The 483,319-nt window shown below is 33.4% G+C and overlaps 37 protein-coding genes, 3 long non-coding RNA genes and 2 other non-coding genes across 70 annotated transcripts; 21 read left to right on the top strand and 21 right to left on the bottom strand.

Annotated features, from left to right (window-relative positions):
* The first annotated feature begins 1,934 nt into the window (after positions 1-1,934).
* Positions 1,935-16,009, top strand: LOC111000040 (neurotrimin). Its single transcript, XM_022269365.2, has 12 exons — positions 1,935-2,283; positions 6,993-7,150; positions 10,159-10,216; positions 11,033-11,154; positions 11,917-12,058; positions 12,937-13,081; positions 13,476-13,606; positions 14,370-14,474; positions 14,778-14,900; positions 15,060-15,141; positions 15,322-15,374; positions 15,570-16,009. Exons 1-12 carry the CDS (start codon positions 2,148-2,150, stop codon positions 15,758-15,760), a joined length of 1,446 nt encoding a protein of 481 aa, XP_022125057.2. The 5' UTR covers positions 1,935-2,147; the 3' UTR covers positions 15,761-16,009.
* A 132-nt stretch (positions 16,010-16,141) lies between these two features.
* Positions 16,142-30,121, bottom strand: LOC111000042 (sprouty-related, EVH1 domain-containing protein 1). Its single transcript, XM_022269368.2, has 12 exons — positions 29,929-30,121; positions 27,662-27,789; positions 26,783-26,880; positions 23,959-24,127; positions 22,628-22,716; positions 22,318-22,444; positions 20,796-20,881; positions 20,563-20,662; positions 20,123-20,210; positions 19,587-19,698; positions 19,073-19,164; positions 16,142-18,698 (listed from the first exon to the last, which is right to left on the bottom strand). The coding sequence occupies exons 1-12, from the start codon at positions 29,946-29,948 to the stop codon at positions 18,569-18,571; spliced, it is 1,239 nt and encodes a 412-aa protein (XP_022125060.1). The 5' UTR covers positions 29,949-30,121; the 3' UTR covers positions 16,142-18,568.
* An 872-nt stretch (positions 30,122-30,993) lies between these two features.
* LOC111000043 (delta(3,5)-Delta(2,4)-dienoyl-CoA isomerase, mitochondrial) lies at positions 30,994-43,534 on the bottom strand. Its single transcript, XM_022269369.2, has 9 exons — positions 43,309-43,534; positions 42,919-43,054; positions 42,379-42,467; positions 42,120-42,223; positions 41,689-41,792; positions 39,928-40,015; positions 38,605-38,717; positions 32,353-32,479; positions 30,994-31,284 (listed from the first exon to the last, which is right to left on the bottom strand). Exons 1-9 carry the CDS (start codon positions 43,364-43,366, stop codon positions 31,189-31,191), a joined length of 915 nt encoding a protein of 304 aa, XP_022125061.2. The 5' UTR covers positions 43,367-43,534; the 3' UTR covers positions 30,994-31,188.
* Positions 43,535-53,626: 10,092 nt separating this feature from the next.
* On the top strand, positions 53,627-148,504 carry LOC111003716 (protein amalgam). 2 transcript variants are annotated; one of them, XM_045629500.1, is made up of 14 exons: positions 53,627-53,713; positions 66,733-66,895; positions 140,086-140,190; positions 140,541-140,651; positions 141,179-141,287; positions 142,088-142,224; positions 142,748-142,863; positions 145,214-145,367; positions 145,726-145,816; positions 146,298-146,436; positions 146,757-146,912; positions 147,554-147,728; positions 147,889-147,921; positions 148,209-148,502. In XM_045629500.1, exons 2-14 carry the CDS (start codon positions 66,829-66,831, stop codon positions 148,286-148,288), a joined length of 1,473 nt encoding a protein of 490 aa, XP_045485456.1. In that variant the 5' UTR covers positions 53,627-53,713; positions 66,733-66,828; the 3' UTR covers positions 148,289-148,502. The 2 variants fall into 2 exon arrangements, with proteins under 2 accessions (XP_045485456.1, XP_045485457.1); XM_045629501.1 differs by lacking the exon at positions 147,889-147,921 and having other exon boundaries at positions 148,209-148,504.
* Positions 148,505-153,829: 5,325 nt separating this feature from the next.
* LOC123689109 (probable beta-hexosaminidase fdl) lies at positions 153,830-159,452 on the bottom strand. The gene is made up of 4 exons (XM_045629593.1): positions 158,124-159,452; positions 157,302-157,402; positions 154,624-154,741; positions 153,830-153,923 (listed from the first exon to the last, which is right to left on the bottom strand). Exons 1-4 carry the CDS (start codon positions 159,443-159,445, stop codon positions 153,830-153,832), a joined length of 1,635 nt encoding a protein of 544 aa, XP_045485549.1. The 5' UTR covers positions 159,446-159,452.
* Positions 159,453-160,281: 829 nt separating this feature from the next.
* LOC111003664 lies at positions 160,282-162,901 on the bottom strand. The gene is made up of 5 exons (XR_006750419.1): positions 162,710-162,901; positions 162,397-162,556; positions 161,242-161,372; positions 160,722-160,833; positions 160,282-160,355 (listed from the first exon to the last, which is right to left on the bottom strand). It is a non-coding gene; the product is annotated as an uncharacterized LOC111003664 (long non-coding RNA).
* An 8,716-nt stretch (positions 162,902-171,617) lies between these two features.
* On the top strand, positions 171,618-194,529 carry LOC111003706 (GTP cyclohydrolase 1). 3 transcript variants are annotated; one of them, XM_022274362.2, is made up of 7 exons: positions 179,123-179,217; positions 185,026-185,279; positions 191,293-191,400; positions 191,629-191,730; positions 192,228-192,393; positions 192,937-193,053; positions 193,767-194,529. In XM_022274362.2, the coding sequence occupies exons 2-7, from the start codon at positions 185,042-185,044 to the stop codon at positions 193,894-193,896; spliced, it is 861 nt and encodes a 286-aa protein (XP_022130054.1). In that variant the 5' UTR covers positions 179,123-179,217; positions 185,026-185,041; the 3' UTR covers positions 193,897-194,529. The 3 variants fall into 3 exon arrangements, with proteins under 3 accessions (XP_022130056.1, XP_022130054.1, XP_045485534.1); XM_022274364.2 differs by lacking the exons at positions 179,123-179,217; positions 185,026-185,279 and adding an exon at positions 171,618-171,893; XM_045629578.1 differs by lacking the exon at positions 179,123-179,217 and having other exon boundaries at positions 184,936-185,279.
* Positions 194,530-198,797: 4,268 nt separating this feature from the next.
* Positions 198,798-201,146, top strand: LOC111003707. Its single transcript, XM_022274365.2, has 2 exons — positions 198,798-198,907; positions 200,038-201,146. Exon 2 carries the CDS (start codon positions 200,046-200,048, stop codon positions 201,060-201,062), a length of 1,017 nt encoding a protein of 338 aa, XP_022130057.1. The 5' UTR covers positions 198,798-198,907; positions 200,038-200,045; the 3' UTR covers positions 201,063-201,146.
* Positions 201,139-202,219, bottom strand: LOC111003708. The gene has a single exon (XM_022274366.2). It carries the CDS (start codon positions 202,217-202,219, stop codon positions 201,257-201,259), a length of 963 nt encoding a protein of 320 aa, XP_022130058.2. The 3' UTR covers positions 201,139-201,256.
* Positions 202,220-203,597: 1,378 nt separating this feature from the next.
* On the top strand, positions 203,598-205,391 carry LOC111003688. Of its 2 annotated transcripts, none has more exons than XM_022274339.2 (2): positions 203,598-203,773; positions 204,537-205,391. In XM_022274339.2, the coding sequence occupies exon 2, from the start codon at positions 204,542-204,544 to the stop codon at positions 205,361-205,363; it is 822 nt and encodes a 273-aa protein (XP_022130031.2). In that variant the 5' UTR covers positions 203,598-203,773; positions 204,537-204,541; the 3' UTR covers positions 205,364-205,391. The 2 variants fall into 2 exon arrangements, with proteins under 2 accessions (XP_022130031.2, XP_022130030.2); XM_022274338.2 differs by having other exon boundaries at positions 203,600-203,769.
* A 643-nt stretch (positions 205,392-206,034) lies between these two features.
* LOC111003705 lies at positions 206,035-207,291 on the top strand. The gene is made up of 2 exons (XM_022274361.2): positions 206,035-206,250; positions 206,365-207,291. Exon 2 carries the CDS (start codon positions 206,383-206,385, stop codon positions 207,268-207,270), a length of 888 nt encoding a protein of 295 aa, XP_022130053.1. The 5' UTR covers positions 206,035-206,250; positions 206,365-206,382; the 3' UTR covers positions 207,271-207,291.
* Positions 207,292-207,467: 176 nt separating this feature from the next.
* On the bottom strand, positions 207,468-207,539 carry Trnap-agg. The gene has a single exon. It is a non-coding gene; the product is annotated as a tRNA-Pro (tRNA).
* Positions 207,540-209,595: 2,056 nt separating this feature from the next.
* On the top strand, positions 209,596-219,150 carry LOC111003710. Of its 3 annotated transcripts, XM_022274368.2 has the most exons (3): positions 209,596-209,735; positions 214,204-215,486; positions 217,584-219,150. In XM_022274368.2, the coding sequence occupies exons 2-3, from the start codon at positions 214,209-214,211 to the stop codon at positions 217,791-217,793; spliced, it is 1,488 nt and encodes a 495-aa protein (XP_022130060.2). In that variant the 5' UTR covers positions 209,596-209,735; positions 214,204-214,208; the 3' UTR covers positions 217,794-219,150. The 3 variants fall into 3 exon arrangements, with proteins under 3 accessions (XP_022130060.2, XP_045485580.1, XP_045485581.1); XM_045629624.1 differs by lacking the exon at positions 217,584-219,150 and having other exon boundaries at positions 214,204-216,355; XM_045629625.1 differs by lacking the exons at positions 209,596-209,735; positions 217,584-219,150 and adding an exon at positions 212,537-212,730 and having other exon boundaries at positions 214,204-216,355.
* Positions 219,151-219,691: 541 nt separating this feature from the next.
* Positions 219,692-227,733, bottom strand: LOC111003713 (protein borderless). The gene is made up of 7 exons (XM_022274373.2): positions 227,490-227,733; positions 224,090-224,348; positions 223,144-223,425; positions 222,577-222,767; positions 221,842-222,490; positions 221,309-221,578; positions 219,692-220,563 (listed from the first exon to the last, which is right to left on the bottom strand). Exons 1-7 carry the CDS (start codon positions 227,658-227,660, stop codon positions 220,346-220,348), a joined length of 2,040 nt encoding a protein of 679 aa, XP_022130065.2. The 5' UTR covers positions 227,661-227,733; the 3' UTR covers positions 219,692-220,345.
* Positions 227,734-228,541: 808 nt separating this feature from the next.
* On the bottom strand, positions 228,542-230,483 carry LOC111003698 (myosin-2 essential light chain). Of its 2 annotated transcripts, XM_022274355.2 has the most exons (4): positions 230,332-230,483; positions 230,236-230,263; positions 229,529-229,710; positions 228,542-229,088 (listed from the first exon to the last, which is right to left on the bottom strand). In XM_022274355.2, exons 1-4 carry the CDS (start codon positions 230,332-230,334, stop codon positions 228,858-228,860), a joined length of 444 nt encoding a protein of 147 aa, XP_022130047.1. In that variant the 5' UTR covers positions 230,335-230,483; the 3' UTR covers positions 228,542-228,857. The 2 variants fall into 2 exon arrangements, with proteins under 2 accessions (XP_022130047.1, XP_022130046.2); XM_022274354.2 differs by lacking the exons at positions 230,236-230,263; positions 230,332-230,483 and adding an exon at positions 229,791-230,174.
* A 1,309-nt stretch (positions 230,484-231,792) lies between these two features.
* On the top strand, positions 231,793-237,261 carry LOC111003679 (serine/threonine-protein kinase grp). 5 transcript variants are annotated; one of them, XM_022274325.2, is made up of 6 exons: positions 231,821-231,913; positions 232,012-232,136; positions 232,212-232,383; positions 233,067-233,611; positions 234,208-234,411; positions 236,240-237,261. In XM_022274325.2, exons 3-6 carry the CDS (start codon positions 232,313-232,315, stop codon positions 236,776-236,778), a joined length of 1,359 nt encoding a protein of 452 aa, XP_022130017.2. In that variant the 5' UTR covers positions 231,821-231,913; positions 232,012-232,136; positions 232,212-232,312; the 3' UTR covers positions 236,779-237,261. The 5 variants fall into 5 exon arrangements, with proteins under 5 accessions (XP_022130018.2, XP_022130016.2, XP_022130017.2 ...); XM_022274326.2 differs by lacking the exon at positions 232,012-232,136 and having other exon boundaries at positions 231,793-231,913; positions 232,224-232,383; XM_022274324.2 differs by lacking the exon at positions 232,012-232,136 and having other exon boundaries at positions 231,801-231,913.
* Positions 237,262-237,409: 148 nt separating this feature from the next.
* On the bottom strand, positions 237,410-247,889 carry LOC111003675 (protein phosphatase 1 regulatory subunit 14B). Of its 3 annotated transcripts, none has more exons than XM_045629636.1 (6): positions 247,848-247,889; positions 242,208-242,387; positions 241,677-241,808; positions 241,038-241,130; positions 239,886-239,927; positions 237,410-239,081 (listed from the first exon to the last, which is right to left on the bottom strand). In XM_045629636.1, exons 1-6 carry the CDS (start codon positions 247,872-247,874, stop codon positions 239,040-239,042), a joined length of 516 nt encoding a protein of 171 aa, XP_045485592.1. In that variant the 5' UTR covers positions 247,875-247,889; the 3' UTR covers positions 237,410-239,039. The 3 variants fall into 3 exon arrangements, with proteins under 3 accessions (XP_045485592.1, XP_045485593.1, XP_022130000.1); XM_045629637.1 differs by lacking the exon at positions 247,848-247,889 and adding an exon at positions 245,223-245,387; XM_022274308.2 differs by lacking the exon at positions 247,848-247,889 and adding an exon at positions 245,150-245,386.
* Positions 247,890-248,491: 602 nt separating this feature from the next.
* Positions 248,492-252,191, top strand: LOC111003715. 2 transcript variants are annotated; one of them, XM_045629642.1, is made up of 8 exons: positions 248,492-248,868; positions 249,370-249,539; positions 249,717-250,005; positions 250,079-250,208; positions 250,289-250,536; positions 250,707-251,000; positions 251,110-251,323; positions 251,392-252,191. In XM_045629642.1, exons 1-8 carry the CDS (start codon positions 248,620-248,622, stop codon positions 251,517-251,519), a joined length of 1,722 nt encoding a protein of 573 aa, XP_045485598.1. In that variant the 5' UTR covers positions 248,492-248,619; the 3' UTR covers positions 251,520-252,191. The 2 variants fall into 2 exon arrangements, with proteins under 2 accessions (XP_045485598.1, XP_022130066.2); XM_022274374.2 differs by having other exon boundaries at positions 250,286-250,536.
* An 857-nt stretch (positions 252,192-253,048) lies between these two features.
* On the bottom strand, positions 253,049-259,483 carry LOC111003687 (blastoderm-specific protein 25D). Of its 2 annotated transcripts, XM_022274337.2 has the most exons (6): positions 258,008-259,481; positions 257,382-257,660; positions 256,524-256,750; positions 255,759-256,047; positions 255,268-255,396; positions 253,049-254,417 (listed from the first exon to the last, which is right to left on the bottom strand). In XM_022274337.2, exons 1-6 carry the CDS (start codon positions 259,307-259,309, stop codon positions 254,223-254,225), a joined length of 2,421 nt encoding a protein of 806 aa, XP_022130029.2. In that variant the 5' UTR covers positions 259,310-259,481; the 3' UTR covers positions 253,049-254,222. The 2 variants fall into 2 exon arrangements, with proteins under 2 accessions (XP_022130029.2, XP_045485467.1); XM_045629511.1 differs by lacking the exon at positions 253,049-254,417 and having other exon boundaries at positions 255,305-255,396; positions 255,727-256,047; positions 258,008-259,483.
* A 1,747-nt stretch (positions 259,484-261,230) lies between these two features.
* LOC111003674 (chitinase-3-like protein 1) lies at positions 261,231-263,624 on the top strand. Its single transcript, XM_022274307.2, has one exon. It carries the CDS (start codon positions 261,598-261,600, stop codon positions 262,951-262,953), a length of 1,356 nt encoding a protein of 451 aa, XP_022129999.2. The 5' UTR covers positions 261,231-261,597; the 3' UTR covers positions 262,954-263,624.
* Positions 263,625-263,976: 352 nt separating this feature from the next.
* Positions 263,977-266,258, bottom strand: LOC123689430. Its single transcript, XM_045629419.1, has one exon. It carries the CDS (start codon positions 266,099-266,101, stop codon positions 265,589-265,591), a length of 513 nt encoding a protein of 170 aa, XP_045485375.1. The 5' UTR covers positions 266,102-266,258; the 3' UTR covers positions 263,977-265,588.
* Positions 266,259-267,733: 1,475 nt separating this feature from the next.
* Positions 267,734-278,382, bottom strand: LOC111003663 (SID1 transmembrane family member 1). The gene is made up of 17 exons (XM_022274292.2): positions 278,176-278,382; positions 277,245-277,314; positions 277,061-277,160; positions 276,561-276,659; positions 276,347-276,477; positions 275,837-275,947; positions 275,267-275,353; positions 274,287-274,484; positions 273,465-273,630; positions 272,436-272,510; positions 272,226-272,350; positions 271,086-271,545; positions 270,385-270,507; positions 269,793-269,909; positions 269,222-269,342; positions 268,391-268,637; positions 267,734-267,894 (listed from the first exon to the last, which is right to left on the bottom strand). The coding sequence occupies exons 1-17, from the start codon at positions 278,244-278,246 to the stop codon at positions 267,760-267,762; spliced, it is 2,436 nt and encodes an 811-aa protein (XP_022129984.2). The 5' UTR covers positions 278,247-278,382; the 3' UTR covers positions 267,734-267,759.
* A 521-nt stretch (positions 278,383-278,903) lies between these two features.
* LOC111003685 (serine palmitoyltransferase 2) lies at positions 278,904-289,228 on the bottom strand. Its single transcript, XM_022274333.2, has 7 exons — positions 289,045-289,228; positions 286,443-286,637; positions 282,282-282,436; positions 281,726-281,930; positions 281,386-281,613; positions 280,372-280,949; positions 278,904-279,351 (listed from the first exon to the last, which is right to left on the bottom strand). Exons 1-7 carry the CDS (start codon positions 289,207-289,209, stop codon positions 279,246-279,248), a joined length of 1,632 nt encoding a protein of 543 aa, XP_022130025.2. The 5' UTR covers positions 289,210-289,228; the 3' UTR covers positions 278,904-279,245.
* A 700-nt stretch (positions 289,229-289,928) lies between these two features.
* Positions 289,929-306,703, top strand: LOC111003678 (reticulon-3-B). Of its 7 annotated transcripts, none has more exons than XM_022274315.2 (7): positions 289,929-290,863; positions 295,801-295,836; positions 303,128-303,335; positions 303,876-303,977; positions 304,627-304,733; positions 305,768-305,873; positions 306,463-306,703. In XM_022274315.2, exons 1-7 carry the CDS (start codon positions 290,158-290,160, stop codon positions 306,515-306,517), a joined length of 1,320 nt encoding a protein of 439 aa, XP_022130007.1. In that variant the 5' UTR covers positions 289,929-290,157; the 3' UTR covers positions 306,518-306,703. The 7 variants fall into 7 exon arrangements, with proteins under 7 accessions (XP_022130007.1, XP_022130009.1, XP_022130012.1 ...); XM_022274320.2 differs by lacking the exon at positions 289,929-290,863 and adding an exon at positions 292,000-292,160; XM_022274318.2 differs by lacking the exon at positions 289,929-290,863 and adding an exon at positions 295,589-295,727.
* Positions 306,704-308,412: 1,709 nt separating this feature from the next.
* LOC111003677 (solute carrier family 52, riboflavin transporter, member 3-A) lies at positions 308,413-314,695 on the top strand. Of its 2 annotated transcripts, XM_022274312.2 has the most exons (3): positions 308,413-308,740; positions 310,190-310,349; positions 311,587-314,695. In XM_022274312.2, the coding sequence occupies exons 2-3, from the start codon at positions 310,249-310,251 to the stop codon at positions 312,890-312,892; spliced, it is 1,407 nt and encodes a 468-aa protein (XP_022130004.2). In that variant the 5' UTR covers positions 308,413-308,740; positions 310,190-310,248; the 3' UTR covers positions 312,893-314,695. The 2 variants fall into 2 exon arrangements, with proteins under 2 accessions (XP_022130004.2, XP_022130005.2); XM_022274313.2 differs by lacking the exon at positions 310,190-310,349.
* On the bottom strand, positions 312,866-315,849 carry LOC123689432. The gene is made up of 2 exons (XR_006750408.1): positions 315,735-315,849; positions 312,866-312,923 (listed from the first exon to the last, which is right to left on the bottom strand). It is a non-coding gene; the product is annotated as an uncharacterized LOC123689432 (long non-coding RNA).
* Positions 315,850-316,076: 227 nt separating this feature from the next.
* Positions 316,077-319,132, top strand: LOC111003691 (riboflavin transporter 2-like). Its single transcript, XM_022274341.2, has 2 exons — positions 316,077-317,418; positions 317,795-319,132. The coding sequence occupies exons 1-2, from the start codon at positions 316,354-316,356 to the stop codon at positions 317,999-318,001; spliced, it is 1,272 nt and encodes a 423-aa protein (XP_022130033.2). The 5' UTR covers positions 316,077-316,353; the 3' UTR covers positions 318,002-319,132.
* A 938-nt stretch (positions 319,133-320,070) lies between these two features.
* LOC111003666 (glutamate receptor ionotropic, kainate 2) lies at positions 320,071-326,668 on the top strand. 2 transcript variants are annotated; one of them, XM_045629457.1, is made up of 9 exons: positions 320,071-320,218; positions 320,823-321,131; positions 321,234-321,349; positions 321,771-321,938; positions 322,703-322,932; positions 323,323-323,531; positions 323,736-323,858; positions 324,452-324,600; positions 326,450-326,668. In XM_045629457.1, exons 1-9 carry the CDS (start codon positions 320,141-320,143, stop codon positions 326,463-326,465), a joined length of 1,398 nt encoding a protein of 465 aa, XP_045485413.1. In that variant the 5' UTR covers positions 320,071-320,140; the 3' UTR covers positions 326,466-326,668. The 2 variants fall into 2 exon arrangements, with proteins under 2 accessions (XP_045485413.1, XP_045485414.1); XM_045629458.1 differs by lacking the exons at positions 324,452-324,600; positions 326,450-326,668 and adding an exon at positions 325,346-325,506.
* On the bottom strand, positions 326,314-329,976 carry LOC111003712 (neuronal acetylcholine receptor subunit beta-3). Its single transcript, XM_022274372.2, has 6 exons — positions 329,897-329,976; positions 329,470-329,660; positions 328,704-329,018; positions 327,978-328,231; positions 327,074-327,281; positions 326,314-326,572 (listed from the first exon to the last, which is right to left on the bottom strand). Exons 1-6 carry the CDS (start codon positions 329,943-329,945, stop codon positions 326,462-326,464), a joined length of 1,128 nt encoding a protein of 375 aa, XP_022130064.2. The 5' UTR covers positions 329,946-329,976; the 3' UTR covers positions 326,314-326,461.
* A 447-nt stretch (positions 329,977-330,423) lies between these two features.
* On the top strand, positions 330,424-339,911 carry LOC123689471. The gene is made up of 3 exons (XR_006750448.1): positions 330,424-330,574; positions 331,364-331,510; positions 339,786-339,911. It is a non-coding gene; the product is annotated as an uncharacterized LOC123689471 (long non-coding RNA).
* Positions 331,063-343,061, bottom strand: LOC111003693 (DNA-binding protein D-ETS-6-like). The gene is made up of 6 exons (XM_022274346.2): positions 342,661-343,061; positions 340,499-340,641; positions 339,771-339,906; positions 332,336-332,439; positions 332,092-332,238; positions 331,063-331,482 (listed from the first exon to the last, which is right to left on the bottom strand). Exons 1-6 carry the CDS (start codon positions 342,731-342,733, stop codon positions 331,360-331,362), a joined length of 726 nt encoding a protein of 241 aa, XP_022130038.1. The 5' UTR covers positions 342,734-343,061; the 3' UTR covers positions 331,063-331,359.
* A 379-nt stretch (positions 343,062-343,440) lies between these two features.
* Trnas-uga lies at positions 343,441-343,522 on the top strand. The gene has a single exon. It is a non-coding gene; the product is annotated as a tRNA-Ser (tRNA).
* Positions 343,523-344,551: 1,029 nt separating this feature from the next.
* LOC111003683 (trafficking protein particle complex subunit 4) lies at positions 344,552-346,220 on the top strand. Its single transcript, XM_022274331.2, has 4 exons — positions 344,552-344,874; positions 345,253-345,344; positions 345,416-345,602; positions 345,849-346,220. The coding sequence occupies exons 1-4, from the start codon at positions 344,700-344,702 to the stop codon at positions 346,046-346,048; spliced, it is 654 nt and encodes a 217-aa protein (XP_022130023.2). The 5' UTR covers positions 344,552-344,699; the 3' UTR covers positions 346,049-346,220.
* A 1,910-nt stretch (positions 346,221-348,130) lies between these two features.
* On the bottom strand, positions 348,131-354,917 carry LOC111003681 (WD repeat-containing protein 26). The gene is made up of 10 exons (XM_045629626.1): positions 354,344-354,917; positions 352,776-352,947; positions 352,110-352,538; positions 351,794-351,927; positions 351,369-351,486; positions 350,915-351,043; positions 350,136-350,269; positions 349,708-349,808; positions 348,664-348,779; positions 348,131-348,354 (listed from the first exon to the last, which is right to left on the bottom strand). The coding sequence occupies exons 1-10, from the start codon at positions 354,484-354,486 to the stop codon at positions 348,196-348,198; spliced, it is 1,635 nt and encodes a 544-aa protein (XP_045485582.1). The 5' UTR covers positions 354,487-354,917; the 3' UTR covers positions 348,131-348,195.
* A 271-nt stretch (positions 354,918-355,188) lies between these two features.
* Positions 355,189-357,153, top strand: LOC111003682 (out at first protein). The gene is made up of 6 exons (XM_022274329.2): positions 355,189-355,427; positions 355,514-355,627; positions 355,706-355,840; positions 356,258-356,438; positions 356,530-356,672; positions 356,833-357,153. Exons 1-6 carry the CDS (start codon positions 355,344-355,346, stop codon positions 356,983-356,985), a joined length of 810 nt encoding a protein of 269 aa, XP_022130021.1. The 5' UTR covers positions 355,189-355,343; the 3' UTR covers positions 356,986-357,153.
* Positions 357,154-357,299: 146 nt separating this feature from the next.
* Positions 357,300-357,884, bottom strand: LOC111003684 (28S ribosomal protein S21, mitochondrial). The gene is made up of 2 exons (XM_022274332.2): positions 357,585-357,884; positions 357,300-357,517 (listed from the first exon to the last, which is right to left on the bottom strand). Exons 1-2 carry the CDS (start codon positions 357,756-357,758, stop codon positions 357,401-357,403), a joined length of 291 nt encoding a protein of 96 aa, XP_022130024.1. The 5' UTR covers positions 357,759-357,884; the 3' UTR covers positions 357,300-357,400.
* Positions 357,885-358,371: 487 nt separating this feature from the next.
* LOC111003690 (WD repeat-containing protein on Y chromosome) lies at positions 358,372-367,954 on the top strand. The gene is made up of 17 exons (XM_022274340.2): positions 358,372-358,688; positions 358,764-359,067; positions 359,190-359,347; positions 359,420-359,596; positions 359,981-360,160; positions 360,392-360,625; positions 360,708-360,960; positions 361,612-361,748; positions 361,851-361,939; positions 363,227-363,421; positions 363,850-363,972; positions 364,663-364,829; positions 365,119-365,330; positions 365,730-365,911; positions 366,408-366,549; positions 367,414-367,611; positions 367,733-367,954. The coding sequence occupies exons 1-17, from the start codon at positions 358,431-358,433 to the stop codon at positions 367,871-367,873; spliced, it is 3,150 nt and encodes a 1,049-aa protein (XP_022130032.1). The 5' UTR covers positions 358,372-358,430; the 3' UTR covers positions 367,874-367,954.
* Positions 367,955-372,598: 4,644 nt separating this feature from the next.
* Positions 372,599-381,305, bottom strand: LOC111003676 (U4/U6.U5 tri-snRNP-associated protein 1). Its single transcript, XM_045629471.1, has 15 exons — positions 381,067-381,305; positions 380,163-380,268; positions 379,162-379,301; positions 378,758-378,893; positions 378,478-378,583; positions 378,096-378,230; positions 377,568-377,681; positions 376,851-377,051; positions 376,547-376,675; positions 376,124-376,211; positions 375,712-375,842; positions 375,156-375,320; positions 374,120-374,400; positions 373,267-373,498; positions 372,599-372,929 (listed from the first exon to the last, which is right to left on the bottom strand). The coding sequence occupies exons 1-15, from the start codon at positions 381,203-381,205 to the stop codon at positions 372,807-372,809; spliced, it is 2,226 nt and encodes a 741-aa protein (XP_045485427.1). The 5' UTR covers positions 381,206-381,305; the 3' UTR covers positions 372,599-372,806.
* A 1,662-nt stretch (positions 381,306-382,967) lies between these two features.
* Positions 382,968-432,726, bottom strand: LOC111003661 (lysosomal-trafficking regulator). 6 transcript variants are annotated; one of them, XM_022274289.2, is made up of 54 exons: positions 432,603-432,726; positions 430,839-430,933; positions 430,666-430,751; positions 430,402-430,571; positions 429,874-430,010; positions 426,884-427,023; positions 426,297-426,368; positions 423,838-426,218; positions 422,678-422,874; positions 411,374-411,523; positions 410,310-410,397; positions 410,113-410,230; positions 409,371-409,591; positions 408,767-408,967; positions 407,857-407,949; positions 407,059-407,178; positions 406,825-406,953; positions 406,106-406,257; positions 405,813-405,867; positions 405,364-405,530; positions 404,938-405,012; positions 404,695-404,812; positions 404,053-404,222; positions 403,267-403,440; positions 402,669-402,815; positions 402,292-402,507; positions 401,934-402,077; positions 401,288-401,589; positions 400,717-400,763; positions 400,483-400,637; positions 400,228-400,332; positions 399,882-400,049; positions 399,368-399,457; positions 398,731-398,868; positions 398,167-398,334; positions 397,652-397,856; positions 397,144-397,311; positions 396,584-396,792; positions 395,962-396,200; positions 395,315-395,505; positions 394,710-394,853; positions 394,118-394,398; positions 393,641-393,741; positions 392,811-393,072; positions 391,831-391,978; positions 391,438-391,578; positions 390,562-390,776; positions 389,918-390,067; positions 386,165-386,354; positions 385,466-385,644; positions 384,610-384,839; positions 384,039-384,265; positions 383,520-383,730; positions 382,968-383,283 (listed from the first exon to the last, which is right to left on the bottom strand). In XM_022274289.2, the coding sequence occupies exons 2-54, from the start codon at positions 430,914-430,916 to the stop codon at positions 383,151-383,153; spliced, it is 10,596 nt and encodes a 3,531-aa protein (XP_022129981.2). In that variant the 5' UTR covers positions 430,917-430,933; positions 432,603-432,726; the 3' UTR covers positions 382,968-383,150. The 6 variants fall into 6 exon arrangements, with proteins under 6 accessions (XP_022129981.2, XP_045485424.1, XP_022129980.2 ...); XM_045629468.1 differs by lacking the exon at positions 432,603-432,726 and adding an exon at positions 431,444-431,665 and having other exon boundaries at positions 386,165-386,351; XM_022274288.2 differs by lacking the exon at positions 432,603-432,726 and adding an exon at positions 431,444-431,664.
* A 1,291-nt stretch (positions 432,727-434,017) lies between these two features.
* On the top strand, positions 434,018-437,806 carry LOC111003686 (sphingosine-1-phosphate phosphatase 2). Its single transcript, XM_022274335.2, has 4 exons — positions 434,018-434,707; positions 435,213-435,463; positions 435,961-436,133; positions 436,379-437,806. The coding sequence occupies exons 1-4, from the start codon at positions 434,278-434,280 to the stop codon at positions 436,800-436,802; spliced, it is 1,278 nt and encodes a 425-aa protein (XP_022130027.2). The 5' UTR covers positions 434,018-434,277; the 3' UTR covers positions 436,803-437,806.
* Positions 437,807-439,473: 1,667 nt separating this feature from the next.
* LOC111003662 (NF-kappa-B inhibitor cactus) lies at positions 439,474-449,515 on the bottom strand. The gene is made up of 5 exons (XM_022274291.2): positions 448,890-449,515; positions 448,327-448,649; positions 443,701-443,789; positions 441,574-441,783; positions 439,474-441,417 (listed from the first exon to the last, which is right to left on the bottom strand). The coding sequence occupies exons 1-5, from the start codon at positions 449,321-449,323 to the stop codon at positions 441,346-441,348; spliced, it is 1,128 nt and encodes a 375-aa protein (XP_022129983.2). The 5' UTR covers positions 449,324-449,515; the 3' UTR covers positions 439,474-441,345.
* Positions 449,516-452,743: 3,228 nt separating this feature from the next.
* LOC111003709 (DNA replication complex GINS protein PSF1) lies at positions 452,744-453,806 on the top strand. The gene is made up of 3 exons (XM_022274367.2): positions 452,744-453,018; positions 453,094-453,158; positions 453,310-453,806. Exons 1-3 carry the CDS (start codon positions 452,947-452,949, stop codon positions 453,758-453,760), a joined length of 588 nt encoding a protein of 195 aa, XP_022130059.2. The 5' UTR covers positions 452,744-452,946; the 3' UTR covers positions 453,761-453,806.
* Positions 453,807-483,319: the final 29,513 nt, after the last annotated feature.

Genomic DNA, 483,319 nt, shown 5'->3' with positions numbered 1-483,319 from the left:
AGAATGAAATTAACTATATACTTGATTATTTCCATATCTTTAAATTTAGTTTTTCATACGTTTATATTAGCTAGGTGGTGATAAATATCCAGATTAGACGGTCAATCAACTTTGAATGTCTGTCAATCTACTATTATGATGAATTGGTCAATTTTGTCCGTGCCGTTGTACAATGGTATTTATGGACGAGTCGTTACATATTTGAATCACAAAGGATTTCAGAGATGATATGAGTAAAGATTAGGTAAAATAACTATTCCAAAAAGACTAGTGAATAATATTTGTAATAAATAATTTAGTTTAGTTTATTAACAAGGTACCTACTTTATTATCCTTTAAACAATACGTAAAAATTCTAGTGAGTCGTAGACATTCCTGTCTTTCGTTGCCACATCATAAATCTATAAACTTTATTTAAAAAACATATTCATCTAAAAATTATGAATGTATACAAACAATAGAGTGTCTGCAAGTACTTCTAAATATTAAATTACATAATAAAAAATTATAAGTAATATACCAAAGTGCATTATCAAAATCACTTTAAATTTTATGTTGTCCCCCATGGGATAGCCGAAGATGATAAAAAAGTTTAATTATCGTGTGTGTAGTTTTTATGTCACTAAGCAATTCACTATCTTATAAATTAAAGTTATCGAACGTTAGAGAAAACAATATCGATACAGGAAATAATAAATATTTCTCCATAACACACCGATGTTGGCCGCCCGCAGATTCCTACCTATCAGTTTCGAAATCTAATCAACACATTTAAGATATGTAAATTTTATGAATAACTCTCGTTGAAGTTAATGAAGTGAAAAATAGATATCCGGATTTCAATGGATAGGTACATCATATTTTTAAAAATTATAAAAAAAAACTAAATAATGTTCAATAAAATAATAAACCATAAATTAGTTATCTAAGATAACTTTTTATTCTAGTTTAGGTTATTGCAATTATTATTAACTGAAGTAGGAGAAAAAAACCTACCTAAACTAAGATATATTTTATCCCATAAATTCAATTTTCAAAGTTAAAATAAACATGACGTAATTTGTTATAAAATTTATTAATATTATTAAAGGATATACAAACTTTAACAACGTCTCCAGTCTGTGACTAATCTAACACCGGCTTCTGAAAGGTGAAGCAATTAATTGACGGGATTAATAAGTTGCGGGTGTAACGAGTACATTGTGTCGATGTCTTACGACTAAAATCCATAGAGATTTTCATCAAATGTAATAGATTTATAAAAACGTTCCCTTATTTAAATCTTTCAACATTACTTTTCTTCCTAGTTTATTGGAGTTAAATTAAATTTTAAATTTACTGGTATATATCACATTTAAGATTGTTGACTGGGAAATTTTACGTCATATACATGATTTTCATAATTACTATTTATTTCATTTAATTAATTTGTATATAATTTATATATATATATATATATATTATATAAATATATAAATGAATCAATATTTCGCTCGGTGACGGCATCACGCGTGAACGGCTGGACCGATTTCGCTATTTTTTTATTTTTTTCTTGTGTTTGTTATTGACAGGAGAAGGTTCTTATGAAAGAAACAAATAAGAAAATAGGGCAGAAAATTAGAACATTTAATTAGGTACGTAATCCAGACTTTTGTTACAGTGAAATTGTTGCATTAGTGGCATTAGTCTTGTAAACAGAAAAACCAACAAATAATGTTGTAAGTTCATAAAGCATTACAAAAATAATAATCTTTATTTAACAATACATTGAGCATTACACTTTGTTTCTGATATATTTTTTAGTTACTTATACCAATTCGAAATCAATATTCTTATTTAAGACAGGAAAACGTTAGTCGGATCCGCCAGTAATAATATAATAATATCGATGTGTATCAAAAGCTTTATGTCAACACCAATAAATGCTTGGGAGCATACGTATTTTGTTCCCTCAACTGCGCGCGCGCATCATTGATATATCAATTTAAAAAATAATTTATGACATCTAGCGAAAATAACAAACTTAAATGACTGGTATCTGGGCTGTAAAAAATCGCGGGAAACAGCAGTCTGAAATAAACTGTAAATAAGAAATATTAAAATAAGATAGAAATAGTAAAGTGAATTTGTTGTTTTAATTTACGAAAATGTATATGACTAGGAAACTTATTATTTTATTTATAACATTTGTGGGATGTGAGAAAGTTTTCAAGAGCGTTCCGGTTGTTGTGAAAACATACGAAAATGATACGGTGTTACTGCCGTGTTACATTGACGACTCGGGTAAGTGACTATTGAAGTAAACCTTCTTTATCGACGTTGAAAAAAAAATTACCGTCACATTTTTATGTTACGCGTCACATGTTTCGGTTACGAGTCACATTTTTTCGTTACGCGTCTTTTTTTCACTACCACGGTTGATTCCAAGAGATTCGAAGCCATTAATAACAAAAATATATAATAACGATAATGATAATAATTCTATTACAATTAGTGAAATTCTCAGTTAATATAATATTATATTATTTCAGAATTTATAGTTAGTTTTTTTATTTAATTTAGAAATACTCTATTAACTTTATTTCACCAATTTCTTAAAAAGTTGTATATAGTAGATAATTTTTCGAAAAATATGGTAAAGAAGTTTATACGTGTGTACACTAGACAGACACACATTTTTTTTTATTAAAAGTGTGTAGACATCTTATTATGCTGCTTCTCCATTGCTGGAGATGGGACGCCAGTCTCGTGAAGCGTGTCTTGTCCTGTGCCAGATGCAGCAACTCTTCAACAGTCGCAATACCCCTCCACTCCCAAACGTTACAAAGCCATGATTTTTTCCGTCTACCAACACGCCGTTTACCCTGGATTTTACCTAGACACCTATAAAACTAACTTATAATGTGTAAGATATATTTAAGATTCACAATTTAATTCAAATTTTTCTTTGCGATTTTATACACGAATATCAATTTCTTCAGCCGTAGTCAGGGGTGGTTTGTTGATTAATATTTTTTGTTTTACCTTAATGTGTAATTAATCTAACTCAAAAATGTATTGCCCAGGATATGCCTGAATGTAGTATGTTTACGAATAAGTCTGCGCCTTAAACGTGACTCTCCTTTTGAAGGCTATTTAGAAAGTCCCCCTATGGACAGCACAATCCCACGGGCTTTTACTTGCTTGGAGTTGGTCAAGTCCTAGATATATTCCTATTTTAAATACTACTTTCTGATTGGAGGAGACATTCTGACAATAACAATTATAGCAACTGCTTGGACTAGCATTATCTGGACGGTCCTTCTTTAATACTGGTTTAAGACATGTCTACGGTATAAAGACCTGTAGAAGTACCCAACGTACTACCATAATGCTCATTGGTTGATAATGTGCGTGGTAAGTGACTTGTACTTTACTAAGTAATACATAAAAACGCCTAGATTCGATCCCAGCTGTTAATTAAGCCACGAACGCTTTCCAAAGAACAGCATAAAATATAAGTTATGTTTATTATAATTATGAGATGCGTAGGTGTATGTAATCAATGTTTACATTAAATTATATTGTCTATATCATAGCAGCGATCTACCATAGACTATAAAAACAAATTGAAATTATGTTAATTTGTATATAGTAATCTACATTAAGTATACAGTATACTATTAATATGATTTGATTATCAAATCTTCCGTGTTTGGAAATATAGTTTGGAAACATTTTGAAAATTATGAGTCAATACACAATCATTGACTAATAATTTTGATTTTTTTTGGTTTTTGACATACAAGGAGAGACACTTTATTTATTTACAGCTTATTTATGGACAAATTTAACTAAAGTATAATAATTCCTCCAACTTCGATTTAGTTCCCTTTGGAGTAGGTACAGACTCTTGGGACATGGGGATTAAGTGCACACGCGCTAATTAAATATTAAAGTTGGCGCCTGGTAGATACTATCGATGACTACAGAGCTGGCTTTCCTCGATTAACGAAAAAGTATCCGATTCCGAGGAAAACAGCAGTACACTGTCACAGGGACTAAACTTTTTAAATTTCTTATTATTATTTTTATCAGGTTTATAAAACATAATATAAATAAGTTATTTTATAACATTAACATAAAACCTTTGCAGAAAACTTAGAGGAAAGTTTCTTTTTTGAATATCACCCTAAAACGTTGATTTTCATCATTATTCATTGAGGTTCTGCGTATTATTATAAAGATCAGTACTTTCTTTAAATACGTATATTTATATAATACAATAGCATTATTTATTTCATTTCGTTCGCAAGGTGACTATAGTGAATGTGAGTTTATAGGGTAAAACATCACCCTAACCCAAGGACCATATATTTTAGACCATAGACAATACGCTCGATTTTTATAATAATTTACCTAAGCCAAATCTGTCGTCGTGTGGACCATAGAAATATAATAAAGGAAACTGTTTTTTTAATATTTATCTAGCATCATTAATTAATAATGTACTTGGGACAATATAATTCGATCTAAATGAGTTAAATGAGAAATTAAGAAATCAAAGGAAACCCGAACAATTTACAATAAATATTTTGTCAAACATCAATTAATACCGTCAAATTTATGCTAAAATCTAAAATCTGCCCTATAAATCAAACAATAAAGTCAAATAAAATGCATAATCCGTCAACAATCAGTTACGCTAACCAAACAAAAGGCAGCTACACAAAAGCGGTACATTTTTGTGTCCAACACGTACCGGTAATAATTCATTAAAGTATCCGATCAAAATGTTTCCGCTAAATAAGAAGTACGGAGAAGGTATCTTTATACAATTATTAGTTTGGTGCTGAGTTTACAATCAGAAGCTAGGCCACTAGGCTAGGCCAGCAGACGGAGCATTAAATTAAGATCAATAGTACAAGCAGGATAATTACTAATACTACTACTAATACATATTGTATTAGTATTACGTATACGTACCTACATGGTACGTATCGCATGGTATCATATATTTTATTCATATTTATTAAACGTGTTCCTTAATCCCATTTCGACAGACTTAGACTTATATCATTCTTACTATTTCTAAAAGTTTCAAAGTGCTCTAATAAAGTTTTAAATGTGCTATCACTTTTATCTCTCCAAACTTATTACCTATACAGAAAATTTCGATTGATTACCGATTAGCGTTTGTATAAAATTTTAAATATTATTGTAAAATTTGTATTTATTCGATATTTAACCTTCAAAATTGTTATGAATTGTAAATCATTGCAATATCTACTACCGAATTTATATACTACCGAGCAGGTCAAAGATAGATGGTAATATACTTTATCATTATACTTACAGAGTTGAAAACTATCGTAATGTAAGAAAGGTTAATTGTTAAATAAACACATCCATTTTCAGCTACGCACAGTGTTTCATACATCCACAAATTGTACAAAGTTACTGCACAGGAAGCTTGTAGATTTGATCTTTGTATACCAATTGTGAAGGGACCCGTTCAATCTAATATATCAACTTCTTCCTATATTAACACATTCAATTTAATAATAGAAGTTTCTTTATATACGCTGTCTAGACAATGCTTGACAATGATGTAACCATATAAAAATCGCTTTAGAATAAACTCTCTAGTATTAATTTGGATGTTTATCATTTAGAACTTAGTAGTTAAACGTTCTTTTCAAAATACTGCTAATTTTGGTGTAAATATTTTTTTATATTTATGATATACATATTGATTTAACATAATAAAAGTTTAATTTTAAATATGCGATGTATGTATCATACTTAAATATAATTAAACTCATAACCACGAAGTCCTATAATGAATTAAAATAAGAAAACAAGCTAGATATTATAATTTCGACAAATATTATCGATCGGCCACAGACTAGGTAGTTGGCAACTTGGCATCACAACAATTCTCTATGAAAATGACAAAAGATAGCGCATGCGCGGTGTTAGCTGTTTTTGGCGCCATTTATAAGTAGTTATCGGAATTTAACTCTGAATAAGTAATGAGAATAAGATTATTGCTACCAATAATCAGAATTATATGCTGATGTTCCGCGTTGTCTAGGTAGCATTATTAATCGATTCTATTTGAAGCTTTTGTCAGTTTGTGTTAAGCCCCATCTCTTTTTCCTTCTTTTCTCACGTGATTTTAGTCACCATAGGAAAACTTTCTTTCTTGTATTAAATCGTGATTACCATGATTATACAGTCAAAATTACCGTTGTTGGAAAGTATAAAGATAATTTCTATGTCGTCATTAAAAATGATGACGCAATTTAGACCTAACGATGCTTAATTTAAACAAGACAAAAACCAACATGAAAGCCGTAGGTACTTTATTATAAATATGTATACTCTAACATATCATTAACAAAAAGAATATGAGTTTGAATTATGATAAATAATTTACGTTGAAATTGCTATATAGAACGGTATCATTTGAATTTATCAATCCATATATAATGTAAATTAAATGGTATTTACAAGGAAGTAAAGTATTTCAGAAACGTTTACCTACTGGTATTTTAATTATTTGGAGATAAAAAAGCAAAATTACAGTTAATTGCATTAAAAATTAACTGCATCTAGATTCCAACAACATAACATTAAAAATTACTATATATTGAAGTTAGATAGGTAAATTAAAGTAAATAATCTAAGCTTTAAGATTTCCAAGTTTCAAAACTTTGATAAAAAGTAAAACGGATCTTTGATTCCTTGGAATCATAATTAAAAACAAAATACGTTGTATGAAATACACACAGTTACTGAAAAAGAACAGAAAGCCTTTTTCATAGAGCAGACCAAGTAAATCCGATGACCAAGGACATCTTTGATAAAGACGTTCTCAAGTCAAAACCTTTTGGACTGTTTTAAATTCAGTCTAAATAAATATTTTCTGTGTTCTAGATTATTGTATAGTATTTTTGTGAGTGTTCTTACGGGACTGCACTAATCGCATATTTTCGAATTGTTTCCAGAAGCGAAACTACGCGTTCGCTGGTATAAAAACAAGGAAATACTGGGCGATAGTGAGGTGCCTCATCACCTGATGCCGCCCAGGACGAGGATGTACTCCAACTTCAGTCTTCAGATTGAGCAACTCAATGAGAAGGATACCGCTGATTACACTTGTGAGGTAATCTTTTTTTAATTTGTTGTCTACTCATAATAATCTATGCATGTCATTGAGTTTGTAATGGTAATTAAACGACATTAAGTTTTAAAAGATTGAACCAACTCGGCAACTGAGCCATCATGAGGATAATTGATTCATATTTTGTAAATATTATTATTGTTAAACGTCTTAAAAAATTCCTATGGCTCTCACTCCAAGTCTTTTCGTCTTTGTTTGTTTCATCTGAAACTGTATGACACCAAGTTTGCTTGGGACGGTCTCGCTTCCGCTTTCCTTGCGGGTTCTCTTGCGCCTGCTAAAGGATAGCGAGGAGCTGCGAAAGGATTTCAATTATAGCCCAACTATAATTGAAATCCTTTCGGAGTCTATGGCCTATCTATTTCAGATTGCGTCGCTGGCAGTGACTGGCGTCTTGCTTGGTTTGTGTTAAATTAGAACCATGTCTATTCTTTAATGTCTATATAAATATTTATTGACTTATATACTTCTCCGTTACAATAAATATTTGGCCTTAATTGTTTCTAAAAATACGATTCTAAGAGTCTAAAGCTTTTGTAAACAAACGTTACAATTTGAGTTGCGAAACGCGGCACTATCTTAGGAACAATTAATTTGTACGGGCACCGCCCTTCGATCTTAACTAAGTAATTTATGAATAGAGCCGTAAATAAGGTATCGATAAAATCAGTCTATTTAGTATTTTATTATAAGTTACCAAACGATCTAGTAGTAAACACAGAAAGTATGGAATACATTTAGGCATAGGCTAACTAATATAGGAAAGATATTGAACAGTTTTCAATTAAAACACATACACTATGTTGACTGCTGAGGTTTACTCCGTATTGCAATGAAATAGTAACGGAACATTTTTCACTATCATCCTAATGCAAAATTAATTTATTATTATTATGAAAATTATTAGTGAAGTAATCTAACGCTATTTAAGTTACATATATATTAATGATTTAAATGCGCATACCGATAAATTGTAAAGTGTTAAAAAGAGTCAGTTATATACATTCATGAATTATAATATAACACTCACGTTAACAACTATCATAAATAAGTCAAGATTGAGTTTTTGTTAGTTCAGCGTCGCAACCCCATAATCATAAGCTCTTGTTTAAAACAATTAATGACAGTTGACGGCTTCGAACAAAATGTTTCATTTATTTGAACATTTCTCCAACAACCGCCACCGAACTCAACTGTAATGTAATGTATACTTTCCTGTCTAAGACATAAATAAGTAGAGTGGTCAATCCTTACCCTGGGGACATATAAAACATATCAGCGGGGCTAATTCTTTTCCTTCACCTTTCGAGCGAACATTAAATGCACACATAGAAAGTCAATTGATGCTCAGCCAGGAATCGAAACTACCAGGGATGAGAGTGACACACTGAAGCCACTAGAACAATACTGCTCACAGACATTTAATGCCGATTATATAAAACACATATAAAATACACGTTAAAACGTAACATTTTATCGAAAGTTTATCAGTTAGTGCCCATCACTATAATTGGTTGCTTGGGATCCGGTAGCCAATTATACAATTAAACAATTTGTTAACTCTTTTGTGGATGTTCATTTCGTATTATTGTGTGATATGTATAGCTGTTATTTGTAGGATGTAAGCCATATTATTAAAGTAAAATATATTACGTTAATACAGTACTAGAGCTTTAGTTTTGTGATAAAATCGGTAACTTATTAAAACACTTTGAATGTAGTTTAGAGTCTGAACTTCAGACTATTGCTTCAAAACTATAAAATTTGGATTGTTAATGTAATTCCATATTTTTATTTTTTTGAAAGCGATATACAAGAACGTGACTAATACAATATTATAATATATTGAGTACAGATTAGAGAACAGATCATCAAAACTTCATGGCCCTTTTAGCAGAGATAGAAAATTCAAATTAAGAATACAATAATTATTAATAAATCAAGATGCAGAAATAACTTTGGTATCATGAAATATGGGATTAGAATTTAAAAAGTATATCGTATAGTCGAGTGTAGACTAATATAAGCTGTATTAGCTAGGATTGTATTATATTATACCAAGGTAGCTTATCATAACTGCGTCTGGCAAGATCTCATTTAAATACGTTCGTAAATACTTCAGTAGCTTCGGAAGCAATTAAGTTTCTAAAGAGGAAGTTCAATAAAGCTTTGTATAATTAGTCCTTAAGAGTACTCTCGTAAATTTCGTACATAAAAATAGTCTCATTCACTATTGATAATAATTCTGAATGGGTGTAACCACCGTTGGCTTATCTAACATTTGGCGACATCAGTCTATGCGAAAGTCGGTTAAAGTATGGGGAATCTATCTGGTACAGAGCTTCCCCGTATCTAGGCTTGCCCGTATCTGCTGATAGGTCACTCTCTTATCTTCCTCTAAAAATGTTTATAATGTAATAAATGGTTAATTTAAGCGTGAAATTCTATTTTTTTATCATATAAACAATAAATAAGTTATTTATTTATTCACAAAAAATGCACTAATAGTACTAAACCGATAAGTTGAGAATGTACATATATTAAATACATAAGTTACACCATATTGGCTGTGGCGTAGCAAAGGGGGGCGGTCCACCCCAAAAAAGGTGACACCCACCCGGTTCCTCAACTTTAAGAACAATGTACAAACAATCAAAATAAATAACGCTTAAAAATTTCTTTATCAGGGATTACTCCAATAGCACCAGCTCATCTCTATGTGTAATTAGGGGATTCCCGCAAAAGAGCCTGACGCTATGGTGGGGGATTCTTCTATCTTTTATTAAATGATCCATGTCCTTTATCATGTAAAATTTATTGCTTTTTACTTTCGATGGGGTGACACCACCAACATCCGCACCGGGTGCCACCCAAGGTAGCTCCGCCACTAAATATTGGCATTTTAATTTACTTTGAAGGTACTTTGAATACCTTCTCCAATTCAGCTCTTGGAGAACACTTGGGTAGCTCATCACCCCATGTATTTACAGGTAATAAGACAAGAACCTTGGGGCCCTATTAGACAGACTCACACAATTGAAGTGCAATGTAAGTATAATTATGTGTTTACCGAATTTTTATGGAGATAAATAATTTATTTTCAGTGTGGTTTGAATTAATTTAATGTTATTAACATTTTGTCGATTTATTTTTAAATTAGTTTTTAATTAAGCCTCTAGGGCTATCACAATGAAGTTGCTTGTTATCGTTACATAAAGTTTACATTCTAATGTTGTCTTGGTAGTCCTAACTTTTGTTTTTATATAATCTAATACTGCTAGAGCTGTGTTTTTCTCTCTCAAAGAATGAGCATCGCAATACAGCGAGAAAATGCTAAAAGAATTAACACACAGGACCAACCTTTTTAAATTAGTTTTATAAAACTATTTTTATTGATAAAAGCAAATTCGACAGACGTTGTCCTGCATGTTATTTCAAGCGATTAGGATATTAAACAAGCATGAAAGTGCCGACTGCAGCGCCATCTACCGGGCTAATTTGTGAATCTTAACGAGGACTCTACCCAAACGCATACAAAAAATCGTTCTAAAGAATCGGTCCTCCCGTTTAAGAGAGTTTAGTGACATACATACAGTAGAATTATATATACGTTTAAGCTATCCTATCTTGTTAGAACAAACTGCACACGGTGCGCAAATTTGATTAAAATCGGTTAAGTAGTTTAGGAGTCCATAGTGGGCAATCAACGTGACTTAATTTATAAGATGTTATCTTTAAAGCAGTAATACTGAAATGAAGAGAAAACAAATAAGGAGAAAATACTGCGTTATAGACCTGTGGTCTATATTTTCTACCGCCCGACTTAAAATCTAGTCAAGTTTAATTTAAATTTATTTTTGTTAGACTCACCAACAATCAAGACTATCCCAGAGGAAGGTTTCGTAGAGGTCCGTAAGGGTGAATATGTCGACATCGGATGCGAAACCACTGGTACTCCCCAACCTATTGTTGACTGGAGTAAAAATGTAAGTACCAGGCATTACGTAGGAGTACTCGTAGAAGTTCTTTTCTATTAATGACGCATCATTATCATGCTTAGTCCGATATGTTATTAATTATTATAAAATGTTTAGGTAGATTTCTGTATCTGTTTCATGATTATTTGTATCTAATAAGCAAGCACGTGATCAGCTTCCTATTTTGTCTACTTTTTGGGTCTAAGGCAAATTTTCCTCACAATGCTTTCCTTCACCGAAACGGAGGTGCACGGAGATCGATTGTACGACCTTGGATGACAGTCGCACTGCTCTAAATATCTTAAATATTTGAAGTTAAACTTCTTTAGGTAAAGTTTTTACGGAACGTCACGAATATGTGCAGCGTTTTTTTGAAGAAAAGGGAGAGAGAAGGGAGATCGAAAAAAATACGCGCTATTGTTGATGTATTCGTTTAGTAGTTACATAGAACTTTAGATGGCAATTCTGCCGCATTGTGCAGTAAACGCAGATTTTTATTTCTTTATATTATCATTACCATCTATACAGTGTGAATATAGATAGACAAATAAATGGAGTGATCATATACTGGTATCTATTGGGGCTTTTAACTTAGTAAAAATTAATTAACATAGAAGTATTACTACTGACATGTGTACTTTGTATGCACGCACTTTTTGATTACTAGTCAGTAAAAAAAAATAGCGGGAATTATTAAACAGACATAGAAGCGTGTTTACCGCGGATATCGGGACTTAAAAACTGTTGTTGATTTGGCATAAAATATTGTAGGGTGAACCAATGGCCCTGCTGGAACACAGGTCTCGGATTCGATTCCGTGCCGAACACCGTTTACTTGCTGGCGTATATGAGTGTACGGCGAATAACGGGGTCGGTGATCCAATCAAAGCAGCAATACGAGTTGTTATTCATGGTAAGACTATTATGATGTTGTGAGACGAATTTGAGAACGTTAATCTTAAGGTCTATACAGTAGTAATTTAAAAGAATTGTACACAAGAACACAGTCGTACCTTTTATAGAGACTGTAATTACTTTCTTATGTTTTCTTTTTAGTTAAAGTAGGTTAGTTTTTAGTTATATGAAGTATTTGTGCTGTGACGATTTATTAAAAAAAACGGGAGCTCTCAAAAGAAATAATACTTCCTCTTTCACATTTTTTCATTCTTGCTCCATTCTTAAGTTGTAGAATCTTTTATTTAAATGCAATATCTTGTTATGGGTTATTATTATTCATTAAAACAAAACTAGCACATATTAGGATTTATAAAGGGTATATAGATAAACTATAATGAAGTTGCTAGCACAATATAATAATAGTTATAAACTTAACTAAATCAATAATTGTGAGCGCCAGGAGGATTATGATTCCAAACCTTAATAAATATGATAATGTTTACCACATAAAACAAATTGTTAATTTAGTATACTATAATTGGTCACCTAATTTGAGGGCATTTTTCAAACCTAAGAAATAGAATAAAACGTGTGGCACTCGGAGCCTGTCGCAGTAAAGCTATTGCATAGCATATTTTATCAACTTATGCAAATATAATTATTTATTTATGCAGTATTTTTTGTCTTTGTTATTAAATCAATCTACCACTCAGACTAACACGGCTATGTAGTCTGTTTGACGCGTACAGGTCGCACCTATATTACGCCATCGTGTGTTAGGTTTAATTTTCGTTATGGAATTTCTAAATTCGGTTATAACAAGAAGACGCAAGTCACACTTTATGACTCAAAAGCATCTAATTAAATCGGATTTAAATATAAATTATGCCACAGACGCACCAGTAGTAACAACGGATCGCAGCTTCGTACACACAGCCGTTGGTCTCCGAGCGGTTTTGACAGCGAAACTGGAATTCGCAGTTCCGCCAGCTAAAACCGCCTGGTTCAGAGATGGTAGAACTGTTAAATTAGATGACAGGTATTATAAGTTGTATCGATGATTTGTGGTCTTGTCACGTATGTAATGTATATACGTATATGTATAAATAAAAACTCAATTTTATTACAGTATATCGGTAAATGTTTGATATATTTACTATGTGCTTTATTTAATATTTAAAAATAGTTCTAATTAATTTATGACAATAGTTTATGACATACCAGATTTCACCTTAACGCTTAGATTCGACTCGAAATCTTTGCATTTAAAGCGTTCAGTTTAGATGCCTTAACACTAGACTATGTAGAAAGTCGAAAACTAAATGTCTATGAAAATTTGTTGACACGAACGGTCAACGGTCATTTTCATACAAATACATCATCTTGACTAAGCTCCCAGTTTCTTTATTCAAATTATACATTTTTTTTTTCAGAGTGGTAATGATGGTACAAGACAATTTACATCAGCTGATATTCCGAACTGTGCGAAAGTCGGATCTCGGAAACTACACGTTCCGCGCGGAAAACAAACTAGGCATGGCCGATGTATCTTTCAAGCTCACAGGTATAGTTGAAGAAGAATTTAGCGTATATTATTATTACGATTATTGTATAAATAATCTAAAAAATCATCACTAAATTTTAAATGTACAAAGGCAAGGCAAATATCAAAAGTCTGCAAACAGACTGCGGAATTAAGCATGCTTTACAACGAATTGACCATAACGAAGACTGTTTTATGGCTTTTATTTATTAAACAACAAGGCGAGCTTGAGCTAGAAATGTATACTTTAGATGTGATATATAATCCGAAACACCAAAATCAGATCAGCCGTCTTCACCGGGGAAGGCGGAAGACCTTTACTTCGCTTGCTCCAGTGAGCTAGCGTCATGCCCTTGAGGTGATTGACCACCCCGCGATGGAAGCCCTTGCGCTAATCACGGGAAAACCGCCCATTCGGGCCCTACGCCAAAACAGCCCGAGCTGAGCTGTAGGCCCTTAAGGCCAAAAGCGAGATTCCATTAAAAAACCTTCACTGGGGAAGTTTACTTTGTAATTAGGTCACCCCAGTAAGTTTCCCTCATGCCGTTCAGGCTGAATCCACCCCATCACAGCTATATCCGAGGTTCGAGTCTCGCTCGATACGCCATTGCGCCAGTCGCAGGAAAACAGTAGAAACACCAATTCCAGGTAAGCTACGCTCGCCTTAACAGGCCATACAAAAGACGGGAAAAGAAGGTGAAGGAAAAACTAACGAACAATTCTAATTTTAGAAAAATCTGACTTATTAAGACTAATTTATTGAAGTGTAAAAATATTTCTTTAGGTGTCCCGAACGTGGCATCGTTCAAAGTGGATTCTTCGCTAAACAAACCAACCCCCGTTACATATACTCTCTTCTGGGAGGTCGATTCATACTCTTCCATTATTGGTAAGTTTGTGTGAATTTACTTTATTTGTTACTTAGTTCAATTGTATGTAAGTTTCCATAAACATGGTGATGGAAAGTGGACAAGCAAGTGGAGGTCGTGGACTATTCCATCGGGAACAGGGCATATTTAAATATATATGGTTAAAGAATTCTCAATATTTATAATATATTATTTATGAAATAGTGTATGTGTGTGTAATATATGTAAATCCTAACGTTATAGTTCAGCTTTAACTCTTATAGGACTATACCGCTACAATTAAAAAAATGATCGAGCGACATTTAATGTGACGGTACTTTCAGAATATAACTTATGGCTGCGGCCATACTACGGACGACTATCAACAACAGAGCCCGATGCATTCACAACTAACGCTCCTGCAAATCTGTGGAGCAAAATCGTTGTTCCGGGCGATTCAAGTGATGGTAAAATAGATTTTTTTTTAAATAGTTTTTATTAAAAATATTTATTTAATTATATTTATAAAATAGGTTTTGTACTAGTAGTATGTTATAATAGATCCTTTAAAAAAATATAGTTTAATAAGTTTTTATTTTTTTTTACTTTAGTTTATTAATTTTTAGGTCCGATTCATAGTGCTTCGTATATGGTGCGTGGTTTAACTCCGTCCACAGTCTACGAAGCGATAGTTACTTCAAGAAACAGGTATTCTACAATATTAAATACTATTTGAAAAGTTGATTTAGATGAGGGTTTAGATGTTAGGGGGCTGCCCTTTACAAATTTAATCGTGCATTTATTAATTCGACTGGCAACCCGCAGTGTTTCAATTTAAACATCTTAAAACTATTCAACCGCAACACTAAGTCATCTTTTATTTTTTAGATTTGGTTGGAGTAAGCCCTCAGCAGTTCTACATTTTGCGACTGAGCCAGGATGTACGTATTAAAATATTTATTGTATATTATTATTTCAACAAATAAAATTTCAGCAGCGACACAACTCTGTGGTAATATTTTGACATGAAATAATCTGTTATCCTCATAGCTTTCTGAGGTGTGATGGTCTTTATTGATAGTTTGACAAAATAAAACATTAATTGATGAGGTTTTTAACATTACACATTTTTGCAGTTGGTAGAACATTACCGTCTTATGAAGAAACAGATATAACACCGACTTTAGAGGAACCACAAAAAGAAGAGGCATTTAATATTACAAAAGCGCACATTTTTGAAAGACTCGACGATACGTCAAACGCAGCGCGCCAAGGTGCTACCGCCATTTTGTTAGGTTCTATTCTCTTTTACTTTTTAATGAGATGAATAATACAGTAACTCCCATACAATGATTATAAATATTATTAAATCCTAGAAGTAAATGTTTCGCCCGAAAATCTAAATTTAATTGTTAATAATTTATTTTAAATTGTTCCTAGTTAATATTGATTTAGAAAACGAACTGACTGAAACTGAAAATTTGAAATTATATCTAGCTGTTAATGAAATCAGTAATAAAAATATTGTTAAACTTTTGCGTTGATTTGAAAATTAAGGATATTTGATTACTTGTAACACATGAAATTATTTATGAAATAAAGTTTTATTTTAATTTATCTGCCTTTCAATCTTTATCTGTGACAAAATAGTATATTCTTTTATCTTGTTTATATCATACTGCAGAGATTTTTATAATAAAAGTCGTTATTTGAATGATTATTTATTCAATATTTTGTATGATGGCATACATTTTTAACCCTGTAAGGGTCCACACATCAGACAAACTTTGGTTTACATTATTAATCTGACATTTATTCATATAGACACTAAACACACATAATTTATACTTATACTACAAATTAAAGTCTCTTTATATATCTAATTTTTTTAAGATTCGAAACTGATGTAGGATATAATATGTATTGTTAATTAAAAAACATTTAAATACATTTTCCTTACATAAGTTAGATTATTTACGAATTTATATTACTTACGAATAATTAAATGAAAATGGACGAAAAAAGTTAAGGTTGTAACGGTTGGAAATATAAGCTGGCGACCATAGACAATATTCACTTCCATATGGCAACAAGGTTCGGTCCTGTCATCGCTGTCATAATAAAATCATGGCGGCGAATCGAAATACGAAATCCGCGGTAATTCACGAGTGAGCCCACTCTCGCAAAATACATTGGTTTTCATATTTTTATTATTACACTTTAAATACATTTTTTAACGTTTTAATGTAGACAAGCATAGAAATCCAACCTAACCTGAACTTATTTTGTACCATTAGAAAAATCATTTGGTCGATTTTTAACTGAATTTTAAAGAAATTTAAAAAATACTGATTATACTTCAAATTGAAGACTAGATCAGATTAAAGATTATATAATAATAATAATGATTAATAATCCTTAACATTTAATTGTTATAACATTAAAATATTATATCTAAATTTATTTCCAGTGACATTACATTTTAATATTCAAAAATATTTTAAGCAAAAAGATAAAATGCTAGGTAACGATCCTACCCGTATTTCTATAAATAAAAAGTTTTGTACGTTTTTCTCCGAATCAAGACAAAAATATAGCAGATTTTATTTACTAGTAAAAAAATACTAACAATAAAATGTGATGTTTGTAACACAAGACAGGTTGCGAAGATATGTTGAATTATGTTAACATTTCAACATTAATTACATTGCTAAGGAAAATCATGCTATCTCATTTTACTGTTATCAATAAAAAGAAGATAGCATGGCTTTATATATCATACAAATATAACCCTTGCCGACACATTTGATCGAAATTGTACCAAATCAAGTATTGGTCAATATTAGCCAACATTACATCAAAAGCACAGCAATTTTGGTCAAATGGCCAGTATTATAAATAGAACAAGCAGAAGATAACATCCATATAACCAACATATAGTTCAAACAATTTAAAAAAATATGCTGAACATACAACAACCAGGTTAAATTTAAAGCCATTTAAAATGCATTAACAAAGCAACACATGTAACAGAAATAATTGTGCATGTCTAAAAAAAGTAACTGCATTGTGGAAGACGCTTAATTAAAATTCTTTCTTGGAAAGTTCACTTCTATATGCAAACAGAAATATTATTAATATTATCTTATGAAAGCTTTACTGGCAACATTATTTTGTGTCACCATTATATCAAGTATTACTTAAAATTCAACATTTAATTAGAAAATAATTCGAGTATGAAGTTGTTTGAGTAAAAAGTACTCAAAAATATCAATTTTTGTCATGTTCATAGTTGTCATGGAAACGGCTATAATATAAATTATAACATTTAAGTATTCGTCTAAAACTAAAATACTATTGAATAAAGTATATGAATACTTCTTATGAATAGACATTTTCTTTTACGATAACTGCAGGTACTTGTAAATACTTTATGTGGGTAGGTAAAAATACGAAAAATATCATTTACCGTATAAGTAACGGAAGTATTACATCCCTATTTAATTCAATTCTGAAAATTAGGAACAATTTCAAAACATGATTTTAAATACGTTTTTATACATATCTTTGTTCAAAACGTTGTAAATATTGATTGTATGTAAATAAACAATATAGTCGTTGCAAGTGATTGTTATCACTCAATATTTCATTGTTTTAAAACTAATTTGATTTCAGAAATCCGTACATATATTTCACATTTTCTTGGTAAGTTCTAATTTATATTAACCTCTGGCATAAACTTTACTTTACGACGACAAAAACAGAGACGCAATACAAATTGTCTCACACATCAATTGAGTGGTAAAAAATTTTCCTTGCCTTTGAGTCTAACCGAAGCTTTAGTCCTTTGCACTGAAGTCCCATCTTCCTCGGTCATTGCCCACCAAATATTATATATAACTTGAACCGCTATTTTTGGCTCAGCGTTGCCAAATGTCGACTAGGCCAAAACCCGCCAACTGAGATCTCGGTTTAAACACTGTAACACTATTGCTTTAAAACAAACACTAGTTTCACTAGCAACATAGATGATTGTAGTTGATCATTTCACTCGACCAATGATTGAACACAACTGTTCTTGATTTTACACTGCACTTTTTTACTTCACATTTCACTTGTTAGGATATATCATATGCTATTTCCTCATTGGGGCATGGGCCCCTCCAGATATTCGTGCAGACCTGGCTGCTTTGTGTACGCAACGCAGCGGCAAATAACACCATAGACAAGGTACCACAAGACTTAGAAGAGCAATGCCGATCCATCTGAAAAAATACTCAGTTGTTTTTATTCTAACATTCTAAGGTAGAAATTTCTTGGACATTTTAATTCTACTGTATTACATCATAAACCAAAATAAAAAAAAGGAATTTAACAATACTGTTAGGAAAGATCTAAAAATAAATTTTATTTTTCAATTAATCAAGTCAGGATTTTGTTTGTCTTATTCAGGCATTAACTGTCGAGAAGTTAATTTAATATCAAATAAGCATATTTAAAATGTAAATATTATTCATTAATATTTGACTTCTTTCTATTTCAAAGAAAATTATCTTACGAAATATGGTTTTACCATGCTGTTGCTGAAAAGCTGACAATATAAATAAATGCCTTTTATATACTAATATAAAATGTTAACCTTTTAGCGCAGTTTTCGTCCGGTCCAGTGCAGGCACAGGGATGCATTGCAAAGTCACCTTCTGAATCCGACATACAGTGGTAGAGCATGCACTGAAAAGTTTAAGAGTAGATTTGTATATCTACAATACTGTCACTATATTATGAATTATTATTGTTAATGTTTCAGGGAGAAAAATAAATAAATTATTATTATTATTATTATCTGTGCTGTCATCGATCAGGAAGGATATACTTTTTCAATTGTCATGTTTAACCATATTAAAAAAAAATGGGATTTAGATAATAATTAATTAGGATTCTCCAGTTTCCGAGTATGTGTACTAAATGTAGTATTTTTGTGTATAATGTAGTTTGTAGTAATTTTTTTTAGTTACAATTTTTTCGTTCCGTATGCGTTTTCTGGTATTGATTTGAGGATTGTCCTGTGTATGTGAACGTTAAGATAAGCTTATTATATTATATATTAGATATTTTGTGTGGAAAAAATATTTTAAAAATAAAATTGGTTTTACCTGAGCACATTGAATACAGCTGACGCGATTAACGCATGTTTTGAAACAATCGGGGGCATATTCACAGGCTCCGTTTCTATTCGCGCTCTCAAAATACCACTCGTGACAGTGTCTGAAATTAATGAGTATATATTAATTAAAAGGTTAATATAAGTATTTATTTTAAGATTAATATATAATAAAACGGTTTTAAGAATAAATTGTATTAATAATTATAATATTAACATGATCGTTTTGAAGGTAAAAGTTATTATTTTTCAAATATGTACTTGAATTATAATTATATTTGTATAAATACAATATTTAAAAGGTTAAGCAGAAATTTAAAAGAAGCTTATGTATGTATGTAAAATATAAAATGGTTGGAAAATAAATACATAAAAATAACTAAAGTTAATAAATTAAACAGTTAAGTAAGTCTTCTCAATCCACCCAATAAAGAGGATTAATAAAAGCACAAAATATTCCCCGTATAGTAAGGAGAGTTATTACCATAAATATTATTTATAAAGTCCAGACTATATCTATAAATATACCTGCACTTAATTCTAGCTTGAAAGGTCTCGGCAGGTTTCTTATCAGGCAAAGGTGGAGGTCCGCTGTAAGTGCATTTCTTTATAGAACCTGAAAAAGGATACATTTCTAAATTCAATCAGTATTGGCAGGCAAAAAATGTTTAAGCCTCTATTTAATTAATTTATTCAATTATGTATTTAATTCTTTGTAATTAATCTAATTTTGTATGTTGTTAAAATTAAAAATATCATTTCATACCAACAATACAATTTTTTTTCTCAATGTACTTTTTGACATTAAATATGTACAAATGGCATTCAAAGTAAAATTAGGTCATGCAATTGTTATTAAATTTGAATAACATAGAGTAATTTCAGTTAATTTTGTTCTTAAAAATACCTTTTAGATTTTTTTTATTTTGTAATATATTAGGAATAATTTTAGTACATATATTAATTACCAGAATCTCTCTTCATCAATGCTGGCTTGGTGTTTGGCGAAGACTTCTCTGAACTAATAATACCACCAGATCCCACTTGCGGGTATGTATACTCGTGAACCTAATGGGGGAAAAGGTTTAACATTTAAAACCAACTTCCCATTACTATAAATGAAATTTACTATTAACTCTAGTTATTAATTTTAACAATAAACATTCTATGTATCTTCTTGTATTTTGTAAATAATACTCACAGCAGAAAGTTGTACGTAGGGACATCTATCCGGGTGGTCATCATTAACTTTGTCAGCGAATTGAGACTCGTATTGTTTCAGAGATTCTGAAAATAAAAAAATGGAAAATTTAATAAATATTGATTTAATTCATCAACAAGCCAATGGAAACTTGAAAGGCATGTCATATATTTTATGCAATTTTAATTCAATATTCATAATTCACATTACTCTGATTTTTCATTCCAAAGAATTCTTTTTAAAGTGTTGCTACTGTAGTTTTCTACCGAAAAAGGGACAAATTTGACCCAATTGTGGGAGTTTGGCAAGGACCCAATTTACTTAGTCAAGTGACCTTATACTAAAATAACAAAGATTTTAATATTACTATCAATAGAACGAATTCATTTTTTTTATTTTGTTCTTTAGCTGGTATCACTGCCTTACTTTAGTAAACCTTTAAAAAATGTTATCTTTACTCGCCCGTTTTTAACTGTAAAAAAATACTATGTACTACTTAAATTAAATTAAACGAGACGCAATTTTCACTAGCTGATAAACCATTTATAATATGGAACACCGCACTTTATAATATGGAACACCGCACTTCATAAATGGCTACACTAACAAATAAAATGTATATATAGACTTAGATGTAAAAAAATTGCCATCTCTGATATGTCAAAATATGATATAGTACGGACGCGGAGCACGAAGAATTTCGTAGAATGACCCCTCATCTTATGTCTTTGTCGCTCGCGCATAAACATATTGCCGTTGCGCTCACACAGATGCAGTGACCGCCGTATTCAGAGATTGTAAACCTTTTAGTCATAACCATAAAGACATGTGGTGGTGCACATGTACTTTGGTTTGTTTTGTTATAAGTAGTATATATGTTATAGTATATAAGTAGTAACGTATCTGGCGAAACATCTGATAGTTCATCAGAAATAGATGCCTCTGACTAAAATTAAATGTTTTTTTAAGAGTATTTCTGGTTTTTTTACCAAATCTTACACAACAACTTTTCCTTTTTATAAATCCATCAAGCCGTTTAGTCTAAATAAAAATCAAAGCTACCGTTTTTAATATTCGTACTTATAAAAAAAATGTTTTTAACCACTGGCAGTAGGCCCAAAGGTCATTGTACGAAATTCTTCGTGCTCCGCGTCCGTACTATAGCTGTCAGAATTCTACGGAAATTAAAATCTGAGTATAAGTGTGGCACAGATTTCTTTTTGATGTGACTTAGGTATAAAAGCTACAATGAAAATAAAACTATTAATATAGTTAAATCTTAATCCTTTATAAAATAATGTACAGTAATTTAAAATGATACTAGCTATGAAATAAAAGAAAGAATTGATAAATGTTCATACACTTTCGATTATATTAAAAAATATCGAAAGTAGCCTGTTTAGTTCAAATCAAAGACAAAACTAATTTATTCAATGTACACTTATGGACGTCAAAAAAGATATATTTAGTGTGTATAACATTTGAATACTGGCCACCAAAAAGACCATGTTAACCTTCTTACCTGATAAAGGGTGTCTTGGAAGAGTAATAGCTGATAGAATAGGTGTTTGTAGATCGTCATTTCGTCGAACACGACTGGCTGTAGAGTTTTCGGAGCTGGAACGCGAGTCCGTTGGAAGATTCAGACACTGGAAACATATGATCGAAAATTAAAACACTTTTCTCAATTTTTTTCTACTAATAAGTTAGTGTAAATAACTAACTAATAAAGTGTGATAAAGTATGAAAATTCTAGAGAATGTTAGAATTTTCATATATAAAAAAATATTATAGGCTTGGTGTTTTGTTTTTTTTTAAATATACCTACTTACCTCAAATATATTATTTTCTTCGTCATCATCTTTTCGTTCTAGATTTCGTTGTTTGTAAGAATAGTGTGATGGCCATGAGCCGCCCAGACCTGAAAAAGAGACACAAATTATTTATATAAGATAAAATTTTATTGAAATTTAAAACCTAGTCAATGGGAACTAAAAAAAATGAACTCTTGCAAATACACTGAAACATATCTGGTGATTTTTTGTGCTTGTCAAAATCATATATCAGGATAGTTTTCCCATATACCATATTAATTTTGAAATTTATGAATGTATGTATAACTCACCGTGTAGGAATCCAGTATACGGTAGAAGGGAAGCAAAAGAAAGCACATTAGATAAATTAGTTCACGTCTAAGCTTAAACATTTATAATCTAAACAAGCTAACTACGATACTCGGGTAGAGTACGTATATGGAGTATTTTCAAATAATCAAAATAAACTTAAAATTTAGTTTTTATTTTATTAATTAATAAGTTAAAAGATACATACTACTTGTATATAATAATTTAACGATGTGAAAGGAAATAATTGTAACTATATGTTATGAAAAGCATTAGGTATAATTTATATATAACATTGATTTGTATTTTAAATTCACATATATTTATTTTCACTTTGTTGTAGACATTATAAAGAGAAAAAATTTGTACCAAATAAATATTTATTTTTATCTATGAAAAACTAATGATGTAAAACCTAAATAATTAAAGTCCTCACACACATACACATAATTAAAGTCTAAAGGTAGGCCTCACCAACAATCCGTTGTTAGTGAATATTGCAAAACACTGGTATGGAATATTACATCGACTGAGAAATGAAAAAAATATTATGTACTACAAATTAAAACAATTATAAAACATACAATTTTCTAGGTTGGCTTATGCTATATATTAGAGTCCAGTAATAAATAAAAAAGGTTTGAGTTTGGACTGAAATGAAAGTACATGGAAGTGAAGTGAGTTTCTCGTATATTTATTGCGTAGATACTAAAAGAATTCAGAGAAAGACTGATTTTGTATAAGTAGTAACTTTTAATTTTAAGTATCATTTGTTGTTTCAAATGTTAAATTTCAGTTTAGTCTATTAATGTAATTACTTGTTTTGTGTTTCATATACATATATTGTTTATGCATGTAATCTGTTTTATAACATGTATAAGTTTACATATAATATGTATAAGTTTAAGCTGCAAGATATATATCTATAATTTAAAAAAAAGACTATTGATTTTTAATGTCACATCTTTCATGGAGTTCTTCTTTTTGTTGTTATTCACGATAGTTAAATTGCCTCTGAAATGATCCAATTAGCATCTTACCGTCTAACAATTCTTCTAGTGCGGTTCGTACGCCTTTGTCGAAGGCCCTCGCATCGGCCGCGGTTTGGAAGGTGAGGCCGAAACGTTTCTCCTCAGTGAGCCAATGGTGGAATGTTGGCATCACTTTGTGGTACTGGAAGTCTTTTTGTATCGTGCATTCGAGGACCACCTGGAAATTTTAAAAATATTTTCAATACTAATTCGTGGTTTTTGTTGAGTTGATGGCATTGAATGTACCAGGCGTTTATAAGATTATAAGGAGCATAATAGACTATATATTACAGTTTTATTTATTTTTTAACACTTTGTTGAATTACATATTTGTACAATCAATCAATCAAAAATCATTTATTCATATAGATAACATAATGTACACTTATAAACGTCAAAAAAAAGAAATATACATCGAATTTAATGACGTGGAATAAGTGATACCATGATGATCTTTGTTCCAAATTAAACATAATTTTTTTTTTACATTAAATTTTACATTTACTGCCAGTTCTCAAATCAAGGGCGTAGAACGGAAGAGAAGAACTGGCAAGAAACTCTATACATACACATAACATGATTAATCGCAACGGGAGGCCATATCGCTAACAAGCGATTTTTACCACGCAAAATACTTAGGGGTAATGATGCATAACTAAATGTAAAAAATAACATTACAGATGTAAATTTACACAATTACAGAACAAAAAATAAGAAATAGAGTCATGAATGACGATGTTTTAAAAAATATAATAATATATGTATGTATTTACAATTACAAAAAAATACAGTTAGCTCAGTGGCTATGTGGCTTCACAAATCGAATTCGATTCCTCGGAGCGCAGACAATACATAAATCTGTGTATGTATATTGCGCGTTGGGTCAAAGACGTCAGAGATCAAAAAAGGTGCTTCCGTGTAGCAATGTACTGGTCAAACACTTTAAGTGACCCTTAGATAGGGTAACAATAGTTTGGCTATAAAGCATGCTAAACAACGAGACATCTAGGTACATTTTGAGTTAGTCATGTCTTATGTAACGTTAATTTGGTGTACGGCCCACGCGGTACAAACCGACGGTGAGGTCAGCCATTATTAATCAATTGGAACGGTTTTAAAGAGGACTTGTTTATAGATACGCAGGATATTCTGTAGACTTACGCCCAAACCCAATAACCTATCTCAATCCATTTTTGACCATCTGAGAGAGAATTTATAATCCAAATACTGATATAAGTGTGCCAATCAACTGTAGTAGCCATCTGTCGATACAAGCTCTCCATGGTAGGTCGGATCGATGTATGTAAGTACCTTTGTATGAAAATGACAGTTCAACTGTGACAATATTCTATCTTAAGATTTTAACTTACACCAGTTTTTAAAATAATTAACAAGCTACTTGATATGTTTTAAACATAGACAATATTTTAATATTATTTGTACGATTTTATTTACTTTATTTGGAATGACAAAGAGGGAAGAGATATCTCATATCATACTCTCAGTCGCCAAAAATGGAATGTTTTCGTAGGGTTTGGTTATTACGATGCATAGGAAATCGATCGACTGTCACGGTCTGATTTCAGATTGTTTTCAATCTAAGATTGTGGATAAATTATTGGGTTCAGGCGTGAAAGACTACGTCTTGTGGAATTTAAAATGGGCCCATTCTGGCTGGAGATGCGTTTATGAAGAGCCTATAGGTCTTGAACTGGCATTATTACTATAGTTATTTACTAACAATTTTACTGACATATATATAAGACTGAAAGGTAGATAGTTTGGTAACTTTTTCTTTTGTTGGATTGTCGTCTAGTCGTGAGTCATGTAAGCACAATATGAAGTTGAGCAATTACTCCTATCAATTTTTTTATGGTATTAAATTACTTTTGTACTATTTTTCAGTTCAGCCGAGATAGAGTTTTTTTTATTAGATTCTACCAGTTTTCGTTTTTGATTGAGTAGGTACACGAGAGATGGAGGCAATGGCAGAAGGCTTACTCGTTAAATATATTTAATTTCTATAAAAATGTGTATATTTCGTATGAATGTTTCAATGAATAAAATAGGCTTAATTATTTTTACATACTAGCCTTGTAGCTAGCTACATAATACTAGTATTTAGGAACCTATTTGTTAATATAATGAAGTATCAGCCGCTTTTTCCTTAACCTTCCTTTAAAGGCATTATCCTCACAATCATAATTGGTTGAAAAAAATAAATCAAATTTCTGAAATAACTCTACTACTGAACAACTCTCAAATTTATTTTACACATACAACTAGGAATAAATATCGGAACTACGCTTTGTTGATATAAATAAAATAATAAATAAAAATAATATATAAAATTCTCGTGTCGCGGTGTTTTTAGTTAAACTCCTCCGAAACGGCTCGACCGAATCTTATGAAATTTTGTGTGCATATTGGGCATGTCTGCGAATCGGATCTTTTTCATCACCCTAAATGTTAAGGGTAGTCCCTACATTTTATTTTTAGTTAAATTTTCTTGACGATACAGCCTTAAAAAATACATACAACCCTAAATTTTCAACCCTCTACAATCAACCCCTATTTTTATTTCTTAATTTAATATATATATATATATATAAATAATTTCTATTAAAAAAATTTGATGTGAACTCCCGAAGTTTATACAGAGAAAAATTCACAGAACAACCTAAAAAGATTTCATTCCGGAAAACCGAAAAATCACTGGGGTAGCAAAGCAAAATGTTCCACGTTGGTATGTACTAAACAGGTAGGCTGAGTTAAATCTCATTTAGGAGAAACGAAGTTCGCGGGGGCAGCTAGTGTTACATAGAAATCTCACCGTATTGTCGCTGATTCGTTTCCCGTGAATGTAATACTCGTAGGGCAACATTGGCGTCGGAGCGTCGCTACTGCTCTCGAAGGCCGCATCGTCTATACCTGTCAGTCAACATATATTAGTATATTTAAGAAAAATTCTGATCATTTATTATAAAAATTCAACGATCCGCATATATATTTAATATTAAAAACCGTTGCGTTATTCTTTTTCTTATATTATGTATTATCCCATTATTGTTTTGTATTTTATTTATTTATAAGTAATCTAACAGCTTATACATATTATAATACAAAATACTAAGACAATACAGAAAGCCAAAACAGAGTACATAGATAAACAATTTATGTATATAAAACAGAAAACAAGCAAGTGCATTAATAGATAAAGATACATTAAAAAAAAAACTAAAGTAAACTGAAATTTTACATTTAAAAACAACAAATAATACTTAGAATTTAAAACTACTATATTTTGACAAAGGTTTTCTTTTTCTCTATACAAACTAAGCTTTAAAAAGGGTTTGATATTATAATTTTTTTTATGAACACTACGATTCAGTAATACAGAAATACAGCTAAAATATCTGAATAAAAAGGACAAACTGGCGGCCTTCTCGCTGTTGCAAGATCTCTTCTAGGCAACTAATATGAGAAAAAAAAATAAGGCAATGCGTGTCATCTTGACCTTGGTGTTAACCAGCAAAATAAGGAAATAATAATAATACTCCCGTCAGGAAGTGGACGGGTATTGCAAATGGGGAAGAGTTGCTGCATCTGGCGCAGGACAAGACGCGTTTCAGAAAACTGACGGCCAACCTCCAGTAATGGAGAGGCACTTGAAGAAGAAAATAAGGAACTTCTGTCATATTAAAATGTTTACCAGTAACGAAGTGTCCCGAACGGCGGCCCACCATGACATCGGCGAGGCCGCCGCCACTGAGCGCCACCCATCCGCCCGTGCCCTCGTCGCGACACATTACTTGCGCACGAACACGCACCACACACACACTGAAATGTATAGAACCATCATCGACACTTTTATCATCATAAATATTCTGAAATTAACAAATGTTTTATGTCAGTAAGCAGGGCTCAATGTGATTCATTCAATTAGGATTTATTTTGAAATTATACAACTGATATTTTATATTACTAAGGCGATGTTACATGTGTAAAGTAAAATGTTGTTATTAAACGCTTGTATGAGGTAAATAATGTTAAAATTACTCCCGAATAGCGCAAAATTAAACGTAATTAAACTCTCAGCACACATAATGATTGAAAAAAATGCACTTGACGTATAAGCGATATCAATACCGTGCCCATCCCATAACAAGAGTTAGTATTACATTAACTTGTCTTTTTTAAGACTTTGAAGCTCACTGAGGGAGCACTCAATGAAAAAAAAATCTTTAAATTGGAACTATATTGAATTCGTGATGTAAGCTGAACATGTGACCGAAGATTGAAAATTATCAGTAAATTAATAGACATTTGTCTAAACTTTGTAGTTATTTATTAACTGAAAGAATTTCGTACTTATAATTTTGTTTCATATATGACATTTATTGACAGTAGAGTTTTTTAACCCCTGCTTATACTCTATTATTTGCATATAATTTATGTCAATTATAAGACATTTAGTGGCATAGTTGGTAACTCTGACGGTGTTAAAAAAAGCACAGCATTTGGTTCGAACTATATTATATCAATATAGTGGGTATCGAAGACTGGCTTTGTGTAAAGGAATAATTGAAACTTACAAAAGTAATCCCCATAAGTGGAATATAAAAGAATATGAATATGTAATGCAGGCAACAACACTTAGGACATATGCTTAGACATGGTAAAAAATGTTAGTCAATATAGTAAAAAATAATGCAACTTACGTGTTTAACATGACAAAAGTATTATAACAAATTTTAACCACTGTATATTCTTTGGTTATCTAAAGATTTATGTTTTTATTAAAAAAAATTACACTTATCACTATTTAGTAATATATAAGTAAGGTTCTGTTTGTTTCATTCAAAAAAGCTAGTTTACATAAGAAGGTCTAAATGTTGTTTTTTATATCTGTATTACAAAGCTTTCTAGTATTTCAATTTTCATTACATAAGATACACACAACTTGAACATGAAAGCTCCATTATTGGAACAAGGTACACTGATTTTAGTGTTTACTAAATTATTTATCAGGCTCACTTTAGTTCTATATCTAGTACCCTAAAACAATTTTTGTTTCAATAGAAATATAAACCGGACGGATATCCAGGGCATATGTAGTGCCATTAAATGAATGTGTATACTACTACATCAATATTCAGTAACCATATAATAATGGATAACATTTGAGCCTTTTAAACAATACCAATCTGCTTTGTTAGCTGCTGGTTTATAGTTCACATACGGTCAAGTGCTCAAGCAAATTGACACTTCCTGTCTACTGTATAAAATAATTCTCTTGTTGTAGTCAAGAATAATAATTTATCATTGTAGAAGTTTATTTATATATGTATAGTGATAACCAGAAAATTAATGATGACAAGAATTGAAATAAACACGAAAAAAATGTTTATGCCATATTGCTTGTTCATGATTATATTTTTATAGTGTGTTATTAAAATAAAAACTATTATCATAATTAAGTAAAGTGTTTATGTACGATAGATGTAAATTTAATAAGATTCTATTTAAAAAATATGAAAACGTCACAATTTGTAAGCTCCTACACTTATTTTGACACTGTGTGCTATAATTTCGCGGAAAAAATAAATTTATATGTATTTTATCACTTAAATTGCAATTCGCATAAAGAACAGTTCATTCAGAAACAGCTTCATTCGAGCTGGCTTAGGATGACCCCGAAAGCTTCATGTACTTTACAATGAATGAAATAACACTCATTGATTATAGCTGTACAGGGTCATATAAGGGCGGCGGTCTGATATGTTTCAAATTATTTTAATATTGTTGTAAGTCTTTTCTCGGGTTAGATAGCTATGTTATAGTAATATAGAGGTTCTATTGGGGAAATAATTATCAATGGACAGGTTTAAGGGGCAAAAATGGCCGGGCAAGGGCCCTGCCTACTCCGCAGGGCGCGACATAGAACAAGATAAATTGGATATTACAAGCAAAACTCACTTCTCAGATGCCTCGGTCATGATTCGACACGTCGAATATCCTAATTTCTACTCGCCACTTCACAGATTTCACCATTTTTATGACATAAATACATCAGATTTACTTGTGAACGAGTATTATTTCGGCCCTTTGTTGGGCCTCAATACGCGTGCGCCGATGACAGTCCGGGCGGGTTTTCAATGAATTCAGCGTGCTTGTGCGACAGGTGGCGCGGGAATCGTGCAATATCTCAAGGGACGCGAAGCTATTGGTTGTTTCAAACACGCCTGCAATATCTACCAATCACAGCGCAGAATTCTAGGGTTTAGCCAATGACGTAGATACTTGGCCTAAGTTCACTGAACCGCGGTTTTTTAAAATTATTTGAATAATTCGACACTTCACGAAGATTATTAGAGTTATGTTAAAACCAATTATCTTTACACTGTAAGAGTTTCTCTACAATAGATTTCGTAATAAAATATTGCAAAAATTTATCTCAAAGATCCCGGAAACGTATTTTACACCGGTATAGAACGCGGACCTAAAGTAGGTCAGATCGCATCCGAGGCTTCGAGGGTTACTGAATGAAACGGTTTGCAACGGGCCCCTCCGTTCATACAGCGCACCATTGAAAAATAAATAGGTCAAATCATTGCAGTGTGGCCCAATTTGGGGTCAGTTGCATGAGGCAGGGGCCCTAGCACTTCATTCTATAAATAGACGCTCTATATTCGGGCAGGTCATGAAATGCAAGCCTCTTTAATGTAGGTTACCTGATTTTCTTTGTTAAAATAGTGACGTAGGTTGTGTATGACGTCAGAGGACTCGATTGAATAATTTTTGAGTTAGTAGCGTTGATTATGAAATTTTTTTCCGACATATTTAAATACGATACAACAGTTCTTACTAAATTCTATGTTCTAGATAACAATTATTGCAATACGCATATAAAAACTCCATTGTGTTAGTTTAATACTTTGTTTTAAGAAAACACAAAATAAAGTTATATATTTATTGGATTGTTCCTGTTAAACCTGATTTATAAAATATATAAGTATAAAACATTTGTACTTATCAGCTATATACTAAGATATATATCTTTATAATCTAATGGCAGGATTTATTTAATATATTCACGTTAAATACAATTCTTAATTATGTATACCTAAAAATATAAAACATTGATTTTTTAAATTTACATATGTATGTACGAATATTTCCTCATCAAGGGAAACAATGATTTAAATTTTCACCCCAGCAATGTGATAAATGTAAACATTACAAATTTTCATATTCCGGAACAGATTTGGTAACAGCAGCCATGGCGCCTCTTTTCGGGTCTTCACTTTGTAAACTCGCTTGGTTAATTAGATTCTGGAAATACAATGATGTTTTTATGTATATTATAGTAACTTGAAAAGATTCGATTTAGTTTGGACTTAAAAGCTAGGTCATACAATGTTTTAAATAAGCGCCATCTAGTGGCAGAATTAAAAAACGCGCGTCTTATAAAATGTCTTTGTCACTCATAAATATAACGCCATATCTTTGAATTCATAGTATATTTGTAGCAAATCTTTATCTAGAAAAAACCGCTCGTAGTATATATAGCTCGTAACTATATACAAAGATGTTGTTTTACTATTTCATATATTTGTCATGTCAATAAATGAACAGTTTATTAATACATAATTTAAAAAAAAATTAGGTAATTAATAAATAAATAAAAATTAATTATTTCATTTATATACTTTTTTTATAGGTAAATAAAGTACATAAATATGTTGCAACTTCATTACTTTATTTACATAAATTAAACTGTATGTTCAGAGTCATATCTAAAAATTTTAAATTACTTTTTACTACTTAAATTTCTTGATAATATCATAATTATATAGATAATTTCGGATAATTATGTTTGGTATAGTGGTTAAAACAAATTTTATAGGTCCCAAGGAATATTTGATCTCGGCGCAACAATAATCGGTATGAAATCACCTCTTAAATAAAGAAGCCTTTAAGTGGCACTGGACCTATACTGAATTTAAACCCTAATAATTACTTAATATACATTTGTAGTATTAATGTTTTAACTGTCTTTTAGTAAGGTATATATATTATTTGTAGTTATATGTTATTTATATATATTTAATATTGTGGAACATTTTTTTTCATCAATAAGGGATCCTTATTATTAGTGTTACTGTAGCATTGAAATGGTGCAAGGTTTTTTAAAATTGGTGCAGTAATTTTTGAGCCAATTCGTTACAAATATACTTACACAGAAATCTTTCCTTTTTATAATATTAGGATAGATAGCACAATTACGACTTTTTAATTGACTTTTGTGACTTCCTTGTACTATAACTGTAATTTAAAAATAAATTGAGTTTGTCCTTAAGACTTTGTCCCGGTGCAAGCAAAATAAAACTAAATACTTACAATATGATATAATCCATCCTTATTCGGTCTGCTCTGTGAGTAGACCAGGTTGATCTTTGAGTTCTGTACAGCAATAGGACTCTTCTTGGCGATGGAATCAGCAATTTCTAATACTTCTTTGATCGCTCTGAAATTTAAATAAATAAATATCAAAGAATGCCCCATAAGCACATTAAAGTCATAGAAATAGTATGCAAGACATAAAAAATCAGAAAATAAGTATTTAAATGCTTATTTTCTGATTTTTTGTATGCAAGCATGTAATGTAATGTAACGGAATGTAATGTAATGGTGAATGTGGTAAATCACAGAACAGATTGTTTTTTATTTTTACTTATGTAACTTAAATGACGGTGTGGTTTATGACATTTTCTTTTGAATTATTGTATGTAAAGGGAGGATAAAACTTGCTGAGTTTCTTGCCCGTTCTTCTCAGAACAAGACCTCCTGGTAGTCTTTCGAACGGATGGCGTAGTTTTGCTCTTTCGCGAATTTTGTAAACGTTTTTGACATTCATAAGCATGCCTTAAGTCGCATCTAAACTGAATAAATAAATTTTGATTTTGATTTAAAAAAAAATGATACATAAAAAGATAACTTATTTCTTATTATTAACTGCCGGCCGGCATCACACGACTGGATGTTTTTTTTCATTTTAATATAATAATTTAGCCTCAGGGCAGCATTCAAATGATGAAAGAATTATAAACGAAAATACAAAGATAAAAATAAACTTTAAATTAAATGTATAATTTCCACAAATTTAAGATATGTATAAGGTATAAAAAAGTTTTTGTTCGTCAGTTTGCTATGATGTTTTCGTTACGTTTTTCGTATTGATTTCATTTATCTTTTTTTTTAACAGTTTTAAGGAATTTAAAGACATTTGCTCGGTAGCGTAAACTTTCAGGTTCCCCCTTAGAGGTTGTTCACGCCATCCAATCACCTTAGTCCTCTCTGTCCTCATTTTCTGTCCCAACCGCACCCGTTCCTTAAACACCACTCTCTCTCTCTCTCTCTCAATATTAAAGTGTGGAAGGAGGGGACATGAGACTTGCGCCCGCGCCTCAGAGAGAAGCCACTACCGCCGTCGCGAGGTCACGCTTGCTCACTTCTATTACTGTGTTTCCGCTACCGCAGAGTACTGAGTACTAATCACCGCTTAATATTCTATACGTGGTCTTCTCCCACGGAGACAAGTGAAGTGCCTGAGGACTAAAGGTGAGTGGTGTTTCCCATATTTCTTCTTCTTTTTACGCCGCATTCCACTTGCCCCTCGGCCCACCTTTTCTTGGTCTCCGCCATTACATTGTTTGGTCCTTTTCGAGCCGCGATATACTATTTTAGTTTGTTACAAATCGCGATTTTATTTGATTTAATTTAATTTAATATATATATATATCTTTGTCATTATGGAGACTCGTAAAGCGGCTTCTGAGAAACAAGGCGCTAACAGTTCGCTTGAAATTGATCGAGCCGTTTTAATTGCAAAACGAGACAATTTATTTTCACGTGTGCAAGACTTGTACGATAGGTCAAAGAAAACCTCGCAGGAGGCTGACATAAATTCTTTTTTATCGGGTATGATATCAATTGATAATATTCGGGATTCGTTTTGTGAAACAGTGAGTAAAATAAATGTTATCGAATTAACTATTAATCCCTTATACACTGTCAATTTTAATTGCATGAATTCATTTGAAGACATGTATTGTCACTGTAAATTCATTTTTGAGAAATTTAATAAATTTGTTGTAGGTAGGAATGATTTATCTGATGCAAACCAACACCAACGCAAATCGTTTCACTTACCAAAGTTGGAATTAATGATTTTCAACGGTGATGTCATTAAGTGGCCGTTATTTTACGAATCCTTTAAACGTACCATTCATGAAAATCCTGATCTTTCAGATCACGAACGAATTCAATATTTAATAAGTAAATTATCTGATTCGGCCCTCTCTGTTTGTGCAGGTATAATTCCAAATGCTGAAAATTATGCTTTAATTTGGCAAACGCTTATAAACAAATACCATGACAAACGAAGTTTGGGTTCAGCTTATATGCAAAAGATTCTAGACTTCAAACCGCTTACCACCGCTTCACATAAAAATTTACAATTGTTTCTTGACAACTACTGCACCGCAATATCAAGTTTAGAATCATTACAATTAGAAAATTTAGCTGATTTTATCTTACTATATTTATCATTGAAGAAATTAGATTCTAGTACAGTTCGTTCCTTCGAATTACATAATATTAACAACCCTACAATACCTAGTTATAAAGATTTAATTGCATTCGTACGCGAGCATAATAGAATAGCTCAGCATTTGGATACTACTCGCACATTCGATAACAAACCGGTTTCTTCGCGTGCGTTTGTGTCGCTTACAGAGAAGCGGTCTAATTGTTCATTTTGTAAACGCATCGATCATTTTAATTTATATAAATGTAATTCATTTAACGAATTGTCTATAGATGATAAATACACTTTTATCAAAAACAATAAAGGGTGTTTTAACTGTTTAAGTTTATCGCATATGTTAAATAAGTGTAAGTCTGCATGGAATTGTCGTAATTGCCGCATGAGACATCATTCTACGCTGTGTCGTAATGCGACTGTTTCTCAAGAAAACATGCACGCTAATAACTTGAATCGCATGAGCAATGCAACTGCGCCGCTTGCTGGGCCTCCCGCTAATAATACACCTAATTTACCTCCACGCAGCGACAATCAGCCGATTAATAACTCAAATATTTCACTTTGTAATATTCGGCCTGCTATTTCCGAAAGTTGTTTATTAGGTACGGCGCAAGTATATATATATGATTTAAATGGTAAACCACATACAGTTCGTGTTTTAATTGATTGTGCGTCTCAAAGCACTTTTATAACCATGAAATGTTGCAAAAGATTAAATTTAAAGGTTACTAAATTTTCGAATAAGTTTGTAAAAGGTATAGGTTCCGCTTCAAATCCGATAATAGGAGAAGTTTCTACCGTTCTTTCTTCTCGGATTAATAATAATTCTATACCTTTAAATGCCTTTACTATAGACAAAATAACAGACTGTTTACCGGTGGCACAAGTTAAAAAGTCTTCGCTGAAACATTTAAACAATATTACTTTGGCGGATGAAATTTATTTTCATCCGTCAGAGATAGAGATACTTATTGGTGCACCGCATTACGCCGATATAATGTTGTCGGGTCGTGTTACTGGCGCACCTGGCACTCCTACCGCTTTCGAAACAATATTCGGGTATATTATCATCGGTAACGTCCCCTTATTGGGTTCTGATTGCACCAATAACTGTAACAGTTATACCGCTATTTCGCTATGTTCTATAGTAGAACAACCGCAGTTAGAAAATTTAATTAAAAATGAAAAATTTCACCATGTTGCGGGTGATCAAAATCCTAGTGATTGTCTATCTCGCGGCTTATCACCCACTGCATTTGTAAATCATTCTACTTGGTTCACTGGCCCAAAATGGTTAGAACTGGAGTCATCTGAGTGGCCAATTACATCTCTAAACTCTGAAACAGCTGTTGATATAGAAGAAGAAAGAAAAATAGTCTCTGTTCCTGCTACAGTGTGGAGTGATCCAGACCCAATTTTAGAACTGTCTCATCGAGTTTCTTCTTGGTTATTGTTTCTCCGTACAGTGGTATGGATATACCGTTTTCTAAAAAGACTTCCTAGATCTACTAATATCTCTGCTGACGATATTAGTTCTGCTGAAATACAGATATTTAAGGTTTTACAAAAGGTATATTTCTATGATGTCATCCATAGCCTTAAAACTAGTGGCCGCTGCTCGCGTTCTATTCAACGATTATGTCCCTTTCTAGATGCTGATGGGTGGATAAGGGTTGGTGGTAGATTAAGAAATGCCAATCTTCAGTATGATCAGCAGCATCCTATTTTGTTACCGCGAAAGGACAGGATAATTGAGTTAATTATTTCCTATTATCATCGTCATAACTGTCACGCTGGTCCAGTCACTTTAATGGCGATTCTCCGACAACGTTATTGGATACTATCGTGCCGCAGCATAGTGCGATCAGTTATACATAAATGTAACTTTTGTTTTAAAGCAAATCCTCATCCTATTATACCGCTCATGGGTGACTTACCAGACTATCGTGTAAACGAATCTAAAGCTTTCGTCCATACCGCTGTAGACTATGCTGGTCCTATTTCAATAATTCCTTATCGAAAACGTGGAGTCCGCTCTATGAAGGCTTATCTTTGCATTTTTGTTTGTATGGTGGTTCGAGCTGTACACGTTGAGCTTACTACAGACCTTAGTACCAGTTCATTTCTTTCTGCATTCAAGCGATTTATTGCGCGTCGTGGCGCTATTTCTGTTCTTTATTCAGATAATGCAAAGAATTTTGTTGGAGCAAAAAATGCATTATCAGATATATTTACACTTACAAACTCGATTGAATTTCATGATACATTTGCCACTGAGCTTGCAAATAATCGTATACAGTGGAAGTTCAATCCTCCTCGAAGTCCTCATTTTGGTGGCTGTTTCGAAATATTTGTTAAGGCTTTTAAGAACCATTTGCGTCGTGTGGTAGGTGAACAGTTACTAACGTATGAAGAAATGTTAACTGTTCTTACACAAATTGAATCAGTTATCAATTCTCGACCGCTTACACTTTTAAGTGAGGATCCATCTGAGCTCATCGCTTTAACTCCAGCTCACTTCTTGATGTCATCACCAGTAAAATTTATACCCGCTAGAATGAAAGTAGATGATGAACCAGTTTCACTTTTAAAACGATATGCGTTGTTGGATGGTATGATACAATCATTCAGTAATCGATGGAAATTGGAATATCTCCATTTGCTACAGTCGAGAACAAAATGGAATACACAAGCCAATCCTGTCACAATAGGTACAGTTGTAGTTATAGTGACAGATAACGTTTCTCCACTTTCTTGGCCTTTGGGAAAGGTAATGGAAATTTATCCCGGAAAAGATGGAATTTGTAGATTAGTTTTAGTCAAAACTGCAACGGGAATTTATAAAAGGCCTGTTGTGCGTTTATGCCCATTACCGAACCAATAAAACTGCCTACAAAACCGCTTACAAAACAACTTACAAAACCGCTTTAAAACCGCTGATAAAACCGCTTACAAAACAACTTACAAAACCGCTATAAAGCCGCTAATAAAACCGCTAATAAAACCGCTTTAAAACCGCTCGATCAACCGCTTAATACACCGCTCTCCAAACTGCTTTACGAATCTTTTACAACCCGCTTTACAAAATCGCTTTACAAACCGCTAAACAAACTCATATAGTTCTATGATCTTTTTTACCAATCGCGAATATCAATTTTCTTTTTTCATTGTTATAACTATTATTTTTTTGTCTTTTTATTATCATTTCTCTTTATAAAAAACCTAAAGGTTTTTTAGGCCGGGGGCAATGTTCACGCCATCCAATCACCTTAGTCCTCTCTGTCCTCATTTTCTGTCCCAACCGCACCCGTTCCTTAAACACCACTCTCTCTCTCTCTCTCTCAATATTAAAGTGTGGAAGGAGGGGACATGAGACTTGCGCCCGCGCCTCAGAGAGAAGCCACTACCGCCGTCGCGAGGTCACGCTTGCTCACTTCTATTACTGTGTTTCCGCTACCGCAGAGTACTGAGTACTAATCACCGCTTAATATTCTATACGTGGTCTTCTCCCACGGAGACAAGTGAAGTGCCTGAGGACTAAAGGTGAGTGGTGTTTCCCATATTTCTTCTTTTTACGCCGCATTCCACTTGCCCCTCGGCCCACCTTTTCTTGGTCTCCGCCATTACATTGTTTTTTTATATGTTTTCTGTACTTAATAGGCCATAATAGAAAATAAATATATATCTGAAGGCGTTTATACCCCACCCCATACGTAAAACTTCAAAACTCCATCAGCTTATTATTTATTTTCTGGATTCTATTAAAGTACAAGCGAGCTAGTAGAGTATAAAATAAAATATTTTTTTAATAATAATACGATTATTTCTATAATCGAAAAACCGAAGAATATTTTGGGCAATTAACACGTATTTGCTCACAGCGAAGGCAAATATCGTGAAGTAACCAAAAAAATGTACGTCATTTGTCCTGATGACCTGTATGGTTTGATAATTATCAAAGAAACCCTTTATTTAGAACTCATTGTATCGCCAGTATATTATTAAATAATTTAGATAATGTTGTGAAAAAGTATTATAAAACTCACGTCTCTTGATTGGGGTATATTCTACTGACAAGTCCCAATTCAAGCGCCTCTTTGGACAAAACTTTTCTTGCTGTGTATATAAGTTCACGTACTGTGGAAGTGTTGCCAACTACCTGAAATGTTTATAATAAAATAATTAGATGTTAACGTTCAAAACGTGATAAAATTTTCTCTATTTACAGTAGTATGCTCAAGAAAAAGTGAGATAACAGATATGTTATAGAACCAAACAAAATGTATCAGGCAGAATATTTACCTATAAAAATATGAATGAAATTGAAGCGACACCATACCCTATACAAATAATAATGATTTTATAAATAGACATAATTAAAAACATAATTAGATTTTTTTTACAGTTTTGTGAGTAATTAACGTATGTGTTCGGATAGAATATATAGAATCATTTTTATTTTATAAAATTTAATGAGGGTCATGAGGGTGATCCCAAAAATATTTTAACTCAGCTGATCCGCGCATTGTTAATGAGTCGTTGTTGAGCATTCGTTGGGTTAAGTTAGATGCAGATTTTATACTGTTTTTGTTCATTTCTTGCCAATAGTTACGTCCTCCATTAAAACTTATAGTGAGTATTTTTGTGCGTGAACTATTATTGTAAGGCAAGTTCAACATCAGTCTAACCTCTCTTGTTCCCAAACTAACAATTTCTGTATCCTTACGGCTGACGTCATTTTGTGCCTTTCGTCCTAATAAGGAGCACTACATTGAGGTATGTACTCAGGACTTAGTATAAGATTATGCATCGACGGCCACCGAACCGTTCTTTGTGATACAGTATGTATGATTTAGGTAAATAATCTTTTATGATCATCGCTATTTACATATAATAAATTCATAAATCCGTATTTTTATTTTAAAGTCGTAGTTTTTGTGCAAATATTTTATATCAGAAGAGATATACAAACTGGCAAACGAACCCTGGTGAAAACGTAGAGAACAATAAAAAATTTCGGGGCTTTTTGATTCTGATTGGTCAAATGGGCGGATGCGTTAAAGAGAATCAAAACGGCGATGCATCTCGGCGATCTACATGTGTATTTAAATAATTATTAACAGATTCGATGTTTTTTTTTATAAAATACACTTCCTTTTAATTAAATAAGTTAAAAATGTAATAATGTATTTTAATTATTAAATTTTAAGGTTAGTTATTAGGTATATTAGTATTAACTACAGTTATACCTTTGCATACTAGTTTAGTTTTCTTTTGTTGTTGGGGTCCTAATCCCTACACATTGCAGTGAGTTAGGTTTAACAATTAGGAGGCTTAATAAGGTTGTGAAAAATAAATATAAAGCATACCTTAGGCAATCGCTGCAAAGTGCCCACATCGGCCGCTAGACCAATATCCACTTCTTTCACTTGAAACCACGAGTCTTCAGTACAATATCTGTCAATGTTAGTTAAATTTATTTGGTTTTCAGGCAATCCTAATGGTAGGGGAGCCCACGATGCTAAATGGGGATTTACTCGAGCGTCGTGGAGACCTATTGGGTTGCAAAGCTTAGATGATAAGAAGAAAAAAATGTTATATGATATATACCTTTTCATTGGTGGGGGAAGCGGCTATAGATTTTAAAAATATGTAAAAAAAAACTGTTGCATGGACATCCTCGAGCGCGTCAGATATTGAAAGCATCAATGGCCTACGTATTTTTAATAATGTACGTAAGTTAATCTGATCGTTTGCATGATGCGGGTGGTTGTATGTAAGTGTCGAAAATGAAAAAAAAAAATTTTATCGAGCGCGTCAGATTTATATATAATGACACGTCAGTGTTAAGTGTAAAATAGTGTTTAGTGGATCAAACAGAAACCAAAGGTTCATTCATAGATAATTATTAAAAAATAAATCAGTGGCACTAAAAACCTCTTTAGGTTTCGGCCTCAGATTTCTAAATCTGTTTCATGATCAATTTTTAAATCTAATAGGCAAGTAGGTGATCAGCCTTCAGTGTCTCACACTCGTCGGCGACTTTTTGGGTCTAAGACATGTCGGTTTCATCACGATGTTTTCCTTCACCGTTAGAGCAAATGTTAAATGCGCACATAGAAAGAAAGTCCATTGGTGCACAGCCTGGGTTCGAACCTACGACCTCAGGTATGAGAGTCGCACGCTGAAGCCACTAGGCTAAGACATGCTTTCATAGTATTGGGAATTGAAAATAATAGCAGTCGATGATAAGTCCCGCCACCACCTGTCTGAAGTTCTTACAGTGAATTATATAACGTATAATTAATTTTTTTTTATAGAACAGGGGGCAAACGGGCAGGAGGCTCACCTGATGTTAAGTGATATCGCCGTCCATGGACACTCAATGCCAGAGGGCTCGCGAGTGCGTTGCCGGCCTTTTAAGAATGTCGGGATGATCTCAATAGTAAACATAATTGAAAATAAAGAAAAGATTATAGGTCTCGTTACCAGACCATAAAATTAGCAAAAAATAAATAAACAACAGTACAGATTTGTAAGTGTCCTATAACACCAGTTACAATAATTATTTCTTTAATTGAAACTAATATTACAGCTTATACTTATACATATTTTAAGACAAAACACTAAGACAATACAGAAAGCCAAAACAGATTCCATAGATAAACAATATATGTATATGAAACAGAAAATAAGCAAGTACATTACTAGACAAAGATACATTAAAAAAACTAAAGTACACTGAAAATTAACATTTGAAACAACAAATGATACTTAAAATTTAAAATTACTACTTAAACAAAATCAGAGTCTTCTCGCTTCTTCAAGTATTTCTTGTCACTTTTTTGTAGTGGAAAAGATACTTAAATATTCTATGTTCTTCATCTTTATTAATAAATTAGGCTTATTTATAATATTCAATTATGCCTTTAAGAAATCCATAAAAAACTTAATTCTCTTAACTCATGTCTTAGCCTTAGTGGTTAGTAATGAGGCGTTTGGTATACAGCCGTGAAGTTATAGAGCCGAGAAAAACAAATAAGATATATGTAGTTGGTAGGCGTAGCAATAAAAAATTATATACATAATATAAAAATTTATTCGGTTGCAAGTAATTTGGTATCTGTTACCTCATGTCAGCTGCTGTGATCAGGTCAACTCCTGCGCCGACGCATGCACTGTGTACCACTGATAAAACTGGCTTCACACAGTTTTCGAGGGCTGATATACCATCCTACAAAACATTTTAATTGTTATTATAAAGCAAGTGCGGAGTTACAAATAAAAAGATGATTACTGTTGAATTATAGTGATATAATATATAATCATACTATAATGTTTGGCACAGAAGTTTTTTAAGATAGTGTTATACTTTGTCAAACTCACAGTAGAGATAGGGTGAACATTAGATAGATTTAGTGAGTTTTCAACATTGCTGTAAACAGATGTTTGTATATCTGTATAAACAATTTTGTTAAATATTTCCAATATTTAACTTCTTATAACAGGTTTCTTTGTGACTTATTTTTCTTTATATGTTAATTTTATGTATAATAGTTACCTGACATTTCAGAATAAATTTTTCAAATGCACGCGCTCGTCTGCCAACATCTTCTATATCATCTAATTTAGTTCCTTCTTCAAGAAAACTCTTAAAATCAATACCTAAAAAGGATGCCAATTTATTGTAGATTAAAGAAATCTGGAATCTTCAAAAAAATCATACACTCTAAACACTTATAACGTAGGCTGCTTTTGAATATTAAACCTAAATTAGCCTTAGGAGATTTCACATTGCTTAACAGGAAAATTTGGCTCACCACCAGTAAAGTGTTTTCCTCTTCCAGATAGAACAATTACTCTGCATTCAGAATTATCACTCAAAGATGTAAAGCAATCATTTAGTTCCCTGTAAAAATTAATTAATTAAAATTGATAACTGAAGACAGTCACATCATAAGGTACAAAGTGTAAGTATAGCAGATTACTATTAAACACTAGATACAACCAAGTCTGTTGTAAATACGCTCAGGGGCATATATAGGTATGGTTAGAGCTCATTCTTAAGATGTTCTTTATTAGTTTTGCCAGTAATAATTTATATAATAAAAATGCAGTAAATAGGATGAATTTGTAACTATTATAGGTATATAATATAGCTCTATTAATAAGTAATTTTCTCTCAATGAGAAACAATGTATTAATAATGCAGAAAGTATGGCAAAGAATTTGTGAGCCCTGTATAGTTTTGATGTATAACTATAGAGTATATCTTACTAGCATGACTCTTATTTATATACTTCATAGTCCTGAGGTGTAAAAATTTCATTGTAAATCATGGTTAATAATATTATACATACTTCCACATAGTCATAGAAAATGTATTAAGTTGCTTAGGCCTGTTCATTTCAACATGGAAAACATTCTTCATAGGCACTGACACAGCTAATGTCTCAAACTGTGGAACTTCCGTTGAATATAATCTTGATAAAGCACCTGAAAATGAGAAAATATTGGTGTTGTAATAAAAAGGTACTAAAACTGACCAATTATACTAGTTATTGTTACGAAAATGGTTTTGTTGCTTATTCTATTTTTTATTTGTTATTACCGGTGAATAACAAGCGTCTTACTATAAGCTATACATTTGTTTATACATTCTCTATAGAATGTTTTGATTCATATATGTATGGTACATAATATTTACACCTTAAGATACCCATAGTGATTAATAAAGCAATAATTTTTACCTGGCGCTATTTTTGCCGGTCTGCATAAGACGAAAGATCTTGCTAATTGGAACACCATTTTCTTGTTTTGGGCTATGTGGACATGAAATCAATACAATGGAAGTATCTAATTATTATAAATTGTGTTGATAAGATAAAAACTTTTTGAATTAAAAAAAAAGATCAAAGTCCAAACTCCGATCACCGACCGCGACGTAAACACAACAATTTTAAATTTGAAACATTGATGTTCGAAAATTCCGTCAACAGAAGTGGATGTCTATTGACACTGATGTATGACAGATTTGACACTAATATTTCAGAATTTTGTTTCACGCAAACAAAATATGTCTGATAGTGGTAGGAAGGAAACAAATTTAACATACATGTTTATTAAAATATCAATATAACATATTGACAAGAGTGAAAGTTTATTTTTACTAATTATATTCAACGTATCATACGTTATTATCATACAAAATATCGAGGATTAATTTTAATGTTCATGATTATTAAAACGTCATTAAATTCTCCAAAATGTAAAAAATAAAATTCCACATATATTTCGAGAAAATCATCAGAATCTAGTGTTTAATGAATTGTTTCGCAAGTTTTTAAAGTAGGGTCACCCTATCCGACAAATTATATGGTATTGCGATGACATCACAGGAAACCGAGTTTCCGACACTGATCAAAGCGGCATATTATTTTTGGTTTTCATTAAAATAATAATTTGGCAATGTGAAATCTAGGCTCAAGGTCTAGCCAACTAGGATGCCTGCAATATCACTTAAAAATTAACTTTTATAAGTTTGTTTATAAAGTGAGTGAATTAAACGAAATATACATATTATTTTACTTATTATTAGTGCACTTAATCATATAATCAGAGGGTTATTAGGTCCCACTATACCAAATCGTGCTTTAAGAAAATAGATACAAGAAAAACACTATTTCGCTAGAAGGAATGATTTGAAAAGTAATACTACAGGTACCCTTACCCTTCAAACGAAAAACAACTTGCTATATTTGGGGGTGTATGGTACACAGAAGATTTTTTATGTTCTATGCTAGTGCCTTGACTCCTTATATCTTAAAAGGCCGTAACGATACCGATACAACATCCTAAAAGGCCATAACAAAGTGATTGGGATATTATAAACAACTTTTCGGCCGAAGACAGGTGGTCGGGATCTTCTGTTTAGGTCAGAGGAACAGCAACAACAGCAACTCTTCCTCCGCAAGAGCAGCAATCATAGCAGAAACACGTAAACGGTATCAAATAGTACTTAATTAATTTTGAATATCATTTTGATATCTATTAATGCAAGCGAAGCCGCTGTCAAGAGTTAGTTTTATATAAATGAATAAACAAATAAATTTCAATAGAAAAAGTCGGCCTAGGTCACTTTCACCAAATTCTTAGAATTAATAATCAAAGTTTTCTAGGCTGAACCACATAAACAGACTGTAATGGCGATACCATAAATCATAGACCATTATGGTTAGTTGACTCATAGATAATTTTTTTACTACCTCTGTCTTTTAGTCTCTATTTTTGACTACAAATTAATATTGTGTTGTCAGTATTGGAATTAAAATAGCTGAAAATGTACGTGTTATTGTATCATATTTGTATGTATATGGAATGATAATTATAATTCTTGTCAGGTTTAAAAAGTGAATCACTTTCGAAGGCTTCCATACCGGATTAAGTGTCAACCTTGAAACATTAATACGTATGAATAAAAATTATTTAGAATTGCAGAATATTGCACTACCTAGTGAGTCAATAGTATAGCGCTGAAGACGCCCCATTATTGGTATTAAGTGTTCGGCCAACTTTTCAACTATACAAGTAGCATAACTGTAACAATCATATTTTTTAAAATTTAGAACTGGACAAACGTTTGGCCCCAAACCTAGCTTTGATTAAGTGAGGTGTTACCTATTGGAGGCCACTGTGCAGGACATGTCTTTTTAGCCGCCGCTTGAAATGGACCCATGTTAAACTGTAGACAGTTTCCCTAGAAGATTAAAGGGGATTTAAATCGTGCAGTGCGGCACATGGGGATGTCAACAACGAAGAGGTGAAACTTCAGCATGCTTCTAGACGAGCGTTGTTTGAAAGGGGATGATGGAATCAGTTTGTGTAGTTCCATGGAGCATTGAACTGAAAGGCAGGTAACTGAACGGCGGTGGTTAAGAGTGGAGATTCAAGGAGTGATTCGACATCTATGTTTTATAGCCTTCTTTCATCCCAGGCACCCATATGACATATGGCAACATCGGACCAGAGATGACTGCAGTACTCCACACTCAAACGGACTTGAGCTTAATAAAGATATCTTTTTTTTCTAAGCGCCTACTATATGCTAGGTGGAGTGATTAAATAGAACCCTGAAAAGACTGGATTCTTGGCCAAGAAAGATTTAGTTGTCGTTTTCCCTCGATTTGCACTCCATAGTACATCAAAGAACCTCAGTATACTTGGAGCTTGCATATCAAAAGAGGCGCAACTTATAAAAAGCCAAATAATAATTTCAGGTTTCATCTGCGCTACCTGGATGGCTGGAAACGGCTACCAGTGGAGGTCATCCCTGGGAGTTACGACATCCAAATAAAATAACGATAACTATATCTTAAAATCAAAAATAAAAAGGAAGGAAACACCCACTGAGGTGATTGTTTTAAGGTTTCGGGTTTGAAGCAATATCCAGCTTTAATCCAATCCAATCCAGCTTTCATCACCTGTGACGATGTCAAATACAGCAATAGAATCGCCGCCGTTGAACTAATCTAACAGATGGCGACACGAGTCCATGCGAACGAGTTCCTGGTTGTCGCTTAAAGTATGGGAAATGCAACAGGTACAAAGCTACCTGAAGCCTAAATGTCCGTGTAATATTTTTTGAATTTGACTCGTACATATCTCTAGGCTTGCCCGTATCTGTTGATAGGTGAATGGTAGCCTATGTTGTTGAGTAAGCCAACAACCAAAGTCAATTAATTATGGACCGAAAATTTTCTGGCGTTATGTGTAGATATTTTCACGAGATTTAGATTTGCCGCCAATTCACAAAAACAAATGAATGCAATCAACCACATAAGGTTATCAAAGATTTCAAAAATTGAAATTCCAAAAACTTTTCTATTAGCAATGTTTCTAACTGGCCAGTTCTAAACATTTCATCATTCAGTCACAAGCTGAATGATGAAATGTTTTTAGTTCTTTCTTTATTTATGTTCCTCATCGTTAAACCTTCCCTGAACTGAACCAATTCTGAACATTTCATGAGCATAATTAGCCAAATCGGTCCCTTTATTTTCGAGTTCCAGACAATCGAACAGCAATTCTTTTTATATATACATATATAGATAATACTTAGTCACTTAAACACGGGACTTTTTGCTAAAATCTTATGGTGACTAAAGCATTTTCGTTTATAAAACCGCAAAAACAGACTGTTTTCCTGGTTATATTGGTTTTCCTTACATTGATTTTATTTATTTTTTATTTAAATGAACAAGACAAACCACAGGTTATTTAAATACTTCACAGTATAATTCTTTATGTTCGTTATTGTATCGAGTTATCCATTTAATTATTTATGTTCGATAAATAATTACAATAACTTCGAAAGAACTGCTTTAATATTAGTAAAACCTTACCTAAAACTATTTATCTATTCATGATTTTTAACTTTAATGTGATCTGGAAAAATAAAACCCACAATGTCGTAGGGGTGAAAGAAAAGAAAGAAGTTGTCTTTGATTACTCATATCTACTCTATGGTTAAATAATAATTATTTACAAAACGATAGGCCTCCTCCTCTGGACCTGTCCTGGAATTTAATAATTAACGTACCTACATCATAATTTTGTAATTAACTTGATTGTGAAGATTGTAAAATGTAATGATTATTCTTCTTCTGTTTTTCTTCCGGTTAAATAACAAACATAATATGTGTGTTAAAGATATATAAGTCTCGTTCGTATGCCATTTACTGCTCATTGAAGTAATGAGTTAATACATACATTTGTTTAGCAGGTTCAAATGTCAATGTTAATTGGATCATCAGTAACACTTATTGCACAATGTGGTGGAGCCATGAAATCGAAATGGAATAATATTGACTTACTTGATTCATTTTCCTATATCCCCTATTTTCCTATATAGGTGTGGTAGAGGATGTTCACAGTGCTCCGCCATGACGCTCTTTCTTGAGCCGCTAACTTAATGGCTGGTGCCTCGACCACAACTAAGCGTTGCCAACATAGTTTTCTTGGAGTATCTAATCTTCTACTTGTTTGGCGGTGTACCTAGTTGAGTTCCCTTCGAAGAGTGTGTGCTATAGATAGCTTACGTCGTAAGTGGGGATAGATCTCCACTTACGTAAGATCTAGGGGCCGATCGGCGTTTATCAGAAAGCTTCTATAAGATTTGAGAACTTATTGAGGCAGTAAATGTAAAATTAGAATCGTTTTATATTAATTTTCTTTGACGTTCATAAGTGTACATTATGTTACCTATATGAATTAATTATTTTTGACTTGACTTCACTTAACTTCCCGTTGTTCATTACTCACGACGACGTAAGTTATTGTGGCGCAGGCGGGCAGGCAGGCTCGTCTACTCTCACCCCTACCCGTTTTAGATGGTGTAATACATAATGTTTAATGATAAGCGACGTGGTATTGTGTGGGGGTTAGCCGACCAACTTGAACCCAAGCAACCTGCGACCTGGAAGGCGACAAAAGGGAACTGCAGGAAATGGGTACTTAAGGGAGAAAACTTAGAATAGTTGGTGGACAGAAGGACTGTGACCAGTTTATGTTTCAATAAATAAAAAAATAAATACAATAATACATAATATCTTTCTCTTTTGTGACGTTAAACTGAACCACTAAACATACATAGTCTGTGATTGTTTATACAGATTGTCATTGATATAACTTGTATCGAGATTTCCGCATCATTTTGGCTAAACTTTAACTTAACGCTATTTTTTTTTTAATAGAACAGGGGGCAAACGGGCAGGAGACTCACCTGATGTTTTCATCCCTCACCTCACCTCACCTCACCTGATGTTAACTGATACCACCGCCCATTAATTTTTTATTTGCAACTTATAAATAGTTTGTAACAAAAATCAAAAAAGTAAAGTTCTTTGAATGGTGTGACTCGTTTTTTATTATTTTGTAAAAATGGCTCCTTTTTTATGGCTCTTCGTTAATAGTTAAGGTCACCCCGATAACATTACAGCAATAAAAATGTAGGAAATTAGGTTTCGCTTTTCATACAACTAGTCTAGTTACATTTTTCCTTCCTTTTCGTATTACCTTTTCATCTTCCTATGGGAATATATTCACGTATATTATCCAATCTTATTCTAGGACAAAGTTTATACAAATTAAAAGTGCATCATTCCGTACTATCGATTTTGCAAGTCACAATACTACTTAAGTCACAATTTTGTCTGGAGCGCTGTCAAACTCCATATAGAAGTAATAGTTTGATAGCTGTTTAAGTATTGAATATAGGTTTAAATTTGATTGATATTCTAGAAAAAGGTCCTTAACGAAATTCTTAAACTTTGTTTCATGTGTCCCGAATTCGATTACCAAGAAAACAATGTTTACTTCGAGTACACTTACACAGAAAAGTGTCTGTATCGGTTTAAAAAATGTCGGCCATATCATATGTTTTCATAATGTGTGCTTGAGACATTCTGCGCAAATAATTTAAAAGGCGTAGAGGAATTGTATCGATATAATGTCAAAGTAAGTGTGCCCATATCACAAACTTTCGTTTAAAATACGGGTATGAGTAACATTAGTAGTATCCTTGACGCTAACAACGTCCATTTCATGAAATGCAACAGGCTTAAGTGGCTGGGACATGTGCACTGAATGGCAGACGGCAGAATTCAAGGTTTTTACTGAACTCACAACCTGGTGGGAAGAGAAAACCCGGTTGACAGAATCTGCGTTGGGGAGATGAAGTTATTAAGGACCTAGAAACTAGGAGTTCGAAGTTGGACGCAAATAGATTCAGATGGTGAAATAAAGTTGAGGGGGCTAAGGCTTATAAGGTTGTATCTCCATGGGGATGATGATAACTTAAGTAGATGATAACCACCAGATCGTTTTCATCCTTTTTTTACTATACCAATACTATTCGAATTTGAACGCTGGACTGTTTTCGTTTGTGTCCAAAAACCATACGCTTAAGTTACCGTTACAATAAGTTCACAATTTGGTTCTTACCAAAAAAAATATACGTTTAATTTATAACCTCCTATTTAGGTTTCTTGAAGTCGTTTAAAAATTTAAGTACATCGTTATAGGTATATTTTACAGAAACTATATAAAGTATATAGAAACTATATATAGTGACGCTAAAAAACTATTAATACATATGAGTACATATCTCTATGTTATTTCTTATTAGTGCGTGTCACATTGCATTTACTTAGAAACTGCACCATCATTTCTATATTTATTATTGAGGTCTTATGTCATATTCTATTCGCATTTGCAAATAACATTTCTGAACACAGATTTTTGTAAAAATTTCGACATCTAGTAATTTTACTAACTTAAATGTACTTTAAAGATAGAGTTAAACAAATCAATCAGTTTTTCAGAATATTTTGTATCGCATTATTAATTATAGTAGTATTATTATTGATATAATACAGGTAGGATACCTTCTGTCTAGAAATATTTAAGTAAAATAATAATAGCGCCTTTTTATGTAGCTCTAAAAATGTAAAGCGCACATTTACTTTTAGTTCGTGTGTAGAAATTATTCATTGTTTTTTTTATTACTCTTTAATGTATAATGTATACTAACAATACAACAATATGCCTGTATAGTAAGTTTATTCTATATTATACTAGACTACTACTAGACTATATTGTCTTCACATATAATTATTATAATATTTATATAAGTTGAGTTACTTGCCCATTCTTTTCCACACGAAACCTTTTGGAAGGGGTAACTAGAATCATCTTTATATTTTATTCTACGGCCAAAAGTGCCATTTAGGTGGTCTAATTTAAATAATTGATTTGACTTTTTCTATACTAATATTATAAAGAGGAAAGGTTTGATTTTTTGTTTGTTTGTTTGTTTGTATGAATTGAATAGGCTCCGAAACTACTTGGCAGATTTGAAAAATTCTTTCACTGTTGGAAAGCAACATCATTCCTGAGTGACATAGGCTATATTTCATTTTCAAAAAAAATAGGCATCCTTACTAAAATTACGATAACATTAACATTTGTTTATTATTTGATACAATTGTAACAGATGGCGCCGAGTTAAAGGTAGTTTAGTTTAGGTCCGTGTCGTGGTACCAACGTTTCACATAAGTTCTCCTACGGTTTCCCTTGATTAATTTACTACTATGTAATATAACAAAAACCTTAGCCATAGCAACGCTTGGCCGAGTCTGCTAGTTTGTCATAAATACATATATTATTTGTCTACACAGGTCATCTAACGTGCTGTGTTTAGAGTGTAAGGCTTTCAATGTATAGAGTGTAACAATTAGAACGTCATTAACAAAATCATCCTACAAACATTGAAAATTCCAGTATGAATCATGTGAGAAATATATTAAATGATTTTGTTAATAACTTATTAGAAATTAACTTATTAGATTATTTACTTAGAAATATATTAATAACTTTGATGTATACAGGACAGATTAAAATTACACGGTCTTATTATGTCACGTACCAATAAACCATAGATTTCATTTGAAATTGCAAATTGCTTTTATTTATATGACTCATAAATAGCACTTAGGAATAAGTGTGTTAAGAAAAAAGTGTCATTCACCACAACCGCAGTTAGGTCACCTACTTGCAACGATGTTATATGTTTAACCTATGTACAGGTATATGATTCATGTGAACCATATATTAATGTTGCTAGTATTCCGAATTAAATAAACAATATATTGATCGATTTATTGAAACATAAAACCTAGGTTTGTAATAAAAATATATGACAGTCGTTAGAACACTAGATGCGGTGTCATAGAGCGAAAACTATACATTATTCAAATTTCGAACGAGGAAACATGATCGTGACTGAGTCATAGCAGTCCAATAGAGAGCCGTGTCGGCCATATTTGTTTTTCTCTAAGCTTTTAAAAATGCAATGCCCGCACTGTTGTAATAATAGTCTCGAAATTAAATTTTACGTATAATACAAAATATTAGTTAATTACAGAAAAAACAAAAATCTTATTCCTTCAAATATCGAATCTCGTTATAAATTTATTTTCTCTCTTTTGATTATATGAATAAATTTCTGGCGTTCGCCTGAAGGATCGATGAGAAGGAAGATACTTTTATTCCTTAAACGCTCAAACCCAATAGGTCTTAGTGCCGTAGGATGACAATTATAATTTTTCTTTACTTAAAAGATCCCCGCAGTGCGAGATCTTCACACAACTGACAGCTTTATCGATCACGATCTACGAATTAACAAGTATCGATATTTTATTATTATTATATCTACATGAATAACTTGCTTTGTTTTTAATAGAGCATTGTTCTTGGTATTATTGAAAATATATTTTATTAGTACGATTTATGTGTACTAATATTGTGATGAATGAAGAGGCTGGCTCGAGCTCACGCATTTTGCCTATGACAGAGATACCTGGAAATCAAGATATCAGGTGAGTCTCCTGGCCATTTGCCCCCTGTTCTATAAAAAAAAAAAAATATCCTTGGAGGCCTCAACCTGCAAAGGGATTCTTACAAACTAATTAAAAGATATTTATATGTATGCTTTTGTGTTTGTGTACCTTCCGAGTTCAGATATGTTATGCGTACGTACGTATATTAAAGACCTTTTTTTGGAAGTAGTACTTGTCACGTAATTATATGGTAAAAATAATTCTTTGATTTTCAAATGTCTCCTAAAATGGAAAAAATAAAAAAAAATTCTCACTTCACATAAGTATTTTTGGCTTATACTTTTCCTGCATTTGAGTTACTGTTTATTGTTTAAGATTTTATTTTGTTATTAAGAAAATTACATCATACACTTACATGAGAAAATATAGTAATATAATAATACATTATTAATTAATTGTACCTCATTAGGTCTAGGCCTCAGATTCAGTTTGTTCAGAACTGTTTCATGATCAGCCTTCAGTGCCTGACAGACGTCGTCGACTTTTTGGATCTAAGACATGTCGGTTTCCTCACGATGTTTTCGTTCACCGTCAGAGCAAATGTTAAATACGCACTTAGAAAGAAAGTCCATTTGTGCAGAGCCGGGGATCGAACCTAAGACCTCAGGTATGAGAGTCGCACGCTGAAGCCACTAGGCCAACACTGCTCTTAATGTAAATTAACCACTCTTAAAAGCTCTTATGTACAGGAAAATTTTCGACATCTGGACATTTAAATAGAAATCAAAAAACATTTTTTTATATTTACTATTGCAATATTTATCACAAGTATGACCCAGTCATGATAAGCAAAAAGTATATTAAGATTATAGTTCTAAAGTCTATGGTGAAGTCATAGCCACCTAGTTTTATATTACAATAATCTAATTAGTACCTTATTTTATGTGTGGTAGGATGTATTTTGGAATGATTGTCGTTGTAGCTTTTAAGCTCTAGTTACATTGTGTATGTGTGAGAGCGAATTTATACGTACGCGTTATGGGATTCATCTCAAGTGATGTCCAAAAGTCGAGCATTATTTTACAATTTAATACGATTTTGCTGTATATTTTGTTTCAAATTCTTTTTAACTTGCAAAATTTATGTGCTCATTTCTAGCAATTCTATTCAGTACGAATAAAATATGTAGCAATAAAATGTATTGAAAAATTAAGCTCAAAGTTCCTGTATTTTTTATTACTTAAACCAACTTATTAATTGTAAGTCTCTTACATATTTTAAATAAATATTTTTGTAATCAACGGATGCTGAGTTTTATTTGGACATGTGGTATAAAAACTTATAATCCAGCGATTACGCAATAATATATAGAAAAACTAAACGCTACTATTAGTATTTGATATCTTTTTAAATACAAGTAGAATAGTGTTAAATTCAGTTGCCTTGACAATATTAAGTAATCATGATTTATATACAGTACTTATATGAAATCTGTTCATAATTTTCCTATCTAAGTTTGTTAAAACAGATATACAGATAAACATATATTATATGTATTACGAAGTGTTTTTATTTAGTTTTCATCCGTTTTCACTAACCTTATCGATATCGTGCGTCCTTCACTACACTCACACACGCAAACCTCGTGTCCGACGGCAAAGCTAGAGATGTAAGCATTGCGACTTGCGTTGGAAAATAAACGCAGGCGTTCACCAGTCGAGTTTTCGGATCCGTCGAAGTGGTACTGTCGTCCCGACCGGTACGTCAATTTCGAAAGAAGTTATTTATAATACGCCCCATATTCAAGTCGCGTCCCATTTTTTACATAAGTGTTAGTGTTTTATTTTCTGTGCATTTTGTGTTCTGGATTAATTTTATTTTATTTGAATTTTGCGTATAGCATTTGGTAAGAAATTATTTTAGGCTCTGCAGTCGAGTCGGTTTTACGACGCTTTTAAGATACATATATAGTATATATTTATGAATTCTCAATTTTATCACTGTTTTCTTTTTATTTGGAGATCATTTGAGATAATTTGCGAAAGGAATTAAGTTTATTTAAATGTAGTTTAAATCTGTATGTATACATACCATATATAGGTACGCTTTTTAATATTAAATACAATTTAAATTTACGTTCAGTGATCAAATAGCCCTATATTTGTAGGGAAATAGTACAATATACACTATATTTTTACATTAAAAATACACTTTATATGGTAATTTATGAATAAATTTCAATAAAGTTGTAAGTTTTACATATTTACCGACAAAATTAAATAATACTGTACTATAGGTAGGTATATATTTTATACTGATCATCAAGAAAACCAACTAGCTTATCTAAGAAAAAGACAGCACTAGTTACGACTTTGTATGTCTAAAGAAAACCAAAAGAATTAAAGGCTACATAAATATTTAAGACTTACATAGAAGTCATTGAACTTTCAGTAAATTAGGTACTTTTAGAGCCATGATTTTTACTATTATTTTTGAAACTGATAAACCTTACGATTATATAATAAACATAGCGTATAATTGTAGCGTAGTCTAGTTTTATATTTCATTTTTTATTATTTTAAACTCAGGCATTCTCCAAATGTCGGCATTTCGCTCTTTCTCTCGCTATCTAAATTATACTTACACATAATATTATGTACCTACTGTACGATAAATAGGTTAAAGTAATTTCTATGTTTCTATTACACATGGTTATAGATACAAAGCTCTACCTATAAAGCTCAATCCCAACCTTGAAATGATCTTTCTACATTCATACATTCAATTTGAATATGTGGGACGAGATTATTCTAATAAAACGTGTATTGCTACCAATATTGATAGGTATTAGAGTAATTTATAGATACTATATGTCGTTGCCTCATATGAATTACATTTCGAATGAATTAGTGTTTTTCGGTTCAAAATTCAAATGTACGTCTCTTAGGTCACTTTTAAAAATATCGTAATAAACAAAATTGTTTCATTATTATGTGGTTTACATGCTGGATTAGTCTGCTATCGGGTCGAAATTTTGTGGTGTATGAGAATTCTTTTATTTTATAGGCAAACTAGTAGTCGTCCTTTCTAATACGAGTTAACTAAAGTATTTAATATCACACCTATCTGTTACAATCGGTCACTGCCTACTACTTTATTTTTTAGCATTACATTTTTTTTAAATAATCAAAACATAATAAAAACAAATTGAAAAATAAGTGTCGCAATACAGTGAGGAATTGCTGCGTAAAAGGTACACTGCCAGGGGGACGAACCTTTTAAAACTTGTTTTAAATTTATTTCTGTGAATATTTAAAACAACAGGGTATTTCTGTTTACGAGAAGGCAAGAATGTATTAGACTAGAGAATATATGTACTGCTTTGTCATTGAGCTTTTCAACTGTATCGGTTTGAGAATTATTTCCATCCTTATAACTGTGCTTCACATGTTTATTAGAAATAACACATATTCCTATAAATAATTGCTGCCATTGGCATCGCGCTCAGAATAATTCAAGTGCTTGAAACGTTATACACATTTCAATTATCTTATATCTTGTGTATTTATGTATTGTTGATATAATGCGTAGGCTTAGGTGCTCATAACTTAAATATATTTATAATTATATTCTTTGAGAATTACTCCATATCACCTTGACATCCGTCGTTCCACAACTGAGCATATTTTTAAGTTGTAGCCACGAACCACAACTATGTGGAACCAGTTGCCCCCTGTAGTATTTCAGAACCAATTCGGCTTATGGTCCTTCAAGATCGTTCTAATTCTTAAAAAGAAGGCAACGTCAAGTGCGTGTTTTTTGGCAATGTGCTTTGCCTCCTTCGCCTCCTGACAGTATTCCCCCTGCTATAAATAAAAAAAAATATCGAAATAAACACTGAAATCCCACACTATAGGTACATCTAGATACAACGAAATTTTCACTTTTTAATATATTTCTCAAACTATTCATCGTGGCGTCATATTACATAAGAAATGCAAATAAAATGCAAATCTAATGCGCTTGCAAATTGTTATTGTACAATTTGCATAACCTTGACATTCGTTACTATCTGTGTGTATTGGCGCGTAAATAATATATTTTTTATTTGTTTATTTCCTTAATATTACGAATATAACACGAATTTTTCGGCTCTAAAAGGTTTTATGTAGGCCACTGGAATAGATTCATTATTTATTTATTTTATGTATTTATTTATTTATTTTTACTACATTCATGCCTCACTCATATAAATATTAATATTTTGACTTTGATGTTAGAGTTAGGTGTCTAATAAAAAATTACACTGACCTGTCGAGAATATATTTTGGAGTTTTGCTACTGTCAAAAAATACGCGGGAATTTATCCCAATTAAGCAGACAACTGTGTGTATCTACTTCGTAGGGTTAGAATTTGTTGACAATTAACATACAGCCTGGGAATATGTCTACGTGCGTGAATAACAAATATATGTCAAAAATTCCGTATCTTATCGACTTTTGATAAAGGGATTATCTAAACAGGTAACTGTGTCTGATACTGACAATAATAATTCACCTTCGCTACTTTAACATATGATTATAGACGATCTCTAATAGTAAAATATTATCTATTCAAAATATATGCTTAAAGAACTGTTTTGTAGAATTTACCTTTTCTGTTAAACTACTAAATAGGACACAACATTTTCTTAAGAACATTTTTACCTTTCAAACAAGATTTTAATGTATCTAAATGGAATGAAAGTAAACGAACTAGATGAATTAATTGAGCATCCAATTCAAAATTAGAATGAACGGGATTAGGCGCGCTAGCCGACAACACTTGTCAAAAAAAACTAAGCAGCTGACAACCGTGGGAGATCAGCGGTTTCAGCTTTCTAACCTTGAAATCTAATACAAAAAGACATTTAGCAAACATGAGGGGCACAAAACAATTACTCTTCGAAAAAATAAAAGGTGTCAAAATCGAAGGGGCCGGGACCTTGAGTTTTGGAAAAGGGTTCGCGGTACGTGATCATAATTTGAATGATTGAATGATTTGAATGATAATGCGAATGGTATCTTTCCGATGAAAGAATTAGGAACGAATTTGAATATTATGACAATTTGTTTTTTATTCACGTTCTAAATGGGCAAAGGAAACGAATTCCGTCGCATCACAAAGTATTACTTTTTGCGTTTGGCGGCGCGGTGTCAATTGAATTTGGTTCCACTAAATGATATCGGCAATCGACGTTTTTACCTTTCTTGTTCTAGTTACTGTTTTTGTCAACTTCTATTTAGCGTTTTAAACGGACATTTTGTATTAAGTTATTGAAAAAAACATTTTTAACATTATTCGCTTTTGTCGGTATTATAGCGATAATGATAATATACACGAGTTTATAAAATTATGTAAACAATACTTTTGTAACAGATAAAAATATTTAATCAATATACTGACAACAAACAGATGCATGCGTGTTGTAATATTTATACGATATAATATCTATTTTATCCATTTTTTTATATAATCTGTGGTTTTTCGATCAAATATGCAAGAAACTTTAAAGAAGAAATCGTACATAAAGCATTTTGTTCAATTTCATTCAGTCAACGTTTCATAAAAGATGTGCAGGTGGTATTATTGTCCCTCTGACATACAACTCCAAAGAAAGCTAACCTCATTCACTTCCGAATCTAATTATCATAACCAGCTCATCTCGTTCATGAACGAATGTGGCAAAAAACTGAAGGATGTCAATGACAGCGCGCCAAAAACGAAAAGCCACAGACAATGAATTTGTTGACATGTTTTATTAATGGTCGGAGTTTTTTACCAAGCATAATCGATGATAATGTATTCCAATAATAGGCAATTTAATTTTATTGAACTTTAAAATTCAAAATAAGTACAGTTTGTGAATTATTAAGTCTCCTACGTGACGGAAGTAATTCGCGAACTCTGAAAGTAAAATGTTGCTCACTTTAAGCATGACGCAATATATAGGTAGTTGAGTCATCGGGTACTTCCTGAAAAAAGTGTTAATATTTAGAATCGATAACCCATCTAAGTGAATACTCTCTTAATTAGGTTCGTAGAGACAAAAGTAAAATAATGTGAAGCCTATGTAGCTTTGCCTATGCGTTGATATTTTTCAAAATGACAATTTCTGTACAACACTTACACTTTTATTCGTTAGAAATTTTCAACAACTGTTTTTAGTACACGGTTAAGGCTGTGTCTAGCTAGATAAAAAAGAAAAATAACTAAAAAAATATAATTTTTCTTATTAGGCTTAAATCTTCGGGATAGAAAAAAAACGTAACTATTAATCTACTAGACGTAGATTAATATTTACGTAGTTAAAGTTCAGAGCGTTAAAAGGAACACAAAAAAATCATATTAGTATTTAGTGGCCTTCAATTAATATTAATACAACACTTACCTGTTCCCTTATGTTTTAAAAAAGTAAAAATGATAATTGCGCTTGAATTTATGTACCATAAGGTCACTTGAAACAATTAAATGCAATAAAACTCTTTGTGTTAAACCTTTTTTCATAGTAATTGATACGGCCTACTTTGAGTCTGCGTTTTCTTTTTATGGAAAGGAAAAGTGATTTAGTATTTTCAGCTTACTTGGTTTATTTATTTTGCTGCTTTTGAAAGCGTATCGAATCCATGAAATTAGCTTAAAAATGTTGTGACGTTCTCTTTTCAAATTATGACGGATTATTTACCATCTGAGAAAAGAAAACAAAATAACATACATAAAACTTGAAATTTAACAAAAACTGGCCACATCTTACACATTTGATAATCTGTTTCAATACATACACAATTTTAATTAAATATAATTGAAATATACAGCGGAATATTACAATTAATGTGTATTTAAAATTTCACGTTCTTCACTGTTGGCATGATGGGTTGTCCCTATCGCGTTACAATCCTGTGATTTTCTTTAAATGACTTATGTCAAGGGAACCTTATCAGATAGTTAACATTGACGCAATCGATATCTCGCTGATAATTTTGCAACGATACAACGTGTAGCGACTTATTTACACTGCCGAGTATTCACAACGATTTTCCTTTATAGAAATATCTTTCTATGAACAATTCATTATATCTAATGAATTGTATTCCATAAAAACGCAAAAAATGTAAGTACTAAAATTACCTTACCCACAGGTGAAAGATATTTCACAATTTTCAATTGTTTGCTATCTTTCCTCGGTCATCGGAATTTCGGCTATTTATTATTTATATTAATCTATTTGGCAGAAGAAATGGATAGTAGGTACATATATATATATAACTCTCACTAATAAGAAAAAAAAATCAAATCAGTGGCGCTACAACCTCTTTAGGTCTTGGCCTCAGATTTCTGAATCTGTTTCGTGATCTCTATAGGCAGGCAAATCTAATAGGCAGGATCAGCCTCCTTTGCCTGACACACGCCGTCGATTTTGGGTCTAACCTACGACCTCAGGTATAAGAGTCGCACGCTGAAGCCACTAGGCTAACACTGTTCACTAATTAGAACCTGTGGTAATAACGCTTTTGTACAGGACTTGGAAAGCCACACTTGAAGTTGCATAACTCTACTTGCAAATACTTGTTCCTCTTGAGTGTTCATATTGTGTCGCCCTCTTGGTTTATAAGTATCCAATGTGCTATGTCATCGCGACATTGGTAAATATTGTGTCTCACTGTAAGTACAAGCATAATGTTTTAAAACAAATATTTTTTCGATATAAGTGAATGCATTAAGATTTTCTAACTCGTGGAAGTAAAATACACCTGTGTTAGGGTTTCCTGCTCTACAGTATCAGATCTTACGATATAATTGTAATCCCAGTATAAGTCCTTATTAATGAGAACAATAATGTATATTCGTTTGAACTTGTTATAACATAGTATTGTCTTTTATTTACATAACTTTTACACATTTAAAGAAAAACACTTTTTTAACGGATTATAGATATGTATTTATATTTAAACTTATAATTATTTGTACATAATTTTAAATTTAAACCGACGTTTCGCGTGCTTTACAGCGTGCGTGGTCACGGTGACTGAAGACAAAGGTGTTAAATGTCAAAAAGTATTACAGCTGCAGAAAAATGTTGTGTTATCTGTATTTATTTCCCCGGAGTTGGTATCGACTAAAAGATGTAGGGTTTTTGCAGAAATTGCTCACGGTGTCCTCCATTTTCGCGGGTTGTTTATTTTGAGATTTTAATTTGGATATTATTGGATCCCAGGTGTTTGATAATTTTAGGCCGTCCTCTCTATTGAAATTGGCGTGTTTTTTGATTTCAATGGCTTCGCGTACCAATCTTGGGAAGAATCTTTTTTCTTTCGCAAGTACTTTCGGTTGGTCAAAGCGTATGTAATAATATCCAAATTAAAATCTCAAAATAAACAACCCGCGAAAATGGAGGACACCGTGAGCAATTTCTGCAAAAACCCTACATCTTTTAGTCGATACCAACTCCGGGGAAATAAATACAGATAACACAACATTTTTCTGCAGCTGTAATACTTTTTGACATTTAACACCTTTGTCTTCAGTCACCGTGACCACGCACGCTGTAAAGCACGCGAAACGTCGGTTTAAATTTAAAATTATGTACAAATAATTATAAGTTTAAATATAAATACATATCTATAATCCGTTAAAAAAGTGTTTTTGTTATAACATGTTTTAAGTTATGTGCTTTTACTAGCACTTTTTACTAATACTATTTGTTAAAACAATAGAGTTAATTTACTGCGTCTTTTATTTATTTATGTTCTAAATTTAAAAATAAATGACTATTGTTTTTAAAGTAATTATAAAGTAATTTTTTGCGTATTGTTAAGCAAAAAATAAATAATAAAGTTACCAGCAAAACAGATTAGGCCAAAAATAGGCACTAAACACGGCTTTTTTTAAATTAACCAGCCCACTACCAAATATACATATAGAGATAGGCACATAACATATTCATTATTTCAATTTTATGTTAATCAATTAAAGGTTAATTATTTTGTACATATAACTTGCTTAACAGAGCTTGAGAAATTTTAAATAAATAAAACTACGTGCAAGCCGTTCGCATTTCTAATATTAGAACCTTTTAGTATTTACTGATCATAATTAAATCACTGCTAGTCAACAAGCAATTAAAGATAACGACTAATTTATCATATCAAAGAGTTAGTATCGTGAAAGTCGCCCCAGTGACCTCTGAGCAATATTTCATAACATACTTTATTAATTAATATTACTGCGAGAAGGACGTCTTTATTTAAAGATAGCAATAAATAATAAACCTCTGTCTATTACCGGAAAATCCCGTGTAGAAGTTGTCGCTTATAAGTAAGTAATATGAATTACGTCATGTTAATTATTAGGTAGATAAACTAAAAATATTCTTTCTACCGGCTGTTTGCGCGCTCCGTAGAATAAATATATAAATGACGTCAATTCTTGTTTAACATATCAAATTCGCTTGATATACGAATACATATAGCAAAGCACTACAGTAAAAAGAAATTGAACTATGTTAGTCGGACAGAATCTAAGTACTGTGAATATCTTACACAAATATGTTTGTAGTAGGTACAATGACCAAGGTTATATTGTGTCGCTAGGGGCCGCATCAAATTTAAAGTTTAGTACAATCGGAGTTTACGTAATACGATATCTAATGTTCTTTATACAGAAAGGTTACCATTTCTGTGAAGTTCACTCATTAAATTTTAATAATAATAATTCAATTTCACCCATATCTGGGTCTCAGATTCTGTTCCTTTAATCATGACAATGTCCATATTTAATGAACTGAAATGAACATTTCAGACTTCGGTCTGTTGTGGTTCGATGTTACCTTCACGATATTTGCAATATCTGAGATTGCTCATACAGAATAAGTTTTGCGTAGAAAGGATTTTGTGCACTTTCTCCAAAATAAGAGAGAGAGGCCGGCCTGAAGGCATTAGTGGCTGAGGTCGAGAAGTTGCAGCCGAAATAACAATGTGTGTGTGTGTGTTTCAGGGTATGACGTCATCGTAGTGATTCATAGGATTATAGGTGTCAATATAGTATGTTTGAACGATCTCAGGCTTGAGATAAAGGCGAATTATGCTCTAATCAGATTTAAATACAAGTTAAAGTAAGTAAATTTAAACAATATATTATGATATTTGTAAATTAAGCACCTAATAGCTAAAAAGGTTCGTTAGTGTAACAAAGATGGTCACAATACAAAAACAAATACATACTTAAATAAACAATTTCACATTCACTTTCTATTAGACTGAAGTATCGACAGAAAGGTTTATTAACCTATGTGTTAAACAAAACTATAGTACCGTTTCATGAAAGCTCTTGCTCTTCAGACCCTTATTTTGTACAATACCATCTAATTTCGTCTTCCCTATAATCTTAACAAAGGGGCCAGATGCGTTTGAATTAAATCATGATTTATGTTCATAACAGTGACATTACTTTTTACAACCTTTCCCTACGGCGTTGCGTGAATCATAAATATTTAGAATACAGTTTAATTTAATAAATTTTAATGTGATGAACTGTGAACATTAACTCAATTTGAGTTTATTTTATTTCTAATAATTAGCGCCTAAACGTGTCGAATCGATATAGTACCAACTAAAGTTTATACTACAGACAGGCGCTTGTATGCGTATGCTGTAGTAATCTTCAGTCTGCTTGACCAAGAAGTGGTATTTCTGGAGCTAACGTTATTCGCCACATCGGGGCACAATTTGCTGACTAGTTACGTGTGGGCATGATATGGAGTGATAAAAATAAAATCTTCGATATTTACTTTTCTAGGAGAGCAATACTTTTTATTATAGTTAAATTTTATAGTTGAAATTATATACATATATATATATCGATTAATAATTGTTTGAATTTTTACAGATATGTAATCTATACAAAAATGTAGATTATTTATCTTGTTTGACAAATATTTATCTGCTACGAGCATAGATTTTATGTAATAAATCGCGTTGTGTAATAAATAAGTTTCTCTTGTTTGCCAATGGCATTGGAAAGCCAAGCCCATGTCTAATTAGTGACCCTTAACGATATAATATGACATTGAATACAGAATCTAACACGATGTGTGTGTAATAGTTTGCTTAGTTTAGACCAAAACATCTTAAAAACTTCTCCTAAAATTAAAGAAAATGTAAAATTGCTGGCCTCTAAGTAGCGATGTTATAATTCATACTCTAAGGGGAAACACTTGAAGTAGAATGCTACAAAATGGCATTTTGTAGCATTAGCAGTAACATCGCAATGTGGTTTTATTAGATTTTCATTATTTTACCATACATCTGACATTCGACGCGATTTTTATGATGCACTTATAACCTATGTGTAAGATAATTTCGATTGATAGGGTTGTATCACATGACCCTTAGCTAACGAAATAGCGGGTTTCTTGAAAGATATATGTATGTAGAATATACGAAATCACAATAATGAAGTCGAGATAGCTGTCATAGAAGTACAGAACAGAGATCTTTTTTCTCATCTCATTTTATCTGTCTGTAAGCATTTTTAATAACAGTAATATTACTCGTAAAAAGAAATATAAGGGACGGAGTCCTAAGATTATCAGCATCCATAACGCAAATTATTCTCAAGAACCTAATTATCAGTAAAGTAACCGTTATTGAAACCGTTATTATTAACGATCGGAACGGTCTCGAAATATTTTAGTTTTGCTCGATTTTCTTGATTATTTACACGTTACAGAGTAAAGGACTGTTAATGCACAGAGCATAAACGTTTTTAGGTTATTTACATATGAAAACTTTTCACACTTTGAACTAGCTTCAGCCCGCAGTTTTCCTAGCATTTTCGTGTATGGCAAGCTTTTTGCGATATCATTAAAAATAATTAAAACTTATAATTTAAAAAAAGACTTTTTTACAAGTTCTTCTCTTCCGTTCTACGCCGTTGATTTGAGAACTGGCAGCAAATGTAAAATTAGATTCATTTAATGTATATTTCTTTTTTTTTGACGTTCATAAGTGTACATTATGTTACCTATATGAATAAATGATTTTTGATTTGACTTTGAATTCTTAGATTTCAAATATACATTATGATTTTTGTTAATTATACTTAACAGACCATATTACCTGGTTTAGCAGTTTATGTTCGTGACGTAATATATAATATGTTCGGTAGTTGTTGACATGAAATATATAAGGATTTACTAAAACGATTTGACATTAGAAATCCTGCTAAGAAATCCAACTTCAAAACACAAATGGAAAACAATGATTGTATCCAATTCTAGGACGTAACTGTTTGTCGGCGAATCAATAAAGACCTTTTAAAACTTTATCATAATTTCGGCTCATACATTTCAGATAAATAACACGTGCTTATTATTACAATTTTATGACCTCACAAGCTTCAACGATATATTATACCTTGTTAAAATTAATTGTTGAGATGCGTTTTAATATACCTGTTAAGTTAAGCGGAAGATGATCAATCATTTAACTTTAAATTACATTTCTTAACACCTAATTGCTAAAGCGTGTTAAGGTTTTGTTTCGTATTGATTTATTTTGGTAATGTCTTTTATTAATATAACTTTAAGACATTTAAAGAAAACAGTTTTTTAACGCATACAAACAATTCGCGAATCAACTCCGGGGAAATAAATACAGATAATAAAACTTTTTCTACAGCTGTGATACTTTTTGACATTCATCATCGTTTTGTCTTCAGTCACCGTGACCACGCACGCTGTAAAGCCCGCAAAACGGCGGGAAAAGAGTGTTTTTTTAATTTATTTTGACCGCCTTTAATGTATCGAGATCATTCATTTCTTTTTGAGTCTTATCCATGTTCTCACTCTCTCAGTGTTATATGTCCATATAGAAAGTCATAGCCAGAGATCGGATCTACGAATGGGATGAGAGTTGCATGAAGAAGCAACAACGCTTGCACAATATAATTTATATATTGTAAAGTCTCCCTGCCGTAACTGTCAACGCAAGTTTTAATGAATTGACAGAGTAGTTTAGGAATGTTCTAGTGTGTTATGTTATGGATTTAATTAAATTTAAATAAAACATATTTGTAATATTGAAACGGATGCTAAAACAATATTACTAAGAGCGGTGGCGGTGGTTGGAAGAAGCGCAAGAAGTAATACATTATACAATACAGAATTTTCAATAGTTCCATTAAATAATTTAAGCCTTTTGTTAATCTCTTATCTGGTATGATATCTTTTCTATGACTTACTTTACTTTAATACTTAACCTTTTTAATATTTAAATTAAAATTGTCGTTTAAATAATAATTTTGTATTACGAAGAACCCATGCTTACATTCTTATATAAACTCTCTACGCCTTAACAGTTAAGTTTATTTAAACATCAAAGACAAGCAGAGGAAGGACTGTATCAATAAATTCGTCTATTTTTACACTGACAACCCTAAGCACTTCCTGATTGGATGTATTTTTAATCTATGCTTGAGATGACCAGATTGTCGATGGTATGCTGGGAGAAGCTATTAATCTTCTTGACCGGTGATTAAATTCATAACAAACTTAAAGTAATTTTGTAATATAAACCTGAATATTTATGAAGATGTGTAGATGTTACAAAATAAGTTTAACACTATTTACAATTAAATATTTTTGTCGATATTCGTAATTAAATTGGCAAGTAGCCAAGCCAGATTTTGCGTAGTGGGAGAGAAAAAACACATACATAAAAAAAGTTTTTTTTGTAGGAAAATAGCAAAAACCATTACGCTTCTAATAATACTGGCCAATCTTTTTGCTGCTGACTAGCGTGAGACTACGAGCGTGGTGATGCTACGACCTCAAAATATGATCTTAGTCTACGTCTCAGATTGGATCTCTTCCTCTGATCATTTTATTATATTATCAAGTAAGCCGTGTGAGACATTAAATTCGTAAACCATCAAGCAAGTGTTAATTGGGCTACAGAAATAATAATTAATCAATTGTTTCTGGTATTTACACGCACGCTCTACGCACACTTTATATTTCAATTTTTTTTTCCTATAACATAAGCTTTTTAACATAGATTTAAGACGTGTACGACATATTTATCTAGCGCTCCTATTTTAGACCAATAAAATAGATATGCCGGGGTCAACAACGCTACCGTGGCAGTACAAGATAAGGCACGCGGTGCAGCGTTGCAAAATATCTTCTATTAGTTTATTTTGAAGTCTGATAAGATGTAACGCTTCCGGCTTTGTACAGACATTTGTAATATTGCGTCTGAGATTTATTTTGAGTTAAGTAGTAGTTATTTTGAATTTTGAGGTGTATTTTTTCCATAGAAGGTTTTTGTTGCCAAAAAGACTAAACATATGCTAAACTTTTCCATGTAAAGTATTATTGCAGCTTTTTTCTTCTTTTCTAACTTTGTTGTTTATATTTATAAGTAAGCTAAAGTTAACTAAAGTTTTAAAAATAAGGATAAGGTTAAGAATCGAGATTTACACTAAGTGTAAGGTCCCGTATTTGACATATGGAATACGGATTAATACGGACCGGAACTGCGGATTTGACAAGTGAAAGTCGATATTGAAAACACTAAGTAGGTGTTTTCAATATGACTTTAAAAATGAACGTAAAATGCACAGAATGTTTAATATTTTAATTACAGTTATGTCCAAAATGGGTGCGTCTTACTTGAAACTCCATATTCGAATGTTCAAATCATAGACAAATCTTGTAATATAATTCCTATCTTTTTCAGATTCCTAAGTGCCTGAAGTTAAGGAATGTGCCTTTAGTGACCAGTGTTGCTAGTGTTAAAGTTTATTTTTAATCTGTAAAGTGTTCAGTAGAAGTCATGGAGCTAAGAAGATTATCTATATGCATAGCATTCTTCGTGTTTGCTTGCGTGTCACAATGCTCAGGTAAGTTTTTCGTGTTATATTACTTATTCACCTGATACGTTGTCTTAACAGGTAAATTTTCCATAAAGTAGGATAAGATAGGGCTTCATAGAGAAAATCTAGTCTTATCTAATTACCTATATTTTTCTTTATTATCTACCGATAATTTTTAACCAGAAAGGTAAACCACAGAACATTTTTATCGTCATCACTGCTTCGTTTTTGTCTATGTTTAAGTTTTATAATCTGGGTTAATCTACTAATGAATTGTTACATTTATCATAGCTATTATTCCTTCCTTCCCTCACTATTCCTTGAAGTAAAAACATTTACCATGGTCACTATTAGCTATGTTTTTTGACATAACCTTTAGACACAGTGCAATAAACTTTTCCCAAATTAATAAATATGCTGAGTATTTGTCGTTTCATACAATGTATTATTTAATTATATAAGGACTGGAATAATATAAATGAACAACTAGATAAGGTGTTTAATCAGTACAAAAAACTAAATTAATTATAAAAATCCCAACAAATATGCTATATTATTTGTTATAGTAGTTTAGTCATAAAAAGTTAAATATTTTTATTTCGTAATAATACAGCTAACATTAATTACATATAACAATAAACCATTGTAATATATATACATAATATATACAAAAATGTTCAAATATTTAAAGAAAAACACTTTTTTAACGGATTATAGATATGTATTATTATATTTAAACTTATAATTATTTTTACATAATTTTAAATTTAAACCGACGTTTCGCGTGCTTTACAGCGTGCGTGGTCACGGTGACTGAAGACAAAGGTGTTAAATGTCAAAAAGTATTACAGCTGCAGAAAATGTTGTGTTATCTGTATTTATTTCCCCGGAGTTGGTATCGACTAAAAGATGTAGGGTTTTTGCAGAAATTGCTCACGGTGTCCTCCATTTTCGCGGGTTGTTTATTTTGAGATTTTAATTTGGATATTATTGGATCCCAGGTGTTTGATAATTTTAGGCCGTCCTCTCTATTGAAATTGGCGTGTTTTTTGATTTCAATGGCTTCGCGTACCAATCTTGGGAAGAATCTTTTTTCTTTCGCAAGTACTTTCGGTTGGTCAAAGCGTATTTTATAGCGTTGTAATACTTTTTGACATTTAACACCTTTGTCTTCAGTCACCGTGACCACGCACGCTGTAAAGCACGCGAAACGTCGGTTTAAATTTAAAATTATGTAAAAATAATTATAAGTTTAAATATAATAATACATATCTATAATCCGTTAAAAAAGTGTTTTTCTTCAAATGTGTAAAAGTTATGTAAATAAAAGACAATACTATGTTCAAATATTTACGAAAGATAAAAATATTAAACACAAAACTAAGTAATACCTAATTCAGCTGTGTTGTGTGGTGTGAGGGTAGTCTAAAATATGTTGTTACCACTACATTTACAAATTTCGTCTCAATTACTATATGATTTCATTGTTATTTTAAAATCATTACACAGAAAAGAACGGGCGCAACAATCCGTAAATATATAATTCTGACTAATACTAACAATTTTAGAATCTGGGCTAGACTTGCAGTCTCGATTATTTAAAAAAATAGGTCGACCTAAAAATATCAACCAGGCATCGTAATTCTTAATATATTATATATGTAGCATACCAATTCTTAAAGGGCCGGCAATGCCTACCTTTCTGGTAATGTAGGCGACTACATCACTTATCAAACGCGCTGATTATGCTGTTAATTAACGCGAACAATAACAAAATTTTTTTCATTCTTCTTTTTAATTGAGTAATAATAATAATATTCAAATCTGCGTTTACAGCACAAGACTTTATGCGCAGAATTTGCATCTCAAGTTCTCATATGTTACTTCTAAACGAATATATCAACCAATAGCGTGTATTTTTTCTCGATCTCCCTAACTCTCCCTCTCAATCTTTCTCACTATAGCTCTCTCCCAGCTTTCGCTCCATGGCACTGTGCGTGATGTGACGTACGCACTTTCTTACTCTCCATCTTTGTCACTCGCTCGCTCCTTACTCTCGCTCTATGGCTATTTGCTTCATGCTACGTTCGCCCTTTCTCACTCTCTATCAGTGGGTCTCAATCCCTCTCTCCCTTTTCTTCTGCAAAAACGCTGCACATCATCGTGACGCTAATATTATTATTATTGCTCTTCAAAAAATTACCCTCAAGCCTAAAGAAGTTTCACTTCAATAAATAATCAAACAAATATCTCATACTTATGAAACTATCAAATTTAATGCCAAATGATTGACTGTTTGAGGGTATCATAGAACACCTTTGTTAGATTACGATGGAACATAATATAATAAATTTATTAAAACCATAACATAATTAGGACGAAGTACTTAGAGCCTGCATAGAGAATTATTTTTCTCATAAAATGTCAAAATTTATAAAAGTTTTATAATGTGATATGAGCGCACTCAAGATAGTTTGACTAAAACTTATCTCAAATTTATGTTAGAAATCACAGAGAAACTTGTAAGACCTTGGTTAAACAATCGTGAAGAACAAATTACATGGATTTTATCTGAATCGGGTCATTCACTTGATCAGATTGCTGTTTGTGTGATGTAATCTTTGTTTTAGTAGATACAAATTCAATTTGTAAAAAAGACTAAGAATATAATTATTTACAGAGATTTCTGTGTGTATAGCGGCTTCAGTTTATGACCCCTGTATGGGGCAGAGGACTTCTACTGTGAGCCTCCATCACGTTGGGTTTACAGTTTTCCTCAACCCAAGTCTTTCTGGCCCTCTTTGTTTGTTACGCTTCCACTTTGCTTGGGGATTCTATCTTCAGAGTGACATATCTAAAACAGTTGCTTATAGCATAAAACGTTGTATTATAATGATTAGACATATAAAAATTGCTACATATCATCAAATACATTATTATATTTTATATACATAAAAGCTAAACGTGTTATTAGCGACATCAAATCGAGAGTTTAATAGAGCAATTATTCCATTTTAATAGACCCAATTAAACGGCCTTAATAAGAACTAACTCATCAATGAACGGAATGTAATTAGCCATCTCATTGACAGCCACATCAAAATCGGGCGACGTCAGTGACAACTGACAGCTGTCAACGCACTCTTTTATTTTTGAAAGTGTCATAGCAAGGTCCTTACATATTTAGTTAGCAACTGTATTAGTTATTATGATTAACGGAACAAAATGTGTAACGCTATCGTAAATACGAATATTAAACTATAAATTTAAAATTCAAATTAGATAATTTGGCCTAATCCAAACACATGCTACAGTTCATAAACCTTCGTATCGTGTCAATTCGAAATAAGTAAAAATTATTATTGTTTTGCAAAAATCCAGACATATAAATCAACTCGGCACACCTCAATGGCGGTTCAAAGACTAATTAATTAGATATCCATTAATTTTGTTTAACAAGGTAGGGAATGCGATAAGAGAAATAGGCCATGCTTCTCACCTAGCTTACGAAACACGAAAGTATATAAAGAGCAGTCATGTAAATATAAACAAAATGTATTTGATTACAAGTTTAAGGCAGTTTTTGTAATCAACTTACGTAAGGGGGCTCAGTCATTATGCCTAAACACTAGTATATGTAGAAAGTATGTCGACAAATTAATGAGTTGATTGAATGAAAAACTAGTCTTGGTAACTTTTACGATTTGTTTTTATACGATTGCAGTGTAAATATTTAATCCGTTTTGTTTAAAGTGTAATAAACTACGCTTTAACGTAATCGGAGTAGTGATTGCAATCCGGCGTCATTTTCAGTCCGGCCGGATCCGACCGGATTGATTAAATCAAGATGATTTTCGCTTTTTAGTACAAAATAAGTGAGTTAATCAAGTGTCACTGCACTTATATGTAGGTAATTAATAAAAATTAAATCACAAATTTATAAAATCGACTTTATTTCTTAACCAATGTTAAGACAAATAGACAACAAGAAAACAATTAAAATTTAGTAGTGTAGGTAACTAGTAATAATTTTACGACGTAACGAGTAGCTTAGTCTTTCTAGATTTCACTTTCACAGATAGATCAATTTATAAGTAACAATATTAATTATCAAGTAACTATAATATCTAATAGATACAATTAACCTTACGTAATTAACTGAAATGAGATCAAAATCATTATTAAAGTATTTGAGAATGCTAAGTAACAAACAAGTCTTATAGGTATTTATGATTATGACAGATACCATCATGATTTGATGAATCTGTCGAACGAATGAATGGCAAAAATTATCACAATAATGAGTTTAGAACTCTTTAGTTTAATCAACTTACGATAAATAATTATTAGCTATATTATTTTCCCAAAAACTGCTAGCACCGGATCCGGTCTTCGGATCCGGTATATTGGTAACGGATCCGGTAACCATTAAATGATGCCGGATCCGCCGGATTACCGGATCCGTTTTTCCGGATTGCAATCCCTAAATCGGAGTAAATCTTTTTCTCATTTCCAATGTTTAAATTTTTTTATATTTGAATTAAAATGGCTGTGCTATATGTAAAAAATATATGGCTAAAGCTTTCCTTACAAGATGTGTAAGGTGACTAATAAATATATCTGTTCTTTCCGGAGTGCAGTGGCTGGAGCGTGCTCCACTCCTGTGGATGTGAGAATCACCAAATTCTTTCTCTGAAATAAAATTATCACGAGGTTTCTCCACCTGACGCCAAGACCTTGATGTAGTGCTCGCTGGTTTGTTTTGTTTCTCCGGAACTATTTCCGGAACTACCTTCAAAAGGTGCTCTATACTGTAATCAATTTCTGGCTCTGATTTGAATTCCATCTGCACGACGATCGATATTGTTAAATGCTTTACAAATACAGCGTAAATTAACCAAAAGGTAGTCAAATTCTATTAGAGTTAACTGTTAGAATTTAACTAGTGTTTCGTAAGCAAATAAGTTGCTACATGCCGGAATGTCATAGAACTGGTTATGTTAAGCTATTTATCATTGTTTTATTCAATTTAATACAAGTAGCTTACTATAATCGTCTTATCGTAACTACATCGCTGTATTAGCGGCTCTTAACTTTCCGTATACGTTTTTATCGTAGAATTCTTAATAAATCGTCGGGAATTTAATACTCTAAGTCCATTGATGCACAGATGAGGATCAATCCTACGACCTCAGGGATGAGGGTCACACGCTGAAGCCATTAGGCCAACACTGCTCTAAGTAAATAGTACACATAATATTATTTTATTAACCGATTAAATAATAAATATTAATTGCTAGAAATATGGTTGTGAAAAAATTTATCTAACGCTGGTCCCCACACTAGGGAGCCCCTGTATTGTGGGTATGATGGTATGATCTTCCATGGTGAACTGTAAGAAAATCTAATTTTATAAAGAAAACTATCAATAGGAAAATTAACGATTACACACTGTAATTCCTCGCTAAGTTAGCATTAACTTTATATATGATTAATACACTTATAAATGTGTCCATATTTTCAACTCGCATTTACTACGAAACGAGAGATCTATTCTTACTTTTTAATAGTACCAAGAGGTAGATTCTAACGCCTGCGCTATTTGAAAAATGGAACTTGTGAATGAAGAACGAGATAGTTATGAAACAAAGATTACAATGTTGTGATACTCTTACGTAAATGATAAGGCGTGACTGATAACAAATGGGTAACTGCATTGCGCAAACAAGATGCGTAAAAAGTGAACTATAAAGCATTCAAGCCGTAATTTACTTTTGAAATTGGGTCGTATAATTATTCAGAATTTTCTTTTAAATACTCGCTCAATAGATTAATGTTTTGATTTGTTATATAAAAATATTAATGTACGAATAAATGGAAGAGCGGGCGTAGAGATTACATTCGCGGGTTTTAAAACCGTGAGCGTTAACTAAAGCATTTTTATTTATATATAAAATAAAATGCAGTGATTCATTGATATATATTATTATTAAAACTATTCAACTTTGTTTTTTTCTAATAGACAAGTAGTATCAGCTTACATACGCGTTTTTTTGGGTGTAAGGCATGCGAATTTCCTCACGAATTTCTCCTTGTTCGAATCTTAAATGCACGTGGACAGAAAGTCAATTGAGGTAAAGCCGGTGATCGAATTTACCACCTCACATATGATAATCATCTCCGACACGAAGAGTCGCCATTATTTCTACATACGATTTGTGATGGAACAATTTATCAATCAAATTGTAGAAATATTAATCTTGGCGATACAGATTAATATATAAAACGAATATATAAATTGATCGGATCGCAATTTCTATAGACACACACAGAAATTAGGTATGTTTTAAAATATAAAGTAGCATAACATATATTGTTTAACACAACTAATTCTAAGTTCAAGCAAACTTACGTGAACAAATCTTCAACAAATATTGGTATATTTGGCGAACCTTGGCCATGTTTGACCAACATTCATTAGCCTATTTCAATATTATTTATTGAGATTGCGAAGGATGTGCTGTGAATTTTAACGTCTAACGTAGGCTGCCAAACAATATTTACAAGATACATATAATAATATTTAGCCTTTATTCTTCTACTACCTATTTACATAAATAAAATAAAACATAATTACAATTGCAACTAAGATGCGGCCCCTATCCGGGAGAAGGCCTCCTCCAACTTTTTCCAACCTAAATAATTTGTGCCATGGTGATCCAATTTCTTCCAGCTACCCCCTCGATTCCGTCAGCCCATAGCTCTATTGGTCTTCCTTTGTTTCTTGTTCCTTTTGGACCAGTCCATTCGGTTACTGCTTTAGACATCACATAGTCATCGCTACGTCGCCTGCCCATCTCGCTTGCAGGTTGTAAAAAAGTAAGTGGGAGCTTACAAAATATACTTAGATATTAATATAACCTTAAAAATGTATTAACAAAAATATATTATTAAAAGGAGTCCCTTTAGGCAAGGTTCCGATGACACTGGCAGTGAATAGCTAGAATAATTCTTTCATCTTTGTCCGAGGTAGCTGCCAGCTCTTCAGTCTTTACTCTTTGATATTTCCAGACGCCACGGACCAAGGGTTTCTACACCTAAATTTAATGAGACAACGTCACATTCGGACTTGGTACATGAGACTTGAGAGAGACACAAAAGTTGACATATGCGGTGCTCATAATCATATTGTTATTTGGTAATATTTATCAAGTGATAGTACAATGACGTACTACTTCACTAACAAAAATTAATTAGTTCGAACCCGGCGAAACAATAATTGAATCACGATGGCAATTGAACATTACTTATGTAAAATGTCTAGTACTGTGATATCGCGTTTTAAGGGACTACTAGCGCCATCTAGTTACAAACACATAAGTGATTTAAATGTACTCCCCACAAACGTGGTTCAACGAAAATCTGATTATAGCAGCTCATACTATAATAAAATTTTTCTTACGAAAAGTTGTATCAAAAATAATTTAAATTATAATTTCAGTTTCTGTAAAAGGCTGGTGTAAAAGATTACTCCTGTCATTACATTTTCTGTCAAGCCATTTCTTCCAGGTTTGTTGCCTGAGCAAAGAAAGGGTGGCTATTTTTAGGTGTGCGTCATAAACTAATATGGGCCATTGTGTCAACTGGGGACGTCATAGTAAATATTGTGTTTGGGTTTTTGCATGACCTCCTACACTGCGCTGGGCCGAGCATTGCGTTATATATTATAATGGTTTTATATGTAGATATAATAAAACTATTTATGTATTTAAAAATACATGAAAATTAGGATAGAATCATGATGCAAGAGGTTTATACATTTTTTATTAGAAATTAATTTGTCAGGAGTTGAACACAGGGCGTTCGAAGTAAAAATTACCTTTAAACGTCTAAATCAACTATATTAATGATATTAATGTTTGTTTTATAAAAATATATAAAATTAAAAATATTAATGTTAAATATGTTATAGTACTTAAATAGAAAAAGGAGTTCAAACGTGTAATGAAGCGTTAAATATAAACGGTATAAATCATTAGAATCGATTTAGTTTGGCATGAGAATTGACCCCATGCCTCACAGCTGCAGACTAAACAAGTCACCAACGAACTAAACGGTGAAAAAATATGTGCGTTTAATATAAACAATGTACTCACTAGGGAACAATGAACTTTCCTTTGGATTGAAGGCAATATTTCTGTTCAAGACGATTAAGAAAATAAAGAATTAAGATTAAGATAGAAATAGAAGATAATCGAACGATTGCAAACGAAATGATTTTTTTATGGTTTATGTTATTATGACTAGTTGTTAAAAAAATAATCCCAGAAGTAGTGCTGTGCTGTTCATTATGAACATTTAAAAATCAATTTAATATCAACCAACGTATTAATAGAAAAAGTAGGAAGCAGCAAACGTTGTTTTGCAAAATACTATTTCTAGGAAACATATTTTTATTTTAATAAAAATAGGGGTTTCTATCAATAATATAATAATACTATCTATAAAAAATAGGGGTTGATCGTAGAGAAGTGAAAATAATGGGTTGAACGTATTTTTGCATACTGTATCCTAGAAGTAGTAGGTAAGTAGTGTAGATGAAATCGATGATGTGCGCACTAATATGCACACAAAACTTCTATAAAATCGGTCGAACCAATTCGAAGGAGTTTAATTACAAACACCGCGACACGAGATTTTTTTATATTCTAATGTAAATTACAGTAGAAATTTGAAATAACAAAAATCTTAACACGAAAGTAACGTACTACTTTCGTATTAAGATTTTTGTTATTTCGTCGTCGTCGTACGTCGACTTTAGTAAAGAACTATAATTGTTACAATTTGTTCTCTAATATAACAATGCATCACAGCTTATAGTAGCATATTAGTATGTCAACTGGTAACACAGCTAATTAGTAAAAAAGGTGACAGTTCACACTATGATGGTCACACGTGGTGCCTGCATGTGGGGTAGCCGACGAAGCGTGAAATTGTAAATATTTCACCTTTTTAAAGCTATTTTGAGCTTTTTATACACAAACAAGCTTTTTCTTACTTTGACTAAATACCGATTTTTACAGATTTACGGGTGCATACTTATTTAACTCGTAATAAAAATTTGTTGAACTTTGTTCCACTCATTGTTAACAAATAATTATCATTATTTGTTAATTATTTGTTTATAATTATAATTATTTGTTTACAATTAAGTACAGAATGTCTACGCTTCAGTGGACGTAGAAATTGTAACACGTAATTTTTTTTCTGGAAACAAATAAAATAAGCATCTTTAGCAGTTATATATTAATTTAATCATAACAAATAATAAATTAATTAAATCTTTAAAACATTAAACAAAAGAAATCGGACGACTCGGAAGTTCTAATAAATTGTACTAAAGAAAGAAAGAAAGAAAGAAATAACTTTATTAGACACAAAATACATTAATGTTTCTATAAAGTAGAGTGCACTGGCCCCCACACTAGGATTCCCTGTGTTGTGGGCAGCCAGTCTCTTCCTTTTACATCTAAACGTTACTTAATTAATTAATTTTACTTAACAAATTTATACCTATACTATTTTTGTACGATAAGAATGTTTTCTGTATCAGTATAGGACAGCTTAACAAGAAATTTTTTGAGATTTTTAGTGAAAGTATGTAATGTGATTTTTGAAATGTTAGTGATAATTTTATTTTGAATGAAGTGGTTAAAGATGAATGGGCCTCGGAAGGAGAAAAAGCGTTGAGCGAAAAAAGTGTGATTTTTAGGTGGCTTATATAAAGGTTTGCGTTTGGTTAGATTTGGTGTAGGGGGTGTTTGTTTCCAAAAAAGCCTGCATATTACTGATATTTAAGATTGTCAAATTAATAGAAAACCAATTAATCGTCAATGATTTATCATCAGAATCAATCAACTGGCAATGATTATATCTGTATTAGTCATTCAATCAAGCTAAGAGATTCATTTCTATTCCGTCTGCAAAATAGGGTTGGCACTTTGAATGTAAATTGAAAACTTAGCATTGCTTATAAATTGATATACAGTTTATAGGTTTTTAATGAGTCATTGTAAAATTTCATAATTTAAGCTTCGTTGCACACCTTTGATTGTATGATGAAAAACATTTCAGTTTATTATATCATTGTCATATGAATACATATAAAGTATTTATTTATATAAATATATATTTTCGTCATATACAATATTTTTTCTATTATTACATCACATATACAATTAATCTAAGAACGTAATTTCACATACCATCATCAAGAAAGCAAAAACCTTTTTACAACAAATTATGAATAATCCTTGTAAATTCACGGCGTGTAACGAAATTGTTTATTTCCAAATGAAATTCATGGCGCGATAACCATAAGGACAGGACGAACGCGTATAGTACGTTTATGAATAAGAAGGGAATTTGTGCTGGAAAATAGGTAACCAAAACTATATAATATAATGCTAGCAGCATTACGCGCTGTTGAGCAAAGAAAGCACTTGGTTCACCGGTACTATCTTCAACAACCTAAATCTTTACTGAGTGCCTGTGCACTGGAAGGCCACGGACCAAGGGTTTCTACTCCAAAGTGTCTATCAAACTTGTAGAAAATACTATTTTACGCAAGATTTGCGGCCTCGCCAGTGAGTGAGGTCTAACGGGTCCACAGTAGCACCCCATACCAAAACCTGTCCCATGCTGCATCGTATCAAAGACATCTGATATGAACATATAGTAGATTATTTCCCCTCCAAAAGACAGCCCTGTCAGTAAAAATGCAGTAAATTAAAAGTCCACTGTAAGGTCACTGTCGACGCTATTCGCAATACACATTAATTTAGCTAATAACCATTAATTGGTCTCACTGGTTCCGCATTACAATTCCTTTACAAGGTTTCCATGATTCACTAGTATATTTAAAAATCTAGTGGCGTTACATCTAGATCTCGGCTGTATATATGTATTTTGTGTTAATATTTCATTAATAAGTCCAGTTTGAACCCGTTTGTGCCGCGATTTGAATGTACTACCTCTGGTTTGAAAGACGTTTAAGTCACACAAAAACACCCTAACAGGTGACAGGTTAAAAGAGAGAAAGTAAATTTTTAATTATCCCTATTGTTTTGACTAGTGTTTTTGAACATCTCATATCGAATATTTATATTATACATAACGAATATTATTTTAAGACACGTATAAACAAAAACCTCATTTCATAGTAAATCAATCCCTAACTATTTATAAAGTCGGGGCAGAAAACCGTATGGGAAAAGTATTTTAAAAGCAACTAATTGGTTTATATTAACCCTCAATGTCACACAGACGATTGGCTTTCTAAATCATTGTCAAAATATCATATGCAGGATTACTCTATAATCCCTTGGACGAAATTAACCGTAAAATAACTGGTATATACCCCATTATTGTCACTTAATACTCGGCTGCGTTGAAAGGGTTACTTACAAGTCGTGTGGTGTAAGTCACGAAAAAAATTGAATCTATTATTTTACATGCTTAGCATAAGATGACAAAGGCAAGTTTTCTAAATACTTATAAAGGTACAAGATAACTACAGATAAACGTAGATTACAGCGTATACATACATCAACATATAACTGAACAGATGCTTGGATATTTGAGTTTTTTTAAATGGCTGTTTAGTTTTGACTTATCTTGACTTAATGACCTATTATCCCATAGTGAGTCTCCGTTCTGTTTATTTTTATAATTACTTTAATAGTTACTTCATTATGTCGGTATCTCACATTAGAAAAGTTAAAATAACAGTTGAAATTTAACAATTCAGTATCAACCTATAAACTTCAAAGCTTATAATAGGTATCACGAAGTATCATATTTCAAAAAATTGTGGGTTTTACTCTAATGTCCACGACATATCAATTTTTGTTAGTAAATGAGACCATTAGATTACTAAAGACGGACTCTGTCCAGTTAGTAAATTTGAATGTTAGTAAGCAGCCATAACGTATACTAATTAAACGCGTCATACACGTTCTAATTTTAAAACCGCGTTTCCTTATACCCTGTACCACACATTTCAAAATAGCTTCACAGCTAATACAACTAATCAGTTTTTTAACTGTCACTTTTTATTTTTAATGTGTCATCAATGTCAAAAGGTAAGGGATGTGCGGAAGTGGTATTCAACTGTTGTTTGAATAAAACTTCGTTATAAAGGGGTAATGAAGACTGACTTGTTTGACTTGTAAGATTAATGGTTTCGCGTATAATTGTACAATTAAATAATGATTGATTGATGAAATTGTATTTTTTCATTATTTTCATTGGGTTTATATAAAATTTTATTTTACAATAAATACACATTTAAAAAATGTTCTAGATTATCTCTGCTGTTTACGAATGCAATCATTAAAATTTCTACCTTTTAAAATAATATAGTTTAGTTTCGTTAACTCTTCAATCATTATTTCAATTCCTATACCTCAAGCTCTATGTTTTTTACTTCTTACTCAATAAACACTTTGTTGTATTACTAGTATATTTACCTACAACCAGGTAAAATAAAGCATTAGGCAAGCAACGGACGCTAATAGCGTTAACTTATAACAATCTATATCTTGCAGGCAACCTTAGTAAGGGTTATTTATATATGTTTAAAATCTAACTAAAAATATATTCAATGGTGTAAAATAAATATCATTATTTCGCGTTACTTTAGTACACAGGTACATGATTGTGCAATCCCTTGCGAATCACATTATAAGCCCCATTTCCGGGTATGTCGTTTTTCGGGGTGAGTATGAAGAGGGTACTGATTAGACTCCGACGTTTCTGACGTTAGTCAAATTGTGTTTGGATAACAAGTTATACATTACTAAAGCGGCTGCCATAGCGGGTGGCGCAAAAGGGGCCTCGCGCAACAAAACAAGCAAATTTAAAAAATATCGATTTTCTAATTTTTTTTTTATTTAAAACTTTTAAATTTGATCCTCATATACTTATTAAGGTTATAACAGAAGGGTAAATTAAAATAAACTTAGTTAACTAATTCATTCACTCAAAACATAATTGAATAATTCGTTATTTAGTAACTTGACAAATACCTAAAGCGCGCTTCGCAATGGGTAAGGCCCCCTTTACTGTTAACAAGACTGTTTAAGGTTAGGAGGCTGACATTTTCTGTAATAAAAGACCCATTACATATTAATTTATTGTAAAACTTCCTTATCTGGTGGAAAAGTTTAAGCTCAGTCCAAAACATTCAAAAGATGAATGAACATCTTACCAGATTAGCTAGACGCACTAGCTTCGGTTAGGTTGCAGACTGGTAATTTATTTTCATATTAGATTTTGTAAGCTAGTATTAATTAAGAAGTAAAACTTCCTTCAAATACCATTTAAGTAGCTTAAAGTATATTGTAAGTAGATTAAAAGCATATTTGTTATAAAAACAAATTGTAATTGTGAAAGTCTCTGAAAAGCCCTAAATTAAAGTGAATGGTGACCGGTGATGCAATCATTCCCGAAAATACAATGAACTGCAAATCACCCTCGTTCCGGTCACGCGAATGAATTTGACTCGCATTCCAGAACCGTGACTCACTGAAGCTTTCAATATTTATTTTAGAATATTTCCTTATCATTCCCACGATTCTTAATATCTTTATGTCAAGCAAAACAAATTCCTTTTAAGTTTCGATTTATGTTCGATCTTTACTCAATCAACCAATTTGAGCAATTACTAGTTACTTAAAAGGCAAATTTCAATAATAAACTATATCGACACTAATCTATGCTAATAAGAGAAAGAGGAATGATTTGCTCCAAAACTACTGGACCGAAAATTCTTTCCCCATTGTAACCCTCTTTTATTCTTGATACATATAGGCTATAGAATAATTGCTAAAAAAATACGAATCCGTATGAAACGATAATGTACATTAAGGTGTGATGTAGTACAGTTTGATAGAACACACTTACAAAATTTATTTATTTATTTATTTCAGTAGAGTTGTAGTCGAGAAACATTTAATAAAATATATAAAAATGAAACACATAATATACACAATATCGCTTCTGTGAATTCACTCTGCGAACACACAAATATGTCGATAGTGTCGTACACAGCATTCAGTAAAATTGTATTACTTTATTAATATTATAAATAAATTTGCATAACATTTATATAATTATCATTTATAAGATAAAGCATATATATTCTATTTAGCATGAACGATTTAAAAAACTAGTTTCAACATCAACAACAAATATTAAAAAGTAATGTAAATATTCAAGTTATAATAAAAAATAATTCAGTGTTTTCATAGCTAATATAATAAATAAATAAAGGGACTCCTTTTAAAAATATTTTTTAATAATTAAATTTTAAGGTTAGTTGTTAGATATATTTTTATGTATTATGTTATTTGTTTTGAATTCTATGTTAATTAATAAATTTAATCAATAATGTATGTTTGTATCAGTATTGTCCTAGTAGCGTCAGAGTGACTCTCGTCTCTATCCTATTTCTGTCCCTGGCTGTACATGGACTTTCTATATTACGCACTCGAACGGTAAAGGAAAACATCGTGAGAAAACCGGCTTGCCTCCCCTCAAAAGTTTGACGGCGTCTGTCAGGTATTGGAGGCTGATCACCAACTTGTCTATTAGATTGACAAATGATCAGGGAACAGATACAGAAATCTGAGGTGCAGACCTAAAAACATGATATGTTTTATCCGTGATTGTTACCAAATTGTTGATATGGAATCCGCCCCACAGTAAATAATACTTAATCTCTGGCTAATCCATTTCTTGAGTTACGCATTCTTATGAGTAAGCACTGCTTACACAAGATAAATGCAAATTTCTACGAAGTGTTTGTTTATACAATGTGTCTGATTATAAGTATTGCGGATGTCAGGGTGATTTATTTATTTCATTCGTAGCCTTTGATAAATTCATCTTCCGCTGTTTTTATTATTATTTGTCGTGTCTACTCATTTTGTACTCTTACTAATAGTTTAAAGTTTATTCGTTATCTCAGTCAGTAATTTTCAGTAAGGCACTTTCTGGAGATTTTTTTGCAAATTTGTGATGGAATGTTCTCTCCTAGTAGTAAGTTTTTTGATAGTTAAGTGATACGGTTGAAAAGTGTCAATACACTCTCAATGGCAGAGGGCTCGCGAGAGCGTTGCTGGCCTTTTAAGAATTGTTACGCTATTTTCTTGTAAGCCCTAAGTCGAATTGGTTTGCAAGTACTTCAGTGGACAGATGGTTCTACATAGCAATAGCCGATAGTGAGCGGCAAGAACTGCTATAAAAAACGGTTTCTATGGATACCAAATTATAATTCAATGATATCATGTCTGCACTATCTTTAAGGCAATACACCCTCACGTAAATTTATTCAAAATCACGGGGTTTTTTTCTTTTCACTTACGTATAATATATCTGTCAACATTGAACTACAATCGGAAACAAAATCTTCAGCCTAACACCTAATTAAAAACAATATGGCGTCAAACATAAACAATACTAAATGACAAATTCTTTCCCACGATTGTACACATCTATCTCGCTCACTCCGTTCAGTTATATCGAAATGGCTGGTACTATTATTTTAATACACATATTTACGGAATTTCAATCTGTATGACGTGTTTATAAGAACAGTTATCGCTTGTATTTGAATGTTAAGGTTATGCTTCATCTTTGTCACGTGCTTAATGAGTGAAAGGGAACGCAAATTGGTCATAATTTATGTTTTATCGGACAATGCGGGTAGTTGTAGGTGAAGATTAGAAAAGTCGTAATTGGTTTTAATTTATTTTTCTTGTATTAATTGAACACTTTCTGGATGTTACAACTATCCGAATCTCATACATACAGTATTTGTTAGAATATTTTAAGGCACATTAACTCAAATTAATTAACACAACTTGTCGAGTAGTCGTTTTGAGTAGCTTTACTGTATGTAAAGGTGAGCGACGATAATAATCTACTAAAACTGGTTTTAAATCCCTTGTTCTTTTGGTGCATCTCAACTACTGGAGTTTGGCAGTCAGTCTCGTGAAGCATGTCTCCAGCCAGATGCATCAGTCTCTTGCACTAGCAATTTCCGTCCACTCCTTAAGCTATGAGATTTCCTTCTAATAATACTCCGTTAACCCTGCATTTTACCCATCATAAAGAATTGATAGCGGTAGTGCTACGCGGGTAAGGCGGCTTCAAACTTTTTAAAATTTCCGTCGAAAAAAGCTTGTATTACGTTTCAATGAAAATGATCAGTTTTGAAAATATTATCGCCCAATCAATACTCTGAAGTTGCCGCAAAATAAAAGGGAAAACTTACAATTGACATATTGACTTTGTCAAGTCTCCCCTAACTGCCGTCACTACTGGATATCTTTATTTTTATTGCAATCGATTGAGACTTTATTGATTGTCCGCGCGATACTTCAGTTGTTACATCGGGGTTTCGGAGATAAGAATGTTTGCAATGTAGTCAATATAACGCGTTCTCACAAGACATAATACTGTATTTAAGAATATTCAAGATTTCTATATGAATTTTGACATATTTGACAGCACTCAAAGCAAGATTATGACTTGAGATACAAATAAGGATTATAGATTAATATATAAAATCTTAATCACTTAGACTTTTAGGTTAATCATCTTCGGTTTGGAATACTTTATCTGTGATAATAAAAGAGTTATCACCTTAGAATTATATCTTTAGAAACGTAAGTCAGCGACGTCTATACGTCGTATGTTTTGTATCGCTTATTTATTAAATTGACACGAATGGAAGTACCAATTCTTAAAAGGCCGGCGAGCTTTCTGGCATTGGGAGGATTCATGGGCGGCTAATCACCTAACATCAAATGAGCCTCCCCGTTTTCCCTAGTTCTATTAAAATAAAGAATGTATTTTTTTATTCCTGAGGATACGCGTTACGCATAACCTCCCGCGGCACAGTTGCCTCATGGTGAAGTTAAGTGGGACTCGCTGCTGTGCATACACACTATAACCCCACGGTGCCACCAGCAATTGCCCGAGGTAGGACACGGTAACAGCGTAACATTGTCCGCATCCAGCCACGCGATCAGCCATTAACTTACGGTCCTCTACGGCCACTAATGATGTGGAATGGACCTTGGGAAAAAAGAGAGCTGACTGTATACACTGTCTAGCTGCAACCATGGCAACATTTCTGGCAGGATCCTAGCCTAAATGTAAAAGATTACCAAATCTATATTTCTACACATTACTGCATTTTTACATACTACTATTTTTCAATTTTATTTAGGCAAATATTTAATGTACAATTTAATTTATCAATGCTTCTAAATTTACATTTGCTTAAAATTAAGTATAAAACATAATAACTTAAAACTCTCTATTTAACGGATTTAGGATAAATAACCATTAAACGTGCACGCAATATTTAATATAAACAGATGTAGGGGTTCGCCCCCATACAACGGCATAGCTAGTCAATTTGTTTATATTGGTGTTTTGCAATGTGGGTTGCGGGTTAATGTTAATGGGTTTTATTAATTGAACTGTTGGAAGTATTGTATAAAAAAAAAGAAAATATTTCTAAACGTATATTATATACTGTGATCATTTGATCTATTATTTTTATTCACCAATTCGCTGTTCACCAATGCACTTTCTTTCTATGTGCGCATTCAATTCAACGGAACAAGGAAGGAAAATATCGTTAGAAACCGGGTAGGCCTGAAAAGTCGAAGGCGTGTATCAGGCACAGAAGGCTAATCCCCTACTTTATCATGAAACAGATTCAGAAATCTGAGGCCAGAACCAAAAAGACTCTTAAATAAGAGTACCGCTAATAAATTTTCGAGTACTCCTTCCGACAAAAATGTCCTACATAACTTTTTGAATCAATGACAATCGTTATATGTTAACAAATAAGATTATTCAAAAGCGAAATTATATTGATAATTTCTCAAGTGATAGTCACACTTGGTCAATAGGTCAGTTGTGTTTGTACGAGCTTATTACACTCACATGCCTAAATAACATGTTACGTCAGATGTCTGGTTTACAAAAGAGAGCAAACATAGAATAAATATATGGTCATCAACTAGATGTTATGTTAATGTTTTAACAGATAAATTATCATTTATAATATGATAGCAACAAGAACGTGTTTACATCTATTTTTGACTGAACAATTTGAATGAATGAAATATAGAGCATTTATAGACTAAAGATTGCGGCGGGCGTTAACGATCAAACGTATCAAATTATAGTTAATTGCCATCGCGTAATTGTAACGCTAACTCAATTATTGAATGACTACGAATTCTCGTTAGACACTGTTAGTTTGGGAAAGTTTATTTGTCCACTCAACGTGACCTATTTCTATAATAAATCAGCAAAAATTTTAGTTAAACAACGCAAAATATTACCCTACCCAATAGAGATAATACAACACTGTAAAACTTTATAACTTCTTTCGAATTTGTGCAGTTTGAGTTTGTGGTGGGACAAAGTTGTAGTAGCGAGTCCCACACCTAGCGAGTCCCACACTCTGTGCAAAAATGCATTCCCCTCAATAAAAAAATAAATAAAAAAAAAGGGACAAAATTGCCTGCCTGTTTTCTGATATTTTTTCAAACTTTCAAACTACAGGAATATTAGTTCTATACAACACACTATGAGAGGTTTTAACCACTTCTATAATACATATAAATAAGCGAACTAACAACGAGTTAAAAAAATTTGGAATGGTTTCAATAATTTTAAATTGGTTCAATTATATGTATTGAAACATATATTTTTCTAATTTTATTTTGTTTTGTTACAGGTAAACAACTATCCGTTGCATACTGTTAAAGTAAGCTAAGAATAACAAACTCCCCTCCTTGTAATCATCAAAACTATGCAGAAGGTAAACATTATATAAAAGTACATTTCATCACTAAATCACTATACGTGACAATCAAACCTAAACAGAGTCAAAGAGCTTTATTTCAAGACTATAGGGTATTGATATTTTTATAACACCCGATTTAGAATACGAACTGTCAAATGCCATAAAAAAACAAATGTCAGAACTCCCGCGTTTTGTTAACGTCAAGAAATATAGCCGGCTTCCGACATTTTGACACGCATTTAATTTTGTTACTTGTTCGAAACAATGAATCTTTACAGGTAAAATTTATAGGTTGTTAACAATGAACGACACTTGTGCTTTCTTTAGCACCGGATATTGTAATTATTTAAATAGAGAGCATGATTTAACCATAAAAATAATTACAATTGTAATCAATACTTCGATATAGATAAAACTTGGATCGACGCAAGGCAATATTGTATGTAGGAAGCGTGCATATAGTATATATAGAAGTCTCGAAATTCAAGACGCAATCATAAGTTAATACCATGTTGAATAGAATTGAACTGTGTCCTATTTCTGTAATCTCGGTTTCAGCTCATTCATTCAGGTCTTTGACCGCAAAAACATTCAATCAATCAAATCGCTTCGCTCCAACACACAGTATTCATATGTAAAACTAAACTATTGACAATTTACTATTCCATTCGACTTAAATTACTCTATTTACCTAATCGTTTACATAATATGAGAACTTGTTAGATGTAAATAAGTCTTTGTATGTATATTCCGTGATTTGTTCGGAATGTATTGAATAGCGGTCAGTTTTCCATTTTAGTCAAAATGTTTCTTCTTAGGTTGTAGTAAGTATATATTTACCTGTGTACCTGTGATTGTTTTTACAACAATATATTTGTGATAGAGTAAAAATGTTGTATACAAAGAACTATGTAGTCTGTGCCTTCCATGACTTAAAGCAAAGTCGAACTGTTTAGAAAATATACATACGCATAATAAAACAAATAGAATCTTTTATTTTTTTAAATTCATACAGGAATATTTTTAGGTACTAGACCTAATAGAAAATATTCGATAGATCTGTCGCTAGGGAATAAAAGGTGTCTATACCTTAAAACGTTTTAAGATTTATAAAGCTAGTACAAATAATCAATTAAACAGACGTAAAAATATGCGTGACACATTCAGAGTCGAGTTTGCGTAAACGATGTCTCGAAGTACCGCATTTTCCACAGAGAGTGTTCAGAGTTGTCTGAACCTGCAGCTTAGTTTCATCATCAGACGTCGAGGCAGAATACGAAACTCCGCCCGTATCACATACACGTCCACAGTTCCACAACTGAGCGTCATTTAAGGCAGTGTTTGCCGCGTACCACCAGTATGTACCCAATTACCAAGTACCCAATTCGACTTAGGGACCTTCGGCAATGCACTTGAAGCCTTCTGGCAGTTTAAGTGTCTATGGGCGGGCTATTAGCTAATATCAGACGAGTATCCTATCCGTTTGCCCAAAGTTCTATAAAAATATATTACTTGTATGTTTGGGTGTTAATTAATACCTTAGAACACTCAGTTAAATGTACGCTAACCGTAACTCGTAGGTAACATTAACATGCGTTGTATCTTACGCCATACATCAACACGATCCGTTGATAGAATCACAAGTATTACCTACGTGAAAGTATTCACATTTTTTCTTCATTCATTTTAACACCATTCAAAAAGCTAAGAGCCATCAAAACGGCATCTCTATGAATCATGGTGCGTGTTTTTAAAAGATAACTGTATTATAATTAAAATTATTAAAAGATCTTCTTTTATCAATATAATAATATATATAATTAAAATATTAAAAGAGCTTTATGATCTGGTGAACTTTTTGCTAAAAGTAAATTAATCTTGTTACGTAAAAGATTACAAACACTTCATATAAAAAAATTAAACTACATTTTAAAAACTATAATGAACGCACGCATAAGTAGTTGGCAACCAAAATATATATCAATCCTTTTTCATTACGGCACATTTTAATAACAAAAATACGCTACTATCCGAGTTTCAGAATTTTTTATTAAAAACGTTAGAAAACACATTGTAATTGGAATATCATTTTAATTTTTTTAATAATTTTTACAAAGTTTTTAAAATCGTTAATATACTTATTAAAACCAGGTACAGACAAGTACAGCAAATCAAAAACCATATGCCAATGATGTTTGGCTGCTTTCCTCATTGGAAGGCCTATGCCTAACGACAGTCAATAGTAATAACATAATACTTAGTTTGAATAAATAACAAAGCATTTTAATATCCAAACTACGTTTGGAAGCCAGTTTGTGTTGCCCTCGAATAATATAGCTACTCGCCTAGATTCCTCATCAATAATTTTTATTTCAATTCAGAAAACGTTCTTTAAAACCAATAGAATAATAAGCAGTTTCTTGGAATTTTGTATTCCTTATTCTTTAAAATGTATTCAGCGAACTGTTTTATTGTGTCAAAAATAGCAAATTCAATCTTCTGTCTTTAGATTATTAAACAAGTTCTTATGGATTAGATTGTTGTCGCAAAAATATCGTTAAGTCCGCGGGAACTAAGCATCCTTCTATCCCATATCGATCAAAAATATTTCCGAACCAATACGGCATAGTCCTTCAAGATTAGAGCATACCGATTCTTAAAACGCACTTGCGGTGCTATACCAGGTGATACCTTAAATATAAATAAATAACCCTGCCTATATAGTCTGGTGTTGCATGTTACAGTGATTCAAAGGTTTTCATAAAATCCTTGTTTAGTAAACAATTATAAGCTTTCGCTGTCATTGCAAAAGCCCATTATGAAAGGCAAATGCTCGTTAGCGTCCTTCCGAAATTACTCGACAAACACGCCCTACTTTCACAGTGAATAGTGGCCATGGTTCACATAGATCATGGATATATATAGAAGATTGGAGGATGCGTCAGCAGATTTCACAGACTATTGTTTAAATATAAAATAAAGGTCACAAAAGAGGGTGCGACGTTTTAGAAATTACAATCTATATACTCTATCTATAGACTATACGATGATTATAGCTAATAAGTAATCTTGTCTGTTGATTTCATCCAATGCTAGTAAATTATTTAAACTGAGTTAGTTAACAGTTTTAGTATTCGATAATATCGATTTGCAAAATTTCGTAGTGTAATCCAGATCGAGGCATTCCAAGACTACTACTACTACTAAAACGACGTTATTCATACAAATTATCCAAACATTAAACATAGAGTAAAACTATAAAAAAGAAAACCTAAAAAATTGCAGAATCATGACAATCATTAGAAAGAGGAGTACGATAGACTAGACACACCACTTTGCTTTCTTATCTAAGTAGCTGAAACAATTTAGATAAAAATTTACACAATAAACGGTAATATCAAACACAACATTTGCGTTGATTAACACATCCTAAAACGAGCCGAAATTATCTGAAACTAAGAGAGAATACGATAACTAAACTATCTTTGATATGTTGGGATAGTTATGGATTTTGTACTATAACTACGATTGTTACAAACTTTAAAATAATCTTCTCAATTTGTCAGCACCCTAATTTTTACTTATATATATGTACAAAGTAAATTTTGACATAACAGACAACAGACGTATAAGTTACCTATTTTGTACCAAATATGAATCAAAATGCTGTATAGAATCTGTATTAAGTATTGCCGCCCTTCCAAATATTGAAGCATAGGCGGTTGCTATGACAACCGTCGCTTGCACCGTCTCCTTGGCGCCTCTTCTCAGCACGAATAAGAAATAAGTTTTCTTCATAGTGTAATTGAAAGTTCGGTGTAAATATTGTTATGTAACTAAATAATAATTAAACAACAGTTCTATATCTTAATTAAGTAATTAAGACGAGCATCATTTACAAATGACCTTTTGATATAAAAATAACAAAAATATATGCTTTTATTGAGCAGTTGTGTCAGATTTAATCTTACCATAATGGCGCGAAACATCTAACTGATGTCACATGCTAATTAAAACCACAGACAACACAATGACACTTATTACGCGCTACAATTTACATAGATAAAACAAAATGTATAAATGACGTCAGACCATCTGTTACTGCTGTAATTAAAAGGGAACAATGCTTCAGCGAGTTAAGCTCTTAATAAGCTTAGGCGTTTAATCGCTTACTCCAATTAATTTAGAACAATTTTGTATAAAATTTTGCCTATTCTGTTACTATTTTCCATTCTTCGATTGTGGCTATTTCATTACTCTTAAAATAATACTAACTACATGCGGTAGGACAACCAAGTACATTGACTAAATGTAATGTCGCTTGAGCTAACAAAAGACCGCACTAATTCTTAAAAGGCCGGCAGCGCGCTTGCGAGCCTACTAGCAGTACGAGTGTAACATAAAAAAAAACTATAAGATAATCTTTCACAAGCTTGACAGCTGTTTCCAATTATTAAATAATTTCAAAGAGATGTACAAAAGTATCTGTAAAAAATCCATTACAATAATTAAAAGGGAATATGATATTTTTAAAATTCGCATTGGGGTGAATCGATTTCATAGGCCATCGCATTAGAGTGTTATAGACCCACAAAGGTATTGAATGTCAACGTAACGTGATATAAATCTGTGACCTATAGTATCTGTGGTTCCATAGAACTTTCACAGACAGACCTGAGTACTCGTACTATGCTCTTTGAATGTCTACTGACGAACGCAAAATAGAAAATTCAAATAAGTCAGAACCATTTCAAAAAAACATCGAAGTATATAGTAGGTAGCAAATGATTAAAATCTCAAATGAAGCAAAAAATTTATTGTTTTACAATTATAATAATAGGTGTCGTTTTTATAATGCCACCTGCAGTGCGCATTCTTAGTTTTATTTTAAAACGTCCAGTTTTTTACGCATTCTTTTGTTTTTATGAAATTGTCGATGTCTGTCCTGATGATGATATAATGCTTACATTAAAATGAAATGTGAGAGAAGGGGTCTAAAATATATTTTGTAATATTTCTAATATAAAACTATCAGACGAAGTTAAATAATATTATGTGTTTGTACCTGTGCAATAGCGTTGACACTTGACAGATATTTTAAAGGCCTTTAGCGCTATAACTGATAAGTGAACTTAAATCAATCGGACCTTATCAATTTAAAACCAATATTTCAAGTCAATATCGAAGCGTTAACATAAGAAAGCCATCAATTTTCTAAAGACGTTTAGCTTAGCAATTTGCACTGATAAAGACTAAATACAACTACTTAAAAGCTAACACAACTACCATTTTATGAAAAGCAAAAATATACCCTATTTCCCTGAATTAAAGTGTCATTTTATATTATGTGACTCTTAAATAAATGTTAAGACGTAACCCATTGTTACTTTAAGATGATAAAATCAGAACCAAACAAAAAAGTTTTTTCCCATTGTGTGTAATTTTTAACCTTTTGAACACAAAAGAAACCGCATCTTTTTTTTGAATTCCTCATCTTGTACCTGGAAGGTGTAATATGCATTCGATTTTCAAACTTTTTGACAGAAAAGTAGTAAAGTTTATAATCGCGTGCTATCGTGTTTTGTTTTTTTTATTGTTTATGGTGCTATTGTGGTATTTTAATTGAATTTGTTATTCTATTATAGAATTTTGATTCCTTAAAGGACGCCAAACACCACAACTTTACGTTAAAACTATTTTTTTAACTTTAATTTTACTATGCTTAAAGTCTAATTAATCACTTTAAAGAAATTATAAGCCTAGTACTAATATTCACAATGATCACCTTATTTGTACTAAACTTATCATTATTCTACTAGTTCAAGGTTGTGACTAATACATTTTTTTATTTTTAAATCAAAAATACTATATAGTCTATTCACGAATTTGTTATTTCCAAAACCAAAATGAACGATAACATAAATGTGATTTTATAACATTAACAGTCCAATCAGTGCTGATCACCACTTATTAACAAAAAAAGGTTTTTTAGTTATCAAAATTGAGAACCTTCAAAATTCAAGGTTAAAAGCAATACAGTTTAGTTAGAGTATTTTGTAAATGACTTCTAAACTAAGCTTAAAATTAAAAAAATATATGAATATTTTAAATATATAAATATTTAAAAAGGAGTTTCTTAAACTATATTTGGACTAACATTAAATTTTACAACAAAATAAATGTATGCATTGTACGAAGAACTTTTTGTTACAATTACAATACTGCAAGATTTCCAGCTAAGATCTGCAACAATTGAAGTATTAGTAGAAAATTTAAAGGTGTTCCTGTAGTAATAACAATAAACTTTCGTCATGTAGAGTGGCCAGCCATTCATAATAAGTAGGACAATTCTCGTTACCTATGGTTTAGCGAAACAGGACGCGTCTAAAATGTACCTATTCTATACATCATTGTTTACATATAGACAAATCATTAAATATGATCGTGCTAGAAGTATCTTAATAAAGAATTACAAAATTTAAAGAAATTAACTAAATTTCACGTGCGTATTTTGTGGACAGACATATTTTATATGATCACTTGATAAATAAGTTTTAAAGGTCTTATACGCTTACCGACTAGGAAATATTATTCTTTTGTCGGGAATAAATAAAATAAACACGCGGTGCTTGGTCAATCTTATAGGTGATCAGTCTCCAGTACCTGACACACTTTTTGTGTCTAACGTAATCCTGGCTCACGATGTCTTCCTTTACAATTCGAGCGAATGTTAAATGTGCGCATAATAAAATCTATTGGTACACTGTCGGGGATCGAAACCAAGAACTTAGAGATGAGAGTAGTTAGAGACGGTATAATCCATCACTGCTCTTGTCGGGAATATCTCTGAGTTATATTTTGAATTTGGTTACCACTAAACCACGGAAGCGGAGATATATGGAGTACTTTTTGATAGAACCATATTGATAGTTGCATAATATGTCTGGCAACAAATAGATTGGTCAGGTCATTGAACCCGCCCTTTGTTGGCGCTGAGCCGAGATAATATGTTTTTGAATTTATAATATTTTGTTTTGCTATTTTCTTAACAAATTAAAATTCTTGAGATATTTGACGTGTTCATAAATATGCATATTTATGTTAATTGAAATGTGGAAATTTCTTTTTAAAAATATACTTTTCTTTGATATTATTATTATACATAAATATTGTTACTGAAATAATTAGAATTTATGGTAACCCTAAACATTTTTCGGCGCACACCCAAAGGGCCGGCGGGTGCCCATTTTTCAAAAGGCACACCCGTCGCAGGTGATCTACGGACTGACACGCGCCTCGACCATTATTATTAGCTCTTTCTGTACATACATTTATAAATGTACTGGCTTTTAAGTGGAAGATGTTTCTGACTTTAGGTCCTAAATGAACTGAGGATCACGAATGAAGCTACACAGTCATAAGATAGATATTTTTATGATAATACTGTTATAAAACTAAAGATTTCTGAAAGAATATATCTTCTATTTAAGTACATCATTAAAGTATTGTAATATAATTTTGTTGCTGTGTTGTAATATGTTAGAATGTTTAATGATTTCCCTTGCTAGCTTGATTCTAATATAATTGATGTGTATGTGTGTAAAATTTGATGTCATATTTTATTGTATAATTTTATGCAAACGCGTTGTTATACAACTCATAAATAAATAAATTTGAACTATAAATTATAAGTATCCGTATTACTGAAGATAAAAATGTAAATGGATCTATTAATAAATTAGTGTCAATTTTAATTACCAACTACATATTTACCAAATTCTGTCAAATTTAAAATACATAGGCTTCAGTGACTCTTATCCCTGTCATCGTAGGTTCGATCTCCAGCTGCACCAATGGACTTCTTTCTATGTTCGCATTTAACATTTACTTGGACGGTGAAGGAAAACATAGCGAGGAAATCGGCTAGCCTTAGGCTCAAAAAGTTAACGGCCTGCGTCAGGCACAGGAAAATGTAATTGCCTATTAGATTAACAAATGAAACAGATATAGAAATCTGAAGCCCAGTCTCAGCCTCAAACCACAATTCACCTACTACTAGGTTGTGGCGCCACTGATTTTAATTGTTTAATAGTATGAAATAAACTAGTATGTACTTCAACTCAAGTATTAAGTAATAACCTAACACTTGAGTAAAGTATAAAAATCATAAAGTATCAAGTATTTGTAGTCATATCTATGATAATAACTGCATTTGAATCGCCAATGTGCCACTGTAGACCAAAACCAGTAATAACTAGGTAATATTGACCCAATACAACTAAGGGCCCTTCAAAACTGCGAATCAATTCTTAGAAGGCCGGCAACGAACGGCTGTCAATTCAGCTTCCTGTCCATTTGCTCCCTCTTCTATAAGACCTCCGTATCGACTACCTAATATTCGGACATCCTTTCATTATTTAGCATATAAATTGATTGAACCACTATAATGCTTATATAGTCGATTACATTTTGACAGGACCAGTGAACCGGCTACAATTACCGCGATCGTTACAAATTATGTATTATTTTGAAGGGACCACCGGGGCTATTGTACAGTCGTGGTGAAAAGTTATTACAAGGATTATTACTTTTTTATGATATTAAATCTGATTAAACTCAAAATTTGGTCAATCTTCATTAGGAGAATATCGGTAGACTTACTTAATAGTTCCCTTTTATTTGTTTACCAACAGTTTTTAAATTATTTCAATAGTGAAACTTATATTATAGTTTTATTTAATCAACATAATAAAGAATTTTATTAAAAATCCTATTTAAATCCTTCAAAATAATATAATTTCTCTTCGTTTTATCAACCACTTGAGCGGGTTTTTAGTAGTTGGAGCGCGCTCTTCCACATAACTTATATTTTCTTGTTGACTGTACTTCACACACATCCGATGTATACGCGTTTTGATATTTAATGACACAGCCGTGAGGTATGTTAAAATTTAAACTCCTTTGTTCTGATAATGGACCTCACGCTTTTTAAATCAGTTATTAATATCTCTTGCCCTTGGCGCCTCTTGCAACACTACACTCAATGCAATTGAATTATAAATTATAATTAAAAAATCATAGAAAATAAATCAAAGATAATCACGAAGTCTAAATGTAGATAGGATATAGTTGTGAATACTTGTCGTTATTATTAAAAAAAATATAGCATATATTTACCGAAATATAAAGTCCTAAATAATAACCAATTGGACTTAAAGTCCTTCAAGAAAAGAGCGTACCAATCCTTAAAAGGCCGGCAACGCAGTCGCGAACCCTTTGGCATCGGGAGTGTCCAAGGGCGGCGGTATCACTTAACATCAGGTGAGCCTACTGCGCGTTTGCCCCCTGTTCTTTAAAAAATTAAGCTAAGTATATATCGTATTAAAATAGTAACAGATTTATGATACATATAATAATTACTACCTTTATAAGGTTAATTGCTGCTTTCTTTAATTGGTGTTGTAATTATAAAGTCCGTTATTGTAACGATCCATTAAAAGCCCACGCATAGTTAAGATCAATGTTTTTTAAAGAAAAACACTTTTTTAACGGATTATAGTTATGTATTATTATATTTAAACTTATAATTATATAATATTATATAATATAAACTTATAATTATATAAGTTTAAATATAATAATACATAACTATAATCCGTTAAAAAAGTGTTTTTCTTTATATGCGTAAAAGTTATGTAAATAAAAGACAATACTTCAATGTTTTTTTTCATCATTACATCACAAATTTTATAAAATTTTAAAGTTAGTATAGATATATTAAAAGATAAGCAGAAATTGTCGAATTTATCAGTGCCGCCACATACAAAACCATTAAACACAACACACAACAAAATTATCTATGGATCAACTAGAGATACACAGTTAAGCATATTATGTTGTATTTAACAGTTAAATAAAAAACAAAAAAAAATATGTAATTATTTTAAGGAATTTAGTATTCAGTTTGTTCTAGAAGAGCTGGGAAGCACATAGGAAGTACTTAAAATGAATAAACACTTTATCATTATTATTTATTTTATATTATATGTAGAAATTTTACGGTAACCTTCAAGTTGTTCGCACTTAGTGTTATACCCAAAATAACGTTTCCGTTACAAGACTTTTCACGTTTTGTGCAAAAAGTTAAACCGGTCCTGACAAAGATTGATCTGACTGTTACAAGTTTAATCAAAGAAGATTGCAACGGTCGCCATTTCTTAGAAATGGACAGGTACGCTGCCTTTAAGTGTATTTTGCATTCACGGCTTTTCAAAAGCTATACAAGGAAACAAATTTATTAGAATTCCTTTGGTATAAGCAGACGACTCTGCTAACGATTTGAATAATGAAACCACTAATATAGGTAAAATCTAATACATACCTATTTACAATTTTGTACGAAAATAATTGGGCAAAACTCGCCTATATTTTTGAACAGTTGCTATGAGACAAAAAACATTATGCCACAGATGTACGAATAGGTATGTCAAATAGGATGATCGCAAAAAAAATACGAATCCTATTTTTTTTAATAAGTTACGATTTTGAATTATACTAAAAAAAATATTCAAATACTTCAACGGCTTTCTGTTCAAGCAATGAATTTCGCCCATGCCTCATTGATAAGCCTCCCAAATAGCATTCATTCTTCAAGTGTCGTAAGGTTATTGTCGCAAACAATACATCCGTTACAATACAAGACATCTCTATTCTTAAAGGCTAATTGTCTTACGGTGTCTTAAGAATCATTAATTGAGTTCTTAAACCAATTGTATTAGCACTTCAAAGAATTGTCTTTGATGTTTCATCTCATCAATTAAGCTTTTATAAAGGCGTTGAAAATAAAATAGTCTTTTAATGTTTTAATTTTAAACTCGTCTACAAGAAGTTTATGAAGTTATTGAATCTTAGGAAAGAAGAAAGATTTCAGGGTATGAGGGAGAGAGATTTCTACGGACCGTAAAACCCTATCATATCAAAAACTTTTTAGGAAAGAAAAGAATTTGTACTTTCTATATATGGTTTTGAAGAACTAAAACACTGAATCATTTCCGTCATTTGTTTTTAAAAATTTATACCTATACTGATTGGTTATACCAATGACAATGCTGATGCTACTATTTTTGTAAAAGTATTAAAAATCGAAAATAATTACTCTTTTTACAAATCTCCTTCTAGTCTGTAAAACACTTTCCAAAGCGTCATATCAATAACTTAGATTATTTATCAAATTGTAATCAACTTTCTTACCGTAATCTACGTTCTATCATTTGTTATGTCAATCAAAATTGTATCTTTATGATATTAAATTATATTCAGCGAGAAATAATTACAAGGTATTTAAAGCTGATGAAAGAGTTTTATTTAATCAAGAGAAAACAGGCAGAAGGCTTATGTGATGTTAACTGATATGCCCATGGACTTTCAATGCCAGCTCGCGTTTGCATAGCCGGCCTTTTAAGAATTGGACTTTAAATTAACTAATAATCATGAAACATACAAAAATCTGAGTGCCAAACCTAAAAATCTTACGGCTCTACTGATTTTTAATTATTTACTTAGTAAGTAAAGTAGGTAGTTAATTTTTATATACGTTCTTCTTTGACATTTATCACAGACTTTCTGATTTGCTGTAAATAACTAGACACAATACAAAAGCACAGACATAGCTGACTCATGGTTTATGGTGGTACACATGGGTGGCACAGTACCACATAAATCAGTACGAATGATTTATAAACGCGTAAACCGAATAATACATATAATTTTAAAAATATTTCATTTACAACACCGTTGTTATTTCTTCAGTGGGTCGTATAAGGCCCTTTCCTGCTTTAGAGTTAACTTCTTTGAGATAAATATTTGATACATATATTAAAATTAATTTAATTATTAAAATTGATGACTGTATGCAATTTTCTACACACAACGGACCTAATGAGAGTCTAAGTGCGGAAACTGTCTCCACCAACAATTATGTCAAAAGCAAGCTGCAAGCTGCATTGTACAATAAAGAATTTATCTATTTATCTTATCTCCGATTCTAATTCATAGCCTTTTAAGTAATACTCAACTGTCGCGATTACACTGTGGCATGGTCAAGGACCGGTTAGGCGTAGGCGTACCAGTTCTTACATAATATTAGATCTGATATATAAACTTAAAGATTTCATTCAAAGAGTAGCAAAGACCTCTGTATCCGACCTCCTATCGTAAGAATATTTTTATTATCCACTACGTCTAAACTTACATGAGTGGTAAAAGAGTATTAAATTAATTAAAAACATTATTAACTGCAATTACCTACGAACAATTGTCATAAAATGTTAATAAATAACTATAATGTCTTTAAACACACTGCCATAGGAACCAAACTTTTTTAATTTGTTTTAATTGCTTTAATTAATTAATATTTAAATTGTATATACTGTTATATTATGATTGCTATGTTTAGGCATCAAAAAAATTTAGAAAGACGTATGTTTTGTATGAAAAATTTAATAGAGACAAACTCATGCAATGTGTCGCCCGTATAAAAAAAGTCAACGATAGTTTGCTATATTTATGGAAACCGCTTCTAATATTGTTTTCTATAGAGAAGGCGTAATGCTCGTAATAATGTTTCATAATTTTATTTATATCCTTTATTCAATACCGAATTACAATTACAAACAAATTTTTGAGACAAAAGACTATTATAATCTACTAGTAATTTATTTTTTATTTTTTTGTAACAACATCGTACTAAAGATAGAGAATAATGGTCATCCCAACCTTGAAATGCAGACAAATAATTACAGTGGTCTCAAATTCCTTGCCAAAGCAAATGCACATAATAATTTCAAGATCATACATCACGATGCACTCGTAATATTTGGCGTTGGTCCATATACATTACGTAATTTGTTCTATTATCATGTTTTCCCAGTAACAGTGATGCAGTCATTGACGAATTTAAAACGTTCTCGCCCGCGGCAGCGCTCGCTGACTTCAACGCAAAGCTAATCGATCAGTGTTAGTCTAGTGGTTTTAGGGAGTGACTTTGCAGCAATGGACTTTCATTAGCATTTTAAACTCGAACTTCCAATAGGAAAACATCGTGAGGAAACTAGCTTACCTACTTGTCTATTAAGAAAACAAATTATCATGAAACACATAGAAATTTTATGGCCTGAACTTAATCGTAGCGGTTGTTTTTAGCGAATTGGTGCTTGAAACATTGACTTATATTACGTGAATATTTACTCTATTTTGTAATTATACAGCTGCAGAGCAGTGTTGGCCTAGTGGCTTCAGCGTGCGACTCTCATACCTGAGGTCGTAGGTTCGATCCCCGGCGATTATCGATCGATTTTTATTGATAGGAGTTATAAAAATCCCCACAATGCTTGGCATTCATTTTAGTAATCATAGAAAAAATTTGCTGGTTGTAACAGCATTAATATAATAAAAACATGAAATTAGCACAAACTACAGGGAAAATTTCCCGATTAAAGCAGTTTTTTATGAAGATTGTAATTCGTTGTAGTAATTAGGTCGGCACTGCCACAAAGGTGAATGTTTCCGGCCGTAGACTGCGGTACAAGTTATAAGAATAAAATGATTTTGTTTTATATTTCTTTAAGCGGAAAAGTAGCATAGCTTCCATATTAAACAATTGTTTGGTAAATAGTAAACTAATTAAACGTTTTAAATGAAACAAAATGATTTTTGTAAATACAAATTTTTTAATCATGTTTATTAGGAACTTTGTTCTATTCTTAAGAATTGGACGTCACCATCGGACAGTTTATTAATACTTCAGTAGGCTTATAATGTGTGTGTATGATTGATGCCTTATATTTAACAAATATCTTTTGAATACACCCACATAGTTTCTTGAAATTATTTGTGCGCGGCCAGAAACTGGCTCGACTACTTCTGCGAGATGTTTCCTTCAATTAATACACAAATAATACTCGCAATAACTCAACACTTATACCACACATAAAACCGATATCTTTCGAGCGATGAAAAACATTACATCATAACGTACTTATAATAAATAAAGTTTACGATAAAATACTGCCGGTTATCTAGGAGCACATTAATTATATTATGCGAACAGTAGGTCAAATGTTATTCGGCAGATCTAAGAATTACTTTAATAAAACGTATTCTTCAATTATTTCATTCAACATTAAATGAAACTAAAATAACGGAAAACATAAAATATTAAAATGTTTAATTGTAATCAATCAAATCGGTTACGGACACGTGACACTTACGACGTTTAGTCTCAGTCTGACTACAATAAACAATTGCCGAAAAGTATACGATTTTTTTTTTAGTTTATGGTCTGACAACGGGTCTTTTAGGCCAAAAAACGTAATGTCATTATAGATAATATCGCTCCAAATAAGTTTACTTACGAAAATCAAAAACAATTTTATTAACTGTTCAATATAGTTGATATTGTTTATAAATGAATAAACTACTAAACATATAATTTATGCGGGAAAATAGGCATTTGATTCAATGATGTTATCTGATTTATGTAAACGCATACAAAATGACGGAAATGCAACCAATTTGTATGTAACGGTATTTTGTATGAATTGTATGATCATATCAACGAAACAATGCATGTAGATTTGGTAGCCGCAATGATGGTGACCATGATTTTTGATACAATTTATTCAAAATAAATTTAAAAATTAACGTAAAATCAATCACAATGAGCAATAGATGAAAAATGAGAGAATCGCATGCTTGTTTTTATATTTGTGCTATAATGTACCTATTCTATATCTGTTTCTTTGATAGTTTAAATTCCAGCAGCCGTAATTTTTAAAAACCAATAGATAACCGAATTTAACGCACCTAGAACTTGTCGCACGTCACATTTAAGAGTTACAGAATAATAGTTACAAAGCTTATTTATGGAGTATTTAGTACAAACTTTTATAGTATTTTTAATATATGTAAAAAAAATATTTATATATGTATAAAAATGACTAGATACTTTCTCATATACATATAATATTGTTTTCTCACCATTGAATGAATTCTAAAAATGTTAAATAGCCCTATGTTGATAGCATTTCCTATTTTACGAACGCGCAAGGGAAATTAGTAATTTTTGTACTAAGATGTTGTTCAACATAGTCACCCTAATAGTCACTAATGTGACCATGTTTACTGGACTATTAAACATTGACAATTGCTGATGAAAAGTGTAATAGAGTGGAAAAAAAATCACACGCTGTCTCATTGTTATTAAAACCAAAAAGCCTTTATATAGAAATTCATTATTCAACCTCCTTTAACAATGAAAATATTTATTTTATCATACATAAACGAAAATTACTCCATTAAAGCTGAGTGCAAGCAATATTATCGTTTTTGGCGTCACATTTATTTTTCTATCTTTCAGAGTTTGCGAAGAAGGAGAATCGGCGCAGCAGTTAGCGATCGAATAAAATTATTATTTGTTACGCATCGTGTATTCTTAAAAGTTTAATTTTTATTCTTTCATAACAAATATAGTTCTTATTTTAAATAGTCGGCTTTTGTCAAATACGCCAAAACCTTTAATGTTAATTTATTTTAGTGTTCTATTTTAAAGATTTTTGAGTTTTTATTTTTTTTATTTTTTTATTATTACTACTATATATGTTAAAAATATTGTTAATACTCTATATTTGTGTGATATAAATAAAAATAAATTATAGTTGTAAGATATATCGCAATATTTTAAATTTTATCGAACTGTATATCTCCACGTAATGGAGAATTCTAGCACGTTCCTACGTAAGCAAGGAAAATACCTTTATAATTGTGTTTACCCTAGATTGAATTTATTAACCGACCTAATTTCCTAAGTGGATCAGGTGTAGGTTTAGGTCTAGTAAACATTTAAGTTCTAGATTCTATCTAGATCAGGTTAATTGATGTGTTTATACTCTCTCTCTCAAATTGTAATCAATAGGTAACGTACATTTAGGAGTTCGTAATTTGACTTTTTTTTTAATTTTGTCTTTTTCAGTAATGAATATAGCGGTTTTGGGTTATACTGGAAAAAATAATGATCGTTTTAGCGCAGTCGACTGGTAGATGCTGTCAGGAATAGGTTAACAAATTCACATCCTCAACAAATTTTAATGTTAACTATAGTTCATTCGTTGTATTGCATTATCTATTTATCTATAATCGTATAATATATATAGATAGTATATAGTATAATTACAAAATTTTACAGCAAGAAGCAAAACAAGCCAACTCTTTTTAATCTTTCGTTAATCAATATTAATAAAAATAAATATAATAAAATTACAAAATTTGTTGCTATGCAACAATTGAATTCGAGTATTTTTTTTAATTTGTTCTTTGGACTATAAAAAGGTTTTTATGGAAGGAACATTTTAAAAAATTGCACGGTGAATCAGTGAAAAGAAACATTAAGGCGAAACAAAGTTTCCTGTGTAACTGGTATGTTCTAGAAACAAAGTTAATGAAGCAAACCATATATCCCATAGGAATATTAGGTAATTAAAACATAAAGGAGTAATTGTATCCAATTTGGCGATTAGTTTGAAGAGTTCAAAGCCCGGAGCACCAGTGCGGAACAACCATATGTGATAATGTTTGAATTAAAGATATTCTTGACTATTCTGTTACTACGCTAATTAATAGTTCGGTCAATGATCTAAAATATGTAACATTTTTGAATTTGTTCAATATCTCCTCTCAGATCGCTTAATCGCGTAACTTGCTAATTTTTTTTCATAAAAATTATTATTATTTGCAATAGTTTCAAATGGTAATTGAGATAAAGCGCATAGTCATATTAAATTATATGTTTCTGAAACAGTTATGTTATAAATTATAATTAAAATATCTATGGTGTTCATAGTATGGTACGTAACATTGTTCTAAGAATTTTATCGCAACAAATTCAAGCACTCAGCCGCACTTACAACACTCGAGCCTAGTACCACTTGATATAAAACGCCGTAATTTATAGTTCAAGACTTTAATTAAATTTAATATCAATTTAAAACATACTAAAATTAGTTGTTCTTGTAAGACTCGCAAGTGCCTATCCAATGTATATATTATAATGTACAAAAAACTATTTTTCGGTCCTCGTACACTAAAAAAATATTTTACAACTATAGAGGATCTGTGCTCGGGAATGCTCACCTATGTAGTCTTTGATGAACGCTAAGAACTACTAATGAACCCTGAGCAACGCTATATCGTTGAGGCCAATATGTAGCGACACCTACAATTAGTAGCCTGTACGATGACGTCATATCCTCCAACGCTAACAAATAATTATTTCTACCACTATGGGTATACATCTCGTCCATTACTGGGGCTTTAGAGTCAGGAAGTGGTTAGACTGGTCAGAATCCTCCCATTTGTAGGAACCTTGGAAACGAGCTTGTGTTGGTGTCATACATCATGCATTTCAATATGGGGAAAGCCCAAATTCATTTTTTTTAAACTGGTTCTGCATTATACGTATCAGATTTCTGCGTTTTCTGGTCATTTGTCATTTCCTTCTCTGAGTACTAGGCGTAATCTAATAGATTGTGTCACAGTGAGAAAAATATGCGTAAATGAAATAAGTTGTTCAGATCTTCTTGAACTCATACCATTTAATGTTCCTGCCAGGTCTCTACGCTTACATAGAACTTTTAATTTTCAGACTCCCAGAACCAACATTGGGTTCCGCGAGCCTCTTCACAGGATGTGTTCTTCCTTAGATTCAATCAAAAACATTGACCCTTTTTCGCACTCCACTACTGCTTTGTTTAAGAATAAAATAAAGCAACTCTTAATGTCTTAACTTAATATTACTTTTATGTGTGTTGTTGTCATGTATTATTTTTTGTATCATATATAAGTGTAACCTGTTGTAGATGCATCCAGTGTGTTTGTATTTGTTTTATTTTTGACTGTGTTTTATTAAGGATGTCTCTGTTTGGTTTCCCAATAAATAAATAAATAAATTTGTTTTTTGCGCTGCCTGATACGCATTTTTAGGTTATGCATCGGCATAACTAAAATACATCGGTATTTCTTGTCTGTAAGTCCATTGGTGCACAACCAGAGTTCGAACATCTGATGTTGCATACTGAAACTAGGCAATCATTTTCACCATTGTCAAAATGTTTTAGCTGTATCTGTATAAGTTCCAAGGTATTTCTTAGGCATACCGCATATTGGCCTCAATCCAAGCAAACTGTTTAGAAATGAAAGTGATTTATACGTAGTATTTACAAGTGTCGAACAAAAATATTTTGCTTACAAATATTAATTTTCTGTGTATAGATTAATATACTGATTAAATATTCGTTTGTTTCAGGTAAATTTCATTATACTAAGCGACGAAAGCTGGGTGTGGTAAATCACTAAGATTGTGGCTCGCCAATAAAGCCAGTAAGAGAAGATAATATTAGTATGGTGAGATTTTTTTAAATACATATGAATATAATGGCCTTTTTCAAACTGAAACAGCGTATTATAATTTCAAATGCTATACAAATGAAGACGTATTGTGTAGAGTATGTCTTAATTTGACACTATTCGTCACGGTCGACGTCGGGCGGCCGACTAGGTGTGGTCGCTACCAATTATTCTTTGGCGTTATTGTTTTTCAAGGGCTTCAAAGGGCGATGCGACATTTACGTCTACAAACAGAGACTGAAAGCTTTATTTGTCTCATATTTATTTATATAGAAAATGCTGCCAGCATTAAACTGCCCCGGGCCAACTTAGAATTACTGTAAATACTGTATTTGTGTGTTGGAAATAAATAGAAATAAATTTATAAGAAGACAAATTCATGCAGCGGTCCTTTCGCAACTAAATATTTAGAAATAAATAACGTCTATCTCAGGCATAATCATTCTAATGGTAAAAGGAATTTTACCTACCAAAAATACATACCTTTCTCTTTTTTTTCCAAGATTATTAATCAAGCAAGTAGTTTGTAAAGTGTAATTTTTTAAGCTAATAAATAATAATTTAAAGTTGCAATCGGAATTTTGCTCATGAAATGTTCTGTTCAAAGATGCCGTTCACAGTATGACGTGTCATAGCTTTATAAAAATCATCGCTGGACCGGCTGACCTATTTTCAGTTTATCTCGTTTGCATGTTTCCATACTTTAATCCGGCTGTTATTATCATTGTAACTAATTAATGTTCCATCGTCACAATTATTCCTTTTGTAATTTAAATAAAGTCAAAAAGTATTTTTGATTTAATAGACAAAACAAACAAACAAACAAACAAAAAAATCATTTATTCATATAGGTAACATAATATACACTTTTGAACGTCAAAAAAATTTAAATATACATTAAATTATTCTAATTTTACATTCACTGCCAGTTCTTAAATCAAGGGCGTAGAACGGAAGAGAAGAACTGGCAATAAACTCTCGGCCACTCTTTTTAATCGCAATTTTTTTTACACAATGTTTGTAAGGAGCCGCAACCATTACACCATGTTCCATATGACATCTTGAGTATATATACTCGCTACAAAGACTAGGAATTCAATATTCGACCTTCGACAGATCTAATATAAAAAATGGACTATAGACTAAACGTGGATTATTTCTTGTTACCATGGTTACGACGATACGTTATGACTCGTCTGATATGTTGTTTGCATCAGCATATTCGATCACATCTATTCATATTGATGAAGGCACCAGTTCAGCGATTAATGGCTGTTATATGGAAACGCGCTCATTACACAACGGGTATTATATTTCAGAACATGTGTACGGATGTGTAATTTTCAGCAGCCATTCATAACTGCAGTACAATAATATGTTTCAATTATTCTTGGAAAAAATATTTGACGTGAAATTGACCTTTTTATAATTGGGGCCATTTTTTTATATCCACCAATGCTTCCCAAAGCTCTGCACACTGATACATTGGTGCAATTTAATTATAAATGATTTCGAAGTCTGAGTTTGCGATCAAGGAGAATCGGCGTAGCAGTTATGCGATCTAATATAATTCTTATTTGTTACGCATCGTGTATTAATAAAAGTTTAATGTTTATTTTATTTAATGACTGTGCTTTTGCAACAGTATTGTTAACATAATAAAACTGCGACATCAGATCGCGCGACGTTTCTCTTTCTACACAGTCTCGTAGGGTGACTTAGAATCGAGACATAAAAATTTTATTCCTAGCACAACAATATATATTTTTAAAATAAATTACACTATTTGTTTCCTATTTTATATCTATTTCCTAATTATTTTGCAAGAACCCTTCAGCAGGTGAAGGCCTCATTCAAGGATCAGTAGGTATCTCGGTCTTGGGTGAGTTTCACCCAGGTGGAGCCAGCTGTTTTTCTATGGTCTATATATTGTTATGGTCCATAGATCGTCAGACAGTCTTGCTGCAAGCCCTGCCCACCTGCATTTAAGTTTTAAAGCTTAGAACATCAGTCGCTATAGTACGGCTTCTTATCTTTGTGTTTTATTAAATTACGAGACTTAGGGCGAACGACATTAATCGTAGATATTTTTGACATTACGTTACTCTCATGACTTATGTGTAAGAATCACGTGACTGGCAACCCATAGATTAAGAATTTAGATATAGCGCTAAGTATCCCATAAGTGAAATGCTATCATAAAGGTAACTTGTCAAAAAATACAATGCTACGTAGTTCATCCGCAAAAAGTTGTGAGATCCGTGTAATATAAATACTGTTAATTTATTCAGTCACTACTTCAGGGATTAAGATATTACGTTATTAGCTAATCTAACAACACATTAAAATTAACATAGCAATGTTAAAAATCATTTGTTTTAAATACATATATACATTGACTTGATCATTACATATTAAATTAGATTGTAATTTTAAATTGCAATTGATAACCTTAAAACGTCGTATATCGGGACTCCGTATATTGAAATAGTTACGACTATTTTAATATAAAGCGTATTTTAGTATCGGTAATTGTTTTCTGTAGCAACAGTTGGACAAGAAATACGTTTCGCATTTATACAATGTCTCACTATTTGAAATTTCCCACAGATTATGCGATGAATGATGACGTTACTGTTTACATTGTGGTATATTTACATATATGTGTCATTAGCGAATGTTGCCTCACCACGTCTAATTTTAACGGAAACAATTTGACGTCATTTCATACTTTTGTTTTGTGACGAGTTAATCACGAATTTTGTTATTGAAAACCTTCGGTGATATTCAACAAAGTCGTTAAATGACCAACGATTAGTTTGGAAATTAATTTTCATTGCTTTGTGTCCTTTGCCAAACAAATTTAATTAATATTTACGCGTGACAGTCATATAATACTAAGGCAATATTTCACAGCACAGATGAACTGTTTTTTTTAATTTAGCGTCTACGAGAAGTAGTCACCCGTGCCGCAATTTTTTGTAATTTTTTAGAAACAAAATAAAATATTTATAAAACATCTTTCTCCCTTCTTCGTGCAGTCATACACTTTTCTATACTAATAAGTAAAGCATCGCTTTGTATTTCCGTAATTAAATCTTCGAAAACTTATTCCAATGTCATATAATCTTTCACCATTAGAATTATTTACAACCCATTTAAATATAGGTTATACATATTTATTTTTTAAATACTCTATATATAACTCTCTACCCAGAAATCTAAGATACCAAGAATTGTGTTTACTCTGTTACCCTTTTACCCCCTAATAACGATTAGAATTCATGAAGAGATTTTTTTTCTCTTATATCAAGTGAAAGGAAACCGATGAAAATTGTAATATCCATGTACATATATTAATAATAGCATTAGTTAACCGGATGATTATAATAGTCTAACCTTGCAGTTAAGTTCATGTCTGTTTACACAAGCCTCACGAACACTTGGAGTTAAATTTAACCCTGCCGATGAGAGTAGGTACAGTTATTATATAAGATTTCCGTTCGGTTCATGTACTTTTACCGTCGTATGAGATTGTCTTATATTCTCATACAAATAAATTATCAAAAATCATGAGAAGGATAGAATAGGATTGACTCAGTTTCATTCAGTTCAATTCAATTTATTGCGAAAAAAATCTTCATTTATATATTCATGTTTTTTTCCGCTAAGGCCCTTACATAACTCTCTCGCTTCATCCACTGTGACTTTCTGCATGCCTGCTCGTTGGTTATGAATTTTAACTTGTTTCTTCTTTATTACCTCCTGGATTTTGTCCAGGTATATATGACGAATTAAACACCCTTTTACTGTTTTGCAACGCTATAGTTGATTTATTCACTAGACAGTGTTGGCATTGTGGTGTCGAAAGACCTGGCTGTGCACCAATGGTTATTCTGTGTGTGCATTTGTCCTGCCTTAGAATGAACAAATCGCATGTGTACTGAAGGCTGATCACCTATTTGTTTTTTCAGAAAATAAAATATCACGATACTGATACAAAATAAAAGTCCAAACCTAAAAAAATGTAGCATGTTTATATAGTATTTATACATATAATGGTGCATCTTATATACAAAATGTATAATTTAGTTAAAATAAAATTTTGTCATGTGTAATATTGATATTTTCTGAGGCAAAGCAAAGGAAAAATGTTGCGAAAATCAACCGAATTTTTAATTAACAATTAAAAAACAGGGAATTATCTTTTCTCTATTAATATTTAACTCATGCCAGTGATATACATTCATTGTCATAACACAATGTGAGTCAGTTACGAACAGAAGCAAGCACGTAAATTACGTGAAATAATAAAACGTTAAATAAACAAACGCGCGCCATTTGATGTTCACAGAGTAGTTTACTATAGATAAACATAGAGTTGTAGTGGTATAATGTTTAACATAACATATTGTGATTCATAAGTAATGTAGGCAAATTAGTAAGATCAGTAATTTACGAAGTAATCTCGTCGCCTCCAACTCCAATCAATCGTCAGATGTCGTGTACATTGGCCTAGTACTCGAAACGAGATTCCGGCATAGTTATTTGTATACACAAAGATATATTGTTGCAAAGCGCTCGAACTGTGTGAGTTCTAATAGCTATACCGATCACGATGATTTTGGGTTTAGGGCTGATGACGCAATATCGCGTACACATTTATTCATTCCTAAAATTGGAAGTTACATGATAAGCCATGAATCAGCAATATCTTAGAGATTCAGACAACCCTCTCCATATACCAGTAATGGTTCATAATAATTTAGGTAAAATTTAGGCTTATGTACATTGTAATAAGTAAATACATTACAATAAGAAATCAACTAACATTAGATGTTGGTTAATGTTTATTGTAAAATAGATTATCAAAATGTTAGTATAACTATATAATATAAAGTTACAACAAGTTTTTCTTTTTACAAAAGAATTTTAAGAATGCTTGACATAATATACTTGTGACACAACACATCGGAACAAAATATATACACGTGACGTTAAAAGGTCTCTATAAACCCCTCATCTATAATTGTCAATGGTTTCACATCGGAATGTTGTGTGCACTTGTGTAAATACAAAATTATTAAATACTACGTTCAACATTATGTTAATAATACTAGCGACGAATTATTGGTTTAGAAATCAGTACAGGATAGAATATCTAGCAATATTTCAACCCTAAAAATGTATATTTTTTTATTTGACATATAACCCATGTACATTCAATCGGATTTACTGTAAAACTTATTACTAGTACGGTGGATAGAGGTGGCAAGCGAAACGAACTATTTATTTTTGAAATACACATAACCTTTCATTTTTAATCTTCTCCGCCAACAACCATGTTTTATTTGCGATATCCGTACTGTAATAATCTTACTACTAAATAAATAAAAAACAAAAAATATATTTACAATTAATACTAGCTACTTTTCCATAGATAAAAATAAAAACATTTTAGTCTAAGAGATTACCTTACTTAATATTATCTACGTGATATTTAATGTCAAGTAAAGTTGCATAGCTATCCATAAACCTTTTTTGGTCATCCCAGTAAAGAAAAGAAAGTAAATTTATCATTCGATCAGCGCCTAATACGACCCAGTGACTCAGACATATCTAGGCCAACGGGGAAAGTCGATCAAAAAGGGAACATATAAAAACTTGGCCAAATATGTCCTAGTATGCCTAATATGGTAGTCATACTGTGAATGCTTGTTGTAGTGCTGCTAATCGCATATCGATACAAGGTATTTCTTATCGCTCAGATATAATAAAACTGTTAGTAAATACGTCTTTAATTCTTTCTAAGGTATTTAATATGCCAGACCGTTTTTTTATAGTACATACTACTTAGCAACTATTAAATTACTAAACTATATACTACATTTAGTCCTTACCATTTATTTTATTATTTATATAGTATAATTTATATAACATTCATTAAATTGCAATAATAACAATTGCAATAAAAACAAAGAAGTAAATTATTATAAAAATAATCTCATAAAACAATCATTTCTATTTTAAATGTAAAATAAATACATATTATGTATGATAATTATATTACGGTTTTGACCTAGTTAAAAATTTTGGGTATTTTATCGACAGCTGTCAATTGATTAAAGATATTGGTCACATCACTAGTCGCCTTTGAGAGGAACCATCGACAATTATCTCACTACCATATTCGCAATGGCTCGCGTGCTATTCTTAATTATTAATTGTTAATGAAAGTGACTCCTGTATTACCATTTGTAAAAATACCTGATCGATTTCACCGTTACAATAATAAAACAATATTGGTTCTGACTTGATTTTTTTTATAGAACAGGAGGCAAACTGGCTGGAGTCGCCTATAATGCCCATGGACACTTACATTATCAGACACCACAAAGCTCGCGAGTGCGTCGCCGACCATTTAAAAATTGGTACGATCATTTCTTAAAGAACCCGTTCGGAAATACTTTAATTACACAAACAAAATGTTTTTTTGTTTTATAATTGTGTTCCTTAATTAATTACTAAAGTCTTAAATGATCACCTGACTTTAAAAGGAGGAGGTTTCTCAATTCGACCGTATATATATTATTTCTATGTATGTTCGCAGATTACTACGTCCGAACCGATTTTGATGATTAGCATGATAATGATGGCAATCTTGAGGAATCGAAAATTTTTAGTATTTAATTCCACAGTCTGTACTTAAAAAAATGTTTTTTTTTTTCTTTTTAAGAATGTAGCGTGAAAATATAAATTATTTGAAAACAGAAGCGCCTGTAAAAATGAATATCGTCACTACTTTGATACTTCAAGCAAAAGCTACTTAAAGACAAAGAAGTACTGATTCCCACTCGAGATCTGAAAGGGTTCTGTTAAGGCACGTGCCCCACGCGTGATCCACTCACGCGCATAATTACTGATTAGCTCTAAAGGGCTTTAAATAACTAGCTAGTAGAACGTTTTACTTGCATCGTAGTACATTCTTTCACATTTTTGCTAACAGTATTCTTGCTAACCAATCCTCAATTGCAGAACGAATCAAAGCGATGGATTGGTAGCCACTTTGGTGACATTACAACCTTTTTAGATCTGAGCCTCAGATTTCTGTAACTGTTTGTTTCATGGTCTGTGGTCAATCTAATAGGCGAGTAGGTGATCAGCCTTCTGTGCCTGGCACACGTCGACTTTTTGGGTCTAAGGCATGCCCGGTATCCTCACGATGTTTTCCTTCACCGATCGAGCAAATGTTAAATGCGCAGACAGAGTCACCGTGACCACGCACGCTGTAAAGGCGAAATGTGGGTTAAATTTAAATTATGTTTAAATAATTATAAGTTTAAATACAATAATACAAAACTATAATCCGTAAAAAAGTGTTTTTCTTTAAATTCTGACTTTAATCAATTTCTTTAAGCTTTTAACAAGCTAACAGTTAGGTAATGTCTAATTGTAAATTCGTAAATGAAACATTGTTTGGTATATCCCAAAATATCACCGATTCAACGCTGAAAATGTTTTTAACTGGGTTACACGATGTTGCGCAAATTGCTTCAATGCGTTTCGCAAAGCTAAAATAATGTACAATAGATTACCTATATATAACAAGCTATATGGTGTAGGAGGCTATCACGAAAGTCACTTTAAAAATACGTAACAATATTTAATATTTAATGTTTAATGACAATATTTAGTTAAAATTTACGTTACAAGTATGTGAATAGCACATGAAAAGAAGGTGCAGATTGTTCAGAGGACTTCTTCATTAATACCTACAGCTGAGTTTCATCATCGGACGTCGAGACAGAACACGAAATGCCACCGATTTTAAGGCATTTTTTTCTCTCCACACTACCACTATGTGGAAGCTGCCCTCGGAAGAATTTCGGAACAAATTCAACATATCATCTTTCAAGAAAAGAGAGTACTCTATCTTAAAGGACCGGCAATGCACTATGGTATTGAGTGTCCATGGGCGGCTGTATCACGTAACATCAGATAAGTTTGGTGGGGCCCGTTTCGCCCCAATGCAAAATACATTAAATGAAATAAACATTGAAATCTGTGGGAGTACGATTAGTATTGCAAATATATTTTTCCTTTCATAGAAAATATTTAATTAAAAGACAGCTGGTATTTATCAAGTATTTATCTAGTATTTATAGAGAGCAGACTTTGGATGATTGCCAAGGCGGACATCGCCATTCGAAATAGACTCTGTTTCGATTCATTGTCTATGCATCCGTTTGAAATTCTATATTTTATGTTTTCTCTAGCCGCGCATTTTACAAATTTGACACTTGACAGATGATAGTGATCCCCAATATGCCGCTTGTTAATTCTACAGCTACTTAAAATAAGAGATCTTCCAGAGCATCTATTATAATATAATATGCTCTATAAACATAAATTCAACACTACCCACTTGCGAGTTTTCTATCCTTCAGCCATGGGCGGCAGTATCATTTAACAGTAGAGCCTCCTCTCCGTTTTCCCCATGTTACATTAAAATATAGAGTATTCTTGGATTTAATACACTGTTAAGAAATCGCCCAAAGGTACTTACAGGTATCTATTCATATTTGATATTCAATATTTAAAATAGGACCACCCAAATCTTGCCTCAAGTTAATAAGCCCACGCGTGTGTCACGATGACACTTACATCATCTGTCAAGATACGTCACGTTACGTCATTGTTTGATTTGACACCTCTCACTTTACAAGGATTAAAAGGCTTTTAACACTATTGTAATTGTATTTGTATCTTAGACGGCATTTGGCGTGCAAATATAGGATTAATCAAGTATTTAAAATCTTTCATAAAACTGGAGAAAATAACCATAAAATCTATGTTTTGTACGTTCTGTATGTTACGTGTGTGTATGTATATACGTATAATCCACCTAAAAATTTAAAAGATCAAGGTTTATTATATATATAAACCTATATATTTATAGGTTTATATATATAATAAGTCAAAAATTATTATTTTTTTATAAAGGTTTTTGTGTTATTCTTTACAAATTGAAATTATACTTTAGCTAAGTTTTTTAAAGTTCTTCTCGTCCGTTCTACGCCCTTGATTTGAGTACTGGCAAATTTGTAAATATCAACTATTGTGTAAGAGGTTTATATACAACTTAAAAAAAGAAAATTGTGTTTCTTTTAATGTTGGTCATGCAACAAATCTTCGCTAACATTCGATAAATCTGAAACGGTGTTATCAAAATAAACAGAAAACAGACTACCATTTTAAATAGAACCACCAAAAGAAATTAGTTCAACCGTAGTACGGATCCTTATTTATTGGTCTCTTTAAAGTTTCAAGAAAGAAAATTGGGTTTTTAGGTTGAAATATTGACATTAATGGAAACCACTTGATGCATGAGAGGAAAATAAAAGCACCTGGTCTTCAGATTTTATAAAGATTGCACCATTATTACTAAATAAATATGTAAAGTTATTGGATCAGATGATTGATCTAAGTAGTTGCACAGATTATAGTACAAGTCCTTTGTTTTTATATCTGCATTAAAACCTCTTTTACTTACGCATCTATCAGCGCTAAAGCAAAGTAGTTATAAAATTTAAATGTTAGGGTTTTCTGATGCACTAAGAAAAGATTTTAAAAATGTCTTTAAAATAACGTATTAAAGGGCAGATAATTTTAAATTTAAAATCATAATAAGTTTGTAAATATACAAGATCGCTTATATATTATTAGAAATTGAAATTATTTTCTATACATATATTGGAAACTCATTTAACCTATTTATGTATATTGGAATTTATTCATGTTAACGTGCCGGTTTAGATGACTGCATCAGAACTTAAATAGTAGACTGTGATATGTCCGAGTCGAAAAAAGTTTTCCTTTAGCATACAAATAAAAATAACGCTACTTGGCTATTATCTGTTTTTTTTTTATTTTTAGGTCTTGCAAACACACATATAAATCACTCACTTTATTAACGTAATATTTATATAATATATAATTGAACTTCAGATTAACACTGCTGAATTATATGTTAATATTTCGCTTAAGTACATTGTATACTATTTTATATGCTGAGAGGTTAATACATATAAGTGTATATTCGTAGAAACAGTAAAAGTGCACATGTGGCTGTGACGTCACACATGTTACATTTTAACTGCCATGATCGTGAGATCACTGAAAGAGTATGCTAATATTAGATTATTTCGTCTCAGTTACAGTGTAATCTATAATATAGAAATACAAATAAATCTAATATGCAAAGCGCAAAGCTCGAAGCCGACTTGACCAATTTAAGTTAGTTTTTTATTCTTTGAATTCTGATGACGGTTTTTTATGAAAATCTTGAAAAATTAAGTTTATTTTGTTCTATTTTATTCAGTAAAGTGAAACATCCAAAATAGCCTTTTGTTGTTATGTAGGTTATCTTTTGTAAACCATTGCAACAGCAGTAAGAACAATACGAAAACACCTATTTTAACAAGTTTTTTTTAAATGTAATAGTAGGCAAACGGGCAGGAGGCTCGCCTGATGTAAAGTGATACCGCCGCCCATGATCACATTGCCAGAAGGCTCGCAGGTGCGTTGCGGGTCTTTCAAGAATTGGTACGCTCTTTTTTTGAAGGACCCTAAGTCAAATAGCATCGGAAATACTTATGTCTGAACCACTGTTCCACTTAGAGGTGGTGCAGAAACTGCCTTAGAAATCGCTCAGTTGTGGAATGACGAAAGTGGGAGTCGATGTCGACGAATGGTTTTTTGATAATGAAACTCATGTATTTAAGAGACTTAGAGCGCGGCCATACGATGCGGTAACGGTGCGGTGCGGCGTCGCACCGCAATCATATAATAGGGTGCCACACAGGCGTTGCGGTGTGGCAATATATGTTACCCTTTCCCGCCTAGTCTCGCAGGTCACAAGTCCAGCGCACTTGCGGAATTAAAAATTAAATAAATTAAATACCGATTACGGTTTTTTTAATAGTCTTCTTCATTAGACCGCGGCACGCGGCGGAGCAATGCGTCGTGTGACATGTTATAGTTATTTGTATGTAGGATGACGTTGCAGCACCGCTCCGCCGCTGGCCGCGGTCTAACGAAGAAGACTATTTAAAAAAAAACGTAATCAGTCTTTAATTTATTTAATTAAAAATACGTAATACTGTCGGTTCTATATATGTGTACAAAATGAGGTACTACCGAAAAGCATAAAAATACAGCAATATAATCCGAAGCAAATGTCTGACCCAAATATATTTATGAATGGTCTTTATGTTGGAGCGATTACTTTTACGCGTTTTAATGTTTTGTTGCGTCAATTTCTTATAGTTAAATAGGTCGGTACTGTTTTTGTATGTTCCCAATATTTATTTAAAAATCCGTGAATTAATTTATGTTTTAATCAGGTCGTGTGGTTGCAACAGTTGTTCATCGAGTATTCGTTGGTAGGGTTACCACAAGGGAAAAAATTAATTCTAAAAATAGCATAGGGGCTTCAAGAAAAGAGCGTAAAATTCGCTGATATGCTGAGAGCATATCCGTAAGGCTAATGGTTTCGCAGGGCTAGTTTCTCACATAATCCAGAATTATACGTTGATAGGTTACTTGTGTATTTTAAATCGGTTAAAAATGGAAGAACACTCACTTTATAATTTGTAAATTAAATAAATTTAATTAATGTCATAAAAGAATAACAAAAAAACCAACCAATCATGATATACATAAATAAATCAATCAAATTACACCTCATGCGTACAAAAATACACTTTAAATATGTTGAAGGTGTGTTCTAAATATTATGTACATTGTTACATTTTATTTATAGTTATTCAATACACAGGAATCAAAGATTAAACATCCCGGCGGAACAGTAATTTCAAATTGTAATTAATATGAGTCAAGGTTGCGTTTTTCGCTCAACTCAGCCTGGCCGTGATCCCAATATTTGCACATGTTGGTTTTAAAAATAAACCTATATGCAACGGGCATTTATACCGAAATATAATTTTCAGTATGACATTCTACTTAATATGAAACCAATCAAATACAAAAATCTCCTATTAGTAGCATAGAGGTTCTAGAACCTTTTTATAACAACTCATCATTGTTCATTTTCCGCCTTTCCTCAAACTTGTTTTGAAATCGGAATCTGTCGTAAATTATTGCGTGAAAAGTAAAAAGTGGTATCCATAGGGTCACATTTAAATGGAATAATTTTAAAACCACAGATTGCAGTCAATAAAATCAAGCTAATAACTTTGTGAAGGACGCCAACGGTTGCAAAATTGCCTATTTGCGTAACTGACATTTTATGTTAGAGTTTAAACTATAATGCCGTCATTATTAAGTTATTTTGTTGATTTGGGTATAATATTTTTAATTCTTCATCATTTTATACAGACTTCTTAGAAATGTTATTAATATTTATCTATATCTTTTCAGGTAAGATCCGCGAACCGGCCAAGAGTAAATATGGCAGGAAATGTACATTCAAATGACAATTGTGATTTCACAGATCAGAATAAAAAGTTTGTATGTAAAATGTTACATTGCAAGGTGATATTCTGTTTGAGTTTTAAAACGCCTACCTACGGTATAAACATATTAATTAATTACATTACTATTCACTCGTAGAACACTTCGTTCTTTGAAGTACTTATTCTGTGTAACGATTATCTATGGAATGTACATATTAGGTACATACTACTTATGACTTACAAATCATTATTAATATTAATAAATAAATAAATTATTTGATGATAGGAAATAGGTTGTGTTTTTTGTCCGGCAATTTACTTTTATCAATCATTGATTACATTAGAAGTTATTTTGCGCAATTGTAAATTTAATAAACAATAGTAATGATTTACATCTCACAACAGCAGCTTACAACTGGCATAAATAAATTTAGTTTCACTTATGAATAATTAATAGGTATAAATTTTATTGTCTCGTCTTTAACGTTATGCTTATTTCCATAACAGTATGGGCAGGATAGGTTGGTAGTTGGTACGATTAAAGATATTTAAGTACTACTACTACTACTACGGCTTCGAAATTATTTGTTCCCTATTCAAAATTCGAACAATGAAGTGGTTGAGAATTTTCTTAGAAATTAGAATTCAAATCTGTTGGATCAATTATTTTAATTGAGTCGACAATAATAAATGGCTTCCGCGCACTGACAGTGTGATTTTAGTTTCCGTTTTTATTTGAAAGTTCTAAATTTAAATAAAATTGGTTCTTATTTTACCTATAAAGAGACGTTTTTCGGTTGTTCCATTGCCCTTTGGATGATAAAGGTTGCCTAAAAGTTCATTAACGCATGACACCCCTTTGTTATTTCAGTTCTAGTGTTGTTACAGAATTGTGAAATGTGGGAATATTATTGTTTTCTTAAAAATAATATTGCTTTGTGTTCATCAGCATTGTGTACAAAATATATTCTATAGAGACACGATATAATTGTAGAATTAACACTAAATATCAGTATCAAAATATGTATGTTTAGAAATTCTCACACACGTCAAATTGAATTGTTAGGTGAATAATTTTTTTGTAATATAAATATAATAGTTGTATCGATAAATGTATCGATACTAGAACCACTCTATATCGATTTATTAGGCTAATAGCCCTGGGTAAAACAATATGGGTGCGTGGAGTTCAGTAATGGTTTCCTCGTGTAAGGTCTGGAACACACCGGGTGAGAAATAAAAAAATATTATTGGTTTTTAAGCAGTAATCCTAATATTGCTCTTTACTCCGTTTAAAACAGAAATAATAAAGGATTGACGGACATAAACGATTGGTGAACATAATTTCTGTTTCATTAAGGCAAGCTATTCTATGAAACGCCAATTTGTCTAGTCCACATATTTATAATACTTAAGTAATAATAAAAACGGCTGGCTAGAAAAATAGATATTCGTGACTTTATAGAATAAATAAAGAGTACCTCTGGAGTACTTCCGAACTTTGGATCCTCCAAAAAGGGTGCCCTCTGGTAACGTGAGTTTCCATGAGCGGTGATACTTAACATCAGGTAAGAATGCTGCCCGTTAAATATTGTTATCGAATAATTTTATTAATATACGAAAAGTCAAAGTGTGTAATTTCAGCGTTGGCTTATTACTTTATAAAACAGTGTTCTAAACTGCCGTTAAAATTGGTGTCGGTGTACCCCAAGCTTAATCGCATCTAATTCAAACCAACAGTAGTCCTATTAATGAAATCACCTCAGCGGTGGCCTGTTTAGTTTCTTTATAAATTAATGTTGTCTTATTCATACTGTACATGTTCTGTGACATAGTCTGTTGACATTACACGTTCTCTCCTTTATTTCTTTCAAATATAGACGTACCATAATGCTGAAATAGTAGAAATATTTTTTTAATTAAAAATAAATTATGAAAGACAATGAATTGCAATTCAAGTTATAAAATTATACAAGAAAATATGGCGTGATATGATGATTTTAATACACATCACATATATTAAAAAATTACTTATATTAAACGCATTAAAAACAAAATTATAATACGCTACTGCTGGAACGACAGTTGACATATTATGTCCTGCACAATTCACATTCAATAGACAATATTTACCTATATGTGATGGCCAACGACGAAATCAGTTTTTTTAAAGAATTTTTGGCAAACATTAATTATAGATATATAGCCGTTGACATTTTCCATTTGTCGACCACAACATTTATATAAAACAAATTATTATGGGCATCGATAACAAAGATGACATTCAATATCATACATTAATATACATGGACGATATTTTATCCCGAATTCCTCCGAAGCTGCGAACGGAAGTGCTATAAAGCCTTTTTAGTTACGTAATCTCTTTATAAAGTATACAACGGGCAACAGTGTTAATTGTCTGAATAATTCATTTTACAGCACACTAAAAGTTACTCGTGTGAAAACAAAGCGACAATTAACCTAATTCCCTATACAAATAAAGAAAAAATGTATCAAATACCTTTCAAAGAACAAGGAAGCACTGCACACTTAAATCAAACGAATTTTGTTTAAGTCAAATTTCTATAGGAATTTACAAGGGAATATATGACATTTACCTAATTCCTTTCATATATATTATAGCAACCGTGATCTGTGAGTTGAGTTAAATAATATAACGAGTATAACTCGCGAATAAATCTGCGAAAGTTTTTCAAGTAATACTTCTTTTGGCGCGTTAGGGAAAAATTATGAGAGTAAATTGTATTGTTACTGTTGTTTTTTCTACAAATGGAGGAAAAAAAGAAGACACACACATGTTTTTTTGTTTTAACCATAGACAATTATATGCTTTCTTTATCTGAGTCTCTTATACTCAACATCAGTTTACGTATAACTCTTTTATTGAGAACAACAATTCACAAAAATAAGAGATAGAATACCCGCATTATTGATACAATCTAAATAAATGGTGCCACGAAGTACGATTGGTATTCTGTGTAGTGTTTGAACGAGTTAAACATTATAGGACCCGAATGGATAAGAACGATAAAGCATTGAGTTACACTATAAGCGCAAAGCTATTTTCACTTGTAAAATAAATTAATTTATTACCTATGCGCTGCTCTACTGAAAACCATACGAAGGATATACTTCTCTTAAAATAAAGATAAATCAATAATAAAAAAAACTGGATGTACATCATTGGACCCTTGACTTACGTCATAAAGTCATAATTATAACATTTTAGTTAACATAATTAAACAGCCATAAACACGTTACAGGGCATCATAAACATATGTTTAGGTTAGGCTATATTACGGCTGTTAACTAATTTTAATTAATTTGAAAGGAAATGTTTTATTTTACGAATTATACTTATAGACGATATTTCCTCACGTATAACACTCAGGTATTAATAAAATACTTTTATTCTATGTGGCCATATTGGAAGTTGTCAACTGTCAGTTGTCACGTGTTCCATAAATCCCGTTGGCATAAACATTTGGCGCACTTACTTAACCTCCAAGTCAAATTCCTTTTATGGATTTACAATCCATCAAGATTGACTTGAATTTATGCACTGGAATGAAAATAATTTAATATGAATATCGAAGATAAATTAAAGAACTTCTTACTCATGTAAGTGTTTTAAAAATAAAAACGAAGTATGTAGTATTTTGCACCTAAATACCGAATTATCAATTTAATATCGAATTGTTTTTAGTTGTCTTGTTAATTTATTACATTAAAAGGCTTTTGTATAATAATTAAATAAATGCTGATGTATTGAATCATCCAATGAACTCCGCTACTTGAATCTTGGATATTATTTATTTTCCGAGAAGTGTTTACCACAACATAGGTATTTCAATTGTCAATGTTTTGTTGAAAGGTCAGCAAATTGGCCGTAATTTTGTAAATTTTATAGCCATATAAAGCTTTTGACACAGAATCAGAATAATTTGAACACAACGAAACCCGCATCAGTGACATTCTTAAATTCATTCATTACTCTCACCAATTGAAAGTTTTTTGACCTAAAGGGATGATTTTAATGTCAATCGAACGATTTATCGGATCACGTTCGTTCAATTTAGTTCATTAATTTATACATGAAGAAATGTCAGTGACATTTTCACATCCAAAACTTTGTATTCATAATATATTTTTTTAAACAATCAAGAAGTACATACCAACAAACGTAATTATTTTACATTTTTAAGTTAATTATAAATACAAGGGAGGTGAATTGAAATTGTTCTTTGAATAATAAAACAACATAAGAGTTTTAAGGTTTACACATTTTTATCTTCGTTCATTCTAAGTAATCAATAAAAAAGCCTTGTATAAGGAAAATTCATCAGTCACAAGAATTCATTACAAGGCAGCAGAGCTTTTGATTTTCACACTACACTCATACCCATAATAATGATAAGTACGAACTTAATGTTTACATTACATCTTGTGAAACAATTTCGAGGTTAAAATTGAAATGGCGGGAATTCTTTCATTCTATTTTAACGCCATATTGAGTTCGTTGACCGTGCGCGAACGCTTATAACCTCCGATACGAGTTCGTAACATTTCGCTAAATAATATTTACTAGTGTTTATCTCTGAGTTGACTTAACTAATAACACTATAAATTTGTTTAAAAAAATCCTTATAATAATCAGTCGACGAAACATTTGTTTAGTTAATATTAACTGAAGGTCAATAAACGAATAAAGCTGAATAATATTAGAAAACTCTAGTTTTGATAACTGTTAAATAGTAGAGCTTTATGGTATTAAACTGTAAAGCAATGGTGGCTTCAGCGTGTGATCTCTGAGGTTCGATCAACGGCTGTGGACCAACGGAGTACGGAGTTTCTTTGTATGTGCGTATTTAATATTCCCTTCGAACAGTGAAGGAAAATATCCCGAGGAAACCGGCTTTTAAATCCAAAAAGTCGACGTCGTGTCTCAGGCATTCTGATCACGTACTTGCCTATTAGATTGACAATCATGAAACAGATACAGAAATCTGTGGCTCGGACGTAAAATGGTTCTAGTGCTACTGTTATTTTTATTCTCGTGATAATTAAAAGTGTTTTGAATCAAATAAAGGTTTTAATAATAAATACCTTATAAAGATACAACAATATCTTACGCAAGATCAAATTTACAAGTCATAAATAATACAGATTATAGCATATCTCAATTTACATTCCGATCTTTCATTCGATTTATAAAATATTTCCAAGAACTAGTCATGTTTGTTTGTAATAATTTTCTATTTGATGGGATTTAAAAACCTGCGTCGTTTCAGACATGTTTGTCTAATAAAACGCGGCATGTTTACGCGATGATCGCAAAAAATATTTATAGGTTAGCATTACAGTTTCAATGTAATGATTACGTAAGCTTTGACCCATATTTCTTAGAAACACGCGTGCAATGAATAAAAGAAAATTTAAAATTTTTCGCTATTTTAAACAGCCACCGTTTATATCAACGATATTTCATTGATATCACCGTATTTTTAGAAAGTATCTATCTCTACGATTTATTAAAAAAAGTTTACTATAACTCTGACTTTAAGAGTCTATGGGCGGCGTCATCACTTCATAGCAAATGAGCATCCGACCCGTATGTTTTATAAAAAAAAGTTCGTTATTATATAAGTCATATGGAACATGGTGTAGTGGTTGCAGCTCCTTACAATCATTGTGTAAAAAAAACTTGGCGATTAAAAAGAGTGGCGGAGAGTTTATTGCCAGTTCTTCTCTTCCGTTCTAGGCCTTGATTTGAGAACTGGCAGTAAATGTAAAATTAAATTCATTTAATATTTCTTTTTTTTTGACGTTCATAAGTGTACATTATGTTACCTATATGAATAAATAAATTTTGATTTGATGAGATGTCGCTGCGGGTCGCAAACACAACCATTCGGCTTGGTTCAGCCACAGACTAGAGTTGTCAAAAAGGCCAAAGGCATCCTTTCGAAATCATTTCTGAATTAACATCTCTCTCCTAGAACTTTATGTTAGTATTGGTAATATGTCGTAGTAATATGTAAAAGAGTATGCCTATTATAATTTTTTATAGCAGACTAAATTATTCAAATGCTCTTTAGCTAGTTGAGTCTACACTATAAATAACAGACTATGCCCATATTCAGTTAAAAAATCGGTATTGCCAGCACATTTATTCTTTACCATTACTAATATGGCGGCGTATGCTGTGCACATGTTATTCAATTAATTTTTACACTCCGGTCAAGGATAAACCACATAAAGACACATTTATCATTGTAAAATCATTACCATGTCTGCAGAATTTATTAAACTTATAAAAAGGTTTTGTTTACAATAGCCGATGTATAACTTTCTCGCACTCACTGTACTGACAGAGTACAGAAAGAGACAAACCATCTCTTCTCTTTTTGTCGTACTAGACAGATTTAGCATTTACAATAGCGAAAGCTTTATTATAAAGGAATAGATGAGCCTACGACACAGCCATTAAATGCAGATACCGCAGCCTTTGGAGACCCATTTTAATCTGAGGAAGGTGAAAGAGAAGATGGAATGAAGGAAGGAAGCACTCTGTTTAAATTATTGAAGGTCGTATCACACTTCCAATGAAAAGCTGATTCAAAAAAAATTGTGTATTGAAGCCAATTACATTTAACTTCATGTTAAACAATTTAGTACTTAAAACTTTATACGTAATTTTATTATTATGTAGTATTTCTGTGAGCTTATAAAGAGACATAAACCCAAATGGTAGCAAATTAAGCCCACGCACGAAACGTATCTTAAAAACACGACTAAAAGATAAACTTAAAATGAAAACCAAAAAAGGATTGTTTTTAATCTCGGTTTACAGCTTTATAATCTGTTGTTGTGTTTTGTCTCTATTTTTGTTAGAATAAAGGTAGAGGCCAGAAAGGGATGGGTGATACGTCTGTAGATTTCATTCAAAGGGACTTACTGCACCGCATTCTAGCATAGTGATGTTTTTTTATCGAGACTTTCTTCGAAATTGTTTTAAGTAATTGTAACAACGCTAATGTACTTTAAAATGTACATTATACATTTATACTTCATTGCAAAAATACAGTACAGTAAAATAATTAAATCATAAGGAAGTGAGGTAGCGGCCTAATATTGATCCAGGAAAACCACTTCCACAGTAATGAAAAATTAAGTGAGTTCAGCGCAAGAAGTGCAGAACTATATAAAATATACAGACAAAAACAATGGAATAAAACCAAGTAAATAAAACGTATGTAGACAAAAAGGGACATTAATCACGGAAATTTTAGTTAGTATGTGGACGGGTAAATTTGGTACAGTGAAAATTTAAAGGAAGAAGAGAAGGAGCTAAGCGCATAGAGAGTGAATTCCATAGCCTCACTGCAGATATCATAAAGGATTCGCCAAGAAAGGAAGAGTTATGTAAAGCGATTTAAAGGTTATTGTTTCTTGTCTATAATAAACTGAGACAATATTCATTTGTTGATTTAAGTTTCTTTAAAAATATGTAAAACAATTATTGGTTAGTTGAAATTGTAACAACAGCCAAACGCATTTTTATAGAACAGGTACAGCGCAGAAGAAATAATCGAAATTGCGAGACTTTTGAACTCATGTAATTGGCCTTTGACATTATCGATATCGATAGTCCAGCGGCCAGTCAAAGAGCATCACCATAGGGATACAACCGGTTTTCTTGAATTGGCACAGGGTTTTTGTCCATTGAACCGAAGTCGGTAATGATGCCTTATATATCCCATTCATAGGTCTAGAAAAAAATTCATTCATGAAATAATTTTCCAATGCCTACGCGATAGAGTGACGGGCCGCAGAGCTAAGAATGACGCCCATATGTCTAAAACGTATTGGATTATGTAATACGGGGGTCATAGTGTTCGCTAAATATTTTTAGACAGGAAAAAGCCGCGGCTTCTTTATAAATCATTTATTAATAAGAAATAGTAATAATGAAGTTCTCAAGACTAATGCACGGACTATCAAAGTGAGGACTGACAAGTTTCTACAAGAGAGCTATAACCAATTAACATAGATAAACTAAAATATCTTATGGCTACATTCACAATTTCTTACTTTATGCCTATGTACTGCCTTGACAGCGGCAATGCAATCGATCAATTGTTTTAGGAATACTAAAATAGGAATGTTTTATTTTTCCCGCTGCATTGTTATGATTCCAATATTAAAGTTACTTACAGCAAAACTACTGACAATTAATTGGACTACAGATATCGTATAGCTGAACGCACAATTAATTTAAACAAATGTATAAATTTTGAGGGGGTGCAATTCAAAACCTATTACCAACTATCAAAAATTCGCAGATAAATCGAGCCATTAAAGTTCTGAGGTTAGAAGACTGAAGATAAAAAATACTACAATTAATTAGATTTTCATATATAAAATTAATTTTTGTTCATAAGAATAACTTTGAACAATAGCTCACACGACGTTCCGATATTGTAGCAGCCTAGACTTATACTTAATATTAAAAAATTATCGAAACAAACTTAAAATGAATATGTGATTTTTGTGAAAGATAGATGAGTCTTAAAAAAAAATACAAAAATCTTTAATTCCAAAATTGAATATACTATGCCAAACAACAATCTTAAATTAACGCTATGGGCATCTTTCTCAGAACATTACACAACGAATCTTATCTCGATAAAGACCATAAAAATATTTTATATCCTCAACAAACAAACGAGATACCATATCAGAGGCTTTTAACCAATTAGGAAGTGTGTCATTGCGTTTAAAATAAAAGTGTTTCGAGAGTCTTCATATCTCTTTTAAATTGTTCTTTCGAATCGTTTTTTTATTGATAATTGCTTGCCAATGCTCAGCATACTGATACATTGGTAAAATAACCACTAAATAAAATTTTTAATCAATCAAAATATCTTTATTCATATAGGTAAACAAGTACACTTATGAACGTCAAATTTTTTTTATTAATTGTAAATTTACATTTACTACCAGTTTGCAAGTCAAGGGCATAGAGCAGGCAAGATGATGTAACAAACACTTAAAGGCAAACATGACACACTCAAACATAATACAAACATTAAACAAAACAATTAAAATTTCAAAAACTAATCGACCATAATACTCAATCCAGACATCCGTGAGCTTTGATCCAAACGTGTTTTTCGGAAAGAAGGGTCAAGTGGAATGATGAGATGTCTGGGGTATTGGAAGAACATCCATCCTAAATATACTATTTTGTTTGTATGTTTCACCTGTTTAAAGATTACAGATAAAACAGTATTTGAAGATAGTTCTTCAGGGCCTATACAGATTGCATGTGTTTTATGATATGCCCTACCATATCTGGTACATTGTAACGTTTATGCGTTAAACAAAAAATTGAATAAAGCCGGATTTGACGCCGTTTAGAATTCTCCTTACAATCGTACGAAGTGTTTTAAACATTTAAATCAATGTATATCGATCCATTGTGAGCTTAGTACAAACCATTGTTCATTATCGCGCTAAACGATCTGCAATATTAAATAACGTTGGATTATGACGTGTTTACTAATACTCTTTATTTTAGTTATTGCAGTAGCTGTTCATTTTGACAAGAATTAAACGCTGTGTACAATATTTGTATGAACAATGTTCCCGCGCATAACGGCGTAAATATTTTAAGCAGTTGACAATTGACTATAAAGATTGTCATAGTACATAGGTTATATGAAGGTTTTGTTTTGTCTCTTAAGCATGTCAGTATCACATAAAAAATAATGAAGTTATATAAAATGCATTAAATTATTATTAGTCACGGGTAGTATTTTTATTTCTTCTTTCTATGACTTTTAAAGGCAGTCGAAATGTTTCTGGAGCCTTCTAATGAAATCTATGGTTTTGCCTATACCTGGAAAATAAGGTCCATATTCTAATACGTATCTCAAGTTACAATCTCGTCAGAAGCGCTGTCAAATATGTCAAACTTCATACGAAAAAAATTGGTTTGATAGATCTTGTAACTAGATGTAAGTTCAATTGGCGTGCTATGCCTAAGGATTTTTGGTGTGCATTATATACATACTTATAATAGTGATTTTAATACTTATATATATAATATAATGCAATCTTAATAATTACATAATTCAACGTTCGAAGAAAGCTTCGTAACTGTAAATATAAGAGAGAAAGGTATATGGGAGATAACATGCAATTTGCAATTCAACATTTGGGCACAGTATAAAGAAACAGTAATCTTCAATGTTATATACAAGAGTATGATTACTCCTTGTGGAGTAACATTATGATATAGATATGCAAATACAAATTTGCTAATGCTAATAAACATAAATAAAAATATAAATTACTCGATCTCCCTTTCTCACTCTCTCTCAATCGGTCTCAATCGCTCTCCGACAAGAACGCTGCACATCATCGTGACCTTTCCTCCTTTCTCTCGCTTAATCCATTTTCATTAAATTCACCATGCATGCTTGTCGGTTATGAGTATTTCTAACCTTTCCCTTCTCTGTCCTGGATTTGGAACAGGACCTACTCAAGTCGACTTTACCACTTTAACAAAAATGTATTCAATTAAATTTGTAAAAGTTTACTTTTGAATATACCAAACAAAATATTATTTGAAAGTTATTTTTCATTGCTAGTTCCAACTGCAATTAGATTTTAATTATTTTTTTGTCAATGCATTAACTGTGCTTAAAGTTCGTATAGAAGATGCGAAATATTTTATCAAATTAATACGAGTACCGATAATTTCAGAATCTTATGGAAGAAAGTGCTTGCATTTGTTATTTATTGACGTATAAAGTTCAGTAATTGACTCGTAAGTTAATAATTATAATATTTAATGAAAATGAGAACAGTGTAATCGTCGCCAGGCACGAAAGCTGTATTTTTTTTGCATTGGGCCTTATTATATACAATATCGTAGCGGCATATTTTTGAAGTTTTACTTCTTTTGGGGCGTTAGGGAAAAAATGAACACCACGTTACAAAAAACCAACACCATGAGATTAGCTATGGTCAACATTTTAGTTTTGGTTAGTGTAGTTTTTTCTACAAACGTAGAATAAGGCGAAAGATAAAAAAAAATATTTTGTTACGCTAAAGAAGTATATTGCGCGTACACACAAGTTTTTTTAATGCAACATGGCACATTTCGTTGGGATACTTTTTGTGACTTAAATATACTAATTTGGCAAATACTGACTTTTTTAACTTTATCAAGCTCACAATTTTTTCTAGAATTCATTCATATATCTCTCGTCGTTAAGGTTCCTACATTCAGTATTTTCCTCATTTGAAAATCTGACTACCTCTAAACTTATTTAATTTTGCCAATCCATAGCCACAAATATGTGGAATTTTAAGTTTAGCGTAGCCATACAGGCACCAAGCTTAAAACCCTCAAGTGTTTTCCGTACTTTTTTCTTACCTAAGCAAATAATATGTATAAAAAAATCGATAATAAAAAAAACATATTATTTTCTTTCTGTTAATAACAGAATTTTTCTCGTAACCTCTGACTCTTTATAATATAAGTATAGATTTTACAAATCCGGAATTTAAGATCGCTAATGCCGGATTAACTTTACAGAAGCTGTGTAAATCTAAGAGATTTTGCTATATACCCTGACTCGTGATTTGTCTGTCTCATAATGGAGGGCGATAAGAAATCTCTATTCATGAAGTTCCTTTATCCTTAACAAGTATATGACGCTGTGAGTCACGCGTGATGATGAGAGGCAATTGAAAAGCTGAGTAAATGCACTTCAATGACTGTATAGTCCTACACTGTAATTTATAGGCGAAAGCGATCATTTAATAAACAATTTGAAAATCGCTGAGTGTCTCAGACTAGCGGTAATGCCATTACTATTTACTACTATATATTAAATAAGAATTAAGTTTGTGATTTTGTTACGATTTGTTGCCAATTATCAAGTATTACGTAAGCAGATTTACTACAATTTATCCCCCCCCCCTTCTTATCAGCAAAAGTAAGCAAAGCTCTCAAAAATAGTAGTACGTTTATAACGTATTAATTTTTAGTAGGAATCCTCGAAAATGCATTTCGTTTTCTAGCATAGACAATGTGTGTAAAAAAGTTAAGTAATTAATGTTGACGTAATCACCAAATAAGAACATCAAAGTCTCCTTCCTATATTACTTACGTTATAGCCGCCCCATAGATATAGTTCAATGTCAATGTATAATTTTAAAATAACATTTTAAATACGTTTGAAAATGATTTTGTAACAAATCCCTTCAATTATTTTCTTTATGAATGCTATTTAAAAATCGCTGTCTCCTATAACTTAAGATTAAGGAATGCGTCCAGTCACGCGAGGTATTAAACTTAACTGTTTGAATAAAAGTGCATCAAGTACCAATGCTGTATTTACTCTTTGGGGTGATATAAATAAATATTAACTTGACAATTGACAAGCACCATAGATTTATTACTGCCGCCAAAACGTTATAATATTTAAATATCGATATACTTACGTAATACTACAATACGTTTAGATTTAAAAGCCGGCAACGCACTTGCGAGCCGTCTGGCATTGAGAATGTCCTTGGACAACGTTCGATTGTACGGTAATTAATCGCAATATATATGCAATAAATACCTTTTTTTAATTTTAAAAAATGACAAATTTATAATAAAAAAGGTGCAATGCTTGTACTGTTATATCAAAATATTTAGAAATATTAACAATATATTTGTATTTAATAAATGTTTATAAACTCTATTAACTGTCTATAAAAGTACATACCACATGAAAGGCGTAATTCTAATCAATGTGTTAATAAGACATTAATATGCGAATCCCATCGTTATTCAATCACAATTGCAAATGATTAGATATTTAGCAAATAAAATGGCTTCTTGATTGAGGTTGACATCCTGTCTCCATATTGTTATGTAGACCACCAGCATTTACACATAAATATAAGTATTCGTTATTTAGACTTTTTCTTTTGGTGCCTCTCCATTATTGAAGGATGTGACAGATGCAGCAAATCATCCGCATTTGCAATACCACTTCCTAACGTTGCGTAGCCATGATGTGCTCCTTCTACCAACACGCAGTATACCTTGGATTTTTACCTTTCATCATTAATTTAAGAAGGTGGTAGTGATCATGGCACAACACGTAGTCCTGGTTTGCAACTTTCCGTTGGTGATAGTCTGTAGATTATTGATTAAAATTAATACGTAATAAACTGTGTTAGCTTAATTCTCTTTTTATCATAGTAAGAAATGCTATGTTTAATATACATTTTTTAATAACGCCAAGAGACTTAAGATATAAACAAAAGTTGATACCAGCACAAGGCTGTTTCTAAAATAGTTAGCTCTTAGTTTAAAAAAAATCTTTTTAAATATACTCTGTGTTAAACTGGTCTCTAGGTTACCTGTTAAAAAAAGTGTCAATTAACTTGACTTCTGTAGCTTAGAAATGTTGAATGTTCATAAGTCTTAACATTATAAATGCGTTTATAATGTTAAGACTTATATGGTCTAGGCTCTGAATATGATTTTGTCCCATTCGGTGTCGAGACCCTTGGTCCGTGGGGTCCTAGCGCATTAAAGCTTTTTAGGGAGTTATCAAAAAGGTTAGTCGACATCACATGAGAACGAAGAGCTGGCAGCTACCTTGCACAAATAATTAGTCTAGCTATTCAAAGGGGGAACGCTGCTAGTATCTTCGGAACCTTGCCTAAAGGAACTCCTTTTAATAATATTTTTTAATAATTAAATTTTAAGGTTAGTTATTAGATATATTTTTAGTTTGTAATTGTATATTAATATAATTAAAATATGTGAAAAAAAATCTAAAATGATGTATAATATTAACATATTAGGTATGTATAAATGCGTTTCACATGACTGTAGGTCGGCTCAATCGTGACTAGCGAAGTCATGTGTTATCTGTATGGATGCTTGAATTAATCTTAATTAGAAATATTTTTTGTCCTTATATCGAGGTGAATACAGCCTTGCAAAACTTACAGTAAAACACGTACAAAACGTACCTACTACAAGGTTATACAAGTTCTTACTATATATACTATTATTAATTACAAATTATCATAACTCATCTTTTGACTAAAGTACTTTTTCATCTCGTTCTATTTTCATTGTGACAATGATGTTATAAATGAAGCAGTACGTACTTTAATCAAAGCTAAGGTACCAAACTACATATTTTATAATTATTCGTTACTACTTGAGACTATTAAATGTATAGATTAATTTTATACAAATAATATTATAAAAAGATTTGATTTTTTTATCGAATTAACACGAAAGCTACTTGACCGACTATCACGTTTTATATTATTATTCGCCATTTAATTCCTACATTATCCCTGAATAAATAGGCTTATCTTAAAGTTTGTTCGAAATTTACTAGGACTTTTCGATAGCGAAAAATGAACTCATACATAAATAAATAGCAAACAGAAAATACTTTTCTATAAAATAAAACTCGTAAGGGGGCTTAAATGAATTTAATGCACTTAAATATTTAAGTAGACCGTGATTAATTTAGAAGGCTTTTCCGACAAAAACCTTATTTTGCAAAAAAAATGGCACTTAACCTACTTTTATTACCGAGGTGAAGAGGTTTTTAATGTCGGCTGATAAAACTAAACGGTACAACTTATACGTTTTAATTTTTATAGGCAGTGTTGGCTTCAGCTATATCGTGAGATTCTCCTGGGGTTGTGGATTCTAACCTGGCTGTGACCAGACTTTACTTCTATGTACGCATTTACCTCGGTCGCATGACATCAGAAGCCCAAGACATCAGTGTGTGATCATCTAATAGTTTGGATCAACGGTTATAGGGCCACCAGTTTTATATTTTTATAATGATTATATTAAACAATAAAATCATAGTGTAACTACATATTCTTTTAACTGTTGGAATAAATAATGTGATCTCATATATTGTATACCAGATAATTGTCCATATTATTTATAATTTTAATATAAGAGTACATTGAACAATTATGGTACTAGTAGATTTGTGAGATTTTATTTTAGGATAATTTATGGAATTATTTAATAATATTTACACAAGTAGAGGTGACACACTGATCTAATTTAGGCCAGGGAAAGTCTAGACGATTACGTAACAGGGTAGGAGCAACACTATGTGGTTGACGTCATGGCACAGTGGGGTGACCTTGTATAGTCTATGAAACAATAATGGTAATGGATTATTCATCCTTTCCTTTACAGCTTTTTTATTACGGGGTTTAGTTTTACGATGGTAACACTTGTTGAATTCTATTAACAACTGTTACGCTAATACTTGTGCCTGCCACGCCAATGCGCGCACCCAAAGTATTAGGTATCTTTCAAGATAAAGTGCAAAAGTTGTCTTTTGGAATGTCAGTCACATGGGTCGGGAATTTAATTGGTTGGTCATGGGTTTTATGTATTGTCACATACTGTACTTGTACATGTGTCTGATTTTTTTTAAATTGTTAATACATATTTTTGTTTGGTTAATGTGCAAAATTTTATGGGGCCCACTAAATAAGGCCGGCAACGCGAGCCCTCTGGCATTGAAAGTGTCCATGGGCGGCGGTAGCACTTAACATTTTGCCCGTTTGCCCCCTGTTCTATAAAAAAAAATCAGTGTTGCAGATGACAGGAACTTTAAGCTGAGATTTTTTTTATTTAAAGTGATTGCGTCTCTATGATTTTTTATACATGTGTGCTTCTTGCTTTCTGATACACTCGTCGTTGCATTCAATTTCAAAGATTGTCATGTCCAGTGTACATTAATTTCCTGGAATGCAACAAACTTATATCTATACACGTTTTTAAATCCGTAGTTTCATTAAAGGAAAAATAAGCTCAATCTGGTCTTAAAATCTGTCAGAAGTTTCTCATTTTTTAGTATTTTTTTAACTAGATTTATAGATAGATATATGCACCTCATATACAACAAAGAAACCTCGTTCGTGATTACTTTTCGTTCGTAATTAACCTATATATAATGACTATAAAACCGGACAAAAATGTATTTATAGTTCCCGCAATTATTTGATTGACAATAAAAAGCACATAAATTTGTTAAAGGAATGAAGGTGAGTAATAAAAGTCTATAATTATCATCACCTAACAAGGAGGGCTATAAAATAGCCATCTGTTACTTAAAAGAGATTTAAGACAAATATTTTATTACTAGTTCGATGGCTATCACTATCATGTTTAGATCGAAAACGCTGAAGTTAATAATTACTTACTTAACATACATAGCCTCGTAGTAACTAGTAGGCATTTGTTTGTAGTTAATATTTACTTCTATTTTATACAATAGTTGTAGTACTGAGAAGAAGAAGAGAAGTATCGCGGTATTTATTTTATTATGTACTTTTAACATAATAAATAAATATGACAATTGCGCCAAAACCAATGGGTCTTCTCAGTTTACATCGTCGATATTTCGTTGACAAATAGATAATAATCAGCCTCCCCGACAAATATTTTTTGGTTTGAGATGTTCCGGTTTTCTCACGATGTTTGTCTTCACCGTAGGCGCAATTTGAGGGATGAGTGTTGCACGTAGCCTTAGTGGCCAAAATTTCCAACATAATATAATCTTAATTAAAAAAACTGATAATTTGTATATCGTTTGAAAGCCGAAAGTTATGCATGTATGCTTTAGGAATTTTATACGCACATCCTCCATAGGACTTCTTTCTTTATTGAGCTTCCTTTTACTTGCAACAATGACGTCACCTGTAAAGGGCAAAATGTACCAGGAGAGCAGACGTTTCGAAGAGATCCTGTTTTAGAAGGATATTTTAAATTTTGAATTTGTAGCCTATGTCTTAGTGTATAAAGCTTAAAGTGGACTGGTGTCATATTATACTCTTCTGAAAGGAATTAGCGTGTATAGGGGTTTTACTTTTTCGTTTTGTGTTCATTTGATGCGTTGCTTGAAAATCAACTGTTTGTAATAGAAATAAGGTTCATATTTGCAATTCTTTTAACTTAAAATAACGACAAACAGAGATGGGGATACTATTTTAAGAATGATTCCAGTGGAACAGATTTAGTAGGTTGGTCCTTTTATGTACAAAAACATTTACAACATCTCCATTTTCTTAGATAGCTAGCTTTGATTACAAACTTTATATGCATCTAGAATCCGCTTTTAAAAATGTTATTGCAGCGATTTAAATAAAGTAGTCTCATTCTATGTTAGCGGAACCTGTCATTTTTCATAATAGCGGAAACAACTTTGACAGAAAGAGAGGAAAGAGAATGTGTACTTTGATTAAAAGTTATTTTTTTCTCTTTTAAATGAGGGGTTTAATAATTGCCTCATGTAATAACCAAAAAGACAGACTTTGTATTATTTATAATTTATGACAACTACTTTAAGTGCAATTTATTTTAATGCTTGCAACTTTTATGTTACCGGTAATAAAAAAAAGTAATACTCGCTATACTAAACACGATTATTAAACCATTTTAGGTAAATGGAAATGTGACCTATTTCTAGCTCAAACGAGGTCAGGGGTGTTATAAAATTATGCCGACCTATTCATTATAATGAACATTTATGGGCAGAGTGGAATTTATGAGATGGCAGCACTTTATCACGTAATTTGATGTCATAGATACCGATGCTTAATTATCGTTTGTTATAATAACATTCGTTCTTCATTCCGTTTTTAAAAATTCAATTCTGGATTTAGTTTATATTAGCACCAAATATATAGAAAAATATATATAAATATATAAAAAATGTATATTTAAAATAAATAAAATAATTGTTTGTGTTTACCAACGTTTTGGGGTAACAACGTTTTCCTTTATCAACCCACTACGAATATATCAAAATCTGGATAAGTAGTAATTATTCTGTTTTGCGAAGAATTCGCAGGTGACTGAACTCCTAGGTTGACATTCGATTTAAAAGGTGACATTTTAGAGAATTTTCACATACGTCAACTCTAAAGTAAAGGTTTAAGCTTAACGAAAATGTTTGAAGTAAAGGTATAATTTTCGGCACCGAACTTGGCAAGAGTCGTTAGATGCGCAGAAGTCGTTTTTTAGGTCTCTTTGGTAGTCAAGCGGGACGCGGGGTATGACGTAGCGCCGATCACAGCGCGCTATTGGTGCGTTAGTCGACCCTTGCCTCCCGCACCGCGTTTACATTTCGATTACACTTGCCGGCACGAAAGTTGTACCATTTGTTTTGTTGACTTTTTGGTACGAGTTCAGTTTTAAATTAAGTTTTAATTTTGTTTTGGTTTTGTTAATTGTTGTTGTTTTAAATTTAGTTTTTGTAACGTTTATTACAATGCCAGGACCAAATACCGTTTTACGCAGACATGCCAGAAAAATTTAATTAAAATACTAATTATATATTATTAAAATAATTTTTAATAATAATATTTTTTTTACTTAATTAAAAAATGCATATTATGTTTTATTTATAACACTTAATAAATGTCACGAATTCCTCTGCTTTGTTTATATACAAGATTTAAAATAAATGATGGCAATAACCATAATGACAATCAATAAAAGTGAACAGTTTTTGTTCCACTAAGTGTACGATGCGCGAACTTGCCCCCACTACGCCAAAACCTTGCCAACTACCGCGCCGGGGACTATATTTCATAGTAAAGGCGTGGGTTAAACAAACATACAGATTTAAGTAATACTCATTCGGGTCAAGAACGCATGTTCTTGTTAGAAACTACATTAATGTTAGGAAATAAGACACCTGTTACAATGCTTTTTGTACGTATATCGTGAAGGTCAGAAATAAATCAGTCAAAAGCTCAGAAATTCAATCAGCTTATATAATAAATCATTGTTTGACCACGCCATATTCTTTCCAGAAAAATAACCCTTTCCCGCATTCCAACACGCCCAGCATTTTTGACCCCTATTGTAACCAACCTTTTGACATTTCCTATGCTTGTGTGTGTAACGTGTGTAAAGAATCAATGATTATTTATGATTTTGAATTTGGAAAAAAAATGTTCCCCTCTCTCTGGAATGTATAGAAAAATAGTAAGCAACAGATTGTCTTGCCTAAACTTGTGAATTCATTACCCGCATTACGGTTGCGCACAAAAATTTCTGTAATACAAATAAAATTTGATCGTGTGCTGAAGGTAAACATCGTGATTTATCTATGGACGAAAAAAAACGACGCTTCCACAGTATATAGAGAATTATTAACGAAACGAATGTGTGTACTTCAAACCCCATTTGAAGAAATCATATAACCCATATGATTTCTAGTATTAGCAGAGACAACAAAATGGTTTCGTATAGTTTCAGTTGTCTGCAATATTTTTATTAAACTAAAAGTTGAGGGTTAATCCTAAGTGACCTAGTACCAATATAAGGATAGAGACGTTTGTTTAATTATAGTTAATAGATTTGCCCTGTATTCGGTCGCCACTTCCTACTACGTAATGACCATTCGTAATTGCTTGTTATGTTTTGACGCATTTGCGCTGCAAATAATTTAATTTTACTCACACATGCTTCTATCAATAAATATTACAAATGACAGTAAATTCGTCAAGAGTATTTATACTATTATTAACCTAATAGTCTCTCTCTTTAATCGGCAGCTCATGTCTGAGCGTCGTGGTCTGCAACGAAGCATGTAGAACGGACTATCTGTCTATCTGCTATCCCTGTGGCAGTGAACCTTTTATGCCGGCAGGGTTTCCTCGTATTGCGATATTTATTCCTTGAGCGAGGAAACCACCAGACACTTACGTAATCTTTAATTAGCGCCTTAAGACATATATTTGCTTGAAGTTAGGTTAGATATATTCAGGTTATATATAAAAAAAACTTATAATGTAGTAAACATTACAATTCCTATTCATGAATATAAAATTTGCGTGACCATAACACACTAAAATTATTATTTTTTTAATAAATGTATAGAAAAATAAAATAAAACTGTCATACAAAAAACGCTTCGCTAAAAGTATGAAATAACACATTCATGATCTATGTATGATAGGAATGTATTCCTTATTAATAAACACGGTTAGTGCTAAGCCGACACCGAAATCCTTTGAAGAGACATCAGTTAAGACTTACACTTGTTTCCAGTAAAAGCGATCAAAAAATATATCAAAACTATAGAAAACATCTCCTTTTAATAGTAATTTAAAATAAACTGGACAAAATACTGGTTCTTATACCAACAAGATATTTCAAAGATGGCTACACACTCTCCATCTGGTAATGTGAATATGGACGGCAGTACTGACATTAGGAACTTTTGGCCCTCTGTTATAAAAAAAACAATATATAACAAATATAGCAGATAACATCTAACTGCCTTTAAATAATGATCATTACAAAATAATTGTGTTGTAAATTGAACCTTTAGCAGTAATAAATGTTCTTTAAAACACCTCAGAAAACTGAGTCATAATAGAGATATTTTTCTAATAAATATTATTTATGTGTGATCAATTATAATGACTAACAAGTCATTATAATTGTTTTATCTGTTATTTATGTATATTTGCTTAGTATTTATCGGTGAATAGATTAATTCAGTAAATTGAACCGTTTGTAACGATATTTTTTTTTATTTACTTATACTTAAGTTGTATACATAATATGACATCACATACTTATCAATTATATTTAACCATAAGCGAACTAGAAATGAAAAAAATAAACAAGCAACCACAAAATAAATAATAACTAAAATAAAAAAAAACATAAATTTTAATATCATCAGTTATAATAATTTTATATAGGTTTAGGTTTTTTATTAAGGTGATAGTTAAATTGCGTAATGCTATGATTTGTTCGTATAGCATCAGTACGGCTCAGCCATTACATACCAATTCCAAACACGTTCAACAAACCGACACGCAGTCTTTCCTCGTTCCCCATAATATCATCTAATTAGTATTCACACTAGAGAGTAGAGCATTCACTCATAAATATACATACAGACAAAATGACGACAGACGTCGCTTATAAAATCACTAATACACTTTAATTGTTGTTCGACAAAAAGCTTTCAAAACTTTACACAGCTTTCTGTATTAACTAGTGTATAAAGCCTAAAAAACTTTAAAGTAATATTAAGGCCGGAAACGCAATCGCGAGCCCTCTGGCATTGAGAGTGTCCATTGGCGGTATCACTTAACATCGGGTGAGCCTCCTACTCGATTACCCCCTGTTCTATAAAAAAAATTAACCCTTTTTCGGTCAGCTACTTAAGATTTAAAAGTGGTAATAATGTAAGCAAACATCTCTGTTTCCCACATCTATTACTACCTTGTTAGTTAGAGCTGAGCTTTCGTTACAAAGATAGACTAATAAACTGTGGGTGATACCACGGATGGGCGTGTATTGTAGATTTTTATGCTTTGAAAAAATTTACTAATAATCGTGTATAAGACGTTAATTGAATCCTTTAGTTCATTGTTTGTTCCTTACATATAATAATAGTTATTCGGTTAGGTTAGAATAAATTTATCTTAATATATATATTTCTTGTGTGCGTGTGTATGTGACTGAACTCCTCCTAAACGACTGGACCGATTTAGACGAAATTTTTTGTGTGTGTTCAAGGGGATCTGGGAATGGTTTAGATTCACAATTTTGTCTGCTGGACAATGTTTTTTTAATTAATTTTCAATTTATTAGTTGTTGTTGATTTTGGAATGTTTTACATTGGATCCGACATGTAATTAAATTTACCATCGCAGTGTCAAATTTTAAATAATATTCGAATTTTAATTTTAGTCTGTCCCGAAATTAAAAAAAAGTTTTGTTATCATTGTGTTATATCGTGTGTGACCATGTGCTGGATCGTTAGATATTGTCATAACATTTGAATAATAATTTTCATCAAAATGGCTTATTAAAAATTGAAATTTTGAAATTAAAGACGTGTAGACAGGACAACGTCGGTCGGATCCGCTAGTATATATATATAATTGAATAAACTGCCAGTCAACTTGTTAACTAACATTTATTCACATGAAATTATTTCTTGTAGTGGTACTAAATAAAAATAAATTTCTGTTTATTTTACTTGTGTTTTTTAGTCTTTTGTATATCTTTTGCGAAGTAATTCAAGTACATACGTATGAACATGAAAACGAAGTTGAACTTGAATTTATATTTAATATTACCTCAGTCCTCGTAGTATTAAATAAATAACAAAGACACAACTGTTTGAATTTTAATTAATAAATAAAGTGTTGGTTGTTCAAAGTTTCTCTACGGGTAAGTCAAAGGTTGTATGTCTGTCTAGTTAACGTCCGTAAAAGGAAAGCTTACATTCAATAGAGTAGCGACTTAAAGTCTATCACTATATAGCTTTCCGTGCGGTTTAATTCACAAGTCATAGCGATTATGTCAGATTCACTGATATTTTGATTTTTCTATATGTAATCACAACGTCCGTTAAAAATTTAAGTCCCCAGTCATACGACACGGTTTCAGCGTTAAGCGTGTCCTTTTTTTACATCAACAATTATTATTACAATTAGGTAATTGTGATAGTAATTGTTGATGATTGTATACGGTTCCGTGTACATACCCCTTATGTAAAAGATTTGGATTATATGAACTTGAACGGATGGATTAAATTTAAATAATATAATAAATTATTAACGTCGCAAAGTATTTTTTTATTTTGTCAGTTTTGGAATCAAGTGTTTAGATCGGACGAGACTGGACGTGGAGTATAGTGGAATTAACTTTAATTAATTAATTTTAATTACTAAGTATAACACTTAGAAGATAAACAATATAGACATTTATATATGCCTTATTTATAATACGCAATATTTGCTTAAGCTTAAACGTAAAAAGTTTTTATATTTATTTATCTCACTTGCACCAAACATCGGTATTTGTCCAAAGCAAGCTATCCATTATACGACTACTATTTACGGAGATAATGTTTTATGTAAATTATCATTGAGTCAAACGGTTGCTTAGTAAACATGTGAACAATGACAGTTAATAATGATGAATTTTAATTGTATAAAGAGAAATTTAGTAGGTTTAATAAGTATGCAATTTCTTTATCATTGTAATTCCCAAAAGCCCTTGTGTAAATCTGTAGTAGTGACAATTAATCACGGTTAAAAATTGTATTTCCATAAAAAGGAATGGTAACCATGGCAACTAGTATCTTAATATTTACTTATTAAGATACTACTTGAATCTGGGAGATATGTGTTTGTCTGCGGTTATTTTGGACTATGGGGTGTTGTCTAGGACCTGGTCAATGGACCTACGACGAAGACATAAATTAATAATAAAAAAAATGTTTTCTTTTTTGTTACAGAAGCGCGCCACTCCATGTACAGCCGTGAGGTGGAAGACATCAACTATGATGATGTACTGGCTGATGAAGCGAGCGATGATGAAGCGCAAAATGACGCTGATGGAGGTACTAATTTCAACCTTAATATGTGTTTATCGACTTGACCTATGTGTTCTTTTGCGTTACAAACTAAAGAAGTAATTATAAGTTCCATATAAAATAATATGTATATATGGACAAATATGTATAGTATTCGCGGGTATTGCACTTTTCTTAAATAACATATCTTTTCATCACAGCGTAAGCACAATCTGACAGAAATACCCGAAATAATACCTTAAGTAAAATAGTGCGATTAAACTGCTTTTGTTTTTTTATAAAAAGCCTTTATCTTCAAAACTATTTTTGTAAAAGGCAATTTTAGTAGTATTAGATCCATAATTTATCTATTAATGTGTATTTGTGTTCGCTTACAGGAAACGACGCCGATGAAGACGTGGAAGATGCAGTGATTGTCACTCAAGCGACTAACTACAGTGTTATCATTGGAAAAACTGTCAGATTGGAATGCAAAGTTGAACCAGCCAGTAAGTCTAACACATAAAAGTTCAACAAAATTTATTTCTATTCCAATCTCTTGTGATAAATATATTTTTCTGTATTATAATTTAATAATTCAATCGTAATGATAACGCAATAATCGATATCTCACTGTTGACGTTTCCGGTGGCGCCAAAAAAGAAGTTCCGGCGAGCGGATAGAATTCATAATTTGAATTGTTAGAATTTATAGTGTCGAGTTATACATAGGAAAGGTTGTCAGTTTTTGTACCTACAAAACATTAATAATTATTGAAATATAAACTTTAATTGACCACGATTCAGCCTTTCTACTTATCACTAGCGGCCTATCTTGGACATTTATGTTTTTAAATATTAAGGAAATATAATATGTACTCAATCAAATTTTGAAATCGGTCTGCGTTGACTTTATTGGTTACAAGCATTCAAAAATGCATCTTAATAATATTCGTATATATTTTAAATTTACAACTAACTTTTTTTATATTTATATATTATTTTCGTTTCTAAAATGGATAATTTTATCATTTCAGATGGTGTTGTTGTTCAATGGACAAGGAATAATGCAAAATTCTTCATCGGGACTATGAAACCCACAGAACAGGATTTAGAGACTATCTCAGGACAAAAGAGATTCTTTATGTGAGTATAAACAAAATTTAAGCTAATTAATAATAATTATTAAGAATATATAAAATAATAAAAATAATAATAATTAATAGTAAATAATTAGTTTTGTAACCCACAAAACAAGTTGCAGACAGAATACATAAGAAATTAATATTTATTTGTAATCACTTGAGGATAAAAACGTTGTTTTATTATTTGTGAAGCTTACGAGGTACACTATAGATGAAGCTTCTGACGGTGTTGTGTCTGATCGTAAAGGTAGTGCTTTCAACTTGAAACAATTATATACTATATCGTTTCGCTCGGAAAATGCTCAGGGCCTTCGAGTTAAACTTATAAGCGAAATGAAACTATAAAAGAACTGCTTTTTGTATGTATTTTAAAGAAAAGGAAATAAGGTATGGTGACAGAAAATTTACGAATTCCATTTTCATCTTATTTCTTATTTAAACTATTTATATAATCTTGAAAAGCACCGAAAGAGGAGGCTGTCAATTTTACGTATAATTTTTTATATTGCGATGTTTCTCTTTGATTTATAACACAGATAACCTGTTTCATTCATTTTATTTAAAAAAAGTGATTTCTTTTGAAAGGCCATTTCACTCACGATATTTTCCTTCGCAGTACGAGCCAGTGTTACATTACATTGAAATACTTGTTTAGGTTGTGTACGTGAACTAATACGAAGGCTGGCTATACACAATAAGAAAACACTAAATAAAGCACAATTTAAAATATTGTAATGGATCTTATCAGTAATAAACGATCTTTTCTAAGCATATTATGTTTAAATAATTTTTTTTTTACAGTGCGGCGAACTCCACTGACCTCCTCATAAAAGACATACAATTTGAGGACAGCGGTTTCTACAAGTGTGAGATACTTCAGGCGAATCCACCCTCTATTCAACACCACATTGCTATTCTGGAGTCAGCCAAAATTATTCGTAAGCCGAACACAAATATTCAGTATTAATCATCGAACGTCGAGGCAGAAAACGAAATTCCACCATATCACCTGGACATCCGTCGTTCCATGTTGAGCGTTGTTTAAGGCACTTTTTGCACACTACCACCATGTGGACCCATTTCCACCACCATATTTGAACCAAATCAACTCAGACAAGATAAAAGAAAATGTCACTTTTAAGAGAGAGAGTTATCTATCTATCACTTAACATCATGCTTCCTGCCCGTTTGCCCTCTCTTCTAAAAAAAAGCCAGTTTAAAAACCATTTTCTTAAAATCCAAAATGATTTTTTTACCGTTTTCCAAACATTGTACAAAGCAAATGTATATAAAGGTATATTTTAGAAATTTATTTATATATCAAATTGAACTATACCCATTGATTCATTCATCATCAGGCCATTCAGTCAGAGTCCTCGAAACCCATCAAAGACGATTTTTTTTTAATAATTCGTGCTTTGACATCTGACCGTTTTCTTATTTCAAATTGTCCAACTCCAGGCTTTTACGCATCAGACAACGGCGTCGTAAGAGAAGGGAAGGACCTCCTCCTCACTTGTGAGGTCTCCGGGTCTCCTCCTCCACAGATCCTCTGGTCTTGGGGTGGTATTGATGGGGTAAGTCTATTTCTATTATTTGATTAGGTCTATAGCATAATATGATAGTTATATGCCTCACCTAACTAACTAAAATAATATAATAAACTTTTTTAGGAAAACTTTTCGTTCCATAATGCAGGAGTTATTTTCTTATTTTTTTACAAACAAAACAACTTTTTTTTATAAACAAATTATATTTATTCTTTCTGTATAAAAAAAAGAAATTGTAACCGAAATAATCTCTTGTATATATGTAGTTTTCTTAAATGGTACAAACATCGTATATTGGAACCGGCTATACTTGTGTACAATACAAGCAAACAGACATTGACACTAACATCTTTGATATGACATGTTGAATGCGGAAGCTGAGACGAAAATACATTACTAGATTTTATCGTACCTACTGTTGACGCAAATATGAATGATTTAACTTTCATTCAACGGTTCCTTCGTATTGAGAAATTATTTAAATTAATAATAATAAATAACTATCTAAACTAATATGTATCTTTAAAAATCGATATATTTTATTAGTTCAGCAACGCTCATTTTCAGTTAGTGTTAGAGCAGTCTTTGTTTTTATGTTAGTCCAAAAGCAAAACAAAACATTGATAGAAACATTAATAGTAAGATCATGGTACAATAAATTAGATTATGACATTAAGTTATTTAAAATGTATAATGACAAAGCACTTTTAACTTTGTCTCCGCTAATTTCTTCAATTCGTTTGCTCGCGAATTTCCTGCAATACCTACTTGTAAGTAGAATAAAGATGACATATATTATTATGACTTCGTTTACTTGGCAAAAATTATTTTCTTTAAAAGGCTTTGAAAGCCACAGATAATCTTCGATACTTATATAGTATATGTAATGTTAATGTAAATTGCGGATTCAATAATGAATGAGTAACGTCTTGAACGCAAGATAACCGCCCACGCTCATTGTGATGCAATGTTAAGCCACAAATACATTTGGTACGCGAATCGATGCGAATAATAACTCATATGTAGGTTGCTTTCATAAATTGATGTTAATAGTAAAAAATACAGTGTCAAGACATGCGGAGAAGTCGTTTTTTTTTCTCATTGAAAATGCTTGATGTTTGCGGTTGGGAAACGCAAAATCTGTCATTAGACATATTAATATCCAAGTTTCATAGTAAAACTACAAAAAAATTACATTATTATAAAGCCATTTAGAATATATGGATTCATTAAATTATTATGGGTGACTAGTTATTACTACCTGAAGCAATTTATACCGAAATAACATTTAAATATGAATAGAGATAGAATATAAGTTTTTAGAATATTTAATTGTTAACAGTTGGTTTCAGATTCTGAAACACGTTTGTAAGAAAGATTTATTCCTGTTGACTAGCGATTATCTCATAACTAATAACTTCGACGCAACCCAACTTATAGGATAAGAATAAAATAATCAGAGAAAAAATTATTTACATGGAATGCTAAATAGTAACACAGTCAATCAACAATTCTATGTAAACATTATTTATAACCAATTTATCGATATTTATGATTAATAACCTGAAATCCATTTCATATTAAATTGTATTAAGCACTTGTTTATAAATACAAAGTATACGCGATTCAATTGAATCGTAGTACGTAACAAATTGACAAGGATAGATAACGCCTGTCTGATTGATTTATATGAACATTACGTATCAATGAAACTTTTAATCAATACTATTCATAAGAAATAGTCAATGTATTTTTTATTTATCTATATTCTATTATCTATTTAGAGCAGTGTTGGACGTTTCAGCGTGCGACTCTCGTACTTGAGGTCGTAGGTTCAATCCCCAGCTGTGCACCAATGCAGTTTCTTTCATTTAACATTTTCTCGAACGATGAAGGAAAACATCGTGAGGAAACCGACATGTCTTAGACCCAAAAAGTCGACGTGTGTCAGGCACTGGAGGCTGATCACCTACTTGCCTAATAGATATAAAAATCATTATGAAACAGGTTCAGAAATCTGAGGCCAAGACCTAAGGAGTTTGAGCGCGACTGATTTATTTTTTATCTATTTAGTGTTTATTATTTTATTGTCAATCATCTTTCTATAAAATGTTTATGATGTAATAAAAAGATAAGCTGTTTTTACCTTAGAAATAGCTTTTTATAATCAGATTTCTAGTTGTACGGAGATATTTTAATATTTAAAATTTGACTTATGGTCCATCCAAAAGAGCGTATTAATTTTTAAAGCTGCCAAGGCACTTTCGAGCTTGCTTCTGGATGTATCCAGATGAGCCTCCTGCCCGTTTATATAAATACGTCATACACACATAATATTTCTATCGTTTCAATGATAAAATTTATTTTTATATTTCAGAACCAAAACCAACGTTTATCGGAAAAAGACGGAGAGTTCACGGCAAACAGTGTACTCCTACGAGATGTGAAACATGAAAGCTCAGGGAAATATTACTGCTATGTGTTTAACAATCTTGCTCACGCGCAGGCCGAGCTCACCGTCAATGTTTTACGTGAGTATAACAATTATTAAGATATCTACTGAGTTTTATATAAAATCTCTCGACAGTTCGTCGTTCGTCCCGTATGCAATGACGATGATGTCTCAAAAAACACACTGCATGATCATAACAACTTTTAGCTACACTCTCAAATACATTTATTTCCACTACATATTATTATTCTACCTTAACAGTTACTACTTATTCGATTGAACGCCAAAATAATACCCACACCAATTATCCTACATAAAAAAACATTAAAAAAATATACATGCGCATACACACAATGAGTACACAAAACTCACTTGTTGTATGTATATTATATGAATGTCTCTGAGTATATGTTTTTATACCAATTAATTTGTTTCAGGCAAACCTAGAGTCCATGTACACAGAACTGTCATTAACTCTGACATCAATGTTGAAGCTGTGTTGCAGTGCTCCATCCATGATGAACTGGCGTAAGTAGTATTTTACTATAAATTATATTAAATATTAATTCCATTGTTATCATCTCGACGCCTGCTAAGGCACTTTCTGCAGCGAACCACCTCTTTGTGGAGCTGCCATTAGAGACATTTCCTTTTTTTTTGAATTTAAAAGAGTCTGTTACAGCACAGTATAACTTAAAGGCCGGCAACATATCCGTAATTATTTAAATACCGGCGTTAGAACCTTTTATTTTAGTTAGTTAGGATCTCTTATATAAACTTTATTAATTTTATTATAAACAAGTGGAACAGAGGATTTAATTTAGGTTCTAATTATAAACTTAATGTATATAGATTATATATTAAATTTAAAACCTTCATCTAACAATTTGTTTTTTCATACTGTAATAACAGTCATAATTTTCATTAACATTTAATTTAAATTATTATTTGTATAAAACAAAAGCGCCTTTTTCCATAACTATAGCAACGATGTTCTTACACATTACAGTTCTCACATCCGCTGGTACAAAGACGGCAGACCAGTCAGTGACTCCTCAAGCCAGTACATCATCAGCACTGAAGCCCAGCACTCCAACTTGACCGTCGTTCCGACATCTGATCAAGACTTCGGTACTTTTACTTGTGAAGTAAGTGGATCCTAAGAGATTTTCCGTAGTTTTGAATTTTAAAGTATATCGTTATATATTGGTGCTACCGTAACCGTTTTAGAAATAATTACTGGTACTCAAAGCAGTTTTGCATTAATAACTAAAAATCTGATATTATATGACTGTCATTTTAATCATAAAATACTCATATAACATTCCTTCAGCAATTACTTAATCCTTAGTTAAAGTAAGTAACTAGTAAGTAGTAACTCACTCTATCCGACTAAAGCGAGGAAAAAGTATAAAAAAAGCAAAGAAAAAGTATAGAAAAATTTCGAACTAAGTACCAACTCTTTCAGGCGGAAAATGAGAACGGCAAGCACAACAGGTCCATCGACCTCGTACAGAGTCCGGTAGTCGAAAGCTTCAGCAATGACGGACCAAGACTTTCTTGGACTATCCACTCTCACCAGCCGTTGGAGGAAATTGAACTACAACTGAGGGATTTGAACGGGGTAAGAACTCACTAATATTTTTGTCTCGAAGTAAATTTACTTCACAAGTAGCTATGCAAAGTTTCAAATCTTGTCACAGACAGACGACCGCGCATTAGTAACTTATTGAACATATTATTATTTATTATTGAGAATATTATTATCTACCAATTTCGGTTGCGCCTGCGCTTGTTTTATAACGGTGTATAATTTTGAGGACGAATAGACTTTGACTTGAGCAGTCCATCTCGTTGGTCTCGCTCTCTTCTCTACACTTCCCTAAACATTGTGTGGGTATATAATAATGTAATATTATAATTTATTCTTAAATACCAAAAGCGCCGATTTATTTATTACTTTACACCTGGAAATAAGTAAGAGATTCGAAATTCAATTAATTAATGGAGACATCAATCAATACTTAGTGGTTTGGATACAAGTAAACAAAATGTTGGATCAAAACACGCCTCAGAATCTTAGAGAAAGGTTCATAAAAGAGCGCTAAAAATTCTGACATACGGGAGTCATAGTTTTGTACTATGTGTTTCTGAATCATTGAAAAGTACAGAGACGTGTACATTTAATATGTATAGCGCAAGTGTTTAGCGCACTTTCATTGTCTATATTCTGTGTTATAACCGTTAAATAAAAACATTTTGCAGGAAGGAGAATGGAGGACTGTCAGTGTACCACTTCCCGATCGGAGACATCACGAGTACGAGATGATCTACTCTCTGGAGAACGCTGAAATCGACGCCGGCAAATACGAGGCCACACTCAAAGTGAAGAATAACAAGAGTTGGAGCGAACACAGCAACCCCGCCATTGTTGATATCGGTGAGTTGGTAATTTGTGCTCTATCCTCTAAGCACTAATGCACAAAATTCCGCTTTTTTATTTTGATTTATAATCACGATATTTGTTTTGCGTTCTTTAAGTAACCCACACTTTTTATTGTTTTTTTTTTTAGTTTTTGATTTTTTGTTTTGTTTTTTAGAAGCGCAAGCGCAGTACATCAGACCGGCTTCAGGTAAGGGATGCTTTTTTTATCAATCTGACTTCAAGTGGAATAAAATGTATATTATATATTATATAGATATTACTTTCAAACCAAATTTTGTTTTTTTTTTCATATAGTTTTTTGTTACGTTTGTCTCTCTGCTCAAAACGAAATTAAATCTTTTTTTTTTAGAATAATTATTTAAACAATGAATTAAAATATTACGATGCTTATCTAGTTTTTCAAAGCATTGTTTTTGCAAGTAATTTAGAGTTAAATTATTTTAACTTGTTATGATAAGTATTAATTTGTTACAGTATACCTACCTGGAAGCGGCCATTCCATCAGACCCTCGTTAATTCTCTTCCCCCTCATCTACTTGTTGGTGCGACTCTAAATCCATTAATAGTTTTAATTATTTATTATTAGAATTATTAACTCGCTTTCTTACTTCATTAGTCAAGGTGAATAAAAACGGCCGTTAAAAGGCCTATAATTAAGCAATTAGTTTAACCTGTGATTAAACAGATTTTCAATTTTTCGTTGATCGTGACGGGAAGGAATAATAACAGTTTTGATTGACGTAACGTACACATACATAAACATATATGAATTTACTGTTATTTTTTCTAATATGTATTTGTTTAATTAAAAAAAGCTGTGAAAATTCTTTAGCTTACGTACTAGAGTATTTGAATTATTGAAGAATTGAAGTTTTACGCGATAAATTTGGCACAATTCCAAAAACAATTTATACTTAATGTACATTAAAAGAAATTTCCGTAGGAACAGAAAAGCGCACAAATCTTAAAGGATACAAAATCATAAGATTTATATCTTAAAATTTCTGCAAGAGTCTGCGTCTATTTAGACGTAAAAAACGTATAAACGTACAAAAACATTACAATGAGGCTATAGAGATAATTCTATGCTAATGAGAATATTCCTTGGCTAATAAAGTGAGAATTCAGTTCGCTTTTGAATGTAACACATAATTTATCCATCACATAAATTCCATAAATGTATAAAAAATTGTACAAGTACAAATGAAATTTTAATCTAAGCCAAGATACTTAATCGTATTAAAATTATAAAAGTGATTAGTTATGTAAATTCCAGGTGCAGTTCTACTCATACTTTCTGTAAATATTTAATTTTATCGATCGCTCTAATAAACCATTGTTTTAATAACCGATCGTTAAAGTATCTGACGGACGGTTAAATTTTAGAATCGGTTGTTCCTACAATGAACAGTCTCACTTTAATTATAGTTATTAAAATCATAGGTAATTATTACCAAAGTGTAATTAAGTTAATCGCGACTAGTTTAAATAGTTTATTTTGATTAACGCTTATAAATATTTATTCGGTTCAAGAACCGATTGCTTATGTAACTAATGTTTAAAGCGTACTCAGAGACAGATTAGTTGACTCTGCGTGTGGCTAATGTTAATAGCTCTTAGTGACAGTTTTATTATGTCAACTCTATGGGCAAAATGCGTGCCAATATAAAACGCACAAGTACCCAAAATTCACTATAGTTTAAAGTAATGGTGGAGTAATGAAACCATAGAGGTTATAGAAATAGAAAATGCCCATAGAGTAATAAGGCCATAATACAATGAGAATTTACCAGTTCTAGCCTTAAAGTGTGCCTAAACTATAGTTCCCAAAGGTGCTAAACCTTTCCATACGCTGTTAATAATGAGAAGTCGTTGTATTTTTAAGGAAACTTCTAATTTAATAAAAAGAGTGTGTGTACTTATATACACACATTAGAAGTTATACTTCTTTGGCGTATGGAAAAAAATAACTAAAATGCAGTAGTGATTAACGATAAATATTAAAATTAATCAAAAAAATGTTATTTAAATAAATATGAGTAAATACTATCACCGTCGTATATAAAATTGATTTAAAAACACCAAAATAATATTTATTTAATCACACTGTTTAATTGTACTGTTACGAAACACGTGTTCAAAATATAAAAATACTAGAATATACAACTTGAACATATTTATCGACTTCCATGCTACCTAGACCTAACTTCACGATGTTGAATTTAGGTGTAGGTGTGCGCGCGCATCGTAACAATTCACTCTCATCATTTTTCTCCATCGCGCCAAAAGAAGTATAACTTCAAAAACATCGGATATATATGGCGATTTTATTATATTACGTTTAGCCTAAAGTTTACAAACCAGTAATTTTAATTAATATACTTTTATTTAACGTATTATTTTTTAAGTAATGGCACGTTGGCTAAATTTTAATAAACTACCTAATTCTTTATAATTCAACGACTAGATATAATGTAAATCACTAGTCTATGCTTTTAATGTAATGCATTTTATTCAAATTCATAATATACACAGTACAATAGAAAGGCCATATTTTTGTATTATTTCCCGAGTTTTTGGGAAGTGACGTAGTGTATCTACAATATAGGTATTATTTAAAATCGTCACTAATTTCTGAACTTTAATAATTTTGTTGTGCAAACATATATTAAAGAGCCGATTATTCAAACAAATATAGGTTATATATGCGATTTATCGAATAAATTATTAAACTTTGTTTAAATATAACGACAAAATGGTTAACGTGTAAACATGGCCTCTTTAATAATATACATCTTGTTCGCAAAAGGCCCAATTTTTAAAATATTTTATTGTCATTATTAATTTGGTTTCTAAATAAATTCACCAGATAAATTATGTATAATTTTTAGTATTGCTTGTAAAACATAGTTAATAAAGTCTAATCCAGTTTCAAAACAGGAACTATTACCGTATAATTTAATATCTATAATGTACACAAATTATGTTTCTGAACACAGACCGACAAAAAATGTCCATAGTCATTATGTGAATATTAACACATGTAGGTACTGCAATGGAGATAAAACTGCAGCACTATTTTAAAAGTTTCGAACAAATCTTCGCAGCAAAATAGTAAAAATTTCGGGAATTAAAACGATTGTTTTAAAAAAAATCTTTTTCAGGATCGATTGTGATAATAATCCAATTGAATTAATTCGATACATCTCGCTATACAAAATCAAAATGCTGGGGTTGTCAGGCCCCTATCTGATTTTTTATTGGTCTGCGAACGTATGTAAACAACATCATGTGCTTTGTAATATTAGAGATCTATTAAAACGGCCCTGATTAAATAATTGATGTACAAGTTATATTGTGCCTTCGCTATATTAAAATAGAAGGTGATATTTTGTCTTAATAAATGATTAATGTTTGTAAATAATTACACATAATTTCTTGTTTTATTTTATCCCAAAAATCTCTATATCGTCTAGATTTACTTTTAATTATTTACAATATTTATATGGAAAGTCGGTTTACTGACGATAGTTGAACGTAACGTCATAAGAAAATACTGATAGAATGGTTGCATTTTACAGTAGTAATCAATATAGAGAAGGAGGCAAATGTAAATCTCAATTGAATTGATCAAGTTACATTTATTTGTACGCACAAATACGCTTGCACTTCAAGCTTCAAATGGAACGCATAAGAGGTAACGCCGCGCCGCGAGGTAACGCTGCATGAGTCGTATTTTTTCGTGCGTGCTCCATCGAATTATAAGACGTTGTCACGTCAAAACAATATTTCTACTAATTAAATGTTAATATTTCATTTTAACATTAGGATCTCTTAGTCGGACCCCACACTAAAACAAAAGAATTATTACTTTCGGAAAAATATTCGTTCAAAAATAAATAATTTTTATGTAATAGGATGCAAACGAGCAGGACTCTCACATAATGTTAAGTGATACATCGCCCATGGACACCCACATCGCCAGAAGGTTCACGTTGTGTTGCCGGCCTGTCAAGAATTGGTACGCTCTATTCTTGAAGGACACAAGCCGAATTGGTTTGTGTATGGCAGCTGAAACTGCCTTAGAAAACATTAAAAAAATCTACTAAATAATTCAGTAAAATATTGTAAAATTACATTAGCTTACCTTACCATAGGATTAATTTATTCTCGGGAAAACTTGTTTTTGGCAATAAATAATATCTATGAGAATAAAGATAACCTGTTTAAAATATTTGTATGAAAAATTTGCGTGTTTAGGCCCTGTAATGGAAACGATTACATCAACATCAATCAAGCGGTATTGCAAGAAACAAATCGGTTATATACAATACATTTGGTTTCACTAAACTCGTATAATTAATATTAATGAGACCGTTTAGGTGGTATTTTACAACTGATTAATTAATTTACTTAGCGCATCGAACATTTTTCAGTCCTGTTTTGTTTTTTATCACCTTGGCACATTTGAAACTGATTTACCTTTAATTAAAGTCGTAATCGATTCTTATCTTTTTTGTCGGATTATTAATTATGTACAAATTGCTTGCGTATTTTCTAATGTACATATTAGACTTACAATGTTATGTGGTATGGGTTTTAACCGACTAAAAGAAGCCAAAGGCGAATGTAGGTTGTAAATGGCCGCCGTCTTTTGTTTTTGGTATAACTCTCTGTTTACTGTGATTGCTACTTTTGAGTAAGACTAGTTATTAGTATTATTATTATAAAATATATTATACTTATTCTTATTATGCCACATATAAGAGAATTTGTTACAGGAGGCAAAGGCAATGACAATCAATTTACGAAATAAGGACCTATTTGACTTTATAAATGTCACACGTTTACTGTCACAAAATTCTAGCGCTATATATAGCAAATTTAATATGTGTTTATTATTTTATTTTATGTACAAATGCTTGTTAAAACATAAATTAATTGGATTTAAGCGAAATTAAAAAGATGACCATCTTCGCATTCATTATGATGTACATAATATACCTGGTAATTGTGATTTTTATAGTTCCAGTAATTGTGAACAATATTGCAGGGAATTAAATGGTTTTTACTCCAAAGGTCTTTCTCATTACTTACTGAGCCCCGCGTTAACGCCGCAGTGCTGTTCTATACTTTATAGTCTTCTTTAGACTGGACTATATACAAAAACACAACACATATTTTAATTCAAAATATTTAATATTTTTAAATTAGTGCGTTCAACAATAAACACTCTCAGCTACCACTTAATAGAAGAATAGATAAACACACATTTTATTTATTCTGAGGGCTGAACCTGGTTTTTTAGTAATTTTTTTCGTATCACTACATATATAGTACCACTACTAAAATAATTGTAACACTTTAATTCCGGTAATTGCTAATTGTAAGATAAATGGATGAGAATGGTATCCAAGATAAGGTAAAAGAGACCGAGAAAGATCATTGATCCGTTGGAAACACGATCTTAAAAAAGTAGCAGACCCACTATAGAAAAGAATAGGGGCAAAACGAGCAGGTGGCTCACCTGATGTTAAGTGATACGCCGCCCATGGGCGGATATCCATGGATCTTTATGCTTATCCATGGATAGTCACATTGCCAGAGGGTTCGCAAGTACGTTGCCGGCATATAAAGATATGGTACACTCTTTTCTTGAGTCAGTCGGCAGCTGGTTCTACATACTAGTGCCTAAAATCGCTCAGTTATGTGGGTGCATGTCGGCGTCCGATGAAGAAACTCAGCTGCAAGTCCGAAAAGCTCCTCTGAAAACTTGCCTGTTATGAAACCGTCATCCAAAAGGATTTGTGAGTATCAGTTAATTCTCGTTTTTATATTTGTTGTGCACTACAAACAAAACAATTCTAGAGCTCATATATAGGATATAATTAAGATCAATAAACGTTTAAATTTTTTGTATCGGTATCAAGGTTAGACCCATATTTTAACGTTTCTTTTTAGTTTTAGTATACCGCTCACATTAAATTGCTTCACCTACATTGTTTTTTATAGTAGATTGTATGATTTTTGCGAGGATATCCATGTTTTATAACATATTAAATGGTAAATAAGTGAATAAGTAATAAAAATCTTTATTAAGGTATTCTTTCTAAACATATGCCAGGGTTGAAACTACACCAGGCCGGCCAAATTGGTTTGACTTTCACACCGCGAAGTAGCATACGCCACCTGCAACATTTTGGTAAGGCATATTATGAATCAAGGTCCTATGACCTACCTTCCCTATTATCACGAGGCCTAGACTGCAGCTATTATGAGACACTGATACCATGACTTAACAAAAAGCCTTGATGAAAAATATTATTGTCACTGTCATACAAATATGTATTTTTTAATAATCAACCAATATCTATGTAAGTCATATAAAGCAAAGCGTTGGCAATTTATAATTAAATAGTTAATAATTGCAGAATCTTAGGTTTTCTTTTTGTATTGCATTTGCACAAAAAAAATCAGTGTCGCTACCTCTTTATATCGAATCCCCAGATTTCTGAATCTGTTTTATGATCATTTTTCAATCTGATAGGCAAGTGATCAGCCTCCAGTGCCTGACACATGGCGATGATTTTATAGGTCAAACGGATGAATAGATTTCCTCACGATGTTATCCTTCACCATTTGTACGCAGCCGGGGATCGAACCTACGACTTCAGTAATGAGTGGCACGCCGAAGCCGTAAGCGCCAACACTGCTCTGTGTGTGCTCTGTTTTTATTATTTTGATTCACAATTTAATGAAGATAATATTTGACCGAAACTGTATAATATTCATTCTAGATAACAATGTCTACGATAATATGTTAAGCATACAGCATGGCAGGAGACAACACGTATACTATTTTTTAAATTTATAAATAAAAAGACCTCACCGATGTGTATCAAGCCTTAAGTAGACAAATTTGGTTGCGCTAGAGTTTGCAACCATATCTGACCACAGCCTCTCGGCAACCGCTGCCGCCCGCGGCCACAAATGTTCGTCTATGTTACCTGTAAATTTGACACCTAAAATCATGAGGTTTCAAAACCCAACAATGTTACACTGTTAGATCACCTTCCCAGAAGTAACATAAACGCAATGTTTAAAGTTTAAGTTCTTCCAACAGATTTGTGCTTATTATAATATTAAATTTACACTAAGGGCCTGTTTCACAATGTCCGGATAAGTTCCAAATAAGCTATTTATTACTTATTCGTAGGATAAATAGTATTTTTGCGTTTCACGACTGTCAGATAGCGCTATACGTCATGAAATTCGAAGTATCTTATTTGGAACTTTTATCTTTCGAATAATTTATGTGTTGCATAGCTATTTGACACTTTATTCATACATTGTGAAACAGGCCCTAACTCAGTTAATTTAATACTAGAGTGCAATGTAGCTCCTAACATCTAATAATCAAAAAGATTCACAAGATACGAGACGTAAAGATCACCGACGCACTAACCCACGCCTTACAGCTGAAATGGAAATTAGATGGCTATAGGAGGTGTAATTATATAAGATGAACCGTCGAAGCAGTGCGTAACTATACCATCTGAGACCCTTGTTATATTCTTTTAATGGAGCCCTCATCAGTGAAAATCGTCATGTTATACTTAGTTAAATTTTATGAAACTTTGAGATTTTCACAGTACTCAATTATACGTTGCATATGTGACACTAACACCCATTTCATTTTAAACTCTCAATTATATGTAATTAAAGTGGCAGTACAACTTTTGTCTAGTGCATGCCTCAGATTGTTGTATCCATTTTCATTTTTTTTTTTTGTACCTGGTCGTGCAAGACGAAGAACGCTTGCGTATGATTTTTTTGTCGTTGTAATGCAAAAATAAAAACACGACCCTTAAAAAAAATATATATGTATTCCTAATTAAGAAATGATCACAATTTGTTAGAAGACGATTTATGTTTAAATTATTATTATTATACATTATATTTTTTCAAATAATTAAATTTTATATAAAAAAAATTGTTTTTAAATGTGAAATTAATAATTCAAAAACATGAAACCTTTCTATCACCCAATAACTGTTTACGGTCGTAAAGTTAGTGAAAATTGTTCACCCTAATCGTGAAAAAGTAAATCTAAGATATTTAATTAGTTACACTGTCTTAAATTCGCATTTATACTGCTTCATAAATTCCAGGCTAATATGTCACAGGTCAAGGTGTATATTACAATGCAAGACGTATATAGTGCGTCGATTAAGTACATTTAGCAAGGCGTTGCAGATACCTAGGTTTCGCTTATATCTCAGACAAATAATAAATTGAAAATATTATCAGTTTTCGTGTTATCATTCTTATGTAAATAAATAAGTTGGATGCTCTAGCATCCAACTTATTTATTTACAAAAGCTTTCTAACGTCGGCACACTGATATATTGGTACAAGAAAAATAAAAAGCAACATTTGATGTTACATAGCGAACAGAAAGATAAAAACAAATATATAAACTAAAGGAAAATTAATTTCAAGTGTGAGGGGACCAAAAATGGACATCCAGACCCAGCTCGTTTATCAGAATCCTCAATCTAGATATCGATTAGTTTTGGCAAAACGCGTACTTCTGAAAGGAGTCAAACGGATTGACGGGATGCCTGGGGTGTCTCAGGGGGGAGGGGGGATTTCACGAAATTGCGAACGTTGGGGCTATGTTGAATATTAGTTTATATTCAAGATAGCCTTAAGAAGATTAGATTAGAAAATTGTAGGTTGATTCTTATTGGATTAGAGATGCTACTGAACATTCACGATCGAACTTTTCTTTCGTTCTACATTAATATCTTGAATTTGTAAGATTTTTCATACAAACTATAAATTACGGAATGGACTTGACTAAAAAATTTTCTATTTTATTTGGAATATATTAGGGACCAGGCCAGGCCTCCAATCCTTTGTTGGCGGCCTTCAGACTTCTAATTCTAGCACTGTACGTTGCCAAACTATTAAATCCAAGCGGTAATAAAATCATTCAATAATAATAATAATAATCTTTATTTATTTTCTCACAAAACTTCATATATAAGTTACAACTATTTATTAATGTATGTAAATAATTGTCATTCTTCTTTTGAGGGATAGTTATTTTTTATGTGAGACTGATGCCTGCTAAAGATTAAGCACCTGTGTTACAGGTAAATAATGATGCAAACAACGTTTTTACTTAAACGGCAAGTTTAGCGTTACTTGACAACCGATTAACGAATAATTAACTCACGATATGTGCCAATGAGATACGCACTAATAAACCGGTACATAATGTAATAAGTTTAATATGCAGTAATTGCGCTATATAATCATACCGTTTACATGTTAAGAAATGAATCGGACTTTTTTGTGTTTATGTTCGAACCGAAATGTAAACAGTAAATCTTCTTTTATATGAAATAAAAAAGTTATAATCAAATTGGTAAATAAGTTCTCGGCTTCATGCTGGTAATATAGAATAACTATAGTGGAGTTAAAATTGGTAATATTTACAGAATATTATATAAATTGGTATACAGAATCTGTGATTATTAAAGTCAATTAAAACATTACCGGTGTCAACCACATCAGTCCACAAGACGGTCTCCCCACCTTCTATCGTAAAAACTTCGATATTTCTCCACGATTTCCATGAGTACATTTCTTGCCAAGTTCTAAAAGACATGTTTAAATGTACTTGAGTAAAAACACTTTTTTAGGCTTAAGAAAACACGATCTCGAAGCTAAAATTATGACGACATTGGTCGTCATAATTTTATAATAATAAAATTAGACTATGACCGACAAAGGTTGAGATTCAGAGACGAGACTTAAGCTCCAAGCTATGCTTCTTGTAATAATATATCTTTATATCTATATATTTTTAGTGTACGTGTATGTCACTGAACTTCCTTTAAAGGGCTGGAACTATTTGAATGATTTTATTGTATGCGTTTGATTGGTTTAAATTCACAAATAAACCTAGAAGATGTCGCTGCAGTCTTTCATACTATGCTTAATATTCTAGTGGATTGAAATATCTCGCAGGACGTCCGTCGGGTCCGCTAGTATAATATAAATAGATTTTGATATACAGTTCGCGTTTTAGGTGTTATTAATATCATCTATGCCTAGATGAAAAAAAAGAATACTAATACTAGTTATTATCATGAAAAGAACAAAACTATTTCAATTAGAAAATTAGTGTTAGTGCACGTTAGTCTAGTAGTAAGTACTAAACAGTAGTTAATGAGTTTCTTAATCTAATATCCTTATTGGTAAATTAGGTTATAGTTGAATTACTTAGGTATTAGTCTTAAATTAGTCTAGATCGTAATGATGTCTTAGTTAAGAGACTATGTATAAAAATAAACTAGTTATCATGCATAATCCTACCTATATCTAGTACATCGTTGCTTTTTCATCTCACAGGATAAATCCCATTTCGTTGAATGTATTACTTTAAATTGGCTCAAATAAAATTCAGAAGGATTTTGGGTCCAATCCAAGAGTTGGACACCAAATTTCTCCCAAACTTTAGCTTCAAAATCTCGTGACAAATGTGGTGAATACCAAATTATTGGTAGCTTCGGCATGAATCCTTTATTTGCCATCCTTAAACGAAATAATGCTTTATCTAAATATCCATCTCTATCTTCAATTAAATGATTACAACGCATCAGAGAAAATATTCCATCGCTTAAATGAAAAATGTCATCAACATTCGTTAACTCAATAATTTCAGCATAAATATTTTGTATAACATCAAAAATCGATTCTGTCATCAGCAGTCTTAGACACAAAGGATTGTTGCACGTAAAATTTTCGGTTTTAGTTGGACAACTTGTATCTGTCATCCAAGACCAGGGTCGCCCAACTGGACCAGGTAAAGCCACTTCTATCAAAACTCTTATACCACGAATACCAGCTCTTTTTACCACCGCTTTGACATCTTCTCTTGTGTAAACCATACTTCTCTCATAGCCTCCATGCTCAAAGAGTTCCGGTGTTTTTGACAACTTCAGAGGAAAGCTTGTAACGTCCGATATCCTCCAATGAAACGTATTGAGTTTGCACATTGCCATTCCATCCAATGTTCTCATTAAATCAATAACTGGTATATAATTTCTGCCAGTATCTATCATCACACCTCTGTATTTATAACTTGGAGCATCCTTTATCACTGCATGAGATAGTGTAATTAGTGTACCAGTACTTTGATCAAGTAAGATCAGTTGACTTAATGTTTCCAGGCCATGTCGAACTCCACAGAAGGAAACCGCACTGATTTTAATAAAAACCTGGTGTTTTTCTGTATCTATTTTTACCACGTATGCTTCGTCTGTATTGGTCCTAAGTCTCGGATCTGAATCACTTTCAATGTCCAATTGTATAATCATCTTATTGACTGGTTCTTTCAGAGGTTCTCGTGATTTAGTATCTATTTTTTCGAGTCTTGCTAAATCCTTTAAGAAAAGTTTAAATGCTTCTGCTAGGTACTGGTTAACTGAATCGGAAGGTATGGATTGAAATTTATATTCCAGCTTACTAATTGATAAAGACACTATTGTTTTGCTAAAGTAGGTATACCCAATTGGTTGCGGCCATAATTGGGGTCCAGAACATAGCAATTTGCAACGGCTCATTGAAGTATACATGCTTATATTGGTAGTAGGACGAAAAACTTTATTACAAAAACCATTATCACAATGCCACATCCAGTCTGGAACGACAGTTCTGAAAGAAGAAGAAAAATACATTTATATACTTATATTTATATATTATATTATTATAATACGGATGTCAAGGCAGAATACAAAGTTCCACCCGTATAGCTTTGACGTCCGTTGTTCCACAACTGAGCGCACCTTCAAGCCTTCTGACAATGTAAGTGTCTAGTGTCTATGGGAGATGGTATCACTTAACGTGAGCTACCCCTGTTATATAATAAAATGTTTAAAATTAAAAACTACATACAATTTGAAAACTTTACTTTTTATTTAGTTACAGTTTTAAATGTCAATTTTAGCCAGGACAAAGATATCAATGCATTTGAAATTGTTTCCATCATATGTGAATTATAGAACTTCAAGCCACCTGTTATACGTTGTTAAAAAAACTTATTTATTTTATTTTATTTATTTATTCACACTTCGTTGCTAGAAAGAAACACAAATAACACAATACATATAAATTGGGGATGCAACGGGCAGCCTTATCGCTAACAAGCGATTTCTTCCAGGCAACCCCAGTAAGAAAAGAAAACAATAAATAAAAGAAAATGATGAGTGCAAGAAGTGCATAACCAGAAGTTATATAAAAAACAAAATATATTTATATTAATCTATAGAACCTTAATCTAGAGAAAATAAAAAAAAACAATATTAATAACTAACTTAAACTAAAAATCTAATCTTACAGATTCAAGAATAGCTAATAGTGAATTACATTTACAAAAAGAACAGAAGATACAAGAATAAAGAGACTTACCCTGTTAGTTCTGTTAATTTTACAACTTTCGATTTTTTACTCATCTTCCATAGTGGTATAGTACTTAGAATAATTATGAGAGTCAACAATAAAAAAGCGCTTGAAACTATAATACATATTTTCCAGTTCCATTGAGAACTGTAAAACAAATTAATTTAAAAATTATATATACAAAACTATAAATAGGAGTATTTCATCTGCAAGTAAAAAAAATCTTGATCACGTGATACGTTTATACATTACTGTTTGTCATCGGCGATATTTAAGAACATATTGAATATCTTATCACTATAAGTAATCCAATAATAGTACACAAGAACTGAGTGTCTTCCTATTGATAGACAGCAAGTTATGTTATTGGACACTTTCTAATGTACATATACATTTTTAGTTTTATTAGATCGTAATGTTAAATTATCACTTTGTGCATAGACTAAAAAATTATAAAAATATTACATATAAGAAAAAACGTTAACTACAGTTTGTTGTAAAATTAATACTGACATGATCTTTTTCATGGGCTGATCACATTCAACCATAGACCGACCTGCATCACCACAACAAGTTGTTGATGTTAGGCATTTCGTACATGAGCAGTCTTCTTGACATTTTGACTCTAAAACAATTTTATCAATAATTTAATTCATAATACAGTACTTGTTCTAAGCACCTTATAAACATAAAAATAAAACTTATTTTCAATAATATAAACGCGAATTTATTATATTCTTTATTTATCTATATATTATTATATCGCCGATTACGATTTAAGAAGTATATAATAAATTATTTACAGTAGTCGGCGAGAAGTTTTCAGTGGTAGAGCGATATAAAAAATCGTCATTTGTGGAAACTATTGTATTTTTTTAAATCTTAGCAACTTTGATATCGAGAACTATTAAAATATATTTAATGGAGTCGAATATGTAGATACATAATCTATTTCGTATTGCTATAAACATAGTTAATTAAGCGATCTCAAATGCTTCGAAACTTTAAAATTAAAGTTATAAATTTCACTTACTCTCTGTGCCTAAATCATAATTCGATACATCCGTATCTTTAGAATCGGAAGACATGACTATTTGGTTAGTATTAAACTTTCCGTATGTTACCGGATAACAGGAAATATCAGAAAATCCTTCTAACGAGGATCTGAAATTAATGGACCGTTAAAGTATTTTTAACACGGACGAGAGATGTTTTAGGGTATGTTTCATAATATCCGGATCAGTTCCAAATAAGCTATTTATTACGGATTGGTAGGATAAACACTATTGTTGCGTTTCACGACTGGCGCTATTCGACATGAAAAGTGAAGTTTCTTATTCGCAACTTCTATCTTCCGAATAATTTATGTGTTGCATTTGGTACTTTATCCATACCATGTGAAACAGACCCTTAGTTTTGCTAAATAAAATATTGAATAGGATCACGTTTATTTATTTTTTAATTATTGGTTTATAAATTGGATTACACTTGAACAGGTTACATAAGTTGTAAGGTAACGCGCGGTCTTATCGCTAATATGCGTTTTCTTTCAGGCAAATATGGCAAAATTAAAAAGATACACCAGCTATACTGTACAAATATACTAAATAAATTAAACTAAAGTCTAAAAAATAATAATAATAATGAAAAAGTTAATCATTTTGAATTGAATTTAGTTTTATAGGCAAAGGTTTTGATTAAAGATTTGGATTGTCAAGGGAACGCAAATCTACCGCCAGAAAGGAACCTAACATATTTTGCTACTAGCAACATATTTATTCGCTGCGATATCATTAGATAATTAAATAGCTTTGCCTAATTCTCCGATATACAAAGCAATACTTCATGCCAGATTTGGGCTTTGAACAGAAGGCAAACAAAGACTAGCAGAGTGCCAATGGAATATGGAAAGGAGCATCTGAGAATTTATTTAATCTGATTCGGTTAGTAACAGATAATGAAAATATGTGTCATGAAACAAGAATTCAATAGTCAAGAGATGTTAAACAGCTCAAACCCCACAGAGATGTAGTTCAGCCTGTATAAGGTTAGCAAGAAATAGGATAAAGTGGAATTATTTTTTCAATAGAAATCAGTAGTCGAAACTACGTTGAACTTAAGAAATTTTATTTATCTAAGAAACACACTTGGAAATTAATCATCTACATTAGTTAAATATTTTCTTCACCTCGACATCGATGTCTCTGTAACAACGGAAGGCAAAACAGTGATAGATGACTTGAAAGTGAGCTTTGGCTTCTTTTGTGTTGATATCATCACTTGCATTGATGAGTTCGGTGTCTCAATTCTCGATTCTGTCGCATTTCTATTTCTCATTTCAAAGGCTTCTGTAAATACACTAAGTGATATACGTACGCGTGATAAATAGGCCAAAGATCTATAAACACAGGGAACAAAATTGGTAATAAATTATTTGTCATAAAGTTATGATAAATATGATTTTTTATATGAGTTATTTAAACCATGACAAAAAAAAATACCTTTTATAGCTGTATTGATATTATTAACAGTAACTTCCATATCACTCAACTCCTCGCAGAATTTTAATATTATCTCCTGCTCATCATCTCTCATCTCCTTACAAATATCACTCTCTACTTGGCCCTGGGAGTTAGTGCAGCAGTGGAAGAGTAGTATTGACGTCATTATGTAGATCTTCTTTGGCAACTCGGCCTCTTCGTATAGATCCCTGTTACATATTATAATCCTGTATTTAAGCTTTTTAGTTTATTTATTATTTAACAAAACTTTACTTTTTTTATAGAGATAAAGGTGAGGTTCAGAAAGGAGACCAACTCCCATAATATGTCCAAATCCTACTTACGTTCATATATGTTATTACATATTATATGAACATAAGAGGGAATGAACGTTCCTTATTAGGAACGCCCGAATTCAAGTTTTGGCTTAGTTTACGCCGAGTTCGAAAACAGCGTCACTCTGGCGCCAACATATTTTTAATCCAGTAATTAAAAGTTCAAAAATGCGTTTTTATTTTATTGGTCTAAAAAGCTACTCTTGAAGTTGAATCATTTTTTCATTACAGTTCCTAACTTTCTAATAGATTTTTGAATTAGACACAGCTCACTGCTACGTTAAGCTTCAGTGTTGCCAACAGCAGATAAAAGGCAATTTATCACAGTTGCGACCTCAACTATTTTTTTGTAAATGAATTGTTGTTGTTGCTCTGAAGAGCCTTGACAGCCCATCTCGGGCTGTTTTGGCGGTAGTAGCTCGGCCCGAATGGGCTTTTCCCGCGCCTAGCGCAAGGGCGTTGCCATTGATGCTATTACGCATCATCGGGTTTGCGTGATGTTTTGTCTTGTCAATGTGGCCTGTAGACGCCAACTTCATCCGTTGGGCTATGGTAACGAGCTCACGGTCGTGGTGGAGATCGACATTCCTTACTTAGAAAGGCATACCGTTGCGGTTATGATGAAGGGGGACTCACAAAGTCTACGCTAGCGTACGTCATGCATGGTCGGATACAAGCCTTGAACATTTTCACCTTGTGTCAATGGGACGGTATCTGACTCTTTATTCAGGAGCAAGTATAGGCGCGAAAGGACAAACGAGGCCTTGGTAAACACCGCTACGTGACGCCTAGATCTTTCATGAATTTATGCCATGGGATGGCTTGTCCGTACAAGGTCACATCTTTTTTGAAGTTGATGCGACCTACAACGCCACGATGGTTCTAAGAGTTGATTTATTTTTTCCAAATTACTTTAATGTTAATTGTCAATTCAATGGCAATTTTAAGACACGAAACGCCACTAGATAGCTCCAAAAAATATTGAACTGTTTGTATTGTACCTTAGTCGCAATATAGGATATTTATATGCTATATATGGTTCCAAATCATCTGTACATAATAATGCTTTATTAAAGTCGTCGGCACATATGTCATTTTTGTATTTGTTTATGATGTCCACCAGACTCCGAAAACTAAGTTGGGTGACTGCATTCGACTGATACACACATCTATTTAGCTGAAACCAATAATGATTGAGGTTTAAGTCTCTATGAATAATCTTTAATTCAGTCTGCATATGTTTTATTCTACTTAATTGATTTTTTTTTTATTAGTGATTAATTAAGCAATAATACCCAATCTAGTAATAACTGAGTCCAATATCGTTCGATGATTTCTAATTTACAGTCGGAACACGAAGGGTCATCAGAATACATTTTGTAAATAAAAATTTTTTGGCGCATCAAAGTGTCATGAACCATAGACACATTTAGTATAAAGTTTTCTATAAGATTGTAGACAAAACAACAAACTTACGCGCACTCCATAGCAACTAACTTAAAATATATTTTAATATCAAAGACAATTTATTACGAGGGTGATATACGAGTCATGTTTTTATGAATGTCGGTTGCCTAGCGACAGATAAATTGTATTGTAACAATTGACACAGTTATGTAAGAATGATTTAATAAATAATATTTTTATTTTAATGATTACATTATATTCTTCAATATATATTCCCTATTTTCAATAAACTTATTTATGTGAAGATGTTCACATTTCTTTATATAGACATTTATATTTTGGAGCTTTAGTTATAAACGAATAAACTTTATTAAAATATTAGATATTATTATACAAAGATAATCTATAGATACTCGATACGATTGTCGGAAATAAAAAACTCGAGATGAGAACACATATGTGACGGACGAGTACTTTTACGAGCCAGACTTTTTAGTCTCTCATACGTGTTCTGGTAATATAAAGTTATATGTGGTCAATATTTTCCCGGCGGAATTTGCACTCTAGTATTGTCAAACTACTGTTGATCTATATATGACTGTCTCTAATAGACGAGCAGTGTTGGCCTAATAGCTTCGGCGTGCGACTATCACGCTTGAGGTCGTAGGTTCGATCCCTGGCTATACACTAATAAGCTTTCTTTCTATTTACGTATTTAACATTCGCTGAAGGAAAACATCGTGAGGAAACCGGCTTGCCCAAAATGTCGAGGGAGTGCGTCAGGCACAGAAGGCTGATAACTTACTTGCTTGTTAGATTAATTAAATCTGAGGCCCAGAACTCAAAAGTTTGTAGCACCATTGATTTCTTTATTCTTATATATAAGATGGTTTAACAATGTCTCGTTGTCTGTGTTTGAAATATTAATATACTCAATACATGATAAACAACAGACCTGTATGTAATGTTTTGAATTAAATGTTATATATTTTTATTATATTTTTTTTTTTTATTATTAGTATATAATTATATATACGTTACATTTGTATCCCTGTGTCGCAAAATTAAAAAAAATCTGTAAGCAACTGAGCCTTGTATCTCAGTTGAGTCCCATCCATAAATGTAACCGACCCTCAGACATTTATTTGAAAAAAAAAACATAGATTATATTCATATCTTTGTTTTTAAATTATTAAAGCGGAAATAGTAAATAGAATCACAAGCAATAGTTTTATTAATGAGAAAAAATATTACGCAACAATGTATTGCTCAATATTTTGTAATGTTTTCATAGATACTTGGAACATTTTAGTACCAACCTCATTAGCATTATGTCAATTAGAATTTATGAGCATTCAAATCCCTTTCTTGTTTTATCCGACTAAAACTTCTTAATTAAGTAAAATGTTGAACTAAACGGGAAATGTACTGCGATATATAACACGTGGATGGCCTTGTTTTTCCCTTTGCTATATCCCTTTTTTAATGCTTTCATTACTTACGAGTCAGTATCAGAAAAAGGTACACAGTTAAGACTGATATGAATCTGCGAGCCCTCTGGAAATATGTGTCTATGGGCGATCAATGACTTAAGTCAAGTCAAGTGAGAAGAAGCATAGATACATTTCTTTTCTCAGCTTTGATCGTTCTTATTACCATAATGGTAAGCTTATTTTTATAATTTTTAAATATCTATGCAATTCCATCAATTTAATTTGCTTGATGAGATAAAGAAATCTGAATATTTTAATTTTAAAATTATATACTGATGTCAAACAACAATATACATTTATATAACATGATAATATGCCACGTGTATCGTAAATATAAAGATATTATTCGGAAATCTTTTTTAAATTTCCACATAATATATGTTTTAACTAGTTTTTTTCATATATACAATTAATTCCGGACTAGAACATTTTGCAAAGTTATCGTTATTATGTATTTACTATAATAACCATTATCATCTTAATCTTTAGACATATTTTTATTTAAAAATCGAAGTGACATCATTATTAGTATTATATAATCCTTTGTAAAATTATAATGTCTGCGGCTGTCCTACATTTTAGTCGAATATACATCGATACCAAATTCCACCTCATTATATGAAGTTAGCGATTTATAAAATATTGTCAATATTTTAGATATATTATCTATCTACAATACCTCTAGAAAAAGAGTTCTCTAGTTAGTCATTGCAGATACATTATTATACGCTTTTGAAAATACATAATAAGTAAATTTAATAATAAAATTAATTTCTAGCTTGATAATATATTTTATCGCTTCTGGTTTCGAAGGTAATACTCAGACGTCGATGCGAGTAAGTTAAGGGATGGTAACATGGTTTGTGGATTCCGCACAGGACGCCCTAACCCAATAAATAATCCATAATCTCAGATTGTTTTCAATCGAGATTGTGACAGTCAATCGATCTATCTGCATCCCAATAACCAAACCCTACGAATACAAACCATTTTGGCCACAGATAGAAAGCAATTTCTTCGCTCTTTACACTCATATTTGATAATCAATATAAACCAAATGAAGTAAATAAAACCGTACAAATAATATTAAAATATACATGTTTAAAACATATCAAATAGGTCTATCCACATACACCGATCCGACCTACCATGGATAGCTTGTATCGACAAATGTCTATTACAATCCGGTGATTGGTTAATGGCACACCTTTATCAGTATTTTATACAGATGGTCGAAAATGGATTGAGATAGGTTATTGGCTTTTAGCGTTAGACTCTCAATAGGTCAGTTGTGGATAAAGTCCTGGCTAACTAAGCCAGCCTAACTTCGCAGGCTTCGCGGAGCGATCTTACTGTTCAGAGGATTCAATATTCTGTACATTGTTTAGCCACAGCCTCGCATTACAGGTCCAAGGTCTCTTCGGTTTGTAAATAGAACCAGTTTTGTTTTTAATGGGTTGACAGAAATCACGTGCTGACTGCACTATCTCTCAATTATTTTAAAAGGCATTTTCATGAGATCAAATAAGGTGCTTTCAAAGTTTCCTGATACTGGGGTTGCTATGTCCGCATACCCTAAGCAGTGTAGAGATTGATATCGTTGAGTTATGTAATAAGCTCATTTACCACTAGATTCCACAAAACCAACGACTGTTTAAAAACGGCAAACATTATTTAAAAATTTTATATACATCCAGATAAAAACTAACGAAAACCAAAATATTTGTCACAAGTATTATCATAATTATCATTTATTAACTTCAAGCCTAGCCATAACAACCCAGGTCATATCAAAGCCATGTAGCAATATACATTTTAAGATTTGGGAGTACACCGTTAACAAGAACCAATATTCAGTGATTTCCGTCCCACTAAAACCACCCCTGCTATTTGCTCAAATAAGCGTGGAAACTATCAAGGAGGGCAGACTCAAAAAACTCTTTTTCAATATTAAGAAAATGTTTACAATTTGTAGCTCAAATTTAATTTAATTTTGTAGCCTGCACGTCTACAATTATTAGCATCACGAAATTATTCAAAAAAAAACTAAAAAAATTTTTCATGACCTCTAGTAAAAAAACCGCCATTCTACCCTGTAAACAGCTAAACCGATTATGATGTAAACTAGAGCGTGTTATCAGTCAATAATAATGACCTCTCTCGGCCCAAAGCATAACGTTATGTAACCAGTAATCAAAAGATCTCGGTCAAGATTTTATTTCAATGTCACTATATACCTTTCGCGAACACGCCTTTCAATTCAATTGTACGTCTTTTAATAGGATGGGATCCTAGATATAAGTTCCCGAAAAAATATTTTTGGTTTCTTTAATAATCTTCCCCAGGAGTGAAATTTGTCTAACATAGCCAATTTGTTGAAATTTAAATAGGTTATATAACCTTTTTCAAATACATTCGATTTTGACAATTGTCGTATTTTATCGATGTTACGAATATATTTAATCTCTGGCGGCATTGTAGATTTGGCAGATGATGTTTCATCAGTTCATTAAATGTGTAACATTATTAGAATGTTTTTTTTTCTAGTTCGTAAACCGTTATTGTATTTCTATTTACAGAATAAAAAATGTATTTAAGGTATTGCTTAGGGTATTGATATAAAAGATATGCAATTGGAAAAAGATAAAAAAGTATATAACCAATAAACAAAACGCAATCATGAGTCATGACCTTTAAGTAAGAATTAAATTTAAATAGGGTTTCTACCAGGATATGGCAATTTCTTAGAACAGGACAATTCCTCAAACTGAATGTAATTATTTGTCAATCTACCACCAAGGACTTCTAGGCATATTGATTCAAAAGAAATTAATAAGCATAAACCTTGATTATAAATCACTATTATAATGGACAAGAAGTTTGAAAAATATCTTACTTACGTTTCCTAGTATAGAATGCCTTATATTAGATAAAACATTTAAAAAGGAACTAAATAAAGATATAAAATGATGAAAATATTTTGTTAAGTTTTTGCTACAAATTCTCTGCAGACTTAATTAGAAATAAAGTACATTTATTATTAATATCACATGTCATACGATGTCATTAATTAAATGCCTATAATGATTCATATTCTTTTTATTCTTATCGAGATATTTTGTGCAATTTTGTAAGTAAGAAATAACGTACTTATAACTCTAAATTTACAAAGGGAATAAGGAACTTATGTTAAGTAGTCGATTGGTGCGTTGTCGGCTTCTCTAAAACTCAAAGAAAAACGTAAATAGTTTTTCCTTATTTAATTATTTACCCATCGTTACAAGATTAAATAGTAAAGATGGCAACGGGCAGCCATACCTTTCGAGCTACCAGGTAACCATTGTAAGATAAACTACGTAAGATATACAATTACTAAGACATAAAGATTGGACAAAACCATTATATCATATGTAAACAATAAAAAAATGCACATGTACCTATACGACAGTTTCAGTTAGCTATAATGTCCTGCCGGAACTGGCTCTGTCCTATATTCGAACCGTGATTCATTTTTATAATTTAATCATTAAAAATTAATTAACTGCCGACGTAAACGAATTACTAAACAACGATTTTTACATTACTAAAATAATTTTACAGGCTTATGATTTTACAGATAATTATATTCTGTACAAGGTAATCTGGAATAAACTATTTTCAAGAAACTGCCATTGTAACATAGATGAAGTAAATATTGATTATATGTATGAAGAATTACAAATAATCAGAACGAGCCTGAATATTGTTAATACAACTTCTGAGTGAAAGAGTATGGTAGCAATTGGAACTTGAAAGAAAGCCGTCAAAGGTTTATACCGAAATTTCTAAGATCTTCTGTATTTTATTGTCTCGGGGAGGACCGGGCGCAGTGGGGAGCTGAATAATTAATTATGTAAAACATTAAATTAATGCATTTTAATCAACATTTTTTTCATGAAATTGTTTGCGATAAAATATATTTTGTAAGTTTCAAAATCATGTTCTAATTTTCGTCATAAAATGAAATCAAAGTGTAAAAACTGACTGTTTGGATTTTTTTTCTATCAAGCAGTCTTTAGAATTTAAATTGTGTATCGAAAATGGATCCATAAACTGCTCTACTCCAAGATATATTTTTCCATTCTCCCTACTTCAAGAAATGATGACGAAAAATGGAAAGAAACAATGTACTTTTTTTGAGTTTGGCGACCAGATTGGTCCTTAAGTAAGGACTGACGAACTGATGTAAGAAATAAATGTAACCCTAAAGAAATAAAAAATCGAGTTGATAACCGTTTTTAATAACGATTATAATTATATTGATTTTTATAAATATGCAAGGGCTGACTTGCTCCTCGAAAAAACAATGAAGAATGTCACTATATAATTTTTTCCGAAATTCGATTTTGCCTATTTAAGCATTTACCCCTTTCCACTGAAAAAAAAACTGTCAACCCTAGTAGTAAATCAAAGACACGGAAGAATAACTTCGTATATGAATCGATAAAACTGATATTGTAGATAATTAATGAAAAATTTGTTTAGATGTTATATGTATTTTAAGAGCTTTAAAAATTAGTGTTCCCACTTTACACAATATAAATAAAAAAACGATATATTTCAATAGTATTGTCTTTTATTTACATAACTTTTACACATTTAAAGAAAAACACTTTTTTAACGGATTATAGATATGTATTATTATATTTAAACTAAAGCACGCGAAACGTCGGTTTAAATTTAAAATTATGTACAAATAATTATAAGTTTAAATATAATAATACATATCTATAATCCGTTAAAAAAGTGTTTTTCTTTAGATATATTTCAATGTTTTTTTTACTTGAAGCTAATCGATATTATTGTTGATTTTTAACTTTATAACTCCAAAAAAAAAATGATTTTGATAGTACTTTAATTTTGACAGAAGCGTCAACTTCGATTCACACAAATAGCATCTAGTAAACGTAAAGGTCAGGCAACAAAATAAGGTAATAATGACATTTATCTAAAGCGTGAAAAATCTCACCTAATAACTGAACCCAATAGATTAATTATCAGCGTTTGGACGGCTGTACCAGTGAAAAAAACACCGAATTGATAACACGGGTCCTGCGTTAAACTTATTGTTTACTGCCTGGAATATTGAATTACTAGATAATTTTATCGATCGAATACTAATTAAGTTTTTACAGTTGCGTATATATCACATGGAATACCTGGTTTATGTCTGTCACTCTACACATATATATCATATATTATACACATTTTAAGTTACACTAAGCTGTGTAAAAGTAGGACCTCTTTCGTGTTTCTTTTCGAAAAATACTGATTACTAAAAATTAAAGATAAGAAACGGGCGGTTCTTTCTCCCTTCTAGTTTCGAAAATAAAAATGACAACCGGTACACTCGTACTTGGAAAATAACTTAGATTTATTTATCTCAAATTAAGAATATTAAAAAAAATAGATCCAAAACATTATTAATCTACTGACCCCAGACCCTCAAAATCGATGTACGATAAACTTTACAAGAAATTGTAACAATTGTTGTGCAATATTAAACAATTTTGATTTAAACATTTTTTTAGCCTTTAATTACAGTTTTATTAACTCTAATCTTCAAATAATTAGAGAATTGGTATAGAACAGCATTGTGTCTATATAAATGCTGTGTAACTCAATTACACGCACTTCTCGGCAGTCGGTGGTCAGATACACATCTTTTTTTCTACTATCAACTATTTTTAATATCGCTAACCTTGACCGTAACTTGCCTGCTCCAATAAGGCTCCAACAATAAACCATTGCTATTAGAAGTGCATGCAGAAGTGACGTTAAAAAGCGCGCGAACTTTATATTGTCAATTTTTTTTTTAAATTTTGATAATGAAGGAGCTAGTGGTATCAACCAGCCAGTGCGTAGAAGGGAACGGAACTATTATTGCCAAGAATGGGAAAAACAAAGACAGTAAGTACATATTTGACAAAAGCATTACATTATTTTATTTACATTTGAATGTCATAGCGCTGTGTACGTATTTTTGATGATACATGTTCATTTTGAATTGGTTTTAAGGAGTTTCCTTAACTTATAAATAAAATAGGTATTGTATAATGATGATGATTTTGTTTGTAATATTTTTTTAAAGTTTTTATTAATTCTATCATTCTGATGGTCTTCTTTGGAATAAATTACATTTTTATCACGTAGTATCAAACCATAAAACACAGAGACAAGTGCAATTTGATGACTAACAGCATCGATAGATTTAATGAATGGAGGATATTTTATTCGTTTTCCTATAACCTTGTAATAATGCATAATTGGATTTCTAGTAACGTAGTATTGAAGTATTGAACGTGGGAATAACGCAGTTAAGAATTGAATTTAGGAAAATAGCGTGACGCGTTGAATGTGTTTCAATTTCACGTTATACCTTGCTAAGTTATTTAGCTAGTCTATACCTATTTCTATGAATTAATAATCCAATAGCAAATGTTTTATTTAAGTCAGTATACAGTATACTGTACATACTAAGCCCATACTATTCTTGTGTCGTCAGCGCGCCACAAAGGAAATCTTTTAAAGGATAAGAGATAATTTGATGAAGAAAAAATATCTTAAATTTATAAATACTAAAGATGCCTTTAATTGAGTTAATTCCCGTTTGCAGCGTACATAGCAGTTATTTAATTTTAGTCAGGTAATTTTAAAAGTTATTTTGTTGTTGAGACATTTATTTTTAAGAATAAATGTTTCGTCCCACTTCTTTGCGTATACATTGGAGCATAAAACTGAATTACTATCTTGATTAGTCGCCCTGTTTTCTTCCTCCGAGTCCTGGACCAGATTTGCCACTTGCAAGATGCACTCATATTTTTATATAAATTCTACAGTAAAAATATAATAATCTAAAAAAGTTAAAGTTTAATAATTACAGACTGTCCGCTTTTTTAGAGATAATATCTACTTCGTATACTACTAAGTACTAAATATTTTTTCTTCCCATAAAAACCTTCCTCACAGTTCAAGGAATAAAAAATACTCGAATTTCTGCCAGCCGCCATCGACGTTGGCACTTAGCAACATATTTTGCGATTAATTTTTAATAAAAATAAGAATCTTATGATTTTGAATGACGTTCAAATTGTATCAGGTATCTTGTATCGGGAAAAGGTAACAAACATCAATAAATTAAAAGTTTGGGTAGAATAAAAACAACAAATACAAACATAAAGTTAAAATAATAAATTTATTTCGGATATTATTCAGTAGTTTTAGTTAGTAAATATGTCTGTCTAAGTTGCTATGTTAGTTTGCTTAGTAAAAATTGTATATAGGATTATCATAATTTCAACTGAGAACAAACATAACGTATGTTACTCACGTTTGTACTGATTTGATTTTTTTTTCAATTCGCTGAGTCCATGAGATTCATAGTTAAAATATTTGTATGAATTACGTCAGTGTAGAGTCAAATGATGTGGAATAAATTCGAAAGGTTTAAATTAAAAATCACGAATTATCATATGTCAGTCTTTTATAGCTTATAGTATAATTTTCTACAACATCTTTTCCTTACTTGGCCAGAGTTTCCACAAAAAATACCTCCCTTCGAAGACTATATGTCTATAAAATAAGGTCCTAACAATATTTTAATAATAAAATATAAGATTCACTACAAGACTTACTAGAAGTTTTGTACCATCCGTTTTGTTCGTGGTTTAGATATCGCAGCCTAGCTTTCTTAGCCGTGCAATTAACAGCCTAGCCTCAACTAATCGGCGCGGTTTAAGTAACGGCCTGGAAGATATATGGTATATATATATATACTACATTCGATTTGACCCTAAAAAGGCCCTGGACCATCTTAAGTTTCTACCGTTGAGGCGTGAAGGGTTGTAAAACTGGATGCATGTGGATCAATTGCATATATGATTTGAGATCTGTCGGATGTACAAAGAAGGGTACACATCGATACTTATACCAACTACTTGAATTTCTATCGTTTTTAACAAGACTTTTTTTGTGTTTTTATAGTGGTTTTATCCAAGACTGGTAACGTGCACATTTCTAAACCTCATGCATAAATGTTATCATTTTTTTATAAATAAAATATAAACTGAACTCTTTAAAAATATAATTTATTTACCCTTCAGAAATAGGCACGAATAAATTTTGTTTAAATTTCTAATGTTCATAATTTCATTTAAATTAATATACCGATATTACTTAGTTTTAAAGCCTAAATTTATTATGTTAGTGAAATACGAATAATTACAAATTGATATATTTCGTTCTGTGAAATCAGCTAAAAATAATTCTAGAAACGTATCGAAAAATAAAAAAACCTAATTCATCATGTTTCACGATGATTTGTATAATATTTTGTGGAAGGAAATTTATCAAATTTCGCAAGTTTGACCGAAAATATTAAATTACTAAGCAGAATTCAATACGTTTGTTATTGCATAGAATGGCGTGGTTTACGCAATTTCACATTATACTCGACTATGCATGTTTCGCAAGCAGCGTTTGCCTAGTGGTTTTAACTTTTAATGTGCGACTGGAGAATGATGATCCCGGTCGCATACATATTTTTATGTGGACAATTAATACTCGTACATGCATGACATAGAGCATGCCTTAGACCCTAAAGTCGATGGTATGTCAGGCACAGAAGTACCCATCACGGGGCTATGATCGGCACAGAAGGTCAATCAGCCACTTACAATGATCACGGAGCAGATACAGAAATCTGAGGCACAGGCCTAAAAGATTGTACCGCGATTGGTATATTTATATAAGCGTGTGGGATATTTATTTTTTCTTACCTATAAAAACACAAAAATTAGATTTTGTCTTCGATGATTTTATACATCACTATTAAACTAATAAGTTCCTTAATCCGGAATTGTTCTATAAGCAATGTCTAATTTATTTATCAAAGTGTAATCAGCTAGGATCTTGTTAAAGAATTTATCCATAGACTTGTAAATGACTTATGTCCGGCATGACAAGTAATTTGCAAGTAATATTACCAAGACATTATATTATAGTAATTACGGCTTTATATACGAAAGTGGAATTAAAGTCATAACTGTATTAAAACACGTGCTATTAATTTAAATCATTGTCTTCAGTGGAATATGCGGTTGCTATAAATTTTGATAATAATTAAATTGATTTTAGGGTTCTTGCAATAGAACCACACTAAGTTTTCTACCTTAATATTGAGTCAATTGACATGATTATTGAAGTAATGATGGTAAACTAGTCTTAATTTAGAAAGTCTGTCTAGTTAGAGCAGTGTCGGTCTAGTGGCTTCAGCGTGCGACTCTCAAACCTGAGGTCGTAGGTTCGATCCCCGGCTGTGCACCAATGGAGTTTCTTTCTATGTACACATTAAACATTCGCTCGAACGGTGAAGGAAGACATCGTGAGGAACCCGACATGTCTTAGACCCAAAAGTCTACGGCGTGTGTCAGGCACTGGAGGCTGATCACCTACTTGCATATTAGATTTTAAAAATGATCATGAAACAGATTCAGAAATCTGAGGCCTTGATCTAAAAAGGTTGGAGCGCCAGTGATTTATTTTTTCCTTCGCTTAGTTTGATTAAAAAATCGTTTTTCTATTTATATTATTTCTCATAAAGATGTAAACATTATATATTATGTAGTATTATAACATAGTCTTGTAATATTTAGCCTATTTAAGAACAGCCTGCTCTTGGTGTAATTGGCCGGGACGTTATTAATAGACTATAGAAATTAAACAATAGACAATGATTCCAACTTCTTGGTCGCTTAGATGTGTACACGGTCTGGTTAGCTATCACCAAATGGCTAATTACAGTATAAGGACAAAATCAGTCTTAACCCTGCGGGCATGTGTGCGAATCCCTGCGTTGTTCACTTGATTTAACATATACGCAACACTTGTTCGCACGGTTATGATATCGTGAGAAAATTTAACAAAATTTAGACCAACTGACGAGGTGTGCAGGGCACAACGCTATTCTACTTTTCTATAAAGGTTAATTTAACTCAGTAAGGAAGTAGTTTTATAGGAATTGTAGTATAAAAAGTTTTAATTATCCTTATTGACTTGCTAATTTTAAATAAAGCACATTGAATCGACACCTTATAATTATAAGATTCAGTGTAGAGATATTATTAGTAGAGCAGTATTACTAAGGTTTGTTAAAATTTTTGATGGGTGTAATAAATCTGTGACTTTAAACTGCGTACAAAATTTGAAAATTGTATAACAATCTTTGTTCATTTGTCTTAACGTGTTTAATCCCCAACAACTGATAGTATTTTGTATTTGTCTTCCTTGGATGATCTAACCTGAGAAACTTATATAATCTTTCATATATTATTTAAACGTACATTTCGTATTTTATATTATCCGCCTCGTAATGTCAGTGTAGAGGGAACAAAGCCAACTGGGTACAATTTATTTTGGCAACTGAGCGTTTTTTAAGGTAGTTTTTGCCGCGCTTTATGTGGAAGTATTTCAGAAACAATTCGGCTTAGAGTCGTCTAAGAAAAGAGCGAACACAAATTTTTAAAAGCCGGCAACGTACTGACATTGAGGTATCACTTAACATCAGATGAGCCTTTGTCCGTGTGCCCCCTGTTATATAAAAACAGTTATGTTAAGACCTCCTTTTGTTGACAATCAACAAAAGGAGGTAGAGTAAGATTTCTTTTTAGATTTTTAATACATATTCTATAGTTACATTTTTTAATAAAATTATCAGTTGTGTACTATATAAAATCTAAGAGTAAAGACTGAAGTTACTGTAGACATTCTTTGTAGAATAATTTCAATTGTGACAGTATATGGTCATAAATAGGAGTAATATATAACATATAATCTTCTTTCTTTAGACACAATAGAAATACGAATCGTGTTAGTTTTATGTGACTCATTCGTACTCAAGTGGTTAGAAGCTTAAGGCTTCGTAGGAGTTAAAAGGAAACTTCAGATGTAATTTCATACGCATCTTAGGATTTAATTCAAGACACTTCTACCCAACATTAAATCTTACTAGTACTTCGTAACAAACAGAGATTTTTTTGCGAAGTTTCAGTCAACGAGTACATATATTTGCTATATTTCCCCAACTTTGAACCTGAGACAAACGCATCTGTTTATGATAGATAAGACAACGATAAATATGAAAATGTCCACATTCAGAATTCCTAAGTTCGATTGTATTGGGAGAGGAAAATGGTTAAATAATAACAAGCACAGATTGCAGGCCATTAGGAAATATAATGAGGCTTTATAGAGATTTAAATAAAAATCTTGAAAACCAAGGCAAAGAGCGGTCTCTCGCTTTCTTAACCTTTTCTTATTAGCTAGTTCTATATAATAATTTTATTAATACCCTACAAACTGAATCCCACTTAACTTAGTTTCCATAAAACATATGACTATCACAAATTTTTTTTTTATCATAAATCTGTCCCAACAACATGATTGATTCTTATATTTTAAGTAATAAAAGGGTTATGATTGGTTTTCGTTATAACCAAAGTTCATTCAACTGTTTATTAGCTATGTATTTAATGTAAATATACAAAACTGGTATGCGCCTGGGCCGACCTCATAATTATCCCGGGTTTTCCCCAGCAACATATGTAGTGGGACATAAGTGAAGACGGGGATTTATAATCACCATATTTCTCACATGGTTATATAGATCAACACATTAATTGAATTTGTAAACAGGTAATCATTTCTTGGTCACGATTTTATGTCCATCGCTCCTATATCGAATATAAAAACAGTTAAAATTTTAGTTTAGTTTAGTAATTTTTTTTTAAATTCAACTAATTAGTTTAAATTACTAAACATTTTTAATCCGGATAGTAATATTATTAATAATTCATTAAGATTATATAATTACGTTCATTAACAAACAGTAAACGAAAAACTGTGCTGTTTAATAGACCGTGTCTTTAAATGTGTAGCGATTAATTTTTTGCCATTGCCTTTTTTGCGATGATACATGAACAATTAAGTAAAAATTAACATGGTTACCTATTTGTTAACGCAATATCTGTTATTTATTACAATACCCAGACTTTTTTTATATATAATGGCAATAGTTAAAACTTTATGGCAGTTTCAAGTAAAAGCTAGGGAAACTAAACCCGAGAAAAAATAAATAAACACATCAAAAAAGGGATAAGCTATTTAAAAACATAATATTTACATAAATATTAAATCTTAATATTACTATTGATTATGAAAGAAGATAATACATTATCTATATCATTAGATAAGCAGTGCCGAAGCTCTTATAACTAAACTTTATATAATCAGAGAATATAATCTATTTAAAACCTGACTTATATCCGCCATGCAATATTTAAGATAAAAATCATTATTTAAAACAGTATAATATTATTGCTGATTTAGTTATAATAAAACTGTAAACCACTATATTAGGAACATATTTGTCATAAAAACTATTTACTATTTCCTTTGCAATGGGTTATTACCACTTTTACGAATAATTTTCTAAACAGAATTTACGAACATGATTCACGCATTTCACAGTTGGTACAGGTAAATCCCGCGCAAACAGTTGTCATCTTGTTACGTCAAACAAGTAATTAATGACCAGAGATACTTTACGTTACCAGAATAAATATTAACATATTTTTTTTATAGAACATGAGGCTCACCTGATGTTAAGTGATATAATATTTTTTTAAATAATACTATTAAGGTTCATCATTATCGGAAAGCTTAGAAATTAAACTCACGCGGTTATAGAAATTATCTCTTTTGAGAGAGAAAGTAAGAGAGAGTGGCAATTTTATCACAAAATTAATTTGGATCAGGCAAGTAAAAGACATATCGTTTAAAATAAGCAGGGTTATTGATTAAATTATCGTTTTCCTTTTACGCTTTTTATGAAGGAAGAATATTATAGTTCGCATACAACAAACTGCGAGACTTAAAGGAAAGCAATATTTATTTAAAAGAAACGTTTGTAAAAAATATCTTGTTGATTAGTTTTACTTCCAAATAAGTATCATATTATAGAGGTCAAACGAAATCAACATATCTCAAAAAACGCGCGAAACTCAACAGGTCACCTACGTCACGATATCGATTTCCCAGGCATTTGGCGCAGTCGTACAAACTACAAAAATGATCTGTGCCCAACTTTATCCACAGTCAGCCATAAGCAAGGAACGCGAACACGCGTTTCCAAACAAAACTTTTTTATTTAATTGATTTTTATAACGGCTCGTAGCTCGTAAGTAGTTTATATAATCTGTGTGGATTGCGCGCCAATTTCTTATGTGTCAGTGACTTGTGCCAAAGCGTGAGTTACAAACTTTATGAAAATACAAAACTTCTTAAACATTTTAAAATTCTATATGTCAATTGAAATGCAAATCAATTTTTTTAACTAAACATCTGTATCAACGTAGTTTTCATTTAAAAAAATGTTTTATCTATGCTACTGGAAGCGAGATACAATTTATTCCTACCACGCAAAACCAGACGCAATAAATTTTTTTATTTTTTAACTGTTGAAATTAAATATTTTTAAAACGAAACAAAAATCTTTCACATTTTCTCCTGTAATATAGTGGTTGATCGATTTTGCTTCCGCTTTTGTTATTACATATTGTTATGAAATAAGTTATCGTACATATTATCTTAGTTCTTTATTTTATTACTAAACATTCATTATTTATACGCTTATATGAAAACAAAGCATTGCGCCACATTATAACATCGTGGTTCGCCAATCTCATTTTTCCACTCAAATCTTACTCCAAAATTTAAATGCTTAGTTTATCAACGGCGGTTAAAAAGAAGCAAAGGCTTATCTTAGCTGTGAGATATTTATAGGAAAAGCTCAATTTCAAAAAGATTAATGTTAATGCATTTTTATAGAAAAAAAATGTAATCTTAATACTTACTTAACTAGCTAGTTTAACTTCATTCTATCACAGGGTATTTCTACCGCCTCCAAATCAAGTTATCCGATTTTATTTAACGTTGAAAAACGCATGTTATTAACAATTTAATATAATTTAATTAGAAATTATTAAAAATTATTACTACACAGAATTTCTATACAGTTTTCTATATCATAATTTGTCTTATAGTTTTGTATTTTAAATATTTTTGACGACTAATACTAACTTATTTTAAAATGTGCAATTCCCAGTTCTAAGGTCATCATTAACGGGTTATACATTATATTATTTCTGTACATAATAATTACTTATTCATAGGGTAGACCAGAAATAAGACATCTGCACCACTAGTCACCACATCTCGCCATGGTAGTCGATATTGTCAGCGTTTATCGTTTTCCATCGTCACTAAAGCGTTCTTTGTTTCGTAACCATAACAAGCAACCCAGTCCCATACGGTGTAGGAAACATCTCGAGGATACCGGCATGACTTGGGTAGAATTGAGACTTTTAGATTGACCCAATATGTGTCGGATAAACGGCCGTTTAACTATGAATCTTAGCCTTGTATAGATTGATCAGACACAGTACACGGGCTGATTAAGTAAGGTCGAACAAATAATGAACAACTAAGTGCAAAATAATCAAATAAGACATGAACAAATTGATATGAGATTTTTTTCGTACGTTTTTGAGTTTTTATTTTTATTTCATATATATTAGATAAAAAACGTTATATATACATAAATATGAGTTATATGAGTGTTATTTAATTAGTTCGTGGTCTGCGGCCATTTCGGTTTCAAAGTTAAAGTTACTAAGGACAAAACATTCACTTTTAAACAAGGACATAGTATGAACTAAAACAGTTATGTACTTAAACACTGCTAATAATTAGTATATAGAGTATTTAATTTTTTATTCTTTTTGTAAGGTTCTTAGTAACCTACACTATTTTTTGTACTGAGATTATTAATTATATAACGTAGATCTAGTGGCATATATTTTAATAATCGTTATTTAATAAACAATTACTTGATCATTCTTCAGTGTCTGATACGAATCAATTTTTATCATAGACATGTCGGTTCCCTATAATGTTCGCCTACGTACAATGTTAGACAGTGTTATATAGAAAGTAAAAAACATTGGTAAAAAATTATTTAAACCCACGACCTCAAGGTTCAGAGTCGCAATCTTAAGCTACATTTACCATAACACTTGTTGTTATATTAATACTTAAAAATAAAATAAATATATTTTGATAAATAATTTGCTATTAGCTACGATGTATTGCATGCATTTGAAAACCCCTGAGTAACATTTTTATTTAACGCGAAATACGAGAACATTACAGGTCCCGTTACATTTATTTCAATTAATTATATATCACTTTTGTCAATTTATCTAATGATGTGCGCACATAGTATTCTACTAGTATAGCATTCTTCAATGTTCGTGAGAAGAACAGGTTTTTGTTCAATTAGCAACAAGTTATTAACGTTTTTCCTATAATTTAGCCATTTATTTCTTTTAGTACTTCATATATTAGCAAATAAATAATGTTGGCATAACATTTTTATTACGTATTAGATAAATATATAACTATATTGTTGATTGGTTTCTACGTTTAATATTGAATATATATATTAATAGATATTTTTGAGTCTAATTGAATTCACTTCAATGGGATCATGTTAAAAAAACCTGATTGATATTATATTTATACTAATGGACTGAATCTCTATGTGATATTTTTTACGCAAGTATCAATAATTTAAAACCAGATCCAGACGAGTTTTGTAGCTAAATTTCAGTTCAAGTTAAACATATAAATTTATTTTCCGTGGTTTTAGTTATTTAAAGGCATTTATGTATTTTAATTCCGTCGGCGCAACACGATGTAAGGTCAACAACCGATCATTATTTTCTGATTTCCAAATGTGTTTCAAAAGGGTCATCAAGGGTCAAGCCTCTTTTATCCTTATTAAACACATGAAAGTTCATTAAAAGAACTAGCTTTTCTTAATAGAAACTTCAACAAATACTAAGCAGAATATAAAGAAATCGAAAGTGATTTTAGCTGTTTTGAACGAATTCTGAATACAAATCTATGATTTTAAATTCCGAATGTCAAGTCGGGTTTCAGTGGAATTTATGCAATATTCTTTCGAAGTTATAAAGAAATTGAGAGTATAAATTGTTTATAGGGAAAACGTATAAACGATTAATTAGCCGTCTGCTTAAACTTTGGGAATATTTCTCGAGAGATCCCGAAAGTCACTACGTAACGTTCGTTGAAAGAAGCTTTAAGTATGTTGAAATCCAATTCCATTTATATTCTTATCAAATAATGTAAAATAATATTATTAAATGGTTGACGTGCGTACTTGTGGAACCAGCTGCCCACTAAAGTATTTCCGAACCAATTCGACTTAGGGTCCTTCAAGAAAAGAGCGTACAAATTCTTAAAAGGCCGGCAACGCACTCGCGCGCCCTCGCGAGTGTCCAGGCTGCGGTATCACTTAACATCACGTGATAGGCCCACTTTCCCCCTGTTCTATAAAAATAATAATAATATGTATTTAAAATTTCATAATGTTCTGTACTTCGCTGACTAGGACTTTTGTAAATACAAAATAAAAGGAAATCGTTAAAGAATTGTTGATTTACGTCTAAATTGATTGATTAAAACATTCAAAACTATCAAGGACCTTGCAGTATCAGGATTCCAATTAAAGTTCTTGAATTAATTGTTGTGTAGTTGCAATATTTCTTAACCTCGTTTTTATAACACCACCTTGTAATTTTCTTCAGTTCGTGTATGTTTTGCAACTTTATAGATTATAAACAGATTCACAGATACAGATATAAAAAAATAAAAATAAAGCAACGACAACACGGTGTAGAATTAGGGGAAATTATTTTAAAAATAAGCTATTTAAAGTAAGTTAGAATAATCATTAAAAACTAAAGAGATATCAAGATAATAATATTTAATTAAACTAGGCAATAACAAGTGTTATTACAAAAATATATTTTATTTTTAATTTAAGATTATTGTAGCTTGTAGTTGAGATTGTAGTTGTGAGCTCCTTGGAACACTAGGAACAAAAAACGACAAAAATAATGTACGTTGTAGTTTATTAAAACTTGGGCGAAAGTGACCGATTCAAAAAACTAATACGATAATTTTATTTTTTTATCTCAGTGGAATAAACCCACAAACATTGTCACATTTGTAAACACTTAATAAAGATTACAGATACAACACCGAAATTAGAATAGTGGAATATTTATACATGCATTATTAAAATATTCGATTTTTAAATTATCTTACTTCCACTAAGCCACATTGCCAGATGAAAATTACATGCCGGCGTAGTCTGCATCAGCATTATTTGGAAGTACTAAAATTCCTTGTTGCAGTCGACTCACGATCTTTAAATTTTAATACTACATTTACTTTGTATTACATTGTCAATAAGTTTTAGTTTTAATACCTAAGTTAACTTGACCCAGATACCCTTGAGGTCGAAAACTTCACGCTTAACATTCCTCTCTTGATACTTGTTTAATATACTAGCTTATTCCTGCGTCGTTGGTATATTAATTACTAATATGGAATCTTCAATTTAAGCCAAAAGCGTGTGTTATAATAAATTAACGGATTTTAACGCGTTTAGTTTTTAAAATAAAAAATATTTGTCTTAAATGAAATGTTTTATATTAACAATAATTTTTTACGTTAATTTAATGTAAAGTATACTAAAAATATTTATTAAATCAACTATATCAATAATGTATATTTTTTTATGTAGCTTTTATGAATCAAACGCGCGACCCTCAAATCGTTAGAAGAATTCTTAAATAATTGGTCAGTAAGTCTTTATATAAAAACTAAAACTGTTTTAATCAACTTTGGTAAAATGTGTTTACATTGAATTAAATATTTCCTCTCGTAAAAGAACCGGCTTTGGAACAAATCGGTAATTAATGCAGTAATTTTAAGATAACATAAAATTATTATCATCGGACTTTTTGTTTAATGTAAAACTACAATTAGAACATAGATTAGCATAAAATATGCAATAAAAAATCCATCAGCATCTTATTAATTTAAATACATACATATTTATAAAGAAAAATAATGTTGTGAAATGTGATATAATACGTCATTTCTGTGTAGGGTTTCCGAAACACTTTGATCAAAGATTACTTTTTGACGTTCTTTATTGTTCTTTATTGAACTTAAGGTGTAAATCCCTAATCAATTGTTTCCGTACAGAATTATAAAATGCGCGGATAAAAAAGATTTAGATGGTATTTTCATACATACAAAATTCAAGTGCGCTAGTAGGGAAAAGCACACCATATCTGCCCGTGTCGAAAGCTCTGCTGTCTTTATCTTCCTATCAACCATAATGTCATACAGTGGATTATACATATTGTATAATCCATTCTCGAGGAAAACGCAATAATATAAATGCGGAATCAAATGATGATGTCAACATAAAATAGATAAGAGTACAAAGACTGGACCCCTCACTGACATGTGTATGATTCCATAATTATATCGGCTAATTAACTGTTAAGTTGCATTTACATAATAATTTCTACAGTGTACAATCGTGATTTAATTTATGACTTGTAAGACTCTTTATTAACAGATAAAAACAAATAAAAAAATGATCATAACAAAACAAAACCGATATCGAAGTAATCTGTGTAATATTTCATTAGAAATATAGCTAAATAAAATAATATCCTAACATACAAATATATGGAAAATTAACATGCAAGGAAACTGATTTTAAAAACATTACAACACTGTCGCAATTAAAAACATGGTATTTGTATTATGTCGAAATTTAGATAAAAATCAGATTATTTATATTAATGTATGTCCGATCTATTTATTCCGTTCCATTACACTTTATCTACATAATAAATAACAAAGTAATTGAAACTCGGAAGCAAATTTAAGGCTATCAACATGTTGGCGAAACATGTCCCAAGATAACCTTAGTGGATAGGCCATTGGACATAATCACTCTAAAAGAAACGCGGCGCAATCCACACGTATACAACAGTCAACGGTAAAAAAAATTAACAAATTATTCATTTCGTAGACTTTGATGTACTAAAATGACGACTGTTAACGGAAAAGACACCAACGACGTACCACCATCGTCTCTAATTCGAAGAATTAGTTCGCGAACATTAAAAAACGAGGATAAAGAAAATGGTGATGTTTGTAAGGGATCGTTTGTTAGTAAATACAAGAAGGCGCCAGAGGCACTTAAAAATTTTCACTTAAATGATCCTGAAGAAAATTTGGAGGTTCCTGGAACACCGGCGACGCCACGGACTTCGACTACACCTGGTTCGTTATTCTTTTTACATACAAACTATATTTAAGGCTTGAACAGTGCTCAAATCGGTCAACTAGCCCTAGTTTAAATTAAATTGTTGGAAGAACTGTCGCTCATATGCATTTGAAAAAAATATATATTGTGGGTTGAAGCCTACTGTATCGATTGATAAAATCAAAAAAGATAAAAGCAATACCAATTTCCCAAAAAAAAAATTACCATCGAACCGTAGATTAGACATAAATTACAAATTCGCTCCAAAACGGTTTATGCGATTTATTTTAATCTTACACGTATTATTAGATATAGCATATATTATTATTTTGATAAAAAAAAATTTGTATTAATTCGTTTCCTGGGCATGGAAAGTAATAAAAGGTAAATAAACTCAAGCGCAATGGGCTTCCCTCCGCAATTTCACACCCGCGAGCCCTGCATGCGGCTTGTCTTCAGTCCACCTCAACGCTTTGCGACGGGAGGACTACGCTTTTGTGTCGAAGCCAATAATAATTAAATATTTGCGTATTTTAGTTTTTACCCGCGGATTTTTTTAGAAATGCCAAAATATAAAAAGAAATATCAAGTGAGGCGAGGACATGAACTTCGGAAATTATTGTATGTTATAAGTATATGTATATAAGTACCTACCCAAACAAAACTCAAATTTAGAGTTGTCAAGTTTCAAGTGCAACTTGTACAACCAAGTAAAATAAGTTGCTGAACCTGATACCTGATGGAATCTGAAAGTGGGTACTGGATCTCGAGGATGGTAAGCAGTAGACATACCGTCATTGAGCTCGTTGTAATCAGCTCAGCGAGACGATACTAGAAATGTGACTAAATGAACCTGATGATGGACTCCGAAGGTGGGTACTGGGTCTCGAGGATGGCAAGCAGTAAACATACCGTCATTGAGCTCGTTGTAATCAGCTCAGCGAGACGATACTAGAAATGTGACTATATGAACCTGATGATGGACTCCCAAGGTGGGTACAGAGTCTCGAGGATGATAAGCATTAGACATACCATCATTGAGCTCGTTGTAATCAGCTTAGCGAAACGATACTAGAAATGTGACTATATGAACCTGATGATGGACTCCGAAGGTGGATACTGAGTCTCGAGGATGGTAAACAGTAGACATACCGTCATTGAGCTCGTTGTAATCAGCTCAGCGAGACGATACAAGAAATTTGACTATATGAACCTGATAATGGTCTCCGAAGGTGGGGACCGGATCTCGAGGATGGTAAGCAGTAGACATGCCGTCATTGAGCTCGTTGTAATCAGCTCAGCAAGACGATACTAGAAATGTGACTATATGAACCTGATGATGAACTCCGAAGGTGGGTACTGGATCTCGAGGATGGTAAGCAGTAGACATACCGTCATTGAGCTCGTTGTAATCAGCTTAGCGAAACGATACTAGAAATGTGACTATATGAACCTGATGATGGACTCCGAAGGTGGATACTGAGTCTCGAGGATGGTAAACAGTAGACATACCGTCATTGAGCTCGTTGTAATCAGCTCAGCGAGACGATACAAGAAATTTGACTATATGAACCTGATAATGGTCTCCGAAGGTGGGGACCGGATCTCGAGGATGGTAAGCAGTAGACATGCCGTCATTGAGCTCGTTGTAATCAGCTCAGCAAGACGATACTAGAAATGTGACTATATGAACCTGATGATGAACTCCGAAGGTGGGTACTGGATCTCGAGGATGGTAAGCAGTAGACATACCGTCATTGAGCTCGTTGTAATCAGCTTAACGAAACGATACTAGAAATGTGACTATATGAACCTGATGATGGACTCCGAAGGTGGATACTGAGTCTCGAGGATGGTAAACAGTAGACATACCGTCATTGAGCTCGTTGTAATCAGCTCAGCGAGACGATACAAGAAATTTGACGATATGAACCTGATAATGGTCTCCGAAGGTGGGGACCGGATCTCGAGGATGGTAAGCAGTAGACATGCCGTCATTGAGCTCGTTGTAATCAGCTCAGCGAGACGATACTAGAAATGTGTTATATGAACCTGATGGTAGACTCCGAAGGTGGGTACTGGGTCTGATTGACTCTGATTTCATTTTCGGGCTTAGATATAACATGCTGCACTCGTAGGTTTCAGAACCAAGAAAAATATTTAAAATTTCAACTAGAAGACGAATCGTTGAAATTGATTATTTTTTCAATAAACTCAAAGAAATATAGTGGTATTATAGTAAATATTACCTAATATTTATTTAATATTAAATATTAATAAGTTCATATAGTCACATTTCTAGTATCGTCTCGCTGAGCTGATTACAACGAGCTCAATGACGGTATGTCTACTGCTAACCATCCTCGAGATCCAGTACCCACCTTCGGAGTCCATTATCAGGTTCATATAGTCACATTTCTAGTATCGTCTCGCTGAGCTGATTACAACGAGCTCAATGACGGTATGTCTACTGCTTACCATCCTCGAGACCCAGTACCCACCTTCGGAGTCCATCATCAGGTTCATATAGTCACATTTCTCGTATCGCCTCGCTGAGCTGATTACAACGAGCTCAATGACGGTATGTCTACTGCTAACCATCCTCGAGATCCAGTACCCACCTTCGGAGTCCATTATCAGGTTCATATAGTCACATTTCTAGTATCGTCTCGCTGAGCTGATTACAACGAGCTCAATGACGGTATGTCTACTGCTTACCATCCTCGAGACCCAGTACCCACCTTCGGAGTCCATCATCAGGTTCATATAGTCACATTTCTCGTATCGCCTCGCTGAGCTGATTACAACGAGCTCAATGACGGTATGTCTACTGCTAACCATCCTCGAGATCCAGTACCCACCTTCGGAGTCCATTATCAGGTTCATATAGTCACATTTCTAGTATCGTCTCGCTGAGCTGATTACAAGGAGCTCAATGACGGTATGTCTACTGCTTACCATCCTCGAGACCCAGTACCCACCTTCGGAGTCCATCATCAGGTTCATATAGTCACATTTCTTGTATCGTCTCGCTGAGCTGATTACAACGAGCTCAATGACGGTATGTCTACTGCTTACCATCCTCGAGACCGAGTACCCACCTTCGGAGTCCATCATCAGGTTCATATAGTCACATTTCTAGTATCGTATCGCTGAGCTGATTACAACGAGCTCAATGACGGTATGTCTACTGCTTACCATCCTCGAGACCTAGTACCCACCTTCGGAGTCCATCATCAGGTTCATATAGTCACATTTCTTGTATCGTCTCGCTGAGCTGATTACAACGAGCTCAATGACGGTATGTCTGCTGCTTACCATCCTCGAGACCTAGTACCCACCTTCGGAGTCCATCATCAGGTTCATATAGTCACATTTCTTGTATCGTTTCGCTGAGCTGATTACAACGAGCTCAATGACGGTATGTCTACTGCTTACCATCCTCGAGATCCAGTACCAACCATCAGAGTCCATCGTCAGCTGATGATGATGACTCGGTTTCGGTATTTTAGCAATACTGACATTAAAAAGTTTTAACCTCAGAACGAATTAAACATGTAAAAAAATCATGTATGTACTAGTTAAATAATTGGCAGCCACCATTTTTTCTAGACCAATATTTATTTATAAATTTTTATATTTAGCTAATAATTGGTTTCGTATTCACGTAGTTTTGTTAGACTATTCACTATTTTGTTAGACTAGATGGCGTTAGTAAATTATTGTTTGTAGTAGAGGTCAAATCCTCAAAGTCATCGGCGTATGTTAGAGTCTTAACTAAATTTTATTTTAATACAAGTTTAAAGCATTGTTAAGAAATTGCTATATTCAGTAATTTAAGGCGGATACGTACATATCGATACGAAGTTGAATTTGATTTGATCTTGAAGATAATATCTTCAAAAATATAGATGGAAGAATTTACATCAACTTGTATTGTTTATAGTTTTAGGCTTTGTTTATAAGCAAACGTGCTCCTCTCCTAAAAAATACGTTATATATATTTTTATAAAAACAGAAATTGCAAGAGTCCAAGCTACTGATAATCGTGTCTCAATGCATAACTAAGAGTATTTTACTTATAACTCCTATAAGTCAATAAGTAGTACTGAATTATATTATATTTAAAAAATTGAAAATTCATTTTTACTTTGTTAAAAAAGACAATTTATTTGATATTAGCTAAATTTTCTTTGACCGTGTTTCGCTAAGGTCGATGTCTTAAAATACATCTCATTAGTAAGAATAGAGAAGAAAAATATAGATAGACTACATTTTAGTCTGAGTTGATTTAATATACGGTTTTCGACATGTAAGGAGTGTATCATTGAAAGCGTCTACGAGTAAATTCTACGTGTAATTTATTTTTATTACTTCATTCAAAGACAATTGTTATGTATAAGTGGAAATTACTCAATTGTAGTTCAATAAACATTTCGAATATGCTACAGTCATCCTTTAATATTATATATTACTTATAAAAATATATTATATTACGCCATATTGCACGTCGAATTTATTAAGCTCATATTACAAAGCTGAAGTTTATGTTACGATGATAGTCACGGAAATTGAATTAGAAACATATTTTAAGTGTTTTATAGTCAAACTAGTTAATATTTTGCGGTCATCAAATTTGTTTTCGATAATTTTTATTATTCGAGTGGGTGTTTTAACCGATAGATATTTACACAAATACGTTTTCATTGCAAGTATTTCAGTTTTGAGCATTGAAATTGACATCAATAAATATCTCAGTATTGTAGTTTTAAAATGAATCTCCTATAAAAGTACTACGCGATTATCAAGAGCAAGAAAGGCGAAAGCGGCACAACTGGCGCATTATATGTCCTAATCATACTACACCTTAGGTAGGAATTTAATGTTTTGCGGACGTGTTTTTTTTTATATCCGAGATGGAATTGTTGCCTTGTATTGCAGCCCTGCCATCCAAAACTAGCAATAAAAATAATTAAAAACTTTTTAATCTATTAATCATTATCTAATTTATTAATTTATAAACCAGGCCTTCCATTGAATAAGGTAAGGATTGCTTTGCATCAACAATGCTGAAGTTGCGACAGTTCCCACTCAAAAGTGTTTTGTAAGCCTGGTTTATTAATCAAAGCCAGTGGCGCTACAAGATTCTGGGCCTCAGTTGTGTGTATCTGTTTCGTCATCTTCTATATTTCTTTATTGAAGTTAACTTTGACACTAGTTTTTTCTAAGAGGCAAGTAGGTGTTGAACTTTCTGTGCGTGACTTGTTGTCGTGTTTTCTGTCACGTTAAGAGAGAGTGCTAAATTCACTGATGCACAGGTTTCGAACCTCATTATCTCAGTCACTGAAGCCACTAGGCCAACTCAACTGGTTGGTAGCTCGTTTTTGATGGACATTAAATAATAAATTTCATAAAAATGAAATAAAAATATGCGGGTTTGTATTGCGTACAATTTAAATGTGCCTCTTCGGTGGTTGCCTGGAAGAAATCGCTCGAAAGCGATATGGCCGCCAGTTGCTCTCTTTTTCATTTAATTATGTTCAATTTTTGATAAGGATTTCTTTATACAGTTTTCTGCTGCGTATACATCATTTTTAATCAAGTAACAATTTTCTCGCCTGGTAATAATTTAGAGCAAATCCACATGAAGAAGTAATGTGTGTTCGCTTTTTTAAAATTTGCTATCGAATGTTCGATCACGAAGAGAAATTCGATAGATTTTATTTATCGAATTTATTTGAACCATAATTTCACCTAGTTCTGCCATTAGCACACTTTCGCACATTTAGAGTCATAATTCTTTGACTTCAGTGCCAAAATCAACGCACAATTATTTTCTGTGTGTTATTGTCTCGTTACAATGCGTCCTTGGTTAATACGATGTTCTATGGTTTGGTGTGCATTGTCTATGTTGGTGTGCATTGTGTACAGCAAACAACGAATTGTCGTCTTTTGTTTAATGGTCGGTGAAATAGAATATTAGAGGACACTTCATAGGCGGAGACTTCAAATTATATTGAATTGTTCCAGGTCACGAAAAATGCACATTCCACCATGATTTGGAGCTGGACCACCGGCCGCCCACCCGGGAGGCTCTCCTCCCGGACATGGCTAACTCCTACAGGCTCTTGCTCACGGGTAATTTGACATATCTATCATAATATTGTATTTTAAAAGGTAGACATTATAATAAATCACAGTAAATCTTCTTTTGCTGATATTAATGCAAATTATTACATTATTTATTTGAAGTTACGAGTGATTTACAGCTGCGACATTACGAGAACATGTGGAATGTCGAGTTTAATAAATAATATATTTTGAGGTATTTTAGTGCCTTTTTAAGTCTATATAATATTTTTACAGGGTTGGGAGAAGACCCAGAAAGAGAAGGTCTTCTCAAGACTCCAGAAAGAGCTGCCAAAGCCATGTTATTCTTCACTAAAGGTTACGACCAAAGTTTAGAAGGTACGTGTAACTGTGTTGTACAAATATTTTTCTCAATACTTAATTGTGACGGTATTTTTTTTTATTTTAATTCAATATTTATTATCCGTTATTTCTTATGAATTGGATATTATTCAAAAATTTTCTCAAAATTAAACAAAATAACTTTTTGATTTTCGTGGTTTTTGTATGTGACTTAAATATGTCAACAATTATCATATCTGTATTCGAATAATCACATAAAACTCAGTTATTAGTCTGAAATTATATGAATCAGCTCAGCTCCCACTCTCTCTTTCTTCAAATCTGTACTCTTTGTATCATTACTGTTTCTTCTTAGAAAATATCGTGACTACTTTTTAATTAAACGACATTACCCTGTCTATATTTATTTTACATTTGGAAAAAAATATAACATTACTCATAGTTTCCAGAGCATATTTTTGAATACAAACAGTACAAAACTTTCCTCTATACAAAAATAAAACTGTTACCATGGATTCATTGCACGATTTCAGAGGTGTTAAACAATGCCATCTTCGACGAAGACACAGACGAGATGGTTGTAGTTAAGGACATTGAGATGTTCTCTATGTGTGAACATCATTTGGTGCCCTTCTACGGAAAAGTCTCTATCGGATACCTGCCGCAGGGCAAGATTCTTGGACTTAGCAAGCTTGCCAGGTGAGTCTTATTATTAAGATTCTTAAAAAAACTCTAAAATACATGGCTTCGTTGCTTTTTCTAAATCTTTTCTTGATGTAACGTAAAATAAACAAAAAAATTAAAATGTTGTGTTCGGTTTTTTAAGGTTTATACTCGTACATATAAACATACTTTTATTAACACTTTTTAGTCGCGTCGTTTAAGGAAAAAAGAAATAAAAACAATCAATGGCGCTACAACCTTTTTAGGTCTTGGCCTCAGATTTCTATATCTGTTTCATCGATTGTTAATCTAATAGGCAAGTAGGTTTTTAGCGAGGCACAGAACAGGCTTCTGAACATAGAACACACATTTTCTTCTTTCACGGTCTAAGGCAAGCCGGTTTTCTCACGATGATCGCCGTTCGAGCTAATATTCACTGAGCACATGGAAAGAAAGTCCATTGGTGCACAGCCGGGGATCGAACCATTGCAGGATTCACTCGCTGAAGCCACTGTCGTTTTAGAGATCCCACAATTATAAAAATGACTTCTCCAATCACATAAAACGTGTTATTCACAGAATTGTCGAGATCTACTCCAGAAGGCTTCAAGTACAGGAGCGTCTGACTAAACAGATAGCGAAGGCCGTCACTCAAGCGGTGAGACCTGCTGGTGTAGCAGTCGTCATCGAAGGAGTGTAAGTAGTCTATTCTAGCTCCATATCGGATCCTAGGAATACCATATACCATATAGGATTGGGTCCTAGCATATTTCAAATTATTGTTTTATTCAGTCATTTTTCTAAATATGTTGATTTTTGTAACGTAGATTCAGGCCAAAAAAGGCCCGGCTGCTTTTAAAATAATAATTCAAAGAGTTTTGTTTCGAGTTTGACAGATAATTAATAATAAATAATTAATTTAAATGAACAGTCAGCAAGCCATGAAACGTCATCGATCCAAGTTATTTCGACTTGCTGAATATCTTTCAGGCCTTTAGTTAAACGATGCCGTTTAGTTAAAAGGCCAGGCTATTAATTAAATGGCTAATTAAAATAGTTGGCTGAGATATATACAAGTTGTATCGTCTATTATCAACCCTATAATGTATATTGCACTTATACTGAAATCAAGCCCTAGTTTTAAAAATAAACAACACATTAAATGACCAATTGCTTGATGACACTGGAAGAAACTAGCGTTTAAGGTACAGGCTAGGCCTAGTTTAAACGCTAGTGCTCATAGATGTATATTATATATAAGGTTGACCACAATGAATGTTGTAATATATGTAATGTAGTATTTGTTTTTGGGTCAAATAAAGAAACTTTTTGTTTTTATTTACTTTATTTATTATAAAAAAATCAGCTACCACAACTGCTTTTGTTAATTATATTATATTGTCTTTCAGGCACATGTGTATGGTGATGCGTGGTGTCCAGAAGATAAACAGTAAGACAGTGACCTCAACGATGTTGGGCGTGTTCCGTGACGACCCCAAGACTCGTGAGGAGTTCCTCAACCTTGTTCACTCCAAGTGAGCTGGACGTTGCCCTTTTCTATTTCTTTATTACTAGTTCTTCTCTATTCTTAGTTCTTTAGTCTTGGAACGACAAAATTGAAACGTAACATAATTCCATCTTGAAGATGCCTAAATTATCTTTATTTGAACTTAATTTTGTTGCTTATTTGATTAGGTTTCGTTTGTATTGTCGTTTTTACATTCCTAAAGTCTTTAGACTGCCGAATTAGTGCGTTTTAATTTAATCTTAATGATTAGTATTGATATTGTCGTTGAACTTTCATTTCTTTTTTTAGAAGTTATTATATATCTCAGATCGATTCCTAGACAATTTTAATATTTAATGAAGACTTCTAAATTCGTGAAAAAATTCATTTTAAGTTTTTCTGTTTCATTTGCTCAAATGTTGCTGTGAAATGATTATTCTAAATTGTTGTTATACGCAACAGGCCTTTGATTTTCTTATGTTTTTGGATCAATTTTCATTGTGTTGCTCTTTTTATGATTACTTTAATAGTAAAGTTTGTAAAAAAAATTACTCAGGTTTGGTTAGCTGATTAAGGGCGCATACGACAATAATTCCTAAATAATCGATGCCAAATTATATTAACGACGCAGTATTGTGGCTAAATATGATTATACGATTAGGAAATTAAAAACTGCCTTCAGTAATATAAGTTAGTTAATTTTTTTTATTGTTTAAGAGACACCGCTTGGCTATGGCACATTATATGTAAATGCTCCATATATTTTGAAAAATACGATTTAAAATTGCCCAAAATCGTGTTTTTCAAATCTGTATAAAATATAACTTTGCTTTCTTCGTAAAAATCTCAAGCAGTTAATGGCTGACGCTTGACATTTTTACATAATATTATTTTAAAAATAAAATCTATTATTAATCCATGACGTTGCCTTAAAATGAATATACGAATTTTTATATGTTGAATTATATGAAAATGTATAATTGAGATATTTTTTATTTTATAAATAAAGTTTTTTTTAGTTATTATTTGTATTTATTTCTATATTAAGATAATCCTGTAACAAAGTTTGATATCATCAAAAACATGTTAGTTTCTCAGTAAAAGGTCAAAAATAGATAATATCTAATATTTTCATTATATCACATTAGCAAGGCCAAATGTTCAGTGTAAACTCTATATAGTTTGACGTTACAATGAGTAAATAGAAAGAAGAAGATCTTTTTATACATTATACGTCATTACATGAAACACTATTCTTATTCAAACGCTATTGCGTATAGTCTGCTAATTACGCCAGACGGCTTTTGCTGCACCAGAAATTATTTCGTATTTTTTTATTTATTTTATTCATATCTGATGAAGTGATAAAGCACGTTTATTCAATCCCAATTTGTAAACAAAGAAAAGGATTTCTTAAAAAGATCGGTACGTATGATACCGACAGACGAGTCTATTACGGGCTAAGACCATAAAGCGAAAAAGTAACGTACACAACGCCGCAGTTTTAACTAACTATCGGCAACTTAAATAGTACTTTATTATTTAATTGTCGCTATTGAGGGGAGGGTGTAATGCTATGTAGAATATATATGTATGGAAGACAAGCTAAACCAACCAAAGCCGATTTTGACCCTATGAGCTATGTACATACCTGAGGGTGGGCGTTTTAAGATTCATTTCATTCCCAAATTCAGTAACAATCCAGAGCACTGTTTCCTTCGATACGCGGTATCGGTGACAAAAATCTACATAATCCCAGGTTTCTAAATATTTTTGGTCTTCTCATTAACACATATTCTAATATAATACTATCGTCTTCTTCTGAAGAAGAACTTTCGATATCAAAGTATCTAACAACGATAAATTCATCACTAGATAGTAATAAACGTATTTATCACAACTTGATATCTGTGACAAACAGCTGTTACTATTTGAATAACCAGCGGCCATCTTGTTTAACCCTCCTATACTGAGTAGTTAACTTTTTTGACTAATGGTTAGATATTTGACCATTAGTAACTCTAATCACGGATCAAAAAACGCATTTTGCTGAATTTTAAGTATTAGTAACGATATTTAACCAATAGTTGAGTTAACTACGGATCAAAAAACTGGCCCTTAGTGTGTTTGTCGTTTTTAAATAAAGAATGACATTTTTTAAATAATGAACAGTCAATTTTGACAGAGACTTCGAACGTCAAATTTAAACACGATAACGTTTATAGTCTATTAATGATAAATAAATATTAAACTTCCAATAGCTTGTTATGTACACTCTATGCTTAAAAGGCATATACATTTAATTAACAAATAAAGTAAATATTAATTGTTTTAATTTTCAGAAATGAAATGAAAAGTCTTCATGGTATTATTGCTGGTGGACCAAGTAATTGCCGCTCCCACCTTTAAAGAGAGGTTCGTATACTAACAACGACGGAGTTTATACTCAAAACGAGACGTAAGATATAAGGGACCATAATTGTGAAGATATTTTTTCTTTTACGACTGGACGGCTTCCGCAATGATGACTCAAGTGAATCTAAGTGCTCTTGTCGCAGCCGATGTTTTGGAAATGGAACACATCAATGTTCTATTATATTAGCAGGACAAAATCCATAAACTTTTCAAAAACGGAAAAGATCTTCCACTAATCATGTCACATTGGCGTATTTTGCAGCTACTGACAGTAAACAAAATATGAAGATTCAAATAAAATCATAATATATATGTTAATGCCCTTATAAGTATCCCCTTAATAAGAATGTGACTGCACAAGTCACAAAGAATGTGAATCCACTTAAATGTTTGTAATAAAACTGCTATAACCTGCTTTAACTAATTATCAGTGTACGGTTATTACCATTACAAGAGATCAAGACTTGCTTCATCTGGCACATGACAAGAGACACTTTAAAAGACTGACGGCCAACTTCCAGTAATAAAGAGGCACCAAAAGAAAAAGTAATAGAAAAAACGCAATTTTTACAATAGAACTGTGTTCACTTAACGAAATTATGCTTCCAGTGTGTAATATAGAAACTGATGGTATCCTGAAAGCTTTTGGGATGCAACCTGCGGTATCAAAATGTTTAGAACTGGCCAGTTAGAAACATTGCTAATGAAAACTGTTTTTAATTTCAATTTTAGTACTCTTTGGTAACCGAATGTATTGCATAATATTGCAATTCATTTGCCATTTGTTTTTGTGAAGCTTTGTACCAGATGGATACCTCACTTTGACCAACGACTGGAATCACCTCCACATGGACTGGTGTCGCCAAATGTTAGATATGTTCAACGGCGGTGACTCAAATGCTGTATTTCACATCGTCACAGGTGATGAAAGCTGGTTATATTGCTACGAATCCGAAATCAAAAGATAATCAGATCAGTGGCTGTTTCCTTTCGAGGATCGGCCAACTAAGGTACAGAAAAGAAGAAGGACGGTTACTTCAGAGTGATTGAGAATGAATCGCTGTTTGTTTTAGAAAAAACTCGACAGCAGCGCCCTCGAAGCAGGATCCTCCTTCACCACGACAATACTTCAGAGCACACCGCAAAACGGACTGTTGAATATTTGACTATAGCAGATGTCGAGATAATGAATCATCCGCCATACAGTCCTGAGCAGGCGCCCTGTGACTTTCATTTATTCCCAAGAACTAAAAATTCGAGGTATTCGCTTTACGAGTCCTGAAGATGCGGCGAAAGCGTACAAAAATGCCATAGAAGACCCCTAAGGAAGAATGAGCCCAGGGCTTTTCTCAATGGTTCCATCGAATGCGACGATGGGTAGACAGGAACGGAGATTACTTGGAAAAACAATAATAGTATTGGCAACTTTCTACATTAAGCTGTTTTTCATTTTCTAAACATTGTCAGTGTTTAGGTTAGACTGTATACACTAACGGGAATTAATTAATATGATATTTTAACATTGGATGAGATTTTGGATAAAATACCTAAAAGTGTACATAACTATGAAATTCACTCTCGAATAAGATTATTCAAGGGTCATGAGTCATATCAAACGTGATAAATTCACACAACAACACAAAATATGGTTATAATGCATATATTTTACAGTTAATAAATGTATTTAGTTAATTTAAAGTTTGTTATTTAAAAAAAATTCTGCATGCTGACAGTCTGCTTCGATGGAGATTTTTTAAATTTGAGAAAGGGGGATAAATTCTTAAATTTAATTTAATAATGAGCCATTAAACTAAGATTGTGAGATACTGACTGCTGTACTTGTAATAGTAAATAAGTGACCGACTAGATACAAGTGCCAAGACTTTTCCAAAATGCTTAAGTGAATGGCATATAATAAAAGCAAAAGTTTTTTTTTGCGTTGCGGTCATATTTGATAATCAATATAAACCAAATAATGTAAATTAAAAAAATAAAGTAATGAAATCGTAGAAATAATATTAATATATATATGTCTATGTTGAAACCATATCAAATAGCTTTTTAATTGTTATAAAAACTGGTGTACGGTTAAATCTTAAGATAGGATATTGGCACAATTGAACTGTCATTTTCATACAAAGGTCTATCCACATACACCGATCCGACCTACCATGGATAGCTCGTATCGACAGATGGCTATTACAATCCGTCGATTAGTTATTTGCACACTTTTATCAATATTTTGATTAAGATGTCGATCTTAGATGGTCAAAAATGGAATGAGATAGGTTATTGGGTTTGGGCACATAATTATTAGTAATCAAATCGCAATACTCATGGTATACACAGTTTGTGGCGTTAGTAGCCTTGTTTTGATAACGATGGCGCAGGTTAGGTAGGAGAAATTGATGACAAAAAGGTAGAAGACAAATAAAATTAGTAAAGTTTATTTGCCAAGGTGCAATAAAATGGTCCCAGACATTATAAGGAAATAATAAGGAATCCTCAATATTATCAGTTATAGTTGACCTTATTAACACCGTATTATAAACAAATGATTAGACATAAGCAACTACAATTTCTTTAGTTATGTTCGCTTTATAATTGCCATTTCATCAGTGATCTTGGGTAAGTTAATACATATTTCTTTATTTCAAAAAATAGGGTTCTAATGGCTTAGATTTGATATTAAATACTCAAGTGGATTTTTACTTGATAGTTGCGACGGCAATTAGCTAGATCACTATCATTATGTATTTGTATACGAGTTGGAAAAAGCATGTATGGTGGATTAGAATTTGTTTTAGAGTTATAGGTGAAGTTCCAAGGCCCTTTTTATAGACCTGATATACCTATCTACCCTACCCTACCATGATATACCTGATAGACCTGACTTTTGGTCTGCTATTCCAAGAATTCCAAATCTAGGACGGTTCGAAAGTGTGATATAAAATTTGGTGTTTGTAGGAAAAAACATGAGCTGTGTTGTTACAGTGGCTTTAGAGTGCGAGTTTTACCACTGAGGTCGTGAGTTCGAGTCACGGCTCTGCACCAATAGAATCTTGTTTATATGTGCGCGTTGTTGTAATAGCTCCTAGGGTAAAGGGTAACTTTGTATCATCAAGTAACTGACACAGAATGCTGATTCATTTTTTTTCTAAAAAACAATTAAATGACAAACGGATGCAATCTGAGGCTATCCATTTTGTGCCACCGGATTAAGAGATAATATATATTGTTGAAATAACATAATTTATTACTATGTAATTACATAGTTACATAGTTTTATAGAAATTTTAGGACATTTAGGTTTTAATATGTTGACATCGGATATGATTTTGTATGCATTGAATTAAAATGTCATTATTCATAACATTATCTAGTAATTCATAAGTAGTGCACAGTATTGATACAAAAAATACAAACACACAAAATAAAGAAAACCATCGTTTTTATGTTATGTTTACTTAATATTATTGTTAACTAACTACTTACGTTATTTATTTACTTCTCATAATTATATATATTTACATAAATCATTATAATAACTACTGTTGAAAATGGCCTTTTTCTTAAGTATCATTGTATTAATATCAAATATCTACATTTAACTGTTATCAGTCTGACATTCACCTTTGTATAAAATTGATCATTCAAAACAAAAATCTTCTCAGATCTTTAAAAAAATTCTTATGAAAAATATTTTTATTTATTAAAACCTGTATCAGCTGGTTTTTATTTTTTATTTTTTTTTACAGAATCTACGATGACAATAAAAATCTTCACGGCTTTATTGTTCGTAGGCCTCATTTCAGGCGCTCCTACCTCTGTAGATGATGATGAGAAAATAACAATAGATAAAGACTATTATCCACGGGACTTCATTAAATACGAGGGAACCCATGACATTATAAGCATACTAGTACCCCTAAATTCACTTAATTTTGACGAAAACGAATCTAGCGAAAGCAATTCTAATGAAGATGAAAGTAACATTACAGTATTTTTCGTTGAAGCAGATATTGATGAATTTGGAAAACTTACGTATCAGGGTTTGTATAACTTAAAAGATGGAAAAGTCAAGAAGATTTTAGAAAATGGAAGAGATGCAGCTTCTTCTGGGGACAGTAGCAGAACAGTATACTTAGCAGCAAGTGATGGTCTCTACACTTACAAAGAGGATGAGCAAATAGCTGTAAAATATGGTTCTTTAACCGACAGCATCATTGGCATTGCTCACATAGCAGAGGGCAATATTTTATATATTTTAACGGATGATCATACAGTGTATGAAGTCCAAAATAATGGTAATGATAAAAGTAAACTTGAAGATATATTTGATGCGCAACAGATAGTATTAGATTACTCAAATAATCTTTACTTCTATACTTCGGATAAGAAGGTTCATGTAAAGACTACAGAAGGCATAAAAGACATCGTAGGTTTGCCAGAAAATTCTACAAAAATCACTCTAATAAAACCACCATTTATTATAGAAGATGGCATTCCTGTTCTGGTCGATAATGTTGCTTACATTGTTTACTCAAATGGTACCAGTGAAAATTCTGACTTTGATTTTAAACTTGATGCTATTCCGTCAGCATTTGGCATGGAAGCTGCTTTAATTCAATATTATGCTTATGATAAGAAAATATACGAATACAATATTTTACTTTTGGTCCTGGGCGAGATTTTAGATGAATTGAAAAACTTTTTAAGCAATAAAACTAGCGACATACAGAGTTTAGCTGCAAACAGAAGAGCAAGTCTACGAAGTAAGTAAATATATAATATATTTAGATCAAGTGCTGCTTCTGTAAACCTTAAAGAAAAACCGACATTAAATTTAATCACCCTTTTATTAAAACAGTGAAACCTTTTATTTTTAACCCAAAATATACATAATACACAATTATGAGTGCCATTACTTTTTATTAACATAGAAAAGAGAACTATTAAGCCTAATTCTTATTTATTTTAATGAGAACCCTCTTTAGTTGTATCTATAACCGACATGATAATTTTGGTTAGGTCTGATGGCCATTGAAGCGAAACCCCAAACATATTTCTTAAAAGAACTTCCATTACATTAAACTCATAAATTTTTCCGTCAAGAGCAGCTACAAAATATAAAGCGGCATCAATACTAAAAGCCGTAGGTGTTTCTTTTATATAAAAATCTTTTTTTACAGTTGTTCCATTAGAATACAACATATACAAAGTTCCATCGCCAAAAAATGGTACACCATTTTCCATTATAAAAGCAGGTCGTATAAATTTCACACTTTGTAAGTCTTCGGTTACACTAGAAAGATAGGATTGTAGATTTCCATCGCTTTGTACAATTCGTGGCATACGATCATCGCAAGATAAATAATAGATATTGTTAGAAGTATCTAACACAAATTCTAAAGCACAAACTATAGAATTTACTTTTGTTTTTTTTGTACCATTATTTTCTAGTTTATATAATTTGTATTGCGATGTAAGAAAGTAGATTAAATCTGTTCCATTTGCCTTTTGAATCTGAATAATGTCATCATGGAATTCACCAAACTTCTTAGCTGATAACGTTTCTGGATCGTACTTATAAACTCCGTCTTTCGCACCAAAATATACTGTTTTATCAAGTCCATAATCCGATGTTGAATCTCTTCCTCCTTCGAGGATCTCATATGCAGCAAAATCTTCAAGCACGTATATACAATGTTCTCCGTCTATATTTCTATCGTACACAGTAAAGAAAATCGTTGGTATATCAGTATGATCGATATATGATCCGCCATCAGCAGGTACTAACAGTTTTGTAATGGTGTAATTTGATTTAAAGATAATACTTTCAGCTCTAAATATTGAGTTAGATCTTTTCTCTCCTGAAAATACGTGTATAGAATCTGCTTTTGTTACTAAATAGGTTACAGCCGTAATAAAAGCCCACATATCTCTGGAACAAAGAAATTATAACACAGTAAATGTCTGATAACAAAAAAACTATAGGTATATAATAAAAAATATAATACATACATTATATAATATATAATAACACCAGCAATGACCTCATATGAACTGTAAAGCCCAGGCATTTCATACAGAAATATAATACAATTGACATAATTAAATGAAAAGGCGCTTAGAAGCATTTGAGATGTGGTGCTATCGTCGCATGCTTCGTAAAAGCGGGCTCCAGAGGGCCTCTAATGAGAAGATTGTGAAACGAGTTGAAATGCATGACGAAAAAACTTATGCAGAACACTGACCACTAACACCCCCTTAATTAATTATAATGGATAAAAATGTTAAATAGTGTAAAAATAGATCCTTAGTTCTGTTCTCTTACTTATCTCAACATATTTACCACATAGGAATACAAATTAAAATCATATACAATATTTACAAAATTATTTACTTTTATTCTTATAATTTAAATAGTACTACGGTACACGTTTATACACCTATGTTATAAGAAAGTATGATAGTCTCTTTATATGTCATTTGTATAATAAATATTGAATATCTTATTTGAAATTGAAATGATGTTATATAATCGTAAAATAAACCTAGGAATACGACACGCACATCCATTTATGCGTGAAGAGAATTAGTTCCTACATGGTTTTCATTGTAAAGCGACCATTTCACCGGATTGTATAAAGCATTAGGCATATAGTATCTATTATGTATTATGTCTTGGAGACTATTTTCAATTGGCAAAGCTATATTTGGCTAGATCAGCTTTATGAAATTTAACATCTATTAAGATCCTAAAATTTAGAATTCAAAGGAGTAGAAGTTTTTTAAAGAACCCACTTTTGGCGATTAAAAGTCATCTTATATTGTACAAGTTAAGTTTGTTGTGCAGCGGTTTGTAAAGAAATCGGCTTAAGTGGATCAGCATGTACTTAGAAATACATAGCAAGGTTCAATAAAACTTGATTATTTAAATGGAAATATCCGCTTAACACAACATTCAGCTGACAAATAGAGCACAATGGTGACTTACCCTAAAGGGGACAATAATGTGCTAAGATGGGATGATGATATAGGGTATCAGAGGTGTGAATACCAATTTTAAATGCTACACGTATGTACATAATGTAGCTTAGTATAATTACTAAGCTACATTAAGTAGCTTAAAATTCTGCAGAAACAAAAATCGAGATAATTAGTTGAACATTTAGATCTCTTTTATTCTTCCTCTAACTTTATCCATGTTTTAAAAGGAAATTATATTTTTCTCGTAGTATAGTGGAAATAGTCTTTCGCATTTCCTTCCTTCCTATAAAACTAGATATATTGAACTTGCAATATTAATCTTATTTCAAAAGTGTAAATGTATTGACTAACGATAAATTGTTCGTATTTTGCGCGAATTTTTTTAGATCGACCTCATTTTGTAGTGCATTGAACTACGTTAGCCTGTGACAGCAAAATCGTTACGATATCAGTGTAAATTGTGGTCCTGTGATTGGTGTTTGTGTCCTACTAAACAAGTAAGTACTTTAAAATTAAATAAATATGCAACTAGATAAATTCTAATATCCCTGTCATTATTGTGTATGCAATATCATTAGAATTTTCGTAATTTCTCTATCAGACTACTTAAAAATGTATTAAAAATTAATTTCCAACTAAAAATGCGGTTTAAGCATATTATTTTAACACACTGTATTCACTAAAAAGCTAATTGTATTAGCTGTACCTTTGCAGGACTATTTTATATATATATGGGCATAATAATTGTAATAATCTATAAATTTTTATAAAATTTTTACTGTCAAATAATTATTATTTGATAAATTAATTATGGTCTTGTCATTGTCTAATAAATACATGTATTATTTATAAAAAATCCTCTAAAACTCACTCATGTTTATTTTATATCAATAATAATATAGTTATTTTTTATTAAAAACTCATATTTTATAAAATAACACTAAACCACTATATTTAATATAAAAATAGTTAAAAAAATTTGGTCCCCGTTCCATATCTGAGTTCTCAGGACCACAATTTTGAGGTCAAACTGCTGGCAGCATTTCTTTTCGAAAGAATGACAATTCTTCCCATTACTAGTTAAACATTATAAAACTATGTTGTTTATCTCCATTAACATACTTTCCAGCATAACATTTGACCTGAGATAAAAGTATACCTACTTAATCTAATGAAAAACATCAACAATAACAAATAGAATTATCCATAAAAGTATAATTGATACAATGTTGTCATAACACACACAACTCTTTTTTTTTTTCAGAAAAAATGCTGCCTCTACTTATGTTCCTGTTCGTCACTACAACACTAGCCAACGACTGCTCATATAAATTTCATCGAATGAACTATTCTAGATCGGCAATACTAACCATAAAAGGTTTACCGACAAACCTTGAATTTAATTCTTTAACAAAAGATCTATATTTCACGTTAATTGACGTAGATACTCTACAAAACGATGATGTACAGACTAAAATGGATCAATACATTCTGAGAAATGGTGAACCAATAAAAATTGAAAATGTCAACGGTCAAGCCGCAGCCGTGGATTACGATAATGACAAAGTATACATTGCAAGTGATGATGGACTGCATGTATTAAACAAAACGGGTAGAGCCAACTTTGTAGCGATGAAAGATGAAGACATTGTCCAGCTGTTTAAACCACGACATTCAGATAATGTCTACGCGGTGTTCTACCCTCACAACGAAGTCTTTAAATTTAACTTAACAAGTCAGGAAAAAGAAAGGGTTGCAAATGTCCCGTGTGCGTACATATTAGCAGTAGATGGTGACGATAATATTTACTATGAATGCGATTCTAAGTACGTGAGAGTTTTGTTGAAAGGTTTTCAAGAATCGATAGAATTCATGGGCATGCCAAAGAACTCTGCTCGGGCGATTACGACTAACGATGACAGCGATGTCGTGTTAGCAGCAAACGATGGATTGTATTGGTTAAGGCCGGATAATATAATTCCTAAGAAAATGATGGATTTAGACTTTATTCCGTCTGGCATAGCTTTTAACGGTGACAGCTTTTACATATCAACGACTGACGTGATTTACAAATATGAAATGTGCCAATAATTAAATACAACCACATTGTGATTCAAAATCGTAGTTTTATTTCATATGATATTTTCATTTCATTGTGATATAAAAATATATATTCACTTAAAAAAAACAAGTGACGACATTAGGCAACATTATTTTGCCTAAAAATTGATACAGGCGCTTAAAAGTTGACAAAATCCAAATCATAAAGTCTTTTACAAAATGTAAACGTTAACGAGGTTATAATTTAGGTATGCTATCTAGCATAGATAGCATAAACCTAACATAGATAGTGAAATTTAAATATTCAATTTAAAAAAAAGTACAATTATGAAAGACTGAAGCTTTACCTTTATTAATTCTTCTTCTCCCCTAATTACTGCAGCAACGTAGGGTCCCGGCAGACTGAGATGTTATTATAGCATTTTCTGTTTCTAAGAATAGATTGATTGTTTTAAAACTATTACATCACTATTTTTCTAGTGGTCCTATTATACATGATGTTCACATTAACATACTAAACTGCTATATTTTAAAAATCAGTTCCCTCGAAATGTACCTTAGGAAATCTTATATAACAATAGTTGTTAAAATATGTCAAGATTTGGTATTACTGCCCCTGGCTTATACTTTATATACTTAAAGTATAAAAACCAATAAAATAGAAGGCTATAGTTTAATTTTGTCGTTTCATCTATTTAATAATTTATTACTAGTCTTAATGTTTAACAAGAATGTACTTCTACCCATTATCTACTTATAACATTACATTTTAAAACAAAATTATATAATTCACCCGCTATATTATATCCCCAAGACGATATTTACAAACTGGTGTTCGGTGACATAACAATGGTTGTTTTAAAAGAGTCGGATGTCGTCCACATAATTGCAAACTCAGATCACTGCTTAAGCGATCAGTAAGGATTAATATTTTAATTCAAATTTATTTAAAGATAATATTAATTAACTAAATAAATACCGTTAATGAACTTTAGACGAATAATATGTTTTTGTTTTCAAATTCTTTTCAGGGATTGACATGTTGCATCATGAAATTGTTAAAATATGGACTATCAATCGTATTGCTCGCTTTGTTGGCTTCAATTTATGCTGAAAAATGTGAAAGGATCAAGATTGGTAATGAATATTATAAACGTCACCTTATTGCAGCCATTGACGGCTACCCCACAGGAATGGTCATAGATCCAAGAACAGATAATATATTCTTCCTACTTCATAAACGGAACTACACAAAAGGAATTCACATTTTGAAACACGGATCTTTAGGAATCAAAGAGCTTCCAGTGGCCGATGATTATATTGGACAATGTATTGGCATCGATGAGGCTAACAATATAATTTATATAGGAACGAATCAAGGTTTAGTTACTTATGACTATTCAAGACCGGATATAAGTGTGGAACGACCAATCGGTGATGACGACATCAGAAGTATATTTATAGACAAAACAGATAATCAGATGTATATTACAACCGGTCATAATCATGAAATATTCAAATTTGTTAATGGTTCGGCCGCTGTAAAAAGATACGATAAGATCCCGAAAGCTTACAACTTTATATTAGACAGTAAAGGGAATGATTTTTATGAATACGTCGATGGCAGATTGTATTTCTTCCCAATAGACTTGTATGAACCCATACAGTACAAAGGTTTCTCTAGAGAGCTGAAATATATATTGAAACTGAATAACCACGACGAAGCCATTGTAGCAGTAAAGGGATCTTTATTTAGATTGTTTACTAGAAGTATTTTACCAGTTAAGATAGGACAGTTGGGCTTCAAAATTACAGGTTTAGCTTTTGATAACAAAAATAATATCATTATAGGCACAAGAGGAAAGATCTACAGATACAAACCTATAGATACTAATGATCCATGTCCTCCTGATGACTACTTTATGACCAGTATATAACTACTTATTTAAAATAAATCAATGTTTCGAAGCTAATAAATAATCTTTGGCATAAAGAGCGTTTTATTTTAATCCATACATTTTTAAACCCGAAAATTTTCAAGGTCAAACTTTAATGTCAGACATACTTCAATAAATCTATCAACAAAATGTACTTTATCAATAAATAAAATTTTAAAAAAGTAAAATAATTTTCCGGGCTCGTCCGGGATTTGAACCCGGGACCTCTCGCACCCTAAGCGAAAATCATACCCCTAGACCAACGAGCCGGTTAGCAATTCAACGAAATTTTAGTAGTAAAATTAAATACAAATATAGCACATAAATATTTTTTATTAATGTAAATATTATTCAATTTTTATAAGCACGTTGTTGCCTCAATCCTAAGAAGTATGCGACACCCTCTGGTATAAGTATTACATAACCTCATCGTTCTAGATAACTAAATTCCAAATACTATTTTATCGACGACGTTGCGTTAACGGTAATTAGCTAATTAAGGGCAAGCGGTTCACATGACATAATCTATTGTTAGACTAATTTGTTTACAAAACATGTTCTCTATTCATTTGTGAATACAAATTTTTAATCGAATCTACTTCAACTTGAAAGATAGTTCAAACAGTATAAAATCATTACTGTGGCGTAAGAATAAACGTTATCCATCCTAAATGCACAAACATATACATTTTTAATATTCACTTACTTCGTGCTTTCCATTGTCATTTAAGTACTGCAAAACATTAAATAACCAAAAACCAAAATTGTTAAGGCGTATTTAATTTTAGGTATGAAATTCAAGGCTCTTAAATTTACTTACTATATATTATGTACTTCATAAAAATTTGCTACACACAAAGATGCATTTCTGGATTAAACATTATTTACAATTTTCTTAACCTACATACACAGTAATCATAAAAATAATTAAAAATTAATAAATAGAATACCAAAACAAATTTAAAAAGTTGGGTTCCTGTGGCAGTGTACACAAAGCAAACCACCTTTTATGCTTTATACTCGTTTATTATTTTTCGCTGTTCTGAGGCCCCATCTTTTTTGCTTGTCTGAGGGAGGTGACATGGAGCTAACGTGTCCACACTAGTAGTATCCCATACCAAAGCCCGTCCCATCCTACAAGGGATCAACAACATCCCATCCGGCTGCTTGCAACCTCCCACTCCCTCTCCCACCTCTCTAGCGATGCTTGTTGGTTCCAAAATTATTATTGATTGAAGATACCAGACAAAAAGCGATTGACATACCAGTCTGTAGTATTTCTTTCTGTAGTCCTTCCATCTTGAAGCACCGTCGCAAATTGCCTTACCGAACGAAGAATGAGGCAATCATCTTTTTTCCTTGACTTTCTTTACCTTAGTTGGCCGATCCTCGAAAGGAATCACCTACTGAGCTAATTATCATTTGGTTTCGGGTTCGTAGCAATATATCCAGCTTTCATCACGATGTTACGATGTCAAATACAGGATTAAAGTCACCGCTGTCGACTTTATCTAACATTTGGCGACACCAGTCCATGCGAAGATGTTTCTGGTCGTTGGTATGTGTATGGGGAATCCATCTGGTACAAAGCTTCGTGACACCTAAATGTTCGTGTATTATTTTTTGAACTTTACTCATACGAATGCCTAGGCTTGCCCGTATCTGCTGATGGGTCACTCTCTTGTCTTCCTCTATCATGCGTCGCACAGCACTGATGTTATCTTTAGTAGTCACGGTTAAAGGACGTCCCTGACGCGGATCATCAATGAGATTGCTACGTCCACGCTTAAACTCGTAAAACCAATTGTAAATAGTGGCACGCGATAGGGCTTCATTAAGAAATGCTAATAGCCTATCATAGCTTTGTTGTTGTGTAAGCCCACAACGATAGTCATAATAAATCATTGATCGAATCTTTTTCGTGATTAGGTTCATCATAACGTGTAACAAGAGTTTTAGATTTGCCGCCAATTCACAAAAACAAATGACAATTGAATCCAATATATTTACTACATTAGGTTAAAAGAGTTTTCATTAGCAATGTTTCTAAATGGCCAGTTTTAAACATTTTCAGTGTTACCCATGTATGTAATATAACAAATTAAGTTTTATTTTACTTAAGGAAAATATATTTTTAAATCTTACGATTTGGATATGTGTCTGTAATATAGTAATAATACGCCTAATCTTATTACTTTATAAACCTTGTTAAGTCTTAAAATATATTTATAGGCCCTAATTATGTAGAACGCCCCCACTTATGGTGGGAGTCAGAATTTAAAGAAACTCAGATTCTCCAATCAATCAGTTACAAGAGAACGTTTTGGCGCGCGGACGCCATTTTGAATTATTGTTTTTAATCCACAGACCAATATTATAATTTTGTAATCTGTGAAATGTGTGTCAATGAAGTAATTAATTAATTTTTTTATTCTATCTCTGCATGAATTTGGATTGAGAAAAAAGTAAGTTATGGTTAATTGTTTAAATAAAAAAAATAAAAATGCTAATAATAATGTATATATAGATATAACTGTAAGGATAAATTAGAAATTAAACTTAGAATTAAAATATTATTATTATGTGTTTATGAAACAAAACTAATTTAGTAAGTGCCATGATTACAGTATCTAGTATATTAGATGATATCATAGAAAATATATATTTATTTGTTCTTACTAAGAAACAATATCAATAAATATTTTAAAAAAACATATTTAAAAAAAAGTAAATAGTTGTTTGTAAATATTTTCTTAAATTTTAGCAAAACCATAATCGATATAAAACTTGAATCGTATGGTTAACTTATAATAATGAACTCCTTTGTCACAAGCTCTCAAGGAGTTCAACTTTCGTTCGTAAACTTTAACCGGTGAACTTTACTGGTCGATGGTTACCTCATGTCATTCTAAATAGTATATTAAATGAATGTATAAAAATTATTAAGTCTCAATACTAAGTTGAAATTTATTTGTAAAATCATTGTTATGATAGTTGATATTTTGTTGCCTTCGTGACTCTTTCTCTGTGGCCTAACAAAATGTCACGGTCCTTGGTCCTATTTCCCGGCGAAGCAATAGTTATTTCGGGTCAGTTAGAAGACTTAAAAGACTGATGTTGCCCCTTGAGGGTTATGGGAATTTCTCCTCTTTCTTCGGAATGCCTACACCCTCTGTCTTTGCCGATGTGTAGGGATGCCTACAAGTTCGAATTGATTGACGTGGAATAAGTGATACCTAGAAGATCTTATGTTCCAAAATAAACGTATTTTATTTTATTTTATTTTTATTTTAATGTAATACCTACGTAGTATATATGCCGTTATCAAATATCACACGCAGAATTTAGTTAATGATATTTTTAATGAATTAAAATATTATAACTAAAGCTACACATATAGAAAATTTGCGAAACTAAACTTATGCAATTAAGTTATGTAACGAAAAATGGTTATTCTCTATAAAATAAATAAATTTTAATAAATAAATTGTGTAATGTGCGTATTTACAGTTATTTTTCGAAATAACGCACGCAAATTCTTTTCCTTCGTGATTCGTGACCTGGTTCCTAATATATTAATATGCAACATTTTATGTAAATTAAACAACAAATCAGAGTCAGCCTCAACCATAAACCAACTTAAAAAAACAGCTGTTGGGGGAGATTTACAATTCGACGCGTTTTTTATACATAATTTTTCAATTTAAATAAAGGTAGTAAATCGAGTTGCAAATAGTTGTACTTAAATTAAGGCTAAATACCTATGTGTAGAACTTATATGAATGGTAAATTACCGAACTTCTGACCTCCATACATAATTACCTAATACATTACATAATATCGGAACCAACTTACGAGGAAGTACGCCGAGAGCCGAGATTTCGTGCGTGACATGTTTTATAATTATGCATTCCAATATTTAACTAACGGGTAGTATGAATAGTAAGTGTTTGTTGGTCAATTCGGTATAAACAAGCCAGCTTATTATATACTCGTATTATAAGCTACAGTTTATAACGACCAAGCTACGTTAATTGAAGAACTTTGTCTTGTTTATTTATTATTTTTAATTATTTTTTAATATATTTATTTAGTAGAGTTACTAAGCACAAAACACATAAAAATGTTTATAAATGGTTTTGCTCAATGCAATACCTTGTCCACGAGCTTAAGGGTCTGTTTCACAATGTCTGGATAAGTAAGCTATTTATTACTTATTGGTAGGATGAACAGTATTTTTGCGTTTCACGACTGTCAGATAGCGCTATTCGTCATGAAACGCGAATTATCTTATTTGGAACTTTTATCTTTCGAATAAATTAAGGGCCTGTTTCACAATGTATGGATTGTGTGAGTGTTGCATAGCTATTTGGCACTTTATCCATACATTGTGAAATAGGCCCTAAGAGTTCTGAAGGCCTCAGGCCGTCATTTATTTTCTAAGGTAAATAAAAAAATAAGTCGAGTTTTTAAATCAATAATTTATATTGAAACTAAAATTGAATTGAACAATTGAAAAAATTTCAAGTAGATTGTTTTAGTATTTTACAAATGTAATTTTTTTTATCAAAATAAGTTGTTTATTAGTGATTACTAAGCGGAATTTCAAACAGTTTTTTCTCTGAAGTCTCTATACACACTGTGGGCCCCGGCTTTAGGTAATCGATATATGGATATAAAATATTTATTTTATCGCAATTTAGTTGGGAAAGCGATTGCAAAGATCAACTTGCTTTAAAAGCATTTTAAATATCCATGTGATGTATGGTACTTGATATTTCACAGAATTCCTTACTATGAAACGTTGATAGCGGAATTGCCAGTATAAATATAAATGCGATGAAATGTTAAAACTTAAATTCTCATTTTCTTTACGTTAGCATTCATTCAATATAATATATTTAATTACCATGTCATTATTACAAATTTAGTTGTGTATCACAACTTTAAAGTGGATTTCCATACAATTTTATTTTTTTAACTTAAATGATTGTGTAATGGATACTTTTTTTGGCTTACTTGACTGTTTTAAAAATATCAAACAGATTAGCGCCCACTTCGTCGGTACCAGCACTATTATCGGGACTTACTCAAATGATACGTTGAAACGATGACACGATGATACAACTTTTTATCACTGACATCGCCATTTATGGCTTTGTGCATACACTAGGTGTCAACCGCTCTATTAGTTATTTTTTCTATAGTTATTTTAAGTTATATTCTCTTTCATATTCTAAAGTTTTTAATGAATCTATGTTACTAATTGTATACAAGTGTTTGAATACGTTTTCATGATTTGAATAACTATCTTATTAATACTTTGAATTCGTTAACAATTTCTCATCCGATAAGGCACTATCAGTGATCGGTTAAAACAGAAAGTTGGTGAGAACCTTTTATTACCGACAACATTGTGTGTATTATCACACGTTTATGGCTTTTTTCGTTACAAATCAGGTAAGATTTGAAAAATAATTAACGCAAGAATGAAAGGCATCTAATGACTAAATAGGACATCATATTCTTATTAGCGATCTATATTTGTTTTTCGTATCACCTTCATTATAATAATTGATGTAAATAAAATACTTATATGAATTACTAAAATGTTAAAGTATGTATAACCGTGTTTTATCCTTCCATTGACAATTCCGTATATTTTCTCAAGTGGTTTCATAACCGTTTGTCAATCACATGAAAGACTTTTACAGATTAGAGCTTAAAGTGTGTACGTAAATTTGAAAAACCTCTATGAATCCTACTTACAAGTCCCGGTTTTAATTTTTTTTTATAGGCTCATACTAAACATTTTGAAGCAATACATATATAACAGAAAGGGGGTTGGGTTTACAATTCAATACCTTGAATTTGATCATACTGAGTATGTACGAATCTAAGCATCCAAAAAACGAATTATTATCTAGTTTGGTTAGGTTAGGTTATGTTAGGTATTGAATTGTAAACTTTAACCCAGAAAGGTGATGAATGAATCCATTGACATATTACGGAATTAGCAAACATCCGTTCTTTATATACTTTGGTACAACCATAAAACAGAACTAGGATATCCTTAATGTCTAAATCACGGTCCTAAAACTTGTTTAATATGGACGGTGAAAGTACCGAGTGTGGGATGGCAAAAACCTACCCATGAGTTTCTTATTAGTTTCATGTTAAACTTGATTTTAATTGAATATTAATTATCAAGTTTTTCTCTGACGTTTTCCGGGATAAAGTGAAAATTACCGAATCTCTTGTTCATTACAGTTGAAGTATCTTCGTAAAATCTCGAGTTCATTTTAAAAATTTTATTAAAAATATTACGCATTATATTGAAACTACCGGTTTCTAAGAAAGTAATTCAGAGTAACGTAAGCATTACTTTGCGTTTATGAGTTTAGAAGATAATAAAAAATCATGACATAATCTTTAACCTGACCCACAACTTCGGCACATGCATAGAGAAAGTTTGAACAATATATTATTTGCAATACCTTACAAAATACATACATAATATCTATACAATTATAATGGTTTATTTCCTTTATAACTGAATAAGTAATAATGAAACCATAAAAACTTTCTTTTTTGTTTATATTTATTATTTAGTATAACCTAAATTAATATATGCATAATATAATTGAATAATTGTCTTAACTGTAGGCTTTTCTAACAAAATTTATGTATTTTTGTTATTTATTATATATATATATATATATATTTTAGTTATATTTTGTTTCCTTCTATTTCCACCTGTTTAAAACTCAATAAATTTACCACTAAAAGTCACGATATTATTACATAGTAAAATCCTTTAACAATTAATTCACATTATAATTCTTGTAATGTGTAATTCTACACAATTAGAATCAAGACTTTATGACTTAAACTTCCACTTCAAATCTTTACTTAATTATTCTTTATTTACAGATACAATGGCGCATTCACGAGGCAATTTGGTCACAGCCTTGATTTTATTCACATTACAAATTGCTACGCCGGCTAAAAATAATGCCAGACCTGTCTACGAAGTAATACATGAACAAGCCCGAATGGATGACATACGATTGTCTAGCGCCCCTGATACTCTTCCTTATGGCAATCCATTAGCTGGTAATTCTGCGCAAAACGCAAGACTACATGCTAGCAACCAGCAAGCCATGTTCAACGCAGAAAGAATACGGCAACATAAAGCACAACTTCAAAGACTAACTCAAGGTCCACCACTAATAGATAGCTATATGAAAGCTTATCATGAATCACAAGAAAGTCATCAACAAGCCTTAGAAGAACAACAAGCTACAGTACAAGACGTAGAAACAACAACCCCAGCAATAAGCCATCAAATTAGAAATAGGCCTATACAAAATAGGCAAAGAACGAGGAATCGTGATAGAAGTGGAATTCAGAAACAAGAATTTAAAAGCAGGACAATAAGCGTAGAGCCAGAAAAACGAACTAGGGGTGTTAATGAGAGAAGTAGAAACCATAGATCATATGGCTCTGTAGAATATGAACAATACTTACAATCAAAACTTCCACTAGCTTATTTAACAGCAACCGGTTCGGATCAAGGTGTAACTATAAAATCAAATGGGAATGCTGGCATAACAAAAGAACAAAATAAAGAATCGAGTAACCTTTATACAACAGCTATTTCTAGCTCAAGTAAATATCTTCCAAAAGCCTATCATCCTGTAAAAGAAATAAATGCACTAGAGTCGATACTTAGAAAAGAACCTAGCGATCAATTAACTGAATTTCAAACTTTGCTTAATGCAGACCAAACTCTAGATAACTTTCAATATCCATTAAAAGATCCTTCTGAGCACCAAAATCCAAAAAGTTACAATGGTGCATTTGAACAGATTCCAAGCACATATGCAAGTGCTTATAGTGTAAGAGATCATACTCCTATTACAGAAGAAATTGATGACATTGAAAACCCTAAGCCATACCAAAATACCTTTGTGATACCTCAAGTAACTACTGTAGCACCTCTATCAATGGTCACTAACAGTTATTACAAAATAGAAGTAGCTAGTCAAACTATTGGTAGCGCTATAAACCCCAACAAGATCAATGAAGGATTAACTCTTAATCAAGAAGATAGTATTCATGAAAATATTGGTGAAAGTTATATTAATTACCCTGACGGTATTCAACATTTAGCGGAAGATGGTACCGGTGTATCAGCATATGGCGATGAAAATGTAAGTAATAAATTAAGGTTTAAACGATCTGAACTGGACACTGAACCTTTCCTTCTACCTGTAACTAATGAAACAATAACTGAAACACAAACTCCTTCAAATACCACTGACAACCCTGTTGCTGAATCTTTGCGACGTCCATTTCACAAAAAACGTAATGATTTTGATATTTTTCTAACACCTGACTTCCAAATCGGTGAAGCGTCAGACTACGATTACGACGAGACGCCGAAACGCCGTCCTACTCCAAAATATGAATCCTTTTATGGTGATGATGATTATTATGAAGATTTTGATAACGAGCATGATGAACCAAGGCCTATCAGCCTAGCAGAACAGCCACTGCAAAATACTCATGTCTCTTACCCAAGTGGCATAAAGGGAAGCTTTTCCCATAGATATGGAGAATTTAGACGCCCAAGCCCCGGTCCTGTGTATGGCCTTCCTCCAACTACATCTTACGGAGTCCCCTCTCTGTATGAACCACAGACATTCAATCCGTCTCCCTACATATCACCAGTCAATTCGCTAGTACCAAATGTGTTGGAGCCGGTTTATATGTTGACACAGTCGCAATTAAGACAATTAATTGGCCAGCCAAACCTTAATATTGAACATTTAGATGTATATCAAGTTTCTAAAGATAAAAAGAAAATGCACTATCGCCGGAAATTTAGAAAACGGTATCCTTACAAACAAAGAAACGTTAGAAATAAATTACACAAACTACACAAGTTGAAATTAGTATAAGAATTGAAAATTAATCATGAAAGCCTGTTAATATTCTAAAAAATGTTGCTTACAACAGACAAAAATGGTGATATTAATTATTCCTGAGCATAAAGTATTGTATGACTATATTAAGATATATTGAATGACTATATAGTTGAAGCGTTTTAATTAGATTTTGTATAAATATTAAATTATTATTTGCACTACAAATCTTTTTTATTAATATGATATGAATAAACATAAAAATATTTAGTAATAATGTCATTAAAGACCATAAAGGTTTATGTGTAGAAGACATTGGTACGCATGACACTTATAATTATAATTACGGTAATAGTATTTATGAAAGTAACTTTAAACGCGAGAGGATTTTTTAATAGTTAGGTTACGAACTAAAATTCAAATATTATTTATGAAATTAATTTATGTCAAAAAGATAGATAATTAATTATGTAACATTAATAAGTGATATATTTTCTTGAAACAGTTTTAAACGATACAATTGTATTACATTTTTTATGTACAAGTTTTATCATAAGTATTAGAAATCGAAGAAGCCAAATGAAATTAAAAATTTGCACAAGCACTAGCAATGTAGTTCTAATACTACTTTGCTAGGCACTAATGCAAACTATGCAAACTAAAATAATTTATGACAGCCAAATATTATCTTTGCTAGTTGTCTTTTGTATGATCTTTATTTATTATTGAGATATTTTAATGATACTGTAATATAAATATCATAAAGATCTGAAACGTCGGAACAGTCTTATAATTTACTAATTACGTAGGATAATTATTATAACATTGTATAACTAAGATAATTAAACACGTTAACACTGTATTTTCTTTTAATGTGTGATACTAGCAGAAACAAAGACATTATAAACTGTGTGAAAAAATATGATTAAGTTGCGAAAAATAAACAAAGACATGATGCCAATCTAATATGCTAAGGTCAGGTGGATTTTAATTATTCAGTAGGATTTTTGTATTGATGTATACTTGTTGAGCAGCGCACATTAATTTCCCTAAAAATAGAAAATATTCTTTAAAGTTGTATCAAAATAACAGACTAAAGATAATTAAGAATAATTCTACTCGGTTTCACTTTTAATTGTCTTTGGTTGTATCTATTTTTTTTTAATTCATATTCGAGATTTTTTATTAAACTATTATATATTTATTAATATTGAATTTAGGTCAATTACTACACATATAATAAAACACCAATTGAAATATAAGCTTACAATAATTTTTAATTAGCAAATCAACGGAACATCGTAATCATTGCAGCTTCCTCCTATTCGCCTATTATCAATTTTCTTTATACATTTACCTATGATTTAATCATTTTAATTGCAGTTACAATACGCAGCGAACTACGAGTTTGGTTATAGGGTAAGAGACCCAGCAAGTGGCAATTATTTCGGCCAATACGAAGCAAAGGCAGGCGAGAAAACCAGTGGGCATTATCATGTATTGCTTCCCGATGGAAGAATGCAAAATGTGCAGTACTCCGCGGGACCCAGCGGATACCACGCAGACATAAGTTACGATCACTTGGCAAGCTAAGTCACGGGATTTTTTTCTACTTAATATTAATTTGACTCAAACAACAAGTCATTGTCTAGTCGTGAGAAATCGCATAGATATTCGTCAGAGGTGCAGATAAACGTCATTGATAAAGGAAAGGACGTAAGGGAGATAAAAATCAAACGCAATACAACACTTTATTTATTTAGGCTTATATCTAGAACAATATTTATTTTTAAATAAAATGCAATATATACATATTATAATAGTGACAAAATTACACCAAAATAAGGACGTTAAGTTTCTTTTTCATAGTTAATCTTCTTTATTATTTAAAACTAATTCTAAACGAACTACACCACAAAAATGGCAACAAACCTTAGACGCCAAAATATATATGCGCCAAAGTTTCCCGCCAAATGAGAAAACTGTAGAAAGCTGTCATTTTAAGGCTGTATGTATATTGACAAATTCGTGCATACATGAAATTATTGTTAGTATTGCCAATATTAGTATGTTTCTTCATTGGCAATGTCATATTATGATCATATAATGTATTATATTTCTTGTCGTCTCAAATTTATTTGAACTCTAAAATTCTTCATATCTGTATTTTGCCCTTTTGGAAGTGGTGGATCAACGCTTTGTGGGATTGTTTTAACTGGGCTTTGACTAACAAAACTTTTTCATTAATATACTAGTATTCCTTTTTGAAATCTAAAAATTATCTTACGGATATGGATGATAACAGTCAAACTGTCAATGTGGTAAAGGCCTTATAAAATCTAATTTTCGAAGACTGACATTATCTTGCTTCCCGTATTACATAAACACGAAGTAATAATAACTATACTCTGCTTAAAAGTTACTTGTCAAAAGCGAAAGTTTTTGGCTGTCATAATGATGCAATGGTGAATAGGTCATAAGCATCTTTGATTATAATACAATGTAGAAGTACCATTACAATAAACTTTTTTAGGTTAAGTATATATACCTATTTAAGTCATATAACACAGCATTGAGTGTGGCGGTTATTTGTCTATATTTATTTAACACACTAATTTTTATAGTAGCGTTAAATTGACACACACAAAGTAACACCTTATACATGAGAAGGACCATACATAAATATCATTTCACTCGGTTTGTATTGTTTATTACAACTCGTCTTTCACAGGCCGTAGGTAATAATAAAATGTTTGATTGATTGACAAATAAAATGTTATTATATGTAATCTATTAGTTCTAATGTAAGTTATTAAATTAAGATTATGATTTTAAGGTATCACTTAACTATATAAAGTTATGAGTACTTTAATTATTGGGTGTGTGCAATATTTGTATGTGATGAAATTACTTGTGCAGTAAATTATAATATAGTATGAAATTTATGTAATAAAAGTGTCAATTACTGTATTTTATTTTATTTTTTAAATTCGGCGTAGTTTTGTTCTTTCGCGAATTTTGTAAACGTTTTTGACATTCATAAGCATGCCTTAAGTCGCATCTAAACTGATTAAATAAATTTTGATTTTGATTTGATTGATTGAATTCATTCAATTCAGTTTCGTCGTTTATAAGCATATTGTGCTGTTTTGACATATGAAATGTCTTTTTTATCATAATAATATCAGTTAAGATATTTATAATTGGTGTCAAAATTTAGGGTGTAAATACTGTACCACGTTATAAAGGCTCTTAAAATGTTCTCACCTTCGCCTTGATAGAACTCACAATCACAATCATGCGACGCGTTTTATAGTTGTATAATAAAAAAGCGCAATTCGAAGCCGCAACTCATCCAATACTTTTCGATATCGCACTCATCCGTGATTCTGAAATTGAGATTGGTAATTTCTGGCTTGGGTTAAATTTAAAAAATCTTACCTTTTCTTTATATATTTATTTACATTTTTATAATAAATTAATTGAGTTGTAACGCGAAAGTAACTTGCTTTCTTAATACAAAGCTTATCACTACATTCGTGATAATGCTAAACAATTTCATATCAAGAAGACAATTAAATTAATCACATTTCATTTAGATATCCCAGTTTAATTATGACAAAAATTGAAGGCTATATTTATGAATTAAAGAAACTAAACAGATTCATCTCTATACAGAAGAAAAAATAAAAGTAAAATATGAAATACATGGGTATATCCACAAAAAGTTTCACTGATAAAAAATATAATACAAAACAAAACTAAACATGACAACATAAAATTTATAAATTAAGAGAACGACAAACAAACTAGTAGCTAAATATAAGGAAGAAATTATTTATAATTGACTTTTGACTTTTGACTTATTCTTTAATGAAGCAGTAGATAAGTGCGATAAAGCCTCGATATTAGTGGCAGAATCCAAGGTAGAACACGTCCTGTGAAGAGCCTCACGGGACCCAATGTTGTTTCTGGGAGTCGGACGGTGAAAAGTTCTGTGCGAGCGTAAAGAGAGATCTGTTTTATTATAATTTAAGAAATTCGGAAAAGAATTATTGTTTTCTAGCTTCGACGGATCTAAAACTGATTAATAATGCACAATCACTTCACAATCTTTCGCAAGTCTGTTCACAAGGTGTATAAGTTCAACGCGAGCGCTTATCGCGAACTGGGCGACGTATGAAGCGTCGTCGTAGAAGCCAGGCGGTTGTAGCGGCCGCGCCGAGCAGTAATGCAGCCACGCCGACGCCAAGAGCAGCGGCGCGCAGTCGGCCATAGTGCGGGACATGGGCAGATGCACCACCCCATGCCCCACCGCATTGTACTTGGGCCCAGTATGCGCCGCCCTCCTCTACAGCTCCCACTGTAATACATATGCTATATTTATCCCCATATGTTCTGGTGCAATTTTGTGGACCAGGTGGCCATGCATTTTAGATTTTATTTGTTTTGGTTTCAAAATAATATATCTATTGATTTAACCTTGTCATAAATAGCTTCATGGTATGGTTTATACCAAACAGAACGGAGTGAGGCCAGACATCCTAATCCAGGCATAATATGTCAAGTTATGTAATGGTATGTCCGATAGATTACCAGTACTTTGACATATGAATTATAATTAAGATTTTTTCCATTAACGACAGCAAAATTTTGAAATATTTTTTAAAATGAGGGCATTATATTTTGAATATGAACTTTTGAGTTTATATGATATTGTAGGTATGATAATTTATACTGAAAGTTCCTATTTATATAGTTTTCAGAACCGAATTCAGTATGTGGGTCCGTTCGAGGGTTTACAACCGATAAGATATACCTATAACCACTCTTTTGTACGTGGGTACTACAGTAAGTACAACTTTAAGATATTGTAGTCACGGGCATCTAATTATTATTAAATGTATTTTAATCTATATCCTTTAAGCTATTTTCTAGTATTTTTTTCATAGTTGTAGTTATTATATTCCAACAGATATAATGGTTTTTGTTGCGATGTATCGGGGGCGGTGCGCGAGGGTCTAGGCCGCGTGAGTAGATGTACAGATGAGATACAAACAGTCGTGCGGCCCGTACAGTAGAGAGGATAAAAAAGTTATAAAACCCACCGAGCAGATGATCGTGCGTGGTGTGCGCAAGCGCGAGTAGTCGGCGCGGATGTTCGTCGCGGAACCAGCGCACGGTACAGCGTTCGCCGGTGACGTGTGGCTCCCAACGCACTAAGGCGCCCTCTTCTACGATCAACACGCGAACTTCTAACTCTGCCACACCTTCCACCTCCAAAGCCTCTTCCATCTCTTCAGTCACTTCGCTCACTGGCAGCGCCGTTGCTACTTCCACTTCCTCACTCGCTTCCGACATTCCGCTCGCTTCCAAATCTATTCAAGATGAAATTTGAAGAAAATATAGCAAATATTAAGAAATAAAGATTTCCTTCAAGTATAATAACATTTTATTGAAATGGTCCCAACTTAATTTATGTAACGGCGGCTGGTATTATACAGTTTGTTTGCAGTATAAAATTATTGACTACTATTCTATTTCTATTCACTTTTTCTTGGTTAAAAGGGACAAAGAGATCCAATACTATCATTGCCGTCCGATCCCATACAAATCGTAAAATCTATTTAATTTTACATACCTGGAGTAGTGACGAAGAGTGGCTGGCTGAATAAGCCATCACCGAGCTGATCCTGCGCGAGGACACGCAGCTCATAGGGTGTGGCCGGACGTAAACCACGAAGCGTTGCGTGCGTATCGCCACGTGTCAGTATCTTCATGGTGCGCCATTCGCCACGTGAACGTTCACGCCACCACACCTGGTATTCCAGGTCAGCACGGTCTGCCGCCCATTGGACGTGCACGGCGCTCGATTCAGCCCGCGCACGCAGATCATGAGGCGCACGTGGAGCCACATTTTCAACGACCAGCTCCGTTTCAGCGCTGACAGCGGCCGCTTCGTTTGTTAGCGTGCACACGTATGAGCCGCGGTCTTCCTCACGAACGGCAGTTATGGTAAGATTGCCGCCGTCGAGCGTATGGCGACCTGGTGGTAAAGGGTGTCCGTCTTTTCGTGCCCAAGAAAGAGAAGGCGGAACAGCAGCTAGCTGTGGTTCGGAAACGCAGGGCAACGTGATATGACCAGCAAGGCGAGCCAGATAAAGCGGGCGTGGTCGTATTGCTAGGGCGGGCGGACGCTGAACACGTACGCGCACTCCGGCACTTGGGCCAGCCGACCCTAAGGTATTGTACGGCGTACAAGAGTACACGCCCTCGTGAGACTCGTCTACCTGTAACAGAAAGTAGATTGTTGTATTTTCCTCGTGCATTAGTTCAGTATTCCGATATAAGACAAACTTCTTAAATCTTCCTTTACCTTATTGAAGAGTAGACTGCCATTCCTACTGTAGAAGACACCAGGAACGTTGTAAGGGTCGAACAGGAAGCCATCTTTTTCCCAGCGTAGGTTGGTGAGCGGTGGATTGGCACTAAAGTGGCAGTCGAGACTCGCCGGCTTACCGTAGCCGAGATGACGCTCGGCGGGCGAGTACACTACTTTTGCTTTGTCTGAAAATCACAATGCAAGTATGTTATATTGTATGTTAAAGACGCCAACTAAAATGTTTCTACTTGGGTGCAAGTAGAAACATTTTAGTTGGTTAGTGGTTGGTAGTGTTAAAAACAATTATGTTTGGCTCATGAGTATATATATGATAACATTGGTAGAAATCACCAATGTTATCTTCATAATTATTATTATTTCTTGTTTCGTTTGAAGTTAAATGTTTTAGTAATTATTACAAAAATTAGGTAGCGAGCATTAATCTACTTTATATCTATATAATGAATTTATATATTTATGTATTAATAGCAATATAAATATAAGTAACTTGAGTGCTAAATATTTGTGCACTTTGGTACCAAAATACTAGTATTTACGAACAATGCACGTCAAGGTGAGCTGCGGCAGTTTGGCGGCGTCCGTCTGGTGCACTGACGCGACATTCATAGCGGCCAAGGTCTGAGCTGATAGCGCGTCGCAGCAGCAGCGAACCGTTAGGAGCCAGCGACGTCCGCGCTGCCAACTCCGGCAGCGCGCTCACACTAACGTCCTCGCGGTACCACTGAACACTCCACTCTGGACTTTTCACTAAGCACTCCAGCTCAGCGCTGTCACCTTCAATCACAGTCACGTTGACAGGTGGCGTCACTATTAAGTTACCACCTGGAACCACATAAGTTAACAAATCAATCCTATGAAAAGAGATTGGAGCAGAATGCTATATCCTTAATTGACTGATAGCCCTTTATCTGCGCTACACCTACACCAACTGCCTACTGAACTATTTCCGAATCAATTCGAATGTCAACCAAAGAATTATTATATTTGGTATTAGTACACTACCAATTCTTAAGGGCAAGGGCCTTTAAGGCCAAGGGCCTGTAAGGCTCCTGTTCATTAGCCGAATGTTTTATAAAAAAACACAATAAAAGTCTATTTATTTAAAGTAACTATCACTGCCTAATTTAAGCAAAATTTTATTAGCTATTACTGAAAAACCGCTAAAGCAATTTTTACTCAGTTTTTACTTATAAATACAATATAGTATATAGTTATTAGCTAAAAACTAATTAGCAAAACGAAAACATATTTTTGATAACAATTCCTCCAGAAAAAAAAGCAATTTCATATAATAATTAACAACTAGGTAATTTTCGACCTGCCAAATTACACAAAAACCATACAAACGCTGTACATGTTCTAGAATTTTCACACCTTAGAAGCTGCCACCATATAAAATAGCTTTTATTAGAAACTGAAACATCATCAGCAAAACTAAACTATTTTATCATTAATATAAGTCACAACAGCTGGTAGAAAGTATTACCTTCAACATCTAAATAATAATAGGTGCCATTGTTGCGAGAGGGTGGTGTGCGGTTAGGGAAGGTGACCAGACAACGATAGAGACCGGCGTCGGTCTCGCGCACGGAACTGACGTTAACGGAACCTCCGCCTAAGGCGCTGGGCGCCGCTTCACCTTCTTCTGAAGGCGCGCCGGGTCCCACTCGACGCACCCGCCCGCCCCAGCGATCCGCCACACGCGGCGACGCGTCTCCACTGTACCACGAGAATATAGTTTCACCCTGAAAACAATACCATATTTTGACTTGCTCGACAGTGACACAAATCAAGAGAACTACTAACTATATATTAATGTATAAATAATATGCAGCAGGATGTCGCCACTAGAGTATAATAGCGGTGACGAATACTACTTAGAGATGTCTTAAAGCAAGATATGATTAGCTCAAACATACGTGTCCGTACTGACTGCGGAGTAGGTCACTTCCTGTTGCTTCATGGTTTCATAAGGCCAATAAACACCAGCAGAGTGAGGATTCCCTTTCATTAGCCCTTTTGAGCCATAACATTTGCGATTATAATAAAGTATCAACTCTACTTTTGAAAATTGCTATGGTTTATAGGTAATTCGATTCGTAAGAAATCTTTGTTTCCAACTTTTTAATTGTTGAAATAAACATACAAATTTAAGTACTGTACGTTTTTGTGAAGGTGTAATCAGAATTTTTCCGACCAGAAGCTTGATAGTTTGACCTGAGGTTGAGCTTGGGAAATTCAAGAAGAATTTCAAGGACGCCAACCAATTGTGTGTGTTTTGATTTTATGAATTGCGTCTCGGCACCGGTAATAAATGTGGAAGTACGCAGGGAGCGGCGCGTGGCGGCAGCGAGGGCTGGGTTCTGCCAACAGGATAATTGTTTGTGACATCACAGCGCGCTGCCCGCTGTATGCTAACTGCACAATTATCACGGCCGCAGCGTCTCCCACGCGCCTTACCTTTCTTGCATCATCATACTACACTACACCAACTAGATAAGCTAGGGAGCTCGTAAATAGACTGGGATCTATACCGCTGATAACGGCCCCTTCTGTAACTGTTTAACAGTCACGGCAACAAAAGATTCGATTTATACATATTCTCCTAAAGAGCCGGAATATCCTTAGGTATGTATTATCAGTGTCCAGGACATAGTTGAATTTCAATTAATTAAATTTAATACTAGAAGTTTAATTATGTTATAGTGAAATAGAATTTAGTTTAACCACATTAAAGATCGCATTACAATAGGGCTTTGTGTACAGAATTCGTTTTGTCCCGAAAGCGGTCACGGTAAAATGTATCACGGTAAAAAGCATTGTGGGTGTTAACGGTTCAACGGCACTCCCTGAGGCCCTAGCCGCCGAGGGGCCATCTGCCATATAACTACGAATGCCATGGTATACTTTGATAACTACAAACCTACTAATAACATTTACATTAATCTATTGGGGAGTAAAAGACCACAAGAGCACCTCTAAGATATCCAAGGTATTAGTATATATACATATAGGAGTTTTATATATATATATATATATATATATATATATATGAAACAGAAAACAAGCAAGTATATTAATAGACGATGACACATTTAAAAAAAGCTAAAGAAAACTTAAATTTTACATTTGAAACAACAAATAATACTTAGAATTTTAAATTACCACTTTAAACAAAATCAGATTCTTCCCGCATCTTCAAGTACTTTTTTACCTTTTTTGAGGTGGAAAAGATCCTGATAATGGATGTCATAGTTCGATAAAACCCGAAACTTTGGCGAATTATGCAGGTAATTCGAGTTCGTATGAGGCACACGGTACAATTTTGTGTCTTGTCGCATAAGGAGGGATTTTAAATTGTTTCCTTTTCCGTTTCTTAAAAAATGATTCTAATTATAATGTAAAATTCATGCCCATTATTTTTATTAATGTATGTTCTTGCTCTTGTCGTTCAGATGCCATTTGTGAGGGCGGGCGAATTGTTAAACCTTTTTAAATATCACTAGATCTAATCTAATCTTCAGTCTAGACTATTACCTTATTAATTTAACTTACAGACTTATTCTGTTAACGAATATTTGAAATTACGTATTAGATAAGACCTGATTGGCCTTAGATAGAGCTGCAAAGCAATATTGTATACCCGTATATCCATTCTATGATGAACTTTAAAAATATTAATTTCAGTGACACGCCAAGACTTTTTTTGCCACAAGAGTTTCATTTAAATAAGCATAATAATCCGTGACCACAGTGGCACTGCATTAACATCTTCATGAACGCTCTAGCCCATTGAAAACAAGCACATGAGCAGGTGTAGCACTCATTAATAAGCACTTATTACAGCGCATTACGCACAGGATTCACGACAATCATGGCCTCGAGTCATTGCACTGTGTTAGCAAATTATAAGTTTCACATAAGCTGCGTTACTTTCCTCAATATTTTAGTTTGAAAGGTCATCAGATTAGCATACTAAGGTGCAGTAGTGACCGCACGCCGCAAAGGTGGCTGTGGTCGCGTTTTGCCTTCGACTAGACAGGTACTCATTAATCAATATAAGATATATATATGTATATGTTTAATTAAAAATAAATCATATTGTACAAAAAAGTAACACTACTTCACTTTCTAACATTTCTTTATTGAAATTATGCAAGAATATTATTTGGAAATGCCACTGTTTGTAATATAGGTATATACTGCAGAGGTAGTTTGTTTATTTAAGAATTAATAAATAAATTAATATACGGTTCAGGAACCGACTATCCAAGACATTCTTAGAATAATATGGTTACGATTTATGATTTCCCACTAACTAACGATCAAACTCACGCAATCGAGAGCCATCATTAAATAAATGAGAAGAGAAATGTCAACCCTCGTGCAAGTACTTACATACTAATTTTCAGTTACTTTCAATCCAGTAATATTAGTATAGTATAGTAATAATCCAGGATAAACACAAAAAAAATACGACCAGTGCGTATAATACACTTTTTAGACATCAAACAGAATAAAATCTAGTTTTGATATTATATCAAATATATGTATTAACAATTGTACAATACTTAAATAATTTTGAGTTTAATGTAAAATACGAGCAGGGTGTTCCTATGCGAAACAATTAGGTATCTTTTAATCATATTAACATGAAATTAAATTTAGGATATTTTGTCATATCAAAAATATGCGATTAAAATTGAATCTAGGTGCTACGCAATCGTACAAACGAGGACATGTCAAAATACTCCCACATCTTTGTCATTGTTAAATTGTAATTGAACACAGACAGGATAGACGATTTTCTCACCGTCACTCTTTCTCGTAATGTATTTTTCCGATTATTCAGAAGAGTATCACAGAAATCTAAAGAAGAGACTTACATCTTTATCCCACTGCAAGTGGTACGGTATTTCATTCCCAAAGGGGAAGTCAAGGTGGCAGTTCATAACAGCGTAACCGCCGACTGAGGCGCGCAGCCGCTCAGCCTCCAGAGGCAACAGCGCGCCGCGCGCGCACATAAACGCCGTACATAGCGCCAACAAACGCCACATCGCACGCCGTTTGCCCGCCGACTGACCACGACTGACGACAGGGCTGACCGCCCGTTGACCGTTGACAAGTGACGACAACCCTGCCCCCCCTTCACCCCCACTCCTCGGCGCACGAGCAGGAAGCAGCGCTAATGGTTGCATCGTTTATCTCTCCTTTAGGCTCCTTGTTCCCGGTGATCTGTGCCAACGATTACTGCACCTCGCCCTCGACCCTCACGTCATTCAGCCTTGATGAGTAGCAGGTGATACGCTAATACCACGGAATTAGTATATAATTTGTAGCCAGAAATTCCTTTATGCTTGCTACAAATTCTCAGTACTAATATAACTCTAAAATCCTAAGACTGAATGCTAGTCACCAAAAAATTATACCCAATTTAAATTATTTATAGATAAATGAACAGAAGTAACTCCTCGTCCTGAATTAAAACTACTAATTATAAAAGAATATATTTAAGCAAGTGTTGTTTATAAACCTCGTAAAAAGCGCCATTCAACATAGCAATGCAAAATGTGACAGGCGTTAATTTATACGCAGCGGTTTTCTATTAATAAAAACCTAATCATCAGAAAAACTTTTATGCATAGTTAGATTTTGACGTAACAAAACTGGACTAAAACTTATTATTATGCCTTACAATCTTTAAACAAAAATCTTGTTACCCTCAAAACTTTACAAAATGAACTAAAGGAATTAAAAAGCTTTCAATGTTCTACTTTGGCTTTAACAAAAAGCCTAGATTCATTATTTGTAAATAAATATTAAATCTGCCATCAAAGTAATTCACTAATGACTTTCCCTAACATTCCTTCATTATTCAATTCCACTCAATATAATTTTGGTTGCGACACTATAATAACAGATAAAAGAAACAAGGATAAATAAAAATATTATTATAATATTACTTATTATATTATGTTTACAACATTTTTACATACAATCGCAATACACAATATACACTTAGAATTAAAGCAGTACATTTTGGAATACCATTAACTGAAAAAAAATATTTTGTTCTATAGCTGAGGCTAAACAACGAAAATGTCAAACATCATATTATAATAAATGGAAATGGTTAAAGTTTAATAAAAACACTAAAACTAATTTGGTCCATAATTAAATATCTGTAAGGAGTAAGGTTGACCAGTTAAAAATACTAGTTACTCCATATTAATACTATAGAATTTGTTAAGAGCTCAGCCTTGCATGATAAGGTGTACAAAGTTCTCATAGTTGATGTTGCCATGCGAATCCTCCTGGCCCTGCAGCAACTGTTCTACTTCATCATCACTCAGTTTTTCACCCAATGTGGATAGTAGGTGGCGAAGCTCAGCAGATGAAATGAATCCATTGCCATCCTTATCAAAGTGCCGCAGACCCTCAATGAAATCATTTGCGGTATCACCACTGCGTGCTTTTGAAATTGCCTGCAAAGCATCAAAAATGGTATAAAAAAACATATTATAATATGTATGACATTCTATTACAATATCATTTAACATTCTGTGGCTTAAATGAGTACTACAAATCAATTAATATAATTAATAATTGATTTTGTCTTCAATAAAATTGCTTTTACAGGTGAATAAAAAATATGATGAATATTGCAAAGTTCAAAATTTGAAGTGCTTCAGCTGACAACATTGTTATAAATTTAACAAAGTTTGAATGTGATTCAAATATATTGTGCTTTATTTAATACATACAGCTGTCTCATTATTTTAAGAAGACTACTTGAATAGCTTATAACTGAGTACATGAAATAATTAAATTGGTAATGTGACCTCAGCCCAAAACAGTCAACACTGTGTTTCAAGGTGAGGACAACAACTACATACATTTGATTATGTTGAAGGAAAGCATTTACCTGATATATTGGTAGGAATACTTCAAAAGATATCCTTTCATCTGGCTTCAAGTGTAATGTGCACTTTTTCACATCAGATTCAGTGGGGTTTTGGCCCAGAGCCCTTAGAGCATCTCCAATTTGTGCAACATGTATCTTGCCATCTCCACGTGAGTCAAACAGCTGAAATGCTTCCTGGAATTCTGCAATGTGATCATCAATATAATACTTCTGTTTACAGTGAACTTACTGTTTCCCTCCTCACCAGAAAGTTACCATTTACCTTCAACTGAATTAAGTTTAAGCTTAGTGGGTGGATTGAACATAAACATGTTGCACTGAGAGAAGCTGTCAACGCACTGAGTCGCTGCAGGCTGAGCAGTTATTGCACACGCCACACGGCGGTCGGCCTCCGACGTCCATATTGTATAAAATACCAACCTTATATGGAATGTAGGGCGCTTGCTTGACGCTCTCGTTGAGATTGTTGATTGACGCATGATTGAGTCATGAGCCAACCCACAACAGTGCGACACGCATTACGCCCAAGTCTTACGTTTTTACGTATAAACATTTTTTTTACATTTTACGTATAAACAACTTACTGGTTTGCAACCAACAGTTAAGGTATCAACATGTATGTAACCCTGTCTTGTCATTTTATTCTAAATTGCTTTCGGTAATTACTCAAATATCGAAATTTTCCTATATTACGATGACTCACTCACCTGCCAATTGATCTTCTGAATATCCAGCCTAAAATTTAATAAACGCATAATTATCAATACACAAATTGTATAAAAATATATTTAAAAGAAACTTACCATGATTTGTTGTTCAGATATACTCAATTTATGATTATAATTTGAATATTCACAAATCACAATTGATCCTGACGGGTTTTATGGATATTTTTTTACTGCAACGAAGATAACACCTAACAAAATGTCTATTCAAATTCTACAAAAGGTAACCATAGATATAGATACAAAATTCTAAAATCACCCATGGATTATGGAAGGCTTTTAGAAGGCAAAAATATTAAAGATCTCGGGTGTTCAGCTATTTGAAAGTAGACAATATTTATAATGAATTTCAATAAATTATGAGGTTTTTGAGATGAGAGACATTTAGAAGGCCATCTGTTGTAAAAATGCATAAAACTAGATTCAATACCTATATTGATATGATTGAATATAGACTATAGAGTATAGACTGACATATTCAATAAAATAAACTTTTTATTTTACAATTTAAAAAAATGAATCTACCGGATACCTTAGTTTACGATAGTCTTAATACTATAAATTTTATTTGTGCGAATAATTTTATAATTTATAGTATGTTTGCAAAATTGTATCATTTCCGAACGCTTCCAGCCATTGATCGTGAATTGAAGCATACTGTGATTTGCTCGAGATTCCGAATGAAAGCCGATCCTAAACGAAGTCGATCTCGGCAATGACGGCCGCGGCGGCGCAGCACTGATGGGATCCGTAACATTGTGACCATTTTCTGTGGATTCTTTTATTTTGGTAATTTGTTTCCAGCAGCGTCAACAGCACTAGAAAAAAAATTACTTACATTCCTTACCTTTCCACCAACATCGAAAAAGTCATTATATTCCACTCAGAAAATATTTTAAAATAAAAATTATCTATTTCGAACAGTTTAATAGTTACTATTATCAGTCATACTCCTTCTTTTAAGGTTTTCGTTAAAAATGTATTTCCTCACCATAGTACATTTATAGATGAGATATTATATGATCTATGAGATGCCTAATATGGTCCGATGTACCTTGACCTTTGGTCAAGCTGTCTAAACTTAATAGGTTTGTGCAGGTAAAGGTTTGTATTCGTTTTCACCCATAAAACGTTCTGTAAACTTTAAAAACACTAAGTATAGTACTCTTAATAATACAATAATTAATTAGACTAAATCATTCATTCATTATGAATGAGGACTCCTGTCACATTCGATAAGTTTACGATCATGTCAATATAATATATATAATAGGTATGGTTTTAGCCTCCGAAGAGAGTATCTAAATAAAAATTGTAGTATAGCCCTTTTAGTACTGCCAATATTTCTAAAATTTCTCAACTTTTTTTTCTAAATACTATGAATCTCTTTTACTAGACAGACTACCTAAATTTTCTACAACTATTAAAAATAAATAAATAAATCTTATGAAGTAAAATCCTTAACCTATTTATTTTTGTATGGAAGAGTTAAGGCAATTATTAGTTTTTAAGTGAGCCAATCTGGTACTCTTAAGGAACTAATTTGGCAGATTCTGTATTTTTCAGATGGTCACACTTGTTTGCAGTTCACCGCCTGAATGCTGATTTGTTGAAACTTGAAAGCAGGAAAAATGGCAAAATGGTGTAGATACTTCAAAAGGTTAGTATTTAAATAAAAGTTGTACAGTTTTGCTGATGATCCCTCTTGTATACGAATTTTGAGCGGTTTATTATTGTATATTGTGTAATAATTCGTAGTTAACGGTATCACGCAAGATAGCCGACAGGACGAGGGCGATGTCGATGTTCGTCAAAGGCTTTGTTCGCTAAACTCCACGTGCCTTCCGCCATTTAGTTTTAAACATTTGCTTGCTTTACTTGAGGTACAGTAAAAGCCTCTCAAGGATAACTATTTATTCATAATCTTTCCTATTTTAAGAAGGTATTTAATGTAATAGATACTCTAATAGAGAAAGTCGTCGGCGTGGTCGACGGTATAATCCGCCGGGGCCCTGTATTGTGGCTGTGTGGCGGCGGCCGCTCAGCTGAGAGCGGTGTCATGAGCTCCGGCGGAGAGTTTGTGGAAGGTTGGCTTGTGGCACAGGTGCTGGGCGAGGGCGCCTATGGCGAGTATGTATAATTTGTTCATTTTCATTACAGTTTTGTCTTACAGATTATTACCCCAGAAAGGTATTAATGGGTTATAGTGGTACATTTTATTTATTTATAATAATAATAGGATGTTTGTGTTTTACTTGTAACTTTGTATATCATCAAAATTTTAAAAGAAAGAAATGACAGTTTGTTTTTAGTATTACATATATTATACAGATTGTGTTGTTTTTATCAATATTTTGTGTTCAGAGTATAACTATTATGCATGTTTCACAGAACACAATGTTTATTATGGAAAATATATTATGAACTGCATACCTGTTACCAAATTAGTTTTAGGTCAGTCATGCAAAACAATATTTAAGTTATAATAAATAGCTGCTAATGACAATGAAATTCTTTATTTATGTGTTAATCTTTCTGTTTTGTGTAAGTAGTCTTCAGTGAAATAAAATGCCTGCACCTGTGAAGAACATATCTTTAATAATTTCTTGACAATTTGTAGGTATACGTTTGCATAAAACTCCATTAGAACTACATAGAATGTTAGAGAGTGAATAATACCAATTTGTATGTTTAAGTATAAAAAACAATATCTGATGTAATAGTTCAATTGCCTCATGAAAATGTGTGGATTTTTTTAATATCTTATTTCAAATTAATTAACTAGGATGGATCTTTACTATATTTGCTTTTAGGGTACGCCTCTTGGTGCACGCTCGTACGAACGCGAGCGTGGCTTTGAAGGCGGTCCGCGGTGGCGCAGAACAAGGAGCTGGAGCTCGTGAAGCCGGTCTACATCGCGCCTTACGTCATCCGCACGTGTTACGCTGTCTGGGCGCGCGGCAGCACGGTGACGTCCACTATCTCTTCCTGGAGTATGCGCAGGGCGGCGAGCTATTCGACCGTATTGAACCCGACGCTGGTACTGGTGAAGCGGCAGCACGTCGGTACTGGCGCCAATTGCTGGACGGCCTGCGCTACTTACATTCGCGCGGCGTGGCTCATCGCGACATTAAACCAGAGAACTTATTGCTGGACCACCACAACACCCTGAAGATATCGGATTTTGGCATGGCCACGTTGTTTCGTCAGGGCGGCCGTGAGCGCCTACTGTCTCGTGTGTGTGGTACCCCGCCATATGCTGCGCCAGAAGTCTTAACAGCACCGACCCGGCCTTATCGGGCACAGCCTGCTGATCTATGGGCTGCTGCACTGGTGCTGTTAGCCATGCTTGCCGGAGGTAATTGTCGCCCTATGCTTACCTATTTTCTTCTGTATTCTAGGCCTCACCAGCTGCCTCTCGTTTCTTTGGTATCCTAGCTGTAGGCGTTTTTATTCCCTAAAGTTACGGTACCGAAGTTACGAGTCGCTGTCACTCGACGTGGTGTCAGAGGATGTCTTGTTCACAAGGATGAAGTCGTTGTTCTGTTTGTTTTATATTTCTTCTGTTTCTGTTCTGTTGTAAATATATAATTTATTTTTATGCATGGACTTAATTAATAATTAAATTTAATATTTTGACAAACTACAATTAAAACATTAAACTATATGCAGTTTCAGTTCAGTTAGTTTCATGTATCATACTATGGCTGTTTGTCTTTTATATATCTATAGCTATATTATCTATCTAATTTATAGGCCAAAGTCTTGTTTCTTATTTTTTATTTGCCGCTGTTTAAAGACTAGTAAAAATTTACAGGTTATCAGATCTTGTTAAAAATAAAATCTGCTGACAGGGTAACATTTTTTTAATTTAAATTAATGTATGTATTTCTGTATTAAATAAATATATTGATGCTTAACGTTATATGCTATATACTGCATTATATATTACAGAATTAGCTTGGGAGAGGGCTGACGAATCGGACGCTCGCTACACAGCTTGGTGTGCATGGTGCACTGGCGGCACTGCACCTAGCGGTCCCTGGTGCAAGGTTTCACTACCTGCTTTGGACTTACTCCGTCGCGCGCTGCGACCCGATCCTACTCGTCGACCATCTCTAGATGCGCTTTCTGCACACCGATGGCTTCGAGATTCTGGTGAGCTTTAACAATTAATACTTCTTTTTGACCATTGTCCAAGCTACCAGTTGATACTTATATTTGCAAACAATCATAATACCTAAAAAGTATATACAGATGATATAATTTTTTAAACATTACTTCTATGTCTTACCATACTACTTACCTATTATACAAAAACATTCTTGTTACGTTTATTTGTAACGTGTTATTTTTTTGTTTTTTTATTGTACTCTATCTGTTGGTGTTTCTTTTTCTTTGTTTCACATTAGGGTTGCCTGGAAGAAAATTTAAGTGATAAGGCTTATATATAGGAATATAACTTTTCTAACCTGTCCATTTTTATTTTTGTTATGTGTATGTAGAATAAGGTAATAAAGTATTAATAAATAAACAAACAAAAAATTCGGAAATATTAAAGTGTCCCATGTTATACCAGAGCTTATGGTATGTTGTGGAAAGAAAGCCTGTGTAGTTTTCGATCACTGCAGTGTTTAAATTACCTTATTTTGTTACATTGGTAACACTATTATGTCATTACAGTTGACGGTATTTAGTGAGAAAAAAAAGGAATAGTATATTATTAAGGGTTATGTTATTTTGTTTCTCTTTCTGCACAGACTAAAGCATTTAGCCGCGCTACCCCCGGTCAGGTACTAGGTGACTCTGAGTGAATCCGACCTCAGAGATGCCTCGTGCCTCAGCCAGGTGCTGATCGCCATCACCAGAACTGCAGCAAGCAACAAGTGACCAGCCGAAAGCCACCAGCTCGGTTCGGCGCTTTGGTTATTTAGCTCATGACGTGCTGTGTTCATAAAGCTAGATTACCAAAGCACCGCGCCAGCACTTACAACTCGATGCCACTTGAAGAAGAAAAAAATGTACCAATTACATGTATTTTTCTAGGATTTCGCTGCTTACCATCATATGCAGTACCAATACGAAATCTTAAAATTATATTTAGTAAAACTTCTTTAGAATCGTTGTCATTTCAAACCGGATGCAAAACGCCAACGGAAAAAGCGACGGTAAAACGAGACGGAAAAAGACAGAAACATAAATTTATAAGATTTAATGTGAGAGAAAATGAGATAGATAGAGAAACTTCTTCAGAATCGTTGTGATTTCACACCGTATGCAACGTAAAAAGAGACAGAAACATAAATTCATAAGATTTAATGTGGGAGAAAATGAGATACGAGGCATTATACAGCCTCTTTTTACTGCCGCTTTTTCATTTTATCGAATTTCAATCTTTCGTCGTTTTAGTTTTTAAAGATTTATATTAAACTTATAAATTAAAATATACTGTTTTTAAAGAAAAGTTTAATATATTTAGATAGTGACAATTTATATATGATTAATTATAAAAGCTTTGTTTTTGAAGGTTTCACTTCTACCAGATGTGAATTTTACATATGTTTTTTTTTATTATAATATATACGTTTCAGCTATATTTAATGTATATTTAGATTTGTATATAAACCTTTTTTATGTCAAGTATAATAAGTATACAAGTATAATTGAATCTGCATTCAACTACATATACACATTACATAGAATTGTATGTGTGTACATACAATTCTATGTAAAATTCCAGATGTTAATTGCTAATGTTGTTTTGTTCAATGTTAGCTAGATCCACTTCCGTTGGCAAATTATTAAATTATACTACATAATTTAATTCTTGTAAATTCTCGTTTAAACATTTAAACAACGTTTAAATATTATTTATTAATTTGCAGTTCAATTTATGAATTTTCAATGTATATTGCAATTATGTATCATTTGTTTTAGAAGTATTCTGATGGACTTCTTTTAACACGTTTTATCTCTTACTGAACAGACGAGGTAGACGCGGGCTCAGCTGGCGGCCGTCCCTGGAGCTCGCAGCCGTGCGGCGTGGCTGGTGGCAGCGAATCTGAGCTGAGCGCACGCGACATGGACGAGCTTCTTTGCCACTCGCAACCGGCGCATAGCGATGATTTGCTAGCCGAGGCAGGCGCTCCGCTACAGCGCCTGGCGCCACGTCTCACACGCTTATTCCTGCGCTGCGCAGAACGCGAGGCTCTACCTGCGCTGGCTGAACAGCTGACCACCCGCGGTCACACATACCGCTACTTACATCCACGCGTCATGGCCGTTGAATGCGGTGAAGTACGCATGAGAGCATGGGCAGTACGTGTGCGGGAAACGCCTGCCGCCGGTGGTTGCGTTATGATTGAGTTTCGCCGTGCCCGCGGGTGTGGTCTTGCTTTTAAGCGCAGGTTTCGCGAGTTGAGCGAGGCATTACGACCGCTAGCTGCGCCTGCACCGCCGCAACGGGACTTACTAGCACCACTTACCCCAGTCACTACAGAAACATGCCGCATGGACACCGCCTAAGAACGCATATCATAAGATGAGCATGTGGCGTTATAGTGTTAGTTGTTGATAATTTAATTTAAAATAAACAGCCTTATTTGAATTGAGTGTTTTTAAGAAGGTGATATTGTTGTGCACATTCGATGTTCATTGTTCTGTTAAACCTTGGTGCAAATGTCAACATTGTCATGTAATATAAGTATTGTAATATTTCACATATAAAGCCATTACTGCCTTATATGTGATAAATAGTATGCATGTGTTAAAATGGCTTTATATTTAATCTGTCTATTGTAAAAGAATGATATGTAAGATTTTACCTTTGAAAACCAATCTTTGGAATAACAAAATGCACGGACCAAGTAATATTTTTTTATGTACCTATTTGTGTGAGATTATAGTGCAAATCTGATAAAGTGGATAGTAGATATGCATGTATTTTTTAAGTAATATTTTTCTAACAGTTTTGTAATTAAAATGATGTTGAATAAAATGTCAGCAGTTTTGGGTGGTTTGAATTTTATCGTTCAAAAGTAAAATAACAAGTTCATTTTCGTATTTTTTTTAAATTGATTTTTATTATGAATAAATTATTATAGAAGTAATCCATTGTCGAGAGAACACAGGAGTTTTGAGAAATCAAAATAAAAGATAATTTGTATCGACTGATTTATTACAAAATGTATCATCACTTGACACTTATTACTACCTAAAATTATTAATATTCCTACTACCTAAGGGCTCGAATCACATGGACTGCTTAAAAAACTTATAGAACGCAGGATTTAGAAGTTTATCACCAGCTTATAAATTGTTTCCAAAAAAGTTACTGTAGTTAGTACTGACAGTAAGTATGTTGCTATTACTTAAGCTGTTACCAATTTATGCAGTATTTTTATCTGCCGTCCATCTGCTTGAGCTCTTTCCTACTTCACCACCAGACTACGCTACACTTGAACCGTGGCCACAATAATAGTTTAAGTAAATCTAAAGTCCACTAATTCAAATTAAGCACATTCATTTGTGACATTTATTTTTGCAATTACCAATTTCAATTTACTTGATTAAAGCAATAAATTACATACTTTAACGCTCAGCGCTTGCAAAATAAATAGCTTATATAATATGCGAACAAGCAACGACATAAACACTGGATTGAGCTGTTTAAAACGCACCATTTAAAGTTCAAGCTTCAAGGGCAATTATTGGTTGTTAGTCAAGCGCCATCTAGAGGCATGCAATTTAAACATAATGTTAGGAACGTGATGTCCAAAGTATCTACCATCAGGCATATGAAAAACTACTTGTCTACATTTATATTATATTGATCATTAATAAAATAAGCTTACAAAATGTACGGTTAATTATATTAGGTAGATGGTTAATCAAACCGTGTGACTATGACCAAACGTACATATATGCTGAATACAGAAAAACGGTATTAAGTATTAAAAACATTTTAATACAGTTAGAACGGGAAAAAAATCTACCGATTTAATTGAATAAATTAGTCAGTTGACCGATTTTTATTATTATAGTGCTTGCTCTCCATCTCGTCCATAAAATATTATTTAAATATTAAATAATAACTTTAATATACATATATAAAATTAAGAGTGATTAAAACATTTCCAATATCTTTTATAGAGTAACTTTGACTCTGATTTTGCTGATATGTTTTACATTGTATTTTCGTTTTGAAGTGCGCATAAACTTGATGTAAATTATGTGAAAACGGCAGTCGGAACTGTTTTAATATAACATTCTCAATATTTAATACTAATGAGTACAACTAAATTTAGCTAAGAATCGAGTAATGCGCCCGTGTGAGCAGGAATTTCGTTTTCTCACACTACCGCGCCATAAAGGCAGTAGGTATGCTCCCACACAGTACTTCCAGACCAAAAAATGTTCTGTTAGAATACATTTTATTAAATTCTCATACTTACTCAAACTTAATTCGTTTGGCTTTTGGTTTTATATTATAGGACTGTTAAAATATTTTTAAAATGTCTGAATCTGGAAGCACTGCACAACACGTGGCATGGAATATATTGAGCTTACTTATATTTACAGCGACCCCGACGGTCCAAAGTAGTATGTGAACCTCAAGGCTTTAACGCAAGTCCGATTAAACGTATCTCGAAATGCACCATACAATCAATGAGAATTCAAAGTAACGATAAATCAGTCCAGCTATAAAGCCTAGTACAGATAGCTCCATTGCTATCCAAGTTGGTATACAGCTGTGGGTCGCCTGGCAGTACCGGGTTTCTCGATATTTACAACGTCTTTGCTTTTTCTAAAAGATCGTTTATAAATCTCTGAAACAAGCAAACATGCAACTATTACTTAAAATCGAGTACGAATTGCATCTAATACTTTTTACTTTTGTGTAAAAGTCGTTCAGGCAGTGGCGTAGCAAAAGGCGGCAGCAGCGGGCCGCATCGGGTGACACCTACCTCTTTCTCTCAACTTTAAGAACTATGTACAAACATACACTACAGTCTACACTACAATTCGGGAATTCCCGCAAAATAGCCTGACGCTGTCGTGGGGGATTCCCCATCAAATTTTTACTTCGATCGGGTAATACCACCAACTTCCGCACCGGGTGCCACCCAAGATAGCTACACCGCTGCGTTCAGGTAACAACTTTTTGTATGTGGAAATGTAGTCTTTGAATGTTAAATAAAGTCTATTTAAACTTATATAATAAACATGCCTGAACTGTGATGCAGTTGGAGCCAAAGGGATTAATATACTTGTAACTAGTGCATGCCCTAGTAGGCAAATTTAATTCTTTCCGGTTTCATGTTATAAAATCATTATACATTCTTTGCGGTGGATAATATAAAGAAACTGCCTATTGTCCTATTGACATTTCCTAATTTGTTAACTGAGACTCGAATTACATTCTACGCAGGTCGTCTTTGTTAGTCTCGTCGTTATCACTTTTCTTTAAACATTTATTGTTTCAAAAATAGTAGAAACATTCCAAGCTTTTGGGAAGGTCCACTATATATAGTCCGGTATACCGGTTTCAGCTTTTAGAAAAACGCAAATTATGACAAATCATCTTGACCTCGTTTCTGATTATTACCCAAAAACTATTGGATTAAACTTACATGTACATCTTTCTGAGGTTTTTTCGCATCAGCCAACAGCACCTGGAACAAAAGAATAGAAAATATATTACAGAAAAATCAGTAAAAAAATCGCCTTAGTACAGTGCAGTTTTGAAAAATAAGGATTAGTTTTACAGGTTAAAAATCGATAAATTACTTATTGTCGATTGCCAGCTAATAGCTATTGCTTATTCGACTCATAGTACGATAAAAACATTTATATCAATGAACTCTATATTCAGAAGACCTTGACGAAGCCACGTTATGACAAAATTGTGATAACTAATGTTTTGTTATGTTAAACAGAGATGATGTTAAAATGAGAACCGGCAGTAAATGTAAAATTAGAAGCTTTTAATGTATTTTTTTTTGACGTTCATAAGTGTACATTATGTTACCTACATGAATAAATTATTTTTGAATTTGAATTTGTTCCATACATTACCTACGCAACTTAAAAAAACACTAAGGGCCTGTTTCACAATGTATGGATAAAGTACCAAATAGCTATGTAACACAAATTATTCGAAAGATAAAAGTTCCTCATAAGATACTTCGCATTTCATGACGAATAGTGCTATCTGACAGTCGTGAAACGCAAAAATACTATTTATCCTACCAATAAGTAATAAATAGCTTATTTGGAACTTATCCGGACATTGTGAAACAAACCTTAAATGGACACTATATTAGTGTTCAATAAAAGTAATTCCATACCGTTACAATATGTAAAAATTGGGATATTCCCCCTATTGGCGCATGAAAATATGTGATAGATAAGATAAAAAAATATGTCATATCAATATAAAAATCAATCAAATTAAAGATAATTTCAAAGTTGGTATTTTAATACTATTTCTTATTGTAAGACCTTGCTTGAATATTTTGTAATGCCTTCTAATATCTGATATAGCATCAATACTTATTTGAAAATTTAGGGTTAGCCTCTGAACAAACAAACAAAAAAATCATTTATTCATATCATATCAATAAAGAAATATACGTTAAATTAAATGATTCTAATTTTACATTTACTGCCAGTTCTCAAATCAAGGGCGTAGAACGGGAGAGAAGAACTGGAAATAAACTCTCCGCCACTCTATCCTTCTAAATTTTAAGAAGTTAGTCTTAGAACTTAAAACCCACTCTTACCGTGAGATGTCTCCAACGTTGTTCGTCGCTGTCCATATCCAGTAACTCATCAATATCTACGTCGACTTCTTGAGACGCCGCGCCGCTGTCACTCTGTAAATATGGTAACTTTAAAAAGTTCGGAATTAATCAATCAATCAAAATTTATTTATTCAGTTTAGATGCGACTTAAGGCATGCTTATGAATGTCAAAAACGTTTACAAAATTCGCGAAAGAGCAAAACTACGCAATCCGTTCGCAAGACTACCAGGAGGTCTTGCTCTACTACTACTGTACTAAATGTATAACTTTTCACATAGCTTTAATACTTGAAAAATTGCTATAAAGACATTTGTTCTGATTTTTTGGTCTGATTCTGAAGTGCACTGATTAAAAATCAACTCAAAATAATATAAAGATCTCTAGTGTGTCTTTCGTATTGGAGATACTATATTAATATGTATGTACTCAAACAATGGTGGCAGAAGGTATATTGAATGAAAAATATTTAAATAAACAAGACTGCCATTTCAAACAATATGCGATCTCAATTAGCAGATATTAATATAACTGAGTTCTGCAGCTCGTCTATAATATATATAATATCTATAATATAACTGAGTTCAGTTATATTATAGATATTGTTATGATATACTGACCGGCGCAGGTGCCTCATACAGTTTCTGCAGCTCGTCGTAGAGCCACATTTCGACGGCGAGTCGTTTGCGGATCAGAGCCATCTGGTGGCTGCCATATTTCGCCGTAAGAAACTTCTCGCGACGCTCCTTCACCTATGGTAACATAAATTATGTTACTCCAGGTAAAATCCAACCACAAAATGCCATGAAGTTTGTATGACCAGATAATAATTTGCCTATGTGCTTAATTACACGTACAAGTGTGCATTCGCTCGTACGGTGAAGGAAAACATCGTGAGGAAATCAAAACATTATGCCTTTGACCCAAAAAGATACCGATGCTAGTGTCAGGTACGGAAAGAAAGTTAATCTAGGTGTGCAATGTACCCATAGAATGTACTATGTAATACGTAATAAATGTAATTTACTGTTTATACCTAAGATATTAAAATTAATTTTAACTGCTACGATTATTCTTTTAGCTGTAAGTTTCTATCATTTCAACCAGGCGACTAGTTCTTATAAAAATCCTCAACGTGGTGAAATACTTACCTCGCCTTTATCACTGAAATTAACATGTAGTCCCGCCTTGGCGGGCGAGCGTTCGGTGGGTGAGAGCGCCCCATGAGGGGCGTGTCCTCGGGGTGCTGGATGAGCCCCATGTGGGGTCCGGGCCGGAAAGGCCCCCGCAACGCCACACTCCATGCCGCCTCCTGCCCCGCCGCTGCGCCCCTAGAATATGAGAGCGAACGCTAGATAGGCACATATTTTACTTAATGGTCATCACCTTTCCTTCTAATAAATCAAAGTCACAGAAGGGAATGAAAGGTCATTGAACCCTCGATATGTATGTTAGGCATAGACTATTTTAATTTTTTCTCTGAAAATTATGAATAAATAGAATGACATAACTATTTTTTATTGATGCCAATACCAAACATTAAACAATATATGAGAGAATATCCAAGTAACAGCGAAAATGTGGTGTAAATTTATTTCGTACTTAGCTAACTCTAGGTTGGCTTTCGAAGTGGCGGCAGTCTAGACTTTGGGGTGGAGGGAGGGAAGGGTGATAGCATTATGCATAGTCAATACCCGTCTGCGTCTGTTAAAAAGGTGAAATATGTATGATAACATCATAACAGGTTATTAACGCGAGATTCATATTTATTAATTACTGGTTATGCGCGCGGGAATCGTCCAATCACGGTTTAACCAACCTTCAGCTATGCGTAGCCTAGAGTATATAAAAAAATACATTAGTAGCAAGAAAGTCTTTCAAGTGGAACGAAGAGAGGTCACGGGTGTCTACCGAGGGAGGAAGTACTGCGTTTGCGGCACACCGATGATAAACGGCGATCGTTTCTCTCCTCGCATACTGCTCACGTACTTAAAGTACAACAATTAATATGTTCTTATGATAAGTAAGGCATAAAAGATTATTTCTTTAATAATAATTATTGTTAACACTATAAAGATGGGATTTAAATAATGCATCTTGTGTATATGCGTGTTTTGTTTGCATTATACATAGATATATTTCTTCACTTAGAAGGGGGCCGCTAGGCTGTTTCACATTGTACTTGTCTTGACATACCTATCACAATCGTGCGACTTTTATCATTTTATCAACGTGCTCAGTCACTCTATAGTTGTTGATAATTGATAAGAATGTCATTATACAGATATTTATTTTCTATTACATTACATATAATCAGTAGACGAGATATAGCATCATCTTAATCCATCGTCGATACTCTATAAGGACTTTAGCTGGAAATATATGCGTATAACATAATAATAATAAAGAAAAAACATTTATTATGGAACATAAGATAGGTATCACTTATTCCACGTCGTTATCTCGTTACTCATCGGCAAAGAAGACAGAGGGTGTAGACCGAGAGAAAAATACGGCGTAAAAAACTCTCGGTACTCTTTTAAAAAAGCAAATCATCAAACAACACTTATATTAAAACAAATATAGCAAATTAATTAGAAGTAGCAAATGTTCAAACACCTAAGATACTACGTTCCTGTTGAAAACTAGCATCGCGTGACGGCCCTCGACTAGTTGACTCATAACTAGGAATAACGTGTTAACTCTACATGAGCAAACAAACATTTGGGTGTTATTTTAGACAAAGTTTGAAGAATTGTTTACTTGCTTCTCCGAGTACCTTGAGAGATCGAAACAGCAACCGTTGACCTTTTATAATTCTACAGTTTACGTAAAAAAAATCTTCCGATTTTAATATTTCTATTAATATTTATGAATTCGCGCGGACTGTATAGAGCTATGATTTAGTTATTTATTAATAAATTACATCTTAAAGGAGGCTGAGTTGCGTATCGAACAACAAAGGTGACTGACCCATGGCTACGTGTGAGTCAGTATAGGGGCCGCTCGGTGCTGAACACCCGACACTGCAGAAGATAATCTATGTAAGAGGTGACAATTTAATAAGAATCGTGACGCACAGCGGCGAAAACACCCCCGACCTTCAAGCTCCTTAATCTTATTGAGCCACGGAAATCAGCACCCAGGGAATAGCTAACAGAACGCTGCGTGACCTATATTTATATACCGGATAAGCCGATTATAGCTCGCCTCTACGACATTCCTTATTGGAACGACGTAACGTCTATCAAACCACGTGACACGATGTGGCAAAATGTGTAGAAGTTAATAAATGTGTTAAAATTAGATTATGAATAAAATATGTCTGTTGATCTAACGTAAAGAAAATACGTGTAATGTGGTAGCTTGTTTGTTTTCTAATCGTGATCAAATAGTAGTCGTGACGAGTGACGGTTGAGAGGTGATGATGGGAGCAGCGGCCTTTTCCGCTAATTGCCTTTTCCCACTCACGTATTTACCGCGTCGCGTCTTTTGTTGCCTCAAACTATTTTCTAAATCTACAATGTACTGTAGTCTGTGGGAAACCAAAAAATATTTTTGAAGATTTGTGCGTTTGTAAATGTAATAAAAAATAATTCCCATTTTTTATTACATTAAATTAGTGGTATGCTTGTGTGTTTACGGAAATCAAAATAAATTAAGACTAAAAATATTTACGGAATAAAATAATTAACCCCGCGTTACGATCATCAGAAGTTCATGACCTCGGAGTCAAAGATAACACAATGCTATGGGGTTTTCAGACCTTCAACGATACTTAATTATTATATTAAGTATCGTAGGCGATTTCATCTTTGTTTCGAAATTGATTACACACTGAACTTAAAACTGGGATGGATTAGACCAAATAACTATACGTATTAGATGATGTCATTGGTTGCTATTTTTCGAATATTGCGTAAAACTGAAATTTGATAGTTGTTTGGAACTAAAATAGCCCTTACTATTAAAAGAATTTGGAAAAAAGCAGGGCGGAAGGGCCGTGTATTAAATTATATTAATAAAGGTTATTTCCTACGCAAATATCTTTTCAAGCATAGCATTTATAATAAATAAATAAGCAGTGGCGTACCGAACCCGCGGTCGTTGCTCCCGGGAGGCTGCGCCCACTCGCCAGCCCGGGCTCCTTAGTTCACTACGCTTACTTGCTAATAAAGTCACTCCTTCGCAATGTTTGCACTACCCGTAAACACAGCTCACACAACAAAGCCGTCGCAACGCAAACGAGCTATAGAGAACCACTGATTGCACGAGACGTGATGACACGAGCTCTCGTGAGTCGTTACTGGCGACTGGCGAGTGCCGAGTGGCGAACTGTGAAGTGTGAGCAGGTAATGAACATGAATGCTATGAGCGTGGATCACTCACAGACGTCGGTCACAAGGCACGAATCGCGACTCACTTGCGTCAACCGCGAATAGGCAAGCCCGCACACCCCTCGAACCTCATAGAACGCGCTCAAACAAAATATTCAACAATAAAAAACTAGTTTTTTTTTAAAAAACCTCTGTTGCATGACATATGATACATCGATATAAGATAGGGCAAATTCTTTTTGTATATGTTTCCAGTGATTAGACTTGTGTCTTCATCTAAAATCACCTTCCCAGCATGTTTGTCTAAATTCACAAGTGTTCGATGCGATTGTTGACCTCTCATACCTAATGTTTTGTATTGTTTTGTCCTTATAAGGATATATCACTCTCTTGTCAATTACCAATCATTACCTTAACCAATGTGGCTAAACTTATTTTAAGGAAATCAGGCTTTTAATGTTTTTGAATATGTTTAGTGTATCTAGGTAAGAAAAATAAGCCGTGTGATCAAATTTGAAAAGGCCTTTTTAAACATATTTAAACTAACTGAAAAGGGCTCAGTTAAAATTCTTTAAAATGCTTGTTGGATTAGGGTGTCCTGTATAATTTTATAAGATATATACTATATGGTATAATAATAATAGTAAAAACCTTTTATTTCAGATACTTTACATTCAAGTCCATTTATATTTTTATCATCTCATTTATTATAGATATCCCTATGTGTGCCCTTTTTTGGCAATGGCCTGCTTATGAGACATATTATAGTATATAATTACGATCAATAAATTAACGACGTGTGTCAGACAAAACTAGCCTACTGATGCAAATGAAGTATTTTCATTTTCATAATTTAATTTTCGTGTTCAATAAAGTTGCTAAATTATTAATAAAGGTTATAAAAGAAAAGTAAATAAATTAACATTACAATTTATGACGAGACTTATAAAGTATTTAAACACTGAAACGACGAATCGTGCATCTAATCTGCCATTGGACTAGAGACTCTGTTAAACAATTACAACTGAGCGAAACGCCATCAGTTCGTCTTTCGTTTTTACATTCTAAGCTCGCGTAATAATCCCAGTGGCGATTATACCGAGCTTGCAAAATACTTAAGTATCCGCATTAACCTTCATAAAATAACAGCCTTATCCTATAACGTGTATTGACCATAGGGAGTCGTAGTCTTGTATTCAAAACGTTGAAATACGACCCAGCCGATTGAGCGCTGTCATATTTTATCGACGCTTCATAATACTTTGAAAAATCCTGAGCTTATTTAAGTAACAACTTATATATTTTTTATTAATTAATTAATTGACATTTGTAGATATTATCACATTAAATTCTTTAAATATTTACAGGTGCGGGTTTTTTTATCATGTGTGTTACTATTATAACTTTTGTATGAATTTTTAGTTAACCTAACTTTTAAGTAGGTAATCATCATTTGAAGGATTTTGCTATGCTAACCTCTCTCTGTTTGCCTAAGTAAGTACCTAAGTAAGTAACCTACTATATAAAACTACTTGTTTGTAAAATGTTTTTTTTTAATATCTTTTATATCTAATTTAACTTTCCATGAAAACCTTCCTCCGAGTGCAAAGCATTAATAAAATATATATTATTTATTTTCTAGAATTCCTCCAGCCGCCTTTGACTTTTGCTCAGCCACAAATTTTTCTTTAAGATAACTTTTTTTTTAATTTCTATCATCTCTATTCACACGACTAACAAGGTGAGTGTGGATTGTCTGGCCTGCTCGCACGTCCCAGGATGAGGTCTAGCCTCCAGGGTGTTCTTGTAAAAGAACAGGTCAAAAGCCTTCCTAACTGACGAGCGAGTACGGTAATATTATGAGAGTAAACGAAACAAAAGAGGTATGTCAGGATCGTAACGAGTAGGGGGTCCTTGCACTCCGATTTATTCTTTGATGCGAGAGAAAAATATATAAAATATTAAACAAATAATAATAGTTTAAAATGAGCCATGCACAGTTCTAAGATACATCAAAGCATTGACTTAAATGTTCACTTCATTAGTAGTAACGTTGATATTAAATTAATCAAAGTTAATCAGCACATTTATAACGTAACAGCAGAGTTGATAGATACTACATATATATAAAATATCTCTGGATTGATGATTATGTATCATGTGATTTTGAAATATAATATCGCATATCGCTTACCACAGCGTGCGATCTCTTGTGATGTACGTGATCATCTTCCCCAGGCATATTTAACTATTAATTATCATCAACACCAACCAACTAATTTATTTTATAATCGGGGTAAATGGTCGGCCTTTGTTAGCGGTAGCGCCGGACACAGCCATCTAGTTAAATAATTAAATACTATAATGTTGGTTTGATCTCTTTTTCATCGTAAGTACGCTTGTTTTTTTTAAAACACCAAGCAGTCTTATTATTATAGCGTCAGCTGTACTCACGGTTCGAAACTTGAAGAAGAGCGACATGTGCGGCTACTGTGGCCGCGCCCGCCTCTACACTGCCGCCGCCCGCCCAACAACCGCGCCGCCCGGCCTCGGAGAGATTGCTCTACACTGCCCGGGCTGCGCGACGATTTCTTGATAGCTACACGTGTCAATTGCTGCGATAATACAATTTTTTAATCATTTGTCTACCAATGTCTCAAGAATGCCTGATATAAAATGTTCCTAATATATACAAGCCTAAAATAATTGGTATGGTGGAATTAAGTATTATTAGTACAATAATTTGAAAGCGATATTAGAAACTTGTGTGTAAATATTTTTTATCGAATTGTTTGATTCGAAAAATGGTTCTAGGAGATACTCGCTCTGTCTGATCTCTTAATAGGCATTATTGTATTAGCGGGGTTGATTATGGAGTAAAAATTATATGGACTTGTATTTCCAAATTGAGAACCTTCATTTAATTAAGAAATAAACAAATGAATAATATTAAGCAGTAATTTTACAGTATTAAATATAATATCCTCTATTAAATAGTAAAAAAAAAACAATCGTACGGGCAAATTAATACATTCATTTATTATCAATCCCCTATGGAACTGAAAACATACGACAAATTGCTGCCGCTTCTGCGCGATAATATCGACCCGCGAGGCATCAGTCACGGGGACAGCGTCGAAGTCGGTACACTACGCATCGCTAGTGTAAATCTAAACATCTTTGCAGTGTCGTTTGTGATAGAGTGGCGTAGTGTTAAAGTGGCAAAATGGTGATGTGTTTTTGGGTGTTTTTAAACTTGTGCGCGTTGTGGTGGGCGGGTGCGAGTGCGCGGTCGCTAGATCCAAGTGCGTGCGCGGCGCGCTTTGACGTGCAGCGCGATAAGATCATCCGGACGGAGGAATCGCGAGAGATGGGCGCGCGATACCTAGCTGAGCTAGACGTAGGAGCACGCCCAGAGTGCTTGCGCCTCTGCTGCGAGACTGACAGCTGCGATGTCTTCGTGTTTGAGGAAAAGGCAAATACACTGTCATAAATATTGACACTCTCAGGGCCTGTTTCACAATGTATGGATAAAGTGTCAAATAGCTGTGCAACACATACATTATTCGAAAGATAAAAGTTCCAAATAAGATACTTCGAATTTCATGACGTATAGCGCTATCTGACAGTCGTGAAACGCAAAAATACTATTTATCCTACCAAGCTTATTTGAAACTTATCCGGACATTGTGAAACAGACCCTTAATATAGTTACTGTACAAATGATAAACAAATATACTTATATAGGTATCAAGTTCTACCTACTGTAGACATGGGTTACTATCTAAGTGCGATACTTACTGTGCTCATATTAATGAATCTATGGGTTGATTTAACATAACAGGAAAATGCTTTTGACGAAAGTAAATAACCGATTGTTTTAGCTTTTGTTCTCCTGCCCACACTCTATCGGAACTTAATAGACTTGATGTATTACATTGGGGAACAAACTTGTAAAATTAATAAATATCTTCAGAGCCCTGGCAGTTGTTATCTATTCGCCTGTGGACCGCCCGAAGACTTTCGTTGCAAATTCACGGCTCATGGCAACTTCAGCAGCGGCGTACTGGCAATCAGTCGCCGCCTCGCAGAGTTACAGGACCAGGAGCGTCTAGCGCCATTAAGGCACCAACTTGCCGACTTAAGGTACTTCACTATACAATATGTATACTTACCGAACTTCATACTGAGCCTTAAGGAATTATAATTGAGAATGATGGTGAGTATTTTTTGCTTGAATGGGTTTGACGGTATTGATTTAAAAAAGACGTACGAACCGTAAGACAATTTTATTAATTCTTAAAATGTTTTGGATTTCCAAAGCCGCGGGCGTAGCACGTCTACGACTCCGACACCACCGCTGGCACCTCACCCACCGCCTCGTCCGACTCCATCGCATTCATCCCCACGAGTTGCTGCTACCTCCACGCACTGCAGCCGTTACCAGTTCGCGTGCGCTACTGGCGGCGAATGTGTGGCAGTATACAATGCCTGTGATGGTGTTCCTCAATGTGCAGATGGCAGCGATGAAGCACCTGAGCTCGCTTGCCCACAGGCACCAGGTCCACCAGTTCCTGCTACCACAGCCGCACCACCGCCCACACTCACGCAAGTAAGTCTGCATTGAGGCTTTCAACCAAATCTTCACTTCCACTTATTTTGTTTTATTTTCTATCACATATCAGGTGCGACTCGAATCCGAAGTAGACACTGGCGGTGATCTCAGCGTTGCGGAAGCGGCAGCGGTAGCAGATGCGGCTGAGCTCTGGCCTCATCGTCTGACGCAAGCACAGCCACAACATCACTATAACGACGGTAAGTTGCCGAAGTAGGTAATGACTAATTTGGTGTTGTTTTTGTTACATATAAAGAGATACTTTATTTCTGATTAGCAGCGGTACCTGCCCCGGTGACAGGGGATGCAGCAACAGGCCCACATATTTTTAGTCACACAGGTGGCTTGGTGCAACAATTAGGCGAGCCAGCGGCGCCAGGGCTCAGTTGGGCGCGTCACTCTTGGCCTCAACCACATCGAGCTGAACCTGAATGGCCCCCTCAACAGCCAGCCGCACCTCCTGGCTATTGGCCTGACACCGAACGCATTTGGTCACCGCATCGCCTTCCACCCGCTTCAGCACAGAGAGTATGATTTATTATTAATTAATAAAAATTGGTTCGTAAAATAGATCCGTTACATATATTACTATCGTGATCTTCAACACATGAATGCTAAAGCTTCCCTCCTTACATTTTAACTCTTTTTCTGTCATCCTAAGTCGTCGAATACCCTTAGTTATGTTTAGATAATCGTAGGTAATGGAGCAAAGGGACAGTGCAATGGACAACACAATGCCTGAGCTGCCATTAATATATGGAGGAGACCGTGGCGCAGTGCTACGAGATTCGCCCAAGAAAGGTTTTGAGCTGATGGCGGCCGCCGATCGTGTACCGTATACGCCACCGCCTTCGCTACCACCTAGAGCGATGGTTCCAAACGCTGTGATGCAGCCAAACGCACCACATCCCCAGCAGACCATACCAATAGAGCATTCGCCTACACCACTCGAAAACACCACCAAGAAAAAAGTTCTTAAAGACATACAACCAGTAAGCATTTTAGAAAGTAAACAAAATATTATAATGATAAGTTTATAACCGAAAATTTTTTGCTTAGCCTCAATTTTCGCTATTATAAAACAAAATCAATGATTATCAGGAGTTAGATAACACGATTGCGGCTGCGAATCAAAATGGGAAGCTAGCGGTACCAACCGAGCAAGAGCGTTCAAAACAGGTCAAACAACGGGCTCCAACTGAGCAGCATGGAGATATCGGAAGAGTTGATATGGGTCAGCACGAGCATTGGGCCAGTGATGAGCACGAAGGTCTCAGCGAACACCCGCCTGCTGCCCTGATGCTACTTGTTCTCGGTAAATGCTTGGCCACAGATTGATAATTAAAAGTTTTTATTCAGTGCTGACCAGTTGTGTATACACAGGCACTCTGCTAACCGCGGCGTTGGGCGCGTTGGCGGGCTGTCGGCTGCGTGCTGCATCACGCCGCCGTCGCCATCACAAGCGGTATGCGCTCGATGCAGATTACCTCGTCAACGGCATGTACCTTTAGCCGCAAAATACCATGCCTACATGAGCTTCTGGGCCCACATATCAGTTTAATATCTGGAAAGGGAAACCAAATATTCCACGTCTCTTTCGGAGAGAGCATGCACTCTTTGTCAGTTTTGTTAAGCGCATACGCAATTTAGGACATTACCTAGAACATAAAAAAATATGGAGTCGCATTTGCTTTTGAATATAGCTAGTTAGGTACAATGTTGTAATGTTAATACGCAAATATCGAAATGTTGAATTCAATGTAAATACAAAATAGCAATTAATTATTTACTATTAGTGATGTACGTATTGCACACTGTAGTGTTATTGAACTAAAAAACGGAGACAATGTCTGTTTTATACCTGTGTTGTAATTTGTTATAAGAATATGTAAATAATGTAAAAACATTTCTTAAACTAAGTAATCCTATATATGTGTAGATACTTTATAACATTTAAATAGGACGGAGGGTCGTAAGCCTCCCCACAGTCCGTGGTTACGGTGGACCTAACTTTTGAAATTAATTGGAAACGCGTACGAAGTGACCTGTTATAGATTAAAAATTTAATCCTATAATTTTTGTAATATCAATACTAAAGTAAATCATGTGTAATACGATTGCCTAAAACTATATTTTAACGGTGACATTATTATAAGAGACTATTAAATGATTATTTTGTTTCTCGCACTGTATTTAATTGAGCATAAATTATTTTCAAGTTACTGGCCAACTAACCTTAGACACATGGGGAAAATACAAGTAGCTTCTTATTTTTTTTTAAATGTGTGCGTATGTACTTATATACACGCGTTAGAAGTTATAAGTACTTCTTTGGTGTAAAAAGATAAAAATTTCTACAAAAAATTTATTCTACGTTTGTAGAAAAACGACACTAAAATATAAAAAAAAACGAAAATGTTGATTATAGCTAACATCAGGAACCGATTCGATCACTTAACATCAGGTTAGCGTCCTGTCCATTTGCTCCCTGTTCTATAAAAAAAAAATAACGTCATACCATCAGTTGCCCAAGTAGTGTGGCTGTGGAAGGTTTCGAAAGTGGTAAAGAAAAATGTGGTGTAGGTGAAACTTGTTTCACGCATATTTCAATCAATTTGTGTTAAAAAACTAGCTTAAATACCGTGGCTACCCCCCGGACAAAATTCAAGGGCTAAACATGGAAGAGAAAAACTAGGAAGAAACTTAAGTTTGGTCTTGAGACGCTGTGGATTAATACCAATAATACAACGCTGGCTTTTTTATAAAATTTCTATGTATATATACAGTCAAAATCTATTATTACGACATCGAAGGGACGACTGTTACGATAGTCCTAACAGCCGCTGACGTTTTCATTAAGAACCTAATACCTACAATAGAATTCAGCTTTGATTTTGTTTAATATTACCAGTATGTTCTTCTAAACGATGTTATCGTAAACGGATTGACTATATTTTTAAAGATTCCTAAACGTCTTACATGCAGTGCATTAATAACGATAGGACACGAAAAATATAGGTGACATTAAATAAAACGTGGATTATATACAATCAACATGTTTATTGGTAGAATTTTATAAATTTATCGATCACAAGAAAATCACTCGAACATTGGAATTTATTACTTAACGAAAGTATCGCCGAAAGTATAAAGACTAATTAAACGAAACAATGGATTTATTATTATGTCATATTGATTATAAGAGAGGACAAAATGCATAATTATCTATCCCAAGTCTATTCAGAGACAAGTTTAAGCCTTATCTGTCAAATAGTTACAGGATTTTGACAGACAAAGAATTTGCTTATGGCTTGTCTCTGAATCTTAGTCTAAGAGTCAGAGACACGTTAAGTGCAAAGTTATCTCTACTTGACAGATTGGAGTGTATGTCACACTTAATGTCTTTGAATCTTAGATCTAAAATAGAGGAATTCTTAAAAGTAAATTAATTTGACAATTACATAAGAAAAATATGTCGCACTGGTAATTCTGTCATTCTTAACGTAAATGCTTAACGGGGTTATATATTGAGTCGTGAAGAATTTAAAAACATTTCTACATGACTCCATTTCTGCCTAATCCTAAGTTGCCTATCATCAAAAACGAGATAATTTCTAAATCAAATGTCTTTAATATATGATCACATATTTCATTAAACTAAGTGCTAATGTATTGTAATCACTAAAAATAGGATAACGAAAAGCTCGATTATCGTAGTTCTAAAAACGAACCAAGGAATTAATTACGGACATTATTATCTCACTCCCCCGGCGCCAGCGGCGACTTACATAATTTATATACAAAAAAATATTATTTAAAAGGCACTTGTCATTTATTTACATGTCATAGGAATAACCATTAATATATAACATAATCATCATAGGTTTAAGAATGTCCGGCGATATAGATTTCAATAATAAAAACAATTCTCTAATATTCAGTCTTTGAGTGATCTGAGCGAAACACTGCATTAGTTAACCATTGAATGTTTGTAAATATATACATACGATTATGTAAAAAAAATTGCATATAATACATCACAATACACATAGCCCACCGATTACTTTTAGTATTCTTCCGATTCCTTATGGAAAAAACTTAAGTAAACAAAAAATATTACGTGACAAACGAGGGACACGTCAGGCACGCGTCGTAAGTGACACGGGTGGGTGCCAAGTCTCGCAGGAACTATTGCATGAGGCCAGCCTAGAGGGTCAGGGCAAGCGGGGCAGGGGAGGAAGGGGGGGCAGATGGGGCAGATGCGCCAAGCGGCAGTTTTCGATGTACAGGTCTTTGACAAGCAGGTCGGCGGCGGCGAGGCGCGCGTGGAGCCTCTGCGCTGCCCGTTCTGCCCGTGCTGCTCGCGCCCGTAAAGCCGCTCCTGCCGTTGCTCCACCGCATCCACACGCCTATCACAAACAAACACATAAACTGTATATATTTTCTTATAACATTTATTTATTAATTTCACACATTTGATACAGACAGTCCTATGGCAATCTTATATTAGCTTACAAACATTACAAAGAATATAAAACTCAGTTAAGTTAATAAATATACACATAAGGAACAGGAGTTCGGCTAAGATCAAAAATGAGACAGCGCTAATTCTGGCTCCCGTACGTCAAATATGAACTGGATTTTGACATAGGGGAGACATAGACAACTAAGTTTATTTGCTGGATCACACCCTTATGAAACTAAACCTTTTTTTGGTTTAGCAATGAAAGAACCAAATTATATTGAAATACATAAAATTTCACAAAAAACAAGTGATTAGAGATTAGAGGAGGCAGCAAGTGGAAGCAATTTAAATATTAGGTTGGGGAAAAAATCTTTTCGCATTATATATAATATAATATATATATATATATAAATGAACTTGTAATGAAATCTCTTTTGCTATACTAATTGGATCTGGCTGGTTTTGGTATCATTGAAAGTTTAGATTTTGAAGAAGATGATTCCAAATTCAATTAAAGAAAAAAGAAGGGATAGTATAGGTTTTATGAATAAATATTTTTAGTAATAACCGAGGGCGAATTAGACAAATAGTCAAAGGCAATAGCGATAAAAGACTGGTAATGTGAGCCATCTAGAAATATGGTGGTATCACTTATAAACAGATGAGCCTCCCGCCCGTATGCCCCCTCTTCTTTAATAAGGGATATTTTTGGGGCAAGTTTCATACCAACATGCAAGTAATAAGCATCTATAAAAAAGATTCAAAAGAACCCCCTTTGAAGCCAAAGTACATACCGGCTGGTACCGCTGCACGTCAAGGTCAGTGCAGGGTCTGGGGCGTGGTCTCTGCAGCTGCTGTTGGAGCTGATCAGCACACTGCTGCAACTCCTCTATGCGCTGGGATTTCTGCGATAGATCTTCTGCCTGTGCAAATAGCATGGGAAATATTTAGTAATTTAGAAAAACATCAACCGTCAAAACTATTTACCTTTGACAATACATACCTCCAGAAACACACCCATATCTCAAAAACTACTGAACCGATAATGATAAAACGTGAATACCTGATTATTGTATCTTAACTGTAACTATTAATTTATAGGAAGATGTATATACAGTTACAAAATGTAGCAAATAGTTATTAGATCATGATATTTAATTGTTTTGCAATTTGCATTGCCAACTATATCACATACACAGAACAAACTGATAACCTCCTTTTTGTAATCGGTTAAAAAACTTGAAAGCACCCACACGCATGTCAGCTAAGGCGGTCTGAAGGGTACCTGTCGCGCAAGGCGAGCATCGGTCTCCTCCCGCAGCTGTTGCATCTCGGCCTCCAGCTGTGCGTACTGGTCTTCCAGTACTGTCTCTGGCACGGCCGGCAGAGCCGGTGGCGCTACGCGCGACGAAGACGCGAACTGGCGCTCATAGGCCGCCACCTTATCCGCCAACTCCGCCAGCAGTTCATCAGCAGCGCGCTGTTCGTCCCGTTCGCGCTGCAGCCTCGCTGCCCAATATTCTTCGCAGCGCTCGTACTCACCGCGCATCGCATCCAAGCTACCTTCCAGCTCCCTACAAAATTATCAATATCCCCTTTTTTGTATGGCATACATGATTTACTTAAATGCATGAATTTCATACAATTTCCAGCTTTTGGAACTTTGGATATTTGGAAGGTTTCCATTAACTTCCAAGTATTGTAACCAAACTATGCTAAGCATTTTTATACAAAAAAATCGTATTTTTTTTATAGAACAGGGGGCAAACGGGCAGGAGGCTCTCCTGAAGTTAAGTGATACCTCCTCCCATGAGGGCTCGCGAGTGCGTTGCCGGCCTTTTAAGAATTTGTACGCTCTTTTCTTAAGGGACCCTAAGTCGAATTGGTATCATATTATGTTTGTTTTTCCATTATGTGGGTCATCAGCCTTCGAATCTTTCCAAATTTAAACCTAGGCAAAGAATGTAGAACAAGATATAACTCTAGATTACATGTCTTTTTATTTTGAGTCATCTAAATGTTATATGTCATCTATTTAACTGGCACTAACGTGATTATACTCTTGAGATTCGATATTTCAGCCTCATGTGATGCCCTCAGTTGGGCCAGTTCATCATCTGGGGCACTTGGGACCGCGCATAGTGCTCCCACTCTCTCCCACTGCCCACAACAATGCTCACAGCTTGCATTTTCTGTAGACAACATCTTGAGTTCACCTAGAAGCTCCTGAGATGGCCTACGCATTTCTATATGTCCATCCTCAACTGAGCATTCACGCTGAAAATATATAAAAAAAACTATGTTAATAGTAGGACCACTAAACTCTTTGTTTGACATGACACAATAATTGTGGAATTTGATTCAATTTCAAAAAATTCTTTATTCAATGTTCAATAACAATTAAAAGTGCTACATGTCCGGTGTACATTATTTCCTGGAATGTAACAAACTTATAACTAAATACCTTCTTTTTAAAAGCCGTATTGATTTTTTTAAAAACTTATAAGAAAAAACAGATAAAAACTAAAGTTTTAATATTTCGAAGTTTAGCATTAATAATGAGGTAAACAAGGAACTATGCAATCTTTAGATGAGATTTGCAATTTTTGACATATGACCAAGTGGAATTTGATTAATTTATTTTAAAAGATAAAAAATGTATAAGAATATTAAAGTCTAATGTAAAAAGGTCTCAGAGGCATTTTTTGTTCACTATAACACAAAGATATTATCTTATTGTAACATTACTATGAGGCACTTAGACGAAGAACTAAGTCCTGTTTTTAAATAAAGCAGTCTCTAGAGAAGAACTCCGCTCCATGCTCCATTTAAAAATAATGGTTAAGAAAAGAAGATTTGCTCTAGAAGTAGTTTAGTCGTATTCTAGTTTTAAAAACGCAATAGGTACCTGAAGCGTATTGAGGGTTAAAGGACTGGTAGGAGCTGATGATGGGCGGGGGGCACGGGCAGCAGCCTCAAGCGCGGCAGCCAACTCGTCGACACGGTCTCTAAGGCGAGCGTTGTCGGCACGCAGTTCAGCAAGACGTTCAGCACACTGCTCGGCGGCAGCGTGTTCTCTCTCTGCGCGTTCCGCTTCGCGTTGGGCGGCAACTCGGGCTTCTTCCAATGCTCGGGCTCCTTCACGCTCGATTTCATTATGACGATTTTCACACTCACTGATTCGTTCCTGAAATATATGGGCATACATTGAAATGGTTAAGCTATTTAACTAGATAGACCATAGAAATGTATACTTTATTCAATAACATTTACATATGTTTTTTTTAAATTATAAAGGCTTTACATAGTTTTAATCTTTAACTTTTACTAAAAATAGGATAATTATATTTTTAGTTTAAAAATCAGTCAATAATAATAATAAATCTGAATGATGAAGAATTGTATTGCATTCTTATACTTCACACAAAAAAATGTCTCTGTCTGTTTATATGGCTTGATCGATTTCAGGTTCAAAGGTAACAGAAGCAGTGATAAGCTCCTAACTTGCTACTATAAAATAAAGAAGTCACTAACCTCCAGATCTTGGCAACGTTGTGTGCGGGTTGCTAGATCTATCCGCAGCTGTGCCTCGAGATCAACGCGGCGCGCGATATCTGCAGCCAGACGACTGGACTCGCGTGATGCCCGTTCGCGCTCTGCTGCAGCTTCTTCAGCAGCCAATCGCGACATTTCAGCGTGTTTCAATTCCATTGCCTTCATTCTATTTTTTAGCTCTGCTTCTATCTGCGCATGGTTCTCATCAACATCTTGTGCTAACATCCTTGCTCGCCGATTAGCTTCCGAAAGGTCAGATCTCAGTTTGTTGCGTTCAGCAACAACCATTTCAAATTTACTACGAATTCTTTCTATTTGAAGTCTGCTCAATGTATTGGAAGCTAATAACAATAAAGATCGTGGTTCTGAAATCTCTGATGGGAATCCCAAAGCTTGTATTTCTTCATCAAGTGATTGTTCAAGATCTCTGGGTTCAATAGCAGCTATTGTGAAGCCTAATTCTTGAAGCAGTCTTCTAGGCTTCTGAACTCCTGCTCTCTCCCAGGCCTCTACAATTACATCACTAGGGACAGTATCATTATCTATACATGTGCTTACATCAGAAATACTTTCATTAAGGCTACTATCAATTGTTGTCTGGAGAGATACATTAAGTCTATCAAAAAATTCACCTAAACTCATTTCATCAGTTTTTGATGAATCAAATACTTGTTGAATAAGCTTTCTATTCACACCATGCATTTCCAAGCTTTGGCAAAGCTTTAGAGCTCGATCTGTGTCGACGCGCTGCTCATGGTCCAGCTTTGGAGCGTCTTCATCATCGAGACGTAAGTCAATGCGACTTTCCATAGCTGAAGAGCTTCGTTTACACTTCATACGTTGTTTAGAACGTTCGACATCTAAACGCGACTCGGAAGCCACACGATGTCGCGGAGACACGTTTGAATCTATCCGTTGTGGTCGCGATCGACGACCATATTTTTTCAATCCAAAGGTGAATTTCGGAGCAACTTCTCGGCCTGAAGAATCGTCGTCACTTTGCGGTGGTGTAGATACTGCTGGTCGGGTGCTGGGTGCCGGTGAAGGACCCTCGCCGCCAAGTACAGAGAGTAGCCCGTTGCGAAAGTGAGTGAAGGTGACACGGTCATGCCGCCCGTCGAATAGCGTGTCAACTAGTGTAGCTCCTCGATCCTCAAGCTGTAACGCGTCACATAACTCAAGAACAGCAGATCTATCTAAGGCTTCTTCGTTATTTATGTCGAAGGTTTTGAACACACTGTACAGCTGTTTTTCATAGTGATTCATGGAGACACCATCCATAACGAACAATATATTATAGTAAAAATAACATCTAACTTTTGTTAAAGTATTTATAGGATATATGGGAACATAATATGTAGTGTTATTTATGTTCTGTTTTAATTAAAATCTTATATTAATATTTAGAAATTTTTCACAACCTCAACAATTCAATTTGTTACTTAGTTGGTAATTACTTGACAATTGACGACTGACATTGGCAATTGACATTAAACAGTTTAATGATGTTTTAGGTTTCCAGGTAAGAACAAAAATTAAAGCAATCCAATCCTTTTGAATAGCATCAAATTGTAGATTAAGCTTGTTAAATGTATACGTACCCCTCCAAGTAACAACCATAATTTTTAACATAAAAAAATAATATTTCGCTACAGAAATAGCGAGAAAACGTGGTTAAGGAAACACACTAAGTATATTTTCAAATTGCCCCCATAACGATCGAATCGCGTGTACCTGTATTGCGTGGGCGGTGGGCCCCATGTTGAGAAACACTGTTTGTAGACTAGTGTGTTAGTCTGTGCACTATATAATGATAAAGTATCAATTTCAAAACTAAAATTTATAACAGAAAAGTATTACATTGTTTATGACGCTTTTGTATTTTTTAATTAATTTAAAATATTTGGTTTGTTGAAATTCCATTCAGGTCGATTACAAGAAAAAAATAAACAATGATTTTCATCGGTAAATTTATGAAATTGCACTCAATAAGAATATAACATATATGTTATACACATATATATGTTACCTTTGATGTAAATTTATGTCATTTCATACTGATTTCCAAAAAAAAAAAATATTGCTACTAAATATTGATTTTTAGATTATAGAAGGTATGATTGTGTTGTAGTAATCTAATCTTTTTTTATCGATAATATTTTAAGTACAAAAATAACATCATATTGCTAAGATCACTTAATAAAGTATTCGGCTTAGCAAACAATACTCGATTTCCCCAAAATGTAGCTATGTTTTATGTAAAAAACTATACTAGTTCAAGAGACTACCAACCTACTTAAATCAAAACATTATTTTATTCAATTTAACGCATTAGAATTGTGTTGAAATATTAATATTCTATTCATATTCGTTGAGTCTTATTGAAATATATTAATAAGATAAACATTATATATCACCACATCATAATATACTTATAAACTAACATATTTATTGTAGAGTGATATAGAGTAACTAAAATATAATATTAAAAGGAGTCTCTTTAGGCAAGGTTCCGTAGATACTGGCAGCGTTCCCCCTTTGAATAGTTAGACTAATTCTTTGTCCGAAGACTAACTTTTTTGATATTTCCCTAAAAAGCCTTATAGCGCTATTACCCCACGCACCAAGGGACTCGACACCGAATGGGACAAAATCATATTCGGAGCCTAGACCCCTGTATTTGCAGGCTTAAGCTTTTTCAGCCGCATCACAAGACACTCCAGCTCTGTTAATGGTTCCATGAAGATGGGAAGGGGCCTGTATGTCTGAACGGGTAGCATCCCATACCAGCACCTGACCCATCTTCGATGGATCAACCTCATACCGTCCGGTCTCTTGCCATCGTCTCTTGCAATTCCAGTCGGCTCGAGTAGACTTGGCACGTTGACGATGGCAAGGGTCCGGCTAATGATATCGTTGAGTGCAGCATGTCTCGAAAGCGGCCAGCACTTTTTTGGCATGACAGTCCGTGATGTCCTAATTTGTCGACATCACTGCCACAGAGACATTTATGAGCAGCGCAGACTGGAACCCCAAGCCACAGACAGGTTGCGATTTGGAGCGTGTCAGGTTCAAGAAAAGTTCCTGTATTTCACGAAGGGTAAATGAAAAAAAAAATCAATTTGCTTATTGAAATTGAATGCTATAGGCAATAATCTGTGGCCTAACTTCTATGGCAAATGGCAATCTGTATTATTGGGATACTGTGACTTGTGAGTCCCAACTCCCACTCCCGCAAACTATATGAATATAATATTGATAAACATTATTAACGAAATTATCCTAGATAAAGAAATAAGTAACTTAAAATACTGACTTAATTGCAAGACTTGAGAGATTCAGACAAACGTGTTCACGTGTCCTTGCGAATTAGAATTAGGAACATAATTATCTTTTCAGTTTCCAGTGTTTTGTATGCTGTCGATATTGCAATTGAGTATTAGTTTATCAAGCATAATGAAGTCAGATGACGCAATTAACTTTATGTTGATGTCTTTGTGCATCTAAAATATATTCAATGTAATGTGTGTGTTGTTTTTAATATTCTTAAGCTAACATCGCATTAAGCTATGAAAGAAACGTGGAAAAAAATCTTGGACTACAAGAATGATGGGAATTTAATAGTACTAAGTACGTATAAAGAATTGGAGAAAGAAGATAACAAAAATAGTAAATGTTTTAGGTATTATAGATGTGTGAGTATAATACTATGGTTAATAATTTTATCACTAATAACTGTAGTTGTTCTAAAGAGACAAGACCCACTTATTGATATTGTGTATGTTGATAATGAAAAAAATGATATAAGTCATGATAAAGTGGTATCATGCTACTATAATACTCCTGCTAATGATGATGCCTCTCAGTTGCTACCCTCCAACATCAACCCTCACCTGTGTACTCACATCAATGTTGCCTTTGCACAGGTCAAAAATAAACAAATTTTTTTAACTGATTTGCAAATTAAAACTATAGCAGATGTCCTACAAATAAAAAACAAAAATCCAAATTTAAAAGTTTTGCTGTCTGTTGGGGGAGCTGGAAATAATGAAGGATTTTCAGATGTAGTAGTAAATCACATAGCTAGAAAAGAGTTTATAAAGTCTATAAAATACACATTAAGAAATTATACTTTAGATGGTATAGATTTAGACTGGGAATTTCCTGCCCTTCATCAATATAGCAGAGATGCAGGCAAGAGAGAAAGGCAACACTTCTCACAGTTGCTGCGAGAAATAAGGATGGAGTATATTAGAGAAAAAAGGAATTACTTGCTCACAGTTGCTTTAGCTGCGCCTCAGATAATTGTTGATGTGGCATATGATGTCGATCAAATCAACTTGTATGTGGATTATGCAAACATAATGACCTATGACTTTCATTATTATACACAGTATACGCCATTCACAGGACTGAATTCACCATTATATGCTAGAAATTCTGAGTATTTCTACATGGGGACTCTTAATATTAACTATACAATACAAATGTATCTTAGTAAAGGTTTAAATCAAAGTAAGATTGTTGTGGGTATACCAACTTATGGCCACAGCTTTAGCTTAGTAAATGAAGATAATGCTGACATTGGGAGCCCAGCATCAGGATATGGTCATGTTGGTGGTTCAGGATTTGTAAGTTATCCTGAAGTTTGTGATTTTTTAAAAGTCAATAGCAATGTCAGTATAGTAGAAGAGAAAAATGCAAAAGTTTCATATTTACATAAACAATCAGAATGGATTTCTTTTGACAGCCCTCAAAGTGTTACAAGTAAAGCTGAATACATAAAACAGCTCAAGCTGAGAGGAGCCATGATCTATTCACTGAACTCCGATGACTATAAAGGACTCTGTGGGAAAATACTTTTCAGCAATGTAACTGATAACTTTCCCTTGTCTGCGTCAATTAGAAATATTATCCTAACATGAATTTGTGATTGCATGATAATAATATGTATATGGTTCAATAAGTAAATTTTGTATAGACCTCTACAGTAATTAGGTATATAAAAAAAAATTACCTTCTTCCGAGACACATAAGTAATTTTGTACATTGTACAGGATTTCATAATTCACAATATTAGTTCCACAAAATAAATAGTAATGAAAAATAGTGCGAGCCGCGGCAGAGGCGCGGGCGTCGGCCCACGCGCAGCGCGACTGCCCAAGGTGAATGCAGTGGCCGCGGCTCAGCGGCCTAGAACAGCACGCATTGCAAACAGGTCATCTTGCTAGTGAAAAAGCCAAAGAAAACTAGTAACTCGTTAGGTTGCAGTGGGGATTTCCACTTGAGTGCCCGCAGTCGCCGTATAAACCACCCGTTCCACGTACGGTTTATGCAGAGATTCTGTAAAAAACACCAGATTTTTCCAACTTATAATCTTCCACTTCACTGACCTCATCAGTTAAACATAAAAATGAAAATGTATTGAAAGCTTGTAATTATAGAATTGCTGTATTCAAAATTTCTTAATGATAGTTTTTTTCTATCTTTTACCTATCTTGAGATTGTATAGCGTATATGAGTCTTATAATATATGAGAGTATGGTGTAATAATGGTACCTGAAATGTTAATATTAAAGTTGATGTGCAATTTAAAGAGTTTAATTTTCTATTTACTTGCACATAGCAATGATTGGGTTGACGTTATTTCCTAACATAAAACGGGTACTTGGTACTTTTTGATAACGTCAATGATGTAGGTGTAATATATGTGGGAGGAAAGAACATAAAATCACCCAAATGGTCAGTTTGATTGTGCACATAAGTTCTTTTATGGCTTAAGTAATAAATCAATAGTAGTATATATAAGTATAACATGACTAACATGAAATTAAATTACAAATTTTACAAACAATGCAGGCATTGGGAATCTGACCATCACCTTTTAAAAATGTCAATAAAGAACATCAATTAAACTGAGGTTTTAGGACAACAAAATAATAAAAACATTTTATAAAAATAGGAAGCTCTTTAATATGGCACTACCTTACAGTACCTACATATATATTTAAAGATATGCAAGGATATAACTAGCTCTCTTGGGCACTCCACTGCACCACTGCTTCAGCACCCTTGGGAACAATTCCCTAATTTGACGCAATTAACGCTAATACAGCAAAGCAAAAATTATTAATAAAGATATAACATAATCCTGATTATAACAATACAAATTTAGGCCTTTAACATTATAAGATGAAAATGCTGTTTCTTACAAATTGAAATTATATTCCACATAATTTGTCATTCAAATGTACTCAAAGTTCTATAATAAACCACCTTACATAGAAAACAGCTTAACTTTTTCCTATTTAAAAACTATGTACTTTAAAAGTTTTGTGCTGGTTCATTTAAATGAATTTAAAAAAATACTTTTTGTGAATTATTCATAATTAAATAATGGCACATGAGCAATACAATAGCATTAAGACACAATTCATTTTATCATGCCAATTCTTCATACATAATGTAATGCTTGTTTAAAATTTTTTTTTATAAATAATCAATACAATTCAAGATCTAGTAAATATCACAAACTGAAATTCTATCAACTTATTAAAAATTAACTTATTTCTATATTAAAATTTAAATAAATTTTATATAAACCAATTAATTATAAAAACATAAGAGAGCAATAATTGAGTATTTTTTAGCTAAATGCAGTTATAGCATAAATACTTAAATTCAGATGTTTTAGTTCAAGACCTAAGCCCTAGAACAAGTTAAACTTATTAATAAAGTAGCTTACAAAAATATTAAAAAAGCTATTAAAAATATTGTGGAATGCTTTGTTTAAATGTAACACCAGATTAGAGCATATGACCAGCAATCGAGTGTGACACAAACTTACTGACTCATACATAACCTAGCCTATATTACACCTAATATTGTAGATTTCACACAAAATGTAAACGCCTTGTATCACAAACTATAGGTATATATACTCTATGTCTCTATAAGGATATATAATAATGTATATTAGTAGAGTATTCTAAACATTAGGATATGGCAAATTAACAACAACTTATTGTCTAGTGGAATTCATTATTTTAAGTAAGGAGCTCAATGACCACTGAGCCTGATACTTTATCACTGATAATGATCAGTATACTGATTTTGTACAAAACAATAATATAGCAATTATATTGCAAGTTAACCAGTAGGTAATTTTTCTTTACAATGGAAAATGGAGTACAAATTATAACTATCATTATAATCTGTAGTCTGTAATCATTTTAAATTAAGGGAATTGGTTATTAACCTGATTTTATATACTACTTTCTTTAAAGCATATTATAAACAGTATATAGTAACCATTAACATCAGAACATATGCATATAATCTAGAGCAGGACGGTAATCTCAAGTGACAGCTTCACATTAACAAGCATTCCTATGTATTGATATGTGAGTATCTACTGTTTTACCTTGTGGTAGCTCAATAATAATACTTTGTGAAATTCTACTGATAGAAGCTTGATTGAAACAATTTCTAATTTGTGACTTTATCCCAAATTGCTTGACATATTGGCCAAGAAAGCCTTATTTTGTTAATGCCAAGATGCTACGTCTGAAGCCAGTGAAACATAAGGCTGTGTACAGTAGGATAGTCTAACTCAGTGTTGGAACTGAGAAACTCTTTTAAGTCAAGTGAGAGGTTGGCTGGAGGCGTGTGATCGAGCACGGAATGCGCAGAGTTATCATCTGAAGCGCAATCAGAGGAAGCTGGCTCTCGCCATGCTTCACCATAGTGTAACTCACGTAGGTCGCACAGTGTTGGCGACTCATCACAATCGCTCACCTCTTCGTCCACAGAAAGAGTTCGTGACTTGCTCCTTGCAGATTCATTTTCATTACTATCTCGACTGTTTTCGTTTTGACGGCGGGCATTTTTCAAGGCGCGATACCGTCTCGACCTCTCCCTCTGCAAACGTCTTTTTCTTTCATCGGCCCGTTCCAACTCTTCAGGTGTCTTCTTTGTTGCATTCTTACCGAAGAAATACCTCATAAATGACTCGTCGCAGTTTCGTTTAGATAAATAACTCGCCATCAGCTTGTAGTAATATTGATTGTCCATCGTTTAACGAAATAACATAAGACTACTTACTAAAGAAAAAAAACGCCAGAGAATTGTATAGAATTGTAAATTTCTGGAAATTGCGAAATAAAAATAATGAGAATTGAGAACGCGAGTGGTGACATTTGCTGACGTGACGTCACCGACAAGCGACATTAAAATTTGGACATTTTCCTTTTGTCAAATGCCCCTGTATCTGTGGCGGAATAGACAAGATGCCTTAACAGTAGACCGTAGGGTATGTAGAAAGTAAAAAAATCAATAATGTATGAAACATTTTAGGTACTGCTTAGTAAGAGCCATAGGGTATATTTTCTATGCTAGTCCAACGCAAAACACCTATCCAAGATAATCATAAATGAATATCACGACCAGTGTTTTAACTTTCAGATGAAAAGTGTGTTTTCCTCATGCCGAAGATGCGCAATGCGCCAGATGGCGTAGAGAGCGCTAGTTAAGGGGCCACATTACTCCCTAATAAAAATACCTGTTAGTTATTGAAATGCTTAATCAAATGTGTTTTACTTCCAGAAATTTTCATAGAGGCAGCCGGGAAGTTTGTGGTGTAGTCATGTGTGAATTTGTTATAAGAACTGAGAACAGAGGTTTTTACTCGATTCCTTACCATTTCATATCACTTTGATACGTACGAGTATAAGTGGGTCGAATTGGAAGTTCCGCGGAAAAGGGCTCTCCGTATATTTGAAAACAATAATTTTTTTAATATATGAAATTAAAGTACATCTTAGGGCGCCTAAGTTCCTGACCAGTTTCCACCCCTTTATTACTATTCCACCTTTCACCGTTTCCGCGGGACGTTTAATTTTGGAAAATGGAAACCAGAGGTATGATCAAAATTTTGCTGATTTGATATGCAAATTCATACATGGATACAAATGAAGCTTCAGCGAGATTGCGCGAGAAACACTTTTTTATGTACATCTATATCATCTTTTTAACAATTATGATTTTTACCACTACCTCTTACAACACTCCATCTCTTACCGTTGGCTAAGCCACTGCCGTATTCAAGAAGGCAGATAGAAAGTACTAGATTTCATAATATTTTACCCATAGCACCGGTTACTTAACGCCAACAGACAAATAATTATGTTTATGTTTTGGCCGAAATTTCAAATACCGCTGGTCAGGTAGCCGATCAAAGCTTATTCGAGCACCTCCTTTCTATACAGATGTAAATAGAAACGGTACAGTACCGTTTGGGTAGGTCACGAACGTTTCGTAGTATGAAAGTTGCGAGACGAAGACCAGGAGACTAATTACCGGTACGCCGTTGTTCTGCCCGACCAAATATGAGTAATGAGACGTTTTGCAATATTTTACCGATAAGGCTCCAATTACGACGATTTTTGTCAAGTATCGGCCACCTTCATGTTGTGTATTTTGATTTTATAGGACAATACTTCCACCGCTTGAAATTGCCACCATTTCTTGACCTTGCCTTTTTTCCTGTATGATTTTAGACTTTCTATACGAATACGTCAAAAACACCCTCGAAATATAAAGCCTTGAATTAATGAATGGTATATGGTAAATCCAGCTTTATATAGTATATATATCTAATATACAAATTGTTTTATATAGCTCTATAACTATAGTAAAATACAAGTATTTAAAATATTCCTTTTATTAAAATGTCAAAATACTGCGATCTCCGTTCTCTTGACAGCGGATAAGCCATCATCCCACGTGAGCATAGTGTTGAAAGAAAGGTAAAGCGCCACTGCTGATAGAAGGTGCCACAAGTCGTGAAAGTCGTAGAACTCTAGTACCTGTACCATACGATGTTATAATAATTTAATTATTCCAAAAGCCTGCGTATAAATTATTACCACATATCGAAAGTTTATCTTTGTACTATAACCAATTTTTATCAAAGTAAACGCATTACTATAGCATCACTATTAACATCGTACAACAAGTAACATCACACATACATTATTTTTATTCTTGCTTATTTTAACAAATACCGGAAAAAGTCCTCTGTTATTTATGCATTCTGTATGACGAGTATGTATTCACTTCGAAATTTTAAAGATTTAGTGCGTCGGAAGTTCTACAAAATTATGGAAGCTAAGAGTTTTTTTTTTGCTTGAATGTTAAGACCATTTTTTCTAGCAATAGTCTAAGCAGGTGCTGATTGCCATCCCTACAAGACCAAATCATAACAGAACAGACCATGTGCCATAAGGATATAGTACTCTCTTTTAACTAGTGGTGGATCGCAGAACGGAATTTATCATGATATATTGACAAAACGATAGTTACCTTGCATTCGTGGTTGCTGTGTCTAGAAGCGGCCGGCGTGGCAGCCCAATTGGTACTTCCAGACAAGAAGAAAAACAGTGCCGGCAGCCAGGCGGCTGTGGCACCCGCTAATAGCACCCACACGTACCAGCGTACACGTTCTCTTACCACTAACTTCATAGCGAGATAGCAAATCATATACAACAGCGTGTTCCCAAGAAGTACTTGCAGCATGTGGGACGCAAAATCACTCCCCTGCCGGATCAGTCTGCAAAAATAAACCTTAATAAATACTAATCCATCGGTTTAAATTTAAAATTATGTACAAATAATTATAAGTTTAAATATAATAATACATATCTATAATCCGTTAAAAAAGTGTTTTTCTTTAAATGTGTAAAAGTTATGTAAATAAAAGACAATACTACAGATACAGTGACCGCCGTATTCAGAGATTGTAAACCTTTTAGTCATAACCATAAAGACATGCGGTGGTGCACATGTACTTTGGTTTGTTTTGTTATAAGTAGTATATATGTTATAGTATAGTATATAAGTAGTAACGTATCTGGCGAAACATCTGATAGTTCATCAGAAATAGATGCCTCTGACTAAAATTAAATGTTTTTTTTAAGAGTATTTCTGTTTTTTTTACCAAATCTTAGTCGCAATCATAACTTTTCCTTTTTATAAATCCATCAAGCCGTTTAGTCTAAATAAAAATCAAAGCTACCGTTTTTACTATTCGTACTTATAAAAAAATGTTTTTAACCACTGGCAGTAGGCCCAAAGGTCATTGTACGAAATTCTTCGTGCTCCGCGTCCGTACTATAGATGGAAAATTTAACTTACCCATATATGGCGAAGAGCCAGTTCACAGCATTTGCTATGAGAAGCAGCAGGAGCCGGGCCCCATACAAAGGCTTGGCGCCACTCCGAAGCTCACTTGCTGCCACCGCCAGGGACTGCTTTTCTGCAATTTCACAATAAATTATTAAAATTTTAATACGCTTTTTGTGTTTCGTGTATAATTAAGATTAAGATACTAACAAACAGCATAGTAATTATTCTGTTTCCTATTTATTATATATTAATAAATAAAATAAATCTGTGGTGACTCTTTATGTCAAGATTTACTCAAGATGTCATATGGAACATGGTGTAATGCTGCAGCTCCTTAAAAACGTTAAAAATATTGGCGGAAAGTTTACTGCCAGTTTTTCTCTTCCGTTCTACGGCCTTGATTTGAAAACTGGCAGTAAATGTAAAATGAGAAGCATTCAATGTATATTTCTTTTTTGACGTTCATAAGTCATAAGTGTACACTATGCTACCTACCTGAATAAATGATTTTTGAATTTGAATTTAAAAGGCTGAGTTGAAAGTAATACTTTAAAGAATAGTATAACGATAAAATACCTACCAAAGCGCAGTTGTCCCACGTAGTAAATTCGTAGCGAGAGTAGAAGAAATGTGAAGACGTGTATTACTGTGAATACGCCCCAGAAAACTCTGCCGCCACCCAATACGCCCCAAACCACTATAAAGTACAGCATTTAAAGGATGTATTTATCATGTGTTTAAAGAGTTCTTTATTATTGAAAACAAAATTATTAATGACGGTGTTCGTAAAATAATTGTATGCTTTCATAAATTTCTATGAATTAAATATTTTCTTTACATAGAAAACAAAATATGTTGCTCTAAAATCATTGGCTTTAAAGTTTACACTCTAATTCGTGTCTCAAGTCACAATCTCACCTTGAACGCTGTCAAATATGTCAAACTTTATACAGAAAAAAATATTTGACAGCTGTTGAAACTACATTTCAGTTTGATTGACGTTTCAGGTTTTTTTTTTATTTTGTTCGGTTGGCGGTTTGATATGCGACAGAGGGGGATCAGCAGTGTCTCTTATCCAATTACAATCAGTATTTCCATTTGACCAATCGCGTTATCGTTTCGACTAACTATTTTCAGGACATTTAAATTTTTTTCAGAGTCAGCTAACTTACCAAAGGCTATGATGACAGCCAACACGCCAAAGGTTGCATGTGCCCTCGCGTTTATATCAGGATGTCTTGCTTGATATATCTTTACCGTACTCAGAACTGCAAGCACGTACATGAATGCCGTGTCTGCGAACATTATTTGCCAATAATTTTATGTAACCAGTAAATGTATCCTGTAATATTCGTTTCAGCACGAAATAAATATATAATGATGTCCTTGTAAAGATAAGAACAGTGGCAATTTACATTTGTGTGATTAATTATATTATTAACTTCGTATAATATACGTACAGTAAAAATCTGTTATAATGACATCGAAGGCTCATATTTGGTCGTAAAAACCGATAGTCATTACAACCCATATTGTTATTAAGTATCTAAAACAATAGAATTCAGCCGGAACGTTTGATTTCTGTCTATATAACCGGTATGTTGTTCTGAACGATGTCGTCATAAACGGTTTTGTTGTATTTATATCGAAATTCAGTTACGGCGACTACAGTACTTGTATATAACATTTGAACAGAGACAGTTTCAACTTTCAAAGGACTTCGTGACCCAATCAAAATAAGCGTTTTACAAAAATAGTCAAATTCCATTTTTTGATTCAAGTATTTAATGGTATTTATAACAGTCATTTTTGTTATTTTTGCCAGCTAATTAAATGTTTGTTGAAAATATCTCGCTATAACGTAACAACTTACCAAATTGGAAGTTGAGGCGATTGGGGCAGACGTGGTACGAAGCGGAGAGGACCGCCACCACCATCATTCCCGCGCCCAGAGCTGATAAAAGCCCATAGTGGGCCGGTATACCGTAATTCGGGTCACGTGGCAGTCGTCGTCGGCGTGCCCTGCGACGCCGTACTTGCAGCATAAACAGCGCTCCAAGTAATAAATAACCAAGATTTGAGAAGACGTGGTTAAAATCGCTAAGAGCACCAGCCGGATGTGCGCAAAGGAAATTATAGTAGCAGATATCAAGCGAGCCGGACACATTCATGACAACTTGAAATGCGATCACGAACTGGATTACGGGGAGTGCGTAGAATACGGCCACTGTGTATAATGTGTATAGATAGCGGTCAGAGCGCGCTCGTATCGTACGCTCGCGTTGTCGCGCCAGTGCTGCCACGCGCAATCTCGCCGGTAAACCGAAGGGACCCTGTTAACCGATATACGTAAACTGAGCAATTAAATATTAAAAAAAAACAGTTCTATATCTAGATAAAGTGAGACCTCCATACTTGACGCTGGCTAATGCACAAACAGTGTTAGAGCCAAAAGAAAAAAAAAGTGAGACCTAGTATTGTATATAGTGTAACATAACTTTTACACATTTAAAGAAAACACTTTTTTAACGGATTGAATCTACGTATTATTATCATTTACTAACGCAACCGAAAGTACTTGCGAAAGAAAAAAGATTCTTCCCAAGATTGGTACGCGAAGCCATTGAAATCAAAAAGCACATGGTATTTCAATATCAAACAACTGGGATCCAATAATATCAAAATTAAAATCTCAAGACAAACAATTCGCGAAAATAGAGGACACCGTGAATCATTTCTGCAAAACCCCTTCATCTTTTAGTCGATATCAATTCCGGGAAAATAAATACAGATAATACAATTTTTTCTACAGCTGTGATATTTTGACATTTAACCCCCTTGTCTCCAGTCACCAGACCACTCACGCTGCATCAAAGCATGTGAAACGTCGGGATTTTTTTTAAATTATAGGTTAATCTTATTTATACATAGCTTCAATCCGTTACAAAACTGTTATCTTTAAAAGTGTGACCTATTTATAGTGATTTCATAATTAAGTAACAAATAATCAAACCTGTACTCCACCGTTGGTATCTGAAGCAGGTCCAGGGCCTGAAGCGGGAGGAGACGCAGCTGTTGCAGGTGTAGCAAGCTCGTCATCTTCGGAGTCGCTATCATCATTTCTGTCGTATGTGTTAGCTGAAACGAAAAAATATCTTTAAAATTATTCATATTTATAATCCGCTGAATGTTTTGTATATTAAATTGAAATATAAATACCTACTTGAGAGTCGTCGAGACGTTTCTTGAGGCGATCTAGCTGGGTCAGGCAATGTTTGCTCACTTTGATCTTCTACGCCTGAAAAAAATATGCAGTAATGGACATTATAATTACAAAATGTAAATATCCAGAGAGATTTTCCAAGTTTCGTGTTCCGGGGGTCTAGTCAAGACGGCTTAACAGTAGTGTATGTAGAAAGTCGAAAACTAAATTTGTATGAAAATGACAGCTAGTAGTTGGTACCAACTGTCGACACTCGTCGACTTTCTACATACATTACTGTTAAGCCGTCTTGACTAGTCCCCAAGGACAAATTAGCAGATTATACCCGTCTTGTTACAAATTCAAATTTTAATTTTGTCAGATGATATCGGCAATTAATAAACTTTTAAAATAAAAGTTTCGAGCAAACGTGAATAAGACAAGTCAAGTACTTGTAAGTTGTAATATGTTATAAGCGAAGACTAAAAAAATCAGGAGTCTATGGCATGCAAAAATTAATATACGAGATATGAGATATTTGTCAGATCCTTCATATAGGTGAGTTCGAAACCCTATCGTGGTTAGGTCGTTGAAAACCGTCGAAATTTAGGGCGAACTATGTCAAAATCCAAAATGCTTTGAAATAGCTTGAATAGCATCTCATAGGGTCGAGATTACTGCATAGTAATCTCGTTTGCATAAACGTATTATTCAATTCAAAATCATTTATTCATGTTGCTAACATAATGTACAGTTACGAACGCCAAAAAAAGAAATGTAATGTATTTAAATGCTTCTAAATATACATTTACTGCCAGTTCTCAAATCGTAGGGCATAGAACGGAAGAGAAGAATTGGCAATAAACTCTCCGCCACTCTTTTTAATAGCCAAGTTTTTTCTTTTACACAACGTTTCTAATTATTCGATAGTTAAAAATGTATGGTGCGCTTCGAATAGAGACTTAGAAGACGTTGAGCACATAGCTAAATATTAAAATCTCACTGAATATAAAAGCTTTAAAAATATATTATTTTGGTTATTTCACCAACCAGACCGCGAAGTGGTGTCTGCCAGCACTGCTTGCGGAGCGACGAGCTTCGCGAATGGTGCCCAGCGCTGGGCCACAACCAAAACTCCAAATGCCACGTAAAATGACAGGAATATTGCTAACGTCACCGTCGCAGCTACTACGTATTGCTGTCGGCTGAGCGCACTCTGACAACAAACAATTTTTATTTAATTATAAAAACTATATCTGTGGCCATAGGTCAGAATATAATTAGTCACATTAAGACACAATTTATCATTGTCTGATCTAGAACCACAGATATAATTATTAATTAGCCCAGAAATCTTAACGGAGTTTCAGATCTACTCGTTGGTGCGGTGAAGGAAAACATCGTGAGGAAACCATCGATAGTGCGGCAGGCACAGAAGGGTCATCAACTGCTTGTATATTATAAAAACTAATGGAATCGAATGAGGTTCGACTTAAAAGGTGGTAGCGCCATTGGTATAATTATATTATGGGCCTTTCTGACATTATGAGCAGTGTTGGCCATATGGCTTGAGCGTACAACTTTCAACGTTGAGTTGGTGTGTTCGAATTACGGCTGTGCACAAAAGTAACTCGGTAAATAAAAACGAAAAGCCGACGTCGCATGTCTGGAGCAGAATGCTAATTACTTCCTTGTCTATTATAAGAGATCACGAATCAGATATATATTCCGACGCCAAGAAAAATGGTTGTATCGCCACTGGTTGTTTTAAATAATTAGATTCACGATATGACGGTTTGACTTGAGAGACCCTTAATAATATTAATGACAATATTATGCATTTCATAGAAGTAACCTTAATATGACGAATACCTGTGTTGTGACCAGAAAGTCCTTCCGTCTTTCGATAGGGTCTGGGGCGTGAGGCAGCCAGTAGGATGGCAGTTCTCCGGCCAGCGAAGCCTCCCACATTTCCTCAGCCCGTGTTTCTATGGGTACTTCGGTCAGACACGCCTCATCTGTTGCATGTACCACTAACACCACGTAAAATCCGTTGGGATATTGCGATCGCTGAACAATATATCAATAGTCTATAGCCATCACCCAACTAGCTTAATTAGCCGTTCATTCAAAAGCCTTTACTAACCAGCGGCCTGATTGATGTTCAGTCATTTGATCAAACAACTAGGCGAATATGAAATAAATTGTATCGACAAAGTCTCAGTAGTTCACTTTAATTTACATCCACTTTCTGCCACCTAGTTGCGGAACTTTTCAAACTGTCAATATGGCATCACTCATAATTTGTATGAACAATAGCATGTCATTTAAATAAAGATTTTTTTATGTCAGATGTTTCATCTTTTTAATTTCAGATGCTCTTCCTATCGTACGAATGGCCTAAGCATTAAATGTTGTAACAAATGTTATGGTTGAATATTAATTAGGCCGCTTGTTAAACTACACCGTTTAGTAAAGAGGCTAGGCTTGATTGAACAGCTAATTAAATTAATTGGCTGCGACAGATATATAACTGAAAACATATGTATAATCAGTGGCGTAGCAAAGGGGGGAGGGGGCGCATCGGGTGTCACCTTTTTGGGGTCACCCACCCGGTCTCTCAACTTTATCAATAGCAAGAATTCGGGGATTCCCGCAAAAGAGCCTTCAGCTGTAGTAGGGGATTCCCCGTCCTATACACGTAATCTTTTAATAAATGAAAAGTACGAAAAAACGCAACGGATGCCACCCAAAGTAGCTACGCCACTCTATATAATTCTCGTGACACCAAACCAAACACCTTCGAACCAGTTTTATTTACTTCCTCAAAAATTTCAAATTAAATAGTATACCGCAATCGACATAGCTCCTGAAAGCATCATTGTTAACCGCGGCTCAGCAGTCAGCTCCGTCGATTCTATCGTCTGCGCAATAGGACACTGGAAACCCAAACAATAATTATGACATTACATTTTTAAACAGGTGAACTGACAATCACACCTGAATTGAACAATAAACCCATAGTATACTGTCTAGGGAAGACACAATATCTTGTACCTAAGAACCATATTGTTACGTAGCTGAATCTGCAGACCAGTAACTATTTCGCAATTGACTGGAATTACTCGAATATGTACTTCAGGCACGGTGTCAGCATTTATTACACCGTGTAACCTAATTGTTTATACATTATTACATTGTCTTGGCATTCATATTGCTAAGATCGGATTGTTTTTTCGTATATTGATTTTAGTTAAATTTGTTTTATATTGACCATCAAATTCATCTCGATTACGTCAAGCAATTATAATAGGTCCATTTGTTTAGGAGTTACGGTGTCGAGTCAAAATGTCTTAAAAAAGTCTTATTCAAAATGATACCAGTTTAATTATTTAGTATGTCTTAAATATCGTGATACTCACCGAATAGTTCTGTAGTGATAGTGTCGCACACACCTTACTCTCAGAAGAAACGACAAGTCGCACGCGATTCTCTTCGCCTTTGAACTGGTATGAGAGGACGCGGGGTGCAAACTAAAAATATAGGATTTAAATGTTACTGTTTCATTTAGCGAGTATAAAAAAAATACTCTTTACTCGATTGTAATGCTCTTTAATCAAAGATAACTCAACGCAACAAACTATTTTGAAATTATAGATTCAACATAAACAAGTACCGAATGTATTGTATATAGTATTGTAAAACGCATTAATTGATCTACTAAAGTCTTTTTAGAAGTTTTATATAATTTAAATAGAAACTAAAAACAGGGTAATAAATACCGTATGTTTTGTAATAAGGTCGATTGTGCATATAATATCGGAGTATTATCTATAGTGTGGGTGTCAGGGTAAGATTCAGAAGCGAGATTTAGTTCTACCTCAAAAATGTATTGGATTTTGATACAAGGGAGGCATAAGGGAAGTACCTACCTGTGTGGCAAAGAGCGCGGTAGGTGCGTCCAGACGCCACACCTGAGCTATGTATACGCGTACGTGAAATGCTACGCTCGTTGAACTAGATGTCGACACGTGCAACGAGTAAGAGCTACGTTGCTCGGTCACTGAAACAGATTATAAAGTTTTTATAAAAAATAATTTGTTATATAATATTTGTATTACACATGGATAAATATATTTCCAGTACCTGACGTGTCTAGATGTGCGTCATCAGGACAAAGTGTACGTTCCAGCTCGAACAATTTGCGTCTATTCACCTCGTATGGTAGTTGCCATGTTTCAGCACCTACGAATATTAACAAGGTTTATACGACATTGATAACTCGAGAAATGGGCGCCTTATTCTAAAACTGAATAAGTCAAGGCAGAGACAGTATAATAAACATTTAACATTAGGTTCCGTTTATATACATTCAAAAATTCGCAAGTAAATATAAAAATTATTAATAAGAATTAAATGCATATATGCAAATAAAAATTTACGAAACAATGTCATAATGCATTTATCGATTTCCTTTGTAACACCTTAAAGGTGTAAGTGGACCAATTTGCATATGACTAAAAAATATGATGACGTAAACTTATTTATCTTATATTTATAAAGTTTATAAAGAATACATTTCAAAAGAATAAATTTATAAAGAATGGTTTTGGTGGTCGGATATGTGCTTAATGACGCATGCATACCTGTACGCTGTCGGGCAGTTACGAGCACGGGTCGCGAACCATCCCCACCCTCGACGCGCGCCCATACAACACGTGGAGCATCACGACTAACACCAGCCTTCTAAAGAAACCATACTGTTTAATACACTTGAAAATAAAAATAAAAACTAACTTTATAAGAGAAGTGTGGAAAATATTTACTTACTGGTGTAAAGTCTAGAATGTACTCCACCGTACTATTAAGCTCCAGTGAGTAGATCTCATCGTATGGGAGGCTGTAATATCAAAAATATTTTCGTCCCTTGTTGAATATTGCTATTACAATGAAGGTACAATTAAAAGGTGTCGACAAATTTATTTAAAGAAATACAGAATTCGATATGCAAGTTCTTTAATATAACCGTTCTTTAATATTAAGAACAGCGTATTGCAATTTGCAACATTAAAGCTTATTTTCAATCCCTAAATACGATTCAACATTCTTAATTTGTAGTTTGTAGCTAGCTAAAGATTAAATTAATGTTAACATCCAATAGAAATGTAGCAACACTAAATCTACGAACTCTCAAATTTTGATGATGAAATATTAACAATTAGAAAAATATACTCCCATTTAGACGCAGCCCTTGACCCCTATAAATATAATTCGTCGAAAATATTTGAACTGATAACGCCCAAATGTGTTCAGCATTTAATCTTGTTCAAATAACAAGTTATACGAATATAAATAAAATACGAAGAATTAGACAGTTATACAGCAGAAACTTCAAGCAACTTCGGAGTAAACACCGTCAATCATGGTGTATAATTTATTGTGGTAGGTACCATTGTGTAATAAGTTAAATATTTTAAATGTTGATATTCGTTTTTATACACGTGTTTGGGTAGTTTTTAACCACTATGTAGGCCGCTGTAACTATTTCTAATGTGTATTTAGTATTTAATTAAATTATCTTTAATTAGGAATTTTGTTATGATACACAATTTTCTAATAATATACGTAATTTATCTGCAAGCTACGAGCGCTTATATAGATATACACTTTGCTTGAAACTGTTCCCAGTTAATAACCCACATGACATAACAAATATCACGAAATATTATTTTAATCAAATTTTCAAACGTTCAATACTTACTTTAGTTGCACTACGGTGACGCTCTGCGCGTGCGCATATCCGATGCACACTAACACACACAATAAATACATTACCACTTAAATTATTCGAGAGTATCCTTAAACAATGTTACACTACATATTCTAAACCAGAGATATATATGAGTAATTGTAGTGACACAAATCAAATAGCACTGAGTGCGAATACCGCTTGTCGATAACAACCCAACCGGACACTTATCAGATACCGCAGACAATTCCAGCGATCAATACTTATCTGATAATTTTTAAAAACGTTAATGGGTCATACAAATAAGGTAATAGAAATCCAGCTAATCTATTTATTTTAAGGGTTTTTGCATTGAATTTAATTGAAAATGTTAGTTAGTTACTTACAATTGGTTCGTAAACAATCATTTCACTTCTATAAAATTCTAATCCCTTTAAGTTCCGTATAGTAGGGTTTTGGTCAAAAAATACATATATTTATTAAATATTATCGTCTATCATTTTGTGATCTATTATCGTGTATGAAGCATAGCCGTCCCAAGCAACCTGGCAGGCTGGTAACTGTTACAGGTGAGGCAAAGAGAGCGAAAGAGACTTGGAGCGAGATGGAATACGATGAGGACTCATTGTAGATTCTATCTAGAGGTTAAAGAACATCAAGTCTTGAGTCAAACCCATTTAGATATTGTTACATATTATATATATTTGATGTAAATTAAGTTTGGGTGTAAAAAAAGAATATAATACGAAAATAATTTATTACGTATAACTTATACAATAATTAACTATCAGAGATAACACTGTCAATCGCCGCACTGACTTCTGACATGCGCACTGACATACAAGTAAATATTACTCATAGGCCGCACTGCGCTTCTAAAAACGTAGAACACTACGCTTCTTTAAGCTGTAATACTTTAATCACTGGTTTAATAATGCGGCAAAAAACCGCATATATAACGCGATTTCTGCAGTGCAGCGAGACTTATAACGCGGTTTTTTGTGAACTGAACATGGTGAGTCACGTGATAGAGCACGTAGATTAACACTAGGATAAAGTACTGATCCACTTGGGGCGAGGTCCTAGGCTTTGCGTGAGTACCGAAGCCCTATCTCGTTCACAACGGCTTCTATTGCTGCGAGGCATTCGTCTAGCTGTGCTCGAGTGTGAGCAGCTGACAAACAAAACCTGCAAAGAACAATTAAATGGTAGAACATAATGTTCATGTCATGTAGTGAAATAAATAAATAAATAGTTTTAATTTTAAGTTTTGGTGACCAACTGTTGTGCTCTTCTCTAAATAAGCTGTATTTAAAAAATATCAGTGGCTCTACAACCTCTTTAGGTCCTGGCCTCAGATTTCTGAATCTGTTTCGTGATAATTTTTTAAATCTAATAGGCAAGTAGGTGATCAGCCTCCAGTGCATGACACACGTCGTCGACTTTTTCAGTCTAAGACATGTCGGTTTCCTCACGATGTTTTCCGTCACCGTTCGAGCAAATGTTAAATGCGCATATAGATAGAAAGTCCATTGGTATCGAATCTACGACCTCAGGTATGAGAGTCGCACGCTGAAGCCAGTAGGCCAACATTGCTTACTTGCAAACTTTATTTACTTACAGTCAAAATCTGTTAAAACGACATATTGGAATATTTATATTTGGCCGCAAAACGCGATAGTCGTAACAGCCGATGACATTATCAACTAGCTTATATAATAGAATTCAGCCGTAACCTTTGATTTTGATCAATATAACCGGTATGTTGTTCTAAAGTCTAAACGATGTATAAACGACGATTTTACAAAAAAATAAATTAATTGAAGTTATACTTCTTTTGGCGCGGTGGAGAAAAATGATGAGAGCGAATTTTTACGATGCACGCGAACACCGACACCTGTTGAAGTTGTTTATTCTAGTATTTTTATATTTAGAACACGTGTTTCATAACAGTACAATTAAACAGTGTGAATAAATAAATATTATTTTGTTTTTTTTAAATCAATTTAATATACGACGCTGATAATAATAATAATATTTTTTTTCATTTAAATACAATCTTTTTGATTAATTTTAATATTTCATCAATCACTACTGCGTTTTAGTTATTTTTTTCCATACGCCAAAGAAGTATTCTCACGCGTGTACATAACTACACACACTCTTTTAAACTATATTTTAATAAGAAAAATAATAAAATTACCATACCGTATGCGCGCCTTGTTCAGCGGCGTAGCGGGAAAGCCGACACCGACAGTAGCCACACGCCGCTCTTGCAACCTCTCAACAGTGGCCGCCATCTTGCTAAACGTGTACACCAACATTGGCACAACGGGAGAGTCAATATGTCCGAATGTTATAACCCCAAAGGAGCGTAGCCTTTCGCGGAAGTAGCGTGTGTTATCGCGTAGTACCGCGACGCGTGCCGCACCGGCCGGTGACGCGATGGCGCGCATCGCGGCAACCACTTGTGCCGCTACGGGCGGCGACATAGAATGTGCGTACGTGTGCCCGTGGCCGCGTGCACGCACACTGTCGACAAGTTGACGGGAGCCGGCTATATACCCGCCGGCAGCGCCAAAGCTCTTCGTGAATGTCCCCATGAGTATATCGATGTCCCGCGGATCCACTCCGCTGTAGTCCGTGACGCCACGGCCGCGCGGGCCCATAGCCCCAACTGAATGCGCCTCGTCTAGGTAAAGATAAAGCCCGTAACGCTTCTTTAACGCTACTAATGCGCGTAGGGGAACAACAGACCCCTCCATGCTGTAAACACCTTCCACCACCTGCAAAACAACATTAGATGTAAATAAAATAAATAAATATAATAAACTACCCACAAATACAAAAAAATATTACTTCTTTCAATGCATTCCAGCTGAGTGAATATGTCAAACAAAATTACTTTTAATTTAATTTTCTTATAATTGGTTTTTGTTTGTGTCTTTGGTAACCTTTACTTTTAAATTTGTTGCATGTACGATTTGTGATTATTTGAGAACGGCTACAAATGTTATATTTACCTGAAGCATTGTTCTCATGTAAGTGGCATTTTTGCATTTTTCTGAGAAATAAAGTCTTTAAACCTAAAGGACAAGTTTACACGACTACCATGTTTAGTCCACGTTTTATAGAAAGGCCTTATTATCAGAAAGTTATAAACTACATTATTAAACAAACAATTACAAAAGAGCACGACTTCTTAGTAAAATATATACCAACCACAACGATCCGCTTCCATTTCCCTTCGACAATGGCGCGGCGCACGAGTGTTTCCAGATGCTTCATGTCGTTGTGTTTGAAGACCCGAACAGTGGCCCGTGCTAGACGCAAACCCAGGATGAGGGAGGCGTGATTATTCTCGTCACTTAACACTAACGACCCTTCCCCGATCAGTCCAGGCACGCCCATCGAGTTTGTCGCGAAACCCATCCCGAACACAATCGCGTCCTGCAATACGATAACATATATTTATATACATATATAAAAAATATAAAAAAATTAAAAAAAAAAATGTATAGTCATCAACTTATAAATACAACAATAGGGTAGAGTAGAGTACCTCGACGCCGAGGAATTCTGCAGTGGTCTTCTCAAGCTCGCGATGCAGGTTACAGGTGCCCAATTCCGCACGCGATGAAGCAAGCGCGAGGCCATATCGTTTTGCAGCCTCTTCAGCGGCATCAGCACATTCGCCGCTCGGTTCCGCAAAACCTAAGTAGTTGTAGGAACCCAGGTTTATACATGTCTTTTCCTCCCCGGTGAACCTGGAAGATTATGGCACTTACTTGGGAGATTTTACTCTGAGAGACAAAAGGGCCTGGCAGGTGAGAATGAAAAATGAAAGGCAAATATTGTTTCTGTTGTAAAATTACACAAGGATAGACTATATTGCATAATCTGTTTGTATTAGTATACCTTACGAGTAGTTCTTGTTTCGACGAACGTACGAATGAAGTCGGCCTCAAAAACTAAACAATTAATTATTACAACACACTTTTGGGTCATACATTATGTTTCCTAGGAAAATTATACGCCAATACTTCTGTATTAGATTTAAAAAGAAAACGTACAAATCGATTATCTCCACAGATAAGTAAAACAGCAATTGAACGAACCTAAAGGTCCAGTTGTAATCATCAGTAGCACGTTGCTTTAGCGTGACCTCAGCGGCGGGTGTCGATGTGACGGGTAGGTTGAAGCAGTGTCTCACTCGACGGTACAGGTATCGCGAGAAGAATTGCTCAAACGGGTTGTACAATGGCGCATATCCCTAGTCAACGATAAAGATTATTTAAAAAAATGTTACAAACTTACATTCTCGGCATGGTAAACACACCAAAACCAAAGAAAATCACGGTAATTGGGCAACACTAGCAATGAAGGATGCGACTAAAGAAATATGATTTAAAGGTGTCTTAAACGTCGACAATTATTAAAATAATAGCATTTGTTGCCAAGGCTGTACGTATGCATTACTCAGGCAATCTCAGTTTAATAAGCGGGCGATTACCTAAATCGTTGGATCCTACAGAGTATAACCAGACGTAGGCTCTCTGTTCAGTATTTTTTAAGTATAGCATTTAATTAAGCATCAATATCCTCTATTATTTAAAGCACCCCTTTGACCCAAGAACAAAGCAGCTATTTCCTCAATGTGATTCAGTAGTTTATTAACAACATTTTGAAATTAACCAGCAATAACAATGATTAATATTTCAATTAGCATAGCATTACAAAAACGAAAACAAATCAGTATTTATAATTTTCCAAGCAAAAAATCATTCACAATGCAAATACAAGGATGATACTATTTTTTTTTGCCTCCAGCCCGTTTGCCCCGTTCTATTAAAAAAATACTGTAACTATCAAAAGAACATAATACCGATTATATTACGTACAAGCGTATTTGAAGTAGTGATAAGCAAAACAATCGTATAACAATAAAAAATGAAACTTATTTTACATTTTCCTTTGCTATCGCGATAACTAACAGCTGATATTGAGTCATACCACTTATGTACTTTGATTTGATAATTAATAATCAAGGATTTATAGTAAGTATTAATCATTAAAAATAACGAGGTCTTAAGATGCGATGTAATTCATGTAAAATAGTTAAGAATAATAAGAAATGTTTTATTTCAGCAATGAAAGACTCATATTATCTTTAAAAAAGTGTGTTTCGTTACAAGTTATACTGTTTTGGCGTAACATGATAAAAATCTTTTCAATTTTTTTATCTATATGTCTGCGAGCGCATCGTGAATTATACTCTCATAAGTTTTCCCTAACGCGCCAAAAGAAGTATAACTTCAAAAATACTTAAATTTTTTTCCTCTCCAAAAGTTTTAATTTAAAATCGGTGATTTGGTCTTTCGGTCTGTCTACCATAGCTGGGTTAGGATTGGCATAACCGAGCTATGGTAGGTTAATAAATTTTTTTTCAAAGAACGATACTGCCAGTTAAACTAAACAACCCAGTTTATCCGGGATAAAAGATTACGCTTGGACGACACCTTCAAGTGTATGTATAATAAAGTGGATAGATGCATATCGCATGCTAGGACGCCTTCCGGACCCAACCAGGAAATTATCCATGGAACATTTATGAATTCCGCCCGAAATTAGACTAAGGTTTTCAACCTATTTAACCTTTCGACCTTAACATGAGCTGGATCTATGATGCTCACACAACAATAAATAGAGAGCTTAATAGTCGCACAGAAAGACATGGAGATAGCAATGCGAGTTGCATTGCTATCTCCATGTCTTTCTGCGATGTCGGTATGAGAAAAGATGGGTATAAGCTATAGATTCCCTTTTTGATTAGATTGTGACCTTAAAGTAGAGGGCAATAAAGTCCGCAAAGACAAAACCCGATGGACCTGAAGGGTTCTTGTCTGACTTGAGACCTCATCAGAACAAAAGACCGGACAGACGACATAAAAAAGTAAGCAGACTAGAAATGGATGCAAATGTCTATTGAGTTGGAGGAGAAAGAATGATGAAGGACATCCGAAAATCGACCTAAAAGAATGAAATCAAATGAGATTCCAACTATTAATTATACATCACAGTTAATATGGTAACAGTTAATTATTTAACCGTTATAACTATATTAGTGGTTTGTAGAGCGTTATTTACGCTAATTTCTGTCTAGAATAATGATCATTAACGAAAATAATTTGCATCGTTTAGCATTGTTATGTTTCATTATTAAAATTTTGCGTCTTTTGTTTAATGTACGAACAAAAAAAAATACAAGTTTTTATATAGCACTAATTACATGTCGATTTCATAGCTCTTTTGGCCTATAATGTAGATTTAATGGGAGTCTCTCTAACTACGTGATATTGTGCGTATGTGTATGTAAGATTAAAGTGTGTGTGCGTGTGTAGAAAGTGCGAGTAAGACTCTCCAATGAGCAGTGGAGTCGAGTCTTACAGAGTTTTTTTGTATTGTATGTATTTCTTACAATATGAATAAAACAACTACGATTATAAGCAAATCTTCTATGGCTTTGGACATTGTCATTTTCATACTGAATACAAGACACTATTACATACATATACGCACTTTCATAATCGCGATTTTAATTTATGTAAATGTATAAATATGTTACGCTTGTTAAGTCCGAAGTTTAGTTACCCGATGAAACATGGAGCAGACTGCAATGGATGCAACAAAAGCAATCCTTTGTTGCATTGATTAATTTGTTTCAGTGCGATCACCGATGGTAAATACATGCACTTTAGATTATTCGTTTCACCAGATATCGCACCCGAGAACACAGCGTTTGATGATGAACACTCATTCAAATTCTTCACGAATATAACAGCATAAACTCGCTTATCAAGAGTTTGATATGTTTAATAGTAGACAGATCAATTAAAAAAGCGCTCCCATCTGGTACCTCATCCGCATTGTTAAGCAAAAATTTACTAGTAGCTAAAATTGGAAGTGTTTAGTAAAATTTATGTTCGCCATAATTGTCACGTATTTTACAGACATATACTACAGAAAATGAATTATATATCATGCGTTGTACCTCAATAAATAAATAAATGATTAGTTTCCTTTACAATTAATGTATTTAGTGATGTTATTATCAGACATTAAAACGCGTCTTGTTTACGTTAATACTAGCCCTAGGGTTTCTTATTGTGAGTCAACAACATAACTTAAATTTTCCTTCCTCGACAACATTTGCGGTATAATTTAATTTCCGTTACAGGACTCTATCATATACCATTAATATTATCTTAATAAAATTAATTTACTTCTTCTTCTCGTTTTTGTTATAGTCTCACACGTTTATTCAAATTTCAAGTGGCAACAACGTCCATTCGTGCTGCGCTAATTGACCCAAAATATCATTTATACCTAATTAGAGCGTGGCAAGTGCAGAAGCACTCTTCGCAGCAATTACATACAATGCTGTCTGATATGAAAAATCAAGACTGCCTGTCTAGACCTATTAATTCTTACTATGTATACATGACGACACGGAACTTAGAGCAAACATTGAAACGACGCAGTGCAGTATGCGACAGCTTCGGGCACGCGCACGAAGCGGAATGCCGAGAGATTTTACGTTCCATTCAACCGACTGACCTGGATTAGTTTAAAATATTGACTTTTCAGATGTCTTTGCCATAAAATATCTATCAATCTTCTAGCTATGTTTCATATACAAACTAAAATAATAGTTGTTAAATAGATAATAATTAAATAAGGATAATTTGACAGGACCCCGGACACAGGATCTGTTTCTTAAAAATAATAATAAAAAATAAAATAATTTTTGAAACCAAAAAAAAAAGATGAATGATGAAAACAATTGGAACAGGAGGAGAATATTATAAAAATTAAAGGGAAAATAACTTACGGGCGATCTATATATGTGTGTGTGTAAGCTAATCCTAACTTTTAAGTTGGATCAAACTGCATACGGTGTGCAAATTTGATTGAAATCGATTAAGTATTTTACGAGTCCATAGCGGACAACGTGACTCGTATTTTATAAATATTAATATTACGGTTAAGTTAAATTATATAAAAAATGTTCTCCATGCTTTAATGTTTATAGATATTTTGAACATTACCAGAAATTTAAATTAAAAATATTGTGATATGCGATTATAGTGTCGAAATGCTCATAAAAATATTATTGTTAATTACACATTTCCATAGTTAATAAATTTAATTTTTTTTAATTTAATTTATTATCAACTTTAAATTGAATTTATAATTTTAGTTGAAGTGACTAATGTTACCTCTCGGTTTCTTTCGGTGGCGACCTTGGGTTTGAAGAACAATTGGTTTATGAAGCCAAGGAACATGAGTATGTAGAGGCCAGCGTGAGTAAGCGCGGCGGTGAGCAGTGAGGTCTTTTCAAAGGAGCCAGAGAAGGTCTCTTCCTTTGACCAATCCATCCATGGCACCTCATTACTTTTCCCTCTAGACATTTTCTGAAATGAAAAAAGCAAACTTCATTTAAGTATTTAGAAAGATGTAAAAAACCAATAAAATTAACGACAAATACGCCATAACAAATGTTTATTACAGTGTATAATAGACTGCTCTGCTGAGTGTCGAACACACAACTGAAGTAATTTTTGAAAAGTTTCCTACATTTTATGACTATCATATATGAATACAGGAAAACAACACACTTCTGCCTATGAAGCACCCGCTACATACATCCTTGTATACAAGATTTAGTAAGGTAACGTAAAATGCAATAAATATTGTGCTATTTCACAAGATTTTAATACCATTGCAGGTTATTTATATGTCTAACTTGTCTATTATGCAATAAATATGTAAAAAATAACCCGCCAAAACGCTTTTTTAGGCAAGATGGCGTCGCACCAGTCTCCATGCCTAGTGACCATTGTCGATAGCTGTACTGAATTATTCCAAGCAGTAGCTTTTGAGATCACGCCAAAACCATGACGGATAAAAGCCGTTTTTTCTACACTGCCGAAACAGACTTGGGCTACTAAAGTCGACATGAACTGTCAGTTACATACAAATTTAGTTTTCGACTTCCGACATACACTACTGTTAAGCCATCTTGTCTAGGCCCCCGTTTATTCATTGACTCAAAACGACACGACATTGGTTTAATTTAGGTCAAATAATAAGAAGTCAATGAAAACGAAACACTTTTTAGAAAAAGTTAGTTGGCTTTAAAGTTACAAATCACAAAATATAGGTACCCAAAATGTTTAGTTATATTTATCAAAATAACAAATTTGACCAAAGCGAGATATCTGGTTAAACCGTACCTGTAAACACGTAAACAAGTTTTCAATTTTTTTAATTATTATTCTGAAATTATATAAAAAAAAATTTTTGATAAAAATACGTCTCCGAAGAAATAAAACACCAGGCAGTATTAGAATTAGATAGGTGAAAACATATTATTTACAAGCATCGCGGATTCGACTTTAATCGTAATTCGAATCTTTGAACATTGTGTGCCATGTGACTAACATAAAAGTTTATATTTTGAATTACAGATTCTGTGATTAAATAATTATTATTTACCAGTTATTTTATTCTAAAACGCTTTGTTTTATTTTATTAATGATATGATTACTTTACAAAAAATTTATTTTTACGTACTGCCAAATTGCCTATTACATGAAAGTAAGTAAATAAGTTGTTACTATTATTATACCATATTGTATACAAATATACACAACACTTAATATAATGGTGTGTAAAGCTTTATCAAGTATGTTCTTTTCACTATCCCATAATCTTATTAGTCAATATCATATTTTTAGCAAGTATTGAAAGTTAAGATCAAGAAATGCCTAACCAAATCATTATTCACCAATGTATTTTAACTTCTGGTCTCGAACTTATGAAAAATTATAAACTTGTTGGACAAAATTAACTAAGTATCTTGGTTGTTCTTTCAAAACAGCTTTATTTGAGAAATTTATTAGTGTTCATATTTATGCAACTAATTTCATGTAAATAAGTAATCAAACTTTTATATCCTTTAACTAAATTATTTAAAAACTTTGATCATTAGGTAGATATTAGATAGTATGATTAATTATTATATAGATAAGAGACACAGACCTACAATCTTATGAAAATAAAAAGGCACAAGAAAGAAATATAATCAAAACATCATTTTGGTCAGTTGTTAAACAAGCTTTTCACTCCTTGTTAAAAATATAATAAGTAGATCATATTATGTATTTTAAAATTATTTAATTGTTCTTAATAAAGAATAACAACAAATATAAATGAATACCATCTTAAATAATAAACAGTCTTTATCTTAGTATGGTTCATTAAATTAAACATATCTTACCATACTGCAGGTTACATACAACCTAGTCTGTGTTTCAATTCACATGTTTGATTTTATAGATTTAAACAAATTTTTGGTCAAGTAATAATTTAAAGAACATTGGTGTACCTTTACGTAATTATTGAATTCATCGTTCTTAACTATTCATATGTATTTATAGGCTAGATTTAACTAAATTTATTTAATTGTGACAACTTTAATTTATAAATTCGCTTGAAGTAATAAATCCTGTAAATTTTGTAAAACGAATATAAACTCATAAAGCATACATGAAGGATTTTTTTAACATTCAATGTTTTATTGAAACAAGGTTTTTATCAAATCAGAGCGTGGTGACATCGAGATCGGTCGATTCTAATTTAGCTGTAATTACATTTGGCCTTGAAAATATCATTAACACTAATATTGTGACAAACTATATAATTAAAAACAAATGCTTATTTTTTTTCTTTTTTAAAAGCAGTTAAGAGTCTAAGTGCTTAAATTTATTAATCACCGGTGCATTACCAAGAGTATAATATGCTACTAAAGAAACATACCGTAACGCCATTGCTCTGTTGAGCAGTTTTAGTGTAACCATTTGAAGGCTGATTCACATTTCCATTTAATAATTTACTATTTGTATGATTTGAAGTGCGTTGAGAATTTATGGAATGGTTGATAGTAATAGGAGGAACACAACCATTTCTTTTAAACACCGCCATCCTTATGTCAAAAATCAAAATTCAGATTATTTAGAAGTGTCACATAGCATTGCAATGAAACTTGAATGACGAATTTAGTAATTTGACATTTGGAAATGTGTCATTATTCAATGCGTTAATACTTTTTTTAATGATTAAAGTTGTAAAATCTTTTTATATACATATTTAGATAGGGAAAATGAGTAGAAAAAAGATTATATGTTTGTTAAATTATGTTTACTTTAGCTGTGAGTATGTTTATTGTTTGTTGTCAAAATATTTGTATTTGACGTTGACATTCAATCGTTCAACAATTTGTATAGAAGTACAAAAATTATGAATTATCATTAATAATAAAGGTACTGTAATTTAGTAAAAATCCCGTAACATGTTATAAACATTTAATAAAATAATTACCATATAAAAGTTAGTATGCGCAGTCATAACGTCTTATCGTTTATGAACGATTTAGTTATGACAGAAAAATTTGTGGTCATCGGTCGATAGTCGGTATCTGTAACTGTCGGTAAAGCAGTGCTACAGGCTGTCAGCTGAAATCCGTTGAATTTAAGTCAATAATTTTTACAATTCTTTCTTGTATAGTGAATTCGCTACCTATTTGGTGAAGCTGATATAATTATTTTATTAAAATAGTTTTCTGTAATATTAAATTATTTAACGATATTTTTAATTTAGATACAAATTGAGTAATATTGAATTTAATCGATTCGGCGTATTACATATCGTTCGTTCTTTGCAACACTAGGGCCGGGTCTTGTGCGATGACTAATACCGTTTCTCATGCTGACAGCTGAGTGACGTCGTGCATCGGCAACCGGCAAGCGGCGCGCAGACCTCTGTAGTCAGTACAATATTGCAAGGAGGCACGTCTAGACCTTTCCACTCATACATAAACCGCGACACCGCACCCTTTTATTATCTGTAAAATTAAATTTTCTGAACTTCGCTATGGATGGTGCTGACACTTTATTAACTGGGCTTGCCAGCGGGGACCGTGCGCCCGCGGATGCCGTGGTTCCAGAAGCAAGTATGAAGCGAGATCAAGACTCCGTGGATGATTTTGAGCACCTAGAGGGTGAAGGCAAGAAGGACGATATTAGTGACTCGCCGCTGCATAGCGCACGGAATACAACTCAAAGTTTCCTTGACATGGAAAGAGATGTGTTTCTAGACACACCTCGTGCTCCCTCCGTCACAGAAAAATTAGAACATATGGCTGATAAATTTACAGATAGTGAATCGGATGCCGGCGAGTCACCGATGCACCGCCCAGTGCCATCTAAAGCACGAGATACTGTTCCCGAAGCCGCTGCTCCTACAGACCCAACGCCTGTTCTGACTCCAGCAACTGTGACGATACCAGCTCCTTCGCAAGAGAAGAAAGAACCTGAGCCGACATTAATATCTGACGTTGCCCCCATTATTAACGAAGTGAAGTCTGATTTGAAGCCCATGACTTCCCCTGACGTTGTTATGAAGCCTTCAGAATCTAAGACTGAAACGATATCAACGGCAGTAGAGCCAAAACCTGCACCAGCGCAACCAGCTTCCGCACCTGCTCCAGTAGTTTCAGTTAAACCGAAGCCCGAGGCGCCTCGAGGCCCCACTGCACACATCATTGAGGCAGAGGTTATTTTCTGCCAAATGGGACTAGGTAAGAATTTTAATTGCATATCATTAAAATGCCTAAAATTAGAAATTTATCATCATGTTCGCAAATTTGGGAGTTACGTCACTACAGAAATTCTCATCGCTGATTTTTTTATACTTTGGTACAAATTTTTGGTGACGTCAAATTTATTATTGTCTTATATTAAAAAAAATGAACTGGTGTGTATGATGACGATTTCTAAATTCAATGAAACTGTTAGTCATTTTTGCAAACTTGTACTACGCATGTGTACCTAATTTTCGTTCAAAAGTATTTATTTAGCAGAAGACGTATTCCGGAAACCTCTTTTCCGTGTCTTTAGCCTCGTGAGTGCAGGGCCCTCCGGGGATGGGCTTTAATTTAAGATTTAAGTTAGGCAGGTAGGTTTACAGAGGTGGCGAAACTGACGAAGCGGTAAGAGCATTGACCGGTGCAGCGACGGGCTAACGGCACCCGCTGAAACCCACGCCTCTCACTGCACACGGAAGGAAGCGTTGTCTGACCTGTCGCGATCTCAGCTTTGTTCAATATTTAATTAAATATAAGGGCAGAATTTGGGTTATTCTAAAAATTCACATTTTAAAATAGTAGTACTATTAATGAAACAAATGTGCTTTTTTCACTGTAATAAACATATGAATGCCTAATGTTAGATGAACTTTTGGGGGTTTACCCAGGATTGAACTGCATAGCTAAGTATGAAAATAGTTTTATTGTGTTAATAAAAAATCGATGCGTTCGTATTTCTTTTATTGCGTGCTGCGTGACTCGGCGATATTGGAGATTTTACGCCTTACTTACAAAATGAAAAAGAAACCTAAATATTCACACCTGTATCTAATTTAGGTAATGCAGAAAATGCAAACATAATTCAGAGATCTGCACTATCTTATCTTCGTATGTATGCCATTTAGATTATGCGCATATATATGCCAACATATATATGCGATCCTACTTCACATGTTTCCACCGGAACCCAACATTTGATGGGCAAAGGATTGATATGAAAATATATCGGAATCTGCTGTATTTGAATATAAAGAGTATACAGAGCAATCAGCTACGTCAGTTTCAGATACATATAACATGTTAAATGCGTCTTGTATGTAGAGTGCTAATTTTAGCAGTTCAGAAACGCAGCTCGCTCATAAGTGGAGAATCCTTAGCGCTGAGCTAACGTCCAACATACGTTAAGCACTTCAAAAAATAAAATACGTAACACATTCCTTTGGATATTCATATTTTTTGTGAACTATTAGTGACTGGACAATCATGGGATCAGGAGACGATACGGTTACACGTAAGTGTCCTTTCTTTTGGCTTATCAATTGGTGGTGGAATTTTCTTACTATTCCTGCTTATTATTTTTTAAATACTTTCAGATCTAGTTTTAAAATTGAAACGTTTTTCGTTCATGAATTTTGATTCGTGTTCTATTATCTATATATGAATTATATATAATTTATTGTTGAAAATCCTATCCTTCCGTTTAAAACTTACGGAACAAATGATTGTCAATTACTGAGTCATAGTCAGGCAGGGCTCTCCGTATCGGCGACATTTACCGGCGCCCTACTTTGTTTACTTGCACTTAATTATACAACAAAGAGAAAATGAACTTTGCCAACATTACTTGAAGGCCAATCCTCATTTAGATAATGCCTTGTGTATAATTCATTAACTATACAATAAATAAATAGGTTAACTTTATCATCCAGTTCAAGTGGATCTGTGGGTATAAACGAGTAAGTTAGTATTTATCGATTTTCTCTTGGCTTTTCTTTGGCTGTGAATTATAAATATGTTGGCAGAGATTGTATGGATTTTCCGGAAAGAGGTAGACGGTTCGTTGGTGCTATAAAGGCTAGGTCTAGAGGACAGCGGCGGCGCGCCGGCTCGATCGATAGACCGCACACGCGACGGAACAGACTGCCTACGATAGACTTAATGTGCAAATGTGCACTTTCATTTAGCATATAGTCGGAATACACCTTGAATAAAATTTAAATAAGAAAATGAAAACTTTGTTAGAGTCCTAAATTATTTATTGTTCAATTTACATTTGCGAGACTTAATTCACAGTCCATGCTCTTAAAGTATGTCCTAAAGTTCGAGTTTATTGGGAACTTCATAGATTAACACTAGACAAAATTGGTGAAAATTTTTGTACACAGTTTGATGTATCTGTATTTTGTGTGTCCTTAACAAATTGACCAATTATGATGCGGTCTTTTTGTTAGTAAGCTGACGTGATCATTATGGTTCTATACAATTTTTGAAGATCAGTTTAGTCTTTTCAAGGTTAGCAGTTCCTTTTAATGGTGGCAGAAATGTTATACGCAGGATTCGTTTACATTTATTATTATAATATATTATATTACAACCAAACTTTTGATTGGCCATGTGCAATACGTATGCTAGTACAAATGGTGATTAATCTCGAAGATTGTTACTAAAAATTTTATATTGTTCTTTTATATGATCCAAAGATTCAAATTTTTCAGCTACGTACGACATATAGAACGAATTATATTGGTGAATAAGTGGATGACTCATGGGGAAATTATATTAATTTCTCCCTCCTAGATAACTGACGGGACGTAAATGGGGTTGGTAGTAAACTTAATTTCAGTGCAAAATGGCAATTATATAAAGCATGACCTTGGATCTGACCCACTATTTCTGCGGCCAGAGGTCGGAATATGATTACATTGCTTTTGCAATTGAATTATTTCTTCTTCTTTCTATCTTTTCCCTTAATCTTGAAGGCATTATTAAAATATGAAACACTCGATATATTAAGAGGTCATACCTAACCAGACGTCTTGTTTTAAACGGGACTGTCCCTTTTTATAATAAGAATAACGAGTCTTGGTGTCCCCGAAATGAAATGTGGGACGCAAAATGGTCCCGTTTTCAGTAACCGCTCATTAGTAAAATTTTGAGCAGTAGTATATAAAATGAACGCGCCCAGAGTTTTATTTTTATTTGATATCGTCACGAAATTAAAACAATTTTGTTCTTCTAATAAATATAACAAAACATTTTGGGTAACCTATATTTTGTGATTCGCAACTTTTAAGCCGTGTAATTTTTTCTAAATTATTACTTTAAAAAAGGGTTTTTAATTCAGTGACTATTTATTATTTTACCTAAATTAAAGCAATGTCTCGTTTTGAGTCAAAGAATAAATGGTCACTTTTGTTATACTAGGCAAAAATGTATTTATCATTGATCTATGACGACAGATTTATATATATGGCTCCATTTAAATGTTTTATTAATGAGAGAGATGTTAGGTAGCAATTGGATATCATTGGTATAATCTTGTCAATACTTTTTATTACTGTTTAAAACTGATAATTTTCTTAATTTATCATGCGTTTTGGACTTGGTAGACAATTTTGAAGGGATCTTTCGTATCGTTTGGCGTCACAAAGTCGCGACTTCGTCTATATAATACTGATAATGATAAATATATTGCATAAGCGGACGGAACCGTTTCGCCATCATATCTATTTATATTTCTTTTCAGTCGGATTTCTTCCTAGTGAATTAAAATTGTAGTTGATATAATCGGCTTCTGTATGATAATGTATGATATCATAGCAAGGAGGCTCTATTTGGTGCGCTCAGCAAGGTAACTCATAGCTGACTCATGCATGACTGTATTCGTTACTTAATCTCTCCTATTGAGCTGTACCACGCATAGTTATTTATTTTTTCATATGCAAGGCTTATTATTAATGTATTATATACATTAAGGATTGGTCTTATTTCTGTGATATCGTTTAATGGGCAGGTGCAGGTGTCGTCAACAGTCAGTCACCGGCCGAATGATATTTTTAACTAGCACTATGACGTCTATCACTCGATGTCGCTGCAACCAATGCATTGTTTGTTTAAAACTTAAATTTTCCACGGAATTTTAACATCATTGTAAATATTTGTCGTAAAAACTTTTGGTGGTCAGATATATTGAACATGATGTTACACTGCGTTTTGCTGTATATTTTTATTGGACGACCTGTCTTGCTTCCGATGAGACAATGTCTATTGCCTTGAACTTGTCAGTCTGTCGTCCTTGTGACGTTATACTTGTGGTTGAGACTGAGTTCGGTGATGTCTCCATGGGCGAGCGCCGTTCCCAAACGACATTTTATAAATTAAAAACGATTTTTTTATAACAACGCACAATCTACAATTTTTTGTTTGGAATTGAAAATTGTGGACATCTCTAGACTGGATGTCTTTAAGTGCTTACTTGTGACTCATTCTTTCATTCCTAGTTCGAACGAAAATATCTACGGCGATTCGTACCTACCTTCTCTTATACTTCTTCTCTCATACCTTCATGTTAATTTAATTAATTTTAACAATTTTATTACAGGGTTTCCTAGTGAGTGTATCATGTGTTGTTATTTTTACAATTAATTTCTAACCTATATGTACTGTGTATCTATGTAACATATTAATTTATTGAAACATGAAATCGGGTGGTGGTGACTGTACATAGACAACGCTTATTGCTGTTACTAACCTAACTTACTTTTGCTATCTTTGTAAGCAGTTGGTAAGCGGTAAGAGTGTAGTGCGGGGTAGTGGGTCTAGTGTAAGGTATAACTATCGCGTGAAATACAGGAAAAATATGTAATGCAGCATGCCAGAAGTAGAGGGTGCGCATTGTCTGTGCGCATGCGCGGGTCGAGTGAGGGTGCGGTGAGCGGGGCGCTGCGCCGCGACCGCCAGTATCGACGCGAGTCTAAAGCGCGGCGCGCGCCTGTACAGCCGATATCGGCTTTAGTAATTACGTAAAGTGTCACGATGGCGAGCTCGGGACCCTCTCTCTGCAGCGTACTCGACCCGCGTAAGTGTCGCGGGCTTCGCTTCGCTTTCTCTCTATCGCGACTAACCCGCTAACGCGCAGCCTTCTATTGCAGATGCTTGGTTCGACCCGCAGAGACTACACCCTGAAGGTGAGTGAAGGAGGGCACGCGCGACGGGTGACGAGGACATTCCGAGCGCCGCCGACGCTAACGGGGTCCCGTGTTGAGTGTGCTTTCAGTGTAACGATGTCGCAAATAAAGAAGTAACAATCGATCGAGTCGGTGAGTCCGGGCCGAGACGTCCGGCGCCGAGCTATGACACCACTCTGACAACCAACCGTCACATGTGCAGCCTCACTTCTGTCACTAACAACTTCTAGCCAGTCCAGGCCATCAATACTGATTTTATTACTAGATATGGCACACTTCCATTTGCTAATAATTTCGTTCCCCAAATATCGTTGATCTAGAAGCTGGTAGTGTTGTCCTAATTTTCGAACTAACATTACTAAAAGTGCACGAAACCTGTGCGATAAAGTTGGATCACGTACTAAATAAAAATTTATTTGTACTTCAAGGTAAAAGCTACTAATTCGTTCCATCGTCTTTCGGTATTTTAACCTAATGCTAATTAATTTGGCCTGAATTAATGTGATGAGATGATGAGTGTTTGTATACGTTGTGGTTTTATGGTTGCTAATTGTAGGAAGGTTGTATTGTTCGTTGTGCCCTGGCGAGTCGGATGTAATACGATCTCGCAGGTGGCTACTGCCTAGTGTCTACAGTTGACAGCCTACAGGCATTTATTGTTAGTATTAAAGTAGGTTATAATCGGTAAAGAATTCGGAGTAAGGATTACTTCACACATTGGTTGGTCTTCATAATTTATCATTGTAAATGATTTCAAAATCTAACTGTGTCAGAATGTCTAGTGTCGTCATATTTCAAATTGATGTTATCAAATATTGATAAAAGGTTTTAGTTTTATTCCATCGAAGCGACGAAAGAGCGTACTTTCAAAAGGACTAATTATTTCAGATTATTATCTTACATATCTATAATATTATATGCTTAGTATATAGAATTGATTTTGGATTAGAGATAAAATTTGTATGGTTATAAATCAATTTTCTTTAAAAGACGGATCTCGTGATCATATCTGTTAGTTTTTTTTATCAAGCTAGTTGTAAAGTCCAAATAACTAGTTTATTAAGATATCTATCTACAAATATCTGACTATTTAAATGTTACATTAGTTCATTTCAATACCTTGTATTGATATGACAATTTTCCCAGATTTAATATTGATCTACTAAAAGATGTTAGATATATTTCCTTTTGGATGGATTGATTAAAAGCAAACTTTTAAAACTAAAATCCTCATTTTCGAATGTTACCTTGTATACACATATAAACATTTAAAAAGATATATAAACATTGTACATCACATAATAATTGAATAATCGATAATATCTGTATTCATTGAATTTTTTTCGCAAACTTCGATGTTAGACGCACTTAAAGAGTGCATTATTAAGATTGCTTTAATAATGAAAGAAATATATTGTAGCTCGTATTTTATTGCTGATAAATGATACTTTGTTCTAGCTATACAATAAATTGCGGATGAGGTCGTCCCCAGTGAATAGATCTATATATTTTATCTAGTCGTTTGAGTGCACGTTGGACCGTTGCTCTAATTACGTCTTTTATTTTGTCGTTCTAGCAATACACGTTACATGGTAATAGCAGATTTGAGAACGAACAATATAATATGGTAATCTGTGTGTGCCGGTACTTCCCAGTCAGTCTAGTTGAGCGGTATTTTTATCGCCGTGGCCGCCGAGCATTGTATTTCTGTTCCTAATGCTTCCAAAGCCGTGTCGTCTATCGCCTTATGTGCCACTCACTCATAGAAGAATTACAACAGTATTATTACAACTACATAGTTGGAAATCGTACTACTTTATGGGTTTCTGATTATTTTTTGTGAAATTATTAAAGGGGCCTTAAAATTGTGTGGTTTAAAATTGAGCTGTATATAATCTAAAAAAATCGTGTAGTCTATCTTGTTACAGTACCGGCTAAATATTCCGAGTTCTATAAATAATACATTACACAGTTGACACGTTAAGAATTCATCGTAGAACATGCGGTCTCAATGTGTCTCAGAACTTCGTACCATTCATCATACAGTACGCGAACATAACATTTGTTCGGATTTGCGAATCTTTGTCTATATAATATTCTCATCAATCTATAAACCATTTAAAATCAATTATGTAAAATTGGCCTAATTATATGGAACAAGTTTGAACGACAATATCGTTATGAAACTTTCCAGTGTTTTTCTATAGACGATAGTTTTTACGTATTAAAGGGCAATAAAGGCTACTGTTCGTATACAAAGGCGGATTATTGCATGAGTTTGCAAATCATGAAAGTATAGGTCAGACAAAGCCTGTCAACTTGATGTTGGATCGTCGCCAAACGGCGATCGATAACTTCTCTGCTTGTTTATTTTTTAACTTGATGCCTGACGGTATTCTAGTCCTCAGTTAGACATGGTTTAGGAATTCCAATTAAATAGAACCGTGCTAATTACTATTGTACTACCTACTGAACTAGTATTGGTCAAAGACAGTAGATTCTATTCTATAGTCTATTTTTCTTCAAATCTATTATAGACAAAATAATCCTGTCTAATTATTGCCTTGTATCTTTGAATGTCTTCAGTACCTGGAATCAGATTCGTTTTTTTATGGCCTGGTAAGGATGCTAGTCAAGAGAATATATTTACCGATAGTGTGATACTGATTTTTGACATATACATTTTTCATATGCTGTAGGTCGTAGATGTGTATGAAGGTCAGTGTTATTGACATTATGGCCGTCATCAGCGATGAGTATATACGTGGCGTAGAAGACTGTGTGCCTTGACCTTTAATGTTAGATCAATTTATCAACTAAGTCATGCATTGGATCCAGGTGAACGTCATTTAAAATTTTACCCGTACTTTTAATGACAACAAGTACTTTAGTTTGACTACAATTAGACTTATCGATTTTTTTATTAAAAAAGTCGTTCAGTTTCTTCAATGCTCATGGCATGGGTATTTTGAACAAGCCACCGGCTGAGGTTTTATGTTTCCTGACGTTAACAAAGTGAGAGCGGTTGCAACTCATTTATTGATTAAACATCCAACCTTTACATCCTTATCGTTATTAAACATGACATGATCTCTTTGCAGTCGTAGAAGATATATTTTTATTATGAATATTGTTTTTTTTTATCTCAACTATAAAAAGAGCGTTATGGAGGCAATTGGCAAAGAAAAACGCGTTTCTTTAAAAATATCTTATCTGCAATCAGCAGCATGCGTGCGCCAAGGACAAGGCGATGCGACGCAGATACCAGTGCCGACGCATCGTTGTGTCGCCATAATATAATTCTCTAAAGCTACGGAACTACTAAAGTATACACATCACTTTTTATCATAATAACTAAAACAACCTTGATAAAACAAAGGCAACAATAAAATTTCAAGCTACATAAACTCTTATATATTATATTAATAAAGCAAACACAAGTTGTGATTCATGAAATAAGCTCCAGAAAATAAATAAAGAGCAATCTATTCACGATATTTTGCAGTGGTTTTCCTAAATAGATTATATTGCAAGTAGCTCATTAGCTTGACTATACTATGTATTCAAAATACATTGAAATGGTTGCATCAAAATGAAAACGATTTTTTCAAGTGAAGTATAATCGTAAACATTATAAATATGTAAATGTAAAAATATAAAGGTTATTCAACTTGTGTACGTCTGAATATAAATAAAATTATTATCGTTTTTATATTTCCATTCTGCTCGACGACATTTGCTTATCTTGGCATTACTTTTTATTATACAACTTGATTAGTAGTTATGATGATCTAGAAAACGCACGTACCAACATGACGATGCAATAATATGCTTCTTTGTGTTCTTATTTTTTTGGACCCGAAGTTTAGTTTGTAGCCTTCCTCCACGAATGGACTTTGCAACACAAGTTTTTTTTTCACTTCCGATACTTTTACTAACCACAATATAATATATTGTATGGTTTTCCGCCTTTGTCTCGCAATACTTTTACAAGTGAATTTAAAAATATTAGCCTACGTTTAATTACTATGTACATAATTATCAAATTGGCAGCTAATCGATAACGTGTTCATATGAGTTGTTACTTTATCATTCTTGCATTAGATTGCATTTTTGCTTGTGTATAACTTACCAGTGTTGACGAAATCTCGTCTCACAATGATGGCGCTAATAGTTGGCGAACAAAGTTCTCTTTACGTTTTGAGGTATTTAACTCTTAATTCCTGTGAGTGTGGCTATTCTAACCTGAATCATGTTTTATTTTCTTGTCCTAAGTATGATTCTTCCTTATATACTTCTTTAGTTTCTCTGTCTGTTCCCCTTCCTACCAATAATTATTTATTTCTTCGAGATTTACATCCATTTGTATATAGTAATACAATTAATAAGTATGTTGTAAATAATTAAACATTAAACTATAATTTTGATGTTTTTGTAACTTTAATGCGTTTGCAATCATTTGTGTTATGTCGCGATTAGTTTCCTTCGTTTTTTATTAATCATTTACTGTAAATAATTAAAACAGCGAATTATAAAAATCCCATACCTGACGATGCACAAAACTTGCCAGAGCCAAAAAAAACTCGATTATCTTGTTCTTTTTTATTGACTATTACAATTGACACTACACAATTCACAATTGTTTATTTGGTTTGACAAAATACTAAGCATGTAAGTAGATAGTTAATTCATATAAACTGTACTGAAAGCATAGTATTGACCTCTACATCGTCCCCTCACCCTTTTCCTCTCATGGACTTGCCTCCCGCGCAATCGTTAGCAATTTACGTTTATTTTGGCAACACATCTGATCGATTGATGCCATCAATGTTTAGAGCACGCTTGAATTACGACCCTTGTGACTTTAATACCCTTCTTAAGAAAATGCACTCCCGGTTTATATTAAAATTGTGGTTGTACCCAAATAAATTTTGCGTATACCGTCGATGTTCAAATGGTACGTAGGTACTCTAATGATTATTTAAAGAAATTAAAAACCTTTTGCTATACATACTGCACTCGTTTTCGCTTTTACTTGTCTTAAAAAAACGCAAACATGACCTACAGCAAAGTTTTTACGCTCACAGCCTGATTAAGAACTGGTTATACACATCTACTATTCGTATTTTGAGCGTCAGGAAGGCCGGAACGAGTTGTTCATTGCATTTCACAAAGCTCGCTACTTATGTAAAATTTGAAATTGTACCTGCAATTTCACTGTGCATCAACTTCATATCAAGATTTTGTTTTATTGTCTTTTTTATCCGGTTTACAGAAGTCGACTTGATACAGTGTCGTCTTGTAACGCTCGATTATTATTAATTAACAGCTATTTATATAAAATTAATCACGATTGGAATCAGCATTTTGTTGACATAAGTATAAAATAGTTATCCCGGGTTATCTGTAGGGTGACAATATATGATAGTTTCTGACGAATGAATACTGCACATGAAATTATACTCTTATGATATCAATTCTCGACAACTATATTTTTTGGAGATGAAACCCAAGTGAAGCGATATATATCCAACAATACTAGACGTCTAGATGTCAATGTATTGACGAGATATCCGGTTGCGCGGGCGCGCGTGGAGTCAGTAGTGTGGGTGACGTGTGCGTAGAAAGTCAGCATCGTGGCAGTACGCGGCGCTTCGACCGACCACTTCGCCGACATGGCGCGCCCCAAGCAGTCGCCTCGCCACGCCGCGCAGTACGTTGAACTCCCACCTCGAGGACCAGGTAGAATTCTTAATCCTTGTTATAAGAAACGTCGTCTCATCACGTCCATGGCAAGGGACAGTGAAGTGCTATTGTGCGTATTTTAGTGGGGTGCGATAATCGCGGTGATTACGTGGACACCATATTGTAGGATACCATTGATTCCATTGTGCGTTTTACGTGAACATGGGTTTTTTATCGTAATCCAGATCATTCGCGTCCAGTTTTATGTTATCGTTTGGTCAGTTTCTGTCATATTTTTTAACTTTTTTTGTTTTACACGTTACATTTGTTAGTACGTCACGTGCGATGTTACATGCGATGAAGCGAATCGTTCTCACTAGTTCACTTGGAAAATTTTACTTTTACTTTCTATAAAACTACCGCTACTATATGTATTCATTAAATAATGGTGCATAGATGTAAAAACGCCAGAAAGCTCCATTAGATTGTGTTTTTAACCATATGGGTATTTAACTTATGGGGATTATGATGATTCTTATATGCATTGTATAAACACGTATGTGAACCACGTAGGCGAGTTCCCGTCCATTTATGACCGGTTTCCTAAATGTTGGTATCGGCGTTCTTGAACCTGTAGCACTATAACTTACTTATACTTTAAGTTCCATTGATAAAAGTTATTCTGTTTGATTCATGCATTGAATTGATCGCAATTATGTTTTAACAGTATTTATCCATAGAATTCTGAGTTGTATTTCATTACCATAGCTTTTACAGTTTACATATTTCAAGGTTTTCTTGTTAAAAGTAATATTAAAAGTGTTTTACTTTTTTACCAGATTGAAGCTATATATTATTGTAAACTTATAATTATTTAACATATAAATTAAAGTTAAATAATTATAAGTTTACAATAATACATGGCTTCAATCCAGTAAATAAGTGTTTTCTTTAAATATTTATCCATAATGAGTACCGTATATATCAATATTTATTAATGTATATAAACTATAAATATTCCTTAATAATAAATAAATATTCTGATATTAAAAGTTTCATGGATCACATTTCAAAAACTCCATGAGGGAAATTTTATACGTGTACATATTTATAAATAATTTAATTATCGATTTTTAAAACGTAACAGCACCTGCACACACAGACGAGTAAGTAAATAAAGTCTTTGTTGTGTATTATTTTATCTTCTGTAAACGTGTATTTTTAGATATTATTTTGTATATAATATGAAGACAATAATGTGTCTCAGTACAGCAATTATCACGAGTGTGTAAAGTTAGCACATTCTTATTAATAAGATATTTGCGTGTTGTGAGCGATTATCAGCTCAGTAGTCACCGGTGGCGGCTAGAAGCTAGGAGCATGTCTAAGGCTTCACAGGAAGTCCGCACCCCGGTCGCATACATGAGACGAGCTCACATAACAAAACCTTCCATTCAAAACACGTTTTAATTTGTATATGCTTTTCATTTTTTGGTCACTAGAGATTGTGTAGTCAGTATCGAGACGGCTTTATTTTTAATAGCATTTTTTTAATCTAAGAAGTTTTGTTGGGCTTGAAATTAAGAAGTGGCTTGGTGTGTTACAGTGGAGGCGTTGGTATACTGGCGCAATGCAGCACGATCGGGTGCAGCCCTGGGCGCGGGTTTAGTCCTCCTGGTGGCACTGGCCTGTTGCTCTGTGGTCTCCGTGTTCGCCTACTGCTCTCTGCTGGCACTCACCGCCGCTGTCGCTTTCCGTATCTACAAAAATGTTCTTCAGGCCGTTCAGAAGACCAACGAAGGACACCCCTTCAAGTGAGTACATATAATTCTAAAACTTGTCGAACTGTGTACATTAAAAAAATATCACACTCGGTAATTATTAAAATGAATAGAATTAAGGTTAGCACAATAGATTGCTTCGGGTCATTCACCTGAAATCGTTGTGGACGCGAGACTTGACGGTATAGCTTACTGTAGGAAGTTTCTTATATGACACAAGGATCGGTTTACAAGAGTATTTTGTTACTATTTTTTGTTAGTACATTAACATTATGATAAGTTTTGTTGGAAATGCAAAATAATAGTAGATAATGCTGAGCCAGCACACACGCATTACTCACTTAAAACGTAACTTGTCTTTGAAAGAAAAAAATCTGGTATCTATGATTCTTTTTTTATTTTTGTCATTATTGTGTTTTTATGTTTCTGTTTGTGTTTTGTTAGTAATAAATGGTGTAAGACTATTATATTACCGTCAACAGCTATAGTTTTTAACTACATTCATCCAAAATTGGTCTAAGTAGAATAGTTATTTTTCTTTCTTACCATTACATTGGATGCTTTAAATTTCAGATGGCTGCTGGAACGGGACGTGAGTGTGAGTGCAGAGCGAGCACAGGCGCTGGCCGCCTCCGCTACGGCACACCTCAACGCCGCCCTGCATGAGCTTCGCAGGTAAAAACATTCATAAACTGAAATACGTGCACATTTTGACATAGTTTGTTTGCATACAATTTCGTTGAACACTTACAACAAAATTTGGTAACGACTTAGGAATCATATACACGAATTTGATGATACTGATTATTTAGGTGTATCGGGTATTGTTGATTTTGACACCTCCAAGTGATTTTCGTTGCATGACTTCCGTCTACGATTTTAAAAACTTTTTTTAAAAATGTTGTGTAATGTATTTAAATTCGTAAACAAACCGTCCATTTTGTACTTTTTCATTGGGTTATTAGAGGAACTTATAAGGAACATAGAGAAATTCTTATTTTTTAGATTAGTTTACTATTTCGTCTCAGGTTAAATAGAGAGGCAATTTTGATTTATTTTTAACATTGATTTGATTAAAAACATTGAAAACAAATTCCTTACGAAAATAGGTGTATAGCTACAATTACTCAGATGACGTCATACTCTGCAACGCGCTAAGCTTTTCCAGCTATAGCTTCACGACCTTAGCCATCAAGGCTTTCGGTCCGACCAGACCAGAGTGGTTAAGACTTGTCGAAGAGCTTCCCTTTAGGTCTGAGGAAGAGAAGCACTCTCCTTCTTACAGTTTCATACAAATAGATTTCTAATAAAATGTTGGTGTTAGGTTGTTCCTGGTAGAAGATCTGGTGGACTCTCTGAAGTTTGGAGTTCTGCTGTGGTGCCTCACATACCTCGGGGCATGCTTTAACGGCATCACGCTCGTCATACTCGGTAAGTAAAACTATATAATCACAAATTTATGATATACCATACTAACTGATTTGATGTATTCGCGTTACAAGTTATCCTTCATAGACATTATGAACCAGTTTTTTTTTCATAATAATAAAAGTATTTATTTAAACCTTATTTTTCGTCTGATTTATAAAAACAAAAAACAACACTGGTTATTATTTTTTTCTTATTTCAATATCTTTCCACTAAATTGCTCTATTACCTTCTAACGGGATTATGTCGAATTACCAATATTCCTGAATATTCATTGACTTAGTGGTTTAAAAGTTCGACTCAAAACAGATTTTAATTTCTACTCGCGCCATTAACGCTTATTAGTTAGTCTTGAGTTGTAGGACAACTGGATTATAATTTCTTATACATACCATTAGATTTTTAAAGTGAAGGTGTTTTATAGCGAATATTTGGCCTATAAGTTTGCAACAGTTGATTGTAAATAGCTTGACTTATTATTATGACTGATGGTTCTTATTATGACTTAATTAAAACTAATGTATCGTTTGCATGCCTATTTTTGTGTGGCTGATTGTGTGTATTTTTATAATTGATTGTTATAAATGTATCACTTTCTTGCAAATAAATGATTTATTATTATTAGGCCATAAAAAATAGTTATTTATTATATGTGTTAAAATTTTTATGACAATTTTAGTATGAATCAAGGCATCTTAGCATTTCCCTTATTAACGTTTTCTTAGTTTTGTAAACATGGCAATTACCTAATCGCCTCTAGAGTGACCTCGTGAAGGCGCTCTCTTAGCAAACGTAAAAAACATTCAACAATAGAAGTTAATAGTAATCACTGCTTTTAGCATACTGTACTCTCTTCTATTCTCTTCTGCAATGTATTACAATTTAACCTTAGACCGGTGAGTTTTTTTATAAAACAAAATTAACAATTCAATTACTTAACAACCAGTAGTAATTTTACTAATTTATACTTCAAAAATATAAAATTATTTTTTGTTATACTAAATATTTTATAAAATGTTTGTGTTTTTTTATTTCAGGCTGGATAGCGCTTTTCACGCTGCCTAAGGCTTATGAGATGAACAAGGCGCAAGTTGACGCTAATTTGGAACTAGCGCGCGCAAAGATCAATGAGATTACCGCTAAGTAAGTGTTTTTTATCTCCTTATATACGTGTTTTAACTCGAGTTTAAAAAGTTTGACCACGAAAAGTCAGAAATTTCTGGGAAACTGAAAGATGATACTTTTAAAAAATATTCCAGGTTGAACATAGGTTAAGCAGTTTATAATTTATGAGTATTCAAGCATTTTTCCTTTACAGCTGACGAGAATTCGAAGTTAGTTTAATTTTTTAAATTACTTCATAACATTTTTTTTTTAATTTTTTATTTTATCATTTATTTTTAATTTTTAAACGTCTACTCGTGATTTAAATTAAATTTATTTTTTAATCATAAAAATATTTATTTACACGAGATATTGAAGTTAAAAGTAATGATAGTGATAATTAAAAGACATCACTTCAACACAAGCGTTGAAACAGTTTCAATTTTTTCAAATTCAGCTTCGAAACAAGAGTTCAGACAGTTGGTGGATTGTCTTTAGGTTTTCAAAATCGTATTGCAGTTATATCACAATGGACCCAAGTTTTTTGGTATTGAATCATGCCCCGATTAGTCAAATAAATTAGGCGACACTAGTTTTTGTTTGCTAAAGTGTACATTTAATATTATAGGGTTCGCGCGGCTGTGCCCTTGGGCAGGAAGACAGAGAGTGACAAGGAAAAGTAGAGCGGGGAAGTGTGCGTGTGAGTGAGTGAGCACTACGCTCAGAGTAGCGCCGGAGTTTCACTGTTTGTTATATTTATTATCTACTATTAAATACCTACTTTACGTGTAAAGCTTTATGAGACGAGTCATGCGGAGATTATTGTATTTGCTTTTTGAAATTTTAAATTAAAATAATTGTCGAACCAATTGTTGTTTCATTGTTATTAATATTTGAAGTCCCTAGGATATCAGCAAGATATTTTTCTGTTTGTATATTTTTTCTCTCATAATGAGTATTGAAGAAGTATTGAAGTCCAATCCAATATGTATTAATGACCTTTCAATTACCTACACACTTAAGCCATACTCTAAGACAAAATTTTGTGTCAGGCATGACCCACTTTCGCCAAACGAGTTTGAATGGAAATGGTCACGTGAAGCCAAGATTATTATCATACAAATTCCTTTGGCGGTACGAGCGGATATCAGCTACAGATTATTTGAAATCTATTTTCTAAGTGAAGTTTATAACTTCTATTTCCATTCTTTTTTTTACATCGCCTAATTGCTTCTTATTTAATATAATGATTTTTTATTATTATTATTTAGTTGTCTGATTACATTGATACTTAGAGGATGTAAAAAAACTAGGGAAATAAAGTATTTTGCGAATAAATGGGAAAGGAAAGGAACGGAAATTAATTAAGTCTGGAAACTTCGATATCGATATGTAAAATTCGTAATCGTGTAATTTAAAAAGCGTGAAGTGAAATCTGGCAATATTTTTTTTAAATTTTGAAGATTTCTTAAAACATGGCCCAACAAGAAGTGGTTGGCAATATTTTTTTTTCTTTTTTGATAAAATTACAAATGTAGAAACCTAATAATGAGTGTCACTTCACTTTGCCTAAATCACAGCTTGAATCCTGGCCATGCTTACCGCGACGTTTTTAATACACTCCATTCCAAACTTCTCCAACAACTCTTTTTAGTTCTCTGATGTTTTGTGGAGCAACTTGAACGGATCTTACATGTCTTATGAACGTCCCAGACATGATCAATTGGATTGAGAATGCAATTGAATCCCAATTGCATGTACATCGCCAGAACGTGTCATGCGTGACAGAGCGTCAGCTAGTTTAATCCTCGTAGAATTCCTTTGACAGTAGTGGGTTACGTAAAGTGCTTTTGTTTAAAATCCCTGTGTATTAAAAATATATATAATAGATAAACTATTTATCAGTTAGAATAACCCTAAGACTAATTCGCTAACATTGTTTTGTAAAATGAAATGTTTTAAGTTAATTCAATAACTGATGATAGTAACCTTGCGAGTCGAAAAGGCGAATTGAAAATGAAATAATAATAATTAGTATTTGCTGGGCACCATGTCTATAAAGTATGAATGTGTCGTCCGCAATTGAACGGCTCAAAAGATCCCAAAATCCAAATCCTCGCTAACGAATAGATTGAAATTCATACACTTCGTTGAAAATGATTCGTTCGCTCAATGAGCCATGAGGTCGCGGCGCGCCGTAGTGATCGGAGTGAATTTGAACTATGACTTATGAGAGAAAAGATTAACGAACGAACCAGATCTTTTTGTCAATGGCTCAGTATTGATTCAGATCTTTCCGATCTAGTGAACGAAACATGAATACTATAAAGCCGAATTCCAAAATAACGGTTACTTTGTGCAGATTTTGATGTCAAATATATTTTTAATAAGTCTTTTATTATCTACCTACAAACTATGTATTCATTTTAATATAATTTACTTGACAGTGACTGACATTAACTGTAATGAAAGATGTCATGAGAGTGTCAAAGTTAGCAATGGCACCATTTATGAAGCTGTCAGTTGTCAGTCAATTTTATTTTAGGTCTAATAACAAATATTATTATATTATAGTATTATAGTTATGTATTCACAATTCCCTTCATCAGTTTTAGTCAATCGTTAAACATGTGTTAGACGTCATCTGTGACCCCATGGTGTGGCAGTTTAGACGTCTGTAGACCACTTTTCTGTTTTATTTTGATATTTTCTAGTTTTATTTGAAAATTTCGCGCACCTTTGACCCTTCTAAATCCTTTCAAGACGTGTTTATATAATCTCCAACGCCTCAACTGGAGGATTGTACTTATGTTTTTGCCGAAGGACAAGAGTATTTAATAAGGCAAAATAACAGTACAAAGTCGAAATTCCAGTTGAAAATAATAATTTCTGATGAGTTTAACAAGGTAAGAAAATAGCGATTATTAAGTAATATTAAGGGAAAGGTAGCATAATTTTACAAATTATTTCACAATCTGCTTTGTAATCGCATAAATAAGACTATGTTTGTAAATTAACATAATGTTGCTATATTTGCTGTTATGCTTTGAAATATTATAAAATTTTAAAATATTACATTTCAACAATACCCAAGATAACTTCAACCGTATCCTCAATTAATTAATTCATCTTTTTTAAAGAATTATATATTTATGCTGCTTATGTTTAAAATGTCTTAAATAAAATTAACCTTGTGGTGAGTTGCCTGATAGTCATTAATACTATCATGATAATGACCTTATACATCTATAGATGTGTTTCATTCAAGCCAAACTTGGCTTACAAGTTCTTTTATTTTGCAATATATAGCCAAGTTATAAAAGTAAGAAGAACCAACACATAATTTATAAATTTGACTTTCTGAATGTAGTCCTTTTCTTGGTCTAGAGAAAAATAAAAAACTTAATTGTTAATAATTGTTTCTTATTACAACTACATAATATATTATATTAAAAATTAAGCATTCTGCACATTTGCTTAAAGGCATAGGATATTCTTTATAATTTAAACTATATCCATCAATATGTAGGCTAAAGCCCTATATGCTTATGCTAATATAGTGGAGCTACCTAGTGTCTATTATTTCCAGTTAAAGAATGAAAAAAAGTCGGTATATAATGGTACTACACAAATGTAATAAATTGTTAAACCTGGTTGCACCACTTTAAGCAAATAATCTTAATCTTGTCCTGAATTGTAATCTTTACTGCCTAGTCTTGCTCAATAGTAAACAACCTACTAACTAAATATTTAATTAACTAAAGTCTCACTATTCTTGATAGGCTTCTTCTAATATTATAGTTTGTGGCTTAAAAACTAATTACTTAATTATGGTATTCATTTCATCTCCTTATTGCTGCATGATTGGACAGGCTAATACATATGTATCCTAAGACTTATACTTATTATCAATTTAAAATGGGATATGACATTAAAGCAAATGTTATTTTTTTAATAGAATAAATGTATTTTAATTATTTAATTGGATAATTGCAATGTCATTCCTATTGATTTATTTATCAGCTGGTTTCATTATTTATATGATTTTGTACAATATCAGCAGTGCTTATCTAAAATTATTCACCAAATGATGTGCCGTGACTCTTAGATATAATTTTATTACAAGTCATATACTATTCTAATCTTTTATTACAATATCAACACGCAGTTAGACTCTAAATCCAAATGTCATTCAAGTTAAATTCCTAATAATATTTGAATGAATTGTTTAGAAACCAAGCACAGAATTTTGTTCAGTTATTTGAAATGCAAATTTAATGTCTTGGAGAATTCTTAATATGGTATCATCCTGTGACATACCATAATATTCTAGTAGTAAACTGTTATACGTTCAGCTGAGTGGTGAGGAGTCACGGCGCAAACTGAGCTAGAGGGCACTTAGTGTGTGTAGTGTATGTGTGGCATGTCATCAGCTGAAACAACGGCTGCGGCGGGCAGTGAAGACGCCCTGGTGCTCCTTGACCTCCGTCGCACTGTATCGCTTGGCATCGCCAGGTATGCTGACATTAGTTTTCACATATACTTATGGTAATGCCAGCTGCTTTGTAGCTCAGGGCGACCATATTTTTACATGAAACTTTTATGTGTAACACTAAGGTGTTTAAGTGTTAAGAGAACAGAAAGCTGCTACAAAATTTAAGTATTTCTTTATTACTTGAATATTGCTATGGTTTATTAGAGTTCCCATAATTTTGTGGGTTTAAGGGATTTAATTTACACGATAAATGAAATGTGTAAAACAGTATACAATATAAAGCAAGTTTTAAGAGTTTCTTAAAAATGCTTTTACTAACATTTCTTAATTCATATGGATTTTACATTTTAAAAATGATTTACAATAATGTTTGCCGTTATTGCGGATGTAGAATCCATAGCAGAATACAATTCACACAGTCAAAGAATAACAAAACATTTTGTTTTATGAATCAATTTTACTGCTTTGAGACGTTGTTTATTTAGGTCCCTATTCAGCTCCGATTCTTGGTATTGCAATTTTTACCTTCACCAAAATATATAGCCATTGTTCATATCTAAGGTTCTTGGAAAAACGTAGGCATTAATGTATTTAAGGGAAAACCAGTCGCAAACTGGTAGTTATTAGAACTGCAATAAGAACAGATAATTGGATTTGACTTACCAAATCTCTTATGGTTTCGAATTTAAAATTTTGGTGTAGGTTTATGTTATTAAACATCAACGATATTATGTTGAATATGAAACATAAAATATATTTTTTTAAATCTTTAAATGTTAATGTTAGCTGGGAAAGTCACGAAATATTTTAATTATTTTAGTACTATTTAGATCTAAATGATAAAGTAGATATACTTAATTTAAAAAGATTAATTTGCTCAGATTTCAAAACGGAACCCGCGTAAACAATTTTTTCTTTTTAAAATTTCCTCGTATAGGAAACGGAATTCTTCATGTTCAATGATAAATCAATAAAATGCTCCACATTTAAATCAATTGTACAATATAACTATGAGACGTAAGTCTAACTATTATTGTGTAATATGTTTACTTTATTAATAATACCATAAAAGTCGAACAAACATAAAATATGCGTGTTTTATTATATACTTGTGTGTGTGTGTGTGTGTCTCATCTGGTTTTAAGAACCATTTTTTTTCTATAATATTTTGTATGGGTTTGCGTTTATTTGTTCTTAATTTTAAAATTTCATCGAAATAAACATTTGAAGAAAGTAAAGCTTGATTTTTTTTTGTAGGTTGAGCGAGGAGAAAGAGCGTGCGCCGTGTCTGGCGGAGTCACGCGATAGCAGTAGCAGCAGCATGATGTGGGCAACGCGCCGCCGTGTGGCGCTTGATGTGCTGTTGGTATGCTGGGGGCTTGGCACTTGGCTCGGTGTCAATGGCCTGTTTGTGGAGCTACCGGTGCTCATAGCTGTGCTACCCGAAGGCTGGACATTACCTTCCGCCATGGTTCTTGCTGTGCAGTCTGCTAACATTGGTCTACTTATCTACGCATCGCTGCGCAATTTCTCGCGGATCTCTGACACCCATTGTATCTACGGTTTGCTCACTATCGGTACAATCGCCCTGTTCCTTAACTCATTTCTCTATTCGAAGACCGTTTACCTCGGAGGCACCGAGAGGTCAGTAGCTTTTTTGGCTTTAACGTTTTTTGTCGCCCTCGTCGGCTGCACGAGCTCGGTGCTTTTCTACCCGTACCTGCGCCACTATCGCGACATGTACCTCGCTACGTACCTTATTGGAGAGGGGCTTGGCGGGTTCACGCCTTCCGTTCTGGCCCTTATACAGGGCGTCGGCGGTGAAGTGGAGTGTGTGTTGAAACCTGACAACTCAAGTTACATTGCGGTGCGCCCACCTCCACTCTTCGACTCCACCGTCTACATCACGCTTCTTGGCCTGCTGTCGACCATTAGTCTCATCAGCTTCTGCATTCTGCACAACTACCCTGGGTTTGCATCGGAACGCGTAAAGGAGGGTGCGGTGGCTAAAGAGGACGAAGCAGCGCCAAGAGAGTCGCTGCTGCAACCGCAATGGGTCGGGGTGATGGTTTTAGTGCTTGTCTTAAACGCGGTCAATAACGGCATAATGCCATCGGTGCAGTCATATTCGTGTATGCCGTACGGGAAGCGCGCCTACCATTTGGCGGCGACATTGGGTTCAATGGCTAACCCGATGGCGTGCCTCGCTGGGGTGTGGCTGCGACCATTGGCGGGCCGTTTTCTGGCGCCGCTTTTGGGGTTGAGCGCCGCGCTCTTTGGCTATATCCTATTGACGGCGGTGCAGAGCCCAAATCCGCCGCTGGCGGGTAGCAAGGAGGGCGCGGTAATAGTGATATGCTGTTGGGTGCTGTGCAGTGGTCTAGTGTCGTATGGCCGTATGTGGGTGTATGGGTGGTCGCGACGCGGAGGAGCTCGCGGAATGAGGGTGTGCGGTGCGTTGGGACAGGTGGGCTCGGCGTTAGGATCGCTCACGTTTTATGCTCTTATAAACTACACCACCTTTTTTCAACAGACGCCCGACTGCCCCGCGCAGACGATATAGCGGGCTCTTTTGAGTGCTTAAAGCAGTGGTCCTGAAAAGATAACTTTCTTCGATATTGTTATATCTTTATGATAATTTTATTATTATTTAATAGTGCGGTTTTTTATGTTATGCTCAAATGAGTTTTGTCAACATAATATAGCACGTAGACTTAGTTGTAAGTAGGAAATTAAATTAATAATTAAAATGAGTTGATCTTTGTAATATATTATTAATGAATCTACTAATGGATACTGCCTTATGACTGCGGCTAACACCGCTTTTATCGTAATTTAAACATTAAACGTATCGAATACTGTATTGTCTCAAGCATAAAAATTATCTATGCATTAGCCTTAAAAGTTGTTGTTTATTTAAAGCTAATTTTTTACAAGATTTTTTTTAAGTAAGATGTTATTTATTTCATATTACCAAATTCTTTGTTTTTATACTTTATTTTATCGAAAATATTATTTTATCTATGTAATCTATTGCAATAATTGTGCCTTTTCTCTGGTTCTGTGCATGGTTTACGCAATGTATTGTATTGCGATTACTCGTCGAATATATACGTAGTGGACGGTGATACAAATTAGCTAGAAGTAAGGTTTACTAAGAAGGCTGTTGAAATCTTAAACCTGGGATGATGAAAAATATTCCTTTGAAGACTTGCCGACACCGGCATCACGAATTTGAGTTATTTAAGGATTATGTTTTAAGTACTGGTTATTCGGAGTAGAGTATGGTTTGTGGTTATTATGGATATGATAGTGTCGGCTCAGTGCTGACAGAGCATTAGCATTAAGGATGATGAAGCAGTATTAAATATGTTTTTAAGTTTGTCGGGAAAAGTGTCACCTGAGTAAGACTTTTATTGTGCACGTATATTGTTTCCAATTTCTTAACTGTCAGCATTGCTTGAGACTTCAGAAATATTTTAATTTAATTTTAATTATTATTACTTTGTCGTTTAGCACATGTACTTTTAATTTATTTTTAATCTCAACTTTAAGAGCACGTTTAAATTGTTACCGATTTTTATACAATAAGAATTTGGGCAAAGCCTGTTTGACCAAGTCGTAAAGATTTTGTTTTATGAATCGGCGATTGGCTTATTAGATAGTTGAATAGCAATTCAATAGACTCAAATAAAGACTTAATTTTGACTTATGGTATGAACATTTAGAGTAGAGAGTTAGCGCTCAATATGATACCGTTATACGGGAGTCACAGTACGCGTTGAATCTCTATACCCTTAGATCTAATACGTTTACATTGATATAACTTTTTATTTATGTATAAAAATTTCGTACTTAACAGTTGACATTAGATGACCTTGACCGAAATGTCCCCGAATGACGTGACAGGGATGGGATACCAGTAGTGGCAGTGCATAAATCTTTAATTTTAATGTATTGTAATAACGCATAATTTTTTTCTTGTGTTGTGCAGTCGTTATATCTGTCCTCCAAATCGTCTGTAGAAATATTATTATGCCAATTGGGAGAACTTATAAGCATATAATTCATAAGAATTTAACAAGACGTAGTGAATGCGTTCTTTCTTATTGGAAATTGCAATTAATATGAAATGTAATTTACCGTAGCAACGTTCAGCGTTTTAATGAAAAAGCCTACATATGTTATAAGTGAATGTTCCAATTGGCGATAATAAATACATAGACACTGTTTATTTATTTATATTTATGGTAATAATGTTCCAAAGTAACATTAATACAGTGAGAGTAGAAGTAAGCCGGATCATATACAATTGTTATTTGATTTCAGATACTATGTAAAATAGAATATATTTATTTTAAGGTAATTCAGTGGTTTTATTAATTGCCATATTTAACTATCGATTAAATATGTTAATATGGGTGTAATTATCCATAAATATCTTACCATATTAATCTACTAATAAATACACTATAGCATACCATAGGAGTGTAATAATAAATTAATGAAGTTAACGATATTATTGAATTATTTCGTTTATACTTAGTTTGGATGCCTTTCCTTATATTATATACTTGTTTGAGGTAAATGATACTCATTTGTATTTCAGTACGGTAACAAATAGTATGCTAGTATTATGAGAAGCGGATTTAAACACGTACAAAAACAAAAGATTAGAACACTTACAAAGTACTTTACACTTTTAAAATTTACTGCGGGTAGCATAGTAACGCATCCGTTCCGCACGAAGTCTTGGAAAAAGTATCAACTATTAACGATTTTTTTTGTAAGGAATCTCGCTGTTGGTCTTAAGGGCCTTTACAGCTCAGCACGGGCTGTTTTTGCGAGCTTAGCTCGGCCTGAAAGGGGGGTTTCCCGCGACTCGCGCAAGGCCGTCTCCTGAGAGACTCGAACCTCGGCTTGAGCCGTCGCTATTAACGCCTTTTGCTTCGCCTATATAATATAGGTTTCTGCTCCAAGATGGCGTCAGTCCGTTAACAATAGTTTAATCTCCTACTTCGTCTACCGCTACTATTACAAAGTAAGATTGTAGCTTTTCAACACAATATAGTCATATTTAAATTTTATCTCCTCGTCGAGCGTAGGCTATATGGTGACCCTACTCCAGCGGTAAAATACCTATGAATTTTCCTAAGATAAATCTTTTTTATGAGAATGTGTCGTAGTTAGTCTCGCCCAATGTTCTCAACGCTATTATAAATTATTTTTTTGTAATTTTCGTATTTTTAGCAAATCCATGGGTTCTCTGTTCTTGTTAATTTTAATGCGAGTAGATAATGTTAATACATGTGTATGTACCTTATTTCTGATAATACTGAAAGTGTTAAACCGCACTGATAATAAATAGCAATAGGTTTTATTGGATATAATATAACATTACTTACAGGTAATCGTTCCGAGTGTACGATACAACTGCGAGGTGAAAAATGCAAAATATTTAACGAAATACATATATTAATTGCGATAAATTATCATTCTGATAAATTATCATAGTGATAAGTTAAATGTTTAAATTACATTCGTTTCTGAGTGAAGAAGTGTGTGCCAAATTGTGCAATTGGTGATTAGTTCCAAAGTCTGCTAGGAACCATGCAAGTTGTTCCTAGCTGATTATCTACGCGACAAGCTTGGAGAACAAAACAGTCTTTGTATAGTAGAAATTGATATTTTATATTAAATTAGATGCCTATTAGATTTATGATGTATAAAGTAGTATAATATATCTATGCTCCTACATGTACATAAAATATTGAGAATACAATAGTTTGTTGTTTCTCATATTTAAGTAACCATATGTATATCCAACTTTGGAACACAAAGATGAATGGTTATCAACTAAGACAGATAATTCGAATTATAGATAAGATCATTGGATTGCAAGCCTTAGTAATCCATTTGTTTCAAGTAGCTATATAATATATAACGTTTTCCATAGGTAATCTAAAAGAAATAGACGTTAACAGTGTGTAAAGCACAGCACGGTCGGTGACTTTTTAGGTCAAAATGTTCATGTTTGGTCGGCGCGTGTCCTTGGACCTGGCCCTTCTCATATGGGGCTGGGGGTCATGGCTCGGAGTTAACGGTATCTTTGTGCAATTGCCGCAGCTCGTCCAAAGATTGCCTGAACAATGGGCCTTAGGATCATCAGTCACGGTGGCAGTGCAAATAGCAAACAGCGGTATTCTCATCTATGCCTTTGTAATGAGATTCCTGCCGAAGATCACTGACGCTATGTTCATCTACGGCCTGCTGACCGTGGGCACAACGGCTCTCTTCCTTAACGCGTTTCTTTATACAGAAACTGCATACGTCGGTGCTACAGAGAGATCAGTGACGTTTATAGTTCTTACTATTTTCACTGCTATGGTGGGGACAACCAGTTCCGTTGTTTTTTATCCATACATGAGAAACTTCCGTGAAATGTACTTATCTACGTACTTGGTTGGTGAGGGCTTCGGAGGGCTGCTACCGGCGATTCTTTCTCTCATACAGGGTATTGGAGGGCCACCAGAATGCCGGCTGTCACCAGATGGCAACTCGATGGAGGCCATTTACCCGTCTGCCCGTTTTGATTCAACAGTGTTCTTGTGTATAGTGGCATCTATATGTGCCACAAGTATTATCAGTTTCTTCTTCCTTAACAATTATTCTGGTTTTGACGACGAAAGAGTATCCCAGGATGAAAAAAAAGAACTGGCGAAAGAAAACACTGAGGTCGCTGAGGAGTCTCAAACACAAGTATCACAAGAGTCTATGTTAGACTCGTACTGGGTGGGGTTGTTTATACTGATGGCTGTTATTAATATGTTCTTCAACGGTTTGATGCCATCGCTGCAAACATATTCGTGTTTGCCGTACGGAAGACGTGCGTTTCACTTGGCCGTCACTCTGGGTACCATAGCCAACCCGGTTGCATGTCTGGCGGGAGTGTGGTTCAAGATGGCGGGTGGACGTTACATTGCAGCGATGCTGGTGGTCAGCGCAGGGCTCATTACCTACATAACTACAACCGCCGTCATGTCACCTACGCCGCCTCTCTACCAGGAGACCAGTGGTGCTGTGATTATTGTGAGTATTTCATACCTAGTTCTAATCTAATTTTTTTGGTTTATCAAAAAAAAAACAAAAAAAAAACAAAAATTACCTTTATTAAGTTTCTGGTCTTAAATATACATTTATCGTTTGAAAATGTATCCATATGTTGAGTACTAGAACTTATATATTTTTTAAATTTGATTGTATTCAATATAATGTATGAAATGATCAAAACGACTTCTAGATATGTTTAATTTAATAAATATATATTAATACTGTAAATTGGTCTTCAGTCATGATTAATCAATTTAGTAGGTTCATTATATTAAACAAATTTTAAAAATCTATTCATAATACTACTGTATTTTTTATTATTATTATATTTTCGTAATTTTTTTTAATTCAACAGGTTATCGTATGGGTGGTTGCCAACGCGCTGATGTCGTACTCGCGCATGTGGATATACAGTAAGGCCCGGGAGGGTGGCACCAAGCCTATGCGGATCCTTGGTACTATTGGTCAGCTCGGATCAGCGTTGGGCTCCTTCACCCTGTTTTGGGTCGTCAACTTTGGCAACTTCTTCGAGCAGGCACAGGACTGCCCCATGCCGGCATAACATTCCCACGTAACGAGAGGAGATAATCTACGTTTATCTGTTAGCTTTCTATTAATTAGTTTGTTAGAAAGGTCTGTCAATCTATGCGCTTATAAAATTATTACGATCTGTGTACGGAATTTTATATATTTACAAAACCTATATGCATACCAACCTAGACAAATATTGTTTATGTTGCATTAAACTAAGGTACAAGTAGCGGCACGAAACTCTAGCGCTGACCGTTATTGCGCAGAAGTAAAAAATAAGGTACCAGAGGGGGGCTAGCGGAATGAAGAGTTTCGATTGGCTCTCCAGTCGCATTCCAGCAATCTCCTCCACATATTGGCCAGCGCTAGACTTACGTGCCTATAATAGTACAATACTTAGAAATAGGTTTTTGACTGTTTAAATATCAAGTAGAAGTCCAAATAGGAGACATGCACCACAAGTATACACACGATTCATATTAAGTATACTTATTTTAAAGTTCATAATGTGAAATGTAATGTAAAATCACAAGGTTTTGATTGTATTTTTTTGTTCTTTGTACATTCCTTTCAGTAGATATAATTATGTGCAATTTGTATATTTCATCTAAGTAAATATCTTAGCTATTGAAACAATGTATAACTGTTCGTAATAGAATCATTTTTATTTTATAAAATTAAATGAGGGTCATGAGGGTGATCCCAAAAATATTTTAACTCCGCTGATCTGCGCATTGTTAATGAGTCGTTGTTGAGCTTTAGTTGGGTAAAGTTAGATGCATTTTTATATATAGTGTTTTGATAATTTCTTGTCAATAGTTACGTCCTCCATTTAGACTATTATAGTGAGTGTTTTTGTGCGTATTCGTGAACTATTATTGTAAGGCAAGGTACAGCAACAGTCTAACCTCTTTTTGTTCCCAAACTAAGAATTTCTCCACATCCTTACGGCTGACGTCATTTTGTGCCTTTCGTTCTAATAATGAGCAGTACATTGAGGTATGTACCTACTCATGACTTATTTTAGTATAAGATTATGCATCGACGGCCACCGAACCGTTCTTTGTGATACAATAACATACATAAATCTTAATTACTAAGCTAAAGTAATAAGTCTATTTTTTTTGTTATTTACTTGAAATATAAAAGGTATCTTGTAAAACTTCGTTTTATTTACAGTACCGAAACCAATATGGTCGCTATAAACTTTAGATGCCTGGGAAAATTACATATACCACGAATAACAACAGTGCATATATTTTATTATTCAATTAATTGTCTATTAGACTTAATTATTATTAAATTCAGATTTCTACTAAGTATAAAGTACGTATTATTCTTCAGCGCATGTTAACCTTTTAAAGAATTTATTGCAATATCGTTGTTATTAAATGTATAAATTTAAGTGGGTTTAAAAGAATCTTTATTAGGTTTTGAGTACTAGCTGAGTGGCGTAACACAGGTAACCTTACGCCATGACAGATGACGTATTATGTCACGTAGCCAAGTGTACGCGTGGCGACGTAAGATAATTTGGAACACAAAACCTAACGAGAAAGGTTGCCGGCAAACGGTCTAACTAATGATTCATCACTGATGATCAGTTAGCGTTATTACTCGTTGAAATAATTAGAGTTAAGTTTTATCAGATCGGTAGAAAATCAATATGATTTGTAAGTAATAACGTAATGGGTAAATTGGACAAATAGTTGATTATGGTGGCTGCATTGCATGCCCTAATTATGGAGCATTTAATGAGGGTAGGAAATTGCTTAACAAACACTTTGCATTTCATTCATCAAAAAGTATAATAAAGTCTTATTAATCTAGTGGCGCTCATACAGTTAAAACGCAGTTGTTAATTCCATTACCGGTTGAAGAATGGATCTCTCTTCGTTCATATTAGCATATTTTTCGTCCAAAAATCTATCTTTGATAACCGCGTTCTTGTGTTGGAGCCCAGGTACAATGACGATGAATAAAATATATATACATAAATCAATTGGCAAAACACTAAACTCAGTAAAGATACCAGTCATCATGAATATTGGATTGATGACTTGTGTTTTTTTCATGTTTTGTAGGTGACATATCAAATCTACAATTGCGCACGAGGTCTACGGGAATTCGCCTGCGAGTATACATTAGCGAATTTTCCGTGCTACCTGAGATGCCGGCTTACCGCATCTTCCGCGAGGGCATGGTGCTTGACTTGAGCTGCCCTCATGCTCATCTGATTCTTAACAAGGTTTATAGCAATAAAATCTTATTCATGATTAATGTAACCAGGAGTTTTAGGAAGGAGTATGACAGAGTATGACCTGCAAAAAGAAAATATGATGATCCTATAGGAACTGGTTTTGCCATGATATGACGCATTGCAATATTACCATAATTAAAAAACCCTATGAATATGACTAACTTTTGCTCTTTTTTATCTGACAGAACTTCTGACTTTTACGAATTACCTAACTATTGTTTTAATGATATATGTATTCAAGAACTAAATATTGAATAATCTGTTACTGTAATTGATAATTGTTTGTACTACGCGGTAGATTTAAATAAATGATAGTTTCTTATTAACATAAAAGTTTTGTGATCTCAATTGTATTTAGATATGTATTGCACTTACCTCTTGCAATGCTGTAAAATGAATATAAAATATGAATGAATAAATTAAGATATTTATAGTCTACAAACTAATAGTATTACATTGAAATGTATTTTATATTTACATACAGTAAAGTTGTTTGAACAATATAAATCTAGACCGAGAACAAAGGAAGTGAATTGCTAGTAAATACCCTGGCATGTTATTATTTTTTATAAATGTTGATTTATTCTTTTAGGCGTCGGTGAGTCGTGCTTTTAATCACCGGCATTCATGGCTCTTATTGCCTGAAATTCTCTCCAACGATACTGACTTAGTTGATGTCCTCCAAGAAACGGTCATCCTACCAGATGCAGATGTCGCTGTAGCTTTTCCAGATAAATTGCTAGATGTGTACCGAGTTAAGATTGAGCAACCTATCACCGTGTTGGACATCGGTGGCGGTTATATCAATTCGGGGAACTTGGATAGTTTATGGGCTACAATCCCCACAGCAGTAAAACGGAGAAAGAATTTGGGCCAGATATATCTAAAATCAGCTACTATTGTAAGTGTCAGTGGCTACAGAAACGATATTATATGGCTTCAGGTATCAATCATACTCCCTACAAGTACATATTAAGTTAATCTATTTTATTTCCTTAAATAGGTAAGCCAGCCGCAACATTTCAAAGGTTGGTCAGATCTCAACGATCGCCAAATTGATACGTTTCCAAAACTTACATATCCCCTTATGATGCTGTTAGCTGAGGATCTCAACTTCAGGTACCTATTTAGTTTATTTTATTCCATACTAAGTGTTTTCAAATCTTTTTACTGCGAGTTATATTCGTGATCAACAGGTTGAGGAGATTTTTAAAAAGTTAATTTACGAGTTCACCCAACCCAGCCGTCTCGTAGGTAATCCCATGGAATATTCATTTTCACACATTTGTGTGTTTGTCTTATCTTGTATATGTTTTTAATCTCTATGTAATGCAAAACTTATGTTTACATAAATTGTCATACATTTTAGATCGATGATTTTATAAACTAATCAGTAGATTTCGTAATTTGTATGATAATGTAGACTTAATAAATAAATAAAAAAAGAGCGTACCAATTCCTGAAAACGCCCTCTGGTATTTTTTCTGTATGTGGATAATTTGACCTGAATGAATTGAAGTTTAAAATGTATTGTTTACAGATACAATATGAAACAAGTCGAGTTATACGGCGAAAAGCAGAATGCGTCGTTCAGTGGTCTGGCTGGACTATTGCAAAGAGAGGAGGTAGAGGTCGGTGTAGCTTCCATGTTTCTGCGGCGCGACCGATGGGATGTACTGCACTATTGTTCTGAGACGGTGGAACTTGTGTAAGTAAAAGTTCATAACTGGAGTTATTTTACCACTATGACAGAACTGATATATTTAATGTTTTGCCTTTAATAAATAGACGGGAAATTCAATTACCATCAACTGCCAAGTGAATGGTAGTTGATGGGAATCTCAGAGCTTTCGACCATTAAATTATGAAATGAAAACACGTCATACTCATATAACAAAGACGTGAATTTCCTATTTTAATTTGTATTAATTGAATATTGAATGTTCCATCAAAAACTTTACTTAGTTACGAACTGCATAGACACTGCATGCAGAACATTTTTCGATTTATGTCTGTATATAAGTCTTGCCCACATGTTTTATCTATACTATTAACGCAGTAAGTGCTCTTTTCTCGGATCCGAGTGAAGCGGGGCCATAGCAGCGGTGCAGCCCACTCGGATATGTGCATACCGTTCACTTCTTTAAACTATTGCTAGCTCTCGGATCCGAGTAAGGGCACCCGACGAGTTGTATGCAGACTACTCGGATCCGAAAAATGTTTTTTTTTCATAAAATAATAATATACATTCATACATATTTTCAAACATTCATATTTACTTAAACAAAAATCGCAAGAAAAAGTTTTGCTATTACTATATATCCGATGTTTAAGCATTCAATGTTATCTAATCTTTTTTTATATCATATGTACATGTATGTCAAGTTGACTTAAAAAAGTAAGCGCCTGAATATGTATGGCAGTTATTTAACAGCCAGGCGTAAAAGTTTTCACATTTTATACGTTTTTCAGCGGCGCCTTCATATTCCGTCAACCTTCGCAGTCGGCGGTGTCTAACGTGTTCCTGCTTCCATTTAGCGGCGGCGTTTGGGCAGCAGTAGGCGCGGCTTTTGCCGGTGGCGGTGCACTTTTAGCGGTATTGGGATACGTAGCACGGCGTCGTCAGCTTCCTGATGAAACTGCAGAACGGCTTACTCTATCAGAAACCTTCACTTTCGCTATTGGGGCGGCTTGTCAACAGGGTACAATAACATTTTTTTAAACTAAGCTGCGTTTGTGTTGTAAATATAGGAACGTCTAGAAAGCAATCTATTATTTTTTTATAAGTTTGTATAGTTATATAAATTACTGGTTTACAGTCCCATTTAATTACTTTATTTTATTTTATTTATTGAGAAAGATTTACAGTTTACCTATCACAAAAGAAAGAAAGAATTAACTTACTTAAGTATGTATAATATACTTTCTGTATATTTAAGCTAAGTGATTCCAGGTCCAGTATTCAGAACTCGAAAATTTATGGCAATCATAATCGACTACGGGATAATATTTAGAAATTTAAACTTCAAATATATTTTTTTGTACTTATTAAACGTACGAGAAATTAATTGCTTAACTGGTTGTACCTCCAGGTTCAGATCTCTCTCCAGAGATAATATCAGCACGCATCCTAATGCTCTTCATGCTGTTATCGTCTGTGTTTGCGTTTACATCATACTCGGCCAAGATCGTGTCAATCCTACAGGCGCCAAGCGATGCCATACAGACCATTGATGATCTCACACACTCGCCAATGATTCTAGGAGTTCAAGACACAACATATAAAGAGATCTACTTCGCGGTAAGTTTACTTATTATAAGTATAAAAAATACTTGAAAGCAAATTTGCTATGAAATTAGTTCAGGCTTTAAGAAATATTATAAGGCATACAAAAATGGATGTATTTGGAATTCTCATTAATTAATAATTTTTGTGTGTGTGTGGGTGTGTGTGTGTGTAAAAGCTCCCAGTGGTTTAATGAATCGAAAATATGATATATTCTAGGAGAGCACGGACCCGGCAACCCAGCGGTTGTACAAGCGAAAATTGCAGCCACAAGGCGAACATGCCTACCTCAGTGTGTGGGATGGTATTGCACGTGTACGCACTGGCTTATTTGCCTTCCAGGTACATAGTACACGAGCTCAAGTTACTTTATTTATTAAGGAAACTAAACATATAAAATACATTGGACATATTCACAAATAGTTTCACTGATTAAAAATATAATACAAAGAAAAACAAAGCATGACAACACAAAATTAAGAGAAAGACAAACATACTGGTAACTATAATAAAGAAGAGAGATACAAGGCTTAGGACGTTAATAGTTTTAACTTATTATTTAATGAACCAGTAGATGAGTGCGAGAAAGAGTCGATATTAGTGGTAGAATCCAAAGTAGAACACATCCTGTGAAGAGGCTCACGTAACCTAATATTGGTACTATTATGTAAGCGGAGAATCTGTAGATCACTATCAGTATAGTAAGGATGACATAAAAGGTAGTCATAGAATTTGATGTACACAATATTTTGCAAAACAAATTTATATTTCTGATTTAGATTTTAATACACAATAATTGGAAATTGTTGAATCGTGTAAATGCTTAAGTTTAGTGGCACATTACTAAGTAAAAATAACTAAGTATTGTTTAACAGTCATTAATAAAAAATATAATTTAGTAGAATCGTGCCTAAGAAAAGAAATTATATTCTAAGGTTGAGCTGAACTCTGGTTATGGCGTCATCAGCCGCACCTATACGGAGCGAGAAAAATGTGGCCTAAAGGAGATCCAGGCCTTCAAGCTGCCCATGGTTTCCGTGCCAATTCGTAAACACTCAGGCTATAGAGACCTCTTCGCTGTGAGGTTAGCTATTATTTTCTATATACTAGCTGAATAACTTAAAATGACGAACTCGTTAATGTACTATTGGTGCAGAGGGTACCATATAGAAAAAAAAACATTTTTTCGTCGTTCATATGAGGTGATTAGTTTAAGTACGCTCTACTAAGAACTAAGAACCATTGTTCTTGAGAGTTCTTCAATTTAATTCAGAGTACGGCACACAAAACTCATCAATATTTAAAATGTTTCGGTACACTTTATTTATTTACAATAGAAAATGTATTTTAATTCTAAATAACTTAGAAACTGTGGTTACACGTTACTTAAATACAACTTTTGCGTATTAAAGACTGCTGTCAACTTCTCTCCCGGAACTACACTCAACTGCAGTGAGGGAGTATACCGTTTATTGAAGAGAAAACAATGAAATTAATGAAATATTAATAATAATGTAAAAAATGTGAGCCGTCACGGGACGCCTGGCAGATGTGAAACATCGATTTTGTAAAAGTAATATGCAGAAAAGAACAAACTGTGTAGGAACTAAATATGTTATAATGATAAAATAAAATATTACGATTTTTTTCCAGATAACGATGACTATTTGTTGAATAAACATTATTTTCATTAAATATTTTTAATGTGAAATTTACTACTGCATTTAGACTGTATATCATATAGCGTGGCGACGCGTCGCCACGGCATGCGTCGCCACGCCACGGTTTTACGTGCGGCTATAGATGTTTCACATCAATATGTATATCAGATTGCGGTGGCAACGTGAGGCGGGTTTAACAGAACGAGCGCGTCGTATGTGGATGGCCCGACGCGTACGTTGTGAAGCGGGCGGTGGCGGGTTCGTTAGCGTCGGGCTAGGTGACGTGTTGCCAGCGCTTCATGCGCTACTCACTGGCGTCGGTGCTTCCCTATTACTGCTGCTCGCTGAATTACTTACGCGTTTCGTCCAACGGCGACACGACTAACTCAACACGTAGGTCCTTACTTAAAATTAATCTAATCACTGTTCACGCCATCCAATCACCTAAGTCCTCTCTGTCCTCATTTTCTGTCCTAACCGCACCCTTAAACACCACTCTGTCTCTTTTATGAATTATAATTTAGCATTATGGTAAACTTCACACTTCAACCCATACCCATACTCGTGAACGGGTGCTACTTGTGGTGACTTAATACTACAACAATAATATTTTGAGTTACAAACAACTTCTGTAAGGCAAATATTGATGGCTATAAACTATATATATACTTGAATTCGTGTATGCGGTGATGTTAGTTGTTTCGACTATGTATTTGTGTGATGATCCCACGAGAATGTAAGTGCGTGCTCCTATTTGCCTCCTGCTGATATAGGGTCTTTGACAATCTGAGATAAATTTTTCTTTTCAATTTATGTTATTATTCTTGTATACTTAAGATATCATGTGGAACATGGTGTAGTGGATGCAGCTCTTTACAAACTTTGCGAAAAAAAATTGGTGATTAAAAAGAGTGGCGGAGAGTTTATTGCTAGTTCTTCTCCTTCGTTCTACGCCCTTGATTTGAGAACTGGCAGTAAATGTAAAATTAGAAGCATTTAATTCTATTGGCGTAGAGCATGAGTTCAGAACGATCAGTGGTTTGCATAACTCATTCTAAATTTTAAAAAACCTTGAATTCTTGAGAATTTCTAAGCAATAAATGAATAGTTGTGATTAGGCAGTAAAAGAAAATTCGTTAACCGTTTTTCTTATATTTAAATTGATATGAATCTCAAAGGGTCATTAGAATTTGTTTAACTAGAAAGATTAAACATAACTGTTTATATTTACAATACATGCTAACAATAATGTTCCCAAAAATATGCATACAGATATGAGCAGCATTAGATATAGACACATAGCAGCACGAATAGAGTGAAGATCAGCAAAGCCTGGATCAGCAGGTCCAAGAGCCTCGCAGCCGCCGCCCATGCGCTACATTCCGCCTCTCCCCCCTGCAAGAATTGCTTATAATTTTATCTTAAGCATAAATGTAATTATAACTTAGCTCTTTGTAAAAAATATGGGTTTGAATAAAGTTTTATTGTCAATATTTCTTGCCTCATTTAGTAAGAGAGTGAACCACAGTCAAACCTGTAGAACATAATAGTCTGGATTCTCTTATAGAATTGGAGACTTCATAAAATGTTTGGCTACATATAACTCATTCAGAACCTCAGCGAATACTAAATAATTAAATAAAACTTTTTATAAAATAGATGCAGTAACCAGTCAACACTAATGCCGAGATCTATAGAGCGTACTTTGACTTAGCTCGAACTTTACTTAGACTTTGGTAAGTCGTCGATTTCGTGGACTTGAGACTAAGCTAAGCCAACACTCCGAGAAATTCGTAGTTTTCTCTATAAATACCAAATATGACTTGACTCGAAAGTTTAGTCTGAGCAAAGTGTAAGTACGCTCTATAGATCTCGGCATAAAACCACCGTGCATACCTCAGGTGGTGTGAGTGTGATAAAAGTAGAGGCAGTCGTGACAATTGTCCTGAGAATATGTGGGGGCGGAGTGACACAGCGCGAAACACGTAAAACCAAAGCCGCGCCAGCAGCCGCTAAAGCGCCACAGATGCAAGTAGCACTCAAAAGAGACATGGCGCGAGGGGTCGACGCCCCGCCTGGTATTCGCACTAGGGCAGATATCAACCTGCAATTTATTTTCATAGTACATAAAGAATATAAGACATGCTTACGTAAAATAGTTGAATGTTTTAATACACATAAAAGGCGTTGAAATAACGGTGAGAAAATGGTTTAATTAGTAACTGATAAACTTAAAAATATTAAAAAGCAATATTTAATATTAGCACTGATTCGTTTACATTATATTTAAATTTTACTATTTTACTTTTAAATTTACTACTAAAGCTAAATCTATATAGTTATATATATTAGAGCAGTATATTTTAATGACAACACTTTTCCATGTCAAAATTATGCCCCTTCTGTAAAATTAATCTAATTATTAACTTCACTTCGCTGATTTATCGCTTTTCGGGGCTTTAACAAAATTCGTCTGGCAACGAATCAGTACTTTACTGTGCTGTGAGGAAAGGGGACCCATAGTGTATATATGATAAGTCAATAGACAATTTCAAAGGGTTTCTAAATATACATTTAACCTCTTCACCAATATGCTGTTCATATTCCCAGCGAAATAACACTTGAGAAAGTGATCGCCAAACATACATCTTATAAATGGTCAAAGGAACAAACGCTCAAATTTCTCTACGCTCTATAGATTATCAATTAGCTTCAACATTCTACTGGTGACGAATCACAGTACTTTACACAAGATAAACTGTTCGATCAATTGAATAGTAATGTTAAAATATTATTTTACCATAGAGAAGCTATTGCCGCTGCAGCGGCGCATAAAGGTGGTCGTGTATTAGGTGGCAACATCGTGGCCGCAAGCAATAATATAGCCGAGCCGGCAAAAACTGCGCCCACTGCAAGCGTGTGTGCTGCTGCTCTTCGACGTAAAACTAATATCCACTTGACAATGCGGCGTTGGAAGTCTTCATTGTTCAGTTCCATTTCCGCTCCCCTCACACGCATCAACTCCCATGTGCCAGACTCAAACACTGTCGCATGCTGAAAACCATAGATTTTATGACATTTAATACATTCATTGCAGTCTTGTCACAGCGTTTCCTCACTAGTATAAAGTGCGTAATAAGTGGGCAGAGACACCTAACAGTTTAAGCGAATGGCAACGTGTGATCCTTTCTCAATTCCCTTATAGTAAGGGTGTGAACCAGTTGCTGTGAGGGAAGTTAACCCATAGATACGCAATATATGATTGAGTCAATAGACAATTTTATAGGTTTTTTATAATATACCTATAAATTCTTCATCAATCTTATATAACGCATGTGTTTACACGGAGTCCTAGGACCAGTTTCCAGCCGAAAAACACTATAACGAAAGAGCAAGATCGCCAAATATACATGTTATAAATTAAATTAAATAAAATGTTATGTCAACGGCAGAAACGCTGAAATGTCACAATAAGAAGTAACAAGCTCTATACATTATCAATTAGCTACAATATTAATTAACTGACCTGTAAGTCACTTAAGGTAAGCAGCATCTCATCTGAAGAATGCGATCTGGAGCCGAATTTGAACACAACTTCTTGCTGGTCCTGTGGCCAGTCCGTGAGTTGCAGAGTGAGTGGGGCAATAATGTCAAGGCGTATAATCCAATAGATGTGGCCGTCGCTGGAAAGACGAGCACGGAGGCTGGTGTCACCCTCAGTACCCAGTGTGGCTACACTTAAAACCCCCACATCCGGGACCCACAATCGATCAGCGCCAACCAGTGCGCTGTCACATCCCCAATCCGTAGCGTTCCATATTACTCGCTTGTCATCCCAATTCTACAATACGTTCGAATATTGACTTGAAACAAGCATTTATGTTTTTGTTTATTTTGACCATGGGTCTCTTGTAAAGATCTCTATCTTTTATGATTGTATCTCCTGCTTTGCTGTAGGTACATACCAATAAACATCTGAGCAATTAGTATAGATTTTTCTTGTACATAATACATATATGGATCATTACAAAATAATAGAGACCCAAGAAAATTTAATTGATGAAGAGAAGAGAAGAAAATGTAGATCTCGCTTAGCAGCATTAATGAAGCTATTTCCCTTTTTAGTAGTCAAAAGAATAAAGGATAATTAAAATTAGACAAATAACTAACACAATTTTTTGCAACTAATTAAAAAAAGCAGTAAAAAGGCAGTTGCATTAGGCGTATTATATTAGTTAGAATATGTGTTCTACTACACATAACAACTGTAAAAGTTACGTCAGAGAGCTTACCAAATGTAAGTCCGCTAGCAACCGCACGGTGGCGCTACGCTCGTAGACTGCCGCGTGGCGCACGTCTAACGCTGTCTTAACTAGCACCTGCCCCTCCGGCGCTACTTCCCGATCATATTCTGCAAGTAGTATGTCCAACTGGGACGAAAACGATGTCATATTGGCACATCCACACCAAACCCTCTTGCTTCCTAGAAATACTCATTTCAATTTAACTAAGATCTCCTTAAAAGTCAAATGCTCGCCTCTTTTAAAAAAAGAATTATATTGATAAACAAGAAATAGATATACAAATACGTTTTGCACTTGCGTAGGTGAAAAATGGAATTAACCTTCCGTAATAATGGAAGTTATATTCCATTCGTTTCAGTTAAATGAATTTTGTATGTTAATTAAATTAAACATTTTAATAAAGTGTTATAATTACCAAAGAGCAGAAGGGTTGCAACTAATAACGCAATGTGCGCGGCGGACATTTTGTTTCAACTGAGGTCTGTCATGTTCGCGCTTACTTATGGCTCTCAACATGTCCAGCGTATCCAGAATTACATTTTTGATAATAATATTTTTATATTATCAAAAAAGTAAAATAGTAGGCTTGGCCATAGATATTTTAATATCTATGGCCAGGCTAGGCCGTGTAATCAAAGCTGATTACACTTTAAAACAACCAGTGATTAACAACAATTCAAATAACCTACGTAGAGGTACTTCACGTCATTAGCCCCGCTTATTTTATAAATGTCGGTTCAATAAATAAATAAATGAAAAAAAAAAACCTTTTTTACAAATGACTTGACACAAACCAATATAATTTAAATAATACATATAGCATTAAAAGTTTGTGAACCATCGGTTATGACCACTGCGTGGGCGCAGTATCAGAAGCAGCGTCCGGCGCAACAAGGCCGCTACATGTTTCTCATTTTACAGGCCTTCAACTAGAAAAACAGTTCAGAAACAGCACTATAATAAGAAACATATTAAATGCTTCACAAATTAAATGCCTCAAAGTCCATGTCACATTGTCTATATAGTGCTTTCCTTTATAACTTCATATTTTCTTGAGTCATTTCAAACTGTTATATAGTGATATAATATGAAGGTATGTAGTGTGATAAAAAATCGAGACAAAGTATTTGATGTAATTGCTTTTACATCTTTAGTTTTATACACTGCTTTATATATAAAAATGCCTTATTTTATTGATTTGTTTGTCTTCCAAAAAATATTATTTCGATTGCCGCGTCTAAAATATCAGGTGAAATCAATATTTGTGTACAGAATATTTTCTGTCAGTTTAATTCGTAATAAATAACCGAACTTCGGCACAACACCGATTAAAGACAAACGTCCAAAAGAGATAACAAAATTATTTTTTGCATAAATTTATGAGTTCATTAGATAAACCAAATCACTAATACTCAAACAATTTTTTTAAAGTAATAAACCGCATGAGAACCTGCAGCATGTCTGGATAATTATTACTTTTCTATAAGTACGTTTATAAAATAAAAGGCATTATATGACAAAAAGGAACTTTATTTATATTTTGTATCAATAAGTATAAGTTTGAACTTATTAACACTTCCGACTTCAACGATAATCGTCAGTAACATTATTCTATAAAAATATAATAATAAAAACAAAACAAAAGCTTAACAAGATGAAAATTATTTGTTTATTAACAAATAGGTAATAAATCCAGTAGATACCTACCGAAATTAACAATACTGCAAGTGTATCATTATTAAAATATCTATTAAACAATAATTATTGCATTCATAACGACTGGTTAGTGCTGTTGGATCTCAGGAAGTGCGTAGTTTCCAGTTAAAATAGAAACAATGCGAGCATTGAGCTTAACAATGTTTAATTCGGCAAATGTTGTCAGTTTGTAGAGTGATGTGGATGAGGAGGAAGGTAGGGCCAATAGGGAGCATCTGTCTGGGACTGGCAGGCTGCAGCTAAGCCCGCCCAGCAAAACTTGTACGCATATCGCTTTCCGGGGACCTGGTAATAATGTTCTGAATTAGCCAAGGTAAATTCCAATTATGGTTGTAAAGTCAAAATTAAATCATTTATTAAAATTCGACCACCTAAAATGGCACTTTGAAACGGTAAATAAAATGTAAAGATGATTCTAGTTGCCCCTTCCAAAAGGTATTTTTCGTGTGGAGAAGAATGGGCAAGAAACTCCACACTTACTCTTTTAAAATTGGATTTACAATATTTGTATACTACGAAGACAATGTACCCCTAGAATAAAACTACTATACAGGTATATTATGTTCCTCACATATTTACAAATATCGAAACCGTAGAATATTATACATTAAAAGAAAATTATTAAAAATACAATAAAACAGTGTGTGTGATTAAAATAAAATAATTATGTAGTATTATAAATATGTAGTAATAATTGGCCTGTATATTAGTTTTTATTAATTTTATAAAATAAAAAATAACATAAATATGTAAAATTGATTATGTCAAGGCTCTATGATTGTCCTATGGAGCAAGACCAGCATGTTTCCAAGCAACAAACCGAAGATTTAGTACGAAGATCAAAAAAATAAATAGTAAAAATAGGAAATATATCTGGGCAAAAGCTTTCTTTACCTTCCCCATGATGTTCTTGTCGTAATAGTAGCGTAGAGCGCGTGATAACTTGTCATAGTTCATATTGGGTTTCTGTTTGCGGCGTCCCCACCGTCGGGCCACTTCTTCGGGGTCCGAAAGACGAAACTCTCCCTCACCCGGGGCACCCTGAGTGGCAAAGTTTACGTTGATTTGGAAATTTAAATAGACGCTTGTTATTAAAAACAATAGACTAATATTGAAGATGCTGTGACTTCAGACATACCTCCCAGCAAATACCAGGTGAGCCCGCCGCTAATTCTTCGAGTAAGAACTGCCAAAGTTGCACTTGTCCGCCGCTAGCTCGCCCGCCTAGCGCCGCGTATGGATCTTTTGAACAATATTTGCATAGTAGGATATATATATATATATATATATATATAATTATAAATAAACGCATTTAAAACAAATACACAAGACAATTGTGATATTGTCCTTTTTTTAGAACTCATCATAAATACTCTGTGTTTATAGACGAAAGGTTTATACCAATATTAAGTAGTAATAAAAATACTATACTTTAAATAATATTAAAAGTAATCACATAATTCAATACGTAGATTATATACACATACAAAGAAACAATGGCCATACAATATGAAGTGTAACTTTAGTCCTTTCTTCATATCTTTGCTAACAAAATTTGTCATTTTCTTATCGTAATAAAACATGGCACCTTGATAGAGTTGCTGCAAACGACGATGTTCACTTGGACTAAGCCACAGCATCACATTTTATTTAAACACATGTCTGTTGCATTTATTCTTGTAACTTGTAACACTTATTTAAACAAATAATTAGTAATGAGATGAATGAGAGTAAATCACTGAATCCAAAACGCGTTATAATAATGATTTTAGTGTGCAAGTAATTTAAGAGTCGGATGTAGAGCCTTACGTCCGGATGGAGGACCGGAAGTGAGTGAGTGTCTCACGGTTTCCGCAAGGCCCGCCTCTCAACCACCCCACAGCCCTCCCACTAGATTAACGCGTACACTTTTGGTCCTTCACATGACTTGAGAGCTTATACGGATTATCATAACACTGTGTATTAAATGATATCTTAAGAGTACCTATTCGTGATTTAAAAAAATATTAAATGGAAGCTTTTATTTAAATCCTGTGACACAGCTGCGATGACGTATAATACTTTCAATAATACTACAGGGCCTGTTTCACAATGTCCGAATAAGTTCTAAATAAGCTATTTATTACTTATTGGTAGGATAAAATAGTGTTTGTTGCGTTTCAGGACTGTCAAATAGCGCTATTCGTCATGAAATGCGAAATATCTTATTCGGAACTTTTATCTTCCGAATAATTTATGTGTTGCATAGCTATTTGGTACTTTATCCATACATTGTGAAACAGGCCCTAAGAATAAAAAAGATAAGCTCAAGATAAAGTTTACCTTGATAAGTTTTTATGATCCGATTCACTAATCTAACTCACTAGTTACATTCTAAAAATTAACTTTAAATAACTTGTATTAAACCATTTCAGCATATTTTATATAATATTATAAAAATAAATTGCTGTTAGCTTAAATTTGAGAATGGATGGATCGATTTGACTAATTATTATTTCTTCTTTGTGGAAGTTCAGGGAAGGTTTAAACGGTTGAAAACATAAATAGATTAGGAAAAAATAATAATATTAACAGACTTAAATTTTCCAATACTGTTTCCAGCTGAGAAATATTTGATGTATTTTGTTTTTTTTAAATAAAAATAATTTGATACATTTAATAATTTGATTTTGATACATATTTTGATACATTACATACATTTGATTTTAATTTTGATTGATTTTGATCTTTTTGGTCTGTTTTAAAAGTTTCGTATTAAGTTTTTACAAATATGTAGATGTAGGTACTGGATCATCTAATCAATCAATAAAAAATCAATCTAAAGTAATTATAAATAATATGATTATATAAAACCCTACCAAGAATAAATCTGACATTGCTGCGCTTATTATGCAATTGTATTAGATTAAATATATTACGATTATTTATATCAGTGAATCAAAGAAGGGAGAAAATTGTGATCTCTCAGCATGTGGTAGCTTTATTGACTCAGTAATGTCGGGACTTAGACGCCACTGGGTTTTCTTTATTTTAGATATAGGAAACACTAAAGTTTTCGCTTAGTGCATTAGTTTTATAATATGATAATAAAGTGCAAAACTATGTGTAAATTTTTATTTATTTATTATTATTTATATAAATTTTAATTTTTTATATATTAAAATTATAATTTTAGGTAGAACAATAGCAAAAAATCCAAATGTGGCAATGATTTGTAACTGCTGTTCCTAGAAATTAAACTATTGCTATTATATAAATTAATAACTAGCCGTCATTTTTAGTAAGAGCGTCGTAATGGAAGCACAAGGTCGGGATGTAAATTATTTTAACCGCAGACAGCTCTTCTTGGAAAAACATTCTCTTAATTTAAGTCACACACTGATAGCGACTTTATGTAATCTGTCCTTGTATTATATATTATTTTGAAATATAAGAATAGTAGCTTATTTATTATAGAACACAATTATATAAATAGGTATCACTTATTCCACGACATTAAATTTGAACCTGTAGGCATCCCTGCTCATCGGCAAAGAAGACAGAGGGTGTGGGGCGAGAGAAAAGCCGGCTTAAAAAACTCTCGATACTGTTTAAAAAAAGTAAATTAGCCTGCCCATCACTAGTCCCCTGTCCCAGGGCCTTTTATCAACTAGATAATCGCTAACTTATACTACGCCCTTTTTACACAGCTTTTTTTCCTTTCTTAAATTAATTAAAAGGCAGAGATAAAAGAGCCGCTGGGATTTTAATAAAGAAGAGTCTCATGTCTTTCTGTGTTATATATTGAAATATAAGTAATGTTATAACCTTTACACATAAACTAACCTTAAAATATAATAACTAAAATATATTATTAAAAGGAGTTCCTTTACGCAAGGTTCCGAAGATACTGGTAGCGTTCCCCCTTTGAAAAGCTAGACTAATTCTTTGTCCAAAGTGGCTGACAAATAATGTCTGTGACACTTTAAACACTTTCTGTGTTTTACTGTGTTTGACTTTAGCTATTAGATAATGTTTTTGTAGGTTTATAATCTACAAATACATCTAATACATATTTATAATTTTGTATATAGGATGTTGATATGTCAAGAGCAAGGCTTTACTCAAATTGGTATAGAAAATATAATCTATCTCCTTCCTTGACTATCGTTTTCGGAGATGTGATTGAGTCTCCAATATGTCCCCACTATTCCTATGTCTACCAAATGAAAAAATATATTAGACGCTGTATTCTTGAGACTTAAGTCTACCAGTCTTTCAGAGGAAGCAGAACCGAGGGCGGAGCGGCACTGGCTCCGCCTATGCTCCGCCCCGCCACGGACCCACTCGACTGCACCTCCACCATCTTAAGATGTTCAGACATTTACACAATTTACGGGGCAATAGGATGTTGTCTCGTGAATTATCTAACGTTGTAACAGAAAACGGTCACTAACACCGCTCATAATAAAATAATAATAACCATACTTATATACATTTTTTGAATTTTTAAAAGCTGTACTTTGCAGCTTAGATATATTTATTTCACTAAGCCTAATATAAAAGAGTTTACAGTATCATAGGAATGAGAAATTATTTGTTAAATTTTGGAAGTTAAGATTAAAGTTGCAAATTGTTATGAAAACTCATTTGTCCAGTCGACATGGGAGGCGGTCGAACTACACAGGCACTACCGACAGGTACCGGCTCCGCATTCCAATGATTCATCTGAGGAGTATGTGAAAGCGGTCCACGCTCTCCCGTTCCCACGCTTCCAACATTCACCTATTCGAAGACCAAATCGCCAAACGTATAAGCTATTAAAGTTACTAACAAAATCGAGACATTTTAATTACTTTGAAAACTCTAATGGAGAAGTTTTACAATTCACACATTTTTACTATTTTTACCTATTTGAATCCGCATTTCTTATATTTAAATACTTGTTTTATATTTGTAAGTGCTTTCTTGTCGTCAGCCATTCCTTTAAAATACTTTTTAAATAAATATAAGTGAAGCTTAAATTACGTCATCATCGCCTGATAAAATTTGAATATGCTTTTAATATCACGGAGCTAAATTGAAAGTAGAGGGCGCAATAAATCAGAAGGCATCAAGTGGCGACCCCAACTTGCCGTGACGACTTGATCCCGGAGCCCCGGGACCGCATTGACTTGCTAATGTGCTCCCGCCGAGCGTGCGACGCTATTACCCTGCACCTTATTGGAAATCCCGTGGATCTACCATAATACCGTCCCCTACTGTATATTTTGCTCAAATAGAAAAGATTTTTTGTATTTATTATATTAAGAGATTAATAAATATTGACCTGTAACGACACCAAAGTAAGGTCAGGTAGAATTATATAGAATTTGAAATTTGTACCTATTTTATTTATTTAAACTGGCTCATACATATCGAGGATACTACAGCTAACTCTGTAAGTGTATAAAGTCAAATAAAAATAATTTTCATTATTGAGAATTTATAAATTAATTATAAATATATAAATATAATAGCCTTTTTTCGGACATAACATTTTTTTTTTCTTTTCGTAGATTATTATTTTCTTCCACGTTAGCGTGTCCATTTGCCAGGTGGCAAAGGCCTCCTCCAATCTTCTTAATAATGAATTAATTACATATTTATAAATAGAACAAGATTGGAAAGATATGTATACTAATATTATAATAATTAAAACAAAAATTCTCATATTGCGATGATTAATACAACTGAAAAATAACATATGTCTCAACCCCCACTTGGAGCAGACAGAATTCCGCGAACAATGAATGATTTTCAGGCTCATTGAGGAACCGCAGTACATCATAAGATCAACAATTTGTGACGCTGTTAATAAAACAAGAAATGTTTTGACGTCTCAGTCTGATATTATTTTCTGTGGGTGGAGCAGTCCGCAGCCAATCAAGTTAGAGGATATCAATTCACTTGATTTTTAATACCAGAGATATATAAAGCTAAATTGTTATCTCAAGGTCACATCAAGTGGCAAAACCTCGTTGACTCGAATTTAAATCGAACAATTAATCGATGACACATCAAATTATTCTCCCACGATTCATACAGTTTTTTTTAAACTGAAAGCAGCTGGCGCCAATGCTTTATATAAGTCAGATATTTTGAGATGAATAGTATCCGGAACTGTGAATCACATTTCCTAGTAAATAATGACTCACTTCCGCAAAGACCTCGAGTATGGAGACTACGCTTGAATGAGTCGTAACTTCTACAATGTATACAAATTTGATGGCTACACGGCCCTAATAACTATTAATACCTCGATAATGATTATTAATATTACTTAGAACATTTTGGCGTAGGAATGTTGATAATTCATGTTAATAACATTAAGAAACAAATGGGCTTTAGAAATAACAATAAAAGGACGTAAACATTTTTGAGTAGTTTACGGAAATGGCAAAAAAACAATTTTACTTTTAAACAATTTTTATTATATGTAATCAATGAAAGAAGCTTGCTTTAAAAATCGAATATATAAGATAATTGGTAATAAACACACAACTATTTACTGAAAAGTTCAGTCCTATTTATCCGGTAAGTATGACATCCTAATACTATTTAAATACAAAAATAATGATTAAGAATCGTTCGGAATTTATGTTAATCACTGCATACCGAAAATCGCTGTCATTTGGAGAATATTCGGAAAATGTTTGGCTCGCGACCATCGTTCGGCACGCGACATGCCCTCACGTCACTCATCGTTATTTTAATATTGGATAGTGAGAAAACAATCAGAGTAAACGATAATTTTATACGATTTTATCGTCAAGTCCCCTACTGTTCATTACGGCAGTAATGGCCTCTGATCTCGTTACAGATTAACTGACCATATCTCTCCCCGAAGAATAGACATATGAAGTTTCCTAAAACATATTTTATTTTTATTTTACGGAATAAACTCCCGGATTTATAAAATCGATTTCAAAATTATATATTTTTAAAAGAAATTTTTAGCTTTAGATTATTAAACTTAACCTACATATTATCTATAATGATAATCAAAATCCATTAGAAAACTGATATAAATTGTATGCAGTCAGCATTTCCCCGCTTAATTGTTGTGAGACGAAAGAACTAGGGATTTCAAACAATTTTTTCAGAATATTCTGTAGAGGTCAAAGCTGCTACTAAAAATATTTTACGAAAATAAATAGGTAATGTAACTTTCTGTAACAATCAAGATATTGAGGGTTTAACGCGAATGAAATCCACTGATTTTGCATATAGTGTAGAATACCTAGTATATCTTTATATTTCGGAATATTTTTTAAATAATTGTAAGCATTTTTATATTTATGATGTTACTTTTACAATTTTATAATGTTCTACACTCTACTAACACCACAGTAATTTTATTTTACTAAATTTGATTAAAATTGTTTTGCTCCTACCCATAGTATTTCTTTTTCCTTAGGTACTGGGTTTACCTGGAAGATCTCTTGTTAGCGACAAGCCCGCCAGTTGCCTACTAAGTGATTAATGTTATCTGATTGCATAATATGTAATATTTAATGCAACAGTGTTATTAAAAACAATATTATTCAGTTATATTAGTTGTATAATTTTTGTAATATTTCTGAAAATGTATGTAGTTTGCTGAAATTGAGTGGCATGTCACTTTGGGTAGATTTTATTGCGACTTTACCGATCTTTCTCGTTCCTGTCGAATGAGCACAGGTTTTTCGTTCATTATTTTTATTACAATCCAATTCTATTTCTACACTCCATAATGGATATTGACATTAAACTAAGAAAAATAAAGCTATAACATTCAAATTAGTAAACTTTAAAAAAATACTTAATATTGAATTAACTATATCCATTTCGAGATATCGATCATTAGGATTCTGAAATTACCATAATAGTCAAGGTCACTATTATATCACAAGTAGTCGTCATATAAATACAGGAAATGAGCTTGGGTATTTCGTTATATAGACGATGCTTTAAAAAATCATGGTGCTTTCGCGTTGATTTCTAAGAATTTCCCTGAGTCAGCGCGTGAGATGAATGGAACGCGGCCGCGTTACCTTACATTGAATCATGAGCAACTCATTCATTAGTTTTTTGGCGCGCAAAGCTATAACTAGTAGTATATGAACTAGATGGCGCTGTTATAAATATATAATATTGAGTCTAAATTGGCATTTCTTCTACAAACATTTTATAAGTATATTCATGCTATACGGGATATTGTTTCATTGTATTGAATATGAAATAAGGCATCTAATATAGATTTACGAATTGAGCTGCTTGAAATATATAGTTAATTATATTTTATGAATATTATATTTTTAGGATACAAGATCCTACCGCTGGAGTAGATGTTTTTTTATATATATCATATTTATGTGATATAAGATATTATTTACTTAATTTTATAGGTTGTTATTTTCAAGCTGATGTGTTTATTTTAAATGTATGTGAAATATTATCTAATTTGTAAAATCTATAGTTTTGCTGCTTAGAAAATAATTACTAAGTAATAAATTTAATAAAGAATAAATTTTTCGACAAGATATAAATATTATACTAACTATTATACATACTTGTGTGTGTTGCAGCGGAGGTCGAGGCCTGGTGTTCTGGCAACGGCTCTGGTGGTGGCCGGCCCTTTGCCTCCGCATGCACGTGCTGCACATAAGTGTGGAAGATGCGCGCCGCTTCCGTCTTGCCCTCGCACACCTGAAGGCACATATTGCTGATTACAAAGCAAACATAAATTGACAGGTATAGAAAAATCATACAGAAGATATGATTTCATTTTAAGAAAATAAAACAACCTAACAATAAAGGGTCAGTACTTTTCATATACTAGCACATATTATCAGATATTTTTTTTTAATGAAAATGTTATTTGCATGCCCTTTTGTAATCAGTACATTGTGCAGTTCTTTGTAATTAATTCATCATATGAACATGATTAAATAATGGCTTAATTGATGGCTTAAAATTATTATAATTATTATTAACTATACTGAATAGAGAGAGGACAAGAATATTTAAATATAATCCTTCTTCCATTTCTCAAGGTCGAGTAGTTTTTGTAATAAACCCGCTATTAATTTTGAAACAATTTTACAATACAATAACAATTTTATTAATTGTAATGTCTTGTTGTATTGCATGGTATGAAAATAACCGGAGTTCGTAGATACCCCCGCCATAACTTCTAATAGAGATATCGCTCGGGACATTCATAAGTACCAGCCCTGCTAGACCTGCCTTGATGTTTCTTAAGATGTAACCCCAGAGAGGAATCATTCCAGTGACTGACCTGGAGCCAATGTTCCTCAGTAAGTTGCAGCAAAGCAGCACCTGACGTAGGCAAAAGATGGCGGCGCGGTGCGTGCACGCGGAATGTACGTGCGGCCCAACGAACGCAACGCACCACGTCGCGTCGCACCCACGTCTCTGGGTCTGCAATGTTTAGTATTTAAGTATATATGTATAAAACTTGTAAATTTTGTTTCAGGTGAAATAAATTTTATTATATTTTTTTTTATTATTTAAATTTTCACTCTACTCCCCTGCCATAGTGTCCAGGGACTTTATATATCTAATTTTTTTTTTTTAATTATATTGGACTGTGATACGATATTGACGTAAGTTTATCAAAATTATAGACTTCGGATAATTCTTAAAGCACACAAATATTATATGAGGATATTCGCCAAGTGTATCTCGAAACTGATGATTAGACCTCGCTTGATAAATTCGTTTATGCAATGATTTTATAAATAGTAATAATAATCCAGCTGCGCTACAACCCTATTTGAGTCTTTTCGTCAGTTTTATTTCATAGACACAGGTGATCAGTCTGACATTTAAGAAAACAAAATGCATTACATTTTGTGCAAAAAATGTAAGGGTTATGGAATCTAGACCAATTTTAAATGATGAGGAATTGAATCTGGATGATACAACTGTATTTACTGAAATCACCGTGGATTCAAAACTTCAGCTCATATTCGAATTGGCGAAGAGACGGTCTGCATTTTAGTTCTGCAGCTTATGCGGTTAAAAGTTTCGCTCACTAACTGATATCGAGCTAGCCTTGTTTATTTTAGTTAGTTTCACAGTTTAATGATGATTGATGACTTATTATAATGGGGTCGATACCGGGACTCCTACGAACCTACGACCTCAGGGAGACCTCTGAGAATCTCACACTGAAGCCTCTTGGCCACTGCAACCATAAAAACAACAGTAACAGTTAACTATTGGGAAATTATGAGATAAACAAATATATTCGGTACTACAAAATTAATCAAATAAATTAAGTTTGGATCTAAAAGCTGCCGGTGTCTTTCAAATACACCAGCACAGCAACTAGTGAATCTGTGCAGAAAGTTCGTCCGGGGATTTGATGTCGCAGCAGTGTTAAATTGCCTTTTTAGCTTATTTTAGAAAGGAAACCCGAAATAGGGGGTTATCAATTCGACGTGTTATTTGTTATCTATATAATCAATCGAAATGTATTTAATCATATTGGTAACTATGTACACTTATGAACGTCATATCAAATACTGTTCCATCATTATATTTCGCATCAACAGTTAACAACGTAATTCTTAATATAAAATAAATAAACGTAAAATTTTTGAATAAAATCACGCGTAGGAAATAAAAGTTATACATATTAGTTCGCATAACTGTCACGCCAGTTCTCTTCTTGAACAGTCTCTTTTCTTAACGCTATCTACAGTTAGGTATATATATTATATTCTTTACCGAAGTATACAATAAAATTTCTATAGAATTACTATTTAACTTCACTATCAGTATGTGATATACTTAAGTAATAAAATTACAAAGAAAAGGCATAGGTAATAAATTAAACAATCATATTGTTTAACAACAATCATTTTGTTTAATACCACATTTTTATAAAATTGAGACCATAATGCACTACTGCTCATTTTATATTTTAAACAGCAAAATTTTTTTTTAAAGCATATTTTTTGTTTACATTCTAAATCAGCTGTAGGTACCTAATTCAAATGTACAACACAGTTTGGCTTTCTATTATATTATTAGTAATTTGACATGAAAATTGCTGAGGCAAAACATTTACTGCGCCTTAAAAAAATATACAAGTTTCGAATACGTTTCATGATCATTTGAAACTTTTACAAAATCAAATTAAAGTTCAGAATTTATATTTGTAAGTGACTAAAAGGACATCGGCAACGGGCCGTCGGCAGTCGACACCCATAAAATTGCGATTTTTTTCAAATTAATGCATGACGATTATATTATATTTCAATATTTATAAAAAATATACATAGTTCAATGGCAAGGCAGGAATTGTATATCCTAAAAATGAAAGTATTACACTTTTAAATTAATACACTTGAACCACAAATGATTTACTACTTGTCATATGTTTTTGATGTTATTATTTGACATTTCCATTTCGATTCAGATAAAAATTACCAGCGGGCACGGTTTCATCTCCGGAGTCGGTGTCAGTGTCAGAGGGCGAAGAGGGTGGAGGCCTAGGCTCCATGCAGGCATCGCGGGGCGCCAGCTTTCGCTAGCCGGATGTATTTTTGTCAAAGCTTCTAAACACTTGTTTTATTGTTGTAATTGATAAAAACTAACTCTAGCACTCAAAACGTATTTGTATAAGTGAAATAATAAATCACACAAAACTTTTGTAAAACTTGTAAAAAAAATTATTTCGAAAATCTATTTCAAATTAAGGCATTTAACGACTAGACTGGGAATCACTGCTTAGCAAGTTTAGATATCTTCTCAACACCGTCGACTCTACAACTTTACGTTAGTACCGCAAATCCGTTGGCAGTGCTGAAGGCAGAGGTGCCATGACAGCAGGCGCGAGCGCACTAGCGCACGGCGCGCAAATCTCGCGCTGTTTTTATTCATGTTCGCGTCATCTGTGACGTAGCGCACGATTATTCATTTTGTGACGAGGAAAACGCATTCTCAGAAGCTCTCTACAAAGATTTTTTTACTATAGATTAACAAAAAAGCTTATTTATTTGAATGACTCAATGGTGCTATAAAGCTGCATTTTATATTTTTGATGTCAGTCCAATTTAATCGTTTTTTCATCACGATAAAAATACTGAAAAATTGTTTACTTTGTATTCAATAAAGTAAATATTATTATATTATAGAAATTATTTCGCTAGGTATATTTGATTTTGATGCTATCAGTACTTGTATAGCAATTTTGACATTACATTCAAAGCTGAGGTGTCCGAGTGGTTAAGGAGTTGGACTTGAAATCCAATGGGTTCTACCCGCGCAGGTTCGAATCCTGTCCTCAGCGAAATGTACTTTTTTTATTTTTATACGTCGTTAGTGTAGAATGAAAAATAAGCACAAACTTTTCACGGACTGAACAGATTGTAATTGCTTTTTTTGGATGTATTTTATTTGCAAAATGTGTAGCAGGATATTAAAGACGATAACTTAGAAACTAAAACATACATTATATTATCCTTAATTATATATATTCTTATCAATATTAGTATCTACTATAACGATTATTAAACACATGGATATTCGAAACATCTTATTAAAATACGTAAACCGAATTCAATGAATTTCCTTTTATTACATTATTTTATTAAATCAAAATAATTATAAAAATATATAAATAGAGGGCTGTGTTTTCCTTAGGAGATATTGGTCTTTTATTTTCGTTAAGTCCATTTATAATTAGCCAGGTTGCAAGGTATTTCGGTTCGTATCGACTTGAATGGCCGAATATGGTAAATGGACTGAGTCTTTTTGAATATAGCATACTATCCTATTTGGAAAAATTTAAAATTACTTTCAGTTCGAACTTTACTATTTTATTTATATAATATTTAAAAGAAAGTTCAAGTTTTGTATTCACCATTTACCAGATCACTGTACTCGTTCGAGATAAATATCGGATTGTTTTTACAATGTACTTTAGGTCTTTTCTTACCTTAACATTTTTTTGTTGTGTTGAACATAACGACTAGCTGGTACACCCATTGTATCTATAAACTTTTTATTACCAGATCATGATATAAGTCTTAGTGACCAGCGAGATAAAAAAGGCCGAAAAACCGTACTAAAATATTTTTAATGTTTGATTAAAACAATTTAAATCGGGTATCTAATTTTATATATATGGGCAGGAAGCTTCAAGTATTATATTCTTAACAACAAGTCAGTTAATGCTTTAACTTTTTTAATTTTGATTCACACAATAACTGACGGAGACGAACGGCAACTCAACTTGCTTTAACAGTTAATGACAGATATTATCCAATATTGGTAAATCTGTGGTAAATTATAACTCAAACTCACTCGACACTCACATCAATAAACTTAAAACTTTTTGTTATTTGATAATTGTGTCGTACTGTATCATTTGTAGAGAACGGCAATAGTTTTAAATGTATTAAGAATTTCAAATAAAAATACATATTAAGTATAAGTATAGAATGTAATTTAGAAATTTGGTAATCATGGTGATATACGGTGTTTACGTAGTAAGCAAATCTGGAGGACTAATTTATAACTATGATCACAACATTCCCCGGATAGAAACTGAAAAAACGTTTGGATTTCCTCTTGATATTAAGCTACAGTATGAAAATAAAAAGGTTGTTGTTGTGTTTGGCCAACGAGATGGTATAACCGGTAAATACATTTAATTAATAGAAGAGAAAGTAGTTCTTATAATTATTGAATACTGAACAATATAAGCACATGATAATCTCGGTCTGATTTCTGAAATTTTGATGTCATTGCAACTGCTTCTCATGAATTCTACTTGATACAAATTAAACACATTTAACAAAAAGTTTTTAAAGGAACCATTAAACAGCTGAAATGAATATTTTTCTTTTACACTGATATGTCAATATGTAGAGTTGCATACAGAAATGGGACTTTGTACAAAGTAAGAGTGATTTTTCGACATACTAGTCTTACTTGGAGCTAAGTTTCATTTCTGAATTTTACCTATAGATTTATGGATGGGTATTATTTGTCATTTAACTAAACCTTTATTACCAGTGGGACATGTCTTACTATCAGTAAATGGTTCTCCAGTTACTGGAAGAAATACAGAAGATGGAAGGGATGTATTCGAAGTAATTGAAGCTAAAGTAAGTATATAAATAATGAAATACTTCTAAATAAAAATTTCTATTTCTCTATTCAAAAACATATGTTTTAGGAAAACTATCCTCTCAGTTTAAAGTTTGGTCGTATGAGAGCTACAACAAATGAGAAAATAGTGTTAGCAAGTATGTTCTATCCACTTTTTGCCCTTGCCAGTCAGCTGAGTCCAGTGCCCAAGAGTTCAGGAATAGAGACCCTCACTGCTGACACATTCAAGCTTTCGTGCTTTCAGACCTTAACTGGTGAGATTGCTAAATTGTTTTTAAATTTTTTATGTTATATGTTCTGCTGGGACATATTATTTTAGGCCCTAAAGTATTGTTCTATGCAAATGTTCTCTACCCATAAAGGGGTATAGTTTGTATCTTGACAGTTCATAAAATAGCATATTTCTTATTTACAGAGAAAATTCAATAATGAATTTATGTCTTAAAGATGCATATTTTCCTTTCTTATTGATCAAACATTAAATTAATAATTGTTCACAGGTGTTAAGTTTATGCTAGTGACTGATCCAAACATGCAAGGCACTGAAGTTGTACTAAAAAGAATCTATGAATTGTATTCAGACTATGCTCTTAAGAATCCCTTCTACTCTTTAGAGATGCCAATCAGGTGTGAACTATTTGACACATCTCTACACACTTTGCTGGAGCTGGTGGAAAAATCAGGCACTGCAAATTTATAGATGCCAAAGAAGAAAAGGCAAGAAGGCAATTATGTCGAGCCCTGAATTATTGTCACATCCAAGACTCATATTTATTAGTGTATGTGCACTTATGTATGGAAATGCTTTATTTAGGGCTGGTTCTCCTAAGGATAGGCAAACGATTATTAAATGGGATAGTCATCTTGCAATTTATTGTAGTATTTTTTTATTAATCTTTAGTAAAGGAACAATTATTAGATTTATCAAAATTTCAAATTTTAATATGTCCTTATGTAAATGCATATTCTTTTCAAACAAATTATTTTATTTTGTGAGAAATATACTATTAGTATATATTCAATTACACCTGATCGTATATGACTAGGAAATGCTAAAATAAGGGTTACAATTGTATTTATTAGATAGATTTATTTTAATAAAAATTTATTGATATAATATTTATTATATAACAATTGAAAAAGGCTAATATTAGCCTGCACACACCACCTCTATATCTATTGTTATTCATATTATAACTATGTTACCTACAAGATAGGACCATTCACTCTTTGTACTTCTACACACACATGCACATACTGTCTGCTCTTCTGGTATAGACACTCCAGGGAAGATATAAGGTACATCTGAATTATTTTTGAGAGGAAATGTAAAATAATTTTTCTTTAAGAAAATACAGTAATTTATTTAGGAACAACAGCTTGGTTGGTAGTTTATTATACCCTGGAGTTGTCATGATTCAATCTGTTGAGATTAGTTTGGGTGGCCCTTGCATAACAATCAACACTTATAAGCGGGAAAGCTAAAGTGAGCCGTCACTCTAGCGGAGCATTGAATAGTGACTTGTACTTGAAATGAAAATGTTATGAATAGACAGAAACTATATAGAAAAATATTAGCCGCTTGCTAGAGTGGCGAGCCGAGCATTCAATTAAAACTACATGATTTATATGAACCCTGTTCGAAATTATTTTCTGTTGAATAAAATGAACGTCTCCGCGGAGATGCCGTGGTCGGTATAAAAATAGTGTCCTAACACAAGTTATCTCTGTCTATAGTTAAGTCTTATTTAACATTATCTATTACTATTCAGCAAAGGATAAAGGAAAATTTCTTAAGATTATGATATAAGGCATTAGCGAAAGTTGGCCTGTTGGATTGGACATGGTCTGGTTTTAACTGATAATTCAATAGATATTACATTTTATTTGGATTAACCACACGATTAGCCAACAATAAGCCGCGATCAATTATTGTGCCAAATTACAGTCTTTATAAAATACATCTAATTTTGTTACGCCACACTTTTAACTTAAATAAATCTAATTTCTTTACCAATCTAATTATAATCTAGATAATTAATAGGGCAACACGAAGCAACTGATGACGTCATAAATGTTGCCTACTTAATGTAGAGACAATTCAAGAATTTTAGTTAATCTTTCGATGTTGCCACGTTATGCGTTCCTTTACCCTTTGCGACAATCCCAATATAGATTATAGTGAAACTTTCGTATTGAAATATAACTGATCACTATGTTCAACATTTCGACGTAATATTATTTAATTAAAATTTGTTAACGAACACAATTTTTTTCACTCTGTGAACCTTTGACATTATAATCACATTTTATTAACGTAAATTACAGTTCTTAAAACTTGTTTATTGATTATGTTTATAGGGATGGCCTACGAAGAACCAAATAAAAGTGCCAATGTTTAATGTGTGAAAGTAAAAATTAGTGTTTTTTTTTAAAGTATTGCACTTGACACTAGAATTTTTAATCACATTTAATCTTTTAAAACTTTTTATATAGAAATTCAATTTTAAAATATAAAATAAATAATGTTTGTATTGTTACTTATATTTTTTTGACTATGTTTAGAAGATGGTTATTTTTCTTGTCAAAAAAAATCATAGATTATCTTGCTTGCAATATAAATGGACAGCAAAGATATGGAGCACTTATACGATTTCATAAATTTTATATATTTCGGCAATAGTGCTCCATCCATTTACGGACATAGCCTCCCACCTAGGGCTGTGCGAATCAAATATCATTAATTATCCACACACAGTTTTAGATTTAAACAAACAATTCATTATGGTTATGTAAATTGTCATAATAATGATAAAGGTATCGAGGGGAATAGCAGAATACGTGTCATTAGTGAGGGCGTGGTCCCCATAGGCGCAGTGAGTAGTCGTCAGAGGCTGACACCAGCACGTCGTGGTGAACAGGGTTCCAAGCCACGGCGTTGACGCAGCGTGTGTGCCCTGCAAGAACCGCAACCGGTTCTTCGTGTTCTATCTGCCAGATGTACACCTGGAATATTTATGCCAATTAGGATTTTTCATGAAAATGTTAGTAGCCTACTCAAGGTTGAAACTTTTTGATAATTTTCTTACCATACTAAACATTTCATTATACTATATGACCTAAGTCATAATTTTATTTAATCTGTGCTTGTATATATTTAGCGAAAATATGGATGAATTTTACCTACCTATGCCACAGAGGCGAATACTGAGTTAGAATTGTTATTTTCGCTTAAGATCGTTCTCTATACATTTAAGGTTTCTGGAATGTTCTGGCATGTCACCGATTATACCATCGTTGAGAATATTGTCTCACCTTATTGTCTTCACTGCCAGAGGCGACGAAGTCCTGGTGCGCTCCGCCAAAGCAGGCGTGGATGGTGAAGTGGCCCTGGGACAGACCACGGAATCGACGTACCAGCGCACGCGCACCTGCATATAGATACATTTTCAATACCAGCCCCTCACAATATAATCAGCCATATACTAGAAAAGTGGTTGATTTTATTTGGATCGCCGACACATGTTATAACTATAACCTTCACTAAAATCGGTTAAAAATTAGCGAATTATAAGCAAATGAGCCGGCCAGTCCAATTAAATAAAGCTTGCTACTAAAAGTCCGTATATTTTTTTTGGATATTATATTTTCTCGAAGGTTCTAAAAATAAAACACGGATCAAAGATTTACCATGATTTCTTTATAATTAAATAATTGGGCAAAAAACAAGGCTGATTTTGAACCGGAAAAGAACCGTGAACCGTGTAAAAGTCAGCCTGGTACAAACATTAAAGCCTCTTATTTTTTATGAACTATCGGAAAATACTAGAATTTTTGTGGAACAAATCGTTTCACACTCGAAGACTTCGGCTAAAGCCCACGCGAATGGGCCGTCCGCGCCTGTACCAGCGATACACCATATTTCTTTTTATCATTTCGTAACAAGACCCATGAAGAACCGCCATACTGGTGCCTTTGTGGTACATATGACCCAGTATTTTGTGTCACTATCTCCCGGTCTAATAGTAACAAGGCTGAGTTTATTTTAAAATACACTCGGAACTAACGAAACAATTGTAACTACGATAACAAATTCCGTACTAAAGTATGTGCGTGTAGCATGGTGAGACAGACTTAATTTTTCTTTCAATTTGCTTTTATTTATAGACTAGAACATTCTAGTTGGTTTAAATTTAAGTTATTAATGATTTAATATATTACGAATGTGGTACAGCTGAAATACTAAGTCATCATTTGCAAATCGCGGCATCTTTCAAGAGTGAAACGAAACGTTACTGAAGCTGTTACCCAACACAGACACATAGTCAAGGCTTTATAAAGCGGTTAGAGTATACTCACGGACGTCCCAAAGATGTACGCCCTGGTTGGCGACGTTGAGCAAAAGCAGAGTATCCGCCGCATTTAAGGTCATCGCCATAACCGCGTGTTCCTCTTGGATCCTGCAAATGCACATCACATGCTTCAGAACAGAAGATATATAAGAATCCCTCATGAAATTTGATCTTTGCATTGTTAAATGTATTTTACAAACAATCTTGCTTATAATATTGTGAGAAAAGATAGGTGAGGAATGAAAATGTTGCCAGTTATCTTTTACGTTTTACAATTATTAATGCCTTATAGCTCAAAGTAACTTTTACATTAGGAGTAATTATATTAAAATGACTATTCATAAATTATGATCATTAATTTATCCTTCGCTCATTTAAGTTATTTTTGTTTCGACCAAGCCATCTTAAATTGCATTTTTTATGTTGTATACTCACAGGTTCCTATCAGTGAGGTCTGCGAAATAGTAGGCCCTGACGCGGTGATGAGTATCAGCTGCGAGTACAGCGCCATCAGCACGACATGCCAGCGCGTTCACACGTACACCATCCCAGTTGTTTATTAAAGTGCCCTAAGAAAATAGTATTTTTTCAAATAACACTTCTTCGACGGACTTAAACGCAAATAAAATTTGCATTCACGCGGCGTTTTGTTATGGCAACATTAAGGGCCTGTTTCACAATGTATGGATAAAGTGCCAAATAGCTATGCAACACATAAATTATTCGAAAGATAAAAGTTCCAAATAAGATACTTCGAATTTCATGACGTATAGCGCTATCTGACAGTCGTGAAACGCAAAAATACTATTTATCCTACCAATAAGTAATAAATAGCTTATTTGGAACTTATCCGGACATTGTGAAACAGGCCCTAAGTGTTCCAAGTTATTTGTTTGGCAAATTCCATGCATTACACAAAAATGTCGAGTTATATGAGTTAATTACATTTTATTTGAATGTGTATTAATCGCGTACACAAAAAACGCGATAATAGAAAAATGTACGGGAAGTAACAGATAAATTAAATTAATTTTCAGTATTCCTAACCAATCTTTTTTTTTAACAAACTGTTGGATCATATTTTAATAAACAATTAATATAATTTTTGCACACTATATTTATTAGTTATCTATAGATTACGAGACGATTATGTCTACTTTTGCAGGCAAAAAAAAAATCATGCAAAAGGTCTGTAATTTGGAAAAAATAATTACATCGAGTGTGCAATGGTAGAACTGGCCCCGTGCACCGCCGCATACAAATTTGTCAGAAGTCGCGTGCCACGCCACCGCCGTTAGGGAATCCTCTTGGGAGTGAGTCATCTTCAGGTGAAGCTGTTCCGTCTGTATTAAGATTAATTAAGATTTGTTAATAGTCTTCAATTGGTCCATAGAGGATGTAGTAGGTTGGAGTAAGTTCTACTATGATTACAATTATGATATTGTCCAACAAAAGTTTACCATGGTTTAGTGATACGTATATAACTTCGATTCAGAAAAAATATAGCAAAGAAAGCAACACTGTATTCTTTTATTTAATTCTCTAAAATACATATTTATCCCACAAATAGTTTACATAGAAATATTTTGTATAAAAACTTACGAGTTTCGTTACTTGAATTTAGTTTTCGGAAAATATACAAAAATCTACATATAGAAAACATGTTACCTCCATGTTCCATATCCACAAATCGGGGCAGTCTTCCGGCCCAACGGCGATGAGGTAGCGGCCATCGGGACTCCACGATAGATATGACACTCCGTACAAGTGACCCTCCAGTGATTTCCTGTTCATCACAAAATTATGAGATGATATTCCTGTCTTGGACAGGTATACGTAATGCCGTGAGACACATCAAATATTTGTGAACTTTTTTACATATAGATAACATCGCTCATTCAGTAAAATACTAAAATCTGCTTAAAGTATTTCTATGAGAAGAGGTAAATCATAAAAAGAACTCCTGATCATCTCTTGCTGATGGTTAATATAAAAGCAATTGTGTGTAATATCTGCATTGTTAATGCGTAACCTTCTATACAGCTGCAACATTGCCAGCCCAAAATATTAACAATTAAATTATCCATCATTACCTGAAGGAAAGTCTCCTGGCTACAGGATCAAAGTCCCATATCATGACCGTGTGGTCCTTAGAACCTGATGCCAATTTGGATCCATCCGGAGACCACTTACAGTACCATACTTCGTCACAGTGCTCGTTTAGTACCTATGTACCATAAAAAAGTGAAAACAATTATATAGGAATTATTAAAAAGAAATTCTTCCTTTTTTGTTTCGCCTTTCGAGATACGGCTTCATAACATAATTAATCATACAATAGTTTGGAGAGTTTAAATACTCTTATGTAATACCAGTATTATTGTAATTCAATATTAATTAGTAAAATACCTGTAAAGAGTGTATCGGGAACTGGTCAGCCGAGCATTGATGGTCGGCGAGTAGAGAGAAGGGGATGTGATCGGTTTGGTCTGGCGAGGGTCGCGGGGCGGCGTGGAAACGGCAGCGCTGCGCTTGTAGGGCGGCAGCCTGAGCGAGTAGCGCACGAAGGCGGGCGGGCGGCATCATGAGCGCGGGCGGAAGGACGGCCTGCACGCGGGCCAACACCGCGGCACGCGAGGCGGAACCACCGGCCCACTGCGCTCTCGCCCGTAGCTCGCCTGCGTCGGCACACATCATGAGCGCGGACAATCTGTGCACGCGCGGCGTGTCATGCTGCAGGGGTGTCAATTCGTTCCGCAGCACGTGCAACGCATCCAGCACGCGCCCTGCCTCGAGATGCTCTAGATACTTTTGCTCTAGCACCACGAACTTCATCTCCTACACAAAATGGATTTCAAAAACGTTTTATCAGTCACTCTTATTCATTTATTATCGAAGATCTTGTTGGGATTTGGGATCCGTAGGACACCCACAAAGAATAATATAGATAACATGATTTTTAAAGGCATAAAAAGTTATGTCGACTTGTTTATTAAGAAAATCAAATTGTCATGAGAGCTTTACACTTCACTTATTTCCCTGCACCTAAGGAGTAGCAAAATGTATTGAGCTTACGGAGAGATTGTGTGTGTCGCGATGCGGTGAGTCACGTAACAGGTCGTGCAGCGCGCGCAGATCATGGTCGGCCTTGACCCAGTCACCAGCCAGCACGTGCTGCCGAAACGTTGCTGCCGCCGGGTGTTCCAGATGCAGCCCCGACTCCTCCATCAGGAGGGTCGCGCTACGTCTGTTAACAAACAATAATCATCATATCAAAACAGTAAGTTCTCTACTCTACAATGCTCTTTCTTAAACCTTTTTAATTAAACTCATTTAGAGTATGAACTAGTACGTGGCTGGCTTTTCTTCATCTTCACCTAGTTCGCGTGCTTCCGTTTTTAAACACTCGTTTTTTCTGGGATATCGGAAGCAGGCTTACATACAAACCCAAAAATAATGCATTACAGTAAAATAACTATAGTAACTATAAATAAAGTAAATTCTGTCCTCCTGATCTTCGTAACATTACCATTGAAATAAAACTTGTATACAATATATTATATTATGGGATATTAAACTTATAATTACTACCAATTTGAATAGTTATGATCAAGTGTTGTTCATGGAAATAAAGAGCAATAGAAATATCAGTACAAACAATTGTAATGCACAATATAACAAATTATAATTATATAAACAATCACACTGATAGTCCAATATATATTTATAACTTGTATCAAGATGACACATAGGGTTCTTAATAAATTAGGAAAACCCAGTAATATAATATTGTTTAAAATCAAACATTAATTATAACTAACAGCTTTTTAATGTAACACTCACACAACTAAACCTTGATTTGGCCTTCAGCATCCTTAATGATGAACATAATATATAATCAATACACCTATTTAACTTTAATATCCCATATATATTGTTTGCAATTTTTATTTCACTACATACTGAATGGAATAAAGTACTAAAACAAACAAAATATGAAACTTTAAAAAACAAAGAACCTAAGTAATATATATTAGTATGTAAAACATTAATAATCTTGGCATGTATCAGCTCTCATACATACAAGTCATGCAGTGAATATTTTGTTGAAACATTCATGTTCTGTATGATGCAAAAAAAACTTTTACAGATATAAATATAATATGAGTTATGTCTAAAAATATAAATGAAAATATAAAGTAAACCAAAAACATCAGAAGAGAATGTAATTATCATTTGATACATAATTATTATAGCTGTACAATACTAATATTATCTTAAAATTCCTGGCTTTATTGTAGACTCACTTATCACCTTGATTTAAATTATGAGTAAAGGAAAAGATAACACAATCACTGTTGTTTTCTTGTATTTAAATGTGGAAATGTTTAAACATATTATTAGTAATTTAGATATTTTAAGAAGAGTCATCCATTAAATGTCCAATCCAGGTTTGGTTTTGTTAGATAATAGATTGTTAGTTAAACTCTGTTAACTAGGATGAAAAAAAACAAAGATTGATTTTTTACATTTACAAATCATCACATAAACAAAGCAAATATGGCCATCAGAATTAAAATGTCTTCTGAGTCTTCAAAAAGACAAGCTGTAAATGTAGCTGATAGAAATTAAATTTCACTTACTCAAGTCCAACAGAGACCAAGTGCTGTCCAATGAGTCGGACAATTTCTTGGTCAGTAGTGGGCATCTGCAGTGCGGGAGCCAGGTCCCCATTGCGCACAGAATCCCCGTTGAGGTGCGCCCCGTTCGTGCATGGTTGGTGCATGTTCGGTGGTGGCGACTGCCTCCGCGAGCGCTTGCGCGGCGGCCGTTGGCCCTCGTCTCCCGAGTCACTGGAGGCCAGGCTGGCTGCGCGTGCTCGCCGCGCGCCTCCGGTCACGATCCCCGCCGCATCGGCCTCGTCCGCGCGTGACGTCACGCCCGCTGCTCTTCACTCGCACTCAATTCACCATCACTCTTTGTTCTTTTACAAAGGCTTTCTCGCTTGTGCCAACAACACACTTCTTTTAGGGATTTTCTATGTAAGGTAATCCAAAACACTTTTCTAATGGTTTATTTTGGTATTATTATGAATCTCCAACGCTTATACAAAGCGTACACAAAAATCAGCTGAAAATGAACGATCGTCGACAGCTGTCTATACATAGAAAACAATAGGGACGACGAACTACGAAAGCGCGTAGGTGCATTAGGTATGAATCTTATTCTGTAACTTAAAAAAAAATATCCACAGAATATAAAAACAAACTTACAAAAAAATTCGAAAAGTTGAAATTATTTTTACTGCAGTAAGCTAATATCTTTTACATCAAAAATATAAGGTACAGGTTAACTAGGAGCTAAATCTTTTATATTTAATTAAACATGGTTTTTAAATGAATCTTAATACGGTCAGCAGTGGGTTTTAATCATTATTATTGTCTGTGGTAGTCTTATTGTGGTGGTATTTTCAGTGTTCACACTTCAGCTTCACAGTCCAAATGTCAAATGGCCATTGACTCCCGTATTAGTTTTAAATGATTTTGTTATTATTTTTAAATTATGTGCAAAGTGAAACGTATATTTATGTTTCATCTGTAAATAGCAGAATTTTAATGTTTAGTTCAGTATTAAATCGTAAAAATGCGTGATATCGTTTCATGTATTCTTTTGATAAGTTTAATAAAACCATCGAATTTACAATTACTGATAAACGTTAGGAATCAGGTAAATTTTGTATTACAAGTGAAGTTAGTTTTAGTATTACAAGTGAAAGTATGTTTTAAAATTCTATCAGTATATTTAATTTTCAGGGAGGTGATGTTTTACAAGAAAATATTACTGCAAATGTATCTGAAGATACTGTAACTCTCGATTTTCTACGTTTGGATGGTACTTACGTATCACAATTAGTCGACTTTACAAATGTACGTAAAAAATAATTTAACAATAAAATAAATAATGGGTAACATATTGGGTACTTAGCACATTTTATTCTATTTAAGGAAGTTGAGGCAATGAAAGTTATAATCCCGGCTGAAGAAGAGCTTGGACAGTCAGGTTACCAAATCTTATGCTTTCTTACACATGCTGCTCAGGCAGACTTCATTGCACCAGATGCTATGGCAAAACTGCGACAGGTATAGACTTAATAAAACTATGATGAAATAAGTGATTAGCATTTTATAGGTTTAGATAATTACCAATGTCAATTCTACATTTATGAAAATAAATATTTATATCATAGGCAATGCATTTATGCTGTCAAGCTGAAATGATAACTTTCTCCTTTGGGTTCTTGTAGTTTATTAAATGTGATTTGTAACAAAATATATTTTATAGAAAAAGGTTAAAGTTGACAATTCAATGCCTTGAATTTGATTATTCTGAGTATGTACGTACAATCTGAGTGTACAAAAAACTAATTATTATCTAGTTCGGTTAGGTTAGGTTAGTATATTAATATTTAATTTTAAATAACTGTCCAAAATACGAATTATTATCTAGTTTGGTTAGGTTAGGTTATGTTAGGTATTGAATTGTAAACCCAACCCTAGAAAAATGCTGGGACTGTACGGATGGCTGAGGAGGATAAAGGCTGGAGACAAACTACAGCAACTGCCTGGGCTAGTAGAGTGACACGATTACTATCACCAGCTGCTGCTAGGCACTGTGCATCAGCCAAAGATCATGTGTACTTACGAGCTGCAGATTTGACCAGATGGGCTCCTAGACCAGGTTTATTTTATTTTTGTTTTTAAACTTTAGTTGAACTCTGTTTTAGGGGTTTTTATGTGAAATTGCAATATATTTATTATAACCCCCACAGGAATGGAGCATTCATCATATGCCTCAGAAGTCAGTCCATTCCCAGAACATGCATTGGCATCTGACACTACTGATGGTTCACCATTTGTGCCTGCTTGTGTAGCTGAGACAGACTCTGCTAACGAGTGTATTTGTCACTTTGAGGTAATAAATTATAAGTTTGATTATAAAAAAGATTTTTAGATCAGTTATATTTCTCTATTTACTTTTGAATGATGGAGGAGTTCTTTTATGCCAATTTAAAAACATTGAAGATATTTATAATCTTATGTTTTTTTTAACTGATAAACTTTTACCATTACAGGTTTGTGTAAATTGGTACCCTTGTGGACTAAAATACTGCAAAGGTAAACCACAAGGTGGATTGAGCTATAGGTGCGGGATCAAGACATGTCATCGCTGCTATCGGTATCATTTCTATGTACGGCGCCGAGACACATGCCTCACATATATGTGACACCAGGATCAAGTCATACTTCATTGGCTATATGGTGCTCCTCGTATTCTTGCTCTAGTCATAACAGCTTCCATATTATTCAAAGTTTTATGACTTTATAAGACAATACTTTTGTAAATATTTTGCTAGTGTATTTAAGAATAAATGTTACTATTTAATTGTTTTCCATGTCATACTTTCAGTCTTGATAATTTTCCTAATTTTTTTTCCCACACAAAAATATGTAATGTGGCCTTGTGTGTTATATACAATATTTTTTTAATCATTAACTTTATACAACTCTTTTGAAGAAAGATATTAATTAAAATACAAGGTTAGGTAACAAACATTATTGATGAGGTAAAACTAAACATTCTATTTAATCATTATTATAAATAGACACACTGCATACATTGTTGGACATATTTATCTACTATTAATGACAACCAGGGAAGGGCTCGTGCCTATTCTTGCGGAGAACAAACTGGATTTTTCTTTCCATATCTTCATTGTATATAGCTTTACATTTTTCGTGGTTAACTCGTCGACGAGTCTGAAAATAAATAATTGTTTGTAGAGAATAAAACTATTTATTTATAAACATACAGTTGGAAACTAACCTGGAACGGTTTCTCATAATGTCGGGTGAGTCTAAATTGTTCTAAAATCCCTTCTTTCCCAAGAATTCTGTTTAGAAGTCTGCAAGCATCGTCTACGTTATTGTTTTTTACAAACACCGTGCGGGCGTTGAACGATGGATGTCGATTACCTAATAATCTAAGAGTCAAAAACATCGTTCCTAAATTGTTTGTAAAAAATAACTCAGTATTAAGTAACCGGCAATCTCTAAATAAATTAAAATTTAAATGTTTCGACTTTGAATTGGTTATTTTTTTTTCAATTTATCGCTAATGGGAAAGGCATTGACTTGGATTATATCTGTAAGTTGTCATTTTGAAATAACACAGACCAAGATTACATAATACTATAGATAATAGATATTATTTTGAAACGCAGGCTTTTGAAATATGTACACCAAAACTTTTTAAATTGTTGTTGCATTGAAAATGTTCAAAGGTAATTTTAAAAATAATTGATTTGATTATGTATTCATTACTGCCTGGTGTTTTTTTTTATTTATAACATGAGTATGACGATAGAATGCACGCAGCAAGTATTTTAGTCTGTGCTACCACTTATTATTTCAATTAATATTTAGATTTCTCAAGTTTTATCAATACTGTGTGCATGAAGACCTCGGAGAGATACTTCATATTTATGCAAAGTATATTTAAAAAATACTGTATTATGTATAAAATTGATTGTCGTATAAAATCTCTTTGAATAATGACGTATTATAAATATTTCAACTTTCGATCATTACTTTGACTTTATTACATTTTTTTACTTGAATAATAGCTGTTGTCTGTAATTATTTTTGTAGAAATAATAGCTTAAGACAAAAAATGGCGAACGACGTGGATGTAAAATCAATAATGTCGATATCATCAAAATCGGAGGGTAGCACTGCACCTATCACTCGAACCAAGTTGAAGAATGCTCCACTTCACGAAAGATGTACTATACCTGATATGGTGAAAATTAAGGAACTGTTTCAAGCAGCGTATAGAAACAAAATGTTACCGAATGAATTTAGAAATCTACTACGGACACTTTTAAACGTTGAGTACGATGATGATGAATTCAAAATACTATTTCTAAAAGTAAGAATCTTTTGTATTCGTCTACTCTATACACTTCGTGCCATATCGATTTATAATTTTTTTAATTAACCTTAGATAAATACTTCACGAGAGGGTGAAATAGATTGGGATGAGCTGGTGTCGCATTTACTTCTGGGCTACTTTCTCAACGATCCGGAGAATGAGCGGGCTTCGCTGCAGTTACCCATAATGGGACTTCCCACAGTAATGCGTTCGCAACATCGTCATCCTATTTCTCGCATATGCTTTTGCCCGGATGTTGCCAAGGACCGTAGCACAAACAATCTGACTGGGAACTATATTACGGCGAGTCGCGATGGCATGATTAACTGGTGGTCGCTTGACATGACACTTTTACGCACCGCTTTCTCATCAAGTCGTTAGTTCAACTTAATTTCTATATTCTTGAGCGTTTGTAGTACAGTACTCAGTGTTAAGCTAATAAATATTTATATCTTAAATAATTATTATGTTAAATAATTATAAGTTTCCATATCGCAGCTCACCTGAAAGTCCGCACTACTTGGGTTACGGACATGGTATGTATGCCTGACGTAAACATAATAGTCACGAGTTCTACGGAGCGAGATTTACGCTTTTACGATTGTACAGCCAAAACCTTCACATTGAAGATCGTCATCACGAGTTGGGAATATATGGTAGGTATATAACAAGAAAAAATAGGGTTTGTTTATCGACAATGTCAGAAGCGAGAATATTCTGGATTTCAGATTTGCACGATGTATTACCATTTTCACCAAGACATAAGTGAGAAATGCACGTTGATTTGCGGTGACGTAGGCGGCAATGTCCGTGTGCTGCAATTCTCACCAGTGGACCGTGGGCCTTTTCGTAACCAAGCTGGTCGAGCACTTGTGCAGTTGCGACACATCGACTTGCAACGGCGGGTAATGATATGCTTTAAAATGCTAAAAAAATTCACATAAAACACTTTTTGTACCCTAAGATAAGGTTATAAACAATAAAAGATATAGAGTTAGTAATAATTATTTAATATCTATACTATATATGTTATAATAACTGCCTCGTTTGTACAAAGATTAACGCATTCGACTGATTAAGAGGATTCTAATGTCTCCTAGTATTTGTAAAGAGTAATGGAATAGTATCTTTTCCGTATATACGCAGTCTCTATAGAGATATGATGTCATGGTCGTCGGCCTGTGCATCATGAAATGAAAAACAAGCAGTACGTAGACTGATAATTTTTTCCCTCAATTTAAATCGTATACATAGTATGTGCATTATTGTATTCAATAAAAATTTTGCAGCCCCATCTACTGGCAGAGATGAAGTTGACAGAGTTACGTGGAGTTCACAGTGAATGGGTACGACAAGTGTCGTACTACGCTTCCCTGCATTGCATAGTATCATGCGCCACTTGCCCAGATTCACTGCTTATGTGTGACCTCGCCGGCTCCAAGACGCATAACATGTTCCGTCTTGACAAAGTTAATAATAATCTTAATTTTATTTTAATAAGCAGATTAGTTTTGATATAAAATTAACTCATTTTGTTGAAAAAACTCGGCTTTAACGATAACTGTTTCATACTTCTGACACTATTATATAGATAGGGTGTTATATGAACACAACTTTTATCGCAGTTCTTTATAATTTTTCTAAGTTGAAATGTAGTGCTTTAAAGAAATCCGTCTATTCTGGGATTACAATATTTTCAGGGTATTCAATGCTTCGCCTTCGATGAAGAAGCACATGTTCTAGTGACGGGAGGACCAGACTGCTCGGTGCGTGTGTGGAACCCTTTCGTGCCTAGTAAGGCCAGCGCAGCCTTACACGGCCATCACGCGGGTATTGTCGCCCTCGTGTTGCAGAACCGTGCCAGCATCGTATATTCTTTATCGCGCGACCGAGTGATCAAGGTCTGGGATGTCCAGGGTCAGAATTGTGTGCAGGTAAAATCGTAACCTTAAGAAACGGCGATACGGAAACTTGTGTACTATTAAAGTTACCAACGTAGTCTTAATGTTAACACAGACGTACATCGACATTCCGGCTCAGGTGGGAGAGCGCACGCCCATCTCATGCGTCTACAACAGCGCAACACGCGAGTTGATTCTGGCTGCCGTCAAAATAGCTATATTAGTGCTTGACGAACAAATAAATCCGCACCACACAGACGGATTCACACACTCTCGAGCTATAGCACGAATTCTGTACAACCCGCTCTTCAAGGTCATCATTACCTGTGGTATGGACAGCATCATCATCAACTGGGACCCTCTCACTGGTAAGGCTCATATTATGGATTGCGTCTGCTTTTGTATAGATATATTGCAACCAACTAGCTTTATCAGCCGTTCAATTAACAGCCCAGCTGTTTAACTAAACGGCACCGTTTAAATAACGGCCTGAAAGATATACAGCAGATAAACTGGCTGGATATTGCTTAGGCCATTCGTACGATAAGAGTCTCGCAGAAATAACAAAGATATAACATATGACTAACATATTTCTATTAAATTTAATTGCTTGAGTCAAATTCACAATTTTATTGTCACTACACTCTTCCAAAGTTGTGGTTTGCCGGCGCCATATTGTCAGTTTGAAGAATTTCGTTTAGATTTTGAGAGTGACAGAATGTGAAAGTAAATTTAAATTAACAGTCAACATGCTAGGCTAGTTATGAAACGTCATCGATCCAATTCATTTGCATAGTTGATTAATCAACTGGTGAATATCTTTCAGGCCGTTAGTTGAACGTCTAGGCAGTTAATTGAACGGCTAATTAAACGAAAATGTTGGATGCGACAGATACATATTCAAATTTCACAGTATTAAGATTAATTTTCCATTCCATTTTCAAATTATATTTACTGTAAGTTTCATTATTGTTTTTATAGTCGTGAGTCGAGGTAGATCTTGAATAAGAAGTGTGTAGGTAAGCGCAACGTGCTTATTCGAGAGGCGCATACACGACTTCTGCATGGCGAGTTGATCCCGGTCGAGATCACGGCGGCCTGCTTTGATCCAGGTGACCAGTTGCTGCTCACCGGCGCAAGGAATGGGACGCTTAAGGTTCGTGGAATTTACAATGCGTACACTGCTGCTTTGGTTCATTGAATTTTACACGTGATTTTTTCTGATAAGTATTGAAGTAAATAAATATAAGCAAAACAGGTGTGGAACTTCAATACGGGAGTGTGCTTGAAGGAGATGACGATAGAGCACATGTGCGAAGTGACCAACTGTTTCTGGGTGGAAGGACGGTATGTGTTTTCACATATTTATTTATATATAAAGCAGTAAGTAGTAGTAGTAGTAGTAATAATAGTAGAATTATTCTACTGTTCATGTGTATATCACGGAACTCTTAAACGGTTGAACCCATTTGAATGAATTTTTATTGTTGTTGTGTTTGGGTGGCGCCCTAGATGGCTTATATTCACAAATCAGTCCGGCAGATGGCGTTGCAGCCGATATCTATACAGCAAATAAACAGCTGGTAAATCTTCTGTATTGTTCGTAATAAAAATGAAAAGCTAATCTCAGGGTATATATATAAGTAGCTAATTACGAGTTAGAACAGAAATGCTCAAAGAGAAGATTCTTAAATGAATTTAATGACTAGGCTTGTCGGATTTTATGAGGTAAAGAGTTCCAAAAGTTGAATACATTTTAAGTAGGAGTTTTTATTCATTCAAAAATCATTTATTCATATAGGTAACTAAATTTACAATTATGAACGTCAAAAAAAAAGAAATATACATTAATTGATATTAGAAAATCAATAAACTCTCCGATATATTTATTTATCCTTTATTGCCTTATACAAAAACACACATAACAAAAATAAAACAGTTACAAAAGATATAAGGCAAAGGGCGGCCTTATCTCTTACAAGCGATTTCTTTCAGGCAACCCTAATGAGAAACAACCTTAAAGAAACACCATCAGAGGGTAGAATACAAAAAATAAAAAAATAATTAACAAAATAAACAAAAAAACTAAAAACTTAAAACAAGCGTTACTATAACTAATTGAATATAATAAAACAAAATCAAAGAAAAAATAGCATTAATAATAAATAAAAATAATTATAGACAAAAATTTAAAAGCCAATAAAAAGGTTAACCTATAAAAATAAATATATATAAGCAGAACGAATTACGAGGTAGAAAGAAAATGATCAAAAAGAAGCTTTTTATATACATTTAAAGATTGCGCTCGTCTAATCGTCGATACTTATTTTAATCGCGATTTTTTTTTTTCGCAACGTTTGTAAGTAGCTGTAACCACTACACCATGTCCCACATCATATCTTAAGTAATAAATAATAATGACATAAACTAAAAATTAAGATTTTTCTCATATTGTCAAAGAGACATCAGCAGGAGGCATGGTGAAATAGGAGTACGCACTCACATTCTCCGTGGGAACAACACGAAAATGCATATTCGAAATAACTAACATATCACACACAAATATACTAATAAAATAATATATTACATAATTAATATTTTGAGTCGTTTTAAGAGCTATGGTATTCTCGGTAGAATCCTGGCTGTGGGTTGGAACAGGCATGTAACAGAATTCGAGGAAGGTGGGACCCAGCGTACAGGAAAATCATGGGAGACGCGGCACACTGATGATGTGCTAGCTGCTGCTGCGCGGCCTCCTCTTACCCTCGCCACTTCGTCATACAATTCAGAACTGATATTCTGGAAGTTGGAGACTGGACAACCGTATCGGTAATAAAACTGAGCTTTTAAAAACGTATTAAGAATATTTTGTACTTTAAACCAGCAAATGATATTTCCGAACCAATTCGACTTAGGGTCCATCAAGAAGAGAGCGTACTAATTTTTAAAAGGCTCTCAACGCACTAGCGAGCTCTCTGGCATTGAGATTTTCCATGGGCGGCGGTATCACTTAACATCGGGTGAGCCTTCTGCCCGTTTGCCCCCTGTTCTATAAAAAAAGAAGACGAAGAATAATACTTTTAACAATGTACCTTATTTAAGTCAGACCCACTATAGGCCGCGGGCGACAGATGGTTATAGGTGAAGACTTCTAGTAAGCTGAAAAAAATATTGCTTCGTTGGAGAATTGTAAGAGCTGTATTCTCTGCCACGAACGATCTCATGTATGTAAGAAATTAATTTGGACGATATTGTAGGAGATTTTCATGTACGGAACCGATGCTGCGTATTAAGATGCAGTATAGCAAACGCGCTGCCTCCCCTCACACCGCTGCGGGGTCCTCTGCGAATCGAGGCTCTTCTATACTACGACGACCTAGGTTTATATACATAATCTAATAACAAATGTCACCCATACATAGTGAAAATTGTAAAGCCTTTACGAGCCATTTGACAAAGTATTCAACATTTGGTTTTATTCAGGGGCAATACTTACACGATAAATCTATCATTCAAATTACTTATTAGTCTTAAGTAAGGGTAGATCTTAGTGTTTCATGATTTCTCAGTAAAGACACACGTATAAAAAAAAAAGAATAATTTTGTTCCTTGCGTATTTAATTGTCGTAATTTTTAAATATCTACACTGTTTGGAGTTGTTATTACAATCGTCCCCTTTTATCTAAAAGTAGTAAGTATTGTCGGCTTTCTCTGTCATATATAAACAATTTTTAACGAACAATATTAAAAATTCCATTTTAATGGATTTTATCACTAATATGCGCGCTGTTGCAAATGCTTTAGAGCAGTCATTATCATCTAGACCGGTTTTTTTCCAACTTGAAGCCGACGGGGGCAATTTGGGGCAAAACATAAAGAAGACCTATTATGATTTAACAATTTATTTTCGATGAATTTTACCTCAACCTATTTTTGTTTCTTAAAACAATTCAAATTCAAATAACATCCCACACACCACACAAAAATGTGAAAACACTGATCTAGTTAGCTTTGAGTTTGAATATTATCGTAAAATTAGTTTGAACATAATTAAATAATTGTATGTAAAGCATGGGTGGTGCGCGTGATTCGCTAATCGATGCGGCGACTGCGATGGAGAAGGCTCGCGCTCGACGCGTTTCCGCGGTGAGCTTACCGGCCCGTGCGCAAGTGATGCGTCAACTCGCCGTACACGCTATGGTCTTTCTGCAGAGCCGCCCCGTGCACATGCACGTCGGTTAGCCTCACAATATAATCATATCTTTTTTTTTTTTTGGAGTTTATGGCCTGGTATCTAGACCTTTAGGCCAAATATAATCATATCTTAATTTAAATTGCACAGGTTATAAACATTTTTGAATAAAACTTGACATTAGTTTATAATTTTTGTCAAGAATTTAATCCTTAATTTTGTCTATTGCCACTCCTCAGTTTTCATTATGCGAAGGTTATCTACTGAAAATTTAAACAACGATATAATTTGTTTTATGTTATGTAAAGATAAAACTTAACACCACTGTTATCAGCGACTCTGATGCTGTCCCTGGAAAACGGACAAGTGCAATGCTGGTCAGAGCATCCAGCGGGTGGCATCCAGGGCGCCTTTCAGGGCATCCACACTGCCGGTGACTACGTGTCTGCCTTTGCGACTGATGTCGATAATAACTATCTTTTCACCGGCACCACAGTTGGCTATATCAAAGTGTGGCTCATGACTAATTATCTCACCCAGGATAAGGTAATGAGTGGGATCCTTCGAAATTATTAAATAGTTTTGTCTAGTAAATACGAAAATGTTAGTTTTAGTTAGACGCATCGCTTTTAGATAAATTTGTACGTACATTACACTACTAGTACCCACAGAAATTCAAATGAGGCATGGTTTCTAAGTTAAGTTTTTCATACAAAATGATTATTCAATTTCAGATTTTATTTGTCCTAAGAGTTTAATTCTTACACTAATTGTTGTAATAAATGTTGGCTACATTGTCTATACATTTGCACTTTAGAATAGATGACTATACCAATACTATTACAATTTGCTACTATGACTGTTTATACTAAGAAAAAAGAACGTATTTTAGAGATCATTTAAAAGTGACGTTGGAGAATTATGACTGACTTGATTTACTGACAGACGCACATCAGTATGCCGAAGTTGCGGCTCAAGTTTCCGTTCCTTTGGCGCGATCGCATCGAAGGACGCGCCAAGCGATGCGTCAGAGACCAACCGCTGCCTCTGCTACTCAACAGCTACAAGGCGCACCTGCGCTGTGTCACTAGCCTCGCCTACGTCGACCACTTGGAGTTGCTCTTCAGGTATAACTGACATCTAATCGAGCTAAAAAAATGCTGTAAACTAGCTGTTACTTTTTCCGCGCTAATTATCAGTCTATGTTACAGGAGGCAAACGGGAAGTATGCTTACCTGAAGCTTAGTGATACCGTCGCCCATGGACACTCGCACTGCCAGAAGGCGAGTGTAAGACGTTAATTAAATTCAGTTTAGCTTTTTATAATATGACATCAATCAATAATCACCATCATCTTTAGCCTCTTTTTTGGTCCATTTCTGAATGTAGTACCGCTCCATTTTATTCCAGTACGCCCTGTTGTGGCCTCTGCGTCCACTGGAGGACAACCTAGGGGGGTGGGCCACCGCGCCATCTTTTATTTTACCGAGGTCTCAATTCAAAGAGCCTGCGGTTCAAACGGTTCTTTTCCATACCCGCTTTGTGGACGTGGCGATTAAAATAATGATATACCTACATAAAAATACAGATACCATCTGCTCTTGTTGTAATTACATTTTGCAGTGGGTCGTCAGACTACAGCGTTCGCGCATGGCGGCTGTCAGGTGAATACGTCGGTACATTAGGTAGCTTCGTGCCGTGGTCGCTGACCGACACGCGCTTCCCCCCAGATGTGCAAAAGGTCGCCAGCTTCACTACTTTCAAGGTAATGGCATCTTACACTACGTATTAGTGATTTACACCTACTTTTATAAAGAGATTCGACGAAACAAATTATTCCCAATGTTTTTTGTATAACACGGTCACATTATCTCGAGACCTCGCTGGAATGCGAACCTTCCGCCCCTTTCTCCTTTCACCTCCCCGCGCTCGCCATGCGTCAGTACGGTTAGCAGTTTCGTTAACACAATATTTGTTTTGTTGGAAATCTCATTGTTTATAATAATATCCTACTATAGTACGGACGCGGAGCACGAAGAATTTCGTACAATGACCTTTGTGCCTACTGCCAGTGGTTAAAAACATTTTTTTTATAAGTACGAATATTAAAAACGGTAACTTTGATTTTTATTTAGACTAAACGGCTTGATGAATTTATGAAAAGGAAAAGTTATGATTGCGACTAAGATTTGGTAAAAAAAACAGAAATACTCTTAAAAAAAACATTTAATTTTAGTCAGAGGCATCTATTTCTGATGAACTATCAGATGTTTCGCCAGATACGTTACTACTTATATACTATACTATAACATATATACTACTTATAACAAAACAAACCAAAGTACATGTGCACCACCACATGTCTTTATGGTTATGACTAAAAGGTTTACAATCTCTGAATACGGCGGTCACTGCATCTGTGTGAGCGCAACGGCAATATGTTTATGCGCGAGCGACAAAGACATAAGATGAGGGGTCATTCTACGAAATTCTTCGTGCTCCGCGTCCGTACTATAGAGGATGCTTGTTTTGCGCACCATATCAGAGCGCCGACGCGACGTGACGTCATCGACGCCAGGTCTCGAGATAATGTGATCGTGTAGTATGTTTATAATGCGTTTTTTGACAGGTGTGGCGAGGGGGATGGGTGTCTCGCTACGTGCCAGGGCAGGTGGAGATAGACAAGCTTCGCGATATCACGGAACTGGAGCTGCGCACTCGCACTTTCGGTGCACCTCCACCTCCGCCGCTGCTGGGAGATTACTTCGCACTACCGCATCGTCCTGATGCGCACCAGCCTATTCGTCTCGACGATTCACTTCAAACGGTAACTCTTCTTATTTTAGTACAACCTCTATCTGGTATCAATGTCACTCAGATGTATTATTAAGTATATAATATGTTTTTATATTCCGTGATTAGAAAATGTATAGATGTTGTTGATACAGATTCCACTATATACGCACCTACGCATGGCATCGACACAGCCCGTTCGGCGGCCTCCAACCCCAGAACTTGTGCGAGCCACGCGATTAAAGCGAGCACCTGCCCGACGTCCACACTTCGAACCACCCGCGCCTCCACAGTAGACTTAATAAACATAGACAATGATAATAAAAATTATAAATCTGTTTATTATCTTTATTATGTACAATAAACGTTTAAAACTATCTAAAGTAATTCATTTCCTACAAAACTAAATAATTAATGGTATTCTAAAAGTAAACTATCTAAATACTTTAAAGTTATCTGAAATATTGTAAAACTATGTCTAAACTAAAACTTGTCGGTCATCGTTTACGCGTGTTCTTCCTGTCTGCCTTGGCGAGACCAGCGAGCCCCACGCGGGCAACAGCGCGTTGCTGCAATTCTGCCAACTGCATTAGGGCGGGCGAGTTAGCGGGCAATGAGTTTCCCTCCACAGTTACGCGCACTAATCCCTCTTTGAGATGGTCCTGATAGCGCAGGACCTCTATTAATTTTAACACACTTATGACGCTTATGTTGTTATGGGAAATGTTAATGTAAGCAAGACTCGTGTTCCCGACGGAGTGCAACTCGCCATCTTGGTACAGAGTTTCGCTGAAGGGATTGTCGTTGGGGCCTATTGAGTCCAGGGTGGCTGCGTTGGCAGCCGACATGATTTCGACCACGTTCGGCACCTGATTAACCGCCAATGATACGTTCGAACGTTTCCCTGCAACTTTCTTGCGTCCTCCGCTGCGGTCGTCTATCGGTTTAACGTTGTGTGAAGCGACCGCTTCTTGGTAGAATTTTGCGTACACATTCTTATATAGCTTTAGATATTCGAAATTTTGAAAGCGTTTACAATAAATTTCATCTTGCGTCAAGCGAAACTGCATTAAACTATTAAAGATGGCAACAGCACCGGTGTCTGTTACTTGGTTCTCAGCAAGATTAAGATACCGCAAATGACGATTGGAGCGTAACATACTAGCGAGGGCTAGAGCACCACGGTCTTTGATTAAGTTGAAGCCCAATGATAGTAGTTGCAGATGGCAGGGGGGCCTTCGATGCTTGAGGAAGACAGCTAAGGCCTCACAATCTTCATCGGTTAAGTCGCAACCGTTTAAGCTTAGATTTGTTAAATACGTTCGATGTTGAAGAACTGCGGCGCAGTTGCAGTGCGATAGCGGGGATTTATCTAAGCAAAGTTCGGTTATTCGAGTCTTGGATAATATACTTGAAAGTTCATAGATCGTTTTATAACTGCAAGGACACAATCGCAAGGTAATTTTATAAATATGGGGATGGAATGGAATACACAGCTCGAATATTTTGAGAAAATATATTGGCAATATGGTGTTTATCAGTTCGAGCTCGACGACACTCCCTTGTGTATTTGATACAACTGTCACAAAGACAGTATTTTTATTGCCGCTGCGACTCAAGTTTTTAGGGATTTCCTTTTTTTCCGTAGTTGATACTTGCGCTTGCGACCCCAAGTTTGCCGTTGACTTTTCTGCTTTTGTTTTCTTTGTCTTGTCGCCCCGATTCACGTATTCATCTGAAAGAAGTAGATAGGAAATATGATATATAAACGCAATTTCCGACTCATTCATGATATAAAAATTAAAATAACCTTTTACCTAGAATTCTAGTAGATACAACCACACTGAATGGCGCTTGGAGCTGATAACAGGCATAAGGTAAAAAGTTTACGAGATCGAGGGGAGTACATAGGTTGTCATCACTCATAACTTCGAAACTTAATGATTCTAATAAAATTATAAATGTGTTTTAATATTCGGTACAAAAACTCGCAAAATAATGACAAACATGTGTCAGTTATTAAAAACTTTAATTTATGCTTATAAGTCCAAATCCACCAATCATAGACGCAAAGAGAACATATACATTGCAAATCAGCGCCGGTAAAAATCTAGCCCAGTATGTTTCTGTTATTTTAACGAAGTGAGGTGTAGAATATGGACCGGAATTGCACTACTCTTTCTAAGAAGTTTTATTTTGTCACACTAAAAAAGCATACCGTATGTATGCTTATACTGTGTCAGAAAAAATATAGATGCTATAGGTACCAATAGGATAGCTCGGTTGGATAAAGATAAACCATAGATATTTTGGAGAATCTATATCTATTATCTACAAGCTTATGGATTGGGTTAGATAAGGCTATGAAAAAAGTCCAGGTAAAACATTAAATTATACATATATTTTTAAGCTCATACAATATATAATTATTTTAAAATCTGTTTCATAAAGACGAAGAGAAACTTTAATAATAATATTACATTCCTTATCTTGTATCAGGTGTTTTGTAGTCATCTATCTCTAGTTGTGTTATCATAAGTACGCGCGCGCATTAACGCCTGCTTAATCTACCTGAAAACTTCTCGCTCTTGCGCCCTTTACTGCCGCTTAACAAAACCCGGTCAAGCATCGCTTGCACAGTGTCCAGCTCATCGGTGTCTGCAGACAGGGGGTTGCCTTCTAATTGTACGCGTACGAGCCCTACCTCTGACGTGGCATTCAGCGCCTTAATCCTCTGTTGGGCTTGTATCGCCTCTGCTAGCGATACCGCGCTCGGATGGTATAAATGATTGTATGACATGTTCAGATAGGACAGGCACAAGTTGCCATATGAGTAAACGACGCCCTCTTTTGTAAACGTGGCCTCGTAGTTAAACGGTTCGTTAAAGGGCCCAATAAGCTGGGTTGTCATGGCGTCGGCTTTGGTGGCAAGCTCGTTAGGGGATTGAGATGCCACATTCGTCGCCGACTTTCGTCGTGTCGTTGGCTTTCGTCGCGTCTCAGACTTACTGTCGCTCGCAGTTGCGATTAAATCGTTGTAGCATTTAGTGTAAACTTCTTTTCGCAATTTAATATATTGAACTGCTCGCAAACGTTTCGAAACGATTTCGGTGAAGGTCAGGGGAAACTCCATTAGGCTACCGAAGATGGCTGCAGCCCCCGTATTCGATATTTGGTTTCCCGAAAGATTTAGGTAGCGTAACTTGCGATTGCTGCGTAACATAACGCCCAGCGCCACTGCACCGCGATTATAAATATTGTTGGAGCCCATAGAAAGTACGAGCAGGGTCTGCGAAGCTGGATTCGGATGAGTCAACTTACTCGCAATTTCGGCGCAGGCATCGTCATCCAGGCCGCAGCGATCAAGGCTGAGACACTGGAGTCGGGTCTGGTATGCTAGTAACTGGTCGTAGCGCTGGCCCGGCACTGGAGAGTCGTTCAGGTACAGCTCCGTGATTTGGGACTGTACTAACAGCTGACTGATCGCCGCGAGGGTCTTACTTTCAAAAACCCCATTGCACACTGTAAGGCGGTTGAGATACGGCTGGTAAGGCAGGCAGAGCATCAGCACACGTATTAGCATCGTCGGCACGGGTGATCTGTTAATCAGCAACTCGACGAGACGGCCACTTACATTGAATAGCGCCGTAATCGCTACTAATCCCTCGCCGCCTTCTTGTACGTCCGAAGCCGACTTATCTCCTGGCTCCGGCTCCTGCCGAAGAGCATGGATAGTGGATTTGTCTTTCTTAGCTTTTTTAGCCTTTTCAATAACGCTCACATATTCTTCTGTGGAATTAAAAAAATAAGAATAAAAGTTTCAGTTTGCGCAGTGCCACCATTAAGTTTTATTTTTAAAATGTTTAAAGGTAATGAAACTTGCCCACGACACGTGTTTTTAATTGAACACCGAACGGTGCTTGCATTGTATAACAGGCATACGGTAAAAATTCAATGATATCATCTGGACTAGGCCGAGGAAATTCTGTCATGTTAATTAATTGTTGTAATTGCAACAAAATGTGAAAACACTATGCAAAACCAATAAAATCGTTTATCAGATTATAATATAATATAAGCACTAATGTTATGTTTTCATTATTGTCAAAAAATCTAAGAAGTTTTAAAAGAGGTTCGTAATACATATATATCTTTCTCGCATAGATAAACTTTGCTAGTGGTACTCTAATAGCCGGGCTAAACTAAAGATTCCTTGGCAATTACAATTGTTATTCATAAACAAACATACAAAGTATGTTTTGTCACACTTTTAACTTATTAATATTTTTACATAGGATATGAGAAATATAAACAAAACGTAAAATATAGTCAAATAATGAGTCTATACCTAGACTGTAATATATTTTGGAATATTTTCTATTCAAAATATATTTAAACGAGCCGTACATACGTTTTTTCTATCACTAAATTAAATAATTTTCATTGCAAATTATTTAATTTAGTGATAGAAATTTAATTGTACGAAGCGCACGAATCTATAAAATTACTTCCTTTTATCGGACCCCAAAATTAGGACAAACACATGCCAAAATTAACATACATACAAAACAAAATTAACATACATACAAAAATATAAAAAACGGTGTCGTACCGTTTCCTAGTCTTCTTTTGTTGGTAGAACGATATACGAAGTGTCAGGAATATGAACGACATCTCCATATCCATTACGTGCAAGGCGATCACTGCAATCCTATTTTCTTTAACACTCCATTCCATATTGTAATTTTAATGAAATTAGACTTAGGGGGTCAATGTCCGGATAATATTCCAAATAAACTATTTATTACTTATTGGTAGGATAAACACTATTGCATATATAATAAAATACGTTTAACGACTGTCAAATCGCGCTATTCGTCATGAAACGATATGTTTCTTATTCAAATTCTTTTATATTCCGAATTATTTGTCTTGCATAGCTATTTGGTACTTTATCCATACATTGTGAAACAGACCTTTAATAATAAAATAATAAAAAAACAAGTCTTTTTCGTATTTTTTTATTGAATATATTCTTAATATACAGAGAGGTTAAATTACTTATCCATTTTAATGATGTTTTCGTAACTTAAAGACTGGAATAAGCTTTTCTATTGGGAATTGGTTTATGCATTATCAACATTAATAATTAATTTTATTTTTGGATAAATATTTTTTTTCTACATGAGAATTAAATTTTTTGACGACGCATTAGTTTTTGTCGACGCATTAGTTTTTGTCCCTCTTGGCGCCGCTAAGAACGATGTATGGCGAGTGAGTCTCTTTCTGCTTTTGCTGCAGCATGTGCAACGTACCCAGTGGCGTGTCTGTTGAGCTCATCTTCTTCATAAGCTGATAAAAATTTAGAGAAATTATATTTTAATAATTTAGTACTTTATTACATTAAATTATAAGATAAACTGTGCTTAGCGATTTATGCATATTATATTATATATATATATATTTCATAAACTCGAGTGTGTAAAGGCGATACTTCGTAGTTAAGGTGATTCATAAATAAAATAATATATTGAGAGGGAAATAAATAAATGTAAAAGAATAGATTATATCGCAAATAATAATATAAGGGGAGAGTACATAGAAACCGTAAAGTGAAAATTTATTAGAAATAATTTGAAAAATATGATCTTCAGAAGTTAATGTAAAAGTAAAAAAAAAATCTACTGACCCCCTCCTGTACGGCCTTCTTGATGCGCTTCTCCTGTTTGTTCTTTCCAGGCCCTTTGCCGTGGAACTTATGCGAGAGGTACCGAAACGCCTCTTTAGGGCAAAGGGCGTGGCCATCGTCATCGACGTACTCCAACTTGATGTTGGGCCGGAAATTGTTTTTCTCCCTAAATTCGCTGGGGGCACCACCGCCGTGATGACCGCGCTCACGTCTACTGTACTTGTCATCCTCTCTGTAAGCCATTAAGAGGTTATTAAAACCTTTCATAATATGACAATAAATTCATTTCGTTGAATGATGTTAATCTATATATATATATTTATAAAATTTATAATATAGTACGGACGCGGAGCACGAAGAATTTCGTAGAATGACCCCTCATCTTATGTCTTTGTCGCTCGCGCATAAACATATCGCCGTTGCGCTCACACAGATGCAGTGACCGCCGTATTCAGAGATTGTAAACCTTTTAGTCATAACCATAAAGACATGTGTTTTGTTATAAGTAGTATATATGTTATAGTATAGTATATAAGTAGTAACGTATCTGGCGAAACATCTGATAGTTCATCAGAAATAGATGCCTCTGACTAAAATTAAATGTTTTTTTTTAAGAGTATTTCTGTTTTTTTTTACCAAATCTTAGTCGCAATCATAACTTTTCCTTTTTATAAATCCATCAAGCCGTTTAGTCTAAATAAAAATCAAACCTACCGTTTTTAATATTCGTACTTATAAAAAAAATGTTTTTAACCACTGGCAGTAGGCCCAAAGGTCATTGTACGAAATTCTTCGTGCTCCGCGTCCGTACTATACCATCCAACATAAAATATTCGATAGATGAATAAATTACCCATATGTCTTATCCTCTATAGAGTAGTGATGGGCCTGCAACAAATGATTGAGGCGGGATCGCGGCGCTGGGGCAGCACCTGCCCTCTCCAGGTATCCCTTACTCAGAGCCACCTGCAACGCTCCCGCTACGCCCGTGCCCAACGCTGGTTCCGCCCCCAATCCCACCGAGGAACCCGCTACTAATTCCGCTGGCGCCTCGCTTCCTAATTCCACACGGCTCCATGCGCCAGAACCACCCTCCAATTCTGCTTCCGTCTCGAGTTCTTCTTGCTCGAAGTCCTATAAAAATCACATATTAAGATTAGTGAATTTCAATTTTAAATTCCTTTCTTGTTAATTAAATAACATTTGTAATGCTGTGTTTACTGTGAAAAAAAAATCGTAAGATAATATGATTAATGTGCTTAACTAGGTTGAAAAAAAATATAACAAATGTTTTAATGTGTACTTAAAATTCTATAATTATAAAAAAAAAATTACAGTAAGTAACGTTATTCAGTCACCGTACTACTTATAATAATAATACCCTATCAAAGTAAAATTAAAATTCTTACAGTGAGGTAGAGATTTAAAGTCTATGATAATATCACAGAAAAAGGCTTTCATAACAAAAGTCATCAAAGTCAATATTTATTTATTCATACAGGTAACACAATACAGTATCAACGTCAAAAAAAAGAAATATTAAAAGCTTCTAATTTTACATTTACTGCCAGTTCACAAAAGAAGGGCGCAGAACGGAAGAGAAGAACTCTCCTCCACTCTTCTTAGTCGCCAAAGAAAAAAAAGTTTTTTTTTGTTTTACATAACATTTGTAAGGAGCTGCAACCACTACACCATGTTCCACATAACATCTTAACTAATAAATAATAATAATAATTAAAAACAAAGACTTGTCTCAGGTTGTCAAAGATCCTCGATTAATAAAATTTCTTTTGACAATAAAAACAGATTAGTCCCCGATTAGGTCCCACTGATGATATTTCTTAAGACATAATAACAATTAATATACATGACATATAACATAGACTGACCATTATTTCAGTAGTAGAGTCCCGGTTTCCGGCAAGTCCATATGTGGGTATATCTCCAAGAGTTCGGCAGAACTCAGCCGTGGAGTCTAACACCATACGACTACCGCCTTCGGCATCTTCGTCTTCAGACTCTTCTTTCTTAACATTCTCTAGTATTTCTTCCACCTGAAATCAATGTTTAGTATCTTGAACGGGGATTTGAGTTAAAATTACATTTAGGAATATGTACCCTAGTTATGTTTATACCTTTTTAGCTATATGAATATGGGAGCGTCAAGAACGATCAAGGAAGCACTAGCAGATAAAAAGAATGTTGGATAAGGTAGGCATGCATTATAATATTTGTATATATTTTAATATAATAATTGATACACATATATATATGTATTATGTATTTAATTTTATAATGTATTCGTAAAACATGTTATAAGAACATACCGCAGGCGCATGTAGTAGCTAATACTAAATATGAGGAGACTTAATTATATAAGTATGGACATAATAAAATAAAAACAAAAAAATCACTATATTGATATAGTAAGATAAATGGTTATACCTTGGGCAAGACAGGTTCCTGTCTCTCTGCTAGCCTGAGTCTCCTAGCCCGTGCCACGGCGCTCTGCAGTTCACCGTCCACTTCCACCTCCTCCTCATCCATCACAGGTTCAAGTGTCTCCACCTTTACATCTAGAACAGGCAACAATACACAATGAATTCACCATAAGATAGTTTTCTGATCATGAAAAATGAACATTAGTAATGTTGGCTGTATTAAGTATATCTTAAATCACATTTACCAGCCAGTAAAAATAAGATGAATAAATACAGATAATTAAATGTGTACCATACTTATAAAGTTTTTAATTATATTTTATTAGGTGAAAAATTTACAGATAGGGCCTTGAAAATTCCATGAATTATTTTTAAATAAGGTTGATTAATTAATCATTTATTATACGTAAAATCACCTGTATCGTCAGTTTCGAGCGGCGCGTTGCCCGCCTCATAGTCATCCACGTCAATTGGTTCATGCTTCGGCTTTTTACGGATCTTGCCCTGAAATATTCATTAGATTATAAATAATATAAAAAAATGGGATAGTATTTTTATTTCATGTACGAACGTGATCGGTCAGACTCAAACAGAATCGGTTACTGGTAAGAACCTAATACAATAGAATTCAGCCGGGACCTTTGATCTTAGTAAAAATAACTAGTATGTTGTTCTAAAACGATTTCGTGGTAAACGATTTTGACTGTAATACTGTATTAAATATATACTGTGACCATATATATCTTGGCATTGAGAAATTAATAATTTGTAGTTATAACATCTTAAAGTTAGAATTATTCAAATATATATATTTAATAAAAGTAGTAAAAAACACTAACCTTCTTTTTGAACTTCTTAAACTTGGTACTGATCTCAGCTTCATCCATGTAGTCAGAAGCGATACGCAGAGCTGGCAGCTGAAGTGACTCCAGGCGCTTATCGGGTCCTCCTGCCAGGCGTTCCGCCCTCTGTAATATATACATACATTACCACTATAAATCAATAATATAATTAATTAAAATAAATAATAAAATTATCTCAAACTTGTACCAAAGACGTTCTTGCTCACTATTAAAAATATAATTCTCAGTCTACTGATAATTTTAGCTCAGCTTTTACTCATTAATGGTCCCAGATACTGACCATCATTTCCCGGTACCGGCCAGCTTCGAGTGCGGCCTCGTCTCCAAGGTGGAATCCGGCAGACCGCGCCTTATGTTCAGGATTAATTGTTTCGTCATACTTGGACAACATCGGCTTATTGTAACCCAACGCCGCAGCCAATTCGCTCTCCTCGTCATACGCTTGGTATCCTGCCGCGGCCTTGCGACGCTCTTCGATGTTCTAAAGTAATTTAATGGATTAATTTTCAATTATAAGTTTCAAATAAACTATTTTTTACTTATTGGTGGGATAAACAGTATATTTGCGTTTCACGACTGACAGATAGCGCTATTCGTTATGAACGCGAAGTATCTTATTCGGAACTTTCATCTTTAGAATAATTTGTGTTGCAGCTATTTGGTACTTTATCCATACATTGTGAAACAGGCCCTAAGTCTCAAGTTTTTAATTTTACATTATAAACATACTTTTTTACAGATTATTTTACACTGTTTTTCTAAAAACGGTTTCAATGTTTGGTCGACTGATGATCTGTCTTAACAATAGCATGTACATTTATCCATATGTACAGTACCCATTTATACATATGGCAAATTTTATTAAGATAAGTGTTCATCTGTCTGTTGTGATGAAGTAATAGCAGCAAAAGCCATTTAATTACACACATTTGATTTTCATATCAAACCGAATGCTACAAGTATATTCTATCTTCTATTACAAAGTGTTGTTTAGTACCTTTTTGTAACGCTCATCGTCCAGTACGTTGACATTGACGAGTACGTCCTCGTTGTCTTCGGCCAGCACGTCCTTGTCCGCCAAAGTCAGGATGGTCTCGCGCTCCTCAGGCAGCTAAAATATTATCATTTTATTTCACTGATATATAGAATTACCTATTGTTTCCAGTTGAGGACATTATTATTACAATAATATTAGATATTTACAATAATTAATAATTTCCATTAATTAATATTTGGCAATTTTTGTTTCACACAAATAGCTCAAAGTATCAATTTAAAGAATACATCTGGTTAACTGGATTTTATTTAACCGTATTTATTTATTTTATTATTCAGTTTATTATATTTCAAAAATCATTTATTCATATAGGTAACATAATGTACACTTATGAACGTCAAAAAAAAGAAATATACATTATATGCTTCTAAATTTACATTTACAATATGTGAAGATCAAATAATATTTTTTTTTTAAATATAAATTATTATGAATGAAGTATAATTTTATACAAAAAATATTTATAACCTGTTCTATATCGTGTGCGACACGAAGTCCCCGTAAATGACGGTCGGTATAGGTGTTTTGTCGTTCTTCCAGCTGCTGCTCCGCTACCAGTGCGCCTACACCGAACACCTGATCCATCTCATCCAGCATCGCAGCCTGACATACCACCAAAATATTTCAAATGTAATCTTACAAAGCCAGAAATATCAATACGCTGTAAACTAGTTCTAGTAAAAGAATAGAAATAGTTGTTTTCTATGACAAGCTTTTTAGAGAATTAAATATTGGAAAAATATATGTCGAACATTTAAGAAATTTTTACATCATTATAGATACTAATTGATAAACCTACCCCATGTGAAAAAATATCATGTTCTTTGTTTTAATACTGTTAGCTACTCACCCGCTTTTCCGCCTCTTTCTTCTGTTTATCCATTTGTCGTGACTTGTTGATCCATGCCAACGCATCTTCATCGTCAGAAACGTCCGCAATGAGATTTGTTTTTAATCTAAAGAAAGATATTACAGACATCTTATACCCTTCATTAGCTTTAGGGAAGGTCTAAATTTTTTCCTCCAACAAAAACATTTAATTTTGTGACCACTAATGAAACTGTACAATAGTACTCAGTTATTTTGTTTAAGGCATATAAGAAATTAAAAGTAATTGTAATGTCTCTTACTTTGTCTCCAATTTCCTTTTTTCTTTGCGTTCTTCAAGTTTTTCGCGTATTTTGTCGGACTTTTTCTGTTGTGATATGTTAGGTGCAGGCTTATGATAGAATTCACCCAAATCATCTTTTAACATTCCATCGTCCGCTGTTAAAGTTAACATTATAATTATGTACATGTGCCCTTACTATATGTAAATAATAATCAGACCTTTTCTAGACTTAGTAAATGCTTATAATGAAAATGCTTTTAACTACATAATTAAGTACTATAAAAATTAACCCAAGTCTAATATACCTAACATCATAAACTCATATGTATGGAATGGATTTGATGATAATATTTACATACAACATAGAATTTAGAAGATATTCCCAATTCTATAAAAAAATAACAAAACAGTGCACTTATTAACCTGGTTTTTCAGCAACTTCAAGAGGTTTCAGGCCCAACTTAGCTCTCAACTTATTTGTGTCTTCAATGGAGAGGCTCTCCTGAGCGGAAGCAGGTGGGGCAACGGGTGATTTAGACTTCTCCAGTTTGCGCTTTTTCTCACTGAAATTCAGTAAACACTGTATTTATTATTATGTTTTATTGAAAATTGTGATCATGTTTAATTAAAGACAATAAAAATCTTAATTGCTTCTGAACATTTAGCAATATAGTGAATTAGGCTGGAATAAAAATAAAAAGTTACTATAATTTTTTTCATTGCTTCCAGCTACAATAATTAAGCAAGTAAACTTACGGCCCGTTCACACATGGGAGTCCGTTTTACTGGTACGTTTTTAACGGATACGTCATAAATGTATGGTCTGTTCACACATAGACACCGTATAACGTTCAACGGATCCCTCATTACTGGATGCCATGTGTGAACAGAAAACTCGCAGTATACCGCCTCTATTCTACAAGGATGGACGCTGTCGTGTTGTATTGGTACTATCGTCGGAGAAGGAAGATTCGACGTTATTGGCAGCATCCACTTATGGCCCAAAGATCTAGAGAGGGTGCTTACAGTTTACTTGAGTTGAGTCAATTACGAGGTGATGAATCGAAATTTTTCAATTACTTTCGTATGTCAATGTCCACTTTTGATGAACTTTTTAAACTATTGGAAAAGGATTTAAAAAAGCAAGATACTCGTTGGAGGAAAAGTATCTGCCGTATATTTTTACTGTTCCGTCGTCCAGTATTCGATGACAAAACGGAATGTAATTTTTTTACGGAACGATATTTTTTACTGTATACAGAATACTGTGCCATGTGTGAAGTCGCTCATACAACTACATACGCCATCGACGAAAAAAAAACGTACACGATAAAACGGAACAGTAAAACGGAGACATGTGTGAACCGGCCGTTAAATGACCAACTAATTACATAAAATGTAGGAAAGGGAAATCCTATCAATACCTTGGTTTATCATCATAGGACTTGACAGCTTCAACACTGCTACTGCGACTTTTTGATCTTGGAACCTCTTTTGGTTGTAAATGTGAGTCAACCGGGACTTCCTCCACTACAACAAATTAATATAATATTTATATAGAGCCAGGACACAATTTTGTATCCATATTTCAAAAATATAGATCATAGAAACAGTTGTTTGATAAATCGTATGACTTGGCCTTGCCCAAAAGTTTTTTCTTCATTAAGCCACAAACAAATTTGAAATACAATTAAATCCTTTTACTGTTACATTAATGAACTAAATTGTGTTTTTCCCTAGAAGTAAAATGTTTACTATATAAATATTAACAATTTAATAAATTTCCAGTTCACAATATGTTATTATAGCTGTCATAAAGAAAAAGAAACTTCAAGTATTCCGATGGGTAAACAAGACATATTATATGTAATTGGAGGCATGTCAGCTTATCATATCTACAATAGTCAAAATTTGCAAAGTTTACATTCTAAATGTAATGATATAATATAAAAGTCTATCTAAAATAGGCAACAGAAAGGATGGCAGAGGTTCTTAACATAAAATACATTGTAATTGTTCCAGTTTTCATGAGAATTGATCTTCTCAATTCATCTAATAAACACAAATCCAGTTTTAAACTTTTTTATCAGCCTGGCTACTGTACCTACCTTAATGAAGATGCACTCGGGATGTACTCTCATCTCGAATGCCACCACTCTGAAAATGAGCAAAGTTTGCCATTATTTTGTTAACTTGGAAAAACGCTGTCTCCAGCAATCATGTTTGAATTGTGTACATATTCAAGGCCTTGTTTTTTAAAGTAGTACCATAAACATCATTCTTGGAAAGCAGCGTATTGCTAAATTTGTAAAAAGTGTTTCAACTAACCATCGGGAGAACGATCCTTTTTGCGGTCTTTGTGTTTTCTGTGGCGTTTACGTTCACGCTCCTCGCCCTCCAATGGCGATCGGGACCTACTCCTATGCTTCTTTTTTTTAGACTCCTTTTTATGTTTTTTAGACCCCATAATGTACAGTCGCAATCTTTTCAAGCTTTGATCTGCTTTCGCTCGTAGTTGTAAACTATATTTATTGGAAAATAAGGCCACAATTGTTTTAATAAATAAAACACGCTTATCGCACTATTCACAGAAATTCACAGATAAGAGTAAATCTTTTAGATAGACAGATTAGACAGTCCACAGACATTACATAGTTCCTAAACGGGGACTCAAAGACTATATTTGTAAGCACACACGAACTAAAAACAAAAACTAAAGCAATATAATTCATTTTCTTTTCCAAGTGTATATAATGACTGGACTACAAGTAAAAATAAGAATGGAAAACTAGCTATTAAACATTAAGTATGTAGCACGTAAAAAGTTAATTAAATGACGACGTAAAATGGTTGCGATCAGAGACCTCCTTACGCATTGCGACGTTTTTTTTTATTTGATGCGAAAGTAGGTCTGCTTGTTAAGCTTAGGTATTATATAATTATGTAGTATCATAAATTATTAAAAAAATATAGTTTATATAATCCATATTTTTTAAATTTGCTTGTATTGTTACGCGACGCCTCTGCAAGAGCGATACCTCAGGCCCTGGCTCCTGATTAGCTTGTTCGCTTTGCTATTTTTAAATTCATATTTCTGCCAGTAAGAAAGTACGTGTATAAATGAGACAGACGTGACGCCGAGAACCACCAAATTTTCAAATAATCTTTATGTAAAAATTTTAATCGTCCAAGTATTGTGTAAGCAGATTTACTGCAATTTTTCGCCACCTCTTCCTCTTGTCAGTAAAAGGGAGTAACGCTCTCACAAAGAATAGTAGATAAACATATTAATCTTTTGTAGGAATCTTCGAAAATGCATGTCGTGTTAATATGTGTAAAAAAATTTACTGTTGACGTAATTACCAAATAAGAAAATCAAAAAAAACCTATAGTTCTTACTATGTAATACTTGAACGGACCCTACTACAATAATAACATGGTGTTTTCTATGCTGAGCATAGAAAATCCAGAGCATAGTATGCTCTAGATTTTTACTTTACATATTATGGCAACACTTATGTGTGGACATTGGGATATCCTAAGATGAAGTAATAAACACAAGTAATTATTAAGTATTTATTATAAACTTAACAATAATCAACAAGGAACCAATTATAATATTATCTAAATAGCATTTCTCTTTAATATATATAACACATTCCATGTAGTCTTTTAAGTATGACAGATAATATAATTATACTTAACTTAAGATTGAGAGCAATATAATTCGATATGATAGTTTACATTATCTTACTTATAAAATCAAGAATAAAATATTTTTTAATGACATGGGAGATTTTTCAATTAAAAACTAACCAGTCCTTATTGAGCATTAAATTTTTTGTATTGGAATGTAAAATTAAAATACCGTAATGGCCAATAGAGTAATAAAATAGTGTTTGTCATAATATATTTATGTGAAAATAATTAAGTCCCTAAACAATTATTAAAAATACATTATGCCTCTGATCACTCAACTTAATAAAAACATATCTATATACACATTTACAAGATTTATCTTAAACAACTATAGCGAGTAGTGAAGATTTTGAATCTCCACTTTGTAGGAAGACAGTATGCTTATTGCTTAACATAAAAGGCAAGAATTTACAATTTTAAGACACTGTTATAATAATAATTTCAAAATATTCCATTTCATAATTGTAATATTTTTTTTATTCTACTTTCTTTTGATATGAAAATATCACCTGCCTTTTTAGCTTTACAGAAGCTTTTCTAATAAATATCATATTTTGAATTCTAAAATTCAGTCTGTTATGTGTGTTATAGAAAACAGAAACTTAAAATTAGGAGAATATTCGAGTTCCATTTCCATTTTTTAGACATTATTATAATACAACATTATAAATCTATGCCTTTATGGGGATGTAGGTTTTTCGCTGCTTTCCTGTTTAGAGTAGCGCATGCGCAGGTAGTATACGTACGGGCGCGGGTTTTGCAGCGTGATCCACGCTTTCCCACGCTACAACGCCGCCATCTGCATAGCTCGCGAACAAGATTTCGTTATCATGGCTGAAGGATATGCTGAAAATAACTTTATTTTGTCACAGAGTTGAGGAGCAAACCTTTTTCAATTAATAAAATAAAAAAAGGTAATTTTTTTATAAATAATTTTACCCGAAATTTCGCTCAAATATCTTATGAGTATTAACACAGTTCTAATACTGACTGTTTTTTTGTAGAACACACTACTTTCCACACTTGAAAATTTGAAAGTTCTTTTATGAATTTAAACTAAGACTTTTTTCACTTTTTTGTACCTAAGCGTATCCCTGTCAAGATGTTCCGTGTGTGGGTGGGGCTGAGGCGAGGGCTGCGGCGGCGGAATATGCGCAAGAGGACGTAGTTCCCACGACGAGTACAGGCGGATGGCCCCCGACCGAAGCCCCACTGCTATGCAGTTCACGCTGGTGCCCTCCGCGCACGCCGAGTAACGCACGCACTTAACAGTCTCCGCCACTTTGACGCTACCTGTATATACACAATGGTTAATTTTAAATACGCCATTGAGACTTTTCTAAGAAAATAAAATCCTGCCTAGTCTCAATATAGATTACATAATATAGATACATAATATTATCATAGAAAGCTTTTATCGCTGCACGTACGCACCCTAAATGAAGCAAGTAAGATGATAGTAATTTTTACTTTGTATTCTGGCCTAATTTGCATAATGTAAAGTAGTTAAAAGTAAAAAATATATTAATAAAAAAGCAAAAGCTTTAATATTAGCTCATACAAAAATAATGATTATAGAAGTACTTAGATAATTTCCTCACCAACAAATCGTCCGTTAACTGTATGTACTCTAATCAGGGACTTATACTTGTATGTAGCGTCGTGTTCGTATTCCATTCCTTCATTATCGGCGTACTCATCTCTACGAGCGCGTACGTCACTGGAAGCGGGCGCGTGTACGCTCGCCACGTCACTTAATGTGGGGCTGATCGCTACTAGGCTAACTTGCAACATGTCACGATTTGGAAGAGTTCGGATGTATGTTAACCTAAAACATATTTTTAATATAACGAATAGTTTATTATTGCTGTACATATGAGGAATACATACACAACATAGGAGGAATGTTCATGATAAATTTGCAAACCTGGGGTAGGTTGCTATTTGACTTTTTATAGTAGCTATGTTGGTTTGCAAATATAAAAAAACAACTTATGCGCATTTATTAAAAATACACAAAAGTACAATTGAAAACTGATTCATGACTTAAGGAACTAATGATTGTATGAACGCCATAATTGCTTGAAACATTTGATCTAAACTCGTCTATACTAAAATCTTCAATATTATATCATCGAATCAAAAAAGTTCAATGCAGAGTAAATTACGTACTCATGCAAGTCCCAAAGCACAATAAGTCCGTCTTCACTGGATGTGACAAGCAGCGTGACCGCCGGTTGCGCGTCAATATGTGTAATAGGTGCGGCATGCGCGTGCAATTGCCTCGTACGAGCTCGAAGCACACCACCACAACACTCTGCGCGTATCACTACTACAGCCCCACCGCTGAGGCCCAATGCACAGCCCCATCTGCCTTCCTGCCACGTGCATACTGTAGTTATCTGAAATGTAGTGAATGATTTAAACCTTAGAATAATTTCCATTAACATAAATTCACAATTGAATGCTTGGTTTCAATCTCAATAGCGCATTTAAAATTATCAAAGCAACGGACGCAGTAATGTAACTGCAAGATGCTCATTGTACAGAAAGAATTAAAAAAAAATAGTAAATAAAAAATGTGAGCCGTCACGGGACGCCTGGCAGATGTGAAACATCGACATTATTTTGGAAAAGTAATATGCAGAAAAGAACAGACTGTGATAGGAACTAAATAATGATAAAATAAAATATTACGATTTTTTTCCAGATAACAATAACTATTTATTGAATAAAAAAAAAATATTTTTAATAAGAAATTTACTACTGCATATAGACTGTATATAGGTATATAATATGTAACTACTTTTGCATGCATTTGTCGCGCTCCTATATATTATTATATTATTTTGTAATCCTTGTGATATATTATTATATTATTTTGTAATAATAATACCATCAAATAGCGCGGCGACGCGTCGCCACGGCATGCGTCGCCACGGCAGAAATCGGTTTTACGTGCGGCTATGTTTCACATCAATAAATCTTTTTTAGTAAATAGTAAAACAATAAATCTTTAAAAACATACCTGTTCAGTAGGCGGTGTATGGAACAAGATATCTGGAGGTAGGTCTCTGCGCCGACGCAGTCGTACTGCACCGTCACCGTGGCCCCAAGATACCAATCCCACGTTCAGGCCTAAATTGGGACTGTTCGAAGAGCTGTTTTTATTGTTAGCTGCTCCTGATCCCGTCGCTAATGGTTCATCTAGAAAGAAATATTTAACATTGTCTGTGGTTTATGTCTGGTTATAAACACGGCTTTATGAAGTGAGGCCATGTATTATCTGTCCATTTGATGTCACCACTGTTATGGACTCCTTGACGTTTTAAAAGCTTTTCAGCAAACAGGATAAACATATCTAATATTTAAAAAAAAGCACTTTTTTACGGATTATAGTTATGTATTATTGTATTTAAACCACGTGACCACGCACGCTGTAAAGCACGCGAAACGTCGGTTTAAATTTAAAATTATGTACAAATAATTATAAGTTTAAATACAATAATACATAACTATAATCCGTAAAAAAGTGTTTTTCTTTAAATGTGTAAAAGTTATGTAAATAAAAGACAATACCATATCTAATATTAAAAATTCTTTTACAGTAAAATGCTAAAAATCTACCTTTTCTTAACGTAATATTAGATGTGTCAAAAAGCATTATAAAAAAACATAAACTCATTTAAATAATTGTACTACTACTATTTTGTAAAAAAATAAGTACCGTGTACTGGCATAAGAGCAGTCCGTTCGAGCGAGACAACTACAGCCCGCGCGTGTGGTAGCGGCAATAAGGCGTGCGCAGACGCGTACGTTCTTCGTAGAACTTGTCTCGCGGGAGGCGCGCCTGGTGACCCACAGTACCGTCCCCAACGAACACCACGCACCCCTGCGTATACTGATGATGAGGCCTGCTGTGAAGTAGATCGCGTTTATTATTTTAGATATGTTAATCTACTTAGTATTAACTATGATAATATTATTAATTTCTACGTATACATTATTTAGTGATTAATAAATATAATTGAACAACAACATGAACCAACATAAAATAACAAAACAAAATACTTCCCCAAGCCGACTGGTCATCGTGGGGAAAAATGACCACGACCCTCTAAAGGAAAAAAATAACACTAACATGAAAAACAAAGTAAATGACATCCACATAGCAACTATTAACTGTCGATCTCTTAGAACACCTGAAAAACTCCAAGAACTAGAGCTGGCAATAGAAGAGTTAAAGTGGGATATTATAGGTATTAGCGAAATGCGCAGATTTGGAGAAGGTATAGAAAACCATGGCAAATACGTACTACATTATAAAGGGGAGACGCCCGGGCTGTATGGAGTTGGATTCATGGTGAAAGTAAATCTAGTCAACAACATAGAAGAACTTAGTGGATTCTCGGAACGTATTGCAATCCTTAATATAAAACTGCCCGTGAACGGAGATAAAGAAGAGAGATGGTCTATTATACAGGCATATTCACCAACTGAATCTGATAAAAAAGAGGACGTAAAAACAATTGAGGAATTCTATGAAAATCTCCAAAACGCTATTGATAACGCACACAAAAACGTCATCGTGATGGGAGACTTTAATGGACAAATTGGGATTCAAAATAGTGGGGAAGAAAATACCATAGGAAACTATGGGTATGGAAATAGAAGCAAAAACGGAACAAGACTAGTAAACTTTGCACTGGAAAACAGATTAAGTATTCTAAACAGTTTTTATAAAAGGAAACCATCAAAAAAATGGACATGGATCTCACCCAATGGACAATATAAGAATGAAATCGATTTTATTATGTCTAATAATAGAAAAGCCTTCAAGAACATTTCGATCATAAACAATTTAAACTTCCACACAGACCATAGGATGGTTCGAGTTGCGATGTCAGGAATGTTCAAGAAAACAAGACGATTTCAAAATAAACAATTAGCGGTACAATACTCAGGTGACCCTAAACTATTACTTAATAATCTTCAAACATCTCTAGATGCCGCGGAATTAGAGAAGAAAGAATATCCATCGATACAAGAAAAGTACAACCTATTACTAAATCAACTAAAAACAGTAACCAGAAAAACAAACAAAAGTATCAAGAAAGAAGTCTCACTTACAATCAAACAATTATTACAAGAACGAAAAGAACTTTTACGACAAAAGGAAATTAAAGGAAACCGCCAAAGAGTAACAGAAGTAAGCAAAAAGATCAGTGAACAACTTAGGAAAGAAAGAAAAACTAAAAGATCTAATACAATGAAAAGTTACATAGAAAAGACAGGAGGAATAAAAAAGGCATTGAAGGAGTTAAACTACAAAAAGGACTGGATACCAAGTATGAGAAAGAAAGATGGTAATAGTACAGGTAAAAGACTCGAAATATTAAAAATCGCTACAGAATTCTACCGAAACTTATACCGAAGTCAAAAAGAGAAAGACACTATAAAAGAAAACGACGAAATAACTAATGAAGAATATATACCGGAAATAATGAAGGAAGAAACCATAAAAGCAATAAATACACAAAAACTCGATAAAGCCCCTGGATCTGATCTTGTTACAAACGAACTTCTAAAAGCAACGTTACCAGTAATCGCTCCAAGACTTACAGATATATTTAATGAAATTATCAATACGGAAAACATTCCAGAGGATTGGACAAAATCTACAATTATACTACTACATAAAAAAGGTGACAAAGGAGATATAGCAAATTACAGACCAATCAGTTTAATGTCCAATATTTACAAAGTGTTTTCAAAAATAATATTATCTAGAATCACAAACACACTTGAAGAAAATCAACCCAAAGAACAAGCTGGATTCCGTAGACATTTTTCAACAATAGACCACATACACGCCCTTAGACAAATACTCCAGAAATTTAAAGAATATAACAAAATTTACTACATAGGGTTCGTGGATTTCAACAAAGCATTCGACACACTTGAACATAGATTTATCTGGGACGCACTAAAAGATCAAGGCGTACATGCAAAATACATACGGATACTGAAAAACGTATACACAAAAAGCACCACACAAGTAAAATTAGAATCTATAGGCGAAGAATTTCCGGTTGAGAGAGGTGTACGCCAGGGAGACCCAATTTCACCAAAAATATTTGCAGCAGTTCTGGAAATGATATTCAGAAATCTGGATTGGACGAATAAAGGACTAAATATAAATGGCGAAAATCTGAGTCACCTACGCTTTGCAGACGACCTAATCTTATTTTCGGAAAACCCGAAAACCCTAAAGGAAATGTTGCAACAGTTAGCGGAAGAAAGTGAGAAGGCAGGCCTGTCAATGAACTTAACGAAAACAAAAGTAATGTCTAACTCCTCACAAACAGAGTCCATAACAGTAAATGATGAAGAAATAGAGTATGTAAAGGAGTATGTGTATTTGGGACAGTTAATATCTACTGAGGAATGTATGCAAAAAGAAATAGAAAGAAGAATAACTAATACTTGGAAGAGATATTGGTCACTCAGTGAAGTCATGAAGAACCAGGATATGTCTATGAGGAACAAGAGGAGAATATACAATATGTGTATCTTACCATGCTTACTATATGGGTGCCAAACATGGGCATTGACAGAAGAACAAGCAAGGAAAATAAAAGTTTGTCAGAATGGAATGGAGAGAAGCACAATAGGAATTAAAAGAAAAGACCGAGTTAAACTAAAATGTATCAAAAACAAAACAAAATTTAAGAATGCATACACAACATACAGGTGCTTAAAGTGGAGGTGGGCTGGGCATATGATAAGAGAGAAGAAGGAGAAATGGACGAGAATAATAACTGAATGGCAACCACGAGATAGTAAAAGAAACAGAGGCAGACAGACTAGAAGATGGGAGGACGACATCAAAAAAGTGGCGGGCCCAATATGGACGCGCATAGCGAAAAATAGAACAGAGTGGAAATCTTTAGAGGAGGCCTATGTCGAAAGACAAGCTGAAATGTAGAAACGACCGTTTACCGATACCTGATTTATGAAAAGAAAAGAAACTGTTAAAAGTTATAAACGTATTTGTAAGAAAAATTACTGTAAAAATAAGTTCAGCAATAAAGGCTATTTTATTTTATTTATTTTTATTTTATAAATATAATTATTTTGTACTTTGTATAAGAGTTTAAGATATTACGAGTTAGCAGTGAAATGTGGGAAAACGTTTTTAGGTTAATGGTAAGGGAGACGTTTACAAATTTATGGTAAACTATCAAATCAGTGTATGTATTTTAATAGAGTTGTAAACGACTGAATTATATAATAAAATTAATTTGTAATTGATCTGTTTATTGTGTGAAATATATTTAAACCAATTGACGTGATAGATCTGTTCTTAAGTAGTTATGTTTTAAACTTTTATCTAAGATATTAGATAGACTTATAAAGTTTGGTATGACAGTGTTCGACAGATGGAAATTGTAATATGGGCTTTATTCAGAACTCTTACCTGCGCGTGATTTGCAAGATCCGGCGCCCTATGCGGATGTGGCGCTCGCAGCAATTGACGGGGTGCCTGTCCGTATGTACGCACCATCGCTTCAGCCGCTGTGCGATCCACTTCGTCTTCTAGTGCAGTTGGGTCAAATCCGTAATACGTCTGTATATCGGAACACAACCATTTAAACTACATAGCTACGTTCTACGTAGTCTAACTTACATGTAGTTGAAGCATGTAACGTAGATTGTACGAGTCAAGGCAGCAAAATTTTGCTCATTGAGGCTCTCCTAGTTTTATAAGCGTAGAGATTACCTAAATCGGCGGAGTTACGCCCGGAAAGTATTGCCAGATGCAACCACTCATTTACATTACATTCATATAGTATTTCTTTCATAGCATAAGAATGTAATAATATGGAATTTTCTGTCGTTGTGCGCGAGTGCTTTATATAATCAAGTATTGAACGTAACTGAAAACTACATCAGTCTAATATTTTTATCAAAAAATCGTACAAGCGTCTAAGATTTTTTTTATAAAAATTTTAAAGAGACATTTTTTGCGTTTTTATGTTTATAAAACTCATGCGAGAGCCAAAATTTAATATAATTTTGGTGAATTTTATTTGAACAAATTATAAGAGACAAGATACTGACACATGCTGGAAAGACATTGATGGCATCGACGGCGTTTTGGCCGGTTTGCTTATAGCCGAAGACGAGATCGATCCAATGTGGAAGACCTTCGGCTACATGTGGTGCTTCAAGGGCTTGGCGGTGTGCCAACGTGAAGAAACGCGCGTCAGCCGCCCATCGTGGAAGTTCTACGCTATCTACACGTAAGCCGCATTGACGCACTCCCAATTCCAAACCTACAAAATAAGTATACCTTTCATAACCTTTCGTTTATGCAAAACAAAGTTTCGTGATCATCATTTAAAATCCAAAGGTCCAATGGCCAAAGAGCCATTAAATGTTTAGTTTTTATTAGCCCTAATTGAAAAAATACAAAAAATAATTGTAATAATATTATATAAAACAGGTTTAAATATCAATAATGTTTAAATGTTATATATGCACACAACATTGTAAAATAAGCAACGAGTCAAGATTTTTATTTGTATTTTACAAAATACAAGGACTATGTATAGGATAAAATGTAGAGAATTTAAGTCTTAGGGCCTGTTTCACAATGCCCGGATAAGTTCCAAATAAGCTATTTATTACTTATTGGTAGGATAAACAGTATTGTTGTGTTTCACGACTGTCAGATAGCGCTATTCGTCATGAAACGCGAAGTATCTTAATCGGAACTTTTATCTTTCGAATAATTTATGTATTGCATAGCTATTTGGTACTTTATCCATACATTGTGAAACAGGCCCTTAACATTTGCTTATATGTCATGTATTAATTTATTATTATTTTATAAAGTAAATATAGCACATACAGAAGTAAATATACTCTTCATCATGTTTTGAAACATTTGAAAAGTCTTTTGGAAATTTGGCTGCAAATTAGCTATTCACGTACCTTCATTGTTGTAGAACAATTCAGGTAAATAGTACAGCTCTGGGATGAGTTCTTTTACATCGGTGGGAGAGTCGTGAGTAATTAGACGCCAGGTAGTTGCAAGCGAGTGGAACGTCCGGTCTGGCATATCGAAGTTGTTATCTGTAGACAATTTATAGTAATTTTTCATACCACTAAGTACCGTAAAATGCCTACTAAACTGGACAATGATAAAAATACATTGCCTTTTTTTTTAAATTAAGTAGTTTACTTTTCTTCTGTATTTTTAGTAATCACGTCTCGCGCTAACTACATTTGTTGAAACGAGTCATCGAAATTTAATTTATATAGAAAATCAAGTGTCTAAGCTAGTTGTCTAAGTTAATTATAGCCTTATATATTTATGTGACTCACCCTGATAGGAAAGGAATTGCTCGGTGAAAGGTGGTACCCGCACGAGATAGTGTAGTACACCGCCTGAGTTGGAGTACAGCGATGCGTAGTGATGCGGCTGACGGGACAGTAGTGGACTGCAGCCTGTCCTTCGAGCAGCTTTCAAGTCCTGAATTGTATATTAATATAAGTGGTACTTAATAGTAGGATTGTGCGAGGCCGTCATACGCCAAGAGAACGAAGCGGACAGGCCTGGGAGGTCGGAGGAAGGCCGCCCACCTGCGTCGCCCTTGTATACCAAACGCTTTGCAATCCTGGTCGCGCAAACACTGAGGTGTCGTTATCGTCAAACAGAAGGAATTACAACCGACATAACCCAACCACTACAAGCCATGGCGATTGAGTTCGATTAAAAAAAAAGAATATCATAAGTCTCTATTCTTATAGACCAATCAGTGGTTGCGTATATTTTCGTACATATACAACATGCCGGTGACAACGTTTTTTTTACACAACGTGTACATGTCATGTATACGTACCAACGTTTTGAAATTTTGAAATTTGAAATACGTTACCAATCAGCAAGATTCAGAAGATGAAAAAAAAACTTGGCGATAAAAAAGAGTGGCTGAAAGTTTATTCCCAGTATTGTATGGTTGAATGTCAGTAATAAGAAAATACTCGGGAAAATCGAAGGTTTGTCACGTTTTTTTCTTTCTATATGGTTTATGAAAAGTATTGAAAATCCCTGTTAATTGTTATTAAAAAAATATTAAATCAGTGGGGCTACAAACTTTTGTTTGTAGATCTGTTTCATGATCGTTGTCTGTCTATAGCAAGCCGGCTTTCTCACGATGTTTTCTTTGACGATTCGACCTAATATTAAATGCGCACATAGAAAGTCTATTGGTGCACAGCCGGAAATAGAACCTCAGGGTCGAGAGTTGAAAGTTGAAGCCACCAGGCCAGTCAACACTGTGCTGTTAATATGTTATACTTACATTATACGTATTGATGTAATGCTGCTCCCTATTCTTATTCTGGACAGCCATAGGCTTGCTTAAGTCTCTGAAGGAGGCAGGGTCTGTCAGGTCAAGGATTTTAGAGGCATAGTCGGCCAGGACAAAAGGCATCACGGGATACTGCATCAGGTCATTGTATGAACGACCCGCAAGACTGTTTAGAATCATCAGGTACTCCCAGTTTGTGATGAGGCCATTTCGCCATTGATTCATTGCTTCTGTTAAACTCTCTGGTTCCGTCCTGTGTAAAATTTTAGGTAATAAGAGGATTTATTAAATTAAAAATTGGTATTGTCTAACAAACAGATGTTTTTGTTAAATGAAATAAACTATCTTATATCTAAAATTTTCTCAGTAAGAGAATGCAATTCTTTGTAAATTTTTGAACCGAACAAATGTAAACTGTATTAAATCATATAAAACAATATTTAATTAAGACCTACTAGAAGCTACTCAATATTTAGCTCATTAATAACCAAATAGCACCAAAACTGTCTAAAAATTATAACATAAAACACAGTAAAAAACATTGGGACTAGTCAAAAAAGTGGTTTCCTCACGATGTTTTATTTCACCGTTCGAGCAAATGGTAAATGCGCACTTAGAAATAAAGTCCATTGGTGCACAGCCGGGGATCGAACCTACGACCTCAGGTATGAGAGTCACACGCTGAAGCCACTAGGCTACTGCTCTGTACTTTACCTTTTTTTTTATATAGAACAGGGGGCAAACGGGCAGGAGGCTCACCTGATGTTAAGTGATACTATTTAATACCTCTTGAAAAACAAATGTTATTTACAAAATCTTACTTGATATGTGGATGCGTGCGAGCGAGATGAGAAAGGAAAGCAGTTCGATCGGCTGGTGTTTCAAACGCTAGCAGATGCGCTCGCGACGGCCGAACGAACACCTATAAAAATGCATTTATTAATTTTCATGTTTTTATTACGATTTTATGTTACGATGGGTAATTTTGGTTAATCATTCTTTTAGTAGGTATTTAAAAATCCTCAAAATCATTTTTAAGCCTTATTTCATGTTAAGGAGAACGGTCTATTGGTGAATGAACACATCTTTAGGGAAGATTGAAGAGGGCAAGGGGGTTTGTATTAATAGTTATTGAAATGTCCTGATTCTTTGGACATAAATTTGATGGGGTCTGATAGATTTCGTATATTAGTTATTATATATTAAGAAATATTAAATTAAGTATTTATTAACTAAGGTACACATAACAAATTCTACTTATTAGAATTTGTTATGTGTACCTGTAATTTGTTAATTACCTCAACAGCTCGCTCCTGCAAGCACCACCGTCTCGTGGCAGCGGCATAGACACTAGACGCCGGCCAAGCTATGCCCTCTGCATTTTCTGGTGTTACATCTGGCACAAAATGTATAGCCCTGTCTGTGAGGAGCAGTTCACCGGCGGTCTCAGCAGCCACGCTCACGTGGAGCACCCGAGACATATGTTGCACTGCTTCTCCGCGTTGAAGCCTCGCCCCTCGGGCTCCACCCCCGCCGCCTGATAACACGCTGCGTAGTGGTGGCGGATGCTGCGCGTTTTCTATAAGATATGAAGAGAAGATCTTGAAGAACTTATAGCATAGGACATAGTTTAGTTTTTAGGAATACGCTAGTATCATACGTTTAATAAGGCGGTTAGTGTATTATTTAACATACTATTTATGTCCAAAAAGTACCCACATGTAAAATTCGAAATATGCGTATGCATCTCATACTCGGGTTTTACTAGCGTACGCTAGGTGTTACTAGCGTACACTGGGTTGCAATTATCAACATTAATAGTTCTCTGGCCTCAATTTTAATAAAATTAAATAATTGATATTTTATAAATAGATTCAGGAGTTAATTTACCAGTCTTATGCCTATGCAAAGGCTGTAGTTTGTCTGGCGGTAAGCGGAGGTGCGCCCGTCGTAAGCGTAGACGAACACGTGCAGGTCCTTCAGTGCTGTCCAGTTGCCAGGACATGGGATATCCACGGGAGCGGTGCCACACACCTATTTAATCGCAAGTTTTTATCATAACAACATTGTTGCTACATAGCAAAGAGTATAGTCATGGCTTCGCAACGTCAGGGAGTGGACGGGTATTGCAAATGCGGAAGAGTTGCTGCATCTGGCGCAGGACAAGACGCGTTTCAGAAAACTGACGGCCAACCTCCAGTAATGGAGAGGCACTTGAAGAAGAAGAAGAGAAGAAAGAGAGTACTTGTTACAAAAATGTATAAATGACAAAAAACATTATATTTCAATTTTTTCCTACTACTTAGGATGTGTTCTAAAAACAAGAGCTAGCGCGAACTGCGATTCCCATTTGTTAAAATCCCAAACATTTTTAACCTGTGGTAGTCTCGAGTCTGAATTTTATCCTAAATTATATTCATAACCTGCTTTTTTAGTTTCTAATAGCATACCTGATTTGGTTTGTTGAATTAAAAAAGTTAAAACATTTTAAGAACCTCTTTCATGCGCATGCGCGTCGAGCGTACGGGCCCAACGTGTGTGTGCACGTGCGAGGCGGGCGTGCGCGTCCCTTAGGTGGTCAAGGAAAGCTTTACGCTCAGCATTCTGCGCATCCACAACACGCCGTGTCGCCGCCATCGCCGTTTCGCAAACACGCGCCGCCAATGCCGAACGGCTAAACACTGCCCTATAATAAAAAACATTTTTTAACTAGAAAATTTTAATATAAAATTGGAGACATAAAAAATAAATAAATTTAATTAACTACACGGTTCCGCTTAGTTTAATGTATGTAAAATAAAGAAACAGTTATACAGGGTGTCCCAAAAGTCGACGTCAAGACGAAACTTTCTCATAGGTAATGCCACACCAGTTATCAGAAAAATTTAAAAAAAAAATAAGTCATGTATTTTTGAAGTTAGCGCATTTAATAAGGATTGCTTGCATTTGATTGGTGTGCATTTTCTGGAATAACAAAAAAATATCCATAACTTCAAAAATACATGACTTATTTTTTTTTTAATTTTTCTGATAACTGGTGTGACATTACCTATGAGAAAGTTTCGTCTTGACGTCGACTTTTGGGACACCCTGTATAAGAATTCATAGCACATAATTTGAATTATGAATAAATGATTCGTACTTGGCAATCTGTTGCGCCTGCGTGTGAGCATAATACGTTTTGGCCCAGCGTAGTTCATCCGCACGTAAGAGACGCTCGGCCTCCGCGGGCAAAGGTCGTTCTGGCAAATCGGCCTGCGAACCCACCGCCCAATCGCGTGCCCAATCCGTGATAGCTAACTCTACAGTTTCCCCACCGCCCTCTCCACTCTCCGCTGCCAGGTGGATGTGACGGATCATCGTCAATAGGTATACCGAAAGCTGGAAATATAATTCAAAGGTAACTTTAGCACTCCAAAAGTAAACAATACTAATAATTTTACGGTTAGAATAACTTTATTTCTCATATGAATTAAAAAATTCGCTTACTGAGAAAAAAACATTACAAGACTAAATAATTATTACTAGAACGCACAGAAGGTACCTATACAAAAATTCACAAAACAAATACAGTAACAAAAATGCAGGTAGACACAACAAAACTCGAAACGGTCAACCAAGCAAAAACATAGGTTTAGGAATTTTCTTATGTTATTCCTATAGCAATTAAGCCAGTCTTATATATAAAATTTGTTCATTTGTTTTCAAGATCTCTAGAATACGATTATTTAGTAAAAAAGCTTAATATTGTTTTGTAGACATACCTTCCTCATATGAGATGGGTCCTTGGGTGCAAGCAAGTCTCTGGCGTTAGGCGGCGCACAGTACAGGGTGCGTAGAAGGCGCGGCTGTAGGGAACGTACGGCTGATGCAGGGCTGGCCGCCCACCAGAACACTTCGCCAAGTAAAGCCGCCCATTCAGCACCGCCGCCCCAACGCCAACGCCCGCGGCCTGACCCACTGCCACTTACACCTACGAGTAACAATATCTACTATTAGGGGGAGTTCACGAAGCGAAAAAAAGGACAGCATTTTATTATATTGCACGGACAGACCAGAATTTTATTTAAAAAAACTGCTAATAAACTTTTCGATCTGTATTACCTGCATGACTTAATTGGATCATTCACTTTAAAACCTATTCTACATGCATATTATGTTTAAAAAAAGAATTTAAAATTTCGAATGGAAACAAAATAATACCTACTGACCGGTTATACAATAAAATTAAAAAAGTAAAACATAAAGAATTTAAAATTTCGAATAAAAACAAAATAATACCTACTGACCGGTTATAAAAGAAAATTAAAAAAGTAAAACATACCAGCCAGCAGTGTGTCCAGCAAGCGAAACAGCAACCTCTCCTCGTCAACAAGCTCGTGACGCGGCGAACGCGAGAGCAAGAACGCAACGGCACGTGATACAACGGCTCCATGACGAGACATCACCTCTCCGCGCTCGCTGCCTCGGCCCTCTACAGCTGACGAAAGCACTACGCACACAAAAACCAGTTCTTTTGTCTATGATTTTATTAATTTACTTTTACATATAATTATAATCGTTAATCTATATTCATATAATTGTAAGTTGTATATAAATCCTAGCAACCCTAAAGTTTTTTTGCAATATGACATTTGTTGACAATAGTATAGCATATAAATAAACAGTTAATTAAATTTAAATTTATCTGTATAGTTTTTAAGGCTACTATTTATCTACGCTATTAAAATGTGTATTGTTCTGTTTTCAATGTATTTAGTATGTAATTATTTTGTTATGTTTAATTCATTTATTTCTGTTAAAATATATTTGTTTATTAATAAAGTACTGACCATTGGAAAAGTATCCAGCTATCTTGTCAGCCGCGCTCACGTGGAACTGGTGTAGTCGTGTTTCGAGATGATCAAGCTGTCCAATGTAGAGCTGCACTTGTGCGGCTCGAGCTGCGCGTGCGCATCCCTCCCCGTTGCCATCTGCGTCACCACTCACACCACCGCGCTCTATGTAGCACAACAGGTGATGTATGTCTACGATCAGCTGTAACACACACATATTTAAAATATCAAACATTTATTCAGAAGAGAAATTAGTCATTCCTGTCAGTCCTATCTACAAACACATGTATTCGAGCAAGTTCAAGTTCCCTGGCATTTTTTTCTATCTCATACTACGATAACTTAAATGAAATTTTATCTATAATACAAATACCATCTGTATATTTATTTTCAGTCCACCAGGACGTCGAACAAATTTACACCTTATTAACTAATGGTAATATTACGTATATCATTATAACGCGACAAAAAAATATGTGCTGCGAAGGTACATTATAACCAAGAGATAATACCTGTGTGCTGTGGTTTCCAGCAAGCACCTTTACAGCAAAACGGGATAACAGATCTCCTAATTCCTCCAGCAATAGGTCCCGGCCTTCGCCCCCTGAGTCTCCAACTCCTGCTATACATCGCACAACTACTTCGCAGAGTGCCACTTCGTGTAGGGACTTTACTGAAGACTGAAAATATTAAAATATTCTAATGTCACACGTGTTTTTGAGTTTCACGTCATATTAATTAATTACTCAAAAGTAATATAGCAATTATTAATTCTTATTTGAAAATTTTGAGCAGAGGTCCGTAGCCATCTTTGGACTAAACGGAATAACTAGATTTTATAAAAACAATCTAGGATTATTTATGAAGTAATGAAAACTGTCGAATAGTTAATGCTATGGGAGAGATACTACAAACGACACTTTCTAACCATTGTCTCATTGTGCAAAAAAACATCGCTCACCAATATTTTACAGTAAAGTACGATGCGAATAATCGCAGTAAATAAAATAATGGAAAGAATGTAAGTAAAAGATAAATGTAAGTCCAACTTTTAAAGTAACTAAAAAATATTATACCTTATCAACAAGTCTGCGCAGTACGGCTAGTACATTGTGAGCAAGAGGAACATCATTTAGGCAAGTGGGCAGCACTGCAAGCAAAGGTGGCGCTCGGGGACACATACGACACGAATCCGGATCATTCCATACTTCCTCCTAAAAAAATATCATTTAACTTTTGAGAAAACAGGAGAATTGGTGTATTTTAATGCAAAATTTGTGCAGTCAAAACCGTTTACGAACGACACCATTTAGAACAACATAGCGGCTATATTGACCAAAATCAAAGGTCGTTAATAATAATAAAATAGGAATAATAGTTACATATTAGAATTTTACATAGCAATTCTGTCGCATAACGTCTTGTATGGTAAACACAGATTTTTTTATTTTACTTGGTGTGATGATGCACTGATCATCTGTTGGGGCTTTTACCTTAGTAATAATAAATTTACAAAGAAGTTTCTTAATGTGGTTAAGTAATAGTTCCAAGTTTTTTTTTATAGAACAGGGGGCAAACGGGAGAAGGCTCACCTGATATTAAGTGATACCGTCGTCCAAGGACGTTCATACTGCCACTCGCGTTGCGTTGACGTAATACACGATTCAAAATTATCAAGATATGTTTTTGGTTATTAATTTTACTTTAACTTACATCTAATTGGTCCTCGAGTGGTTTGTCGTGTCCCGTAAGAAGAGCGACGCAAGCTTCGGCCAGCTCCCAGGACCCGTCATACATTGATATCTGTTCAAGGTATGAGCCAGTCAGTTATATTATACACGGGTATTAGGTTTGGAATTATCATTTTATAAGTAAAATATTTGTATGACTACGATATATGTGTGTGTGCTTTACGTAAACGAGCCATCGTATTGATAAAAGACAAATATATGAAAAATACAATGTTTTTCCACACCACCGCCAACTTGTCTGGAATGTTAACGTTAAGAAAGCTAACTCTAGATTCGAGCTACTACACAAAAATGGATAAGGCAGATCACCAATATTTTTGTTTAGTTAGCGTCCACATAGTTTTTAAAAGTATTAGGTTTTATGGTTTTATGTTTCTTTTAAATTATTATTAGACAATAAGGGAAATTATTTTTGTTTATCAAAAATATAAAGGTTATAGTTATAAGTTATAAAACTTATTGGTAGAAAAACATACCTGATTAGCAAGGTGCAGGTAGAAATGGTTGTGCAGCGCCGCGGCAAGTGTACGCGGGTCCCGAGCGTGTAAAGCACGTACTACGCGTACAACACCCGCTCGTACGCTCGCACAGCGATGATTCGCTAATACCGCAATCTGTTCTGGTTGTATTGCACCGCCTAGTGCCTAAAACACATTAAATAAGCTGACAATAATAAAAGGTATTAGTAAAATTAATTGTACTTATTTAAGTTCATTAAAAAATATATTTGTATATAAATATTTCATGTAATATAGTCAATACAATCAAATTTATTTCATTTAAAATAAATTTGTATGTTCTAGGCAATTAAATTATTCATACCTGCGGTAACATATCCTGAGGCAGATGCAAAACGGTGTCTCGCAGAAGTAGCAGTAGCCCTGAACATGCACTCCAACCTGGCTCGGCGCCTGCGCGTACATTCCGCTAAAATACAAGTCTATTTATCATAATCGGACAATGGACTTTTACACTGAAAAAAAAACTCGATGATTTTTTTATAACTATATAAGAAAAGGCTAGATACGTATAATGACAAAATGTCCAAAGTGGAAGAAAACTAATTAAAAATGGTACCTGTTGGTAAAGGCCGTCCGCATATATGTCCACATTGGGCTGCCCGATGTCTTCAGAGTCAATAACGACATATTCTTTGAGCGGGTCTGTCACTTCTTTTCCGTCATTACCGTTCTGTTTCTCCGTACTGTCAGCTTCACTATCAGCGCCAATTTCTGCCAATTAGTATAGCATTTAATAAATACATAAAAAATGTATAATTAAATAATATAACTAATATCTAGTTTTACTAACCTGCTGTTGTAGCGTCCGAGTATTCTGAAGTTGAAGATACACTCTTTCTGAAATAATCCGAATATTAATGTCGATAAGAGTGCGAAAGTGAATAATAAAAAGTGGTATATAATAAAAATAGAAATCCTTTAAATAAAACACTTTTTTTACTGGATTGAAGATATGTAAGTGATATAATGTGTTGAATGTCAAAAAGTATCACAGCTGTAAAAAGTTATATTATCTATATTACATAATATAACTTATTTTGTCACCGTGAACACGCACGCTGTAAAGCACGCGAAACGTCGGAAAAATTTAAAATTATGTTAAATAATTTTAAGTTAATAATACGTCTTATAAACTTATAATCATTTGACATAATTTATCTTAAACTTCAAGCGTACTCCTCTCTTAAACGCCGGCAACACACCCACTAAAAATGGGTGTCTATGGGCTGCGACGAATGCCTTTTTGAGCGTCCCGCAGGCTCGTTTGCCCCCCTATATAAAAAAAAAACGTAGCTTCAATCCGGTAAAAAAGTGTTTTCTATAAATGTGTAAAAGTTATGTTAATAAAAGACAATACTAACCGATCTTCTTTTATCCTGGTATTGATGATAGATTTGACCTGCTTAGCGTCCAGACTGGCGTTGTCTGTCTTATCGCTGTCCGTGTCCCGGGGTAATTCTTCCCGGGAGCCCTTGTCATCGTTGGAGATACTGGAAGAGCTGGACTTGTCAATGGCATCCCGACTGCGCCACTTACGAAGCTGCTGCTTTCCACGCCGTTTGCTCAGCAGATGCAAGAGGTTGAACTCCGTGCTATCTGGTGTCTCGGACGTCACCAGGAAGTAGAAATTCGCGCGGGAGTGGGTAATAAAAGTCTCACTAGCCTAGAAGTATATTTTATGTTATTATTATTATATACATATTTTAGTTTATTTTTACTATGAGTTTGGCCATGTATGGGCTGAAAGTGAATAAATAAATAAATTATTCTAAAATATCTGTAACCACATTTCGTTGGAATTTTCTGCCTTGTTTAGTACATTGCTAAATTACATATTATAAACATTATCAATTTTTTTTATTAAGGTGAAAATTACATGAATTGAAAATAAAAGTATTGGATTTTTCAGCGCTTTAATCGTAATATTGTATAATTTTTTAGCATTAACAGGAAAATACCCATTATAATTTTTTTTTATTATTGACCACGAATGGAATCAGTTCGTACCTGGTGCATGAGCAGTAAGAAGTCTGCCAGTAACGCGATGTTAGCGAGTAATGGCGGCGCATCAAGTAAAGTGCGGACCACCTGTACCAGGGTGAGGCTGCCGCGTTCAGACAACGGACCAGAGTCAGAGTTAAGGAACCGCTCCTAAGACAGAATTGACTTACATCAAAAAACGCCACGATTGACATTTCGACACATGTTTTAGCTGTGCAAGTTCCATAGAAAAGTATTAATTTTTAACATAAAGTTTGATATGCCTCTATTGAAAAAAATATATAGTTGATTTCTCTGCTGGATAAGGAGCTATATGTAAAAACATATAGAAGGAGTTAGACTTGTTAACCGAACATTACCATACCTTGCAAGCGAGAAGAAGATGCCGCAGCAGCGGTACCCGTGCTGCCTGGTACGCGTTAAAAGTGCGTCGCGGATGCGTCGGCCGCAGTAACGCACGTGTCGCCGCCAACGCCAAACTCCATACAGACCCACCACACAACTCTGCCTTTATCTTCGTATCCCTGTCTTCATTGTCTTCGCCTTTTGAGCTGAGATCCACTTCTACCCATTGCACTTCCTTAAATATACAGGAAATATATAAAGGCTATAAATATATAAGCGCATCACATTTGCCTCTGATCACGACCGCTCTGTCAAAAGTGAACCGGATAAGAAGATATAAAGGCTATTCAAATGTAAGTGATATAATAATACTCAGAGATATAATCATAAACATACGGGCTGTGAATCCAGATATCTGGAAGCACGCAGCAGCAATAGAAGAAGACGTGGCTCCAGCAACACAGCTCGTGTGCCCACATCGACGCGAACCGCGCCTCCACTGATTTCTATTACCGATCTGTCACAGGCTTCCTTGAACATAACCTGAAAATTCCAAATGTTCGCAATCAAGCCCATCTGTTAAAAATACACATTTGATAGCTAGGAAGCATAGTTTGTTCTTGAAGCCTTAAATTGGCCTTCAAATATTAAAGAGAAATTCGGAGACCATGTATATTACCTATCTATACATACCTACAACTTATCTGCTCATAGTCAGAAGACTGATTGCATGATGCGCTCTTGAAAAAAAAAAAATACCTACCTAGGAGTTTGACAAGTACTTAATGTACTAATGTCTTTGTTAAATTTGCTCGCCTGTTGTTTTTACGAAAAATAAAGATACCTATTAATGGAGGCAATTGTATATGAATAACGTAAAAACATGTAGCCTTTTTGTCACATCAATTAAAATATTTAACTCGTAAATAATTTGTTCATAGTATTATTTTGTACTAAATAAAATAATGCACATAGTTGTTTAGTAAAGTCATACCGCGAGCGTATGTGGCCCAAGACGGCAGTCCGCGCAGGCAAAAATGGGCAGCAACATGTCTAACGTATCACGAGCGTGCAGTGCTGCGTATAAACGTGCGTCACCTCGACAAGCACTAAGCGCGACGCCCAGCGCTGCTGCCTGCTGTTCAGCGGTCCCTCCTGCTTCTACGACCTACAAAATAAATAAACTCTTAATAAGTAACATTTAAAATAAGCGTAGAGATCCTATTAAATATTTGTATGTGAATATTTAATGACTATACGAGTATACATTACTAAAAAAATAAGGCTTACGTTTTCGTATGATAAATTGGCTGGAAGGGATAATGTTTTAAGGAAAGCCAAAAGAAGAAGTGTAGCCGAAGATCCAACAAATTAATTCCTTTACTCGTATAGATGTCACATTAAAGTAGTTAAATCAGAGAGTTAATTGAATCTGTAGTCAGTTAATTAAAGATCGATAAAATATTCAATTTTAATTATTAGCATTTTGATTTATATAAATCAACGTCAAAAACTGGTAAATAGTTAGGTTAGGTTAGTTTTGTTTGAACGTTTAGGAAACTCGTTAAACGTTTCGTTCAGTCACTTGTCTTTCGGAAGTTTAGCGACATGATTGAATATCGATATTTAATTAACTGTCTAGAAATTGAATTTACTCTCTGATTTAACTACTTTACTGCCACATAGACATACGCAATCGCTAGCATTTCCTATGTTTAGACTGTTGTATCATCAACTTGCAAGATTTATAAGACTAACAAAAAAAATCCTCTTAACTAACCCTGGCATATAGAAACAGTACGAGTTCTGGTCCACCGAGCGATAACAAAGCATTGTGTAGATTGTGATTAGGGTGCGGACGTGCACGCACGGCCCACGTACACCGCAATGACTCAGGCACACCGTTGCTACATAGTGATCGGCCTCCCACACTGCGACCACCGAACACTGCTATATAGGGTACAAATATATTAAAGTCAATTTGTTTTTATTTATTCAGAATCATATACATGATAGCTTAACGAACACCATACCCAAAAATGAGCTGTCTGATTTTTTTTTAATAATTACTGAATCTACTGATTTATATTTATTTATTTATCCTTTATTGCCAACAAAAACACACATAACAAAAAAAAAAGAAAAAAACAGTTACAAAAGATATAAGGCAAAGGGCGGCCTTATCGCTTAGAAGCGATTTCTTCCAGGCAACCCTAATGATAAATATATATTATATAATAACCCTAATAATATATAAATAAATAACCCTAACCCTAATAACCCTTATACCATACAAAGAAATAGTACTGTAAATTCAATTTAAATGTAACATAAATTTTTGCTATTAAACAATTTAAATGGTACTAGCAGTAACATTTAATGATTTGGTAGAATTTGTATTAGAAATGGAAAAATATCTCACCAGTAGGAGTTGGCGCCGGTGGTTGATAGAGATTCATAACATCGGGAGAATTGGCAGAGAAGAGTAACAATAGATTATCATTTAACTCCCGCAGAGTTGTACTTGGGATTTCATAGACCTTGTAAAAAAAGAATTGGCACTGATATTTTTTCCACCATTATTTAATTGCCAAGCACAGAAAGCCATAAATTTAAGTATGTTAGATCAACATTATTCAATATAGCTTAGAGGAAATTGTCTTACTTGGTCCCAATCGAGGTTCATGTCTAATAGTTCCGGCGTGATCACCAAAGGATAGTTAGCTGACTCGCAACGAATCTGTTTTAAAAAAAAAAATTAAGGTTAGATTTCTTTATTATTTCCCATGCCTTATATGCATTAGATATACACAGACTAACAAATCATTAATTTATTTGTAGAAGATTTTAAAAGTAAATAAAATACATATTTACAGACATATGTCTTAATAGTGTTTATAATTTAGATTTATTTATTTTATTTACAAGGAAGCGTACTCTTAAATGTTTGTGCCACAAGATCATCAACTCCCACAAAAACTATATAAAAATGACTTAAATCCCGCACTACTATATTTGATCAATAGTCTCTTAATGATCACATCATTGAAATTATTCTTTTAGTTGAAAAGCTATAAAGATATAAGCTAACCTCACACGGCATGTCGGGCCCATGGGCGGCGAGATGCAACGCAGCGGGCGCTGTAAGTACGGGCGCTCGATACACACGTATTGACGATACGCGAACCGATCCCGTACCAGCCGGCTTTACGTCACCCAGGAGTATATTACTGGGTGTCGCCTTGCGGACCAAGATACCTAAAGAATTATTTAAATTATAGAAATAAAAATTTTCTACAGCTGTGATACTTTTTTTGACATTTAACACCTTTTGTCTGCAGTCACCGTGACCACGCACGCTGTGAAGCACGCAAAACGTTGGATAAAATTAAAATTGTGTTTAAATAATTATAAGTTATATACATAACTTCAATCCGGTAAAAAAGTACTTTCTTTAAATATGTAAAAGCTATGTTAATAAAAGACAATATAGTATTATATCATAGGTTTTGAGTGTTAGATATTAGTTTGTATGCGTACCTTGGAGAGGCAATGACAAAACTTCATTTTCTCGACCATTTACATACAGAGTTACCTGAAAAAATACAACTGAAATCATGAAACCAAGTTATACAATAATTTCGTGCTATGCTCTATTAAGTAAGCAAGGACCTTTATAATCTGATCCAAGGAAACTAGACTTTGAAAACAGTACAAAACAATAGCCAACATTTTTTCCAGAATTCCTGGAAATTCCTACGTATAATAAAATAATCCATGAATGTGATACAAAGATGAGTCTATGTTCTGTTATGCATGAGAGTTCACAGTACCTGTATGTATATAAGCCGTCGGTGCAACCGTTCAGTTACGTTCAGCGCAAGGCAGGTCCAACGCGACGGCCTTATAGCGGTGCGTGTCGTGGCAGAGCTTAACACACAGTTGGCTTCGTCTTCCGGCCGAGTGAGCCGCACAGTTAATTCCCCTATAGTTAAGTATTTTTAGCAACCAGAAGTGATAATTAAACAAACAAAAAAAATCGAAATAACCTAAAAAGTTCATTCAACAAACTAAGAAAACACGGTATTCTCAAAATCACACTAAATTTATATTAAAACTAACTTAAACAAGCGAAACAACACGACTTTAGATATTTTAAAAACAACCGTTAATCTTAAAACAATTACACAAAAACCACCGAATAAAAATAACATAGAACGAACTCACAGTACGCGGCCTCGAAACCAACCACCTTTCTTGTCAACGTCCGAGCAGCAAAAGAGTCCGTCACATTTTTTTTTTTTTTTTGAAAGGAATCTCGCTGTTGGCCTTAAGGGCCTTTACAGCTCAGCACGGGCTGTTTGGCGAGCTTAGCTCAGCCTGAATGGGGGCGTCTCCTGTGAGACTCGAACCTCGCGCGCGCGCGAGGGGGGGAGTCCGTCACACACTGAGGCCTTTCTTTTATAGAAAACGGGTGGGGATCGAAACCCCCTACTGTGGTTTCTGCTTATAGTATGATCAATAATTTCATAGTATACTGTAAAACAATTACCGTTGTTAGGATTGGCCCATAGCTCGAATACAAGTGAATCGTGACCGACTGAGAATATATGCAGCAGGTCGTTTGAATCGCGTTTCTTTCGGGGCGTGCCTCCATCTGGCGGTTCTTCTTGCCAGTCATCTGTAATTTATTTATTGTCATAGATAAAAAATATATTTAAAAATGGAAAATGTTAGTTAATTTATTGATTGTATCTTTTCTCATGATTATCAAGTGGGGTTTTACCTTGTTGTGGTGGAGTGAGAGACAACCAAACGAGTAGACCGAAACCCTGGAGCCATGGCGCCCATCCTGCTGTCTCCAGACTGCACCGGACAGCACCGTTACTCCACGGGGAAGTTATTCCTGTTTTTTTTAATATATTTTAATTTTATATTAACAAAAACTAATATGAAACTGCATACTATTAAGAGTGTAATGTATATGTATTTTATTTTCCAATTCTTGCCTTTATTCAACTTTAATGTAATAATTTCACGCCTTGCTGATATAGATAGAGGTGATACGTTTGGTTTTCTTGTTTATAAATTAAATTACAATAATTGATTGCCTTAACAAGTGTTAGAAGGAGGATGATGTAATAGTTGAAGGTGACAAACATTTTATTTTACATTCTCGTCTATTCTACGCTCTTGATTTGTGAATTAACAGTAAATTTAAATTTCAAACTATTAATACATTTACTTACGATCATAAATGGACATTAAGTTATGTAATGTTAAGTATGAATAAATGATATTTTGTATCTCTCATCAAATCAATTCTCAAAACTCAAGATCTGCATTTTTAATTAATTGTACAAAGCGCTTGACCGAGTCAATCACAGAATAAATTACAATAAAACCTGTATAAAGCTTATCTAATATATGTATCTTATGTGGCCCAAACAGTATATAGTTCTTACGAGTGGGGTATACTAATATATTTAAGTCAAAGAAATATAAGCAATAGAAAGAGAATAACACAGGTAAAAACTGATCATACTAAAATGTTTTATTACAACTCGTTTTTTTTTTAAATTACCAGCTCGTAAATGTTTATATCTTATTCGACGTGCACTCGTCTCTGCTTGCTGATTAACGGCACCTACTACTTCCTCATATGTGGACTCTTCATCTGAAAAACAATATTTTTTTATTTATATTTTTATATTTATAATAAAATATTATATATATATATATATATATATAATTTTTATTTTTATACGTTTGCAATCAAATACTTAAGTTGAATTCTGCGCGTCCGTTAAATAAAGTTTCATTCTGATATTATATATAATAAACTCGATATCAACGAAGTTGCTTTGTTATGTTTAAGTTCCAAGGGAATTTCAGTGTCGTCATTTCAGTTAAAAAAGTACTAGGCAAACAAAAATGCAATTACAAATAAAATAATTAAGTGTACATGATGCAATCATAATTAAAATATTTTGCATGTGAATAAAAGAATAGGAATGTATACGGGTGTATCAGTTACGGTATAATATTCGACCAAATTGCAAAAATCTAGACAGATTTTATTGGACTACAAAATTGGATTAAATACATATCTCATATATGTCACACGAATTTTTTTTTATAGAACGGGGCAAACCGGCAGGAGGCTCACCTGATGTTAAGTGATACCGCCGCCCATGGACACTCTCCATAGGCTCTTTTCTTGAAGGACCCTAAGTCGAATTGGTTCGGAAATACTTCAGTGGGCAGCTGGTTCCACAAAGTGGTGGTGCGCGGCAAAAACTGCCTTGAAAAACGCTTAGTTGTGGAACAGCGGAATATAACAAAATCGGCAAGTTTATAAATTTCCTAGGAAGTTTCGTAGGATTCTAAACGAGAGATAAACTGTATTACTGTATTACTGTAGACTGTGTGTATTACTGTATTACGAAAAAAGGTAACAAATTCTACTTGTCACGTGCGATGGCGTTACTCACCTGTACGTTGAGCAGTGATTGTAAGTAGCAACTCGCAGTCCGGCTGAGGGTCCCTCGCAGCAAGACGGCCCAAAGCCCTACATAGTGGACCAAGTGGCGCGCTCCAGGAGCTAGCGAGCCGAAAGATACTGGCCAGTTCACACGACTCCATACTTTGGGACCCCAACTTCACAATCAACTCGATTATACTTCGTTGGAGCTCTACAAAAGATGACATTGAATTTTAATTAACAAAATTACAGCTGATGTATCTGAACTTATTTAAATTGCTTTCAATACTGAAATATATGAATATCTAATTTATAAAATTCTTGGATCACGTTGTTTGTTTTTTTTTTTATTAAACTCCTCCGAAATCGCTCGACCGAATTTCGTGAAATTTTGTGTGCATATCGGTGAGGTCTGCGAATTGGACAACATCTGTTTTTCATGCCACTAAATGTTCCTTACTTTAATTTTTTAGACGAAATTGTTTATTTTATGTTTTCATGAAACATCATACAAAACTACATAGAACCCTTAATTTATTGTACCAGGACCTGGCTATATAATATATTTCGAGCCAATAACAACATTGCGTTATACGTAGCAGTATAATGTATACCTGCATGTGTATTTGAGTTTCTAGCCAGTAGGCGTGCGGCGGGCGCATCGTGTGCTAACAGGCGATGTAACAATCGCGGCGGTGCGAGGCCGCTGCCAAGACGAGCTACGCATGCTCTCGCCACGCTCGCACATACGCGTTCGATCTCCTCACCGCCCGACGCAAGAACGCCGCTCACGTCTTTTCCATCTTTGACTTTACCATCCTCTTCTTCTAATAACCTGTAACAGATATACGCTTTCAATGAACAAGGAAAAAGAAGTGTTAATTGGTTTTGCTTCTTTAATGTGCTTTTACCATAATTTGCATCTTAAATACAGAGATATATCCCGGGCCCGCGTGGGGCAGTATTTCAATCTATTTGCCCATTTAACATTTGCTCGAACGGTGAAGGAAAACATCGTGAGGAAACCGACATGTCTTAGACCCAAAAAAAACGACGACGTGTGTCAGGTACTGGAGGCTTATCTCGCTTGCCTATTAGGTTTAAAAATGATCATGAAACAGATTCATAAATTTGAGACCAGGACCTAAAGAGGTTGTAGCGCCACTGTTTTTTTTATCCAGCATTTAATTGTTGTAAACAGTTTTTCTTGATATCTGCGACCAATAAAACGAAATAATGGTTTTTAATTCTCTGGCATATTTCAACTCTTGTTTAGTATACATTCTGATTAAAGTATGTAAGATCTTATTTTTTTCATATAAAAGTTTTTAAACTCGTAACGTATAAAGTACTTACTTGTCTATCAATTGTGTAAGAATATCGACAACAATGACGCACAGTTCCGGATGTGTCAATTCCCCATTTCTGTTGTACTCTGGACATTCTTTGCTGAACGCTTCTATACATTTATCCCCTACAAAAATTGTATAAAACGTTATCTGATAATTAAGGATAAGTCGCGCATCGAAATGTATTAAAGAAAATATTTTTACCTGAGACACAACTAAATATAGAAGAGTCAGAAAGTTTTCGTGTTTTGAACATATTTGACGCTTCCAGTTTGCTCTGTTCTACATCTGCCTGTGAAAAATACACATTATATACATAAAATGCATGTAAAATCAAATTAGACTGCATCGCTTATATCAAGGGCTTCATCAATCATGGCAGACCGCACACATTAAAGCAGCTTGTAAGTATTATGCAAGGAATTAATAAAATTTTAAGCATATTTTTTGCCACGCACTACCACTTTGTGGAACCAGCTGCCAACTGAAGTATTTCCGAACCAACTTAGGGTCCTTCAAGAAAAGAGCGTACCAATTCTTAAAAGCCTGGCAATGTACTCGTGAGCCCTCTGGCATGAAATGTCCATGGGCGGCGGTATCACATAACATCAGATGAGCCTCCTGCCCGTTTGCCCCCTACTGCTCTATAAAAAAAAATAAAAAAATTGTATAACCATCGTAAATAACATACTAACCCTAACAATGCAAAACAACTTATTTAAACACCTAAACATGTCGATATAATTATTAAGTACTAAGACTAACTTGTTACAAGACCTCAACATACAATAACAGTTAAATAGTAGATATGTTAACCCAGTATGCTAATGTGACAAAAAGCATTTTGCAGGGATAGTGGAATTGATAAGATAAATTAAAACGTCATTTAACAGTGTCTCAAGATAATTACCTGCAGTCTACTGACGAAGGACGGGCGTGCAGTTACGTATGTACATTTAATACTTTTTAAAACAATTTATTGAACTCCAATTTTCTGTAAGCACGGACACTTTAAAAGCCATCACGAAACGAATGTATGACAAAGATCATTAGCTCATGATTTATAAGCATTTCAGTACGAATATCTTCGTCACGAAGCCTTTTAAAATAAATAACCTATGTTAAAGTGAAATATTAAGAATTCTAAAGATATATAATATAAAATATAGCAACAACCAGACAAATATAGTGTTGGAATAGACCCGACAGTATTCAATAGATTCGACCAGTGTTTCTCTGTAATGATATAACATGTGTGTTTTAAAAACCTGTATTTGTGTCCTGACCTCATATCCATCGTCTGGGCGGTCTAGCGGGTCACTGTGTTCGCTTGGTTCCAGGTAAGGCTCACAAGCGCTCTCCTCACTCGACGATAGCTCTGCTGAGCTTGCTTCCGAACCGTATGACAGAGATGGAACCTGAAAAAGTTTTTTTATTTATTTAATTATAAGTAATCTAACAGCTTATACTTATACATACTATAATACACTAAGACAATACAGAAAGCCAAAACAGATTACATAGATAAACAATTTATGTATATAAAACAGAAAACAAGCAAGTGCATTAATAGATAAAGATACATTTAAACAAAAAAAAACTAAGTAAACTGAAATTTAACATTTAAAAACAACTAATAATACTTAGAATTTAAAACTGCTACTTTTTTGTTAATATGAATCGTTTATAGTAAGTATGCGTTGTCGGCTTTTTAAGACTTGGTACGCTCTTTTCTTGAAGGGCCCTAAGTCGAATTAGTTCGGAAATACTTCAGTGGGCAGCTGGTTAGACAAAGTTGTGATGCGCGGCAAAAACTGCCTTGAAAAACGCTCAGTTGTGGAACGGCGAGATGATACGAGTGGAATTTCGTACTCTGCCTCGATGTCCGATGATGAAACTCAGCTGCAGGTATTAATCCGACCAACAGGGTGACCCCACATCACTACGCAACGCCAAAGGATCAAGCCGCTCGCAGAGGGATTGGTCGTCGATAAAATCGTCGTATAAAAATTAGAAATGACGTGTAAACAGAAAACGCAAAAGCAGGTCTAACAGACTTCAATTCGCAAAATGTATAGTGCATAAGTTATCAAGGCAATATAAATTTAATAGGTCCGGGAATAAAACAGCGTCGTGATAAGATCTTTCTACGCGGCTAAGGACCGCACTAAACAGTAAAATTATTGTAGGAATAAACGAGGCCATAATCGCAATAACAGCGTTTTAAGTTCTTTGTATATATGGAAATTTAATTAAAAAACCTTCATTTATAAAGAATTATTCATTAAATTTATGTATCCATCTGATGAGTACGTAAATGTACTTTTAAAATCTTAAGAACCACTTGTAAGGTGATGGAAAACCAACGTAATGTACCTTAAATACAAGTAAGTTTCTTGTTTTATATACCAGGAATTTTGAGTATAAATGCCACGTAGTTATAAATTTGTCACAGTATTATATTATTCTATCGAGTTCCTTGTTAAGGAATGCCAATGCAAGTCAAACTTAGTATCGAATTTAGTGATCTTGCAGTTAATTGTTAAAAAGCTAACTACTATTCATCAGTCACACAATGCTTAAAGTGACCATGGGTTAAAATAAGGTAAATGAAAGAAACACTTTTTTATTTATTTAGAAAAAGTTAGTGGCGTAAACGTTACGAATCACAAAATGTAGGTTACCAAAATGTTTAGTTATTTAATACTCGTATTTATCATAAGAAACTAATTAATCAAAATAGCTGGCGACAATTTTAAAACAAGAATTCTTACCACGTTTTTTGCTGCTCAAATTTTCGCGCGGTTTCTCAAAACGGCTCAATTTTGCGTCCTACCATTCATTTCAGGGACACCGGGACTCGGTAATTAGAAAAGGGACAGTCCCGTTCAAAACGGGACGTCTGGTTAGGTTAACCAGGCATGATGTAAAATCTTTTGCGATGTAAAAGATATTGTAGATAATTTTGTTTTTGTTACTTTAGCGAATCGATTTTAAAGGAAGGTACATAGTTTAGATTTTAAGATAAGCAGAGCAGCTAATATTTTTGTTTTATATATTTTTTAATAACACAATGTATACTAAATTACCTTCAATTTAAATTTTCTCACTAAGAGGGACATAAAGTTTCTTTGAATCAAAACCAAATAGAGATGTAACAGGGTACTCTCAGGGCATTGAGTGCATCGTTTGTAAGAGGTCTGAGATTGGCATTGGCCTTGTGTATAGCTCACGTTAGTAAACAGAACAATTATCAATAAGACAAATTGAAATAAAGACGTACGGAAATAAAATAGGTGACGTATGTTTTTGACAATATTGACGATATTATTACGATGACGATAAAACCTCGACAGTAAACCTGTAGTACTACGGCGTACTCTGTAACTAAAAGTCAGAGCAATTTCGACTTTTTTGTATACTATTTCGATATAATTATCTCAAATCACCAGTCAAATAACTCAACTTTAAAATAGGTATTGCTATTACAATGGATTTTCCTTTTCAGTGTCCACAACGAAAAGGAAAATCCTTTAAATGAACCAGTGCAATCAGTCAACCCCCTTCCTAGTGAGAGTGCTATGCTGTTGCTTTCGATCTTTAGCCAAAGTATTCTGCTTTATCGTCCTATACTGGAATCAGCTGCGACATCTTCTTTGAACTTTTACAGGATAAATGCAGTATAATACAGAGAGACACCAAATCTCTACGCAGTAGATTCTAGTATGTAAGCCCCACGGAAAGTGACTGGTCAATGACGATTCGTATCGCTCTTCCTTGAAAACGGTCAAGTCTTACAGTCAGTCATACAGTCAAGTGACTGTATTGACTAAGCGATACGCAGAAGAGCGAAGAGGAGCCCTCGCCAAGAGGTGAGAATAGTACTCCATGTGGGAAGAATTACCGGCCTGGCCAGTGTAAAGAGTATCCCCAGTGCTGTCTTCCACAAGGCAATAAATGTTGCTAAGTTGCAAAACATTATGAATAAACAGGGTCCGGGGTAGGCCAGAGCTTTGTGGGACCGTATAGGGACCATGTAAGTGTACCACGCAAAAATCCGACAAAACCAGAAGAGGGTTGACGGATTGGTGTTTCTATTTGGAATTGGTAGTTCTTTAGATGTGGGGTCAACAGAAACTGCAACTGATTTATCCTAATCCGCCAAAGGATTAATGAAAACTTAATATTACTGAAAACTTAAATTACTTAGTTCACCTACTTGAGTATTAAAAAAAATGATCAAGAAACACAGTGTGAAATACCCAAATGATACAGAAATCTGAAGGCCATGCCAAAAAAAGGGTGTAGAGCAACTGGTTTCGTTAGTTCCAAATTCAATTTCATTAAGTTTCTACATTATTTTATTACAACATGATAATCTACATAAAACACGCATTGTTGTATTTTAGTTTTATTGATGTGTGTCAGACTCACACGATGCTGACCTCAGATCTTTGCGATTACAGGGTCAGTGAAAAAAACTCGTTTATAACGTATAATAATGTATATCTAATATTATATAGATTTAACGTGTAATCATTTACCCATATTGCATAAGAAAGCCAAAGCGTTACTCAGTTATAAATAACATCAACGGTATTACGTATTATTAAAAGATGTTTTTCACTTCATTGAGTACACTTTTTTATATTTTCGTATAACTGTTAAATCGAGTAGATTCGGCGAGGCGCCTGACCGAATAGCCGAATATTAGGCAAAAGTATTCGGCTAGATTTTAGCGCCAAAAACGTGTACCTATACACGTGATTTTTTGGCGCTCCTTTGTTTTGTGTTAATGTACTCATCTCTGTTGCTTTGCGCAGTATATTGCTAATACACTGCATACCTACTTAATGAATTATTATAAAAGAAATGAAAACCTTTCCCTTCTAAATCTTGACTATCACAATAATTCAATTCAAATACAAAGAATCCTCCATTTTTACAATTCAGAAGATGAATATGTACCTGTGTTATGTACAAATGACTACTTAAATGATTATATAAGAAATAAAAATATTAATATATACGTAATCAATCGATTTTAATTTTTAATTTTACCAATTATTTCTCTATGACCAAATATATTATTTAAGTATTCGGTATTCGGCCGAATAATATGCAGATATTCGGTAGTCGGTCGAATATAATAAAAGCAGCCGAATAGGCAATATAGCAGGTCGAAATCAATAAGTTTTAAAAATCAGTGATACGATAACCGTTACATATCGCAACATTTTTTATCAAGTACGTAGTTGACCGAGACGTCAATTTATTTGTCCTTTAATAGCATAAGCATCAGGTTCCCAGTATCTATTACAAAGGTTCATTATCATAGCTATATCTAATAGCTTTACTTCCGACGTCACGCGGGCAGAGTCACGTGTCTAAACCGGTGTCGGGTTGCGCAATGTTAGAACCGCGGCTGAACGACCACAGATTACATGTAGAGTGGGTGCCCACAAATTGAATCAATACTCTATTAAACTATAACGAAATAATCTTTCCACAGTAAAAAAACATGACAACAATTATTTCTCTAATACGCAAACGATTTTAATTAGGTTCGTTAGTAGACAGTGATTCATGACAAAGTCTGACAGTTATAATGAATAATCTCTATATTATATAAAGTCGCTTACTGCCTTCTAAACAATTACAAATTGAACAAACGATTACCAATTGTGCAATTGTATAAAAAAATAAATACAAAAAAAAATTTACCCATAAATCTTTTGCAATAAGTACAAAAAACACATGTTTTATTACAAGAGTTTCTTCCTGATCCCTCAAGTATTTAACAACGGTTTTATTTTTGTAAGGCCGTAACAGTAAAAAGAAGTAGTATATTATTTAGGATTGACGTAAAGTTAAGTTTAAGGAAACAAGATCGCGAGACTAGTATTGCACAACATAAATTCATTTTATTAGTCAGAACATTTGACTACATAATTTATTGTGTAGGTGTAAGTATATTAGACCTTAATAATGAGTGATCATATTTGTCTTTCAATATATTCAAGATGAAAGAAAGAACAAACGAGTTATGTTATGAAAAGAACCGACTGGTAACCGGTGCAAAGGACCCCTAGAACAATGGGAGGACGATTTTTCCAAAACGGCTGGGCCACAATGGCTCGGGTTGGCCTTTATTGGAGGAAGCGTGGTCGCAGTAAAGTAGTTAAATCAGAGAGTTCATTGAATCTCTAGACAGTTGATTAAAGATCAATATTCAATCAAGTCGCTAGCATTTTGAATAAAATAAAGCAGCGTCGAAACCATGTAACTATCTGTCTGACCGAAAGCAAGCGTGTTGATTAATAATGTAAAACAATCTTTACTTATTACATATAATATATTGAGGTAATGAGTTTTTAACTAGTAATGTTTTTTTTTGAACAGAACGGACAGGAGGTTCATCTGATGTTATATGATGCCAATTTGCAAGAGAAATAATTTTTAAGAATAATGCAAATTATATAGAATTCTTTTATTAGTTTTAGACTATGACAGTTTATTATAATTCAAACAATAATGACGTAATTCAGCTTATTGCATATTTTTTATGTAACCGAGGTACCTATGCCTGGGAAACAATAATTGTATTATTAAAGGAGGTATTGTGCGTTATAAGAATGATTGTCTTATCTATATCGTAGGTCATGAATGAGTTATACATCTATTCGTTATTTATCAATACGCAACCATTGTTTCTGATAATAAGATGTTAGATTAAATACAGGGAACTATTTACAATAACAATCTCACTGAAGTGACGTTAAATTGGCACTGAGGCGCAACAGAAATTCAACAATATTTATGCATTTTTGTAATTGTTTGTATTTTTTTCATCTAGTCTTATACAGGGCATATCCCATGAAGATTCATTTAAAGCGATAAGCAATTTTTTGTGCAGGTTTTATCAGCCGTGTTTCCGACCCTTATCTTGTGACACCGGAAGTATCCCAAATCATCCAACTTATATTAAGTATATCAAATAATTTAAACGCAAAAGAACATCCACGATATTCTAAGATAAAAAGACGGATAGATAACTTTATAAAAAATTTAATTTAATGTCTTCAATTCTTCTTCATACAAGAGGAACAAAAAAATAAAGCAAACTAAATCTTATGACTAAAACGGTGTAGTAGAGTCAATATAAGTGCAAGAGCGATATGTCGAACTCTTACATACTTAAACATTATGGGACATTTAGACTGTTAATGAACATTAGGTTATTTTAAGCTGTATACTGTAAAAATAGCCTTTATCATTATATACGCTTTATTTAAAGTTGTCACTGTCAATTTAATTTAGATATATAAAGTTGCTCAGTATTGTTTATTATAGTTAGATTTCTTTTTACTGTTTTATTATTGTCTATATAATGTTTCTTTATTCTTTATAAAAAATAATTTATAAACAAAAAAGCTTTGTATATTGACTGAATAGAAAATATTATTTAATATATAATACAATATTATAGACCTTGAAACCGTGATGTTTTAATACATATTAGTTAATTAGAGATATGGAATGCCTAGTAAACTTTCTGTATATTTTCGCGATCTTTCTTATTATAAGTTTCATGATGAAACCGGTTCGTAATTTACTATTTAACGCTACCTTAATTATACAAGGAATGTAATATCTATTTACAAATAATTCGATAAGGACTAGTTTTAATTTTGCCTATTAATATTTATAATGAAATGCAACTTAATCTTATAATGTAATCGATTTAATAACATTTCAGTAATATAAAATAAATGAAGATTTATCATAAAATTACTTTTAAAACTACTATAAAGATTTATTACTTTTAAAACTACGCAATATATACGAGTAATTGACACTGATATCCGAATTAAACGATTTTTCAAATAACAGTATTGTATTTCTCGATGCATAATGACCCAATATTGAAGTGAAACTTCTTTAGGCGCAGGAGCGTAAAATTTTTACGGAACACGTCACGAAGATGTGCAGCGTTTTTGTCGGGGAAAAGAGAGAGAGCTATTGAGACCGATTGAGAGAGAGTGAGAAAGGGAGATCGAGAAAAAATACACGCTATTGGTTGATATATTCGTTTAGTAATTACATATTAGAACTTTTGATGGAAATTCTGTCGCATGTCTTGTGCTGTATTTTATTTATTTATATGATCATTAGCAGGTATAATGTCTAACAGTGTAAATATAGATATATAAATACATGCACTGATCATAAATTTATTAACCTAGTAATAATTAATTTGCAAATTACATATTTTCACTTCTGACATGTTGCATACTTTGTACGCATGCACTTTTTTCATTAAAGCTTTTAAAGACGTGTGTTTTTTTCATTGTACAATTTATTCATAAATGTAAATCACTAGCCGTAGTAAAAAACGAAGAAACAGAAAAGCTATTAAGGTAACGGAGAGACCGGTCTAAGGCTCTAGTCACGCCCTCTAGATCAATTTTGATATTAAAATATCCGAGGTTATGCGGCAGCGAACGAACAAACAAGGACGCATAAATTACTATTGTTATGAAATATTATGAAAAGTTGGCCAAAGCATCATTATGAAAATTGTCTAAGGATTTTATTCAAATCTGTATTTATTTTTTATTTTCATGTACGTGTTGCTGTAGTTCTGACATTTATATTTAGCCAACTTTAGATGATTATCAACCTAATTTTGAATTATACAGTGAAACCGGTTTTTATTTCAATATTTCTGCAATTAAAACCATTATGTAACGTATACATTTTTATATTGTAGGTGTAGAATATAAAATTGTAGTACATTAGTTGGTTAAATAGCGATATACAAAAGTATTCGTAATTTATGACTTTTATATATACATATAGATATCTATTCTTTACACGTCACCCTTAGTATGAGAGTTGTATGCCTTGCACTTACATAAATACGTTAATAAGAAAATATATTTTTTATTATTTAAATATTATTTACTTTTATGGAAAAAATTTAACAAGACCCCTTAGGACGTGGGAACGTTTGGACGTCGGTTTCGTGAAGTAATCGGGACGCCCGGGTTATGGCTTAAGCTCTATACGCAGCCCAAATAAAACTAAAGTTGTTCGCATTCCACCTCGTAAATCAACCCTATCAATGGCAGGTATTGTATAATTTGAATGTTAGCTAGCTCCTCGGAGAACAAAAAACATTAATTTCTGTGTCGCGACTTCTAATATAGAGAGCTAAATGCAGGCCATTACGGAATTACAATTGCAAAATCAATCAAAAAAGCTGTGTGAACCACAAAGTTTTAAGACATACTTGACGAAACTTATGAAAAGCTTATGCAAGTACAGGTCTTTGACATTTCGTTATACAAACAGATTCCGATAATCCTGTTCATTAGAAACGTGTCTAGAGTGAAACTAAGTAAAGCTGAGTATTAGCACTTGATTGGATTTAAAATTAAGGGCAGAGTAACAAGTCGTCTCGTGTATGTAATTGGATTATCTAGTTCGTCTTAACTAATTAATATCGTAGTTTCCACCACGCTTATCGAGACCCTTAAACCTTAATATACCATTGGTTTATCAGGACCGCGGTCTGATTTTCTTTACAGCCAATACACGTATTGTAAAGCGCTGGCATATTCATTTCATAACATCGCCTATAAGACTGTCTGATGTCGATTAGACTATAAGACTGTCTGTCCGATGGAGATTTGCTATTATTCTTATTTCGTTCTCATATGAAACATATTCATTTTGTTCATAAATTTCTTTAAACATTAATTTCGAACTCATTTTAATAAATATACAGCCGTTTAGCTATACTATAAAAATGTATTTAAAATTTTCATACTAAATATTTTGTGTCTGTGTGATTTAGAGGTTCAATCTCAACTAAAATATACAAATGAATCCACTGCTTAATATTATATAAATAAAATAAATGGGTGAATATAAAGTCGTGTGCAAACATTTAGGCTAACTGAAACGGGTCTAATCAAACTTATCGGAAGCTGTCGTTTTTAATCGCCCTTTGATAGCGCGTTTAAGCCTGAACTAAAATCGTTAATAAATAGCGACACATGCGATCCACCTGTAATGGTATGCGACTCGGTGAATCCTAGGAATAAGTGCGTGTGCGCCGAGCAAACACTCGTTCATGTGGAACCATCGCGTTATACGATATACTGGAATCAGTTGTGGAAGGTCGACATTTTATTTTTTACGCACTAAGACAACGTTTAACTTTATAATGAACATTTAATAGTACATAAAGAAAAACACAACATTTTCTATAAACCGGTAAAGTAGGAATCGAATGTTTTGATTCGCTTGAACTTTAAGAATGCCATAAACTACTTAATGTATTACGCGTTTAACTGTTTAAATAATTCCAGTTTCTTAGTTAAAAATATGTTCCGGTAATTAATATTGTCTTTATACGTGAAATTATTGTAAATGTTACTTGTCGTTGTAGTACATATAAGGGAATAATAAATTAATGTTTTCGTTAGTGCGAGTGATCACCTACTACTCGAGGCAGATGCTTCTTATAACTGGCGCCAAGCAACATACATTTATTAAGGAAATATAGAACATCGCATGTATACTGTACCATTTAAGAATATATCATTAATCTGCCATAGATTTACAAAAAAAAGCAATTTACTTAATCATACTTAACAAAAATCAGCTTTTTATTTACTCTAAAATTAATATTGCATTTACGTTGAGTGTGAATTAGGCAGAAATCTTGCTTACACACAATAATTATTCTAAGGAATATCATACGGAATCTTTGCTCATTAATTAGTTTCAAAGGCAATTTATCGCGCAATAATAGGTGTCGAATGCGAGGTTTTACGTAAGCTGCATATTCATCAATTATGCGTGATTAATAATTTTTAACGATAGCCTGTTAGTGAACAATCATAATTAATTAATAGATGCACGAAGTATGGCCTCATTACGGTTTTTAATAGAAATATTTTGACTTGCACCTTGAGATAAACTTAGACTTTATAATTTAATTTATTGACCTCGATACTATGAGACTTGATTGAATATTACAATTAGTATTTTAAAAATACTACTAATATAATCATTGTTAATACTAATTCCATACATGAATTAATTTTTACTCGGATATAATTTGGTTTAACCGTAAGTTCAAAGGACATCAATTTGTCATCTTTTTATTAACGTACTTAATGTAACGTTCACGATGTACAAAAGTACATACATAATTTAATCAGAATTGAATCAGAAAAATAGATAAAACAACTTTTTAAATACATCAAATTACTTAGTTTGGAAAACAAATACGCACAATAATATATTATTTGTTAATTATTTGCAAGCCTGAAATATGTGACAGCGGCCACAGCGTCTCTAAGATAAGGAGAAATTATTAAGGAAAGTTGTTCACGAACTGGGCTTGTCAGTTTTAACCTACCTATCACAACTTTCACCACGGCAATTCGATAATCCTGAAACTGGTATTTATATCCAAAAAAACAAACACAGAACACCAGTTATTAGTAGAGATTGTTAGAACCGATAACATAACACGGTCGCGATGCGCCTACGTACACGGCCGCAAGAGACTGATTGATGTACGTTGGCCGGCAGTGGGCCGCGATCGGAGGGGCACAACCGGTAATTTGCTTAATAAAGACAACACATCATTGATACACAAGCTAATACGTCCGTCGAAGGACGAAAGGATGTTATCAACTGTTTTCACCCATGTTATTGTTTCTATAAGACGCGATTTTGTGCGGACTCTTTATTACCATAATAGTAATATATAAACAAATGGATAAGGTAAATATGCTTTATTAGTTAAGGTTAGACTTTTCCGTGTAGACGATAAATTAGCTATTACAAACAACATATAGAAAACATTTAGTCTAGTTATAGTTTTTTAATGTAGTTTTCATACAGTTATAGTAATTGTTTAATTTACATATAGTTGGTTGGTATTATGTAGAATTAAGTGGGTAAATTATAGATTAATACTCTTTATACTCCATTATAGTATATCCTATTTTATTTATAATACCCAAATTTAATACATTATATTGCAATAAAAACACAGCTATTTATATACTGTTACTAAAATCGCCGTTATCAACTTTCGATATATCCTTTTATGTTCGTTTTAACTTTCAAAAATCGTTCAACAATTAACATACATTTTAATTAAATAAAATACAATAAAGGTTGATCTTACACAGATTAGACCATTGCCAACACTTTGGTGGTCCGAGTAAACAGTAACGAATTGGTACCTTAAAGGGAACAGCCTACCAGGCAGCATATCACGACAGCCGGTGATTGATTTGCAGGTGCCCATGGGCACGTAATCACTTAATTCTAAATGGGACAGCAGCCAGAAACATAATTTAATCGGGTCCAAGCTTCTCCTGTGACCCAACGCCCATGATACTTTTTATATATAGCAGGAAGCAAACGGGCAGCAGGCTCACCTAATGTTCAGTGATACGCCGACCATGAACACTCACATAGAAAAAATCCTCGCAAGTGTGTTACCGGCCTATAAAAATTGTAATACAGGACTACATTACCTTAGTGAAGTTTGTAGGTGATCGAGGGCTGGTATAGATGCGGGGCCGCGGACGGGTAACGGCAACAGCTACGAGCGCGTCGCACAGAGATCGCAGACCACCGGCCGCGTCGCGCCATTCGTCCGTACTCGCGTACTCGCTTAACGCGCTACGAACAACCTCACAGCTTGCTTCTTTCGAACGGCCCGATGTTGCATCTATTAGTAGAAACATGATACGTTTGTATCAAAGAATGACAGTTTTTATCATATACATATTTATTAATATACCTCTTCTTAAATTTAAATTACTTCTTTAATCTGAATGAGCCCATTTGCCCCTGTTCTATACAAATCTTAATAAAGGATATATGCGAAGGCAGTTTGAGATGCTAGTTTTTTATTTATTTAAATATCATCTGTTGCATAAAACTTAACGTAATACACCTTTTCTCTACATTATTACACTTTATTATAAATAGAAAGACAATGTTTCGAACAGTCAAACTTATATTTTTATACGTACTTATGTAGATAGAGTATGTCAGTAAAAACCTACTTTAAACAAAGAACATAACATTAAAGAGTAACTAGGGTAATTATTTCAGTAATTATTTTGTTATTTTCTAGCTCAGCTAAACGCTTAAATAATATAGTAACACACGTAACAACCTTGATTCGAGCAGTGTTCTGAATGAGGTCTCGCTTAGAAAATTATATATAAACTCAGCCGACATGGGCCATTTAACGTAACTTTGATTATCTCATGCACATTAGTCACATTTAATTCGATCAATCAACTTAAATAAAAAACTAAAATTCAAAATTCGAACGTGACGTATAAACCTGTTTTCTATGTAAATAAATGGTTAGTACAAAATAAAATAAATTGAAATGTTAGGAAAATATGATAAAATCAATAAAAATAAAATTATATGCAAATTTATGACAATGCATCACTATGACAAAAGACGCCTACGATCGGTCAGAGAGATTAGATATGTGGATATGCTAAGTTTCATACAATAGCTTTATACAATTATTCATTTTGTTTTTGTGCATTGTAATTTAATCTTTCAAAAGCACTTTCTGTGTTTAAAATGATATAATTTATATTTTCCTGAAATGTGAATACCAATAACGGCTTTCGGATTGATTTAATTTATTATCAGTTATACATACCAGTAAGAGCAAATTGAACCGTGAGCACTGCTTCCAAGATCTTGACGAGTAGGCGAAGGGCAGCTGGGCTGGGGGCGGTAGACAGCGGGGAAGGGCGACAAAGCACATGCAGTACCAGCCGTAGCAGAGCATAGCTCTCGGCCAGTGCATTCTCATGTGCTGTGTACGCACCGAACTCTCGGCTGTGCACGCATAAACCTGCGCACGACCTCCAAAACGTGCATGCTGTCTTTAGAACTTCTAAACACTCCTGTTCTTCAATTTCACCTTCCTTCACCGGGGTTTTTATTGTGATGGGCTCTGAAATGTTTCTCCCTTCACGCGCTCCTAGCCCTAAAGACTTCTTTATCTCACTAATTTCCCGTAACACTTCCGACTTTTCTAAAGGTATCCAAGACTTAAACACTTCGAAGCATTTATCTGTAACCTCAGATAGAGATTTAAACAGCATCTGAACGGATGCCAAAGAACTCATTTCACGAAAGTAAGTTAACTCGGCGTTCTCTTTCATCAACTTGTATATTTCGACTATGATAGCAATCTCCAAAATGGCACAGCACTGGCTGGAAAATTCTGGAAGCGATATCAACTCAAGAACGTAACTTAACCCACCCTTTTGTATAAACTGCTCGGCAAATGAGACAGTATTTAATAGACTAGCAAAAATATTAAGACTTGAAACTGTTAAAAAGTAGGCGGATTCGTCTAATCGGATTGTGTATCTATGCTTAGAGACAATAAATGTGGGATAAATGACACTAAAAAGCAATTCATATTTCATTTCCATTCGGCATTTGGGTGTAACTTTAAGGAGATGAGTGACAGTTGCATGAAGCACACTATTGTGGTTGTCTAGCTGCAGTAGAGAGTTATAATGAATAAGAAAAGACCAGACACTCTTTCTTTCCATTGGGCTTACGCCGTGAGCGCAATATTTACGGCCAAGATCTTTGTTATCATCACATTGTTCGCAAATCGAGCACGGCAGCTGATCTGTAACTTTTGGTACGAGAACACTCGCGCCTAAATCACCATACACCGTGTGTTCAAGTAATCTAAGACACAAAGTAGCGACACTATTATGGGTCAGCATAAGTCTAACAATGCTCTCCATGAGAAAACTCGGCGAAAAACAACAACACACCCCGCACTTAAGCATTACATGGAGGATTTTGTTTCTCAGGACCTTGTGAGCGGAAATTTCCTCGTCTGGCACGAGCGAGGTGAGCGTGGCGTATAGCACAGACACACAGCAGGCAGTGGGTAGGGGTAAGCCAGCGCCTGCCTCGCCAAGAATATCGTGATGGTGATGCATTCCAGCGATCACTCGCTGTCGGCACGGCTTGTGTCGTAACCGTGGACATGCCGCTGAGTGTATCACTTCACTCCGTACTCTCTTCATTCCGCTCACTAACTTGCCTATTGATTCTATTAGTTTCTTAATTAATGTCACAGCCTCGCTACTGTCGCTGCTCGGTATTCGTATCATCAGCTCGATGCACTCTTTGAGCAATCCTCCTTTGAAGCATTCTCCATATAGCCTAAATTGGTCAGTAAATTCCCTGAGCTTCTCCACAGTTCGGCATTGCATGAGCAAACAGTAAAAAAATGCCGTGACGGAATACGCGATTCCAAATACAAATTTTAAAAGGTTACTTGTTTCTATTAAATTTGGATTTTCTACGTTTTTGGCACGATTTTGTCTGTCCGTTTTCGTATTATATTTGGCACAGGATTTGCAGACGACATCTTCTAGAATTCGTAAAAGCATAGGTAATATTCCAACGTTTATTAATTTGGCACAGAGATCGGCATGTATCAGCACCTGGTCTAATGAAACCATCAAAAGTTCGGTTAGTGCCACCTTTATACTCGACAACTCGAGGGGATCGTACGCACTGGATTGCGCGGCTATCGATCCAAATTGAAGAGAGCAAAGGTTCTTCAATGAAAAGTTGATGCATTGCATCGATATTTGCGAGCCTTCAGATCCAGTGAGACTGCTCTCTGCCCTGCATAACTCTTGTAACAAATCTATTATAATCAAGGTAAATTCGAAAGTGCTAATTTCAGAATTAATAATTTCTTTATGTTTGTCTTTCATATAATCATCAGCTTTAGGTTTAGCCTTTCGCGGGGTGAAGTAAGGGTCGGAATAGAGTGTGTCATTTAAGTCGGATGAGCGAGGCGTTGTGGGACAATAGTCAAGGTCATCGTAGGGTGTGCATGCCTTAATACCCAGCGAGCGATTCAGAGCTTGCAGGTCATCGCCTCCATCTCCAGATTCCGATGACGCATCTGACTTCTTTGCTATTTTCTTTTTAGGATTGGATATCGATTTAGAATCAGAATCTAATCTCATCAAGCCGTTGTACCTTGACCTGTGAATAATAAATCGGATTAAGTCATATTGCGCAGCGCGATAAAATGCTAACGCTATTATAAAAAACTTAATTTACCTCGTTGCAATAGAGCCCTTACCCGGCGAGGCTAACGTTTGATTTCCGTTGGCCTTTTGTTTCGACCATATCCTGTATAGAAATAATGTTTTACCTTATTATATTATATACCATTAAAATTTAATGTTTTGAATCAAGATGAGGTATCAAGAGAACATAATATAATAAATGTCTAGCAGGTGAAACGGCTTTTATATATTATTATACAAAAACAAAAATAGTAAAAGATAGGTTTTAAACATATCTATATATATTAGATATATTTAAAATCAAACTAAGGTCGTTCATGTGATTCATATAAATATTTAATAATTAGCATATGCATATGAATCACAGTTTTTATTTAAATTAAAAAAAAAACAAAAAATTCTTACTTTTTTCTTTCTCCCAACCTTATATGGTAGCAAATAAAATAATTCAGATAACTATAAATGTATTAAAAATAATTTTTCTCACCATCTAGAAAATAATCCTTATGAAAATGCTAATTAAAATAAAATGCTAATAATTATATTAACTAATAATATATATATTCAAATTTTACAAAGAAGTCTCAAAGTTAGCATGCCCATATGGAATTGACATACCTATTAGAGAAGAGCTGGTGTATAGGCGCAGTGGGTGGCCTTGTTATGTTCTGCCGAGTTGAGGCAGCACGACCTGCTGCACTTAGCTCCCCAAACAACCAGATCAACACAGAGCTCAATTGACGGCAACATGACAGACCCTAAAAATTGTTACAGCTCTAAACTTTTACACGCAGAAGTTAACTAGGCACCTCGCCAAGTGTCATTATCGCCAAATCAGGTGGCAAGTTGATTTGGGCTTATAGTAAAGTGTTTCCACAAGTCATTCTCGGCCAAGGGCGGATCCGATTTATGTTTGGGTCAAGACATGACTATGATCTGGGGCCTGCACTAGTCCTCACTTTCTAAGAATATGTATATATATAGTTCAAATCGGTCACTTCACTAATACACAATCACACACACATCCACACATACACACACACGTGTTGTATGCTAGAAACAGTCTTATTCATAAAATTGCCGAGGTGCAATTACATCATTAGTCTCCGACATACATTGGAATTAGTATTAGATTACATAAATATCAATTAATATTCCTATACGCCACTGAGCAAACAGTTAAATGTCATAGTGTCATATGTGTGACTTGAGAGAATAGACTATTCCGGTCCAACAACCAGCAGAGAACAATTTACAAATTTAATTTTTACACCGATAATCGAACCCCGATCACTCGGACCCTTTATGAAAGGGATTACACTTTAAGAAAAATAGTACTAAATAATCCTAATCTATGAATATCATAGGGATTATATTTATTTATATACAAACTGCTGTTCACCCGACTTAGCTGGCTTGGAAATATCGTAACAAAAACACTTATCTTTTATCAATTTTCTATGTTTTATGAAGATATACATGTAGAATGAACATATGTTTGTAAACACTCAGGGTGTGCGTCAGCTAAACTACATAGTTATATGTATGTGCGCGTGTTATTTAATAACTGTGTTACTAAGGAGCATTGATTAAAATTAATTAATGCAAAAAAATATGACTAATTTATTTGTAAATAAAATGGTTCATTATTAATAAGCTAAATTTAAGTTGTACTTAATTTAATGTAGTAAGGTACAGCAAAATTCCTGGTAAAAGGTTATTTTTAAATATGTACCGTAGATATGCAAATTCATACTACACAAACAGGTTTGATACTAAATATAGCCTCTGTGTAGCGGACATTAATATATATTTTTTATTTGGACCACAAAATTAGTACAAACAGACAAACAAATTGAGGTATAAACAAACATATAAAAGGCGTTAATATACAAAAAAAAGTGCTTTTTTACTTTGTAATTAATAGTCTTAGTCACAGCGGTTTAGTTATATTAATTCCGGTTCCGGTATGAAATCTGTATTTATCACCTACATGATAGACACTTAGGTGAACAATGTTTTTCATATAGTATAAAGGACTCAATTATCGGCTAAACAAAAAATGTTTCATATTTTTATACGCAGCCCGTGCCTTGAAAAACCAATTGAATGTTTGGCATTAAATATTTTATACATTAGGGGTTTATAGGTTTGAGAATTAGCTGTACATAGGTACAATACGTTCATAACACAGGTTATCGCAGGTCGCGGGTCTCAATGTTTTACAACTTGTATAATGTAGCGAGATAGCACTGCACCCGTTAACTAGATTGTCATTTGAGATTTAGTCCCTTAATATATTTAAATATATGAACGGTGTAAATTCTTTCTGTTCCTTGCCAAATTTCACAAAGCCATACAATAAAGGAGAAAGCGTTATTGTATGTAAAGGGAGGATAAAACTTGCTGAGTTTCTTGCCCGTTCTTCTCAGAACAAGACCTCCTGGTAGTCTTGCGAACGGATGGCGTAGTTTTGCTCTTTCGCGAATTTTGTAAACGTTTTTGACATTCACAAGCATGCCTTAGGTCGCATCTGGACTGAATAAATGAATTTTGATTTTTTTTTTGATTGAAAGAGTTACCGTAGTTACGATGTTTTTTTATATAAATGGTAACCAGGGTAACGTAATCTTAAGTTCATGTTTAATAATAAGTTTAACCCGAAGATCCGGTTGGGATGATCATGACTCACTTATCAGCGTTCTAGTAAGTTTAAGTAAAATAGACGCAAAAGTGTGATTAAAACACATGAAAAATATTATTTTATTATAATATAATTCTTCGGATCAATCTGTTTCATCAATTTACTAAAAAAAAAAAAAACATTTTAGTAAATAGAACTTATGTAATCTCACTAGGTACTCTATGGTATTAATTATTAATTAATTATAAAATGCTTACGCACAAGAAAAGTGGCTGAGATTAGCATTTTTACAAATAAAAAAGATATAACATACATATAATATATGTATATCTAATACTCGAATGAAAATAAGAAATACAAATATATGACCTTGGCTTGGGAGGTTCTTATCCCAAGCAACAATCATTGAAGCAATCTTTACTCGAATTGTTATTTGTTAAAATTCTGATGTACACAAAAATGTTCCAGGAGAACACTGGTAAATTTGAAACACGCTTATTTACAAATATTTTTTTGTTATACATAATTATTTAAAAAATTGATTGATTAAACCATTTTAGTGTAATGATTTAAAGTAGATTTACTATATAATTATTATTATTTTATAAGTCTATTTCAACGCGAAATCTTTTCTTCCTACTTTATGATATTATAAAGAGGAAAATATGTAACGAATAAGCACAAATTACTGGCCGAATTTTAGAAATAATATTCGAAAGAAAGGTGACACTTAAATATTCTATGAATATTTTACACAATCTTACCCACTTACTAAATGCTCTATCAAATGTTTTAATTAGTGTTTTGTTTTTGTAAACTATATTTTATTTTATTTAACAGTATTTATGAATTTTGTAATAGATTTCTTAACTTTTATTGCACTTTTATTAGTTTATATTTACTGTAAACATATATTTTCTGTAACGCTATAAGATAATTAATAAATGACCTATATAATTTGTACCTCGACTCCCAAAGCCTTAAGCACGAGCAGACAGCGCCAAGCAAGCCCCGTGAGCAGATACTGGCGAAGGATCTCCGCAGAACTCAGTGTATTGGTGCGCGTAAATAGACTTGACGATTTCAGTGCCGCCGCCGTTTCTACAAAATTGAAAAAAATATTTTTATATTTTGTTCTAACGTAAATAAATTATTTATTTCCTTTGTCTTTGCGATCTATACAAAGTATGAGTATTGCAGATATTCTCAGGGAATCACAGTGAACAAATTTTGTGGATACAGATTTTTAGGAGATAAAAAACTTGTATGTAATAATTAATCGGAATTTTCACTGTTTCGAAAAATACTCGAGATTCGAGAACAGTTAATTAGTAACTTAATTAGATCATTTAAGATTCAACTAACAATAAAGTATAAGGTTCGAACCTCGTAAGAAAAAATATATTTAGATTTTCATAAAATAAAAGTAAAATTTAATGGAAACGCGTGGCGTAATTAGCCTCGGACAAATATATATATATTTTTTAAATACCTGATGACTCTGTTTGTGTGTCAGGTAATACGGGTGTGACGTCAGAAGCGAGTGTAGCATCTAGCGTGGCGGGTAGCGGTAGCGTGTAATGCGTGTTGATGGATGAGGTGACTCGGTGGATGCCGCAAAGTAACTCGCAACCTACCAGAGACACCACACCACTTACTGGGCTGTAACAGATAATAGAATATGTGCACAATAAATAATAAAAAAAAGGATATCACCTATTAATTGTTTCATTTTTTTTTGCAAAAAAAAACTTACCAAAATTTTATTAATTCCTTTGGATTGCAGCCCTCGTCTAGACGCACAATGAACTCTGCTAAAAATAAGTCTAGCCATGTTGATTTCTGCAAAGATAAAATTACTTCAGACATATTCGAGACATTTTTTTACTGATGCTTATGCATTAGGATAAGTAAATATTATAATTATACCTCATAAGTGCCTGTTTCTGCTTTGAAGAAGTGTTCCCAGTATACTTTGAGCGCGTTAGCTCCCTCCTCAGAGGCCATGCTCCGTAACCGCCAACCTACAAGTTTACAATGCTCATCGTCAACAATAGAGTATTTCTTTAAGCAAGTTCTGTCAGTGGTACCTATCGTTTACAAATATTGGTAAGAAAGCATTGCAAAAAAATTACATATCCATGTATTTACAAAATAAACACGTAAATTAAAGTTAAGTAAGTTACAGTTTCGCAACAAAGGACAAGTAAACACGTTATTTTTACACTATTATTACATTTATTTTGTTTAGCTAATTAAGAAGAGTCTTATAATTTACCTATAGTTTGAAAAGGTATCAAATAATAAAGTGTGAATACAAAATTATATGCACCACAGCCAGCGAAATTTGCTTCACCGGCGTCTATTTAACAATAGACGCCGGTGAAGCAAAGCGGTGCGCAAAGTGAAATCATTAGTGAAAGGTAAACGTAACTGTATATTGAGAATTTTACTTATAAAAGTAAATAAAATGATTTTTAATAAAATAGATTTTAAAATAGAAAATTAATTTTATATAAGCTTTTTATACTTACTTTTACATTGGCATTAAGAAGTCACACTACTAATAAGTATTAAACACTTGATGGTCATAAAATATTACTTTTTCAGAATAATTGTGAATAATAACTATGTCTTAGTAACTTTCAACGTATTTACGAACACACTGTTGTCACATCACTTGTGAACTGACTTAAAGAAACCTTATCTATGTGTTCTTTAAATATTACACAACTTGTCCCGCAACTCCAGTTGTTAATTTAATTTTTTTGCTTTAATCTTGATATGATAACATTTAATAAATCTAAATGAGAAATATAACTACAACTATTTATTGTATAATTATTTAAAATTTTATTACATTCAAATTTGAGGTTTACAATGATAAATTTATACAGCATACAAACCAACAGTATGCTGGGAATATTATAATTAATACACTGAAGTGATATCAGTGAGTGGGCAGCAAGTATGTATTTGTATGTACTGTTACATGTTATCTGCTGACCGCGAGATATCATATCCACTTTCATTGTGAATTGTTATTAATTGATTATTATATTCTTAAAAGCTAGCTTACAGTTATGTTTTATACAAATGTTTTTTTCCATAAAATGTGCATACTATACAATATACTAAATAAAATAAGATTTTCATTTAATTTTCTTTTAATTATTTTTAAATGAGTTTAAAATTCCATATTAAAGTAATCAAATATTTTATAGACATTTTTTTTAAATCATACATTTATTAGTAATCTTATATGACAGAGCAATTTGTTATATGAACTTTTCAAATACAAACTTAAAGCAAGAACTGTCCCTATGTCAACTATTTACACTTTATAGCCATCAATATTTGCCTTACAGAAGTTTTTTGTAACTCAAAATATTATTGTTGTAGTATTATTTTATATAATTAGTGTTATTACAATCCATAATATTGTTGTGCAAGACTGTTTTTAAAAGGATGGGATCAATTCTAAAGGAATTTAACCACCTTCAGAAAAGCTACATAAGAAATATTTTCCCTTAAATGTTTATTACAAAAACGTCTAAATAATGGGTCTTTAAGAAGATGTTAATAAAACCGGAAAGAGAAAACGATAATGTTATTATTTTCTTACGCTAAATAGGGAATTTGAAAGTTTATTCCAAAGAAAACAAATTACAAGTTAAAACAATATGCACTTACATAAAATCTTGAAAACTTACTACACTGAATTATACACTATTTACAATAACTGAATAAATATTAATATTACAAATTCCTTAATTTCTTGAAAGAATAATTGAAAATGTAATTTATGTAAATAAACAACCTTTCGAACTTTGAAATAACAATAACACTTCTTTTTTTTTTAATTTATTTATTAGCCGGATACAAAGTCCATTGGCAACAATAAACAATTTGAATCAGTGTTGCCAGATGGTCTTCGCACTTCAAAATATCAAATACCCCAGGCTTAATTTGATTTCTCCCCAGAAAACCCCCAGGATACCCTCACCAGTTGATAAAGACACTCCCCCTGGCATATAATATTATTAGTAAAAAGAGAATGAACAAAAACCTTAAAAAAAAATATTACACGAATATACAATTTCTGAGGTTTGTCACACGGAACCTATTTTTACAATCTGTCCGACTTCAATTAAGTTTGAAAATCAGGAACGTAATATGCAAAAGCAAAAAAAATTAAATATTTTTCCCCCTATTCAGGGGGCTGCGCTGTTATGAATTCGAGTTTCGCCTTTTCATCTAATCTGTTTTCCTGAGTTTATACGATAACAGTCATACGGTATTACTCGATAGTTTTACTCGAAGTCGAGTAAAAATCACCGTTTAGACCACAAAACACACAGCTCGAAGGCTCGCACCGGCTCGATGAAATTAAATGAAAGTAATTTCCTTCGAACCTACTCGATCAATAGAATAAAATACGCTGACGAGTTTTTACTTTTTTCAACTTGATCTCAACAGAATGGGAAAAAAATTACGTGAAAAACTTTTTATAGCTTTTTCTCCAACTCTCAATGACTCCTTTAAATGATCGTCGCCACCGGAAGAAATGAGAATAATTCGATAATTATATAATTTTCCCTTGGTTCTGTCCTGTACAATATTTTAGTGTTGTAATCAGTTTTTAATCAGTCGTCGTGAAGAAAAAAACAAATTTCCACCGTATCTCCTCGTCTAGGAGCATAATAGTCTTCTAGTATCTCACTATCCTCTCCCTTTTTAAATCTATAAATCTATTTTACCAACGACCTGGTAATAAAAATAAAATAAACGGAAGATAACGATAGGTACAAATACTGTACTTGGCTGTTTTTAACCAACTTAAGAAAAACCGGAGGAGATTTTTAATTTGACGTGTAACTAAAAAGAATGCCATCGAATTTTAGGGTCCTAGGTTTCTTATCTATAGGAACGATAAGCATTTTCCGTTAATAATATTATTCTAAGGGCTTTTTACGTACCTAGTAATACAACTTAACAGCAGTTAAGTGTGGGTGACCCTTCAGTATCATCACAGATAAATTAAACTAGGTACCATCTGTGCCTATATAGTTGTTGTCATACTTTATTGTGTGTTAACACTACTCTTGCTCTTTCTCAATATCTCAATCTGTCAAGTCAGTAAGTCAATTAGTCAAGAAACCAGGCCAAAAACTCCAAAAAATCTAAATCTGTCTGCAATTTATTCCGTTTGAAGACTAGAACTGCAAGTGATTATTCTTAGATTAAAATTTAAACTTTATCTTTTATTTTGAATTCACCATTTCATTTAAACTACCTAGGCCTAATTCAAGAAAAGTGTATGAAGTGATTTGTATTCTGCAGGGGCTTCTAAGCCATATAGAGCTGTATGAATAAAATGAATTTGATAATGTGGGAAAATATAATTGACTACCTTAGGGATCCCCTTCTTGTGGTTAAAGTACAGAATTTTTTCGGCATTGTATATAAAAAAATAAACAACAAAGATGAAACCAGTGTAATACATTCTGATAGACTTGAAAAATATGAAGAATTTGATATTAAACAACATAAAAGAATTCCAAGTGATATATCTGGCAGTTCTCTAACCTCAAGTGACACAGAGACATCAGAGGAGAGTAGCCCTGATGAATTGGACCTTATGATAAGCAATAAGTTTTGGTATTACTTGTTTATAATAGGAACAGCTCTTGGAGACGAGATATTTTATGCAACATTCATACCATTCTGGTTTTGGAATGTAGATGGAGCAGTAGGACGGAGAGTAGTACTTGTTTGGACAGTTGTTATGTACATAGGTTAGTTTTAGTTAATGGTTTGTATGTAAAGTCAATTTCTAAATTTCTATCAATATTGCTATTATATAATATTGATGATAGATTGAAAAGAAAACTATTTTTTTTACTGTTATAAAGTGTTTTTTTTTTGCAATGCAAATATTGAACAAATTGGATTGTATTTATTTTTCATGAATATTTATAAATTTTAAAAGTAAAATTCAAAAGTTTTAGTTCATTGAAAGTAAGGGATTAAGATAATTTAGTTTAATGAAAAACTTTTTTCATTGTCTTATTTCAAATTATGTTTTCTTTTTGGCTTTGTTCTTTTTACAGAGATTTTTCATAAACAAAACATAATAATGTGGTTTCAAATCTTACTTAACACTTCTTTTGTTAAATCATTTTATAGGCATTGAGGTATTCAATTTTAATATTTAGGAAAAAAAGTAAATGTATAATAATGTGTACAGTATTATTTGTTATTTTAAAATGAATAATTATAAATATTATGTTTTAACTCCAGGTCAAGGTTTTAAAGATATAATCCGCTGGCCAAGACCTGGCTACCCAGTCAAGAAGTTACAAGATAAATGGGCAATAGAGTATGGTATGCCATCAACCCATGCAATGGTTGGCGTTTCAATTCCTTTCTCTGTTCTGTTTTATACTATGGATAGATATCAGTATCCAATGCATTGGGGTCTCATTATAGCCATTTCATGGTGCACCTTAATATGTGTTAGTAGAGTTTATTTAGGAATGCATAGTGTTTTGGTAAGTACATTAAGTATTGTCATGCTACTAAATTGTAAATATTTTCATTAAAAAAGTTGTGTTATAAATTTCATAATAATTTTATTTGAAGTTCTACTCTGCTATGGTGCAACAAACTAGAACTTAATTTAGTCATTAATTTCTAGTTTGTTGTTATTTTTTCAACAAAATTGGTAATACTAAACAAGATAATAAAACACTTCTTTGGTTTCTCTTAATCAGTAAAATAGATTTATATATAATAAATCCTTAATATAGGTTTTCTAAGAGTATACAATTGTACAATTACTTTAGTAAAGAATTAGTCTATCTATTCAAGCTGACAACATCTTTGAAACCTTGCCTAAAGGGATCTTATTAATAACATATTTTAGTTATTATATTTTAAGGTTAGTTTAAGTTTTGGATGTGTAAAAGAATTTATCAAATAAATGAGTAATTATTAATTAATTTTTCCTATATCTTTATTTCTCTAATTATTTGGTATAATATTTCAGGACATTGCAGCGGGTCTAGTGCTGGCATCTACTCTGTTGTTGGTGCTTATTCCTCTTGTAGATCATCTGGATGGGTGGTTATTGACCAGCCACTCAGCACCCTTGGTAGTGCTCACTGTTTCTATCCTTGTCATTGTCTACCACCCACAATCCGACAAGTGGACACCTACACGGTAAGTGAATTGGGATATTTACAAATTACCCAAACCTATTAAATTTAAAATAAAATGTTTATAAATGTATCAAGCAAAAAAATGTTTCTATAAAGCATGCTTTAATAAATATCATTTGTGGGCAAATTCCATAGCTTAACCATTTTTATCTATTTAGACATATTTGTTAATGTTATCTTAATTTCATACTTTGAGATAACTAGTCTCTGATAATAAATACTATAAAACATTAATTAATATTTCAGAGGTGACACAACAATGATAGTGAGTGTATGCGCAGGAATCCTAATTGGCTCTTGGATTAACTACCAGTTAGGAAATATGTCTCCACCTCAGGGATCCCTCGCACCACCCTACCGCATCATCTGGCCCTCTGTTGAGATGTTTGGATGTCTCCTTCTCAGAACCACTCTTGGTTTCTGTGGTGTCTTAGCGACCCGGGCAATCGCTAAATCTTTTTCTTACGCAGTCGTATGTGCTCTACTCGGTAGAGACAAGAACGAACTCCGAAACTCTGAAGATAGCTTAGACAATAAACACAAAATCTTTGTTGAATGTTGCTATAAGTACTTCACATATGGTCTTATTGGCCTAAACACAACATATGTGTTTCCAAATGTTTTCGACCTATTGCATATAAATAGACCCACATACTACACTGAAATTTGACAGTAGTACACAACACATTAAGGGAGCAATTATTAAAATATTGTATATAAAGTGTGGCCAGGTACTTTACCTAGTCAACACCATTTAACCTACTCTTGTATATTGAAGACAATAAGTTTTAAAATTCCATCAAGGATTGAAGAAATAAAAAATAATGCACATATGAATAAATATACTGTTATATATATATGTCTAATTCTAGAACAATGTACCTGTTTAAGTTAAGGTGAGATACAATAAAATTATTTTTTAATTTTATTTAATAATAAGTCAAGTATGATATGTGCACAAGCCAAATATTATTGATTAATTTGTGAATAGGTACACAACACACACACAATACACAACTTTTATAAATGTTGCATTCCATTTTATTAACACTGAACATGGGGCTGTTTGGTAGTGGAAATAGCAGCAAATACTACCTAATATACCATTGTTACATACCATTTGGTAACTTTAAATACACAAAAAGTTCAGCTTTTGCAAACTAAAAAGTATTTCTTGTCAAAATAAATAAACAATACTATTACCACAACCACTCTGGTACTCCAATTGTTATACCCATTTCAATGTATTTTTATGCAATTTTGTTATTTGGAAATTACAGAGCCTGTTAAGCTAACAAAACATTTTTAAAATGTTTGTGTTTTATGAATATATTAATAAAAACCGTTACAACTTTTGCATTCTGAGGAGTCTACTCAATTCCGGATACCTTATTCTACTTGATCAGTGGCCTGGCCAGCTATATTTACTTGCTTGGATATATCAAATACCTATCCTAGGAAAGATTTTTGTTAGCAAGATAAAACTAAATGGAAGAATGAGCTTGTATAAGTAGTTTTTTAGTATACGGTTATTCTATTATATAATATACCTTTTATTAATAGTGATATTTTGAAATTATATAAAACAAAGATATTTGGTTATAATAAATCGAACATACTAATATGGTTGTACATCATTAGTTTTAAGTATTTGTTACAATATTAAAGCATATTTTTAATTATTATTGTTTATTTTTATAAGTCTTGCAATCAGTCAGCTAGACTACGAGCAGATGTGTTGAGAGCTGTTAGGCGTTCACAGCTAAATCTCCATCGAGACTGCTCCTCTCTGTCAACCATGTCTATCAGGGTCTATCCTGCCCGTTTACCCCCTGTTCTATAAAAAAAAAGAATCCCATCGGCCACTGGTGGAAAAACCTGTAATGTGAGGTTATTTCACCCACTACGCCACGCTCTACCTTCGGGCTGCAGCCAAATGGGCAGGCACGACCGGGGCAGCCCCACTGTCCCACAGAAAATCGGCGTGAAGTGATACAATAGGTTCATCTTGTTGTTCTCGTGTTTCATGCGGTGAGTGAGACTCCCGGAGCCCATAAGTATGGAGGTGCAGTTCAAACAGAGATTACCCCAGGGCATTTATCATCGGAACAAGCAGATTCCCTGCCAGATAGGTTCCTACCGCTGAAATCGTGATACTTGGCGATTGTAACGCCCACCAAGCAGATCGGCTCGGCTCTGAAATCTCGCGGGAAGATACTTTCACGACTTCGCTTTAGCTTTCGACCTGGCACAAATAGTCTCTGCGACTACGCGAATTCCAGATGTGGATGGTCTTTAACCCTCTTTGTTGGACCTTCTACTGACTTCACATTGGGTTCATCAGATCATTGTGTGGTCCGGGGTTTTTCTATACAAATGTACGCAGTTTTGTAAAATATTATTCATTAATTCATTCATTATACATTCAGTTCCATCTTCACCTCTTCTCGACAAGTTATTAGGGAGTTTTTATTTATCGCAACCAAACATTCCTAAAGTGCCTACTACGCGCCCTTCACGGCCTCGCCTTTTGTACTTGTCCGCGTATTAAGCACTACTAATCAGCAGATTGGGATGGGATGCGGTCTTTAATTGCGTCCTACCTAAATGCTTCTGCAACGATAAATGTTAAATACTATTATTCGACGATACTCGTAGATAGCCACTTTTTCTTTCTCAACTTGACTATTGGTTAGGATTTTAACGCCCAGATATTAAGTACAAAAAGCTGAAACAATGCCTCGTTATATAATAAAGATCGTGCCCAGAGGCTTTCGAATCATAGTTGTCCACCAATGGACTTTTCATTTTACGCAAAAAACGAGAAGGCATGGCCTAAAAAACGACAAATAATATTGCCACGAAATAGATGCTGAAATCAAAGACAAAGAAAGGTTTGCTGGTTTCTTCATAAATATTTAATTAATAAGTTATGCATCTTTAATAATAAACATTAATTTATTTTTTTAATAAATTAAATGGAAGAAATAAAGAAAGAAAAACAGCTAAAAGGTATATCTTCTGTCACTTTCACTAAGCTAGTTTTTAATTTACTTTACATTATTACTCAAGATGTCATAATATAGAACATGGTGTAATGGTTGCAGCTTCTTCCAAACGTTGTGTAAAAGAAAAAATTTGGCGATTAAAAACAGTGGCGGAGAGTTTATTGCCAGTTCTTCTCTTCCGTTCTATGCTCTTGATTTGAGAACTGGCACTAAATATAAAATTAGAAGCATTCAATGTATAATTCTTTTTTGACGTTCATAAGTGTATGTAATGTTACCTACATGAATAAATGATTTTTGAATTTGTTTAGATAGGTAATAAGAACAAAGCTGTTACATTTTTAAAGTACATATATTTCAGATAATAGACATTAGTTATATACTAATCATAATAGATATAAATACAATAACCTCTAAATAAAGGGCGTGTGAGAGATACTAATTCAAATCATATACATACTTAATAAGATTTGACAAAAACCTTTTTGTTACACATACAAAGTCAACAAGATATCATCTATGATTCCAGAAAGAAGGAACTAGTTACAGGCACAAAGATTTCTACATAAAAATTAATTCGTAAATTCCGAAAAAATGAACACCTACAACGCAAACAGTTATATTTAGGTAGTATATTTTTTTAGAACTATAAAATGCAAGTGCGACATTTTAGGGATAATGTCAACAATTAACATTTTCTTATCAAAATTAACGGATTTTTTACAGGTCTTATAGACATTTTACAATGCAAGTTCTCAATTAGTGTTATCGCTTTCATCGTACATTGATTACGACCATTATCTCGACCTCATAACATAAACGGAATATTATCGATATAGGATTCCAGATAACATTTTCCAACTGCATCACAACAATATTAATCACGAATCAAATTTCAACTTATACTAGGCGCAATAAATATCAACCTATCTTGCACCTGGTATGACATTAACAATTCAACATATGATTTATTTTGCTACCATCGGATTTTTAACATGTTAAATTTATAAAACTATTAAAATACAATAGCTGCAAAAAGTGAACAAGTTTAAAATCCATAAGTAACTTCCTAAACGAGAGAGACTGTCAAACTTTCGGAGTATAAAGTACATCGAAAATAAAATTAAGCTTCCGTCACTGCTTAAGCAAAAGTCTGTTCGGAGCCTAATCTTAAACAACAGGTTATTTTCCGTGAACAACAATGTTACACCCGAAACCCCAAGGAAATTCCATATGAGTAATATCTTACATCATTCAAAACAACGGAAGTTTCAAGCATTTTCCTTTAGTACTCACAATCATATAAATTTAATAAGTATAAACATACAATAAAACAGTAAATAAGTAATATAGATATTTAATAATCTTTATTTTAAAGGAAGACTACACGACCTCATAATGGCATTGGTCAAGAGACTGTACATTACTTGGCCATTCAAGTATGACATAAGCACTATTGGAGGAGGGTGTGTGAATTATATTTGGTGATTACATCTATAGTAATTATTTACTTTTTACACATATTATCCACAAATTGTATAAGCTTGAAACCAAAATGCATTTTTCGAGGACTCCTACAAAAAAATAATATATTACTATTATTTTTGAGTTTAGCTTAGGTAATACTTGAACGGCCCCTAATTTGTCAAACATTTTTTTAAATATATATATATATATATTTAATATGTTATGCTAGACTATATTTAACCGTTAAAATATTCCGCGTTATGACATCAATACCTACTTTGTTATATTTTTTTGATAGCGAGTTAAAATAACATTCGGTTCACGAGTATACTTATCATTATGGCAATGACTGATATAGCCAAATAAAATAATTTGAACTTATCAACGACATAACTACAAGGAATAAATACATATGTTCAAATTATTATATTTACAAGCGCTCTATCAGTTTTTCAGCGCAATTTTGGATTTTAACATAATTTCATATTTTAAACCCCCTTTAACACCGAACTGTGTAATTCATAAAAACATAGGAGTGAATGTATTGAACATTATCGCTTTTGATACACTCACATTGGAGTACATAATTTTAAATGATTATTTCTTATAACATTTCGATTAGAAGACTAGCTTCGCCACTTCGTCTGACATTTGTCCTAGCCGTCAATTACGTCAAACAAACATTCTGCCCTCTCCTCTAGTTAAAGCTATGGTTTATGAATTGCACATATTGTGTTGTTATGCGCACGTCGTGGTACAAGCAGCCATCATCTGATGCATCTCCTCAAACCTATCCACCTCACTCTCATTCTGAAAAAAAGAAGGTATTTCGGCTAATATTAGATAGGTAATTTGAGTTTTGGTGATTTCTCTTTGGCTTGAATTTTGTTCAAATAAAATGATATGATCAATGATTGAATTTTAAATGAGTCATTGAATGGTTGCTTTCTATGTTTAAATGCTCACCTCTGAATCGCTATCATAATCGTCATCATCAGAATAGTCATCAGTAAAGAGATGTGCCACGGTAGTTTTGCGAGCGAAGTGTCTTGCTGTGCGACCCGCGTAGTCTCTTACTCCCCGGTCCGCCACTGTCTCAGTCAATAAGTACCGCATAAGGTCCTCGTCGCGCCTCCGTGTTGCGATGTGAAGTGCCGTGTGACCAGCTAATCCCTCCTGTAAAAATGTATTTGTTTGAAACAGTCTGTAATTATTAAAGAAGTGCCGCATCTATACTCTAAAAGAATAGACATTTAGTCAAGTTATTTCCTTTTTCCAAATTAACTGAGTGCATGTTAACCAAGAACTAATTCAAATTCTTACGTTTATATGCCATCAGTCAAAATATGATATGTTTAAGTACGCTTTATAAAATTTATTCCATCAAATAATTCGTTATTCCAGAAACAGATAAAAAGCCTGGTTTGTGAGGTTATCTTATCTGTCGGCCATAACAAGGCCCCTCAACCAAGAGTTGTGTATAATATAAATTAAATAAGCAAATATTTAAATAGATCGTAGATTTTATGTTTAAATTAAATTTCAAGTAAAAATGAGGTCAGATGGTTTTAGCAGTGTGAAGAGATTCTTTAGTCACACAGAAACTATAATATAATTAGCAAATGCGTAATTAAATTTACTTTGTTTTGTAACATAATAGTTGTATCAATTAAGACTTTTAGTTAATGAATAATTAAATGCCATACAGAAATAAAATTTGAAAAATCAAGGCGAAGCAGATAACGAATTGTTTAGTAAAAAATAAAATAATAAGTATTAAAACTGGTAACATATAAAGAGTGTATTTTGTTTTCTGTATCAATATTAATTATTTTAAGTTATATATGAGATATTCTTTGAAACAGTTCTATATTGTTTAAACATTAAAAACATATAGTTTCCTCATTAGTGCGCTGGCGAAAATTGGAACTACATATAGCGCAGTAAAAACCCGCTATCATCTTATCAGATTACACGATTGACGACGGGTTTCCCAAAAGAAATAAACAAATATATCACGTAGTACTTTTATATATATATTTTTCATGCAGTTTTAATCTAATACAAACAATTTAAATGCCTTATATTTTGTATATAATAAGTAATATACTTTTATTTAATGTTTGATGATAGTACCATGATATTGTGGTTTAGACATGATATATTGATATAAACGATAAGTAGCGAGTCTTACGATTATAATCATCATACCTATCGAAGTAATTGTATAATTAATAAGTACTAAATGACCTATAAGATAACAGATATCTAACATCAAAGCAAATAACAGGATATTTTTTAAATTATTTAAAACAAATACGATCAAAACAATTCTTTTAGTGTTTGTTTCTCTTCGTAGTTTCTATTTATTTTAGTCTAACTTTTCGATTTTTGTTATGATGTTTGACTGTGTTTTATTCCCTGTTTGATTTATGTTATGTAACATTTGTAACTGTAATTACATAAATAAATAAAACATAAAAATTTTGATCAGTCTCTCTAGCTCTTCATCTTCACATATGGTTTATTAATAATAATTACTGTGCAAAAAATTGCTTAGACTACGAAACAGAAAGCTTTACACGTAACTTCGAGTGTTCCGATTTCAACATTTGTTTGAGTTTTTGTATCACGTAATAAATGACGTAAATGACGAGGCAGAAACAGGAATAGACGACCCCTTTATATATTTGGTATAACTGCAGTTATTTGAACGTAGATTTAAAAGTACTAGGTCGATTCGTTTAGTTAGATGAATAAATTAATAAAGGTTGCTTTTTTCGTAAGTGCGAAGTCTACTAATCGTTACACTATTTACACGTTATTGGCTTTCGAGTATCAGGATAAATCAGATCCGTGGTGATACTTAAGCTACAAAATTTCTAGTAATAAATCAATAACAGTTAGTATCATATACTTAATAATAATAATTATACGGAAAATTCATTAATAAAAGTTACCCCACAGAACATTAATCATGCTTTTACGCGTAATTGATAGGATTTTTTAAATAAATCATTGTAACCATATATAACACAGTATATAAATATATATATCAATAAAATGTACAACTAAATCGTAATTTAACAGTACCTTAGCATTTATATTAGCTCGACAGGATACCAGCAACCTTATCTCGTCTATGTAACCTTTTGAAGCTGCGAGATGAACGCACGTCTGACCTGAAAATATATGTGACACTTTACATATTGTTTTATCAAAATAGTAGGGATGAACTATGAAAAAGAAACATTACAAAATAACTAAAATCGAATTAACAGCAGATGTATCAATTATTTGTAGCTAATACTCATAAAAATATATGTAGATTAAATATATTACTAATGATTTAAAATTGTCGACGTTATTAAGGAAATTTATTATTTCTTCTAACAAACAACCTTCTCAAAACTCACATTCAAATTTATCCGAATACGCATATATTCATTATTATCTAATTATTTTAACACGTTAAACATGTTTTGCTTTTTGACGAATAAAACGTAAACAGTTCCGACAAAATATTTTTCTTTCGAAATATATATAAATATGTATTTATATAAAGGTATGTCAGGGGCGGAATTAGCTGAATTTTCTAAAAATGTTTCATAGCCGTCACACACGTAGTCATCTGTGCCTAAAACAGATGCTGGCCCCTGTCCAGTACTATTTTCAACAAATATTTTATGACCAAAATAACTGAGCTCAGAGTTTTGATATCTAGAACATTTATTACGGAAAAGATTTTTATAAATGTATATTAGTGTTTCAGCAAATACCAAAACAAAGTTAAAGCAGACACGGCATTAGACGATTACTATCCGCCAATATCGACGAATTATTGTATATTTACCTTGACAATACGTCATACGACCATTTATTTGTATTATGTAAATATTAAATATCTTACTATAAATTTAAATATAAACACATAATATAAAAACTTTGCAATTACATCGTATTCTCATGACATCAAGTTTATCAAGGTATATACAATAGGTATGCCGTATGACTAAGACAATATTAGCTAAGTCAATGACAGCAGACGAGTTTTCAAACACAGCTGATAAGTTCATCTCTCTATCAATCTATGCAATCAAGTTATATGATTAGATTTAATATCTCTAATATACTATTTTATAAAACTCTTTGTATCATCTTAGAAATAGTAATAAAATTAACAACAACAAATGACGGACCAAGCGAATCATTTAACTCATGTACGATATAAATTAGAATTTCTGTTATCAGTGAATGCGGGTATTTAAAATACCGTACACCCATTTGTGATTTGCTGGCTGAATCAGAAATGTAACGTCAAGGTAGCTGCTGGCAAGCGTATTACGATGTTACAGCTAACGTCAGTATAAATTATGTATGTACGTAAGTATGCACCCAAACGTATGAAACCTATATAAAACGAGGTGTAAATTAACAGCTGCGTAGAAGTAAATGGGCGCGAGCGGTCATGTGGACGCGGGTGTGAGGGGAGCGCGGCGCGGGGAGCACTCGGGTTTTCCGAATAATGTAGCAATCGGCGCGAGCGCGGTTGCCCTCACCATATACGGTCGATGATATTTTCACTGCTTCCGCGTCATATTTAACTCATACGTGATACCATGATGATTCTACGAATAAGGTTGGGATTATTGATAAATTGCGTATACATATTCCATGCACCTACAAGATAATTTTAACACCATTGTAAAGAAAACTTAAGTTAAAAAAAAATTATGTTTACCTAAATAATAATAGTATAAAATATGTCAACTATATTTCAAATAAATGCATGACCATTTATCAAGCATGTTATGGGAAATTCCTTGTTTCTTAACATACGTAGGTAAACACTTAAGTAATATAAATCATTAGGTAGGTACAATAAACTTTGAATTTCTCAAAGCAATTCATTATGTGGAAACCGGATTCATGTTGGTTTTCCAAAAAACCGGTGCGATCATCGATTTATCCAAATGCCTTTGACCACGTGAGTAGGCAATGATTCAAGAAAGTATATTATTTATACCTAGTGTTTACCACCTGCACGTTACTGCATTACTCACAGTCAATTTAATACAAAAAAAATCGTTTCTAATGAACAATAAGGAATAAATAATATAACTATACCTAATGCATACAAAAGCTGCATCATTATCGCAGATAAACAGATTGGGATTTCCGAAGCATTTGAAATACTTTCACCTCGGAATTACCCAAAGAGTAACCGAGTCATTGTTGCACTTAAATCAAGCATTAGGTGGATGACTTGTCTTAAACCATTTAAGTCCAAGTTGTGGTTTTCCTTACATAGTATACGAGAACCTTCTGTACTTTCCGACAACGGTTCTTTGAAGTCTGTATTTAGTTTATATTAGGCCCATGAGGTGGGCATTCTCATAATAATAATGATATACTAGAGATGCTATATACCGATCGGACTCGAATCAAGTCAGACTATAGATATATTTTTCTTATCATATTAATAAAAAAATATTTTACTTGACAACAGATTATTAGATACACACCCACATTCATTATCTGACCAATACACAGATTTTAATTAACAACTATAAAATAATGAATATATATCTAATACAATCTTTTAAATTCGTAACATCATTTACATAGAATGTCCGATTGTGTTATAATATTAGTATAGACTACAGATATATTATGTACGTTTAGAGGTAGCCAAGTACAAGTGACTGTCTACGCAATAAATGATAACAAACAGACTTGCTATTATGCAACTGACTAAACAAAGCGACGTGTATACGTTTTATCAAATAATAGGAAAACAAATTTACGTTTAAAGTTGCATATAATTAGCGAGGCATAAGCTGCGTTCACGCAAGGTGACACACATAATTGAATACACGTGTCAATGATCGCTTATTTATCGTTGAAATCATATAAGTTGGAAAAACCACAACCTCATCCGAAAGTCACGTAACATTGTACAAGCAACGATGTGGGATATCCCACGCAGCCATACTGGCGTCTGAGTTGAGGATTTGTGAATGTTTGCAACGCTTTCTCCGCGAGCCGGTTCACATCGTTTTGTGTTACGCGAACACTACGGGAATACCCATCGTATAGCGAGGTTGCCATTTGCCCAAAATATACACCGTAATTATTTACTTTTGGTATCATTAGCACTTCTTGGGAATTCCAAAATGAATATGAATCTGTGGTTAATTTGTAATAACATGTTACTAAAAGAATAACAACTAAAACAATAATGTTACCTCTTATCTTTTATATTATTATGAAACGAGGTCACAACGATGGGAAAACCTATGTCAATAGTTGCTGAAAGTTTCAAGGCAAGGACGAGGCATTATAATATCGGAAAACCCGGCTGTAGACATTTCCTACCCTACTTAAAATGTCAATTGTATATTTTATTAGCTGGTTTAATATAACATTCAATTAATTTGTTAAAAAATACACTATATGACCTTTAAAAGTAGTGAGATAAGAGAAGCTTAGATGTGGCTCAATGAAACTGACATGTCCCTAACAGGTTTCGAAAACATAATGTACTCCCAGTGCTTTAGCGTAAATATGAACCTATATAAAATTATACCTTTATTTAGTGAACAAATTGAAATAAAATGTGTCTGTTTAAGGTAAATCTAGACTTTTCCACGCTTCAATACCTGATCAAAAACTATCAGTTGTATTTCCCGCGCGTGACTTGCCAAGAATACGGATTCCATTGAGTGTGCTCAAGACCTTGACGGTCATCTTTCTGAACACGTAAACAATGTTTACGATAACTGGTCGGCTATCTATTCAATACATCCTAGTGACATCTTATTTATAATGACGTGCATTTGCGTGCCAGTGTCCTGCTATTTCTTAACAATGACTGTGAAGGACGACAAGTTGATATCCGGCAGGTTAATATCCGTTATATTTTCTATTAGAAATGTCATTACCATGATCGGGTTTCCATAATTATAAAGTAGCGTCATGATGCGTACGTAGTTTATTAGTTTAAATATTTTAGTTTTGTTTTTCACATTTTGTTTTGATCATCAAAATTTATAGAGGAAAAATACTAATAAAATGAGATATTTTTATTTGAATTAAATGGTAGCATAATTTTTTTGTGAAATTATTTAAAAAAAATAAGATGCTGTTATATTTAAAAGCCTATTATAGAACATAACTGTTGTAGTTAAACATTTTATTCATTAACAGTCCTAATGTAATGTAGAACTATTTTTACAAATCACTTTTGGTAAAGAATAATTCAAGGAAAACCTGGGATTTTACACCTTCAGAAAAATGTACAAATTCACATTTTTCAGTAGTTATTACTCTGTTCATAATCATTCATATCAACATGATCTCAATAGTGTTCTACTGTATTTAGATATGTTATATTGTAATTTATTTTTAATTACTTATCTTTTTAAGTGTTCAATTCAATGACCATTTAGGAATTTCACCTATTATTGGGGTTTAAATATGAATCCCAATAAAAAGTTAAACATTGTGGTATATCCTAAAACAATGAAAGCAATATCTTACTGTTATTTCTTTATATGTAATAGATGTAGATTTTATTCTTTAAAAAAATTTATTTACATGTGTAAATTATAAATATAATGTCATAGAATTAATACATAATTAAAAAATTATATTATGTAAGGTTCTTACTAAGATTATGTAAGGGATTACTAATAACAAGTAAAAAATACTACTTACCATTGTAATTCTTCTGATCCAATACATTAAAATATTCCCGAGGAGTTCTTTTTAATGGTTCCAGAAGAAGTTTTAAAGTTTTCATATATTTTTTTTGAACAGCTATATGAAGCGGTGTCTCTCCATTGAAGTCTCTAACACTTATTGAAGCTCCTGCTTCCACAAGCATTTTTGTGATATGAGGTTGTCCTGCAAGTACTGCAAGATGCAGTGCTGTGTGGCCATAACGATTAACAATATTTAATAATTTCTTCTCAGGGCATATCTTTATTAGCGTGGAAACAGATGTGGCACATCCATGGACTGCAGCAATATGAAGTTGTCTGTAAAAGAAACACTTTTTAATAATAAAGTCTTTGCATATTCATTGCTGAGTAAATAACTAGATGCAGTATTCATTCACCATTAACCCATAAAATTTACTGCAGTTTTCATTTTTCAGCTTAGATACCACATTGATGGTAAATTAAAGAATCATTCTTATAAACTACATCATGTAACTTTCCCTTTTACTATACAGACCAATTAATTGAGTTAGTTAGAAAGTTGATTGTGGAACTTACGTATCACCATCTTCATCTTGTTCAAACAATATTTTGATTGGAGGTAGATCATATTTTTGAGCTTGAACTGAATTGTCACCTTTAAATTCTTCAATCACTATCAGGGGCTCTACAGGGACATGTGATGATGTTGTCTCATAACAATCTACTTCACCAGACTTCAGTTCCATAGAAATAACCCCACTATCGAACTCTTCATGTTGACTTAACAAATCTTTACTACTTTTATTATCCTTGCAGTCGTCTTTTCTTTTTTCTTGTTTATCACTAGTTCGCTCTAGTGTATCTATTGCTGCGTCATGTGTTTCTTTTGAATCTTCATCTGGATTGTATTCTTCCGTCAAGTTTTGTTCACTAAGAGGCCCCGAAAGGAAACCAGAGTCCGTATTTTCATCGTCGAAAATTTTTGTGTCAACAGCTTTTTTGGCACTCATTGTGATGTAGTATTAACACTTATCACTATTAATCACGTCTTAATATATATTTTTAAAACTAAATGATGAAGAACACTCAACAATAAGAGAATTTGCACATTTTAAATTAATAAAATATTGTACTCAACTCAGGACACCCACAAGTGTCAATATACAACAACTGACTGAAGTTTTATAGTATGTTCTCAGCTTACAGCTAATATGATAGTTTTATCATTTATGTCGCACACGGCACAGATCATTCGTAATTACAACTACGTTATCTACGTATTCGTATAGCAAATGCAAAAAGTTTGAAAGCCAACATTCACAGACTAGAAATTATGTACCTGCGGAGAATAGAAGTTATTTTGTAAGAAATATTTGTAATTCTTATCAGAATTACTATATCTAGTAGGAGTTTTTTATGTATGATTTATAAAGTTAATTTCAGTGAAGATGTAGCGTATCGTAGATACGCACTAAAATGTACATACTATATGGTGTAGTATTTTCTATACGATTTTGATGTTTGTGGCAATATAAATACAGGACACTTAGAAAAGAAGAAAACAGACGTCACTCAGAACAGACTTTTAAGATAGTGAGCATGTATTTTTTCCTATGAACTTTTCTATAAGAATATAAATTAATTACCGTTGTTTGTGAAGTATTAATATATCAATTTAACAAAGATAAAAATGGGTTGTGATTTATAGAAATATAGAACACCCATAAATGGTGACCCCGACGTGATTTTTTTTTCGACGTGATAGGATGATGCTGGTGTCTTTTCCAAAACTCCCATAAAATTAAGATGCTTACACTACAACATCATGTATAATATTACATATCTTTGTAAGAGATAATAAATGCTGTAGTTGTGAAAAAAATACTAATTTAAAAGATTCTCCCCAAGAACAAGAACTGCGTCATGAAATATAATGTAAAAAATAAAGGATTTTCTCTAAACATTATGTGACTTATGTGCGTGGATGAATGAGACACCTAATTTTAGCCATATACGTAAACTTATCAATTTCTGATGCTTCATGCTTTTTAATCTTACGTGATTGAAGAAAATAAAAAATCTCCAAGTCGTGGAAACTAAAAAAAATATAGAAACAATGATCTTTAATCAGCAAGCTTGTGCTATTGTTGTTCTTATTGTTTGAAATTAATTTTCTGTTCAATTAAATGTATAAGTTATTGTAATTATATAAACTAAACCATTTTTTATTGGCTAAACTGAAGTAGTAGAATACCTCCAAATAAGTTTTAAAAATATAAAGATAGCGACAACCCGAAAAGCGGTGCATTGAAGGGCGCATAGAAGGCACAGTACTCCGGACCACTGAATGATCTGATGCACCCAATTGCGGGTCAATAGAGACTTAATAGTTCTCCGAATGTGAAGTCAGCAGAAGGTCTATCTAGTATTCGCGTAATTGTGGGGACCATTTGTATCAGGTCGTAGTCTGAAGAAAAAGTCGTGAAAGGATCTTCCCGCATGTTGGGCGTTAAAATCGCCAAGTATATCGATTTCAGCTGTAGGAACCGTTTCGAGCAAGGAATCTATAGCCATTTGAATGTGCTCGATGAGTCGGTTAGTTACATAATTTCCGATATGGGACCTATTCAGGCACGCATCGCAGTCTACGCGGAGCCAGGGGTTAGATAGGTCCCTTCCTTCAAGCGTCCCGAGGCGACGAGAAAAGATATCGTCTTCGTACTACTACGTACACGCAAACTGTTGCTCGCAGCACAAATGAATGTTCCAATTTGTACCCCGGGTAGGAGAGGTAAGAAGTATAAGCCGGGGAGGATAATTCTGAGTCTCAGTAAGGAAGAATAAGGCCGGATTCGCAATTTCTAGGTAAAATTGAACCGCGCTCCGGTGCTCAGTTCTAACCTGAACTGAGCCCCTAACATTGGTAGTCCACTGTTAGCGTGGAAGGGGTTGCCTCCGGTGAATTTTTCCGTTTGCCCCGAGATCGAAACCTATACAATTCAATTCACCCAAATGTTAAGAGTGTGTTCATTAGCACACACGTTTATAACTTATGTTTAAATGACTTTATGTTATAATAATAATTAAATTAAATGTTATAATAATTAAACATTAATAGGGAACATTAATAATTTTTGAATAAATCACAAAGTAATTACCTTCCGATATTTTATTTTCGTCGATAAAAATGACAACGGACGATACTAGCCCATAAGAAAACTAATACCAACCTACGTACCATACGACAAACATTGTTTTACATCCTATAGATGCATTAAGATGGTGTTAGAAAGTAGTAAGTTCCACCACTTTTCTTTTTTGCTATGCTTATTGGCTATACTCTATGCTTTTCATTACTGTAGTTATGGTGAATTAAAGGTGAAATATCGATTTCAGCTGTAGGAACCGTTTCGAGCAAGGAATCTATAGCCATTTGAATGTGCTCGATGAGTCGGTTAGTTACATAATTTCCGATATGGGACCTATTCAGGCACGCATCGCAGTCTACGCGGAGCCAGGGGTTAGATAGGTCCCTTCCTTCAAGCGTCCCGAGGCGACGAGAAAAGATATCGTCTTCGTACTACTACGTACACGCAAACTGTCGCTCGCAGCACAAATGAATGTTCCAATTTGTACCCCGGGTAGGAGAGGTAAGAAGTATAAGCCGGGGAGGATAATTCTGAGTCTCAGTAAGGAAGAATAAGGCCGGATTCGCAATTTCTAGGTAAAATTGAACCGCGCTCCGGTGCTCAGTTCTAACCTGAACTGAGCCCCTAACATTGGTAGTCCACTGTTAGCGTGGAAGGGGTTGCCTCCGGTGAATTTTTCCGTTTGCCCCGAGATCGAAACCTATACAATTCAATTCACCCAAATGTTAAGAGTGTGTTCATTAGCACACACGTTTATAACTTATGTTTAAATGACTTTATGTTATAATAATAATTAAATTAAATGTTATAATAATTAAACATTAATAGGGAACATTAATAATTTTTGAATAAATCACAAAGTAATTACCTTCCGATATTTTATTTTCGTCGATAAAAATGACAACGGACGATACTAGCCCATAAGAAAACTAATACCAACCTACGTACCATACGACAAACATTGTTTTACATCCTATAGATGCATTAAGATGGTGTTAGAAAGTAGTAAGTTCCACCACTTTTCTTTTTTGCTATGCTTATTGGCTATACTCTATGCTTTTCATTACTGTAGTTATGGTGAATTAAAGGTGGAACATAGGGGGGTTCGGTGGAACGCGGGTGGGTTTCCAATTTTCCATAACGTTACGCCAACGTTGAGTATTCGCTAGAGATTCGATAATATAATGTTTGTTAATTTAGCACAAGATACTTGGCAGTGACATTATCAATAAAAATATATAATGTGTTTTCTGCAATGACAACTGACAATTGAATGAAAAGATGCTGTTTTCTAAATATTTTGTTTAAGTTACAAAAATATTACAAATTATGCTAATAATCTATACAATAACGTCAATAACCGTGGTTATAAATAGTATTTAGTTTTTTTCAAGTAATTTTGATATATTTAAAATCGGTATTTTCTCCCACCACCATTACAAGTAAAAATAAAACCAACTCTAGGGCTGAAAACCAAACTCGGCATGTTCGGTGAAAAAGTAATAGAATTATTAAAAGAATCTGAAAGAAACCGGGAAACACTGAGTGCATTTAATGTAAACAGTTTTCTTACATGTATATTTGTTTTTTGATTTTATTTGTAAGACTTGATTTGTTAATTTTTGTTGCAGGATGAAAAGATTCGACAAATAATTGAAGAAATGCACATTTTGTTTAAATTAAACATGAATGATGCGTAAGTAATACTTTATGTATAATCATATGATGTTGATCCTTTACAAATTACATATGAACTTGTAGTTATGGCAATTTACATACTTAGCCTTTTGCATTCTAAAGTCTTATCTATCAAAATTCATACATTCATATAAATTTTATAATTTCAGAAATGCAACATCAGAGAATAAGTCATTGTGGACAACTGTTCAGGTTCGTCATTCAGCACTAGAGCGCAATAAAAGGTGCCTATTAGCTTACCTGTATGATCGCATTAATAAAATCAAAACTCTGAGATGGGAATTTGGCTCAGTCCTACCTCCAGATATAAGAGAATTATTATCTGACAGTGAATATGATTGGTTTTCTAAATATTCCACTAATTTAGCAACATTTATGAGGTCTTTGGGCCAAGATATTGGTTATAGTGGTATTGATCTAACAGAGAATTTGAGACCTCCTAAATCATTGTATATTGAAGTGCTTTGTATAACACATTATGGAAAATTAGAATTAGAAGATGGTGATGTTGTTATGTTGAAGAAAAATAGTAGACACTTCCTGCCTACATCTGAGTGTCAAACACTTATAAGACAGGGTATTTTAAAACAAATTACATAGTTATAGGCATTAGTGGTTTTGCTAATAAAAGTCGTAGGTATAATTATTTTGTTTTGTTTACATATGTTATTGAGTTTGTTAAGACCAGCTAAAAATCTATGGTAAGTGAAGTAATTGTTTAGCAAGATGCATTTATAACATTAATGACTACAACTAATGATATTTAGACTAAAGTTTTGTTACAATGTGAATGTATACTAACATTCACATTGTAATATCATGGAAATTTATAAATAAACCATTAAGCCCATTAACCCTGAGAGTAGTCACTTCTTTTTGTTTCATTGATAATGTTTCTTAATAAATCATAATTAGTGAGATAAGTATCTAGTATCAAGTAACTCAAACTCAATACAATATTGCTTAAAACTAGGGTTAGTTTATTACTCTATTGTACGAACTGAGTTATTATTAACCATAGCAGCAGCTTTACAGCTTGAAGTAAATTAAGAGTCATTATGGAAGAAAATCTTAAATTGCAGTTATTAAACTGCAATTTAAGATTTTCTTCCATAATGTTTGTCAAATTTTGCTAATCATGATAAGAACAAGTATATACATATTTCCATATCAGGGAGCGTTTAAGTTTTACGTAACGAATTTAGGTGGGGAGGGGGGTGAAGGGGGTTACGTTGCGGAGCGGGGATTGAATTATACGTCATTGTTAATATCAACTTTCTGATACTTTACATCACATATATTTTTTTAGGTTTAATGAGTCACTGAGTGGTGATAAAACGTTTTACTATTGGGTACAGAGAAACGTTACGGCGCGTTATATGGGGGAGGATCAAGAATCTCCAAAAATTACGTATATGTACTTGAACGCTCCCTTACATGTATACAGAAATATATAGATTTTTGTGTATTTTGTTAAATATATCTTCTGTTACTTATTCTATTATCATTTTCCTTGTGACAGATTCGTAAAAAGTATTGGCGCGTTTACTTTGGCGCCCTTCCAGCGGGAATAACAGATTTTTGTTTGACGCAGCGTTTTCTCTGTTGCCAGGCTTTCTAAATAAATAGTGCGGGATGTCGGAAATCGAATTGTGATTAGATGAGAAAGCTATTTTGGAATTTAGCTTCTAGATTTATTCTATACTTTGTGGTAACGTAATATTATTAACATTAAGTTTTGATTCATAGTAGAGGTGTAGTAATATAATTAGTAGAGCTCGCTGCGCTGAATTGAAGAGATCAGGCCTCGAGAGATTTCTATTATAATATATAGTTTATAATAGTGTGGTGGAAACATATCTCAACCAGGACATTAAACGTTACGACCAATAGTTTTTTGTATTTTTGTTTGATTTTGTTTTGTGTTTGAATGTATAATTATGACATCATGACTTTTAACTCTTAAATGACTCTTGAGTACAGATTGAAGCGTACGTCGTACGGCATATAAGCGTCATCTAGTAGATAATATGATGAAACGTTTGATATATCGATGATATAACGAAACGTTTGGTTTCTAGTTTGGTAGTTATTAATAATAATCTATTTCAGATATTCGATTTGTGTATATCTTCTAAATATATGATACACGTGTTAAAATCAAAACGAAATACATCATAGGAATAAGTGCAATAATAATATTAAAATTAAATAAGCCATGACAAAATCAGCCTGAATGGTCGACCATTTCTCTATTTTCACGGTTTATATTTCACTCAGGATTCTGTCGCTGAGCGTTTTCGTTGATTTATGTAGGCCAGTTACATTATATTAGAAGTGCCCTTTATTGCAAATCGATATATTTTGCTCATTTTACCCACTTCAAAACGTAACATACGAGCTTCAGAAAGTTATTAATGACAATATAGGCATACAGGTCTCATTTGTTTTATTTACTGGTTTCTTTTTCTTTACAAAAACCACAGACTAAAATGTTTACAAAACTATGAAATTGTGGAGGTTGCACCTATACAAATATTTGGCATTGACTTATTTCTTAGTTATATTTTTTTTATGATTGTACCACGAGTGAGGAAGTGTTTTATACAATACGAATCTATATACACGTTACAAAAAGCCGTTCTATCTTAAAGAATAACCTCGTAGTTCTAGTATTTAGATACTAACCAATTCACACGCATCGGGTACACTTCCGGTATGTCCAATGTTCATACTAACTGATACACGGGTTACAGACAGAGAGCATTTTTTATTTACCAATAAGCTATTTATATGTATGAGCTGTAAATTTGTGAACATGACGTCCACAATATATTATACACGTTGGTCGAAGTGTATCAAATAAATGCTTCGTCTATAAGAGTTTATGTAACATACTTTCAAGCTGTTCAAACACTGTGACGTCAAACTCTAAAATCCGCTAACAGTTATTTCGACCGCAAAGGATATAGACAAGATCACGACCTTAGCCGCTGGAGCTTGAAGATGGTCTGTGGTTAGACTAGTCGAGAATCCTTCATATGCAAGATGGTCCTCACTTGAATCTTTGTGTAAATCATAAGTGTTCATTTATGATAGTATGGAATCTAAACTTTTCTTAAATAATAAATTCGATTTATAGTTGTAGGTTACAATAATAATCTTTATTTGACAAAAATGTATCATACTTTATTTGTGTTTTAAATTCCCAACCATATAGAAATTTTCCTACCCTCATTACTTTATATTTTCACAATTTCGGCAGCCTATCGACGTAAATGTCTCCGTGTCAATCACCCGTCAACCATATCTATTGATCGGAAAATCTGAAATATGTGTAAACTTTTTGTTAGCTAGATAAACATGGATGGATTGTTCGGTGTTTGAACGAAAAACTGTAAACTGTAAGCACACGCTACGGTTCGGTTTCATTTGCAGTTTTTATGTTGCCTCGTTAAATACAAATGGTGGTTTTTATAAGCTATAAGCGTTTTGTATGCATGAAAATTTTAAAATACTTTTGATTTATGTCTTTTTATAGGGTGCCGATGAATAAATCATTATGTTCGATAAATCATTGTTTGTGCATTTTAGTTCCATATACGATAGTAAATTGCTACTATTGCTTAGTACATACAGTAGTTTGCACAGCTTGAGTAACACGCTTTGCGTTAAAAATTGGGCGTTGGCTGTTTTATACACTCTTAATTACGGAGGGTTACTTTTTGTAGATTGCGTGTTCAATTGATTGAAATAATGATTTACTTTAATTGTCTTTTGTATTAAATGGTACATTGCTTTTAATAGTATTTGCCTAGCGACTACAATTCCATTCATTTATCGTATAAGTGGTACCTTATAATGCGTAAAATTTGAGGTACTTATATATACTGTGTGTCAAGCGGGTCAACTTTATCACTTATAAAAGTGTACAACTAAGTACTACTTATAACTAAAGATACATTTTATCTATTTATTAACACTTCGTTACATTTAAAAAAAAATACTTAAATGATAAGGTGAGCAACTGGCGGCCTTATTGCTTTCGAGCGATCTCTTCCAGGCAACTACTGTGAGTGAAGGAGAAAAAAAATGTATTAATTTACATAGGATAGGCAAGAAGTGCAATAATTTTCTAACATCGATTTAAGTTTTGATAAATATTTTTTTAATTATAAGTAATTTTACAGCTTATACTTATACATATTATAAGACAACACAGAAAGCCAAAACAGATTACATAGATATGAAACAGAAAACAAGAAAGTACCTACATTAAAAACTAAAGAAAAGTAAAATGTAACATTTGAAGCAACAAATAATACTTAGAAATTTAAAATTACTACTTAAACAAAATCAGAGACTTCCCGCTTCTTCAAGTACCTACTTCATGACATCATTTTTTTGAGGTGGAAAACGTCAATATCCCGATAATGGAAGATTCCATAGTTTTCCATAGTTCGATAAAACCCGAAACTTAGCGACAGGTAATTCGAGTTTTTACGAACAAAATATTAATAAGTAATAACGATGTCTTAGATATTGTTATACATAGGTTAAAATATATGTTCGTATCAATTGTCAAAAGTTTATATGAACAAATGAAATCAAAACAATTTATCGTTTGATATTGCACAGCGTGGACGGGGAGTCGCACTCGCGCGTATTGTTTGTTAGAAATTTAGAGCAGCATTCATTAAAAAGACAAAAACGTCACTTGTTCCTGATTCAGTGTACCTTTCCACTGAATACTAACGTGATTACGAGAACCCACTTCTTGTTTTTGGGCTAATGCATTCAGCTTCAATGTGAGGGTTACTCGTCTAAAAAGCGAGTTGTAATTTGAAATTACTTTAGATGGGTAAGTATCTAACGCCGTGAATGAGCCAATTTACTTTCTAACCATATTTAATGAAGAGATTTTGTATAAGATTAAACACGTTTCGTTGGTTGTATTTTTGATAAATATCTAGTTATGGGGTTGTGTAAACTATATCTCCAAAGATATTGATTGAAATTGAGTGATATATATTAAAATGTTTTATAAAAAAGTTCAATTATAAATATGCTATATTTATAGATTATAATAAGAACCAATGCAACTGAGGGTCCTTCAAGAAAAGAGCGTACTTACAAATTCTTGGCAGGCAACGCACTCGCGAGCCTTCTAGCATCGAGAGTGTCCACGGGCGGCGGTATCACTTAACATCAGGTGAGCCTCCTGCCCGTTTGCCCCCTGTTCTATAAAAAAAAAAAAGAACGGAATGTATAAGTAATACTTTTCTTAGTTGTTTCAGGATAAATAACATTGAATATTACTACGTGAATTTGTGTGAGTTTTAGATGCATTGCACGCGTGTACTTTGTAATGTTGTGAGATCTTTATATTCGCGTCTCGGTATGAAATTGGCGTCTCGTTTGATACTCGTAACATGTGTTCACGTAATATTCATATTTCTGTAAACTGCATTCAGTACGCGACTGTGAACTTTACAATCGTTCATACTGGGAAAATGTGTTTCTCAAAATAAAGTAAAAAATGTTTCGACGATTTAATTTTTATTTCGGTAAAAAATAAATGTTTGAACGTTGCAATGTTTTAACTTATATTGTGTTGCTATATATGTATTATGTATTTATATAATGAGATTATTATAAACTATGACTAATCATGTGATTTCTAATTCCTGATTCAGCGGCTGGAATTAAGTTAATGTTAAGACAGGAACACCTTAAATATTTAAAAAAATAAGTAAATGGTTGAAAATTTGAAAAACATATTTTAAAACTATTTTATTTTATGCATATTTTGTTATGAATATTATATGTAAGTACAATGTATGCATACATACCTCATTCCAGATAACCCAGTTTCCAGTAAATTTATACTTCAGTCATGAACTTAGAATTTGCAATACATCGTAACAAGGTTGTTTCCGATGTAGATAATAGGATTACAACCCAACCACCCTCCCTCGCGTCGCACTCGTCTAATTGCAAATGAATTTAAGGCGCTTTTGCCTAATTTACTTCCGTTTTTGTTTTATCGGGGCATCATTATAATAACTCTGATTGCGAAATTACCATTTGGTCCTCGTAACCATGGTGACAGTTCATTTACTTCTCGTAGGCTTTCTACGCCGTAGCAATGTTCTCTTTTTGCGGATTTTATTTTGATAAACCAATCATATAAGTAATTGATGGTGTTCTATAGCTGACGAAATTTATCGCAAATCTCTACTTGCGTTAGTATCAATTGATCAACTGGAGATATAGTCTTTATTATTTAGACTCTAGACCAGTGATTATCAAAGTGGTCTATATCGACCTAGGGGTCTATTTATTATCTAAATTTAGGGTCCACGATAGTGGATCTCAACAAATACACCGATAGTACCTATTTACTTACATCATACTATCTTATAATATCAAAACATATACATTATTTATAAAAGTATTTATGAAGTCAAAAACTTATATATGTTTATAAAATTGTGTAAGTTGTAGGATATTGGTATTCCTTTCGTGGTCGCAATACATTTTGAACTTGTAAAAACAAAAAAATATTCAAATCAATTAATAAATGTATAAATTAACATGTGTTTTACTTTAAGTTTTTAACACTAAACTTCACTACAGTTAGACATTTTCAGGAAATCAATATCAGGTAAGTAGGTGGTCTACCCAACACGGACAAACATGGCAAGGGGTCTACGACACAAAAAAGTTTGGGGAACTCTGCTCCTGACCCCTTAATGCCTACTAATTCTTATAGTGTAACAGAGATATTTATGTGAATAAAGTAAATGTATTCTAAAAATAGAATAAAAATTAAACTAAACCTAACGAAAAACGAATAGTAGAAGGTATTATATCAGCACTTGTATAAGAGACGTGAAGCTATTGTTTAAAGTGTCAACTGCAGTTTTAAATTACGAGAAGTGCTTTGGTGGAAGATTAAATGTTTCTCTACAATCGCCGCGACTTAAATGAAAACTTGTGTGGCCTTGATAAATATTCTAATACGTAATATACAAAATGTACGTATTTGAAAATGTAAATGTATACCGATGTTATCTTGCTTAGCATAAATTTTAGATACGGAGCTGTTTGCATACAAAGAGAGCAGTAAGCCTAGTGGTTAAAGGTGCTGTCTCAAACGCTCCGTCAAATACTTCGTCAGTGCACCAATAAATCTTACTATTAGTGGAATTAATCATACAGTATCCAAAAATATCGGGAGAAAACTGGTAAAGGGGTATTTATCGCGTTTCAGTAGGCGACACTTTTAAGTTTTATTTCAACAGACTCTTAACACCGCTATACGGTTCTGCGTTAAGCAAGGCACAATTTTCATGTTTTTTTATTTATTCAGGAAAAGGAAAACTTAAATAATGAGGTCAGAGCAGTTGCAGGATCCTTGTGGGAAGGGCTCTCGTAATGTGTGTCAGGGGTCACAAAACAATGGCCGCACTGACTTGTGACAGCTCACAATCCTTACTCGACGTACTCGTTGTTGAGCTGTAGACACGTTTGTGAACTTATGAGAGAAAGGGGACTACTTAGCTTTATCAAGTTGTTAAGCATACACTAGTTGTCAGCCTTAACGGTTATAGAGGCTTTTGTTAATTAACTGGTGTTATGGGATCTAGACCTTTCTGAGGGTTTCCTTAATACTTAAAGCATTATGATTCGTATTGTTATATATTGATGAGTAGATTAGTTATTACTATAAAGTTGTAATGCAATTTAGGATTCTAGTATAATAGTGAAACACTACTGAGCAATTTTTAGAATTACTACAATTGAATAATCTAGATTGACACTGTAATTCGGTAGTCCAAAAAGCTTTTGCAGCTTAAGACATGCGGAACTATTCAAAAGTCAAAATTTATTTATTCATATAGGTAACATAATGTACACTTATGAACGTCAAAAAAAGAAATATTAAATGAATCTAGTTTTACATCTACTGCCAGTTCTCAGATCAAGGGCGTAGAACGGAAGAGAAGAATTAAAATATTGAATAGAGAATGTTGAATAGGTAATTGTTATTAGTGCTGCAGTATTAATGTCTAAATAAATACATTCACACAACTGTGTATGAAGAAGCAGTTCCTGTACTTATTTTTCAGTTACTTTTAATTAAAATGAATGACCGTAGTCTATCAACGCTTACAAAGCGTTTAAAATTCCAGGCTTTCACGCGTTGCGAAAACATACGTAACGAAATTATAAACAAACTTTTGGGTTAAGTCTGAATTTTCAAAGTAATTAAAGGTTTTAACAGGGGATTAATTAAATTATTTGCGGATTAACTCATCCATAAGTCTCGCATGCTTCGGCGGATAATTGAGTTACTTTTTATGTCAAATCTGTATCAAACAGAATTAGAAGAAGTTGTTTGATGCATACTGACATATCTTGTTATTCACAAGGAGATTTAACAAACAAAGTTCGATAGACAAATATTAAGACTGTTTACGTAAGAAAAATACATCTTGTAACGAACCAGGAACTCGTTCTCAAAACGTGTAATGGAAAGATGCTTTATTTCTATCAAAAGACTTTGGGAGTCTTCAATACTAGTATATCTCATGTTTACTCAAGTTGTTCTAATAATCAATTTATGGGGTAAAAAAATTAGGTGGGAGATAAAAAAAGTTTTTAGTATATATGACTCCTTATATTTCATAAAAGTTTTTTTGCTTCTTTTACGGTTTTAGCCAAACATGACGTACGCAATATAAAACGGTGATCAAAGCAAGATCCTGCGATTGCCCTCAGCAGGTCACCTTTGATGTTCATTCACTCAATGATTGCGTAGGGGCTTGTCACTACTGACAAGAATATACCTACTGTCAATATATACAACTTGTAAACGTTCTTCAATTTTGCTACTAATTTTTCTTAAATTATCTACATTTTTTTGCATTAGAACTCTGTGCATCAGTATTTCCCTTTTGTACGCAATACTTGCTCATACATTATGAAGTATCCTGAGGAAACTGGCTTAAAACGACGACGTAGGTTGGTCTGATGACCGACCTGTGATGTAAAGTTAATAATAAAACAAGAGTGGAAAGTAGTCTGTGTCATGTTGTGTAGGTACCAATGTATGTACATAGTAGTATACGAGTGTATGAAATTTTAAAAACCCGGTTCCTTGACGCATGGCACGGGCGTCGATATCAATAGTTATATATATATATATTGTATATACAAATACTTTATTATTGTATACACATCTACCATTTACTATGCCTTCGATTTTTTTATTTTTAGTAGGTCATTTTAATCGTTTATACGTTGCGCATTTCGACGTTTCAGTGAACAGAAAATTGTACCCAATTTATGTTTCACCGTGTTAAACCATTTGTGTTATTTTTTTAAATAAATAGAACAAAAAGTTCCAAATTATTTATTTATTATCAGTTCTATAATCGTTTAAGTCAATCAGCAAAACCGGAACAACGGTTAGGCACTTGAAACATAAGTGGAAAACAATTGTTTACCGTATTTCTGAATAAAAGTGTGTAAGTTCAATTACTTAGTACAATATTAAACAAATTTTATATTTTTATTAGTATCTATTTAGGAATATGAGAAATGTTTTAATTTTTACGATTATTTTTATAATACAATTCAGTAAATAACTGAGTAAAATCGACTTTTAAACGAGTTATGTGCGATGTCGATTAATTGTCGTTGTCAGTTCGGTCCGTGTCAATGTAAAATACTTGTTCGTTCAATTACGTTGTTGACGCTTTTGGTGAAATATTTAAAATTCATACGGAAATGTGGGAATACTTGTAATTTTACAGGCCAAATAAACCAATTTAGTATAATGTGCGGTCATGTTTTCGTTAATTGCTTTCAACAGAAATCACTACCTGTAATTCAGATTAAAATTAATCTTAGAAATTACTTTGTATAAGTTCTATTCAACAATACTTGTTTTTCTCTATTAACAATAGCTTTTATTTTTCGGGAGATTGAATGTCATTTGAATTTGGAATGTGGTTTTGTAAGTTAATGTTATGATAATGAAAGAGTTCGATTACTCAAAGCAATTTTTCCCGCGCACCAACTGCCCACCGAATCATTTAATTAATTAGTAAGGAAAAATAATATTGACTTCTGGCTTAATTGTTCTGAGTGATAAGAACGTTACAACTTACAATATATAATTGTTGTTCCTTATACACTCACAGATTAATCAAGACAGGAAAAATATTATCAGTAAATTCCAAACTTAATTTAGTTATTAATTAACTAACTTAATACAAATTAATTAACTTAAAGAAACGTCGACTTGCACAACAATAATACGTATTATAAAGAATTAAAATGACCTGCTAAAAATAAAAAAATCGAATAAGGCATAGTATATGGTAGAACCCCTACGCATACGAAATTAAACTATTTGTGAGATACAAAGTACGACCAAAGGAGCCTCTTATCGATGCCCGTGCTATGCGTCAAGGAAGTTTTTAGAATGTCACACACGCGTATACCACTGTATACGGTTTTGAACATTTTTCATATGATTCAGATTAATGATTGAACTATTGAATCACGGTGGGGAATCAGTATTAGTCACTGAAATTGTGCGGAATGCTTCGACTGGTTTTGTTGTTTTGTATTTGTGTAGTTTCCAACAGGAAAAGTATTACCAATATTATTATGATATTTTTGTTAATTGAATTGTAGAAAAAAATAGAAAATAGATTTAAAATGTTTTGTGGTCAAACGGGAGGATAGATCGTATAACATTAATTATTATGTATTAAGAGTATCTCAGTTATAAATATCCGAAGAATATATTTAAGTAACTTTGTTCTCCTGATAGCTATAAATTGCTTGCCCGCTCGCTCTTGAGTAAAATATCGGAGGGATTCGTTTGAATGCAGATATGCGTTTATTGCACTGAACTCCGGGAATTTATTATAAGAAAATATGCCCCAAGTTTTCTGGATAATACTTCTATTCAATAAGATGGCCTGTAATACATTGCACTACTTTCCATTACTTCTACGTGACTACTCGTTTAAAATAAATATGTATTGCTTTGAATAATTCTATTTATGTCATATGTTTTAGAATTTACGTATCAGTCTGTTTAAAAGTTAAAAGTTTTAATGACGTATAAGTCATGATAAAAAGAAAAAGACGCAATATGGGCAATCAGTAATTGAGATCTTTCGCTAATGAATAAAGATTGGTAGAGGTGAGTTAAAGGGAGCTGCAGTGCGTGGAGCGAAGAGTTATGCTTTGATAGATGTGGAGTCATGTAGAGTCGGCATGTTAGCTATCGGGACATGTCGGTATCGGGTCTCGGTAACAAACTATGCGCAATTACGGCCGAACCCGACAAATGTTTACTGCGTTGACTTTATTGCATCGGAATATGGTATGCGTATGTGGCATGCTTCTAGTCTACGGAACTTTATGCCACGTTCTTGTTGAGATGGTTGGGTTTTGAATATATATCGGTTTAGTAATTGTGCATGAACAGGTTTGGGTTATGAGTTCCAACAGATTTATAGACTAATATTTAATTGATTTATACTTTTTGCACAATAATTATATAATAATATTAAACAATAAATAAAATAGATAAAAACATGGTGCAACAAGGAAAATTAAAAAAAGAAAAGAATGTGAAGAAGTAGGAAATCTAATACAAAATAATAATAATATTACAATAAGATAAATGGTAATAAACATATAAAACAAAGTCATGTTAGTTACACCACTTATTTTATAGTTATCTCTTCTCCGCTCCGATAAGCAGAGTAAGTCATAAAAAATAACTATAAATAAATAAATCAATTTTACGGTTGCAAATAGCATGTGGTGCCATCTGTTGACAAAACTACGCATCGAAATCGTGACAGTTCAAGAAATTCCGACATTGAGATGAGGAGATACATAACCAGGCTTTGATCTTGAAAAATATAGATATATATATGTACCTATATGATTTCTGATTTGTTTTTTAAATAGGCAAATGTAGATTGAGAGAGTGCCGGTTTATTCAAAATTTATTTCCTGACAGAAAAAAGAAATTTATGGGTTCACAGTCGGGATTGAGCCGCACATCTCTCTTGACTGGCTCTATTGAGACTCTCTAGCAACTAGGCCAACTCTCTCCTAGTATATTAAATATAAAACACATTAGCCCTAGACTAACAAATAAAAAAACCAGCGAGGATTATAAAATAATTAATCTACCGCGATATACTTTAATGGAGGACTCTCATCAACCAGATTGTTAATATATACTTTCGCTGATATTGTTTTATGATCGTAATAAAAGAGTTACAGCCAATTTGTCGCTGATACAATCATATATTCCTGGAGTCCCGACACATTTTGCAAAACTAACAGGAGGCTATGAGCGTTTCTATTCAAATGTATGCGCATCAGGAAACGATCTAATGTTAACTTTTGCTGACAATTTCCTCGACACTGTACAAACAAATAGAATACATAACAGATAAGCTGGTTTGTTGAGGCTAAAGCGGGCTTTGGATAAATTCATAACATCATACTTAATAACAATAAATAAAAGGGCATATCTAGAGAATGTGAAAGTGGCGTTTTTTAATACATACTTGTGTAATACATAATTGAGCGCACCCAACGTGCCATTATTAAGATATCCTATTGAAACCTTTCCGCAACTCAACTATAAAATTGTACAATGAAACAAAACTTAACTGTAAGACTGATACTTAATAGGAATATGCAGACTTTTTTGGAATCAAACACCCTCCACACCAAATCAAACAAAACGCAAACTAATATATTATAAGCAACCCAAAAATCGCACTTACTTTGGCCAACGCTTTTTCTCTTTTGGAGGCCCTTTCATCTTTAACCACTTCATTAAAAACAAAATTATTCCTAACATTTCAAAAATCATTACATACATTTACTAAAATGTCAAACAATATCTTGTTAACCTGTCCTATACTCATACAGAAAACATTCTTATTGTACAAAAATAGTTTAAATATATTATGTAGAAATAAAAAAAAAATACTGTTTACATGTGAAAAGGAAAAGACTGGCCCACAATACAGGGAATCTTAGCGCACTTTACTTTATCTAAATATTCTTGTATATTATGTCTAATAAATATTTTCATCCTTTTTTTATATTCATATTAGATACTGCTAATACGGATTGTACATTACGGCACACACTAATACCAATCAATAATAATTTATTTTATGTCTAACAGGGGGTGAGAAACGGGCAGAAGGCTCTCCTGAGGTTAACCATGCCCATGGATACTTACATTGAAGACTCGCAAGTACGTTGCCGGCCGAAATAGTTGATTGTGAAAAGACGGATGTCAAAGTGATACGGGTTTTCCTTCGTATGATGATGAAACTCAACTGTAGGCATAAATCCCAACAACTCCTCTGAACATTCTCTATGGTAAATGCAGTAGTAAAATGTCTTTCTTATCATTACTTCAGTTTATAGCGCTATATAAACATCTGTGAATTAATAATATACGTTTATAATTTTATTGGTTAGTATGTTATTTATGATTAAAGCATCAACACAAAAGTGAGCCTGTAAGACTAAACGGGTTTAAGACTAAAGTCTTATTAAAACTCAGAAACTTCAATATGTCTTATCATTTGAATTGTGTTGCTCCGTCTTGGTCCTGAATGTTGAGATCTCACAAGGGCCAAACTTGTTTAAAAGATTAATTTGTTTTGGATTACTTCGAAACTTTTTCTCTTGAGTTTGAAAATTATTTTTATTGCTTTGTGCTATTTTTTATATTTTCATTAAAACAGGGCTGTCTTTAATTAGTTCCGTCTATAAGATTATCTAATGGTGTATACTTCGTGAAGATTATACATTTTTGTACTAAGTGTCGTAGCTCCCTGATGGATAATAGGATAGTCAGAATGTTGTTTTTATCTCACACATAATTTAGACGAGACGATTATTAGGATGACCTAAAATTTTTACTACATAGGTACTAATTAATAAAAATGATCATTTTGCGAAAATTGTGCCAAACTTTACCAACATCAATGTAATGGGGATAATGTGTGGAGCAATTTAAAAAATATAATTGTTTTCGCTGTTGACTAAACTTTGAACAAAATTCATTATCATTAGGGATGTCACCTAACGTTTTAAAAAGGTCGGCGGCAAAAGTTTTGATTTAGGTTAATGTAATGTATTTATCTTTAGAAGTTTTAATGTAAATAATACAAGGTAACAACAACAACGAATGACATGTCGTGACGATAATTTGTGTGTTATTTATTAATTAATATTGATAAGATTTCATGGAAACATAAATAATAATCATCGGATAAAACAATACTGCAATGTTCACAGAGTAAAGAGAAGGGTAAAAACAAACGAGTACCAGACTTGACATAAATACCATGTTATGAATAACATAAATTAAAAGGCGCGAAATTAAAATATTAAAACAATTATCAACACACAATGCATAAAGTACACCAATCGTCTCTCTATAATGCCATCTGTTCGTGAACAAGCTCATCAAACAAAACATCGTGAGGAAACCGACATGTCTTAGACGCAAAAAAATCGACGGCGTGTGTCAGGCACTGGAAGCTGATCACCTACTTGCCTATTAGATTGAAAAATGATCATGAAACAGTTTCAAAAATCTGAAGCTCAAACCTAAAGAAGTTGTAATTTTTTTAAATTTTGTTTTAGCTAAGAAATGTTGAAGGCAAGACTAGCTGTAGGCAGAAGAAATTCTCGAAGGTGAAAGAAGCTCATCTCTTATTTACTGTGGCGTGACCTATTGGTCTGCAAAGTGGGCCAGCCCTGTGCCCTGAGCAAGTTATGAGTGCCCTCAATGTTATGAGCCCCCGTGTAATACATTTAGGAAACGAATAATCAATTTTAATTTCTCTCACAAACAAGCGCGACATGCAAGCTTTTTTTTAATTAATTGTGGAGAGGTTTTTTAATTAACGTTTCACATTACACGTCCGGCTCGATTAATGAGTGTTTTAATTTCAAAAGAAAACTTCAATCATTGAACATGAGTATTTACAGAAACGTTAATTTTGCAAATAAGTGAATTTGACTTGATATTTTTTTTTATTTTACCAACACGATACGAATTTGTTTTGCTCCTTTTCACTTCTATTATTAATTAAGGACTTATGAATCCGTCATAAACATTACTCTTTTTTATTTTTATTTTTTGTACTCCTACAGCTAACACAAAATACATATAATATCAAACAAATACACCGAGAACATAGCCACAGATGGAATACATGATATGTTATAACTAAAAAGATTTACAAAAAGGAACAAACAAACAAACAAACAAAAAAACTCTTACAGTATTTAACTTGTATTTAAAAATATTGTCCGTCCTTCCAACCTCGCTTTATAATTTAGAGATACCATACAAAATTCCTTAGTGCTTCCGAGGTGACAGTCCCAGTAACGCTCCAGGCACGTTCTTAGTATGTAAAGTGTCGAGTCAGTATGTATGAGGCTGACTTGCGACTCCCTTTAATTCGTCCCGACCGAGACGGTCTTGTTAGTAATTTATGTATTGCAGGCTGCGGACACAATATTTCGCTTCGTAACTGAGGAAATGATATACTATTGATTTTTTTACACCGTTGACAAGTATACAACAAGTAAGTTGTATATACATTTATATTTGTCAACGGTGACATAATCTTAAACCATATTTGTTACAATGCTTGTTGTTTTATAAATTGGATTAGGTCGTAAAAACGTGGATTTGGAAGTATCAAAGCTAAATCATACATTTTTATGTTTACACGATCGTCTTTGTTTAATTAAAAATAATAGCCATTAAATTTAGTCCCTTTCAATTTTGAATAGAATTGAATATATTAAATCCTGATTCTATTGAAACAAACAATCCTTTTTTACTTAAGATTACCTTACAAATGAGTCCTCAGCCTAAGCTAGGTGAGAGGCTCAGTAGGTATTTATTCACGGCATCCCGAGCTCGAGTCGACCAAATGGTATAATTCAACTCGTCAGGGCAATCTTGCATTCATATTTACAGAGGTTAAGGACCTTTAATTGTTAAAAACACAGTCACAGGGTTATCAATAATACATTATTATATTTCAGAGGTATCAGTCTATACTAATATTTGTATGTACAGTATGTTTGTAACGAGTTGGCTCTAAAATTACTGGACTGATTTAACATTTCTTTCACCGTTTGAATGCTTCATTATTACTGAATATAGGCTATTTTAATGACAAGATAAAATAAGGTAGCCTACTAACAATAATGTTACCCCAGGTGTAAAAATATCTCTCATCGCACGCACTGCGATAGTTCTATTGATGATAGAACAAAAACATGTGCGACAATATTAGAGAACATATAGATAAATATCTAAAAAAAAGTATAATAAATAAATGTCTATGTACTTTATACTAGAAAAATCGTCAAAGAAACAGCTCAGAAAATTTCGAACGATGCGTAACTTTCTTAGAATTGTTACTGTGTGTTTTAGAAATTTTCTTAGAACTGTGTGTGTGTTTTCAGTACATTAGTTATTCGTAGGTATTAATTGATTATTTTAATACAATTATCTTTCTAGATTCACGTTCTACAAATTGGTTGTGAATTTTTACTGCATACGGAGTACGTATTTAATTTTGCTCTTTTCAATTTGGCATGTTAGAAGTAGGCTGTATCTGGCGAGACGGCGGATATCGATCGGCATCAGGATGTGCACGATTCCCATACAGCTGACCTCATACATCAGATTATGATTATATATTTTGCAGGCGTTGATAATATTTTTGTCCTAGAAGGATTAACTTTAAAAATAAATTATCTTTTTACCGAGAAGACTTGTCAGGTTATTTAATATGAGAAGGTTCTAGGTTTTACCTCTTTATGTATAGTTTCATATACTATAACTCATAAATTGGAATTGTGTTTCAATTAAACGTATGTAATAAACGTAAACCCATTTCAATAAAGATTTTTGACGATTTTGCTATATATACATAATATAATAATAACAATGTATGACTGTAGGTAATAAACGAATTCGTCAATAAATTCATCAGAAAAATACTGATTAGACGGCAGATCTCAATTGTGTTAATACAAAGCTTCTATATAGGACTGGAATGTAATAATGAATAAATATTGTTGATTGTTAATAGTTGTTGTAAAAAATGGTTGAAGTTGTTTTAGCAGGGTACTCGTCTGAAAAGGCGAATACAACTTACAACTTCAAAGACCAAATCAATTGGTACAAGGTGTAAAATCAAGAAAAATCTCGTGTTAGATTCTTTAGAAGTGGATAACAATGCGAGATTCAGCTTTGCTCAAAGGCTGCTCGTTTTCTTGTTTGAGCTTACTCCACAAAATTGAGTGAGCGAATTCTTTGTCGCTTTATGAAGGTAGACTTAGCTGTTTGTTCTCAACCGTATTTTGTTTGCACCGTTTTACAAATATTAAAATGTTCCTTGCTTATTTTAATGGATACTCAACACACAAACAAACACCACCTTGAATAACACCATTTTAATATATGCATATTCTTTTTCATTATCAAAGACAATTAAAATAATTAATTAATTTTCATTGGTATTATATATTATTTCAAACACACATTGTTATCATTTAGGGATAATAATTGGTAACGTATAATAATAATCAAGTTGTTTTGTTACAGCATTAACAATCAAAACACATTAAACTATAACAATTTTATATTCTTCATTTGTTTACTTGTTTAAATTTACTGCGATCTAAGAATATCTATCATGTAATACTGCCATAGAAGATGATATTTACTTGTAGACTTTAGGGATGTTGATGTTATTGGTATAGATAATATAAAAACGTCATTCCTACGTTTCTCATTTCAGAAACGATTGTCTATCTTAATTTTAGAATGAATTACGGATATACATAGTTAAAATTTGAACTAAAGTAAAGTTCGTTCATGTATTCGAATATTTTAATTTCTATTATATATTCAAAAATCCAAATGTATATGGAATGAATAATGCATCGACGTCACATACTGATATTACAGAATAGACTAATGTAAATCTCGTGCAAATGTATAAAACTTTGTGTTATGGGTGTGAATTGATATAAGCAAATAAACTAGCAGGCAGTGGGAATGTATATACGTAATTAATTGTCTGATCCATTTAGGAAAACATCGTATATTCCAACTAAATTCGTAACCGCAGGTAAATTCTTAGATTATACGATATTGAGTCTCAGGAGGACTGCAACTATTTAGCAAACGTCTGCTCGTTTTCACGATCAGATTTATGTCCCAGCTATCTCATCCGCTCAGACATCAGCCAGACACCTAGACTTCATTCGATAATCATCCTAACTGCAGTTGAGGCACCACTGCGCAGAGATATTGCAGTTCAAATGTTACGAAATTTAACATATTCCGATTGCAAAATTGAAATTTAAAGGATATTTAATTTATTTCAGGATATTTTAACTTATTATTATTTAACTTAATAAAGCTGAACTGTATGAAGGCAATATTCTTGTATTTTTTATAATTAACTATTGTTCTATAGTGTAGTTTAAAACGAAATAGTTAAATATATTATGCAATATACGTACCTAGATAAGGTGTATCTTAGAACACCGTTGTAACCGCATATATGACAATCAAGAATAATATTTATACAAACTTTATTATTTTTAAATGGCTTATCTTTCCGTAGTAAAACCCGTTATCAAAAACACTAAAACAATTTAACTGATAAAGGTAAAATAAAATAAATTCCCCCGGCAGAAGGAAAAAGTATCTGTTTTTGTTTAACACTATTTTAAATATTTGAGTCATAATTTTTTTTTTAATTCATTGTATTGTATGCACTATGTCACAGTTATAATGTTATAAAAGCGGCCTCCATGGTATAAGCATAGAAGCCCCTCTTGCCTACAAAAATGAACAATGTAACAGACTCAGAAATGAGCCTGTTCCAAATACTCATTTTTACGATAACAATGTACATATATACAATGGCGTAGCTACCTTCAGTGGCACCCGGTGCGGAAGTTGGTGGTGTCACCCCATCGAAAGTAAAAAGCAATAAATTTTTTATGATAAATGACATGGATCATTTATTAAAAGACGTGAGTATGGGACGGGGAATCACCCACGATAGCGTCAGGCTCATTTGCGGGAATCCCCGAATTCTACATAGAGCTGAGCTAGTGCTAGTGGAGGAATCCCTAAAAATATTTTTTTATGGCAGCGATTTTTTTTTGTTTGTACATTGTTCTTAAAGTTGAGCGACCGGGTGAGTGTCATCCAAAAAAAGGTGAAAGGGGGGCTGCTACCCGCCCCCGCCCTTTGCTACGTCACTGCATATATGAGAAAAATTATTAATTACACTTTGATTAAATTTCGCCAAAGCAAAATGCTGTTTTCTTATTGTTATGTAGCACAAGCCACAAAAGTGTGAATAAAATGTGTAGTGCAGTGTTATAAGTAACGTTATTAGCTGGTGTGGCGGCGTCTAATGAACTGCCTCGGTGCCGTTATTAAATAAACAACGACGCTACATCCTTACAGCTTACTACAGCTAGCTTTTGTTTAAATCACGTTTATATAATACTAGCTGAACTGGCAACGTCGTTTTGCCATGTATATAATTTATGGTTATTGTGCCTCACTCGACATAGATAGGTATAGTGTGTCGCGGACTTTTTTGTAGATGTAGATTTATAAGATCTACAATTACTTAGAATATTTTATGGTTCTATCTTTAATAGTTTTGGCAGGGTACGCAAAATAATTAACTTTTTTGGTTGATTTTTTACACTTTGTGTCCGAAAAACCCTAATATCTTACGGAACCCTATTTTTGTTCAAAATTAAATATAGCCTATATTACTCGTGGATAATGTAGCTTTCGAATGGTGAAAGATTTTTTTTAAATCGGTTTTTTAAATAGGTTTGTTTGACGTCAGTAGAAGTTTATTTTTTTATAAATCAGACTATACGTTTGTGCGTTTAAAATATACTAGTAGTAAATTGACTGCTTTGAGCGTATTTAAAAAGGAATTTGTGAATACCCACCAACAGCTGATATTTTGTGACATTATCAATTAGAACTTTAATAAACCGATTTCTTGCATCACTGATAGATCTTTATAGGGCTGATTGTTTTGAGCACATTTCAACCTTCAACACGACTTTAATGATTCTTTGTGGACATGGGAATTTTAAGAATGTTTTAAAATTAAAATTTAAACATAAATATTGATTTTTTATGTATTTAGAAGGGATCTGTTCAAATATAAATTCTCTGTGCATAAGCCACATTCATTCCACGCACGTCGTAGGAGTTTCTAGAATGTTTTCATTACCCCACATAAATAATTATGTGGGGTAATGTTTTCATTACCATAAAATAAGAAAATAAATAATTCGCTGATTGAAATAAGAAGCTTTTATTGTAAAAATAGACTATTCCTGATGGTCAATTAGTAGCATTTTTAGTCTCTATCGGTCTAGAATATATAATATGTTGAATAATAAAAATACTTTCTTAGTAAAAAAAGTACGGGTTTTATAATAATATCGAAGATTATGCACATAATAGAATCGTATTTTTTTACGAGTACTACATATCGAAATAATTTTACTTTGACGAATTTAAACCAGAATATTTCACATAATTTATATAATACATATTATTTCTTAATAATTATTTTATAAAATATATTCGTATAGTAATTTAAATATACCTTATAACTAAACTTAAAATTTAATTATTAAAATATATTATTAAAAGGAGTCCCTTTAGGTAAGGTTCCGAAGATACTGGCAGCGTTCCCCCTTTGAATAGCTAGACTAATTCTTTGTGCGAGATAGCTGCCAGCTCTTCGTTCTCCTGTGATGTCGAGTAACCTTTTTGATATTTCTCTAAAAAGCCTTATTGCGCTAGGACCCCACGGACCAAGGGTCTCGACACCGAATGGGACAAAATCATATTCAGAGCCTAGACCCCTGTACTTGCAAGCTTTAGCTTTTTCAGCATTTTTTTTTCCATTCTCATGTTTAATTATTTACTTTTATGTAATTAAAACCAGGGATTAGACATGTGATATATCAAATAAAGATACATATGAAAGTGGGCGAAGTGTAAGCAGTTTAACCACATCAATGCGGTCGTGAGAGAGGTTGTTTATAACTTACAATTACGTGATTATCTTCTAAGCGTAAATTAAATAGAGGCCACACGTAAGCGAATCCCTGTATATCTTACTTGAAAATCCTCGAATAAGGATAGTTTACGTGAGGTTTAGCTAAATCCATGAAATACGAGATAAACTCGACGCAATTAGTCGACGGTTCAGTTTAAACCCCTGTATCGATTCAGCTCCAAATCACGCTTACCTCGTCAAAGCGAAATTACTTAAGTTTGTGTCAAGCCGCAAGTCTATTATCTAGAATGCACGAGGTACTGCAGAACCCATCTGAAACGAAATAGAACAACAATCTGATTGGAGAGGATGTTACTTGATAGGTTTTGGAGTTGAGTGTAACTTCGTTTTTGAGTATAAACACCCTGTATAAACGATACGTCCTTAATAATGATTAGTTAAAAACGTGAATAGATACTATTGTGTAATGAGTTAGCTTTCGTAATAAACGCTTACATTTAACATAAGCTTATTATCTTTTTATTAAAATGTAAATTCGTTTTGATTTAATTGTGGTTATTAAAAAGTTTCTTTAAAAGAAATACAAAACGTAGGAGGAATAAGTGAAATAGCATGGTCCGCATCTCGGCGTAAAACACTTTATGGGTCGCCATTTGAAATTATAATCCGGCGCGCCTTGTATTTTCATAAAATATTTCATCTTTGAAATGATATTTTCACTATAGTACTTTTCATTTATACCAGAATATTATCGACATTTATTACTTTAAATTACACAATTATGATAGAGTTAAGAACTAAATAAATACGCCAGAAATTAGTTAAATAAGGCATTAGCAAAGTATATTATTAATAAAGTAAATATTGGTCAAACTTCTAGAACCATCTACGAAAAGATTAGATCAAAAATTTCAAACAAATATATTTGTATTAATACATTCGTTGATAAAGTTGTAAATTTGAAAAAGGGCCCAAACCTCGGCATTGAATTATGTAAAAGAGATTCTATTTAAATTCGCTCAGCGCACGGCGACCGGGTTTAAAACGAATGAGTTCGCCTTTGATTTAGTGCCACCATTACCGAGATCAGGTTTCGATGGTGACAGGCATTCTATACCCGATCGATGGTTCTGGAAACAAATATTCAGGTGTAACATGTGCAGTGTTGGTCGTCAGTTAGGTTCACAAGCAGAATGTACGTCAGTAATAGAGTATTCAAAACTTTGTTTCAATTCGTTATTTCTGCTAATATTGTCACAGCATATACTTTTGTATGAACGGGATAAAATTCGAGTATATAGACATAGACATTACATTTATTATAAACAAAACATACACACAGAAACATACAGAATAATAATAATCAAAGAAAAATAATAATAATAATGTCGTTTCATATTAAAAATCGAAAAAGATCTGTTGTGAAGAAAAATCACAGTTGCCCAACTAATCTTTTGGCTTGAGGTCAAATGAGGATATAATTGAATAATTAAATTAATGATAACGTTTCATTTGTTTTTACGCAGATTTTCGTTCATCTTTCTTTGTAATATTTTTAACTATTATAGCTAATAAAGTTAAGTGTCGACGATTCGTCTACTCTGTAATATTTCTTCATTATTTTACACTATTTGCTATAATTAAAAAAACACTAACCTAATAAAGCAACAAAAACGTTATTAGAATTTCCCAGTATCTGTATTTTCATAGACAAATCGTATGTATTGTTAATATGTAGCGTATAATAGCAAATTTTTCATTGTATCAAAGACAATTAAACTGTAACAAAAGTTAAGACCTAACGCATTACAGACGCCAGTTTGTAAAGGCCTAATTCTAAAAATTGACGGTATTCTCTCAAACGATCGTTTACGGTGGTTTTTTAGATGTAATTCGTATGTAATTTAGTGAATGAGCCCTTTCACGATAGCTCAGAGGCTTTACGGCTTAATTCCGAAAATGGATGATTTGTCTTTTTACAATTACGACTGAATGAATTTGATTTCAGCTGAGGATTTTTCCCCATTATGGAAAATACAATATAATGAAGCTATGAAAAATAGAAAACTGTTTATTAATAAAAATCGCGCCAAAAGCCTCTATTTGGCTTTCAATTTATTTTGGAAAATAAACAGAGTAATGAAAATAAAGCGTTTAATTTGTATAAAACTCTGTAAAACAAATTAAATCTATATAACTGATATCTATTCAAGAGTTGGCATTAATTTTTGAGTTTAATTTATTTGAATGAAATAAAAGAATGTTCATGCTTATTATAAGTTAGACGGTATAGTGGGGATAGGGCTAGATCGACTAATCTGTAAAATAATCATTGCACTAAGATTAAGTTATTCCTACTGATTTATAGAGAATATTAAATTTTACGGCGAAATGGTGCGTTATGTGTTGTTTAAGAACGGCGTCTTCAGACGACGCGCGATTGCTATTAAAAAAATAAAATCAAGTATGTTCGTTAGTGTAATATATATTTAATACTTTCGATTGCTTACTAATATATATACGACGTTAAAACAGTACAATTTAATAACAGTAGTTAGTGTTTTATTTAAAAATGTAAAACATAAATAAAAGAAATAATAAAAAAGCTTTTATTATATTCATGTATGGAAAAAGGTTCATCACCGATTTTTTTGATGTAATTCAAAAAGCGTTTAAAGCCTCACGTATACAACAAAGGTATTAAAAAAAACTAGATATTTCTACAGTTAATGTATTAATGTTTGTGTTTAAAAATAGAGACTAGGCTCTATAATGGACGTTGTCCGCGATTAGTCTGAAAGAACCTTATTGGCGGGTTTCCAAATGTATGGAAAAGCTCGAAGAAAAGTTTTACTGCTTTGTTAAAGAAAACTTAATTATTTCCGGATTCACTTTTGTGCCAAGGCTTAACGTGCTGCAAATTTAAATCTTTTCACCGAATTAAGAGCGGATAACGTAAACATTATTCGTGTGAGCTGTTTTTTCCTTTTACCCGCCAAATAAGAATAAACACAGCTCATAATAACTAGTCAGACTGGGTGAAACCCATCGGAGAAATCCCATTTCATCAAATATTATCTAACGAGAGTTTAAAGGTTAAATTTATAATTATGTTTTTTTGAATTGAATGTTTATAAAAATAATTATTGCGCAATATGCTTATCTTACAGATTTTTATACAGAACCCAGGTCGGTCGTCAAACTCCAAAAAACACATTGTTTCTTTCCATTTTTGTTATCGTTTCTTAAAGTAAGTATATTGCGGAGTTGAGTAGTTAATGTATCCATTTGGTAAGATCGATATACGATTTATATAACTTTTCTCAATAAAAAAAATCTAAACATTCATTTCATTCATTTTATGACGAAAATTCATATAGAACATGATTTTGATATTTACACCATACCGAAAGCCAAGAAATCCATTTTTAGAAAAAAAAATTGATAAAATCACATTATATTAATGTGAGTAATATAAGTAAATGCCAGAGTAAAGAGAATCAAAAATCGTTTATTCATGTAGGTAACGTTTAATTTTTATTTTTTTTCGTTTGAGGTTTAATTTTCTATACTTACTAATTCTAGTCCAAAGAGACTTTCTGTTGTCTTAGTATCTAATTAATTAGAAATACTATGGAATATCTTCCAATGTCTTACGAACTAAAACCTGCTTAACAGAAACATATTGTCTAGCCAAATTCTTGGCTGTTATAAAGAATCAATATGAAAGAGAATCAGCTATCTGTCTTTTCAAATATGTAGGTAGATTATATCTTTCCTTCGTTCCAAAAAGGAATTATCACAACTAATACTAAACATAATCAATTTTTCATAGCAGTTAGCTCTTTTTTGTTTTAATTACCTTTATTGCCTATACATCCCTTGTGCGTCTGCATATAAATTAATGTTACTAAGTAGCAACATAGCATTGATAATTATAAAGGCTGTGTGCCTTGGGCTGTATAATAAAACTTATCCAAAAAATTTGACATTCTCATTAAAAACAGATTAGAACTAAAACATACAGTTACTATATTGCCATGTGCCTATTTAAACTTTGTGTACAATGTCACGTAATTGAGCTAAAATGATTGACAATTTGCGTATAGTTATATTAGAGACTGTATTGTTCTAACAACAATGACAATTAAATTACGACCCTCGACCCAGTATAATTGGTAACTAGCTGTGGGTCCGCCATCTGGCCGCGGTTACAGGCCTTTACAGGCAATAGTAATAACAGATTATAGTTAAATCTTCATACATTAGAAACTATATATTATTAATAAATATTTTTGCCTAAAAAAATTTTACTTGAAACGTTATAAAAGGTAGAAAAATGACTAGGACGAGACCTTTATTAAATTTTATCAATATAAAAATAAAAAACTTGAGAGGTGTCAAGGGACACCCGGATGGTACGCAGTTCCTTTCGATTAATTAGTGAAGGAATTGTAATAATTTTTGAAGTGAAACTTCTTTAGAATCGTTGTGATTTCAAACCGGGTGCAACGGAAAAGCGACAGTAAAAAGAGACAGAAACATTAATTCATATGATTTAACGTGGGAGAAAATGAGATAGATAAACTTCTTTAGAATCGTCGTGATTTCAAACCGGATGCAGCGGTAAAGAGAGACAGAAACATCAATTCATAAGATTTAACGTGGGAGAAAATGAGATAGGAGGCATTATACAGCCTCTCTTTACTGCCGCTTTTTCATTTGATCGAATTTCAAACTTTCGCTGTTTTAGTTTTTGCCAAATTAAAGATTTATATTAAACTTATAAATTAAAATGTATCATTAAAATATACTGTTTTTAAAGAACACACACATTTAGATAGTGGAAAATGATTAATTTATATTTGATTAATTATAAAAACTTTGTTTTTGAAGGTTTCACTTCTACCATATGTGAATTGCACATATTATGTTTTTTTTAAGTTATAAAATTTTATTATTAACAAATATGATGTAATATAAACTTAATCAGTAAGCACAATTTTAGTAAATAGAGTGCCTAAAATTATTATTTTGTATTAATTTATTGTGTTTCATTTTGACAACAAATCTGAAGATACCTCTATTGACACCTATGTACATTTTTTTACGAAAAGGTTCCGTTCCATCATAGAGATGTCGCTAGCTTTGTCGTTTCAACTTTTCGTCTTAATTTTTACCGTCGGAACACACGTTCCGAATTTTTATTCGTGTATAGCGATAGTGTATTCGTTTATAGTGTATTAGTATGTAGCGAAGTAAAGAACTTGGTTCCAATTAAAAATATATATAATTATATATCGAAATATTTTAGCATTAGTGTCTTTAAATGCAATGGATTTCATCTTCATATCGGTTCAACTCAACAATCGCCAACTAATTGTTGAAAACTGATTTAAGTATACCATGTTAGGTTTCAGTTAGCTTTAGTAAACTTAAATTCAAGGTTAGTAGACATCTGTGCCCAATTAACTCCTTAGTTGATTCGTCGCGTCGGGACCAGCATATTGCACGACTACCAATTTGTCAAAATCAACAATCAAACAATAATAATCTGTAAAATGTGAAAGACTAGTACATTGATGTAAACTAATTCAGGTGAACTAAATTTGCTTTATTTATTTACGTATTTACTCATGACATTTACTTGTTAGTCATATTACTGTTTGTAAATTGTGAATAGCTGATATATAATTGTATGGCCTCTTTTGCCCCCAATACTAAATATATCAAAGAGAACTTAATAATTTGAAGTCGTACCAGTGTTGAACTGATTGATCAAAGTAAATTTATTTTAAATTATATGAATGGCTTCTTTAATATTATCGAGGATCGTAATTATTGGTATGAAATTAAATTTACCTGTGTAGGTAATATTTTAACACAAAGTTTATTTTGTAGGAAATCTTTTGGTAAAACCCAGATTCTTAACAGCATTATTATACGAAGATTTCCTCGTAAAACTACTATGATTAATACACAGTTCTAGCTATGAATAAGGCGTCTTCACTGAAACGGTTGCATGTTTGCATTTGACATATGAGTCCGATGTACAGAGCATTTGGATGGCGACCAACTAGGGTGGTTATGAAGATACAAGCTTATAGATTTCCAAGCAGATAATGCCTTCATGAAATACATGGATACATCATGCGACAACACTGGGATTATGTAGTAAATTCAGCTGCCGGCCACGTTCCACATTAATGCGACTTGAGTACCCCGAAAATCGATTTTACTGAAAATTACACTATCGGAGAAGCACCAACAAATCTTGTTACAAAAGGTATCTAAATACATAATTATAATATAAACTCTCCCTAGTTTTAATCAGAAAAACGAAAAGAATAATCTAGTAATCCCAACCTTTAAAGGCGTGATAATAAGAGACTATGAAAATATCAAGTGAACTAAAAAAAGTAATTAATGTTATATGTATATCAGATTTATTTCAAAATTAAAGAAATGATGAATCTTTTATAAACGGATCGCCTATAGACAAAATTTATTCTGAAAAATACTTCTAGTATTCGCTCGTTGCATTCGCAATCCACACATGCCGCCCTGTTTAAAATAATAACAGGCGATCTACTTGGATCTAGATCCAGGTACAAATATAGATATGTCCGTATCACGGCGGCTAGATAAATGTCTGTTATCTTCAAAGATTAGGGCTGAGTAATGGCCGCATTACTTGTGAGCTTTGCCGCTTGGTTGTTGCGATTCTATTTATGTATTTTGAATGTTTAGACAGATGTTTTGAAATAATCAGTGGGATTACCATACATGTATACCATAGAGTACTAATAGTATTAAATAATCGTATACCTAAAGTCAAAGCATTTTCGCCATGAGATGATATACGTAGTAATAATGAGATATAGTTATCTCAAAAATTTTGATTGGCTAAAGCTGAGTTCCCCAAACTTTTTTGTGTTGTAGACCCCTTGCCATGTTTTTCCGTGTTGGGTAGACCCCCTACTTACCTGATATTGATTTCCTGTAAATTTCTAACTGTAGTGAAGTTTAGTGTTAAAAACTTAAAGTATTGCGACCACAAAGCGAATACCAACACCCTCAACTTACACAATTTTATAAACATATATAATATTTTTTTTACTTCATAGGTACTTTTATAAATAATGTATATGTTATGATATTATATGATATTATATGATGTAAATAAATAGGTACTATCAGTGTGTTTAATTTATTATTTTATTCATTATTACTCAATATGCCATATGGGACATGGTGTAGTGGTTGCAGCTCCTTACAAGCATTGTGTAAAAAAAACTTGGCGATTAAAAAGAGTGGCGGAGAGTTTATTGGCAGTTCTTCTCTTCCGTTCTACGCCCTTGATTTAAGAGCTGGCAGTAAATGTAAAATTAAATTCATTTAATATTTCTTTTTTTGACGTTCATAAGTGTACATTGTTACCTACATGAATAAATAAATTTTAAATTTTTTGAATTTTGTATCTGTTGAGATCCACTACCGTGGCCCCCATTTTCATTTCATGGACCCCAAACTTTTTTCGCTGACGTAGACCCCTTGCAGGTTGTCATAGACCCCTAGAGGTCGATACAGACCACTTTGGGAATCACTGAGATAAAGTCATAAAACCCATGTGAATCATTTGACTGAACGTTACTGATACCTTAAAAAAAATTGAATTGACCAGTTTGGTTACAAAGTATAAAAAAAGAAAACCTCATAAAAGAACAAATGGAGTAGTAATTTAAATGGAACGTAGTAGTGTACATAATGTGACGTAGTGTCGGACATTGGGCGGCCCCGCACCGGACAGCCGGATACCCGAAACGCGCTATATTTTACCCGGATTAACTGCTTTTGTATTTTCCCGGGACAAAGTGGATTCAGACCCCAGTAAATAGCAATTTTGTTTTGTCAACGGATCGAGAGGGATTTAAGAGTTATAATTAAGAAATTATCTGCTAACTTTCACTTGACATTCGTTGTCCGTCTCCATTAAGTTTTAGTCGTTTAGAATTTATTTCTAACAAAGTTTGAAAACTTGGAAACATCTTTAAACAAAAAAGACGCCTTTAGGATTTGAGAGTGTATTTTAAATTCAAAAAATATACCGAATTTTCCTCTACGTTAACAAAAATATAAAGCGATACTAAATCACGAATCGTGTATCATTCCGGGGTACAAATTGGAACATTCATTTGTGCCGCGGGCGGGAGTTTGCGTGTACGTCAGAGAGGATATCTGTTCTCGTCGCCTCGGGACGCTTGAAGGAAGGGACCTATCTAACCTCTGGCTCCGCATAGACTGCGATGACCATCCGCGATTCTATGCGTGCCTGTATAGGTCCCATAGCGGAAATGACGAAACTGACCGACTCATCGAGCACATCCAAATGGCTACAGATTCCCTGCTTGAAAGGGTTCCTACCGCCGAAATCGTGATACTTGGCGATTTTAACGCCCACCATGCCGATTGGCTGGGTTCTGAAACCACCGATCACGCGGGAAGATCCTTTCACGACTTTGCTTTAGCCTACGACCTGACACAAATGGTCCCTGCGATTACGCGAATACCAGATGTGGACGGTCATAAACCCTCTTTGTTGGACCTTCTGCTGACTTCGCATCCGGAGAACTATCAAGTCTCCGTTGACCCGCCATTGGGTTCATCGGATCATTGTGTGGTCCGGAGTACTGTGCCATCTACGCGCCCTTCGCGGTCGCGCTTTTTGGGTTTTCGCCGTATTTGGCACTACAAGTCAGCAGATTGGGACGGGATGCGGTCTTTCTTTGCGTCCTACCCTTGGGGGCCTATTTGCTTTTCGTCTGAAGCTCCAGATTCCGTCGCTGCCTCTGTCGCCGAAGTGGTTCTGCAGGGAATGGAACTCTTTATTCCTTTTTCTGCGGTGCCGATCGGTGGCAAGTCTCAGCCCTGGTTTAAGCGTTCTTGCAAGACA

The sequence above is a fragment of the Pieris rapae genome, chromosome 9 (genome assembly GCF_905147795.1).
Source record: "Pieris rapae chromosome 9, ilPieRapa1.1, whole genome shotgun sequence".
In the NCBI taxonomy this organism is placed as follows: Eukaryota; Metazoa; Arthropoda; class Insecta; order Lepidoptera; family Pieridae; genus Pieris; species Pieris rapae.
The sequence above is the reverse complement of the archived record's forward strand: the minus strand, read 5'-3'. Positions and strand labels throughout refer to the sequence as shown.

Excerpts from the sequence above, each read along its gene's own strand:
- LOC111000040 (XM_022269365.2), top strand. The coding sequence starts at position 2,148 with ATGTATATGACTAGGAAACTTATTATTTTATTTATAACATTTGTGGGA. Across the intron at positions 13,082-13,475 it reads ACTGTTAAATTAGATGACAG|AGTGGTAATGATGGTACAAG; the intron begins GTATTATAAGTT and ends TTTTTTTTTCAG. Across the intron at positions 13,607-14,369 it reads TGTATCTTTCAAGCTCACAG|GTGTCCCGAACGTGGCATCG; the intron begins GTATAGTTGAAG and ends ATATTTCTTTAG.
- LOC111000042 (XM_022269368.2), bottom strand. The coding sequence starts at position 29,948 with ATGACCGAGGCATCTGAGAA. Across the intron at positions 22,445-22,627 it reads AAGAAAATAATATATTTGAG|TGTCTGAATCTTCCAACGGA; the intron begins GTAAGTAGGTAT and ends ATATGTTTCCAG. Across the intron at positions 19,699-20,122 it reads CAAGCTAGAATTAAGTGCAG|ACACTGTCACGAGTGGTATT; the intron begins GTATATTTATAG and ends CATTAATTTCAG.
- LOC111000043 (XM_022269369.2), bottom strand. The coding sequence starts at position 43,366 with ATGGTGTTCCAATTAGCAAGATCTTTCGTCTTATGCAGACCGGCAAAA. Across the intron at positions 42,468-42,918 it reads TTTTCTATGACTATGTGGAA|GGAACTAAATGATTGCTTTA; the intron begins GTATGTATAATA and ends TAATTTTTACAG. Across the intron at positions 41,793-42,119 it reads AATTTATTCTGAAATGTCAG|GATGGTATATCAGCCCTCGA; the intron begins GTAACTATTATA and ends AATGTTTTGTAG.
- LOC111003716 (XM_045629500.1), top strand. The coding sequence starts at position 66,829 with ATGGAGCTAAGAAGATTATCTATATGCATAGCATTCTTCGTGTTTGCT. Across the intron at positions 147,729-147,888 it reads CCCCGCCATTGTTGATATCG|AAGCGCAAGCGCAGTACATC; the intron begins GTGAGTTGGTAA and ends TTTGTTTTTTAG. Across the intron at positions 147,922-148,208 it reads GTACATCAGACCGGCTTCAG|TATACCTACCTGGAAGCGGC; the intron begins GTAAGGGATGCT and ends AATTTGTTACAG.
- LOC123689109 (XM_045629593.1), bottom strand. The coding sequence starts at position 159,445 with ATGTGGCATTGTGATAATGGTTTTTGTAATAAAGTTTTTCGTCCTACT. Across the intron at positions 157,403-158,123 it reads CAACGATGTACTAGATATAG|AACTTGGCAAGAAATGTACT; the intron begins GTAGGATTATGC and ends CATGTCTTTTAG. Across the intron at positions 153,924-154,623 it reads TTAAGGCTTGATACACATCG|GTGGCGTATGCTACTTCGCG; the intron begins GTGAGGTCTTTT and ends AAAATGTTGCAG.
- LOC111003706 (XM_022274362.2), top strand. The coding sequence starts at position 185,042 with ATGACGACTGTTAACGGAAAAGACACCAACGACGTACCACCATCGTCT. Across the intron at positions 191,731-192,227 it reads TTACGACCAAAGTTTAGAAG|AGGTGTTAAACAATGCCATC; the intron begins GTACGTGTAACT and ends GCACGATTTCAG. Across the intron at positions 193,054-193,766 it reads GCAGTCGTCATCGAAGGAGT|GCACATGTGTATGGTGATGC; the intron begins GTAAGTAGTCTA and ends ATTGTCTTTCAG.
- LOC111003707 (XM_022274365.2), top strand. The coding sequence starts at position 200,046 with ATGACAATAAAAATCTTCACGGCTTTATTGTTCGTAGGCCTCATTTCA.
- LOC111003708 (XM_022274366.2), bottom strand. The coding sequence starts at position 202,219 with ATGTGGGCTTTTATTACGGCTGTAACCTATTTAGTAACAAAAGCAGAT.
- LOC111003688 (XM_022274339.2), top strand. The coding sequence starts at position 204,542 with ATGCTGCCTCTACTTATGTTCCTGTTCGTCACTACAACACTAGCCAAC.
- LOC111003705 (XM_022274361.2), top strand. The coding sequence starts at position 206,383 with ATGAAATTGTTAAAATATGGACTATCAATCGTATTGCTCGCTTTGTTG.
- LOC111003710 (XM_045629624.1), top strand. The coding sequence starts at position 214,209 with ATGGCGCATTCACGAGGCAATTTGGTCACAGCCTTGATTTTATTCACA.
- LOC111003713 (XM_022274373.2), bottom strand. The coding sequence starts at position 227,660 with ATGTGGCGTTTGTTGGCGCTATGTACGGCGTTTATGTGCGCGCGCGGC. Across the intron at positions 222,768-223,143 it reads AGCTCACCTTGACGTGCATT|ACAAAGCAAAAGTAGTGTAC; the intron begins GTTCGTAAATAC and ends TGTGATTTTCAG. Across the intron at positions 221,579-221,841 it reads ACTCTTCGTCACTACTCCAG|ATTTGGAAGCGAGCGGAATG; the intron begins GTATGTAAAATT and ends CATCTTGAATAG.
- LOC111003698 (XM_022274354.2), bottom strand. The coding sequence starts at position 230,007 with ATGCGTCAATCAACAATCTCAACGAGAGCGTCAAGCAAGCGCCCTACA. Across the intron at positions 229,711-229,790 it reads TAAACTTAATTCAGTTGAAG|AATTCCAGGAAGCATTTCAG; the intron begins GTAAATGGTAAC and ends ATCACATTGCAG. Across the intron at positions 229,089-229,528 it reads TATTCCTACCAATATATCAG|GCAATTTCAAAAGCACGCAG; the intron begins GTAAATGCTTTC and ends GATGCTTTGCAG.
- LOC111003679 (XM_022274326.2), top strand. The coding sequence starts at position 232,313 with ATGAGCTCCGGCGGAGAGTTTGTGGAAGGTTGGCTTGTGGCACAGGTG. Across the intron at positions 232,384-233,066 it reads GGCGAGGGCGCCTATGGCGA|GGTACGCCTCTTGGTGCACG; the intron begins GTATGTATAATT and ends ATTTGCTTTTAG. Across the intron at positions 234,412-236,239 it reads CCGATGGCTTCGAGATTCTG|ACGAGGTAGACGCGGGCTCA; the intron begins GTGAGCTTTAAC and ends CTTACTGAACAG.
- LOC111003675 (XM_045629636.1), bottom strand. The coding sequence starts at position 247,874 with ATGTCGCTCTTCTTCAAGTTTCGAACC. Across the intron at positions 241,809-242,207 it reads ATTTCAGTGATAAAGGCGAG|GTGAAGGAGCGTCGCGAGAA; the intron begins GTAAGTATTTCA and ends ATGTTACCATAG. Across the intron at positions 239,928-241,037 it reads AACGTTGGAGACATCTCACG|GTGCTGTTGGCTGATGCGAA; the intron begins GTAAGAGTGGGT and ends CTTTTGTTCCAG.
- LOC111003715 (XM_022274374.2), top strand. The coding sequence starts at position 248,620 with ATGGTGATGTGTTTTTGGGTGTTTTTAAACTTGTGCGCGTTGTGGTGG. Across the intron at positions 250,209-250,285 it reads ACAACATCACTATAACGACG|CAGCGGTACCTGCCCCGGTG; the intron begins GTAAGTTGCCGA and ends ATTTCTGATTAG. Across the intron at positions 251,001-251,109 it reads TTCTTAAAGACATACAACCA|GAGTTAGATAACACGATTGC; the intron begins GTAAGCATTTTA and ends AATGATTATCAG.
- LOC111003687 (XM_022274337.2), bottom strand. The coding sequence starts at position 259,309 with ATGGATGGTGTCTCCATGAATCACTATGAAAAACAGCTGTACAGTGTG. Across the intron at positions 257,661-258,007 it reads AACGTTGCCAAGATCTGGAG|GAACGAATCAGTGAGTGTGA; the intron begins GTTAGTGACTTC and ends CATATATTTCAG. Across the intron at positions 255,397-255,758 it reads ATGCTCGCCTTGCGCGACAG|GCAGAAGATCTATCGCAGAA; the intron begins GTACCCTTCAGA and ends CTATTTGCACAG.
- LOC111003674 (XM_022274307.2), top strand. The coding sequence starts at position 261,598 with ATGAAAGAAACGTGGAAAAAAATCTTGGACTACAAGAATGATGGGAAT.
- LOC123689430 (XM_045629419.1), bottom strand. The coding sequence starts at position 266,101 with ATGGACAATCAATATTACTACAAGCTGATGGCGAGTTATTTATCTAAA.
- LOC111003663 (XM_022274292.2), bottom strand. The coding sequence starts at position 278,246 with ATGTATTTATTGTGTGTGTTAGTGTGCATCGGATATGCGCACGCGCAG. Across the intron at positions 276,660-277,060 it reads AACTGCCCGACAGCGTACAG|GTGCTGAAACATGGCAACTA; the intron begins GTATGCATGCGT and ends TAATATTCGTAG. Across the intron at positions 272,351-272,435 it reads AACGTCTCGACGACTCTCAA|CTAACACATACGACAGAAAT; the intron begins GTAGGTATTTAT and ends TTTTCGTTTCAG.
- LOC111003685 (XM_022274333.2), bottom strand. The coding sequence starts at position 289,209 with ATGGCGGTGTTTAAAAGAAATGGTTGTGTTCCTCCTATTACTATCAAC. Across the intron at positions 281,614-281,725 it reads CAGAATTCCTCGGCGTCGAG|GACGCGATTGTGTTCGGGAT; the intron begins GTACTCTACTCT and ends ATCGTATTGCAG. Across the intron at positions 280,950-281,385 it reads AATGGAAGCGGATCGTTGTG|GTGGTGGAAGGTGTTTACAG; the intron begins GTTGGTATATAT and ends GTTGTTTTGCAG.
- LOC111003678 (XM_022274315.2), top strand. The coding sequence starts at position 290,158 with ATGGATGGTGCTGACACTTTATTAACTGGGCTTGCCAGCGGGGACCGT. Across the intron at positions 295,837-303,127 it reads GCAGAGACTACACCCTGAAG|TGGAGGCGTTGGTATACTGG; the intron begins GTGAGTGAAGGA and ends GGTGTGTTACAG. Across the intron at positions 303,978-304,626 it reads GCCCTGCATGAGCTTCGCAG|GTTGTTCCTGGTAGAAGATC; the intron begins GTAAAAACATTC and ends TGTTGGTGTTAG.
- LOC111003677 (XM_022274312.2), top strand. The coding sequence starts at position 310,249 with ATGTGTGGCATGTCATCAGCTGAAACAACGGCTGCGGCGGGCAGTGAA. Across the intron at positions 310,350-311,586 it reads GTATCGCTTGGCATCGCCAG|GTTGAGCGAGGAGAAAGAGC; the intron begins GTATGCTGACAT and ends TTTTTTTTGTAG.
- LOC111003691 (XM_022274341.2), top strand. The coding sequence starts at position 316,354 with ATGTTCATGTTTGGTCGGCGCGTGTCCTTGGACCTGGCCCTTCTCATA. Across the intron at positions 317,419-317,794 it reads CCAGTGGTGCTGTGATTATT|GTTATCGTATGGGTGGTTGC; the intron begins GTGAGTATTTCA and ends TTAATTCAACAG.
- LOC111003666 (XM_045629457.1), top strand. The coding sequence starts at position 320,141 with ATGCCGGCTTACCGCATCTTCCGCGAGGGCATGGTGCTTGACTTGAGC. Across the intron at positions 320,219-320,822 it reads CTCATCTGATTCTTAACAAG|GCGTCGGTGAGTCGTGCTTT; the intron begins GTTTATAGCAAT and ends TTATTCTTTTAG. Across the intron at positions 322,933-323,322 it reads TGGGGCGGCTTGTCAACAGG|GTTCAGATCTCTCTCCAGAG; the intron begins GTACAATAACAT and ends TTGTACCTCCAG.
- LOC111003712 (XM_022274372.2), bottom strand. The coding sequence starts at position 329,945 with ATGTCCGCCGCGCACATTGCGTTATTAGTTGCAACCCTTCTGCTCTTT. Across the intron at positions 328,232-328,703 it reads TTACCTTAAGTGACTTACAG|CATGCGACAGTGTTTGAGTC; the intron begins GTCAGTTAATTA and ends TATGGTTTTCAG. Across the intron at positions 326,573-327,073 it reads TCACACTCACACCACCTGAG|GGGGGAGAGGCGGAATGTAG; the intron begins GTATGCACGGTG and ends CAATTCTTGCAG.
- LOC111003693 (XM_022274346.2), bottom strand. The coding sequence starts at position 342,733 with ATGGAGCCTAGGCCTCCACCCTCTTCGCCCTCTGACACTGACACCGAC. Across the intron at positions 332,440-339,770 it reads CTCCGCTGCAACACACACAA|ATCCATACGCGGCGCTAGGC; the intron begins GTATGTATAATA and ends ATTGTTCAAAAG. Across the intron at positions 331,483-332,091 it reads ACAAGAACATCATGGGGAAG|GTCCCCGGAAAGCGATATGC; the intron begins GTAAAGAAAGCT and ends CATTATTACCAG.
- LOC111003683 (XM_022274331.2), top strand. The coding sequence starts at position 344,700 with ATGGTGATATACGGTGTTTACGTAGTAAGCAAATCTGGAGGACTAATT. Across the intron at positions 344,875-345,252 it reads CCAACGAGATGGTATAACCG|TGGGACATGTCTTACTATCA; the intron begins GTAAATACATTT and ends CTTTATTACCAG. Across the intron at positions 345,345-345,415 it reads TCGAAGTAATTGAAGCTAAA|GAAAACTATCCTCTCAGTTT; the intron begins GTAAGTATATAA and ends CATATGTTTTAG.
- LOC111003681 (XM_045629626.1), bottom strand. The coding sequence starts at position 354,486 with ATGCACCAACCATGCACGAACGGGGCGCACCTCAACGGGGATTCTGTG. Across the intron at positions 352,948-354,343 it reads TTGGTCTCTGTTGGACTTGA|ACGTAGCGCGACCCTCCTGA; the intron begins GTAAGTGAAATT and ends GTTTGTTAACAG. Across the intron at positions 352,539-352,775 it reads GCGACACACACAATCTCTCC|GAGATGAAGTTCGTGGTGCT; the intron begins GTAAGCTCAATA and ends CATTTTGTGTAG.
- LOC111003682 (XM_022274329.2), top strand. The coding sequence starts at position 355,344 with ATGCGTGATATCGTTTCATGTATTCTTTTGATAAGTTTAATAAAACCA. Across the intron at positions 355,428-355,513 it reads TGATAAACGTTAGGAATCAG|GGAGGTGATGTTTTACAAGA; the intron begins GTAAATTTTGTA and ends TTTAATTTTCAG. Across the intron at positions 355,628-355,705 it reads AATTAGTCGACTTTACAAAT|GAAGTTGAGGCAATGAAAGT; the intron begins GTACGTAAAAAA and ends ATTCTATTTAAG.
- LOC111003684 (XM_022274332.2), bottom strand. The coding sequence starts at position 357,758 with ATGTTTTTGACTCTTAGATTATTAGGTAATCGACATCCATCGTTCAAC. Across the intron at positions 357,518-357,584 it reads ATTATGAGAAACCGTTCCAG|ACTCGTCGACGAGTTAACCA; the intron begins GTTAGTTTCCAA and ends ATTTATTTTCAG.
- LOC111003690 (XM_022274340.2), top strand. The coding sequence starts at position 358,431 with ATGGCGAACGACGTGGATGTAAAATCAATAATGTCGATATCATCAAAA. Across the intron at positions 359,068-359,189 it reads CACCGCTTTCTCATCAAGTC|CTCACCTGAAAGTCCGCACT; the intron begins GTTAGTTCAACT and ends TCCATATCGCAG. Across the intron at positions 365,912-366,407 it reads CACTTGGAGTTGCTCTTCAG|TGGGTCGTCAGACTACAGCG; the intron begins GTATAACTGACA and ends TACATTTTGCAG.
- LOC111003676 (XM_045629471.1), bottom strand. The coding sequence starts at position 381,205 with ATGGGGTCTAAAAAACATAAAAAGGAGTCTAAAAAAAAGAAGCATAGG. Across the intron at positions 376,676-376,850 it reads GCCGGTACCGGGAAATGATG|AGGGCGGAACGCCTGGCAGG; the intron begins GTCAGTATCTGG and ends TATATATTACAG. Across the intron at positions 373,499-374,119 it reads ATAGAGGATAAGACATATGG|AGAGGATGACAAGTACAGTA; the intron begins GTAATTTATTCA and ends AATGGCTTACAG.
- LOC111003661 (XM_022274289.2), bottom strand. The coding sequence starts at position 430,916 with ATGGCCTCTGAGGAGGGAGCTAACGCGCTCAAAGTATACTGGGAACAC. Across the intron at positions 405,868-406,105 it reads GACGGCTTATATACATACAG|GTAACTCTGTATGTAAATGG; the intron begins GTACTGTGAACT and ends GTATTTTTTCAG. Across the intron at positions 402,078-402,291 it reads ATCTTCTTCTCGCTTGCAAG|GAGCGGTTCCTTAACTCTGA; the intron begins GTATGGTAATGT and ends ATTCTGTCTTAG.
- LOC111003686 (XM_022274335.2), top strand. The coding sequence starts at position 434,278 with ATGAATAAAATGAATTTGATAATGTGGGAAAATATAATTGACTACCTT. Across the intron at positions 434,708-435,212 it reads GACAGTTGTTATGTACATAG|GTCAAGGTTTTAAAGATATA; the intron begins GTTAGTTTTAGT and ends TTTTAACTCCAG. Across the intron at positions 436,134-436,378 it reads GACAAGTGGACACCTACACG|AGGTGACACAACAATGATAG; the intron begins GTAAGTGAATTG and ends TTAATATTTCAG.
- LOC111003662 (XM_022274291.2), bottom strand. The coding sequence starts at position 449,323 with ATGAGTGCCAAAAAAGCTGTTGACACAAAAATTTTCGACGATGAAAAT. Across the intron at positions 448,650-448,889 it reads CAAGATGAAGATGGTGATAC|ACAACTTCATATTGCTGCAG; the intron begins GTAAGTTCCACA and ends TTTCTTTTACAG. Across the intron at positions 441,784-443,700 it reads GAGCTAATATAAATGCTAAG|GAGGGATTAGCTGGTCACAC; the intron begins GTACTGTTAAAT and ends ACATTTTTACAG.
- LOC111003709 (XM_022274367.2), top strand. The coding sequence starts at position 452,947 with ATGTTCGGTGAAAAAGTAATAGAATTATTAAAAGAATCTGAAAGAAAC. Across the intron at positions 453,019-453,093 it reads AAACACTGAGTGCATTTAAT|GATGAAAAGATTCGACAAAT; the intron begins GTAAACAGTTTT and ends TTTTTGTTGCAG. Across the intron at positions 453,159-453,309 it reads AAATTAAACATGAATGATGC|AAATGCAACATCAGAGAATA; the intron begins GTAAGTAATACT and ends TTATAATTTCAG.